Here is a 475,303-nt window from a genome sequence, read left to right as displayed (position 1 = left end):
GAAGGTTTGATTTAAAGGGCTTGGGATTCTCAAAGCCTACCTTCTAGAATCACTTACTAGCTATGTGACTAGCCTTTGGATTGTCTAACCTGCCTTCTAGAGTCACTTACTGGCTATGTAGCTTAAGCAAGTTATTCATTCTCGACCTCTTCAAGTCTCATTTTCATTCTCTAAAAAATAGGGATGAAAATAGCAACCCCTGCTTTCCTTGAGGCATAAGTAAGCCACATATTTAAAGCATTTAGCACACTGCCTGGCACACAGTAAGAGCTCAGTAAAGGGTAGTGGTTTGCTTTTGTACAATCTCATATACACATTTAAGTTAGGAGTTCCACTTTCTGTTAACAAATCTCAAGTGTGCAAGCACTACCCCTGAGGCTGATCTAAGGTGCTAACATGTGCCCACTGTGCCAAAGATGTCTCCCTGATGCCACTTTCTTGCCACTATACTCTTCTTTATCCATCACTACTTCAACTTATTGCTTAGATATATTGTTAAAGAAGTTCAAATGAGAGGCTAAATAAAGATCGTTGGAGATGTTATACAAGAGATCCTTAAACTGGCTACATGGCTGGAAATAGATTACTGGTTCACAGACTTTAAAACAGAAAGAGATTTGTAAGAAATACAGTTACCAACTCTTAATTTTGTCAAGTGAGGACATTTTTTTTTATTCACTCTCAACTACTGCCACCATAAATTCATAAAAGTAAGGACACTTTAAACCCTTCTGTTGAAAGAGGATGACATATACATAAGTTTCTTAAATTGATTAAATTTGCTTTATGAAAATCTCACTATCTTACACTAAATGTTGTTATGTTGCCAATGGGATCAGTTTACAGACCAGCATTTAATTACCACTAGGCTAGAGGAATCTCTCAATACTCTACTTAAAATCACATACACAAATACACATATATATTTTTATATTTTTGGGAAGCTTTACCAAGTATTAAACACAGAAAACAGAAGTAGCCAATCAAAACAAAAAGTAGCAATGAATAGATTACAAAATAGAACACTGAGATAAACTAAGACCAGTAAGATAGCCAAACATCTACAAAGTCTAATAAAGCAGGGAATAAACCAAAAACGGGGATAAGATAATGCCAAGATTTTGGCTTGGAAACTAGGCTTGCCTTTTTTTTTTTTTAAGACAGAGTCTTGCTCTGTCCCCCAGGCTGCAGTATAGCGGTATAATCTCTGCTTACTGCACGCAACCTCTGCCTCCCGAATTCAAGCGATTTTCCTGCCTCAGCCTCCCAAGTAGCTGGGATTACAGGCATGCACCACCAGGCCCAGATAATTTTGTATTTTTAGTAGAGACAGGATTTCTCCATGTTGGCCAGGCTGGTCTCGAACTACTGACCTCAGGTGATCCACTGGCTTTGCCTCCCAAAGTGCTAGGATTACAGGCGTGAGCCACCATGCCCGGCTGGAACTAGGCACTTTTGACTGAGATAAGAAATTTAAGTTAGCAGACCAGGTGGAGATGGTGGTGGGTGAAACCCTGTTTGAAACCTCCAGCCACTGCTCACTTCTTGTTGAGTGCTGCCACAAGGAAATCCTGGCTCAGTGTAGACAGCCCTTCTAGCTTTTTTTAAGAAGCTGGAAATATGAATTTTTGGTGAAATCTCCCCTTAAAAGCTACCAACTACGTCACATCTTTTTTTTTTTATTTTAAATCACTACACAGGTCTAACAAAGTATGTCTCTGAGCCACATTCAGTCCAGCAGTTTGGAAGCTCTGACGTAAGTGTGAAAAAGAGGGTCAAGGATAACATCCTAAAGGACAGTCAGGGGAAGAGGCTCAGACCAGAACAGCACCTAAGGAGGAGGAACCGTTTAGCAAAGAGTAGTGTATTAGTCAGGGTTCCCTAGAGGGGCAGAACTAATAGGATAGATATATATATGAAGGGGAGTTTATTAAGGAGTATTGACTCACACGATCATAAGGTGAAGTCCCACAATAGGCCATCTGCAAGATGAGGAGCAAGGAAGCCAGTCCGAGTCCCAAAACCTCAAAAGTAGGGAAGCCAACAGTGCAGCCTTCAGTTTTTAGCTGAAGGCCCAAGAGCCCCTGGCAAATCACTAGGGTAAGTCCAAGAGTCCCAACGCTGAATGAAGTCTGATGTTCGAGGGCAGGAAGCATCCAGCACAGGAGAAAGATGAAGGCCAGAAGACTCAGCAAGTCTGCTCATTCCACTTTCTTCTGCCTGCTTTATTCTAGCCATGCTGGCAGCTGATTAGATGGTGCCCACCCAGATTGAGGGTGGGTCTGTCTCTCCCAGTCCACTGACTCAAATGTTAACCTTCTTCGGCAACACCCTCAGAGACACACCTAAGAACAATACTTTGCATCCTTCAATCCAATCAAGTTGACACTCAGTTTTAAACATCACAAGTAGTATTATGGAAAAAGATAATTTCAAGGAGGGTGTAGTCTACAGTGCTAAAGGCAGCAGAGATTTCCAGTAAGTTAAGGATAAGTTAGCAGTTCCTGGTACTACTCTTAGAAGCAGTTTCAGTGACATGGTAGAGACCAAATCCAGACTGTTTTGAGTCAGGAGGAGGGGAGGAAGAAAGAAAACAAAACAAAACAAAACAAAACAAACAAACAAAAAATATATATATTCAAAATTACAAGTTTAAATAAATAGGTCCATGTGCAAAGGGTGTCATTCATTAGCAATAATTAAAACAAGCTTTGTAAATATATTACAACATACACAAAATATTTCTTTAAAGCACCTGAATATTCTTTGTGGAGCTTAGGAAAGGTGTTTTCTTAATTCACATTAATTCACCCACAATACCAAAAGAGTTTAAGAATATCAAAACCAAACCTGACAACCTCTATGTCAATCAAGAATCTTGACAGCTAAATCCTAAACAGAATATAAATATCAAAGTTTGAGATATTCAGTAGAAAGCAAAACAGAAATACTATTAGAATGTTTACCTTATTATATCAGATACTTTCTTGATCTCATAGTGGTCTCATTATGTCCTACAAGTTACTACATACTAAATTCCTACATGCTTAATTCTAAGAGTAACAGTGAAACGGCCCCTCATTCTAGCATTCCAAGGCTCTGCTTTATAAACCACCTTGACAATCCCACTTTTCCAAAAGATATTAGTAGCCTATCACATTTCTGCCTCCCATTTAGGTGACATATAATACACCAAAAACCAACCTGTAAAATAATAACTATTATACTCATAAATACCATAAATTATATAGAATATGCTATATATATTATCTAAACATTCCTACTTATCTTTATAGTTCTCCTACTAGGAAAACATTATTATTCCTATTTTATATAAGTAAACAGGAGCTCTGAAAGGTTAGTCAATAAGCGCCAGGGTCAAGACTGAAATGATAAGTCTGAACCCAAAGACCACGATTTCCAGTACATGTAATAATGCTTAGTAATGTTCACCAAATATTCCAGCTCCCTGCCTTCAGAACACAGGGTAGGACTGCACTTCTGGGCACTTTCCTACTTAGGTGAAGCCATGTGACTAATTCCGACAATGAATGGAAATGAGATGTGTTTCTGCTAAGCCACAGAATTTACTTGCTGGAGGGAGATCCTCCAGAATGCTCTCTTCTAATAAAGTTTAAGATGGTGACAGCTTGAATAGTTTGGGTCCTACAGTACAAAATCATGGAGCAGGGCCCTCACCCAACTTGCAAAATGTAACAATACAAGAAACACTCCCATGTTGTTATGTGACTCCAAGATTTTTGAGTTGTTACCATAGCACAACTTAGTCTATCCTGAATGCTACCACCAGTAATCCCAAAAGCCAAATAAACACATTTTAGTGGTTAAGAATATGAAGAGAAAGGAAAAAAAGTTAAGGTCCATTCAGCTTTTTCAAAGGGGATTCATGTAAGTCTGGCATTAGGCAGTTGCTAAAGTCATGTAAAGTAGATGACTAACTGCCTAATGTGTCCAATTTGTGATCTAAATGGTTTTCTTTAGAACTTTCCAACCTCATTAGCAATAAAACTTATGATTTAGTAAGTGGTTCTCAACTGGGGGCAATTTTGTTCCCAGGGAGACATTTTTTGTTCTTACAACTTTGGAGGGGGATGATACAGGTACTTAGAAAGGAGATGCTGCTGCTAAACATCTTACAATGCCACAACAAAGAATTATCCAACTCAAAATGTTAATAGTGCCACTGATGAAAATCTCTGATCTAGGTATATCAGGCCTTTCCAATGTCAGTCACAAGAGTAGGGGTGGGTGGGGGGTGGGGGAAATGCCTGATTCAAAAACAGCAATTTTTCCATCAGGATTTGGCAAAGTGAAAAAAACCCTTACTTACTGCAAATTAAAACCACAATGAGGTACCATCTCACACCAGTCAGAATGGGTATTATTAAAAAGCCAAAAATTAACAGAAATTGCCAAGGATATGGAGAAAAGGGAACACTTATACATTGTTGGTGAGAATGTAAATTAGTTCAACCCCTGTGGAAAACAGTATGGAGATTTCCCAAAGAATTAAAGATGTAACTACCATTCAATCCAGCAATCCCACTACTGGTTATCTACCCAAAGGAAAAGAAATCATTCTATCAAAAAAACATCTACACTCATGTTTATCAAAGCACTATTCACAATAGCAAAGTCATGGAATCAACCTAAGTGCCTATCACTGGTAGATTAAAGAAAATGTGGTACATAGACACCATGGAATACTATGCAGCTATAAAAAAGAATGAAATCATGTCCTTTGCAGCAACATGGACGTAGCTAGAAGCCATTATCTAAGTGAATTAACACAGAAACAGAAAATCAAATACCACATGTTCTCGCTTATAAAATGAGAGCTAAACAATGGATACACATGGACATAAAGATGGAAATAACAGACAGTGGGGACTCCAAAAGGGTAGGGGAGGTTGATAAACTACCTATTGGGTACAATGTTCACTATTTAGGTGACAGATTCTATAAAAACACACATTCCAGCATTATAAAATATACCCATGTAACAAACCTGCACATGTACCCTTTAAATCTAAAATAGAAAATTAAGAAATAAAATGAAATGAAAAATTTTAAAAACTCATGTAATTTACTTTTTAAAGTGAGGTCATTATTTTTGTTCATCAACTCATGCACTGAAGTTATTGATCCCCATGTTAATCCTATATTTGGTTAAAATTATAAACAATAAATAAGACTTTTTGTCAATACAAGAGTGACAAACAAGAGCTAGATTATATATCATCCCTATTCACGGAAATAAAAATTCAGCAGCCTTATAGAAAGGCAGCAATTTGTTCCAGTATGTCATACTAGTCATCCTGATTATACTGAAATAAGACAACTATAAAACTTCTTCATGGTCAGTATATTAAAAAAGGTTTTAATTTTTTTCTAACTGTACACTTATTTTATAGGATTCTTATATTTGTGTAGATTTATTAAAATCAGACATTACCCTAATTGGTATATGAAGGTAAATTAGCTGAAACATTACTTTTGGAAGTTAAGAAAAATGAAAGCTCTGTTGGGTTCCCTTTCTCCCTTCAACTGACCAAAAGACTTGAAGAATTCATCCAAGGGCAAGGTAAATTAAAAAGCAGGCCTTTTGCGAGCAAGCACAATTCTAAATCATATCCATCTCTCTATTCCCAGCAGTCTGTTAACCTAATGCAACTTCTTACTCATATCCTATCCTCTCAACTGATAGTCTGTCAACAAACATTTTTTAAGCACGCAATGCAGACAGGCCAGGCAATGTGCTAAGTATTTTAAGAGCAGTGAACAAGAAATTCTTGTTTCTAAGCTCTTAACACAGTATGGAAAAAAATAGATGAAAAACAACTAAATTCAAGTAAGTGATTACAAGTGTGTACGTATTAGAAAGAAACAAGATTGGGAGGAGTCTGAGGAGGGTTGTCTCAGAAGGTACTATCAATATGTAAACTGAGACTAGAAAGACAAGGAAGCTGGATAAAGCAGGTTGGGTGAAACATTCAATTCTGAATGGTAGTTCCAAGACCTCAAGTGGGAGAGAACAATGGTGGGTTAAAAGACCCATGTGTTAAGAATTAAAACCTCATGAGCTCTAAGATAAAGACTTAAGACAGGAGGAAACAATCAATGTATGAGGTAACAGAACAGGCAGAGAAAAATTTCATCTGTTCGATAAAAGTTTAAAAAAAAAAAGCATGAAATCACCAAATAAATTCTCAGAAGATCAACTGATCTAGTCCTTCAGCTACTTCATAAGAACCTGTACCAAGAAGGCACTATATTAACAATTGTGTGAAAACATTAATTTGTACAAACTTCCTTCTTACTGCTCCACATTCTTGCACACAAATGTTTATTCTTTATTTTAACATCTATGGGTCTTAAAATATTTTTCAAATTCACTTACCCTAAATAAACATTCATTATTCTAAAAGGTTCTAAGATTGTACCTGATTTCTAAGAGCTATAGCTTAAATGGCTATTACTTTATTTCCCTCTACTTCTGGGGCATAAGCTATGCTCATATATTTATTCAAAATCCCTTAAAATGTAAGAATCTGTGTGTGAAGACAAAGTAAAGGCTGGATACAAAGCAAAAGGAGTTTTCTCCACTTCTAAATTCTTGAATTGTTAAAGAATGACAATTCAAGCAAATAAATGTTGATTTAATTCATTCATTTTTTATTCTTTTTTTGGCAAACATCACATAATATAAGCAAAACTATGCGTTCACTATAGTTACACACATTCTTTTTTGCTTTATACAAGTTGTAAACAAATTTAAGTGAATAAAATTCTTGGCTAAAGACATATTCCAGAACTCTGACATATACTTTTCAGAGTTAGGACAAAAGAAAGCATATGTAACTTCCATTAGACCATCATCATATGAAAAAGTAAATTAGCATATGCTGCTTTTAAATTAACATCTGTCATTTTATTTAAACACTTTTTTAGGTTATAGCTAAAATGATATTTATCTGAAGTTTTAGGAAAGAACAGAAGCTGACCATACAAATCTTGTTCATAACCACATTGGCCACTTAAATTAAAAATATAACAAAATTGAAAAATAGACATATAACCAAAAAGATTCTAAATCTTGTAAGGAAAAAAAGAATAAAGCTGCCAATAAGTTATTTTAAAATACTTTAGATGTAGATAACATTTATAATACTGGGTTTCATAATATCTTGTTTTATGGCTTCCTAATGTTGACATTTTAAAGTAACAGATTACTTCAAAATAAACCCAAAGCATTTAGTGTTTTACAATTTCAATTTCATTCTTTTGTAAATTTCAGACACCAAAAAATTCACATCAAGGGTTACAAAACAGGCATCTTCAGAATATAATTTGTTTGGCAGGCAGAATGGCTTGTAATCTTTTGAACTGGAAAGCCTTCAGGAAGTACTTACTTGCTATCAATGACCCTGCCAGCTTCCCACATTGTTACCTGCTGGGCGTGTGAAAAGACTGACACCCCATTTTTCATATAAACCCAATATTTACTTATAAAAATTAGTTGTACTCATGGAGCAAAAATTCAAATGTTATAAACGATACTAAATCTTACTAGTTTTATCTCTAGTTTGGGAAACACACATCAAACTAAAAAAGTCTCATTTTCATAATATTTCCTTACATAAATTATGAGAGACATTTGTATATATCCTCTTAGAAAGAATACTGTTGTGAGTAACCTGAAATCTGAGCTAGAACAACCATTCATATACAAAACTACTCTATACAAGTCTTAGCTTCCAAACAGTAGCTTTCAACTTCATTCATATATGTAACATAAAATTTCTCAAATATTTGAGTTGAAGGAAAGGTGACATTAATAAGGCTAATAAAATAAGTGGCAAAGGTTTTATTCAAATCCTAGAGAATGAGGCAAGAAGGGAAATATCTGGTAAGACAAATCAGAAAAGAGGAAGAATTTCAAGTAAATGTGGTCTTGGACCTTTTACACTGCTACTCCCTAAAATTGCACAAGGTAAAGGCCACAAAATGCTTGTTCCTTCAAGGAAAGCAAAGTAGAAAACACAAAAGGAAATATAAAAATGTGTAGTTATGAAAGACTCAAGAGATGATGGTACTAACTCCAGTCCGATGCTTAAAAAATACGAAAGAATAACAAATGCATTAAAAAGACAGTAACCTATTAGGTCTTTTTTAAATTATACACAAATAAAAAACTAATCTCTAATTCTTTAGAGATTTAAATTTGACAGAGAATACCTATTTACCTTTGAATTTATCTCACTTCTTTAAACAACTGAATCCCATCTAAATAAATATTTTTAAATTATTAATTATTAAAGCAAGCTTCTTAGCTTGCTTTGATAAGGCTATATATATTAGTAATAAAGCTTCACTGCATTAGTCTCATCGATACCATGGTTACTGCAATCAAGTTCATTTTATAAGCAATAATTAAATTGACCATCACCATACTACATTATTGCAATGACAAAGATATTGGGTAAACTTCTTCAAGACAAATTACATTGAAATGGTTATTTTGAAAGTTTTTAGGAACAGGCAGAAAAGGGAGAATTAAAAACATTGAAAATTTGTTCCAACACAAAACAGAATGTCCAGGATCTTACATAAATGAAAATATCAGCTAATAGGGGACCATCTTGGTCTATGAATGGTGTTCTCTACAATGAACTTAACAAATTTTTAAAATTCCACTAAGAAGACACTGGTTAAAGTTTATCTCTGACATATTTCTAAAAACACCTGTTAGTAGCTTTGCCATAAAACTGATATAAGGTAGTTGTGTTTTTCAGTAGCATTTAGAACAACCCAACACTTGGTAGAAATACTCAGTTCAGCACACTGTATTAAAACATAATTGTACAACATTGTATAAATTAGCTGCAATTTTCAGTAACTATGTTTACCAACCGTGTAACCGAATTATAATGTTCTCCTAAGCCATATGCATGTCTCATATATCTGAAATTAAAAAAAAAAAGAAATGAGTAGTTTTGATGAAAGCAATTTTTCTATATATATATGCTTATTATATATATATATAAACCAATGATTCTGAATGACTCAGTCCACATGGGTTTCACTCAATAGACTATGTGGACATATTAATTAAGAGTTCAACACCATTTGAAAAGTGGCAGCAGTCAGCAAGATCTGGTTCAATCACTGGGGTAAAACGAAAAGGCTGAGATGCTGAAGGTTCAATCAGCTTAAATTGTCATCTAGCCATTGATGACTATCTTAATAGGTTTAGCTAAAAAATACTAAAGCCAATAGCAAACCCTGCATGCTGTATTTCAGAAGAGATTTCTAAATCATGTAAGATATTTTCATAAAATGAAGAAAAATAAATCTAAGGAATAAACAGGCAACATGAATGTATTTCAACTTTTAACACTTGTTGAAACTTTTAGCATTACTAATGTCAAACCAGGACAGTATACAAACTAGTCCTAAAATGTTATAACCTTTAGAAATGACTTTATTCTAAACTCACACACAAAAATAAATCGCTAGAGGTTTAAAAAATTATCTAAGTCACATATTTTAACACATATAATCTAAATTTTTTAATATTCCTTTTTGTATTAATTGTGAAAAATAAAACAGTAAAAATGTCTAGGTACTTACACAAGTATTAGTGGTTTTTTTGAATATTCTTCACCAACTATAATGGGAGGAGAATCTGCCTGTATTATCTCTATTGGTGTTTGTAAAATGTGAGACAGAGCTCTTAGCTATAGGAAGAAAAAAAGTATCAGTAAGGAAAATAAAAATGTAAATCACATTCAAATATGTGTGAACGGGCAACCAGTCAGAGCAGGGATACGCTGTGTTCACCACTGTACACAGAGAGCCTGGTATATACTGGGCACTTAATAAATATCTGTTGAATAAATAAATATAATACAGGTTGAATATCCCTTATCCTAAATGCCTGGAACCAGAATTGTTTTAGTTTTTGAATTTTTCAGATTTGGGAGTATTTGCATATACTACATGAGATATCTTGAGGATGGGACTCAAATCTAAACACAAAATTCATTCATGTTTCATACATATCTTACACACACACCATGAAGGTAATTTTATACATTTTAAATAACTTTGTGCATGAAACTAAGTTTGAACTGTGACCTGTCACATAAAGTCAAGTGTAGAATTTTCCACTTGTGATGTCAGCCCTCAAAAAATTTGATTTGGGAGCATTTCGAATTTCAAATTTTCAGATTAGGGATGCTCAACTTGTATTTATTAAATCAAATGCAGAGACTGCTCAAGCCCTGCCTGCACAAAAGCTTTGTAAAAAATATCAATGCCACAGTTAATGAAGAGGGGCAATGGGTAGACTAGGTATATTATACTAGTCTACTTTTGAATACGCTTGAAAATGTTCATAACAAAAAAAATTTTTAAATACCATTGCTCAAGCACCGGACCAAATAAATTACAATGTGAGAAAATGGGCAGGGGGAAGAACAAAATATTTATTTTTTTAAAGTTTTTCAGATGATTCTAATCTACAAATACTGTTGACAACCACTGTTCTATAATTTTCAAAGAGTAGAATATGTATATGAATTGTACTGCCCTATCAATGAATTTCTATTTGATTAAAATATACAATTTTAAGTAATTTCATACCATACAATATAAAATTAGAGCCTAAAGCCAGATGAATAATGGTGAATATTGAACATTAATGCTAACATTTTTAAAGACTTATTATGATTACGGGCCAGGCACAGTGGCTCACACCCATAATTCCAGCACTTTGGGAGGCCAAGGTAGGCAGATACCTTGAGTCCAGGCATTCGAGACCAGACTGGGCAACATGGTAAAACCATGTCTCTACAAAAAAATACAAAAATTAACCAGGCATGATGGATCACTTGAGCCCGGGAGGCAGAGGTTGCAGTGAGCCAAGATCACGCCACTGTACTCCAACTGGGGTGACAGAGTGAGACCCTGTTTCAAAAAAAAAAAAAAAAAAAAAAAAGACATATGACCAAACACTCAAGCATTTTAAGTACTTTATGTGTATTAATTCCTTTAATCCTCTCAATAACTTTATGGGATGGGTACTGTCGTTATTTTAAAGACCTAGAATCTGAGGCAAAAAAAGGGTTACAAGACTTGTCAAAGTCACTTGAACTCAGGCGTTCGAGACCAGCCTGGGCAACACAGGGAGACCCCGTTTCTACAAAAAATACAAAAATTAGCCAGGCATGGTGGTGCAGCTACTCAGGAGTGGGAGGAAAGCTTAAGCCTAGAAGATTGAGACTGTAGTGAACAATGATGGGTGGCACCACTGCACTCCAGCCTGGGTGACAGAGTGAGACTCTGTCTCAAAAAGAAAGTAAAAATCATAATGCCCCGATCTATGGGGGCACTATGGGATATGTACTTGCCCCATTACAAGAACATTCCATTGATGAACATACTCCTTCCTGAGGTTTTGAAAGAATTTAAGAAATTACTTCAAAAATATGGAAAGCACTCTGCTGCATGGTGGTAAATCAAAAACGTTCCTTTGAGGTACATTTTTCTTATACCTAAAATATCATTTTTAAGAAACTAGCATAGAATAGAGGATGCGAACCAAACTCTGGGAATCCTACTATGCCTTCTAACTTCAGAGATCATAGAATGATTTTCTTTAATAACTTAAATTTACTCTATTGTGAAAACTGCAACTCTTACTTCAAATGAATTCACAGATGAAAAAAATGTATAAGTGTCCCTCAAAAGATGTTTTAAAAGGTTTTTCTTAATTTCTTGATTTAATCTCTAATACTCATATGAATGATCCTTTTAAGAAAGTTCAAGCATTTTTAATTATTCCTAATGTAGTAGTAACAAAGCTACTATGAACATTTCCTGAGTTTCCGAGGCATACAAAACTAATGGATACAGTTCCCTCTGGTGGAAATGCACATACACAGCAGTACTAAGAAAAAGATTTTGGGGCAACATTCATGTTGCATCTTCAAATGAAGCAGTTCTTAAAGTGAATTATTTAGAGCCACAGACTATTCATGATGATTAATCATCATTATATATTACTAATCGTACTGCCTAGGTTCATCCATCTGGCACTTCAGCTTACAAACTTTTATGCAGGTACTCTCTGCCTTACTTAATGCTCAAAAATGCTCAACTGAATACACAGAGAGGGTTTATTATGGCCATATAGTAATCAAGAAACTCAAGCTTGGGAGGATGGCTGACTCCCCTGTGGCCACAAAACAGAGGGGTGGAAGAAAATGCCAGGACCTGAACCCAGAACTTTCTTTCTTATCCTATTTAATACCCAGGCTGCTTCATCACCATCTGGCCTACCTACCTGTTTTTTTTGTTTGTTTGTTTGTTTTTAACAAAACAAAGTTAACAGTAAGATTTTTTTAAAATTAGAGCTAAAAAGTAATCTTGATAACTTCCTGTAAGTGACTGAACATACTGTTTTCTTACATATGAATTTAATGCACCAACTACTGCTTTCAAGTAAGTCAGTCACTATCAATTAGGAATTCAAAATACGATTTTAATATATATGTTGTGGTAGGATTTGGCCTATAATTTCACATAATTTTTTTTTTCCATTTCTGATGTAAAAAAGATATTTTTCCAATAGTGACTTTGATCAGCTGAGCTACTAGGCTAAATTTTACTTTACTTCAGTAAAATTTTCATTTTCCTAAGTCCAGAAAATCAAATGTATTGCCAATACTACTATCACGATGAAAAGACTTACACATATGTATTTCTAACACACAGATCTAACACTGAGCTATTTAAAATGTAATAGTGTTTCAATCCCTCAACATACATACTTTAATCACAGACCTAATCATGTTAACTCCCTATTTCTTTGTCAGTTGAGAAGAGCAAATATATAAAGAAAAGGAATCTTCAAAGAGAAATTGGGATCAGCTGAGAAACATCTAAAAACTACAGAAGGGATTTAGAAATAATTTAACAACCCACAATCACTATGAATAACTACAAACTTACCTCAAGCTGACCTCCCCATGCAGCTGTGTTTACAATATCTTCACAGTACTTCTGAAATTCTTCTGTAGAGATTAGGTCAGAATACAGCACTTAATAATTTTTGTAACTCATGTTACAAAATCCCTTTTATAGTTCCCACAATTCCTGACAAAAATGCCCAAGTTATGAACATTCTCCTTCTCTACCATTATCCTCCAGAATCTAATCTAACTCCCAGGTCCAAACTTAATTCACCCCAACTTTCTACCACATTTCCATCCAAGAACAAAGCAGTCCATTTCTGCTTTTCTTCTTCTGTTGGAGGCCCAGATACCCTCCCTATATAACAAACCTACCTCACTCTACCCCAAGCGTTGACCCCAAAAATTGCCACCATATTCACTATCTTGACATGTGTTTTGAAGCCCAAACCTGCATCCAAAGGAATACCATGAAAGACAAAAAAAATGTAGTTCCTGTATAATCAGGTTTACTGTAAGACTCTGGGAAATATACGAAGAGAATTCGAGTAAAAGTACAGATGAATTGAAATTCCTTCCCCAGAGATAGCGTCAAACAGTGCCTCCACTTGTTATTTTGGAAGCACTTACATTACTTGCATAAGTATCAGTTCTAACCAAGGAAAAGGCTTTTCACATCAGCCCTGAGAAATAAAAGACCTAATCACTAAATTTACAATGGGTATATTTTGTGCATACACCTTTTTACACAGTATGTTAAAATGGAAAACAATTATCCTTACTACAGAGATGGAAGGAAAGAAATTATGGACATCTAGAAGAAAAATATGTCTCATGTGTTTGTCTCATACCCTGTTAAATCCTCAGCGTTCAGAACAGTGCCTAGAGTAGTGCTTGGCACACAGCGGCCTTCAATTAATATTGGTTGAATAAATGGAGATAATTAATTAAGTCTTTTGTGTTTTTCTCTGACTCAGCATACTGAACTGCCACCTCCTCTATGCCCTACAACTAGCGCAATTGGGGAGTTTCAATGATTCAGTAATCATTTGGGAGATAAATGACAGAAGAGTCATTTATCACATTGCCTATGCATATATCAAAATATATGGAAAAATGTGTTTTATGTCCCATAGCAAATTCTGTTTATGTAGAAAACAGCAATGACCTAAAACAGCAAGAGATAAGTTAACATTTCCAATATGACATCTATGGGAAATTAATTCACTACAGAATTAGATTATGCTTAAGTCATTCTTGAAATCTATCAACAGATACCTTAAGCCATGCACACTAAAGGAGACACACTTGACTGCCAATGCTCATTCTTATCAATTCTGCATCACTCTCTACCTTTCCTCCATGGAGGACAGACTCCACTAAAGGAAAGTCAATTTTAACCTTTCTCTCTGCAACCCATTCTGGCCATATGACTTGTGGGAACAATGGATACTGCCAAACCTGCCATATTCTCTCAAGGACTAATAGTCCTCTATTCCATTCATTACTACCCCAAAACCTATTCAGATTTTTACTTGCTCTCTTCCTCATCTGCTAGTTGTGTACTTTTTTACTTCCTCATAAATATTTTATCTTAACTGTGATAGTATTGTATAGAATAAAGCAGGTTATTAACCCATTTGTTTTACTTGAACACTAATCTTCCTAATTATAGCTTATTGTAAATAAAAGTAAAGTTCCCAAATTATAAGATAAAAGCAGGAAATGGTTTTCCTAGTCATTCTCTCCTTATGGTCTTCAGACCCTATATATACTTCCTGAAGCTTACCTTCCTCAATACTTCACTTTGTCAAATAAGAACTTACATTTTTTTCAAAAATGACTCTTATTCCTACTTCTATCTTACATAAAATGATTAGCATATTATAATTACAAAATAACTAAGTAATTAAGAAATCTTAATAGAGAAAAATACACCAACATCTATTAAAATTACAGAAAATAATTCTGCCTAAATCTTGTGATGTTTTTTCCTCATAAGGATCATCTGGGTTCTTCTTACGCTCAGTGCTGGGAAGCACCTTATTTAAAAACAACTACAACAAAGCAACAATAAAACATAGTAAAGAAAAATAAATTACCTGGAGTATACATATCTCCTGTATTAGGGTTTGTTAAAAATGGCAGAAAGTCTTCCACATGGCTTTGCATATACTCAGCGGTCTGACTTCTCAAGGCAACCACAGTCAGAGCACAATCCTTTTCTTTCAGTTGATCTTCAATGGCTTTATACATACAGTGGCCATCAGATGGAATCTGTTTAATTTCTAACTGTCTAGCTGCCAATATTTGAGCAAGTTTCTCACTTTCCATATGTCTGGCTCCTGTTAAGTTTTCAATTTCAGCTTCAGCTATCCGTTCTTCTCGCTCCTTTTCCAATGCAGCTTTCTTTTCCTAAGAAAAGCAGAATGCATGAAAGTTAATTCATAATAATTTGGACTAATTCTCATTTATTAAGGGAAGGGAAATGTAAAGGTCTCAAAACTTTCCGGTGTTTATTCTCCCTTCTCGCACAAACACTATCACATTGATCATCTCAAGAATTTTCTACAAGGTGAGCTCCTTACTCTCTTACTCATCTGTGTGTTTCCAGCACCTTGCTCTATACTGGACATTAAGAAAGCCCTCTAATTTTTCTTTAAAGTCTACTTAAAGGCTACATGCCAAGTTTCTAAAAACCTTACTTACTGATTTCAAAGTATTCTCTTAAGACTGAGTTATCCTAGGCCTTAAAGCACATTATTATTATATTAAAGCCCAGGCTAATCCAGGCTTCTTATCAGTCCACCAGTAACGTGTTAATATGACACAGCCTTTAAAAGGGTACAGGCAGACACCCTTTTTATCAAGCTTTTTAAAATGTCTGTATACACATACATTTAATTAACAAATATTTTGTAAAAAAAAAATTAAAATATAAGAGAGAGACTCAAGCTCCCCATAACACCACTGCCATCCCAGTGCTTGCTCTAGAGGTTTGGTATGCATCCTTCTAGATTGTTTTTCCATTCATTTTAATAAATATGGTATACTCTTGAAAATATGTATAAATTCTTAATAAAAATGGTATCATATGTTACATTCTACAATTTGCTTTCCTTATGCAAATGTCTGATAAGCTCCTCCCATGGAAACATATGCAAGGATGGAGTGGGGTGACGGAAATGAGAGATTTGTGACATGAAGAATAGACAGGAGGTGTATAGGGAAGGTTGGGGAAGAAGAAAGGAAAAAAAATTCCTAACAGATGGACTAGTAATGATCAAAAGCCAGAAAGCACTATATGTTTCATAGCTAAAAACAGTTCCTAGAGCTACAGTGCCAGAGAAAACTGTCAAGAGATGAAATTGGAGGCAAAAAGCATAGGCATATAATTAATATACAGTAGGTCTATACTTAACATAGGACTAAAAAGAAACTACAATATACACAAAGTATTTATAGTGCTTTTTTCTGGATGACGGGATTCCAAAATAAGTTTTATTTTGGGGTGTGTGTATGTGTATGTGTGTGTATGTCTGTATGTTTTTCTGCATCTTTCTAATTCTCTATCATATATTTTGTTTGTACACTCAAGCGGAAACTGCTTTATAATTTAAGAATAAAAACTAAGTTATATAAATTTTGACATTAATAAGTTACAGTGAAGGATTTGGTAAGCCAAGAATAGGAAAAGGTAAAGACTTCCATAACACTAGCTCTGATTTCTCCTTGGAACAAAAGTGAATGGGAAGGCAAGTTTCAATTAAACTTATTGTCATGTACCTGTACTACTTGCCTGTTATGTGCCATGCTAGATGAACCTAAAGTGATTTCTAAGTTACCTGAATCAAAAGCAGTAATATCTCCCTAATAAAACATAGCCTATTTAAGGTTTGTATAAGTAATAGGAACAAATTTATTTCACTGTGTACCTAGAACTGTGGATCACAGAGGCATAATATCTTAAAACACAAGATGGCACTATTACTTTATAAAAGACTAAAAAAGTTTCAGAGGGGAAAGGAAGAATAAGCACCTTAGATATCATCTAATCCAAAACCCCTCATTTTCCTCTTCTGAGGAAACAGCACGCAGAAAGATTTCCAAAGGCCATACAGCTGGTAAGAGCAGAGCAGGGACCAAGGACAACACAGAGAGCTCCTTCTATCCAGGCACCTGAATCAGAATAAAAGTTGGAGCAGATGGGAGCTGGAGTTAATGATGTCATGTACTATTTACTGAAAGAGTGGCACTTTATCTTATCTGCAAAACTGTTTAAGCCTCTAAAATACTAATTCTAATCATTTCATTTTTTTCCCTTCATGCTTTGCTTCATTAGAACAAAGCAATTGAGTTTCCTTTTCAGGGCACTAGGTAAGAAATCCACTGAATTCTTTTTCCAGCAATATATAGTTTCCCAAGAGCACTAGGCACTTTGGTTTCTACAGCTATAGTAGTGGAGATAGAATGGCACTAATAAGTTCTAATAAAAACGTATAAAAGATGAAAATAGCATGTAAATCATAAATATATTGTCAATAAAACTACAGTCATGTTGATATAGTAATATAACAAAGAAGATTCAAAGGGAATATTAAGAGCTGGACACCAGTCCTGGGTTTGTATCAAACTTTTAGTGTACAATTGAGATAACTTGGGTCTCTGCTTTCTCATTGGAAAATACAGAAATTGAATTCAATCTCATTCCAGCCCTCAAATTCCATATTTTTGAAACCCAGCTCTTCTAAGTTCTATTTTAGACTCTTTCTCTCATATCAAAAAGTTTGTAAGTTCTTTGAATAAAATACTGTTTTTCTAGACTAAAAATAAGAGATATGCTCTACAATATTCCACGATATTCTTAAAATAAATCTTGACAAAGTTTTATCACGTTTTTCTTCCAGAGTTGTATCCTTCCCAAAGATAAACATCATTAATTAAATGACTTTGCATTCCTTGGTGCTTCTAGCAAAAAGGAGGTTCCAAATAATCTAACACCCGATTGTGCATCCTGACTTCAGGTTCCATTTTCTTAAGCATTATAAACGTTTAATGTTTTCTGTTCTAAAATCCCATTAATATAACCCTGTAAAAACATTACTTGGGCATTTTTTCTACCAAGTGTTAAAGCAGCTGACTATAAAAGATACTAAATGGTTTGAGAGTATAACTGACAAAAGTATTAATTCCAGTTGTGCAGTATCTTAGGGAAAAAGTAACAAAATTTTTGAGAAAGGTAAGGGAGTTTTCGTTTTGTTTGTTTTGTTGTTAGAGGTCCAGCTGGGGAGGAACAAGTTTTGATAAAGATAGGAAGAACTTGTGCCCTTAGGTTTTCCAGAATTAAATAGGCTATTATAAGATGTTTCAATTACTAAGTAGACGTAATTCCAATGTTTTGTTATGCTACTGGCATGCAAAAATTCTGCCCTTCCTTTTTGATCTATAGAAGCTAGACAATTGTGAGATCATCACAAAAGAATGCATATCCTAAGCAGACAATCTCCAAGATTCCATGAGATCTAAATTTTATGAATCTACAAAATTCACAATTATATTTACTCAAAAATAAAATTCTACACAAGAATGAGAAATGTTGGACTATGTGCATTTCATCAGCTTGCAAACAAAAAAAGACATTGCTTTTAGGTTTAATTTTTTAAGAGGCATAGTATGCACTACTTAACACAGAAAAAGACATTGCTTTTAGGTTACATTTTTAAGAGGCATACTATACACTACTTAATATAGAAACAATACTATCATTTGTTGACCCATTAGTTCTCCAGGCCTTGTGTTAAAGGCTTTGGAAATAGTACAGTATTTAATATTCACAATGAATTAGCTTATGAAGTAGCTATAATTTGCCCCCGTTTTATAGATGTGAAACTGAGGCTTAAAGAAGAACCGTACCCAAAGTATAACAGTAAATGAAATTAAAACCTCATCTGTTTGACACTAAACTCCATGCTCTACTAAATTACATACTATGTCATAAGATGCAAAATGAATTTAAAAATATGCATTTAAACCATAGAAAACATCAAGTGTTAATAAAATAATACTCGCAACTAAAAAGACTGAATTTAATCATTTTTCTTTTTCAAATTCAAAGGGACTTACCTATCTAATCTCATTTCCATAATGCTGATATGAACTAGCTACTTCCAATAAATCAGTTTCCTTATAGCTCTTCAATAATGCAATATATCACCCCCACATTTGTTTTTGTGCATGCTGCTCCTCCTATTTGGAATATCCTATCTAAATAATATTTCTTTCAAATTCCAACCCATTATTAGCATAATGAACTTTCCCTTCTCTAAATTTTCATAATTAACCATTATATAGATACCTACATAATTCTCTAAGAATTTTGTATACCTACACATGTTAACTTCTAGGTTCAAATCCTTATTTCTCACCCAATGGTATAGTTCTTGGCTAGGGTTGTGCATCAGAATCCCCTGGGCCCACATTCTGAATTTTTAAGTCTGGGATAATATATTTGTAAAAAAAACTACTTTGCACTCCCACTCCCAGCTTCGCTCTCCTATGAGAGCTGCAACCTGAATACGTTATTTTATATTATCTTAGGATCATTTTCTTCTCCATAAAATGGGGATAAGAAATCCTACTTCACAGGATTATTGTCAGGACTAAATGAGATGTCATATAAGCAGCTTAGCATAGTATGTGACACACAGCAGGTGCTTAATAAATGTTAGTTCAAGTGCCTAGACAAGGAACTGCATCATTTTTTTTTCATTCTCTTCCTATAACAAGACCTAAGATAGTACCTAAGATAGTATTGAACACACAGCACTAACTTATATACTTGGTGACATGACTTTCATACCCGTCTCTTTTGTGCTTTTGATATCCGAGGTGGCTGATTCTCAAGCACCAAGTTTGAAATGTTAACAGCAACAGAATCTATCTGAAGGAAACAAAAAGCATTAACAAGTCAATGTACTTATTAAATTACTGAAAATCATAAATATATCTAATCCCACATTTCAAATTTGAGTAACAGCAATAGACACTGTATTAGATAATATGGTTTTGTCTCCTGTTTCTATTTTTATGGAAGAATTTGACAAGTTCCCAAGAAGTTTCTTTCAAAGATCATGCTCATCCCTGCATGCTTTCCTTCCTTCTTAGAATGCCTACTCCATTAATCTAAATGCAGTACTGTACTTCCTGTAAGCGCCAACTCATTTAGCACTCCACTCTTCTTTTCTCTGACTACTGCCAGTACATATAAGATAAAGGTCCTGTGCTGGCTCAGTTCATTATTACCTGCATAACCTCTACTGGCAGCAGAGGCCTTTTTCCATCTTAATTAGCCAGAACCTGATGAGTACTAATCCTTGACCCTAGTAGCAAGTTGAGCTTTTCCTACCCTACCCTTTTCCATCTACAAACTGATAACTGCAGGCAGAAAATATATTTAATTTGTAATATCATTTGATATTATAATCAATCCTAAATGGCTAGTGTGTGTTTGCTAGAGTAAAAAAAAAGATGCTAGACTTTTAACTATAAGGATGAGTAGCCATTATTACTGCAACTCTAAGGTAAGCCAGTTTTTAGTATAACACATGCATAGAACAACTCAAGGCCTTTAATACACAGAGACAGAAGTCTGCAAAGGCTGTGTCCCAAATGATCAAAATATCAAAATCAGATAGAGACTTCAAAGAGTGGCTATCAACTATAGTGAAATTAGGAGTCCTGTGATTCTTCAGAGGAAGCTGTTAAAATTTACAAACATCTATATTGACAATAGGCAAGATAAAAGAGATGCATCTGAAAAACAAAAAAGCAATGGCATTAGTTTTTGGTAGTATTCAGAAAAGAAAACCAATTTAAATTAATGAAACAGATAAATAGTTCAAACTAAAATGGGAGTTTGTGTTTTAACAGTAGGACTCCATGTAGCTTATGAATCAAACATTTTTGTCCTTGGAAACCTGGGAAAGAAACCTCAAAATGGAAAGGTCTGAGGGAGCAAACAAAACTATCTCATTAATAGAAAAGATGGGGAGACAATTAGGAACACAATTGTCACAACACAATTTAACGCCTGGAGTATCATATATGCCTTGTTACCTGGAGATGAAGTACATTAAAGGCAAGGAAAGTTGGGAACTTGATAACTAACAAAGTTAAAGAAATTTAGACTATATTTAATGTAAGGACCATTATAAAAAGCACAGACAAGCTGTACTTGTCAACAGCAAACCAAAAATCAACCAAAATTTAAGTATGGCAGATTAAGATTTTACATAGACATAAGAACTTTCTATCAAAGATGGAGTGAGGTTGTGGGGTCTATATGACCCTTCATATCCAAAACCCATACAATAAATACCACACTATACAAAGCTGTAACAGAATTCAGTATTCACTTCCTGGAGTAAGATAGTTCTCATTTGGAATTCTGGCTTTGGCAATCAACAGCTGTTACGACTCCTGGACAAAGTTCTTAATCTCTCTAACCCTGTTTCCCACTTGAAAAATGGGATTATGTATACTTACTTCATAGGTAATACCTCACAGTGTGTTACTGAGGTTAAATGAGATAATACATATAAACCAAAGTATTTGACACATATATATTAGATCCAACGATAAAATAAATATTAGTTAAAATTATGAAAGTTAGGATGCTCCAACTTACCCAAGAAACATCAGTAAAATTTCATTCATTACAACTTGTTAATAAAGCACTTTTATAACAAAAATGACTTCACGTTCACTTTCTTGATTCTTACAAAAACCTGTGCTTAGAGTGTAGAAATATTTGTATCGTATTATATATGTGGGAAAATTTGAGCTCAGAAAGATTAAGTAACCTTGCTCAGGTTACAATCCCATTCAGTCGCAATTCTGGGATCAGATGCCTGGTCTTCCAACTTTGATTTGGTGAAGCTTCATCTTTTGGGCAAGTAAATAGGTAAAGAAGTATAGCACTTTCTTTGCCGATCTCCCTTATAGAAACACACTGCCCTGTAAACTTGGTCACAAAAACATTAATGAGAAGTGATGCATGAGCATAACTAAGTGATTTCATTTCCCTACCAATTTTATGATTTTAGATAATAAACAGTTTAACAGGGCCGGGCACGGTGGCTCACGCCTGTAATCCCAGCACTTTGGGAGGCCGAGGCGGGTGGATCACAAGGTCAGGAGATCGACACCGTCTTGGCTAACATGGTGAAACCCTGTCTCTACTAAAAATACAAAAAATTAGCCGGGCGTAGTGGCGGGCGCCCGTAGTACCAGCTACTCGGGAGGCTGAGGCAGGAGAATGGCCTGAACCCGGGAGGCGGAGCTTGCAGTGAGCCAAGATTGAGCGTGTTTTGCAAAGCGAGACACCGTCTCAAAAAAAAAAAAAAAAGCAGTTTAACATTTAACAGAAGTGGACAGCTGTTTTCAAATGGTGTAGGCAACGACAAACATTTATTTCACATACCTTATTCTCCTTAGTAGTCAGCTTCAATTGCTCCAGTTCCTCTCTATGTTTCTGTTCCATTTCTTTTTCCAACTTGGCCACATCTTCGGTGAGTTGCTTCCTCCTCTTCTTGTCATTCTTGGGAACAGCATTCTTCATGCCCTGAATTTTGGCTGAAAAGCCATTAAAATCATTAAGTCAGACACGCAGGAGTAAAAGGAGATGAGAAACAGGAACCAATAAGGGGATGGTAACGGGCGAAGGGTACAGAAAAAGTAATTATGGAAGAAAGAGTCATCACGTAACAGGCAGCTACAGAGAGAGAAGATCCCAGATAAAGCTGAGACCAAAAAAAAAAAAAACTTCATTAACAAAATCTTGAATATGTTTCGGTTGTTTGGCGAGATAAGAGAAGGAAAAAAACCTGACTGTAGCCAGTTTTAAATCTTTCCGGTATCCTTTCTGAACCTCCTAAACTGAGGCGGGTCCATTCAAAATACACCCATTAGGGACAAGTATCGGTAACTGGGGCAGGTATAGAAAAGGGAGGCATCGTGGGTTTGGGAGCGGACCAAGACGGCGGCTTCTAGGTATTTTCAGACACCTGCACCCCGGCGGCGGCGCGGGGTAGGGGGCACGCCGCAGGCCTCAGAAGGGGAAGCCTCTGAAGGTTGGGGAATTAAAGGGCCGCCGGGGTAGGTGAAGAGAGAAGAGGCCACTTGCTACTAGGGGAAGTCTAGGGTGATCCAGATAAGTCACGCCTTGAGATTCCCCAGAATCGACCCGCCACGCGCCCTTCCCCCAGTCGCGGCGGCTTCCAGATTCCCACTTCCTTCCGCCTCACCTTGCAACTCCTTCTTCTCTTTGCGATGCCTTCTCAGCAGCTGCTCTTCCTCATCAAGCTCTTCGGTCAATACCGCCTCCATGACGACCAGGTACCCCAGCACACGCGCTAGAAGAAACCTGCACCGGCTAGTAGGCACCTTCCACCCCTCAACCCTCACCCGGGGCTCCATTGGCTACGGCTGGGACCCAGCCCCGCCTTCAAGGCGGCACCGGATCTAAGCAAAGCCACTGCAAAGACGAGAAACTTAAATGGGGTGCTGCGCGTGCGCGCTACCGTGACCCTGCCGTGATGGGCGGGGCGGCAGGGGAGGAACCAGACTGCGAGCGGAGAAGCGGAGTTTGCAGCCTCGGAATTGGCTAGAGCGCCAGAGCCGAGTCAGCCATAAAGCTACGCGCTAGGCTCTTGGCCCTGACGTGAGGCGCGCAGAGATGGCGTAACGGGAATAGTTTTCAACGTCTATTTCATTCCCTGCTTCAGAGGACCTCTTTAATCTTTGATTTTGGTCCCTGTTTCTAAGAAAAGCAACTGAAAAGGTAAGAAAGAAAAATAACGCATTTTAATAAAGCCGTCGATAATTATCAATGGGAATCTTTGGGCTGTTTGGGGCTGTGTGGAATTAAATTATGTTTATTGTCTCCAAGGTCGTAATACCGCCCCTGAGAAAAAAGGAGCAGCGCTAAATAATCGAGAAAATGCCTCCTCTTGAAACGGATATAGAGATGGAAACAAGATATAAGAAGGATTGAGAATCATATAATACAGGAGCTTAAACACCTATGCGCGATGATAAAGAGGGTACTATTAGAGCGCTTGGAAAATACCAGGAAGTTGAGAGAGTTAACAGAAGGGCGCACGCTGGATTGGCCACAAAATCGAATTACTGAAGTAAGTGCAAAACGACAAATTGTCACAGAATACAGAGAAAAGGGGAAAAGAAATTAAGAGGAGAAAAAGAGAGATCTAGAGGGCCGGTCCAGGAGATACAATCTATGCATAATAGGAATACCTGAAACTGAGGACAGAGCAAGTGGAGCTGAAACAATAAAGGATCTACTTGAAAAAATTTTCCAGAATTGAAGAACGAACTAGATCTACAAATGGAAAAGGCTCATAGGATACCTTTAAAGTTTAATGAAAAGAAAGCAGCATCTAGACATATCCGGGTGACGTTTTTGAATTTCAAAGACGAAACATTTTACAAGCATCCAGTCAGAGAAAGCAGGTTACTTACAAAGGGGCAAAAGTCAGGCTGACCTCAGATTTTTCTCCTGCAATTCTAAATGCCAGAAGACAGTGGAACAATATCTAGAGTGTTAAGGGAAAATAATTTTGAGCCAAGAATTATATACTCTGCCAAGTTATCATTTCTTTACAAAGGAAACTGGAAGACATTCTTAGATATACAGGGGTTAGGAAAGTATATCAACCAAGAACTTTCCCTGAAAATTTTGCTGAAGGATTTACTGCAGCTAACAGAGAACCTGAATTAAAATAAGAATAGGGAGGCAATTGTATGAAAGAACTGATGGTATGCATTAAAACTAGTTAAGGAGCATTAAGTTTAAATTGTTATGTATAGGGCATTAAAACTAAATACAAAAATAGAAACATAAGCTGGGTGTAAAATTTCAGTTTACGTTTAAACTGGAAGGGCATACCACATGTTCAATATATTGGACAAATACTGTTTTATTTTTAGCATGTAGTATTGTAGATACAAATACGCATGTTCTTAAGCTAAACCTAAGTAAAAGGGCTTTGTCACTGTAGATTTGACAAATAACATTCTAAATGTCAAATCTGACAATTGGAAAACAGTACAGTTTTATTTCCCTTATTTTTAAGTATAGCAGGAAAAAAATAACAAGTTTGTCCATGTTACTACTGATACTGTAAAGAAACTTCCAAATCACTGGTTTGGGAGGGGGTGGATACATCCTCATTTTCTGTACATGATGCATGGGGAAAAACAGTAGTTACTGCATCATATAGTTCCAAGTAAATCATATAGTTCCAAGTAAATTTGACATGGAAATAAGTGTTAACTACAAAAATAGAATATATACATTCCAATGTTTGGAAAAGAAGTGGTAAAAAGAAAAATAGCAAAAAGACACTAAAATTAGCAAAAAGTAGATTGACAGTACAGATGACCTATAAACTGGTTAAATAGCCCTATTACAATTGAAATTGGGTCAAAAATCAATCTCTAACCTGAGATACATTTGTATAAAACAAATGATCAAAGAGTTTAAAGATAATGGAAACTATAAATCATAGAAATGGCAACATTTTTCTTAAAATCTAAACATAAGACATTTTATGTAAAACATACAATATAGGATGTAACATTTAACAAACTATATGGTAAATAATATGACATTAATATATAAAATATATGTTCCAGATCTTGATGTGGGTGATAGTTTTACTTATGTACATCGATATACATCTATTTAAAAACATGTACATTTAAATTGTTGCATTTTATGTATTTAAAATTTATTGAGTAATCCTTCTGTATGTATTATTAAAGAGAATATAGCAAAAAAATATGTTGGACTATGACTTCAACATTTATGATTTCTTTTTTTAGAGACAAGAGGGTCTTGCTTTGTAGCCTAGGGTGGAATGCAGTGGCAACATCATAGCTCACTGCAGTCTCCCAACTCCTAGGCTCAAGTAATCCTCCTGCCTCGGCCTCCCAAAGCACTAAGATTACAAATGTGAGCCACCAACCCAGCGCAGTTACAGCTTTTGATAAATCAAGTAAATGGGAAGTTAAGAGATAAAAGGTAGTTAAATAGTTAAAATATGTGTGTAATATATATATTACTTTTCTACCTTATTTTTGCATTCTCTTCAAATTATCCTGAAGCATTTCTAAATGATTTTATACTCAAATGTAGAGAAAACTTTAACATATTTCTAGAAAGCACTCGTGACCACATTACAAAAAAAAAAAAACCCTAGAAAATAATAATTTTCAACCCTGAAAAATCACACACTTGGAATTTTTTTAATGTTCTTAAATAATCTTTCGGTCAAAGAGGAAATTATAACAAATACTGATGATTTAGGAAATACAACAATGAAGATAATTATACTTTACATGCTATGGGATGGATGTAGAAAAGGCAAGAAACAGGAATTAAAACACTAAGTGAAGAATGGAATATGCATGGGAAGGACTCAGTAACTAAAGTTCTTCAATTTTGCTACCTTTCAAATGAGGAAGTAGTCTGCCTTCATAGTGGATTTATCCCCAATATGTTATGAGACCACAATTTACTTATTTCTCCCAATTGAGCTTTAATGTAGCATAATGAATTCTGAGCATCTGACAATTGATTCTCAAGGAAAGGAAAGCCCAAGTCTCCTTTTTTCTTTCCCCTCCCTGCACTGTTTCCCCTTCACAGACCTCCATATAACAATATTTTAATGTACAACACTTTTATTGAAAAGTATGGCCTTCAGAAAAACAGCATTGGCATTACCTGGAAACTTGTTAGAAATGCAGTATCTCAGGTCAATAGCAGCATAGTATTAGATTATAAAATCTTACATATTTACAAGACTTCTCAGCACAGTGCATTATACATTGTGAATGCTCAGTAAATGCTATCCAGAATATATGTAGAAAAAAATATTTGGATGTTGCCAAAACATTAATAGTACTTATATCTGTGTGGCAGCTTTTTGGATAGTTATTTACTTCTTTATGTTTTTTAACATATATTAAAAAGCTATTTTGCTTTTATAAATTAAACATTTCCGCAGAAATTTTGAAAAGTATATAGATGATGATAAATGTTACCTGTTGTATTAGTACATTCTCATGCTGCTATAAAGAAATACCCAAGACTGGGTAATTTATAAGGAAAAGAGGTTTAATTGACACAGTTCTGCATGGCTGGGAAGGCCTCAGGAAACTTAAAATTATGTCACAAGGTGACAGGAGAGAGAGTGCAAAGCAAAGAGGGGAAAAGCCCCTTATAAAACCATCAGATCTCATGAAAACTCACTCACTATCATGAGAACAGCATGGGGGAACTACCCCCATGGTCTAATCACCTCCCACGAGGTTCTTCCCCCAACACGTGGGCATTACAATTTGAATTACAATGAAGATGAGATTTGGGTGGGGAGAAAGAGCCAGACTGTTTCACCTATGATCCCACCATGTAGAGAGACCCTGAAAACAGTATATTTCCTTCTGGTCAATTAAATTACTATTCAAATTTAGAATAATACTATATATAAATTTCTGCTTCATTCACTTGCAGTTATAGACATTTTGCCAAGTCAATTATTTTTCAAAAACATTTTTAACCGCTGCATATTTTCCCATCACACAAAATAGCTGTCACTTTTTAGCCCTTATCTTGCTTAACTTCTCAGCAATATTTGACACTATTTACTGCAATATTGGCATGATTGACTCTCCCTTCTGTCCACACTTCTACAAAAACCCAATGTGCTCTTCCCACCCAGCTGTCTTAGTTTCCTGTTTAACCTGCTTGATTTCTCTCCATAGCAGTCAACGCCATCTGAGATGTCCTTGTTAAATTGGGTGTTGCCTGTCTCCTCTCTTGGCTTCTATGATACACCCTCTTCCTTTTTATCTCCTTTGGTTCTGGATGCTCCTTATTGACTCTTCTATCTCTTCCTGAAATTTGCTGAGTTCCCTAGGGCTCTGGCCCAGGCTCATTTTCACTCTACATACTTTCTGCCAACTTCATCCCATTCTTCAATTACCACATCTATGTGCCAACTGGACCTTTCTCTCAAGTTCTAGTGTGTATTAAGATTCTCCGGATAAACAGAACTAAAGGAATATAATAGATATGTAAGAGGATATTTATTATGGGAATTGGCTCACACAATTAAGTTGGTTCTCTGGGTTTTTGGTTTGTTTAGTCTTTTGTTCTTTTAAACTAAAATTTATGTGTTTCCAGGATTCTTTTTGAAATCTTAGTACATGACACCACTCTACACCCCAGACAGCCCCGTATATTCTGGATTCATCTCTGATCCCATTTACTCCGAGTCCTAGAGCTTTAGCCATATTTATTTTTTTCTGTGTTTACAAAAATCAGATTTCCTCCTGTCACCAAAGTTTTGCCTAGGTGCTTCCTTGACTTGGGAAAAACATTCCTGAAATTTTGTAAAACTGACTTTTTGTTATTAAGGTCAAAATTTATGTTTCACTTCATCAGAGATGCCTTATGTAGTAACAACCTACATAATGGTATCCACCACATTCATATCATCTATTGCAAGGAACTGTCAATCACTTTGCCTGCTCTATCACTGTCACTTATTACTGTCTGACAGAATCTCCTTTTGGCTTTCTAAAAACAGTTTTACTGAGATATAATTAACATGTAATAAACTACAACCAATCAGCCAATAAGTGGCACTACTGACCTTTTGCTTGCTCATGTTGGGAACCTTAGTGTAATTCTTGACTACTTTTTTTCCCTTACCCTTTAATATCAACAAATAATTAAGTCTTAGTTTCTAAATATGTTTCAAATCAATCCACTCACCTTTAGTTCCACTAGCACCACTCTAAGTCCAAGCCCGAATCATTTCTCACCTGTATTATGAAAACGTGCTTCTCTCCAGTTTATTCTTTATAACACAATAAGAACTTTATAAAATTCAAGTCAACTTAGGAGTTTCAACTTAAGTGGGTTCTCAATAAAATGTATACTTCTTAATATGCTTCTCAAGGCCCATTCCAGTCTCATCGCACACCACACCTGATATAATCTATTTGAGCCTTTCTGGACTTCAGTGCCTTGAACTTCCATACTTTCTTTTCCTCGAGGAATGCAGTGCTTCTGGAAATAGAGCTTTCTTACCACTGGAAATATTTATCCACCGTCACCCCTTGACCGCCCTGTCTAGAATTATTCACAGTTCTTAACCATTCGTTCTCTATTGAAAGCACCCTATTTATTCCCCCTTTTAATACTTTTACTTGCCTTCTATCTGTTTCATGAACTTGAATATAATGAAACATAGAATAACTAGGTCTGTCTCGTTTGCCTTTGGGTCCTCATTACTTAGTATTATGCTTAGCCCATAGAAGCCATTTAATAAACATTTTAATCAAGCATGAACTAGATGACTACTTAGGGATAATAAAGGCAGATAAAAGAACACTTAAAGTCACCTTCAGCCTTAAAATTATACAATTATGGAAGTATTGTCCTATAATTTATGCTCAATATTTTTCAACTGTAGCATCAAACCAGCTCATGGTAATTAGAAGACAAATCTTGTCTCTGTGATGATGTTTTACCCAATGGCAACCTCTGCACTAACTGGATATCAGTAAATGAAAGGAACTATTTTATAGAACTTTATCTTTTGGCCTTTCAATTTTCTAGCCTGTCTCTTAATTTATATTGTATTACACTTTCTTCAAATATTTTCAGTTGCAATATTTTAAAATCTCTGTTTTGTTTTCTATTTTCCCATTTCCAAATTCTTTTTGCTAAGTTATTTTTCTTCTTCTTTCATGATATATTTTTTTCTTTTACTTTTCTCTGAAAACTTACATGGCATCAGGAAAGAATCCTATGTGTGAAACTTAATGGCAAGTTGGTACTCAGTATCCACTGCAACTTTACAGAGTTGAAAGAAGTTTCAAAGATTGGAAAGATAAATAATACATTTTTCATATTCTCTTTTCTGTTATCTCAGGGCCACTACTGATTAGGACACTTATGGAGAACGTGGGTAGCACTGAAGCAGCATTCTAGTTTCCAGTGCCATCAACCTCATACGTATCTACCTGGTCTCTGATCGAAGCTACCGTAATGTGTTCTTGAGGTCAACATGTTTTGTGGAAGTCACTGTATTTGCCCCTTTATGTCAATTACCTATTATAAACCGAGAGAAATGGGAAAATTAAAAACCTGTTTTGAATTATTTTTAATGCAGAACTATTTTTTCAAGTGAAATCTTATACAGAAGTCTGGTATATGAAACAGATAAAAATGAACCAATGAGATTGAAGGGAATGAGTAGCATGTAATCCTGCCCACTCTTCGGAGAATTTGAGGCAACTTTGTAGAGCCTTAGGAGTTCAGTTTGTATGTTACTGGGTAATTTAAAGCAGAAATTTTAATCTGACTGCACTTAAGAATCATCTGAAGTGTTTGTATTGGTTAGTCTTATTTTTAATACTGATGTCCTGGTCTCTCTCCCCTCAAAAAAACTCTGCTGCTGGGACCAAGCACATAGATGCTTTTTAAAAAGCTCCCGAAAATGACTCTAATATGCAGCCAGGATTGAAAATAACTACCCTACACAGCATTTTTCCTGATTCTGAGCACTCAGCTTTTCATTGATTTTCCCTAGGGCAAGTCCTTCATCTTATTCTGGGTCCTTGTGTTTTCTTTCTGAACCTACAATTTCTCCATAGGTCCCATGGTTTTCAAAATTTCTCATTTTCCATTTTCTGTCCTTTTATATTACCTACTTGAAAACCACAGTCATCTTTCAAAACAAAACACTGCCTGTTTCTTAGGTCTTTATTGTGGGCTTGTTATTCCTCAATACAAATTTACATAAAATAATAACAATTAAGACATGGGCCTTGGTGTCAGAATTATTTTATATCTTTCTTATTAACTCTGCAGCTTACCAGCTCTGGATAAGTTAAAGGACAGCTATAGTCTTACTACATAGAATCATTATAAGGAATTGGTGGAGTGATCCTTATAAAGTGTTTGCATGGTACCTAGCACAGAGAAAGTGCTTGAAGTTGTTAACTGTTATGGTTACAAAATATGTAAATAATTTTTATTGTCCAATTTTCTCTCTTCATATACACTAAATTGTTCTAATTCTTGAACCACAGTAACAACGTGTGAATGACTTATGCATTCAGTGTGTCCACTCAACTACTATTTATTAAGTACCTGTTATGGTCTATGAAAGGAACTGGCAAGACAGTCATTATTCCCCTTAAATATTCCCAAGTGTTAGTGGTCAAAGTTTCTCTCTGCTGAAAATGAAAAGTACCCCGTAGGATGGAGGAAACAGCCATCTTGAGGGCTAAATCTGGTCTAACATAATATTTGTTGACCTGTTACTACAGTGTTGCCACATATGCTTTGTTGGTTTTTTAATTTAGCCCCCAAACATTTTAAAAATCAGATCATTTCATGTTAAAAGAAATCTAGACTTCTAGTTCTCTTGCAAATGTGAGCTCTGACAAACATTGAAATTATAGAGTAGCAGGGGTAGTGTGCCCTTTATTTGGTGCATGTCTTCTGCAGGTTCCCAAGTTCTGCTGTTCTCTGTTGTTGCCTCATCACTGAGGCCAAATGTCAGTTGCTGCTTACATGCATTTGAACAGTTGTTATTTTTTATAGTGAAATTAAAGGTAAACTGTTTTGATATCCATGTTTCTACCAAAGGTAAGAAAACACAAGCCAAAAAGACACAGATTTCAAAAAAAATAAGAGAAAGCATAATTCTTTATGGAAGTGAAGAATAGTCTTTTTATCTAAGTATGCCAAAAAAAGCATGTATAAAAAAATACAATTTAAGATGCCATTATGAAAAAACTCCAAGTCAGTGTTTACTAACATCTTTTCAGTTTTAGGAAGGAGGCAGGTTGTCTTGCATCTCATTGGATCTCCGGTACTACCTATTTCTTGAAATACCATAAGTGCTAATATATACTTGCAATAGATAAACATGAGGAGTATTACAAATACAAGAGATAGCAGGAACTATTTTAATATTAAGAGATATCAAATATGCACGCTAGGATTAATAAATGAAATAATTATTTTCCTTCTTCTACAATATTTACTTAATCTGGAGGCAGAAATACATGTTGTCTCTCTTCCTGCTTCTCCATCAAAATCCCGACCAAGTAATCAGGATCTTTGAGAATCACAATAAGAATTACAGCCTCATGTTTGGATTTTTTAAATTTAAATTTTAAATTACTCCTTTCCACTGATATTTATTGAGAAACTGCTATGCTCCAGGTACTGCGATAAACACTGGGCAAATGTTGGAGAGCTAAAAAGGCATATTCCTCTTATAAAGACATTATTTACTTGTAACAAACAAGTAAATAAATGTATTAGTCAATATGTAAGTAAACAAAAAAATGGACAAGCACAAATTATATTAAGTACTATGTAGGAAACCAATAGAGTACTGTAACAGAATAATAAGGTATATGGGATGGGGGTGGGAATCTGTTCAGAGATGATCTACCTGAGAAGGTAACATGTAGGCAGAGATCTGAATCGTGAGGAGTCAGCCTTTCAGAGTAAGTGGAGTAGGCACTTCCAAGAGAAAAGCATATTCCTGGCTATTTGCCTATCAATGTCATCTTGAACAAGGGTTAGCAATCTCCTACCTGTACCACAGATGCTATGTGCCACCTCCATGCTACCTTTGCCACCAAGAGATTCAATGTGATGCATGATTTGAAGGTTCCTCATCCTGATACCCTGTGGAAAGTAAAATCAGTGACAAATAAAAGCAGATCATTATCTCAGGTAGAGTCTGCTAAAGATGATACTTGCTTGTCAGTACATGAGTATCCACCCTAGTAAAAAACCACAGAAGAAGTGGGATTTATCTTCAATGTTCTCTCACTTCCCCTTCCAAGTGCCTCTCCTGCCTTCTGATGCTCTTTCCCACAAGTTGCAGGCAAATAAAGCATGTATATTACTCTCTTTTTATCCAGAGTTGCTCCTTGTCCTTATATGAAGTAGATTCCAGACCTCACAATTGTATATGCCTACCCTTCTACTCCAACCCCTCAAAAAAAGAGGAAGAATGAAAGAATGAACAAGAGAAAAGGAAGGAAGAGAGGGAGAGAGGAAAGGAGGGAAGGATGGTCCTGAAGATCACAGTTCGGTGCTGAAAAAAGCATTTCTATTAAACTTCAAGACAGAATGAATGACCATAGCTAATAATGTACCTTAAGCTTTTCTAGAATCTTTGTATTAAAAAAGTTGATTGTTACTAAATGTATTTTAATCTCATAAAATTTTAGGAATTTAAATGAAGAATTTCACAAAGGGTAAGAAAAATTATATATTATATTTATAAATTTGTCATTATGATTCTCCCATTGTGGAAAAAAAAACAAAATCTCGGTACCCCAATTCACAAAGCCAAAAGGAAGAAAGTAAGCTGAACGCTGAGTCATGCAAGAAACTGCTCGCTTTTGTTCCTAAGCTAATAGCTACAGATAAAAGGTCAGATATCTCCATAGGTAGGTACTCTATGTTCACCTTATGTAAAGTGCCAATTTATTGAGCGTAAGAGGATTACCTAATTGACTATTCCCCAGCCTGCTCCTTTTCTCTTGCAACACATGGAGTCAGCAATGGGACCATATCCTCTCTCTTTCCCCTCCAGCCTGCTTTCCCCCTTTAAATACTGAAGCCCTCAAAATCATCTTTCTAAAAAGGTATGAACCATAGATTGTTCCTGTGGATTTGTGTTTCTTTCTTCCGGGCATATCCTTAAGCTTGGCAAAATAAAATTCTAAATTGATTGAGTCCTGTCTCGGATGCTTTTTGGTTTACGCTATCAAGGTTTGGAAGGCTTAAGACATGTCATTAAGGTACTTTATTTCCTTCTAGCATTTTGATTATACTGAAATTGGGTAATTAGTGGTGCCTGTTTTGAGTAACATGGTGAGTAGAATTAAGAATGGAAAGCACTGGGAAAGGGAAAACAAAAACACATCAAAGATTTCCACCTTTACTTCCTTAGTTTTTTTAAAGAAAAATTAAATGTATTATCTAATCACAAGCTACAAATTAAAATATTTGATTTACTTTTTCAGCAAAAGTTATAAATTATCGAATAGAAATTGGGAAAAGATATGTCATTTTTAACAGTGTTAAAATCTTAGTTATACTCATTTGACTAGTTAGTACAGCTCTTATTTACTTATTCTACAGACAGGTACACTCTTTTATCCTTGTATAGAAGTTACTTTAATTTTTTAGTATTTAAGTTATCCTTAAAATACAACATGAAGCTATTTTACCATATATAATTTACTTAAATATTCTTAAAATAACATTACTTTTAAATAAAATATGTATGTGAATTTAAGAATTCCTTTCTCTAACTCCAGTCCTCAAATGTGACCACTGTTAATAAATCCACTTAATATAAATATCATAATACAAACAGCAGCTGCGTGATCCTTACAAGCTGTGTTAGTTTCCTTGGCCTGCAGTAACAAAGTATCAAAATATGGGTGGCTTAAAACAATAGAAATGTATTATTTTATAATTCTGAAGGCTAAAGTTTGAAGTTAAGATGTCAAAGCCATGCTCCCTCTGAACACATCAGTTCTCTCAGATTTATTATTTCCTTTCCTTTGCTAAATTTAGGTTTTATTTGCTCCTTTGTGCCTAGTTTTTTAAAGTGGAAGCTGAGGCTGTTGACTTGAAATTTTTTTTCTTTCTAATACAGACAGTTTCATGGGATAATTTTTTATTTGAGGATTGCTTTAGAGCATTCCACAAATTTTGGTTTGTTGTGTTTTTTTTTCCAATTCAAAGTACTAATTTCTCTTTTGATTTCTTCGTTGATACATGAGTCATTTAGCATGTGCCTTTTTTGGAAAACTTTATGTTTTGATTTATTTTAGGCTCACTTAGAAGTTGCCAAAAAAATAGAGTTCCTTTATACTCTTCAACCAGCTATGCTGCCGTAAAAAAAAATAAAATAAAATTATGTCCTTTGCAACAACATGGATGCAGCTGAAAGCCATTATCCTGAGTGAATTAATATAGAAACAGAAAATTAAATACCCATGTTCTCACTTACAAATGTGAGCTTAACAATAGGTATGCTTGGATATAAAGATGGAAACAATTGACCCTTTTTGGGGACTCCAAAAAGGGGAGAAGAAGGGAGCAAGGGATAAGAGACTGTCTATTGAGTACTATGTTCACTATTTGAGTGATGGGTTCACTAGAAACCCAAACCTCAGCATTACACAATATACTCATCTAACAAACCTGCACATGTACCCCCTGAATTGAAAATTAAAACACGTGTGCATGCGCGCATGCGCACACACACGCACACAGAGGAAACTGCCCCTGATGCAATACTATTAGCCATAGACTATTTGGATTTCACCAGTTTTACAAGCATTCTTTTTGTGTGTTCTGTACAATTTTACTGCATGTATAGATTTGTGTAACCACCCCAAAATCAGGGCACAAAAATGTTCCATCACCTTGAAGAAACTCCCTTGTACTGCCTCTTTATGGTCATACCCTCATCAGAACTCCAACTTCTTCCAACCTTCTTATCATCCTTAAACTTACTTCCTCATCTATGCAGTTGTTCTGGCCCTTTTAAATGTTCTTTTATAGTTTGAATATTTTGTTAGGAGAGTCTTAGCTAGTACACTGTTTTATTATGTTAATTTTTGTGTAGTTTTTGCTTTGTGGATAATGAAAGGGATGTTTTTCTATTCTATTTTCTATCTTGTTACTGCTGCTTCACACAAATTACTGGTCTTTCTAGCTGCTTTTTTTCTTTCTTTTTGGTTGCTCTCTCTTCAATTCTTGTTTCTTTCTTTCTCAGTCTTATCTCCTTGTCAGAGGAAAAAAAATGTATTTTTCCTTTACTCATGATGAATAATTTTCTGACTTCTGTTTCCCCACCTTCTAATATCAGTGCCCAGAAAGTATAGGGCAGGCTGTTACAGGGGTTAGTTAGCACTGTCCAAATGGTCAGGAAAAACTGTACTGTGTTCTAGATCAAATCCGTACCCAAGGGCACCTAATCTAGCTGTGGAGGTACAGTGGCAAGGTTATCAGCCCATCATTAGTGGGCTAATCAAAGTGATTCCCCAAACATCGATTTCTGACAGAAATTCTATATTCCTAAAAAATCTTTAAAAGATAGTTTTGACAAAAAAAAAGAGATAGTTTTGACTAGAAAAACTGCATCAGAAAATTTACAAGTATTTGATCAGAGACCATAGCAAAGGAAAATGTGAAACATTACTATCAAGTTAAAAGGTTATTGTAAGGCAACAGTAACTAAAATTTTTATGTTTACTCTTGACAACTATTATAGTAGTGCATGAAATTATTAGAACAGTGACTATTTTCCTTTTCAAATTTTAAAACCAAAAGTAAAATTCTTTATTGTATAAAAATAGAGATTATAATGCAGACTACCAAAATACAACATATGTATAATTTACCCTAGAAAGGAAAAAAATATTAATTGTATTATATCTACTCCAATTTAATTATGAGGTTTTTTTAAAGTTGTGTCTTCAGTGAAGATAAGAATCTCATTATGTTAATGGCTCATATGAAGGGATTGGAATAAATAATTCAAATAATAGGTAAAAACCTTTGGGAGAATAGAACAAAGACATGGAAGGCAGCTAAGATAAATGACCAGCTGCAAATAGCCTTGGTGGAAAGATAAGGAGGAAGAGGAATAGTGTAGAATTGAGGAAATGATAAAAGTGAACAGCCTAATTTTCAAATTCAAGAGGAGAGCATCCTAATAGAATTGAACAAGATACATTTTTGCAGACTCTGACTAAAAACTAATTATTAAAGGATTATCATAGCTACCACCATCTGTGTATGGCTTCATACTTCTCAACATAAGCAATCTCTATATGAGAGGCAGACATGTTTTAAAAGAAAGGATTTGGGACCAGATGTTTTGGATTGGGTTTCCAATTTCAATACTTAAGGCTAGTAACATAATGAGTGTTTCAGTGTCTATCTCAGTAAAATGTATATACTAGTAGTGTCTGTTTCAAGGATTGCTTTGAGGATAAATTGGGATGATTCACAAAATGTAGTAAGCCCTCATTAAAATGTGTTAGCTAGTGTTAATATCAAAGATAACCCAATTTATTGTCAGAAACTTTTTCACTTGAGATATAAATAAAGTATGAAAATCCTTGGCTTCCCCAATTGGCTCAGCTTTGCATCTCTCCCATTTTTGACCAGGGCTAACCTGTAAACCTGTGTAAAAAAATAAGTAAGACAAAATACATTTTTTAAAAAAACAAAACAAAACAAAACAAAAAACGTATCCACCAGGGCCATGGTCAGGATATCATCTGGCCTCTGCTTAGGAATTCTGAGCTTATCAACTTGTGTCCTCCAAGCCACAGCTTTCCCCCATATTTTCCCAGTCTACATGTGCCTGGGTGTCTGCCACACCCACCCCCAGCTCTGATTTCTGCTGCTAACTCTTATGCTCTTCCTTGAATTTAAACCTACTTCACTAATACCCAACAACCTGTGGAGCCCAAGCTAACCCTTTCTCCACAGGTTAGACCTGGGCCTCTAATTATTGGCTTCTAATTCTTCATCAGCTGGTTCAGTGCTCTTCTGATTTGAATTTCAGTTCTTCCTAGATAACCTTGCCACTGTACCTCCACAGCTAGATTAGGTGCCCTTGGGTACGGATTTGATCTGGAACACACTACAGTTTTTCCTGACCATTTGGACAGTGCTAACCAACCCCTGTAACAGCCTGCCCTATACTTAAATAAATTCTACGTATTCTGCTTACTTTTGATACCCCACCTTTCCCTTTCAAACCAATTATTATTTCCTAGGATACCTCTAGCAAAACCAGTCTCAATTGTGGTATAATTGGGTATAAACCTGTGGAGATGTTTCATGAGATAAGAAATTGAGGGTTGGATATATATGGCTCAATAGTATTATCTGTCCCACTTATTTATTACACAGGTTTACTCTGAAGTGAGAATCTATATACAAAGCATCTTTTGCATTATAAATTGTATGCACATACATACGACATTTCATTTCTGGCTCACCCTTCCTCTGCCTTTCTAGTCATGCCTTTGTTTCCCTGGTATGAATATCTAATTATATTGTTCTCCCTCACTTTCTTATTTCTCTTCTTTCTTATCTTCTACCCCCCATCCCCTATGTCCCTTACATTTTACTTTTGTCATCCAATAGGTTCCCATTTCTATATGAAAGGTCAGCTCTTCTCTGAGTCCAGCTTTTACACTAGCTCTCTTCCTCTCCCTGGTGCACATGATAGGACTGAACAATCAAGGCTTAAGACCTAGTAGGTGTACGCATGTTCTCACTCATAGGTGGGAATTGAACAATAAGAACACATGGACACATGTGTGCCGCCCACCCCGGCCTTCCAAGGTGCTGGGATTACTGGCGTGAGCCATTGCGCTTGGCTTAATCTTTTAAGTTTTTTGTCTTCTATGTTGTCTGGGCTGGTCTCAAACCTCTGGCCTCAAGTGGTCCTCCCACCTTGGCCTCCCAAAGTACTGGGATTACAGGCATGAGCCCTCATGCCTGGCCTATATTTTACTTTCTTCTAAAATTTTAAAGCTTTATATTAACCAACTCATATTAACTAAGCAAAAAATTAAGAAGAGTTGAGATTTTTCTCTGAGAAAATATATGCACTGAATAGTTCATGACTAGACTAAATTTAAGAGTCATAGAAAAACCATGGAAGGGGCTTGCCTTTGTGTTATTGTGTCGATATATCCTTCTGTGGTAAGTAGAATAAAGGCCTACCAAAGATGTCCACATTCTAAACCCCAGAACCTGTGAATATGCTACCTTACATAGTGTCTTAGTTCATTTGTGCTGCTATAACAAAATATTTGTGACCGTGTTATTTACAAACAAATTTATTTCTCACAGTTTTGGATGCTGTAAAGTCCAAGATCAAGGTGCCAGCCAAATCGGTGCCCAGTGAGGGTCATTCTCTGCTTGCAAGATAGCGCCCTGTTACAGCATCCTCTGAAGGGAATGGATGCTATGTCCTTATGTGGCAGATGGAACCAAAGGGCAAAAAAGGGATGAACCCACTCTCTCTAACCCTTTTATAAGGGCCCTAATCCCATTCATGAGGACTCTGCCCCCATGACTGAGTCACCTCTGAAATACCATCACATTGGTGATTAAATTTTAGCATATGAATTTTGGGGGACACATTCAAACCACAGCATGTGGCAAAAGGGACTTTGCAGATGAGATTAAGTTAAAGATACTGAGATGAAAAGGTTTTCTTGGATTATCCATGTAAATAATCACAAGGGTCCTTATAAGTGAAATGAGAAAGCAAGAGAGTCAGAGTCAGAGATTTGAAGATGCTTCATTGTTGGCTTTGAAGATGGAGGAGGGAGTCAGCCAGGAGGTAAGGAATGCTAATGGTCTCTTGAGGCCAGAAAAAGTAAGAAAATGGATTCCCCACTAGATATCCCACAAAGGAATGCAGAATTCCTGACTGCTTGATTTTAACCCAGTGACCAAGGTTAACCATTTTGGACTTCTGACCTTCAGAATTATAAGACAAATTTGCATTGTTTTAAGACACTAAGTTTGTGGGTAAGTCGTTATGGCAGCCATCGGCAACTACTACATCTTCCTAATGTATATAATACATATATATATATATATATATATGTAATTGGTAAATTAAAATCCCCACCCATTATGCAGGCCACTGTTAGAGACAGCTGAGTAGGATCAGTTTAGCTAGTCTGACTAGTTAGTGTTGACTAATGTGGCTAGGGTGATCGGTGAGATCAGTGAGAATATGTGACAAGTGAGGCTGGTAACAAACTGTCCAGGCAAACAAGGCGGTATCCCTCAGAAAGACTGAGTGACATGAGGCATATCAAGTGTCAGATGACCAAAGAGGGAGAGCGGCCTTCAGCGTGAATGTTCAATAGGTGTGAGAGGAACCAAGTGGGAAACAACACTCTACCCACACTTTCACTAAAGGTGAAAGAACAATGAGTAGAATGGCACACATCTGAATGCCATTTAATTTAAGAGTATCATGTACTCTGGGCTTAACATGAAGCAAGAAAGAATGAGGACAGGAATTCTATCAGAAAAGAAGACAGTTTGACATTTCATGGGCTGTAAATCACAGAGAATCTAAAGAAAGATTATATACAGAGACACCACATAGACAGTAAGAATGTTTTAAACACAGCAAACATTGAAAGAGAAACTACAAACTAGGAAAAAATATTCGCCTTATTTATTACAGGTTTATAACTTTCAAAAGTTGTCTGAGACTGCAGGTGTTGGGCACTTCATACAGGGTGTTGCAGCAGGGAGAATATCCAAAGAGAGTATTTTCTGGAAAACAGGAAACAAAGAGGCTTTCTATGACAAATTAACAATGTTGCCAGTTTGTCTGCTTTGGTCAGAAGGTATTGCAATCCTTTAGACAAGAGGTATCTGTGAGAGAGAACATGAGAGTGAGAGTCAGAGTGATTTGACCTGTTTGACTCCATTACCTTCTGTTCTTGGAACTGTTCGCTTAAAGAAGGAAGTAAAAGGAGTGGGTCAGTCTCTCAGTACCAGGAAACATAGATCAGTGTCCAGTCAAAGAAGAAAGTTTTACATTTCTCCATGGAGCAAAAGGTCCACATATTTAATTAATGAAGGTAAAGAAATTCTTACAATTCTTTCTATATATTTCTTTAATAGTTAGGAAATACACCTGCTGCTGTAATTGATAAACCCTGAAATCTCAGTGACTTAACACAATAAAGTATATTTCTTACAACACTTCAAAACCGGTGTTCTTAGTGGGCAACTCTCCTATAAGTAGTGATTTAGTTTGCCAAGATCCTCCCTTCTTGTGCCATTTTCACCATGTGACTCCTGTGGGCTCCTTTGGGGTTCTTTCTTTCCACTTAGCTTTGAGTAGAAAAGAGTGTGGAGGATCATACAAGGAAGGTTTTCATGGCCTACATGGTCTACAAGTAGTCTACATCACTTCCACTGATGTTCCACTACCCAGAATTTGGACATATGACTACCCCTAAGTGCAAGAATGGCTGAGAAATGTAGCTTATCTGGGTTTCCAGGAGGAAAAGAGAATGGATTTTATAAATAAGTAAGTAAAATTTTAAATAAGAATTATAATTAAAAATATTAAATGATAAATAGATGAACTCCCTAGTGGAAAAAAAATGGCCAATACCATTGACCAATAAAAATATTAAATATTCAGAATCATTAAGGATAAAACTAAGATACAAAAACATATTTCCCTATTAAACTGTCAATATTAAAAATAATGATAATACCATGTTATTTTCCTATGCTGCTGAGAAATAGTCTCAGACGCTGTTTCAAAAAAAAATGTGTAAAAATGTTTTTTCAGGTTTCAGAGGACAATTTGACAGTATATATCTGAAAGACTTTTAAATGGGTATAGTCTTTGATCTAGGCTTCCAATTCAAAAAAATTATCAAGAATAAATAATCAGAAAAGTATTCAAAGATTTCTGTCTTTCATATTCTACATCACATCGATGAGCAAATCATGTTAGATCTAGCTTCATAATATGTCCAGAATCTGATCCCTCTTTCAACCTCCACTCCTTTGTTACCTATAATCCGATTTTCACATAGTAGTCATTGTAATCCTTTTAAAACTTATGTCAAATAAGGTCACTCTTCAAAAGCCTTTAAGAGCTCTATAGTTTTCTCATCTCAGAGGAAAAGCCCAACTGGCCCCATGTGATCTACCCCATCGCAGTCCATGACAAACTTCTCTGGTCTAATATCTACTTTCTACCCCTTCTCTCCTTGCTCCCTTTCATCGGGCTACACAGACTTCATTGCTGTTCCTACACGAACCAAGCATGCTTCCTCTTCAGGGCTTTGCTGTTGACCGTCCACATTTCTGCTTCACTGTCTGTGAAGCTGATCCTATTCCCTCCATGTAAAAAGCAATGTGCTCCCTCCACCCACCTTTCCTATTTCCTTCAATAATATTTATCTCCATCTGATATACATCCTTGGTAAATTGAATTTTGCTTATCTTCCTGTGTTGTGATGTCAGGAATTTTGTGTCCCTTAAAATAGTGCCAGGCACCTAGAAGGTGCTCAGTAAACATTTGCCAAATGAATGAATAGTAAAATATTATAAAAATTCTGAAACATTGAAAAATAGGAGACTGGTTAAATAAACTGGGATGGTTGACTTAAAGGCCATACAGTCAGACAAGATGGAATCAAAAGCATAAAATAAATGAGAATGTGATTCTGTATCTCACTGGAGGAAGTGCTGGAAATACCAATTTCCAAACAGATAATAGTTACGTTTCTTACCCAATTGGTTTCTGAAACCATCGGAAAGGGAAGTTTCTCATCCTAAAGTTACTTTTACATGTATCAACTAATTCTATGGTCTCAAATAGATTTCTCTGTGAAGTAAGTGTGTGTGTGTGTGTGTGTGTGTGTGTGTGTGTGTCCAAGGGCTAAATGGATTTTTTTTAAAGTAATCTTATTATTTGCAGATTACATTGGTCATTGGTCAGCTAGGGCTGCTACAAAATAATACCACAGACTGCATAGTTTAAAGATCAGAAATTAATTTTCCCACAGTTCTGGAGGCTCCAAGCCCAAGATCTATGTCCAGCAGGGTTTGGTTTTTGGTGACAGTTTTCTTCCCAAGTTGCTGGTGGCCTTTCCATGATGCATGCTTGTGCAGACAGCGAGCGAGTGAACAAGCTTTTTGTGTCTCTTCTTCTAAGAACATTCATTCTACCAGATTAGGGCCCTATTCTTATAACCTCATTAACCTTAATTACCTCCTAAATGTCCTGTCTCCAAATATAGTCACATTGCAGATTAGGCTTTAACGTGTGAATGGCAAGGGGAGGGGCACACAATTCAGTCTCAGGTATATTTACCCTGTTTATTAAAAAAGCAAACAGTCACTAAACCTATTTTGCATCACCTCAACTAATATTGCTTTTTCCTAGGCTTTCTTTTTAAGATTTATCCAAAGATCCTGAGAATATACTGAGTTAAACTAATAACCTTTTGGAATACTATTCTAGTTGAGATCATTAATTTGGAAACACTAGCAAAGCGATTAAGTGATAAGAATAATACATCAAAACCAAATTTTGTTAGTAGGAAAAATACACTGTTCAAAGGTTAAATAAATGTTTTAATGAAGAAAAAGAACTCACTTTTTAAAAACTGTTTTGTTGGGCACGGTGGCTCACGCCTGTAATCCCAGCACTTTGGGAGGCCGAGGCAGGCAGATCACGAAGTCAGGAGATCGAGACCACCCTGGCTAACATGGTGAAACCCCTTCTCTACTAAAAATAAAAAAAATTAGCCGGGCGTAGTGGCATGAGTCTGTAGTCCCAGCTACTCAGGAGTTAAGGAAGAGTTTTTTGTTTTTTCTTTTGAGACGGAGTCTCGCTTTGTAGCCCAGGCTGGAGTGCAGTGGCATGATCTTGGCTAACTGCAAGCTCCGCTTCCCAGGTTCACTCCATTCTCCTGCCTCAGCCTCTCAAGTAGCTGGGACTACAGGCGCCTGTCAGCACGCCCGGCTAATTTTTTGTATTTTTAGTGGAGACAGGGTTTCACCGTGTTAGCCAGGATGGTCTCGATCTCTTGACCTTGTGATCCACCCGCCTCAGCCTCCCAAAGTGCTGGGATTACAGGCGTGAGCCACCGCGCCCAGCCCTGGAGGCAGAGTTTGCAGTGAGCCGAGATCTCGCCATTGCACTCCAGTCTGGGTGACAGAGCGAAACTCTGTCTCAAACAAAACAAAACAAAACAAAAAACTGTTTTAACCCTAAGACACACACATACACACACACACACACACACATTTTTCAGAGAAACTTGTTTGAGACAGTGAAATGTACCTGACAGTGCTCCTTCAAGGCAGCAATGATAATGCTTAATTACACACCAAGCTAGCTGTGTAGGGTCTGGAAACATCAAAAAGTATTTTTGACCAAAATAATTTGTTACAATGGTGATAAGTGGTCACATTTTCAATGTATGTTGGTAATCTTCCCAACTTCTTCTTACACTTGTGTTTATCTCCATGGTAGGAAGGAATGGTTTGTCTCAATATTGTCCCAACTTGTAACCCCAGCATTTAGCACCAAATACTTATGTTAGTTAAAAATGTTTAAATCAAGGGGAACATGAATTTAAGGTAACAGTCATCTCTCTCTCTCTCTTTTTCCCTCTCTCTGCAGGTTATTAAATAAGCCGAACTTGTAGAAGTATAAATCAGAAATGTTTATAGTTTTCTCCAAATACTGCCACTAACAAGACCATTTTAAATTCCCCTTACCTCCTGTAGCAGATATCTTATCACATTATCACATCTTGGAAAAATTCTATAATTTCCCAGTGCATTTCAGTGATTAAAAACCCACTTTGTTGGCCAGGTGAAGTGGCTCACACCTGTAATCCCAGCCCTTTGGGAGGCTAAGGCAGGTGGATTGCTTAGGAGTTCCAGACCAGCCTGGGCAACGTGGTGAGACCCCCATCTCTACTAAAAATACAAAAATAGTTAGCCAGGTGTGGTGTCACACAGGCTGTAGTCCCAGCTATTCAGGAGCTGAGGTGGGTAGATCACTTGAACCCAGGGGTAGGGTGGGGGAGGTTGCAGTGAGCTGAGATCATGCCACTGCACTGCAACCTGTGTGACAGAGTGAGACCCTGCTGAAAACAAAAGCAAAACAAAACAAACACTTTGTCTAAAAATCAAATTTCCTGTGCAAATGGAAGATTTTCTCTTTGTGGCTAACTTCTAGCATTGTGGCTTGAGGGACCTAACACAGGGAAGGAGGATATGATTTTCTTTTTATTTCTTTCCTATTACCTACATTGGGGACAATATATTTTGCCTCTGGTTCTCAGCTTCTTCTTCCCTCTTGGATATTCTAGCTTCTCCAGTGAGCGGACACAAGGATGAATCAGAAAGATTCATTGGGCCATTAGTGAAGTCTTCTTTCCTGTGTTTGACATTAATTGCTGGGCCAATAATGACTGTCCATTGGCAATGCCCTCTCAATGGCAGGCACTCAAATACTGGATTTATAGAGGAGACACAAAGGTGAGTTATTTCAAAGCCTTCCCAATCCACAGCGTCCTGCTTCACCTCATCTAACCCTCCAAGGCCCTTGCATTTACTGGTATACTCCATGGGCTCTTGTTGCTGGTTATTTCACCCAAGAGTTAGCTTTTTTTGTTGGTGTCAGCATGATGGCATAAGTGCAGCTATTTTTTGTGGTGCTCACTTTGCCTACCGGAAACTTATATGCTCTCATCAAAGCAGAAGTGATAGCTGAGCTGAACCACCGGCCTCTGTGTGCCCTGCCATCATTCTCGAGTTGTTTTTTTTTCTATTCACATAGACTTTCAGAAGATTGACTAGCCTATGTCCTAACCTAATGTATAACTAGAAAATTAGGTGCTGATTTTCCTTTTTTTCAGACACCCCCAGACTTTGCCAGTGACTCCCTTAGAGTCTGTCTCACTTGGCTTTTTGGGGAGGGGCAGGAGCAAGCCATAGCAGTGCCTCCCAAGCCAAAAGTCATGACTCCAATAATTCCCGTTTACCTCCTTCCTATTCTCCTGTTTATATGGACTGAGGTAATTGTGGTTATTGAGGGGCTAGTTCTGCTGATTTAGTATATGGGGTTCCATCCTCATTTTTGGATCCTAGCTATGTTTTGTATAACAGGGAAAGTTTCATACAACTTCAAGTTACATGTCCTCTATTGAACTTTGCATTTCACTCTTTTGTATTCCATTCTTTTCTTTTTTGGAATTGTTTGCAGAGCTTTTATTTTATTTTACTCTTATTAGCATCCTGTGAGATGCAGGACAGCTACTTCAATTTTGCTGATGAAACTGAGACAATAAGAGGCAACCTAGGACTAATTACTTGAAAAAAAAAAAAACCTTTACTGAGCACCACATATGTGTGTGGTGCTGTGCTAGATGCTACAAAGAAACAAGTAGTCTCTGCTCATGTATATGTGTCAAATAGAATAAAGCTATTTTAAAATGCTGTTATCATGGTAAAAAAAAAAGTCATGCAACTATAGTAGGGGAGAACATAATTTCAACTCTGGCATTTGAATGGGTATTTAAAGGATTGGCAAGAACACAAACGGTTGGAACTCAGGACCACAAAGTCCGTAGGTTTGACCTCTTAAGTTTTCTTGCAACATCAACACTAACAGAACTCCCATGATGCCTCTTACTGAAGAACTGCTCACCTGGGAGGAAACCATGTGGTCTTGCCTTTTCCTCGAAGTGTTTGGAAATAATACAGGGAAACAGGATCTCTTCTAGTTCTATTCCACACCTATACCTTAACTTTCACTAGGCTTCTCTACTGCTGCTCTGGGCTGTTGACTGGCTCTAGCCCTTTGTCTTCCTCCCTGGACTCTTCTGTGACTACAGTTAAGCCTTCAACCTTCCTCTATTATTCCTGCAAAATGTTGTGCCCTTTTAAATTCCTGAATATGGCCTTATTCTCTCAGGATTATTACTCTGTCTGCTGGAAAATATACTTCTCATATTGACTTTAGAATTTCATATTAAACTTCCTTCCAAAAGCATAGTGTTCCGTACAGATCTCTCCTCTGTCATTCTCTATGTTTTTCTTAAATGACATGTTTGTAGCTGGACTAGATCACTATATAAGGCCCCCAAGGAATCACACCTTTCTGCATCCGTGCCCTTTTGCATGTGACATAGCCACATCTTCCATCAAGAGACTGAATTTATCCCCCTGACTGCTTCAATATACTCTGTCCATGTCACTTTCTCTGACCAATAGAATGTGGCAGATGCAGCCATGTGTGTTCCAAAACCTTGGACTTATGAGGGCTTGCAGCAACTGCCTTTGGCCTCCAAGGACCCTACCCCGAGACTGTCATGCAATGAAGAAACTCACAATGAAACTGCATTTGGAAAGAGAGTTTCAGCCAACCAGATTTCTTGGCTGAGATCAGTCCCCAGCTGATCCACCAGCTGAATGCATTGGCCTAAGTGGGTGCAGGTGAGACTTGGCAGAAAACTACCTGATTAACCCTAATGATTATTAAAAAAAAAATACAGTACATTGACAATTGATCCACTAAGTTTTAGGATGGTGGATTCTTATAAAGCAATAGATAAATAAAACAGAATATTGTACTAAAAATAGAAAGCAACAGATAAATCCACTAGAAGTTGGCACTGAAAGTACAAAGCAATAGATAAATGTAGCAAATTGATATTGCTGTAACAAAACCCCAAGTATATGGCATTGTCTTAAGGGCCAGGCACAGAACAATACTAAGGAGGAGTATGTGAAACTAGAAGAGTAGGGAGGAAATTGCTATTGGAGACTAGAAAAACAGAGGTGCACCAATTAACTGTTGCCTGTAGTAACTTAGAAAATAGAAAATGTTCCTAATGAACTTGTTGATTTCACTAATTTCCATGTAGAAAATTAAAAGCGACAACTAGCTTCTTTTAGCTGTGTTAAATAAGGTATTTTAAGAGAAAGTTTTCATTTTCTGTTGATGCCATAAAAATTACCACAAATTTTGCAGCTTAATACAAATTTTATATTTTATAGTTCTGCAAGTCAGAAGTTTATCATGGCTCTTATAGTGCTAAAATCGAGGTGTCAGCAGGGCTATGTCCCTTTCTAGAAGTTCTAGGGGAAGATCTATATCTTTGCTCTTTTGGGTTGTTTGCAGAATCCATTTCCTTGTGGTCTAGGACTAACATTTGTACGTCCTTGCTGCTGTTAGCTGAAAGTCTTTCCCACCTTCTTGAGCACACCCATACTCCTTGATCTCTTCCTCCATCCTCAGGCCAGCAATGGTAGGCTGAGTCCTTTTCTCACTTTAAATCTCTCCTGTGAATATCTCTGACTACAGCTGAGAAAGGTTCTCAGCTTTTAAAGACTCATAATTAGGTTTGGCTCACAAGGATCATCCAGGATAATCTTCCCATCTGAAGGTCTGCACCCTGTAATCATATCTGCAACATCCGTTTTGCTAAGTAAGGTAAAATATTCACTGGTTCCGGGAATAAGAGCATGGACATCTTTGGAGAGGCATTATTTTGCCAACCACAGAAATGAACTAAAGTAGGAACTTCCAGTTTGCAACTGAATTTAGAGGAAATATAGGGGGCTTAAGACAGTCTTTCATCCAGCAACAGATTCTTGATGTAAGAAATGGCCTCAGAATAAAGTTCAAATCAGGGATATGGCTGTAAAACCCTCCCTGAAGACCTCTGAAAGACTCAAGCAGTGACTTGGAGACTTCCTTAAATAGACAAGGGAGCATCTAAGAATTTGAAGGGCCTCAAATGTGACCCAAACATAGAGAAATACCTGTCTCAAAAAAAATATTATGTTTGTGGCTTTGTGGGCATGAGGTAAACCCCATTCAGATTCATTGGAAAGGCCTACACATTTCTAAGGAAGTTGTATCAATTTGGATTAAAAGGGACAGAGGCAGTTCAAAATGGAAAGAGCCCTCTGGGTTCCCAACTTTCTTTGCGGGGAGGCAGGCTGAGAAAGGTATGCAGCTGCAAACAGGAGCCATTTCTTATGAAAAAGACCAGACTTAGTGGGAAGGGCCAAGAGCCAAATATAGGAACAGATGAGGAAAAGGAGTAGCAACAGAGGCAGACTGTGCCCTAATAAGGAAGCATTACATGCCTCTGGGGTCAAAAGAGCTGGTGACATGGGCCCAAGTGGATTTCAGAATTCTGTGGTCCCGTGTGTTCTATGTACCTTCTATTCAGAATGCCCCCTCCCCCTTCTTCTGTCAGTTGTTATCCTGTTCTTGTTCCACTGTTAAATGTTGGGGGTTGAGACGGCTGGGAGAGAAGAAGGGCACATGCTTCGTCCTTTTAGTTCACAGGTCTCTGGATCAACAGATGCTGTACCCAAGGAGCTGGACCTGTGGAATTATCCCCCAGGAATTTTGACTGCACCTGGATTGGATTTAGGTGAAAGATACATAAAGTTGACTTTAGTGATTAAACTAGACTTTGGGGTGTTGGGAGTGGATAAGTGTAGTTTGCCTGTGAGGGGGATGTGAACCACAGTGACCAGTGGGCAGACTATGGTAGACTGTTATATAATAGCATCCAGTGGATCATGCCTTGTTGTGTTCCACACCCCTTTGCATTGTGACATTGCTACTCTTCACTTGAAGTGATGGAATCTGTTCCTCCACCAGCCTTGTGACTTCCTTTGATCATGACGAGGCCTCTAGGTGCTTGTTTTTTTCCAAGCAGGAGGCAGGCTGAGAAAGCCATTGATGGTGGGAGAATGTGATAAGAAGCGATGTTTGAGAACCAGAGCCTAGATCTTAGGGATCCCTTACCTTCCACCATCATCCTCTTAGAATAGTGTTCTGAGAATACGAGGTATATGAGGAAGTCTGGAATAAAGACTACATGAAGAGAATTGCCCAGTGAGCCCAAATTTCCCAGCTGAGCCTAGCCCCCAGCAAACCTGCCAGCTGAATGCTGCTGCCTGAATGTTCAGGCAAGTCTGACAGAATGGCCACCCAGTCAACTACAGAATCATAGAAAATAACAACTCATGTTGTTTTAAGCCACTGAGTATTGGTATGGTTTGTTAGCAGTAGATCGCTGAAACAACAGCTTAAGTACATTAGATCTCACATATTATCTGTTTATAGAGTATTTTTATTCCAATAGACACATTAGCTCATCTCATGAATAGAGATGGCAAAGTATCATAATCATAATCATAAAAATACCTTGGATTGATGAGTATTATTTAACAACTATTGAGAAACCATAAACCATAGTATGATCTTTAACCTAGAATGAAGTAGTACTCATCTCATAAAAGCCTTTTGCTTTTTGTGGAAGTTGAGATTGCTGCAAATATAATCTCAGTATATCTACTACCTTTTGTAGTGTAAGAAGAGTAACTGTCATGAGCCTCAAATGAGTTCTGCAGTAGAGAAACCATATAATGAAGTAAAGAAAAAAACAAACAACAACAAAAAAAAAACCTTTATACTGATCACTACATGGGCAAAAAAGAAGACAGTTGTAGAGGTATGATGGAATAAAAAAATTGATCAGTCAGATGGCAAAACTGTCATCTTCATCAAAATGCCAAGAAATGTTCTTAATCTTTTTGTGCCAAACATTTTGTTTTAGTAAGATTCTGGGACTGTGTATATTTGTTCATTCACTCAATTGTTTATTTGACAAATATCGAGTGTTTACTAATGTGCCAAGCATTGTGCTAGATACTGGAGATCTAGTTATAAATAAGATAGATAGGTTTCTGACCTCAGAAATTTGGTTGGGGCTGGAGTTGTCACAATGGAGTGTGACAGGTAACACGACAGAATACTATAGTAGTAAGATTTTGTTGATTTTTCTCATAATTTTCTTTAACTCAATAGTCTCCAGGCTGCAGTTATAAAAACACTGCTGTTCATTTTTGTAAATTACAGGCACTTTTGCAGGAAGTGCTACATCTTGATTCTGTACTTTCCAGGTTCCTGGAGACCTAGAAATGCCCTTATATCATATAGGGATCCTTATATTGTATTGTATCCTGATGCTACTGATCCACAAAAGATGCTGCGTGAGTGCAAACATCATTATTTGATTTCCCCTTAGGATTTCCAGCTGATGCCTAAGTGGATTTTTCTGGAAGAAAGAATGTATCTTTAGAAAGCAGAGTGAGGATCCTTCCTAATGTAATTTGAAACATAGTTTCGTATGTCTAACTTCTGCTTTGCCTCATGCTCACTGAAATCTACAGCTAGCCTCATTTTCCACTTGTTTTTGACTCTCTCAGGCATCTTGAGGATTGAGATCATGTCGTAGTTATCTTTTAGACTTAGTAAATGAGTAATAAATGTTTCTTTTGAGTGACTCAAAAATTATTGCAGAAAAATTATCATCCTAGATCATTACTATTTTTCTATTGCATTTTTATTTAGACATGTTCAAAACTTTATTTATTTTTTTTTTTTTGAGACGGAGTTTCACTCTTGTTGCCCAGGCTGGAGTGCAACGGCACGATCTCAGCTCACCTCTACCTCTGCCTCCCGGATTCAAGTGATTCTCCTGCCTCGGCCTCCCGAGTAGCTGGGATTACAGGCATGCGCCAGCACGCCTCGCTAATTTTGTATTTTTAGTAGAGATGGGGTTTCTCCATGTTGGTTAGGCTGATCTCGAACTCCTGACCTCAGGTGATCTGCCTGCCTTGGACTCCCAAAGTGCTGGGATTACAGGCGTGAGCCACCACGCCTGGCCTCAAAACTTTAATTTGTTTTCATATTCATGTAAACTACTTTTGGATAATATGACAAACCACCAAATAAAAAAGAAAAGAAAAACATATAAAACATGGCAAGAACTGTGTTTTTAAAGAAAAAAGTTATTCAGTGATTCTTGTCAAAGCATGGTAAGGAAGACTGTATTTAGGGCTATAGTGATAGGTATAGGGACCATGGCAGCAGGGTCTTGCCATGTTGAAGAAGAGATTAGGCTCAATTCTGAATGCAGCATGGACAAGTGGGAATTTATAGCCTAGGAGCATGCAGGACAGGGGCAGTAGATGGAAAATTACCAAGGAAATATCAGGGATAAGGGGGATTCTGACTAAACCAAGCAAACGGGATTCTTGCTGAAGACAGAACAGGAGTTCAGGCCTCACATGGGGGATGCTGGAGGATGAGGAACCTGATCAAATATCAATATTGAGAATGGGGCTTCTTGCTAAATTAAGTTAGTAGGGTTCTTTGCTAAAACTGGATTTTATAAGGAAGTGCAGATGGGCCCAGCATAAGATTCAGAAACCTTACTTGTTTGACCAAGCAAAGAATCTTTGTCAGTGCTTAGGGTTTTTTGTGTTTTAACTCTGTTTTACAAGTAAACGATTATTTTAAAACTTTTGTCTCAAGAAACTTGTTTTTCGTTGTTTGACGTTATTCATAAACCTACTTACTGTATATGTGTCAGGGACAATAGGCTACAAAACCAAAACTAAGATGACAACCTATTTTGTAAAATGAAACTTGTAAAAGGCAACACACTGCATAGTTCCAAAAAGGTACTGTTACCAGAGTTCCAAACCGGTCAGGCCAACATTCCTGTTGTTAAAAAAAATCAATCAGGAAAAGTAGGGAATGCTGACACTTCCGCAAAGATCTACTTTCTCTTAGATAACAGATGTTGAAAACTGATTTCCCACAAAAAAACCCTAGAGGAATTGATAACCCCAGGAAGATGTTTTCTTTATATAACTGCTGCAAAGTTTGACAGCAAAGAGTCAGTCCCTCCTCCTCCTTAGGGGAGATAAACTTGATAATCTGCTTTTGCTCCAGTTTTCTTGTAATCAAGTCACAGGCCTTTCCTCTTCGCTAGCCCCTTTCAGGCTGCTTTTTATCCGTCTTTCCTAGAGCAAAGGACTTGTCCCCCTCCATCCCATTTACTCTCGACCCCCTTTCAGTTACTTGGCATCTTCTTTTCCTCGCGTTTCCCAGTTGGTCCTAATTTGTTCCCCTTTTCTCTGGCTGGCTGGGCTCCCGCTCCTCCACTGCTGCTCCTCCCACTCTGCGGGTTCTTTCTTTCTCCCTCCCCTCCCCTCCCCCAGCCATGCCTCCCAGCGCGCTTCCCTTCCCCCGCCTCCTGGTCCTGCACCCTCCCCTCCCCTCCCCCCGCTTCCTGCCTTGTGACACATCCCGGGCCCTCCCGGAGGCGGCAGCAGCAGCAGCTGCAGCGGCAGCAGCGGCAGCAGAGGCAGCAGCAGTAGCCACCACTCCGCCGAGGCCGCAACCCCGGCTCGGCCTCCCCAGGCCCCGCCGCTGCCGCAGTCATGGCTGCTGATGGGGTGGACGAACGCTCGCCTCTGCTGTCAGCATCCCACTCCGGAAATGTCACTCCCACCGCCCCACCGTACTTGCAAGAAAGCAGCCCCAGAGGTAAGGCCAGCGTAGATCCCTCTACTTTGCAAGGAAGTAGATTTGCAAGGAAACGCCCAGAAGGATAAAGACCTGGGAGCTCTAGCTTGGAGGTGGAGGTGAGCCTCTCGCTTGGGCTGAGGAAGGATGCTGACTGTGCCTTCCCAGGCAAGCCCGCCTGCCTGATAGCTTCTCCGCAGGGTTTTTCTGGTGGTGGTGGTGATGGTGGTGGTGGTGGTGGTGGTGATGGTGGTGGTGGTGGTGGTGGTGATGGTGTGTGTGTGTATTTCACCACTTCTTACCCAGGGCTACAGTATGTGACATGAATTTCCCAAGCTCTGCTTAGCTGTTTTCAGAACAGCCCCTAAGCGCAGCTAGGAGGTGGTGCAAATCTTTCACAATCATTCACAAATCTTTTTCCGTTGCTGAGAAACCAGGAGTATTGCTCACCTTGGCATCTGTCCTTGAAAGGGCTTTAGCTTGAACAATATGCTTCTGCTACCATTCACCCAACAGTGCTCTGTTCACTCAGTGAATTGCCATATCCAAAATGAATACAGTTAATCAATATTCCTAATATGTCTGAAATTCCTGCCCCTCCTTTTTACTCCTACTTTCAAGGAGTATGTGTTAGATTTAATTGTGAATGAGAAGGAAGGACCTTACTTCTCATAGAAGGGAAGATGGGATATTTTTAACACATATCTGGGTGAGATTGAAATTAACTTGTAAAAAGTAACCCAAATTAATAATACATATATTTCTATTTTTTTCTCAAGAAGAATAAAAAAAGATTAAATGCAATGGGATCTGGAGAAATATGGAATCTATTTACCATACTATTCGATTTATTTAAAAATCGATCGTTGTTCTAAGCCTTTTAGTTGATTACTATAGTAAATAAATAAGGTGGAGTCAGGCGTTACAAGAAAATGGAAGGCAAGACTTAAAAAAACCCACTTAGGTTAGTGAAAAGATTGGTCAAAATGGCACTTGCAAATGTTCCTTAAGTGCATCTCTCTCTTTTTTTGGCTAAATATGAGCAAAGTTTAAAAACCCAAGGAAGCAAAAGTTAATGATTTTGAAAATATAAGTAGGTAATGTTTCTTGTAATACAAGTTTTTAAGTTCAAGTCTGGAATTAGAGCTGATGTAGAGCAGGTTGAACTTGCTTAGTATTTAAAATTTCTATTTAACATTTTGTAACTTCAAAATAAACTATCTAGATCTTAATCCATACTTAACAAGAAGAAAAACAAAGGAAAAAGATGCTTAGCTGTAAATAATTCAGTGTGAGCCATGGCTTGAGAAATAAGGCACAGAGAGAGACTTGCCCACAGAAAACCTACAGGTCATTTTTGTTGGTCAGCATTAAACTTGTATCAGAGGACACCAGGCAAGAGAATTTCCTCTAATGGGCCAATTTGATATGAATATTTTACTGTTATCTAAATCGTATTATGTAGAATAGACTTAAACACTCACTAATGAATGTTTCAACTTCATCAAGTCAGCCTTTTATGGCAAAATGTTTGGCGGTTTATTAGGAGACAAAGTTTCAATTTAAGTATTTGTCCTATAACCTATTTTCATGCCCTCAACTAGTGGATAAGTTATTTTTTAAAAATGGCTACACTCAGGGATCAGCTTATAGACATCTTTATTATTTTCCATATATTTGTTTAACCTAATAAGATTCCTCAAACTACACAAGTATAAGTTCCAGTTCAGCCACTGAGAAAAAGTAGTGTCATTGTAGAAAACTTTTAACAACCAGAGAAATTCAATGACTTAGCAAAAAGCTGCTTCTGCCTTATGGTAGAATACATTTTTTCTTAATTGGTGAATGAGACAGGTTAGATGATTAGAGAAACTCTTAATTTCATATGACATAACACCTACTAAGGAAGAAGCATAAATGAGAGGTAAAAGCATTTTATTTGCATTTTGACAGAATATTTTTCTTCATAAGTAACAAACATTGTAATAAATATTATGAGTAATACACAAGATCTGGAAGACCACCACTATTCATTCATTTATTAATTTATTGGGAAGCACAATGTGCCATACACTGCTCTAGGGGAACAAGAGTGATCAATCCCATACCCTCATGAAGACTATATTGTATTAGGGAGAAAGAATAAATAAATACATGGCTGAATTATTTCAGATTGTAAAAAAAATTCTATCACTAGATCAGATGTTTTTGGTAGTTGAAAACCGTTAGGGTTGACAGTTGGAATTCAATCAGAAACAGAATGCACTTTCTGATAATGAATTTTAGTTAATGATCCCATTTACAATTATTCAGACTTTTATTTTTTTAAAAAAAGAAGTTAAAAGCTATAACTAGTGAATATTTTCTCCAATCTGACCCCTTTCTCTTTCTTTTACCTTCTAAAGTACAGGAATGTTAGTTCCCACCTCCAAGATGAAATAGTCCATTTCAGGTTGAAAGTCGGTGGAGTGTTTATTTCTAGACAGATTATTAATAATGTAGCAGGGAGCAGTTAGTATTGTGTGTTTGGTTTTAGCACAAGAAAAATCATGTGTGGTCTGTGTAACAATCCATGTTGGTTTCTAAGTGGAGCATGTCTAGTGTTCTCTACTGTCAGTATTGGATTCATGCATAGGAAATTGCTTCTCTCCTGCTTGCAGTGCTTCGTTTAATATACTTGCCAGTTTTTGTTTAGGTATAGAAATTAAAATTAAAGAGAGTTTTAGGCTCATCTGAAAGGAGATTGGAAGAAATACCACAAAATTTACACAGTTTTGATGTATTAATTGATTCCTTTATACATCTGCTAATTTTGTAGTTAGGATATAACAAAAGAATATGACCTTTGAATTTATAAGATTTTTTCTGTGAAAATTGTTTATATCTGGGGTTGTCTCATTATGTATTCAATATGGAAATGGGATTATATACTTCACTATAATTCATAAAGGGAAAATAATAATTTGTTATACAGAGGCAGACAGTTTGATTTACTTAGTTTATTATTCAGCAAATAAATATTTGAGTACCAGCCAAATCTGTGGTAGGAGAAGAAAAATAGTCATGGCTCCTCTTCCAGTGTAGTGGGGGTATTGAGAAATAAATTATGTAATCACACAAACAGATGCAAAATGCAATGGTGATGAAGACAGTGCTGGAAATATATGCAATACCTTGAGAGTATAAATTAAGATTTAATTTTGTTGAGGGAGTCGGGGAAGGCTTTCTTGATGCTTGAATGAGATCTGAAAGTTGAGCAAGAGTTAACTTGGCAAAAGGTGGACTGGAAGACCATTATAGGCAAAGAAAGCAGTATTGGCAAAGTGATCAGCAGGGTGGAGTATGACAAATACAAGGAACTTAAGGAAGGCCAACGTGGCTAAAATGGAAACAGCAGTAGGAAATGCACTGCAAAATGGGACTGGAGAGATAGGTATGGTGGATATTCTCCGAAGACTCTCTTTCCCCTTCAAAGAACTATGTCTTCTGATATTCAGTTTCCTCCCCTTGAATCTGGGCTGATGCCATGACTTGATTTTGACCTCTAGAATAAGGTAGAAAATATGCTGAATGACTTTGGAGGGTAGGTCAGAAGAGGTTTTACAGCTTTTATCTTGGTCTTTTGTAAAGTACACTCTGGGGAAAGTAACTTGTCATGTAAGAAGTGGAACACTCTGAGACTGCCATGCTTTATGGAACCTGAAACTAGCCTGGTAGAGAGAAAGATGCCTGACCAGCCCTCAGACATGTGAAGGGAGATGCCATCTTGGATGCCAAGCTCAATTGAGCCTTCACATGACTCCAGCCTTAGCCAAATTCTTACTACAACCACATGTGGCCAACTTGTTCTGCAGCAACAGATGACCAGAATAATGAATATGAATCAGCCCATCCAGGATATTGTTGGTCATGTTAAGGAATATTGCCATAAGCAAAGGGATGACTGGATTAAATCTTTATTATTAGTTTTTAAACCACTCTATAGATTAGAGAATGAATTAGAGGATTGGCTAGAGTAGACAAGAATAGATGACTTCCTTGATTATTGTAATAATTCGGGCAATTTAACTGAACTATTTCAGTAGCTTGGACTCAGGTGGTGGTAGAGATGGAGAGATGAAGGATGATGTTAAGGAGGTGGATTGAACAGGGCTTGATGATGGATTGCACATGGAAGTGAGGGAGAAGTGTCAAGGGTATCTCCTAGAATTCTGGCTATGCAACGTCATGGTGTGATTACCAGAACACCAGAAGACGGAGAACACCAGAAGAGGACCGAGTTTTGGGGAACACGGATAATGAACTTAGTTTTAGACATGATGTATTTCAGATGCTTTCAAATATCCAAGAAGAGATGTGACAATTGGATCTACAGATCCCATTTCTGGCAAAATGGGACCTGTAGTGTAGATCCGGTTGTCATATCTCTTCTTAGTCCTCGTTTCTTAGGACTAAGAAACGGGGCCTGGGCTGAATATATAAAATTGTGTGTTATTTGCATATTGGTGATAGCTAAATACATGGATGTTGATTCAGAACTTCCCAGGGCCCTACCATAAGATGTGCTGTGATGGAACATACATGTGCTAAGGTAGTGATTAAAGCCTTCAGGCCAGAGGCCTCCAGTTTTTTTGGTTTTGTTTTTTTTTTCTTGAGACAGGTTCTTACTCTGTTGCTCAGGCCGGAGTGCAGTGGTATACTCATAGCTCACTGCAGTCTTGACCTCTCAGGCCCAACTAATCCTCCCACCTCAGTCTCCTGAGTAGCCACCACACTCGTCTAATTTTGTTGTATTTTTTATAGAGATGAGGTTTCACCAGCTTGCCCAGGCTGGTGTCAAACTCCTGGGCTCAAGCAATTTGCCTGCCTTGGCCTCCCAAAGTGCCAGGATTACAGGCATGAGCCACCACACCAGGCCCAGCGACCTCCAGTTCTAAGATGTCATACACATATTGTCATTTTCTCTGTGTACCACAGTGTGAAAAACTTTGAGGCGCTCCATATGAGATAACCTAGGGAGAAAGAGTAATCTAAGAAAAGGAGAAAGCCTGGACAAAGCTTTGAAAAACCTTCACATTTAATGACTAGGGAGAGGAAGGTGAATGTAGCTGCCGGCAAGGTGACAAAAACCAGGAGATGATAATATCACAGAGTCAAGAGCAAGAAAATACTTCAAGAAAGGAGTCTTCATGCAAAAGTTTAAGAAAGAGCAAAGATGGTAAGGACCAAAAATGTCTTTTGAAGTTAGTGTCATGGAGATCATTAGGGACTTTAGTGACAGTTGTTTATATTTGTTTATATTCAAGCTCTTTTTAAAGAATTGAAGAATTATCTATTTCCATCTAATGTAATATTCCAATGTACCTTTATTTTAATTGTAAACTGACCTCAAAGCAGCTTAACATAAATGAAAAGGTTAATATTCCTTTACTCTGAAGCTCATTTAGGTTTTCTATGAAGCGTAATTGTCATAATTGTGTTTTAGAAGACATTGCCATATCCTTTTCACCTTTAAAAAACATGTAATCTTGAAATTGCTTGAGAAAATGTTTTCAGTGAGTAGAAAAATAAAATAAATTGACTCCTGGTTTTGAGACATATCATTTAATATGTACTCTTATGCTTTCTTAGAAATCCTACAGTAAATAGGTTTATTTTTAGTGACTCTCATGTCCTATACCTGGAGAAATCTAAGGTTAGAGATAGTGTCTTAGTTTAAAGTTAGGTAAGGTCTTAGTTCATTTTTAACTATGTTCTACACTAGGCTAGACTTTTACTGAATTAAAGAGATTGAATACATTTTGGCAGTCTTTTAAATTGCTGAGTCTCCCTGCGTACTTGCAGAGTATAAGGTTGTCTGTGGATTGGCAGGAAGAGATGACACAGATCCAGGGACTCTTACCACATGCACAACCCATTGTAAGACTAGATTAAATTCTCACTTTACTTGCCAAGGATTCGGAAACCCACTGGAAGCCAGATTGTCACAATGAGGAGAAAAGGATGCAGGATATTTGAGAGCAGCTTCCTGAAGCTCCCCCAAGCCCCAGTAGAGTGTTCACCTGCTGTGATACTGAGCAAGCAGGGCCTTGGCAAATATGAGAAGCCTATTGTGCTATGCTAATGCTAATGCTCCATTTAAGGGAATTTTTTTCAAAATGGTTCTTGAATCAAAATTTGCTTCACTGAGGCCACATCCTCTTCAAGGAAAAATAGAGCCCACACATTGGTGAAATAGATCGGCTTCTAGCTTTCCAGTATGGTGGTGAGCTCATTTGCTGTTGTAGTCTTTTTGTCATTATTCTGTAGGCATCAGGCTCCAGGATTCTTATATTCTGTTTTATAATGCCCACATTTCCTTCTGTCTATACTGAGCATCTTTAAAATATTAAGAAATGTTTCATTCAGTCATCCTTTCAAATATTTGAATGCCTATTACAGTATTCCAGATGCTGGAGAGCTTACATTCCTGTGAGAGATACATACAGTAAGCGTTATAATTTCAGAGGGTGAAGAAAATAAAGCAACCTGTGAGGGTGGAGAGTAACTGTTTGGATGGCAAATGTTTGAGATGAGCGTCCAGGAAAGACAACTCAGAGATAGCAATCACCGAGAGACCTGAAACATGAGTTGGATCAGCCTTTGGAAGATTTACTGAAAGAGTGCTCCAGGCAACGGGAACAGCAAGTATAACACTTGCTATTTTAAAAACAAGGAGGAGGCTGGGCACTGCGGCTCATGCCTGTAGTCCCAGCTACTCATGAGCCTGATGCTGGAGGATCTCTTGAGCCCAGGAGCTTGAGGCTGCAGTGAGCTGCGATTGTGCCATTGTACTCCAGCCTGCGCAACAGAGTGAGACTCTGTCTCAAAAATAAATAAATAAATAAACAAAAACAAGGGACAGTGGGTTAGAGCATGGTGACTTAGAGGACAGCAGAAGAGGTAGAGGAGGTGCGAGGTGTAAATGAGGGAAGCCCAGGGGAGATTTCTATTCCACCTGCTGAAGAAGGGATTATGTCCTGAGGATAATGAGAAGCTATGGAGAGGTTGGAGCAAAGGAGAGACATGAAAACACTTTACTTTTTAAAAAAATCACCCTTGGTTGGCATGTGGAGGAGAACAGACTAATGAGACATGACACTAATCAGGATGCTGTTAGAGCAGAAGAGGCAACAGGGGACCAGGGTACAGGTGACAGAAGCACTGAGGTGTGGTTGGTGTCAGGATGTATTTTAAACAGGACTTGCTGATGGGTTGAGTCAGTGAAAAGAAAGGAATCACAAATCTCCAAAAATGACCCAACTAAGTAGGTACAAGGTTATATCTGAGATAGGCAAACAGGAGGAAGAGTTGGCCATGTGTTTGGGAGGTGGGAGAAGAACAGTGGAAGTCACTATTCTGTTTCAGTCATGTGGAGTTTGCAATACCTTTAGTTATTCAATTAGAAATGTGAATTAGGCAGTTTGTTGTACAAATCTGAGGTCTGAGAAAACTTGGGGTTGGAGAGCAAATTTCATTCAACAATTATTTATTAAATGTACAGTAGCATTTTCCTGGAGAGGGAGACGATGCTCTCAATTTCCTGTTTGTTTCCAAGGACTATGCAGACTCTTCAAGAATGTAAAACTTGTAGGGTAGAGCATTCTGTTAAAATTTTGGAAGGTTTGCCAAATGCATACAAATGTTAGCTAGATGGATATAGATATTGGAGAAGAAAGTTAACAGGAGGGATGTTCATAACTATCTTTGAGGGCAATAAACAGCTATCTGGGAAGTGATCTAAATGGAAACTGTAATACTTCCATTTGGGAAAAGCAGGTAACCCTGAATACACCTTGTGCTCAGGTGTTTTGTGTTTCTTTCTTTTTTTTTTTTTTTTTTTTTGAGACAGACTCTCACTCTGTTGCCCAGGCTGGAGTGCAGTGGCATGATCTCGGCTCACTGCAACCCCTACCTCCTAGGTTCAAGCAATTCTCCTTCCTCAGCCTCCCAAGTAGATGAGACTGCAGGTGCCTGCCACCACACTTGACTAATTTTTGTATTTTTAGGAGAGGTGGGGTTTCACCATGTTGGCCAGGCTGGTCTCGAGCTCCTGACCTCAAATGATCCACCCACCTTGGCCTCCCAAAGTGCTTGGATTACAGGCATGAGCCACCGCGCCTGGCCTGTGCTTCATTTTTAATGAGTAAGAGGTATTCAATAAATTGGGAATGGCATTCCATAGTAGCTCCTGAAAAGGAATACATTCTTCCTGCTGTTTCTGTTATTTTATGAGGGTTTCTATGCTTTTTTAGAAAAATTTTTGGTGGTAATGGGGGTGTGCAAAGGAGTTTATGTTGCTTTTGAACTTTTCTAGATTTTTTCTTTTCCAGTTGCTGTTGTAAAGTGAGTTCCTTTTCTTCTGTAAAAACCACAACAACCAAATGTGAAAAAAGCAAAAAGCATGGTTCCTTTTTCTGGACTTCAGGTGCATTGTGCAAGTATTGTGTAACTAACTCCCTTTAGAGTCCAGAGAAGGTCTGCCACCAGGTAGTGTTTGGCTTGGGAGACCTGAGGCTTTTTATCTCCGCCAGTTACTACCTGTTTGGCCTTGGAATCGTTACTTTACATCTCAGGGCCTCAGTTTCCCACATTTATCCAAGGAGTGGTGCATTATGTTTCCTTTGGCTTTTATATTTTATGACACAGTTGTTCTTAGGAAGCTGGACACACTTAGGAAAATATATCTATAAATTTACCTTTGGCTTTTATATTTTATGACACAGTTGTTCTTAGGAAGCTGGACACACTTAGGAAAATATATCTATAAATTTAAAATGTAGATGCTTGTTATCCTTTCTTATCTCACTCTTTTACTTCCAATGTCCCTCTTTCACCTAAATAGCTATTCCTTCCAGTATGCTTTTAGAAATGAGAAAGATAATATATTGAAGATTAAGGATGTTACATGACTCTTGTAAAAATTAGAAGCCCAACTAGCATGCACTGTTTTATTTCTCTGTAGAATATATTTGCATGTGTGTGCTGCATGATTGATTAGGGCATTTTATTCTAAGCATTTACTTCTAAAGGCAATGGCAAAATTTTTCTTCCTCTCATATTGAGATATTTAGGCTTGGTCAATCTGTAGTAAGGATTTTAAAACAGTGTACAAGAAAGCCCCGAATTTTTTGACATTTTTAACATGTGATTTCCACAGGGGGAGAATTTGGAAGACGGCATGTTACAATATGACATTTTATTGTTTGAGAGATTAAGTGCTAAGACTGACAATCCAGAGGAGAAACAATATAGAGAAATGATAGTGAGTAGACTTAAAGTGAGATTTTCAGACACCTTTTAGACCATTGGACATATCCAAATAAACATTGATTTCTATTAGCTGTATGGATTTTACAAACTAATATAAAGTTATTTTAAAGTTTTGTAACAAAAGCATTTTCCAAGTTTATAGAATTTGGTTGTCATGTTCTAGTTCTCTATATAAAATACCTTGCCAGGCTCAGCAAAAGTCGTATTTGGATTTGCTACCATCCCTTAATGAGGACATAGGTCATTATTAAAACTATCAGACATGCCTGAATACAAGATGACCTAAGTGGAAGCCATGTGGTCTTTTATGACCCAGCTTCAAAAGTCAAATATAATGTCATTTCTGCCATCCTCTATTTGTCAAAGCAGTTACAAATACCCAGATTCAAGACCTTACCTCTCAATGGGAGCAGTGCCAAAGAAGTTGTGGCTTTTTTGTAAAACCACCATAATAAGCCATGTCATATCCATAGAATGAAACAACATGATGCTGGAAAAGAAATTATTAAACTCTATATACAGTTATGGAAAGATACACTGTAAAATGAAAAAACAATGAGATGAAGAATAGTTTATAAGTCATACTCTCTTTTGTAAGAATGATGGAATAAATGAGAATATGTATATGTGTATATTACCTGTGCTACACTCAAGGAATACTTAAAGGATACATAATAATAACATAAGTGGAAATCTCTGAAGTAAGACTTGGCGAATGGGCATAAGGGTTGGAGTAACAATTCTGAGCATATGCCTTTTTACATGATTTTCATTTTTGAGCCATGCCAATATATTACTAATAAAAATTTAATATGTAATAAATACATTAAACTTTGGCTACATTATATTATTGGTATTTGTGAAGTTTGTCTTGGATTAGTACCTCAAACATGTTAACAAAGCCATTTTTTTAGGCTGTGTCCCCACATCTCTGTATAGGTCCTTGCAGTTGCATATGTTATTTCATCCTGCTTGATTACTCCAGCCTATAAAGATATTAATAGGAAGAATCCTGTTTTGAGATGGAAGATCTATTACTATCTATACACTTTTCCCTAAGACCATACTCATTGCCTCATACACTTATTAGCCATTTATAGTCTTTTCCAAATGAGATCTACTTTTTTTTTTTTTTTTTTGAGATGGAGTCTTGCTCTGTCGCCCAGTCTGTTGTGCAATGGCACAAATGAGATCTACTTTTTCTTCCTATAGGTAGATGAGTAGGAAAGGGATTCTTAAAATTGTAACATTTAAATTCTACACATTTGCTGAGGCTCCTTTCTTTCATGCAGTCTTTTCTAATTTCTGTTGCTGGAATATATATGTTCCCAAAACAATACCTCATATTTGTACTATATATCTTTTTGTTTTTGTTTTTGTTTTTTTGAGACGGAGTCTCGCTCTGTCGCCCAGGCTGGAGTTCAGTGGCACGATCTCGGCTCACTGCAAGCTCTGCCTCCCAGGTTCACGCCATTCTCCTACCTCAGCCTCCCGAGTAGCTGGAACTACAGGCGCCCGCCACCACGCCCGGCTAATTCTTTGTATTTTTAGAGATGGGATTTCACCGTGTTAGCCAGGATGGTCTCGATCTCCTGACCTCGTGATCTGCCTGCCTCGGTCTCCCAAAGCATTTGCACTACATATCTTAATACTTATCTATGCATATGATCCCATAAGGAGAGACAAGGAGGGAGACAGGATTCCTGTCTCATCAGGGAGCTCTACTATAGTCCCTTGCCTATGAACTTCTACATTTAGGCACTTAACAAATATTGATTGTATGAATGAATGATAGCCTGAGAAAATAAGGAAGGATGTCATGATGGTGATGATGAAGTCACTTAGGAACTGAAAGTTTTACAGGTTGCTGGAGGAATGTGGGAACAAAAGACAGAAGTGATCCAGCAGAGCATGTGGTCAGATCTTTGTCCTCATTAGAAACATCCACATGACAAAGGGAAGAACTCCATGGCTGTAACCCCTGCTTGCTACAGTGGGGGTGCCATTTTAATGGTTTAATTCCTAGATTTCTTTAGTAATTTCTTTTTTTTTTTCTTTTTTTGAGACAGAGTCTCACTCTGTAGCCCAGGCTGGAGTGCAATAGCACGATCTTGGCTCACTGCAACTTCCGCCTCCGGGGTTCAAGTGATTCTCCTGCCTCAGCCTCCCGAGTCGCTAGGATTGCAGGTGTGCACCATCACTCCTGGCTAATTTTTGTATTTTTAATAGAGACGGGGTTTCATGATGTTGGCCAAGCTGGTCTCTAACTGCTGACCTCTTGATCTGTCCACCTTGGTCTCCCAAAGTGCTGGGATTATAGGCATGAGCCACTGTGCCCAGCCATAATTTCTGTATTTTAAAATAAAATTCGATTAATCCATGGGCTACAGATAAACAGTAGAATTTAAGGGATTTATTCACTGGATATTCTCTCAACACCTACCTAAAAAAATAAATATTGATTCTAAAGACTCTTGACTTTCTCTGGCACTAGAGCTCATACAGCGGCCTTATCACATCACTTCAGTTATGAAGCAGCCGTCAAATTTAGATAATAAGCAAGTGGAATGAAGATGTGATGGGTATCACCATCCTTGCATCTTAACAGGTCTTTCCTAGTGGCACCAATCTCTGAAATTTCCCCAGGGATGTGGTGTTGCTTTTGGTATCAGTTCCGGGGACTGCCACTTGGCCATTCCTATATTAACCTATGGGCCAGGGAACAAAGTTGGCAATTTTACTGGTTGCCAAGAATATTTGTTCCAATTGTATATTCATAACTAATAAAATAACCTCAGAGTGGATCCCCATATCTACTGGGACCACTGTGAGTTGGATCTGGGCTAAGACATCATCTATCACTTGATAGCCGCTTTGAGTCCCTCTGGAATTAGCACTGTTTAACCACCAGTTTCTAGTAATTCCTGAACCATCTGGGTATTCTCTTTTCCCCAGTACACAGTCTTGTAAATAGCCTTGTAAATAGCCTCAGGTCTCTTTGCAGAAAGTTTGAAGGAAGATTTACAGTACACGTTGAACCTACTTTTGTTGGAAACTGGTTGAAAGATTGTGACTCTCTCTTTCTTGTGGCTACCAAAGTTGGGTTGCTGGTTAAAATACTTAGAGTTTTTTCTAAGATATACAACCAAGCAACATCTTTGCAGGTAACCCATCCATTTCAATCCTAGGCTAATTTCAATTAGCCACTGCCAAAAGTCCTGTGGCTCAAAATATTGTAATATCCACTACTTCTTCTTGCAATAAATGCACCCACCTGTATTCAGTGTTTAATTGCTGCTATTTGGCCTGTTACTCCAGGATTTCATCATCCTCATTGAAATCAGGCAGCACATCTCAATGGAGTCATCTCATACTGTAATGTCTGGTCTGCATTGGAGGGAAACCACAGCAGGATGCATGTGCTCCTCTAAATAATGTATTTATTGATGCCTTAGTGAAGGGAGTATGCTCTGGCCCTTCCCAGGGGAGGTAGTGAGGTATGAATATGCAGGTTTCATATGATAAATCCACTTCAACATTCCTAACTCTGTATACCTTTGATTGCGTTTTCTGCATTATTCTAGGGATATTCTAGCATCTCAGCCTCACTAAATGTAAGACCAAGTCTTCATCAACCAATTAACTAAATGTTTAAAGCTACTTCTAGCTTTAAAACAAAGATTGAATCCAGAAAATCTCGCTAAATTCATTATTGTGTTTTATTCTCTTTGGTTTAACACCCTTAGGATCCACTTCACAAGTACTCTCCAGGTTTCTGGAAATACATATTATCAAAATGTTGCAATTATTTTATGTAGAAGCTGCCTCTTACTGAATTAGACTTTGTATTTGCCCTTCTGAAACATGTTGAGATTTGACCTTAGTTATGGATCTTGAGACAAAGGGCTTGATGGTGGATTTTAAGAAGAATGGTCATCCCCTTGTAAGGCAACTGCCTCAGGCAAGGGCATTACAGAGTTTTCCAGCAAGGGAAGGCTTAGGTACAAGAAGGAAAGATATTTTCCACTTGCAGTGGAGGTTCAGAGTGACTCAGGAGTTTAACATTTTCAGCTCTGTTTGGGTACAATCAGTTGGTCTCATTCCAAGTTTTAGAGTTCCACTTATTTGCAATCAATGCCCCAACTTTCAATGAGAAACTTGATAAGGCTGTGGATTTACCTAGTAAGGCTGTGGAATTACTTGATGTTATAATTTTGCAATTTGCACAATTAATATTTCTGTTTGATTTCCAGCAATAAATTCTTTGTTTATTAGAAATAAGTGATACTTTTAAGGTTAAGATAGACATTCCCTGGTTCTCTAACCATGACTTGAGCTGAGAATTTAAAGACCGGAGCTTCTCATTTTCTGTCTGTAGAGGCCCAATGCATTCATAAGGATCCATCCACATCATAGTCCATATAATAATTATTACTACCATAATGCTCAAGTGAAGGAGCCACAAACATCACAATCAACTACTGGGGATAATCTGATTCATCAGGATGGCACCATGTGTCACAGATTACTACCATCCCATTTCCCATTGGTAAGGAGTTTGGCATAGCATTTAAGCTCAAGTTCACCAAACCACTTCTCCAATTCCATCTTTGAGGAATTGTTTCCTGAGATCACTTCTGATATGAATTTCTATATCAGTCAGGATTGGTCAGAAGATAGAAACCACAAAATGGAGTTTAATATAAAGAATCATTAACCAAGTATAAAGTTACTAACTAGGTAACTGTAAGGTAAACATATTACTCTAAGGTATCAAGGAGGTAGCAAGAAGCAACTGCCACCACTAGGGCTACGGGAAAAAAGGGAAGAGATTGGACTTACTAAAACCTAGTAACTTAGAGGAGGGGTCCTGCAGAACTGAAATATGACTTCTGAAGAAGCACTGGCTAGCTTGTGCTGGTGTCTCTGAACTCTAGAGAAACTCTCTGAACTCCTTCCTTGGGAAGGAGCACTGGCTATTTGGTGTGGGGGTCTACACAAGGAAGCTGGTTCTGGCGAATGTTGAAAACTATAAACTGACTTCAGTGTTCCCAGGGGAAAGAACTACCACTGCCAGGGTGAAGTAATACTCCTAGGGTGATGTTCAGAGAAACAGCAAGCAGATTGGGAGCAAACAGGTAACAAATAGAAGGAATAAGTCCCTTATTTCTCCTCCAGCCTTGCAGCCTCCCAATATCACCTCCTATTAAGAACATATCCTGGAGCCGGCTGACAAAACCAAAATGTGGTTTGCAGAGTTCCTGCTCCAGCATCACGAAAGAGAGTAAAGGTGGATTTGGAACTGAGGGTCAGTAACCTGATAACTAGCATATTTCCTTTTCAACCTGTCTTCAGCCAGATGAATTTTTCCAAGAATGTCATTGTTCTGGGAGAACTTGAGTCTCCTAAAATAGTTTTCTTTGGTTTCAAAGGTGGGGAGGAGCAGAAAGTGGTCTTCGTTTGCTCTGTATTGAACTGAACTGGAGAAGTGTGACACTAAAAGCAGCTAACCCATAGTGGCCAAGCTAAGTCTGTCCCTAACCTACATTCTGCACAAAGATACTAGGGAAAATGAATACTTGCAATGAAAATTAGAGGAGAAAAAAGCCAGGCTTTCCTCAAAGGCTGCTCTTTTATACTTTTCTTGCTCCTCTTATAATCGTAAAATATCTCTCATTTTAAGCTGACGTCATTTTCAGTTTTGATATAACATCTTTGTCAAGAGCCTGAAGGGCTGCATATAGAGGATGCTAATGTAGTAAGTGAATTAAACTGCCAAATATTGTCATTGAGGAGACGTATAAAGGAATAATTGAGATAATAAAGGTCAGAGCAATCCAACAAAACAATTTAAATCTTTAAAATACTGGAGGATATATCTGAGAAAAGATGAAATATGGATTAATACACCAGGATGAATTAGCAAGACAGAGGGGCTGTTTGGCATAAAATAGATAAATTAGGTAAATGTGATGAGAAATGTAATCTGATCACTTGTGGGTTTACAGGATATAATGCTTCCTTTTGAGTGTTTTAGAAAGATCATTATGTATGCCTTGTGATCCATAAACTATCATTCTCTCCCTTTTATGAGTCCGTTTTTCTCTGAAGTTTTTACTGTGAAATGATTCTTCTTTTTAAAATATATTCTAATTCCCCCCCACCCCGATTCTTCCTTCTCCTCTTCCTCTTAATTCTCTTTAACCAAGATTTCATTCTCCAGAAATCTACATTATCAGATGTTTGCTTGTTCCTAGAAAAATCCCCCCATTGGTCCTTAAATATTTTCCCTGTATTAAGTCATTATTTATTAAAGGAGACAGCTGTTATTGTGGAGCGATCTCCAGAACAGGAGTCAGCTCTTGGCTTTGCTGAAGTTGTGTATAACCCTTAAAAAGTCAGAATTTCTGGGTTTGTTTTCTCCTTTGTAAAATAAAGAAATTAGACTTCATAATTCCAAAGATTGTTTGAATTTCTAACATTGTTCTATTCTGGAGCTTTGAGGGAGTTTTTTTTTAGGATTAAGGACTACTGGCCTAACAAATACTGCTCACATGGAGGAAAAAAGCTTTTTAATTTAGAAAAACCCCATGGAGAAAAATGACCATTGTTTAGATAACAAGTAAGACTTTTCCAAAATGAGGAATTTTTGTGACTTTCAACATCTAATGATCCTAAGTTCTGAGATTACAGTGGACTTTTTAAATGTAGTGCAGAAATTTAAAATAGGTAGGATACTGGTGATCGGTTGTTTTAAAGTGAAAATATAGGCATGGTGGTGCATGCCTGTATTCCCAGCTACCGAGGAAGCTGAGGTGAGAAGATCACTTAAGCCCAGGAGTTCAAGACTGTATTGAGCTATGATTATGCCAAAGTGAAAAGAGACAAAATGAATAAATCTAAGTTAATTTAATTATTATAGGTTTAATCTATAATAATCCAATTATTAATCATTTAAATTAATAATCTTATTCTAATTATTGTAGGTTTACTAACTGTGGAATCTCCAGAATTACAAGTCCCATATAAGAGGAGATGGAGCTACAAGTAAATGTTTCCTTGAGGTAAAATCTGAGAGAAAGGGAAAGGCCAAAAGTACAAGAAATAATCTGTCTAAATCAGTTTAAGGCTGAAGTAATGGATAGAACATTGAAATGAAAGGCCAGGAAGCACTGTTTATTGTGGCAATTAGGCTGCAGCATCTGTCATTCTATTGATCTCTTGGATTGATTCCATTTATCTGGTGGGCCAGGCCAGTGTCCCCTGACTACTTCACCTCTCTCAGTGCATTATTTGGAGAGAGTTGTCTTCTATATAAAAGAAGCCCTTGTTTTCCATCAAGCTGCACTCCCCTGCTAGAACCTTAGCTCCTCTGCAAGGAGAGTAGGGTTAATGTATTAGGTTGGTGCAAAAGTAATTGCGGTTTTTGCTATTTGAAAGTCGTAGCAAAAACCGCAGTTACTTTTGCAGCAACCTAATACTTGGTGTTATTTTTCCAAGACAAATAGATATGTCTAATAAATTTTAGTGACTCGCTGATTTATTAATTAATTCAACCATTGAATAAACATTTAGTAAGCATCATCATAGACCAGGCATTATGACAAGCGCTGGTGAAGTAGCTGTGGACAAACCAGATGTGCCCCTGGCCTCGTGGAGCTTATGGTCTCTCTTATATTAGATTTATAATCTTCACTGCTTGTTCTGTCCATGTCCCTCCACTTCCCAAGCCTCCAAAAGAGTAGATTTGAGCATATTTCTGTCATTGAAGGCGTTTTTTTTTTGGCAGATTAAAAATTATATAGTACAAATCTTAGAAGAAAAATTCACAGGGTTTTACTGGCTCTAATGCCCTTTTAATGATTGTTAAGATCACCCTCTGAAATTTTCTTAGGAGATTTCTTTGAGCAAAGCTGAGGAGTGTATGGGTTGGTGTCCTTTTATGTAGTGTAGCAATATGTCACTTCCTCCTCTCCCCCTAATGCCCTTGTTTTCTTTATAAAACTGTCTTGCATTTAAGTTTCCTTTCTATCATACTGTGTAAGATAGAGACCTGGGATTACGAGAGAACTATGTAATGTTACTGTACAACTCAAGGAAAAGGCCAGAGAGGAAGCAACTTTTGTTAATAATGCTACTGCAAATAATTATTAAAATAATATTCATTATCATATACCAGGCAGTGTGTCTTGAATTTCTAGTGAGGTACATATTCTTTCCCCAAGAATAATGTCTTTATTGAGATCTGACAAAGTAATCTGCAAATTGCAAGACCTTAAGTATATTGTTGACTCATTGTTTCTTTAACATGTTTTTTTCTTCTTGATTAATACATTACAGGTCACTCTGGATCACGCTCAAATTCTTTTCATGGATTTAAAATTATTTTTATAATTTAAGACATGTACAGCTTCTTTTGAATTTCAGTGTTTGGCAGTGTTCTGTTATAAGCCTCCCAGAAACATAAGCATATCGTCATTTCAAAGTGGCCTCTTTCAGAGCCTTGGCTGCTGCAGAAATTTGTCTTATGAATCATTTGAACGAATACCACTTGTTGCTAATCCTTAGCAGTCTGAAAAAAATCCTATATTATAACCCAAGGATCAGGTAGAAATATGTGTATTTTAAACATACCAAAATGTTTTATGCTCTAATTCTTTTTAAAATATCACAAAGTTTAGGACCTAATACAGTGGATAGAAAACCTTTATTTCAAAAATAGCTCTTATTATGCTTAGCTATTGTGATTATATTTTATAGTGTTACAGAAGCCTCTTGAGATACCAGTTCTCTTTCGTGCTTCAATCATATGTTAGAGTGTGGCCCTTTCTAAATGTCCCAAGACAAAACTTTACCTTGGAAAAGTCTTCTATTCCTGTAGTTGAGATAGTTACAGAAAGGGGTTAGGCAGTCTCCTTTAGAAATCCCATTCCAGAGTAGTATATCAGGATTCCTTTTCTCAGACTTTTGTAACAAATATACACTTCTGGTAGATACTTGATTTTGAAAGTGGGCCTCCACCCTTCACTCACTCACTGAGTCAACCTTAGGACTCTCAAAAAAAACACTGTGTGTGTGTCTTTGTATTATGGGAATTTTCAAACATACACAAAAGTAGTGTGAAACTATGACCTTCCATGTCATTATATTCATCAGTTATCAACATTTTGCTACTTGTTTCATCTGGTTCCCCATTCTTTTTGTGGTGGTTGTTGTTATGGTTTTTGAAGTTTTTAATCCCACATACTACATTTTTTTACTCATAAACACTTTGGTGCATTTCTTACATTTTTAATGGTAGGTAAATTTTGAGACTAAAAATTGTTATATTTACTTTATTTTTGTTTTGTGTCTGAAATTAGCATGGTTCCCATTTTTGTTCCATGCTGAGAAGTTTAGTTTTCTTAGGTTCATTTTTGTTTCTTCTTGACTTCCTCCAACACCTTGTTTTATTCTTGTCATAGCCAGCAGTCATTATACTGGTTCCAATATAAAGACAGAGCATGACAGCTACATAATTTATATGTATGGATAAGCAATTTTAAAACTTTGCTTTCATCGACCATTTTTATTTCCTGGGAATCAGATCACTTGTGTAAAATTTTTATTGTAGGCATAAATTACCACTCTCCTGTTAGAGACTGTATGAATTTACTAATAGGAATGGAGTGACATTTTGAGTATAGATTAGTAAAAGGAAACTGGGTTATTGGGATAGACCTAGGCAAACATGATTTAGATTTTATCAGAGTTAAGAATTATTTTACTTGATAAGAGTCTCATGGATGTTTGTGCTCTAAAAGTAAGATAAATTGGCTAGCTTTGAAAAATAAATAAAAGAACGTGGGAAAATCTTGATTGTTTCTTCTTTACTTATATTGCCTCTATACTCAAACCAGCCATAGTAATTTCTCCAAGACTCTGATTCAGTGACTAATATCTTTTCAGCGGAGCTCCCACCTCCATATACAGCCATTGCCAGTCCAGACGCCAGTGGTATTCCAGTAATAAACTGCCGTGTGTGCCAATCACTAATCAATTTGGATGGCAAGCTTCACCAGCATGTGGTTAAGTGCACAGTTTGCAATGAAGCTACGGTAAGTGGAGATTTCCATTAGAAAAAATATAAATTGTTATTTGACATTTTATTCCTAAAGGAAGTACTTCAATAATGTTACTTAAAAGTATATGTGGGCTGGATACAAATATGGTAATCTTTTTTCCTGTCTTTTCTTCTGTCTCTCTTTCATCATAGGATACCTCACTGTGTTTAAAGCTAACCCCATTAAGAGAATTTCATGGTGAATTTAAATATAATGCCTTTTGGCTTTTTACTTTCAAAAACTAGACTGAGCATGGCAGTTACGTATAAATACTTTCAATATCTATCCACATCACAACTACATTCATTCTTGTTTTCATTAAAATGAAAATATTGTGTACTAAACTTCATTACAGATGTAAACTTTGCCCTATTTATGTGGAAAATTATTTGAAGTTATTTTATGTCTGTAGGATGTCACTATTGTTTTTCTGGGCTTTTGTGATTATGCATTTATTATTAGCATCTGTGCCAAAGTGTTTACAAATAGTTTGACATTTTATTCAATTTAGTTGATAGTAATTTAGGAATGTTTAAAATATTGAATAACACCTTTCCTTTTTTAAAAATTGAGCTTTGGGGAGCAACTAAATTTTCAGCAGTATTTTTATAGCTTCAAGTAATAAACTGGTAAAGCATACACTGGTTTAGATGAAATATATTTCTTTCATAGTTAGGCTTTATATATTACATTTTGATCTCTCAAAATCTGCAATTAAATATTAATTTTATCTTTGATGTTTTATTTTTTTCTCTTTAGAAAAGACTAAAAAAAGTCAGCCAGTGATTATTGTGTCTTGAAGGACCACAAAACATGAATACTTGACTTCATATGTTTTATAGAAAAATCATAAAATAAAACCTTAAGTTACAAAAGCAATATATTTCATTAGTTTTAATGGAATCCTTTCCTTTTTAAACACAAACAAACTTTGACAATCTGTACTTTGGTTAATTGCTGTGTTTGCATTTTCTTCCCTTATCCAGCCAATCAAAAACCCCCCAACAGGCAAGAAATATGTTAGATGCCCTTGTAATTGTCTTCTCATTTGTAAGGACACATCTCGGCGAATAGGATGCCCAAGACCCAACTGGTAAGAGATAAAGATTAATTCATTGATTCATTCATTTGTTCATTCAACAAGTATTTACTAAAGGTTCTTCAGTGCCAGGCTTTGTTCTAGAAAGAGTTTTTGTTTTCAAAGTCATTCCAGAATCTAGATTATTTTTTTGTTAAAGGAATGATAAGCTTAGTTTGAACTTAGTCATAGATATTTGTAGGATATAATATTCTTAAATGAGCAATGAATGTTTTCTTTGTGTTATGTAAGTACTTAATGCACTGTAATAAATCAATGACACATTGAACGTATTTAAAAATAATGAGGTCAGGCCAGTGGTTCATGCCTGTATTCCTAGCAATTTGGGAGGCTGAGGTGGGAGGATTGCCTGAAGCTGGTAGTTTGAGACCAAACTGAGCAACATAGTGAGACCCCATCTCTACAAAAAATTAGCCAGGTGTGACAGCATGCACCTATATTCCCAGTTACTTGGGAGACTGAGGCAGGAGTATCATTTGGGCCTAGGGATTAAAGCCTTCAATGAGCTATGACTGTGCCTCTGCACTCCAGCCTGGGCAACAGAGTGAGACCCCATCTGTTAGTCTCTCTCTTTTTTTTTTTTTTTGAGACAGAGTCTCAACGGGAAGAGTCTCAAAAGAGTTGGCTCACTGTGACCTCTACCTTCTGCCCTGAAAGCCTTCCCACTATAGCCTCCTCCTGAGTAGCTGGGACTACAAGCACACACCACCACTCCCAGGTAATATATTTTTTTTTTTTTTTTTTTTTTTTTTTTTGTAGAGACAGGGTTTCACCATATTGCCCGGGCTGTCTTGAACTCCTGGGTTCAAGTGATCCCAAAGTGCTGGGATTACAGGCATGAGCCACCATGCCTGGCCCATCTCTTAAAAAAAAAAAAGTAATCACTTAGTTTACTTTTGATATAATTAATCTTCACCTGCAAGTGTTTTAGTTATTTTTGTGTATCTCACTGTATATTATACTAATCTCTGCTGAATGTATATGTGCAATAAATTCTGGAATTATTCGCTCATGCCCAGTACCATTATGGATGTCCCCAGATACAAGTATATAAAGGCCTTACTTGTGTTTTTTTTCTGTGATCTCTCTAGCTTTTTGACCATTACATGAATCATGTACAGCCCTATCCAATGATAGACTAGAGAATAGAAATGAAAGCAGGATCCTGTTTGCTTTCTTTTCATCTCTGATTAAATACGCATCAAGGAATATCACACTGCTCAGAGAAATTTGGTTGTAACCCAGCCCTTCGGTGCCTTCATGGCACAGAGATTTTTGTTGGTATAGAATATTTTTAACTTAGTCTTCTACCAAACTCAAGTTGGCTTCCTAGATAAGGAAGGGTAACAACTGTTTTCTGATTTGAACTTACAAAAACTTGGAAATGACAGTTAAATGGTTGCCATTGATTAGGACCAATGCTATAATATATTGTTTCTATCCCAAGTACAGACTCATATTTTGCTTTTGAAAAACTGACTGTTGCTACTCTTTGTAGTTTTGCCTCCAGCTTGACATTTAATTCACTTAATTTATGAAACAAGTATAGCACATTTCATATTTTTGGCCATATGTTGCAGGTTTTGCTCTCAGTCCATTTGTGGGATAGTGAAGTTGTTTCCTTTCTCTTTTCACAGTAGACGGATAATTAACCTTGGCCCAGTAATGCTTATTTCTGAAGAACAACCAGCTCAGCCTGCATTGCCAATCCAACCAGAAGGTACAAGGGTCGTGTGTGGGCACTGTGGAAACACATTCCTGGTAAGTCACTGGACATTTGTCATTAATCTGTAAATATAGGTCATGATCTTACAGATTAGAGCACTGCTCATAGTCTTATAGTTTTGTCCAAATGCAAATTAATCAAAATATTAAAATAGAGACTTATTTAGGCAGACAATCAGAAGTGCAACTAGGATATAGAGCATCTTCTGTGAACTAGATAAAAGGTACGTCCTCTGATAAGTCCAGTTGCAAAAAGGATCCTCTCTATGTAGGCCAATGAGAAATCGTGCCCAGGCTTAGTTCCATGAGTATCTTGGCTTGGGGAGCAGCTGAGTCTTAGCCCTGCTCTCACCTGCTCAGCAGAGGTCAAAGTGCACAATCTCATGCAGTAGATTTGCTTCATGGCTTCTAGATTGAGGAAAAATTTGAATAATAATTTATCAAAAATTTTCTGACTTTTATAAATTATTCTTGGAGCAAAGGGAATTAACACTGTTACCCATAATTAGATAAAACCATTAGATAAAGAATAAGAAAGTATAAGTAATTTGATATGAGCAAAAGTTATAAAAGTTTTTGTTTTACTACTTCTAACTTAAACTTAGTTTGATTTTTTTTAAAGTTAAATTCATAATTAACTTACCCTGTCAGGAAGGATAAGGACAGGTTTTCTTTTATTGTTCAGCCCATATAGGAGACAAACATTTTCTTTAGAACTTGAATATGAAAAATATTTATCAGAGTATACACATGGGAGTCTAAACAAAACCTGCTGTCACTAAGACATGAATGAGCTTAAGAAAATATAAGTGGTTTGCTTTTTTTTATTTGTAATTTTACTTTTATTAAAGAACTTTATGTATATAGTTCTAAATGTCAAATGGGACTGCAATCTTCTCATCTAGCTGACCCCTAGTTACTGTTCCCAAAATGCTTTCAACTCTTTCAGCTACTTTATTGATAGTCACTTCTATGTGTTTATTTTTTATAATTTTTAAATTTTTATTTATTTATTCATTTATTTTTTGAGATGAAGTCTCACTCCGTCGCCCAGGCTGGAGTACAGTGGCGTGATCTCAGCTCACTGCAACCCCTGCCTCCCGGGTTCAAGCAATTCTCCTGCCACAGCCTCCCAAGTAGCTGGGATTATAGGTGCACACCACCACACCTGGCTAATTTTTGTATTTTTAGTACAGATGGGGTTACATAATGTTGGCCAGACTTCTATGTGTTTAAATTGCTTATCCTTTTTCTATTTGATTAAGCAATTTTAGACATTACCCACTAAATAGTAAACTGCAAAATGAGAACTTAGCACTTATACTGCCCTCCCACTCATATTCCTTTCCTTGCTTTCATACTCCCAGTCAAATTGCAACATTTTGTTTAATTAATACTTAGTGTTTACAATTTTTATGATTAGGTAAATTTTGTTCACAGCTGAACCAAGCAATGTGGTACATTTTTCTTGTGCATGCATTTTAACATTTTCTTGGACTTACAAATAATTGCCCCCTCCTTTGGATTTAATTTTCTATGTGTAAATCATTCATTCTTCTCATATTCTTGTGTAGAACTATAAAATACCTATTACTATAATTAATTGCATCAAGGAATCTCTTATTTAGGCTTCCTGCTACATAGTTGTCATCCTTCCCTTCACCATCATCATGAAAATTCCTTTTACCTCTTTCCTGTGTTGGATCCCATGCCATCCTCAGAGTTCTTAGTTTATTCCTTCATTTTGGTGGAGCACATCTACTCTTTGCTTTCTGAGAAAAGATGCAGGGAAATATTATATTTGAGCTCTTTTTCTCTTAAGTGGTTTTTAATCTGATCTTACATTCACTTTATAATTTGTCTAGATGTGCAATTCTAGGTTGCCAGTTGTCACCTTTCAGAAATTTAAAGTCTTTGTTCCATTGTTGATGAGAAGATCAACAGCTATTGTGATACCTGATCCTTTTGATATGACATATTTTTTCTTCTTTTTCTTTTTCCTCTTTCATTTTCTTCAGTGTTCTGAAATTTCATGAGTCTATGTCTTCGTGAGGGTCTTTTTGAACTCATCATTTGGATATTCAGTGGGCCCTGTTATTGTCCATTCCATTTTTTTGGTTTTTAATTTTGTTTTTTCATATTATTTAGTGGGAAACTTCATTATATCTCCTCATCTTAATTTAAAATTTTAATTTCAGATGATCTAACTTAATTTTTAATTTCTAGGAGCCTTTGTTTGTCTCCGATTTTTTAATAGCATTCCTTTTTCATGACATCTTTGTAAAAAGTAAAGTAGAGGTTCCTCTTCAAAGACTTTCGTCTCCGTCTAATTAGGAGTAAATAGTAACTTTTCTTAGAAGCAAAATTTATTCAAAGACCTGTGCTAACATTATTAAATATCTGCTAGCTGTAATAAAGAAATCAATGTACTTTATGTTCTTAGCTCCCACAATTTAGCCTAAATATTTGCCCTGGCATGTTTATACTGGTCCAAGCAAGCATTTGGTCATAGCCTGTTCCTCTTCTTATTTGAAGGTGTTTTTACCTTTCTCAGCATTCCACAAGTTACTTCCTCCTTCCTTTGTTCTCCTCTGCCTTTGCCTCTTTTAGAAAGTTCTAAGGTGTTAGCCAATCAAGACAAATACAGAATGCGAAGTCCTGTTCCAGCCAATAGAAACCAGACACAGCAGTAAGGTCGATGCATCAGGTTATAAATGACCCTGTCTCTTTTGTTCAGTGTACTCTTGTGGCAAAACTGCTGGCGAGTGTACCCTTTCTGCAGAAAGTATAAAAATGGCCTTGCTGAGAAAATTAAATTTATGTCCAAGTGCTATTTCTTTATGGCACCAAAGAACAAGCATTTCAAACATCTTTCTGAAGCCATTAATTACATTTTTTCTGAGGTATTCTTCTTCTTTATGCCTTATCTCTGTTTTCTCACTACTTTTTCTATTGGTATTTCTTTTGATAGAAGTTTTATGCAGAAGTTTATATTTGAGAGCAAGTCACTGATTGGAGTCTCTATGTATGCAGGCAGGGGATAGGTGAAAACTGTCTCCTCCTCGTCCTCTCCCTCCTTCTCCCCCTCCTTCCACTCTTCCTTATCCTCTTCCTGCTCCTCCTCCTCTTCTTTCTTTGTAAAGCTGTCAGCTATTAGTATCAATTGGTCTTTTTTTCTTTAGGGCAGATTTCTCTGGGGAAAGATCCTCTAATCTCTTGTAGGAGATATGCCCGAGAGACAGCCTTTTAGGAGCTAAGAGAGGTAATAGGGGTGAAGCTCTTACACGCTTTTCAAACAATAGACATTAATTTAAATCCTTTGTTTTTAGAGTGACTTTTTATTCGTGCCGTCTTCTGTGCCTGGTGTTCCTGGTCCACAAGCTCTATAGTCCAATTTCTCTACAGAATAAATCATTCTTCTCTTAATATATTGGGGAAGGGTGGTTTTCTGGTTTTGTGAGAATTTGCAATCAATACTTCTGTTTTTTTCCCAGCTTTATTGGGTTATATTTGACCAACAGAAATTGTATATTTGAGGTGTACAGCCTAATGTTTTGATATACGTCTATACTGTGAAATGATTACCACAATCAAGTTAATTAACATTTTGATTACCTCATATAGTTATCGTGTGTGTGTGTGTGTGTGTGTGTGTGTGTGTGTGTGTCTTTGTGGTAAGAATACTAAAGATCTACCTTCTTAATAAATTTCAAGTATATAATACAATATTGGTAACTATAGTCACTATACTGTACATTAGATCTTCAGAAATTATTCAGCCTGCCTAACTGAGACTTTGTACTCTTTGACTAAAATCTCCCCTTTCCTCACCCACCTCAATGCCTGGCAACCACCATTCTACTCTCTGCTTCTATGAATTAAACTATTTTACATTCCACATACAGGCGTGATCGTGCAGTGTTTGTCTTCCTGTGTCAGGCTTATTTCACTTAACATAATATCTTCCAGGTTAATACATGTTGTTACAAATGGCAAAATTCCCTTCTTTTTAAGGCTAAATAATATTTCATTGTATGCATATACCACAATTTCTTTATCCGTTCATCTGTCGATGGAGATTTGGGTTGTTTCCATATCTTGGTTTTTATGAATAATGCTGCAATGAGCTTGGGATTGTGATACTCCTGCTTTATCCTTACCCCAGCCTCCACCTTTAAAAGTATAGGGTCTATTCTGGGTCTTTCAGTGTGAAGCAGCCTGCCATTATTGGCTTATCTCTCTGTAGGTAGTTAAGTTTCAACATCCCTTTCGCTAAGTGAGTTGCAAAGTCCATCTGCTTTCCATTGTCCAAAAATTTGAAGTCATAGTCCCTCTTTTTTTATCCTTATGGTATTATACATTTCAAAATTCAATTACTATTATTTTAGTCAGGTTTGGAAAAAAATGGAAATGCATGCATTTATTCAATTTACTGTATTTAACCAGAATTGCTAGGATTTTTCTGATTTAGTAGGATATGTCTCCTTTGTTACATTTATATTTTATTGATTAAATCAGTGACTAAGTACGTAAATTAGAAAATATACTTGGTGGGGATAGGTAACAACTTTCTTTTTAAAAAGTCACTATAGGCTGGGCATGGTGGCTCATGCCCTGATATTCCAGTGCTTTGAGAGACCAACATGGGAGGCTCACTTGAGGCCAGGAGTTTGAGACTAGCCTGGGCAACATAGAGACCTCACCTCTACAAAAACATTTAAAAATTAGCCAGGGGTAGTGGCATGCACCTATAGTCCTAGCTACTCAGGAGATTGAGGTGGGAGGATTACCTGAGCCCAGGAGTTGGAGGTTGCAGCGAGCTATGTTCATACCACTGCATTCCAGCCTGGGTGATAGAATGAGACCCTATCTTTAAAATAAATAAAAATCAGTATATACTGATTTAATATAAACTAACGTACTCTATAGTTACCAATAGATATTAAATGAATTAACTAAATTAAATATATAAAGCATATTTGTTATTTTCTTTTTCATATGTGAACAAACTTTTGACAGTAACACAATTTTAAAATCTTCAATATAGATTTGTTTCAACCTACTTCTGGAGATCTCCCTTCTACAGCTACCTTGCATTCTTTCTTGTTACGTTTTATCTTCCAAATATTTGCCATGGATAATCCTTGTAGCCACATTACAAAAGGAATGATTTTATTTTTTCAATTATATATATTGAGTGTGTGTACCAGGCACTGAGCTAGGTGCTAGGGAAACAGTGGTGAACAGGAAGCACAGTCTCTGCTTTCATGAAATTTTCTAACCTAATAGGAGAGGAATGGATAGCAAAGAGACAAGCCTGAAAAAGCACAAGGCTAGAATTTTGGCTTTTATTTTTCAGCAAAGTGATGATGATAGTCAAGAATAGCATAAAGAATTTGAGAGAGAATTGACTGTACTAATAGGGTAGAAAAGGGAATGAGGAGAAAAGAACAATCAAAAAGACAGTTGTTATAAAGGTTTATATTTAATTTTTAGAATCATCTGGCAATGAATTCTAGAGAATGATCTAAATTGAGAGTTTAGGTAGATATGTATGTGCCATGGTTTCTATTATATTAAAAAGTAATTTGTACATTTAGATATTTTTCCCCAAGAAGAAAATTACTAAAGTAATGTGCAAGCCAGAGACTTACTTCTAAAGCTGGCTCTTTCAGAGACTAACTTCTAAAGCTGGCTCTTCCTTACTTAACATTCAGTGCAGGCAAGTGAATCATATTATCATATTAGCAGAGTAACTATTATTTAAAACTTTAATTCTTTAGCAAGAAAAGATGTTTTGGATTAAAATACAGTATTTAAAGATGATTTCAAAATTTTATAGGAAGTTTTTGTTGATTAGGGGAACACTGTATACACCTATAGGAGAGGTATTGGTTACTTTTGAGAGTTTTGGATTAATGAGAGATGCTCAGTATTATGAAGAATACACTGACTACAAAGTTCTTACAGCCTTATCCTTATTATTATGCTGATCTTGACTAATCTTATATTCTTCATAATATGTTATTTGCCCTTCACACTGTTAATTATTAGGTTAATTCATTTACTCATTTCCTACTTTGTTTTAGACTTAGCTTGCAAGGCTAAAAGCAATTGAGATAAGTTACAAAGATACACTAAGTTCAATATGATTGAAAATCAAATGTGAAAAAAAATCAGGAAAAATAATAATTAGGGCAGAAAAAAACAACCTGAAGTCATGCATAATATGAGTATGCTAATATTTAGTCTAATACAGTTGATAAAATCAGGCTGAATCTTAGCTCTGAGTTTTCTAGAGTCAAAGAAAAGAAAATATGACCTGTGACAAAATACTCAAGATATTTTATTGGAAAGATCACATAGGAAATGCTTTTCCTGAAATAATGAGCTCTCTCTCCTGAGAGAGAATTCTCTCAAGGATTAAGATAAAAGAACTATTATATGTGACAAGGCTTTTATTATTTAAAAAATTTATACTTAAAAATAATTTAATTTTGATATTTTACCCCCAGAAAAAAACACAATTGCTAAAGTAATATGCAAGCTAGAGACTAGCTTCTCCATATTCTCACAGCATCCTTCTGTTTATAATAACATTGTTTAATATACCAGTGCTATAATGGTAAGGTTAAATTTTCTAGGAATTCACAATATTTACACTATTCATACCACAGCCTAGCTGGGACCATGGATAAATGTAGAAAAGCCAGATTTGCGTTTTCCAAAGTGTATTCAATGGCACATTTATTTTATAGGTTAATAACAGGTGTTTGTGAGTAAAGAGTTCCATGTTCGTTGGGAATTGCTAGGATTAAAAAATTAAACAGAATTTAAAATAGGATATTCTTTAGCAGTTTTAGCATATACCATTGTATATATTTAAGAGGGAGTTTTTATGTTGTATGTCCAAACATTTTTTACCCTCCAAACCATTTTGAGATCATCTAGCCTGAGTGGTGATTTGAAGGGCATTGTTTGAAAAATAATTTCCCAGAAGAATGAATTGACTTATAAAGCCTTTAGCTAGTTCTCCATAAATGCAAAGAAGTTTCTTAACACAACTGAACAGCAGAGTTTACTATTACATTTCTGTAGGGCCCATGGTCTCTGTTGCTGGTAAAAGGCATATCCAGATACTTTGTTAATCAACATTGACTGAGGGTTGTTGTTCTTTAATAAAAGTGAACACAACTTAGTTCTAACTTTGCCCTGAAGTGGGCCAATTTAGTACCTTCAGGCAGGGCCAGATTTTTTTCATTTGTATCTAGGGACAAATGGGTGCCATAGCAGAGAGGGATAATAGTTTTAACTTGAACATATTTCAAAGTGTTACCAGTTGCCTATTGTATCTATCTGTCTATCTATCTATCTATCTATCTATCTATCTATCTATCTATCTATCTCAGTAAGATACTATAAAATTAAATTATTAGTTTTAAGCAATATAGCTTTTTTTTTTTTTTTTACAAATCTTCTAAGATTAGTTGCAAAATATATCTTGGGGAAACTCAATTTATCCATTACATGTTATAGAATAGTTAGAAATAAGTCAAATTTTAGAAGATCTCTACTAAAAATGATTGGGTTTTAGAGAAGTTGCTTTTAATCTTGCTGATATAATTAAGATTTTTTTCTTTTTGGTATAATGAGACTTCAAGGTCTGGCAATAAAATTTTAAGAATCCAGAGGCCAGATTTTAGATGAGAGAACAGTACTAAGTCAACTTCTTTTCCAAAGCATAGGTTTGGGATTCATTTGAATAAATTATAAGAAAATTATTCTAATAATAGATGCTTTTTGTTATTAGTTTGCTCCGTTTAAGTGAGTACTTGCAGATAACAACAAAACCAGATGTGGTAGGTTGCTGGCAATGTAATACATTAATTACAGAATAAAGTCCCTACTGTTTGTCAGTTATCATTGATTTTATCATGCATAATTTGTGCTAAAATGAAGAACACTATAAAATGATAACATTGGACTAAACAATCTCCTTAGGCATCATCTAAAATACTGAAATTCCTATGTCAGTCTGTTAGCCTTAAGTCTTGGATTTTGAGTTACTCTTGACTCAAAGGTTTCATAATTACCTTCTCAAACCAGTTTGCTTCTTTTAACTATGAAAAACTTAAATTTTTTATTTATAAATAACATTTGAAATGACATTACAAGTTCAGTAACTATCCTAAGCCTGTAACAGAAACATAAAAAAGCACTTAATAATAGTTCTATATTCTTCCACTGCTTAATGTTCTATACCAATTTCTGTAGAAATCTATATTAATATCTGTTTAGCACATTAACTCAAGAATTTTTACTTTAAGAGCAGTTTTAAAATAAATTAACTTGTTGCAAATTGATATTATAAGTAATTCTCTCATAATTAATGAGAGAAATATTCACTCTAGCTTGAAAAATAAGTGCCCTTGGTTTGACATTTGCAGATGTTTAAAAATAATCATTTTGTAAAGAGAGTGAACATTCATGTAAAGTTTTATTTCTCTTTTATTTATCTTGGGACTATATGTTCCTGTTGTGACTAAGCGAGATCATAACAAGGTTAACTAAATTTCATGAGATTTGAAATAAAAATGAAGAGAAAGGAGTTTAGGAAACCCAAATTTATATTTTCTTTTCTTAACTCTAATCATAAAAGAAAAAAGTATGCATCAGATATTTTCTAAAAGGTATCTTCTATTGTGTGGAAAACGTTTGAATATCCATAAGTTATTGAAACCCCCGTATCTAGAATTTGAGCCTTCTGAAAAGAAAAATTGTTGGCCTAGATTTCCAAATGAAACAATTTTAATAAAAATATGTTGTTTTGATGATAAACTGCCAAAGTACTTAAAGAAATTTTCCCAAAACTATCAAGGAAATATACCCTTTATAAGGAAGTATATAGAAAAGCAAACAAGATAGAAGAAGATTGTTAGAAAGTCATTTAACAAAATATATTTCATGGGATAAAGATTTACTTTAAATTTATATTGCATATTCCTTCAAAGACTATCTACAACCAGTAAGTCATTTCAAGTATCTGAATAACATTCATGTGAGGAAGGTAGCACATTTATTACTTAGATTTACAGGGAAGAAAATTGTACTAAGCAGTGTGTTTTTGTTATATTGTATAAGCAATGACAGAACAGGAAACAGTTCCCGACTTTTTAGTTTATGTACTTGGTGACTTTCTCACATAAGTAGAATAAATAGTTTAATTTTAGTAATGAATCTAAATATTCAAGTATTTAAAAGGCCAGCCCTCAAGACTTAAAAGAAAAATAACTTTGATGGTATATGAAATATGATTGTATTCGTTGGAAGTGAACTGAGACTTACTGAACAAGATGACCCCAATTATGGTATTACATTCAGTATTCATGTAAAGCAAACCTAGATTGCGTCAGAGCATTGGAAAAGTCATGGGAACTATTTCAGAGGAGGATCTCATATTGTATTTTAAGAGAGGGAGAGAAGTATTGGAGGGAAAAACTCATGTAACCGTGAGAAGGTGATTGCTTCTGTTGTGATCCCTGATGACATTTAAAGTAAAAGAAATGTCTTATCAGATTGGATAGTTTTCAGTTGTTTTCTTTTCAATTCCTCTCTTTGTTTATTTTACAGTGGATGGAACTGAGGTTCAACACTCTGGCAAAATGCCCACACTGCAAAAAAATGTAAGTTCCCTACCATTGGAAATATTATTGAGAAATACTTGAGACAAATTTGAAGAGTTCAGAATTTTCACTTAAGTAGATTTTGATTTTAAAACATGCTGTGGAGTGAATCCATGCCAATGTATTTATGCTTTTTAAGACTAAAAAGATATCCTAAAACAAATATATCCCATTTTGAAATTAAAATGATTAGGCTTGATTATCATCATCTAAAGGGAAATCAATTTCTATTATAAGAAAGTGAAATTGCTAAAAATTATCAGTAACCTGGTTAGGATATTATAATCTGTTACAAATAATCTAAAATTTACATTTATAAAATGGGCTGTAATCTAGGAGAAAACTCAAATTGTTCTGGACTTCATAATTAGGTGATTGTTGGCCTTTTTCATCTCCTGCCTAATAAGATTATTACTGATAGCAGCATTTATATAATTATTTGTTTATCTTAATTATTTAGCCTATTTCTCTCTATTCCTAAATGATGCACCTAATGAAAATAATGACAATATAAAATGAAAAATAATAGAAGATATTTTGATTAAAGACATTTTATAGCATCTGTGTTGGGGGTCCCAAGACTACACCAGGGTTCCTTGGTTTTCTACAGGGACTCATAGAAATTAATATATAGTTGTACTCACAGGTATGATTTATTATAGCAAAAGTATGCAAAGCAGAATCAGCAAAAGGAAAAGGCAGATGGAGCAAAGTCTGGAGGAAACTAGGGACAAGATTCCAAGGGGCCCCTCCCAGTGAAGTACCCCAGCAGTGAATTATTACCATGCATGTACCATGTTGTCTACCAGGAGGCTCATTAGAGACTTAGTACCCAAGGTTTCTACTGGAGCTGGTTACACAGGCACATCCTACCTAGCACACACCAAAATTCCAAATTCCTGTTTGAATGGAATTTATGTTTAGCATAAACCATACTGTTTACACAAACAATTTATACATAATAAGCCACTCTTACCAGTTAGGGAATGATGGGAATTCTCCCCAAATCTAAATTTCTAGATGCCAGCTAAGGGCCAACCTTACAAGCAGGGCTTTCTAAGGATAGCAGTCTCAGGCCTACTGTGTTAACTCTTTTCTGCACTGCATCTATTTTGATAATAAAATTATAATTTAAAAAATTATTGTTATCCTCTTATGTATGTGAATTATAACTGAAGCAAAGTAAATTAAACTGGAATGCTTAGACAATCCAATTTTTATTATTGAAAATAAGAGGTTTGAAATAATATTCATATTTTAATTTGTGTGATCCTTAGTATGATATAAATACCTTATCTACATTGAGAGTTGAGAAATCCCAAGAATGGTTTATAGGAGAAAGTAATTAAAAAGTATTTGGAAGTAGAATATGTGTAGCAAAATATCTCCATCTCTGCTAGATCTGATTTCAACTAAATATAGCTCTGTAAGAATAACTTTACAGCATATCTTAGCTTATAAAAAATAGTTTCTTTTTTATTTGTGAAATTAATCATTCTGATTCCTTACTGAATCCAATAGAAGTCTGTACATGGAGAAGCAAAGTGGATAAACCCTTAATACGTGCACAAAATAATATATACGTACTTGAGGAACACACCTATACTCCCCCCTCCAAAGTATGTGAATATGCATATGGATGATACATATTTCTGGGTATTATGTGTATTTTCACGAAAATGTACAAAATTAAATTGCAAATATATTCACCAAGAACATTAAAATGGAAATAAAGATCTTATAGAAAAGAAAAGGCAGAGACTTCTTTTTTTTTGAGACAGAGTCTCACTCTGTTGCCCAGGCTGGAATGCACTGGCACGATCTCAGCTTACTGCAACCTCCACCTCCGGGGTTCAAGCAATTCTCCTGCCTCAGCCTCCCAAGTAGCTGGGACTATAGGCACACGCCACCACGCCTGGCTAATTTTTGTATTTTTAGTAGAGGCGGGGTTTCACCATTTTGGCCAGGCTGGTCTCGAACTCCTGACCTCGGGTGATTCACCCGTCTCAGCCTCCCAAAGTGCTGAGAATACAGGCATGAGCCACTGCACCTGGCCTGACAGAGACCTCTGTGGTTAGCAGACTGTGTGCTAAGCAGAGTGATAGTTGCTTTATATATACATATATACTAGCTGTAATCTTTACAGCAATCCTGTAATACAGGGATGATTTTTGTAATTTTACAAATCAGCAACTGTTAAGAGAGGTTAAGGATTTTGCTCAAGGGACTTGCTTGGTTAATTATTTTCGTACAATGGCAATATTTTTACTACTAATAAGGAAGTATTGAATGTCTGAATACTCCGTGATTTGTTAAAATATCACAAGACAGTGTATTAATATGAAGAAGAATTTGTATCAACTACTTAGGGAACAACTTACATAGAAATTCACATGGAATAAATCAGCTTAAACATTATTCTAAGAGGAAGGTTTGTAGAATCAGAGTCACATGCTAAACATGGGAGGACTCAGAGCATTCATTACTTATTTGAGTGCAAATACTGTGACCACATGAACACTCCTAGCTGGTATCTAGATTTATTTTCTTTTTGAATGTTTTCCTTCAGAGCAAAATGATGGGTCATCTGTTGGAGTAAGATTCTGAGACAGAATTTTTTTTCTTTAAACACAAATATCCTAAAATTAGTTTTAAGTTACAGAAGTTGGTAAATTTATTACTGTGAAACAAGTGTGTTATGTGCTTTTATCTCACAAAATGTATGGGGAAAGCTTCCCCTAGAGCTCCAAAGACTGAGGGGCATTTTCTCATATTGCTGTTTCTTACTCGAATGGTAGCTGGTACTATGGTAGCTAAAGGTGATGTTGTTCTTTTAATTAGGTGGCTTGTGGCCACTGCCAGACTGAAGGTGTACTTGTAGCATTCTGAAATACAGTTTGGACTATGTTTCCATGCAAATGTTATAATGGACCTATGACTAGTAGAGACATTGATTTAATCCATGACAATTATCATTGAATATCATTTCTTTTACATCACTGATGTACTTTTGTGAATCACCTCCTGCCATTTTAAACAATAGTGGGCTTATTCTCAAGTGTTATCCATTTATTTTGCCATCTAGTGTTATATTTTATAATTATTCATTAATTCAACAAACAATTCTGTGCTAAGTACTGATTGCTTGAAATAAAAGATATAATCTTGCCTTCAAGGAATTTAGTCTTGTGGGCATAGTGGGGAGAATAGTTAATTACTATAAAGTTTTAAGTGCTTTGAAAGAGGTATGACCAGAATGCTCTGCTTTGAAGAGTCCCTAATCCAGATTAGAGGGAAAGGGATCTTGAGTGAAGGTTTTCAGGAGGGAGTGATATATGAACTAAGTTATAAAAGATGAGTGAGAATTGTGTGAAAAAGAGGGTGCACTGTAGAAGGAGCTACCTGTGCAAAGGTACAAAGGAGTCAGAGTATAGATGTACTAGTAAGGAAATGGAATGGATAGGACTGAATGTGAAAGAATGAGAGAGAGAGAGATTGGGATCAAGAATGACCCTATTTCTGAGAGGCTGTAGAACCATTCACTGAGACAGGACATGCAGGATCTAGAAGAAATGTGTCTGGCAGAAGATGATAAATTCATTTTCAACATATTAGATATAGAATAGTAGGTTTGCTAGATTGGTTAATCATCATTCCATCTATCTGCTTTTCAAAGCAGCAATCTTGGATCAATATAGCCATGGCTTCTCCCTTCCTTCACCAAGATAACTGAGAGTTGAAAAAATTCTGTATTCAGTTCTTTACAAATGTATAGATTTGTAATTTATCTAAATTGATCTATATTCCTAAGTGTCCTTGATTGACTTCCCATTTCCCAAAACAGCTATCTCCAGATATCTACTATTCCTCCTAAACCCCCACCTCAGTACCCCCAACTCTCCAGGTCTCATCCAATGAATTGCCTCCTATCTCTGAAATAATTGAGGCTATCTGTGAATTCTCTCATTTTTGTATTTCATACTCGTAAACCTGTCTTTATCCATGCTCACTTCATTTCCTCTTCTCAGAGGGATGCATGTCTCTTCTTTCCAAGGCTTATACCTTCATTTGATTATTGCACCCCATTCTCTTTGGAATAAGGCACAATTAGCTATCCATCCCCAGTGGGCCACTGAATTTGCTCTAATGAAATTCACATCCCAATAATAAATTCCATATTTTGATTCTCATCCTGCTTGTTTTCTCTGTAGCATTTGATACTATTGATCATCCTGGGTGTGCTGATTAATTTTAGGTGTCAACTTGACTGGATTAAGGAATGTCTAAAGAAATGGTAAAGCATTACTTCTGGATATGTGTGAGAGGGTGTTTCTAGAGGAGACAGTGGACTGAATGGAGAAGATCTGCCCTCAATGTGAGTGGACACCATCCAATTCGCTGGGGGCCCAATAGAAAAAAAAAAAGCAGTGGAAAGGCAATTTTCACTCTTCTGGAACTTGGACACTCTTTTCCTGCCCTTGAACATCAGAACTCCAGGCCCTCTGACCTTTGGACTCTGGGACGTACACCAGTGGTCCCTCAGCTCCGCAGACCTTCCTCCTCAGACTGAGAATTACGCCATTGGCTTCCCTGATTCTGAGGCTTTTGGACTTAGACTGAGCCACACTGCCAACAGTCCAGGGACTCTTACAGATCCCCTGTTGCAAGACTTCTCAGCCTCTATAATCACAGTAGCCAATTTCCTTGATAAATTGCCTCTTATCTATTTCATCTATCTATCTATCTATCTATCTATCTATCTATCTATCTATCTATCTATCTATCTATCTATCTCCTGTTGGTTCTGGCTTTCTGGAGAACCCTGACTAATACAATGGTTTCTTTTCCTTAAAGTTTGTTTTCTTGGTTTCCAGATACTGCTTTCTCCTGGGTTTCTCCTACTTCTCACAACTCTTCTTTGTTGGCTTTACTTTCTCTTCCAAGTTGTTAAATTTTGCTATTTTCCAAAGTTGGAACTTGACCGCACTTTATCCGGGTTTTCTCTTATGTTCCTATGTCATTTAGATGCCATTAAATGACCCCAGATATTTCTTTGGAGCTTCAGATTTAAATATACTATCTCTATTCACTATCTAGCCTAGAATTATTTCAACTTGATATCTCATGGTCATTTCAAGCACAACCTGACCCAGCATTCCCACCTTACTCTGCAAACCAATCTCCCATGTGTATTGATAAATATATTATGTTTTTCTTTTTCACCCCCTACATTATTTCTAGAAAAAGAATATATTATTTTAATGAATGTTATCCTGTCTGTCCAACTGACCAACCAAGAAATATTAGTGTATTTTTTATCATTCTCCATATTTAAATGGTAATATCCTATCAATTATGTCCCTTGACATTTTAATTCTGTCCTCTTATTCTCATGATTTCTACTTCAGTTCATGTATTCAGCATCTCTCACCAGGACTATTGCATTGGTTTTCTAATTTATCTCTTGACCTCCAATACTGCAATTATCTATTCATTTACTAGAGTGGTAGTTCCTAAATGCATACGTCATTTTAGATTCTCTGGCATCAAATCTTTTAGTGGCTCCCAATTTCTTAGCCATGGCATACAGTTGTGCAAGTTGTATGCTGCACAACCCGAAGAGGTACAATTTCCATTGTTATTTTAGGTTTGTATATTTAGTTTCATATAAATTATTCTGAGGACTTCTTTTACTTATTGGCATAAATGTACCATATGGTTTACTATCAGCCCATTGCCTAAAATCCAAAATCAAACTCCAAACTTCTTTTAGTCTTTGCCTAACTTTTCTAGGGATATCTTTGTTTTCTTCTGTCTCTACACACACAACCTAGTTATTTCCTAGCCCCAACAAATTGCACTTCTACTTCCACAAACATATTATGCAGTTTCTTTCTTCTGTTCCTGAGTCTTATCCTGCTAGACCTAGAATGGCCTGGCTACTCCTTTCCTTGCCCTTGTCTACCTAGAAAACACCTATTTAACCTAAAAAATTAGCTGAAACATCCCTTGCTTCTACTCTTCATCTGTAGAAACATTCTGTGGCACAAAGGTTATTCTGCTGCTTATTCCTTGAACAAATTTTCTTTTCACACCTGAACAATTCTAATGTAATCAGCTGAAATGACTTACTCCCCCATCTATTCACATTTTAAGCTATCCTTAAGTCTTGTGTAATAAAGCCATCCCTGGCTGCCTTGTCTGAAAATTGTAATGTAAAGAACATTGTTTGCCGCCTTTTCCCCTTATAAATTCCTGTAGCACTAGCTACACTACCATTTTCCAGGTGTTCTTCATAATCCTAGTGTTTCATAAGGTGTTTTTGTGAAGCGAAAGATTAATAATTTGAAGAGTGAATAGTTAGATGTTTGAGAGCATTGAATGGTCTTTTCAGCTTGGAGATTCACTGTCCACATTTTTGTATATGCCCTTGACTTTCACATGCAGTAATATAAAAAACCAATTAGCTGTAAAAATCATCCTTTTAAATGCATAGCTCAGCTCATATGACAGTTGGGGACCAAAAATGAAGATTAAGTGACAACCAGGACTATCCTGAAGGTATATGCCAACACTAGGGATCTACAGCCTTGGAAGAATGAGAGAGAAGGCATTGGCCTCACACAAGGTAGCGGGGTTAGAATACTGCCTCCTCCCAATAAAGTACTTAAAGTACTCTTCCCCTGGAAAAGAGTGAGTTAGGAAAAAGAAATCAACCAGAAAAGGAAGATTGCAGAGGAAAAAATTTATAAGAACAGTGAATTTAGGTTTATATTTTTATATCACTTATGCGATCTAGGAAAACCTAGTTCCAGAAACTGACTTAAAGTTTAGGGTTAGTATCAGTCTAGGGAGCCTGCGAAAAGCAAATGAAAGTTCTGTATGTAGGAAAGCACCCCCAAACTATGCATGCCAAAATTTTTTTATATTGAGATCTGCCAAAATAAGTTTTCAACAAAAGTTACTAGTCATAGGAGAAAACAAGATTCCAGAAGCATAATCAACATTGACAACAAACAGCATAATTAGACCTCTAAAAACTTCAGATTTATAATTATTAAATATGGAGTATGTTAAAACTATGCCTAAGATGTTTTAAAATAAAAATAAGAGAAAACATGTAAGACTATTTAAAAATTACCAGGTACTCACAGAAATGTATATGTGAGTGTTTGTAGCAAATTTGACACATGCAACAGCTTGGATGAATTGAATTTATGCTGAGTAAAAAAAAAAACTTAGCCATACAAGGTTACCTGCAGTAAGATTTCATTTATGTAACATTTTTCAAATGACAAAATTGTAGAAATAGGGAACAGATTAATGATGGTGTGGCAGGCACAGGGTGCGGGATGGGCAGAAAGGAGGGTGTGGTTATAAAAGGATCCTTACAGTGATAGACTGTTCTCTATTTTAGCTGTGGCAATAGATACATGAACCTAAACGTGATAAAATTGCATAAAATTAAAGAAAAATCCATACTCATATACCTGAGAAATCTGAATATTGGTGGATTATATGAATGTTAATATCCTGTTTATAATATTGTATTATAATTTGCAAGATTTACTATGGGGGAAATAGGGCAAAACGTACATGGTATTTTTATGTGTTATTTATTACAACTGCTTGTGAATCTATAATTGTCTCAAATAGAAATTTGCAAAAAATAACCAGATAGATATAGAAAGAAACAATAGAACTTCTAGAAATTATTACAGAAATTAAAATGCACGTACGGTTTAAAGAACAGATCAGCTAAAGGTGAAGACTAAAGTTGTGAATTGGAAGATAGAGGTAAGTGAATTACCCAGAATCTAGCATAGAGAGACAAAGATGAATGTAAGATTAAGAGAAAATATATTATTAAGATGCCAATTATATATCTGATCTGGAAGGAACAAATAAAGAATGGGATATGGCATTTTAGGAGATAATCTCAAATAATTTTCAGATCTATGAAAGATATGAATTTTTATATTCAAAAAGAACAATGAAATCCAAGCAGGATAAGTAAATGTGTTACAGTGAAATTGTAGAAAACCTAAGAGAAATAGAAGGTAATTAAAAGCAGAGAGACAAAAGGCATATTTTCAATAAGAAAAAGATAACAGTTCTGTCAGCAAATGTCTCAACAGCAAAAATAGAAGCCAGAAAACAAGTTTTAAAATACATCAAAAATACTAAGAGAAATTAACTGTCAAACTGGTATTATACACCTATCTAAACCATCAAAGAATAATGAAGGTAAAATAAGTATATTTTCAAAAGCAAAACCAACAAACTTACAAACAAAACCCAGGGTATCTACCATCCTGGTACCCTTACTAAAAAAAAAAAAAACTGCTAAATGATGAACTAGGGAATATGAACAAATATTCCAGAAGAAATTTCTGCAGTGCAGGAAGGAAAGGTAAACCAAGAAATTGTAACAATTCACCAGAAACACTGACTGTATAAAATAGCCAAAACGACAGTACCAATTATATTAATGCTAATAAGTTTTGAGAAACAAAAATACAATAAAACTGAAATATTGGAAAACAGTAGCATTAAGATGCTAGTGGAATGTTTGGTGTTAAAACTTTCTAAAATCTTTATATTTATCAGGAAGATGGATTTAATAATTGACTTTAGTTTTTAAAACATATGAAAGTTAAAATTTTAAGTGCAACTGCCAAATGAATGAAATAAATTGTAAAACTTTCAGAATAATAAGAGGAAAATGAAATGAAAGAGTCATGGTCAATATAAAAGAAGTCTGGAAATAAAGGTAGAAAAGCAGAAAATACAGGAATAGTAGAAAGCCAAAATAAGGTGTCAGAAATAGTCCATGTATATCATTAGACTAATCTTGCTAGTAAAACTTAACAGTAATGGTAAGACTAGATGTAAGAACAGCTATATACAATTTGAGGAAGGAACACATGAATATTAGAACATAGAATGAATGTATAAGGATAGAAAAAGATACAACCATAAATCACTAACCAAAGGAAAAGACATACCAGGCAAACACTAGCCAACATTAAAATGTAATGTTAATATCAATTAAAATAACAGAGACTGCTGTTTTCTCCTTCCTTTTATTAGTAGACCTCTGAATTTGACTAGCCACTCAGCTAGAGATGGATTTCCTAGCCTGTCTTGCAGATAGTGTGGCCATCTTTAAGTTAGGACCAATGGAATGTGAACAAAAGTGATGAGTACAGTTTTCTGATACTCTCCTTAAAGACAAAATTGCCTGTCTTCGTTTTTTCTCTCCTCTTTGAATTGAGTGGAAAAGCCAACTGGCAGGAATGTTGTTACCTGTGTAGAGTTTGGCAATACCAATCAGGGAGTACAGCTGACTACCAACCCTAGGCTGTACATTTACCTTTAAGTTTTATCTGCTAGAAAAATAAACTTATTTTTAAACTTCTGTATTCTGAATTTCTGAATGTTACGTTCCTTTCTCTCTACAACCTCACCAGCATCTGTTATTTTTTGACTTTTTAGTAGTATTAATTCTGACTGGTGGGAGATGGTATCTCATTGTGGTTTTTATTTGCATTTCTCTAATGATCAGTGATGTTGAGCTTCTTTTCATAGAATTGTTGGCTGCATGTATATCTTCTTTTGAAAAGTGTCTGTTCATGTCCTTTGCCCACTTTTTAATGGGCTGGTTTTTTTTTCTTGTTTAAGTTCTTATAGATGCTGGATGTTAGACCTTTGTCAGATGCATAGTTTGCAAAATTTTTCTCCCATTCTGTAGGTTGTCTGTTCACCCTGTTGATAGTTTCCTTTGATGTGCAAAAGCTCTTTAGTTTAATTAGATATCATTTGTTCATTTTTGCTTTTGTTGCAGTTTCTTTTGGTGTCATCATCATGAAATCTTTGCCTGTTCCTATATCCAGAATGGCATTGCCTAGGTTGTCCTCCAGGCAACCTATATAACTATAAATGTTATAGTTTACATTTAAGTCTTTAATCCATCTTGAGTTAATTTTTAAATTTGGTATGAGGAAGGAGTCCAGTTTCAATGTTCTGCATATGGCTAGCCAGTTATTCCAGCACCATTTATTGAATAGGGAATCCTTTCCCCATTGCTTGTTTTTGTCAGGTTTGTTGAAGATCAGATAGTTGTACGTTTGTAAGTGTGTGGCCTTATTTCTGGGTTCTCTATTCCGTTCAATTGATCTGTGTGTCTGTTTTTGTACCAGTAATATATATTGCATGTAGATACCACATATGTACTAAATATGTAAGAGATTTTATGATTAATAAGTGCTTGTTGGTCATTGCCTTATCCTGTGAGGAGATGGCACTTGAGTTGTGGAGTAGCAGTAGGTTATTTTTTTCAGAGAAGATTTCTCAGATGTAGTGACTATTTAATTTGAGTGATGAAAAGAGAGCACAGGTTTTCTAAGCAGAATTCATGCACTGAAATTAATGTACTAAAGTGTATTCTCTTGGCTCACAGAAAAGCCGCTCTAATATTCACTTAGAAACTTTTGACTTATTCAGTACATAATTTTAATAAGCTTAGTTGGCTTCTAATAAATGGTATATTACAAACTGCCAAATGCAGATGCACAGGCAGTGATAAGAAACAACAACCAGATGTGATGTATAAGGCAAGAAAAACCACCAGTGGATGCATAGAAATTAAAACCAAAAATAGACTAGGGCTAAATGTTACATAAAAGCAATGAATCCTGCATGCCCTAGTAACTCTAGATAGCAAGCTGTACAATATAGTAATTAATGGTGGTCCCCAGGTCATCCAGATGTTTGTGTTTGGGCTCAAGTACCCAGGAAAATTTACGATGTATATTTGCAAAAAACTTCATCAGTTTTTCAAAAAGATTTGGAAATTAAAGGAAATAATTTTGTATGCAAAATTAACCTATTTGGAATCACATGTTTCTAAATCATGCCTAGTAAGTGATGAATTTCTGTATTTTACTTATTCATCAGACATTCTTTGAGAGGTTATTATGTGTTAGGCATAATCTTGACACTGGCCACACAAAGGTGAATCAGATACTTCTGTGTCATTCACTAACACGATGCCTTGCATATGGTATATAGTAATAAATATATGTACGTTAAGACAGAGAAGAAAGTGCTAATTTGGCTACTAATCTCTGCTATAACTTATATCATTTTGAAAATTACCACAATTAGATACAGAGAGGGTGAATACTATTAGATTTGGAATTTCAATTGAGTAGCACAGTAGAGGGCTTTTAGCAGTATGTATTAAAAACAATTCAAAAAGTTTAATCCCTTTAATTTGTAATCCTAATTCTAAATTTAAAAATCTTAAGAATGATTAAAAATAAGCACAATGCTTTTAAATGATACTTTGTTGGCATTATGTATAATAATGAAGATACTTTAATGTACAATAGTAGAAAATTTTTTAATTATGTTATATTCATCCATCAGAATTTTAGTTTGAGAATATTATGGGAAAAAGTTCATGCTATATATTGGTAAGGTACAAAATTGGCTACAGGAAAGTATGCAAAAATACTGAGTGACTATTTTATGATATTGGGATTATAGGTAATTTTTTCTTTCCTTTTTCTTCATTGTTTCTTTCCTTTTTATTCTACTTTCTAAATTTTTTACATAAACACATACTCTTTTAACTGTAAAAAAATCAAATGCTATTTGTAAGATAGCTGTTTTTCCATTCTGAAATAGATTTTTTTGGAAATAAACTTTTATCTTGGGAGATTAGTAGGTACTACAATGGATTTCTGTGGATATTATCAATGACCAAGGCTTGAACTTTGTTTAAAGCCACAATAATATCACAAATTCACCCTGAACGATTTTGTCACCCATTAAAAATGACATGTTTAATGCATGTTCTTGTCTGTAAAGTTGAAGCAATGAATAAAAAGTATATAATATTACTAAAGCCATAGATAAGAACTCACAAAAATGAAATAGAGAATTTTTATGTAAATACTTAATGTTCTCTTTTGCTTTCATGAATTTGCAGCTCCTCAGTGGGTAGTGCACTTCCACGAAGACGCTGCTGTGCATATATTACCATTGGAATGATATGTATTTTCATTGGAGTTGGGTTAACTGTGAGTGTTACACTTTGATGTTAGAATTCTGTCCTCTCAACTTTATCAGTAGTCAATCATGAGGCCTGGGACAACCTTCAGGGATTCCTGAAGAGGCTGCCTCCTTGGCATGCCAGCACTAGAAGCTTCTGAATGATTATGAGCAATCAGAAACCCAATCCATGGACCTCTTTTTGATTGAACTCGCCCATCCAAGTGAAACGGTGTCTTTTTACCTCCAAAAGTCCTTACTGTTGGGGATTTTATCATCTATTTAGCAAAAGCCCATTTAAAAAAAAATCAGTGCCAGAACTAATTTTTATGGCTATGGGGTCTCTTATTATTCAAAGCAATATTCATTCAGCTACAGAGATCTAAAAAAACCACTCTTCTCTTTATCCAAATCAAGCAGAGATTTATTACCAATATGAGGATGGCTTGTTTTTAGAGAAGACTGGAGCTAAGCAGTTAGCATGGGGATTATGCCAGAAGAGGAAGATAATCTCTTTGGCTGCCATTTCCATGCTCCTTTGTTTGTCAGTACAACTAGTCCCTTATTATTAGCAATGTCCTATTGTGTCCCATGATAGTAAGAAGTTACATGGATTAAATTCCTTGTAGAGATAATATAGTTTAGTGTGCTTTTTTGTTTACTTCATAACATTTATAGTTACTACAAGTAGCAGTATGGTCTATCAGTTGCAGTCAACAGATACACCTACTCTTATAAGGACTTTGTGTATTCGGTCTGGGGGTATATTTCATAACAATCACATGTAAGCTGATACAAGTTCCCTAAGCAGATATTTTTTAAAGTTTCTAATATTTTGTTTTTATATTGCTTTTTATTTTAGGTTGGCACCCCAGATTTTGCAAGGCGATTTCGAGCAACCTATGTTTCTTGGGCAATTGCTTATCTCCTAGGATTGATCTGCCTTATCCGAGCTTGTTATTGGGGAGCCATAAGAGTCAGTTATCCAGAACACAGTTTTGCATAAGCTTGTTTATGATTCAGTAATGCAGGTGAGAGTGTCTAGCAGTTCTTGGTAAGCTACTCTGGACATCTTTAAATTATTTATCCTAATGGATTCCATTCTGGTTTATGTATAATCGTTTCAAGACTTTGGGAGTCTTTTATGAACAAATGCTCATTGCACTATATTATATGCAAATTGTTTTGCTGCTAGGTTTTCAAAATTTGAATAATAAAGCCTTTTCATGTTCTTTTACATCTCTTATAGATATTTTTGGATTTGTTACCAAACATTACATTTACTCTCACCCTTTTATTATTTTTAAATAAGTTATTTCATTACTTGCTGATACATGAGTATTCCTAAGTGTTTATAAATATTTCTATAATAGTTTCACATTTATATTTACATTTTAATTAAACAGTATCAAAATTGCTTGCTTAAAACCTAAGCAATATGCATTTTGCTTGAACTGCTTACTGTAACTTTAACCTAAGATTATAGTGACCTTATTCAGGAAAAAAAAAAAAATTTAGTGTAACTTCAAAGACTTGACATTCTTGTCAGAGGAAAAAAAATTTCTAGATACTGTTTGCTTGTTTTTTGTTGTTTGTAGAAAGATAAAATATTTTGGTAGTAATTTAAAATACAAGAACGAATATTTATTTGTCCACAGTTGGAGATGTTGGATAAATGTCTTTTCTCAAAGATCACAGGACTTTTGTCTTTCATTTTTGCCTTTTTATTTACCATTTATAAAAGATCTGGTCTGGATTATGGAATTTAATGTTTATCAGCTCTATGTATTCCTTTATAGAGGCTTGAGGAAGTATTTCACATAACATGTTTTATAATACTTAACCATTTATCCAAAGATATATTTACATTGGGTTGTGCCCCTTTCCCTTAGATCATGGTAAATTTTTCTTATTGAGGTAATTATGTACTACTTATATTTGAAGGAAGCTTATGACATTTTACAGTAGCTAAAATGTTGAGATTAGAGGTACTTTTACTATTCTTCTCAAAGGTAACTGATCAGATAATTACCCAAATTATTCAAGAAAATAGATCAGAAATAAAGAACAACATAATTTTCTAAGAATTCATTGAAATTTATGGAATCAGCTCTCGCACTGCCCATCTTTGCAGTTTTGAAAAAGAAATTGCTTAATCACAAATGTTCTACAGTCTTTAAATGTAGTAGAATTAGACAGTGAGATCATCTGAGTAAATTGATTGGTGATTCCAGAGATAAGACTAATATTTTAAATTATTTATGATACTGATTAGTATAAAAACGTACTCATCACAGAATTTGAAGCAAAATACATGTACACTTCAAAGAGTAAATGACAAATGTATAAATGCTGTAGCTCAGGATTATATGTACCTTTAAAAATACACTAATAAAGATTATTGTTCAAAAATTACCTTGTTTTATTCCATTAAAAATAATGTCACTTCCAGAGTTGCCTTGAAATCTTGCTGTAAAGTTTTCATGTTTAGGAATGTACCTGTTTCTTTATATAATATTCATTTATGTTTTTTGTACTATTTTCAAATGGTTTTATTTTTAAAATATAGTTTTTAAATCCATTTGTAATACACTTGATGTTAGGTATAAAATAATCTTACTTCTTTTCCTAATGGTTAACTAGTTGTAACAGCATTGTATACTGAATAATCCATTCTTTCCCTCATTGATTGGAAAGCTCACATTAAATTATATGCTATGTCATATTCCTTCTGGAATAATAACTTTATGAGAGCAAGAACCCTGGTAGTCTTGTTCACAGCTTTATCCCCACTTAGAACAGTTCTTAGTGTACATGTGCTCAATTTACGTGAATGAATATGCATGAATGAATAAATGGTTGAATGAATTGCTATTTTAAATTCTTATATACACTTGAATATGTACTTTATATTTTGTACCAGAATGTATAGGTAAGTATTTGTATAACCTTGGGTTAAGAAAAAAACGTTCTAAGTAGAACTTAAAAGAAGAAATTATATAGGAAAGGATTGATACAATGAAACAACAACAACAAAATCCCCAAAATACTTCTGTATGATAAAAACCCTTAAGCAAAGCCAAAAGACAAACTGGTGAAGCTATTTTCAAAATAGGAGAAAGACTGTAATATCAGAAGGGACTAACGGTATGAAAAAGCAATTCACAAAATGACTACAATAGGTCATAAACTGTTTTTCGATTTTTCTTTTTTTTTAGACAGGGTCTCACTCTGTCACTTAGTCTGGAGTGCAGTGGTGTGATCTCGGCTCACTGCAGCTTCCACTCCCCTGGCTCAAGCCATCCTCCCACCTCAGCCTTCCAAGTAGCTGGGATCACAGCATGCGCCACTATGCTGGGCTTTTTTTTTTTTTTTTTTTTTTGGATTTTTTGTAGAGATGGGGTTTCGCTATGTTGCCTAGGCTGGTCTGGAACTCCTAAGCTCAAGCGATATGCCCAGCTCGCCCCCCGAAAGTGCTGGGATTACAGGTGTGAGTCACCGCACCCAGATCCCAATTTTCTAATATTTGAAGAATGTAAGTTAAAACAAAGAGATACTATTTTTCACTTACCATATTAACAAAGAAGTAGAAATTACAATAATACCCCTGTAATGCTGAGGACATTGGAAACACACACACACACACGCACACACACACACCACATATTCTTTGATCTAGTAATTCTCTAAGAATTTATCCTAAAGGTATTGTCAATTTTCTAATAAAGAGTAAAAATATAGTCCAATAATCCAATAACATGAGATTGATGAAATAAATTATGGCACACCTATACAATGAAATAGCAGACAATCAAGAATATGACAAAAAATTTCATCTATTGAATTGGAAATGGCTCGCAAATTGTGTGATACATAGAATATGATCCACATTTTAGAAAATGTATTTTATGTGTACATACTGAAAAAAACTAAGGAAAATAAACCAAAAATATTAGGAGTGGTTATCTCTGGGTGAAGAGAGAGAAATTATTTTTACTTTATTTTTGAACTAGATTGTTGGAAAGTAGGTTTTACTCTTGATGAATAGATAATAGTAGTATATGATGATTACATCAATATTTGTTAATTTTCATTTTGATTCTTGAAAAGTTTTAAAATGAGTTTATTAAAATCCAAACCAATGACGGTCATTGATAAAACCTTAAGCTTTAAAGTCAGAGAATATATATTTAAGCTTAGCCCTATGTGAGTTACCTAAAATTTTTAATTAATTAAATTCAAATTTATGAAACTTTATACTCAGTGTTGTCTTTTGTTATTTTGTTTTGTTTTGCTTTTTTAAGTAGAGCATGTCTTCCAGTGCCTAGGGAGCATAGAAAATAACTGGGAAGAGGTTATTTGAAAGAATACACCATAGCCATGAATCAGAAAAGGAATGATGTGTTTGTCCCTTGCTGTTCAAAGTAGCAAAAATTGCCTTAGTTCTTCTTAGAAAAGAGAAAAATGGCACCATGACCAGGTATTCTTGAACAAGTCATTTGTGAGTACATATATGTTATTTTAGAAGAAAAAAGGAAACTTGATATGTGCCAAGTAGAGTGCTAACCTCACAATACATGCTGTTTAAATATTCACAAGAACCTAGGAAGCAAGTACAGCATTCTTGTTTCTATTTTACCAGAGGAAATTGAACTGCTGCTCCCACAGATCTGAAAAAGTAGATGCTGAGTAGGACAGGAATCTGCATTCAAAACAATCACTCCCTCATGATTCTATTGGAGATTTTTCCTGGATCACACCTGGAGAAGAAGAAACACTACTACACCATGTAGAAAATATTATTACGTGTTTATATCCACTTTGGCATTCATATTTTCACATACAGAAAAATGCTGTGATTTATTTTATTTTATTTTTTTCCCATAAGTTATTGGGGTACAGGTGGTATTTGGTTACATGAGTAAGTTCTTTAGTGGTGATTTATGAGATATTGGTGCACCTTTTGTTTAGCTTTTGTTTAGTTTTGATATGGCTATACCTGCACTCATATGCTATGATAAACCTCTACAGCCATTTCCCTGTTTATGATCTGCATAAATTGCTATAAAATCTAAGTTTTCATTTATTCAATGTATGTTTCTGGTATGCTCATACATACATATGTAATAAGCAATGAAGACAAAAGCCCTAGTGTTTATGTAGCCACCTTACGTATGTTAACATTTAGTCTGTCACAGTTATTATTCTACCATTGAAGAGGCTAAGACAGATTCAATAATTAAAGGTCACTTAGCTTATATGTGAGGAAGCCAGATGGAATCAGTCTGTCTGCTTCTGAAATGTGTCTGCTTTCCACTACATAAGGTTTTATTATTTCACTTTGTAGTGAAAAACTTTTGATTTTTGTGCCCTCTGCTGTTCATTGTCTGTAGGTCATCTGTAGAAAGAGAATTATTAGAAAATATTTGCCCAAAATAGTCATTTCAAAAGCATAGAATAATTTAAAATTTTTAATGAATTTGATATTATATCCAACTACATTAATTTTAGAGCATTTTGATTTATGTAGCAAAATATTATTACATGTATTTTCTTTTTTATAATTAGCATAAAATTATAGGAAGGCTAAGTAAAAATATTTTTTTTTTCTTTTTTTTTTTTTGAAAAAAGGTCTCACTCTGTCAGCCAGGCTGGAGTGCAGAAGCAGAATCTCAGGGCTGACTGCAGACTCAACCTCTCGATCACTACAGTCTCGGTCTCTGGGACTCAAGAAGTCCTTCCACTTTGACCCCCTGAATAACCGGGACTACAGGTGCACCGCCATGCCCGGATAGTTTTTTTTTTTCTTTTCTGTATTTGTAGACAAGTGGCTTCGCCATGTTGCCCAGGCTGGAATGGAACTCCTGAGCTTAAGCGATCCGCCTGCCTCGGCCTCCCAAAGTGCTGCTGGGATTAAAGGCATATGCACCCAGTCAGAAGTATTTTCTATTAAATATGAGGAAATTGACATGCGATGAGTTTTAAATAACAATTGTATTTTCTTTTTCTTGTAATTGCAATATTTATGAAAATGATTTGTTAGCACAAAATGCTAATAAAAATTTGTACAGGCTTTTAATTTTAAAATTTGTTTTACATATGCAGTTACACATTTAAATAAATACTATGTTCTTTATATTTTGCTAAACATGCATATGTTTGACTTGAAGTGGAATATTAGATTAAAAACAGAGAAATAAAGAGCCTATTTGTTTTCTTTTGGGGACGGCCTCACAGAGTAAGGATCAGATCAGGCCAAAGATTTAAGAAGTAGGTCTAGTTTGTAATACAGTAAATGAGAGTCTTTGATCTAACAGTCTTTTCAATTTTGTAACTAAGAGTTATTTAAGGTAACTTATTAAATAGGAAGTGATCGCACACATTGCTCTTATGAAATTTTGAATGCCCTGGGTGGCCTGTTGATAGGTGTAGGTAATAATGGTAGGATATACAGAGTTATGGAAAAGTTCCCAGTGTTCCAATAAATTTTTCTGAAAAACCTTGCCTCAGTATCTCATATTTCCACATGAGATATACCTTTGGCTTAAGATAGTGGACATTTAAATAATCTTGAAAATGCATTACATTTTTTATTTTTTTAATTATTTTATTTTATTTATTTACATTTTTAAGAAGGAGTCTCACTCTGTTGCCCAGGCTGCAGTGCAGTGGCGCAATCTCGGCTCACTGCAAGCTCCGCCTCCCAGGTTCATGCCATTCTCCTGCCTCAGCCTCCTGAGTAGCTGGGACTACAGGCGCTCGCCACCATGGCCAGCTAATTTTTTTGTATTTTTAGTAGAGACGGGGTTTCACTGTGTTAGCCAGGATGGTCCTGCCCTCCTGACCACGTGATCCGTCCATCTCGGCCTCCCAAAGTGCTGGGATTACAGGCGTGAGCCACTGCACCTGGCCAAAATGCATTAAGTTTTTATTAGTTATTAAGCCTCAAGAAAGAGTTTAGGAAACGTGGAGAATTCCCTAGCTTATGTAAGGCCATGTGTTTTTTTTTTCTGGTTTCTTCCTATGTACCTGCCTAACTCCTTTATAAACTTTCCCTTCTACCTACCATCCGCCATCCACAGATCTCCTTTAACTCCCTCCTCACCAATGCAGACTTCAGTACCTGGTTTTTATTCTTATCACATGCCACTGATTTAAATGTCAATGTGAATGGCTTATCTAATACTGCAGTCTGGACTCACAGTTCTTCGTCAAGTCTAATGACCTTTATTTTCCTTTCACTTCTGGTATTCACCTCTACAGCGGCATGCTGGGTGGTTATACTCAGAACCACTCCATCTCAACTCTCACACTCAGTTATCCCACTGTCTGAAAATACACCTCTTTGAAAATATACCTCTTCTGTCCGGAAGTCTCACACTGTGAGGACTTCAGGTTTATTATTCTTTCAATTTATCATCCCTTCCTTTATTTGCCAATGAATCTCACAACCACGCAGGTAAATGCCTTTATAAATTTCTGATCTTCACCTTCAGCTGACTCCTCAACAGTGTTCACCTGTTTTCAGGTGAACATTCCCCAGAAATGCTATCTCAAAATTTGAAAGTCCTACTGCTTTCCACAGTAGACCCCTTCCACTTATACTGGATAATCTCTACTTCACCTATTCTTGCTTTTGTCCCTTCCCTTCACCTACAATCTAGATCCCATTCTCTTGTGCCTCCTCAGGCAAATCACAGTATCTTTTTATTTTTTTCCTGTATCGCTCTGGGTGCGCAAGTCAATAACTGGCATCACTATTTTCCACTTTCCACTCTCACACTCTACACTGTTAGCAGTTTTCCTTATTCTCTCAGCTATGTGTACTTTTCTTTCCTTATGGTCACTATCTACCTTTACTTATGGCTCTCAATAAACATTGCCTGGATTACTGTAAACCTCTGAACCGATTCCTCTGCCTCTCTTCTTGTCTTGCCTGATGCCTACTCTGCTTCCCAATCCATTTTTCATGTTGTCATTTAAGTAATTTTTTCCCAAATGGTCATAGAATACTATTAAACCCAAACTAAAATCCTTCAGTGTCTCTCCATATCCTTATAAAGGAGATAAAAGACACTTCATCTTTTATTAGCCTAATATCAAGCCACTACCAGGCAGTCTCTTGTATTTTGTGTTTCTGCAGTACTGAATTACTGATGTTTTATTTTATTGGCTGCTGCTCTATTCCTGTATATCTCTGGGCTTGTTCTTTCACCTGCAAGGAATACCCTTTTCTAAGTGGGTAAATGTTTTATCCTTAAAAATCCTGCTCAGGCATTACCTCCCCTGTGAACCCTTTCGTGATGTCTCTTCTCCATCCTCCTACCGTTCAACAGAAGTATGCCTTTCCATGTAGTCCTTCTTTTATTCCACGTAAACATTTCTACTACATATACTATCTTCTATTTCATATATAGGCACTATTATTAAGCTAGCGTTCTCTTCTTGCTAATTTTGCATCAGCCTTTCTCATCATATTTCAGTTTTTCTTTGTAACCTCAGTGTGTATCAGCCTTTCTCGTCGTATTTCAGTTTGTCTTTGTATCCTCAGTTTCTAGCACATAAACATAGGTCTTCAAAACCTTTGCTGAGCTGAACTGAGCTGAATGAAACTAAGTCATTATTATAGCTTTTAACACAGGGGTTTCTAACCACTGCCCTCCCCCAGACCCCAGACTGGTACTGGTCATTGGCCTGTTAGGAAACAAGCCACACAGCAGGAGGTGAGTGGCAGGTGAGTGACTGAAGCTTCATCTGCATTTACAGCCCCTCCCCATTGCTGGCATTACTGCCTGAGCTCTGCTGCCTGTCAGATCAACAGTGGCCCATAGGAGTGTGAACCCTATTGTAAACTGCACATGCGAGGGATCTAGGTCGTGTGCTCCTTATAAGAATCTAATGCCTGATGATCTGAGGTGAAACAGTTTCATCCCAAAACCATACCCCGCCCTTCCAGTCATCCACGAAACCAGCCCCTGGTGCTAACAATGTTGGGGACCACTGTTTTAACACATTCCTATAATAATTATGAGCATCTGTGTTGTGTGTTTGTTAGTGTATCCTTCATAAAATGCTTCGTAAATGTTTGAGGAATAAATGAATAAAAGGCGACTATTGGCAGGAGGTTGGCAAGGAAATCATTTGGTAAACATGAGATAATGCTACCTCTTCAGCTTTCTGAGTTGCCAGGCTTTCAGTGGCACCACCCAGATTTAACAATTAATTTACTGAGTTGAAATTGTCTGTTTGCATATCTGCACCCTCACTAAACAGCACATACCATGAGATCAAGTAACCAGTTTGTATGTGTGTGTGTGTAGTTCTAGGTACTGTGAAAGTGGAGTTAAATAAAATATGAAAATATAAGTTTAAATAAAACCTCTACTTATAAGTAGTAAGACACATTATAAATTATTATCCTTCTAACTGGGATATCTATTTCCACTGTTGCTTTTTCTCAATCCATTCTCCAATTCTTTGAGTGGCCAGAGCAGGGCAGGAAGCAGGGATGGGGGGCGGTGACCAAAGTAAATATTTACTTAGAATAAGAAAATCAGTGACAACAAATTACAGATTTTTAAAAAGATGATAAATACCACAAATATTTTAGAAATTCAGTAAAATGATATTTTAAATTAACTACCTGAACCATTGCTATGTTTTTCCTATATTTTTAGTTTTCATTTTTTTATTGCCTCATCATTTGACAGTAATTTTGTAATGCACTTTCCCTGGTGATAATGAATAATGTGGTAGTCTTTTCAAAGCAAAGTTAGTCAACATGTATTTTTTGTTATTGAAAGCTTAAAAAAGTTATTGCAGTTTCACAATTTGTTATTGGTAATAATGCCAATTTTTAGTATTGCTAAATTTGGGGAAACTCATCTTAAGGTTCTTAGGTGAACTCTGTGATTTCAGGGCACTTCAAGTTTTCTCAGGCAGTGACTAACCTTTAAGTTGCTAAAAGTCATTAACCTGTTTGTTGTCAAGTTCTTGTTGTAAAGGTATGAATTCTAGATTATCCTTGTAGATGCCAAAATTTTATGTCATTATCAATAAGATTTTGAAAAGTTTCGATATGTTTATATGGTTCATTTTTCTTCCTCAATTATCAAAAAATCAAGGAGTCTGTCTAGTCTAATTTCTCTCTTCCTCTCAATAAATTACTAATACTGATCTGAATTGGAATTCTTCCAATTTACATTTTTGTCACAATAGTTTCTACTGACTTCATACAGTGATATGCACAAAATAATTTTATTGTAAGATGTATATAAAATTATACATGCTTCATTGTTAAGTATATTCCTGAAGAAGAAAACTTCTGTTGTGACTAGATGGATGAGAACCACATCCTGCACTTAAGATTTTCTACATCTGGTGGTTGGAATATATTGATTCCACTGTGCAGACTTCTGGTGCCTCACCCCAAGGGATGCCCTTTTATCATGACCCATCTCTGACCCTGGACCCTAGGTCTCTGATGCCAGGCGAGTTGTCTCAGTGGATAGTAGGAGTGTTTCTGGAAGCCATTTCTAAACGGAGACAGCTCCAATAACTTGACTATACATGGAAGTGCTTGTGAAACTTCATACCTTCCAAAATGGTAAATCCTGATAGTGCCCCACTTAAAACCGTTCAGTGTTTGCCAGTGCATTTTCAACTGTCCTTTTGGTGCTTGGGGACGTGAGGGACTGCCACCTCCACGTCCCTCAGTACAAGCAGACAGTCCCCCTCTGGGGACACTCAAAGATAATGAAAAATTAGCAAAAGGATTGAAGGTGAAGATTAAAAAGAAATGATTCGGATGGAGTTGCCTTAATTCATTTTGTTCCTTTCAGGATGGCAGTCTGTGTGAAACGCTGTATCCCTGGTCTGAGGTAAACCAGGTCTCAAACATCTTCCTCCCTGCCAACCCGAATCCCGACACCCACTAAATGCACCAAGGGGAAAGCAGCGCCTGCCAGCAGCTCTGACGGGGGACAGGAGTAGGGTGGACTCAGTCGTCAGCACGACGGCGGCCTCCCTCACAGAGGCGGCCTCCCTCACAGACGCTGCCTGGAACCCGCCGCCAAGCCCCCAGCAGGCGGCCCGCCTGGCGCCTCCCAGTCTTCGCACAAGCAGGGCCACGGTCTGGGGCCCCCAAGGCCGTTCACGCGGGCGCGCCCCGTCGAGGGCTAGCCTGTCAGCGCCTCACTCGCGGCCTCCTACCCTAGACGACCGGCTCTGGGTGGCGCCGCTCCAACCCCACGCGCCCAGCTCGCCCGGGAAAGCGCGCGCCACCCTTTTAACGGTTCTACCCCGGCAGGGGTGCGGCTGCTCTCGAGGCTCAGCGCCCGAGGCCACGCCCCGCGCCCGCCCTGGGCCCGCCTCGTGCCCCTCGGAGCCGCCTCCCGCCCCGCCCCCCGCCCCTCGCCCCCCGCCCCTCGCCCCCCGCCGCCGCCACCGCGGTCAGCCAGCGGACCAGCGGCAGGAGCCGTTCCCCGACGGGCAGCAGGGCGCTCGGCCTCCGCGTGTGGGCTGAGCGCGGCGACGCTGCTGCCCCGAAATCCCCGTGGATTTTGAGTCGGTAAGTGGCTAGGGAGGATGAGCGACACTGGGGGACGGAAGTCGGGCCCCGTGGTGTGGAGGAGGCGGGTGGGCGCCGTCTCCCAGGCCCGACCCCGGGAAAGTTGAGGCGAGGAAGAGAAGCTCTGAGGTGGGTCGGGAAATCTCTCAGGGCCCCTTCAGTACCCTGTGGACCCTGAATGGGAGTGGGATGGGAGCGAGAGCGTCGGATGAGGGGAAAGAAAGTGTAGGGGGCCAGGGGAGCCCGACGGAGGGGCAAGTGGCCGAGACCAAAGCCATCGCCAAAAAAGGAGCTAAGTACACAGCTCCCCTTGGCTCTGCCCCAGCACCTGGTGCCAGGCGGTGGGAGGCTTTCAAGACGATTTGCCCCCTCCACCCGGTGGCACAAGGTTTTCATTGCTGGTGTTTTAGTCAAAGCTACGGAAAGGACAGTTACATGACTAAAGTAATCACAGACACCTATTACCTGGACAGCTTTAGCCCATCCGAATGTTAAATTGTGTTTTGTTTTGAGAAATCCCTCAAATAGACCAAAAAAAAAATTAAATTAGTTATAAAGAGAAGGCATGAAATGGAAGATATGTTGGAACTCTCCAAGCTTCTAGTTTTTTGATATTTTCGTTTTAATTTTTCCTTAATAGTGCAACCAGATATATGGAACGTGAAATGTCTTTCACCACTTGAGTCATAGGTGGTTTATTTCTTACTCCCCGATGTTTCCTGTATGTTTCTCTTCATCTATCATTTTGTCAGTGTGAGCAGTTTACTTACAAGCAGTATTGGGTTTCAAGGAATCCTAACTTTGTAATGTTTTGAAGTTGGAAATTGAGATGAAATTTTATCTGGTTATCATATGGGAATTATACACAAGGTAAATTCAAATATGGTCTTTTCATTTCATTATTTCACTTTATATGATCTTATTTCTCAACGGCAGCGGTAGCATCAGTACTTTCCAAAGAAGACTAGAATTTATATTGGAGTTTAAGTATAGTACTCAGCTTCTAAAAACAGTGCATAGTATATTTCATATGCTGTGATCTATGGTTAGTATGGCAGTATACCATGTCTGTAGCGTGAGGAAAGCACAGTACTCCCTAATTTATTTAGTATTCTAAGAAAAATGGTAAATTGAAGAAATGGATATTATTAGCATATACCAATTTATTCTGCATGGCCTTATAAATAAATGTTACTTTTCACATTAATTTTTAAATCTATACACGCAGTGTCCACATGTAATAAATGGACAGTCAGATATCTTTCTTTTATGTAACAAATAGGCAAGTTTTGATATAAAGGTGTGAACTTTGTAGTCAAATCCTAATATCTAGCACTTAGTAGCTATGTGGACTTGGGCATGTCTCTTATTTTTCTGAGCCTCAGGTTTCTTATCTGTGAAGTGGGACTAATAATAATTTTCTTCCACCGTTCATATATGGCTCAAAATTAAATGAAATTATATTTAGTATGTAGTAGGACCTTAAAAAGGCATCTTAATTAAAAAATAAGATTAATAAGATTTTGGCCAAAGTGGTCAATGTATCTGCTTATTATCCCATTGTATTTTAGACAATTCTAGGTTTACTGGTAATATCAGGACTGATAAGGCCTGAAGATTCATACTTAGGTAAATTTTTTAAAAAGAAAAGGAACCTAAGATATAGTTAGTATTGCCAGGTGTAGAATAGCAACTGTAAATAACTAACTGATTTACCAATATTCTATTCATACAACTTGGTCTTTAAAGATGATTTGTTAAGTGTGTGTGATCTTGAAAAAAACTATTCAGCAACCATTTCTCAGTATGTATTAATAGAAAGTTTTTTTGGAGACATTGGATCAAAATATCCTTTAAAAAACATTTATACCACAAAACTATACATTTACATTTTTAAATTTACATTTTACAACCTTATGATAGGCCCACTACTTGCTACCCAATGTTGTAGGCAGAATTCTGTTTATTTTGTAACTGTGCTTTGAATCGTTGATATGATACATGGCTACTCTAGGTAGCACCAGTAGCTTCAAGGGAAACTTTTTGATCTCTACATTCCATGGATGAAGCAGGCATTAGAGTTTAAGACTGAATTTGTTTTGTATAATGACTTTGTAGTGCAGTTAAGTCTTTATTATTTTTAACTAAACTGAGAATTAGGTTTTGGTTTATGGAGTTCTGCCTTAATTATAATCTCGTGACTCAGTTTTACAATAATAATTACTTTTTATAAATACTTAACCTTTTTCATTAATAACATGATGGTGGAATGTACTATGCATTGTAATCCCAAACTTGTCCCCTATAATGTCAGTGTTTCCCTGCAGGCATCGTTTACTTTAAAAAAAAATATTAAACAGAGTACTGAATGACACCATCTTTTCTAATTTCCTTAACTGATGTGGATTTATATACAGGGAGCCATTGCTGTATCTTTCCTACTGTAAATTGAAGGGTAGGTGGCACCAAAAGAGCTTTGATTTTTTGTTTATTTACTTGTGTTGCAAAGTCATATAATGGAGTTCTGTAATCCCCAACTCTTGAAAATCCCTAGTTTGAATACTGTGGATTTGCCTTGCTCAGCGATTGGAAAAGACTTAACAACCTACAACTAAATTTCAGCTGAGCAATGAAAAACAACGAAGTGTGTGCCAAAGTACTCTATCCTATTGTATTCTGATTCACTAGTTTCATATGGGGAACAGGATGGAAAGTTACTACATACTAGTATTAGGGTCTTAACTAAAATAGCTAGGATAAACATCAAATAAAGCAATGTATATTAGGTTGCTTTTTGGTCCTTATTTTAAATATACTCTTCTACATAGAAAATATTAATAACTTTATTTGAAGTATTTTTTCTATTTGTGCTTATAACTTTTTTTTCATCTTGTTATATCCAATTGTATTGCACAAAAAGTACAGAGAGCATTAGTTTTGCCACGTTGAAATACTAGCTAACAGACACATTACAAAGCTGGGTTGGTATTAACTTGAAGTACTTGCTGGGTTATCTCCAAATAGTAACTTTTGGGTGCTTACTTATCATTCCTAATTTTGAGAGGTTGTTTATAAGTTTATAATTTTAACATTTGAATTATACATGTCCAAAGATATTTAAAAAATAGGATAAAGCATTTCTGGGAACTTAAAGGGTTACTAACTCTATCTTATACTTGGTGAAATAGGCACTTAGACTTATGATTTGCTTAATATCATATGGTTACAATTATTTCTGGATAAGCAGGTGCAAAATCAAGTGGAGTTTTATTTTTGACTTTGTCTTGATGGGCATCAAAATTTGGAAATCTTGTGTCCCATACAGGTGTCAGATTTTAGTTGCAATGACGAGGTACTTAGCGTTTATAGAGTTTATTTAATAAATCTATGTTGCAGATACTAGAATACAAAAATAAATAAGGTCTGGTTTTTGTGGCCTCAACTAACTGATAGTCCAATAAGTAGACATGTAATATATTTACTGTGATATATTTTAGAAAAAGTGATAAAATACAGTAGGGACCAGTGAAGGAGGAATGTAAGGAAGGAGGAATTATTATTATTGTTATTATTATTTTATTATTAGAGAACTTCATGTAGACTATTTTATTTAACCTTACCTGTTGAGACAGGGGGATATTTTCCAAGGAAGTGGCAAGAGCTTGATCTTGGTCTTGACAGATAAATAGCTGTTTGGAAGAAGAGCAGCAGAGATAGTAAGGGAACTATAGACAAAACACTTGAATGTCCAAATATATGGTGAAACAAAATAACATTAATATTTTGGAAGTAGCGTGAACAGAAATTAAAGACTGATTTTGGAATCAGAGGCTCTAATTTAGCCCATCAAATTGAAGGCAGTTTTACCAAGTGTGGTCCAAGGGAGTTGGTGATGACTTTAAAGGAATACAGGAGTTAAAGTTATTAATTAGATTTTAGATATGTTGAATTTGAGGTACCTGTGATAATATATAAATTGAAATATTATTAGACAATTAGAAAAATAGAACTGGAGTTTAAAAGAGAAGTAGATTCTGGAAGTATAAATTAGGGCATATTTATCATGTAGATAGGAGGTTGCAGCCGTGAGCATAGATGAGTTTTAGCTAAGAAGACCAAAGCCAAATTCGGAAGAAAGACAGAAGAAGAGGAATCAGCTAAGGAAGTTAGAAGAGACAATCGAAGAAATAGGAAACAAACCAAAAGAACATAGCTGGGGCAACATAGTGAGACCCCATCTTTAAAAAAAATATATTAGCTGGGCATGGTGGTTCATGCCTGTAATCCCAGCTATTTGGAAGGCTAAGGCAGGAGGATCTCTTGAGCCCAGGAGCTTTAAGTTGAAGTGAGCTATGATTGTGCCACTGCAGTCCAGCCTGGGTGACAGAGTGAGACTCTGCCTCAAAAGAAAAGAAAAACAGAAATATAGAGTCAGTAAAGTTAAAGAAAATGTTTCAAAGAGGGAATGTTTAACTGTGACAAATGCTATAAAAGGAGTCTGAGTATTGCATATTAAATGCTTTTTTGTGTTTGTGTTTTCCACTTTAACTTGTAAAATAGGCATCTTAAAAAAAGATGTAGTTATTTGTATACATGTAAAGCATCTTGATTATTTTGTCCAAAAGATAAAAATGTATTTTTTTGTCTTCTAGTATGGAACCTCAAAGTCTTTGTGACAATGGAAACCAAAAAATTAATTGGTAAACCGCTTCAACCAGCAAGACCTGTTCGTCATCTGACTTCTCCCCCAGGTGAGTAATAGATTGTACAGTTCTTTAAATATTAATGTGTTAATGACTAATTAGTATTTGAAAAGCTAAATAATATATAAAGTATTGTTTCAGGTGGATATTTAAAGAAATAATGAAAACTAAGAGTTTGTATTACTGAAGGAGAAAGATTCTTAATTACCTACCAATCTATAATCTACCAGACCAACAAAAGTAGGAAGAATAACCCTTGACTGAAAGTAACTTTCTGTGTGTGTGTTTTTTCTCATGTCTCATTTTTGTAGGCTTCTGGCTTCTGGTCAGAGTGATACTCCCAGTACAAACTGTGCCCTGTGATTATGATAACTGCAGGGCAATCATGCTGGAGAGAGAATTTAACCTTTTAAAAGAATAAGTACGTAACTAAATGCCAAAAAAAAAATATTAGCACAAATCTTAAAGGTTCTGTAGTAGTTGTGTCATACTTGTGCTCTGATAGAGGTTATGGCTGTGTTTGAACTAGAACAGGTCTAATTTCAAAATATCTATTTTAAACATTCTAAAATGTTTTTCTTTTGCCCATGAAGCTATTCTTTTGGAGAAATTCCTGAAATACCTGGTATTTAACTTCTAAATTGGAATATCAGTCTTTTAATTCTGTTCATTACTTGTTGCTAGAATGGCTTCTGTGTCTACTTTAGGTGATACACATATAACTTTTTAAACTTTTTCTTAGTCTGTGTATTCAGCTGAATTACTACTTATAAATGGGAAAATATAGATACTTTGTTGAGTTTACAAATGAAGCAAAAAAGGTAGAAGTGGCACCAGTTTCTGTCCTGTGTTCATTTTCCCATCATTGGATCCTTCAAGGAAGATGATAATCTCCACTTTGGTTATGTTTGCTCTCAATATGCCTGTGACTTATGTCAGCTAAATGAAATTAATGGATCTTCTGGGACCATAGCTGAATAATGCTGATTCTGTATACTTCTGGTGCAGTGGAAGCGGTTGTGTAGGGTCAAGTCTCAAATTTTATCCTAAAGGAAAGAATGTAAAACAATTGCAGCAGCTCTTTTCTGTGACCAGACTTTCTCCAGCAACTCCCACCCCCCTTCATCTCTGCAGATCCAATTTTTCACTGATTTCTCTCCAAGGTTGTTACATGGAAGAATGAGAATGAGAGGGGATGCAAGGTGGGCAGGTAGCCCTGGTATCTTATTTAGTTGTACCTTCTTAAGATCCAGACGCAGAGTAGGGAATTATTAGGCAGAAAAGTCTAGTAAATCAGAAATTAATTTTGGTGTTTCTTAACACGCTTACATACTCCCTGGCCATCTCAGATCTCTAAAGGAATCACTACGTTTTCTTTTAGATTCAGTTTCAGATTTAATTACTTCATGTTGTGAAACCTATGTGATACCCCAAACCTATTCCGTTTGCCCTAGTACTTTCTCTAAATCTCTCAATAAGCATACTGCTTATCAAATTGTATTATAATCATTATGTATGAACTTGTCTTTTAAAATACACTGTGAACTCTTATCTCTGAACTCTTTTCATGTTTGTGTGTCCATCCTTTTAACACAGCATCTGACATTTCATAAGGTTGGATGAATGTTGAATAAATGAACTATCAGAACACATTTCAAAACAGTGCCAAGAATATCTTGGATACTTAAGCTTTTTAGTTGATTATATTATTTATTGAAATAATAGATCTATGAAATTGTTTTCTTCCTCTCCTAACAGGAGCAGTGTTCCCTTTCAACTTTCAAAACGAATATCCATGCAACACTCAGTGCATACAAAGTGGAGTTAGCAGAGTAAGTCTTAGAAATTATAACAGAAGGAAATATTATAGATTGGAAAGTAACATGTGTTAGATGGCTATTGTGTGCCAGATACTATGCTTATATACTTTATAAAAATTTATGTACATATGTTAAAGATAATGTAACACCCATTTATCTGTCACCCAGCATTTTTAAGTCTAAACATTTTGCTATATTTGCTTTAAAAAAGTTTAAAGAAAAACAACTTCACATATAGTTACAAACTCTATATATATGCTTCTACCATCGTATTTCCTTCCCGTCCTGCCCATGGATAACTATCCTCAATTTATTTTTTCCATGAATATATTTGTACTTTTGCTATGATAAATATAATTGTTTTATTTGTTTTATGTAAATAGGATTTTGTCATCTTTGCTTTAACATTTTATTACAAATTTTAATTTTTTGACTAAGTAAATTAGTCACAAAGTTTAAAATTCAAAATATACAAAATGACATTTATTGAAAAGTTTCCCTCCAGTCTCTGTCCCAGTCTCCTATTTCCTCTGATCAGAAGTAAGCATTGCACCAGTTTCTTAGCCAGATGCATTGTACCAGTTTCTTACCTAGATACTATTTCTTTCTCTCTCTGTCTTTTGTTTTGTTTTGTTTTGTTTTTGAGATGGAGTTTCACTCTTGTTGCCCAAGCTGGAGTGCAATGGCACCATCTCGACTCACTGCAACCTCCACCTCCAGGGGTCAAGCGATTCTCCTGCTTCAGCCTCCCGAGTAGCTGGGATTATAGGCACCCGCCACGACACCTAGCTAATTTTTTTTTTGTATTTTTAGTACAGATGGGGTTTCACCATATTGGCCAGGCTGGTCTTGAACTTCCAACCTCAGGTGATCTGCCTGCCTCGGCCTCCCAAAATGTTGGGATTACAGGCGTGAGCCACTGTGCCTGGCCTCTAGATACTATTTCTTATCCAGGAATAGACTATGCATGCACAACCATAAGTATATTTGTAAATGGAATACTAGGCAACTTTACAATGAATAAAGCAGTTAAATATGAACTGATATAGAACAATCTTTTAATATATGTGACTATACCACATTTTTTTTTCCATTTTCTGTTGATGGGCGCTTGTTTCTATATTATAATAAATGCTATTGTGACTGCCATCTATATGTTTCATTTTTACATGTTTGAGAAGTTTTCTGTGGCATAAAGTTAGAGTAGAATTACTAAGTATTCTTAATTTCAACTTTTTGATACTGCCAAATTACTCTTCAAAGCGATTTGTATGAACAGGGGCTCTGATTTGTCTATGTCCTCACCTTACTATTGTCAGACTTGAACATTGGGTGAGACAGAGGATGAGAAATTATATATTTTGGTTGGTTTTAATTTTTAATTCTCTATTACTTGTGAAGTAGAGCATCTTTTCATATGTCTAGTTTGACCATTTGGATCTCCTCTTTTGTGAATTGCCAATGCAAATTATTATCCCATTTTTCCAGGATTTTATTCTTTTTGATTTATATGCCTTTAAAATATGTTCTGGATTCTAATTATTTTTCTTATGTGCATAAAAATATTTTCTTTTCCAGGAATATGGTCTGCTAGAGAGTCATTTTTTATGTGGCATTTTTTGTTTAAAAGTTTTAAATATTAATGTAGTGATATTGTCAATGTTTTTCTTTAGGATTTCACTTTTAAAAAGTCTTCCCATTTCCAAAATTAAAAGATGTTTTCTATATATTCTTCCAAAAGCTTTGAAGATTTGCTTTCATATTTAGGTGTGTAGTCTACCTCAAGGTGATTTTTTGGATGGTGTAAGATAGAAATCTAGTTTTTCTCCTATAAGCAACTGATTGTAAAGCATAATTTATTGAATAATTCATCCTTTCCACACTGATTTATAGTGGAATCTTAATTATATAATAATTTTTCATATAGATATATCTGTTCTGGGCTCTTTATTCTGTTCTAGTGATCATTTTTGTATCTCTGTATAATCAATATCATGATGTCTTAATTACTCTGGCTTTATTATGAGTTTTCTATAAGTCATAGAAATGTTGTATTTGTTCTAGCAGCTAACATTTCCTTAATTAAATACAACAGTAATATTCATTACTTTTTGGAACCATTGACCTTCTTTCACTTTATATGTAAAAAATTAATATGTTAACATTGCAGTTTTATAGAGAAAAATCAAATTATGAATTAAATTACTTCTAAACGTACAGTTTTGTCTGCTGCTTCAATTATAATGCAAAGGCTATTAGAACCTATGTTAGAGATACTTGATATATTTTCAAACCTACCTTTATTGAGGTATAATTTACATATAGTAAGGTGAACTCATTTGTTCAATGACTTTTGAGAAATATTTATGCTATGTAATGAACCCCACAATGAAAATCTTCCATCTTCCTCCAAAATGTCCTTATATCCCCTTGCAATAATTTACCACTTACACTTAACACTAACCCCTTGCCCTCCTTCTTGCCCCACACATCCACTGATCCGCTTCTTTTAATGATAGATAAGTTAGTTTTTACTGTTCTAGAGTTTCATATAAATGAAAAATATCATGTATATTCCTTGGTGCTGGGTTCTTTTGCTCAGCGTTATGTTTATGAGATCCTTTCATGTTGTATATATCAGTAGTTGTTTTTTTTTTTTAATGTGGAATAGTGTCCTACTTTAAATATACAACAGTTTGTTTATTCATCAGTTGACAACATTGGATTGTATCTAGTTTTTAGATATTATAAATAATGCTACTATAGACTATCATGTACAAATCTTTGTGTGGAAATACACATACTACCCAGGAGTGGAATTGATAGATCATATAGTAAGTTTGTTTAGCGTTATAAGATATCATAAAATGTTTTCCAAAGTGGCCATTTTACCTTCTCATCAGTAATATGAGGGAGCTCCAGATGCTTCACAGCCTTGCCAACATTAGAATGGTCAATCTTTTTATTTTTAGCCATTTTAGTGTGTAAGTAGTGGTATCTCATTGTATTTAAATTAACATTTTCCTAATGTTTAGTGAGATTTGGCATCTTACCATGAACTTCTTTGACATCTGTTTTTCTTTCCGTTTTTCTTTCTTTAAAAAAATTTTTTTTGATGGCGTGTCTGTTCATATCTTTTTGACTATTTCTATTATTTGGGTTGTTTGTCCTTTTATTATTGAACTGCAAAAGTTCATTGAAAAATCAGTATATCATACATGCATTAATTTATTTCAAAACTATTATGATCTGTTGATTTATGTCTATCTTTATGTCAATATTGCACTTTATAGTCTACTGTAGCTTTATGATGTCTTGAAACCAGGTTGTGAAAGGTCACTAACTTCGTTTCTAAAATTTATCTTTACAATTCTAGGTCTTTTGCATTTGCATATAAATTTTAAGTGAGCTTGTCATTTTCTACAAAAAGTCTATTGGCATTTTGATTGAATTTATAGATTAATATGGGAAGAATTGACATCTTATGATCTATTAACATGACATATCCCTTGATTCTTTGTATTTTCCAGCATAGGGCTTTTGAACATCATTTATAAAATTTATAAGTGTTTCAGATATTTCGATACTGTTGTAAATGGTATTTTTTGTAAATTTTAAATTTTACTGGTTGGTTGCTAGAGTTTAGAAAAATAATTGATTTTTTATAGTGATTTTGTTAAACTCAATTATTAGATCTAGCAACTTTTTTTGTAGAGACCACCCTTACATTCTTGTGCTTATTATGATGATAATTTTACTTTTGTTTGGACTGTAAACACACAATCATTACTAATGTTTTTTTTCTTTCTGTGTTGTCTTTTAACTTTAAAAACTAAAAGAAAGAATTTTATTTTACTTTCATTTATTGCCTTTCCAGAACTTTTTATTTCTTTGTGTAAATCCATGGCTCTGTCTGGTATTATCTTTCTTTATGAACAACTTCCTTTAACCTGTTTTTCATTATTTCTTCATAACAAAGTATTTGAAAATTTTGGCTTAAAACAATAGCTTATTTTTATCTTTCATGGTCTCCTGGGATGACTGGACTGAGCTGGCCCTATCTCACTTTAGTGTAGTCATGTAGTTGCAGTCAGATAGCATCGAGGACAGGAAGCACTTAAAGGCTTGACTGGACTGGATGATGAAAATGGCTCACTCACATGGCTGTCAGTTAATACTGGCCATTGGCTTGGAGCTCAGCTGGTACTATGAACTGGAATGAGCACCTACAAATGGCCTTTCCAAGTGGCTTGGGCTTCTTATAACACTATATCTGGGTTCCAAGACTAATGTTCAAAGGGACAGGAGATAGAAGTTGCCAGTCTCTTAATATCTGGGACTGGAAACTAGCACTGTGTCACTTCTGAAATGTATATTGGTAGGAGCAGTCATAGATTTTGCCAAGATTTAAGTGAAGGAGATACAGAGTGTACCTCGTGATGAGAAGAGTATCAAGAATATGTGGCTAATTTTGATCTGTTTCAGAGTCATTTGGATTTCCTCTCCTCTGTGTTACCATTTCTTGTCCTTTGCCCATTCTCTTCTATAGGCTTTTTTATTTTTTAAAAAATTGTTTTCCTGGGAGCTCTTTTAGGTGAAACCATTTAAGATACGAATTGTAATTTTTTTTCCTGTTTACCTTTTGTCTTTTGATATTGCCTAGAAATCTCACACTTTAACTTTTCATTCTAGGAATGGAGAGTGATACGCATTTGTCTCTTTTATTCTCTTTCCTGATCTGAGTGGTATACATTTGTTTAAGATGAGTGACAAGAGGCTGGGAACATTCTTGCTATAGAATATAAAAGGGCCAGATGGGGTGCTCACACTTGTAGTCCTAGCACTTTGGAAGGCTGAGGTGGGAGGATCACTTGAGCCCAGGAGTTTGAGACCAGCCTGGGCAATGTAGCAAGATCTTGTCTCTACAAAAACTTTTGAAAAGTAGCTGGGTATGGTGGTATATGCCTGCAGTCCTAGCTCCTCAGGAGGCTGAGTTGGGAGGATGACTTGAGTTCAGGAGTTCAAGGTTACAGTGACCTATGATCACGGCACTGCACTCCAGCCTGGGTGACAGAGCAAGACGCTGTCTCAAAAAAATACAAAAAGTCTAAATAGAAAATCTGGGCATGCATATTGGGGAATTGTGCCATTGCAAAGAGCACTTGATTTGAATAAAATTATAAGAAACTTGATGCTTATCCTGCTTTACTCCTCTGTTTAACCTTTTACATTTCCTGAACTAGCCATATTTTCCCATGCTCTTCAGTACAAGGCTATTCCTTTATTCCATAAACATTAATTTTTCATCAGTTTGCCAGGCTAACTCCTACTGATCCTTCAAGAGTCAGTATAAGCATCATCTCCTATGTAAAGCCTTTCCTGGCATTTCTAAGCCAAGTTCGATACCCTGACTCAGTCCTTTTATTGTACTTTCTGCATATCTTTATTACAGAGCTTCTCAAATTTTATTATGATTTGCTCTTTTATTTTTCTGCCTTTTAGTTTGTGAGTCTCTGAGAACAGATACTGGAATGTCATGTTCATCTTTGTATTTCCTGACACAAAGCACAGTGCTTGTCATGTCATAGGCATTCTGTGTTTGTTAAATGAATGAGTTCAACGGGTCCACTACTACACATTTGGCACCTTTGCAAGAATTAGAAGAGGATTGAAAAATTATAGAAAAATACAAGTTTTCTTTTTTTTGAGTAAGATACTTTGCTGCTCTCTGCTAGAAAATATACAGCATTTCTGTGGTGAATGGTAACCCTTTAGATGCATACCCTTCACAAATTTACATAGTAGCCTTGAGTTTCAAAACCTAGCTCAGCTGTTTCTTATCTGTGTACTTTTGGCTTGGTCACCAAACTCTTCTGGTCTGATTTTCCTTACCTATAACATAGTGATCATAGCACTTGCCTTATTCCTTATAGGATTATAATTAAATGAGATAACATATAGATAATCACTGTATAAAACTTTTTGTAGGTGTACTTTTTACATGCTATTATTTGAAATAATCAGTATTTTAAGTTTTTAATATGTACAGACATGACAAGGTACAATTTTACCTTCAAGTTTGATTTTAGATCTTGCATTTAAGTAGATGTTACACACTTAGTGAAATGTGCATCTGCTAAAATTTCCGGAGGCAAGAAATTGTTTTTTTTTTTAATTTTTAGAATACCATTTTATAGTTAATTAAATACAACAGTCTAGAAGAACTTTGGAGAACCCAAATCTTAGGCATTTTCCATTTTTTTCTCCTCTACTTAAAAAGCTCTACTAAAACTTGATTTCTTTTTACATTCTTGTTTCAAGAATTTTCTACATTCTTGTTTCAATAGTGTAGAATTATCTCCATAGACTTTATTGTGTCATAGCATTAGATAATTAGTCCTACTGCCTTTAGGTGGAGTAGTTAGCATTCACAGAAATTTAAGGAATGGCTTACAACTTGTCAATACAATGATTGATGGAGCAGAGATATTTATTTTTAAGGATAGATGTCTCCAAAGAAACCTACCTTCATGATTTACCTTAATTCAGGGATGGTTTACAAACTGATTTTTGTCAGCACAAGAGGAGATAATCTCTCAGGGGTAGATAGTATTAACCAAGTTTGTAAAACTGGTTTATAAAATCAGAACACCAATTATTTTATAATGAGAAATCTTGATGTCTTGCGTTCTGGGTTCCTCTTATTGGTACAGCTGGTATATTGTTTACTTCTAGGGAGATTTATGGAAAGCTAAATTGAATCTGAGTATGTCTTGGTGAGCATGGGATCAGAAGAAAAAGATTTAGGTAAAAATGGATTTTTAAAATATCATCAGATTAGCTTAGCCAATCTTATCATAAAGATGGTCTTGCAAGTGAGACTGGAAAAACTCTGCACTAAGGCGTCTCTCTTCAAGACATAGAGCTCTACCAATGTTTCTGATTTTCTTCCTCTCATTGGATACATCAATTTTTCTTATTTCTCTTATTTCCAAGGCATTAGGTGAAACAGTCCATGGGCTTATAAAGCGACATCAGTCTCTACTTCAGAAATTAAAAAAGTAAATACTCTAGTATTATTGCAGAATTTTTGTGAATAAAAATGTGTTGTTTTCATCAATTAAATTTTCTGAATGGCATTTTTGTCAAGAAAAAATACTTTTAATGGCTATGGAATTATTTATGTTTAGGACAATAAAATTCATCTTTAGTTTTATATTCCTTTTCAACAATAATTATAATAATGCCAAAAAAACTGTAGATATATGTGAATATATTTTGAAAGATGTTTTTGTCGCTCATTTTAAATAAGCAGACTTATAATGATTGCTTATTACTTAGCTCCTACTAAATGCATTTATTATTAGGAAAATATTTTTGGGTAGTTAAACTAATTATATAAAATTTTAAAACCTGAGTTAAAAAGTTTATTTTCTTCATGTTTAACAGTGTAAGACGAATGGAATGCAAGCCTTTTCTCAAGGTCTTAATGAGCAACAGCAACAGCAGTCTCCAGTTAAGAAAGGTAAAATTTTATCATAATTCCCAATTTTATCATTGAATGTCTTAGCATTCATATAAAGTTAATATTACTTTATCACTTAGATGCAAACTTATATGAAATTTTATTATATATTTTTTGATTGATTTCTATCTATATGAGTCAGGCTACCACTTTGACTGCTTTCAAGGAGAGACCAGAATACAATGGCTTAAACAAGATAGGAGTTTATTACTAGGTTTTCTATATCACATAAAATTCTGAACTGTTGTAATGATCTTGCCCTGTGAAGTTTCTATTTTCCCACTGTTCTGTTATCTTATTGCTATGCCATCCTCAACACATGGCTTCCATCTCATGGTCCCAAGATAACTGCCTCTGCTCCTGCCATCATGTTCCTGTGTAGCCATTAGGAAGGAGGAAAGGGGAAAGGAAGTTTCCCTTAAGAGTATGACCCGGAAGTTGCACATAGTACTTCCACTTACATCACATTGCCAGAACTTGGTCATACTTTGCCTACTGGCAGGGTAGACTGGGAAACATAGTCTTTAGCAATACAGTTAATTCTATTACTGAAGCAAAAAGAAAAAACTGCTCTAGGGGAGAACCAATAGTCTCTCCCACACTAGCTATTTTAAAAATAAAATAAAATGATTTTAGTTTCCAAATTTTTGTCAATTAATGTATGTAGTTTAAAAGTTTGAAGTATGAAAAGACCATTAATTTTTTTCTTCTAATATTTATCCTCATATTTCTAAATACAATTATTTCCAAATTTCTTAATTTTTGAAAACTTTATATTGACATTTTATCTTGGTAAATGAGAACTTACATCTTTCACATCAGTTTCTTCACTTCTTCACCTTTTCATCTCCCCACCACATAGTTATTTCACAAGTTTCAATTAAAGTGTTACTCACTCTTTATACTACTATGACTGTGTAAAATATAACTGCTTAGCCAAGAGGTGCACATCTCCCTTTTCATACAGTTTATTGTTTTTTCTAAAGCGAATGTTTGCCTTATTTTTCTATGTTATCTATTGTTAACTCTTTTACTAAAATGCTCCAACAACTCTGTCACACTTGTTTTATACTATTTATGCTCAAGTATATCAGTTCTTTTTTTCCTTACATGGGACATTCCTTTCAGAATACTCCATTATCCTATTCCAATATGGACTAGTTGTTCTTTAGTACTAATGTGCAGCTTTTTTTCCGGAGTGGACTTTTGTTATTATCTTGGGATATCCCTTTATAATCCTTTGGTTTCTTTTTTAAAAAATTGAAGTGGAATTCACCCAGTCACCATTTTAACCATTTAAAAATGTACAATTAAATGGCTTTTAGTACATTCACAATTGTTGTGCAACAATACTACCAATTTCAGAACATTTTTATCACCCTAGAAAGAAACCTCATACTCATTAAGCTGTTACTACTTTCTCTTCTCTCTGCTTAGGCCATGTAGTAGACACTAAGCTATTTCTGTCTCTTTGGATTTAGCTATTTGGTCATATCATATAAATGGAATTATACAATATGTCACCTTTTTTCAATTTATTTTTTAAATTGATATATAATAGCTGTACATATTTTATATCAATTAAAATAATTGAGGGCACGTGATATTTTCATAACTATGTACAATGTGTAATGATCAAATAAGGGTAATTGAGATATCCATCACATTTACCTTTCTCTTGTGAACAATATGTGACCTTTTGTGTCTGGCTTCTATCACTTTCCATAAGGTTTTCAAGGTTCATCATGTTTTAGCACTATTAGTAGTTTATTCCTTTTTATGACTAAATAATATTCCATTGTGTGGATTATGCCACATTTTGTTATCCATTTCTCAACTGACACACATTTGAGTTGTTTTCACTTCTTGGCTATTGTGAATAATATTGCTGTGGACATTTGCGTACAAGTTTTTGTTTCAACACTTGTTTTCATTTCTCTCAGGCATATACCTAGGAGCCGACTTGCTGGATCATTGGTAGTTGTGTGTTTAACATTTTAAGGAACTGCCAAATTGTTTTTCACAGCAGTTCTACCATTTTACATTCTTAGTTGCAAGGTACTAGGGTTTCCAACCTCTCAATATTCTTGCTATTATTATCTCTGTTTATTATAAGCAATCCTAGTGGGTGACAAGTGGTATCTCATTGTGGTTTTGATTTGCATTTTCTTATGATTATGATACTGTTTTTTCGTGTGCTTGTTGGCTATTTCTATTTCTTTTTTGGATAAATGCTTTATTCAAGTTGTTTAACAATATTTTAACTGGGTTGTTTGTTATTGAGTTGTTTTGTTATTGAGTTGCAAGACTTCTGGATATTAGACTCTTATCTATTATCTATTATTCTCCTTCCTGCCACCATTCTCCTTCCAGTGTGTGCATATATATATATATATATATATATATATGTTGTCTTTTCATTCTCTACTGGAGATTGTGTTATTCTCTTGATAGGGTGTCTTAATGCACAAATTTTTTAGCTTCGATGAATTTTAACTATTTTTCCTTTTGTTGCTCGTGTTTTTGGTGTCATATCTAACAAATCATTGCCAAATCTAAGGTCATTAAGATTTACCCGTTTCCTTCTAAGAGTTTTATAGTTTTAGCTCTGGCATTTAGGTCTTTTATCTATTTTGAGTTAATTTTTATATATGATGGGAAATAAAAGTCCAACTTCATTGTTTGTCATGTGGGTATCCACTTGTCCCATTGTAATTTGTAAAACAGGCTATTCTTTTTTCATTGAATGGACTTGGCACCTTTGTTGAAAATCAGTTGACTATAGGTGTATGTGTTTAATGTGTTTATTCCTGGACTCTTAATTCTGTTCTCTTGTTTTATATGCCTGCCCTTATGTCAGTACCACATTTTTTTGATTACTATAGCTTTGTAGTAACTGTTAAAATTGGGAAGTGTAAGTCTTCTAACTTTGTTCTTTTTCCAAATTGTTCTGGCTGTTTAGGGGTCTTTGCAATTCCATTTGATATTTTGAGATCAACGTTTCCATTTCTGCAAAAGAGGCCATTAGAAATTTGATAGGGATAGCGTTGAATTTATAGATCACTTTGAGAGGAATATTGCCAACTTAACAATATTAAATCTGACAATCCATAAATATAAGAAATCTTCCCATTTAGGTATTCTTTAACTTCTTTTAGCAATATTTTACAGTTTTCAGTGTACAAGTCATGTACCTCCTTGGTTAAATTTATTCCTAAGTACTGTATTCTTTTTGATGCTATTGTAAATGGAATCTTTTTATTATTCATTGATCATATATAAAATAAATTTATTTCATGGGGGACATTACTATGAATTTATGAAAATGAAAAACATTATGAGAATATTATGAACAGTTAGTTGTATGCCAAAAACTAGATAACCTACATAAAATAGAAAAATTATTAGGAACACAGAATTTACCAAAACTAACTCAAGAAGAAATATAAAATCTGAACAAACCTATAGCAAGTAAGAAGATTGAATTAGTAATTAAAAACCTCCCAACAAAGAAAAGTTCAGGACTAGATTGCTTCTCACCAGTAAATTCTACTAAACACTTGTCTACTAAACACTTGAAGAACAATTAACACTAATCCTCAAACTATTCCCAAAAACATGAAGAGGGGTAACACTTCCAGTGAGGCCAGTATTATTCTGATACCCAAAGGCAAAGACATCAGAAGAAAAGAAAACTGTAGCCAATATCCCTTCAAATATAGATACAAAAATTCTCAATAAAATACTAACAACTTTTTATTATCAACATAGTAAAAAGATTATATACCATGTCCAAGTGGGATTAATCTCAAGAATGCAAGGGTGAGTCAACATATCAAAATCAGTAATAATACACCACATTAACAGGATTCAGGGGAAAACACATGATCAACTCAATTGAAGAAAAAGCATTTGACAAAACACAACACGCCATCAAGAACAAGATAAGGGTGCCCACTTTCACTGTTTCTTTTTTCAATGTTATGTTGAAAGTTCTAGCCATAGCAGTTAGGCAAGAAAAATGATAAATGGTATTTAAGTTGGGAAAGATGAAGTAAAAGCATCTCTATTCACAGAGAACACAGTCCTATACAGATGTTCCCCAATTAGGATGGTTTGACCTATGAGTTTTTGATTTTACGATAGTTCAAAAACAATATCTGTTCAGTAGAAACTGTACTTTTCTCATGATGCTGGGCAGCATCAGCAAGATGCCACTTCTAGTCAGCCATGCATTTTCATCTTTTGCTATTTTTAACTTATAATGGGTTTATTAGGATATAACTCCATTGTAAGTTGAGAAGCATCTGTGTATATAGAAGATCCTAGAGAATTCACATAAACTATTAGAGCTAATAAAAATAAATTCAACAAAGTTGCAGGATGCAAGACCATTGTTGTTTATTATTTTAGTAATTTGAGTCATTTTTTTCCTAATCAGTCTTGGTAAAGGTTTTTTAGTTTTTATCTTTTCAAAAAACCAACTTTTTTTTTTTTTTGGTGAGTCGCCTAAAGACAGCAGAGACTTGGTTGGTGAATTCTTTATTATTATTATTATTATTATTATACTTTAAGTTTTAGGGTACATGTGCACAATGTTCAGGTTAGTTACATATGTATACATGTGCCATGCTGGTGCACTGCACCCACTAACTCATCATCTAGCATTAGGTATATCTCCCAATGCTATCCCTCCCCCCTCCCCCCACCCCACAACAGTCCCCAAAGTGTGATGTTCCCCTTCCTGTGTCCATGTGTTCTCATTGTTCAGTTCCCACCCATGAGTGAGAATATGCAGTGTTTGGTTTTTTATTCTTGCGATAGTTTACTGAGAACGACGATTTCCAATTTCATCCATGTCCCTACAAAGGACATGAACTCATCATTTTTTATGGCTGCATAGTATTCCATGGTGTATATGTGCCACATTTTCTTAATCCAGTCTATCATTGTTGGACATTTGGGTTGAAAAAACCAACTTTTGATTTTGCTGATTTTCTCTGTTGTTTTTATAGTCTCTATTTCATTTCTCTTCACTCTGATCTTTATTATTTAGTTCATTTTTTTCTAGTATTTGATTTAGTTTGCTCTTTTCTCCTAGTTCCTTAATGTGTAATGTTAGATATGGAGTTATTTCTTCTTTTTTAATATAGACATTTATAGCTATAAACTATGATCTGAACACTGTTTTTGCTGCATCTCATAAATTTTGATATGTTGTGACTTTGCTTTCATTTGTCACATATTTTCTAAGTCCCCTGTTGTTTATTCTTTGATGCATTGGCTGTATAAGAGTGTGTTTTAATTTACACATATTTGTGAATTTTCCAGTTTACTTCTGGTTTTGATTTCTAGTTTTATTTCAGTGTGGTCATAGGGCATACTTTGTATGATTTGAATCTTTTTTAAATTTATTGAGACTCTTTTGTGGCCTAACATATGAGTTCATCCTGGAGAATGTTCCATGTGTGTGGAACATGTGTGCTGTGGTTCCATGTGTGCTTCAGAAGAATGTATATTCTGCTGTTGTTGGGTAAAGTGTTGTATATATGTAATTAGGTTAGTTGGGTTGTGGTGTTCATATTCTGTTTTCTTGTTGATCTTCTGTTAAGTTTTCCTATCCAATATTGAGAATGGGATATTGTAGTCTCCAGTTATTAATGTTAAAATGTCCATTTCTGTGCTTAATTCTGTGTTTTTCTTTCTGTTGTTGGGTATATATGTGCTTACAATTCTTATATCTTCTTGATGAATTGATGCTTTTATCATGGCATAAATGTCCATTGTCTCTTATAACAATTTTTGTCTTAATGTCTATTTTTGTCTAATGTTAGTATACTCACTTCAGCTCTCTTTTGGTTACTGCTTGAATTGAATATCTTTTACAGTCTTTCAGTTTCAACTTATTTTTGTCATTGGATCCAAAATGAGTCTCTTGTAGACAGAATATAATTAGATGATTTTTAAAAATTCATTCTACCAATCTCTGCCTTTTATAATAATTGAAAAGTTTAGTACATTTACATTTAATGTAATTAACTGATAAAAAAGGACTTAATCTTCCCATTTTGCTATTTGTCTTCTATACGTCTTTTTTTGTTACTTAATTCCTCCATTATATTTTTGTGTTTAATAGATATTTTCTAGTATACTATTTTTATATCCTTTTAGTTTGCTTTACTATATTTTTTATGTTCCTAGTTGCTGTGTTGGGTATTAATTTAATATATAACAAACTAGTTTGAATTAATATCAACTTAGTTCCAATGTTATATAAAACATTGCTCCTATATATATTTCTAAAGTCACCTTTATGTTGTTGTTGTCATAAATTACATCTTTACACATTCTGTAATATATCAACCTAGATTTATAATTATGCATTTGTATGCACTTGTCTTTTAAATCATATGGGAGAAAAGGATGAATTTCATACTGAAAATTTATTGATGCTTTTATATTTACCTGTGTAGTTACATTTACTGGTGTTCTTTATTTCCTCATGTGGATTTTAGTTGTGTACTATCCTTTAAGTCTGAAGGATTCCCTTTAGCATTTCTTGTAAGACAAGTTTACAAGCAGTAAACTGTCAGTATTTGGTTATCTGTGAATGTCTCCATTTCTGCTTCATTTTTGAAGGAGCTTTTGTCAGATATAGATTTCTTGATTGACATGTTTTTGATTTCAGCACTTTAAATATGTCATCACATGACTTCTGACATCCATAGTTTCTGATGAGAAATCAGCTGTTTATCTGATAGATAATCTCTTGTAAGTGATGAATTGCTACTGTCTTTCTGACCTCAAGATTTTCATTGACAGATTGATTATGATGTATCTATGTGTGAAGAATCTCTTTTATTATACAGATAGATGCTCCTTAATTTATGGTGGGATTACTTCCCAATAAACCCATCATAAGTTGAAAATATAATATGTTGGTTATGAGAGTCTTTGGCCCAGAGAGTCTTTGGTCACAGAATCACCAGTGCTTAAAGTTGGAAATCTTGAATTGCTTTCACATCATCATAAAGTCAAACAATTGTAAGTCAAACCATCATAAGTTGGGGGTTGTCTGCATTCTATTTGTAGTTTGTTGAACTTCTTAGATGTATAGATTCTTTTTTTGTTGTTAAATTTTGGAAATTTTATTCCACGATTTCTTCAAATATCATTTCTTCTCCTTTTTCTCTCTCTTCTCCTGGGACTCCCATTATTTATTTGTTGGTATGCTTGATGGTAATCCATAAGTGTCTTAGGCTCTGTTCATTTTCTTTATTCTTTTTTCTTTCTACTCCTCAGACTGAATAATGTTAATTGAATTCCTTTTAAATTTGCTGATTCTTTCTTCCACCTGCTCAAATCTGCTGTTGAAACCCTCTCATGAATTTGTCATTTCCGTTATTGTACTTCTCAATAATTTCTATCTGGCTTCTTCTTATAAGTTCCATCTCTTTATTGATGTTCTCTATTTAATGAGACACTCTTCTCATAATTTTCTTTAGCTCTTTGAGCATATTTAAAATAGTATATTGAAAGCCTTTCACAAGTAAATTCAATGTCTTGGCTTCCTTACTGAAAATTTCTATTTCTTTTTTTCCAGTGAATGAGCCCATCCTTTCTTCATTCTTTGCATGCTTTATAATTTTTGTTGTGGTGGTTGAGAACTGGACATTTTGAATGTTATAAATGTGGCTGCTCTGGAAGTCAGATTTTCTTCCTTCCCTTGGGTTTGTTGTTGCTCTTTGTTGTAGTAGTTGTTGTTAGCTTAGTGACTTTTCCAAACTAATATTGTAAAATCTATATTCTTTGTCATGCATGACCATGGAAGTCTCTGTTCTGTTATCTTAGTGGTCAGCTGGTGATTTGACATAATTGCCTTCAATGGCTAGAACCATACCAAACTGAAAAACAAAGAAGCCCCTCTTTCAGCCTTTGCATAAGGCCTCTATGTATTTTGAGGTATTACCTCAATTCTGCCTTCACCTTCATTTCCTGCTTGGTAGGAATCTGAAAGTCAGCCAGGAGTGAGTGCTTAGGATCTTCTCAAGTTTTTCTGTGAACATGAGCCTAGCTTTGACATGCATGTGGGCTTCTAGAAAGAATATTTGGGATTCTTTCACTGCCCTTCTACCTCAAAGCATCCTGTTTTTTCAGTTTTTCCTCCGAAACTTTTTGGTATGCCTAATGTTTGCTCCAATTGTTATCCCTTGTCTCAGGTGGAAGCAACTGATACATTTTCCTGTAAATGTTTGGACAAATGGACTTTGGGCAGCAGCTTTAATGCTAGGAGAATTCTTAGTTAGGTGTGAAGTACAGGCAAGCTTCTCAAGATGGTTCCTCAGGGAACTATAAGAAAGGTCAAAACAAATAATCATAATTTTTTGAGAATAAAGTCTGTACTACTCCCTCCAGTTCTGGGAACCTATAAAAGTAATGAGGGCTGTTGTCTTCAAGGCCATGGCCTATCTGGGGGATGGTCCCAGGTAAGTTAAATGCCACAAAATTTTTCCCAAATTTAGCTATTTTTTTTTCTTCACTAAGTATTCCCCTGGTTTTTACAGGCTTTGGGTTAGAGTCCAGGGTTCTGAGAAAGTTGATTCTGACAGTTTTTATGAGCTTACTTGTTGTTTTTGTGGAGTGAAAGACTTTTAGAGTTCTCTACTTGGCTATTTTCCCTGACTTCACTTACCTCCATTTCTTGAATTTTATGTTTTCTTCTTTATTGATTTATGTCCTCATTTTGCTCAAGTACATTCTCCAGGAGTTTCGTGAAAAAAGGGTATTGGGTTGGTGAATTCTTTGAGTTTGCATATTTGAAAATATCTTTATTCTGTTCTCACACTTGATTGATGGTTTGGCTACGTAGAATGTTCCAGATTAAGGATGAACCTCAAAAATGTTAAATGAAAGAAGCCAGACCCAAAATTTTTGGTAAGTTAATTTTTCCTCGATGTATTTCAGAACTGTGTATTAGGAACAACACATTAATAATTGTTACCTGTTAGTTGATAGGATGTAAGGATAGTAATTCAACCCTTCTTATTCCTAGTCTTTTCATGTGTATCTTTTTATATCCATTTACTTTCAACTTATATGCCTTTATATTTAATATGTGTCTCTTGCAGACAGCATATAATAGGGTCTTCTTATTTTTTAAATCCACTCTGTCAATTTGTAGTCTTTAATGTAATGTTTAGGGGGTCAGTAAATTATGGTTTACAGACCAATTCCTGTTTTTATAAATAAAAATGTATTGAAACATAGCCACACCCTTCATCTATATATTATCTGTGGTGGCTTTTGCTTTTAACAGTAATACATATTTCTTAAAATAAAACTTAGAGAAAAAAAGGAATCTGTTATACTTACCCACCTATTTACCATCTCTTTTGCTCTTCATTTCTGAACAGTAAAGTTTCCATCTAGTATAATTCCCTTCAGCCTGTAGAAATTCCTTTAGCATTTCTTGAAGGTCACATCTGCTAGTGATGGATTCTTTCAGTTTTACTTTATCTGAAAATGTCTTTCCTTCACATGTATTTCTGAGGGTTTTTTCCCCCCCACTGGACATGAAATTCTGGGTTACCGTTCTTTTCTTTTAGCACATTAAAAATATTATTCCATTGTCTTCTGGGACAGCATATAATCTGTCTTGGTGATTGTTTCTGGTAATCATTTCTGATTTGAAATCTGCAGATATTTGAAACATTGTTCTCCTTGAAGATAGGGGCCCTATCTTGGGTCCTATTCATTATTACCTAGCACAGTTCCTGATACATAGTAAGATGTACAATAAATGTTTCTTGAATTTATTTTTATTGTGTTAAGTTTTTAGTATTGATTGAGACTTGATAGACTCATTAAAGTAACATTTTGGCAGATCTGAATTGCCCAATAGTTATTACTGTGGTTATATTTTACACAAGATCATTTTACTAGACCTGAATAACCAGATGAAAAAAGCCATGCATTTCCCATTTTCTTAATTATATTTCTTTCATTGTTTCCTTGGTTACTTGGTTTTCTTTCTATGTAAAAGGAGAATTGGAGGCAGTAGATGCTTGTCAAAGCCTTTTTTCTCCTTCTCTTTTGCATAGACACACGACTCATCATTTTATATAATGAATAGAGGACATCCAGAAAGAAATGAACCAAAAAGTGATCTAGACAGCCCTACATTTCCTAACATTATATTTGATGTTTAATATCTACAGAGAGAATTAAATACAGCAGAGATTTCCTGTTGAAGCTCTCAAGTGTTTCCATCTGCAGAAAAAAACCAGACTTTCTGCCTGATCATCCCATTGTACTGCAAAAACCAGTAAGTAGTTTTCTAAGTTTGTATTGTAATATTATATTACAAAATATTTTTCTTTAACATTTTCATCAGACTCTACCTCTAGATTTTTAACCTTCCTTATTATAAGATATAAGTAATTCAGAAAACTACAAAAATCTAAAGATATAACCAATTATTATAAAGTAACTCTGTTCAAAAAATAGAATGGAATAGCTGTATTTTGTTTAAGAAATATTTTTAATGGAAAGGTCATGAAAATATTATCCCATACTCTAAAAGTTTTATTTTTTCAATTAAATTATATTGTCCACCTGGAATTAATTTTACTCTATGATGTGAGGTGGGCATCAAGTTTTACCTTTTTCTACATAGATATCCAGTCATTTTAAAAATATTTATTGAAAGGGTACTTCTCTGACATCTTTGTGGCAATGTATGCATGGTCTGTTAATGGGCTATCCATTCTGTTCAATTAGTCTTTTTATACATTATAACAAATCATCTCATGTATTTTTCTTTAACATGTCTTTGCTATTCTTAGCCCTTTATATTTCTGTGTTACCTTATCAAATTCCATCTAAATAAATACACATAATAAATACATACATGCATCTCTTAGGATATTCATTGGAAAGGACATGGATTTTGTCATCAGACATGGCTTCAAATTGTAGCTCCATTCTGTGTACCGGTAGTTCGAACTTGGACAAGTCACTTAACCTCATTGAATTGCTGATAAGGATGATAAGTTTTGCAATTGCTGATAAGGATGATAATCTCTGGCTGTTAGGATTAATAAAATAATGCATGAGATTACTGAGTATGATACCTTTCTCTCATTATGCTTTTAGTAAATGATTCCCATTCTTTGTGGTCTCTACTTACATTTGACTGGAATTTAACTTCCTATTAGAGTTTTCGTAAATACCTTTATATAGGTAAAGGCAGCTAGGACTCTTCTGAAATGAGATTCAGAATATAGGTATACTGAGAACAGTTCGAATGGGAGATAAACACTACTACCTTCTATCTCCATTTTTGGTATTCTAATTCTTTGGAATTCATAGTATTTTTTTCCTCAAATTATAATTTTTAAAAAACATTATGTTGTTCATAGTTTATATTAATATTTCTTAAACTCCCTAACTTTAGATCTCTAGCCAATTCTTTTTAAAGTTAATTAAAGCAGGAATTAAAATTTTTTATAATACTTCTCATGCATAAATATTAAATAAGAAAAAATGTACTTGATGTTTCAACTTTCCCACCGGTTCAAAGATCTTTGGGATATGTAATCCATGGTCTGTAAGAATAAATGTAAACTTCAGTGCTATATAAACTATAGTCACTTTTTCATTTGTAGACTTTCCATCTTTAATAACATTTTATTGTGTAAATAAAAGCTTGACATACACTTTTTAAAACAAACTTGTACATTAGAATTCATTTTACTTGTGATTTACACATTAATACATATTTTAAACCTAGGTGCCACAGAAACAGAAGAACAGGTTTGGAATACAATTTAATATATTTTAAAATGAGTTACATATATTTTAAAAACATGAGCCGTTTTGTTATTTGACAGTTCTAGTTACTTTAATAGTTTCTATGGTAACATGCATTTAAATCTGTAAACACCTGGTACGTTCACAGTATTTGGTTTGATAAACTAATTAGTAAAAACTGTATTCAATCAATTGATAAATTAACTTTTTCTTTTATATTACAGGAAAACAACCAAAGTTTTAAGTAGCATTTTAAGAACAGATGAATTTAAGTTTGGACATCTGCAAATGAGGTGGATCTAGCAACAATAACTGTAATGGACTGTGACAATTCAATTTATTCTTAATTTTGATGGTTGGCTATTTGACTTCTCTAAAAATGAGAAAGAGCTATTTTAAAATATAAAGAATTTTCTAATCAGTTTCAGCTTTGCAGGAGGTTTCCTGCATAAATTGGGAAGTAACACTGGAAAGTAGGAATTTGGTTAGTGAAGTGGGAAGACTGTATATTTATAATTTGCATACTACTTGCAATTTTTTGTTTTTCATCACTTGTAATAATGGAATGGAAATGTAAGCTGTAAAGACTCTCAAATATAAAATATTTGCTACAGTGTATATATGGTACATAATTGCTTGTTGCTTTTAAAGTTCCTTCTGTTGTTCTGCTTCCCACTGATTTCATACCAGCTCATGAATGGATCATTACAGTCTCTCCAGAGGCTTAGAATGATTCAGAATGTTCAATGCATAGTTCTCAATAAACAGGAGGCAGAATTTTTAATGGGTATTTCTTTTCAGATATATGATTGGTCTCTAGGTTTTTGATAATAATATGGTCTTAAATTCATAATTACTAGCAGAGATTGATAATTTGGAAACAATGGTAGTGAATGAAACTGAAGTTGAAAAACGGCTGCTACTTATGTCACTAATCAGACCATATGAATAGCAGAAGTTGAGCAATTTCAAAGTAAAACTGATATTTTTATTTCCAAAGGAATTTAGACATTTGAAAATAATTGACATACATTAAGTTTTAATTCGATAATTTCTTATATATGGATGAACAATTTTTGGGTTTAAGCTTTTAATTCCTAGAAATTTTATACATTAAATCTCCTGCAATTTGTCACTCTGGATGTTACTGTTTAAAAAAAAAAAAAAAAAGGGTTTCTTCCAGAAAAATCTGCTGATATATAGGTAAGTAAGTGTAAACTCTCCCTAATTCTATTTCTTAGATCCCTAGGTCTATTGGCAAAAAGTTTGTTTCACTGAATTTTGAACTCCTAAACCAGTACTTTTTTTTTCACTGTTTTTTGAGCTTGTTTCCCAGATTCAAGCTTGTATTCCATGTTACGTTTCCCATCTTGGTCTTTTAGTGACCTCTTTTTTTTATTTTTTAATTTTTTAAATTTTTTTTTATTTTACTACTTTGTTCTTTAGGAAAATGGGGTTTTAAATAGAAAAAAATCTTCGTTAACTATAAACTTATTGTTTACTTTAGGATGAGATATTTATACTTAGGTCCCAGTTTTTTCTTTTTTTTTCTTTTTTCTTTTTCTTTTTCTTTTTTTTTTTGGCCCTACTAGTTTCCTTTTCTACTATAGGTTCCAGTATATATGTGTATGTGAATACACACTCACACACATTCACATACATACAACTCTCACAAACATACACAAAAATACATGTATAATTTGTATAAGAGCTGGGGTCAGAATGACCATATAATTATATTGGTTTGCTTTGTTATTTGCCCGTTCTCAAGTCATTCTAATTCTTGTTTCAGAATATGATAGAGCTTATTCCAGTTTGGAATCTGCAGATCCCTTCCACTTAGTACTGTTAATGAAAACAGAACCCTTTTAACAAGTAATACTACCATGCTACTTTGGAAACTGCCTAGTACCCAAAATATTTGATATGCTTTTTGAGTTGGATACTTAAATGCACCAACCAAAGCAATGTTTTGATTGGCTATAATTTGTATTTTTGAAACCATTTACAACAAACATTCTCAAGAAGAGTTTGTATGTCAAAAGTCATTTAGGTTTTAAAGTCTTTTGATCTTTTCTTACTATATACAATCAGTCTGCAGAGACTGTTATGTGTCTGTTTGCCTTTGTACATATATATAGCTTGTTTGAATAATCATTGTGCATCTCCATTAATGTTGTTCTTTGCTTTGTATATAAATTAAAAGAGTTGACCCAGGTGTTGTTACACAGTGTCTGTCATCCTTAGAGTTGACCAGAGGCACACAAATACACACACACACACACACACACACACACACACACACACACACGTGTGTATGTACAATATATCAAAATTTACTACTTATTTCTAATAGAACTATGAAAGGATTTTAAAATTTTATTTATACTGAATGAGAACTGAGAGTATACAAAGGTATTGGTAAAAGTTGCTGTTTCATGAATTAGTTTGAGAAAATATTTTAGGTCAAATTTATATTTAAGAAATAAAATTTTATTAGTTCAATCTTCCTTTTTTCCTGAGTTTTTCAAAGGGGGAAAAACAGGAAAATTTTACCTTATAATTTTCCTCAAAGACTTATAGTTTCAAAGGAATTTATACTAGAAAATAACATGGCTATACATTTTTATATGTATTGTATTTTCATTAGCAAGGTTTATAACCAGAACAGATTTTTATTATTAAAAATATTTAATTTCTGAGCTTGTTGAGCAGAGTGTAGATAGTATACTATCTACAGATAGTTCTATAGGTAGATAGTTTTAGTCATTCTAGTGTTGAAATTCGAAAACAGATGTCTTCTGTCTAATACTTTCACTACTATTTTATGACTTCCCTAAGATTTTGTGCTTGTTTTATATTTCTTAGTTATTCATTTGGGTTAAAATTTTATTTTTCAAGTATTTTGAAATCATTGTTTACATGCAAATATGTATTTTTCATAAGAAAAGTTAGCTGTCTGTATCGCATACCAAAACTATATAGCATAAAACTTGAACCACATTTTTCCAAACAGTCTCTTCTTTCTTGATATATTTAACTTACATAACAAAGAATTATGATGCTAATAAATGACACAATGTTGCTGTATTACTAAATGGTACTCCAACTTATCACAGGATTGTTCACTTTTGAAAAACCAGTCTATAACCTGATACGTGGATAGAGATTCTATAGGTTACAGCCAAGGTTGTTTGATGCCTATATACTAACTTTTTAACTAATGCAAAGATAGTAGTCATAGGGCTGTGAGTTGGGTTGGGGATGGAGTAGACATTGTTGAAGAATAAACTTCACTCACAGTTACTTAAAAATCACAAAACGCTGATTTAACCCTTTACAGTATACGACAGTTTACAAAATCTGCCCTATGAAGTAATACTCTAAAAGTTTCCACTTTATTTTTTCTTTATCATAACAGATTCATTTTCACAATATTATTCCTTTATGCATATGCTTTTTTCCACATATTAGGATTTTGTCACTAAAAGGTTTTAGGTGAGTTACAATGTAGCAAAGCATTTAGCATTAAATATTGAGAATATTAGTGAACTTTGAAAATTGAGCTAAAATTCACATGAATTGATAAAGTTATAGAATAAGTTTTGAAAGAGTGCACTTAGTAAATATACCAAACAAAAATATACAGTAGATTAACAACCGCAGATAATTTTCTAATTGACGTTTTAGATAAGAACACCTGTTTTGCACTTGGAACCATAAAGAAAATGTCTAGGAACATCTAGTTGTTCAGGATCCACCACGAAGCTGAAAAGAGAAAAATGTTTTCTAAAATAATGAAAATAACTTATAGGGCAAAGAACATTCAAGGTGCAAATTATTTCTAAAGAGACCATTCCCCTTACCTTTAGTCTGCATAATAACTTATCTTTCTAGTCACCATTTCCTGACTATTTGAGGCAAGATTGAACTCTTCCTATGCACTTGTTATTTGTACCATACCTTTTGGCACTTTGTTGCAGTCTAAAATTTTCTGTTCTATGTGAATAGAACTTGTTTTGGCAACAAGTTTATAAATGCACTGAAGACAGAATCATGCTATTGTTCTTATTAGAATCTACCCAACACTGGCAGTAGTTAGGCCATATATATATATATATATATATATATATATATATATAATTTATATACCCAATATTTATGAAATCCTATATGTAGAAATACCATATATTTATACATATGTACATACATGCACCTGCATTTATATATGTATATACATATATGCATATGTGTACATATACATACATATATGTACACACATAATATATACATATAATATGTATACATGTATGTATACATATAATACATATGCATTTGTATACACATACATATATGCATATGCATACACATAATATACATATATGCATATGTATACATATATTTATAAATATATGCAGCTTATGTATAATATATAATATACATATAAATACATGTGTGATTTATTATACATATATTTATACCTATATGATATTTATAAATACCATATATTTATACACATAGGATCTCATAAATATTGGGTATAAGCAAGTAGGTTATAAATAATATTTTAGTATATCTGTATGTTAAAATTATAAATGTTTATCCCAGTGAATATAGATATCCTGAAAACAAACCAATGGCAAAGATGTATGATTGGTGGAATGCTGTAAGAAACAGATAAATGGAAAGGATTGAAATTTGCTTTCAAAACTGTTCAAGTAATTTGCTGGCAATAGGATCTTTTTTTTTGTATCCTGTTTTCCCATAACCGTAGGTTTTTCTGTTATTACCAATGGACATTCTGCTCCACAGACCAAGTTTATATACTCCTTTTGTCTGGGTGGTTTGGGCTGCCATATTCCAGTATGCTTCATTTGAATGATTTTATACTTGAGAGGTCATTGGAATATATTATAGTGTATATTTTCATATCTGGATGCAATCTGGCTTAGTTGCTTAATTACTTTAGATGTATCTTAGGTAAACCACTTAGTAGTCTTAACCATAAAAAGCAATCTTACCAGAAATCATAATTTGTGAGTAAAATTAGAAATACAAACTTATTCATACTGCATTTTTAAATGTAATATCTGCTTTTTTTCTTTCAGATTTTAATTTTAGGTATAAATATGTGCAGCTATTTATTTATTTATTTATTTATTTATTTATTTATTTATTTATTTATTTTGAGACAGTCTCGTTCTGTCACCCAGGCTGGAGTGCACTGGCACGAACTCAGTTCACTGCAACCTCTGCCTCCCAGGTTCAAGTGAGTCTCCTGCATCAGCCTACCAAGTAGCTGGGATTACAGGTATGCACCACCATGCCTGGCTAATTTTTTGTATTTTTTAGTAAAGAGAGGATTTCACCATATTGGCCACTGGTCTCGATCTCCTGTCCTCAGGTCATCTGCCCACCTTCGCCTCCCAAAGTGCTGGGATTACAGGCGTGAGCCATAGCGCCCAGCTAATTATTTTTATTTTTAATCTTCATAACCATTATAACACAAAATGTACAAAACTGGTTTTTAAAAATAGTGTTAGAAGTTATATGGCCATTAAAACCCATAAATAATATTTATATGCTAGCTTCTGCTTACTGGAATAGGCCTGCTGTCACAGTGATAAAACTTTAAAATAAGGTGGGATGTCCCAATAAATGTCAAAATGTTGTAGGTTTTAAAATTGTGTCAAAAATCAAGCCTAACTTTTCCTCTTGTTCTACGAAATTCCAGTAATCATTGTTGAAATTAAATGTAACATGAAATTAATACAAAATAGGGCAGCAATTAAAAGACATTAAATTGTATTGAGCCTGGATTCACAGAACAAGAATTGATCCAGTTTTATCTGTAGTCAGTTTTTCTTTCTAAATTAGGAAATGCTCTGAGAGAGAAAGAGTAATATATGTGCCAATGACACTAGTAGTGTCTAGAAAATAATTCCAGATAATGATAAAGTTGGGTCAGAAAACTATCAGATTAGTCCACATTTTCAATTCTTGCTATAGCATTTTCCCCCTCACTGATAATTCAGTAGCCTCCTGTTCTATCCTCTTTTCCTACTCTATTTTTGATCAGGTTGTTTCTGTCCTGGAAAGACTCAAGACACTAATAAGAACAAGCTTTGTTCCTTTCTTTCCACATTGGTTTGGGAGAGATGGAAATGGGTGTGATGACAGACACAAAAATTACAAGTGTCAGGACTTCGTGGAAATTTTGACCGAAGACCAATATATTTATGATGATGCCAAAGTCCTATTCATTCCTTCATTTAGGAAATAATTTCTTCTTGCCATATACTGTACTATAGTAATACTGTAATAGGGTAGGGAATGTGAAGATAAATAAAATGTGGATCTCACTTTCCTGCATTCTATGTACAAAGCTTGCAGCAGTCATATTTACAGAAGTTGTATTCTAAGATTTTTCTCCCTATTTTATTTTATTTTATTTTAATTTTATTATTATTGTTTTTTGACATGGAGTCTCGCTCTGTCGCCCAGTCTGGAGTGCAGTGGTGCGATCTTGGCTCACTGCAACCCTCCGCCTCCTGGGTTCAAGCAATTCTCCTGCCTCAGCCTCCTGAGCAGCTAGGATTACAGGCATGCCCCACCATGCCCAGCTACTTTTTGTATTTTTAGTAGAGGTGGGGTTTCACCATGTTGGTCAGGCTGGTTTCGAGCTCCTGGCCTTGTGATCCGCCCACCTCAGCCTCCCAAAGTGCTGGGATTACAGGCGTGAGCCACCGCGCCCAGCCTTCCTCCCATTTATAACATCATAACACTATACATCCCCCACTCATCCCCAGGAGCACTGTATCTTTGCATTTTACTCTTTTGGTTTCCTTGATACTCCACTGCTTAAAGAAAGGCATCTCCCCAAGCTTCTCTTAGATATTTTGTTCTTACCTACATACTTTCTTACCAATCCCAGGCTTCAACAATCATCTTGCTGTGGTTAACTCCTGAAAATTACATCTGCAACTGGAGTCCCAAACTCTGGCTATTTCCTGGTGCAGGTTTTTTTTTTTTTCTTCCCTGGCCTAGATTATTGCCCTAATTGGTTAATCTCTCTCCTCTCCATGACATCCACCTTTCTCCCTCCTGTCAGTTATTACTGATTAGAACATGTCACCATCCCTTTCAAAACTTTAAATTACTCCAGGTTGCTGTTCAAAAGCCTCATTATGACATTCTCAACCTCACTTCTTACTCTCTCGTCTGTCTCCACTTGTACTGTAAGTTTTATGCCTTAGTGACACCTTTGCACCTATAAAGCACATTCACACTTCTTGCATTTGTTCATGTCCAAATTTACCAAAGGACCCTTCCTCTCCATCTTTACTTTTCCACATCTCATCTTTTAAGGACTAGCTCAAGTCATTTTCTTAAAAACTATTAAAGAAGTAATCACTTCTCCAAGTCCACAAAACACATATTATCTCTAATGGTGACAGCTATTTTATTCCCTTAGCTGGGTTTTTTTTTTCTGCTAAAATTTGTCTTTGCAAACGTTTCTGTGAAGCTGGACAGAAAGCACTTTATGGGTAGGGATTTTGCCTTTAGTTTGTACCCTTTGTAGCTCCCAACACAGTGCTTGTTCAGAAATGGAGCTCAATCAGTACCAGTAAATTAGGCTAAACACCCTGATGCCTAGCACATATTAATACTCAGTAAATATATATTTAATCAGTAATTGGATGGGTAGATGAACAAATTGTATCCAGTACACTAAATTACAATATGATAAAATATTTGAATAATTTTTTGAAATATGATTTGGTGGTACTTCAAGTTTGTTAATATGATTAGCAAATGACTAATGGTTCAGTATAGCTGGGAATACAAATAGGGTCAACTAAGGACAAAATAGAACAAATATATAGATCTTTTATTTCTTCCCCCCAATCTCAAATCATAAAATATATAAAGAAATAAATAAGAGAGTACCATTGATAAAATATAGAAGGAAAGAGCATACTATCTTTTACGAAACAAACAAACAAAAATACAAAAGGACACAGAAGCATTGTAAACCCAGGATAATTACCAGGAACTAGCATTGTAGATGTGAGTTCTGGAGTTTCCAAGAAATCCACATTACTTCTTTGGAATGTCTTGCTATAATTTGTCTGAAGGTGGCTGTATAAATAATTATAGGTTAAGGCTGTGCATTTTTATTTACAATCTTCCCAAGTACAGCAGAGATCAAATTTGATCAAGATGGCAAAGTTTGGGATGATTTGGATTAAATAAGCTCCTGGATACAAGCTTCTTTTAATGGTTGTTCAGCTTTCAAAAATGACTCAGGAGTAATTTAATAATTGTCATCAGAAACTTTTTTAAAAAGGTTTTAAACCAGGAGAACATTACTTTTTTAGAGGATAAAAAGTAGATTTTATTGCACCAAATTTAAATATATCTTGTTTAAAAACAAGATAGATAATAAGACAGACTGTATATTTTACATTTCTAGATAATAAAAATAAATCTAAAAAGCTATGTGAAAGTGTTGGCCTGGAAGCAGAGTCGAATAAGTTACCTCGTTTCCTTCTATGGCTGAAATACTGTTGGTGTCATTTTGCCTTCCTTATAGCACAAAGTGCCTTCAAAATTGCCACAAAAATAAAACTTTTAGGTGAAACATGGATCAACTGAATTTCCAGGTATTCTATTACTTCCATCACCATATTTAACACCCTAAACATGGACTTATTTAGAGAGCTGTATTCTCTGTACCATTTTAAACTGTCAGGAATTGTTATATACTCTCAGAAGAGCAAACATTTCTTTCATTCCATTTTAAAATTATATGTTTGTTTGCTATTAGTAATTATTTTAATTTTTAAAGAAGCTGATTTATTTTAATTTTTGACAACGTCTTGAATTTCCACTTTATTTTTAGTGTTTAAAGACATTTAGAAGGTATTGGGCTGCAATGACTCTAAAAATTATATGTAGTTTTATTGTAAAATAAAATAACTGCACAGACTATCCTATGAAAAATTAGGAGGTAAAGCTTTTTTTCCCACCTCACTTTTGTCCATCCTTTTTCTCCACCCCCACCACTACCCTCACCAGCTTTAGACACTCATACCCCCTATCTATATCTTCTTATCTGAAAACATCAGTAAAATGGTAAGACTCAAAGTGGGATCATTACCAAAAGTATTTGTACTTCAAGAGAGAAGTGGTTTCTAAGCTATTAAATACATTTTTTAAAGTGTGTAGAATTCATGGTAATGGGCAAATGGGACAGGTTTTAAGGTAAGGTAAAAGAGAATGGAACTTTCCTACAAATCCTAAAATTACATCATGCATATTGCCACCTTCCTGGCTTCACATAAAATCAGGCTTGCTCACAACTTACCTATTCCATACACTACTATTCTCCCAGAACTCATAGATCATGTAGCGAGATTCATTTGAAAGCTTCTGTATAGAAATACTGAAATGGAAAATAAAAGGCATAATTAGCTACTGGAAATTAAAGATGCAAGCTAACTTTTCTAATATCCATATGTAGTATGAAACAATCTTATCCATTAATAGAGGAAACAATCTAAGGTGCCTGCATGAAAATCAAACAGATTTGTCAAGAATTTATTTATTCTAAATATGTCTGTTAGGCATAAGTGTTTTTGTTTGTTTATTTGTTTGTTTTTTTAGTTTTCTGGTTTTGCATCATGAAAACAGTCTCAGTATATTGCAGACATCACAAATGTAACTTTTGCAAAATTGTGTTCATTCATTCAAAAAGGTTTATTGAGCATCTGTTGTGCTAGGACCAGAAAAATGTGAGTGCATGCTACCTGCCTTTGCCCTCAAATGTAGCTGTTAGGATTGGCCCTATCAACCACCATACCTCTGCCAAATTCTTAGCCATACAACATTCCTGTATTGACAGATTTTGTGTGGGTCCTGCTCTATGCCATTTGAGTCACTTGGACCACACTACTGCTATACAACTGACTCCTAGTTTGCCAATACCTAGTGGCTCTCTCCCTCTTTCTCTTTTTTCTCTTTCTCCCTCTCTTTCAAACTCTCTCTCCCTCTGACACACACACACACACACACACACACACACACACACACACACACACACACAAAGTGCCTGTTGTCTCTGGATGAAGTTTGAGAGTCCATATTCTGGCCATAATTGCAAGGGTTTTTTGTTTGTTTTACTTTTAAATTTCTTTTCCAATTTGGGTGAGACAAATTTGTTCCTTCCAGTCCTTTGACTAGCCCGAAGGAGGAAAAAGTCTACATAATATGTTTTGAAGGAGTGAAGAAAGCAGGCTGGCTGAAAACATAGGTTGAGGTGACTGCGAATTTAATCCTATAGCAATGAGAAGTCACTGAAGGATTTAAAGCAGGGAGAGTGACGTGGCTAGAGCTATATTTTAAAAGATCCTTCCGATGGCACAGTGGGTTTTGTATGGAGGGTATTATAAAGTAGAAAGAACAGCTGGAAAGATAGTGAAATAGCATAGGTGAGAAATGATGAAGACCCAAATTAATTTTGAAACAATAGAGACAGATTCATAAACTTAAGAGTGGGAGACAAAAATAAAGATGCCTTTAAAAACTGAATTACAAAAATACAGATTGTTCAGCCTAATGGTTCATAATATATTCATATTAGAAAGCAAAACGAGGGGTTAGAAAAACAATAAGGCTTTTGGGTTAACAAAGAACTTACCAGTAAACTTAACAGTAAGAGAACACATAACTTAGCAGTAAAATAGTTGATTAATGTAGATTTAGGATTTACCTAAGTGTGACCAGCAGGTGGCAGTAACTACACACAGAGATTTTAATTTTTTTTTTCTTTAGTTCTGCTTGTGTTCTTTTCAGTTGTTTATCTAGTTTGGTTCATTAAGGTATGATGCAGCAAATATTGTTTTTAGCTCAACTTCAGATTTTCTGGAGAAAGGTTTACTATGGAATCATAAGAATTAAATGGAAGGTGGAATTTGTGATTTTCTAATCCCAGGAGTTCATGAATGTGCTCTTTGGGGGTTCACTAAATTCCCAGAAATGATCTGCAAATGAATGTGCATATATATGTTTTCCTAGGAAGAGAATCTATAGCTTTCATCATAGTTTCAAAGGGATGTAATCCCCAAACATAACCTTCAACAGTATACTGGACAAATTACAATCCATATCAATTTTCTTAAGGATAAAGTTTAAAATACTCAGCCTTGTATTTCAAGCTCTTCATCAACTGCTTCCTGAAAACTAATTCATTTGTTTACTTATTACATTAAAATCCTACTTATCCTGCTATTTGAACCTTTCATTTTCCAGGCTAGCCATAAGACCATAAGATAAGAAATTCATAAAATTTTAGCATAATGCTAAAGCTTTTGAAGGAGTAAAAAGGAGGACAACACAGTATGAAATGGCAGTGATTTAAAGTATAGCCCAGCAGACCTTCCACCATCCACCATTTATTAGCTGTGCCACCTTGATTCCAATACTCAACCTCGGTTTCCTTATCTGTCCAATAATGATAACAATACTTTGAGAATTAAAGTGTTACATGTAAGGCCGGGCACAGTGACTCACACCTGTAATCCCAGCACTTTGGGAGGCCAAGGTGGGCGGATCACTTGAGGTCAGGAGTTCAAGGCCAGCCTGGCCAACATGGTGAAACCCTGTCTCTACTAAAAATACAAAAATTAGCTGGGCACAGTGGCATGTGCCTGTAATCTCAGCTACTCAGGAGGCTGAGGCAGGAGAATCGCTTGAACCCAGGAGGTGAAGGTTGCAGTGAGCCAAGATCAAGCCACTGCACTCCAGCCTGGGCAACAGAGCGAGATTCTTTCTGAAAAAAAAAAAAGAAAAAAAAAAAAAGAAGTTACATGTAGAATTCTTAACTCAGTACTTGGCTTATTGTGTGTGTGTGTGTGTGTGTGTGTGTGTGTGTGTGTGTGTGTGTGTGTATGTGTTGTTAGCCCAATAGCTAAAAGGAAAGTATCACTTTTATTGGGCGAGTAGCTATGAAAGCTAAGCCTTAATGGTGTCTAAGCTAAGAAGCAAAGCTAACAGAAACAAAAGGAATGGGGTGGGAGGAAAACCAGAAAAGAAATGGAGGGAAAATGCACATATCTATTAAAGCAATGAGAAGCAGCAAGCTAATAATATAAGTATTAATGGTGGTGGTGGTGATGATTTCTACATGTATTGCTCTGTTCCAGGGTCTAATTTAAGCATTTTCCATAGATAAGCCATTTTACCTTCACAGGTACTTTGGGGGTCATGTGGCTACACTGTCCATTGCCTCCCCAAATAGTACTCTCCTCTTACTAACATGACTCTGCCACTGTTCAGTTTGCAATACACCCAATGTACCACTCAGTGTTGGACTGAGAATACCCTGATAACCTTACTCCTCTCTGCTGGACACTTGTTTCCTAGCCTTCCCAGTGGCCAGCAATGACCATGTGACTTGAATTCTGGCCAGTGAGATGCAAGGGGAAGTATGCTGGGAAGCAGGGACTCTGGGAAAACATTTGCATCTTCAGGATCAGACATGAGAGGAGAGCTTGTTGGTTCTCCCTTTTTCTTCCTGACTGTGGGCCATCTGGTGAAGAGCCAGAAGGCACATCTGAAAGACAGACCTGGGATCTTTGATGACAGCATTAAGCTGTAGAAGAACCTTGAGATTGTTGCCTCTGACTTCTTTTTGAGAATAATAAATGTACTTATAATATAAATGACTGTTACTGTGCTTACTCTAGATTGCAGTTGCAAGCATTCCTATTTGATACCGGAAGGTGCTGTTGTCATCTTTGTGTATTTATTTCTCCATTGTTTACAGATAAGGAAACTGAGGAATGGAGAGACGAAATGTCTTGTCCATGGTCATCACAGCTGCTAGTGAGTAAACCAGACTTTGAACTTAGGCATCTTTGCCTCCAAAAGCTGCACTCTGACAAAGAGTTAGGAAACCTAATAAAGGTGACTGACAAGAAGCAGATGCAGTGATGAAAGTGCAGATTCTGTCTCAAAGGCACATGGGTGAAAGTGCTAACCAGAATTGCTTTACAGAATGGGTACTTTCAGTTAAGGGCCAAAAAGACCAATATGGGGCAATGACATTTAAGGACATTGATATTTGAGACTATACCATATAGATAATGACACACAATGATCACACTGAGACAGCAAGAAAAGTCCAATTGTGAAATAATTTTTAGAAAGATTTGTCAGCAGTTGTTAAAGGCTTAGGGCTTGAATGATTAGCTTTCGATTATTTGTAAATGTAAAACTGCACAACAACACACCTGTGATTTGTTTCTTATGTGATTCTACTCACCCGAAACAGCCTGTGTCTTTCTCCTTGAAATCTTCATACTTCCTGTGACACTTAACACTCATTGGCTAAAGCAAGAGTTCTTTGGCTAAGCTGTCTTTGGATGCAGGCCCCAAAAGCTTCAACCTCGAGCTTTGGGAGACCTTGAATATTCCTGGATGCTGGAAAATGTGTCAGTGAAATGGCTTCTGGGGGAAATGGATGTGGCTCAGGAACAGGTGGGATTAAAGATTTTAAATGAGGAAACTGCCCATAATGGACGGGACTTTCCCTCTTGGCTTCTTCCTTCCCCATGTGCATGTCCTACCTTAAATCACAAGCAAGGCCTAACCAGTGAAGAAAAGACATGGCAAGAGGGCCAGTCCTCACATTTCTCCATACCAAGCTGTGGGTCACTAATTTATTTCGTCTATATAATTACTGATTAATGAGGCTGGGCACGGTGGCTCACTCCTGTTATCCCAATACTTTGGGAGGCCGAGGTGGGCGGATCACTTGAGTCCAGGAGTTCAAGACCATCCAGGGCAACATGATGAAACCCTGTCTCTATAAGCAATACAAAAATGGCCCGGCACGGTAGCTCATGCCTGTAATTCCAGCACTTTGGGAGACTGAGGCGGGCGGATCACGAAGTCGGAGGTTCGCGACCAGCCTGGGCAACAGGGTGAAACCCTGTCTCTACTAAAATACAAAAAATTAGCCGGGTGTGGCAGCACGCACCTATAGTCCCAGCTACTTGGGAGGCCGAGGCAGGAGAATTGCTTGAACCTGGGAGGTGGAGGTTGCAGTGAGCCAAGATCACGCAAGCCTGGGCACTCCAGCCTGGGCGACAGAGCGAGACTCCATCTCAAAAAAAAATAAATAAATTAGCCAGGCATGGTGGCATGCACCTGTACTCCCAGCTACTTGGGAGGCTGAGGTGAGAGGATCACTTGAGCCTGGGAGGTTGAGGCTGCAGTGAGCCGAGATTGCACCACTGCACTTCAGCCTGGGCAACAGTGTGAGACACTGTCTCAAAAATAAATAAATACTGATAAATGATTAATGATTCAGTGTGCCACCATTATTTCTTAAGGATGTCTCAGAGTTGATTCTTACAATGTAATCCTACATTCATATTCCTTAGGCCCTTGACATGGAGTTTTGAATATATTCAAATTCTCGAATTTCGTAGCTGAGTGACTTTAGAAATCATTTTGTTCTATTTAACGACTATGAAATTTTAGGCCATGAACATGATTTTAATTGTGCTCTACCTTCATAAATGAGCATCCTATTTTCCCAACTGGAGTCTAAGATCCTTGAAAGCAAAACTATTCTCTTGTTCTCTGGTGTCAAGAATGGTTCTGAGAACATACCGTGTACACCACTTATATTCAATTGGTACCTCCCTATGACAAAAACGGGGATTAATGAGCCTTCATGATTACAAAATAAGTGAAGAATAGTGTGTGTATGTGTTGTATCAAACAATGTGTGTGTATATGTTATAAACATGAGTCCACATAATCTGCTTGAGTTTTTCACTAACTTAACTTTTTAAAAATTCATCTAACTACTAAAACAAAACCTCTGTAACTCCCCATACTTCAGAGTCTCCTAATCAAAAACTTATAGGGCAAAACCTCTAATTCAGTGGCCTGAATTTAAGAAAGCAAGACCTTGTTGTAATTGGAACAGGAGTGGACTTGTGTGTTCTACCCCTGGTTAATCACAGAAAATCCAGGAAACTCTAAGGATGACCAAATATTGACAAGAAGGATTAAACGCTAGTTTTAGAGTCAGACAAACTTTAATAAGTTTTTTTTAACCCATCTGAGCCAGTTCCTTCTAAGCTGGATGTAATATGTGCCTCTTGATTATTGCTGTGAAGACAAGAGGATAGGCACAGTGGCTCAAGCCTGTAATCCCAGCACTTTTGGAGGCCAAGGCAAGAGGATCGCTTGAGCCTGGGGGTTCAAGACCAGCCAGGGCAACATGGCATAACCCCGTCTGTAAAAAATTTTTAAAAAGTAGCCAGATATGGTGGCATGTGCCTGTGGCCCCAGCTACTCTGGTGGCTGAGGTGGGAGGGTTGCTTGAGCCCAAGAAGTTGAGGCTGCAGTGAGCCATGATTGTGCCACTGCACTACAGCCTGGGCAACAGAGCAAGATCCTGTCTCAAAAATAAGAAAATAGGTGCAAAATGCCTAATCTTGTTAGTCCTTAATAATATCTGTTTTATTTTATGGAGGTATTTTGTGCCTAATCATGATGAGACTAAGCTAAACATCATGGGAGAACAGAACCTCTGACATTCACAGAGATTTATTTTCTCAGCCAAGCACTAGGCAATTGTGCTGGGTGCATTGGAGCATGACTGATGGCATCAGTGGCATTTGATTATCAATTGATACAGGTAGAAAATTGAATTTGATTAACTGGTACAACTGAAAAATTGAATGTAGACAGACACACTGGCATAACATCTATACCATATATATTCCATATGGGTGTAGTGATTCCCTGAGGCTCATTCCATCTGATATAGTCTACATTTTGATAATTCCAGTAAAAGAAATTACCTGAAAAATCAGCAATAAGAAGTGAACGAAGAATTGTATGAAACAAACCAATCTTGCAAAGTAAACAGAGAGGCTGAAAATCTATCTTACAGGAAAAAGATGCTCTCCTTTCCTCTACTTCACAGCAGGAGCTGATGGAGCAATTTATTGTGGTTATTGAGAGAATGGAATTTGCAGCAGGCGGCACAAATCTATCCACTCTCTCACTCCCCCACAGCCTGTTTCCCTTTCCCTGGGGCTGTTCTAGTAGCTCGAGGTCATTTTCCCAACACCCATTAAAGTAGTGTTTCTGAACCTAAAAAATAAACTTGTGCGCCTTTTTTATAAATATAAAACATGCACTCAATCCCTGGAGATTGTAATACACTGAAATAGACTTTATCTTCTCTGTATCCTCATTAAAAAGAGTTTACTGAGCTCTATTTTGGGAAGTTTACACTGTGAACGGTGTATATATAGGTACTGTTTGCATTTTTCTTTTTTTTTGAAACAGAGTCTCGTTCTGTCATCCAGGCTGGGGTGCAGTAGCGCGATCTCGGCTCACTGCAACCTCCGCCTCCGGGGTTCAAGCGATTCTCCTGCCTCAGCCTCCTGAGTAGCTGGGATTACAGGCACATGCTACCATGCCCAGCTAATTTTTGTATTTTTAGTAGAGACGGGGTCTCATCACGTTGGTCAGTCTGGTCTCGAACTCCTGACTTCGTGATCTGCCTGCCTCGGCCTCCCAAAGTGCTGGGATTATAGGCGTGAGCCACTGCACCCTGAATTTTTAAATATTCAATTTTATTTTCAAATGAGTGGGCTCTTAAAAACTACACATATTCCCACCTTTGCAAGTCTTGAGTCACTGAAGTAAAAAGGACTAAAATGGGGTTTTGATTTGTGCCCTCTGAGTCTGGCGTGAAATAGAATAATAAAAATAATCATGGAAACACAGCATTTCCTGTGTTCTTGTTTCAAAGGCACTACTGGAAGATGATGAGCTGTTAGTGGCACTGAGGAAGTACTGTACTCATACTCTAGAGAGGAGGTCAGCCACCCAGACAACCAGGAAACAGTAGTAAACGCAATAGTGACTTCAGCTCACGTCTTCAGTGGATGGGAAGCATTGTGCTGAGCACTGCATATGGACTGTCTCACTGAATCCTCCCAACCATCTCATGAGCCTCTTGAGGAGGAAACTAAGGCTTAGAGCCAGTGAGGGTCTTTCTCAAAACCACAAAGCTAGTAAAATTCCATGTTTATTTCCAGAGCCAGACTTCTTAGCTAGAGAAATATTCTGCTGGGGTATGAATAAAATATAATTAATTGAACACTGAGAGGAAAAGCAAAACACCCAGAGACATGAAGTATCTGTTTATGCACACATGTACACACACATACACAAACACACACACATTTTCTAAAAACCTTCCCAAAGCAACATTTGAAGAGCATTATGAAATATAGTTTAAGCAAGCTCATAAGGTAGGGTTAGACTTGGTTGTGGAAGTTTTCTAAAAGCAGATGAATTTGGACCTGGGCTCTGAACTTGAGGCAGTGCATGGGCTGGCAGAGACTTGCAGCTGGGTGCACATTTCTGAGAGGAAGAATAGCCAGGTCTGAGGCACAGTGGGGAACAAACAGATTATATCAGAAATTCTATCTGTGCATCACCGAGGCAGAGTGTTTAGATGAGGGAGAACAAATAATAGTAGTGATATGGATTCCTGGGTCTGTCAGTAGGATTAAATATAGAGTCAGGACAAATGTCTAGCCTTTGATAAGATACTCATTAGAGAGTTACTTTAGGTTCCCAGTTAAGGGAATTCTATGATAACTGTTTCCAGAAAATTATTATAGTAACTATTTATTGAACCAGTTGGAGTGAAAAAATTGAAGATGAGGAATAGTATATTTTAGTAGCTTGAGATATCCGAAGCCTGAGCTGGGTGGTACCCATGGAAAGAGGAAAGAAAAGATCTGCTGCTGCTTCATTTTCTTTTAATGACCAAGGCCTGAAATCATGACTTCAGGGATGCCTGCAATTTCCTAATGGCTGAAATGGTCATTAGGCCACAGGGCGTACTGCCAAGGGAGCAATCACAGCTAGATGTCCTAGAGTTGGCGCCTCATCTACCAGAGATGATTTTAAATCAGAGTGTGGGCTGCCTGGATGCAAAAGGGAATTTCAACTTATTTGAAATTCAGTCTCTTCATTCAAGTTGTTCTATTTCATTTTACTTGGTGCCCCAATGATCAGACGACACGGGGTTTAAAGATTAGACGACACGGGGTTTAAAGATTAAAGAGAAAACATTCAGTTAAAGGCAGCAAATGACATCACCCAGGTGGAATGCTCTGTATAATTTAATGTGAGGATTCTCAAATATCTGTCTTCTAGACCCCCAGCCTTGTCTAAAGTAAGAAATGCCTTCACTGTATTCCCAGGCTGCCAAAGGCCTAAGGTGCAGGAGTCGGAGCACTTACCGCAAGCATCCACTTTGGGAGGAAGCACTCTCCACGTAGTGTTTCAGAGCGAGCTGGAATTCTTCCAGGTCCTCTTCTATCACAGACATCTGCCGCTGCACAAGCATGATGTGCTGCCAAGGAAGGGGCGAGGGTCACTGCGTTGGCTGTCACGGAGCCCGATTTAAGCTGACTCCTACTGCCCATCCCATTCCTCCTCACAAAAACAGATGATTGTCATCCAAAAATATGACCAAGGAAGGCCATGACTATTCCAAGTATAAAACTGTATAAAGGCTGTAATCTAGGCAAGATATTTTCCTTGCCTCTAGTCCCAGAAGCTAAACAACGTGTTCTTTACAATGACGTGTTTCCCTTTAAAAGCAGTGATTCTCAATGACTCGAGAAGTTTTAAAATTATCTTTATATCAAAATCTCTGGGAGTGGGGCCCAGGCACTGCTATTTTTAAAACCTCCCTAAGTGTCTGTATTGTGCAGGCAGAGCTGGGATCACTTCCCTATAACAACTTACCAATTTTTAAAGAGAAGTCCTATTGTTCATTGCACAGCTCCAATTTCTTGAATATTTTGTGATATTAGACATAAGTGACAATCATTACAAACAACTAGATTTCAAAAAAATTAGTAACTCATGCATTTCCAAAGGTATATCAAATATTACAGGGTTGTCAAACACATTAACTACTTACAACAGGCCCTGTTCAAATGGTAATGGCATCAGATGGTGCTTGTTTTTAATGGATCACACTGGATTGGATGCCAACTGTTTCCTGTAACAAATCCTATTAGCATTATAGCAATTGTAGTTTCAAGGCTTCCCTCAAGATCCGCCTGTGGGCTTCTCATGGAATTTTAGATATCAACATTAGTTCTTTTCAAGAATTGGTAGTGAAAGTATAAAAGTGCAAATCAAAGTAAGGATTGGCATGAATCATAAAAGTGCATAAACAAAAACAAAACACAAGGTAAGGATGATCTAGAATATGAGAAAAATAACTTCCACAGTAATACCAGCTATGTAGCATGAGAGAATTAAACCCCTGGTCTACTGTTTTCTATTCCAATGGGTTTCTCATTTCATGTCAATAGCTACTATTTGTTGAATACCAATGATATTTTAGAGGTTAGGTATTCAGTATATTCAACAAATATTCCTACTTTTGTTGGACTAACCAAAGCACATGGGTTTAGTATTAATAACTAAGTAGGGTTAATTTCTACCAAAATAATGATGGATATATCCTTTTCACAAAAATCTGCAGGGACCTCTTGGTTGGACATTTGTGATTACTAACTCAGATAATTAGGAAAGCTCATGGGCTTTCCTAATGAGATATATAAATACATCCACCTATTCCATCATAATTCTTTTCGTCTAAAGGCAATTCTTACGTGATCAAGTGGGATGGATTGTAAAAATAACCAGAACTCTTCACTACCCTCCTGAACTCATGCCCTTTGACTAATTTGACTTTTTAGCTCCTCTCCTCAAGACATGGATTCTATTTTCCCTCCCCTTGGATCTGGTTTGGCTTTCTAACCTGCTCTGGCCAATCAACGTAGCAGAACTGACAGTGCACCAGTTTCAAATTCAGGCCCTAAGAGGCCGGTGGATTTCCACTCTTTCTCTTGGATCTCTGAGATTACCATATGAACAAGACCTGCTACAGCAGGGGCCAGCAAACATTTTCTGTAAATGGATGGGTAGTAAGTATTTTATTTAGGCTTTCTGTGCCACATGGCTCCTTTTGCAGCTAGTCAACTCTGCTATTGTGTAAAAGCAGCCACAGCCCACACATAAACAAATGAGTGTGGCTGTGTTACAATAAAACTTTATGAACAAAAACAAGAGGTATGCTGTAGTTTGCCAACCCCTATATTAGAGGATTAAAAACCACATAGAGCACACTTGAGCTCCTAGACATACGAGAAAGCTCAGCCAAGATCAGCAAAGCTAACATACAGCTTACTAGAGATACAAGGAGCCCATGTGAGACCATAAGAACCAGCCAGTTGATCCCAGCCTAAATTGCCTACCTGCAAAATTGTGGTTATTGTGTTAAGCCACTGAATTTGGGGATGCATTATTATGTTACCAATACCTAACTGATCATTCACTTATGTACATTGATGTATGAGTTGGAAAAATTGAGCTCTCGGCTTCCTAGATTGGGTTGCAATTTCCAACTTTGCAACCCAAACCAGATGTATCTTTTCCCCCTCCTTTCCTAAGATAGTTACACAAAGAAATCCATTTAAAGAGCCCCAGATAATCTGCCTAAGTTTGATGACTATTCTGACAAGCGGAGCTTTTTAAATAATAGTTAATTTAAAGTAGATTTTCTGAAATCCAAAAAAACGCTTAAATTTTCTGTTCCGGCTAGGCCGAAACAAATTGTAGGATGTGGGGTTTGGGAGAGGTGGAACAGGAGTCCTACTATCTTGTTAATATTTCTATGTGTCTCTTGTGTCAAATACACAGCCTGAAGCTTACTAAAATGTGGGATCCCAAGATATAGTTAGCTCAGAGCACTCTGTCATGGTTGAATATTCTTTCATGGTGCTACATTTTTGTTTCTCTATTATAGGAGTAGTAGTATATCATTTATCATTTACCTTATAGAAATTTTGTTGCAATAGAAGTATGGCTGGATATTTGGAATGTCTTGGACTAAATAGTGCTGTGTAAGTATGAAAGGCCAGTCTCAGTTCACAGGATAGTATTTGCCAGTGACATGAGATTTTGTTGCATCAGCCTTTGATTTCTTGGAACATTTCAAGAAATGTCATCTTTTTTAGTCTTGGGACACAGAGGCATGTTTTAAATACAACTTATTTTTTCATGTTACTTTGTTCTATTTAGTACATTTACAGTTGTGTTTCAAATATGTCTTCAGAGATACCCTAGCCTTTCTTGTATGCTCTCACTGACTCTCTTAACAACCATTGTAAAACAAGACTTATATTTTGATAGTCGCTGTTACATTACTTGAGAATAGCCCCCAAACCCTTAGGAATGTATGGCAGAATGGAATGACTTCAAGACATTATCCGTCGATTTTATATGGGTGTAGAGAGGCAGAAAAAAACTAGGTTTGTAGACTCATTGTATGATAAGCTATTTTAGTGTATTACAACAACAATGTGCTGAAGAAAAGTCTGAGTTTTTGAAAAGCACAAGAATGTGCTCAAATGTTGTTTAAAATTATCATGACTTTTTAAAAACCTTTGAATGAAGAAAATATCTGGAAAATGATCATCTTACTCCAGTACTCTTTTGGTAAGAAGTGCCATACAGGCACATCTTTATAATATGCTTGTTATAAATCATTTGGAACATTTGAATATTTTGATCTAGCACTTGAGTGTTCTTTCAGTGCAGTGTTAGAATCATTCGATGTAGTAAGAGATATATAAGTTTTTTTTAAAAAAACTTCTATTTATTATGATTTCATCTTAAGTATTATGTCATTTTGGAAGTATTCCTTGGTCTCCTAAATTGAGTTCTGTCCCCTTACTGTGCAAATCTGTACTTTCCTATAATAATCCTCATCACATTTTATTGTAGATTCTGTATAATTTCCTTCTAGTTTGTTTTCTAGCCTATAATATTCACCACTTTATTTCCAGACCCTATCTCCAGGCCTGGAACATAGTTGGTGATCAAGTTATTTGTGGAACAAACACATTAAAGATGCTTTTGCTTTTAGCCATTGACTAATCTTAGAATTCCCTTAATAAACTATTTATTCCAGGAGAGGATTTGAGGTGGCCCTGGAAACTCAACAGCACTGCATAATTGTTAGGTGCTCTTTCATCTGTCTCCACCATCCTGTCCTCTTTTTCTTTTCTTCCTTCTTCTTCAAGAGCAGGCATATAAATTGAAAAGAATTAGCTTCACTTTTCCTATGTGGCCTTTAACAAGTTACTTAATTCTTTCTCAGTTTGTCTTCTGATACGTAAAATTAGAATAGTGGTACTTATATCACAAAGTTTTGGGAGGACTAAATAGAATTGTGTGTATAACGATCCTTTCCATGACAGGTACTAAATAAGTGTTACATCTCTTACTCTGGGCTGAGAAAAAAAAAAATGGACTTAAAAAAAGAAATCATTTCCTGGACTCATCATTATGTAACGGCTCATTGCCCAGAAAACTAGAGATGGCAGTTGCTAGGGTTCAGGACTTTTGCTGTGTGCTTAAACAAGCCTGCCAGACAATCTGCTCTGCTCTTATGGTAGGGAATCTCATAAAACAATCATCCATTCATCCACAACCTCGCTAGCAAAGAGCAATTCTACTTTACAGGCTAGAAATCCACTAAACACTTAGGCTGAAAATGTTAGAGCATGGTGATGAGCATAGGTCTGGGGTTGAACTGCAGGGGTTCAGCTATGGTAGGTAAACTCCTTTAAACCTTAATTTCTTCATTGATAAAATGAGTCTGAGGATAGCACTACCTCATTTGGCTGGCTATTGTGAGGATTAAGTGAGTTATGTATGTGTTTAGTACAACACTTGGCACATAGCAAAGGATCAGTAAAGATTAGCATTTCAAAAACCAAGTGTAATACAAATTTATTCTTTGCTTTCTGTCATAGAATTTATTTTTCCAAGTTCTCAAGCATTCACTAATGGAAAAGGGAAAATACCTCTCTACTCAATAAATTCTAAAACTGGTTTTGGGCATCAGGATAGATCATTTAACACATGGTAGGATGGAATTATGAGCACTAGAGCACTAGCTATGAAATAACAGTGAAAAATGATTTTGGTCATTCTGAATATAGGAGGTTTTACAGGAATTTATAGTAATGCACTTACTACCATTAATTAAAAAAACAACTTTTAATGACAAATATCTTATTGTTACTTCTGAAAAAACAAACCAATTCAAATTTTTATGTCTATTCCCAAAGAGCATAATTGCTATACCTCTATATATGGCTGGAAATAGGGAATATCCTTTTCTGCTTTTAAACAATATTGAGAGCTGAATGACCTTCTTCAGTCTTATTTGTTTAAAGTACTTCTATGCACTACTGAATTAGTAATGTTTTGTGTGTTGATCTTTTAAAATTGGCCTTGGCTTTGGCTGCTCAGGGACCTGCAAATGGAATAGCTGCCTCCTTTCACAAACAATCCTTAGACAATTTTTCCTCTTCATAACTAGAGAGAAAAAATAATCTCACATTAGAAAATTATTTAAGAATAGGCAATTATCTCTCACAACATTAGATAAGTTATATTTGTTTTTCCTTTGTCTGGAGTATAGTTTTTCCTCTATGCAAACCTACGAGAAGATAACAGATGCATGATCACAAGGTTAACAATTCCTGTGCCTCCGGGACTGCACAAATCCGCTATTCTTAGTATGTATATGTGCTCAACACCCCTCTCCTCTCTTTCCCATGAAAGTCTACCATTTTAAAATGTTGGGGTCTTGAGGAATTAACACAGACTACATCCCTGTCTCTGGAGGGATAAAAGCACTAGACATGCAGTGACAAATCTAGCTTATCGGGGTAAAGTATTCATAACTATAGGATTCTAACAGTAGCAGCCATGATTAAACTTTTCTGAGACTCCCACAAAGCTTCCTCTGAAGAATCCCTTTGGATTATGAGTTTGGACAGATGGGCAGGAGCCTTACACATAGGTGGGTCTCAACTTCATCTATCATGTAGTCAGTGCTTGTGCACAATTCAGAGATGAAAGGTTATTTCCTACCTTGGTTTCATATAAATGTGTGACCAATCCTTTGACATCTATAAAGTATATAATACATCTAAGGGATTAAAAAATGATTTTTCTCCTAGTTACCCAAGATTTTAAAATCCAAATTTTCACTAAATGTAAATATAAACATCCAACTTCCTGAAACAAAATGTACTATGCATGTTTGCCTCAACATAAAGTAAATAATAAAGCTTGGTATGTACTGCTTTTAATTATTTGCTAACTTCTTTTTGTTGCATCTTAATGTACTTTTTAGGATCCCTTTGTCCATTCTTCTTCTGTTTCCAAAAACTGCTGCCACTCTGGATGGACATCTTGTCCCTAGGGATACAAATGTTCCCTTTTGCATCAATTTATTCTTTGAAAAATTATTTCTGAGCATTTTCAATGTGCCTGGCCCTAGGCTAAATGCTGGAAATATAATAATGAACAGAACCAGGTTTCCGCTCAGGTATATCCAGTGTACAACATAGCAGGATTTACAAAATGTTTATGATACAACTTAAATGTTGCCCTTCTCTGCCAGTCATATTCCTTCAATTATTCAATAACTCATTGATTTATACATGTATAAAATTTTCATTTTGCACCTATTACATGCCAGGTACTTTTGCAAAAACTGTGAAGTAGGTATTAGGTTTACACAAATCACAATGTAGAAACAACACTACTGAATCTTATAAAATGAAATACGACTACTTGGTTTTTCAATTTTTCATTGAGATAACTAATTTTTGAAGAAATTAAATTATGTTTTTAAAGAATATATTTCTAACATTTTTACCTGATAAAAATACTTACAGATTTAGTATTCCCTTCAATAATTTCTTCTTCTGGTGGTTCGAGTTTGAGATCCTTCAATAAGAGGAAGAAATGGCAGAAAAGAAAAAAAATTATATCATTTAAAACAATGCCATATATTCAAATCATAGTTCTCTCATGGCTAACATTGAACCAAAAGAACTTCATTATCTTAAAGATGAAATAATACTGATTTTTTTAAAACTCAGCTGTTCCAATAAAGACTCTTTGTACTTATTTATCAATTGTAAGAAGCTGTTTTAGACGTGTTCAAAGTATTGCTTTAAATTTACTTCTTGAATGCCATTAGAGAGCAAAGTGGAAGAGAAAGGTACATTAAAACAGAGAGGGAAAGGGTAGGAAGGTAAACGAAAGAAAAGGAAACAGAATGACTAAGCCTAACAGTCTGCTTTATTTTGCTATGAATGAGTATTGCCACATTTCTACATTTCTTGGGACATCATTATAAACATTAGTCTATTGTTACAATACATTTATACCCTGGTGTTAATTTTTCTTTATTAAATAGAAAGTGAATTAAAGAGTAAATGAAAATACGATTGACATTTGCTAAAAGTGAAGAACTCCTATAAAGACCGTGAAGTCTTAAAAAAAAGTTTTTTTTTTTATTTCCATAGGTTTTTGGGGAACAGGTGGTATTTGCTTGTACAGGTAAGTTCTTGAGTGGTGATTTGTGAGATGTTGGTGCACCCGTCACCTGAACAGTATACACTGAACCCGATTTGTAGTCTTTTATCCCTCATCTCCCTACCACCCTTTTCTCCTGAGTCCCCAAAGTCTACTGTGTCATTCTTATGCCTTTGCATCCTCATAGCTTAGCTCCCACTTATGAGTGAGAATATAGAATGGTTGGTTGTCCATTCCTGAGTTACTTCACTTGGAATAATAGTCTCCAGTCCCATCCAGGTTGCTACAAATGCCATTAATTCATTCCTTTTTATGGCTGAGTAGTATTCCATCGTACATACACACCATAATTTCTTTATCCACTCATTGATTGGCGGGCATTTGGGTTGGTTCCACATTTTTGCAACTGAAAATTGTGCTGCTATAAACATGTGTGTGCAAGTTCTTTTTTGTATAATGACTTCTTTTCCTCTGGGTAGATACCCAGTAGTGGAATTGCTGGATCAAATGGTAGTTCTACTTCTAGTTCTTTAAGGAATCTCCACACTATTTTCCATAGTGGTTGTACTTGTTTACATTCCCACCAGCAGTGTAGAAGTGTTCCCTGTTCACCACATCCATGCCAACATCTATTATTTTTTAATTTTTTTATTATGGCCTTTCTTGCAGGAGTAAGGTAGTATCACATTGTGGTTTTGATTTACATTTCCCTGATCATTGGTGATGTTGAGCATTTTTTCATAGTTTGTTGGCCCTTTATATATCTTCTTTTGAGAATTAAGACCTTAATGTCTTCTGTGATGACCAATGAATAATGCTAATGTCCTAATGTCCCCAGTGAAACCTAGTGCTTCATCTCTGAGAACTTCATTCTGTGAATGGCTATCCTAGCATTGTTTCCAATGAGGATTATGTAGAATAACTCCTTCAAATAAATAAGAAGTAAACTGAAAACTGTAGAAATCCAGACTATCTGAAATAACATATGCCTGTTAATAATAGAGCTATGTTGCTCTAGCTGTGCTGTTATTTTGTGGTGGAACTTTCGGCAAGGTATTTAACTTCTGTGGGGTTCACTTTTCCTGCTTTGCTGTAAATTCTCTATCCCTAAATCTTTACATAGCTGCCTTCTTCTTGACTTTCACATCTCAACTCGAATATCACCTTATTAGAGAGAACTTCCAGACCACTCATTTGGAGTTTTCAACCCCCTATCTGTATTATATTGCTCTACTTTTTCTTTATAGCACTTTCCATTATTTTATATTATCTTGTTTCATGGATTTGTTGTTTTTTTGGTCTGTCTCTTCAAAGACCAAGGATATTCTTTTCATCACTGCTGTATTTCCACTGCTGGAATAGTACCTGACACACAGTAGGTACTCAATAAATGTAGAATAAATGAATGGCTGAATGAATGCCCTGTCTAAATCATAGCTTTTCTATGAGGGCAAAATTATATGTAATGTATACAGATGTGAATTGAAAACTAAAAAGTACTCCACAGATAGAAACTGTAGCCTAGTAATCTCCTTGACCACTATTTCCCTGACACTAACTAAGGTACAATTTCAGTTCTACCTTTCCTGATCTAAGGTATGAAAAACTTAAAATAAGTTGTATGAGTGTGACATCCTGAATTACATCCTTTCAAATGAGAATGTCCTGTGATCTGATGATACACTAAGGACTTAATGAAGAATGAAGAGCTTTTATTGTTGTCCTTGTTGTTATTTTGTTTAACATTAAAGGTGGGGTTTTTTTTTGTTTTTTATTTTTGTTTATTTTATTTTATTTTATTTTTTTGAGATGGAGTTTTACTCTTTCGCTCAGGCTGGAGTGAAGTGGCACGATCTCGGCTCACTGCCACCTCTCCCTCCGGGGTTCAAGCGATTCTCCTGCCTCAGCCTCCCAAGTAGCTGGGATTACAGGCGCACACCACCACGCCTGGTTAATTTTTGTATTTTTAGTAGAGATGGGGTTTTGCCATGTTGGCCAGGCTGGTCTCGAACTCCTGACCTCAGGTGATCCACTTGCCTCAGCCTCCCAAAGTGCCGGGATTACAGGCGTGAGCCACTGCACCCAGCCATTAAAGGTGTTTTCTACAGGGATCAAGCAAAACACAAGACATAACCTCAGTATATTCCCATAAATTCTCATGGAGGCTGAAATGGATACAAGGAATACCTAAAGAAACCTATTTATAGAAATTGCTAAGTGTTATATTCCCCTACATGCATAGAATAGGGCTTGGTTTCAGTGCAGGAAGAATTTATCTTAAATACTTAATGCAGAGAAAAGATAACATATGTTCCACTGCAGGTACACTTCCTTCTAATGGGAAGATCAAAACTAGTGTTAACAACTACAGGAGACAAGGTACTCAGCAGTGAAATGACGTACTCAGCCACTGTTTGGCAATTGGGTAGTTTTTCTCTAAAAACCTAATCAGCACAGTACAGAATAAGTTGTAGAAGAAAACTGAACTTGCACTGCTTCTCCATTCATTAAGACAGCTCACACTGAGCTCCACACAGCTGGAGCCCCATGCTGAAAACCATCACATTGTACTTTTAGCAAACCTCTTATACACTGTCCTCAAAATGAAACCCTTTTATAGGAAGGGAGGGAGAAAAAAAGTCTAGAAAAAAAAGAAATGTCACATACTTTGATTTAAAGTTAGAAAAAAAGGCATAAGTTTGAGCCATTCCTTTAAAAATAACTATAAAAATTTCAGATACCAAATAAAGACAGTTTTGTCCAAAAATTCAAAACCACTTTAAAAAGAGGTATTTGTATTTTTAAATGAATCTGGACTTATTTAGCAAATGAATCCTTATGTTTTAACAAGCTTTAGTTTGCAAATAGAGGTCCTGGATTTGATCTTCCAATATTGGAAAACTAATTTCCATAGCCACTATTTTTCCTACAAATCTTTTTAGTTTCAGCTCACATATCAATAAAATAAGAAAGGAGGAAAGTTGATTTGCAGCAAGCTAGTAGTTTAAGTATTTGCTCCAGTAAGTGTTCAATATAAATTTAACAAATAAAGGCACCATGGCAGAGGGACAAGAACTCTATAGGGTTGTTTCCCCTTAACTTGGCTCTTGCACAGAATCTCCTTTTCAGAGACCTTACCCATCCTCACGACATGAGGGTTCATCTTTGTGGAAATATGTCTAAATACCTTAACCTGTTGGCCTGACTTCTCTCCTTCTAACATCTAACTAGGTATTTCTGCCTAAGTGTCCCATTGTACCTTGAAATTCATACATCAAAAACACTAGTTCACCTTCTCACCTTACCTCACAAATTCTCTCTCATGTGTCTCTTCCTTTTCTGTTAATGGTACAATTAATTGTTTCAGAAACACAGGCTCCAATCCTCAGATTCTTATTTGAGCTCCCCCTGTTCTTAACCCATTCAATAGTGCTGTTAATTGCACTTCAAGTGTTTCAAATCTGCCATTTTCTTCTCACTCATTAGCTTAATATAGGCCCATCTCATATCATACCTGATTTCACTGGGTTCAGTTTCACAAACCTCCTCTTCAATGCCATTTTCTGAGCTGGTATTAGTGTCTCTGAGCCTCATTTTTCTTGTTTTAACCCATTTTGCATTTGTTTTAATTCACTTTGCATCTTGCTGCCCAATTTCCTATCTAAAGGATTTTTTTTGGTTTGTCACTTAGCTGTTAAAAAATAATAAATGCCTTCTGTTGTTTCCAAGTCCAAATTCCTTAGACTATTATTTGAGGCTATCCATAATCTGGCCCTCTTCGGTCCATACAACCTTATTTGTTACTACTTCCCTACATGAAAGACTCTTAACCAGGCCAATCTACTGAACCTTGCAGATGCCATCACCTTGCTCATGCCATCACCTTACCTGAATGCCCTTTCCAGCTATCCTCTACTGAAATTTTACTTCTCCATAGCAAATATTACTTTCCTTGTTAGTTTGTTAGCTTATCAGCATTTATTCCAACTTTAATGACAATACATTTTCTTTTCATTGAATTATCTCTTCTTCTTTCTGTACTGTGCTCTGGGATTGTTATCAAGACTTTTCCCCCTCCCCTATCCAGGAGGCCAGCAATGCAACCCTACCATGACCAACCAGACTCTTCCTTCTGGGAAGCAGAATTTTGAACAGAAGGCCAACAGACTGGAAATGGTAGGAACTCATTTATTGCAGTGGAGGTAACTTCAGAGACTGTTGACTATTTCTTGCTATTTAGATCTGTAGGGTTATCTTGTCTTCTGACTTTTCCAAATTCAGACCTCTGGACTATCTGTTGATTCTGTGAGTACTTCCATATTCTTCCAGAAAACTCTCTTTTTTATTAGAGAAATGATTTCTATTGTTTGCAATAAAATTTTTAATTAAGTCACCATTTTTAAGGCCCCACTTGAACTCTTCCTGCCACACAAAGTCCTTCCTGAGCACCCCAGGTCACAGTGATCAACCCATCAGGTGAGCATGGATAGATTTTAACATCTGATCCATTCCTTTAACATGTCTCGGTCAGTCATTCAAATACTTACTGACCATGAACTATGAATCCCATTCTGTGCTACCATATAATTTTTAAAAAGTCTGTTATCTCTCTTGCTCTGCCTTTTTAGGAGAATAGCTTAGTTTTATAAGTAGACAATTGCTTTCTTCAAAGTCAGTGCTGTCACAAACATAAATGTTTCTCCCTTGGTGCCTGACATGTGCAGAAAACACATTTTTTTCTTACTGATTGACAAAAGTTGTCTCTCCTATCAAAGATGTTTAAGGAGAATATCACTACAATAACAGGACTACTTGGTACTAACTAAATTAATAAAAAAACAATAACTAAGAACATAAAATGTAGTTCTAAAGAACTCTTCATCACATTCTAACTTGCTTGCTTAGATAGTTTTAATAGCAAACCATCGGTTAATGTGCTAATTTCCAGAAGTTGAGTGTGGAATCTCATCTTTTAGTAGATAGCACTGCCATTTTCCTGAATTAATTTGAAAGATTCCCAAGACTTCAACTTATCCCTAAGTTAAAGGGATGTTATCCCTTCAACATATTATCCCTAAGAGCTGTCATTAGCATCATTCAAGCACACTGTCACCTAGTTCATTTGAAAATGTAAGAGCCAGGCAGTGCAGTAGATTTATTTAACTCTCAACTCCACATCCTATTTTAAATATAATTGGGAGTGGGAGGTAGGGGGAGAATTAATGTAAGCTTCTGTATTTAGCAATGACAACAAAAACCTCAAATAACTACCAAGCAGCCATTCATAGAATCATTGGGATCCTGGCTGTTATTCTATCTATGGGGCAGTCATGGATATAAAGCAATGGGGAATATTAGGTAACAATATCTTGAAGAGTGGAAGAGAGAATAAAGAAAAGAAAGCACCTACCTTCTTTTCCAGTCTATCAATTAATTTCTGGAGTCTATTTATCTGGGTCATCCACTGGTTGTCTTCTTCTAATAAGCCTGGGGCCAGGGGGAATCATGAGGGCAATATGTTAAACTTTAGACAGAGAAGAAATGCTTGGTTATATCAGAGCTTTCCTTCAACCCTGAAGGAAAGATGCAGTGTCACTGACTGGTCATTTTTTTAAAATGTATTCACGAGTGCTTTCTAAGGTATTGATTTCCATAGATCCATGCATCCCAGGGGTTCACTTCCACAGGCCTGTTTTTTAATGTAATTGCCTATTTGGCCTTTGATATTCAAAGAAAAGATCCTGCTGAGCCATTTACAAAACCCCGTGATGTAGTTGGTTTTCTTTTGCAAACAGGAAAGCATCAATCAACAATTCTAAACTTACTTGTAGGTCAGTGGCAAGAGCTAGTGAAATCATACCCCTGACCATAGCAAGGTGTAAATTGCTACGATAAAAAAAAAAACCATAAGGGCAAGATAGTTGGTGTCTCCTTTCCCAGGATCTAACTTGAGTATATATACATGGACTCTATAATCATGGCATAGTGGTTAAGAGTGCAGACTGGAGCCTGTTGATCTATATTCATATATATAATATATACATACATATGTATTTGTAGGTATGTAGTGTGTGTGTGTGTGTGTGTGTGTGTGTGTGTATCTAGCACCAAGTTAAACGTTATAGAAGTTCTGCTACTATTATTGTTTTTATTAACATTGTTATGCAAAGGGAAGAGTTATGATCTGAGCCTGTGCACAAATATCCTGGCATATTTGTATATACTGATTGCAGCTTAATAAAAATGTTTTCATAGGCATTTGCTGAAGTAGTATTGTTTAATATTTCTTGAAATCAGAATGTGATTGAATTCAAGACTATAAAGCCTTGTGTTAGCTTTGAATGCAATAAAGACAAGACCTAAATTATAAAGGGAGAGTGATGTCATCAGAATTTCCTTCTCCACCTGCCTTCTTGGAGGAAGCACCTTTCAAGGCCCACCAAATTATGATGTAAAAATGAGCACTGGCACTGCCACAAAGAAGTGGCTACAAAAAAAAAAAAAAGAGAGAGAAAAGAAAGGGGCTGATTGGAGAAAATATTACAAATATACTAATAAAATTTATGTTTTTTTTAAATTCTAATACAATATTTCTAATCTGGGTTATTCCCAAAATAATTTAAGGTGGCTGTCACATCAGAGACCCAAGAAAAGATATTTTGGACTATTTTCTAAATGGTTAAAATGGAAAGAACAATCTATATGTTGCTTCAGGAGCTTAGCATTGTCATTTTCTAGTTCCATGTGGTAGATCATATTATTTTTCCCAATTCTTCAATTTCTTCCTGCTATAGAAGTATCTGTATATACCCTTGCACCACAACTTTGCAGTATCTCCTATTATAATGAATGAAGCACATTTCCCTCCCCATTGTTACTGTGCTTGACATGTGATTTGTTTGGCCAATGGAGAGGTACCAGACAAGATGCACACAGTACATAAAACAATGGTTTTTAATATGCATGTATAATTTTGGGCTGGCTGCATGTGCTTCTGACACCCACTAGGAGAAGAAAATGATCCAGCTGTTGCTTATTCCAGAAGGAGGCTACATGAGGAGTGGGGCCAAACTCAACCTACATACAGCCTGGAACCACATCCAACTGAAATTGCCCAAATCACCAACCATAGACTCATGAGAGAGAAAAACAAGTATCTACAGGTGTAACCATCAAGATTTTAAGGTCGCTTCACAATAAAAATGGACTAATATTCCATATGACCTTGGACAAATCACTTAACTTCCCAGGCTTGTTTCCTTACCTGTGAAATGGAGAAATAGGGAAATTAACATCTATTTTATCAGGTGTCAAGATAAAATAAGGCTTTATTCATAAAAATACTCTGAAATCTTTCAAGTACAGTTGGTGAAAATATAGAATATAGCTTATACCTTGATTTTCTGAATATTAGATAAAGACTCGTGTTAAAATGACACGTTCAAGTGACATATGTGCATGTATATATGCATGCTTTATAAAAATTACTCCAATATTTAGCAACATGAGTTTGCATATTTCAAATTGATTTTAAAATGGTTATAAGTGACACAGTTAAAATTTAATAACCTAACAATTATGGGTATGGTTTAGCCCAGTAAATCTTATATCACATTACAAACTTCAAAAACACCAGCTATGACTAATCCTATTATGAAAACAAGGATCCTTTCCCCAGATGAACTTAGGATAGGCTTAGGGAGGCTTGGAGATCTAGAGCATATTAGGGTAGAGTCCCTTTATTTCAAGATCATGGGGGGTCCTTATAGACGTCAAGTCTTTTAGATGTTAGCTGATGAAGCTACTGCCTTCCCTATTCACCATCTCTCTGTGTGCTTTCCAGGCACAACTGCTAGGATTCTGACCATGCTGATTTTAGGCTCACCACCCCAGTTCTTCATACTACACTCTTCACTGCTTCTGTCTCAAACTTACTTGGTATAAGGAAAGTGTTCCATTACTATTGTCTTATCTGTTGTTTGTTAAAATAATCAATTGGAAAACGCAAGATAAATAGACTTTGACAAATAAAAACAAATGAAGGGTATGTTACCTGGACCGCTGACATTAAACTGAGGGCTGTTTGGGGAGAAGCTGTTGTGTCTCTGGACTCGGCGGCTTGATCGTTTTCCAGGCCATTGAATCGACAGGACTTCTGGCTTGGCTGGCCCTTGCCTTGATCAACAGAGATAACATTTAACCTTAATGTTAGTGCTTCAGTCTCTTCCTTCAGGGAAGAGATCTTCATGCGTCAGTCATAAAGGTTTTCTAGTGCAGCAAAATGAAAACTTATGAGAATGACTGCTTGTAAATGCTCTAGAAACCCAATGTAATTTGGTACTACAGTATGTGAACCTAAGAAAGAGAATTCTGAGCTTTCTTTATTCTTAAAATTCTGAGTAAAAATTGTAATTTAAGGTAGGCTTTTTTCCTTTGTTGGTCAACTTTCAGTGGAAAAACGTGTATGCAGCTATTGTATTTTGTTTAATTTGAAAACACTTATGGAGTTTTTTCTGTAATTCAGTTTTTAATTTTTTGGATCAAAGCTATACATCCATATATTTTTAGGAGTCAAATGATTCTATAAATCTTATTTCAACAAACAGGAGCTCCCTCGTTTCACCCCCATATCATATTCCCACTCCTCTTTCAAAAAGGCAACACTTTTTAGCAGGTGTTTACTTTCATATGAGTATATGTTATGATATGAAAGTAGCATATGTTAAAATATATATTATATACAGTATATCTTATATACTATATACAGTATATGTTATATACTGATATGAAAGTAAACACCTTCTAAATTATCAGTATATAACATGCTTAAATTGCTATGTCTTTAATTTTTAGTTTTAGGCTTTATCTATTAACTTCACAATATGAAAAGCTCAGGCCAATGATATACAAATGGAAATGTTGTAAGGAATTTCCAGGAAGGCTGCTTAAAAGTACAGATTCAGCTAGAAGGGATCCCTTTTGTCTTTCCTTAATCTTCTTTCCTGGTTGGAATGTGAACATGGTAGCTGGATCGCCAACAAACATCTTGGTCTATGAGGCAAACTTGGCAATAGTTTATTATATTAATATGCACTTAATATGTGAAAAAGAAAGAGTGTCTATGATAAATCTGTAAGGACATAATACTTAAGCTGCCTCCAACAAGATTTCTTTATAGGAGATATAATCCCTTGTGTGTAAGATATAATCCTTCTGTGTTTAAGACAAATCTAAGATTAATGTACTCATCCAAAAATTTTCATTATCTATCAGCTAGGGAAGATTCCTTTAGCCTTTCTCCTGTGTTGGATGACCTCTGATCCCCCTTTTACTAGATTTCATTTTTTTTCTTACCTGACTCCTTTGTTTTGGTGGAAAATATCCCCTAATTGCTTCATAAGAAAAGGTGCATAATGAAAGGTAAAATTCTTGAAACATTGCATGAATAAACATCTTCCTTACTTTATTGATGGTTTTATGGCATACAGATTTCTAGATTGCCAATTGTTTTGAAAAATTTGCTCCATTGTGTTCTATATCCCAGAGTCACTAGTGAAAAATCTAGTGTTTTCTTGATTATTTGCATATGGCCTGGTTTTTCTCTCTGGGAGTTTTTAGACACTTGTCTTTGTTTCCAGTATTGTGAAACTTCATAATGATGTATTTTGTGTTGGACTTTTATTAGCATTATAATGAGCTCTTGATCTGTTCTATCAAACTGGACACATATTCCAATTCTGACTATTTTTCTTAAATTCTTCCTTTGATAATTTTTCTGCTTTGTTCTCTTTCTGGAATTGCTGTTTTACAAACAGTAGACCTCTTGGACTGAGCCTCTAGTTTCCTTATCTCTTATATTTCACCTCTTTGTGGAGATTTCCTCACACTTTTATATTTCAACCTTCCTCAGAGAATGTAATTTTTGCAATCATAATTTCCAAGACCTCTTTTGTGTGCTTTGAATATTATTTTTAAAGCATTCTATCCTTAATTCATAAATGCAATATCTTTTATTTAGTTTTTGAAGGTATTGAAAACTTTCTTTTGAAATTTTTTGTCTGCTCTCTGGATTATCTGTTTCTTTCGAGTTTCTTTTCTTGTGTTTGATTTGTCCTTTTGGTTGACCCCATACATTTTAGAAGGAGGAACTACAAGTCTGACTGGAACCTCTTTGTTTGTGGCAGGGATTGCCAACTTGCAGTCTTCACTGTACAGTGGCCTGGCTGGGCCTATTCTTCAGGGAACCTTGACCATTGGCATTGTTAAGTCTTTTCTCTGGGATTAATCAGATCCCTCAAAGAAGCACGCCCCAACTGGAGTCTGAGCCCTGTTGTTAGTACTCTGGGAGTAAAATATATGAAGGAGATTTCACATCTCACTCTTCAGTATGGTGACTTTCAGTTAGTATCTCCTTTGTTAGTATTGTGTCCTATCAGCTGTGCCAGGTATACATATGCTCACCTTCTCCAGACAGCTTATGTCTGGGGTTCTTCAAGGATCGGGTAGGAGCAGTCACTATATAGCACTGGGTGGAGCTTCCAACAATATATCAGCCCTACCTTCACCCTCATTTTCAGTTCCACATGGTACAGCCAAGTCTTGAGCTTTTCTGAGGTTCTGTGATACCAAATATATTGTATCTTGGCTTCTTACATTGCCTGCTTCAGTTTCAGCTTTCTCAGAGCTTCTAAATCAATTTCCACTAGATTCACCTTCTCTCCACCTTCCAAGTTTCTGTCCCTTTGGCTCTTCTTCTATTCTTATTTTTGCAGGTTAATGCCTCCTTTTATCCAGGTACTTTTATGTCATGTTTTGAAGGGTTTAGAGAGAGAGCAAAAGAAATCATACATTTAATCATCAATCTTTAACTAAATCTCCCTATGAATTTTCCTATGGTATAAAAAAATCCAAGTTTTTGGCCAGGCGTGGTGGCTCACGCCTATAATCCCAGCACTTTGGGAGGCTCAGGCAGGTGGATCACCTGAGGTCAGGAGTTCAAAACCAGCTTGGCCAACATGGTGAAACCCCGTCTCTACTAAAAACACAAAAATTAGCTGGGCATGGTGGCAGGCGCCTGTAATCCCAGCTACTTGGGAGTCTGACGCAGGAGAATTGCTTGAACCCGGGAGGCGGAGGTTGCAGTGAGCAGAGATTGTGCCCCTGCACTCCATCGTGGGCTACAGAGTGAGACTCCATCTCAAAAAAAAAAAAAAAAAAAAAAAATCCAAGTTTTTGGCAGCTTTGGTGGTCAGGGGAGTAGGTGATTAGAGCAATCCTCCTCTATGTTCAAGCTAAGGAAATCTAAGCTGTCTAAACTTTTATAACCACCTGTTTGTGAAATTAAAGCTTTTCCTCACTTCTATAATAGACAACTATCAAAAGGAGAAAAATAACTTTCAAGTCAAGAAGGAATTAATTACGTTCCTGGATATAGAAAAACTTTGGGAAATAGAGCAAACTTGTGGATTCCATTATAAAAAGGAAATCCACATATAATGAAAACTGTGTTCCTAGAAATTTAGTTTGTGAGGAAGAGAGTTTTATGTAAGAGAATAGGGGACCCCTAGGGGGAAACTTCCATATAACATACTTATTATTCTTGTCATTAGCTATTACGTACTTTCTGAACACATGGAATTAATGTAATTCACATTTAGTCAGTTTGCCAGGGCAGATACAAAGAGTGTTGTAGCATGCCATCTGAAAATTCCACCTCTGTGGCATTCCAGCTGTACACATCCTTTCTCTCTCAAATATCCATTTTTACATGAATAGACACAGACATTTTGCCCAACATGGCATGTCTACCTCATTACTGCAGGATGAATGATACTGTGTGATTCTCCCCGGGGCTGATAGATGGAATAGATGACTTCCCTAAATTTGCTATATTCCAAGGAGTCTTTGTATCCCTAGGTTTCACAAATATTAAATCCCAAAGTAATGTTGATGCTGAAGGGAAAGCAAATTATCACAATCCTAGAGATTTTAATGATACCTGCAGGTTGTAACTCTTGTTTTTTTGTTTTTTTTTTGAGATGGAGTTTCGCTTTTGTTGCCCAGGATGGAGTGTAGTGGCGCGATCTCTGCTTACTGCAACCTCCGCCTCCTGGGTTCAAGTGATTCTTCTGCTTCAGCCTCCAGAGTAGCTGGGATTGCAGGTATCTGCCACCACCATGCCGGGCTAATTTCTTTGTATTTTGAGTAGAGACAGGATTTCATCATGTTGGCCAGGCTGGTCTCGAACTCCTGACCTCAGGTGATCCACCTGCCTTGGCCTCCCAAAGTGCAGGAATCACAGGTGTGAGCCACCATGCCTGACCTGCAGGTTGCAACTCTTGACTGTGAAGGGCATCACAAAATCTTCCTTTACAACATAAAAAAACTGATGAATTGGCTGGGAGTGGTGGTTCAAGCCTGTAATCCCACACGTTGGAGGCTGAGGTGGGTAGATCACCTGAGGTCAGGAGTTCGCGTCCAGCCTGGCTAATATGGTGAAACCCTGTCTCTACTAAAAATACAAAAATTAGCTGGGCATGGTGGCAGATGACTGTAGTCCCAGTTACTCGGGAGGCTAAGACAGGAGAATTGCTTGAACCCGGGAAGCGGAAGTTGCAGTGAGCTGAGATTGCATCACTGCACTCCATCCTGGGCTACAGAGTGAGACTTTGTCTCAAAACAAACAAACAAACAAAAAACTGGTGAATTTTTGTTTGCATCTTTCTAGCTTTTAAGATCTTTCTGAACCCCAGATGACTGTTAGATTGGTCTCCTCAGTGTTCTGGGTCCTCACCAACTGCTCCTGTGTAGCACTCCTTTCACCTAGAATTCCTTTCATTCATTCACTTTCATATGTTTACCATGCAGTTGTAGTAAGTAGAGGGGACTTATGCAAAGTCTCTGCCATCTAAAAACTCAATGTCTAATGGGGGAGATAAACAAGGAAGGGGCTGAGATAAGTAGATATAAATAGAGGGCACTATGGGAATACATGGTAATGAGGTGGGAAGTATAAATGAGCAGTGAAGGCTTCCCAGAGAAAGTACTGTCCAATCAGTGACAAGACAGACGAGGAGAAGTGAGCCAGATGAGAGATGGGTAACATGAGATGGGTGAGACGGATCCCTCTAGAGAGAATCTCATTCTGCCATTAAAATTCATCCTAAAGTTCCACTTCAAGTCTTGTCTTCCCATCAGGCGTTTTCACTGGTCTCTTGATTGACATCATAGGAAAGGTATAGTTTTTCTCTCTCTATCTTTTCCTCACTGATGAAGGTCCCAGGGCTCTCCTCACTTTTGGTGGCCAGCTGATAGGAAGATATAGCCTTGGGAGAGGAGACACAGTCCCTTTAGGTTTGGGCATAATTCACGTGCTTCAGTCTGGTTCATCAGATATTACGGGCATAAATCCATAGTGGTACCTTATTTTCTGTTTGCTTGTTTATGCATTTCTTTATAAACCTCTCAGGGGGAATATCACAGATTTGGGGTGGGATTTTGTCATTCCTGGGTGTCTTAGTCAAATGCCATACAACAGCACCCCTTAAACTGCAGTCAGACATGTAACATTTCCCATTATTTGAAGCTGTTTTTGAGTGAGAAATCCAGAAGTAAAAGGTTCGTTAATCCTCTAGTGCCTTCTACTTTCCTTAAAGTCTATATTGTCATGCTCCTTCTCATTAAGCACAGCTGCTAGGCAGCTGCTGGCAGCAGTCACAAGAGTTCAAGGCTAGCCTGTGGCCTAACACAGAAAACAGTTGTTCATTAAACATTCACAGCATGGTGGTAAATGCAGAGCACAGGTTTTCAGGGGATGACTGTAGAAAAAAACAAAAGCGCAGGTGAAGAAGGGGAGTAGAGCACTTTTTCAAGCCTCTTCTCAGGTGGCAGATGACTGATTCTAAAAAGGGAGTTCCCATTTTATTTCCAGAAAGTCCAAACAAAAGAAACAACACAGGAGGCCTCATTTTTCTCATTAGGAACATGAAATCCATTTCACTGTGCTTCAAGACATTCAGTTATCCTCTGCTCAAAGCTGAGGAGGTGGGTTTTGCTTTTCTAAAGTGAATTGTTATACTTTGCCATTTGGTATAGAATCACCCAACGCAGTGAAAACAGGAAGTTTATGATGTAGAGGATGCTTCACAGATCTGCTAAAGAGTACTTCCCTGTGACAGTCAGCTGCATGGGCTCATTAGATTCTGGAATTACAGGATTTTTTGTTAGAAGTTGGTGGTGCTCACTCATTTTGACATTGTAAACACATGGTTGAAAATTCCACTATTTTGGAGATGTCCTAATAATTATGTATCAGTTAATTTGTTCAGGAAAATTGGTCCTGCAGGGTAGTCTATTATCAGCCTGTTCAGAAAACTTACTGTTTCCTTCTCTCTAATTTAAGATGTAAAAGTTAGATAAAGCACATCTATAAGTTTAAAGTAACACATCTGCCAAAATATGCCCCAGGAGCAAGAGTTTTGCAAGCTTCTCTAGCTTGCAAAGTATAAGCAATGACAACTCAGAAAAATATCAACTGTTGGCTGGGATCACCTTGATGTGTGCCCTACACATTTTTAGTATAGGTGTCTCTTAAGCATTAGTGCCTTTATTTATATAGCTATTGCAATATGACTACTTATTTTCTCAGTGATACCTATTGGTGGCATTGAATTTTGAAATAATTTCCATCATTCACTTTTCTCCATTTCCTGAAATAATTAGGCTTACTGAATTATCAGGTCTCCCAAGTATATCCAGGTTCATGTAGTCTGTAAGGGTCTTTCCCATCATTTCCACATTTTCAAAATTACACCAAATTAACAAGGAAGGGGTTGAGATAAGTAGATATAAATAGGGGGCACTATAGGAATACACGGTAGTGAAGTGGGAGGTATGAATGAGCAGTGAAGGCTTCCCAGAGAAATTACTGTCCAATCAGTGACCAGACAACCAAAGAGAAGTGAGCCACATGAGAGGTGGGTAACAGGAGGTGGGTGAGACGGATCCCTCTAGAGAGACTCTCATTCTGCCATTCAAATTCATCCTACAGGTCCAGTTCAAGTCTTGTCTTCCCACCAGGCTTTTTCACTGATCTCTTGATTTTGCAAGACAAGCTCAAATAGAGAAACTCCATGAAATTGACTTTCTCATCCTTCCATCCCTCTATCCATATTTAATCTTTTAATATTCTGAAAACAATTGGCAATGTATTTCCTCTTCTCTACGGTATTTATTATCACTTTGTTCTTTGCAGTATAGTTTTTGTGTTCATGTCTTATTTATATGATAGACTTAGGCTTCCTTAAGGATTGACATTATGTTAAATGTATCTTTATATTATTCATAATACTTTAAAGTCTTCTCCATCTACTAAATTTTCAATTAAAATTTGTTGACTCAGCTGGGCTCAGTGGCTTACACCTGTAATCCCAGCACTTTGGGAGGCCAAGATGGGTGGATCATCTGAGGTTAGGAGTTCAAGACCAGCCTGATCAACATAGTGAAACCCCGTCTCTTCTAAAAAATACAATAAATTAGCTGGACGTGGTGGTGTGTGCCTGTAATCCCACCTATTTGGGAGGCTGAGGCACAAGAATTGCTTGAACCCGGGAGGCAGAGTTTGCAGTGAGCCAAGATCGTGCCACTGCACTCAAGCCTGGGTGACAAAGTGAGACTCCATCTCAAAAAAAAAGAAATATATATATATACACACACACATATATGTATATATATACACACACACACATATGTGTGTGTGTATATATATACACACATACACATATATGTGTGTGTGTGTATATATATACACACAGACATATATATACACGCACACACACACATATATATATATATATATATATATATATATAGTTTACTAAATGACTGACAGTAAAAGAAAAAGTAGAATGGTCTTTTTAGAGGCAAATAATAAGGCAAGCAACCAGTGGAGGTCACTGTCATTCTTTTTAAATATATCAATTCTCTTTTTTAGTTTTTGCTAGTGTAAGTACAATGCCTCTCAATTGTTTTTTCATGAACATAGAGTCACTAAATAGACATCAGATGAAAACATGTAAATTGCCTTTCTTGACGGGTTTGCTCCTCAGTAGTTTCCATGGCACATTCCAGGGAATTCTGGAGAGACTGCAGCTGATTCAGGGTTTCCTTCAATAAAAATCTAGTTACGAATTGTTCCAAATTGGAGGCTTCTTGGTAGTCCTAAGGGTGACAAAACAAATGCAATTAGAAGTATGGTAGAAAAAAATACCCAGGATTTTTTTTTTTTCTTTTACCATGTACCCATCAATCCCAGATTGATCCTAGAGAGAGAGGGTGGAGAGAAGGGAAAAGATCTGTCGAGCCCTGGAGGCTACAGCATCACTCTCATCCACCCACCAGGAGATGAATAAAAAAGCTGCAGAAATGACTGGAATATCTTGCCTCCCAATATACCTGCCTCAAGATTAAGAAAAAGGACAAAACCAGCAGAGTTGCAAAATAGACATCTGTAGAAAAGAAAAAATAAATATCCGGTGGCGGAGGGGGAAGATCAGAATGTGACTAACTCAGGGTTTGTTCTATGTCTCATTTGAATGTTGACCACGCCATCATATATTTTCACTATTACCAACAAAATGCAACCATGTTTCAGCAATTGGCTTAATTCACTCTTGATGTATTTATTATGCTTGATCCGTATTATGCTGAAGACAAAGAAAATTATGTGTAGTTATTTAAAATTCAGAAAATGTTAGGATTGGAGTATTTAAATGGTTTACTAAATCTGCTTATGTCTTTCCTTCAGTAACTTTACCTGAGGCTCATTGACAATTAACTTCTAGGACAACACCTGAGCCACAAAAGCAGCATTCACTGAAACAGCCCCAGGGTCACTGCAGAGGTCACTGCAGACTGAATAAGTGTACTTGCCAAGCTTACTCAAGGTAGATGGGTGAGCTGTGGATGGTACCACCTGCTGTGCTTGTCTCCCTAAAGTCTCAGGGAGAACCAACAACAAAAACCAGGTTGGTGTGGAATAAGATGGTGACAGGGCCACTCTTTCAGATCATGGGACCAGCCAGTGAAATCTGATTTTCTAGAATCTTGAGTGGAAATGGTACATTCAAGTTCAGCCAAGGAAAAGATTTATTTGTCTCTGTCCCTAAACAAAATTTTTTTATGGCTGAAAAGACAAAACACAAAACGACTGAGGGTGATAACACAATACCACGGATCCTGATATGCTGAAGAAGCTTAGGGCATAGTTATAAACCCAAACAAGTAAGATTTAGGTATCTAACCTTCCTGGTTCTCAGTTTTCCCACTTATAAATCACTAAGTAACTCTGGCATACATTCCAACTCAAAAATATTCTGTGCTTCTATCAACTTTAATTTAGGAAGAATTGGACTATGGCCTCCTGATATAGTTTACTTTGGAAGTTTTTCTAATAGAAGAATAATGTAATAGCATAGAAAATCTCATTTCTTTCTCAATTTGAAATAGTAAAAAGTTTCAATCATCAGCCTCTTTTTAAGCTCATTCATTACAGGTGAACAACACAGGAAATTTTCTTATCTACTGAGATGGTTAATATTGAGTGTAAACTTGATTGGATTGAAGGATGCAAAGTATCGTCCTTGGGTGTGTCTGTGAGGGTGTTGCCAAAGGAGATTAACATTTGAGTCAGTGGACTAGGAGGGGCAGACCCACCCTCAATCTGGGTGGGTACCAACTACTACAGCTGCCAGAATGGCTAGAATAAAGCAGGCAGGAGAAGATGGAAGAGCAGACTTGCTGAGTCTTCTGGCCTTCATCTTTCTTCTGTGCTGGATGCTTTCTGCCCTCAAATATCAGACTCCAAGTTCTTTGGCTTTTGGACTCTTGGACTTACACCAGTAGTTTGCCAGGGGCTGTCAGGCCTTTGGCCACAGACTGAAGGCTGGACTGTTGGCTTCCCTACTTCTGAGGTTTTGGGACTCAGACTGATCCACCACTGGCTTCCTTGCTCCTCAACTTGCAGAGGGCCTATGTGGGACTTTACTGTGTGATCATGTGGTGTGAATCAATTATCCTTAATAAACTCCCTTCATATAAACATCTATCCTATTATTTCTGTCCCTCTAGAGAACCCTGACCAATACATCTACCATATATAATAGTCCTATTTAAAAATTAAAAATTGCAATGTCTTTAAACTCCATTTAAGAAACTAACCGTAAACTAAACATAACCATTACATGCTTATAATAATCTTAAGAGTTTTGGGTGAGTTAAATCAAGCTAAAAATATTCCAAATATTTAATTTGATCTCATAGCTTGCTATTTATTGGTTAAAAAAAAACTTCAAAAAATTCTCTCTGAATGAGTTTTTAAAATTGAGGAAGGCTTTTCTTTGAGGTTGAAAGAAAATGTGATGATAGAAAAAAAGGTGTGTTTGAGTCTTTTCCCACAGTTATTTCCATATCACCAATGGATATTTTAAAAAATAAAATTTATTAAAATGAAGATAAAATATAATTGCAAAGTCAGGGATTATACCAACTATTTTCGCATCTCAGTATATACTATGACTAATATAAAGCAAATGATAAAAAGTTTTATACTTATTTGTAGACTGCATTGAAAAATGAAGAAAGCAAACATTTACTGAGCAATAAAGCATAGCATTGTCCTTACTCTTTTCTCATTTAAATGTTAAATATTTGCCATGTCAGAATTATAGAAAAGAGATTAAAAAATTATAGTTAGTCATTTTAAACATTCCAGTCATTGCAATTAGGTTTCAGCTTCTTTGACAGAAAGGTCATGTCTTTTATTTCTGTATCCCTTATGGTGGAGTAGAGGTTCATTCATACCTGATAGTTTGCAGATACACTCCTAACTCTAAGAATTTATTGCATTTGCTATTGTGATCTTACATACAAATATTTTGATGATGTTAAAGTTAGATAATTAAGAAAAGTTAAAGTCAGACAACTGGCCACTCATCATTGCTCCACCATAGCAAATCAGAAAGTTATGATTAGGCTAACCCTCTTATCTCACTCTGATGAGAGTTTGATAACCTTACTAGTGACTCTGTAGGTAACATTGAAAAGTGGCAGAACCCAGTTGGTTGATACATTTCTTTGATATAAATGTTGATGCCTTGAAATTGAGAGGGGTGGTGGGTGGGTTTAAGGTTTGGAGGATTAAATTTTTTGAGTCAATTATGAAGGTTTGCTGTTTTATACTACCCCTCATTGATAAGGAGGAAAAAAACCTTGTTTTCTAATATTCCTACTTATCCTTCCAGACTCAGCTTGTAACACTGTCTCTGTACAGATGTTCCTTTCCTTGAACCACCACTTCTCTTCATAGGATTAGGAATACATCTTTCCACTTCTATGTATTTTTGTGACATTTCTTCCCTACCTAGGATATAGAATTTTTCATAGGATGTAGAATTTTTCATTGTGATGTTGTGATCTGTTGTTCATTTGTCTATCTTCCCCATTTTAGGCTAGCTCTTTAAGCACAGGGATTATGTCTTATTCATCTCTGCCTCCAGAGTACTCAGAACAAAATTGCCTCATAGCAGCTGCCCCATAAATGCTTAAGAAATGTGTGAGAAACCGGGTCCCACATGGAGAGTCAGGCACCAGAGGGAGTGTCCAAGCTCTGGGAAGTACTCTTGCCACTGGCTGGTCACCACCTGCCTCCCCCTGCATCCAGCCCTTGCTGGTTGTAGACATTACCACCCGACTTGCCCAGTCATGTGGGCTCTGCAATAAAGAAAAATACAGCTTTGTTCTAACAGACTGTTTGTCCTCATTTTATTTTCTGGACCATTTGTTAGTCTCCTTCCCTTCCCTTATTCTGGATCTCAAGGTTTGAGACTGCAGACCCGGGTGGCACAGATCCAATCTTCCTTCCCTTTTCTCAGATATGCAGCAGATGTTCCTTTGGAAGGCAGTGGCAAAAGAAGCAGATGGAAAATTAAATAGATAACAAGCTGGAAAATGTCAAATCCTGGCCCTTTTAATTCTCAGCAAATGTGTTGGTAGCGAAGGTACAAAAAGAGATTTTTTGCATTCCTAATTCCCCAAAAGACTGGTATGTTGGCATAAGGCATGCATTCCTTTGAGCAAAACCTGTATTTGAGAGACTGGCAGAAAGAACTCCTACAGACAAAATAAAGTAGTTTAAAAATGTACAGATTATACTCATTATTCAGATTTTGCTTCTTTTTTTTTTCAAACGCAGTTTAATCCTCCATGTCTATCAGAAAGAATATGGGAAAGTAAAAGTTAACGTTATACTTCTCAGATCCTAATAATGTTCATTCGTGTCATGATAATTATTAGTTACACAAATCATTAAGTGGAAATTGTCAACAAAGTAGTATTAATACCTCCATTTTTGTCTGCGGAAAGCCAAAATGTAAACATTTCAATCTACACATTTCCTTTGGTGGAGCTGGAACAGGGCTAGAATTCATTTGAGTAAAAATCCTAGCATTGGAAGCATAGTGCTTTGAATCAGGTTTCTTAGAAAACTGTCTGTGCATCTTAATTTTCACATCATTTCTCAGTAAGCAAGCTCTGCCCATCAGGTTGATAGAATCATCTGAGTTAATTAGGAAAATTAGAGCATCAGTCTTCCCTGTTTGAAAATCAATCAAGTCAGTGACATCTAGGGTTAGTGTATTCTTGTTTATGAGGTCAGATAACAATCACATTTAGCAAGGGGCACTGCTTCTGACTGTCTTTTGGATTAACTCCCTGCAGCTCTCGCCATTCTTGTGTAAGACATCTGCAGCAGCTTCTATAACAGAAAAAAAAATAACTTTACAAAGATAAGGTTGTCTTTTGCTCTTTTCTACTCTATCCACAATTATTACTTTTTAAAATACTAAGTGGGCTACACACATTATCTATGTCCCACTTCTTTTAAATATTCTCAGGCTTTTATTTTAAATGGCACATTTTTTTTTTCCAAACTGGGAGACCACTATATCAAATTTAAGCCTTATAAAAATACAAAAATAAAGAACTGGCTCTTACTTGTCCTAATAATGGACAGAGGTTAATTCCAGCTAGTCTTTGCAAACCTTAGATGGCAAAACAAGATATCAAAATAATTTCAGACTACAGATTCCCAAGGATTAAGGAAATGATAGATTCTCAGATTAGTGAACGAGGAGACAAAATTATAATTTTGGATTAAATATTATTAAACAATTAATAAATTGAAATAAATTCTGAGCCCTATCTTAACCAGATATTCTGTAGTTTGAAATAAGTTGATACTTTAGAGATGAATTATATTAAGACCTTTACGTTGACAAACTCCACTTTAAAGGGCTCATCTTAAAGTCATCAAGAACTTATTTTGTGTAGGATTCTTTCCTCTGGCTCCTCCTATTGTTCTGTCTCATATCAGGAGACCCTAACAAGAACATAAGACTACTTGGATGTCTTTGCCTAAAGGACAATCCCATTCTGCTGGGAAGTAATCCTCTTCAAACATTAGGAATTTTAGAAAAATGCACATGGGTATGAGGATGGGGACATCTAGAGAGTCAGCCCAAATCTGAGATTAACTACTAGATGAGGACCCAGGTCACATTCATAGGTGTCTAATAACATAATGTAGTGGTTAAGAAGCTGGCTCTGAAGACAGTCACACTTACGTTCTGTGTTTATGCCACTTGACAGCTGTGTGAACTTTGGAAAGTATTCAACCTTTTAAAATCCCTATTTCCTTAACTATGGATAAGAATAGTTATCATAAGTTTGTTGCAAGTATTAAAATTAAATACAGCATGTGGCACACACAGTAGGGTATCTAGCTCATAATTTTTGATAAATGCTCATTATTGCTATTAACCCATTGGAGAAAGGATATTATAAAGTGTAATGGACAGATCATTGGCTCAAACTTCACAAGACCTGGGTTTGTTTGCTGTGATAATACTTCACCTCAGAATTATTGCTAGGACAAATATGTAGCTAGTGTTTGGCACATAGCAGGCTCTTCACAAATATTAATTTTCCTGAGTTATTTTTGACACATATTTTCTACTGCATATCTGCTACCTTGCTTATTCAAAAATGTACACCTTTTATATACATACTTGTTACCAGATTGAAGCTGTGATCCATGGAATTTGGTGTTTGAGGAGTGTCAAGTTTAATATGTAGAGTTCAAGTGCAAAATTTATCAAAAATTTTTCCATTCTTGACTTGATTCGCCTCAAGTATAGTAAATTAGTAAATTAGATATAGTAAATTAGACACAATTTATAATATATACAATCAGATACAATTTATAAACAGTACTTCTTGCATTCCCCTCTCTCTCCTCTGAATTCTATGAGCCATATCCTCCTATAGAACATCTTGTTTTCTAGAATCTTTCCAAAATTCTTTCTTAGTCTTTGATTTTACTCCTCTTTCTTCCTTTCTCTCCTATATCTTTATATGTATATTGGCTAAGATTTCTTCCTTTCTCCTCAAATTTGTATGAGTCTGGTTTTACTCATCTAGGCCCAGTTCTTGTTCTGTATCACAGTTGTGTAGAAACCACAAAATAGTAACAGGAGGATTTGGGGAAGATGGCCATGTTGGTGGCATAGTTTATAAAACCCTTGGAATCTTCACATAAAAACAGAGCAAACAACTAGAAAACAGCAACAACAAAAAGCTCCAATAGACAATGAATGCAACAAAACTAGATGACAAGGTGTCATCATCAACCTACAATTGCAGGTGGGTAAGGACAAAATCACTGACAGCCACAAGAGATGCATTGCATGGTGTTGCTGGATGTGTAGGCAGAAACAAAGGAACACAATGGGTTATGAGACAAACCTGAGAGCAAGAGAACTCCAAAGTAGCCAACAAATGTTCACTAGAATAACAATGGCTAATTTGAGAATAGCAACTGAAACTGGCAGTCATTTTATCCAAAAGTGGTTGAGTACAAAAATGAGAGAGCACAAAAATCTTAGTAAGTCCTAAAGGGATTGGAACTGTGTAGCCCCTGTGAACTCTTAAAATCGGTCACTCCAAGGGCTATGTCAGGAGGGACCTACACTGAGGAATTAGCTAGGAGTGGACTCAAAATTGAGAGGGATGGTCACAGAGACAAGAAATAAAAAGGGAGATTCAGATAAAAAGTTGGGGAGAGAAACAGAGCCAGAAAGCCTTGGAAGAAAAGCTGCCTTATTTTTTCAGTACTATAAGACAAACCACTTAAGAGGAAGCCCTGTGAAGTTAGAAAAACAATTTTGAACACAACTTCCTTTGAAAAAATTCAGGAAAACTGAATTCTTAAAAGCAGCAAAAAATTATTAAGGTCAAATCCTATGCAAGGTTATAATAAGAAAAAGAAAAATAAGAAGCACAATAACATCCCTGCAGACAATGAAAGCATACCAGAAAGACAAGATGACAAAACAGACCCAAGTGCAACCAAGTATTTAAAAATAAGCTAGAAGATATTAAGAAAAAGATTTCAAGAAATGAACAAAAACATAAATCAGAGTTAGATTAACTCAGAAATGAAGTGATAGGATTCAGAAAAGAATTAGTAATGGAAGAAAAGTATTATTTCCGAAATTAAGTCAAAATTAGAAGGAACATAAAAACAAATAAACATTACATGTAATACCTTAATAAGAGAAAATGAAAGGAAAGAAAGCTTTTAAAATCAAAAATAACAAAGAAAACAAATAAAAGGGATTTGAGAGGAAGTGACAAATGTTGAATATACAAAGAATATACAATATACTGATAATAGAATTTCTAAGGAAGGATAGAAACTAACAAAGGAAAATAACACTAGAAACTATTATTCAAGAATGTTTTCCTAAAATAAAATGATTTGATATTAAACACTGAAAGTATGCCATATGTATGAGAATATCGACTCAGAACAAACACATCAAGACATATTTTCATAAAATTGCTGGACTGACAAAGCAAGAATTCTTCATGCATGGAGACATATAGAGCAAATGACTTATGGAGTAAAAAACAAAACAAAATAAAATCTAGATTACCACAAGGTTTTCCAAAACCAACACTTTTATTCCAGAAAAAAACGTAGTAACATATTTTAAGATATTTAAAATAGAGCCAAGAATTTTGTATCAGGAAAAATTGTCTTTTAAGTATAAACGGTCCCCGAAAATTGTGAACATGCTAAAACTCAGGTAATATTGTTCTTGTGAGCCCTTCCTCAGGAATCTTAGAAAATGAGCTGCAGACAACCAAAACAACCAGGGAGACTTCAACATAAATACTGGTGATCTAGACCAGATCCAGGCAACATTTTTTTTTTTTTCGTAGAGGCCTAGACAGTAAATATTTTAGATTTTGTGAACAAGAGATCACATGAAAGCAGCCATAGATATAACTGAATTAGTTGGACTATGTTCATAGACCATATAAAATATATGACTGGCAGAATTTGGCCAATGGCTGGAGTTTGCTGATCACTATTTCAGTCACTGAGTATCAAAGGCTGCCAACCTCAAAAATAAAAACAACTAAAAGATGTGATCCTTGACAGGAGAACACACTATCCACTATAGTTTTGTCAAATTAGCCTCTGGATTTAGCTGACAATTTCTAGCAAAGATAGAGTTCAGAAGAACGTGCTTACTTGTACCATGATTGGCAATCAGTAAAGCCTAAACCATGAGCATAAGCACCTCTCTGGGCTCTGTAACGGATAAACTGTAAAAATATATAAATAAAAGCGATTGCAAGATAGCCTATAAATTAAAAGAAATGCAATACAGAGAAAATGAGTACAATTTAACTACAGTTTCTGGGAATGAAAATCTGTGTAATAAAACCATAATAAAACACAAGGAAGTGACTACTAGAAGGATCCATTGGTAGTTATTTTCAGGGGAAGGAGGAATCATAATTGGGACAGAGCATGTGGAAAGACTTCTGGGGTAACTGGTAGGTCAGGTTTCTAAAATCTTGGTGATGGATTCAAGAGTGTTTGCCTTATGATCATGAAGTTCTACATTTGATTTGTGTGGCTTTCCTTTTTGTTTTGTTTTACAATAAAAAGGTTAAGGTATGTGTAGGAACCAGTCTAGTAGAAATATACTATATTCATATGTTTGAGGAGCTGTGGAGTAGACAGATAGGGGCTGTAAAATACAGGACTCTTTGGCAGGCAGTAGGACAAGAAAATCTGTAAACACTTCCAAATTAGTAATTTTTAACACCTCTTATATGCCATCTTCTCAACTGCTAGCATGCATTTTTCTGGAGTGTAACGTAGAACCAAATGTTACGTTTTTAAGTATGAAGAGCACAGAACTATGTTCGTACATAAATTGGATTCAATTTATGTTTGTTGATATTGATGATAAAATATCACCAAAATTTCTTCCCCATAAATACACTGCTTTCCACCTTATTGCTCACACACTTTTCTTTGAATATCATTTTTAAGCTTGTGGAATACACATGAGACAAAGTTGACATAAATGATACTCAAAGGATAACACTCATTTGTAATGTTACTGTTCCTAAACAGTATATGTGTCAGATGGATAGTTCTATTTTAACCACAGTCCTATAATATGTTGAGTTAATAGGCCTAAGTTACTAAATTTGTCAGACACAAATACATTTTTCAAAATATCATATATGATCTCTGTGCTTTCAAAGGCGAATTATCCTTGCTTTTGATCTAAACAAATTTTGTGACAGAAGAATAATTGAACATTAAAATATTATGAGCATTTCTAAACAGCATAGTGTATGGAAAATAGTAGTTTATAAATATGTGAAAACTGACACATTTCTGGATTTAATTTTCCCTTGTGGCTCACTATGAAAGAATACCAAAATATTCTGGTAATTTTTTATTCAGGAAAAAATAACCTTTGGGAATAGATAACTTGCTCAGAATAACAAACAGGTAAGACTTTTTTTTCCAGTGGGATTTAAAAACCAAAATACTGTACTTCATCAAATATAAAGTGCCATTAATTATAAGATGCACCACTATTTTGGTATTTTATACACCACAAGGAAATAACAATATCACCAGTTAACTTTTATGCACCATCAATTGATAGATATATCCCAATTTCATAGCTGTCAGAAAAAGGAAACATATGTATCCTAGAAATAGTGAAATACATTGTATTTTTTATTACATTTCAATATGGCCTGTGACTGAAAGCAAGGGGTGTGGATGATCTGTCTGTACCTGTAACTTTATTGTGTTCTATATCCCACATTTAGAAATCAGGATTGAAAGACAGCACTATTTCTCACACATGTTCAAGAAAATGACTGGGTAACATAAGAGACTGGCTATAGCCTGAAATCATAGCCTGGGCTTGCCTTTCTTAGCATTGAGTTTGTGTCAAGGTCTCCTGGCATTTTAGGAGTATCTAGACAGGCTCAGAAGCTAACTGGAATTTTAATGGTCATCTGGAAAAATAAGCCAAGAGTTCATAGTATTAGCTAGCTAAAACAATGCAGTCTACTAATTCTCTCTCTCTCTCTCTCTCTCTCTCTCTCTCTCTCTCACACACACACACACACACACACACACACAAAATTGGGTGGATTATAAGAAGTAAAGACCCTCAAATTTTCATTATTAAAAATATATATGATATGGGAAATTAGCCAGGCATGGTGGCATGTGCCTGTGGTCCCAGCTACTCAGGAGGCTGAGATGGGATGATCGCTTGAGTCCAGGAGGTCGAGGCTGCAGTGAGCCATGTTTGCACCACTGCACTCCAGCCAGAGCAATAAAGTGAGAAGATATATATATATATATATATATATATATATATATGTGTATATCATATGTAAGGAAAAGGTGGATTATTCAAATCTACCTGCATCCTCCTTTCTGAAAAAGGTTTCTAGATGACTATACAGACTACTTAAAATTAGTTCTGAATGTCTTATTGATAAATTGGAAGGTAATATTTACATTAAACAAAATTTCTGAAAGTTCCAATTTTGGCATTAGGATTAGTTAAGTATCCTAAAATACTCCTTCTATAGAATGCACTATAAAAGGTAAAGTGTGGCAAATATTATTTGAATGTACAACAAAGCTTCTAAGAACATAAGAGAAAACCAAGAGCGTCAACAATGAACAGGAGACAAAGAGACTGACAGTAATCTTGCATTGAAGGCCTTGCTCTACTGTAGGCATTTTCTTTAACTGGAGACTCTTAAGTTCCAGATTTTAACAACTTTTGGAAGAACAGAGGATGAGTCAAGGTAGGGGGTTGAAGCTGGAACACTCAAAGGACCACATTTTTACTAAAAGAGAGCTGGGAAAAAAACTCTATGCGTGAACAAAGGAAGATGACAAATAAGTCTTCTCAGTCTTAATTCTGGGTGCAAAACTCTCTCCTGAAAACCTAAAATCAAGATTCAGTCCACTCAGCAGTCTGAGGTTCGAACTCCTATACCTGCATATTCAGGGAAGCCCAAAACTGAGAGATTAACTCACCTCAGTTCTGTATTGGTAGTATGTTGAGGCAGCTGGCATAAACAAAAACATATTCTCCGTAAAGAAATACATCAAATCCCCAATGATTTAATCAGCCAAGTATAAACTAATAGTGGAAAAATGCCAATCTACCCGCACATATCCATATCACACAAAGAAAAAAAGTATCATAAAAAAGAGTCAGCGATAATATGCTTCAAATGTTCAAAGACATAAAAAGGGTAATGAAAAGCAGGAGAAAGGAGTGAGAGACTATTGCAAGAAACCGGGCAGTTTTCAAAAGAGGCAGTAAGAACTTCCAAAAAATAAACATCCAATGGATATGTGAAATAGATTAGATACAGATGAAGAATAATTAGGAACTAGAATATTAATCTGAAGTAATTATCCAAACTGAAGCAGAGAGATGAACAATATGAAATAGAAGTGACAGAGAAGAGAACGAGAGTATTTAACTTACATATAAGGAGTTCTAAGAGGAGAACAAAGAGAACAGAAAAGAGACAATTGCTGATAATTTTGCAGTATTAAACAAAGGTATGACTCTTCAGAGTCAGAAATCACAGCAGATGCCCAGCAGCACAGATGAAATTAGCACCCAGATGCAATATAGTAAAACCTTAGAAAATAATAGAACAATTAATCTGCAATTTTTTTTCTTTCTCTCCTTTCTTGAAATCCACAGCTAAAACAATATGTATGAATCCTTGTTCCAACTGCCTATGAACCTGTGGCTATTAACTGTGCAGGCTTGCTCTTCTGTCTTCCACCAGACACTTAAACTCTAGGGTACAAGTGCTAAATTATCTGCACGGACCTCTTGAACCACTGCACTAACTTGGCTTAAGATAAGTCACAATTGCCCAACACTGCACATTACAACTCTCTGCAAACAAGAGTTTCAGTAATTCTTCATAGCTATATTGGACTTTCCCTGGCTTCTTTCTGAAGTTCCTGTTCCTGTATTTTGCCAAATCATTTGCTATTATGTATTCTAATTTTTCCTTATTGATTTATAGCATTTGTTTAAATGTTTTTAACACCAGCCCTTGGTAGTTAAGTTTTGCAAATTCTCTTGGTTTGTTTGTTTTTTCAATTTGTAAGTGCTGTCTTTTGATATACAACTTAATAAAGTGAAAGTTATGCCATACTATGTTCTAAAGGTATAGTTTATATTTTGCATCTTGTTTAAGAAATCCTTCTTACTCTAGTCATTAAACTATTTTCTTCTATACTAAAACTTAAATTTTTACACATGTAAGTCTTAAACTGGGATTGATTTTTGTGTATGGATTCAGAATTTAACTCTTTTGTTTTCATATAGATAAGTCATTTTTCTAGCACCATTTATTGAACAGTCCAGTATTTTTTTTGGCACTGATATGTCATGTCAGCTCTTTCACAAGTAAGATTTCTATACATTTTTGCCAGATCCATCATAAATTAGGTTTCTATACATGTTCTAACTATTGTTGGTTTATAGATATACAATTTTTTTTATTATTTGTCTTCTCTGCTAATTTTCTCATTAATTCTTTTGGAAATTTGCTTAGAGGTATATTGGACCTTCCCACTCAATCTTCTAGGTCTCTTAACTTCTTTTCTATTTTCTAAATCTTTGTCTCTCTAAGTCACATTCTCTGTGGTATCTTCAGTTGTGTCCTCTAGTTCACTAATTCTCTTTTCTACTCTATTTAATCTACCGTAAAACTGGTTTCCTGATGTTTTCATTTCAATTATTGTATTTTTTAAATGTTTAGCAAATCTTTTTGTGCTTTCTCAAATTTGTTTTGTCTTTTTTATATCTTGCTCATTTCTCCTATTTTTAATCCCACATATATTTATATAAATATATTAACATACTTATTATTTAGCTGATGATTTCAATATATAAAGTCTTTTAATACTGTCTGAAGTATGTTTTGAGATTTTTTTTTTTGCTTTCAGTACATATTCCTTGCAGGATTAATCTGTGGAAATTTTACCAGATCTAGATTAAGAGAGAATTTGATTTTGCTTTTGTCCAGTATCTGGGGGCACCATCATCTTGGAATAATTTTAAATTAAATTCTTGGCTTGAGGCTTTCCCCTCCACCCAGGAAAGTGATTTGGCCTGCACATTTACATGAGGGCTGACTTGCAGTTATAAATTCTCAGGGCAGACTTCTTTCCCCCTTTGTTTATTTGGTGCCCTGGATCACTAGGGGTAACTTTCCTTTCGAGGAACAGTAAAGGCTTTTGGGTTCCAAGTTTTTGCAGAAGGTTGTTATCAGAATCCTTACCTTGCGGGGTGCTGGTGGCTACGCTTTCTCTTGCCCCAGTGCTGAAAGTCTTCAAAACTGAAATGTAAGGTCAATGAATTAAAGCCACTTCCTACTGCTTATTTCTTTGTGTTCCCTCTTTCACTTACATTTTGGCCTCTGAGAAGTCTTTGCTTTCTTGCCAGGGCTTGGATACATTTCAGAAATGTAAAAATATATTCTATCCATTATTTTTAGTTTGTTTCAGCAACAGAATTGTTGAAAGAATCTCTTCCCCCAAACTGCTATAAACAGAAGTTGCTAAGTATTTTCTATGGATTCATTTATTTGGACCTCCCAAACTTGTCATAAGAGATAAAGTAATCTGCCTAAAGTCAGATAGCTAACAGGTAAGTTTTGACTTTTTTGTTCATGAGTAAGTAATCATTGATCCATAGAAAAAATTAACAAATAAAAAGCAACTGTTTTTAGTAACTACCTTAAAACTCTACTGACTTTTATTATAACAAACCTACAATTACAGACTAAAGTGGTTGAAAAGATATGTGACATGTTTTTTTCTGCAGATAAAGCTGTATGAAAATTTTAAATTAAAAATATAAATAACTTTCACTTTTGAAGTAGCAATGTTATAAATTAGAAAATACAGATTGGCAACATAAAATATTTTTAAAAAATTGTTCTAAAATGGGATTGCAGTGGTCGTTGTATAACTCTATAAATTTAATAAAAATATTTAATTGTATGCTTACACTTGGTTAATTTTATGGTATATAAATTATAACTCAATAAAGCTATTGAAATATCTATAATATATTGTTTTTTCAAAACCAACTACATGTACATTTTAAATCAGTTATTTGCACATAAAAATACATACATCTTTCCATGTCAATTGTATTCATATATGATATAGTTTTTAATAGCCAAATAGTATATTTTATATTTATAATTTATTCATCAATCTCATATTGTTGAATATAAACTAAAGATAGTTGTCTAATTTTTCTTAGTATAAACATTTATATGGTGAATATTCCTTGTATACATACTAAATTATTTCCGAGTTAATGTTCTAGAAATGAAATTACTAGGTAGAATAATACCTAAATTGAAAATGTGAGACATATTTTCTCACATTTGCCCTCCTACAGGTAGAAGGTCACTAAGTTTGCCCTCCTACAGGTAGTACTAATTTAAAGTCCCATTATCATGTTTAAGAGTCTTCATTTTCCTGTGTTTTTGAACAATTGGCATTATTATTTTAAACATTTTTAATTGATAGAAGTATGTTTTATTGTCAATTTAATTTATATTTATTTAACTATTGATAAACTTGAACATTTATAGAATATAAACTGTAAAATGTGTGTACAGGTACATTATATATATAATTTATGTGTGTGTTATACACACATGAAGAGAGACAGAGAGCCCCTTTGCATTAGTAAGTACAACGTAATTCAATTGACTCCTTTTCTACGTATGTAACTTAATAGTAATAATTGTTTGTTCGTTTGTTTTTTTAGAGTCTCACTCTGTCTCCCAGGCTGGAGTGCAGTGGCAGTGGATCTTGGCTCACTGCAACTTCTGCCTCCTGGGTTCAAGCGATTCTCCTACCTCAGCCACCCGAATAGTTGGGACTACAGGCATGTGCCATTGTGCTTGGCTAATTTTTGTATTTTTACTAGAGGCAGGGTTTCACCCTGTTGTCCAGGCTGGTCTCAAACTCCTGACCTCAAGTGATCCACCCTCCTCGGCCTCCCAAAGTGCTGGGATTACAGGTGTGAACCACCACACCCAGCCAGTAGTGATGTTTCATAACAGAACAATCTGAGAAGTTTCAAAAAATAGGCTTTTCTTATTTTTAAGAGAAAGAATAAAATATGTGGATTAGTACCTCTATTATTTATAGAATATTCCTTTGTAAATATAACTGTGCAAAGTACATTAAAGAAGGAAATAAAACATCCTTTTGCAGTATAGATTAAAATGCTTCAACAAATACTTATGTAACATTAACACACACACACACACACACACAAATACAGAGAGTGCAAACGAGGTTTTAGCCAAACACTAAATATAGATAGGGTTTGCTAATGAAGGAACATTCTCATTCCTCCATTAAATGTGTGTAACTACAAGGCTCAAGTTAGTGTGAGAGAGCGATACTATTCAATTAATGACAAGAACAGAGTATACATAGTCTGTTGAAGCGAAAAACAAAATTCAGGGTCAAATGGTCGTACTATACAAATTTCACAGGCAATCAGCAAACCCACTAAAGACATAGAGCTAGAAGGAACCACTGAATACAAATTGCTCATTTTCAAAAGGAAGGCCAGATAAATTAAGGAGACTTGCTGAAGACCACATAGCTCTCCTCGGCTAGACTAGAATACTGGTGTCATTTTCCTGCACCATTTTATCAAAAGATGTTTAAAGCACAAAACACGAAAAGCTTTTCGATTGTTCCCAGGTCTGTGTTAAACATACCTGGAGAGAAACAGTGGGTTCTAGTCTCATGAGGCTACAAGGGTCAAAGGCTCTTGATTATAAAACTGTGCCCTTGAGGGCACCGCTGGAAGGAAAGCTTTTCAAAGCTGAAAACCAGCAATTAAAAAAGGAAAGGAAACATCATCTATTTAAGCTGAGAGTAGCAAAAAGGCAGCATAATTTATAAACACCATTTTTTTTTTTTTTTTAACAGAGAGACTTAAATCATATCAGCCTCAGAAGGTTTTTCTCAAAAAGGTTTAACTGCCTTCAGGAAAAGATTTATCAAAGCCTATGCTGGAATGAATATCTCCAGGCTGCCAGTTGTTTAATTAATAATTTTATATTCATCTTTTATATTTGAGATAGGTTTTCTGTGTTTTATATTAGAGCACTAAAAAATATTAATGTTGAAGGGTAAATTTTTAGATTCTAATTTATAACTTCACTCTGCCTCAGTCTATTTTTTACCACTGAAATAAAAATGTTCAAGTATTTAGACTGATTAAAGTACCTTTATCTTACTGAAAAATCATCAAGAAACTGCTGGAGCAAAACTAATTCAGTTATTATACAAACAACAAAAAGAAATTTCAAGTAGGCACTTTGAGCCCCAGGCTTGGGGTCATATAAAAAAATGACAAAGAGTATAAGAGCGTGATGAAACCCTGACAGGGATCTTGATTATTTCTTACAAAAGCATTCATTTTAATCAGGGGCTTAGATTTTGCTCCTTTGCCATGGCAACAGATAAAGAATCCTGTACCTGGAAGGTTATAGTGATAGTCTTAATTATGCTCCCAAGAGGCATTGTGTTAACAGTTTAGTGATTGGAAGGGAAAGAACTAATTCTACCCAATTCTGAATAATACTTTTCCTACCCTTATAGAGGATAAGATTCTACACTGGGTTATGGGCTTTGCCATTGACTCATACTATGATTTTAGGCAAGTCTACTAACCCCTTTGTGTTTGTTTTCTCAAATATATGAAATGAGAACATGGGGCTCAGTTTCCATCCTGGAACTGGCTAAGTCTGTGTTCACTGGTTCATCTAGAGTTGAAGAAGAAAAGAACCATTTTTCCTCTTTGTTCCATTGGTGAAGCAATTCTGTCATGCCTACTCTACCCTTCTGTTGTTACTTTCTGGCCTCAAAAGTGATCAATGTGGGAAGATTCAGAGTACACAGAATTATGCTTGTTCTGTTGTGTGTAGCTTGACATTTCACATGACCCTTGAATCATCCCATATTGGTATATAAAGACTAAGGTCAGTTGCTCTACTCCCGAACAACTGCCTATTTTACTAATGAAATGAAAATAATTCTAATAAGGAAAATGCAGCAACACTAAGTTTACTCATAGAGAAAGGCAGGGGAAAGGTTCATGCCTTTACAGCACTGTATTAAACACTAAGGTACTCTTCAAGGCTCCCCATTGAGTGCTCATTGTTGTTTTAGTAATGCTTATTATTCTCACTAGTGTATCAGACTGTAGGGAGGAAGGAATGTTTCCTTTCTTCCTACATACTGTGCAGTTAAGGTCCCAGAATATTCTGAAAATAATATTTTCAGAACTATTCTGTTTCAATATTTTCAATAGTTTCAAACTATTATGTTTAGCTTCATGCTGGTATAAGAAACAAGCACCCACCTGAATTATGAGTTTCTTATGACAAAGAAGGAAGCATTGTAAACCTTTCTGAATCAAAGGTATAATAAACACATACAAAAATCAAATGTACTGTACAATATCACACACATGAGGGACAAGATTTGAGCATCAACATATTTTAAACTATGGCAAAGCTAAACCTAGGGAATTGGTTTTTGGTTCATCACTATTTCTTTCTGCACATCTCTCTGTTCCAGAGTTTCTAAACTTGCTCCAGCTCAAATAAATTTTGGGTCCCATCTCTTTACTTTTAGTGAGCTTTTAACTACCCTCTGCTAAGTTATTCAGTAACTAGGACTTTAGATCTTTCTATTCCCAGGGATATTTACTTTTAAAAACTTGTAAAGACTAGACTCTTAAAGACTGAAAAACCTTTGAGAGTAAGAGAAGTGGATCTTTAAAGCTGAATTTTCACAGATTCTTGAATTTTTGCCCATGTTCCTCAAATCACATCCTGGTATACACTATGGCAGTCACCAAGGGACCACAGAGAGAAACTGTTTTAAGTATGCTTAACTACCCATCTCCAGCTGCCACACCTTGGGGATCAGCAGTGTTCATGCTGAAGCCACATCCTCTCCAGTATTCCTTGCCAAGGACTAAGGATGGTGTAAGTCAGGGGGGACTCCTCTTATGAGCAGTCTTTGCCCTCGGGCGTCCCACTGGCATAGCCAAAACTTTGTCAGAGGCTCTCTGCCAGCCCAACTTCCATTTCCTCCTCTTTTCACAGGTGCCAGACCTGCAGGGCAGCCTGAAGGATCTTCCCACTGCTCTTGTTCCCTCTCCCCTTTACCTTCCAAGGGCATTTCTCCCAACATATCTCTTGCACTTGGCTTCTGTTTCTAGAGGATTTGAGCAGACACAGTATTCCATAAATACTTGTGCCACATGAACGAATCTCAGTTGGGATGAGACAAATGAACTATTAGGAAGGTGAAGAGAGAGCTGAGGAAAGTAGATTGTGTACCTACCATGTACCAGGTGCCTGACTGTGAGAGTGACTCAGTGCAGTTGGGCTAAAAGACTAATTGAGATAATGTATGCACTGTGGTCAACATGTATTATGCTCAATAAATAGTAGCTGTCTCTTTCTCAATAAACACTGAATTAAGTGTGAAAAGGACAGATGGGTATGAGATACTGGGCATTATAGAAGATGCAATGAGCCAGGCAAGAGAAGAAGACAGGGGTATTGGAATAGGAAGCACAGTCCAAGCAGCAACTAGGCTTCAAACTCACTTGGAGCTGCTACTTCTGTTGAAGTTTTAGGCCTTCTGGAGACTGTCAGTTCTAGGTGGCCCCAAATATCAAATGTGTTAATTTTTTAGGGTCCTGTGGTTTTACAGATTCCCAAATAGTTAATATGATGTCTAATCTCAGTGAAATGGGACAATATTGATTTAAATACAAAAGTTGTGCTACTCTAAGTCTAAAGACAAGGCTATATTTTAAATTTGGATTTGGGGCACTGAGTGGTGGTAGTGATGGAAGAGGGGAGGTGAGACTTGAGAGAGAGCATTGGGGTGAGCCTTGACTTCCTATCTAAACTTATTCTCATGGGAGCAGCCAGGCTTGGTAGTTCTTTTTTCCACTATCACTCAAAATGCAGCCTGATAGTGAGGTGTGTAATCATGGGCTTTTCTCAACTGTAATTTGATTACAGAGATGTTCTATAGGCAAGGAACAAATTTGAGGTCATATTACCTCCAAAGAAGATACAGGCTATAAGTAGGAAAGCTACTACAGAAAATGACAGAGGATAAAAAGCTTATAAAGAGATGATAATCTTATTCTGTAGCAATAGTAAAACATAAAAAGGAATTATTCTTTAAATCAAATGATTACTCTCACAGCCATTTAAATCATCTGCCAACAGTGACTTACAGGAGGTAAGTCCTGATTTCTTTTAGTAAATTAAGCCTACAAATGAAGGCATTCTTCATTTATTTCACGCCAATACACTTGCCACAAGCATTATCAGTTGAGTCTCCTAAAGTGTCATTTTTGAAACGTTAATAAGTTCATTTACATTTTCCCCAGACCACTGGGGGTCAATTTTCACTTGTCTATGCATATTATTTGACTGCTCTTTGAAATGCAATAAACTTTTCAAAGAATTGATAGTTTTTTGTTTTACTTTGTTTTTTAAACATAAGATAGTATTACATTTCAGCATTGCTGAAGCATGCAATCTGATAGTCTGAAAAAATAATTAGAACATCCATTTCCATAACATATATAATGACATAGCCATCTTAATTTTTTATTGAAACCATTGAGCCAGATACATTTCAAAGTTCAGAATTTTTCAGGGTCTAGAGAGGTAACACCTAGCATATGTCATGTAATTATATAATACCCACAGCAGGGTCTAGAGCAGTACCCTGTAATGACCATATTGGTAGTTTTGCAGCAAAATTCTTAATATTAAAATAGATTTTGCTACCAAATGGACTTTGGTGCTAAGTTTACCAAACAACAACAACAAAACCAAAACATTCCATTTTCAGAAGCTTTTGGATTTTGGAATCGCAGATAAGTGGTGGACCTATAGTAAATCTGTGCCCCTCAAAGGATCCTCTTAAGGATTGTGGGAACCGAAGAGGAAGAGTTGCCAATAATTTGGCTTGTAATTGAAGAAGAAAATTTTATTGCTGCTTTCTACCTGCTAAATTCTTTTTTTTAATTATTTTTTTTAAATTTTCTTTTTCTCAGCAAAGCAAGGTACTTCTATATAGAAGGAACAATGGAGTGCACACTTGGAGAAGGGAGGGCAAGGGGTTCTTATCCCTGACGCACGTCACCCCTGCTGCTGTGTCGTTCCCCTATTGGCTAGGGTTAGACCTCACAGGCTAAACTAATTCTAATTGGCTAATTTAAAGAGAATGAAGTGGTGAGTGCTTTGGCGGGAGTCAGGGCAGAGCAGGTAGCAGGTAATCAGAATGAGTTAGGGTGGAGCAGGTGATCCGAATGAGTTAGAGTGGAGTAGGTAATCGGAATGAGTCAGGGTGGAGTAGGTAATCAGGATGAGTCAGGGTGGAGTAGATAATCGAAAAAGATTGCTTTACGAGGAAGTTAAGTTTAAAAGTAGAAGGCAGAGAATTGAACATACTGACGTATTAGTTTGTTTGTTTTTTTTGTTTTTGTTTTTGTTTTTGTTTTTTTTTGAGACGGAGTCTCGCTCTGTCGCCCAGGCTGGAGTGCAGTGGCACGATCTCGGTTCACTGCAAGCTCCGCCTCCCGGGTTCCCGCCATTCTTCTGCCTCAGCCTCCTGAGTAGCTGGGACTACAGGCACCCGCCACCACGCCCGGCTAATTTTTTTGTATTTTTAGTAGAGACGGGGTTTCACCATGTTAGCCAGGATGGTCTCGATCTCCTGACCTTGTGATCCGCCTGCCTCGGCCTCCCAAAGTGCTGGGATTACAGGCGTGAACCACCTCGCCCGGCCGACATATTAATTCTTTGAAAAGAAATTTAGAACTCATACCTAACAACTCTTCCTCTTGTATTTCCTTACAGCTTTCTTTTCAAACTTTTTAAACATGTCTTAGCTTAGTTGTTTTGCTTGATTTTCCAAAAGAAGAAGCTTCTCTGGATAAGGTGGAGGATAGCTAAGGGAGGTTTTAGTAAGTGCCGTTTTTATGAACCTCTGCATCGACTTACGGATGCATGGTATGACACAGCACCCGACAAGAATAAGTATACCTATTACGGGTGTGAGGTAAATTCTTAAGACTCATCTGCAGAATGTCTCTTAGGCTGCATAAAATACAGACTTTGCACAAAACTTGGTCTAAAATGAGTAACTTGAAAAAATTATTCTCCTACTGACATCAGCTCGTTGAGCTTTAATTGTGCCTCTGATTTACATGAGAAAACATAAAAGGGAGTAGAAAGTTACAATTAAAGGAAGGAAAACAGTCCCTTTCAGCTACTGCCACAGATCTATTGTACAGAATACTTCTCTATGGAATACTTCCTCTATGGCCACAGGCCAGTTCCACTCAGCACTCCTCTCTTTGAAGAGGCCACAAATCTGACTAATTTTCATTTAACTTCATGGGGCAAGGAAGGGGGCTTCACAGAATTTCCTAATCTGTTTCTCTTTATCAAATACATAATCACTTTTTCTATCTGCTGAAAAATAAACCTGCAACAAAATGATCAAGACAGTAGAAAATGCTGTTATTATATTATTTGATTGGAGAGCAAAGGCTAATTTTTGTTTCCTATTATATTCCTTTTGATTACTAGCACATGGCAACACTCTGAACACAGTAGGTGCTTTTTGTGTCTATTAAACTGGATTTGAGGTGGCACCTGCTCTGTACATACATGCCTTTGGTTTGTTTCTTTTTTGCTTTTCAAAAGATTCCTATGCTTCCTCAGTGTTGAGACTACTTTTTCTGTTTTCTTTCTCTGGGATTCAGAGACACTGAGTTCTGCTCCTGGAGTTATTTATAGTTTTGGTAGCTAGGTCTCACATACCTCCTTTGTGCTTCCAAGAGTGTTGTAGGAGTATATGTTCTGTCACTGCAGATGATCTGTTTTCATCATATTAACAAGGAGATGGCTGACTAGGTGCTGTGCTTCCCTTTTAGTTGTTCCTTTATATTTTTATGAATTAATTTCTGTTTACTTTTGATAATTTTCTTAACAGACATTTGTGCCTCTATGCAATCATATGTGTCTGTTCCCATAAGCAGCAGCTTAGTCAATCACTCAGGGAAATACATGCATCTCTATGCATTCACCAGACTGAAGTTCTCCCAGAAACAAGCCCCTGTGCTTCATTAAACTATTGATTTGGTTGTCATAGATCAGCTGAAATGTATATCCTTAAAATGAAGGGAAGTCTCATGAAGCACTTACACTTATTATCTGTTTATCTAAAAAAATCAGCATGTAAAATTCTGACTTAAGGTTAAAATTTTCTCTGAAGGGTCAACATTCCAAATTTTTACTTAGATTATTAGTTAGCTGCTCTGTTGAATTCTCCCCTCTACCTTATAGAAATAAAATATTTTGGTTGTTGTTGTAAGAAAGAATCCATCATATCCATATAAAGCACCAAGCCACATGTTTAGCAATTGTTTCCAATAACAAAGTATGAAACTTGAGAATGACCTTGGAAGTAGAAAGATAACTAGTCCCATGACTATTATGCCTATATTGTGCCTATTATGGGCCACTTGCAGTACTAGACCCCCTACATGCATTATATCATTTTATCCTCCCAACATCTGACAATGAAAGAAATGAAGGCAAAAAGATTAACTTGGGCATATGCTAGCAAGTAGCAGAGCTAGGAATCATATCAAGTTTTTCCTAAGTATGAAATTGTTATTTCTGGAGACATCTCTCCATTTATCCCACATATTCTGATTTGTATAGTTTGGGGAGTGAGAGGTAGTTTTCCATATTTTAATGTATATAAATGACCTATGCAGAACTCAAAGGCAGAATTAACAAGGAAGTGAAAATAGTTTTATTCTTCTAATATCATGTATTTCCTTATATATTAAGGAAGAATTGGTCTCTGTTTAGCATAACCATTATTAAAAATATTTATGTGAGAAAAAATGTGTCTGGAACTGTTAGAAATATACAATTAAATATGTTATTTGTCCACTTTATATGATATTTATGCTATATGTGTCTATTTCTCCTCCTTGCTTTTTAGGTTATCAGCATGAAAATCAGCCTCTGTTTCTAAGAAATTCTAAAAATATTACTCACCTATGCCTATCATGTCCTGCCACATTATAATCTTGGTTACAGCTCTCAAAATGTCAGAGCAGATCATGAACTAAAGATGTGTCATAGGTAAAATCATTTAAAAGGCAAATTCAACATAATGAACTGAAGAAAAAAATCCAACCATGAGAATAGTTGATGTTGACTATAATTAAAAAAAAAATAGCATTCTTTACAAAATGCAAAACTGTATGAGCACTAGGATTAAAACTGCTAATCCCTTTCTTTTCCCCAGACCTCCCCAGCTAGCCATAAATTCCATCTGGCCCATTGCAGGGGGCCCTGATTGCCTCCTGCACTGCTGGAATTCAGGCAGGATGGAGATAGACAGTTTTCACCCCATGAGTTGGTGAGTTCAGAAAGAGTATTGTGTTGCTCTGGACAAGCAATCCTTCCAAATTTTAGAAACAGTCTGGGGATGTGTATTCAAGAAATCTGCTCCCTTTTCACGTTCTCCCTAGTCCCTTGGAAGGGACACCCATCTGGGCTGTCCATCTGTCCAGAATTGGATTGTGGTCGCCAAGTCGCTCTTCCCTTCCGGGTGATTGATTCATGATCATCAGTGATCTTCATCACATCCGCAGCTCCCCTGGGAGCCGATATATATTTTTAAAAATTAACTGAGTGCCTTAACTAGTAGCTGTCGGTGATACAGTGAGAGAGAAGACACTTCAAGACAGTTGGGATGACAGACAAGTAAAAAGTAAAAGGAGCTACCATGGGGATGTGCAAGAGGCGGTTTGAAAACACCTAATCTCCCCTCTACCCCCACCGACACCCCACTTGGAGGATCAAGAAAGGATTCCTAGGGGAAGTGACAGTTAAGCTAAGTCCCGTAGTATCACCAGGAATATTAGAGGACCAGCCAGATGAAGAGCAAGTAGGTAACTGGAGGAGCCCTGAGGAAGGACCTAGGGAGGGCAGAATGATGTCATCCACAAGCAAGGATCACTATATGGCAAGATCCAGTTGGGAGACAGAGATGGTGGGGAACTCAGAGAAGTGCAAATGGCTGAGCATAGCTGGAGAGAAAATCATCTGGTAAGGACTGGCACGAGGTGGAACTAGAGAGATGGGGAGGGTACCAGATGAGCAGGGAAGGCTCAGATTTGGGTGGGCCTGTGTGCTCTGGGCAAAGAGTCTAGACTTTGTCCTGAGGTCAATGAGGAGCCAATGTAAGGTTTTAAGGAGGTGAGGGACAGTCTTATTTTTTGGAAAGATGTCTCATCCAGCAGGATGGAGCATGGTCTGTAGACAACACTGGATGAAAAATAATGACTTCGGTGCTGTGACAAGGAATCCCTGTGCGAGTCAAGGAGGCTCTGCCTCATGTGGCCCAGACAGTGGGTTGCGAGGGAAGAAGATGGACGTGACCAACATTAAGGACAAAATCATTAGGAGTAGGTGACTGACTTGATCGTAGAGAATAAAGCAAAGAGCACAAGGCAACAAAGATCTAAAGGGGGTACAAATATGACAATCACCTTTTGCGGGGGTTAATAATCACATAGGTCATTTCTTTTTCATTTAAAATATTTATTTACTGTTAAAACATCATTTTAAATATTGTATGTTACAAAGAAAATTTGATAGATGTGATACTTAGCCAATGTTTTTTATGAAAATGGAAATTATGATGCTATCAATGTTTATTATAGTTAGATAGCTATTATAGCTATTAATGCTCATATTTGACTGAATGATGAAGAAAATCAAGGGACATTTCTCTCCCACAATAGAGAAAAAACCTATGTATTAACCCCTCACCCACCTCAATTTTATTTCATTGAAATGCTGATATTCAAAGTAATATAGAAAAACTACATGACCATGTAAGGAAGAGAGTGATAAGCTATGTCTTCTGATGCTCCTGAGAAAACCAGGAAAAATCCTTACAAATATTTTCTGAACATTTTGCATAATTGCCATTTTGCCTGTCATTATAAACCAAAAATTCTTGGCCTTTAGCTGCTATGTTTGGATAAACATAAAACTTTATCAAGTATAAAAGTATACTTGAGGCTGGGTGTGGTGGCTCATGCCTGTAATCCTAGCAATGTGGGAGGCCAAGGCAGCTGGATTGCTTGAGCCCAGAAGTTCGAGACCAGCCTGGGCAATATGGTGAAACCCTGTCTCTACTAAAAATACAAAAATTAGCCAGGCACAGTGGTGTGTTCCTGTGGTCCCAGCTACTTGGGAGGCTGAGGCAGGAGAATCGCTTGAACCTGGGAGGTGGAGGTTGCAATGAGCTGAGATCCCACCACTGCACTCTAGCCTGCGCAACAGGAGTGAAAGCCTATCTAAAAAAAAAAAGAAAAAGAAAAAAAGTCTTGACTAGGACAGCATTCAGTACTAATAACCTAAACTTTGTCTTTCTTAATTCCTTCTGTGACTGTCAACAACCAAAAAAAAAATCAGATCAAGAATGACATTTTTTAAAATGAGAAAAATTCTTGGTTCTATTACATTTTTTTATATATGGGAATAGGTAATATTTGTTGAAAATTGTGAAAAACCCTCTAGAATTCATAGAAATACCTAGAATATATAAAAATATACACAAAATGGCATAATATGTAGAATAGCTACATATTATGTAAGTAGGAAACTTACAAATAAACAATAAAGATCAATATTATGACTAAACATTATCCTCATTTTAGAGGTGACAGTTGGGAAACAAATAAGTAGATATGAGAGAAGTAAAGCTTTCCTAAGTGACCCTCATGTGACCAACTTTATTTCCATTATTCAAAAACTTCCAATATACCTCTGCTACTTAATGATTAAATGCTAAATTTCTCAGCCAATTTGCCTGTCAGCCTGGACACTCACAATGTCCAAAATTGCTTAATGCTTCAAACACTCTGTATTCCCCAAATTTCTATGAAAATGCATTGTGTTTCTCACACTTTTGTTTCTATTACTTCTTTTCCTTGAAGTGACTTTCATTCTCATTATTTCCCAGCAATCTTCGGCCATAAACCTTCCACTCTTTGAAGTTTATCTTCAATACTGTTTACTCCATGATAACTTTCCAGATTTACTGGACAAAGCGATGCTTTCCTATTTATTAGTCTTACCACATGTTGTTTAAACCTTTCTTATGAAATCTACTTAAAGTTTTGGATGGCAGATAGTCCTAAATTACCCATTTTGCTTTATGGTGAGACTCTTGAGGGCATTGTGTTGCAAAACTTAGATTCCTTTCATTTCCTAGAATGGAATTTCTGCTGAACCCGTGAATAAACTGAGTTGTTTTTCAGGGACATGGATTTTCAGACATTAAAATCTGGAACCCTCTTTGTTTGAAAGCTGATAGTTTAAAAATACTTCTTTAAAAACTTGTTTTAGGGTGACCATATTTAATATTAACTCAAACTCAGGAAAATGTATTTTTCATCTTGTTATATGTGTTTTGGCTCTATTGATATATATTCATTATATATACATTTGTATATGTGGCTTAGTTCTAAAGATAAAACATAATTGATTCTCATTATCTTTCAGAATTTTTACTGTATTAGTCTGTTCTCACATTGCTATGAAGAAATACCCAAGATTAAGTCATTTATAAAGAAAAGACATTTAATTGACTCACAGTTCCACATTGCTGGGGAGGCCTCAGGAAACTTACAATCATGGCAGAAGGCAAAGGACAATCAGGCACCTTCTTCACAGGGTGGCAGGATGGAGTGCAAGAAGGGGAAATGCCAGATGCTTATAAAACCATCAGATCTCGTGAGACACATTCACTATCACGAGAACAGCATGGAGGAAACAGTCCCTATGATCCCATTACCTCCACCTGGTCCCATCCTTGACACAAGGGGATTATGGGGATTGTAGGGATTACAATTCAAAGTGAGATTTTGGGTGAGGGCACAGCCAAACCACATTAGAAGCATTCAACTAATATAAGGGATAGGCATGTATGTCAGAGTTTCAAAAATCAATTTGATTTCTTTTAATGGGGTAGATATAAATGGAGGGAAAAAACAGATAAAGATTTTCTTCCACCACTCCACCACACACAAACACACACACACACACTCACACACACACAGTTAAAAGTTGACCACTATGGTAGTTTTAAAGATACATACACACAAGTGGAGTTTAATTCCGCTCCCACTGAGTGTGGGCTGGACTTATTGACTTACTTCTAGTAATAGAACATGGCAGAAGTGATCTGCCCACTTAGGCCTCCCAAAGTGCTGGGATTACAGGCGTGAGCCACCACGCCCAGCCCATCTCTCTCTTTACAATCACTTCTTTAGAGAAAGCCAGCTACTATATCATAGGAGCAGCCCTATGGAGAGGCCCATGTGGTGACAAATGGAAGCCACATAGCTGACTCTATTTCCTTGGAATGTGTCAGCAGCCATGTAAGTGAGCTCAAAAGCAACTCCTCAAGGACCTTAAAATGACTACAATCTCATGATAATCTCTGAATAGGAATCACCCACTTAAGCCACCCTTGGATTCCTGACCCACAGAAACTTCCACAGTAGATAACGATTACAACTAACAAATCCTTCAATATATTTTCTGTCTTCTCAGCCATAATTTTTGTCATCTTCTCAAGAAATTGACTAGAAACTATAATAGCTTCATGCCAAGGAGGACCAGAAAGCAATTCACAGGGATCAACTTAAGATCGCTATCCACATCTCAGCTGTGTGACCTTGAGGGCGTTAGCTGACATTTTTTGTCTTCGTTTCCTGTTACACTTACAGTGATAATCACTGAATCTACCCCAAGAAGATTAGGATAAAATACATTACTAAAATAAAAGTACTTAGGATTGTACCTGGAAACTGGTAATGGCTCCATAGATGTTAGCTATGTTATTACATTATTATTATTATTATTTTGGTTCATAAAATAAAGCTAAGTGGTCTCCCAGATAGACATTCAGTCTTACAGAGTAATAATACACAGCCAGTATTCTGAAACCTGCATGTACAACTGATGAAAACATCTCCTTCCCATACTGTCAGAAACTAGGCTGCTTGTGGCATAATTGGTAGTCCTAAAAAGTGAGTATGATCCATAACAGAAATTCAAACTGAAATCCAAAGAAATTGTAGGAAAGTTTCCCAGAGATCTCAGTCAATTCAATAACCCTGCACGGCTGTTAGAACTACATTCCATGTGTTATTACACAACTGACAGGTCACGGGATAAATCATTCCAAAGGGATGTCACACAATACCATGTGGCCCTGAGCTCTCTTGTCCTGCAGCCAAGGGGAAGCACCTATAATAGCTTTTTTTGCACATATTCATTTTCTTTTTGAAAGTACATTCTTTTGGATGTACTTATTTTGAAAATAAGAACTTTGCCAAAACTAATTAATTCTCAAATAACATTTAGTATTTCTGGTTTGCAATATTTAGTATTTCCTTTTTGTAAATAAAAATGGGAAAGAACAACTTCAACATGATAATAACTGATGCCTATCAGATCTGAGAAACACAACACAGACCAATTTTTAATCTCTCCCTCTGCACTTTTCCACTTCAGGCAAAAGAAATGAGTCATATCAAATTTAATTCTCGTGACAGAAGGAATCACATACTGTGCTGTTTATCCCCCATGAATGTCTGCATTAACTTCTCTCCCTTATCTAGCTTTTAGAATTTCAAAGTTCAGTTCTTCAGAAATGGGGCTGTATGTTCACTCAGGCAACTGTAGTTCAGAACTATATTTTTGGGCAAAGTAAAACAGCTTTTCTTTTTAAATAGAACAGTGTACTTTGTACTCGTCCTTTCATTAGGCAGAAAATTAACTCCCACTTTCTATTAGGAATATAAATGTTCCCGCTAGCAATCTAAGTAAGATAAATAAAAGAAAATCCCTACAAAGGAAAAAAATGGCTATTTGAAATTATAGGTACGTGAAACAAAATAAAAATAATTTATCACTATACCTTATTTCTGGTTGGGATGGGGAGGAAGGATTGGTAGGACTGTCTGAAAATAGAAAACAATCATGAAAAAAAATGATTACTAATAGGGACCTCTGTGGATTTGGGGTACACCAGCAGTTGACCTGGAGCTTCTACCTACCACAGCTCTAGCAATCTGTTAAGAATTTTTTTTAAGTCCCCTTGATTCAAGATTATTTGCAAGATCACAGTTTGCTATTTATACATTCATTCGAGAAACTGTAAATAAGGTGAAATACCAACTGCAGTCAGCATGACCTGACCCCTCCATCTGTAAACCACAGCCTCTTCTGGACATGAAAGAGGGCCTCTGATGGAACTAGGCTTCATAGCTGCCTCCTTAAAAAGTCAAAGTAGGGTCATTATCTGCAGGTTCTTCTCTTCTCTTTTTCCTTTATTAAAATTGCCCATTCTTTGAGACTCATTTGAGTCTCACCTTCTCGCTGATGTTTTATCTGATTACTCAGTGAGCACTGACCTCTCCCTTTTCTGAACATCAAGTTTATTTCTGGCCTATATCAATGTACTGCCAATTAATTAAATACATTATTTACTTACTTGTTTGTGTCTTTTCTGTTAAAAATACGTAAGAATAGGCTAATGTTTTACATGTTTGTATTTATGGAATTTTGCTACTCAAGCTTTTTAAAACTATGTTTGGTTTTGTGGAAAATGATCTTGTTCCCTTCAGACACAAGTTCTAAAGTGTAAGTCATAGTTTATTACTGCCTTGTGGTAATGAAGTATAATTTGAAATCTTATGTAACAACAATAGGTGTAAAGCATAGCTTCAAAGTTCAGATAAAAAAAATGGGAGAAGATAGTCAGGGCATTAAAGACTATATACAGACTGGTCAACTTCCCTAAAAGAGAGATTAGGTGGGTTGTTTCTTACAGTGCAGAGGTTCTCGATGTTCAAGCTGTAATATCAGTAAAGGATGATAAATGGCATGTCACGGACAGAACAGCTACTCAAGATGGTAGCTAATCTAGTTACCAAATGTGTATACAAAAATTAATCATTTTCCAATATACCACCAACATTATGTTAGGAAGTTAGAGAGGGTGGCCATTTATAAAACAACAAAAATATAAAATATATATGACCTGATTTAACAAGAAATGTTTTGAACCTATATGAGGTATCATAAAAATATTTAATGAGACATAAAAATAAGCTTGAATAAATGAAAAAATATATTTGTGCCTGCATGGGAAGGAAAAATATTACCAAGATGACAATTCTCTCAAAATTACTTTATAAATTTAATGAAAATTCCAATAAAAGTTTTTCCCAGAATTGAAAAAAACAATTATAAAACTTATGCAAACACGGCAAACTAAGGGCAAAAATCTCTGCTAAAGAAGAACAATCAAGACAGGTGCTGTGGCTCTCGCCTGTAATCCCAGCACTTTGGAAGGCTAAAGTGGATGGATCACCTGAGCTCAGGAGTTTGAAACCAGCCTGGGCAACACAGTGAAACCCTATCTCCACCAAAAAAACAAAACAAACATACAAAAAACAAAAACAAAAGAGAGAGAGAGAACAGAGAAGACCTGCACTTTTACATTTTCAAATATATCTAAGTATACAAGAATTAAGATAACGTGTTAATAATACTTAATACTAGAAAAGACAGTTTACCACGGGAACAGAATAGTGAGCTCTGACACAAAACTGAGTACATTATAAGTATTTAGCAGATAGTAAACCTGGCATTTTAAGTGTCAATCAAGAAATAGTATAGTTACCTATTTGAAAAAAAAAAATCAGTAGGACTCCTATTGGAATGCTTTCGGATCCTTTATAAATTCATCCAGAGCCCAGAAGACCAATATTTTTGCTTACTTCTCTCAGCTACAGTAGCCTTTCCTTTGGATATATTTCATTCTAGTAAGTAAAAAGCTAAATATCCATTGTTTGACATGGGTATGTAACTTCTCTTATTTTCTAATTAAATTTCATTTCTCTAATGACAACAAACTATGATAAAAAATATGAACTTCCTTGCCTAGAACTTTGCTTATGCACCTTCATCTTTTGATTTCAGGATTTAATTATGATTTCAGCATTTAATTATCATCTGCTTCTGTCTATAATTTCTTTCATATTTTCTTCACATATTACACTGAGCTCTGGACACCTACTTATTCATTTGTCAAAAACAAAACTGAAAATATTTTTAACAGAGAAGCTAAAAATCTTTATGCCTTTGCTGAGCCACAGCTGAACTCTAAAGACTTTGATTGTTTCAAAGACCAAAGGTACCTAATACCAGAAATGTTTTGTGTCATGATAGAACCTACAGCTGCATATTTATAGTATGTGCATATGGAACCACATAAACCTTAAATAAAAAAAAATTAAACGAGAATCACTTGGTTTAAATCTCATTATCTTTAGGATATTGATAAATCAACTAGCCACATTGTGACTCAGTTTCCTCATTTTTGAAATGTGTATATTACCTTTTGACTAACATTCCTTACTAAGATGTGATGAAGAGTAACTGAAATACTGTATATGAAAACATGTTGAAAACTCCAAGGTGCTATATGAATGCTAGTTGGCATTGACAGCTATTCCTCATTCTCTTTTTGGTCATAGCCACGGAAGCCCTAGTCTGGCAGGAAAGAAGAGTCATTAGGCATCATCTGGCAACTTGGCTTGGAGAAGTCAGATCAGTCACCAAGAGTCTGGTGGGGCTGCAGCAATGGCTAGAAAGAACCAGTGACATGATTGCCAGGTAGGTGCCAGTGCAAGTCTTGAGCCTGCCCAGACATTACTATGTACTCTGTCCTCCATCCTCCTAGCATATCCACCTTAGCCACCACCTTGTTGATGATCTTTGCCTGAACTACTCATCTACGCCACTGTGTGAACTCTATCAATAACCTCAAAGTGGTATTTTATCACCTTTAAATTATACCCAAAGTCATGCTCACATGAATTAGAAGGGTTAGGGCTCTCATCTCAGTTCTATCTCCTCCTTACCCAGTTAGAGGTGGAGGTTTCTCTGTCCAGGAAGTAGGTACTGCAGAGTCCTTCAGGATAACTAGGGTCTGATATGAGAGAATATGTTCCTCCTTACTTCATTGAGCAACCTTTCCAGAGGCATTGAGTTCCCCTTTGCCAGGTGTTGGGCAGAAGTCTGGCCAGGGTTGCATGGAGGATTCCAAGGCTTGGGCCTGACTCAGGGCTTCTGTCCTATTGAACCAAACTTGCAACCTCAAGACACTTCTCTCCTATTTTCCATCCTCCTAGTCTCTACTTCCTCTCCCCTAAGCAAACTCATTTTGACAGATAATTTCAAGGAAAAAAGAAGATGTCAAATAAACGGTTTAAAAAGTATTTTTTGTGGTTGCTCTGAAGTCCAAGGATAATTTTTTCATTTTATTTTTAAATACTTAAGGATTGAATACGTAAAGGATTGCAATGAAACTATCATGAATAATTAAAATGCTTGCCTTCTGTAAGCCTACAAGGGTATTTTACTATGCCACATATGGTATCATTTCAGCTTGGATATTTTGCCTAAAACAAGGGAAAATTTTAATAATAAGTCCTACATAAAATTATAGTAATGATGTTTGTCCCAAATAGAAATTCTGTGTCCTATTGCTATTTCATCTTTTTCATAGTAAGACTCAAATAAAATGATTGTGATCTTTAGTGAAAGGACTATGGAGCCCTGGGAGGCCCAGATGCTCAACATAAAAAAACTAGAGATAGAGGAGAGATGAAAAGATTGAGATAAAGGGATCTGTAGATGCTAAAATCAACACAGATCCTGAAGACAGATGTAGGAGAGTAAGAGAGAGGCAGAGGCCCGGCAGTGCTAGGATTCAAGTCTATTTCTTTCTTAGAATTATTGAAAATGTATTGTAGGCTGTGTTTGTTTGAAAAATAACTGTCAGAAGAAAAAATATATATACATTTTAATTTTGGAAAATTTCACGGCTGCACTCATTAAAGTAACTAACAAACCCCAAATAATTATTTTAAGAATGCCATTCTTCACTTTAGCTTATGATAATCTCCTTTTAAGCCCTACTAATAAACAGGGAATCCCATTTGTGTTTATATAACATAGCACGTGATGAATTCAGCCGTAGCATCAGAATTCTACATTTGCTTTTGAGATTACAAGCACTTCACATACTAATGCTGCAAGTTAGCTTATCACCTCTACCCTGTAGAAAGAAGAAAAACTAATTGACAAAGCTATTTTTTTGTGTGTATGTGAGACATTCCAAATTCAGACAGAGGGTTCTGGTTTCAGTTACCTCTGGGACTTTCAAATGGCCATTTGGAATTTGACCTATGGTGTTTTGTTCCAGAATAACAAGCAAAGTAAAATAATCCATGTAGCCCTTGAGGATATGACAAAAGGCTGGGGTTAAGGGAGAAGGAGGAGGAGGGAAAATAATGACGGATTGTATCTGTCCTCAGTCACTTCCTGGAGTTTAAGGTAGGCAGCTAAATCCCATTTTATCCATTCTCTGACACTGCAAACAGAGGTACTGCCAGTCAAGATAGATCACAAAAGGCTTGTATTTCATTTTTCATAAAACCCTAGAACAATCAGATCTTCCTACTGAGACAGGACTTTTTATCTGGGTAGAAATATAGAGAAAAATGCTAGATTTCTCATTCTGAAGGGTCCATGTGCTAGACAGCGTGAAGATGTCTATTCAACAGTGGCTTGAGAAACGTCAAAACTCTTGCATTTTACTCATCTTTGAGCTATTACACAAAGGGGCTTTTTCTAATTTTAATTTTGACTATTTCTTTTTTTTCTTTTTCCTTTTTAATTTAAATCAGAGACATATGTTTTTCTTGGTTAAACAGTATAATATGAATCACATGCATTTTTAAGGGTCAGTGCCAAGAAAAAGATTTTGTAACTTAAGAAACCAAAACAACAGGTTGACCTCAATTTAAATCCCACAAAATCTCATTGTCTTAATACAAGGAAAACAGCATGATTTTAGTGCATATTTCTGAGGAAATAAAGAAGATTATATAACTTGTTTTTTTCTTCCTATTAGAGGCAATCTGGAAGCTTCTTAAATTAACTTAGGAGCAATTTTTCTTTCAGGAGCAAAAGTATTTAGCTTTTGGAGCTATATGTGTGTTCATTTAACCAATCAATTAATTTAATCCATCAATAAATTTTTGAGTATGATTTTAATTGTCAGGTCCTATGCTAGGTTCAGAGTAAACACGGTAAGCCAAAAACAAAACAAAAAAACCTAAAAAAACAAAAAACCAGACACTGCCCTTCTCTCTCTTTACAGACAACAAATAAACAACAACGAAAACATTGCACAGTTACTCACTGATTATGATAAATTGCCAGCAAGGAACAGGTGATCTACTCTAATTGAGATGACCTTTTCTTTTTTTTTAGATAGAGTGGTCAGAGAAGACCTTTCTGAGGCCATGGTATTTAAGATGAGACTTGAAGAGCAACAAGAAGCTAGACACACAAAGCAGATAATTTTTTAATGGCCATTTCTGGAGAGAAGTTTCCAAGGGATGAAGTTATTATACAGTTTCCAAATATTCCTGAAGAGGTCTAAAGAAAATGTATTCTGATTCCACCTTTTACCTGTTTTCCTTTTTTTTTTTCTCTCTCTCTCTTTTTGGAATTTGTTATTTGGATATAGGATACACTAGGCTGGTGCTCCAATTTTCTTATATTTTCTGTTTTCCTTGAAGTTTTAGGGGACTTTCTGAACTTTATTTTTCAAAATTCAGTTGAGTCTTTATTGTTTTCCAAATATCAACATTTCTTACCCAGACTAATGAACTAGCCTACTCACTCATCTTTCTGATCCTATTCCTCTATATTATCCACCCCAATCCCAAGTTAATTCTTGTATGGTCTTTTTGAAAGACTGCATGAGGTTTTTTGTTTTTATTTCTGCTTAAATTATTTGCTGATTTATTTGCACTTAGGATACAGGCCTAAATCCTTAGCTTTGCTGACATCATGAAAGATGTGGGCCCTCCCTAGCACTCCAGTTTCATCTTACATCATGCCACTCTTTGGTACTTTATCCTTACTGTCCAGCTTCATTTCCTAGAGTGTCCTGTGACCCTCTTGACTCAGAGCCTCTGCACGTGCTGTTCCCTGTGTTTGTCTCCTTTGTCCAGCTCTACCAACTTCCTTTATCTCTCAGTGTTCAGGTGTCATCTCATCTCCAGCATGAATTAGATGTCTTATCTTGTGCTTCTCATTGGGCTATACTGTAATGCTTAGCACATTAGTCAGTTCCCTCATTGCTATAAAGAAATACCTGAGGCTGGGTAATTTATAAAGAAAGGAGGTTTAATTGGCTCACAGTTCTGCAGGCTGTACAGGAAGCATAGTGGCTTCTGTTTCTAGGGAGGCCTCAGGGAGCTTTCAATCATGGTGGAAGGCAAAGGAGAAGCAAGGCATGTCACATGGCCAGAGGAGGAAGGAGAGGGGCGGAGGAAGCGCCATACACTTTTAAACAACCAGATTGCATGATAACTCACTCATTCAACATCAGGAGAACAGCACTGGGGGATTGGTGATCCATGATCCAATCATCTCCCACCAGGCCCCACCTCCAGCACTGGGGATTACAATTCGACATGGGATTTGGGGAGGGACAAGATCCAAAACATACTACTTAGTTAACACACTTGTATCACCACCAGGCTGAGAGCTATTCTAACAGCTCTTTGTATCTTTGTATCCTCAACACAAAGCACAGTCTTTAGCATATAGTGTTTATAATTATGTTACAAATGAATAACATAGCTCATTTAGTATGAAGAAAAATAAACTATCAGTGATAATAAAGAATCTATAGTTGAAAATAGGTATGATTTTCAAGAAAAATCTTTTTCAAAGAAGAGATTTTTATAGAAAATAAACATTAACATTTTCTTACTTTCTTTGTTTTGCCCATTGCCTTCAGGATGGAAAGATTCAGGTCTTCAAGTGCTGCTAGTACATTCTCATACTCGCCCAAGTGCTGAGAAAAATATTCTGAAAAATGAAAATATTGAAATAAATTCATATTTGAGTTTAGGTAACCATAAAACAAAAAAATCAACTAATTATTTACTCCTTAAATGAGTAAAACAAAATGTCAGCTATAAGTGAAAACTGGAAGGTTTCCAAATAAGACTAAATAAGGTGACAATCTGCTCATTTCACTAAGACATCAAGAAAAAAGAAAAGGAAATCTGAATGATTACCATTATCCTTGAAGAAATGTTCCTTCCTACAAAAGTAGGAAAAAATAAATCTGAATCTACTGACAAGGATGTTTCAATAAAAAATTATTTTTGACAATGTAGTATTATAGATCTCACTGGGATAGTAATTTTAGAAAAAAGTTAAGTTACATTTTATTGTTTCTTGGAGGAAACATTTAAGGAAGTTAAGCTCTTCTCAAGGTTAAGAGTCAGTGATGCAAAACATGAGAGGGTCTTCTGTGGCACCTTCTATGTAACTGTCCCTGTCACAATCTTTTTTTTTTTTTTCCAACAATTTGGGCAGAGAAAAAGTAAAGTCTATCACTCTTTTCAGTTGCTAGGAATAAATAATATAGTGGATTTGTGATTAAAATTAAAAGTATGGAACATGAACTGATCCTAAACTAGTAAGTTGAAATATTTATAAATGCAAAATCTTATATTTACTTATAGAAATCTATGCATTTCTATAATGAAAGCAAACTAGCTTAACATAAATTTATATATTGAGAAGATCTAGGGTTTTCAGACACTAAAACATGAATAGTCCTCACCATTCCTGTGAACCCTTCCTTGGATGAACTGTAGTTTATTGCCATCTCTCTTTAATGTGCCACAGTATTTGTGGAACTAAATTAAAATGATAAATATTATCACATATAAGCCACTCGAGATTATGGGAATACATTTCAGCATGTTTGATGGAAACCGCCTTGATTAATTTATTTAATACTCTAGGAAATATTTGTTTATATTGATATTAATAACAACTGGAAATTGCCATTGACTGATATATTAGTTAGTGTACAGACTTCTTTTGAGAAGAAAATAAACACAGGTGGACACTAAATCAATTCCAGATCATGGTTGTCAAAATACAGTCTGTATACACTTAGGTTAAAAACAAATAACATATTTTTGACAAAAAGTAAAATGCATTCCTTAAAAACAATGTGGTGTAAACTATCTCTTATAAAGATTCTTTAGAAAGTGATTAGTTGGAAGATAAATAAAATATTTACTCCTTAAATACCTGCTTCAAAATAACATTTTAATTTGTGGTTATAATGTTGACTTTTTGATAAGGTTGACAAATATGTCTAACTTTATTTGTGCAATTATTTATAACAAATGAACACTCTTCATCAACCAGCGAGCAGTTAATGTGGCCGTAGAATATTCGTAAGTTGGAAAAATAATGAATATCAGAACTGAGTCTATACTATGTTGAAACAAGCAAAAAGCATAAGAAAAATGCCAAAAAGTGAAGCTGTTACTTCATTTTTATTTTAAAACTTGTATATATAATGCCTCAAAGAGGATTGTGACAGGGGTTTTAAATGCAAATAGACAAAAATATAAAGTGAAAACAGGTTGGGCATGGAGGCTCGTGCGTATAATCTCAGTATTTTGGGAAGCTAAGGCAGAAGGATCACTTGAGCCCAGGAATTCGTGACCAGCCTGGGCCACACAGCATGGTGGTATGTGCCTCTGATCCCAGCTACTTGGGAGGCTGAGGTGGGAGGATTGCTTGAGCCTGGGAAGTCGAGGCTGCAGTGAGCCGTGATAGTGCCACTGCACTCCAGCCTGGGCTACAGATGAGACATTGTCTAAAAAAAAAAAAAAAGAAAGTGAAAACAAAAAAATTGTTGCTAAAAAAGCAACACTCTCTCTCTCGATATATATATATTATATATAGATATCTATATATAGATACCTATATTATATATATAATATATATAATATATATTATATATAAGATATATATTATATAAATAATAAATAATAAATATAATATATATTATATATAATATAGATATCTATATATAATATATGTAGAGAGAGAGAGAGACAGTGATTAGTTAGAAGATAAATAAGAAAATACTTACTATATATATATATAGAGAGAGAGAGGTAAAGCCTCTTTTTAAAATAAATATTTCATTCATGGACATTTGGCTTAATTAGTAAAGGTTCCTGGAGAGAATTTAAGTTGTCTTTCCACTTTAAAATTGGACCTATGCACACAGATGCAGGCATATGCTGATAAAGCATATAAGAAAAACAATGACTAGAAGCTTCAGAGCTGACACCTATCTAGACTTCATTCTTTCTGTCCTTCATTCATCCATTTATTCATCTCAACTCTCCAAGTTAGAAAAAAAGAACAATCACTAGATAGTAAAGAAAATGACTGAGAAGGAAGAGAATTACAATACTTAAGTCATGGATAGGAGCTTAAGTTGGAAATCTAAGTGTAAGGATTATTTTGAGGTGGTGCAGCTCAGTGTCACTAAGGCTCTTTTATAACTTACTCACTGAGGGATATGGGTCAGGCAGTCAAGGCAAGGGGGCTCCAATAAACTCAAAGAGGGAAGTTAGATGAAAGAGCCAGACACATCCAACATAGATAAAGAGAGATAACTCCCCTCCACTTCATCATAGCGAGTGTTCACTTACTCATTCTGTGGCCTAACAAACCTTTACTTAGGGCCTTTTATGTGCCAGGTGCTATCATAGGAGCTTGGAATACAAAGGTGAAAAGACAGAAGCCCTAAAGTCAGAGAGGAGAGAGAAACATTCCAAGTAACAACTGCAATACACATAATCATTGTTAAAGACAATGGTTGAAGGGCCCAGATACAAGGTGCAATCCAAATAGAGGATAAGGCAGGAGAATTGCTTGAACCAGGGATACCAAGGTTGCAGTGAGCCGAAATTGTGCCACTGCACTCCAGCCTGGGTGACAGAACGAGATCCTGTCTTTGAAAAAAAAAAAAGAAAAAGAATGCCCAAGTCTGCCTGGGTGAGTCAGAGAGGGCTTCATAGGAGAAACACCAGCAATGGCTCAGTTAACAGATGAATAGGACTTAACCTGCTGGATACTCAGAGGAAGGGCATGGAAGCAGCTGTTTTCCTGTCATGTTTGCAGGAGTATGTGTAGTTCAGCACTGCCAAGACATAAAGAACAGGGCTGGAACATATTTGAGAATGGGAGGCAGCAAGGAAACAAATCCTAAAAGTCAGTGTTGGGAGATAAAGCTGTATGTGTTGGAAACAGTCCTTGCCAGATGCTCTTTGATCCTCAAGTCTAGGTAAGTGTTTTTGACCACCTGCATCAGAATCCTCTAGTACTTCACTGTCCAAAGTTTGTTTTGTGGACCAGCAGCATTAGTTTCACCTAGGAGCTTGTTAGAACTCAGTGTCTCAGGCCCACTTCCAGTCCTGTTGAATCACATTCTGCATTTTAATAAGACCCCCAGGTGATTTGTAGGCTTATTTAAGTTTGAGAAACACTACTCTAGGGTACTTGTTAGACATGAAGATAACTGAGAAGGTCTCATCTAGTAAATCACAATCTTTGGGTTGAGGGCGAGGTTCCCTAGGAGATTATGATGCAGAGTAAATTCGAGACCACTATGGGCAATGGGAAGCCATGGAAAGGAGAGTGACATCCTCAAATTCTCCTATCAGAAAAGGAAGGGATGCACTAAGGATGATTTGGGAATGTTGGTGACACCATCAAGAGAGAAGGGAGGTATCAACTGCCAGGAGGGATTTCATCACACAACTAGGACTATGAGCCATGCCAAAGCTTTGAAGTGGAATGAGCGGTGGAGTCCAGAATTTCAGCAGATCTGCAAACTCCAAGATGTGGTAGGCAGGAGGGAAGGACAGTGACATATTTGGAAGTGGCTGAGCTTGGACTAAAGTTTTATTCCAAGTTTCTCATGTTTGTGACTGATGTTTCTCATTTGAATCACAATACCAGTGTGAGTAGGGCAAATGTATATTGTCCTTAAGTCATGGCATTAGAAAGAATGACTTGGAACAAATATTGATTCCTTAAAATGCTTTCCTTTGGTAACTAGAAGAACTTCCTGAAGAAAAGACCTATTTTGTTGAAACCTGTATGTGGGTTTCATGAACTTGAGCAAAACAGAGTCATATTGCACTTATGGAAATGTGTGAAAACCAATTCTCATCAGTTTAAATGAAGTATCATTGAAAAGTAGAGTCTGAATATTAGGTATGATGAAAAAGTAGAGCACAGTTTATAAGCAGATGTAGTAAGCCTGTTATCTGTCAGGAAGCAGGCTATATTCTCATGGATATCCAGTGTGCCATCTTCTCTACTAAAATGCTAACAAAAAATTAGTTTCTACCTGCCTTTCTGTACTTAATCAGTGGTGTTGCATTACCAAACTACAGTTTTGTTCTGTTTTTCTATCCTGCACCTTAGTCTTTCAAGTTGTTGAGTTTTCAGGTCAGCTTAATAATTCTGTCAGAAGCAAAGGACCCACAGCTGCCACAAAAGTCTCAGTGGAAACTGGTCTTACAAAGTATTCTCATGAGTTTAGATGACTCTCATCTAAACTTCTCAAGCAGTTAGACTTTCTCAAGTAGTAGACTAGGTAGAAAAGAAAGTAATTGAGATGAGAGAGAGTGTTAAAACCCGCATGTTCTGAATAGGGAGGTCAGTCAGATCTAGAAATGTGGGCTATTTTGAGGGGATGCAGATAAGCGACACGCAAACTCTCTTACATCTCAATCATCAGTGACATGTGCCACTGGAGGAGGACACAGCAGTCTGGAGGAGGGCATAGAGCCTTCTGATTTCCTAGCACTCAGACTTGCTGGCACAGGTCTCTGAGCACTGTCCAGGCTCTGCCAATCTCTGCAGCCTGGGTGCTTAGTGCACAGCTACCGAAAGGAACCTTGGGTATGAAGGGAATAAGCTTTTATTCTGGAGTTTCCCGTACGCTCAGTTATTTTATTTTACTTTACTTTATTTATTATTATTATTTTTTGAGACAGAGTCTTGCTCTGTCGCCCAGGCTGGAGTGCAGTGGCCTGATCTCAGCTCACTGCAAGCTCCGCCTCCCGGGTTCACGCCATTCTCCTGCCTCAGCCTCCAGAGTAGCTGGGACTACAGGCGCCTGCCACCACGCCCGGTAATTTTTTTTTTTTTTTTTGTATTTTTAGTAGAGATGGGGTTTCACCGTGGTCTTGATCTCCTGATCTCGTGATCCACCCGCCTCAGCCTCCCAAAGTGCTGGGATTACAGGCGTGAGCCACCGCGCCCGGCCCCCGTACCCTCAGTTTTTATCCATCTTATTTATAGACTTCATATAACTTTTAAAATAGTTTAATATTTTGTAGATAACACCCGACTAGATGAGAAATTACACTATTAAATATATTCAACCTTCCTCACAAAGCTTTCTTACAGAAAGGCTTTCAGATCAAGCACATTCATTGCAATTATTCTTCGCTCATCTGTAAATATTTCAACTACCTATTCTTTTTTTTTTTTTTTTTTTTTTTTTTTTGAGACGGAGTCTCGCTCTGTCGCCCAGGCCGGACTGCGGACTGCAGTGGCGCAATCTCGGCTCACTGCAAGCTCCGCTTCCCGGGTTCACACCATTCTCCTGTCTCAGCCTCCCGAGTAGCTGGGACTACAGGCGCCCGCCACCGCGCCCGGCTAATTTTTTGTATTTTTAGTAGAGACGGGGTTTCACCTTGTTAGCCAGGATGGTCTCGATCTCCTGACCTCATGATCCACCCGCCTCGGCCTCCCAAAGTGCTGGGATTACAGGCGTGAGCCACCGCGCCCGGCCTCAACTATCTATTCTTAACTACCAACTTCAAGATCTGCAAAACGGTTCAGTAAAAATGAGTAAGGTTATGAAAACAGTCATAAACAGGGTAGGGCCAGGAAAGGTAGTAATTATACTCCTGAAGCTTTAGATTATAGCTAATTATGGTAGAAATACAAAATCAAAGCTTTAATGCCAGAGTTCAAACACAATTGCCTAATTAAAACTGAGTTATGTATTGACTGATCGTGATAAGATACGGCAAAAAAAAAATGCATTTAGGAAGGCCTTCACAATTGTATGTGAAGAGTGGATAATTTTGGCACTTCTATAAACTGCTGGTGGGTGTGCACCTTAGAGAAGCCTTGATTGAGGAATTACATGTTTGGGAATCTACCATTCAGAATTCAGAATTACTTGAACGTGAGTGTGAGAATAATGTATATGAGAATATTTATTTCAATCCTGTTTTTCCCATGGAAGGTTGGATTCAAATTGAAAATCCATTAAAAGGAACTTGATTGAAAAAAATTAAGGTTCATGAGACACTATGCAGCCTTTAAATAAAATGAAGGAAAAGGGGATGCAACTGCACTAATCATATAGTATAATCTCACTGTTGGAAAAAACAACAACACGTACACATATATATCAATGTCAATATACACATAATAATGTCTGGAAGAATATGTTCCAAGTAAATAGTAGAGCTCAGTATTGGGGACGACAATGAGTGGCACAGAAGATTGACATGTTAGCTTATACGCCTACATAATTCTGTTAAATTTTAAAAATAGTAGTTATGTATTACTTTCACAATTAAAATTACAAACACATTTTTTTCAAAATAAATATTTTAAATTCTAGGTCCTTAACTTAGTAACTGACAAATTAAGTAAAAGCCTCAGAATTAAAGTTTTACATACCTGCAACTTCTAATTGGCTTCTAGGAAAGAACATATGAAATCTACTTTTCATGCCAATCAAGTTCTGCCCCTCCCACGCACAAGGGGGAATTTGTGCTGGGTGTGAATTGACATATTTCACTTGCTAACACTGAAGCATTTGGCTTTGATTAGAATCCAACTTAAATATTTACTTTATATTCACAAAATAATGAGAAATGAAATGACACTCTGGAGATTAAAATGCATATTCTTGAACAGAGAGGGGGAGGATTATAACACATGACTGAATACAATCACTGGATTTAAAAAACACAGAACAATTCCTGTTGAATTAAAGCCCCACATACCAGTTCCCTAACTAAAGCTATAGGGGGAAAATCATAGCCAAAGCTTTTTCCATAAATACAGGATAGGGACCTAACTAGTTCCATTATAGAAAAAAGGCATATTTTTAAAATATTTTTTTCAGTAGAGGAGTAAGTGGAGATATGCTATCATACTTTAGAACTTGAAGTACTTTCAAGGAAAAACAGAGGATAACACAATATTCCTTAATGACAATAGGCAGGCAACATAGCAAATAAAGAAGAACCACTTAGTGTTTTTATCTTAAAAGCCCTTATAACAGTTTGCTTTGTCATCAGCTGTGGCCTACCCAGGCAAAGTTAAGTGAAAAACAAAAAATAGATATAAATGAATGATTTGTGGAAATAATTACTTTGGCCTGACATAGCTAGACATTTTAGGGAAATGGGTCTGCTACCTTAATGAAATTATCAAGATAATCTTGTGTTCTCCATTTTATCTTTTCACTTCACTGACCAGGACTGTGTGCACATAGATGAGAGTGGACCACAACTTGGCCTTTATGGTGACTGCTATTCATCATAAAGCCTCACGGCAATGGTCCATATGGGCACTTTCAGGTACTTAACCATGTGTGCACAATGCTACTATCTGACTGTGTCTGAAAGAATGGCATGATTTTCCCTGTTGGTATTTCATAACTAACAAAAGCATGTCCTGCTTTGGTACCGGAGTACCTTGCTCCTCCATAAACATATCTTGAATTTCAATTGGATTTTCCTCCCTGAACCTGAGATGGACACTATGCTAGGATAAGAAGCATGAGTTTTTTTACAATCATTGGAAAATCTGAAAGGTCGTTGTTGGAGATTATGCTCATTTTGTTCAGTTATTGCCTTGAAACCCTGTATTCTGATATTTTGTTCTCGTATAACATCTTTTGGTGTTGCTCTACCACTTTGATGAAATGGAAAATAACCACTCTTGAATATAAGAAAATGGCCTTTTTTTATGGTTTTGGTAAATTCTGAAACTGTAAGAATTAGAAGATGTTCAGGAAATGCTGATAGTTTCAATGAGGAGTTCTCAGACAAAACTCAACTCTAACTACCAAAAATGTTTTGAGCAGCCTAGACAATAAGATCGAACTTAAATAAAAGTATTATCTTAAACATTTATCTTAAAACATAAAACATTAAACCTTCCAGTATTCAGAGAAAGATAGCTCTTTCAAATGGAATAGTCTCATAATGTTCTATTTTTTCATAAAATAATAAAATTTTAAAATTTTACCTTTCCATATTTCTAATCTTTAACTATTGTTCCAACCATAAAGATGAAGAAAATAAATGAAGAGGCTATTAAACCAGGCATTTGTAAAGATGTATCTGTCCCCATTGAATCACTTGTTTTGCAAGTGACATTTACAACTCCAGAATGGTTTAGGCAGGTATGAGACAAAGTTATTTTTACATTTCAAGAAGAGAGCTTTGTAAGGTAGTAACAAAAGGCTCTGCACAATATATCATGCAGAGAATAATGAAGTTGTATTAAACATCAATTTAAAAATATATTCAAACTTGTGGAGAATTTGCTCTTGCGAAACTAATGTACTGATTGTAACAACAATTCTTCTTCTATGAACGAACTAATGAGGCCCAACTCTTTCTGGAGTGAAATACATACTTGAGCAAAATTCACGGGTAAAGATAAATCCCTTGAGATCTCGATTAATTTTTCCTTTGTGAACTCCTAATATACAACATTAATTCCAAGGTTGATATATATCAGACAATACTCTTTTTCCTTCTTAAGCAAGTAATAGGTTTGACTGATCTTAAAGAAACACTTACCACATAGCTCTTCTGTGTCAAGATTACTGAAAAGATGAAACAAAAAAAAACAGTGTTATTACTTTGGTAATATTTTTAACTACGTTTTTAAATAGTTAAATACAGTTAGTCTCCAAGCTATATTATTAATTGATGGTATGTAGTTAAGGTATTTCTCTTATAAATTCTACATTATTTAAATAGTCTTAGGTCAATTAACAATGATTATGTCAGATTCTTCGGACAAATAATTCCTGAGATTTATATTTTCCTCTGCAACATGATGGGGAAAAGAATGCATATTGGTAAAGAATGTAGGCTCTGGATCCAGAATGCCTGAGTTCAAATCCTGACTCTGCAATTTAACTTCTATATGACTCTGGCTACTTTACATCTCTGTGTCTCAATTCGTCTGACCCAAGATGAGGATAGTAATAAAAATTTCTGGTTCATGGGATGCTGTAGGGTTTAAATGAATTAATACATAAAGCACTGAACTGTAATTGGCACAAAATAAGCACTTGATGAATGTTAGCTATCATAAGTCCTGACTTGATAGAAATGCTAGAATTTCCTTCCTAAATTCAGCCTTTGAGGTAAGTTTGATTCAATGCTTATTTCATATGATTTCTAAAACAAAATAAGAAATCAAATTACTCATCAACAATATAAACCTATTACTCTTATGAAGGCAAATGCCAAACATCAAGATGAAATATTAGCAAATATAATACATGACTATCAGAAGAATAATGTCCTTTACCAAGAAAGGTATGGTACAGGAATGCAGATGGTTCAATATCAGGTAATAAATCATTATAACTTATTACACCATAACTTAAAGGAGAAAAATGATCATATTAGCAAATGCTGAATGGGAATTTCCTAAAAATTTAACAGTAATTCATAAGTTTTAGAAAGTTTAAATGAAATAGAAATAGAACTCAACCTTGTAAAGATGCTGAAGGCTATTAAAGAGCAATGGAAAATTAGTTAACTGAAAATCTTGACTTTATATAGTTGTCACATGTCAATGCTCAATGTAAATATTCTTCCTAATCCAGTTGTCCTTTAATTAGTAGCCAGGTTTGCTAACCAGGAGAGGCATTGGTATAAACATTCCAAACATTGGGTACTTTTATGAACTCTGTCACTCATTTTTAAAAGTTATTTTAAACTCAGTATTTCATTCTAGACACTAAATACTTGATCTTAGATAAATTATATCTTCATAACTAAATGAATATTTTTGCAAAGTAATATTTGCCACCAGGTAGAATATGTTAAGTGTTCTCCAGTAATTTTGGTATGCACTCCCATTCATTCATTAATTCCACAAACATTTATTGCTATGTGCCAGGCATTATTCCAACTGCCACAGATGTATGAGGTTGCAACATCTACAAACATGACTCTGTCAGATTACTTGTCTCTAGAATCTCAACTTAGAGGTAGACTCACACAGCACATAAACAATTTTAATGCAATAAAATAGTTGTTACGAGGGAAATAGAGAATTGGCAAAAGGTGTCCGGAAATATATCATAGAAGATAAAATTGTCAAGCTAAATCTCAAATGTTAAATTGTTGAGCTAAATCTCTAAATAGTAGTAGAGGAGGCAGCCAAAGGAAACACATTCTGGTTAAAAGAAACACTGTAATAAAAATTGAAAGTATGAAGAGCATTCAATTTCAGAAAACCGAGTAGTTTTTTTAGTTAGAACATAGATCAATAATGAGAGAATGGAACTAGATAATAAAAGGCCTTATATGATAACCTAAGAAGTTTCTACTTTACCTTTCTGTCAATTTGGAATTATAGAATACTTTTTAAATGGTGAATAACATGGTCATATTTGCACTTTAAACAGGCCCCTGACAGATGGGTTGAGGTTGGACAATGTATTAGTCTGTTCTCACATTGCTATAAAGAACTACCTGAGACTGGGTAATTTACAAAGACAAGAGGTTTAATCGGTTCATGATTCCACAGACTGTCAGGAAGCATGGCTGGGGAGGACTCAGGAAACTTACAATCGTGGCAGAAGGCAAAGGGGAAGTGAACACCTCTTACATGGTGGGAGCAGGAGGAAGAGAGAGAGAGTGAAGAGGGAAGTGCTACACACTTTCAAAGAACCAGATCTTGTGAGACCTTACTCACTATCACAAGAACAGCAAGAAGGAAATAAGCCCCCATGACCCAATCACGTCCCACCAGGTACCTCCCCAACACTGGGGATTAGAAATTCAACATGAGATTTGGGTGGAGACAGAAAGCCAAACCATATCATTCCTCCCCTATGCCTCCCAAATCTCATGTCCTTCTCACATTGCAAAATTCTATCATCCCTTCTAACAGTCCCCCAAGTCTTAACTCATTTCAGTGTTAACTCAAATGTCCAAGTCCAAAGTCTCATCTGAGACAAGGCAAGTCCCTTCCACCTCTGAGCCTGTAAAATCAAAAACAAATTACTTACTTCCAAGATACAATGGGGGTACAGGCACTGGCTAAATACTCCTATTCCAAAAAGGAGAAATCGGCCAACACAAAAAGGGCTACAGGTCCCACGCAAGTTTGAACTTCAGCAGGGCAGTTATTAAATCTTAAAGCTCCCAAATAATCTCCTTTGAATCCATATCTCACATCCAGGCCACACTGATGTGAGGGGTGGCCTCCCAAGGCCTTGGACAGCTTCAGCCCTGTGGTTCTGCAGGGTCCAGCCCCTGTAGCTGCTTTCATGGGCTGACATTGAGTACTTGTGGCTTTTCCAGTTACACAGTGAAACTCGTCAGTGGATTTACCATTCTGGGGTCTGGACGATGATGGCCCTCTTCTCACAACTCTAGTAGGCAGTGCCCCAGTGGGGACTCTATGTGGAGGCTCCAACCACACATTTCCTCTCTGCTCTGCCCTAGTAGAGATTCTCCATGAGGGTTCTACCCCTGCAGCAGACTTCTGAGTGGATATCCAGGCATTTCCATTCATCCTCTGAAATCTAGGCAGAAGCTCCCAACCCTCAGCTCTTGCCTTCTGCACACCTGTAGGCTCAACACCATGTGGAAGTTGCAAAGGCTTAGGGCTTGCACCCTCTGAAGTAACAACAAGAGCTGTACCTTTGTCCCTTTTAGCCGTGGCTGGAGCTGGAGCAGCTGCGGCCAAGATGCAGGGCTCCATGTCCTGAGGCTGCACAGAGCAGCAGGGCCCTAGGCCTTGTCCATGAAATGATTTTTCCCTCCTAGGCCTCCAGGCCTATGATGGGAGGGGCTGCCACAAAGGTCTCTGAAATACCCTGGAGACATTTTCCCCATTGTGTTACCTATTAACATTCAGCTCCTCTATACTTATGCAAATTCCTGCAGTGTTGAATTCCTCTCCAGAAAATGGGTTTTTCTTTTCTACCACATGGATGGGCTGAGAATTTTCTAAACTTTTATGCTCTGCTTCCCTTTTAAATATAAGTTTCAGTTTCAGATAATCTCTTTGTTCACATATATGAGCATATGCTGTTCGAAGCAACCAGGCCACATCTTGAATGCTTTGCTGCTTAGAAATTTCTTCCGCCAGATATCCCAAATCATCTCTCTCAAATTCAAAGTTCCACAGATCCTTAGAACAGGGGCACAATGCTGTCAGTAACTTGGCTAAAGTATAGTGAGAATGACCTTTATCCAGTTCCCATCTCCATCTGAAACCACCTCAGACTGGACTTCACTGCCCATATCACTATGGACATTTTGGTAACAACCATTTAACAAGTCCCACTTTCCCTCATCTTCCTGTCTTCTTCTGAGCCCTCCAAACAGTTCCAACCTCTGCCCGTTACTCAGCTCCAAAGTTGCTTCCACATTTTCAGTTATCTTTATAGCAATGTCCCACTTCTCTATTACCAATTTTCAGTATTGATCCATTCTGGGATTGCTATAAAGAACTACCTGAGACTGCATAATTTATAAAGAAAACAGATTTAATTGACTCAAGGTTTTGCAGGCTATACAGGATGCATGGCTGGAGAGGCCCCAGGAAACTTACAATTATGGTAGAAGGGAAACAGGAAGCAAACACATCTTATATGGCAGGAGCAGGAGAAAGAGAGAGAGTGAAGGGGGAAGTGCTACACAATTTCAAACAACCAGATCTTATGAAAACTCACTCACAATCACAAGAACAGCAAGGGGGAAATCCACCCCCATGATCCAATCACCTCTCCCCAGGTTTCTCTCCCAACATTGGGGATTATAATTCAACATGAGATTTGAGTGGGGACATAGAGCCAAACCATATCAGACAGAAAAAGGGTGAGAAAGGGGGCAAGAGAACAGTTTGCAAGTTACAGTCCAGGCCAGTTCTCAGAGTGGGGAATATAACCCAAGTGGCATACAAGGCCAGCCACTGAATGGGCAAGAAGAAATATTTGAACTTCTATTTGTATTTATATTTACTTTTAAACGTTTTGCATTTATCATTGTATAATTTTACAATGTATAAATGTTAATACAGTGGTGCATTTGTATAATTGATAAACAAATAAATCTATTTACCTATATCTCGACTGCAAGCTAAAAAGCAATACCTAATAAGGGAGTTTGATCAGTAACAGTTTAGAAGTCTCGGAATGATAGATAGAAATGAATAGATAGATGTAAAGGATTCTGAGGTAAAAACCAACAAAACTTGAAAATGTATTAGATTCAGATTAGATAGCTTAGAAATTTTTAATAGCATCATTGAAAACATTTTGGTCATTAAAACATGTCATTTCCTAATCGTAGTGTTTTCATAGCAGTTCAGACTTGAAAAGGACATAAAAGTTCATCTTGTTTTTATATTTGTTTTCCTCAGAATGGTTTGCAGCTTCATAATGAGATTTATTTTGAATTTCCAAAAGAATAAACAGCCCTAATCCATTATTGAAAATGGAATTACTTGGAATATATCATACAACATAGCAGTTTAGAATAATCTGCATGACATTAGTTCTACTTGTTCCTTAATAAGAGACAAGGTTTGTAAAATACTATAGTGTTTGTGGCTTCACATATTCCTTTATTCAGCTGTTTCTGTGCTACATTGTTAGTAGTGGGTAGCAAAACACTGTTGCAGAAGGCTTACATGGATGAATTCTAGTAGATGTGCCACGTTTTCTTTATCCAGTCTATTATTGATGGGCATTTGGGTTGGTTCCAAGTCTTTGCTATTGTGAACAGTGTTGCAATAAACATACATGTGCACGTATCTTTATAGTAGAATGATTTACAATCCTTTCGGTATATACCCAGTAATCAGATTGCTGGGTCAAATGATATTTCTGGTTCTAGATCCTTGAGGAATCGCACACTGTCTTCCACAATGGTTGAACTAATTTACATTCCCACCGACAGTGTAAAAGTGTTCCTATTTCTCCAAATCCTCTCCAGCATCTTCTGTTTCCTGACTGTTTAATGATTGCCATTCTAACTGGCGTTGATTTGTATTTCTCTAATGACCAGTATCACTTCAATTTATAAATAAGAACAAAGGATTGTGACTTTTAAACTCCTCCTTTGCTTTTCCTGATTATATTTAAGTTTATTTTTAGCTTCCTTTGCTTCAAAACTAAAATTTCCATACACTGTGAACCTAATTATGAATCTTTAAATTCTGAGTCCTAACTCATGTTTTACTGAGTTTTCTCTTCTTCACCCATCAGTCTGAATATTACCAGTGCAGAAGAATATTTTTCAGTCAGCAAAATAGTCTGCTAAACACTGCTATACCCCTTAATAGCCTAAAAGTGTTAATTGGGGCTTACAAAGACATTTGCAACAGTATTTGAGGCAGGAGAATCTGACCCAATAAGCAATATGCTGAGCTACTCTGATGGAAGTAGATGCACCCATTGGTTTATTGGCAGACTAAGCAAGTAACAAATATGCTCAGCCATCATTGTGTTTTCCATTTTACAAAGTAATATTATAATCTCTCAATTCATAAAGATAATTTGAGCAGATTATGTTTCCATTATCAACAGGGCAAATGTGTTGAGCTGGTTCTGGCACACTAACTAACAGAATGGCACCAATGGAAATCAACAGATGCAGAATTGGGAGATTAGAAGAATGATCAAATATCTGACCTTGCAAATATTTTTGAGTTGTTCTTAATTCCATGAATTATATTTGTAATTGGTCATATAAAAATCAGGTTAACAGCAAAGGGACAGTAAAGACTGTAGGAAACACTAACCTAGAAATAGATGTGCCTCCTGAAATAGATCAGGTGCTGCAGATACCAACTAAACTGAGTTGAGATCTATGAACTGGGTGAATTTAACCTAGAAGAATGTGGTGACATAATAGATGCAACCAAAGGGATATCAGGAACAGATGTTATTCTGATAGCCCAATAGGCAGGGGCCAATTGTTTCAGTCACCAGAGTACTGAGCCCATATCTGAACACTAGGGCCTAGCACAAACACAGGCCTTGCTTCTAGAGGAACAAGGATATTGTATGGGTTATTAAATAGGGGCTTGAACTGTGCAGTGAGCTGAGAAAGCCATACCAGGGTAGAAGTGGAGACTGGTTCCTATAATCAAGATAAATACTCAGTTGTCAGAAGCAAGATGATACATAAGGTAAGGCTGTCAACATAGTGCTCTTCAAATCCCTTCTGCTTAAGACCACAATTATTCCTAGAACCCTGAGTGGGTCAGAGCCTAAATATATAGAGGGCTATGAAGACTTGTATCAGAGAGCATTTGGCACCCAGTTGGCTTGAAGTCTGTCTTACAGAGGGTATAGTGATCATCACACACCCCTCTATCAGGAGTCTATAGGAGTCCAGTCTATAGGAGGTCCCATAAGCAAGACTCTGAACCTCTCTAATTCTGGGGCAAATTAGGGTCAGACTATTTTCATATATAAACACAGTACCTCATGTATGAGAGAGAAAACGGAATTGGAAAAACATATCATCTTATTTTTCTCAAGTTGCTGGGGATGAGCACTTCTTCCCTTTTCATTTTCCTGATTGAATTTTTTCTTATGTCTTCTACCACCTGCTACTTCTCATATTTGTTGGATTCCATGCTTGTTCTGCTCCGCCCTTCTTCCATTCTTCTATAACATCATCTCCCTATCACTGGGGAACTTGCCCTTAACAATGTGCTTCCAGTGGGGCTGTTGATCATAGTTCTCCATTTGCGCCCCACCCCAGTCTAACCCACCCTGGCCACAGACATGTGCATAGATGTATTCTCCTCTCTCCTTGGCTGTGAGAAATGGTACAAAATTGAGCACACTGAATAAGTGGGGCCGTTAGAATACTCCTTGGGTATTTTATGTCTGCTCTCTTAGGCTCCCCCTTACCTCTGAAGTGGCTAAGGTAAGATGACATAAGCCATGCGCCATCAAAAGCTATCCCCTCTTCCCCACTACATGGTAGAATCCCATCTACAGTAAAACAGTATAGGACAATCCTGACAGAGAAATGATGGGAGAGAGGGGTAGGAGAAGGAGTGGGACAGCATAAATGAATAAATAATAATAATGACCCCAAATCTTTAGAATCCCTGTGATAAGCTTTATACCGAGAGTCTCCACTTATGCAAGTCAATGGGTTATCTCATTCTGTTTACGCTGTGTTGAGTTGGGTTCTGTCACCTGAGGCTGGAAAGAGGCTGACTTAAACAGAGAAGTCACAATCAATGAGAACACTTGAAGGGGAAAATTAATCTTTCCCTCACATGGGACATACATTTCCAGTCTTCTACTGTGTTCATTTGTGTTTGTTGCTGAGTAGTTTAAGTCCCTCCCTCCCTCCATCCTTCCCCCCACTCCCTCCCCCTCCCTCCCTCTCTTCCTTGTTTCCTTCCTTCCACCTTTGCTTCCTTCCTCCCTTCCTTCCTCGTTTTTTTTTTCCACCAGAGTTGTTTCTTATCCATTTCCTTCTCTACCTGAAACTCTTCCAGAGTCTCACAAATGTTCTCCAGAGCAGTGCTTCTCAGACTCTCTGTGGTAAAGAATAAGATTTTTACATTTCCAATTCCTGCCAGATTGACATTTTTTCGAAAAGTATAAAAACTAATTACTAAATTGTGTGCTTGGATGTTGTAGCAATATCAAATTGCTATAAACGTTTCTAAACAACTCAAGTTTTCTTCCTATCTCAATATGAACAAGTAACACTTTGAGGACCAGCATCAGTCTGTGACCCGCACTTTGAGTCACACTAATATAAATAGCTGCTACAGTTCAAATGGGTTCTAATACTTCTGTTTTAATTTTCAGAATTTATTTCCAAGAAATGTGGGTTGTGTCAGAAACATTAGCACAATATGGAATAAAAACTAGCTTCTATTTCTGGTAGAACTGCTTCTTGTTCTGCCATTAGTAAGTAGTTTCCATTGTCTGATCTCTTAAAATAACTGGAATTTAGAAAATCCAATTTAGCCCAATTTTAACTAAAAAAAAGAAATAATTCTAGATTTTAAAACTTAGGAAATAATGTAAAGAAAGTATTAAATATAATAACACTCTCTCATCTCCTTATTACTTAGTGGAATTTCTATATAAAATGGCTTGTTTTGGCATATATAAATTGTTTTTGCTAATAAGGGGGTTCCACCAAATAAGTGGGTTTAAATTTCAGAAAACTCATGCACATATTTTTGTAAGTATACAAAAGCATCAGAAAATTGTCCTAACTTAAGAAAGCTTGGTATGACTAAGAATGTCTTAATCTTTTGAAAAATTGAAAAGAACTCAGAGAAATAAGAATGTTACTTTAGAGAATAGGAAAAATGATGGGTTTAGGGCATGTTTATACTTTTATTTTTATGCAATGAAAAATTGTTTTGCATAATTCTGAACCTGGCATGCCTCATAAAATGCATGCTTGATCTTTCTACTAGTATTCTAAAACCGAATGTTGTGGGCTTATTTCAAATATTGGTTTGCTTTTGAGAAATCAGTCTTTGTCACCAGGCAGACAGTATAAGAAAGGCAAGTAGAAACATACCAGAAAATTGCTCAATATAGCAGAGAAAGATTGGGAGTGAAAAGTACGTTCTTTTTTTTATTATTCTTCTTCTTTCAAATCAGTATTGGGTTTTCACCAAAATCCATTCAAGCGCTTGAGATGGACAAAGGGGGACAATCGATTTTTCTGGGGTTTACATATACTGATGTTACTGGAAGGGGAAGATTTTGCAAAAATTAAGCAATATATAAAGTTTAAAAATGTAAAATGTTAATTATAAGTGAAAGAGAAGGAAGATTATTGTGTGGGAACAAAACACTTGGGATCTATTTCAGTTTTCTCATGTACTCATAGCGAGTTTTCTGGTATTCTGAACTTTGTATGTGAGTTGGAGATGGGAAAATAAGGGAAATACTTTGTAAAAACATTTTAGACTTTTCATATACTTTATATTTCCAACATTCAATAGAATTTCTTCCAATCTACTTATTAATTTATCCCCTCAAAATATGGCTTGTTAGTGATCTTATATTTTAAAAATTCAGTCTCAAAGAAAAAACATATTAATTCAAACATAAACAAGTACAAAAGTCTGTGTACATATGCTGAACAATATATTCCTTCAATAGCCTGCATATGTCCCTTCAGGACCAATAAATGAACTTATGTCATTGGTTTGCTTCATAAAATACCTCATTTTACTAAGGTTTCTAAAACTAAAATTTGCAAGTTTATTTCAAATATCAACCTTGCCATTGAGAACTCCATCTGTGTCATCATACAGGTAGAATACCTCTGTGTTTAAATGGGTAATACATGCTCACTGCCCAACATCCAAAAGGTAAAAAGGTATCTCCAATGAAACTTCTGTTTCCCTCCCACTTCATTACCTAGCCACACAAGGACAGCTATTATTTCCAGTTTCATGTGTGTCTTTCCATGAATATTTTTATATTTCCTAACGAATTTATGCATATATCCGTTTCATCAGAAAGTAGAAAACTGTACAGGATATTCTATATTTTGTTTGATTTACTTGAAAACATATCTCAGACATCTGTCTTTATCCATATAGAGTATTGCTTCATTGTTTTTAATAGCTACATTGTTTTCTACCATAATTTATAGAATCTCTATTGAATGAATATAACTGTTAAAACAGGTCACTTCCAAACTAATTGAAAAGTATCTGATACGGAAAAGAGTACTGTATTAGTGTGTTCCTAACTATTCCTCCTAAGCCCAGGCAATTCCCTCTCCAATACATCCTCCATTCATCGCTATTAGATGACATCTTATTCTCAAGGTATTACTATCATGTTTCAAACTTGGACTTAAATCTGTACCAGAAGGCTGTATCCTGTAGCGGCAGAGAATCAAGAGATCTGGGTTTGCCCTGGCTCTCCCATTTACCAGATGTGTGATCTTAGGCAGGTTACTTACATTTCTAAGCCAGAATTCCCTCAAGTAGAAATTAAGGTTAATAATATTTTTTTCACAACATTGTTTGTGAAGATCGAATAACCTAATATATTCAATGTCTTTAGCCCAGTGCTTAATACATAATTAGTATCCACTAAAGTGGTAGCTCTTATTCCAAGAGACACTTAGATAATTATGCTTCAGCAGACCAAAGGGGTAAGAGACTCCTGGTCATTTGCCATGTGACAGCATTTCCTTTACTCTTAACCATATGGAATTGATTACTTTTCATCAGGAGAGGACGGTGTTGCAAAGCCTAGCCTATTCCATTTCTCGTGATAATTTATATATATGACAAGGTAAAGATAATAAATGCATGAGATGCTCTTTAATATTTATATCTTGCCCTATGTCAGGGAAATTTTCCATGCATGCTTCTTTGAAAGAAGCTCAAAAGAGGAAGGGAAATGTGGAATTATGTGTCATCCCTGCCAGTCACATCAGGTTACCTTGAGAGACAGAAGTCCCTATTTACAGAGCTTGCCTGTGGGTCAACCTCTCCTTGGCTGGCCCTCCTAAGATGGACAAGGGAGACATTGTAGAGGATGCCTTTAATTCTCCTTGGACATGGAAACAATTGTAATAAAGGCCTCATCACAGAAATCAGAGGAGCCACTGGAGGTGATACTTGACTGTTACCGAATGTTATATTGAATAGAAAATAAAGCAATCTGCAAAAGTGTCTTCTGTCTTCTTAGAGCATCTACTTAGAGCACTGAGCCTTTCACTCACAGTCTTATAAAAGCAATCTATTAATTAGTGAGAGATCTAGAAGGAAGAAAATATCACCCCTGACATTTAACTTACGAATTTCCCAAGGAGCCTCAAGGCTAACCTTCCCTCACAATACCCTAAAACTAGGGGGAATATTTTTGCCTTCATAGCTTTGTTCCTGCTCCACTCTGGATCTTCCTTCCTTCCTCTCATATCATCATATTGGGTTCCTTCAATGCCCTGCATGTGTTCTATCTTCTTTGCAATTATCTCTCTGACCACTGCATCATTTGCAGCTTTCCCTCTTCTGAACCCTCAGCAGTAATTCTTAGCCTTTTCTGCATCAATGTTGATACTGAGAATCTGACAAAAGCTATGAATAATCTTTTTATTCATCTATCCATCAATCAGTCTTGGAACTGAATATATACTTACGCAGAAAAACTAGCTTGGTGATCTGAGGATGTCCTAAATCTATCCTTGAAACCCTCAGGTTCTACAGCATTTGTCTCCAAATCAACCAACACAGCACAACCTTGTATTGTTATTTAGCTGATAAATACATCTGTTATCTTCATACTAGTTTAGTAAGTTCTTGAAGACATGGATAATAAGTTTTTAAATGTATTGGCATCATTTTTAGAGCTCTATAAATACTTCTTAAATACAGTTGCCTTCTAGGAGTTAGGAGTGTACCAGGAATAGCGATGAGTCATTGTGCAGTGATCCTCAAAACTGGCTGCCCATTAGAATCACCTAGAACGTTAAAAAAAAAAAAAAAAGAAAAAAAAGAAACAGAAAAACACTGATGCCAGGGCCATGACCCTCCTGAGAATTCTCATTTAATTGTTTCTGGGTACAGCCTTGGCCTAGTGATATTTTTTAAGGTCCCAGATTATTTTAACATGCACGAAAAGTTGAGAACAATTGGTGGGTGGCCGGTAGTGAAATTTTCAAAGTCAGATTTATCAGGTTTGAATCCCAACTCTTGTCCTCTAGCTGCATGGTCTTAACCAAGTTATTTTCTTGCTCTGAGGCTCACTTGTAAAGTTGCTGTGGGAGTTTGGCTTCAGGAGAGAATATTTCCCTGTAAACATTTTGGTGCAGCAATAATCTATGTGTAACTATGTTTTTCTCAGCTTCTGATAATACTATCTTTATTTTAGGATTACTGTAAATTTGAAAAAGTAAAAAAAGATATATTAAATATATATTTATTACATTAGAAAAAATGGTGAGCTCTGTTTCAATTGGCTGAGTAGTGCTGAAACCAGCTCAATTTTCCCACACAACTAATGTTTACGATTTTTTGGATAAATATAGAAATTGGCCCTCCCAATAATAAAGCTTGAAACTTACATTTGTCTTACCTGAGTTCCTTTGTCAGAAAACCAACTATCAGTCCTCTCAGATAGCATCAAGGGACTGAAATTCACCAGATCCCTGCATCCAGATGGTGAGACAGCAGACCCCTCAACCATCATAACTGACTAACCAACCACTTGCTTCTTGTTGACCTACTCCTCTTCCTTATCCCTCCCTAATTCCTGTTTTGGCACACATAGTTACATTCTTTCCCCACTCTACAAAACTCTAATTTTAGTCAGGTGGATTTGAGACTTATCTCCCATCTCCTGGCTGACATCATCCACATTAAAACCTTCTTCCCTAGCAATACTCGTTGTTTCAATGGATAGCTTTCGATACAGTGAGAAACCACAGCTTGGCCAACACCCAGGCATTCAGCAATAAAATTCTGGTGCTGTGACTTGGATTGCAGTGCTTGTGGCTCAGTGGCCACAGGCTAGAGAGATCTGGAAACCCTCCCAGCAGCTGCCCAGCTATATTCATCCAGAGGCGGGTTTTTGTTTCTCTCTCTTCCCTCACTGCTGCTGGCCCCAACCATATTCTTGATTACTTATGAAGGACAGGCTTTGAAATTTGACATCTGTATCCATCAAGGTGAGTGTCTTTTATGGGTACTAGACAGTGGGAGCTACTCCTCAATTTGGGGAATTCCAAAGGAATTTCCATTTTTTTGCAGGTTGGAAAAGCCCAATTGACTGGCATGAGAGTAAAAAACACCCCAACTGTTTGAGTTTGAACTCTCGTGGCTTGTTAGTCACTGCTGCAGTTAGATTGTATTTTGATAATTGTTTATTTGCTTATGTGTGTGTGTGTCAATGTGATCAAGGGAACACAGGATTTGATCTAGGAATGCCTCCACTTGGGTGCATTCTTCAAAACTGGTCTGAATATAGTTACGAGCCAATGGAATGAAAAGAAAATGATATTCTTTTGTAATGCTGTTTGGCCCCAATATTCTTCGGAATCTAGAGAAGTTTGGCCCTTCCAGGGGTCTTTCTGAGGAATTACATTTGCTGTTTTTTTTTTTTCTTCAAATTGTGAATTTTTTTTTCTTGTATTGTAATTGGCTATGACCATAAGAAGTAATTTATTCTTCAGTCTCAGATATTCATGGATATACTCTCTTTCTTTCATTAGAAATGTTTTTCTGGCAATGAGGAAGTGTTTAGCTGAAGAAGTTCAAAACCCTTTATATAGAGAATTTTATAAGTTTGCAAATATGTTAACAATATTAAGTGTGAAATAGAACTTCTATAAAATAATTAGAACAGAGTTTTACACTTAATGTTTTAAATTGTGGCAGATGGTACTGCTGATTTCAGGGGACTTCCTTGGATTACTCACATTTCTCTGATGTACTTACTACACCTGATGCCAGTTGGCAACAGGCTTCAGTGTCTTTATTTAAAGATTGATACAGCCTTTGATATTTTATTATCACATTCTCAGTGCTCATATTGGGACTTCAATTATTGCTACAGAGCAGTAGTGGTTAAAAATAAGACTTTATGGATTTATTAAAGGAGATTTTCATTGTTGTTTAAGTACATTTTAGATTAGGATTGACAAGTAAATATATTGTTGCAGGATGATACATTATAGTTTCTGCATTGTGTGAAGCTGTTTTTATTGAAAATCAAGTGATGTTTCAGAAGACTTTCTATAACAATTATGCTTCATGCTTAAAATAAAAATTCTTAGTTTAGTTTTAAAAATGTAATTGTTAAATTTCAATCTTATATTCCCAATATTTTCATAAACCTATATTTTGATAAAGTACTGAGTCACCACTTTATATCCACAAATGCAAATAACTAATGTATGAGAATTGAATAATTTTCACTAATTATTGTAAATTCTCCTGCTCTTTAAATGACTAAGAGGTCCAATTTCATGAAAGATTGAAAATAAATTGAATATCTGGGATAATATAGGAGAGGTTGACCAAGGAAGAATTGTAGCTTGGTACCAAGGTTAAAATGACATTTCTCTATTGCCTATCTTTTATGTTAAATTTGATTTCTTTTTCTTTAATTACATTTTTAACTTTGCTGATAGAAATTATGTTCCTGTGTTTCACATGAAAAAGCATATATATACTAGTTAAGTATATTGAGTAAAGCATTTTACAAAGTCATACATTTACAAATTTTTGAGAGGTTAGCCACTAAAATTAATTTCACAAGGGAAAATCCTTTGTTCCACAATATACAGTTTTTCTTCTTAGTTTTGAATTAGAAGTGGCATCTGTTTTAGTTCTTAAAATATAACTTGGCTGTTTCGCACTGTGTCTGAACATTGTTTTCTGTAGGAGTGGGATAGATAATTATATATAGTATCATAATATTCTTTGCATCCATGTGCCAAATAGGAGTAATATTTATTTAATCCTCTTAGATGCCTTATGTTACCCAAACATACAGTAAAAACATAGAAATTTAGGCACTTGTTCTTCAAGTCACCTGCTTGGGTCTCTTCCAGGTATACCTTCCTTTCTTTCCTGTTCTAAAGCCTTTTTAAATAAACCTCCACTCCTGCTCTGAAAAAAAAGTAAAAATTTATGAAATATTTTCTGATAAAAAGTTTATTTTGTGCTTACCCTAGGGAATGCTTTCACAATAGTGTATCATTCCTTTTGTTGGAGTTGGAATTTCTTCTGTTGTCAGCACTTAATTAGTCATGGCAAGTCCTACTTTTAAGACCTTTAGAGATTAGACAACTTTCTGTTTCATTAAGTCTTTTGTTCATTCTAAAAGTTGCCGCGTTACTTAGTTCAGAGGAAATCGGTCATCTTACAAGGGAGGTGATCATCTTTAGGAGGCAGTTTTACTAAGCTACCTTGATACGTGCATGGTAGCAAGTGCTGCACTTTGTCAGCACTCTGGGTCAAAGTATAGGCTAGAGGTAAGGATACTGGCAGACTTAGGGATGCTGGATAGACCTGTAGTTCTTTTAAAGTTTTGTTTTCAAAGGAATTTCCACAATAACACACTCATGTGCATTGATCAGACCAAAACACGTTCCAAATAAAATTCATGAGTGGATTTAAAATGTTTAGATTATTCAATTTCTGTTCCATTACTATTGAACTATATAAACTATTCCATTACTTCAGATATTTAAGTATCAACTTTAGTAAGCTCTTTTTGTTATTGTTTAAAGAAGGTTGCCCATGGATCTTTGCCTAATGTTAAAGCTGATCTTGTTTTTAATCCTCCTTTGAAATCCTTTCTAGCTCTGGGGTGCTTTGAGGGTGATTGGATTAGACTTCGGGATATCATTTCTCAGACTCAGACTTAGTTTTTAGAAATTAAATACACTTTTTTTTAAAAAAAGAAAAATTCTTCTATGCATTCTGGTACCTATATGAACAATACATTTGTTACTATGGCAATGAAGTCAGTAGATTGGAAACCAGTTATTCCTCCTCCCTTTAAAAAATTTGAAAATGTGTTAACAAGTGACTGAAACTGTTACCTTGAACAGAGTCTCCAAAACTAGTCTAGATTTTGCCAAATGTTTACTTTGTATTTAATTCCAGAAGATTCCTCAAGCTCTGCAGTCTAGGGGTGGTAACTGTGTTTCTATTATGCTTGGAGTAAGGTCAGGAGAATGTGCATCCTAAGTAACAGGAACCATTTCTCTTACCCCCCGGACTCCCTATCACTTGAAGATTTTACCTACCCCCAAACATATATAAAACAAATAGAAAATATATTAAGTAGTCCATCTAAGTTTGCTTCCAATAGGCTCCAGGTCCCTACCAATGTGCCTTTCTACTATTTGAAACTGAGGGACCAAGTCCTGCTGAAAACCTGGAAATCCCACCAGGCTGAAGACCAACTGTGACCACAACTGACCACCCACTCATCAGACAAGTTAAGCCATGGATTCACCAAAATTGGGTAAAACTAGTCCCTCAAATATCCCTCCAGAGGAAACAGTCATGGTATTGTGAGCCCTCCTACAACTTTAAATTAATATTCAAAGTCCAGCCAAAGACCTTACATAAGAAATCATAAAGGAACATGTGCTTTCCAGGCTGTTATTGTTCTCTAGATCCTTCCTGATTATAGATGGAAGGATAATTCACTAATTCATATTTCACAAGCTATTGCTTCATAAGCAACCTTATCCCACTGTTGGATATGTGACCCAAAGTTCCAATCTGTTCTGGACCATAATGACTCCTTAATCCAACCAGTTCATGCCTTTTTGCATATCTCTATCTGCACATTTGAACATCCAAAGACTCCTAAAAGAATAGTGTAATGAGTATGCCTTACATGGACCCTTTTAGGGACCAGGAAGACCTCCTGTTTCTATTTGTCATCCCAGAAAGGCTATTCCTTACTCTTCCTAAAATAAATAAATAAAAAGTCAAGCACTTTTTTTCTTTGATGGTGACCCAGACAGAACTCCATTTGATCAGGATATAAGGAATCAGGAAGACTTTTGAGCAGGCTTGGCTTTGTCTGGATTTGGTAATAATCTAACTGATCTCTGGTTAGAAAAGATAGCCTGAATGACTGCTTCTGCCCAAGATACAGTGACCTGTGCTCCTGAGGGCTACATGTTTGTTTGCAAACAAGAGAATAGGCCTTGGGCATATAGATGCCTAGGAAAGGAGACAAAGGGCACTGTCTATTAGGATACTCTGTCACCCCTTTTACAGTAGATAATGAGAGCTTGGTCAGACATTGGACTAGTTCTTTGAAATTATTCTCCAGGGTAACTAGAGGACTCTTGGAGAGAGATCCCAATTAGGGTGTCCCCAAGGAGTATTTGCCTGGGAGCATTCTTGACAGAACCAGATATTTTTTGGTTACACTCCCATGGTGGGGAGTAGCAGCTCATTAACATGTACTTAGAAAGCTCTCCATTACCCTGTGGATTATAGCAAGTGAAACAGTGACTGCTATTGTTGCCCAAAAAAAGTCTCTAGACTCCTTGGCTAGAGTAGTTTTAGATAACCACATAGCTTTGGAGTATTTGCTCACTGAACAAGGCAGGGGTATATGTAATTGCCAATTCATCTTGCTGTACCTACATTAATACATCAGTTGAAGTAGGAGTACATATTGAAGTCTCCCAGTTATAACATGTAAAGGAGAACAGACCTGGATTAGGGGACAGGTTTTCAGGATTCCTTGGTATTTTTAAAGTTGGGTCATCTACGTTATTAATTATCTTGGTTTTACACATCATGCTTAGTCTTATATTTAAATGTGGCTTAAAATGTTGTTCTAAAACTGTTAATGAGAGTACCCAGATCACAGTGCTCCAACAAGCCCAATGCTGACCAGGTACTCATGAGTACTTCAATTACAGACATAGCGTTTTCATTCCTCATTATCCCAACACTCCCTTTCTCAGCATTAAGCAGTCAAAAGATCAACACCAAGATTCCTCATGATTGATGAACCAATAATAGAAAGGGGGGACTAAAACCAGCCCAATTTTCCAATAGAACTAATGTTCAAGATTTTTTGAATAAATATAGAAATTGACTCTCCCCATCATAAAGCTTGAAACTTACATGTGTCTTATCTGAGTTCCTTTGTCAGGAAACTAATCTTCAGGCCTCCCAGATAGTATCAAGGACCTGAAACTCACCAGATAATAGCATCTAGACAGTGAGACACTAAACCCCTCATCCCCTATGATTGCCTAACCAACGATCTGCTTCCTGTTAACCAATTCCTTTTCCTTACTCTCCCTAATTCCTGTTTTCCCTTATGTAGCTACATTCCTTACCCACTACATAAATCCCTATTTTTAGTGGGTTAGGGGGACAGATTTGAGACTTATCTCCCATCTCCTGGCTGATACCACCCATCTTAAAGCCTTCTTCCCTGGCAATATTTGTCGTCTCAATGACTGGCTTTCTTCACAGCAAGCAACTGGACCTTGACCAAACCCCTGTTGTTTGGCAACAATACTAGTTTCTTAATGTCTTTATATAAAGATGAAGTTGAAAAGATAAAATTGAATATAGATTTTAATATTGTATTCTCTCCAAATAAACAAACAAATACTCTAAGAAGTATTAGTGAGCTGCTAATGGAGCTCACTAATAAATAAACAAATACTCTAAGAAGTATTAGTGAGCTGCTATAAATGAAAAAAACAAGATTTAAGCAAGTTACTCAATCATTCTCAAGTTCAGTTTTTTTCTATTTAAAATGGGTGTAACCAAGTTTAGGATGAGTGGGAAAACATGTAAAACCCTCAAAATATGCTCCTTCTAACATTCCACTTATTTCTGCTGAAGCAGGACATTTTCCTGTCCCATTCATGGGACTCACTGCAGTGTTGCCTCATTTACCCAGCCCGCAGCTTTCAACTCCTTGTGGGAGAGAGCATGTGAGAGAAAGAGGCAGGAACTGGAGTCCACGAGTGCTGGAACCAGCTGGCTGCTTCTGCACTGGCAGGAGTTACCTCCACTCACTCAGACCCGCTGCACTCCACCCCTCACAGGAGGCAGCATGCAGGTGAGCGGTTACAGGAGCCAGGGCAAGTGCTTTGCGCACCAGCAGAAGCAAACTCCATGCAGGCCCCATGGCAGCCTCAAGGGGGCTGCCTTTGACCCCTGAAGCCCCAGAATGTGTGTTACAGTGCTCTTTTAGCTCTGGCATCCAAGGACAGCTTAAGTGTTAACAGCTCAGTGGGTCCTCTGCCTTTTCGCATGAGGTGGCTGCCCTCCATCAGCGAGGGCAAAGGGCCAGTGTGATAGCCTTTTGCATCCACACTTGTGGCTCTCAAGCTCTTGTCCAGTGTTCAGGAAAAATGAGGTTGCACGAATGAATTGAAGGATGGTAAATGAACGGGATTTTATTGCTGATGAAAGTGGCTCTCAGTGGGAAGGGGAGTTGAAAAGGAGACAGGGCAGACACATAATCTTTCCCCAAAGTCTGACTGTCTTTGGCCAGATTCTTCTCCAAAGTTACACTGTCAAGCTGTCCCTCTGAAGTCAAGCCACTTCTCTCTGATATCCAGCCCAACATCCCACCGCTTCTCCTCTCTGCTGGCTGAGTCTGGGGTCTTTACAGGCAGAGGATGGAGGGCAGGGTGGGCCATGGGTGGTTTAGGAAAAGGCAACATTTGAATGGGAAAACAAGGATGTAGGTTCTCATTTTGGGCCACAGTTTCAGGCCTTTGGCTTGAGGGTGGGGTTTTGTCAGGGACCTGCCTCTTCTGCCTAGAATTACTCTGCCTCCTGTCCCTATCACTGGTACAACCAGTGTGTATGTACAAAATATTATGATGGAGAAATACAAACCTTGAAGCTATGATGTCCTGGTGTGATCCCTGATCCATCCTTTACAAGTGATGTGATAATGGGCAAGTTACTGAACTTTTCAGGGCCTCGATGAGTGGTGGTAATTTTAAAGGAGGTGACAGTATAGAATGTTTAGAACAGTACTTTGTACAAAGTAGGAATTCTGCAGATGTTAGCTTGCACCCTTCTTAATGGACATTCATATAATGTGAAATCAGGTATTTATCCCAATGAGTGAGCATGCAGCATATCGAGGAGAGGCTTCTACTGATGCATCTCTTCAAAAACAATACCCACTTTCTAAATAAAATTAAAAATAACAACAACAAAATTATATTGATTCATTTTAACTCATTTTAGTGAAGGTGACATTGGAGCCTGTGTACTGGGGAAGTAAAGAAACACTTAAAAACAAAATGGGGTTGGGGGTGGGGAGGGATGCACAGGTGGACCACAGACGAACTTAGGGCAGTGAAATTACTCTTTATGATACTCTAATTATGGGTACATGTTATTATAAATTTGTCTAAACCCATAGAGTGTACAACATGAAGAGTAAGCTCTAATGTAAACTTTGGATTTGGGGAGATAATGATGTGTCAATGTAAGTTCATCAGTTGTGACAAAAGTACTCTCTGATGGGGATGTTAATAATGGGGCAGGATGTGCATATGTGGATGCAGGGGGTATATGGGAAATCTCTGTATCTTTCACTCCATTTTGCTGTGAACCTAAACCTGCTCTAAAAACTAAAATCTATTTAAAAATGGAAATAAAAGATGCCCCCTTTTTTTTCTATACCCACAAAATACTTATGACACCAAATGTATGGGGTTTTTCCTTACATCAAGCAATTCTCCAACAGTCTGGATATCAATTGAGTGTCCTACAATTCAATTATGATCCTTAATACTGGGAGTTTAGGCAAACTCCACAGGTTATAGGCTTCGTCCACAAGTCTGCCCCTAGCCCACTGCAGATGCCAATTGCTGGTAGAGTGTCCTCAGGTTTCCCACAACTTCTGTCCTGTCCGGAGGATCCCGCACTCCCTCCTCAGGTTTGATAATTTGCTAGAATGATTCACAGAACTCAGGAAAACACTTTACTTACTATTACTGGTTTATTATAAAGGATACAACCCAGGAACAGCCAAATGGAATAGATGCCCAAGACAAGGTATTGAGGGCAGTGGTGCATGGAGCTTCCATGCCCTCTTCGGGTATACCACTTTCCCAGAACCTGCATGTGTTCACAAACCTGGATGCTGTCTTAACCCCATCATTTAGTGTTTTCATGGAGGCCTCATTATATAGGCAGTTGAGTAAATCATTGACCCTTGGTGACTGAGTCAATCTCTAGCCCCTCTATCCTCCCTGGAGGTTGAGAGTTTGGGCTGAAAGTTCCGATCCTCTAATCACTTGGTTGGTTCCTCTGGCAAACCAGCCCCCATCCTTCAAGACTCACCTTATTAGCATAAACTCAGGTATGGTTGAAAGGGGCTTACCATAAATAACAAAAGATGTTCCTCTCATCCCTAACACTCAGGAAATTCCAAGGCATTTAGAAGCTCTATGCCAGAAACCAGGGACAAAGATCAACTATATATTTTAATTATATCACAATATCATATGAAATGTAATAATTTCAATGGAAACAAAGAGGCTTGAACCCCAGTAAGAAGATATATAGACAAAGCACCAAACCCCTAGTTTTCCTAGTGACTAATCCAGTACTCTTTCCTCTCAGCTGTCCAATAGCGCATACATTCTGATTTGCATGGTGTTCTTGTATCACATGCTACACATTTATCAGCTCGCTGTATTTATGACAAACAATACTTTACATGATTCATCTTCCCTCCCTCTCCAGGGTTTGCTATTTGTTCCAGACTGCTGGTTCCCCAGGCCTCTCTGACATTACACCAGATCTTTTCAAGCCTAAATCTTCTTTCTGTTGTTCATTAATTTTACTGATTCCTTACTCAATATCCTAGTGGGAAAATGTGCTCCTTTATGCACAGGACCATCTTTAAGTTACTGAGATTATGATCAAGGGGCATTACTATCAAAGAAGATAATTTTTCTTCTTCCACAGCAACTTCATCAGTCGTGTTAAATCATTTCATTTATGAAAATGGGCCTTAAAATTAAACAAGTAATTGTCTTTTCCTATCTCCACCTTATTTATGCTCCTTTTGTCCCTCTAGCTATTTTCCACATCTCTACTTTTATCTCTCTCTCTGTTCCTTGCTGACAACTGGAAGAAGTTTAAGTGATTTGAAATTTCCTTGCTGACAGCTAGAAGTAATTTAAATGATTTGAAGTTAATTGGTGACTACTCTGTTTGACAGAGTATATTGAATTATTCTTTCCTTTTACCAATTCTGGCATATTAAATTAATGCTAGACCACAGTCCCTTATCTTTCTGCTTTGAAGAGTTCAAGTGCAAAAGCAGATAATTTTATTACAAAAATGGAAATTATAACCAAACACAATGATCCACTATGGCCGTTTTGTTAATAGTCTTGTTAAAAATATGTAATAGTGTACTCGGGAGGCTGAGGCAGGAGAATGGCGTGAACCTGGAAGGCAGAGCTTGCGGTGAGCCGAGATCACGCCACTGCACTCCTGCCTGGGAGACAGAGCAAGACTCCATTCCAAAAAAAAAAAAAAAAAAAAAAAAATTACTGGAAACTTTAAACATAAAAAAACTAGTTTTTTAGGTCTTCTGCTATAATAATACTATATCTAAAAAATAACAATTCAAATTATTCTGCTATATTAACCTATAAGTCAATCTTATCTGGACAGTTTGGCATATAGGAAGCACTCAACTATAGAACAAATGAGTAGGACATGGCAAAAACAGAAAAAAAAAAAAAAAAAAGCATTTTTCTTTTTTGAGATAGGGTTTTGCTCTGTTGTCCAGGATAGAGTTCAGTGGCCCAATCATAGCTCATTGCTGTCCTGAACTCCTGGGCTCAAGTGATCCTCCCACCTCAGCCTCCCAAGCAGCTGGAACTACAGGCACCCATTGCCGCACTCACCTAATTATTTAATTTTCTGTAGAGACAGGGTCTTGCTATGTTGCCCAGTCTGGTTTTGAACTCATGGCTTCAAGTGACTCCCTTCTGTGGCTTCCCACAGTACTGGGATTACAGGCATGAGCCACTATACCCAGGCCTGTACTTGATTAGATTGATGCAGTCTCCTTACTGGATGCACTAAATTTCCTGTCTGATATGGTTTAGCTGTGTCCCCATCCAAATCTCACCTTGAATTGTAGCTTCCATAATCCCCATATGTCATGGGAGGGACATGGGGTGGGAGGTAATTGAATCATTGGGGGTGGGTTTTTGTGTGCTGTTCTTGTGGTAGTGAATACGTCTCATGAGATCTGATGATCTTATTGATTGATTGAGATGGAGTCTCACTCTTGTCACACAGACCGGAGTGCAGTGGTGTGATCTTGGCTCACTGCAACCTCCACCTCCTGGGTTCAAGCAATTTTCCTGCCACCACACCCAGCTTATTTTTGTATTTGTTTTAGTAGAGACAGGGTTTCACCATGTTGGCCAAGCTAGTCTCAAACTCCTTACCTCAAGTGATCCGCCCACCTCAGCCTCCCAAAGTGCTGGGATTACAGACATGAGCCATTGCACTTGGACTGATCTGATGGTTTTATAAAGGGCAGTTCCCTGCACAAGCTGTCTTGCCTGCTACCATGTAAGAAGTGCCTTTGCTCCTCCTTTGCCTTCTGCCATGATTGTGAGGCCTCCCTAACCATGTGGAACTGTGAGTACATTAAACCTCTTTTTCTTCATAAATTACCCAGTCTTGGGTATTTCTTTATTAGTAGTGTGAAAATGAACTAACACAATAAATTGGTACCCAGTAGTGGGGTGCTGCTGTAAAGATACCCAAAAATGTGGAAGTGACTTTGGAACTGGGGAACAGGCAGAAGTTGTAAGAGTTTGGATGGCTCAGAGGAAGACAGGAAAATGTGGGAAAGTTTGGAATTTCCCAAACTAGAGAGTTGTTGAATGGCTTTTCTCAAAATGCTGATAGTGATATGGACAGTAAGTCCAGGCTGAGGTGGTCTTAGAGGGAGATGAGGAACTTGCTGGGAACTGTAGCAAAGGTGACTCTTATTATGCTTTAGCAAATAGACTGCTGGCATTTTGCCCCTGCCCTAGAGATATGTGGAATTTTGAACTTGAGAGAGATGATTTAGGGTATCTGATGGAGAAATTTCTAAGGAGCAAAGCATTCAAGAGGAAGCAAACCATAAAAGTTTGGAAAATTTGCAGCCTGACAATGCAATAGAAAAGACAAACCCATTTTCTGGGGAGAAATTCAAGCCTGCTACAGAAATTTGCATAAGTAACAAGGAGCCAAATGTTAATCACCAAGACAATGGGAAAAATGTTTCCAGGGCATGTCAGAGAATTTTGCGGCAGCCCCTCCCATCACAGGCCTGGAGGCCAAGGCGAAAAAAATGGTACTGTGGGCTGGACCCAGAGGCCCCTGCTGTGTGCAGCCTACGGACTTGGTGTTCTGTGTCCCAGCTGCTCCAGCTGTGGCTAAAAGGGGCCAAGATACAGTTCATGCCATGGCTTTTGAGGGTGCAAGCCCCAAGCCTTGGTGGCTTACATGTGGTGTTGGGCCTGTGGGTGCAGAGAAGTCAAGAACTGAGGTTTGGGATCCTCTGCCTAGATTTCAGAAGAGGTAAGAAAACACCTGGATGTCTAGGCAGAAGTTTGCTGCAGGAGCAGAGCCCTCATAGAGAACTTCTGCTAGGGCAGTGCACAAGAGAAATGTGGGGTTGTAGCCCCCACACAAAGTCCCCACCTGAGGCACTGCCTAGTGGAGCTGTGAGAAGAGGGCCACCATCCTCCAGACCCCAGAATGGTAAATCCACCAACAGCTTACACTGTGCACCTGGAAAAGCTACAGACAATGCCAGCCCCTGAAGGCAGCTGGGAGGGGGCTGTACCCTGCAAAGCCACAGGGGCAGAGCTGCCCAAGACCATGGGAAACCCCCTCTTGGATCAGCGTGACCTGGATGTGAGACACAGAGTCAAAGGAGATCAGTTTGGAACTTTAAGATTTAATGACTGCCATATTGGATTTGAACTTGCATGGGGCCTGTGGCCCCTTTGTTTTGGCCAATTTCTCCCATTTGAAATGGGTATACTTACCCAATGCCTGTACCCCCATTTTATCTAGGAAGTAACTAACTTGCTTTTCATTTTACAGGCTCATAGGTGGAAGGGACTTGTCTTGTCTCAGATGAGACTTTGGACTTGAGCTTTTGAATTAATACTGGAATGAGTTAAGACTTTGGGGGACTGTTGGAAGGGTACCATTGTGTTTTAAAATGTGGGAACATTAGATTTGAGAGGGGCCAGGGCACAATGATATGGTTTGGCTGTGTCCCCACCCAAATCTCATCTTGAATTGTAGCTCCCATAATCCCCATATGTCATGGGAGGGATCCAGGGTGGGAGGTAATTGAATCATTGGGGGCAGGTTTTTCCCATGCTGTTCTCATGATACTGAATAGTCTTGCGATCTGATGGTTTTATAAAGGGGAGTTCCCCTGCACATGCTTTCTTGCGTAATGCCATGTAAGACATGACTTGCTCCTCTTTTGCCTTCTGCCATGATTGTGAGGCTTCCCCAGCCTTGTGGAACTGTGAATCCATTAAACCTCTTTTTCTTTATAAATTACCCAGTTTGGGTATTTCTTTATTAGCAGCATGAGAATGGACTAATACACTATCTTAAATCTTTTGCTACAAAAGACTGCAGACCAGTCATAGCTAGTCTCTTACAATAAGAAAACTCTAAAACACTTACTAAGGTAGCTTTTTGAGGCTTGTACAACTATTGCAGTTTTATCTAAACAGAGATCAAGCAAAGTTCATAGATTCAATCTATTATGACATAATTACTGCATTTCCATTTTGATGGCAATAAATGTTATTTTCTGTTTCTACTTGAAGTATCAAGAGCTGCTTTAAGCACATTCACAGTGAAATAATTACTTCTGCAATTTCAATGTTAAACCAAAAGCTATTTTGTTATAAGAAGCCTAGGAAAGTATTAAATACCAGTGACCAAAAGGGTACCTATTGAAATGCAATATTAAAATGCAAGTTGGCAAAATTGGTAAAGTCAGTTTGGTTCGGAAAGGTAATCTTGTGTAACTCACTTTAAAATCAAACACCATCTCAGCTGTGTTCGGCATTACATTAAAGCTGGCATGAAGGTAATTAGGTATCATTTGTGGTAATTAAGGATATGCCACTTTTTGTTCCTTAGCCCAGCTTGAGCTCTGCTTCAGATAATTTAAGATGTACCAGGTGGCACTTCAGGCTAGAAAACTCTGTGGTCTCCCAGCAACTTAAAGGAAGATGTAAGTATTACTCTGTTGGCTTTCAAAAATCACTCAGAGAAAATCTACTTTTAAAATTAAGAACACAGATGATATTCAAAGAAGAAAAACCACCCTGCTGTTTAAAGCAAAAACCATTCCTCACTTTGGAAAATTTTTTCTATAATTTTTACCTGACTACTGACCTTTGATTTTGCATAAAGGCAAAAAATACAAGTCTCAAAACATTGTTTTTTTGAAAATCAAGTTCAATGAAAGCATTTACACTTTGATTTTTTTCTGGTGACAAATATTACTTGAAAGTTGCATAGCTTTCACTTAATACTGTGTTGTACCTTGAGGTTTAAAATGAAATATTTTCAATTAATGGAACTTACTGTCTATTTATACAAAATACTGCAATCAATGGGAGATGAACCAATACCTACTTTTAAGAGGCTTTATTTTTTTTGAAAACCAAAGATTAAAACCTCTGCAAAAATGAAAACATGAAGTAGCATACTGGGTAGTTCTAATTAGCACAAGTGAAAATAAATAAATACATAATATAAGTATGCATGCTAGGTATTTTAAAAAATATAAACCAAATTCTCTCCATCTGCTTTTACCCCACAGCACCTGCTATTATTTCCTTGTACTGAGTAGGCTGCTGTTATCTTAGAGAAGCAATGACAAGGCAGGCAACAGACAGGAGAGGGATGTGATAATTTTATGTGTCAGCTTGGCTTGGTCACTGTGCCCACACATGTGGTCAAACATTATTCTGGTTGTTTCAGTGAAGGTGTTTTGGATGAGGTAAATATTTAAATCAAAGGAATATGGACAAAGTAGATTGCCCTCTGCAATGTGGGCAAGCCTTATCCAATCAGTTGAAGGCATTACTAGGAAAAAAGACTGACCTTCCATTAGCAACAGGGAATTTTCCAGCAGGTTGCTTTTGGACGTGAACCGGAACATCAGTTCTTCCTTGGTCTTCACCCTGATGACCCACCCTGCAGATTTTAAACTTGCCAGACTTCATAATCGTGTAAACCAATTTCTTACAATAAATCTCTCTTCTTATAGATACACATCCTATTGTTTCTGTTTCTCTAGAGAACTCTGACTCAAACAATGGGCCAAATTTTTAACTTTTCAATTAAAAAAGTCTAGACCCAGGTGTAAGAGAAAAGATTTAGAAGAACGTAGCTCAGTAATAACTAAGTCAAGCCTTTTCATCTCCCAACTGGATAAAGATTCCCTAGAACAAGGGAGAAAGTGAAAGTGAAGAGAGCTTAGATTCAGGTGAATCCGGAGCAGGTGTTATCTATGCTGTTTTCCCCTGTAGGTCAAGCCTGTAAGATGAAAACAGTGGTGGAAATGATGTTGCGGGTGGGAGAGCCCTACAGAAGTTTAGACATAAGGACAGTAGGGAGGATCTGACAATAGGGAGGATCTGTGACCCATCTGCAGATAGAAAGAATGCTCTCTTCCATCAGCCTGGTGGGGAGCAGCAGACATATCTGCATGATATGTCTGGCCAGAAGGACTGAGATAATTTTGAAGAATTACTTGCACTAGAGACTGGTTTGAAAACACTATAGGGACCCTTAGGATCTGAGAGCAGTGGTAACATCACAGAGGGAGCTGGCAGACTTGAAAAGGGCTGGAGGTTAAGAAGAAAGGAGGAAGTGCAGGGACCTACCTCAACTACTAACCAAAGGTCAAGTGGGAATGAAGACACCCCTGCTGATGCATCATGGAGAACTAAGCAGAGAGAAAGAGATGCCTCTCCTCTCTCATGACTTTGCACTAGGTAACACCCCAGATTTGTATACAACCCCAAGGCATGGAGGAAAGTGACCCCAAGTTGACTGAAATTAAATTTCTAACATCTGGTAGGATTAAGACTTAAAATGGAAATTGAGTTACAGGAAAAAAAAAGTTCCATTTTCCTTTTCTACCCACCTGAGTTTCATGATCTGTTATACCTGTAAGGAAAAAGGCAGTATAGAATAGAGGAAAGATGGAGGGATGGATTCAGAAGACATGGGTTCCAAGCTAGCATTCATCAGTCATAATTTTGGGAAGTCCCTTAGCTCTGCTGAACTCAGTTTCCTCAAATGCAAGATGAAGAATTTAGACTAGAAGTTCTCTGCCAGAAGCAAGGATTTTTTCTTTTCCTTGATGTACATTGTCAGTGATCTAAAAATACAAGAGGAAGATCCAGCTTAAAAGGAAGTACTGCTGTCCAAAAATGATACTAGATTTTGCATTTGCACAGTTTCTAGCCCACAGCCAGTGCTCAATAAATATCTGTTTAAGCGAAATGAAGCAAATCTCAGAGTTCAGTGTTGAATTATCTTTGGGATCTTGCCACCTACTTTGTCTCACTGTTCTGGCGGATGAGCGTATAATAGTCAGTTGTCTCTAACAATAGACAATACAGCCAAGGAAAAGTCAACAAATTCATTCTCTGCTACACGCTAAGCAATATTAAAGATCTTCTATTCATGACCCTGCATATCATAGTTGCTTCAGAACTTAAAGAAAAAGAACAGAAGGAGAAAGCATAAAAAGATCCTTCTCTTTCTTTTGCTAGGGGAGATGTTTACTCGTAACTCTCTTATATATGATGGGGGGAAAGAGACCAGCAATTATACACTCATTCAACCAAAGAAATGGTGTGTGATATGGTTTGGCTGTGTCCTCACCCAAATCTCATCTTGAATTGTAGCTCCCATAATCCCCATGTGCTATGGGAGGGATCCAGTGGGAGGTAATCGAATCACGGGGGTGGGTTTTTCCCCTTCCTGTTTTCATGATAGTGAATAATTTCTTCACAAGATCTGATGGTTTTATAAAGAAGTTCCCCTGCACACACTTTCTTGCCTGCTGCCATGTAGGATGTGCCTTTGCTCCTCCTTTGCCTTCTGCCATGACTGGGAGGCCTCCCCAGCCATGTGGAACTGTGAGTTCATTTTTCTTTATAAATTACCCAGTCTCAGGTATTTCTTCATAGCAGTATGAAAATGGCCTAATACAATGTGAAAGGGACACAGAATAGTGAGGTAAACCTTACATGTTTCCATCTATCCCTACCTGCCACTTTCTGAGGCAACCTTTCTAGAACTTATAATCACGTACCATTAGCACTACCCATAAAGGCCTTAGCAACTTTAGTGAAACTCAAGGCACACACCATAAAAATCATGCATAATGTTCTGACATCCATTAAAACAGACAACAAAGGAAAAATCTCTGGCCATCTAAATGACAGCATTTTCTTGGCAGTTTGTGTTGTTACAGAAAATGCCTTACATTGGAAACGTCTCTGAGTGTGGTCACAAAACTCTAATGGTGCACAATGGCAGGCCAGACAGCCCAGCATTCATTTGAAGAGCAAGGATCTCTGCAGACAAGCTGCTCTAGCAGGCAGCCCACATGAAACAAACAGCTCACAGCAACCAATAAGCCCACCCACACAGCCAGGTCCTTGAAAGCCTGCTGATGATGTTCCCCTGCAGACAGCTTCTATCATGTGAGATGCAGCTTAACCAACCCTCACTCCTACCCTCCACCTATCTTTAAGGAATGAGAAACAATGGAAAATTTCAAAAAAAAGGCAACATCACATCTCTTCGTTAGGCATATAGATTTGTAGTGTATACAACTTCAAGCCCAAAGATGAAAGTTGACCTTTGAGGTTGAAGGTGGATGGACCTTTTAGGAGGCTTCCAATGGTCTATGATGTAATACTCCCCAGGCTCCACCTTTTTATTATTTTCCACCTTTTATTTTAAGTTTAAGGGTACATGTGCAGGATATACAGGTTTGTTATATATGTAAATGTGTGCCATGGTGGTTTACTGCACCAATTATCCCATCACCCAGGCATTAAGCCCAGCATCCATTAGCTTTTATTCCTCATGCTCTTTCTCCTCTCACCCTCACCCTCCCACAGGCCCAGTGTATGCTGTTCCCCACCATGTGTCCATGTGTTCTCATCATGTTGCTCCCACTTATAAATGAGAACATGCAGTATTTGGTTTTCTGTTCCTGTGTTAGTTTGCTAAGGATAATTCAGGGTCCACCTTTTAGAGAACTGCATGGGCTCCTGACTGTTAAAGCCTCCAAATTTTATTTCTCAGGCCTGAGATGCCTCCTCATGCCATTTTCATGCAAGGATTCAGATTGCTTTTCTGTAATTCTCAGAGCTGTCGCCTCCCCATTTTTCATCAAGAGGATTCTTTTCTCTCAATACTGAAACCCAGAATGCTCAGTTCCCCCTTTCCTTGTTGTCCCTGAAAATAAATCCCCAGGTCATTTTCACTGTTGCTGAAGTAAACCCTAAGGAGGAGAGAGGCAGGCAGAGTCCCCAGCAGGTATGACAGTTCTTAGCTTCCTTTCTTAGGTGATACCCACAAGCCTAAGTGGCCTCCAATATTCTCCTATTATTAAAAATGTGAAGTTGCTTTTGACCCTCATGCATCTCGATACTATGTTAATCTCTGTTTTCAAAGAAAACCCATTTTACAAGGTACTATTGCATCTTGAAGACATAGTGAGGGAAAAATTAATTCCTGTCAACTGAAGTGCACATTTCTAAGCCTCTTCAGAAAGGGAGATATTAATCTTGAAGGGCTCTCTGCCCAAGATAGGTCACTTCTATGCACTATTTTCCAATGAACTACCTCAACTACTTGGTCCCTTTTTTTTTTTTATTTTTTTTGAGACAGAGTCTCGCTCTGTCACCTAGGCTGGAGTGCAGTGATGCGATCTCGGCTCACTGCAAGCTCCGCCTCCCAGGTTCACACCATTCTGCTGCCTCAGCCTCCCAAGTACCTGGGACTACAGGCGCCTGCCACCATGCCCGGCTAATTTTTTTTTTGTATTTTTAGTAGAGGCAGGGTTTCACATGTTAGCCAGGATGCTTTCGATCTCCTGACCTCGTGATCCGCCCGCCTCGGCCTCCCAAAGTGCTGGGATTACAGGCGTGAGCCACTGCGCCCGGCTTTGGTCACTTTTTTTTTTTTTTTTTGAATAGATTTACCACTACCATTTTGTTCTTCCTCCTGAAATATTAGATTTCTATTGATTGAAGATATCTGTGTCCCCCACCACAAATAGCAGCAACATCCCCCAAAGAAGAGTTAGGACAATGTGCAGAGAACTAAATGAATGGTCTGGCTTCGCTGGTACTGCAATTTTCCCGTTGTGAACCCAAGAGCCGGCAATGAGCAATGACTGTGCGTTATGTGGTTCTGCACTCTAAGACCGCAGTCAAACAAACCTCATATATTGACATATCACCTCCCCTGGCTAGCAGTCTACACTGCTTTTAAAAATTTGCTCATACGTTTTTACAATTTTCTTGCCAGAAAATATTATTAGCTCCACTTAATATTGAGGGATAGTAAAGCAATAAAAAATTTGCTCGGCCAGGGCCTTCAGAAACAGAATGAAGATTACCACTCTGACAGATTCCAAAGGCAGTGAACAAAGTTGAATTTAGTAAGAAGCTGCATAGAATAACACTTAAGAGCCAGAGTGGCTTGCCTTAGTGCGTACTCTCTGGGCAATGTTGAGAAAGTGACCCAATCTCACTGTGGCTCAGGTTCCTTATGTGCAAAATGTGGTCAATCATAGATCTGTTGTAAAGATTAAGTAAGTTCATGAATGGAAAGTGCTTAGGTCTGGCACATGGTAAACGTTAACCGTTATTATTGTTAGTAATCCATAAATGTTATTATGGAGATTAGGGAGTCTCCCTGACTGTTAAATTTGAATTCTGAAGTCAAGTCACGTCTAACTCAATCCGTGAAGTCAATTCTGTATTGCCTATGCAAACTGAGCCATATATGTTAACCATTATTATTGTTGTTGTTATTATTATTGTTTTGCAACATCAGGGTATTCTTATTCAAAAGCTTTCCAGATCAGAAAGATTTAGGCAAAATCAGAAAGACTAGAGATTCAGATCTTTCAAAATCCAGCTAACATTTTTTAAAGCACAGCTGAAGCACCTCTTACCTGGTTTTGCTGTCTCCAGACTTGTCCTCTCCCACCAATTCTCTTTGCCTTGGGGAGATCTATCTTTTGAAAACATAAACCTAATCCAGTCACTCCCAGGTTTAAGACCCTTCAATGGCTTGGCACTGACCTCAGGATAGAAATTTGATTACCCCACTGATTCTCAAGCCTTTTACAGTTAGGTCCCCTCTTGGCTTTTCTAGCCTCTCTCCACCCTGATTCAGTGCTCTGCGCATGCTGAATGCCCTTCAGCTTCTCTAACATGCCACACTCTCTCTCGTCTACAGGCTTCCATATGTGCTATTCTCTCTGGCTGAAAACATCATCTCTATCTCCATCCTTATTCATACCTCTTCTTAGTAAAACTGTATGGCTTCTCTAAGAGGTCCTGGCTAACCATTAAGATAAGGTTAGCACACCCTGTTCCTCTCAAAGCACTATATCTCCCTGTCATAATTAATCAAGTTATTGCTTGTCTACTTTCTCTGCTAAACTATAAATCCCTTGTTTACCACCACTATATTCCTAGTAGCTGGTACAATAACTTGCACATGGAGAACACCAGGAACTCCTCATTGAAAGGGAATAGCAAGCTCAAGCTCAGTTTGTATAGGCAATACACAACTGACTTCACAAATTGAGTTAGACTTGGGTTGACTTCAGAGTTCAAATTTAACGGTGTCCTCTCTCCCTAATCTCCTGGATCCTCTTCCCAGGAATTCCTAAGAAACTTCACTAGCCTTTTGTGGTAGCCTCTTCCGATATTTAAACTGTTTTTGTTATAGAAAGATAAATATAAAATGATTTATTAAAAGTTGATTAATTATTTGATTTAGAAGTTAAGAGAGAAGATGAGTAGTGGTTCTTTGCTGTTTTGGCACAGAACACTGAAAGCCTGATAAAATGTATCAATCATCCCTTCCCTATTCCTCTCAAAATAAAAATAGGCAATATGCAATAACATTTTATATTTAATTTTATATTAAGTTTCCAGGGGTTGATTTTACCCAGGTTAAGAAATCTTGTGCAAGCAACTTTAAGTAACAAATCAAGGACAGAATTTTCTATGTAGTCTGACTGTGAAAGGGAAATTTCTGACATGGGTTTGGAAATATAGATTATAGCAGCTGACTGTGAAAGGGAGATTTCTGTCATGAGTTTGGAAATATAGATTATAGCAGGTATTTGAATAGAGTTGTTTCATTCAACTTCGTTTTGTTATAACATAGACAAGGGAAAAAATTGATTCCCCACAGAGGCCACTGTTTGTGTGGAGTTTGTATGTTCTCTCCACGTCTATGTGAGTTTTCTCCAGATACTCAGATTTTCTCTTACCCCTCCAAAGATGTGCACCTTATGTTTACTGGCCTGTCTGAATGGTTCCAGGCTGAGTGACTGTGGGTGTGAGTGTGCATGCACCCTGTGATGGGACAGCATACTGTCCAAGGCTGGTGCCTACTTGGTGCCTGAACTGCCAGAATAGGCTCTGGCCACCTGCAACCCTGAACTGGAGTAAGTGGGTAAATAATTGTCTTATTTGTTTTTATTAGTGTTTCTTAAATGTATATATAGCTCACACTTATTTCAATATTTAGTATTAGAAATGTTTTGGGTCTTTATTTAGAGGTTTTATGATGCTTTTATGACTAGAAATATGCTATGGGAACTTAACTCTTATTTACATCAATTAGCCTATGGTAAAATTGGTTTTGTTATATATTGTTTCACTTAAAGTCTCAGTTTCCAAGAACCTATCAATGATGTAAAGTGAAGACTTACTGTACTTTCTTCACTCTAGTGAATAGTTTCAATCAAATACAACAAGGATAATAATTTTTCGTACATTCAACAAAATTAATTAAAAAAACACACCCTTATTTTTTCATTGGAATATGTTTCTCTGACTATGCTCTATTTTAAAGACACAATCCCTATGAATTTTTATGAGCCAACCAGGACATAGACACAATTAGCTCTACGCACAATAAAGAGATTTTGAAATGTAAAATATAAAGGGCAAAAATTTGGGGCTAGGAATTCAGCATACAAGTTGAAATGAAAAGAAACAATTAGATTAAATAGTAAAACAAAAACTCAATGACTGGAAACCTCTTACAGTCCATTCTAATTTAAACAAGTCTGGTACAGACATAATGATTTGTCAAGCTCAAGCTTGGAAAAGGATCACAGCAAGAGAGCAACAAGAGGCAGAGAGAGAGAGAAGCCAGTGGAAGAGACTCAGAGACACTAGACACAATTCTATTATTTCCACTTGTATTTTAAAAATAAAGGTCAAATTGTAATTGTCCCTATTTGATTCTTGATGAATCCACAGAAGGGACCCTGATCAATCATTTTTCAATTACAGTAATTTTCCCTTCTCCAATGTTTCACTTTTCGTAGTTTCAGTTACTTGCAGTCAACTGTGGTCCAAAAATATTAAATGGAAAATCCTAGAAATAAACAATTCATAAATTTTAAATTGCTCACTGTTCTAAATAGTGTGGAGAAGCCTTTTGCAGTTGCACCCAGGATGCAAACCATCCCTTTGTCCAAGGTAACCACACTGTATACAATACCTGCCCATTAGTCATTTAGTAGCCCTCTTGGTTATCAGATAGGAAAAAACATAGTATACATAGGGTTCTGTTCTATCTGGAGTTTTAAGCATCCACTGTGGGTCTTGGAACTTATCCCTGGCAGATAAATGTACTGTAATGGGATTTTACTGCCCCATCTATATTATTTCCTTAGGTGGCTGGCCTTCGGCCAAAGTAGCACAGGTGACCTCCCTGCGATCAGCACATTACCCAGGCATCTCTGGCTTTTTGGAACCATTTTTTAAAGGTTAATTTCCCATTAATAATTTTTGACAGTTTAATTTTTGTAAAAAATGATGACTTAAATGTGTTAAAGTGCATTTTATCAACAATTAACTATTGCAAAGATCCTGAGTTAAAGACAAGCATAGAGATAGAAATGTTAAAGAACAAGAGTGCTTCTTATGCTCCTCAATCATAGTAAATATGAGCCATTGCCTTCATTTTGGCAAAACATCAGCCTCCATGAGATATTTGGAAAATAGTTTTCTATCCATCAGTATGTCTGCATCCCATAAAAATAAAGTAATATTCATTCATTTATGCATAATACATGGCACATGATATCACTGCAGATTAATAAATGCTTGTTGAATAAATAAATGAATAATTAGGGAACAAATGACTAATTTTTTGGAAGCTGCAAACTCAACTAGAATAATGGTTGTCAAGTCTGACAAACTGAATTTTCACTTGGAAACTATTCACAATTCAAACAAAATAAAAACTCTTTGTGCCACTCTGAAGTCAAAATTTATTTTAATCTGACAGCAATGAGGATGGTGGAAGATTGAGGAAAAGTTAGTTATGTAAATGATAAAACCCTATGGCCCACCACAGGTAGATTTCTAATTATTCTAAACTACCATTTTTAATCTAAAGTTGACTAAAAATAAGTTCCCAGGAGAACCTTAAAATAAAATTAAACTATTAAACCCATTAGTGAATGAGACAAGAACAATAACGTTCAGCTGATTCTCATGCCCAGTTTTCTTCTTCTTATATTTTAACTGCTAAAAGCTTTTGCTATTTAGTCTATTTTTCCCAGTGAGAAACCTTTTAAGAGATCAGAAAATATAATATTCGGTGTAGCAGGAGCTTCTTTTTAAGCAATGTTGGAGCGTCTTTTTAAGTAATGAAAACTTTTTTTAACATATAAACGAAGATCCAATAATTATATCAGGAAAAAGAAACTCCTCATTTGAACGTATTTTGTGTCTGTTAAAATATGAAAATAATCCACATTTACATCCAAAATTATATTTCACGGCCTTTAAGTCACAGGAGTAGAGAACTATTTTAATATAGCAATAGCATTCAAAAGTGCTTGAGTTTAACTGAGAGTCTAAAGTCAAATTTATCATTTATCCTCCTCCCAAACAAAAGGAATCAGTTCTCCTTCTGTGTTTGATAAGATCTGTTAATGGCATTACTCTTTCTATGATCAATCAGGCAGGGTCTAGACTCTAAAAGTCACCAGCAATGTGCTTTTGCACGCCTTTCTTACATCAAATCAAAATATCCTTTTTCTGTATCAGTCAAGTAACCAAGCACTTATTGAATGTATTACAGCAATTGCTGGAAGTAGTAGAGAACAATGGTCCTTGCTTCACAGGAATTTACAATTGTATTTGGAGACAAGATTAACATGCTAATGAAACAATTAGCAAACATAACAGAAGATATTATGTAATTAAATGGTACCTCTTGAAGGTGCAAACTATAATTACAGAAATTTGGAGAAAGCAAATGATCCAAAAGAAAAGGAAAGGTTAGTGAATACATCTTAATAATAATAATTATTATTATTATTTTGTGGCGAGTATTTTTATATTAGTCCTAAATTCCGCAAAATGGGTTCTTATGTTGGCTCCCTTTTAAAGCCAATGAAATTGTGGTCCAATGAAAGGAAATGACCACCCAAACTCCTCATAGACAGATAGTGGAGGGACATAAGCCCAAGCCTGGCAAGTCTGAGTTCTTTCTGCATAGCAATACTGCTTTTTATGGCATTGAGTGGCCTCTAATGCCTGGAAAACTTTACTATGCTAAGAAGAGCAAGGCTAGTCAGGCATAGCATGAGATTTGAGGAAGCAGGAATTTATCTCTTATCATCTCAAATGTTTATTGAGCTTGCAATATGTGCTAAACACTATGCTGAGAATCAATGAAAAGCAAGATAGTTATGGCCTCTGCCTTCGTGGAATTTAGGCTAGCAGTAAATCCCAGTCAAATAAACACCCTAATAAATATAAAATTGTAAATAATATAGGGGCTGTAAAGAGCAGTCCATGTTACAATGAGAATGCAGAATAGAAATTTTAAACTAATAAAGAAAGTCGATGCGGGCTCTTTTTTAAAAAAAAAAAAAAGAAAGTCAGGGAAAGCTTTCATGAGACATATAGATGTGTATATGATTACATAAACATGGAAAAAATACACAAGACCAATTTAGGTGATAAAGATTGGTTATGGGGGATAGTATAAGGATAGAGGGTAGAAAAGGAAAAGAAATCTAAAAGCAAGAGTTTTCCATGATTAAAATAGAATGCATACATAAAAGCTATGGTAACCAAATGCTATTGGTGATTATCTCAAGATTGTGAGGTTTCAGATATTTTATGCTCTTTCTTCTAATTTTCTATATTTTCAACTCTTTTTACAATAATTATGTACTGTTTATATTATTTGGTTTGTGAGTGTCTTAGTCCTTTTGGGCTTCTCTAACAAATACTTCAGACTGGGTAATTTATAAGCAACAGAAATTTATTGCTCACAGTTCTGGAGGCTAAGTCGAAGATTAAGACACCAACAGATTTGGTGTTTAATGAGGGCTTGTTACTCATCGATGGCACTTTCTATGTATCCTTACATAAGTGGAAGGGACACACAAGCTCCTTCAGGGCTCTTTTATAAAAGGGCACTCATCCCATTCATGAGGGTGGAATCCTTATGACCTAGTCATTTGCCAAAGGCCCTCTCTTTTAATACTATCACTGTGGATATTAAGTTTCAACATATAAATTTCCAAGAAACACATACATTCAGACCATAGCAGTGGGGGAAATATTTTCCTTAAAAAATTGCTCTTGAAAAAACCTGCACTTCAAAAGTAAGCAGTGACTTTTTGGTTATTTGTAATCTACATTTATTTCTAAAATTCTGAAATCTTTTTTTTTTTTTTTTTTTTTTTTGAGACACAGTTTCACTCTGTCTCTTAGGCTGGAGTACAGTGGTGCACAGTCTCAGCTCACTGCAACCGCCACCTGCTGGGTTCAATCAATTCTCATACCTTAGCCTCCCAAGTAGCTGGGATTACAGGCATGCGCCACCATGCCTAGCTAATTTTTGTATTTTTAATAGAGGTGGGGTTTCACCATGTTGGCCAGGCTGGTCTCGAACTCTTGATCTCAAGTGATCCACCTGCCTCAGCCTTCCAAAGTACTGGGATTACAGGCGTGAGCCACCACGCCTGGCTGAGAATTCTGAAATCTTAAGAATTCATGGAGAACAACTGTAACTGTTTTCTTAAACTGACCATTCTTGAGAAAAATGTACAGAATTGGTTGGGGCATTGGAAATGGAGGAAAAATACTGTCCACGAAGTGAGCACCATGTATTTTAGAGAGATTGGGGTTACAATTTTACTGCATTGATTTCATCCATCTGGTGGATATTGATGACTTAAGAAAAAAACTGCATTTATGTGAATAAATCATTCATCTAGCTTCCTCAGTAGACAATTTTTATTTTGAGCAGTAATTGATTTTACTTCACTAATGGCAACTCTTTCATGGCTGGCGGAAAGAAAGAGTTCAATTAAGTTTAAAAAAGAATTTAAACACATGTATGCTAGATGTAGCAAACCACCGTGGCACATGTATACCTACGTAACAAACCTGCACATTCTGCACATGTATCCCAGAACTTAAAGTAAAATTAAAAAAAAAGAATTTAAGCTTTTTTTTGGGAGGAATAGATGAAAACCAGAAAAATAATTCTCTAGATAAGAAAATATAAAAAAGATATGAAAAAGTTTGAAAAGGCCCTTAATACAAACGATTAAAGGAAACAGTAAAACTCTGTGAGTACTCTGAAGAGCAATAGAGAAAATATGGCAAATGCAAAGTGATGGGATGGAGGATGGCAGGAACTAAGTCTAAAAGTAGATGATGATTTCTAAGTATAAAGGTAGGATAGAAGGAGGGAAAATGTGCAAAGAGTGGAAACAATGTCCACAGAAAAGAAGAATAACATTTCTACATTGTAGCAACTCCCACACTGTAAAAACCCTACATAATAGATATAAAAAGAGAAGAGAAAAAGGCAGCAATTAAAGCAATTACCTCTATAGTATACATCAAATATATTCTACTGTTAGAGAGAATTAACCATCTTTTTATCAAGGATAAATTACTGAAAGCGATTTTTAAAAATTGCCTTGGAATATTTTGATTTCTGATACATGAAATATAAAGCAAAAAACATGAAATTTTATTGAGATGATATGGCAATGGAAAGAGCTTGGGTTTGGTTTTCAGGCAGACCTGAGAAAACCCCAGACCCTTAATCATAATATTGATGTAACTTTGGGCAAGTTATTTAACTTTTTGTATCAGATTGCTTAACTGTAGGCTATGAATGACAATACATTCTTATTTTGTTTGTTTGGTTTTTTTAAAGATTAAATAAGATGATACAAGTTAATTGCCTGGTACATAATCACTTCATAAATGCATTTTCCTATTCAATTAGAAATTAAGCATTTCCTTTAGAAATTAAATATTTTTAGAAATTATATAGAAACTGCCTTGACACAAAATTTGACTTGACTACCATTTTTGTCGGAGAAAATTAGAACCAGTTTTTCTTTTTCCAAAAAATTATAACTAAGAATAAACCATTTCCATGTCATTTGAAAAAATCCCTTTAACATTCTCTCCTTTATAAATTCTCCAAACTTTGCTAATCTTTTAATTATGAGGCAGAATTTGGCTTGTTGATTCTGCACTCTTCCTCCAGGGAAGAATGCAGTGCCCCAATCCACACTGCAGGTTGTGGAGTGGCCTGATTTAGAAGGAGATGGTAGTGATGCCAGTGAAATGCCTTCCTAGGAAAGAAGAGTTTTTAAAACCACTTTGGGTTTTTTCTCTCTCCATATCTTTGTGAGCTTATCAAAGATTCTCAAAGCAAGTAAATGGGTTTCAGTTAAAGCAAGTAAATGGGTTTCAGTAATTGTTGAAGTGAAAAGCAGACCTAAAAATCAGTGAATGATAAGGAAATCCGATGGCTACAGGTTAGTTCTAATATCCAAATGGAATCAATAATCGTAGGCCCAGTAATGGTTTAGAGTGAGTCCTGGTAAAAGTGTAAGACTTCAATTTTCAGCCTCTAAAAATGTGGTAAAAAGCACACCTGTATAGGATATAATCAAATAGTGTTTCTTAGCTTTGTACATAATTCTTCATAATTTTTAAATTCTCAAGAAATAAGTGTAGCACAGTATGTGAGAATTTCCCAGAACATCTATACTAAGGGGGTGATTACAGAGAAAGGCTAAGGAGAAGAAAACCAGATGTTACAAAATCTAAGTTTTGGAAGTTGCTGAAAATACAAAGAGCTGTCAAGACCATTAGGAGAAAAGAAGGGCATCAGAGGCATGGCTGTACTAGGAAGAGAATGGGAAAGCAGGACTCCTGGGAATGGAAACAATCAGATGGTCAGGAAGGGCGAGGGTGTCAGGGGATAGAACCCTGGGCAGCTCAGTGGGACCAGGAAGTCTGACAACAGAATTCTCCCTGACTTCAGTGTTTCCCATTATAGATAGCTGCAGATTTTCCTGATTGATCCCACAATTAGTAAGAACTCTCTGGAGTTTAAACTTCATGCCCCTTGCCCTCTTGGGGAAGGAGATTATCTTCCTCTAAAATATGAGAGGGTAAAGAGAAGTCCTTGAGGCTGAATAAGCAGTTATTTGATCTGCGGGGGACTCAAGTTTTGCCTGCCTGGCATCTATTCACCTTTATTCTGAAACAGCATCCTGGTTCTATTTTGCATTATGTTTTCTTGAAAATGCTGATTTGTCCAGGGATATGCATGAGATCTAAGCCAGGCTATCATAATTCAAAACCAGGAATTGCTGAGAGTTATTGGGAAATAAAAGCAGTTTCTCTGAGTATTTGCTAAGCCAGTGGCAATATGAACCTTGAGCTTCTAGTAACCATCTTGGCCTCTCAGCGAGAGGGCCCTCCCAAGAGAACAGCTAACACCATCAAAAGAAGAGGTGAGAGATGATGGGAGACAGATTTTTCAGCAACACCATTTGAGTAGCTACCTCCAGCACACATGAAATCTATCTCTGGTCCTATAAGACATGTGAGCCAGACAATTATTTCCTTAAGTCAGCTTAATTTGTTTCTGTCACTCACATCCAATAATTCTTGCCTACTACAAAATCATTTGCCCTGCTGTGACTTCTCTCAAGTAGGGCCTAAGAGGAGTTGAGAAAAATCTGTCAAAAGTATGTTATTCTCTCCACAGCTTTGTGGTTCCTCTGACTCCATCCCTCATCTGGCATGCAAAGTATTCTGAAAATCATGCCTCTCTCTCAAAAAAAGCATACATCTGCTGGCCTGTATCTGCTTATGCCAAGAAAGCTACTTAAAGCCTGGACAAAGATCAGCCCACTGCCTAGTTTCCACAGCCAAGCCTCGGTTCATGGATAGAAAGAAGTTCTAACTGGACTCTGTGTTCTCTGCTAGTTTACTGATGGCCAGTTCAGGGCTTGTCTGAATACCTGGAGCACAGTTCTGCCATGGCTCCTTGGCCAAATTTGTATTGCTGAAACCCAAGCCTGGCAAGCCCGGTTTGTTCATTGCATGTTAGTCTGATGTACTCTGGACTTTGATCTTTACTTTGTTCTCTTGATATATAGCCACACCATCTCTCTCTCTTTTCTTGTTCCTTCCTGTGTATCTCTCAGTCATACCACACTTGCTTAGCTGAGTACCTGGGACTGTGGCCTGCTCTATTCTCCAGGAACTTAAGTCTTGGTACTGCTTTCCAAGACTTCAGCTTAGTTGAAGATGGTATAAGCTATGTTAAGCAGGAGATCTCTCTTGTCCACTATTGGAATTGCAATAAGCTTTGTAGTTGCAATGTCATGCAGATTGTGCTCCATGCTCTTTGGACCAACTTACTGCCTATTCCATGAGCACTGACCCTTCCTTCTTTTTCTACTGCCCACAGCGTATGTCCACTTAAGCAGTGTAAAAGATAACTCAAGAAAGAAAGGGGCTTCATCACCTAACTCATCAAGCTTTAGAATGTATCTGCCTGCACAAATACAAGGTGAAGCACTTTTTCTGTTTCCAAAGGAGCAAAATTCTGCCATCTGAAACAAAACCTTTGAAATCATTACTTTCCAATTATTATGGGACTTTATCTCATTGGCACATGAAAACTGTCTTCAAATATTAGAAAGACTTGTCATAAAATATTCATATTCTGAACGGCCCTACAGAGCAGAACCAAGTAGAAGTTAAGAGAGACAGATTTCAGTTTGGTTTAAAAAAGAGCTTTTTAAACTTTCAGAGCTAGCTCAAGATGGACTATGCTCTTTTAGTAGGTGGTGATATTTTTGTCACTCTGGTGTGCTTCAGTGATTTAACAAGTACTGGGTTGAAATCCCAGTGCTCAGCACCCAAAAAATTGTTTTAGCTTGGAATAAAGAACACTTGATCAGAAGATATCAGTCATCTATCTCTAGCCACAGACTCCCATCTGAGGGCCCTGGGATGCTTTTCTGTATGTTCACTCTCTGACACAGAAGTGAAACGTCCATCTGGTCTACCATTTGATGTACCCTAACAATCTGGAACTCCAAAGTGCAGTGTGCTGGGAAAATTGGTTTTGGTCTCCAGGGGATCTCTCCCCTTTCTCTACTATAATTAACATCACAAGGATTTATGCTAAATTCATCATAGTTTCCTATAGCTAACTGCAAAATGTAGACAGACTAACTTTCTGATGAATAAGAACACTTTTGAGGAACCATGGAAGTTTCCTCTTAATGATCTTTCCTGTATTTATTCTTGCTCTTTAACTGGTGTGATGGTTCCAATTTGTAAGCTACCAAGCTATAGATTTAGTTTTTGCTAGGTTAGTTTCTTTTACAAACAAATTTTAAGGGCTCTAAGTATCTTTTCTGAAGAGTAACTTTATAAAAGTTGAGAAAAACGTGAGTTTAAAACATCTTTAATGAGTCTGGAAAGGGTGCAATAAGGCTCACTACAATGATTGAGAGATTAACAATTTTTTAAAAGAAAATGGAAGATTAAGCATATTTGGCCCAGAAATAATACAGTTAAAATGAGGCTTGACAAAAATCTGGGAAATTATGAAAGTTTTATAAGGTGGACATGATATCCTTCAGGTTACTTCAGAATATTAAATTGTATGCACTTCTCTTAAAGCTTGAGAAAAATCAAAGTTTTCAGCAATACTTTGCCCTGATGACAAAAACATATTTGACTTTCTTCTCCTTTGCCATGCAAAATATCCCAAGTACCATCAACAGAAAGAAGCTGGTCTTTTGTTCTACACTCAATCAATTACTATATGCAAGAAAAACTCAGGAAAACTTTCCAAATGTCTGAACATAATGAAAAATATCTATCAATTTAATAATTTAAAAGGTGATGGAAAGCTGGGTTTCCCATGCCTTCAAATTTCTCTTACTTTTACTCAGGGTTCTTTTCACTTCTAAAGTTGCTGCTCTGAATGAAATCTTCAGGATATATAGATTAGGAATTCTGGCAAACAGTCACTATACAAGGATTCTAATACAGCAACAAACAAGTAGGATGATTCATGGAATTCTCATTAGAGTGAGATTATACTGAGCACTGAGCTTAAGCTTGTGCCTGGGCAGGCTTGAAAGGTGATTACAACTGCTAGACACTTTCCTTAGCATATAAGGACATGTGGTTGATACAGGTAGTTTGGTTTTGAAATGCACTAAAAACATTCTCTATGATTAAGACCTGAAATATCTCCAACCTTGGTAATATTCATATACAAAAATCTTTGCAGAAATCTTTGCATAGTTATTTTGAGGTTAAATGTATTTGGGGTTTGTTTTTCTGGGATTTATTTGCATTCCTGAGAGAAAACCTGACTGAAAAGATCCAAGTAATTCCAGGGCATACAAAAGAAAAAAAAAAAAACTGCAGTGAACTACTCTTAAGGAAATTTCTCAAATGAACATATTGATTTCTTAAAATGAAAGATTAAAGAAATAAGTGACTAAAACAAAAGAGAAAAACCAGTAGAGTTAGATTTGGGAATTATGACTGCTATCTAAATTTGTGTGAAGAGGGCAATATATTTTTGTTTTCTTAAGACTTTTTTTTAAATAATTACACTACTCTATATTTATCATTTGTTCATTTAAAAGCAACTTATAAAACATGACCTTTTAAAGTCCATAAGTTTACATGATGCTTTTTTAATGTAATTTTATGAGGAATAATGTACTTAATTTTGACATTTAAAATAATTATACTGCACTATAGACACAAGCTCTAATTATGCTTCTGAACAATATTTGCTTTTCATAATCAAGCATAATATTTTAAGAGTATTTTCATGAGATAAAAGGAAAAAAATTAAGTAGCCAGATATGTTCTTATTATTTTCCTTCTTTCTTTCCAAATATTCTCAAAGTGGATAAGTCACTCCTCAAGCATGGCAAATATAATATTTGTAGCAAAAAGACTTGAATTTTTAGAGATGGCAGGACTGTGATTGGGTAACACTGTCTTAGAACATTCTTTCACAAGGAACAGAATCTTAAACAAGTTCAAGAAAATGCAGTGTATTAGGGAGATACCAATTTAATGGACTCCAAAGTGAAGTCACAACTCCAGACATAAGGAAAGGCAGGAGCTGGGTAGCCACAGGGGCCTCAGCAGCAAATGTTCATAGACTCTGACTCTCACAGCCTACCACAAACAGTGTGAGACAGTGAGTCTGACTGTTTTGGTCCAGGTTATGTATGACTGACTCCTTCAGGCCAGGCTGTACTCTTGATTAAATTAGAGTGGTCAGGGATATGAACAGAGGCAGGATTTGGAGGAAAACTTATCTTCTTAGAAGGTGAGTGGAAGGAGAAAATAATTGGCATATATAGTGCATTTGTTAAAATAATTAAAACTTGGATCATGCAAAGATAAAAGTTATCAGTTGCTTCAAATATAGCTCCAAAATTTCTGTGCCAACATTTGAATTAATCTCAGTAAAAGATCAAAGACTGACACTGATATCCCTTCTTAAGAAAAAAAGGAATTTCATGAATATAATTCAGAAGTCTCTACCTAATATACACTTTAGCTCCAAATTAAAGTTGAACATCATTATGATCAGAAAACACCTGTTACTAATGCATATGAGAGAAACTGGTAGTAATAATTATTCCTTTAGACTTACTGTATAAATCATTACATATACTTCTTTAACATTTAGTAGTCTTAAAGCTATGCCAAGTAATCCAAATTAATAATTATATAAATAAAATAGCAAAACAGGCTAACAAGATCTATTGAAAACTTTATTTTTCATTAGTATGAATAAATATTAATATTAATATAAATTAAATGTAACATATTAAAAATCTTCATAACACCCAATTCTGGAACTATTATGGCTTTCAATAAATATTCCAAACCCAAATGTTGTTTAAACTTCAATACTAATTGTAACGAGGAAGAAATAATCAGCATACATAACAAAGCATTAGCATCTCAACGTCCAACACCTAAGCCGCAAGGGGAGCCTCTGCTCTTTTATTCTTTAAAGCATCATATCCCAGTAAAGTGCAACATGGCTTTCTTTCTTTCACGAATAAACATTCTTCCCCAGTAGCGATTTAAGGAGTCAACTATTACCCCTTTAAGCCTGTCCTTAAGTAGATCCACAATTACCTATAAAGACGTTGCAGCCTGGCTCAATTTCCTTAATAGTTTTCCCTGGCCTTCAGGATAAAGTTGAAGCACTTTTGCAAACACAGAATGCAAATTCCATCTTGTCTGGTCCTTTCTTTCCTCTCCAGATTCATCTTTCACTCTCAGCCTTCCAGCTGATACTTTAGTAGTAAGAAACTACTTGTTGCTGCTCTTCACCTTCTTCTTCCAGGACTTTTCTCATGCTTCTCCCTCTGATTAGAATATTCTTCTCCCCACCCCTTTCTTTACCTAAGGAATTTGTAATCTCTCATAATGACTCAGATCCTGTAAATATTCCCCGAGCCTAAAAAATTGGGCTAAAATTTCTTCCCTTTTGGGACTTATGGTCCAAAAGTGTCCTGTACATAGCTCAATTACAGCATTTATGAATTATATTGATACGATCAGCTGATTGGTCTATTTCTCCATAAAACCATAAGCTGGTTCCATGTTGTACCACCAATACCTACTATGGACTTGATATGCTAGAGTTATTGTTGAGTATAGTTACCCATGAATACTGTTTCTGTCAACAAAATACTTAAGCTGTTTGATGAAGAATTTGAAACCCCAATGAAGTCAAGAAACTTCTAAATTGGTTGTTTAAAAAATATTCAACAGCTTGAGTAAAGTGAATTTAATCTTTTAATTTTTCTTAATAGTTAGCTTCAAAAAAATGTCTGTTTATAGATGTAGCCCAAGAGCATTTTCTTGGCATCTTGGCTCACTGCCTGGAGCCATCTCAACACTTTGCCTAAGGAAATATAATGATTTTTCAAGCAATGGACACACTGATAGGTCTGAAGACATGGTTGAAATGGTGGTTTTTCATATAAGCGTTTTGTAACTGTGACTGTCACAAATAATCTGATTTGGTTCAATTGCCCAAAACAAGCAGCATATTTCTATTGCTCTATACCCTAAAGTCCTCATTATTTTATATTTTTAAGCATAGTGAGAATATAAATAGAAACTTCAGAAATGTTATGCTAATACAAAAGAGAGATCTATATAGGCAAAATAAGTAAAAGAATGGATCACCATATACATTGGCTCTCCAGAGATAATTATGTCCTCAGGTAACAGTGATTTGGAATTCAGCACACCTGAATTGTCCAGATAACTGCTACAATTCTTCCTTTTCACTGTGTTAATGTAAGAATGGCCTAAGAATAATTTTTAAACAAAGCAAATTGAGATTAAGCCTAAATAACAAGGTAAAATTCTACTTTTTAAATTAATGGCAGAACTATATTTATTTATAATTTATACTTTGTTTTACATTCTGCAAAGTGGGAACAATCTAAAAACACTTCAGGGGAGCTTTCTACAAAAGATCATTATTTTCTGATTCAAAGTCAATTTTTCAGAGCAATTTTAATTACTAAAGAGGTATCTCAGAATTAAGCATAGGCAAACTTGGCAAAATATACCCTCTATATTGTTCTTCCCTTTCTTCTTCCTGGACATGAATGCATTCACGCTCTCTGTGCCTCACTTGTGGAATCCAGTGATAAAAAAGTTTCTTACTTAGTATTATGTGTATCAATGGTATGGAAAAGCTCGTGTAATTCTTCTCCACTGAGAACACCATCTGCAAAATATGCTTTGAATTCTTCAAAGGATAATTTTCCATCATCTGAAATGGCAAGAACAAAGAGACACAAATTATTTTAATTTTGTACATTGTTCTGTTTTTGCTTTATAAAACTTCACCCAAACGCTTGTTCATGTACACACGTGTACTCAAAAAGAAAGAACAGCTGAAGGTGTTAAAAAGAAAAATAATTTAATATATCTTTATATAACATAGAACACAGATGTGTACACTCTAATAAAATATAAGTCTACAAGGTTCTAGGTATTTTTTGGTTCATTTATTCACATGACAAACATTTAACATTTAATGAACCATTTAACAGGCCATACAAGAAAGATGTCCACATAACCAAATAAAGAGCTCAACACAGAGTCAATTATTTAGATGTTTTACCTTCATGGTACCAAACACATATAGGACCTAGCAGATTGCAGGATAAATATGATGTGTTTAATAAATGTATATCAGAGTTGTTATTATAGTCTAACAAACTATGTCCATTCCTATGCCCTTTAAATCAGTGAGTACCTTTAAAGCCAAAGACATTTTACTTACTGTAGGGCACAAAGGTGAAACCCAATCAGAGAGATAACATATAATAAAAGAGATCATAAAAGAGATAATATATACAGACATTATAAGTATTTTATACAGTAAAATACGGTTAATGCAATAAGAGACAGAGGTATTTTAACTGTATGGGAGTTTTGGGTAACAAAAGATTCTTTCCATTTGAGGGCCTGAGGGGTTTTAGTAGCATTCACCCCTGACTTTGGACAACAGGTAAAATCTAGATCAGCAGAGATGGAAGAAACACATTAATAACAGGCAAAAGATTTGTACAAAATGCAGCAGCAGCAAACCTAGAGAAACGAATGGATGAGAAAAGAGAGGGAAGCATCTTTCTCTCTGTGCAGGGAGCTAGTTTTTCAGTTATCTCAGATAAGCTGCCAAATAACTGTAAAAGATAGTAAGATCCCTTCCATCTACAATGAGAAAACTGAGGTTTAAGGAGGATGGAATTTGTCCAGGGTCACGAAACTCCTATAATGTACTTCTACCAACAACTCTATACTGAACAAAGTGGAATTTGTCTTTGAGTAGAAGAATGTTTGATTTAATAGAAAGAGCTCCTCTAGATTCATCTAGAACATTTTGTTTCCCCAAAATATGGCCCACACATTGCCTGGAGCACTGCTGAAATGCAGATTCCTAGGCCCCACAAGCGAATTAGAATCTCACAGAGGGCATGGAGGGGTGGGTAGACAAGAAATTTGAATTTTTATTATAAAGGATAAAATAAGCCTAATCATAGAATTACTTATTTTTTTCAGATAAGGACTTACAGACTACAACATTTTAAAAAATCCTTATTTGCAAAAAATATAAGTATAAATAGTCCTGGAAGGTTTTAAATTGTATTTCATTTTGCTTTTTAACACAAAAGGCACAATAATCTAATTTTCCAGTTAATTTTTGCTAACGTTTAACTGGGCAGACACAGCCTTAGAGGTAGAATAAATCCAGATCTGAATCAAGCACAGATCTAGGGACCCGATCTTCTGGGTCCTCCTGGGCCAAGCCAGCTTAGCGATTCAGGTGACATAACAACCCATTGCAAAATGAAGTTCAATCCCCAGGCTCATCAATTTCCTAATTTTGTGTTTCTGTTTTTGAATGAGGTAGTTTTATGCCTCATATGACTATTTTAAACTTAGCCCCATGTAACCTGATGGATATGCTAGACAAGACATAGTGTGGTATTTCTACTGTGTATCTCCTTGCTTTGATGAAAAATGTATTGCCAGGTTGAAAAACTGGACACAAATCAGACTGAGGTTAAAGAGCGAAAAAGAAAGACCTTTTCATGTACTGTTTAAAAAAAAAAATAAAGAAAAAAGAAAAAACAGAAATCGACCTGCTATTTCCATCTCCAACACTATGATATGTAGTGAATGTAATACGAATACATTGATGATGGAATATGTTTTCCTTGGTGAATGGTTAATATTTCTCAGGTGAGTGGAAACAGGCTATTACTGCACTTGGGTTGCCTGTGCACCCTGTGGATAGGGTGGGCCCCTGTAATACTGCTTTATAATTATGATAAGTAAGTGATTTCAAATAATAATGTGCATTCTATCAAATAAAAGCATCGATTAATAAGGGCTCTGATGATTCTCTGGGGCTAAAAGACTTTTATTTAGAAAAAAATCCTCTTATTAGAAAAAAATATATAAAAAGAAAAAGGAAGCATTAGCTTATAGTCTTGGCTTGAAGGGTGGAAAGTATGCTTTGAAAACCTGTTGTGACCACATGCAGTATTCCTGAAAGACTTCACTTTAGGTGGCCACACTTTTAAATAAGCAATTGCAAAGAGTTACTTTTGAAGAGTTGTAGACTAGAGCCTTAATGTTAAACAAAAGTATTACATTTTTTAAAGGAAAGGGAAAAATATTCCCTTGTAGTATGATTCTGTATTTATAAAGCAATTATAAATTTGTATTAGAAACATTTTATTCAAACTTCAACTTTCCTGTTGATATTTTCTTTTGAAATGGAACAACAGAGTTAACCTTTGATTTATACTGGTTTGGCTCACAGAATAGCCAAATCTTGTGAGGTCTGATTTCCTATGGTAATAAATTTGAACTTTTACCACCAAAGGGTACAGGTTTTTCAGCTTTTTCAACTGGAATTACATGCTTTGTCCAAGTTTATCCTGAAAATAGTTGGCCCTCCTCTGCTTTACTTAAAAATTATCCTGGCCTTATGTTCCAAATTCCAATAATTTTTTGAGATGGAGGCAGCAGAGTGCAGTTGCTTAGACCACAGTCTTGGGATAAAAAAATCTTTAGTTTTTAACACGTTTTGCCATTTGCTAGTAGGGCACTTTATCCACTCTTTCATCAAATGTTTATCAAGGTCCTAGTATGTGCCAAAAAACTGTGTTTTGTATTAAGAACATAGGTAGACAAGCTTTTATGGATCTTATAATTATGACACAGTAAATGGTACGATATAATAAGGGGGATTCTACGAGACACAGGGCGATGTGAGAGCATTTTGAAAAAAGAAAAAAAAAAGTCTAGCTATAAAGGGATAGGGAAGGTTTCCCAGAAGAAGTGGCACTTGTGATGAGACACAGATGAAAAATAGGGGTTAGTGAAGGAAGATCTTTAAAGAGAAAGAGTACTCCAGGCAGAGGGAATGCAAATGACAAGGCTAGGAGGCAAGAAAAGACTTGGGTTGGAAACTGAAAAGAAAAATCACTATACTTAGCCAAAGGGTATATATTTGGAGGATAGAAGGAAGAGTCAGAGTTAGATATGAAGAGGAAATATGAGAAACCATCAAAATTGTGATAAAGAGATTTTAATTTACCCCAAGAGTGCTCAGGAGCCACAGTCATATTTTGGAAACCTTAGTGTGGATAAGACTTGCTTTCCAAACTGAGCAACAGATGGATGGTATCACCATTCATTGCTAGAAAGAACACTGAGCAAAAGCATGGAGTGAGCCAAGAGTGTTCTTCTGGATATGTTGAGATTGGGGGTACCTGTGGAGTAAGTAGAGGCATCTAGTGCACAGTAGTAGAATCACAGGGGTCTAGAAAAGTCAATGGGCGATGGGGGCTTGAGGTGTATGCTTGGGAGTTACCAATACCAAGTAATTGACTTAGAAGTGAGTGAGTTCTCCCAGGGAGAATGCCTACAACAAGGAAGAAAAGGGTCCAGAAAGAATGTTGGAAGTACCAACTAATTCCTTTAAGTTTCAGATTTCGTAAATGCCTGGCTATTGAGAGGATTAAGAGAAAGGCTATATAGAAAACAATTAACACAGCACCTAGCACATAGTAAGAGTTCAACAATGGTAGATATGGATTTACTAGTTCACTCTTGCTAAGTGAAGATCATTTATGTGTTTTTAATTTCCATTTTCTACTATTCCTTGAAAAATATTTATTGAGTACACACAGAAAATGGGTATTTAAGGTATGTTTAATGACAGACTTTTTTTTTAGGTAATCAGGTTTGTAAATCTTAAAACTAGTGCTTCTTAAAAAAAAAAAAAAAGACTATTTAAACAGTAATTTAATGTCTCCTTCAAGCTGCATCCACAAACATGACAACAACTAGAGCTCTGATCTGAGTATTGCCCCTCCCCCACAGCAATTTTAATCCTGTTTTTGTGAGCATTTAAAATGATTATGCTCTCAAAACACTGGTTTTTCACTTATGTATTACTTTAGCATTTTTGAACACTTTAAATATTGTAGTTTATCAAAATGAAAACATCATGTTCAATAATAATAATGGAATCCTTAGAACCAAATGAACTCATAGAAATTATTACTGAATTTAATTACTCCTATTCTGACCTTTACATGTCATATATTTGTTTTAAAACAACTTACTAACAATATATAAATGAAAATAAAATACCTCTTCTGATTTTAGCTCCAACATTAAGCCTTAGATGTCATTTCTGTCCTTAAAACAACAAAAAGCTGAAAAACCTGAAATTCAATGACTTTTCTTCGATTCATTGGACAACTGAAGTCAGGGTAAACTGCTACCCCAAATCTGGAAAGACAGGTAAAAGCAGAGAATCACAGCTAAGACCTGCTTATTTGGAACAGAAGCTACTGTAGCCATAAACTGAGAGGGACCCTTTAATGGTAGTTTTGATGAATTGCTGGAGGCTGATTGTGGATGAGCATGAGAGGGAGAAACTGCTGGGGGTGCAGCCTTTGGGGAACCTCCATACTTTGGTGGGTTTTACCTCCAGAAACTTCACCAGTTTCTCACAGTGAGGAGGTAAGAAAGATTCCTTTGTGGCTCTGGCAGGGGAAGGGGAAGAGTTATCAAGAAATATACCCCAAATGTTCTCCCTAAAAAAAGATCTACTCTCCAGGTCAAAGACTTTACCAGAGCCCTGTCCCACCTGAGAGGACGGGCATTTTTCTCACCATAGTTTATACTAACCTTTCTTCCTCAACTAAGAGCATGGACAGCTAAAAAACACCTGCAAAAGTGTCAGCCCAGGCACACACGCCCACAAAAAGACTCAGATTTAATCATAAGTTTAGAGATCAAGTCTGCTTCCCCACTCCTTACCACCACAGAAGGACTCCTGTATGATATTGGTGAATGACAGCTGAAAGAGCTGCCAGACTTAGTCCTTTTGAGGGGGAATACTTAGGGAAACTCAGAGTCAACAGAAAAAACAAAAAGACACAAAAGGAATTTGAAGCTTCTGGCCCTACCACTAGAGCAAACATTAAACACAGCCCATCCTAGTGAGATTGACATAAATCCTCATACTAGAGGCCTATTTATCTCAGTTCCCATTACCTGATACATCATGCCAGGCTTTCACACACACAAAAATTCACAAATCATGCTAAAATGCAAGGAAAAGCACAGTCTGAAGAGACAAAACATGCATTAAAACCAGATTCAGATATGACACAAATCATACAATTATGAAACAAGAAATTTAAAATAACTATGATTAATATGGCTCTACTGGAAAAAAGTAAACAATATGGAAGGAGAGATGGGTAATGTAAACAGACGGATAAAAATTCTAACAGAGAATGAAAAAAATACTAGAAATAAATAAAAACTGTTACAGAAATGAAGAATACCTCTGTTGGGCTTATCAGTGGACTTGACACAGCTGAAGAAAGAATGAAAGAACTTGAGGATAGGTCAATAGAAATGTCGGTATTTCTCCTCCCCTGTGACAATTTTAATCTAGTTTTTGTGAGCATTTAAAATTATTATACTTTTAAAACACTGACTTTCTGAAACAACAATGCATAGCAAAAAGAGAATTTAAAAAAATCCAAGAACTCTGGGAAATTTCAAAAAGTGTTACATGTAATTGGAATACCAGAAGAAGAAAGAGAGTACAGGGCAAAAGAAATATTTCAAATAATAATGGCCAAGACAAAATTCATGACAGAAACCAAACCACTGATCCAGGAAGCTCAGAGAGTACCAAAGAGGATCAATCTCCCCTCACCCAAAACCAAACTCATACCTCAATATATCAGATTCAAACTGCAACATACCAAAGACAAAGAGGAAATGTAGACAGAACAAGAAGAAAACAACAAGCATCTCTGCTATAGAGGGCTAAGGAGAAGAATTGCAGTTACAGTGGACTTCTTGTCAGAAACAATGCAAGCAGTAAGAATATGCAGTGAAATATTTAAAGTATTGAAAGAAAACATCACAATCTAGATAATCTCTTCAAAGGTAATGGTGAAATAAAGTCCTTCTCAAACAAATAAAACTGAACAAATTAATTGTGAGCAGAATTGCTCTGCAAGAAATGTTAAAAGAAGAAAGAACCAAAATCAATATCTGAGCTTCAACTTTAGGACACTAAAGAGAGAAAAATAATTTAATTCAAAATAAGCAGAAGAAAATAAATAATAAAAATTAGGGCAGAAATCAATGAAATTCAAAATAGGAAAACTATGGAGAAAATAAACAGAACTAAAATATGATTGAAAAGATTGATAGACTTGATAAACCTCTAATCAGCCTAAGCAAGAAAAGTGAGAGAAAACACACATTATCAATATCAAAAATGAAGGAAGAGTTAATCATTGTTGTTCCCACAAACATTGAAAGGATAATAAAGTAGTACTATGAACAACTCTATGTCCATAATTTCATAATTTACCTGAAATGGATCAATTCATTGAAAGACACAAAACTGCCAAGGAGAAATAGTTAATCTCCGTAGATTGATATATATTAAATAATCAGTTATTAATAACCTTACAAAAAATAAAGCACAGACCAAATGGTTTCACTGGTAAATTCTACCAAGCATGTAAGCAACAAATGATAGCAATTCTCCATAATCTTTTTCAGAAAACTGAAGCATAAATAACACTCCCTAATTCATTCTATGAAGCTAGCATTAGCCTAATACCAAAACCAAATAAAAACATTACAAAAAGGAAAACAACAGAGCAATATAGCTAATGAACATAAATGCAAAAATTCTCAACAAAATATTAGCAAATCAAATCCAACAATGCTTAAAAATTACACACCAAGATCAAGTGGAATTTAATTCAGGTATGGAAGGCTGAATTGATATTTAAGAATCAATCAATGTAATCCACAAAATCAACAGGCTAAATAGGAAAAAATCATATTATATCAACTGATGAAGAAAATGCATTTGAAAAATCATACACCCATTAATAACTCTCAGCAAACTGGGAATAGAAAAAAACTTCTCCAACTTGATAAAAAAAACTACAAAAAAAATCTATAGCTGACATCATACTTAATGGTGGGAAAGCAGATGTTTTTTTCCTTAAGATTGAGAAGAAATCCTAGGAAGTATCCTTTTTCACCAATCCTATTGAATAATATATAGGAAGTCCTACCTGCTGCTAAGACAAGAAGCAGAAATAAAGGATATATATTATATAGATTGGGAAGGTAGAAACAAAATTGTATTTCTTCACGATGACATAATTATCAATGTAGAAAATCTCCCAAATTAGCAAAACACAAAACAAAAACCCTAGAGTTAAAAAGCAAATATACCAAAGTCATACGATACAAGGTTAATATACAAAAGTCAATTGCTTTACTTATTTCAGCAATAAGCAATTGGAATTAGAAATTTAAAACAATACCATTTATAATCGAAGCTGAAAAATAGTTTGGTGTAGATCCAACAAAATTGTAAAGGTTCTAAATGCAGAAAACTACAAAACTCTGATGAAAGAAATTAAATAGGATCTAAGTAAGTAAATAAGGAGATATTCTACGTCCATGGGTTGGAAACTCAATATCATTAAGGTGTCAATCCTTCCCAACTTAATCTATTGATTCAATGTTACCTCAACCAAAATCCCAGGAAAGTACTCTGTGGTGTTTAAAAATTGATTCCAAAAAAGACCTAGAATAGGAAACACAATACTGAAGAGGAAGAATAAAGTTTGAGGACAGACACTTCCCAATTGCAAGATTTACTGTAAAGCTACAGTAATTTAACCAGTGTTGTATTGTAAAACAATACATGCATAAATAAACTGATCAGAATTTAGAGTCCAGAAGTATACCCACACTAGTATAGTCAACTGATTGTTGACAAAGGAGAAAAGGCACTTCAATGAAGAAAGGATAGATCATCTTTTCAACAAATAGTGCATAAATCACTGGATATCCATGTATGAAAATTTAATCTAGACACAGACCTAACACCTTTGAGATAGCGAAAATTAACTTCAAATGGATATTAGACCTACATTTAAAATTAAAAATTAGGAGAAAATCTAAGTGACCGTGATTTGAATGATGAGCTTTTGGATACAACATCATAAAAGAAAAATTAATAAATTGGACTTCATTGAAATGAAAAGCTTTTGCTCTGTGAGGAGGGGAAACTGTTAAGAGAATGAAAGACAAGCCACAGTCTGGGAGAAAATATTTGCGAAACCCATATCTGAATAAGGACTTATATCCATAATATACAAAGAACTCTTAAAACTCAACAGTAAGAAAACAAAAGCCAACTAAAAATCAGCAAAAGATCTAAACAGACACTTTACCAAAGAAGACATGCAGATGACAAACAAGCATTTGAGATGTTCCATATGGTCATTAGGGAATTGAAAATTTAAACAGTAATGAGATACAAAACCTGAAAAAAACTGATAATACCAATTTTTGGCTAGAAAGTGGAGCAATGGAAACATTCATTACTGGTAGAAAAGCAAAATAATTTAGCCACTTTGGAAGACATTTTGGTACATTCTTATCTAGCAATCACATTCCTAGGTGTTTATCCAACATTTGAAAATTTTTTCCACTTAAAAACCTGCCTGTGAATGTATATCACAGCTTTGTTCATAATCACAAAAAATGGGAAACAAATTATTTTATTCATGTCTCTACTGAAGTAGCTCAACTGAAGTAGACGCATGGATAAAATAATTTGATACATCCACACAATGAAATATTATACAATGATAAAAAGTTGTGCTATGAAGTCATGGAAAAACTTGAATGAATCTTAAATCCATATTGCTAACTGAAAGAAGCTAGTCTGAAAATGTTACATAATATATGATTCCAATTTTATGATCTTTTGGAAAGGGCAAATTTATAAAGATAGCAAAAAGATCAGTGGTTGTCAGGAGTTTGGGGAGGTTGGAGGGAGGGGTGAATAGGACAAGAACAGAGGACTTTTGAAGGTAGGTAAACTATTTTGTATGACATGCTATGATAGATATATAACATGCATTTGCCAAAACCTATAGAAATTTACTGTGCAAAGAATGAACTTTAATGCATGCAAAATCTTAAAAAATAATTTAAGAGTTCAGGGAATCTCAGGATAGAATGCAGAATGTGACAAAACAATTTAACTGTATTAGGAATGTACAAAACAATCTCACTGGAGGGATTGAGGGAGAGTGGTGCTAACTTAAGTAACTGTAAAATAGTGAAGTCTATAAGCTAAAGGCAAAAGAAACTGTATATAAGACTGTGCTGTAGTCGATGAAGTTTTTTTCCATAGGCTATGAGTTAAACATTCTGATACTGGTACACATGTAGACTGGGATTAAACAATTATGTAAATAGGTGGCTGAGGCTAGGAGCCAGTTTTCTCACTATTGAGTAAGAGGATATGGACAAGCAAAGACAGGAGTCTAGAACGATCCATGTGGTAATGGATTAGAGTCTGAGACATTAATATAAACTCATGTTTAGCTCAGTATAGATACCCATGGGTACATACAGAAATATTTATAGATATGTGCATATACATGGGTTAGTATACACATATGTATTTCCTTGCTTCTTAGCTGAAAGGGCTTAGAAGCAATGATGACACATCAGTAACAATGAGCACAATTATCCAGACCTTGGTTTCTAATAACATTCTCTGATAAAAAAGACCTGAGTTCCTCAGAGAAATAATTTTTTCTAGGACTGGAGTAGAGATTATAAAAGATGAGCCTGAAGCATCTGTTAATACCAGAATGTAAAAACTCCCCACCCATAATTATGAGGGTATGTCAAAGGAACACAGTAGTCAACTAAAAGAGCTCCCAATGGCCAAAGAGGGAAAATTTGAAGAACAAAACAAATTGAGTAATATTGGATTATAATCCAAAGTATACAATAAATATCCATGTGTCCATAATGTTGTGAATAAATGTTAAATAAATAAATAAGAAAATAGACAAATCTCCCATGCAGAAGGGTTCTAAATAATTCATGGAAATACTCAACCATCAAAGAGGTAGAGCATAACTCCCCTCTCCTTGGGTGTGGGTTGGGCATAGTGACTTTCCTACAGAGTAAAGTATGAAAAGAGGTGAAAGAGTAAACTTTCCAGTGGAGAAAGCTGACAAATGCTACCTCAGCCAGGTGATCAATATCAACATCAGCATCCTAAATCATATTGATCATATGTATCCTTGATATGATGTAATGGCATTTTACCTCTGTGGTCTTTCTCTCCGAAACACATAATTCCAGTCTAATTAAGAGAAAAACACCAGACAAATCCCAAATGAAGTGCATGCTACAAAATAGCAGACCTAGTACTCCTTGAAACTTGTCAAGATTATCAAATCAAAGAAAGTCTGAGAAACTGTTTCAACCAAGAGGAGCTTAAGGAGACATAATGACTGAATGCAGTCTCAGTATCTTTGATGTGATCTTGGAACAGAAAAAGAATATTAGGCAAAAACTAAGAAAAATCTGAACAAAGTGTGGACTTTAGTAGACAAATAATTTATCAACATAGATTTATCAGTTACAACAAATGTACCATACTAATTAATTATAATGTGTTTAATAACAAGGGAAACTTGGTTTTGGGTTATATGGGAACTCTGTACACTAGCTTCACAATTTTTCTGTAAATCTAAAACTTTTAAAACAAAAACTTTTTTGAAAAATTAGTTTGGGAGGCCAAGGCAGAAGGATCACTTGAGGCCAGGAGTTTGAGACCAGCCTGGGCAACATAGTGAGACCCTGTCTCTACAAAAAAAATTTAAAAATTAGCTGGGTGTGGTGGTGTGCACCTGTAGTACTAGCTACTCAATAGGCTGACAAGGAGGATCACTTGAACCCAGGAATTCAAGGTTATAGTGAGCTATGATTACGCCACTTGCACTCCAGCCTGGGTGACAGAGTGAGATCTTGTCTCTAAAATAATAATGATAATAATAAAACATGAAAATTATGTAGCATTAAAATATTTTAACATATTAAAATATATTAAAAGCTGACTCTACATTATCAACATGGCAAAATTAGTTATACTTATTCATATTAGATATTGAAATATAACATATATTTAACTCAGTAATAGACTCAACAGATTCAGTTTCTTAACTCTAGACATTCTACCCTGGCTCCATGTATTTTACAGATTATTTGGAGAAATGAAATTCGTTTCATGTGTCACTGCTTATACAAGTGTGTGTGTGTGTGTGTGTGTGTGTGTGTGTGTGTGTATATATACATATATATATATTTATTTATTTAATTTATTTATTATTTTGAGACGGAGTCTCGCTCTTTCGCCCAGGTTGGAGTGCAGTGGCACGATCTCAGCTCACTGAAAGCTCCGCCTCCCGGGTTCCCGCCATTCTCCTGCCTCAGCCTCCCGAGTAGCTGGAACTACAGGCACCCGCCACCGCGCCTGGCTAATTTTTTGTATTTTTAGTAGAGACGGGGTTTCACCGTGTTAGCCAGGATGGTCTCAAACTCCTGACCTCGTGATCCGCCTGCCTCGCCTCCCAAAGTGCTGGATTACAGGCGTGAGCCACCGCGCCCTGCCACAAGTAAGTATATTTTGATCTGTTATTTTGCGAGGTACTTTTAGTCTAAATTTTATTGACTATAGTCACAATAATTTCTTGAAGTAGTTTCATCTTCTTATTTGTCTTTTCAGGAGGGTAAGGAAACTGAAATATGACAAGGTTAAATGATTCAGATGAGGGGCCGGAAAGCACGCCTCCCGAGACCCATTCCTGGAAGCGGGTCTTTAAAGCTGCTCTCAGTTTAAAATCAACCAAATGCTCAGATATCAGGTAGAAAAATAAATAATTCAGTCAAATGCTTGGCTCGTTACTGACTTGACATCATATATTTAGGTACTTTTTGGGGAAGGCTCATTTGTTACATCAAAATATTTTTGTCACTTGGAAATGTGCTGGGAAAATGAAAAAAACTGTCTTCATTCTGAGGGAATGAATGTGTATTAGTTTTCGTGGCTAGAAAGAATGTGCTCCTAATTTAGTGAAAAAAATCCGTTTAATGTCATTTCCATGGAGAATTAACAATAACATTTTATGTGAGCCTAGGAGAAAAGTAAGAAAAAAACACTTCTATTTACTCAGGCTTTCGTAGAATGACAGATGAAACGTGTCGGAGGAATATTTAGTTTGTAGCGGATGTAGATTCAAAATTAGCAACGTGAAGAATACTCCATTTGTAGACAAATTTCACTGGTAAATGAAAATTAAATATTTTAACACAGGCATTAGAGGTAGAAAGAGGAGTACAGTACATAATCGAATCGCTTGCATTTCCCCTCCTCTATACCTGCATTCTCACTGGATAATCACTGCTTTTTCAGCTAGTTTACCCTCCAAAAGAGGAACATCTGTTAATTTTGCCTGGTCAACATCTATTCTCTCTTCTTTTGGTAGAAACACTGATTTTTGCTTGAGAGATCATCTGCTGTCTCTCCAACTCTATTTGAGGTGCAGCTTTATGCACCCATCATCTCTGGGGGTGTGTATATAATCTAAGCCTAGAAAACCACTTCATCCAAACCCTCAGTTGTTGCTTTAAGGATGGGCATGTGACTAGTTGATAAATCAGAGAAAATCTTGAGATTTTTGCTAAAATTAATGTAAAGGAGAAATTCTCTCTTTATTCTGACCTGTTGAACTGGTGGGATGGGTTCTAGGTACTATCTCACCACCTTGATAAGAAAGCCTACCTGAAAGGAAGACCAACCAGACACAAACCAAAGTTGAGATGTAGAGACAAGAAAGGAGATAGATAAAGAGAGTAATTTCTGAACACCTAGATAAAGCTGTACTCAAAGCTTTACCATTTGGGGGGTTTTTCAATTATAGGAGCCAACAATTTCCCAATTTTACTTTAATCTGAATTAGTTTTCTGTCACTTAAACTGAATTGGTCCTAATTGATAATCATCTTTCTTTTTTGCTAGCTATCTGAATTTTTATTCATCTTTGGAGATTTATTTGAGGACAATGAGTCCATAAGCCTTCCTAGGCCATCCTATCCCAGAGACCTCTTCCTCCTCAGAACTCTAATGCATTAGGGTGTTTTCTCACTCATTTGGCTTAGTGATGCCTCTTGCATTGTGAACGCATTGAAATTATTGATGCTTCATTTGCTGTAGCTCTTCGCTGTAGCAGAGTTGTGCTGTTGACGTTGATGTTGAAAATTAATCAATTTTCGCCAGGTGCAGTGGCTCACGCCTGTAATCCCAGTACTTTGGGAGGCCGAGGCAGGTGGATCATGAGGTCAGGAGATCGAGACCATCCTGGCTAACAGAGTGAAACCCTGTCTCTGCTGAACAAAACCCCAAAAAATTAGCCGGGCATGGTGGCAAGCGCCTGTAGTCCCAGCTACTCGGGAGGCGGAGGCAGGAGAATCTCTTGAACCTGGGAGGTGGAGGTTGCGGTGAGCCGAGATTGCACCACTGCGCTCCAGCCTGGGAGACAGAGCAAGACTCTGTCTCAAAAAAAAGAAAAAAAAAAAAGAAAAGAAAAATATTCAATTTTCTCCATGTGCATGACTCATCTATCAAGAAGATGCTGAGCTCCCAGAGGACAATGTTGTCCCCGAACACCATGCCCCTTACCCCACCTCAAATCTCTAAGAGTTTAGAGTTTATTGACTAAGTTTTCTCAAATCCATGTGCAAAAATCAAAGGTGAGTTCCCTTTATTACATAAGTATATAATTTTTCCTAGTAACGTAAAATTTTGTAAGGGCTCAGTTTTTTTATAGTCTGCCTTCCTTAGTTCGCAAGTGAAGAAATCATATCTTTAGAACCTATAAGAAATTAGTGAAGGCAAAGGGGAACTGACATGTTTTGATTACTCACAATATTCTAAACAACATCCTTGGGACTTTAACTATATTTACTTGGCTTTTTCTTCCCAGTAGTCCTGCCAATTCTTATTATTCCTATTTTCAAAAAATGAGGAAATGAACTCAGAGAGGTTAATGAATTAGTCTAAGATCACATCCAAGTAAATGTATACTAAAGTAAATGTATTCTTTTGTCTTTGTATTCCCGCCATCTAGCACAGTCTCCGGCATTTAAAGAGCACTCACAAAATATTAAGCAAATAAAGGAATGAGTGAATGAACAAATGGCAGATTAAAGTTCCAACTCTCCATCATACCATGCCACCTTAAAACAGGAACATAGCCAAAATAATTTCAAATACTTTTGTCTTTTTTTTAAATTACACTGAATCATTTAGGATTCTCCATGTGGAAATGTTGGTATTTCTAGATTTCAACAGCACAATTCTGCTACAGAGATGAGCCACAGCAAATGAAGCATCCTGGTTAAGTGCTAAGACTTTTAGTTTAGAAGAAAATCTGGATACAAATCCTATTTACTCACTCCATGCCCTTGGACGAGTTCCCTATGTCTCAGATTACTCATAAATAAAATTGGGACAATGACAGTATCTTCCTTGCAATATTGTTATACAGATTAAATAAAATTATGCCTCACACAGCATAATAATCTTTTAATAAGATTGTTTACTGTTATTACTGTAATATTTTCTTGTAAAGTCTAAACCAATATTCTCATGGCCATAAAGAGTTGATAATATAGAGGCTATTACATTTTTCAGTATTTTTTAACAACTTAGGTGTGATTTTGAATATTAAGAAAAACACAGAAATATCACTTATTACTAGATCAACAGATATTCACAGGAGAACTCTCATAACTAAAAGTAACCAATATTACAACAAAATCAAGCTTTTCACATGTAAGGCACTTTCATAACCATAAAGAAGTTAATAGCCTCATTATCCATCTAGTTACTGAAGTCAGAAACTGGAAATCTGAAACATACACAACCTTGCACATGTCCACGTCAGTAAATGCCTTCATCTCTCTTACTTAACACTTCCAATTAATTACCAAATCTGCTAATTATATATCCAAAAGTATCAAATGCATTTTCTTATCTCTATCATCTTTGCCACTGATTTTCTGAAGTCTTCAATAGCTCTAATATGGAAATTTTTGCTGTATGCTAAGTGCCAGATTAAGGAGGCTTTAATTAGGGTTGAAGGTTTGGAAATAGCAAGAAGTGACTAGGTTTTGAAGATGTTTTGACAGTGGAGCCAACAGGCCCTGCTAATAGATTGGATGTGGAATTACTAGAGAAAGAGAAGAGTTGTGGAAGCCTCTGAAACTTTTGGTTGGAACAAGGGTTGCTTGGTGGTTCCTGTCCTGAGATGGAGACACATCTAGAGGGGCAAGTCAGGTGGCTGGGCGCAAAGCACCAACTCCAAGACACACGAGAATTTCAACTAGGATTATTGGTTTGCAAACAATAAGAAAAGCTGAATGACCAGGGCAAAGGCAGAACAAACACTAGTGCAGCTCTGGAGTCTTAGTAAGGTGGTCATGGACAGACCTCTGGGCACTGCCATGTGAAAAATTCAGCACCAGGACATTGTGATTGACAGTCCCGCCAAATAAGAATAAGAATTAGGATGAAAAGGCCGGGCGCGGTGGCTCACGCCTGTAATCCCAGCACTTTGGGAGGCTGAGGTGGGCAGATCATGAGGTCAGGAGTTCGAGACCAGCCTGACCAGCATGGTGAAACCCCGTCTCTACTAAAAATACAAAAAATTAGCCGGGCATGGTGGCACGCACCTGTAGTCCCAGCTACTTGCGAGACTGAGGCAGGAGAACTGCTTGAACCCGGCAGGTGGAGGTTGCAGTGAGCCGAGGTTGTGCCACTGCACTCCAGCCTGGGCGACAAAGTGAGATTCCATCTCAAAAAAAAAAAAAAAAAAAAAAAGAAAAGAAAAAAAGGATTAGGATGAAAAAATGGAAATAGGTAACACTTATTAAGAACTTCCTAAGGGCCAGGCACCTTTCCAAGAGTTTCTGTGTATGATCTATTTAATTTTCCAACAAGTCTGTGAGAGAGGCATTGCCTTTATTTCCACTTCACAGGTGGGGAAATTAAGTTACCCAAATTGCACAGTAAGTGGAATGGGGATTTGAGCCCAGGTAATCTGACTGCAAAATCATACATAAGCTTAACCCTTATGCTACATATCTCTGGGATCTAGATGGAGCAGAGTAGACGATTAAATTGCAGGAACAGAAAGGAAAGGAAGGCTGGGATGACAACCACAGATGCCCATTACAGAAAGCACTTAAGGTAGCAGCCACGTTTTGGGATAAGTCTATGCTGTGTGCCCTCCAGGATCTGGAGCAGGACCTGATTTTTGAGCCTTTGACAGCCCTTGGGAGCCATTTTGAGGGCTCAGGAAAGTGAATCTGAAATTTCTGTTTGTTTCTGTGGCAGCTGATAAACCCAGCTATGTAAAGATAAGAATTTTCCGTTTTCTGCTTTTAACAGAAAAGTAACACATTTATGGGTGTGAAAGTGCTTTGCATTTTAGAAAAAAAAAGTCATACTATGAAAATAGAAAATTTATTTTTCTTTATTTTGTTAAAAAAATCATTACATTCAGAACTTGCACTCATGGGTTTCTCCCACATATTTTGCAGTGGTGGAGGAGACATTTCTTGCAATAAGGTCATTGCTAGGGCACTTTTTTTAAATGAATCACTTCTAATAGACTTTGCTTTGACTTTCGAGCTGGTAGATGTGTAGTTGAGGTGTCTGCATGTACCTGAGAGTTAACATATGAGTACAGAGCTATGTGAGAACCCTACTAATCTATAAGTTATCTGATTCTCAGTTTCATTATTTTCCCAAAAATGTTTGCAAAAAGTATGAGGAATTATGAAATACAGAGCCTTATGTCAATGTCCCTCATTTCTAGGGCCCGGCCCTTAATCTTTACATTTTACCTGGAGCTAGGAGCCCTGATTAGAAGATAAGAGGGTCTGGAGAGCACAGTGCGGGGTGGTGATGCTTGACTGAATAGCTCACATCAAAGGGCAGCTTTATTCCCAAGTGCGAAAGACAGAATCACAGAGCTCTGCGGGACTCTGAAGTGTTGCTAGGTGATGACCCAGCCTTTATTGGAAATACTCATACGTACCGAACCTTTGTTCCAGCTTCTACTCAAGGTCATATTTTTACATGTTAATAGAATAAACCAAACTTTAGGTGACCGGTTTGGAAAGACTATTACCAATTCTTACATAATCAATTCCAAATTAATTGATCATAATCCAATGAAGTATTTAAAGTATCTCTAAATACATAAATACTACATCAACTATTCTTAGGCTAGGATTTTCATTGCCAACATTATTTTCTGGAGGTGTATTAGTCATTCATTCATAATTCAGACTACCAAGGAAACATCAAATGCATTAAATCAATTAAACTACCACATATTGAAGCATCAGAACATCATATTCAAGATGTATACAAATTCAGGCTCTAACTATAATTATATTTGTATATTTGTAGTCTGAAATACATACATAGGTGACATAGGTGCATATACAACAAAGTGAAAAAAAATCACCAAATATGAAGTGAAATAGACCTGGGTTCACTAATCTGGTGCTACTGTTAACATACAATGTAACCTGGAGAAAGTTATCTGACATCTCTGAGCTTCATTTGCTTCACTTAAAAAATAGGGAAAATAATAAAAATAGCTAAAAATATTGAGCAATTATCACTAGGTGAGATCAGGATAAGTGTTTCAGAGGCATAATCTCATTTAATTCTCAAAACAACTTTATGAGAAGTAATATTATTATCCTTCCTTTGCAGATGCGGAAACTGAGGCACAGGGAATTTGAACAACTTGCTCAAGGTCATAAAGCTAGAAGGAGGCACAGCCAAGCATGGGCTTGTGTGACCTCAAAGCCTATGTTCTCGCCACTGCTCTAAACTGTTTATTCTGTTGGCTTGTCATAATGATTGAAGACAATGTATATAAATCACAGAGGGTAGGACTCAGCTTGTAATATGTCCTCCATACATTTTATCGAACATTATTAATTAATAAACAACAGATAAATAACAACAGTGCTTTGTTTGATTAAATTATATATATGATTATATTTCTTCAGTGAAATTGTTGGTTATGCATTTCTTACAAATAATTCACAAATATTAATGAATGTCTGTGTTGCAGCAGGCATTTTGCTCACCACGGTGGACCTGGGGGTATGTGAAATAGGCACCATCTCTGCTCTCACAAATTTAATACGTGCAGGCTGCTGGATTGGACTAAAGTCCTGAGGAGAACTATAACAATCTCTTAGAGGGAACAGTGATTAAACAGGGATCAATTGTGCCACCCATATAGCCTTCCTACTTACTGATCAAGAATGATAGCAGACCTTAGCAAGTGCAAATCAACAAGAGGAATCCAATGGTGCTATTCACTACTATGAAGCTTTTCATTTTGCCTCTTACTAAGATTTCAAAGCTATTCTTGCCCCCCACCCCACACAAAAACAAATACTGTGCAATCTCACTTACATGTGGAATCTGAAAAAGTTGAACTCGTAGAAGCAGAGAGTACAATAGTGGGTGCCATGGGCTGGGGGTGGAGGAAATGGGAGATGATAGTCAAGGGTACAAACTTTCAGTTATAAGATGAACAAGTTCTGGGGCTCTAATGTACACGATGGGTGGTGATGAATGTTTTAATTAATTTGATTATTGTAAGAATTACACAATGTATACATTTATCTAATCATCATATTATATACCTTGAATATATTTGACCTTTATTTCCCAATTAAATATTTTAAAATAAAATATATTTAAATTTAAAAAATATTTTTGCAAATTGTATAAATACCCATGTATCATTTCCATTTTCATTCAACCTGTAAATAAGCTTCCTCAGAAGTTTTATATTTCTAAAAATTTGAATTTGGGTTTCTTTGGCTCAAAGCACTAGCATCTCTCCTAAGCAATCCTACTCTGAAGGCTATCTTTATGTTTAGGATCCTAGCCTATGATTAAAAAAAAAAACCAACCAAAAAAATCTCTCCAAGATGTCATTATTATAGCTAATCGTTAATGTGTATCCCTCCCACCCCACCCAATTTATCCAGCAGCTTCTCTTTTTTGTCAGATGTCAGATAGATTCCAAAAGCTAAATCTGTCCTCTGGGCAGGCGAACAATTATACTGCCTATTGCCTCTTCTTCCTTTCGTTATTCTGTCACCAATTATGCTGTCCACAAGGGACTCTATCACATGAGGGTCTGTTAGCAAGAGCTCAAATACATGTAGCAGCTGTCTATTTGCAAATACAGAATGCCATGAACACATGGTACAGAAGGATGCTTACTTTTATATGCTTTTATCTTCTCATTTACATTAGATTATCCACTATCCTTTTCCCTTTCAAATACTCCATATATGGTAAATAGCTTTATTTTTCTTTTCTACTAAACTCCACTGCAATAGAAATAACTAAAATGTTAAAAAGTATCTCAGATAGCCAAGTCATCACAGAAGAAAAAACAGCTCAAGCTTTCAGTAGCAATAGAGATGATATTAATCATAATAGCAGCAAAATGAGCAAGTGTTTAGTTGTTACTACATTCCAGGCACTTGCCTGGTAACTTTATGGATAGTCCCTCATTTATTATTCATAATTACCACATGACATGGTAGAGGTCATTACCTATGCTCTTTATAAGGTTCCTAGGTGGCATACTTGTGGTTTAAACCCAAACTGCCTGACTCTGCTTCCCTCCAACTTTACACTGAGAATGAGGGAGAAGAGTAAGGTGGGATGAAAGGCAGGGGGAAAAGTGGACAGAGAGAAGAGAGAGAAATAATAGAGCAGAACATCCTCAATCCTCTTTTATTTTAATTGTTATCATAAATTGACAAATTATAGTTGTATTTATTTATGGGATAAAAAGTGATGTTATGATTTTTGAATACAATGTGGAAAGATTAAGATTAATGTCTCTATCACCTCATATATTTGCGATTTCTTGGTGATGAGAACATTAGAAGAAATTTACTCTCGGTGGTACTAAAATGTACAGAACTCAATGATTAGCTATATTCACTATGCTGTGCAATTGATCTAAAAATAAATTAAACTTATTCCTCCTGAAACTTTGTACCCTTCAACTATTACCTCCCTACTCCTTTCACTCCCCCGCCTCTGTAGCCACCATTCTACCCCCTGCTTCTATGAGTTCGATTGTTTTAGGCTCGATATAGATGTATAAGAGGTATTTGTCTTTCTGTGTTTGGCTAATTTCACTTAGCATAATGGTCTCCAATTCCATTCATGTTGTCACAAATGACAGAATTTCTTCTTTCTTTTAAGGCTGAATAGTATATATACTGTATTTTCTTCTTAATTCATTAAACAAATGTCTATTGAGCATCTAGCACTGGCTGGGCATACCATCTACTTGTAACATAAGTTCCTTGCCTTAGAGAGGCACGCTTGGCTTAGAGAAATACAATCTCCAGCCAACAAGCAGTCTCCACCTTAAGGACAATAATCAATATGTGCCAAAGTGCTGAGAACACTCAATTGTGCTAATTTGTCCAATTGTGCTGAGAACACAGGGAGAGGGTGGGGCCCTGTCAAGGGAACTGGGGGAGGTTTCCCAGATAAGGTGTCTTTGAGCAGGAATGTAAGCAAAGCGTGAGTGTTCTCAAGCTGACTGAGGGTGGAAAGTTACAGGAGGCGGAGGTCACAGCAGGGTAACATAACAGTGTGGCAGATGGAGGGTGCCCAGGGGGACTGAGTGCTTCAGCAGCTGCAGAGGAGGATACATGAGGAAGATTTTGAGAAGTAAGAGCAGAAAGGCAGGTAGTTTGACAGCATGTTGGAATGGACATTAGGAGAGGCGGTAAGGAAGGCAGAGTGGGGGCAGGTGAGGAAATATGAGACGGGTCTGCCAATGCAAGTGACCACTTCATGCAGCACGATATTTGAGGTTATCATAAGCCATTGAATCATGTGCATTGTTTTGTTCAGTGCTTTTTGTTCTGACTGTGGATTATCCTAATTTTGATGGAAAGAAGAGAAATACATACAAAGGTAAGGGTGGACCTAAATCAGAGCTTTGGGGTCTAGGAAATGAAAGTATAGCCTGAGAAAACTAGGAGCTTGGGTGGAGAGGGAGCAAAAGCATTTCTGAGCTGGAGACTGCTATTAAAATACAAGGCAGGTGGCATAGAGACAGGTGGGCTATTCAATTGTACACCAGGCATCCCTGGGGCTGGATATCAGGCAAAAGACCAAAGGATGAGATGAGAAGACAAAATGATGCCATCATTATTTCTGTCTTTAAAAGTAATCAAATGGGCCGGGTGCAGTGGCCCATGCTTGTAATCCCGGCACTTTGGGAGGCCGAAGAGGGTGGATCACTTGAGGTCAGGAGTTTGAGACTAGCCTGGCCAACATGGTGAAACACTGTCACTACTAAAAATACAAAAATTAGCCGGGTGTGATGGAGTGTGCCTGTATTCCAAGTTACTTGGGAGGCTGAGGCAGGAGAATTGCTTGAACCCAGGAGACGGAGGTTGCAGTAAGCCAAGATCCCACCACTGCACTCCAGTCTGGGTGACAGAGAGAGATTCTGTCTCAAAAACAAAACAAAACAAAACAAAAAACCCAAAAACTAAAACTAAAAACAAAATAGTGAAATGCTTCAAATGGGAACAAAAAGCACATTTGAACTGACAATATATCAATCACCACAACACAGTCTGAGAAAATATTTTGATGGCCAAGCACAACTAAATATTATTGGGACTTGGGATGCTATTACATTGTTCCTTGGATTAATAATCTTCTTTTGTGTAGAAAGGTGTGTCTTGTCAGTCAAGCTTTTCTTGATCTGCCCGCATAAGGGTAAAATAGACCACAACATATGTCTTTAAACTGTCAGATCTGGACTCTGCCTGTAATCTCTCCCCATAGATAAATGGGATTTCAAAAAAGGGAAAGAACCCTTTGTATCCTAAATTTGTCAAGAAATTCTTGTCAAGAATATACCTCTACCATGGTACTTATAATATAGCAGCAAAAAGAAAAACAAAACAAAACAAAAACAAAACAAGCTTTTATTTGGTGTTCTCTGGGACAAAGTTTCTAGTGGAATAATAGAGTCGAAAGATACTGCTTATGACAACTTAGATGTTGTGCAGTCATCATTAAATCAACAGAGCAAGTTTTTACTTCGAGGTTGCCATCTCCTACTTCTCTGTTGCTATAGATTATCATTTCCAGGGCATACACTTCAAATAGGAAAGCAGTGGCCAGGAACAATGGGGTAGAGATAAAGCTAGCAATGCAGGTTTCCAGGCAGACCTCTTGGAGTACAGTAAAATCTCCAAAGCCATGTTAAAGCTCAGTGTGGAGAGTCCAGACTTGCGTGTCATACAGACCTGGGGTCCAGTCTCAGCTTTGTATTGTAATAATTCTAGGACATAATATGCACAAAGCACTTGGCCCAATGCCTGGCACACAGTAGACACTCAATGAATAGAAGCTGCTATTGCTGCAAAATTATTTTTTGGTGCATGAAAAGGAAAAGCCAGAGTCCAAATATGGCAGAGCTCCTCACTTCAAAGGCATAAACATTCCTTTCAAATGTAAATCCTTCTGCCAACTTCTTATGAATATTTAGGGCCTAAAACTTATCTAAAACGATCACTAGTACAATAAGGTAGTATTTTATATGTAATTTTCCCGGACTGTCCCCTTTTTCCTGATTATTATTTATAAGGTAATATAAAATGTAAGAGATTAATAAATAGATACTGTAGATTTTTGGTCTTACCATTTTTGTCTGCTCTCCTCAGTATCTGGAAAGGAAAAAGGAAAAAATTTTATCAGCATTTTAGATAAATATTGCAACGAACGTTACACTTACACATAATTTATTCATAATTAAATAAAATACATTCTAATTTTAAGTAAGCGTTTCCCAATTGAGATCTTTCTTTATAATATCTAAAACCTGAAAATGACCCAAATGTCCATGGATAAACAAACCGTGAATGAACAAACCAACTGTGGTATAGCCATACAATAGAATACTACTGAGCAATAAAAATGAATGAGCTATTTATACACACAACAACTTGGATAGAACCAAAAATAACTAGGCTGAGTAGAAAACCTAGATGCAAAATAATACCTACTTATAATTCCATTTATATAAAATTCTTAAAAATGCAAACTAATCTATAGGGACAGAAAACAGATTAAGCTTCCTAGGAATGGGCAGGGCAGGGGAGGGTGGATTACAAGAGGATGTAAGAAAACTTTTGCAGGTGATAGAGATAGTTATTATCTTGAATGTGGTAATGGTTTCATATATGTTAAAACTCATCAAGTTTACACTTTACATATGTGCACATTAATGTAAGTCAATCATACCTCAATAAAACTGGGATTCAACAAAACATAAAAGAAAAATAATACATCATGGGTAAAGAGTAACCACATGTCTATGCTATATCTACTTTATTTATACTTTATTAATCATATTATCTTGGACGTATTTTAAATTGTCTTGATGTATAAGAACTATTTGGCCATCCGGTATCCATTACTCTTTAGTAATGATTTCTAATGTTCTTCTGGAAAGCCTACATTTCCTACATGCTTGGCCTAGGTGCTCCAGTGTTGGGCAGGGCACTTATGTCTGACAAACACGGTGTCATATCCCTCTGGTCACGGTGACTGCTCAGGGATGAGCACATTAGGGCCAGTGAATGACAGGTCATGGTTTTGCCTGAGTGGTTAGGAGAGAGACATACTCTTCTTTCTGCTGACTTTGAACCTAGGAATATATAGGCAATGCACTGCTGTCATTCGTTTTGTTATTGGATATATTGTAGGTTGAATTGTGTCCTCCAAAACCAAATGTTGAAATCCTAATGCTCAGTATCCACGAATGTAACTTTATCTGGAAATAGGGGTTTGGGAGGAAAAGACTTTGATAAAATCCAACCTTCCTTCATGATAAAAACTCTGAACAAACTAGGCATTGAAGGAACATACCTCAAAATAATAAGAGCCATCTATGCCAAACCCACAGCCAACATCACACTAAACAGGCAAAAGCTGGAAGCATCTCCTTGAATGCTAGAACTAGAACTGGAACTGGAACAAGACAAGGACGCCCACTCTCACCACTCCTATTCAACATAGTACTGGAAGTCCTTGCCAGAGCAATCAGGCAAGAGAAAGAAATAAAAGGCATCCAAATAGCAAAATAAGAAGCCAAATGGTCTCTCTTCACTGACGATATAATCTTATACCTAGAAAACTCAAAGACTCCACCAAAAGCCTCCTGGGACTGATAAACGACTTCAATAAAGTTTCAGGATATAAAATAAAGGTACAAAACTCAGTAGCATATCTATGCAGCAATAGCATTCAATCTGAGAGACAAATCAAGAATGCAATCCCATTTACAATAGCTACACAAAAAATAAAATACCTAGGAATACATTTAACCAAAGAAGTGAAAGACTTCCACAAGGAGAACTACAAAACACTGCTGAAAGAAATCATAGATGACAGAAACAAATGGGGAAACATTCCATGCTCAAGAATTGGAAGAATCAATATTGTTAAAATGGCCATACTACCCAAAGCAATGTATACATTCAATACTATTCCTATCAAACTACCAATGTCATTTTTTACAGAATTAGAAAAAACTGTTCTAAAATTCATATGGAACCAAAATGGAGCCTGAATAGCCAAAGCAATTCTAAACAAAAAGAACAAAGCTGGAAGCATCACATTACTTGACTTCAAACTATACAGTAAGGCTACAGTAGACAAAACAGCATGGTACTGGTACAAAAAACAGATACAAAAATGAAACAGAATAGAGAACCCAGCAATAAAGCTGTACACTTACAGCCAGCTGATCTTCAACAAAATCAACAAAAATAAATAATGGGGAAAGGATTCCCTATTCAATAAATGGTGCTGGGATAGCTAGTAGGTCATATGCAGAAGAATGAAACTGGAGCACTATCTAATACTATAGACAAAAATTAACTCAAGATGGATTAAAAATTTCGATATAAGACCTCACACTATAAAAATCCTATAAGAAAACCTAGAAAATATCATTCTTGACATTGAGAAAAAATTGGCCTTGAGAAAAAAGTTATAACTAAGTTCTCAAAAGGAATTGCAACAAAAACAAAAATTGACAAGTGGGACCTAATTAAACTAAAGAGCTGGAGCACAGGAAAATGAACTATCAACAGAGTAAACAGAGAATCTAAAGAATGGGAGAAAATATTCACCAACTATGTATTCAACATATTACTAATATACAGAATCTGTAAAAATTATATTTCAAAAAACAAAAAAGAACCCCATTAAGAAGTGGGCAAAAGACATGAACAGACACTTCTCAAAAGAAGACATACAAGTGGCCAACAAACATACGAAAAAATGCTCAACATCACTAATCATCAGAGAAATGCAAATCAAAACCACAATATGCTATCATCTCACACCAGTCAGAATGGCTATTATCAGAAAGTCAAAAAAAACACAACCACATTCTGGAGCTGCTGCAGAGAAAAGGGAATGCCTATATACAGTTGGTGGGGATGTAAATTAGTCTAGCCTATGGAAAGCAGTTTGGAGATTTCTCAGAGAACTTAAAACAGAACTACCATTTGACTCTGCAATCCCGTTACTGAGTATATATTCAAAAGTAAATAAATCATTGTACCAAAAAGACACATGGCACTCGTATATTCATTGCAGCATTATTCACAATAGCAAAAATACTAAATCAACTTAAGTGCCCATCAGTGGTCAATTGGATAAAGAAAATGTGGTACATATACATCATGGAATACTACACAGCCATAAAAAAGAACAAGATAATGTCCTTTGCAGTGACATGGATGCAACTGGAGGCCATTATCCTGAGTGAATTAATGCAGAAGCAGAAAACCAAACACTGCATATTCTCACTTATAAGTGGGAGCTAAACATTGGGTACACATGAACATAAAGATGGCAGCAACATACACTGGGGACTAATAGAGGGAAGAGGGAGGTTGGGGAGAAGAGTTGAAACACTAACTGTTGAGTATTATGCTCACTACCTGGGTGATGGAATCATTTGTACCCCAAATCTCGCCATCATGTGATACACCCACGTAACAAACCTGCACATATTCCTCCTGAATCTAAAATAAAACTTTAAGTTATAAAAAGAAAAGAAATAGGGTTTGCTGATGTAATCCCATTAAGATAAAATATAACTGGATTGGGTGGTCCCTAAGTCCAATGACTGGGCATCTTACAAGGAGAGAAATTCAGAGATGCAGAGATAGAGGATAGAGACCACATGATCAAAGAGTCAGGTATTGGCGTGGTGCAGCTGAAAGCCAAGGATGCCAAAGTACTGACAGGTGCCATCAGAAGCAAGAGAGGAAGTATGATACAGTTCCCCCTCTGGAGCCTTCCCAGGGAGCATCATCCTGCTAGCAGCTTGATTTCGCCCTTCTCACCTCCAGAACTGTGGAGGGTACATTCTATTGTGATAGTTTGTTAGAGCAGCCCTAGGAAACTAATACAATATATAACCTGGAAAGAACCAACACCCAGGAAAGTAGTTTTCAGAGACTTAGGGAAACTGGGTCCAGATAGCACTCCTTGAGTCTCTGATTAAGTAATCTTGATGAGATGATCTCTGCTTTTTCATTACAGGAGCCAATACATTATTTTTTAAAACAATCTTAAAACAGTTTGCATTATTTTTCCTGCTAGCTGCAATGAAGTTAACCCTGATAGATATGCTAATAGAAAATAATCTGGATAACATACTACAGAGCTATGTTATATACAGTACCAAAGAGGATGCCCCACTAGCACATTGCAAAGACAAACTTTAATTGCTTGGAAGGGGCCCTTGAGGATGACTTTTTTTCCCTAAGTAACTTGTAGTTATAGTTAAATAACCAGAGCTACTCTTATATTTAGATCGTCACTTCTTGCTGGCCAGCTTGAAACATGAGCAATCATTTTTATTCCCAAGTTGTCTGTTTTACTGCTTTCTACTATAAAAACATTATCCTCCTTTCATTCTGCCAACTTCACGGAAATGAGGTATAGATAAATCTAATCATTGCCACAATGTGTTTTAAGATACTAGTATTACTATTAAAGATCTCACCAATGAAACTGTTCCAGCAACAGGTAGGTATCACCTAGACTCGCATGCAGAAGAAGATGGTCCTCCTTTTTTACTAAATTGATGTAATTACTGCAGGAGGACTGCTTTCAATAGTAAGAGTTATGCTTAAAGCAAAATGAGACCCAGATTATTTTTCCTCCAGAGTTAATTGCTAGAGGGGATTTTGAGGATTCATTCCCTTATCACAACCAGCTTCTTCCTGTCCTCTGCAACCATGGAGCCCCAGCTGAGAGTCAGGGAGACATGAAACGCATCCTATTTCTTACTTTTGGTTCATTCTAAGATTCTATTTCAAGCTGTATTTTGTCCTCAGGATTTTGAAGTAACTAGAATAGAATAATCACACACCACAGAGTTGGACCCAGGACTTCTGTTCATTTCATTTCATAAAGAACAATCTCAAGTAGCATTTAGCCTCTGAAAGATGAAATAAAAACAGCAGCTTTTGTTATTAAGACAGTTCTTATAATTAAATATGAACAGAACTGTCTCTGCTGCAAATTTTGCCTCTGATCCCACAGACTAATAAAAAATGTACTCCGGATGAGAATCAAGTTCATTACGTTATGGTACCAGAATAATCTGTGTCAGCCGATCTTAAGGTTGCTACCACTGGATAGATGGTAAATAAATTTAAATATTATGGTCAGGCTTAAAATTTGAAGACAGGCAATACTGTGTTTTCGCTACAATTCAAAGATTATCAAATAGATTCCTTTATTTCAAAAATATTCTTTGATGGCCTCAACTAAAATTCCTTATTCATCACTTTAAGTTATTGAAGGCAGGTGTTAAAATGTAAATGTTATCTTTGAAACATTAAAAGATGGACACAATCATAATTTACTGAACTAATATTTCTAAGTGCCTCCTACCATGAATCAGGTTAAGATTTGATAATGAGGTGAAATAGTCCCTTGGTAGATTCCTGAGAAACTAGAATATAAGACAGGGACTCAGGACTAATCCAGAACATGGAGTCCCACCACACAGGGTCGGCAGGAGTCTCTCCCATTAGAATGCCTGGTGTTGCCCAGGTGTCGCAATCATTAGACTGCCTGGGGTCAGATGGGAGTCTCTCCCATTACCAGGGTGGGTGGGCCCAGACTTCCAGCAGGTAGTTTTACTACCAGGCCACTGGTTGCCCTGAAACTGGATAAGGGGAAGCAGGCACTGAAAGATGGATGGAGAGAAGGAATCAGTGCACATATTTTCATCTTCTCAATTTTGCCTAGGGTAGGCCCAGTGTGGGAAAACAATTTTTAATGTATGATAACAGTAAGACTAAGTGTATTTTTAAATACTTTTTTAAAAATTTTTTAAGTTCCGGGGTACATGTACAGGATGTGCAGGGTTGTTACATAGGTAAACGTGTGCTATGGTGGTTTGCTGCACCTATCAATCCATCACCTAGGTATTAAGCCCAGCATGCATTAAATTTTTTTTTCCTAATTTCTGCTGTTTCCTATAACTACAAGAGTGACATTTGCCTTGCCAATGAGGGTAGACAATGATGGGGTTAACTGCCATCCTCTGAACTGGACAATCTCACTCAAATGAGCAAGTGTGTGTGTGTGTGTGTGTGTGTGTGTGTGTGAGAGAGATGAGGTGAGATGGGAGGTGTGTGGCTATAACAGAGTTCAGTCACAGAACCATTGCATCTGGAAGACTCATTCGGCTTCGACATTCCTCTGTGCATCTCACACATCATACAAATGAGCATATATGGGGCTTCAGAATTAAGTGTCCTTGTGAAAAGAAACTATTTCTTGTTTTCACCAAGTTCCTGACCATCTATGCTCTGTATCTTGCATTCAGAGTGTACATGAGTGTGCATGCTTAGACGAAGGAAGGAAGGGAAGACAAGCAGTAAAGTCATTCATCCCCCTCACAACTTTCCAGCCTCTTTCCCTCTTTAGCAGTGAAGTGGGGAACAGTCACTTCCCTTCCAGTTAAAAATCAAAGGAAAACTGATGGGAAAGGAAAGTGGCATTGGGTGGATGAAGTTGCTACTAATTTCGTTTGGGAATTTCTCTTGCTTTTGGGGATGAGTTGAAGGTTTGTTTTTCTCCCTTTTCACAGTAGCGGAGTTGATTAATGTAATGACTCAAAAGAGGAGACACATGCTACATAGACTAGTATTCCAAACTAGAGTTCCTCTTCTGTTAACTGGATTGCAGCAACTGGGGAAATGATAGTCCATTGGTGTAAAAGGAAAAGCAATAGTAATCCCTGTGGTCCTATGTGTTGCCAGGACCCAGTTGAGTCCCTCTCCTGTGGCTGGCAGGCATGCCATATGCAAATGCTTGCTCCAGCCTCAATGCACTGGCATACCTTGGCACCAGTGCTAGGTTTTCTAAGCCTCCCATCAGTATTCAAGAGTATTTATGATGAACCGATACTTAATTCTGTCATATTCTAGCAAGACAATTCTATAAATTAGATTCATGAAGAAATAGTCCCTGCATCAGTTTGTGGATTTAGCTACTGTTACTGTTATTTAATACACTCAGTGTGCAGCACTGAAATAACCATAATACTTCAAATTTATGCAATACTTTTTGCTTTGTTTCCATTTTCCCTTATTTCATACTCACAACAGCCTAAGGAAGTATCATAGTGATTACTATTGCTGATTTGGAGAGGATACTGAAGGAAAAGCCAACAGTTGTGGCAAATCTATCTCTGATTTTCTTGTTAAAATCTGTCTCTAGTTTCCAACCAGCTGGTCATGTATCATGTCATTAATAGTGTTCTCAGTAGCAGTTTACATCATTTCTTAAATGATTGATTATTCCAGTGACATTGCAATAAAAAGCACTGCAAATCAAAGTTTTCCTCAAATTTGGAAATTGTCTGTTTGATACAGAAGACACACAGAAAATTACCTGTTCCAGTTTGGAACAGGTAATATCTATCACCTATGTATTATAATATGAAGATAATTTTAAAAGTAATCTTTCTTGCTAGTGCCATAGAATATATTAAATCAAATAAATAAAGTGATGCATGTATATTTTATATTTTATTTTGCTAAAAGTGGTATGATCCAGAAATGAATAATTCACAAATCCCTAAGTAACAAATCATTTTTCATATCACATATTTCACCAGTGTTAGATTTTTCACAAAATAACTCAAAGAAAAGTGTAAACAAAATCTTTTCCATTTGACACAAAATCCAATGGCAGGTTTTTTTTGTAGACTCTAGCATTTTACCGACAAACAAGCATGTCAACACCTCTCATAGGGAATCAGTTTCCTATTTTTATTTTTAAATCTCTGAAATATAAAAGGCAAGACCACCCTATTCACAGACTACAAGTTCCTTTAGTACAGGGACCTGATGCTATTTGTTTACAGACTTGGAAACAATCATGCATACATAATAAAAAATGAAATTTTAATTTTCTCTTCGAAAACATTGCAGTTGAACACTTAAGCAATGGCTGGTGTATGAGTCAGGAGGATGACTTTCCATTTGTGTAGTTTTAATCCATTCATCTCCACACTATCACCGGGGTTTGTTAAGTGCTTTTTAAAAAGCACAGGGAAGCACTTGATCTCAATGGGGGACAGAGTGAAGATCAGGTCAGAATGAATGGAGGCCCCACTTGTCCCCTTTGAATCAACTCCATGGCCCCTTAATTGTCAGCCTCATAACTGACATGATTTCCAGGGGCCCTGACTTTTCAGGCATGTTGTGGTGCCCTTCTCTTTTCTCAGCTTACCTCCTCAAGTGCTTTATGGCCCTGAACAGCAAAACTTGAATAAGATCAGCCCGTTAAGCCATGAGCACCAATAATACCATCTGACTGACCCAAGCCAGGCAGAGATAAATGCTCATGAAGGATAAGGTACTTAACCACCTGATTGGGTGGCTGAATAGGAATGACCACACCTGAGATTTGGTGGGAAGGAGATGACCAGCCCAGAATGCCTGGATCACCAATTGGAGCCACCAGGTGATAAAGGGTGAAGGCTGCCAGTACACACAGTTGAACCTCACTTCTATCATTTGCCTTACAACAGTTTGAATTATTGATAGGAGTTTCTTTCCCTAGAATTAAAAAGAATTCTAGCCAATCCATTCAAAATAAACTTGGGAGAGCGCCTCACATCCTCCTATCCTCTTTATCTCTGCCTCACCATTATGATACTAATTGATTTCCTCATATTTTCATCTCTCCACAAACAAATGTATCTGGCTTCTGGCCCATCTCCCACTCATTTTGACTTTAATAAGAAAAGATAACTCAGAGAAGGGTAAAGGACAGAGCACGTAGCACTCCTCCATGTCCTTTGACATTTTCTATCATGCCTAAACAAGAAGCAGACAGAATTGTCCCCACTGAGATAGACACGACCTCCGGCAACAGCATGAATGTGACAACTGAGGGGCTGGGAGAGCCTGGAGCCCGGCAAGCAGCTGAGAGAAACCCCAAAGCAGAGAGAAGAGATAGGCAACAGACGGAAAAATAGAGAAAACAGAAACAGCAGGCAGGAGAGGAAAACAAAATTGAGAAATAAATAAGAAATAAAAGTGCTGTAAAGATAGAAACCACACCATACGGGAAAAAGAAACAGCACAGAAGGAAAAGAAAGGATGTAATCAGATCAGAGTAATGAAGGCAGGCAGTCGATACCGAAGTGAGAAATTGGACCAAAGGGAAAATAGTCAAAAGCTAGAATTCATGGAGGTGACAGTAGTAATTAGAACTTGGAGAGAAGGAGAATATCAGGGAAGAAAAAGGGAAAATAGAAGAGGTGGCAGTGACAAAAAGAATCATTATGAAAATGATATTTCCCACCGCTGTAAAAAGAAAAACAAATATGCTCAAAGTAATTGTTTTCCGAGGGGGTCTGGGGGAGGATAACGAGGGCATCTCAATCGCTGCTGCTTCCCTGGCTGGGTTGCTTGAGAGCATCCACGAGTGTGAAGGCTGCGAATAGGGCGCGTTAGAGAGATGAGTTGGGACACTGTCCCCACCTCACCCCCCACACCTTGTGCCTCTTTAAAATGTCCTATGCACTCAAATGTTGTCTGTTGTATTTGCAATAGTGTCTCTACGAAACCCAGCCTGTTGGAAAATCTAACTTTTGCAGTTTTCTTAAGGGTGTTAAGCCACAAGCTGCAGGTCTGGGACAGCCCTAGCTGCAAGTTAAGGGACAGTCGTTCCTCCTGCATTTGCATCGGTAGTTCTCGCCTGTGTTCTGGGGACAAAGCATTGGCTGGTCAGCACCTGAGCCGAACCCCTTCCTTTCGGGGAAAAGAAAGGTGCTGGGAAGCAACCGCCCAGCTCCCACCATCTGTACTTACGTCGAGGAAGATCGACATGCCCTTGGACAGGTGCAGAGCAGAGCTGAGCTCCTCCGAGGAGTTGTTGGAGGACGGCGATGTCTCCTGGGAATCTTCCATCCTCGGGAGCCCTGACGGCCTCAGGCGGAGCGGGGCTAGGCGGACGCACCGGCTCTGGCAAGGGCGCGGCCGCAGCTGCTGCTTCGCCGCCGCCGGGCTCTGGATCCGGGAGGGTGTTCGCTCCCGCGCGCGCCTCCCTCCGCGCTCTCCGCGCTCTCCGCGCTCGGTGTCCCCCCCTCCCTCCTCCGGCCTCTGCGCTCCCACGCGCTCCAACTCTCGCCTCCTCCTTCCCGTAGTTGACGGCGTCTGGATCCATGTCATCCCCGCACGTAGCAACGCGCGGAGGGGAGCGGGCTCTGCCCCCGGCACGGCCATCGGCCACGGCTGGAGATAGCCTGGGGACCCCTACCAGCCCCACGACGGCCCCAAGTGCAGGGATGGAGGAGGGCGTCCGGACAGAGAGAAGGGACGAATGGCAGGGCGTTTGTCCTGAGCAGCCAAAGCGCAAGGTAAGGACGCCCCCAGCCTCACCTGAGTGGATGCCATAAATAGGGAGGAACTCAGAGAGGTTCTACCTACTCTGCTTTTGGTCCCAGTGGCCTGTCTGCCCGACCTTCCCCAAAGGCGGGGGCAGGGTTCACGAATACCAGCAATCGAGGAGCAGCTGGTTTGGTGTAGGGATTAAGCCATTCGGTGTTATCTTGCGCTCGAAGGACTTAACCTGTAAGCCTCACTTTTCCTCATCAGTAAAATGGTTACACCGGTCTCACCCCAGAGGGTTCTGAGGCTTACCTATGGCAGTGCTGCTGACAAAGGCGGTGCTATGAACTCTGCCTAGAGTAGGCTTCGAAACGTTTGCTATGGGGCAAGGATTGTTAGGTAATGTTCAAATATGAAGTTTCCCAAAGTCACAAGACGAAGTCCTTATCTGTGTTTAAGCATTTAAACCAGGGTAATTATTCAATATTTGACGGCTTCTGCGAAGGCTGTAAAAATAGGAAACTGACCACACCTTTCATCAGGAGAGAGATCCAGTTTATTGGGCATCTAAAATGTGTATGTGTTGGTTACAAACTTGAGCTATCTGGGAGCGAGATAAGGCAAAAAAGAGGGAACCTTGTCTAAACAAGACTCTGCCTCTACCAGTGAGAACGGGTGAGGAGGATCCAGATCTCCATTTTGTGGCCTTTGGAGAAAAGTAAACATATTCTTCCTATAAGACAGGCCCACACACAACCAAAATGCTGATCAACATGTGAGTGTCTTAAAGGCATGTAAAACATGCTAGGGGTTTCTCAGGAGAGACAGGTTACACTCTGGCTGGGGGGACCAATAAAAGCTTGATGAAAGAAGCGGTATATGAAATGGACCTTAAAAATCAGTGGATACTCCATGCTTGATAGAAATAGAAGGAAAACACTTCCAGGCAGAAGGAACAGCGTAAGCAAAGCATGGCACCAGGAAAGCACGTGGAAGCTGGAAGTAGTCCACTGGGGATTCCTATAAACATACAGAATCCCAGATCCTACCTGGGCTTTCCAAATCCCAATACTAAAGTACTGTCTAGTCCAGAAATCCAAGTCCCCCTCACCCTAATGATTCATACACAGTTGCTATGTAGTAGGCTCAGGACTAGGGTGTGGCAAGTGGGGCCACTTGAGCACAGAATGTAAGGAGGCACTTGCTCTCAATCTCTATCCTGTGCTTGCATGATCCTGAGAATGATTTTCTTAAATTTTGCACCCTAGGTGTCTTGTTCACTTCACCCAAGTCCCACTGCTCCTTTGTAGATGGGTGCTTACAAAAAAAAAAAATGAATCCAGTTGTTCTCAACGCTGCCTGTACATTGGAATCACCTGGGGTGTGTGGTAACTTTAAAATGTGCCCACAAATTCATTGACATTCTTCCTATAGAGAAGTGGGTCCCCTCCCCTTAAATCTGAAAGATTGTGACTGCTACAATGAATGAAATGGAACAGAAGTGTTGCTATGTGCTTTCCGAGGGTAGGGGCATAAAAGCCTTTGCAATTCCACTTTTTACAGTGGATTTGCTCCTGGATTCTTGAACTTCCGTATAGGAAGTTTTTCTACCTTAAGCCACCATGCTTTGAGGAAGCCCAAGGTATATGGAAAGGCAAGTGTAGACACCTGGCTTACAGGTATAGCTAAGCAGAGCCTTTGCATTATCCCAGCCTCAGCAGCAGAAATGTCAATGAGGAAGCCTGCAAATGACTCCAGCTCCCAGCTCTTGCAGACATCCCTAGCCATGTGAGTTGTCCCAGCCAAAACCCCAGGCATCATGGAGTAAAGGCACACTACCAGTGCTGTGCTGTGTCAGAACAGTTGGACCACAGAATTGGGAACATAATAAAATGTATACCGTTTCATACAAATAAGTGTTGAGGTGGTTGGATTTGTAACAATAGATAACCAAAATAAGGAGCTAACCCTCCCTGCACAAACACACACACACACAAACCAAACTGATGCCTGTGCTTCATCCTCAAATTCACTTTCAATTAGTATGCGGTGGGCCCAGTGGATTAATGTTTGTTTGTTTGAAGATTTCCATGTGATTCTGATGTGCAGCAAGGATTAAGAATCACCAAACTTAACTGTGCTGTACATACAGTACAGGAAAAAAGTAGAATAAAATCTCAGAAAATAGGCAGAGGCTATAGGATGAAAATCTGTGAAGCCCGGGGATAGAACTCTGGACTTAATTAGGTAGAGAGTTAGAGACATTAAACTTAATCAGGGGTGAGATATTGATTGGAGCTGTGCTTTAGGAATATTCATCTGACATCTTTATGTGCATTTTCCTAATTAACTGCAAATTTCCTTACCTGAACAGTGAGAATAGACCCTTCTCTTTGACAACTGTTCATCAAAATAGATACAAAATCATTTAAAAAAAAAACATACTGGTCAACCCATCAGATAGACACAGGTCATTCAAATCACTGAAGGAGAAAAACCACGAGAAGGAGGGGGGCTGTCAACCATTAACATCAAGTTACTGAATTTATCAAAATAACATGTTGTTTATTCCTGCCATTGGATGAAGAATGGAATAGATTTTTCTGCAACAAGTGCAGTTTAAGTCTGACCCCTCTAACCCAAGTTGTGCGGGTCCCTCAGCCCTCAAATTCAACCACACAAGTGATAATATTTTTATGCCAATCCCATGGTAACAAGAATAGTTAATAAAGGAGACTTTCTCTGATTATAAATGAAGAACAGGAGAATAATCAGCAGTCATCATTCAAAACCAGGAAGCTGTTTGTAACACTTTAGTTACAAACACTTCAGTTACAGGAAGCTGTTTGTAACACTTTACTGACAATGAATGACATTTTCTGTACCTGTGGATTTGCTTATTTCCTCTAATGGTCTATCAAGGAGAAACATAAATTATTAAGCAATCAACCGATCATTATTTATTTTTATGATTCCTATGTGAACACAGGAATACATTCTGCTGTAACTGACTTCTCTTTTTAATGGAAATGTAATGTTCACAGAGGCTGTAGTAGAAAAAATGGCAATTAGATTCACATTCACAGACAAATTCAATAGGCTCTACGAAGTGGCAACCAAACATATTTTTATAGTTTTCTTTTTATCTAGATGGCATGCATTTTTGAAAGCAGTTTTCACACATTTTCGTGAAACACACATGCCTCACTGCTGTGCATAGTATCAGTCACAAACAGCAGACAACCGACTTGAGGGAGGAAATGCAACTTCTTTGTAGCAAGGGCCTAAAAAAAATAGAAATGTAATTCCAGATTCCAGCTCTCAGGCTTCCTATGATAAGACTTTGACGTGAAGATATTTCTAGCATTTCAGGAGATGATAGCTGTGTGGGAATATATTGTATTTCAATCCATCTCTGCCTTGTAGAAGAACTATTATCTAAACCATTTCAGACAGCTGGGAATCTATCTTATTTATATCTTAAATTCTAGGGAAGGTTATCCTTCCCTTTTGAGTGATGACTCAGAATCCTTTCAGTCAGGTTAGTGGACATTTTTGTTGCCTTGGCAGCTTAGGATCCAAATCCCCTTCCGCTTTAAGTGCCTATCCCCATGGTGTGTTTCCTGACTGGGGGCAGAACTCGCCCCTTCTGAAGGAAAGAAAGGAGATCCTCTCCCTCTTCTCTGGTAGCTGGAGCACAGGCTGAGAGCTAGGCTCAGCTGATAGGACACTTCACTTGTGTGTTTAAACCTGAATCAAGGGATGTGCGGGGAAGTTTATTAATGGCAGTAGACACTCACAGTGTAGTGTTGAGTGTGGCCACAGTGCCAGGGGAGCCCTGAGGATGAATTAATCAAATGGATAATGGCACTCTGTGATTTCAGCAGCCCTGTCCTCCAATCTTGATCTCGAGGCTTTCTGCCGACTTCCTGAGAGACCTAGTATCCTTCCAAAACTTTCTTTTCTGTTTTACCTTAGTCAAAGTTAGTTTTTTATGTTTGGATTCTGACAGATAAATTCAATTTAAATTTCTAGTGTTAAAGAAGGCCATAGTTAAGTCATTGGAAATAGCTGTTTAAAACATTTAATTATCTTCAGACATTTATTGATTGCTTGCTTCAATCCAGGCAACTGACAGGCAAGCTGGGGAAATGATAAAAAGGACTGGCCTTGCCTTTGCAGAACATACACAACTTAAGGAAACACTATTTTAATAGATAATTTTAATGCAGTGAGACAAGAGTAACACCAGATGTTTGTGGTGAAGGCTGAGGCAGGACAGAGAAAGAGACTTCTCCCCATAAGTGCCTATTCTGTGTGATCGTTTATCTAACTGAAGAGGGCAAAATTAGGACTCAGGAGTAGTAAGTGCCATGGGCCAAAATTATTAACTAATAATGGTGATCTTCCTATGAACTATTTTACCCTGAGGATACATTTTTGTGTTATGCCACTGTGTGCTACTAGCTTACTCAACTTGGAGCTCTTCCATTTTGAAGCAAAAAAAGAAAAGAAATCCTCAGTGCCTAGTATCCTCCCTTAACCCTATGTGTTGTTACAATTAGTGTTCCCTGTCTTTATCTTTATCACGGGCAAAATTTCTCATCTGTAAAAGCAAGAATGAGGTATTGTGTGCAAAGAGCTTAGTAAACAGTAGGCACAAAGCAGGTATTCAACAGTTAGTCACTGTTTTCCCCACCAGCACCACTGCTTTGCAACCATGTTGTTAAGAACAGAGAGACTTCACATAAGTACCCGGTAGGGTATGGTGTCTGGAACATGCGGGTCTGGTGAGCAGTGGTGGTCACTGTGACCAAGACATTGCTGTCTATTGTCCTGGATGCTACAGATTTTCCCCTCCTTCTTGAAACTCTTGCTTTTTCTTTCTGATCATGTTCCTCCTACTCTCCTTAGTCTTCATGGAGTCTCCTAATTCTTCTAGCCTTCTAGATGTTACATTTTCTAAATTGTACCCTTGCTTCATCTGCTCCCTTCCCATTCTTGTTCTCTTTCTTTCCTCCATACACTGATATTACCCAAGCCCATGATTTTTCATGTGTAGGCTGATGACTATGTAGATTCATATTTCAGTCTGACTGGTACACGTCTTCTTATTAATGTTTCTTAGGCATTTTGAATTGAGCATGTCTAAAAAGGAATTCATCATTTTTTCCTAATTATTTTATGCTCCATCACTTGTTGAATAACATCAACCTTCACCAATTCATCCAAAAGAGAAACCCCAAAATAAACTTGGACTCCTTCCCTCACTGTCGTTCACCCTACCTCTATCCCATCCTCACCTCTCTCTAATCAGTTGCAAGGGTTATCTTTGGAATCACTCCTCTCCTCTCCATCTCTATCGCCACTATATGCGACCAAAAACCTGTCATCTCTCACCAGGAGCAGTGCCCAGCTGCCTGTCTGATTTCTCTGTCTCCAATCTGGCTCTCTTCTCATCTGTACTTTATCCTTTCCACAGAGTGAGGCTTCTAAAATGCACATCTAAGCATAGCACACACCTGCTTAAAATCCTTCAGAGGCTCACTGGAGCCTTTAAAGTAAAATCACCTTTTCTGTGTCATCTCTTGCCTTTCTCTCCCTGCCTCCTTCCCAGCCTCAACATTCTAGCCACACAGAATTACTGGAGTGGCATGGAGTGGTTGAGCAGGCAAATTATGATATTCAAAAGACTGGTGCTCGAAGCCCAGCCTAACTTCTTATTATCTTTGGTTAATACTAAGGTATGTTATTTAGCCTCTGTTTTTCTCAACTCTCAAATAGAAATAAGAATGGTACCTGCTGCACAGTGTTTAGATGAGAATTCAGTTAAATAATGTATGCAAGACACTTAGCATAGAAGCCTGCACAAAAATAATGACAGAAAAAAATGTGTCTATTTATCATTACTTGTAGATCCCTGGATGTGCACTGCTCTCCCATGCTCCTGGGCCGTTGCCCTTGGCATTATCTGCCTAGAATACATGCCTTTCTTAATCATGTGGCCCATCACTTAGTTGGCTTTTTAAGAGTCAGCTCAGACATCTTTTCCTCTGCAGAAGAGCCTCCTCCCTGCTCCAACCCCACCAATCCCCCGGGCTGGATTGGTTTCTCCTCCTTGTTTCCATAGCACTCTCTGCGTACCCCTTTCACGTCCTTTATCATATTTTTAAAAATGATTTTTTAGTATCTTCTCTGCCTGCCTGTCTGAACTCTGAGATGCTTCAGAGTAGGAACTCTATTTTTCATCTGTATCTTGTGCCTGGTATATTGCTACACACATGGTAGGCACTCGAATGTGGAATGAATGAACAAAGGAAGGAAAGGCTAAATCAATCTTATACTGAACATAGGCATCAGAGTAAGAAATTGAATGATGTTAGCTGCTTCCTTGTCATAACGTCCAATTACGTGAATTGATGATTAAAAAGATACAGAGACAAAGCAGAGAGGCCTCAAAATCTGGTGAAAGATTTATAAGCATCGGCTTCTAGAGGTGGGCAGATCTGAGGGCTGGGTCACCAAGTGGCAAATTAAGGATGTGCTTAGGGAAACAAAGCACAGGAACCCTGCCTCCCCCAAAAAGAAAGGTTAAACTTTGATGAATTAAGCTACCATGTCACAGTCAGAAAATGCAGAAAACAGCTATTATAATTTTGCATCTACTTTTTTTTTTAATTAAGGGAGATGTAGGGAGATGGAAGAGAGGATCTGGCAACTCTGTATAGAGGCCCTGAGGGTTTTGCCCAGGTCCTAAAAAAAAAGGCTTAATTTATTTCAGACTTGGCCTATTCACACTAATGGGGACATTTAGGAATCTCACAGTAAATTCCTAAAGATGTGTTACTAAACCCTGGGGAACCATTAGGAAGAAATGCAGTAGGGGCAGGATTTGGGAGCCGCATCCAACTTTGCCATGCCAGCCACTGAGCCATGGGCAAGTCACTTAACCTGTCCAAGCCCTAAGTTTATTTCTAAAGATCAGATAATAATAGCCACTTCATAAGACTTTTGTGAGATTCATGATAATGGATGAAGATTTTGCTGTGAATACTCTATGGGCAGCCCCTGTCTGTTTTGTTCATTGTGTCCCAGCTCTCAGTGAATACTAGTTGAATAAATCAGTAACCCGTGCACAGTAGGATCATCATTATGTGTACAGTATCATGAACTTTATTAACCTCAAAGAGATGTAAAGAGAGGCAGGTGCATGATACTGTGAATGCCATAATGTGCCCACTCTTCACCTTGGCAGGCATTGTGGTAGTCATGACTTTCTTCATAAGCCTGTAATTATCGAGAGGGTAAAAGCACCCAGTTTCACCCTGGTTTCCATTTTCTGCTCTTGGTTGCTCCTTTATATATGCAAAGGGGCTTCTGTAACGCATTTGACATTTCCCTTAAACTGTGCAAATTAGCTTCTAATTAGGGAAATACATATAAAACAGATGGACCACTTAACAATTTCTCTAAACAGAACCCCTGAACGCTAAAATACGTTACTTAGCTTGTGAGTGAGCCAAGGTTATTTGAAACAATTTTAAAGTGATTTTTGAACTAGATTTATTAAGCTGCTTTTCACTCCATGAGTTGGAAATTATATTCTTCTATTCATGCAGCTATTCTTCTAGTAGACATTTCAGAACCAACAACATAAACCTGTTATAACATTTTTTAAGAACAAAATTAGTCCTTGTGGATCGTAGTTCACCCTTGAGGTGAGTAGATTCAATCCTATGTAGGTACTATATAAAGTACAGCATTTTATTTACATCTTTGCAAACGTTTTCCAAAGAATCTACTTTACAAAAGCAATTTACAGACTGAATTACACTTGGGAAAATTCTCAGAGCTTAACAACAACAGTGACTTCCTCCTTCCAATTTCCTTCACAGCTTCAAATTTGTCTTTTGTTAAAAAAAAAAAAAAGGAGAAAGTTTTGGCTTAAAAGCATTAACACTTTAAAAATTAACAATACTGATCATTTCAAAAATAAAAAAAACTTCTAAGTAATCATGAAGCTCTGCTCCACTAGCCTTAACTGATACTTAATGTCTAAGAAGTTGGACTTTTAAAATTCTTTTAAGTGAACTGCCCATCTTCCAATTGGCAAACTTGCTTTAGGTTTAAAAGGATTCCCTAACGTCACTGGATTCTCTTTGATTGTTGCTACTAGAAGGCATTCTATTAATTGGCTCAGGCTGCCATAACAAAATACCACAGACTAGGGGGCTGAAAAAACAGAAATTAATTTTCTCACCATTCTGGAGGCTGGGAAGTCCTAGATCAAGGTGTCAGTTGATTTGGTTCCTGGCAGGGGCCCTCTTCCTCTTTTGTAAACAGTTATCTTCTTGCTATGCCTTTACATGACTTTTTCTATATGTGTGTGTGGAGAGAGAGCTTTTGTGTCTCTTCCTTTTCTTGGTAGGATACCAGCCTTATTGGATTAAACCTCCACCTTTGCAACCTCATTTTAACAAATTAATTTGGGTGGTGGGGTGGCGAAAAATCCAGTCCATAACAGTCATCATTATAATGTGAAATTTTGAGAGAGGGAGAGAATTAGGTCTTGCACAGGTTCTTTTACTTCTGAACTGTGTGTCCTTAGGTCAATCATTTGACCTAAGGACAGTTGTGAGGATTAAATGAAATGTCTGACCTCTGGCTCAAAATGATTGCTCAGTAAAGTTCATTATCATTAGTTTATGTAATAAGCAATTTTATAAATCTCTTTGTAATGCCTTGTGAATATGAGCAAGAGAACAGGACACGCTTTGATGAACACTTTGATCTTTTTATTTTTAAAGAAGAGTAAGAATCATCTTTGATTCCCTTCATCTCTCACAAATCTGGTCATCCGCAAGGTCTTGTGAATTTGAACACATAAATAGTTCTGGAATGCACAGCCCTCTACCTGCCTGAATTTCTGCCCTAGTTCACCTCTCTGACTACCTCAACTCCAGAGTTATAGCCTCCTCCTGAAATACCTGACCTCTCATATTTCCTTTCCCTATTAATGTCACAGTCAGAGCAACAATCTTGAACATACTATCTCATTTTTTATTCTGTTCATAAATGTTCATTGGCCATCACTGACCTTGAGACTGAGTCCAAATATCCATTGTGTTGCTCTCAAGACTCTGCAAAGTCTGATTGCCTCTCTCCCCATGAGCCCACCTTCCAGACACACGCTCATACATGCCTATGCACACACATACATGTGCACATATACTTACCTTCACATGCACACATGCACACACACACACAAGACTTTGGGAAGGAAGATCACCAAAATGCAAAACATTAATGGCCATTTTTTCTGGATGAAAGTATTTCAAGTGACTTTTGACCTTCTTTCTAAATATTTTTCGTATTTAAAAATTACAACAAATGACTGCATACATTTTATAATCAGAAATATTGCAGTTATTTATATTTTTAAGCATTTCACATTAAGATAGATGGTCATATTATGATACCATAGCACTTGTCATAAATAAGAAGAGAATAATTTTCATTTTGGGTCTGCTTTTCTCCAATAGATCCACTGTGACTCTAACCTCAAAAGATTTGGTATGTATATCAACACCCCATAACATTACCTATGGTTTTATTATCACAAATGAATTAATTTCATTTGCTGTTAAGCAACAAGGCTGAAGCATGGATACATCAAAAATGCGTTATTCAAGGATTTCTATAGATGTGTCCGCATAATACCTTTCTAGCCATTTGTTCGGACTGTGTTCCAAACTGGGCACCAGTAGATTTGTCTCACTCTAACCCCATCCTTTCCCTTCCCCACACCTTTGCTCATGCCATCTTCTCTCCAGTATATCCAACTCTCTGCTCTCCCCTACCCCATATCTGCACTTGGGGAACTTGACTTCTTCCTCCAAGTCCCAGCTCACATGTCACCTCTTCTGCAACACCTCTCCTCCCCAAATTAATAAACCCATTTTGCAATTTACTATGATTCTTAAAATTCAGATTCCCTTTTTAACACCTTGATAGAATTCATAATATTAAATATTGTCAAGAATCCCAAAGAAAAAAATTTAATTTGCTTACATAAAGCATGAATAACTAGATTTGCAGTTCTAAATGAACAAATTTATCGTTTTATGTGACATGAACGAATCATGCTTGAAAATAATACTCAGTTGCAAAATGAGACAGCGATACAGTACAAATATATTCTAAAGCATTGAAGTTGAATAAATGAAATGACATGGTGGTTTTGAAGACTCTTACACTCTGAAGCTGGCTCTTGCTTCATAATGTGATTAGTTCCAAAGCACAGAGACCATAGTAAACTCCATTGTACTTCTTCCAGGGGTGGGACCACTTCCACCCAATGCAGACTGAGAGGAAGTGAGAGATAGTTGAGAGGGGGCTGGAGTTAAGAACCAGATCTGCCCACTGGGAGTGGAGGCCAGCAGACAGAACCTGGGATCCAGGAAGGAGGTGGCAGCCATATCCAAAGAGACTAATATGAGGCAGGATTGGGGTGGGAGAGCATTGGTTTCCAACACACGAGTTCAGTAAAGCCCTGGGGAATGCAGGAAGAGGCAATATTCCGAGTCCCAAGCAAATAACATCCATCAAAGAACTCTTACAGTAGTGATAAAACGATATTTTTTATTTCTGAAATGGAGCCAGGGCCTTTTAGAATCACATGTCCTTCTCAGAACTCATTTATCATTCTCCCACTATAACGTAGGTATTATTGTTATCCCCATTTCATTCACAAGAAAATTGAGCCTCAGAAATTTAAATAATCCCAAGATCATACAGTTTGCAAGAGGCTTGATGCTAGTTAGATGACCTTGTAGCCACAGTGCTTCTGCCATCTCTGCTAGATTTATGTAGGCCACAGTTTTGTCCAAGCTTCCAAGCATGATCCCAGAAGCAAGTGTATTAGGAGTAGCTCTAGAGACCTTTGCCAGGACATAACAACCAGGAGACTGGGAGAGTTCCCTATATTGACAAAATCTCCTGCATCTTGCATTTCATTCACACCTCCCACTTCAGTCCGCACCCTCCAAATTACTCTGAGGCACACTCACGTTCTTTCTGGGGGTACTTGTGCACCCTCCCCAGTCAGTCCTACTGAGATTAGACCACTATACTGCCTCAGCAGCCAGGCATTTGTCATGTGGGGCTTGGAGATGGGGAGAAGAGTAAGTTCCCATCAGGATGTAGATTTGAGCTGACAGTAGCTAAGACCCAAAGCAGCTGGGGAACTGGCACACAGCCTGGTAAAGGTAACTGGATAGACCATCACAGGCATGGGGCAGAGTACTTTTCCTGAATCTGGTACTGCACCTGAATTTTCGTACTGAGTCCAAGATTCAATAAACTGTCCAGAGAAACTTGGATGCTACATCTCTCTTTCCATACACTAGAGCCCTGCCATACTGGGGCCTGATGTGAAGCCTGAAGTCCTGCTCTTTAAGGAAGTCAGATAATGTAGTAAGTAAGACTACTTTGAGGGAATTAGAAAAATTATTCTAAATTTCATACAGAACCAAAAAAAAAAAAAAGGCTGAATAGCTAATGCAATCCTAAGAAAAAAGAATAAAGCCAGAGGGATCACATCACTCAACTTCAAACGATACCAGGTTATAGTAACCAAAACAGTGATACAGAAATAGACACATAGACCAACGGAACAGAATAGAGACCCTTGAAATAAAGCCACACACCTACAACCAACAGATCTTTGACAAGATTGGCAAAAATAAACAATGGGGAAAGGATACTGTATTTGGTAAATAGTGCTGGGAAAACAGGCTAACCATGTGCAAAAAAAATGAAACTGGACTCTTACCTCTCACCATCTAGAAAAATCAACTCAAGGCTGGGCACGGTGGCTCACACCTGTAATCCAGCACTTTGGGAGGCTGCAGCAAGTGGATCTCTCGAGCTCAGGAATCCAAGACCAGCCTGGGCAACATGGTGAGGCCCTGTCTCTACTAAAAATACAAAACAAACAAAATATCTAGGCATGGTGATGCACACCTATGGTCCTAGCTACTCAGGAGGCCGAGGTGGGAGGATCGCTTGAGCCTGAGGGACGGAGGTTGCAGTGAGCCATGATGGCACCACTGCATTCCAGCCTGGGTGACAGAGCAAGACCCTGTCTCAAAAAAAAATAAAAATAAAAAATCAACTCAAGATGAACTAAATATTTAGGGCTTAGGTTTAAGCATTAAGGTTTAAGCCCTCAAACTATAAAAATCCTAGAAGAAAACCTAGGAAATACTCTTGTAGACATAGGCCTAGGCAGAGAATTTATGACTAAGTCTTCAAAAGCAAACACAACAAAAATGAAAATTGACAAGTGAGACTTAATTAAGCTAAAGAGCTTCTGCACAGCAAAAGAAATTATCAACAGAGTAAACAGACAACATACAGAATGGAGAAATATGCATGTAACAGAAGTCTAACATCCAGCATCTATTAGGGACTTAAACAAATTTATAAAACAAACAAACCACCCCATTAAGAAGTAGGCAAAGGACAAGAACAGACACTTTTCAAAAGAAGACATACAAATGGATAACCAGCATATGAAAAAATGCTCATCATCACTAATAATGAGAGAGAGATGCAAATCAAAATCACAATGAGATACCATCTCACACCAGTCAGAATGGCTATTATTAAAAAGTTAAAAAATAACAGATGTTGGCACAGTTGTGGAGAAAAAGGAAGCTTATACACAATTGATGGGAATGTAAACTAATTCAGCCACTGTGGAAAGCAGTTTGGATATTTTTCATAGAACTAAAAATAGAACTACCATTTGACCCAGCAATTCAATTACTGGGTATATGCCCAAAGGAAAATAAACCATTTTACCCCAAAGACACATGTACTCATATATTCACCACTGCACTATTCACAATAACAAAGACATGAATCAACTGAGATGTCCATCAATGGTAGACTGAATTTTTAAAATGTGATATATATGCACCATGGAGTACTACACAGCCATAAAAAAATAATGAAATCATGTGTTTTGCAGCAACATGAAGGCTGCTGGAGGCCATTATCCTAAACAAATTAACACAGAAACATAAAACCATGTATTATGTGTTCTCATTTACAAGTAGGGGCTAAATGCTAGGTACTCATGGACACAAAAATAGGGCCAATAAATACTGGTGATTCTAAAAGAAGAGAGAGAGTTGAAAAACTACCTATTGGGTACCATGTTTGCTACTTGGGTGATGGAATCATTAGAAGCCTAAACCTCAGAATCACACAATAAACCCATGTAACACACCTGCACAGGTACCCCCTGAATCTTTAAATTAACTAATGAAATAAATAAATAAATACATTTTAAAAGAATGTTCTCAGGCAGTTTAAGCAGGGATCTGTTGCAGGAAGTCAGGGACCCCAAATGGAGGGACCGGCTGGAGCTGTGGCAGGGGAACATAAATTGTGAAGATTTCATTTTAATGGGGACATTTATCAGTTCCCAAATAATACTTTTATAATTTCTTATGCCTGTCTTACTTTAATCTCTTAATCCTGTTACCTTCGTAAGCTGAGGATGTACGTCACCTCAGGACCACTGTGATAATTGTGTTAACTGTACAAATTGATTGTAAAACATGTGTGTTTGAACAATATGAAATCAGTGCACCTTGAAAAATAATAGAATAACAGCGATTTTTAGGGAACAAGGGAAGACAACCATAAGGTCTGACTGCCTGTGGGATCGGGCAAAAAGAGCCGTATTTTTCTTCTTGCAGAGAGCCTATAAATGAACGTGCAAGTAAGGAAGATATCACTAAATTCTTTTCCTAGCAAGGAATATTAACATTGATACCCTGGGAAAGGAATGCGTTCCTTGGGGGAGGTCTATAAATGGCCGCTCTGGGAATGTCTGTCTTATGCGGTTGAGATAAGGGCTGAGATATGCCCTGGTCTCCTGCAGTACCCTCAGGCTTACTAAGGTGGGGAAAATCTCTGCCCTGGTAAATTTGTGGTCAGACCAGTTCTCTGCTCTCGAGCCCTGTTTTCTGTTGTTTAAGATGTTTATCAAGACAATATGTGCACCACTGAACATAGACCGTTATCAGTAGTTCTGCTTTTGTCCTTTGCCTTGTGATCTTTGTTGGACCCTTATTAGTAGTTCTGCTTTTGCCCTTTGTCCTCTTCCCTCAGAAGCATGTCATCTTTGTTCTGCTTTTTGCCCTTCGAAGCATGTGATCTTTATACCTACTCTCTGTTCTTACACTCCCTCCCCTTTTGAAACCCTTAAAAAAAATTGCTGGTTTGAGGCTCAGGTGGACATCACAGTCCTACTGATATGTGGTGTCACCCCCAGCAACCCAGCTGTAAAATTCCTCTCTTTGTACTCTTTCTCTATATTTCTCAGCCGGCCAAAACTTATGGAAAATAGAAAGAACCTATGTTGAAATATTGGGGGCAGTTTCCCCTGATAGGGATCAAAAGTTTTGGAGAAGTGAGATTGCTAAATTTATTATGTAAAACTGGAAGATCCACTAGTTGACTCCCTGGGAAAGGCCAAAGAACATTTCTTTTGGCAAGAAGGAATATTCTGGTGAGAGGGATTCTATAATCACTGACAAGCACAATGGTGGCTGTCCCCTGTAGGTTGATAGTGGAAGATACTGTTACAGAAGTGGGCTCCTTAATAACAACGGGAAGGATGGATCTCAGAATAGCAGAAGTCAGGCAACAGCATGTAACTACCAGAGACAAGACGAGTATGATTACTGTTATGGGCAGTAAGGTCAGAATGGCGGCCAGGGGGCCTGGCCTTCAAGAATTTATGGAGATGGCTCATAAAACATGGTGTTCTCAGAGGCAAGATACATGGATAGCCAGTTGTACACACACACACACACACACACACACACACACACACACACACACACACTCCCACAAAACACAAGCTGCCCAAAGGAAAGGCATCATCTCTCAGCCAGTTTTCAGACTTGAGACAGTTCTCAGAATTAATCATTAAAAGAGGAATTAAGCCACCTTGAATAAAGAGCCCCACAATACCACAGCAAGTATTAACTCCCAATAATTCCCCTAAAGGGACCTACAGATATTTACTGTGTAATTGTACACTGGAGATACCCATAGTTTTTGAAGGTTGTTGGATATAGAGTCTGAGCTGACACTAACACTTGGAAACCCTAAATCCCACTACAAGCCCCTCTTCCCACATTACAGCAGCAGTCAATGGAGGTCACATAATAAGTAGAGTACTGTCTTGGGTGTATTACCCGATTGGTCCACTGGGCCCACAGACCTACCCAGTGGTCATTTTTCCCATTCATAAGTGTAAAATAAGAAGAAATATATTTAGTTGGCTGAATTGTCACATTTGTTCCTTCCCCTGTGGAAGAAGAGTTACTGGAGTAGGAAAGGCCAAGTGGAATCCCCTGAAACTTCCCTTTTCAAAATAGTAAACAAAAAATAGTATCACACTATGGGTAGAATGGTAGGGATTAGTGACACTCTCAAAGACTTAAAGGATATAGGAGTGGTAGACTCCATCATATCCCCATTTAATTCATCAGGTTGGCCCTGCAAGAACTGAATACAGTCGATGGCAGTAGATACTGCAAAATTAGCCAAATAGCTATCTGTGCCAAATGTACTGTCTTTACTAAAAGAGATAAATATTCCTGTCTCTAGTATGTGGTAGGTGGCTATTTATCTGGAAAATGCATCCTCCAGCCATCAAGAAGGAAGATCAAAAAGAGTTCACACTCCTATGTGGTGTGAGTAAGATGTAGATGACAATGTATTCTCAGTTTTGCTCCAGTGCTAGTTAACTCTCCTGATATCTGTTACAACATTATTCAAAAGCATCTGGATCATCTCAGTATCCCATGGACCTTAATGTTGGTCCATTATATTGCTGATATTTTATTTGAAATTAATGGACATAAATTGGCAGGTACCCTAGATGCACTGATAAGACACATACTCCAGAGGGTGAGAGCTAAACCCTGAAACATTTGAGAAGCATGTTATATTGGAAAAACTTTTAGGGGTCAGTAGTGTGGGATATGCCAATCACTTCCTTCACAGTGAAGGACCTGTTATTTTGCCTTGTCCCTCCTACAACTAAGAAAGAAGCACAACTAAATAGGCCTCTTTGGGTTTTGGAAGCAGCATACATTGCTTGTGGAAATGCTTCAAATCATTCATAAAGTCATATGGAAGGCTACCTGTTTTGAGTAGGATTCAGAGCAAGAAAGTATTTTGTAGCATGTTTAGGCTGTGGTACAAGCAGCCCTGCCTAGTGGGCCATATGATCTGATATAGTTTGGCTGTGTCCCCACCCAAATCTCATCTTGAATTCCCTTGTATTGTGGAAGGGACCCAGTGGGAGGTAATTGAATCATGGGGGCAGGTCTTTCCTGTGCTGTTCTCATGATAGTGAATAAGTCTTCTGAGATCTGATGGTCCTGTAAGGGGGAGTTTCCCTGTACAAGCTCTCTCTTTGCCTGCTGCCATCCATGTAAGACGTGACTTGCTCCTCCTTGCCTTCCACCATGATTGTGAGGCTTTCTCAGCCACGCAGAACTGTAAGTCCATTAAACCTCTTTCTTTTGTAAATTGCCCATTCTCGGGTATGTCTTTATCAGCAGTGTGAAAATGGACTAATACATGACCCAATGGATTCCATGGTAGTAGAGCTTTCTGTGTGGAATTTCCAGCAAGGCCTAATAAGAGAATCACATTACAGATGCCTAAGGTTCAGGATGCAGGCCATGTTGCCTGCAGCAGAGAACTATATGAAGAATTAGAAAGCATCTTTTGGCATGTTTATGGGCCCTAGTGGATAGTGAGCTCATGATTATGGGACATTAGTTTACCATAAACCCTGAGCTATCTACCCTGAACTGAGTTCCGTCAGACTCACTGTCATATGATCAGCAGAAATCCGTCTTCCAGGGGAGGTGGAATATTTGGGATTGGGCTTCAGTATGTCTAGAAGGCAAGAGTAATCTAGAAGAACAGGTGAGCCAAACCTTCTACATCCAGCACTTTTGAACCAATACCTCTCCTTCAGCTCTCACTATAGTCTGTAGGGCTCCCTAAGATCAGGTGACAGAGGAGGAAAAAAATGCAGGCTTGGCTCAAAGTTGGTTTAGCCCAGTATGTTCTGCAGGTTGAAAATGGACTGATGATTAACTACATCCTAACACATGGGTGGCCCTAAAAGACAGTGGTGAGGTAAGCTCCTCCCAAAGAACAGAGCTCTTTGACAGAGAACCTCATAATGTATTTGTATGGAAAGAAAAATGGTCCGAGTTAAGACTTTACATAGAATCATGGGTAGTGATAAATGGCTTCACTGATTCATCAGTGACCTGGAAGAAGCAACATAAGAAGACTGGGGGCAATGAGGTCTAAGTAAAAGGCACCTTGGTATACCTGGGGAAGTGGGCACAAAATGTGAATATCTTTATTCTACATTAATGCCTGCCAGAAAACATTCAGTGCAGATGAGGCACTGAACCGCCAGGTGAATAAGATTTCTTGCCTGTCACCTCTGTCCTTGTCTACCCCTGTGCTTGTGCAATGTGCTCATCAATGGAGCAGGTGTGGTTTCAAAAATGGAGACTATGCATGGGCCCGAAGCTATAGGTGCCTTCTCACCAGGGATGATCTAGCTAATGCCACTGCTAAATATCTGACCAATAAGAAAGGGCACCCCTGAGCCCTTGATATGGGATCATCCTTTAAGGAGATAAATCAGACAGCTGGTAGCAACTTGATTACATGGACTACTTCTTCCCTGAAAAAGAGATAGAAATATGGGTTAACCTGTCCTTTCCATAGTGCTTCAAACAGTACCATCACCAGAGTACTGGCTTTAAGAAAAAATGATATCCTATATGACATTGCCTTGGACCAAGAGACTCACTTTATAGTAAAGGAGGAACAGTAGTGGTCACATGATGATGGGAGGACCCACTGCTCCTACAACATATTGTTTACAGATGCAATATACCTGCAAATGTGTAGCACTCTTCTTCAGGGTAAATGCCTGAAATCAACAACCTTTACATGGTATTGTGTTCCCAACAGATAGAACACTTGGATCTAGAAACTAAGTCACAGAAATAGAAATGGCCCGAGTCACAATCATTCCCAGTGACCTACTTGCGGAATTTGTGTTTCTCACCTCTGTAAGTTTAGACTCTGCAGGAATGAAGATCCTAGTTCCTGGAAAGGGAATACTTTCACCAAAGGATTCAGTAAAAGTTTTTATTTTTTTTATTGTACTTTAAGTTCTAGGGTACATGTGCACAACGTGCAGGTTTGTTACATACGTATACATGCAACATGTTGGTGTGCTGCACCCATTAACTCATCATTTACATTAGGTATATCTCCTAATGCTATCCCTCCCCCCTCCCCCCACCCCATGACAGGCCCCAGTGTGTGATGTTCTCCTTCCTGTGTCCAAGTGTTCTCATTGTTCAATTCCCGCCTATGAGTGAGAACATCTGGTGTTTGGTTTTGTGTCCTTGCGATAGTTTGCTGAGAATGATGGTTTCCAGCTTCATCCATGTCCCTACAAAGGACATGAACTCATCCTTTTTTATGGCTGCATAGTAATCCATGGTGTATATGTGCCACATTTTCTTAATCCAGTCTATCATTGATGGACATTTTGGTTGGTTCCAGGTCTTTGCTATTGTGAATAGTGCCACAATAAACATACGTGGCATGTGTCTTTATAGCAGAACGATTTATATTCCTTTGGGTATATATCCAGCAATGGGATGGCTGGGTGAAATGGTATTTCTAGTTCTAGATCCTTGAGGAATCGCCACACTGTCTTCCACAATGGTTGAACTAGTTAGGACTCAGTAAAAGTTTTACTAAACACAAAGCTGTGGCTGTTACCTGTGCTACCTATTTACTTTGGGATTATAGTTTCAATAGACCAGCAGACAAAGAAATGAGATACCATGTGGATAATCGTGAGAATATAAGGCTGGTGGTGTACAAGAGAGGCAGGGAGAAATATGCTTGGCAAACACATTATCCACTAGGCATCTCTAGGTCACCTCCCAAGTCCAATTTTAATTAAAATGGGCAAATTCAACTATGGCCTGATAAGCATATGGTAATCAAGGGCTCAGAACCCTCAGGGATGTGAGCCTAGGCCAGCCAGCAGGCAAGCCACCTAGGCCATCAGACATATGAACTGAGATTGAAAGCAATAAAGAATAGTGGTAAAGAAAGGTCATCATGAGTTTCACTTGCTTTTTCAGGACCAATAGCAACAGCGGGGCTGTAGTTTGTCTCACTAGTTTTCATCTTGTAATTTTTACTCAGAAATTATGACTAAACCAAAACCAGAAGAAGCTGTGAGTATATTGAGAAAACTTAATACAAGCGGTAAATAAATCTGAGTGGTGCCAAGTGGGCTGGAGCCAATGGTGGTGGTACTTTGCCCAGATGCCCTTTGCCAGGCCAGTGCACCTGTCCCCCAGGTACTGCAGGTGTTGGCTGCTGACAAACTTTCTACTGATGAGCACCATCTTACCTAGAGATATCCCAGTTGTGGACCTGGTCCCTCGTGGAGGGAGGTCAATCCAAAAATTGACTTCTGCAGACCTATTTTAGTAACATATTCCCCTTACCTCTGGAATGAGAATTGCACCCTTGGGGTCAGGAGATCAGGCTGAGGCTAGACTTATTCCTAAACTGTTGCTCAAATTCCTGTACTATTCTGGTTTTCTCACTCCCTGACTGGTTTCTTCTGAGAGCATTTTGACTATAAATTATTTGCCCAATCATTTCAGACTCTGCTTCTAGGGAACCTCAAGTAAGATAAGACACTAGCATAGTTAAAAAGGAAAGTATTAGTACTTTGGTGTTAGACTACCATGACAGATGATGGAATAGTAAAACTTGGATCTCTGAGCTAGGGATGCTTAATTCTTTTTAGAGTGTAGTTGAGGGTGGTGCTAGGGATTGGAACAGGGCTGAAAATGAGCAGGGAGATGTGGCAGTGGGAAGCGTCACCAGTGATGAGAAATGAAAATACCAGAGGATTGCACTGTAAATTCCAGGCAGTCCTAGCCAAGTCAGAAATAAACTCTGCAGGTTAGAAAATGTGAGCAGAAGGAAGAAGCAGTCTCTGCACTTGGGTGAACTGCCCTCATGGCAGTCATTTTATATTTGGGTCAAAGAGGTCAACAGGGATTTGTTGTCTTTTCTAAAGACAACATCCCACCCTCATGATCACTGCCTTTAACCAGGCAGACAGTGTCTCACCTCCTACAGGTATCAGCCCCTAGGTTATATAGTAATGACACTAAATAAACATTTGCTTAGGGAATGAATGCATCCTAAATCCTCATTGTCAGCTTGTGTGTATCTGAAGTGCCTTGAGTCTGCTTATCGTTGTATATAATATTCATAAATCATCTTGAGCCCCATAACAGAGGCTCTTTGCAAATAGGCTACAGTTATCTCTCTCTAAAGGATATGATGAAGATTAATTAGTTAATTTCATAAAGTGCTTCAGGGATAAAAACTGCCTTATAAGAACTAATTATAAATATCACATGTATAGATACCATAAATTCATACCTCTGAAGTTGAATAGAACTTGTTTTTTTATTGCTAGAAAGAATACTTACTGGAGTTGATATGCCATTTCTTTTTTATACCACTTAAGATTATTCTGCTGTTCAAAATGTAGGTTATGGGTATCATACCACAAAGGCAGCTGTGTCTTGCTGTGCAGCAAGGGAAGTAGCACCAACTACTTTTCATTTTGGGTTCATTCAACACTGCAGACATAACCTATTATCATTTAAAATACATTAAATGTATCAGAGTTCATATCATTGCTCTACTGTATACCAGCTGGGAAACTTTGGGAAAATCAGTAAAATGCTTTCTGAGTCATAGTTTTCTGGTTTGTCAAATAATCGAAACTATCCTGTGGAACTAAATGATACAATGCAGCTATAGACTTAGCAAAGCACCTGACTCATGGTTAGCACTCAGTAATTGCCAATCTAATGACTAAGTCAAACAGTCATACTGGAAGTATGTTACAAAAATACTCCATATTTTTCTTCCACTGTCTCCTTAAAATTTATTCATTGTGGGCACTTCTTAAATGTGCCACTGTATAAAAACACCTGGAAGGCCTCATACGTTTTTCTGCTCATTTTTTGGGTCACTTACATCACAACGCAGCCTCAGTGTGGTAATTAGAATGGCCATTTCTGTAGCAATAAATTTGGAGGTAAACTCTCCTTCCCGCTAGAATACAGTTGTAGCTAGATTACCTGATTTTGGAGCATGGGCCCTAGCCTTCTAACCACAATACCAGGCAATCCAGGCTTCATACTTGGTCCTTCAAGCCTGCGAATAGCATTCCATTCATAGGAACCTGGTTCCTGAGGCATGGAATCTGGTCCTGCAGGCATGGAATGACAGCCCCCTACTCCCACCTGGGCATGAAACTTGGCCCCATGCATTTCCATCCTTCAGTGTGAAAATGGACCCTCTACACATGGAAAATTGTATGCAGTCATATACCACACTCCACATATGTGGACTCGCCTCCTCCAAGCATACATTCTGTCTTTCTAAGTGTAAAATCTGTCCTTCTAGATATGGGAAGAGACCCTGCAGTCACTGCAGTATGTAATCTGCCTTTGTGCTATGGTATCTTAGTACATGAATGGAACTTGACACACTAGGCATGACGCCTGAGCTTTCAGATGCATAATCCAGCCTTCCCAGCATGAAGCATGGTCATCCATTTGTGAAAACTGGCATTCAGGCATGGAGCTTTGCACTCAAGGCATGGAACTTGGCCCTAGACATAGAGTTTGACCCTACAAATAAGGAACTTCGATCTCCAGGTGTAGAACACGAGCCTAGAGGAATGGAATCTGACCAACCAATTATGGATCTGGTTTTTAAGGCATTAATTTATGTCTTTTAGGTATAAATTATGCCTTTCCAAGCATAAAATATGGTTTTTCACATAAGATCCAGCCTTACAAGCATGAATTTAGATCTCCAGGAGTGGAAACCAGCCCTCTAAGCATGAAATCTGTCCTTCCTGGCCATTCAGTCATGGAACGTAGACCTCTAAGTACAGCATCCGACTTTCCAGACACAGAAAGTAGCTCCAAATATGAATCCTACTCCTCTAGGCATAGAATTTGGCCTTCTAGGTCTGGAACCAGGACTTCTACATGTGGCTCATAGACATCTAGGTATAGAATACATGTTGACTATCCAACATGCAAAACCTCGCCAATTTTGCACTACACATATGTAATCTTAATCTCCAAACATGGAATTTAGCACTATAATCATAAAAACTGATGTGTGGAATTTCCATCTCAGAGTATGACACCTGACCCTACAAGCATGGACTTGCCACTCCGCTAGTGGAAACACAATGTTCAGTCAAGGAACTTGGCCCCACAAACATGCAACTTGGCAATACTTGTGTGGAATCCAAATCTCCATGTATGGGATATGAACTTACCTGTGGTGAGTGTGCTACCTCAGACTGGAACCTTGCATCTGAGTTATAAAATTTGTCTCTCCAGGATATGGTCTCATGTCTCCCAAGCATGGGACTACTCTACACTACATATGCATGCTCAATATCCAAACATAAAAACTGGCCCAACAAGCATAGAATCTAGCATTCAATGTGTAAACTCTAAAATTGCATGCATAAAACCTAGCTTTACAAGCTTATAACTTGACACTTCATATATAGAACGTCATTTTCAAAGCATGGAACTTGACTCTACAAGCATGAAACATGATCCTCCAGGTATATAACTTCGTATTTCAGCCATACATACACACTCTCCAGAACTTGGAAACTGGTTTCCTAGTCATGGATCCTGGAATTCCATGTATTTAATCCCAATGTCCAAGTAGGTGAATGCACAGAGAATGGCTTCACATGTATCACGTGTGTATCTTGACACCCAAGACATGGAAATCTATATTTATCTCATAGATTTTGACTCTCCACATATGGAATGCAGTCTTCCTGGCAAGAAACCTAGAATTCCATGTATATAATCAATCTCCAAGGACAGAAACTCCACACAAGCACCAAACCTGGCACTTTGTGCATGGAGGCTCAATATCCAAGTATGGATATCCAATATACAAGTACAGAAGCTGGCATTCTATGTGTGGAATCTCAATTGCCAAGCATGGAGTTTGGACCTACAAATGAAACCTGGCACTTCCATTGTGGGTTACAAGCATGAAACTTAACCAAATGAGCTTGAAACCCAGTATTTGAGGCATGGAAATTGGCATTTCAATCCTAGACATTGACTCTCCAAAACATGGAAACTGCCCTACAAGGCATTATACCTGGTGCAGCATGTGTTATGGACTAAATTATGTCACCCTCAAATTCATATGTCAAGGCTCTGACTCCCAATGTGATTGTATTTGGAGATATAGAGCCTTTAGGGAGGTAATTAAGGTTGAGAAAGATTATAGGGTGGGGTCATAATCCTATAGGACTGGTGTCCTTATAAGCGGGGTAAAAAGAGGAAAAGACACCAGAGATCACTCTCTACCTGCATGCATAGAGAGGAAAGGTCATTTGAGGACACAGTGAGAAGGTAGTTTTCTGTAAGCCAGGAAGAGAACCCTAACCAGAAGCCAAATTTGCTGGCACCATATCTTGGACTTCTAGCCTCCAGAACTGTGAGAAAATAAATTTCTGTTGTTTAAACCACGCAGCCTGTGATATTTTGTTATGGCAGTCCGATATAATGTAAGGAATCTAAATCTCAAGTGCTATAAACATGGAACCTGTTATACTACTTGTGTAATTTGAATCTCTGAGCATAAAAGCTGGCACTGAAAACAAAGCATCTGGCTCTCCATGTGAGGAGTCTCAATCTCTGAGCATAGTATATGTCCTTAAAAAAAGGAACCCGGAGTTCTAGTGTGAAATCTCAAATCCAAGGATGGAACATGAACCCACAAGCATGGAATCTAGCATTCCATATGTGGAATCTCAATCTCCATGCATGGGACAGATATGGCCTTACATGTACTGAAACTGGCATTCAAAACATGGAGTCTAATGCTCAAATTATGTAAATTGGCACTACATTATGTAAAACTATGCATGATATTTTGTGCTTCATGGATATTATCTCAATATCCAAGCATTGAAATTGGTCCTACAAGCTTGGCACTTCCAATGATATGTGGAATATCAATCTTCACACATGGAATTTGGCCCAACAAGAATTTAACCTGGCATTCCACATGTGAAATCTCAATCTCAAAGCATATAACCTAGCCTTAAAATTATGCAACTTGGAGCTGCATGTCTGAAATCTCAATCACCAGACATGGCATCATGTCCTATAAGCATTATACTGATACTCTATGTGTGAAATCTCAATCTCCAAGCATGATCCAGAACCATATGAATCCACATGGAATTCCATGTGTAAAATCTCAAATTCCATGCCAATGGTCAATTGGAACATTGCTCAATTAAAATGAAAACTGGCACTTTATGTTTGGAATCGATATCAATAAGCATTTTACCTGGCCTACTGAGCATAGAACCAGGCACTCCATATCTATAATCTCAAACTGCAAGCATGAAACATAGTCTTATTTGAATGGAACCTGGCACTCTAGACATTAAACAGCAGTTTGAGGTATAGCCTTTGGCTTTCCAGGGCAAGGAAACTTCATTCCCTGGCATGGAATTTTGAACACACATATACGTTCTCAACCTCCAAGCACGGACTTGTTTCTAAAAGCATGGAAAACAGCATTTAGTATATGGAATTTCAATCTCCAAGCATGGTACCAGGTCTTAGCAGCATGGAAATTGGCATGTCATATATGGATTATTGATCTCCAGGTATGGACTACATCATCCCCAAAAAAGGAACTTGGAATTCCATGTGTGTAATTTAAATCATCAAGTTGGAAGCATGCAACATGCTTGGCATCTTAATCTCCAAACATGTAACTTGGCTTCATACATTTTAAAACTGTCATTCCACACAGGGAACATGAGGTCTGACTCCTAGAATTTGGCTCTCCAAGACATACAAACTTGTCTCCCAGCATGGAACTTATTACTACCCAAATGGATTATAAATCTGCATGCACACAACATTTCTCACCATGTCTGAAATATAATGTTTCATGTGGGGAACATGGACCAACAATGATAGGTTCTGGCACTCCATGTGTAGATTTAGAATATACAAATATGAAACTTGACTGCAGAAGTGTGGATTACGGCACCTTGGCATGTACATTTCCTCATCACTCATTGACATAGTTTATTTCAGTCCAGTTGATGAAACCTGGTCTCTAAGACATGGAATCTGGAACTTTCTGTATGGAATATCAATCTTCAAACATAAAACTTGGCCCTAAAGCAAGAAACCTGACACTTCACATGCAGAATCGCCATGATCCCTGTATTGAACATAACCCTTCAAACAAGATACCCAGATCTCAATGCGTGGACTTTCAAACTACAAGCATGGAACATGGCGTGACATGTGTGGCACTACAAACCTGGAAACTGGTGTTGCAATAATAGACTTTGGCTCTATAAAAGATGCAACACAGATTCCAGGCATCATACTTGGTACACCATGCATAGAATCTCAATCTCCAAGCATGAATCCTGACAATCAACTTGTGGAATTTCAATCTCTGTGCATAGAACCTTGCTCTAAAAGCATGTAACCTGGAACTCCACATTTTAAATACCTATTCTTTAAGCATGGAATTAGGTCTACAAGGATGAAATTGACACTCCTTATGAGGGTACCCAAAATCTACCATGGAAAATGACACTCCATGGTAGAACCTCAACCTACATATATGGAACTTGGCCTCCCATGTGTGGAGCCTTATATTTCAGACACAGAACTTGGCATTTCAATCATAGTCTTCGGCCAAGTCATGGTAACTGATTTCCTAGGCATTGTACCCATGATACTATGCATAAAGCCTAACATTAAAAGTATGGGACCTGATATCTATGTGTAAAATTTCAATCTTTGAAAATGAAAATTAGCCCTACAAACAAAGAACCTGGCATCTCATGGGAGGAAACTCTACCTCCATACATGGAACCTGACCCTACATAGAGAATGGAACATGGTACTATAAAGGTGGAATCTTAATCTCTAAGAATGTAACCTGGCCTTACAAGCATTGATCCAATTTGTAAAATCCTAAACCTCAAGCACGGAACATTGCCTCTATGTGAGAAGCTTAGCACTCAAGACACAGAGCCTGACATTTCAGTTAGAGAGGTTGTATCCCTAAGATATGGAACCTGGTTTTCTAGGCAGTGAACCAGAGATTGTGAAATCTCAATCTCCAAGCATGAAGCCTGAGCCTACAAGAATGGTACATGGTGCTTCATGTGTGGAATCTCAGTCTCCAAGCATGAAACAAGGTCTTACAATTGTGCAATACGGCAATCCAGATCAGGCATGAAAATTGGTTCTCCACTGAGACTTAGTATAACTTTCTTAGGGTCTAAACTTCCTGTAATGGAACCCAGCCCTTTAAGGATGAAGGCTGGCCCTCTAAGTGTTGAATGTAGCTATTTAAACATGAGTCCTGACCCTTCAAGTATAGAATCTTACTTTATAGGCATGGAAAGTCCATCCAAATGTGAATCCTGCCCTTCCACACATAGGATCATTCCTATAGGATCATTCCTATAGAATCACTCCTTCTAGAATCTCATGTGGAATCTGGAATTCAAGATGTGAATCAGAGCCTCTAGCCATAGAATTAGACCTTGGAGGCAAACCATGACTTCCTACCCGTTTGATGTCTCTTTCTCCAGGCTTAAAACATAGCCTTCTAGTGGTAGAACCAAAATTTAAAGAGATGTTATGTAGCCCAACAACTGTGGAATCTGATCATCTAGGCCTAAAATATCTAATCTGAACTTCTAAGTCTGAAATAAAACCTTCCAGTTTTGATATTTGACTGTAGACATGGAATATAATTCTCCATGTTCAAAACTGGCCATCTATAAGTAAAACCTGAATTTTTGAGTGTGGTAAGGTAGTTCTCCAGACATTGAACTTGACCCCCCATTTATAGAACTGTGCCTTGAGGTATGGAACATGTCACTTCATGTGTGGAATCACAGTCTCCAAAGATGGAAACTTATGAGCATGAAACTTGGCATTTCCAGTATGAAGTCTCAAATTCCATGCATGGAACATGACTCCACATGCAAGGCATATGGCAAACTATGTGTGGCCTTACAAGTATACAGCCTGGCACTTTGTGTGCAGACTCTCACTTATCAAACATGGAACACTGATATTACAAGTGTGGAAACTGGCAACCTAGACATGGTTGGTACCTGAATTTTCAGTTATAGATGCTGTGTTATGTAAATGAGCCAAAGATGGCCTCTGTGTATTGGTCCCTAAGTTATTTCTTCACTGCTGGTTGAGAACCATTAGCTCAAAAGCCTACTGATCTCACACTTAAATTTTTACACATTTAATTGTTTTAAAAATGCTCCCAAACAAGCATAATTTTGGCATTTAGGGCCAACCTGCTTTGCATATTCAATGAAACTACACCCAATATCTGCTAGCCATTGATAAGGTAGAGTCTTGTGGTTATAAGACACCAAGGTGCTGCTGCTGCCCTTCTGAGTTTTCTGACCCAGAGACACTCTGTTATGCTGCTGAATGAACATCACTTAGATACACAGCCTCCCTCTTCTATCCCCTTAACCCGAGGTTCCCTTGCCTCCTCCTTTTCTGGATGATGGCCCACTCACCATAAGCCTCTGGATGGACTCATCCTGTAGGGACTTCCCCTCTATGCCAACCTGTCTAAGCACCACACAATAAAGCTTATTGGGTGTTACTGCATCTTGTGGTCATATCTCTTTCCCTGATTAGCCCCAAATCTCTTAAAGGAACCCCTTACATGTTGCCACTCTGAGAAATGGAAACCAGTCTCCCAGGCACAAAATCTGATATGTCATATATAAAATCTCAATCTTCAAGCATGGAACTTGGTCATACAACATGGAATCTGGTCCTCCACATGAGATATGGCCCTAAAGGCATAGAACTTTGACCCCATCATCTCCAGCATAAAATCTAGCCCTCTAAGCAGGCACACTGGCCTTCCAGGTGTTTAATGTGGCCCTTAAAAATATCAACCCTGACTCTCCAAGCACAGAATCTGATTATTCAGACATGGAATGTCTCTGCAGAAATAAATCCTGCCTCTCCAAGCATACACACTTAACCTAGGTATAGAGCCTGAGCTGCTATATATGGATCCTTGTCTTCTGGCCATGGAGTAGTCTTTCAGATATGCCACAGGTTATGACCTATGTGAAGTATCTTTTACCAAGCTTGGACCCTCAGGTTCTTGGATGAAACCTGAATCTCAAAACATGTCATCTGGCCCACTAGAAATGGTTCCTGGACATCTAGATCTGAACTCTGGACTTCTAAATATCTAACCTGTACTTCTGGGAATGAAACGAGATGTTTTAGTCTTAGCACTTGATCCCTAAATATGGAATCTGAGTCTAAATGTTTGGAATTTGGCTATCTGTGGATAAAATATGGCTTTCTCAGTATGACATCATACATCTCCAGGTGTTGAATGTGGCCCTCAACTGTAGAACTGTGCTTTCACGTATGGAACATGCCACTCCATGTATAAAATCTTAGTCTTCAGCATGGAATATTATCTTTGGAATATGCCATTCAGTGTATACAATCTCAGTCTCCAAGAATGGAATATGACCATATAAGCAGGGCAACTGACACTCCATGTTTAGAACCACAAATTCCAAAAAGGGAACATGGCCATACAAATGCAGAACTTGACATTCCAGACATGGAACTTAGATTTTGGTCATGGAAGTTGGTTTTCCTAGACATGGAACCTTGCTTCCTTAGCATGAATAGTCAGATTCCATGCATGGAATATAATCTTTCAATCATGGAATTATTCACCCACCATTGGATATGCCCACTGAGGCATGAAATATGGTCTTATAAGTTTGGATTTTGTCCTCGATGGCAAGGAAACAAGCCCTTAATATATGAAAAATTCTTTTCTAGAGAGATAGATACATATATACTTAGATAAATAAGTAGATAAACACAAGTAGGCAAAGTATGGGTGTTTTTTTGGGAAAATTTTTCTGTTAATTGTCTTATTATAAGAATTAAGTTACTTCTAATTCTTTCAGAACAATGCTTGGTTCATAGTAAGCACTTGGAAAATACTAAGTGACGTTGTTATTATTGCTACTACTACTATCTCTTTTATTCATTTATTCCTTCATTCAGAAAATGTTCAATATAACACACATAGGGTTCCAGCATGTATTTGTTGTTCTTATTAAACAACAAGAATACTCATTCACTTGTGTGAATAAAATTTTTAAAGAATTTAAATACTTTCCTATTTTTATGTATAGCTGTATAGATGTGACTTGTATAAGAAACTTCATGCATTTGATAACATTCAGCATCCCTTCATGATAAAAATCCTCAAAAAACTGGAGACAGAAGGCACATACCTCAACATAATAAAAGCCATAAATGACAGATCCGCAGCTAGTATCATACCGAATGGGGAAAAACTGAAAGCCTTTCCTCTGAGATCTGGAACATGACAAGGATGCCCACTATGACAACTGTTATTCAACATAGTACTGACAGTCCTAGCTAGAGCAATCAGACAAGAGAAATATATGAAGGGCATCCAAATTAGAAAGGAAGACGTTAAATTATCCTTGTTTGCAGATAATATGATAAAGACTCCACAAGAAAACTATTAAAACTGATAATCAAATTCAGTAAAGTTGCTGGATACAAAATCAACATACAAAAATCAGTAGCATTTCTATATGCCAACAGTTAACAATGTGAAAAAGAAATTTAAAAAGGAATTCCATTTACAATAGCCACACATAAAATTATATACCTATTAATTAACTTCACCAAAGAAGTGTTATAACCAAATTAAATTTAAAGGAGTTTAATTGAGCAGTGAACAATTCATGAATCAGGCAGCCTCTGAAGTCAGAGTAGGCTCTGAGACTCCAGCGCAGCCATGTGGTGAAAGATGATTTATGGACAGAAAAAGGAAAGTGATGTACAGAAAATGGAAGTGAGGTACAGAAACAGCTGGATTGGTTACAACGTTTGATGGGCCCAAATTCGGTGATTCGCACAAGTGTATGCTATGGTCTACTTACACCTCCACTTGTTATAGTTCATGATGTACAGAGAAACCTCTAGGCCAAACCTAACATATGTAAGGAGGCAGCTTTAGACTGAACTTGGTTTAACAGAAGTGAAAGGAAAGCAATAAAACACTGATGAAAGAAACTGAAGAGGACACCTAAAATGGAAAAATAGTCCATGTTCATGGATTGAAATAATCAATATTGTCAAAATGTTCATACTGCCCAAAGCAATCTACAGATTCAATGCAATCCCTATCAAAATACCAATGTCATTCTTCACAGAAACAGAAAAAACAATTCTAAAATTTATATAGAACCAGAAAAGATCCAGAATAGCCAAAGCTGTCCTAAGCAAAAGAACAAAACTGGAGGAGTCACATTACCTGACTTCTAATTATACTACAGAGCTATAATAATCAAAACAGCGTGGTACTCTCATAAAAAAAGACACATGGACCAATGGAACAGATAGAGAACTCAGAAACAAATCCACATACCTACAGTTAACTCATTTTCAACAAAGCTGCCAATAACATACACTGAGGGAAAAGACAGTCTCTTCAATAAGTGGTGCTGGGAAAACTGGACAGTCATATGCAGGAGAATGAAACTAGACCCCTATCTCTCACCATATACAAAAATCAAATCAAAATGGATTAAAGGCTTAAATCCAAGGCTTTAAACTATGAAACTACTACAAGAAAACTTTGGGGAAACTCTCCAGAACGTTGTCCTCACAAAGATTTCTTAAACAATATCCTACAAGCACAGGCAACCAAAGCAAAAATGGATAAATGGGATCACATCAAGTTGAAAAGCTTCTGCACAGCAAAGGATATAATCAACAAAGTGAAGAGACAACCTACAGAATGGTGGAAAATATTTGCAAACTACCCATCTGACAAGGGATTAATAACCACACTATATAAGGAGCTCAAACAACTCCACAGAAAAAAAATGTAATGATCTGATCAAAAAAGGGGGGCAACAGACTTGAATAGACACCTGAAAAGAAGACACACAAATAGCAAACAAGTATATGAGAAGGTGCTCAACATTATTGATCATCGGAGAAATGCAAATCAAAACAATGAGTTATCATCTTACCCCAGTTAAGTGGCTTATATCCAAAAGACAGTAATAACAAATGTTGGCAAGGATGTGGAGAAAAGGGAACCCTGTATACTGTTGGTGAGAACGTAAATTAGTATAGCCACTATGAAGAACAGCTTGTAGGTTCTTCAGAAACTAAAAATTGAGCTACCATATGATCCAGCAATTCCACTGCTGGGTATATACTCAGAAGAAAGGAAATCAGTACCTCAAAGAGATCTCTGCACTCCCATGTTTGTTGCAGCACTGTTAACAATAGCTAAAAATTGGAAGCAACCTGTGTTCATTCAACAGGTGAATGAACAAAGAAAATGTGGTACGTATACACAATTGAGTACTATTCAGCCACAAAGAAGAATGAGATCCAGTCATTTGCAACAACATGGATGGAACTGGAGATCATTATGTTAAGTGAAATAAGCCAGGGACAGAAAGACAAACATTACATGTTTTCACTCATTTGTAGGATCTAAAAATCAAAACAATTGAACTCAATGATATAGAGAGTAGCAGGTTGGTTACTATAGGCTAAGAGGGGTAGTTGGGGGCTGGGAAGGAGGTGGAGATAGTTAATGGGTACAAAAAAATAGGATGAATAAGACCTGCTATTTGATAGCACAACAGGGTAACTATAATCAATAATAAGTTGTACATTTTAAAATAAGGAGTGTAATTTGATTGTTTGCAAATCAATAGATAAATGCTTGAGGGGCTGGATACCCCTTTCTCCATGATGTGATTATTTTGCTTAGCATGCCTGTATCAAAATATCTCATGTACCCCAAATATATACACCTACTATATACCCACAAACATTGAAAATTAAAAAAGAAACTTCATGTTAAATTATTTTTAGAAATCGTATCAGGATAATATGCAGGGCTGATGTAGGTGTTGGGAGAGTGGGGCCTTCATATACTGCTAAGGAAAGAAATTCTTGGCTTTTGTAGAGAGCCATTTGATGATGCCTGGAAAAGTCTTCAAAATTCCAATCTTCTGACCAATCATTCTGTTCCTAAGAAAAGTTCTAGGAATTTTTGCTTAGTCAAACATATAAGCAAAGATATATGTAAAAGGATCCTCACTGCATAATTGTGTATCATAATAAAACACTGGAAACAGCTTACTTATCTAACAGTAAGGGAGTGATGAAATAAATTAGGGTACATGCTACACTGGAACACCATGCTGCCCTTAAATGATCACACAGAACATTTTTAACCCCCAAATACCCATTACCTGTTGCTAAATGAAAGTGGCAGTTGGTAGAGCAGTTTATATATTTGATTCCATCGGAAAAAGCATGGATACACAGGCCCCAGGATGTTGGTGATAGCTGTCTCTAGATTGTGAGATTGGATACTTTTAACTTTAATTTGTATGTGTGTGTGTGTGTGTTGTTTATGTCTGCAGTCATTATGTAATTTAAAAGGAAGGAGAAATTTGCACAGGGAAAAAAGCTTTCTTTAATGAGAAAGGAGAATTATATAATGTAGATTCTGGTTTGCAATGCAGTCCTTTAAGGGAGTCCATCCTATTGTGTATAATTTTCTATTGCTATAACTCTTATGCCATCTTCTGGTCTAAATATAATTCAACTATTTGGGAATGTCTAGCATCAGAAAAATAGCATCACTTTAATGCTATTTCAGAAACTTTACTCATCCTGCTTATGATTCAAATATCTCTTTGCAAATCAAGTATAAAAATTGAAGTTGGCAACTTAAAAATTTATGATCAGAAAAAGCAGTGCCAGTGCAGCAGGAAGAGAATACTGAAAAATTTTGTCAAAATGTAACTTCAGAGAGATTAAATACACATATTCTTGAATTAATTTACATAAATTTTAAATACAACATTAATGTAGTTCTAAATATTGATTTAGATACATTATAGAAAAAACACAGGACTTGGAATCAAAAAGCCTGGGTTTGAATACCACCTCCAGCACTAAGTTATTACATAATCTAAAACTCATCTTCTCATTTACTTATTTCATCCTATTAAATGAAGACAACATCTGTCTTTCTCACTACCTTTAACGCTTTTCCTTCCTTATTTTGAACATCTGAGTTCCTATAAATCAATATATATTGCTGGCTATACACTTAGGAAATAACAAGAGACTTTAGTTCAGAAAAGATAACCCATTATCTTTTTAGGACAGCAAGGAAAATAGCTGTTCAGAGTTGGTTGGTAATCTAGAGTTTATATCCTAGAATTTTAAAAAAAATGTATGTTACTACTCCACATATGCTGAGATACAAGGAGTGAGATTGGTAAAATAACATTCCCTTATCTAGCATATAATGAGGAATAATCACAGACCTGGAGAAAATAAAACCCCAAAAGTGCCAAAATAGAATGAAAAAGAGATGAGCCCTAAGAAGATATAACATTAAAGTTTAGGTTCACTAATCTGCATACAAAATCACAACTATTTCCTGGTGATAATTTTTAAAGCTAAAGCCTGAAGGCAGCTCCCGGTTCCATGTCTGGCTCCAAAAGAGCTTTGGATATCTGCTCAGTGATTCTTAGCTCTGGCTGCTGACTATTAACTAGACTCAGCATTTTCCTCCAAACTATGGGGTGTTTTACACTTTGCTACTGGCATGCCCTGTACCTCAGATGGGATAGCCATCATTCTCCATTTATTTTGGAGTGTGCGTGATAATTAGTGAATATCTGTCCACAGTCCTGTACTCCACACCACTGGTCAGCTTCAGGAGAATAGGAACCCATGTTTTGACTCACCATTAAAACCCAAAATCTGGCAGTGTTTGGAAAGTAATAGCTGCTTTACGAATACTTTGGAATCAATGATTGAATGAAAATAAAGAGTCAAGGAAAGGAGATAAAAAGAAAGGAGGCCGGGCGTGATGGTTCACGCCTATAATCCCAGCACTTTGGGAGGCTGAGACAAGCAGATCACCTAAGGTCAGGAGTTCAAGACCAGCCTGGACAATATGGTGAAAACTGTCTCTACTAAAAATACAAAAAATTAGCCAGTCATGGTGGCGGGCTCCTGTAATCCCAGCTACTCAGGAGGCTGAGGCAGGAGAAGTGCTTGAACCCAGCAGGTGCAGGTTGTAGTGAGACAAGACCGTGTCACTGCACTACAGCCTGGGTGACAGAGCAAGACTCCGTCTCAAAAAAAAAAAAAAAAGAAAGAAAGAAAGAAAAAGAAAGGAGACAAAGATGAGAAAAGAGTGTCTGCATTTAATTCACACAATGTTTTTCTGCTGGCCATGATACTGAACGTGTCTTGTTTCACTTTTTTTTTAATGGCTGAAATAAGGCAAATTTTCTTTTCCCTCTTTCTTTCTTTCTTTCTTTCTTTCTTTCTTTCTTTCTTTCTTTCTTTCTTTCTTTCTTTCTCTCTCTCTCTTTCTTTCTTTCTTTCTTTCTTCTTTCTTTCCTCCTTCCTTCCTTTCTTTTTCTTTTCTTTTCTTTTCTTTTTTTTGTTGAGACACTCTGTCATCCAGGCTGGAGTGCAGTGGTACCATCTTGGCCTACTGCAGCCTTGACTTCCTGGGCTCAAGGGATCCTTCTGCCTCAGCCTCCCAAGTAGCTGGGACCACTGGCACACACCACCACATCTGGCTAATTTTCTTGAATTTTTGTAGACACAAGGTCTCACTATGTTGCCAGGCTGGCTTGAACACCTAGGCTCAAGCAATCCTCCTGCCTTGGCTTCCCAAAGTTCCAGTATTACAGATGTGAGCCACCATGCCTGGACGATTTTTCTTTTTTAAAAAGAGCAAATTATTTTCCTGGGAAAAATTTAAAAGTATAAAAATTATTTCAGAAAATAATATAGTAATTACCACCCTCCAGAATTATTCCCCACAATATCTTAGCATATGTGTTCCCAGTATGTTCTATGTGTATATACTTCAATAAATGAACACTATATAAGCATGCTGCTCTTTTCTTTCTCAAAAAAGAAATACCTTAGAAATATATAATTATTAAAGTAATATATACTCATTAGCTAAATTTAAGGAAGGAATTACTTTAGATCTGTGGTGTTCCATGGTTATTTATGGACCTATATTCTACCTCGGCTTCTGTATGTGGCATTACAGCGGCGACATTTTGATAAATACAGTCATAACAGCAGCACTGAATTATCAAGAAATGTTTACTTTGTGATTGGGATTCTGCCTTCTATGGCAGAAAAGTGTGTAAAAGGCTTTATATGGAATAGTCAATAATAATGTTTAACTATTAACCTTCAGATTTTATGTAAAAACTCTTTTGGAACAATTCACTTCCTTATTATAGTGTATCAATAGGTGAAGTTTTGCCTTATAAATTCCTATGTAGAGAGGAAGATAGTGACCTATTCAACATCCTGTCAAAAAGTTCACATTGGCTCTATTAACTGCATGTTTGACAGAAGTAAACGTTTAACTAACACATATTAATTAGGATGTTTCACTGAACTTACCAGTATTTGGCCAATTGCCAAAACATTTCAGGACTCCATAATTTTAGCTGAAAGTTGTAGAATCCTGTGCTGTTTCCCTGGAGTCTTAAAAAGAAAAATTATTGTGGTCAATTTGGCATTGGTGCTGATGGGGCAGAGGCTCTGGTCTACTTGACCAGGAGTGACTCAAGTGACCTTCAATTTCTCATGGATAAGTCTCAGGTAAATTGTGGTATTTTTAAAGAAGTGTCAAAAATCTGGTGCTATAATACAAATATATCAACATACGGTGTCTACATTTTTTTAAAAATGGCTTCAACTTTCACCTGTTATTAGTTTTATAATCTTTCTGATGCCTTGCACTATATATTAGTGATAACTCATCTATATATTACCTAAAAGTATCTTAGTTACATTTATCATAATGAGAAAAATCTATTCAATTTAAGATTTGACTTAAATTGTTTATGCTGTCATAAAAGCTTAAAATTGTTTAAATTGCTATGTTTATGTTTATGCCTTCATGAAAGGAATAAATTTTTTAAATTATGTTTATGTTTAAACATTTAAACATTGTTTAATTAAAGGTTTAAAATTGTTTATGTTTATGCCTTCATGGAAGCTTGCTTTTCAGAATGACATTTTTGAAAACAATAGCTGACATTTTCTATATATTTTATAACATAGAGGTATTCTTATTTTTCAATAGCAAGTGTCCTTTTATATTACTGTTCTCTTTTAAAATATTTTATTACATACATAAAAGATGCTCCCCTCCAGCCATTGCTAAATCCCTTCTAATAACACTACAGAATATATCCTTTTGTCTCCGAACCAAAATATGTGAGGGGAAACAGCTTAACATTACATTATTTTTATTTGCCTCTCTATGTTAATGGATATATAAAAATGTTCTGTTAAAAAAATTCTCTGTTGAGACCAATGCAGCCTCATTTCTTTCATTCAGAGAAATAAAAAGTACCTGTGTCTCTATTAAACACATCATTTCACGAAGTGCAAAGATTTAGAATAAGATCATAAAATAAGGGACAAGGAGCAGAGAGGGGAATTAGTCCTGGTTGCCTTAGGCATAAAGTTAAGAGAGAATGACTGCAGGTTTTGAGCCATTTTATTACTCTTATTTAGGTCAGCTTGACTTATTTCAAATTCTTACAGTCTGTTCTCCATACCTGTCTTCTGACTAATCACTGTACCTGTGCTGATTTATTTCCCTACTGTGACATTCTCTGTGGTATCAGAACAAGGGAAAATATTCTCTTGTTTGTGATATGATCCTACAATAACAGTTACTTCATGAGGAAGCAGTAGAGACATATATTTGAATGACAGTTTGGGAATGAATAAGCTAGATTGAGCAGTACCCTCAATTGAAACTAAGTTTACTGGACTACATGTAAGTTGGCTCAATGGGGTCAATATTTCTTTCTCTACTAGACCCCTCCTCTGATTCTGCAGCACTGCCTCAGGCAGCTGGGTCAAAAAACAGAACCTTTATCTTTCTCAAAGTAATGGAGGTTCCAGGGCAGAGTCAGCAGCCACCAGCAACAGAGCTCTGGACTGAATACTTGTGTTGGTAGAATGCAGGCCCTTTTGTATTTGGGAAAACAAACAAACAGAACATCACCATTTTGTTTTGTTTCATTTTCATAAATCCTAAGGGTGACACCAACTCACATTATCCAGAAATGGGAACAAAGTCAAAAGTAACACAATGAATGTGACTAGGCTCTTCTTAGCCTCACAGCACAGGACTCTAATGGGGCTGGCTAAGCCGGCTCAGGTATGATTGGGGGTGTCGTGCACTTCCCGAGGCGTAGCTTACCTCTCCTCTTAAGGGCTGGATTCTGTTTCACAGTTCATCTAGTTCATCTAGTTGCTGGTTGAGATCCTATTCTAACCTGGAGCACTTCCCTAAAACATCTTTTCCTTGATGTCTAGGAGCACTGCCATGGTCCACAGGCACTCCTGTGGTGTCCCATATGACTGAATCACCTCTCATAGATACTGGTTCATAGCATTAACCAAGACCGACTCTGTGTTCCCTTTCCCTTCCCAACCAGGTTGGTGCAATTAATTTTCTGCTGGTTATACTCACATTCTGCCTTTCAGTTTCCAACATACTCAATCCTAGGTTTAGCCAAAAGGATCAATCAATCCTCATAACCAAACCATCACCCTTGTGCTAGCCTTGCCATTCTCAGCTTCTTCTCCGGGGTTCCTACATGTGGAGTTTTTCTACTGCTTAACAGCCTACAGAGATGGTAAGTCTGTCTGAGAACCGACTGAACTTCCAACAAAACATGGCTTAATTAATGCAAGTGTTTACCTGTCACAACCCTCACTGGCTCTGGCAAAAACCAATGGCTTTATTCTCCGTGAAGAGATTGAACCAGGGACACAAGACATAGATATGGTGGTACTCTATGATGCATTGCCAGACTAAGTAAATGTCTCTATTTTGGATCATAGAACCCTGCTTTCCTTTTTCCCAATTTGGGTCCTGGAGTGCTGTCAATAAAGCTCACATTTCCCAAACAGGAGATTGGAGGATTCCTCCCTCAGGCCAAAGAAACAGTTCTATAAATCATAAAGCAGGGTTTTCCTTCATGAAATAGCCCAGCCAGTCTTTCCTCAGAGAAGCCAACTAGACAACAGCACTCACACTAGCACTCACACTAAGATCTTTTTTTTTTTTTTTCTGGTTAGATGGTCAGCTTTTTTTTTTTTAAATTTTATTATTATTATACTTTAAGTTTTAGGGTACATGTGCACAACGTGCAGGTTTGTTACATATGTATACATGTGCCATGTTGGTGTGCTGCACCCATTAACTCGTCATTTAGCATTAGGTATATCTGCTAATGCTATCCCTCCCCCCTCCCCCTACCCCACAACAGTCCCTGGTGTGTGATGTTCCCCTTCCTGTGTCCATGTGTTCTCATTGTTCAATTCCCACCTATGAGTGAGAACATGCAGTGTTTGGTTTTTTGTCCTTGCAATAGTTTGCTGAGAATGATGGTTTCCAGTTTCATCCCTGTCCCTACAAAGGACATGAACTCATCATTTTTTATGGCTGCATGGTATTCCATGGTGTATATGTGCCACATTTTCTTAATCCAGTCTATCGTTGTTGGACATTTGGGTTGGTTCCAAGTCTTTGCTATTGAGCTCTCACACTAAGATCTTATCAGCTTTGGAGTGCCTCACTCCTAAATTTGAACAGTATCTGAGGGTCAGTCAATACATGAGGAAAGCTTCAGGCATGAAATGCCAGAATAAACAGGGAAAAAAGGACAAAGAAACTTTCAGAGAACAGTAATAATATAGGGAATAGGAAAAAAATAACAATGAACAAAACTTCTATAATTAGTATCTTCTCAGAAATACGATATTAAATCTGTGAAACAGTATGCAATAAAAAAGAAGTTTCACTTGAAAACAATAGAGGAGGTTCAAGGTAGCTGACTAGAAGCAGTTAATGTGCACTGCTCTCACAGTGAAGAATCAAAGTGGCTAGTAAAGAGTAGTTCTTCAAGAAAATTAGAAATCACCTCTGGATCCACCAAGGAAGCCAGGGGCCTCACAGAGAACAGAGAGGAGCAAAGCCAGGTAGCTGCACACCCAGGACTGGCATGGAGCCAGGAGAAGCTCTCTAACACGGGAAAAGGTTGAATGAGTGAGAGTCCCCAGGGGATCCACACTTCCCACATGGACCCTCACAATCCTGGCCATGGGAGAACCCCCCAAATTCTCTGGGCCTCTAAAGTGACACAGAGAGACTCCTGCAGTTTTTGCACAGGCACCGCTCAAGCCCACAGGGAGCCCAACAGGCAGCCCAGTGCCAGCTGCCCTAGCCTTGATAGAGGCCACAGTTGTGGTGTGGAGGAGTGGTGGGACTGCCCTGCTCCTCCTCACCAAACAAGGTTTGGCTGGGGCTTCCAGCACAGCAACCCTGCCCCCACTTGAGCACTGTGGTGGTTCACAGCACTGCATTCCCCTGGGACAAAACTACCAGAGGTAACAGACAACATGTGACACATTTATGTGCTCCCAAATGAAGTTCAGTAGCTATTGGGTGGGAGAGAAGTACAAGGATCCCACACATACATCCCATAACTACCAGTTTCCATTGCTCCAGCTGAGGGTTCCCACCCTTTCCAGGGAAAGGCCCAGAGCACAGCCACCTTTCCCCCACCTGAATATTTCACCTGCAGCCCAGAACCCTTCTGAGAACCCAACCTCCAAAGGCCTGTGATATTCCTTTGGACTTCCACTACCTATGTGTTGGCCAGCCCCTGCCTGATAGTTTGGTCGGCGATCTGGGGGCCAGCCCGACCCCTACCCACCACAGCCAGTGCCTGAATTCTGGGCTAACCTGACCCTCGTCCAGCCCCTGAAAGACTCATACATGCTGTACATCAGGCCATCTAGGGACCTGGGAGTGGGGGAACTGTCTACCCCATTCCAACTCTACTGTCCCCTAGCCACTTACCTCAGGGCCTGAGGTCAGGCTGTCCCAACCAGCCAACACCACCACAACAAACACCCACTCACACTGGTCCAAAGATGGAGCCTTCTCTTTACAAGAAGCAGCAGTATTGCCACACTGGAGAACAAGCAAGCCTTAAAACTATATCAGGTTGAGTGATGAGGTTATACCTTGGAATGACTCCCATGGAGTCACTAAACAGGCATTCTGCATGGCTGTCAACCACATTGCAGCCTGGAGATAGACTACAGTGTGCATCTGAACTAGGAATCACAAGTCCTGGAAAACAGGATGTGATAGGGAAATAGATTGTGCTCCTGCCTATCTAGGATGGGGAGCTGGGGCAGCCTTCTCAATCCACCTGCAGAGATATCAGCACACTTCACCAGTAGCTCCTCCCAAGCACCCTCTTGAGGACTGGTGCTTGTGCTCACCATTGGGATATTCATGGGTAAACCAGGGGCACCAGCTCTGCCCAGCTGTGTCCTGCCACCTTCATGGAATAGGAAGCTTAGGACACTGGGCATTCTACTGTCTAGCCAATCACCTGAAACAACAGAGCACCTCACAGTAAACAAAGATCAGGTCACATCCAATTGCTAATGTAGCAGCTGACTCTTAACTGAAAACACCGTCTACTAGCTTGTAGCTTAAATGACACAGCCTAATAAAAAATGTGCTGAGAGAAGTGCATAGGATTACAGAAGCAAAGACAAAAGACACAACCCAATACAAGTCTTTCCAAATGAGAAGGAACCAGTATAAGAATTCTGCCACCATGAAAACTCTGAGTGTTGTAGCACCACCAAAGGCTCACTCTGGCTCTCCAGTGGTGATCCCTACCCAAAGTGGAGGCACAGAGATGACAGATGGGGAATTCAAATTATGGATTGCAAGAAAACTTAAATGAGATTCAAGATAAGGTTGAAAATCAACACAAAGAAACCTGTAAAGGAATCCAAGAAACAAAGGAAGAGGTAAACATCTTAAAAAGAAATCAGTCATTGGGAGGCCGAGGCGGGCGGATCACGAGGTCAGGAGATCGAGACCATCCCGGCTAAAACGGTGAAACCCCGTCTCTACTAAAAATACAAAAAATTAGCCAGGCGTAGTGGCGGGCGCCTGTAGTCCCAGCTACTTGGGAGGCTGAGGCAGGAGAATGGCGTGAACCCGGGAAGCGGAGCTTGCAGCGAGCCAAGATCCCGCCACTGCACTCCAGCCTGGGCGACAGAGCGAGACTCCGTCTCAAAAAAAAAAAAAGAAATCAGTCAGAGCTATAGAACAGAAACACTCACTTAAAGAATTTTAGACTGGGCGTGGTGGCTCACGCCTGTAATCCCAGCACTTTGGGAGGGCGAGGCAGGCAGATCACGAGGTCAAGAGATCGAGACCATACTGGTCAACATGCTGAAACCCCATCTCTACTAAAAATACAAAAATCAGCTGGGTGTGGTGGCATGCGCCTGTAGTCCCAGCTACTCAGGAGGCTGAGGCAGGAGAATCGCTTGAACCCAGGAGGTAGAGGTTGCAGTGAGCCAAAATCATGCCGCTGCACTCCAGCCTGGCAATAGAGCGAGACTCCATCCCCAACCTACCCAAAAAAAAAAAAGAATTTTAAAATACAATTGAAAGTTTTATCAATAGACTAGATCAAGCAGAAGAATTTCAGAACTTAAAGATCAGTCTTTTGAACTAATTCAGTCAGACAAAGATAAAGAAAAAAAGAATTTTAAAAAAGAAACAAAGTCTCCAAGAAATCTGGGGTTATATAAAGTAATCATACCTACAAATTATTGGCATTCCTGAGAGAGAAGGAGAAAATGTAAGCAATCTGGAAATCACATTTGAGGGAATAATTCAAGAAAATTTCCCTAATCTTGGTGGAGATAGAGATATCCAGATGCAAGAAATACAGAGAATGCATGCCAGATACTACACAAAATGAACAACATCAAGGCATATAGTTACCAGACTATCTAAGGGAAATGCTTGAGAAAAAAATCTTAAAGTCAGCTAGAAAAAAAGGTCAGCTCACATAAAAACGGTACTTCATCAGGCTAACGCACACTTCTTAGCAGAGTTCTTACAAACTAGGAGAGATTGAGGGCCTATTTTTTATCACTCTCAAAGAAAAGAAACTCCAAATGAGAAGGCAAGGAGGCCTCACCCAGTGAGGAAGGAGGGTCAGGGTCTGGCCTGAAGAGGCAATCTGGCCACAGTCTGCCATACCCAGTGTGCTCTTGAGGGAAGATGATCCATGATTCCCCTTGAGACCAAACTGTCCAGCCTTCCTGGCTCCAGCAGGGGAAAAGCATGGCCTAGAGGTATAGTGATGGCTGCTGCCCCTCCCCACTGGGGGGCTTAGTGTCTTAGGTAGCTAGCAGCTGCAGTGCTGGCTGTTGCCCTTCCTCTAGGGAGCTCATCCAAGGGTCAGTAGCCTCAAAGACTGAAACTAGACAAACTCATTAAGAAGAGACAGAACCAACAAAAAAACACTGAAAACCCAAAAGGCCAGAGTGCCCCTTCTCCTCCAAGTGATTGCAACACCTCTCCAGCAAGGGCACAGAACTGGAGAGAGGATGAGATGGACAAATTGATGGAAGTAGGCTTCAGAGGGTGGGTAATAACAAACTTCGCTGAGGTAAATGAGGATGTTCTAACCCAATGCAAAGAAGCTAAGAACCATGATAGAAGATTACAGGAGCTGCTAACTAGAATAACCAGTTTAGAAAGGAAGATGAATGACCTGATGGAGCTGAAAAATACAACATGAGAACTTTATAAAGCATACACAAATATCAATAGCCAAATCGATCAAGCAGAAAAAATAATATCAGAGATTGAAGACTATCTTGCTGAAATAAGGCAGGCAGACAAAATTACAGAAAAGAGAGTAAAAAGGGATAAACAAAACCTCCAAGAGCTATGGGACTAGATGTAAAGACCAAACCTACAACTAATTGGAGTACCTGAAAGAGATGGGGAGAATGAAACCAAATTGGAAAACACACTTCAGGATATCATCCAGAGAAACTTCCCCAATCTAACAAGACAGGCCAACATTCAAATTCAGGAAATACAGAGAACTGCACTAAGATACTCATTAAGAAGATCAACCCCAAGTCACATAATCTTCAGATTTTCCAAGGTCGAAATGAAGGAAAAAATGTTAAGGGCAGACAGAGAGAAAGGCCAGGTAACCTACAAGGGGAAGCCCATCACACTAACAGAGGATCCCTCAGCAGAAACCCTACAAGATAAAAGTGGGGGACAATACTCAACATTCTTAAAGAAAAGATTTTCAACCCAGAATTTCATATCTGGCCAAACTAAGTTTCATAAAGGAAGGAGAAATGAAATCTTTTTCAAACAAGCAAATGCCAAGGGAATTCATCACCACCAGACCTGCCTTAAAAGAGCTCCTGAAGGTAGCACTAAATATGGAAAGGAAAAACTGGTAGCAGCCACTGCAAAAACACACCAAAATACAAAGACCAATGACACTATAAAGAAACTTGATTAACTAGTGTGCAACATAACTAACTAGCGTCATAATGACAGGATCAAATTCACACATGATGATATTAACCTTATATGTAAATGGGCTAAATTCCCCAATTAAAAGACACAGACTGGCAAATTGAATACAATCAAGACCCGTTGGTGTGCTGTATTCAAGAGACCCATCTCATGTGCAAAGACACACATAGGCTCAACATAAAGGAACAGAGGAAATCTTACCAAGCAAATGGAAAGCAGAAAAAAGTATGGGCTGCAATCCTAGTTATTGACAAAACAGACTTTAAACCAACTAAGGTCAAAAAATACAAAGAAGGACATTACATAATGGTAAAGGGATTACTGCAGTGAGAAGAGCTAACTATCCTAAATATATATGCACCCAATACAGGAGCACCCAGATTCATAAAACAAGTTCTTAGCAACCTACAAAGAGAATTAGACTCCCACACATTAATAGTTGGAGACTTTAACACCCCACTGTCAATATTAGACAGATCAACAAGACTGAAAATTAACAAGTATATTTAGGACTTGAGCTCAGCTCTGGATCAAGCTGACCTAATTGATATCTACAGAACTCTCCAGCCCAAAACAACAGAATATACAATCTTCTGAGTGCCACATGGCACTTACTTTAAAATCAACTGTATAATTGGAAGTAAAACACTCCTCAGCAAATGCAGAATAACTGAAATCATAACAAACAGTCTCTCAGACCATAGTGCAATCAAATTAGAACTCAAGATTAAGAAACCCACTCAAAACCACACAACTACATGGAAATTGAACAACCTGTTCCTGAATGACTCCTGGGTAAATAATGAAATTAAGGCAGAAATCAAAAATTTATTTGAAACTAATGAGAACAAAGAAACAACATATCAGAATCTTTGGGATGCAGCTAAAATGGTGTTTAGAGGGAAATTTATAGCACTAAATGCCACATCAGAAAGTTAGAAAGATCTCAAATCGACACCCTAATATCACAACTAAAAGAACTAGGGATGCAAGAGTAAACAAATCCAAAAGCTGGCAGGACACAAGAAATAACAAAGATCAGAGTGGAATTGAAGGAGATAGAGACACGAAAAACCCTTCAAAATATCAATGAATGACTAATGAAGAAAAGAGAGAAGAATCAAATAGACACAATAAAAAGTGATAAAGGGGACACCACCACTGACCCCATAGAAATACAAACTACAATAAAAGAATATTATAAACACATCTATGCAAATAAACTAGAAAATCTACAAGAAATGGAAAATTCCTGGACACATACACCCTCCCAAGACTAAACCAGGAAGAAGTCAAATCCTTGAGTAGATCTATAACAAGTTCTGAAATTGAGGCAGTAATAAATAGCCTATCAACCAAAAAAAGCCCAGATGGATTCACAGCAGAATTCTACCAGAGGTACAAAGAAGAGCTGGTACCATTCCTTCTGAAACTATTCTAAACAATTGAAAAGGAGGGACTTCTCCCTGACTCTGAGGCCAGCATCATTCTGATAACAAAACCTGGCAGAGACACAACAAAAAAAGAAAACTTCAGGTCAATATCCCTGATGAACATCAGTGCAAAAATCCTCAATAAAATACTGGGAAATTGAATCCAGCAGCACATCAAAAAGCTTACCCACCACAGTCAAGTTGGCTTCAGCCCTGGGATGCAAGGCTGGATCAACGTATGCAAATCAATAAACGTAATCCATCACATAACCAGAACCAGTGACAAAAACCACAAGATTATCCCAATAAATGCAGAAAAGACCTTTGATAAAATTTAACATCCCTTTATGTTAAAAACTCTCAATAAACTAGTTATTGATGGAACACATCTCAAAATAATAAGAGCTATTTATGACAAACCCACAGCCAACATCATACTAAATGGGCAAAAGCTGGAAGCATTCCATGCAGAACAAGACAAGGATGCCCTCTCTCACCATGCCTATTCAGCGTAGTATTGAAAGTTCTGGCCAGGGCAATAAGGCAAGAGAAAGAAATAAAGTGTATTCAAATAGGAGGAGAGGAAGTCAAATTGTCTCTTTTGGCAGACAACATGATCCTATATGTAGAAAACCCCATCATCTCAGCCCAAAGGCTCCTTAAGCTGATAAGCAACTTCAGCAAAGTCTCAGGATACAAAATCAATGTGCAAAAGACACAAGCATTCCTATACACCAATAATAGACAAGCAGAGAGCTAAATCATGAAAGAATTCCCATTCACAAATGCTACAAAGAGAATAAAATACCTAGGAATATAGCTAACAAGGGATGTGAAGGACCTCTTCAAGGATAACTACAAACCACGGCTCAAGGAAATAAAAGAGGGCACAAAAAATGGAAAAACATTCCATCCTCATGGATAGGAAGAATCAATATCATGAAAATGGTCATACTGCCCAAAGTAATTTATAGATTCAATGTTATTCCCATCAAACTACCACTGACATTCTTCACAGAATTAGAAAAAACTACTTTAAAATTCTTATAGTACCAAAAAAGAGGCTGTATAGCCAAGACAATCCTAAGCAAAAAGAAAGAGGCTGGAGGTATCCGGGTACTTGACTTCAAACTATATTACAAGGCTACAGTAACCAAAACAGCATGTTTGGTACCAAAACAGACATACAGACCAATGGAACAGAATAGAGACCTTAGAAATAAGACTGCACATCAATGACCATCTTATCTTTGACAAACCTGTCAAAAACAAGCAATGGGGAAAGGATTCCCTATTAATAAATGGAGCTGGGAAAACTGGCTAGTCATATGCAGAAAATGGAAACTGGACCTCTTCCTTATGACTTATACAAAAATTAACTCAATATGGATTAAACACTGAAATGTAAAACCCCAAACCATAAAAACCCTAGAATAAAATCTAGGCAATACTGTTCAAGACACAGGAATGGACAAAGATTCTACGATGAAATTGCCAAAAGCAATTGTAACAAAAAACAAAAATTAACAAATGGAATCTAATTAAACTGAAGAGTTCTTGCACATCAAAAGAAACTCTCATCAGTGAACAGGCAGTCTACAGAATGGAAGAAAACTTTTGCAATCTACCCTTCTGACAAAGGGCTAATATTCAGAATTTACAATGAACGTACACGAATTTACAAGAAAAAAACAAACAACCCCATCAAAAAGTGGGCAAAGGACATGAACAGACACTTTTCAAAAGAAGACACTTATGCAGCCAAAAAGCCTGAAATAAAACTCAACATCATGATCATTAGATAAATGCATGTCAAAACCGCAATGAGATACCATCTCATGCCAGTCAGAATGATGATTATCAAAAAGTGAAGAAACAACAGATGCTGGCAAGGCTGTGGAGAAATAGGAATGCTTTGGTGGGAATGTAAATTAGTTCAACTGTTGTGGAAGACGGTGTGGGGTTCCTCAAGGATCTAGCACCACAAATACCATTTGACCCAGCAACCCCACTACTGGGTATATACCCAAAGGAATATAAGTCATTCTATTATAAAGATGCATGCACACATATGTTTATTGCAGTGCTATTCACAATAGCAAAGACATGGAACCAACTCAAAGGCCCATCAATGATAGACTGGATAAAGAAAGTGTGATACATATACACCATGGAATACTATGCAGCCATAAAAAATAATGAGATCATGTCCTTTGCAGGGACATGGATGAAGCTGGAAGCCATTATCCTCAGCAAACTAACACAGGAAGAGAAAACCAAACTCTGCATATTCTCACTTATTAGTGGGAGCTGAACAAGGAGAACACATGGACACAGGGAACAACACACACTGGGGCCCATCAGGGATGGCAAGGGGAGGGAGAGCATGAGTACAGATGGCTGATGCATGCAGGGGTTGATAACTAGGTGATGGGTTGATAGGAACAGCAAATCACAGTGGCAAATGTTTACCTGTGTAACAAATCTGCACATTCTGCACATGTATACTGCCTGGAACTTTAAGTAAAAAAACAAACAAACAAAAAACAAGTGTCACTATCTTTATATCAGATTAAATAGATGTTTTTTGATAGAGTCTTGCTGTGTCTCTCAGGGCTGGAGTGCAGTGGCACAATCATGGCTCACTGTGGCCTCAACCTCCCAAGCTCAAGAGATCCTTCCACCTCAGCCTCCTGAGTAGCTGGGACTACAGGCAGATGCCACCAGGCCTGGCTAATTTTTATAGAGACAGCATCTAACTGTGCTGCCCAGACTGGTCTTGAACTCCTGGACTCAAGTGATTCACTCACCTCAGCCTCCCAATGTGCTGGGGATTACAGGCACAAGCCACCTTGCCTGGCCGAAAATAGATTTTAAACCAACAACAGTAGAAAGGGACAAAGAATGGCACTACATAATGATGAAGGGTTTGATCCAACAAGAGAACTTAACTATCTTCAGTATATACATACCTAATATTGGAGCACGTGGATTCATAAGACAACTACTTCTAGACATTACAAAAGACTTAGACAGCCAAATAATAATAGTGGGGAACTTCAACACCCTGCTGACTGTGTTAGACGGACCCCTGAGGCAGAAAACTAACAAACAAATAAGCCCCGGATTTAAATTTGACACTTGACAAATTGGATCTAATAGACATCTATAAAATACCAAATAATCACAAAACATACATTCTTCACATCTGCACATGGAGCATACTCTAAGATTGACCACATGTTCCATCATAAAGCAAGTTTCAATAAATTGACAAAAAACAAAATCATACCAAACATGCTTTCATAGCACAGTGGAATAAAAACACTATCAATACCAACAAGATTCCTGAAAACCACTTGATTACATGGAAATTAAACTTACTTCAGAATGACTTTGAGGTAAATAAAAACATTAAGGTAGCAATAAAAAAATTTGAGATAAAACAGAGACACAACATAGCAAAACCTCTGGGATACAGCTAAAGCAGTATTAAGACGAAAGTTTATAGCACTAAATGCCTACATTAAGAAATTAGAAATATCTCAAATTAACAATCTAACATCACACCTAGAAGAACTAGAAGAACAAGAATAAATTAACCCCAAAGCTAGCAGGAGATAAGAAATAACCAAAATCAGAGAAGAACCAAATAAAATTGAGGCCCCCAAAATCCATACAAAGAATCAATGAAACCAAAAGAGGTTCTTTGAAAGAATAAACAAGATAGATAAAACACTAGCTAGATTAACAAAGAAAAAAAGAGAGAAGATCTAAATCAGTGTTAGCAGAAATGACAAAGGTGACATTACACTGGATCCCACAGAAATATAAAAGATCCTTAGAGACTATTATGAACACCTCTATGCATACAAAATAGAAAATCCAAAGGAAATGAATAAGTTCCTGGAAACACACAACATGCCAAGACTGAGTCAGGAAGAAATAAAAACTCTGAATATACCAATATCAAGTTCTGAAATTGAATAAATAACAAAAAGCCCACCGATTGAAAAGAGTCCTGGACGAGATGGATCCACAGCCAAATTCTACCAGATATGCAAAGAATAGCTGGTACCAATCCTAATGAAAATATTACAAAAAATAGAGGTGGAGGGACTTCTCCAACTCATTTTACAAAGCTAGCATAACCCTAATATCAAAATCTGGTGAGACACAGCCAAAAACAAAACTATGGGCCAATATCTCTGATACAGCAGCACACAAAAAGTTAATTTCACCACAATCTAGTAGGCTTTACTCCTGGGATAAAGGGCTCGTTTAACATATGCAAATCAATAAATGTGATTCACCACATAAACAGAATTGAAAACAAAAAACATGCGATCATCTCAATAGATGGAGAAAAAGATTTTGATAAGTTTCTACATACCCTTACAATAAAAACCCTCAACAAACTAGGCATCAAAGGAATATACCTCAAGATAATAAGAGCCATCTATTACAAACCTACAGCCAACATTATACTGAAAGGACAAATGCTGGAAGTATTCTTCTTAAGAACTCAAACATGAGAAGGGTGCCCACTCTCACCACTCCTATTCAACATAGTACTGGAAGTTTTAGCCAGATCAAGTAAGAGAAAGAAATAAAAGATATTAAATAGGAAAATAAGTCAAATTATTTCTCTTCACTGATGATATGATTCTATGACTAGAAAACCCTAAATACTCTGCCAAAAGGCTTCTAAAGCAATAAATGACTTCAATAAAATTTCAAGTTACAAAATCAATGGACAAAAATCAGTAGCATTTCTATACACCAATAACATTCAAGCTGAAAGCCAAATCAAGAATGCAATCCCATTTACAATAGTCACAAATAAATAAAATAAAATATCATGGAATACATGTAACCAAAGAGGTGAAAGATCTCTACAAGAAGAACTGCAAAACACTGCTGAAAAAATTCATAGATAACACAAAAAAATGGAAGCATCCCACACTCATGGATTTGAAGAATCAATATTGTTAAAATGGCCATACTCCCCAAAGCAATGTACATATTCAACTCTATTCCCATCAAATTACTGATATTTTTCATAGAATTAGAAAAAACTATTATAAAGTTCATATTGAATCAAAGTAGAGCCTTAATAGCCAAAAAAATTGTAAGCAAAAAGAATAAAGCCAGAGGCATCACACTACCCAACTTCAAACTATACCGCAAGGTTGCAGTAATCAAAACAGCATGATACTGGTACAAAAACAGGCACATAGATCAATGAAACAGAATAGAGATCCCTGAAATAAAGCTGCACACCTACAACCATCTAATCTTCAACAAAGTAAACAATAACAAGTGATATGGTTTCACTCTGCGTCTCCACTGAAATCTCATGAGGAATTTTAATCCCCACATGTTAGGGTAGGGATCTGGTGGGACATCATTGGATCATGAGGGCAAGTTTCCCCCATGCTGTTTTTGTGATAGTGAGTGCCCATGAGATCTGATGGTTTAAAAGTGTGGCACTTCTCCCCACTCTCTCTCTCCTGTCACCATGTAAGATGTGCCTTGCTTCCCCTTCCCCTTCTGCCATGATTGTAAGTTGCCTGAGGCCTCCCTAGCCATGCAAAATTATGAGTTGATTGAATCTCTTTTCTTTATAAACTACCCAGTCTCAGGTATTTCTTTATAGGAGTGTTAAAATGGACTAATACAACAACAAGTAATGGTGAAAGTACTCACTTTTCAACAAATGGGGCTGAGAAAACTGGCTAACCATATGCAGAAAAATGAAACTGAAGCACCATCTAATACCATATAGAAAAGGTAGCTCAAGATGGATGAAAGACTTAAATGTAAGACCTGAAGCTATAAAACTCCTAGATGAAAACCTAAGAAATATCATTCTGTAATATCCATTATCTATAAGGATCTTAAACAATTCAACAAGCAAAAACCAAATAACCCCATTAAAAAGTGGGCAAAGTACATGTACAGACACTTCTCAAAAGAACACACATATATGACCAACAAACACATGAAAGAACACTCCACATTACCAACCATCTGAGAAATGCAAATCAAAACCACAATGAGATACCGTCTCACCAGTCAGAATGGCTTTTACTAAAAAGTCAAAAAATAACAGATGTTGACAAGGTGGCAGAGTAAAGGGAATGTTTATACACAGTTGATGGGAATATAAATTAGTTCAGCCCCTGTGGATAGCAGTTTGGAAATTTCTCCAAGAACTTAAAACAGAATTATCATTCAAGCCAGCAATGATATACCCACTACTGAGTATATACCCAAAGTAAAATAAATGGTTCGACCAAAAAGACACATGCACTTATATGTTCATTGCAGCACTATTCACAATTGCAAAAACGCAGAATCAACCTAGGTGCCCAATAACGGTGCATTGGATGAAGAAAATGTAGTGCATAAACACCATGGAAAACTATGAAGTTATGATAAAAAACAAAATTATGTCCTTGCAGCAACATGGATACAGCTAGAGACTATTACCCGAGGCAAATTAATGCAAGAACAGAAAACCAAATATCACATGTTCTCACTTATAAGCGGGAGCTAAACATTGGGTATTCATGGATGTAAAGATGGCAACAACGGACACTGGAGACTAACAGGTGAGAAGGAGAGGAGGGGAGAAAAGGTTGAAAAACTAACTTTTGGCTACTATGCTCACTATCTGGGTGATGACATCATTTGTATCCCTGCAGCTGACAGCCAATCAGCCATCCAGCCTTTGGAATTGAACTAAAACGTTGGCTCCTTCCTGGGTCTCCAGACTGTCAGGCTACCCTGCACATTTTGGACTTGCCAGTTTCTATATAACACAAATCAATTCCTTAAAATAAACGTCTTTCTATCTATACAGACTTCCAGCTGGTTCCAATTCTCTAGATAACCCTAATTCAATCAGTAAGTCATCAAAAACTTGATGTTCTATGTACTGCACTGTGGTTTGAATGTGTCCCCCAAAGTTCAAATGTTAGCAATTTAATTCTCAATGCAACAGTGTTGAGAGGTGATACCTTTAAGAGGTCATTAGGTCATAAGAGCAAAACCCTCCTGAATAAATTAATATAGTTGGTTCATTATTGTAAGTGAATAGTTATAAAAGACAATTAGGTCCTCTCTTGCTCTCTCTTGCCTGTGATACCTTCTGTTGTCTTATGACACAGCAAGGAGTCCCTCACCAGATATAGGCACATCAATCTTGGACTTCCCAGCCTACAGAGGTGTAAGAAATAAATCTTTTTTTAAAATAAATTATCCAGTCTCAGGTATTCTGTTATAACAGCACAAAATAGACTAAAAGATACCTTTTCTTGGAAAAAGTGCTTCACCAAAATATGAGAGTCAACAAATAAAAGGAAAGACATTGCATCCAGGACATAGGAGAATTCCAAGGCTGAAGGAGAAGCAGGAGCCCATGAGGAGACAGCAACAAGCCAGAGAACAACCATTTCATCAGGGGGAGGGGTTGTGAGGGCTGAAGAGAGAATGTTTAAGACAGAGAGAGCAAGAGAGTCAGGGAAGAAAGAGGAAGAAATTCATAGACAAGGAAGAAATTTGTAGAAAAAGGAAGTTTTGACTGCATTGAGAGGTGGAGTATTTGGGGACAAACTAATGATGCCTAGGAAGTAACAGGAAAAAAAATCTCCTGAGAAGAAAAAACAGTAATATAAGAAAGAATATGAAATTATAGTACACTACATGGTTTAGTTGTGATAAGGCAAACACCAAATTGCAATCTTACTAAAAATTATGATTTATAACTTGAGAGAATGGAGGATAAGGAGGAAGTATAAGTTTAGCTAAATTATAATATTTCAGAAAAGGAAACCAACAAATATTAAGATTTAGAAAATCAAGAAATATCCGTATAAGAATTTTTTATTTTTGCATGCAATATTTCTTTTTAACTTATTTTTCTAATTTTATTTTTTCAATTTTTAAGTTCAGGGGTACATGTGCAGTTTTGTTATATAGGTAAACTTGTGTAATGGGGGGGTTTTTGTACAGACTATTTTGTCATCCAGGTATTAAGCCTGGTACCCATTCATTATTTTTGCTGAAACTCTCCCTTCTCCCACCTTCCACCCTCTGTCAGCCCTAGTGTCTATTGCTCCCCACTATATGTCCATGTGTTCTCATCATTTAGCTCCAGTTATAAGTGAGAACATGTGGTATTTGTTTTTTTGTTCCTGTGTTAGCTTGCTAAGGATAATGGCCTGCAGCTCCGTCTATGTTCCTGCCAAGGACATAATCCTGTCCTTTTTATGGCTGCATAGTATTCCATGGTGTATATGTACGACATGTTCTTTATCTAGTCTCCCACTGATGGGCATTTAGGTTGATTCCATGTCTTTACTATGCAGATAGTGCTTTATTGTACATATGCATGCATGTGTCTTTATGGTAGAATGATTTATATTCCTTTGGGTATATATCCAGTAATGGGATAGCGGAGTCAAATGGTAGTTCCATTTTTAGCTTTTTGAGGAATCACCTCACTGCTTTCCACAATGGTTGAACTAATTTACACTCTTACAAGCAGTGTAAAAGTGTTTCTTTTTCTCCACAACTTTGCCAGCACCTGTTATTTTTTGACTTTTAAATAATAGCCATTCTTACTGGTGTGAGATGGTATCTCATCATGGTTTACATGTTCATTTCTCTAATGATCAGCGATGTTGAACTCTTTTTCATTTATTTGTTGGCTGCATGCATGTCTCCTTTTGAAAGTGTCTGTTCATGTACTTTGCCCACATTTTAATGGGGTTGTTTGGTTTTCCTTATAAGTTTAAGTTCCTTATAGATACTGGATATTAGACCTTTGTCAGATGCATAGTTTGCAAATACTTTCTCCTGTTCTGTAGGCTGTTTGTTTACTCTGTTTATAGTTTATTTTGCTGTGCTGAAGCTCTTCAGTTTAATTAGATCCCATTTGTCAGTTTTTGCTTTTGTTGCAATTGTTTTGGTGTCTTCATCATGATATCTTTGGCCATTCCTATGTCCTAAATGGTGTTGCCTAAGTCGTCTTCTAGGGTTTTACATTTAGGTCTTTAATCCATGTTGATTTGCTTTTTGTATATGGTATAAGAAGGGGGTGCAGTTTCAATCTTCTGCATATGGCTAGCCAGTTATCCCAGCATCCTTTATTGAATAGGGAGTGCTTTCCCCATTGCTTGTTTTTGCTGACTTTGTTGAAGATAAGATAGTCATAGGTGTGCAGCCTTATTTTGGGACTTTCTAGTCTGTTCCATTTGTTTATGTGTCTGTTTTTGTACTAGCACCATGTTGTTTTGGATACGGTAGCCCTGTAGTATAGTTTGAAATTGAGTAGCATGATATCTCCAGCTTTGTTCTTTTAGCTTAGGATTGTCTTAGCTATTTGTGCTCTTTTTTGGTTCCATATGAATTGCAAAAGTTTTTTCTAGTTCTGTAAAGAATGCCATTGATAGTTTGAGAGAAATAGCACTGAATCTATCAATTGCTTTGGGCGGTATTCTCATTTTAATGATATTCTTTCTATCCATGAGCATGTAATATTTTTCCCTTTGTTTGATTCATCTTTAATTTATTTGAGAAGTGTTTTGTATTTCTCCCTGTAGAGATCATTCACCTCCCGGTTAGCTGTATTCCTAGTATTTTATTCTTTATGAGGCTATTGTGAATGGGATTGCATTCCTGATTTGGCTCTTGGATTGACTGTTGTTGGTGTATAGGAATGCTATCAATTTTTGTACATTGACTTTGTATCTTGAGATTTTGCTGAAGTTTTTTCTCAGCTTAAGGGGCTTTTGGGCTGAGTTATGGGGTTTTCTAGATATAGGATCATGTCATTTGCAAACAGGGATAATTTGACTTCTTCTCTTTCTATTTGGATGCCATTTATTATTTCTCTTGCCTGATTGTTCTGACCAGAATTTCCAATACTATGTTGAACAAGAGTGGTATAAGAGGGAGTCCTTTTCTTGTGCTGGTTTTCAAGGGGAATGCTTCCAGCTTTTGCCCATTCTGTGTGATGTTGGCTGTGGGCTGGTCATATATGGTTCAAAATTTTTTGGAAGTATGTTCCTTCATTACCTAGTTTATTGAGAGGTTTTTTTTTTTCAACATGAAGGGGTGTTGAATTTTATCAAAAGCCTTTTACACATCGATTTTAGATAATCATGTGGTTTTTGTCTTTAGTTCTTTTTATGTGATTAATCACATTTATTGATTTGTGTGTGTTAAACCAACCTTGCATCCCAGGGATAAAGTCTACTTGATTATGGTGCATACACTTTTTGATGTGTTGCTGGATTTGGTTTACCAGTATTTTGTTGAGGACTTTTGTATCAAGGTTTATCAAGTATATTGACCTCAAGCTTTTTTTTTTTTTTTTTTGTGTGTGTGTGTGTGTGTGTGTGTGTGTGTGTGTGTCTGACAGATTTTGGTATCAGGATGATGCTTTCCTCATAGAATAAGTTAGGGAGGAGTCCCTCCTTCTTAATTTTTGGAACAGTTTCAGTAGGAATGCTACCAGCTCTTCTTTGTACATCTAGTAGCATTCTGCTGTGAACCCATCTGGTTCTGAGCTTCTTTTGGTTGGTACATTATTTATTACTGATTCAATTTTAGAACTCATTATTGGTCTATGAGCAGATTCAATTTCTTCCTGGGTGAGGCTCAAGAGGCTGTATGTATCCAGGAATTTATCCATTTCATCTAGATTTTCTATTTTATGTGGATAGAGGTGTTCATAGTAGTCTCTGATGGTTATTTGTATTTCTGTGGAGTCGTTGGTAATATCCCCTCTGTCATTTCTAATTGTTTTTATTTTTATCTTCTCTCTTTTCTTCATTAGTCTAGCTAGTGGTTTATCTATTTTATTAATTTTTTCAAAAAACTAACAACTGGATTCATTGATCTTTTGAGAGTGTGTGTGTTTATGTGTGTGTGTGTGTGTGTGTGTGTGTGTGTGTGTGTGTGTGTCTAAATCTCCTTCACTTCAGCTCTGATTTTAGTTATTTGTCTTCTGCTAGCTAGCTTCGGGGTTAGTTTGCTCTGGGTTTGCTAGTTTTTTAGTTGTGATGTTACATTGTTAAATTGAGATCTTTCTAACTTTTTGGTGTGGTATTTAGTGCTATAAATTCCCCTCTTAACACTGCCTTAGCTGTGTCACAGAGATTCTGGTATGTGGTATTTTTCTTCTGGCTAGTTTCAAACAACATCTTTATTTCTGCCTTAATTTCATTATTTATGCAAAAGTCATTCAGGAGCAGGTTATTTGATTTACAGGTAATTGTATGGTTTTGGGTGAATTTCTTATTCTTGATTTCTAATTTTATTGTGGTGTAGTCCAAGAGAGTGGTTGTTATGATTTCATTTCTTCTGCATTTGCTGAGGAGTGTTTTGTGCCCAATTATGTGATTCATTTTAGAGTACGTGCCATGTGGCAGTGAGAAGAATGTATATTCTCTTGCTTTGAGGTGGAGAGTTCTATAGATGTCTATTAGGTTCCATTTGTTCCACTGCTGAGTACAGGTCCTGAATATCTTCATTAATTTTCTGCCTCAATTATCTGTCTAATACTGTCAGTGGGGTGTTAAATTATCCCACTATTAGGGGCATCTGCAATTGCTGAGGCTTGAGTAGGTAAATAAAGTGGCTGGGAAGCTCAAAATGGGCAGAGCCCACTGCAGCTCAACAAGGCCCACTGCCTCTAGACTCCACCTCTGTGGGCAGGGCATAGCTGAACAAAAGGCAGCAGACAACTTCTGCAGACTTAAACGTCCCTGTCTGAGAGCTCTGAAGAGAGCAGTTGTTCTCCCAGCACAGCGTTTGAGCTCTGAGAACTGACAGACTGCCTCCTCAAGTGGGTCCCTGACCCCCAAGTAGCCTAGCTGGGAGACATCTCCAAGTAGGGTCCAACAGACACCTCATATGGGCGATGGCCCTCTGGGATGAAGCTTCCAGAGGATCAGGAAGCAATATTTACTATTCAGCAATATTTGCTGTTCTGCAATATTTGCTGTTCTGCAGCCTCTGTTGGTGATACCCAGGCAAACAGGGTCTGGAGTGGACCTCCACCAAACTCCAACACACATGCAGATGAGAGACCTGACTGTTAGAAAGAAAACTAACAAACAAAGGAATAACATCAACATCAACAAAAAGGTCATCTACACCAAAACCCCATCTGTAGGTCACCAACATCAAAGACCAAAGGTAGATAAAACCACAAAGATGGGGAGAAAAAAGACCAGAAAAGCTGAAAATTCCAAAAATCAGAGCATCTCTTCTCCTCCAAAGGTTCCTTGCCAGCAATGGAACAAAGCTGGACAGAGAATGACTTTGATGAGTTGACAGAAGTAGGCTTCAGAAAGTTGGTAATAACAAACTTCTCCGAGCTAAAGGAGGATGTTTGAACCCATCATAAGGAAGCTAAAAACCTAGAAAAAAGATTAGATGAATGGCTAACTAGAATAAACAGTGTAGAGAAGACCTTAAATGACCTGATGGAGCTGAGAACCATGGCATGAGAACTTCGTGACACATGCACAAGCTTCAATGCCAATTCGATCGGGTGGAAGAAATGGTATCAGTGATTGAAGGTCAAATTAATGAAATAAAGTGAGAAGACAAGGTTAGAGAAAAAAAGAGTAAAAAGAAATGAACAAAGCCTCCGAGAGGTATGGGACTATGTGAAAAGACCAAATCTATGTTTGCTTGGTGTACCTGAAAGTGATGGGGAGAACGGAACCAAGTTGAAAAACACTCTTCAGGATATTATCCAGGACAACTTCCCCAACCTAGCAAGGCAGGCCAACATTCAAATTCAGGAAATACAGAGAACACCACAAAGATATTCCTCGACAAGAGCAACCCCAAGACACATAATTGTCAGATTCCCCAAGGTTGAAATGAAGGAAAAAGTGTTAAGGGCAACCAGAGAGAAAGGTCGAATTACCCACAAAGGGAAGCCCATCAGACTAACAGCGGATCTCTTGGCAGAAACCTTACAAGTCAGAAGAGAGTGGGGGCCAATATTCAACATTCTTAAAGAAAAGAATTTTCAACCCAGAATTTCATATCCAGCCAAATTAAGATTCATAAGTGAAGGACAAATAAAATCCTTTACAGACAAGTAAATACTGAGAGATTTTGTCATCACCAGGCCTGCCCTAAAAGAGCTCCTGAAGGAAGCACTAAACATGGAAGAAAACAACCGGTACCAGCCACTGCAAAAACATGCCGTATTGTAAAGGCCAGTGATGCTATGAAGAAACTGCATCAATTAATGGTCAAAATAACCAGCGAACATCATAATGATAAGATCAAGTTCACAAATAAAAATATTAACATTAAATGTAAATATGCTAAATGCCCCAATTAAAAGACACAGACTGGCAAATTGGATAAAGAGTCAAGACCCATCAGTGTGCTGTATTCAGGAAACCCATCTTATGTGCAAAGAAGCACATAGGCTCAAACTAAAGGGATGGAGGAAGATCTACCAAGCAAATGGAAAGTAAATAAAAAAAAAAAGAAGAAAAGCAGGGGTTGTAATCCTAGTCTCTGATAAAACAGACTTTAATCCAACAAAGATCAAAAGAGACAAAGAAGGCCATTACATAATGGTAAAGGGATCAATTCAACAAGAAGAGCTAACTATCCTAAATATATATGCACCCAATACAGGAGCACCCAGATTCATAAAGCAAGTCCTTAGAGACCTACAAAGAGAATTAGACTCCCACACAATAATAATGGGAGACTTTAACACCCCACTGTTAATATTAGACAGATCAATGAGACAGAAGGTTAACAAGGATATCCAGGAACTGAACTCACCTCTGGAACAAGCAGACCTAATAGACATCTACAGAACTCTCCACCCCAAATAAACAGAATATACATTTTTTTCAAGACCACATCACACTTATTCTAAAATTGACCACATAATTGGAAGTAAAGCACTCCTCAGCAAATGTAAAAGAACAGAAATCACAACAAACTGTCTCTCAAACCACAGTGCAATCAAATGAGAACTCAGGATTAAGAAACTCACTCAAAACCACTCAACTACATGGAAACTGAACAACTTGCCCCTGAATAACTACTGGGTACATAATGAAATGAAGGCAGAAATAAAGATGTTCTTTGAAACCAATGAGAACAAAGGCACAACGTACCAGAATCTCTAGGAGACATTTAAAGCAGTGTGTAGAGGGAAATTTATAGCACTAAATGCCCACAAGAGAAAGCAGGAAAGATCTAAAAATGACACCCTAACATCACAATTAAAAGAACTAGAGAAGTAAGAGCAAACAAATTCAAAAGCTAGCAGAAGGCAAGAAATAACTAAGATCATAGCAGAACTGAAGGAGATAGAGATGCAAAAAACCCTTCAAAAAATCAATGAATCAAGGAACTGGTTTTTTGAAAAGATCAACAAAATTGATAGATCACTAGCAAGACTAATAATGAAGAAAAGAGAGAAGAATCAAATAGATGCAATAAAAAATGATAAAGGGGATATCACCAGTGACCCCACAGAAATACAAACTACCATCAGAGAATACTATAAACATCTCTACACAAATAAACTAGAAAATCTAGAAGAAATGAATACATTCTGGACACATACACTTTCCCAAGACTAAACTAGGCAGAAGTTGAATCTCTGAATAGACCAATAACAGGCTCTGAAATTGAGGCAATAATTAATAGCCTACCAACCAAAAATATCCAGGACCAGACAGATTCACAGCCGAATTCTACCAGAGGTACAAAAAGGAGCTGGTACCATTCCTTCTGAAACTATTACAATCAATAGAAAAGGAAGGAATCCTTCCTGACTCATTTCATGAGGCCAACATCATCCTGATACCAAAGCCTGGCAGAGACACAACACAAAAAGAGAATTTTATACCAATATCTCTGATGAACATCGATGCAAAAATCCTCAATAAAATACTGCAAACTGAATCCAGCAGCACATCAAAAAGCTTAACCACCATGATCAAGCCAGCTTCATCCCTGGGAGGCAAGGCTGGTTCAACATATGTAAATCAATAAACTTAATCCATCACATAAAGAGAACCAATGACAAAAACCACATGATTATCTCAATAGATGCAGAAAAGGCCTTTGACAAAATTCAACAGCCCTTCATGTTAAAAACTCTCAATAAACTAGGTATGGATGGAACATATCTCAAAATAATAAGAGCTATTTATGACAAACCCATAGCCAATATCATACTGAATGGGCAAAAACTGGAAGCATTCCCTTTGAAAATCAGCACAAGACAAGGATGCCCTCTCTCACCACTCCTATTCAACATAGTGTTGGAATTTCTGGCCAGGGCAATCAGGCAACAGAAAGAAATAAAGGGTATTCAGTTAGGAAATGAGGAAGTCAAATTGTCCCTGTTTGCAGATGACATGATTGTATATTTAGAAAACCACATCGTCTCAGCCCAAAATCTCCTTATGCTGATAAGCAACTTCAGCAAAGTCTCAGAATTCAAAATCAATGTGCAAAAATCACAAGCATTCCTATACACCGTTAACAGAGAAACAGAGAGCCAAATCATGAGTGAACTCCCATTCACAATTGCTACAAAGAGAACAAAATATCTAGGAATCCAACTTACATGGATGTGAAGGACCTCTTCAAGAAGAACTACAAACCACTTCTCAACAAAATAAAAGAGGACACAAACAAATGCAAGAATATTCCATGCTCGTGGATAAGAGGAATCAATGTTGTGAAAATGGCCATACTGCCCAAGGTAATTTATAGAGTCAATGCCAACCCCATCAAGCTACCAATGACTTTCTTCACGGAACTGGAAAAAACTACTTTAAATTTCATATGGAACAATCCTAAGCCAAAAGAACAAAGCTGGAGGCATCACACTACCTGACTTCAAACTATACTACAAGGCTACAGTAACCAAAACAGCATGGTACTGGTACCAAAACAGATATATAGACCAACAGAACAGAACAGAGGCCTCAGAAATAACACCACACATCTACAAACACCTGATCTTTGACAAACCTGACAAAAACAAGAAATAGGGAAAGGATTCCCTATTTAATAAATGATGCTGGGAAAACTAGCTAGCCATATGTAGAAAGCTGAATCTGGATCCCTTCCTTACACCTTATACAAAAATTAATTCCAGATGGATTAAAGACTTAAATGTTAGGCCTAAAACCATAAACACCCTAGAAGAAAACCTAGGCAATACCATTCAGGACATAGGCATGGGCAAGGACTTCCTGACTAAAACACCAAAAGCAATTGCGACAAAAGCCAAAATAGACAAATGGGATCTAATTAAAGAGCTTATGCACAGCAAAAGACACTACCATCAGAGTGAACAGGCAGCCTACAGAATGGGAGAAAATTTTTGCAATCTACGCTTCTGACAAAGGCCTAATATGCAGAATCTACAAAGAACTCGAACAAATTTACAAGAAAAAAACACACAACACCATCAAAAAGTGGGCAAAGTATATGAACACAGATTTCTCAAAAGAAGACATTATGCAGCCAACAGACACATGAAAAAATGCTCATCACTGGTCATCAGAGAAATGCAAATCAAAACCACAATGAGGAACCATCTCACGCCAGTTAGAATGGTGATCATTAAAAAGTCAGGAAACAATAGATGCTGTAGAGGATGTGGAGAAATAGAAATGCTTTTACACTGTTGGTGGGAGCGTAAATTAGTTCAACCATTGTGGAAGACAGTGTGGCGATTCCTCAAGGATCTAGAACTAGAATTACCATTTGACCAGTAATCCCATTGCTGAGTAATACCCAAAGGATTATAAATCATGCTGCTATAAAGACACAAGCACACGTATGTTTATTGTGACACTATTCACAATAGTAAAGACTTGGAACCAACCCAAATATCCATCAATGAGACTGGATTAAGAAACTGTGGCACATGTACCCTATGGAATACTATGCAGGTATAAAAAAGGATGAGTTCATGTCCTTTGTAGGGGCATAGATGAAGCTGGAAACCATCACTCTCAGCAAACTATCACAAGGACAGAAAATGAACTACCGCATGTTCTCACTCATAGGTGGGAATTGAACAATGAGAACACTTGGACATAGGAAGGGGAACATCACACACTGGGGCCTATCGTGGGGTGGGGGGAGGTGGGAGTGATAGCATTAGGAGAAACACCTAATGTAAATGATGAGTTGATGGGTGCAGCAAACCAACATGCGCGTGTACACCTAGGTATGAAACCTGCAAATTGTGCACATGTACCCTAGAACTTAAAGTATAATTAAAAATAAATAAATAAATAAAATAAAGTCTCCCACTATTATTGTGTGGGAATCTAAGTCTCTATGAAGGTCTCCAAAAGCTTTCTTTATGAATCTGGGTACTCCTGTGTTGGGTCCATATACATTTAGAATAGATTTTCTTATTGAATTGAACCCTTTACTATGAGGTAATGCCCCTTCTTTGTCTTTTTTGATCTTTGTTGGTTTAAAATCTGTTTTGTCTGAAATTAAAATCACCACCTCTGCTTTTTTTTTTTTTTTAGACTGTCATCATGATGTTAGCTAGTTATTATGTAGACTTGTTTGTGTGATTGTGTATAGTGTCACTGGTCTGTGTATTTAGTCATGTTTTTTAGTGGCTCATAACAGACTTTCCTTCCCATATTTAGTGCTTCCTTCAGGAGTTCTTGCAAGGCAGGCCTGGTGGTGATGAATTCCTCAACATTTGCTTGTCTGAAAAGGATCTTATTTCACCTTTGCTTATGCGGCTTAGTTTGGCTGGTTATGAAATTCTGGGTTGGAATTTCTTTTCTTAAGAGTGTTGAATATTGGTTCCCAATCTCTCCTGCCTTTAAGATTTCTGCTGAGAGATCTGCTGTTAGAATGATGGGCTTCCCATTGTAAGTGACCTGACCTTTCTCTGTGGTTGCCTTTAACATGTATTCTTTCATTCCAACCTTGGAGAATCTGAAGATTATGTGTGTTTGGGATGATCTTCTTGTGAAGGATCTTACTGGGGTTCTCTGCATTTCCTGATTTTGAATGTTGGCCTCTCTAGCTAGGTTGGGAAAATTCTCATGGATGATATTCTGAGATATGCTTCCCAAGTTACTTACATTCTCCCCATCTCTTTCAGGGACACCAATGAGTCATAGATTTGGTCTCTTTACATAATCTCATATTTCTTGGAGGCTTTCTTCATTCCTTTTCATTCTTTTTCTCTTTTCTTGTCTGACTACCTTATTTCAGAAATCCAGTCTTCAAGCTCTGAGATTCTTTCCTCAGCTTGGTCTATTCTGCTATTAATGCTTATGATTGCATTATGAAATTTTGAAGTGTGTTTTTTGGGTCTATCAGGTCAGTTATGTTCTTTTCTATACTGGCTATTTTGTCTGTCACCCACTTTATCATTTTATTGTGATTCTTAGCTTCCTTGGATTTCAATGTACTCCTGCATCTCAATGATCTTCATTATCATCCATAATCTGAATTCTATTTCTGTTATTTCAGCTATCTCAGCTCAGTTCAGAACCCTTGCTGGAGAGGTGGTGCAGTCATTTGGAGGAAAGAAGAACTCTGGCTTTTTGAATTGTAAGATTTCTTTCTTTGGTTTTTCTCATTTTTATGGGCTGATGTTTCTTCAGTCTTTGAAGTTGCTGACCTCCGAATGGGTTTTTTTTTCCCCCCTTTTATCCTATTTGATGACATTGGGTGTTTGTGGTATAAGGTGAATTCAGCCAACTGGCTTCATTTCTGGAAGATTTTAGCGGGGCCATGCTCAGCTTCCAACTCCTGAACTGTGTGATCTAATTATTGGAAACTTGTATTGGTCCCCAACTTTGTTCTCTGGCTCCTTGAGGTTAGGAATCCACTGCACTGAAGGGTAGAGGGGGTGGGGAAGAGATGCTCCCAGACCACTGGTCATTACACTTCGATAGATGGTGTCAGCCAAAGTATTTCATAACGCAGTGGCAGCAGGGTGCATCCTCATTCATATGTCCTAGCAGCAGCGGCAGCAGCAGCATGGTGGGGTGTATGCTCATCAGCTGCATTAGGGTGCTAGGGGGTGCCAGGATGCTTGCCTTTGTGCCCATGTTCACCACAGGACAGAGGCAGCACAGCTTGGGGGATGGGGGTGCCCCCGCCAGTGACAGCGACTGTGCACACCTTCACTGGGGGTGGTGGTGTTAGCACAGGGGTGGGGCACTGCCAGGGTCATGTCTGTGTGTGTTCTCTGTGGGCTGCAATAGGGGTGAATGTTCATGGTGGGGGAGGGTCCACTGTTCTCTGTGCCTAGCTTCACTCTTGTGGCAGTGTTGGTACAAGGGTGGGATGCTGGTGGAAGTGGGCTGGCTGGCTCTGTGCCTGCCATGGCTCTGACTGCAATGGTGGTCCAGTGGGTGAAAGAGGGATGGAGTGTACTCTCATGCATTGGGAAGGCAGGGTGCACACAGGGTGCCAGTAGGGCAAAGAAGGCAAAACCCACCCATGCACAAATGCACCAGCAAAGCAATATGGGGGGCTGCTGTGGGCCTGAGGGAGACTGCAGTGTTGGGAGGGAGCAGGTAGACTGGTGCGTGGTTATAGGGGCCATCTTGCTGGAGTTCTCAGCTGGTTAGGTAGGTCTGCCATAGGCAGGAACTATGATACAGAACCCCAGGGCACCTAAGTGTGCCTTGCAATTAAGTGTGGCCAGTCTGGGGCCCCAGGAGAGACCAGCAGGCCAAGGGGTGCCCAAGTTGGAATGGTCCTTCCTGTCTGATGGGCAAGACTGCCCTGCAGAGTTCAGGTCTGACAGTTCCCCTAGGGTTAAAGTGTGCTATGGGGGCAAGTCGACCCTGGGCTGATGGGCTTCCCTGGTCATGGTCTGGTGCAGACACTCCTGCAACAAACCCTCTGGGCTCCACATCAGCTGGCTTGCTTCCCCTATCACTTCTCTAAGCAGCTCTCCTTGCCAACTTGAGTGTCCCTGGTGGGAGGGGTCTCCTCCTGTTGGGATTCCAGAGGCCCCTGGTAAGAGTGGGTTGCTCCTTTCCAGTTCAACTCACCCATTACCCTGGAGTTGTTGGGGGCCAGAACAAGTCCTAGTGCACAGTAGCCCCACGCAGGGTTCCTAGCTTCCTCTCCTTTCAACCCGGCTTCTGTTTCTTCTCTCCATCCACTCTCAGTGGGTTCCCTCTGAATATCTGTTAGGAGTGCTCCAGTCGTCTGGGTCCCTCAGTGGCAGCTGTTCCATGTGGCTGCGTCTAGTCAGCCATCTCGCCCTCTCTCACATAAGCATTTTTTAAAGAAAAATGAAGGCAAATACTAGAAAAAAATAGCTAAAAGAAGTGAAAGCAGTTGCTTCCTGTGAGTATGAACTATCTGACTATAGGAGTGGAATATGAAATAGCCTATTTAATATTACAAAACTTGCAGAAATATTTTATATTTTAAAGCACATATATGTAATTTTATAGAAGTAAAGCTAACAAACAAAAATTAAAATAATTGAAAAAAAAAAAGAAAAACCTAACTTTTGTTACATATGCTGCCAGGGTATCACAGTCTGTATTTCTTCTTATTGGCCCAATTTTATAAGTCCCTTAGACTTAAATGGCATGCTTAGGTTCAAAGAAAAGATCATACATTTAAAAATATTTTTATGAAAGAAGATCAATGTTATTACATCAACATTCCTATAAATTGAATGGATGTCACATATATGCTTCTTCATCCATTGACTGTTCCAATTTAGCTACCAGAGATTTTTTTAAAAACTGGAGTGTGGGTGGCCCACTAGTCAGATTTAACTTGCTGATATAATTTATAGTGTATAGATTATATGTTTGCATAGTTTTCTAAAATCTTTAAAAATTAGTATCCTCTTTTAAAATATGGAAGATTTAGCATAAAATCTTTAAGCATTGGTGTCCTTTAGAAAATTGTGATTTGGCTACATTGGGCCTCCATTCCCACATGGCTACATTAACAGAAGCTGAGTAAGGGACTAGTTAAATTAATATCATCCCACATGCAGTCATAAAAAAGAATAAGAAATCTCTTTATGCAATGAATATATACATATGTAAAACATAAATTAATAACATTAAAAACTCCAAAGACACAGAATAATACATGTAATATGCTACCATTTGATAAAAAATGAAAATATAAGTTTATATATCTAGTAGAACGTGCACAGAATGCTCTGCTAGCATACACAAACAATTGGTAATATCTGAAGGCAGGATCTGGTGTCTGGGGGACAGGAAGAAGGAATCATTTTTGTGACTATTGAATATTGGGCTATGCAAATATATACATCTTCAAAAACTAAAGGTGATTTTAAAAATTCAGAATTACTTAGCTCTAGAAATATAAATATGTATATATAATATATAAATATATAAATATAACTCTAGAAATATGAATTTATTTCTCGGTAGTATATATTCATATAAATACATAATAGCTTTTCCCCTTTTGATGGAATGCTTTGATACCACATCTGAGGATGGAATGATACAAAGCTAATTCTGTTTTGCACTTAAAAACACCAAAACTCAAATCCTGAAATCTTTCACTAACATTTCTTCTGTTCTTTTTTGATGTTGATATGTACTACTGAGTTTCCTTCTATGCCTACAAAACTATACCACCCAAAGAAAAAAATGTTAAAGACACCACATTACCATATCTACAGTGTTAATTCCTGAGAGTTAAACATTTCTAATTGCAAAGACAATATGTCTGCTTCATAATTCAATGAATTATTTTTAAATATTTCCTCTACCTGAATAATATTATTATACTAGAATGCCAATTATTTTTTTCCTCTTGTATTTGCTATGATAACAACCAGAAGGACTCTTCCTTTGATTGAGGGGCTCAGAAACATCTTACAGAACAGTGATCCCAGTTTCCTTCTCTGGATTTTAACTCCTTTCTAATCATCATATTCTTTGATTTCAATTCTGATTGAAGGGAGCTCTCATGTATCTCAAAGGTGAGTGAGCAGCTTTAGTGGACCATCTGTAACTACTGACTTAGCCTTATTTTATACAGACAAGCCTAGTAGCTGGGCAGATGTTAATGCCAAATTGGCTGAACAACCCACCAGACTACTCAGTGGACTTGAGTACTTTTGCAGCCCTGTAAGAGAACCCAATGCCAGTATTAAGGATATACAACACATGGGGGCAGAGTCTGTTTAGGCAGAAAATTGGAAGAACTCCATAGAGAAAAAAAGAGAAAGGAGAAATGAGGCCCTAGTTATTTGAGTTTTTGTCCCTTAAAGTAAGGCTGAGGTCTCTATTTTAGTTTTTATTCATGTCATAGTTTATTTTCTATCAAAAGACATCAAAGAATAAAGCAGTATTTATCTGAATAGGGTATGATTTTTTTAAACTACTGAAATGACAATGATGATAGTTATGCCAATTTTCTGAGCCTTTTAGGTTAATAATATATTTTTCTTGATGAAAACTCTTATAATAGAATTTTTAAAATAAAAACTTTTATTTTTATAAACTATCATAAAGAATGACTAATATTTTAACAATTCATGTGATTAGTGGGTAGGAACAGTAAGGTATAACTAAACACAGATGCTCAGTAAAGTTAAATATGTCTATAGTGCTTTTTAAAATCAAAATTGGAAAGGAGATATGTTAGCATATTGAAACCATTAAAGTAGGGTGAGTCACTAAAGATGATTAAGACAAATATCTTTTTCCTACCTCTTACTTACTTTTTGTAGCTTCTAAACTGTGATCTAGTAAGCCATTGCTTTAGACTAATACACCTTCTGTCCCCGATGGAAGGGAGCATAACATAGAGATTAATTAATAATGTCAATTCAGGAGAAAGTGCTCCCAAGTTCTAATACCAGCATCATCATTTACTAACGCTGTGACCTTGGGAAAGATCCTCATCCATCCTCTCAGGGGCTGAGTTTCTTTATATGTGAAGAGGAATGATTAATTGTAACTACCTAATGGATTTGTTAGGAGGATTGAGTATAATAACAACTAAAAGAACTTAAAACAGTGCCTAGTACATTGTAAGCGCTTAATAAATATTGGCTTTAATTGTTATTACAACTGGACCCAAAGAATTATTTAATTTTCTTGATGTACTTAATAACAAAGATATGCCCAATTTCCCAACTCCTGAAGGTCAAAACAGGGGAGACTGAGCTGTAATAAAGTTAATCTGCTATTTCTCAACTACCCTGATAGGACAACAGTTAGCCCTATGGTCAGCTACTGTGCCTGAAGAAATTCTAGTGTCAGAGTTTCTATGGCAAAGATCCCTTCTACAGGAATGGGGATGATTTTACCCCTTTCACAAATGTTGCTTCAATGTACCCCACAAAATTTCGGTTATATTGATTCAGTAATAGTATGAATCATGCTTGGTAGTAAGCAAGAAAAGTTATGATTTTGTAGATTATCCAGTTTTACTTATTGTTACAATGGGGTTCATGTTCTTTTGTGACTTTCTAGATCCTAAAGAGAAGCAGAACTAACTTGGGCATTATTTTGTCAAATAACCTTTATGCTCTAGCATTTCCCTCTTTTAATTCTAGAACTATTTTACGTATAATAGAACTTTAGATATTTTCCCACATGTCTCTGAGGCAATGCTGATATTTTCTCAATCTTTCTCTCTTTATTCTTCTGATTGGATAATTTCTAGTAGTTGATGGACTCTTTCTCCTGTACCCTGCTGTTAAGCCCAGCCAGTAATTTTTAATGTAATAGAATGCATTTTTAGTCCTAGAATTTCCTCATTGAGCACTTACTGGGTCCCAGAGGTGACTTTATGTTTTGTTTACACCTTAATTTGAGACGAATTTTGGAAAGTCATAACTCTTCAGAACCATAGTACACCCTTTTCACATTGATTCTCCTTGTTTCTACTTTAAAATAGTCCACTGAAATCAAACACCCTTTAGTAGAGCAGCTGTTTGTAGGGAAGTGGCAGAGGAAAACATTTATCTCAGACCTCTAGATAAGGTATAAATTCTCCTCTGATTTAACTCTCTATTGGTTGGACATGTCTTTAGTATCTTTCTTGTTCATATTCACAACTAGTTTACTCATATTCATGTGATTGTCCAGTCCATTTTAGCAACTTATTTTCTATACCACATCTAATGTGTCTTGTCGTTTGGTTAAAAATAAATCAGTCCATTCTAGTTTGTATATTCATCTAAGTAGCTTCAGGATAAGGGCTCCTAGCAGAAATTTTTATCAGATACCAGTACCAGGAACAGCTGTGCATCTCCTGAACAATTGGTTTGTTTGTGAATCTTCAAACAATCTTTTGTAGTACTGTGAATCTTGAAACTGATTGTTTTTCCCTCTTTGCTTTGTCACTAAAAGAAATTCAGAGTCCAATGTGTAGCTCACCTCTAAAAATACTACATAAACTTATGATAAAGATTTTGGTATACTAACCTTAGCTTGTTTTATTTTCTACCACTATTTTCTTTTGTACCAGATAGTCTCATCAATTTATCCTTTCTATACTTATGTGATTTGTAAGAAACATTAACTTTCAAAGTGTATGTAATTAATAAATAAATTTAATTACTATTCACAAATTGAAATGCTCCAAATTGTGATATTCAATCCTTTATATCCTAATCCTGGTGAGAAAAGTGTTGTGAACAACATAATCAATTTCCCACATCTTTGAATTATACACAATGTGCGTTTATTTTAAGCCTTGGTCAGTGAACTGGTTTCTGAATATTCTTATTTTGCTCCCACTCTAAGAAATATACCTTCTACTTGGAATTAATAAAATTTATTGAGATAAAGTTATCATTTCTTTGTAAGTAGCCTTGGAATCTTTAGTTTCTATGTGCCTATCATTGTAATTAAGGTTGCTATATTCCACTGTGTTACGACCATCATTGTTGGAGAGTATCTATAAACTTCCTAAAGTCAGATAATTTTTGCTTGAAATTAAAAGTCTTGACCTTTGTGGTAGTTACATTGAATATTCACTTTACAAAAATTAGTTGTGTCTAGATTTTGTATGAGTTTTTCTAAATGTAACACAATTCACAATAAAAAAAGTTTTTCATAACTAATATTACTAAAAGCCCAGCCAGATATAAAATTAATTATAAATATAATCCTGGGGAGATACATAAACAAATTTAGGAATTATGAAAAAATGTATTCAGCTTGGTCAACTGGTTGATCTGAACCAATTCTACTGCCAAGAACAACTAGAAAAGTTTGATAAACAATGTTTTTAAAAATATGAGAATATTGGTGAGCTACAAAGGAAGAAATGAATACCAAACAAAAGCACAGAGAAGAAAACCCAGAGAGGCAAGCCTGATATTTGGACTACTTTTCTGCAGAGACAGTAGCTAATTCTACAAGAGAAGTTTCAGAGGCTGGGAAGCTAAACTGAGCTTTCAACAGCACTGTGAGCTTAGGAGGGTGCAAACTAGAATGTAGAGGCTTCCAAGGAGAGGGAGGGCCCTACAAATCTCCAAATTTTAGGACGAGACCTCCACCTAAGGACTGAGGGTAAACTGATGTAGTCCAGCCCTCACAAGGACTGACATTCAGTTTTGAATCACCTCTGTTCCTGAGTGGATTAAGGTAAGCTGGTATTGCTTTTGTTCCAACAATCTGCCAGAAACAAATGCAAATATTATTTGAGATGAAGTTTACTTTAGACTTCAAATTACCTCTATAATTTTTCAAATACCAACAACTGGCATGAAATTTAAAAGATCAGGCACACAGGGAGACAAAACTACGGGATGGAAACCAAGAAAAACAACAGACAATATAACAGATGCTCAGATCATCCAGATAGTGACATTTCAGACACAAACACAGATTGTTTAAATCACAAGTAATAACAATATATCGTGTGGTTTAAATTATCTGTAAAAGTCAAATGGATGACAATAATAGCACAAAGTACAAGTGTATAAATCATAGTATAGTTTGGAAGATTCTTACCTTATAAGGAAGTGCTGTAATATTAATTTAAAATAGACTGTGATAAGTTAAGGATACATATTAAAATAACTAAAGAAATCACTAAAAATAAAAGAGTTACAGATAAAAATTTAAAAGAGGAGGTAAAATGAAATATAAAAAAATTGACTAGTCAAAAAGAAGGTAGAAGGAAATAGTGGAGTCTCAAGAAAAGATAGAACAAATAGGAAACAAGAAGCAAAATGATTGTTTTAAACCCAACCATACTGATAATCACATAAAAGGCAATGAACTAGATACTCCAATTAAAAAACAGAGAGTATTAGAGTGGAAAAAAAGCAATGCCCAACTGTATGCTATTTAGAAAGAAATGCATTAAATGTAAATACATAAATATATTAAAAGAAAAAATATGAAAATAGTAAGAATGAGAAAGAAGTATTTATATTAATAAGGCAATGTAGATGTCAAGAAAAGAGTACCACCAGAGACATCACCATTACATAATGACAAAAAGTTTATTCATTAAAAGACATATCAATTCTGTTTCACGAATGAGCAAATAACAGTCTGTGAACCAAATCTGGCCTGCTACCTGTTTCTTTCATTTTTTATATTTTACTTTAAGTTCTGGGATACATGTGCAGAACGTGCAGGTTTCTTACATAGGTATACATGTGCCATGGTGGTTTGCTGCACTCATCAACCTGTCATCTAGGTTTTAAGTCCCACATGCATTAGGTGTTTGTCTTAATGCTCTCCCTCCCCTTTCCCCCCACACCCTGACAGGCCCTGGTGTGTGATGTTCCCCTTCCTGTGTCCATGTGTTCTCATTGTTCAACTCTCACTTATGAGGAGAACATGCGGTGTTTGGTTTTGTGTTCCTGTGTTAGTTTGCTGAGAATGATGGTTTCTAGTTTCATCCATGTCCCTGCAAAGGATATGAACGCATTCTTTTTTATGGCTGTATAGTATTCCATGGTGTATACGTGCCACATTTTCTTTATCCAGTCTATCATTGATGGGCATTTGGGTGGGTTCCAAGTCTTTGCTATTGTAAATAGTGCTGCAATAAACATATGTATGCATGTGTCTTTATAGTAGAATGATTTATAATCCCTGGGTATATACCCAGTAATGGGACTCCTGGATCGAATGGTATTTCTAGTTCTGGATCCTTGAGGAATCACCACACTGTCTTCCACAATGGCTGAAGTAATTTACACTCCCACCAACAGTGTAAAAGTGTTCCTAGTTCTCCACATCCTCTCCAGCATCTGTTGTTTCCAGACTTTTCAATTGATTGCCATTCTAACTGGCATGAGATGGTATCTCACTGTGGTTTAATTTGCATTTTTCTAATGACCAGTTATGATGAGCTTTTTTTCATATGTTTGTTGGCCACATAAATGTCTTCTTTTGAGAAGTGTCTGTTCATATCCTTTGCCCACTTTTTTGATGGGGTTGTGTATTTTTTTCTTGTAAATTTGTTTAAGTTCCTTGTAGATTCTGGATATTAGGCCTTTGTCAGAAGGGTAGATTGCAAAAATTTTCTCCCATTCTGTAGTTTGCCTGTTCACTCTGATGCTAGTGTCTTTTGCCGTGCAGAAGCGCTTTAGTTTAATTAGATCCCATTTGTCAATTTTGGCTTTTGTTGCCATTGCTTTTGGTGAATTAGTCATGAAGTCTTTGCCCATGCCTATGTCCTAAACGGTATTGCCTAAGTTTTCTTCTAGGGTTTTTATGGTTCTAGGTTTTACATTTCTGTCTTTAATCCATCTTGAGTTAATTGTTGTACCTGTTTCTGTTTTAAATGAAGTTTTATGAATGCAGCCATCCTTATTTGATTACATATTGTTTTTGTCTACTTTAGAGCTACAAAGACAGATGTGGGTTGTGACAGAGACAGTATGACACCCAAAACCTAAATTGTTTACTATTTGGCCACTTATTTTTTTAAATGCAAAATTTATTATGTGCATACAGATTAATAATAGAGCTTCTAAATACAGAATAAAAAACTGAAAAAACTAAAGAAAAAAACAAGAAGTTCCAAATGTTTAGCAATCAAGTGGCACATTTATAAATAATCCCTGAATCATAAAATATTAGCAAATCAAATCAAGAAATATGTAAAAAGTTTAACACATCAAGACTAAGGATTTTTTATCCCAGGATTGGTCTCATGTTGTAAAGTTAAACAATGTAATTCACCACATTAACAGAACAAAACAAAAATTATATGGTCATTTTACTAGATCCAAAAAAATCGCTGGACATAATTCAATACCTATTTATGATTGTTTAAAATCTCAGAAAACTAAAATGAAAAGAAAGCTTATCAATCTGACCAAGGGCATCTACAAAAATTTGCAGCTAACAGTATATTTAATGGTAAAAGACTGAACATTTTACCCCGAATTCTTACCACTTATATTCAACATTGTACTAACCTGTACAACAAGAACTGCCAAGACCAGCTCAGTCAGGGAGACCCTAACCCAGTGGCGCTAGAGGAATTAAAGACACACACACAGAAATATAGAGGTGTGAAAGGGGAAATCTGGGGTCTCACAGCCTTCAGAGCTGGGAACCTTGAACAGAGATTTACCCACATATTTATTAACAGCAAGCCAGTCATTAGCCATGTTTCTATAGATATTGAATTAACTAAAAGTATCCCTTATGGGAAACAAAGGGATGGGCTGAATTAAAGGAATAGATTGGGCTAGTTAACTGCAGCAGGAGCACGTCCTTAAGGCACAGATCGCTTATGCTATTGTTTGTGGTTTAAGAATGCCTTCAAGTGGTTTTCCACCTTGAGTGGGCCAGCTGTTCCTTGCCCTCATTCTGGTAAACCCACAACCTTCCAGTGTGGGCATTATGGCCATCATGAACATGTCACAGTGCTGCAGAGATTTTTTTTATGGCTAGTTTTGGGGCCAGTTTATGGCCAGATTTTGGGGGGCCTGTTCCCAACAAAGAACTAACCATGAAATAAGGCAAGAAAAAATATATATATATAAATTGAAAAGAAAGAAATAAAACTCTCTTTATTTTAAGATAAAATGATACTCAATTTAGAAGGTCCAAAGGCATCTACAAAACAACAATGGGAGTTAATAAATGAATTTAGTAAATCCACAGGATACAGAATCAATGCTATCCCTATCAAATTACCAATGTCATTTTTCACAGAATTAGAAAAAATATTCTAAAATTCATATGGAATCAAAAAAGAGCACAAATAGCCAAAGCAATCCTAATCAAAATGAACAAAACCACAGGCATCACATTATCTGACTTCAAGTATATTTCAAGGCTACAGTAACCAAAACAGCATGGTACTGGGACAAAAATAGACACATGGACTAATGGAAAAGATTAGAGAATCTAGAAATAAAGCTGCACACCTACACCTAACTGATCTTTGACAAAATCAACAAAAATAAGCAATGGGGAAAAAACTCCCTATTCAATAAATGATGCTGGGGGAATTGGCTAATCATATGCAAAAGAATGAAACTGTACACTTATCCCTCACTATATATCAAAATTAACTCAAGAAAGATTAAAGACTAAAATATAAAACCTCACACTATAAAAATCCTAGAAGAAAACCTAGGAAACACTATTCTGGACATCGGCCTGGCAAAGAATTTATGACTAAGTCTTTAAAAGCAATTGCAACAAAAACAAAACTTGACATGTGGAACCTAATTAAACTAAAGAGCTTCTGCACAGCAAAAGAATAAACAGATAACATACAGAATGAGAGGAAATATTTGCGAACTATGCGTCTAACAAAGGGCTCATATCCAGAATGTACAAGGAACTTAAGTCAAGAATAAAACAAATAACCCCCAAAGAAGACATACAAGTGTCCAATAAACATATGAAAAAATGGTCAGCATCACTAATCATCATAGAGATGCAGATCAAAACCACAGTGAGATACCATCCCACATCAGTCAGAATGGCTATCATTAAAAAGCCAAAAGATAACATGTTGGTGAGGATGGAAAGAGGAAAAGGGTCAAGAGCTGCAAAACTTCCTATTTGATACTATGTTTACTATCTGGGTGATAGGATCAACTGAAGCTCAAACCTTAGCATCACACAATATACCCTTGTAACAAACCTGCACATGCACCCCCTGAATCTAAAATTAAAATTAAAATTTTAAAAATAAAAGAAGAATTTGAAAAACAATAAACAAAAATCTAATCTTTTTTCTTGTTCAGTTCAAACTTCTTATTTTGTTAAGCTTGTAAGTGTTATTATACTTTTCACTAGGGTTCATTTAAATTAAGCCTCAAGGGTTTGGAATAAAATTAATTAACATGCGTATATTAAAGAACATATCTATATATTTTTTAAAATGCAGATCTTCTATTCTGTTCTTCTATTTCCATAATGCCATTTGTTGAACACTTTCTCCTAGTTCAGTGTTTAACACTAAGTCCTTTATGTAGATCATGCATTTGGATTCTTATTACAATCTTGTAAGTTATCATTATCATTTTACAAATAAAGAACTGAGATTTAAAAATAAATCAGTTATATTTTTATACATAAGCAACAAAAATTGTTAAAATGTTAAAATATATATTTAAAAAGCATAAACACATAAAATACTTATGAACATTTAAAATATATATAAGACCTCTAAAATAAAAACTATAAATAATTGAGGTAAATTAAAGGAAGCCAAAATAAATTGAGAGATATACTATGTTTATGGTTAAGCAATAATATTGCTAAGATATTCTCCCTAACTTTACCTGTAGATTCAAATCAATCAAAATCCAACAGGCTTTGTGTTGAAATAAGATAATTCTAAAAGTTACATGAAATTTCAAAGTATTTAGACTAGCTGAAACAATCTTGAAAAATAAGAACAAAGTTGGAGGAATTAACTGTAAAGCTATACTACTGAGAGAGTATGAGTGTAAGAAATACAGATAGATTAAAGGAAGAGAGTCTAGAAAGAGACCCACATGTATATACTCAACTGAATTTTCAACAAAAATGCCAAAACAACTCAAATGGTGAAACCTTTTCCACAAATATTGCTGCAAAAACTGAGTATCCATGTGGGGAAAAAAATGAACTTCAACCAAAAATCCACTTAAACAAAAAATTTAATTCAAGGTGCACCATAGTCCCAAATACAAAAGCTAAAACAGTGAACATTTCAAACATTTTTTGTAACCTTTGACTAGGAAACATTTCTTTGATAAGACACAGAAAGAACCAACCATAAAAGAAAAAAAATTATAAATTTTATTTCATCAATATTAAAATCTGCTCATCAAAGGACCCTATTAAGAAAATGAGTAGACAATCAATAGCCTTAGAGAATATATTTGCAATACATATGTCCTACAAAAAACTTGCATTCAGAACATATAAAGATTATTAAACTTTAATAAAAAGACAACACATTTTTTTAAAAAGGGCAAAAGACAAGTCACAAAGGAAGATATACAAAGAACAATAACTACATGAGAAAATGCTGAAAATCATTTACCACGGAGAAAATTAATAGAAACATAAATTAGACTTAAAATATTTTTTAAAATACATTGAAGAGAGGAAAGAAAATGATTTGAAGTAAAATAAGAAATAAACAGGTACAAAGGATCCAAAAATTAGTGACAGATAAAGAAAAATGCACAAGAGTATTTAGTACAACTGGAGTTCCCAAAGGTGAAAAAAATTACAACCAACAGGTCTAATACTTAAAACTATAATCCAAGAAAGCTTTATGGATATAAAAGACCTGAATCTACACATTAAAAGAGCTAGGCAACCCCTAAATCCAAACTACTAAATATTGCTTGGATTTATTAACTCCTTTCTATCTTCACTGCTACTCCCTTAGCTCAGGCCCTCATCACATTCTTCCTGGATCACTGCAGGGTCCTCATGCGTGTCCCTGTCCAATCTTGCTCCTCCTTCCAGACTGCAGCCAAAGTGTGCCTTCAAAAATGGTGAATCTGATTATGCCTTCACTACTTATAAACTTTTTCAGTAGTCTTTATTGCCCATAGTTTCAAGCCCTTTGTCATCTAGCCTAGCTTACCTGTCCAGTCTGCATTTACTTCCATCTCTTGTAGCATCTCTTCCACTTCTCTGTCATTGCCTTTTCACAATGTATAATTCACTGAGCTACAAGTCTTTGGAGGGCAGTAATCACTACTCACTCACAGTAGTACTCCTAGTGCCTAGTACAAGGCCTATACCATGGTAGTAGAATTGGCAAATTAAATAAGGATGTCCAGTTGAACTAAAATATCAGATAAACAACAAAGAATATTTTAGTGTAAGTATGTACTAAGTATTCCATGGAACATACGTATATTAAAAATTTATTCATTGTTTATCTGCAGTTCAAATTTAATTGGATGTCCTGTATTTTTGTTTGCTAAATCTGACATCCTACAAGGTAGGCATCTGGGAAGCATTATAGTTTATGAATAACAGCATTCTGGTTTTACATGAAGTGAAATAGGTACTGTGGAGGGCAGAGGTTTGAGAATCAAGAAATAAATTGCTATTTAAAAAACATTGTTACACAGCTATTTTACTACTTTCAAAGAGGCAAGCAGAACAGAGATACTGTGTGTTTCACAGTCATTACTTTAGTTTCCAGTCTTTTTTTAAAAAGTGACCTCTCAATATGAGTAGTGTTTATATATAACAAAATTTTGAAATTTGTTCCAGTTATATTTTGCAGCTCTGTTCACTGTATAACTTTAATCATGTGGTGGAGAATTCATTCTTATATAGAAAACCCTGCTTTCAAACGCAGATTTTGGCAATGACTAAGCCCCAAGATGCTGAAGAATGCAGCATGTCCTAAAAATTAAAAACAATGCCATTTCTAAGTAGCCTCTGACCCCTGAAATGTACCTATCCTAACTGCTGAAGTCCTGAATCCACTAGGTTTATGCATTTAAAAGAGGGTGGAGCCATGGCATGAATGCAAGGACTGCAGGCAAAAGTAGCAAATTCAGTGTACTCAGCGGAACAGAAACTGTCATCTTCTGAAGAAGTTTGATGGAAATGTGAATGTCAGCTTATCAGCAGTGGCATGTGTTGATGTCATGCTGAATTTTTAAAAATAGGTCCATTGATCATTGTTCTGCTAGGCTGTCTAAGTTTCAGTGTAATGCAAAAATGAAGAATTTAATCCTTGGTATTAGATACTTGAAATACTTGACCTCAGCCACTGATCAAATCTGTGTGGTAGATTGTATTTCTCAAAGGTATCTCTAATAGGAACTCTTATCCTACATTTTCTTTTGTGATGTGAGTTTTCCACAATCCCCCATAAGTTGGTGTCCATGTCTCCAGCTTCTGAATCTGGGCAGGCACTGCAACTGCTCTAATCAATAGAACATAGTGGCAATGATGCCCTGCCAGTTTGGGCCATTGGCCTTCAGTGGCCTGGCATACGTGCTTTGTGCCTTATGGATGTCAGTCCCCATCTAAGGAGTACAAATACTCTGAGCTCGCCACGCTGTGAGAAGCCCACGCCATGTGGACAAACCTTGGAGGATGAGAGACCATGTGGAGAACAAGAGAGGTCAAGGAAACTGAGGTGCGGAATGTGTCATAAAGAAGCCTTCTTGAAAGTGGTTCCTCAAGCCCCAGCTGCGTTAGCTGATACCATGTGAATTAGAGACAGACACCCAGGCAGGCTCTTCCTGGATTCCAGACCACCAAAAATGTGAGCAAAATAAGACTACCATTTCAAGTCTCAAGCAAAAGGTCTGTGACACAGTAATAGATTACGAAAGTAAAGTGTGACCTCGGGTTACCTGTCTAGGTCTTCTGAGCCTCAACATTGTAGTCTAGTCAGCCCAACTTCTGACTTTGCAACTATCACCACCATTATCATTACAGTAGCTCTTAAAAATTGAAAAGTAAATTATTTGATGGAGTACTATTTGTACTTTTGTGGTTATAGGTTGCTGAGTTTTAGAATTTTGTGTTTAAATCCTTGTTATATCACTTAACATTGAAGTGACACTGGACAAGTCACACAAATTCGCTAAGACTCAATATACTTGTCTGTAAAATAAAAAGACTGTGGTTTCTTTTTGACTGTGTTGTGATGAGAATTTAATAAGATAATACATATAAGCCCGGGGTCCCCAACCCCAAGTCCACGAACTGTTAACCAGTCCACGAACAGGTAATCAGGCTTGTTAGGACCCAGGCTGCACAGCAGAAGATAAGCAGCAGGTGAGGGAGCAATACTGCCTGAGCCTCACCTCCTGTCAGGCCACCATTAGGTTCTCATAAGAGCATGAACCCTACTGTGATGTGAGGGATCTAGATTGCATGCTCCGTAAGAGAAACTAACTAATGCCTGATTTTCTGAGTTGGAACAGCTTCATCCCAAAACCTCCCTGCCACACCGCCCCCACCTGTGGAAAAACTGTCTTGCATAAAACCGGCCTGTGGTGCCAAAAAGGTTGGATGTAAGGTATTTATCAGAGTACTCAATACATTAATGAGAGTTACTGCAATTAGTAATATAATTTATGAAATTACTCCATAAAACTTCAATCTAACTTGAAAGATCACTTGCCAAAATAATAGCTGAACTTACAATGAAAGTATTTTGTATTTTCCTATGATGAATTTTCTTTAAATGAGTTTCAGGTAGAATTATTAATTATGATTTGATATCTTGACACCCAAAATGCTAACGCTGAACGTTTAAATGTTCCTTATGCTTGTAGATCACTGAACAATTTAAAAATATATCCAATTACATTATCTTGGTTTGATCTCACAGCTCTGCAGTGGAACTTCGGGGCAGTATCACTCACCCAACTTACGGATGACAAAACCAGGCCAGTAAGGATCGATGACCAGAAAGTGGAAGAGTTAAAATTAGGAAAGATGTTCTCATTTTGTTTTTCTCATCAATACTCCTTAGAGAGATAATGAAAATGTTCTTTCCTACTCTACCATTAAGAATCTTACCTATTCTAGATCAACTTTAATATCATTATCAGATTCTCTGTTGATATCCCCAATTCAGAAGAGATCTCCCTCCTGAACGCCCATACTTCTTCAGTTACATATGCTTATACCCTTCATGACATTTGACATTGCATGATAGATACATGTGTATCTCTGTTAACAAATGCCTGGGAGAAGTGCTGCAATGAGAGGTGCTAGAATCCCTTCCCTTCAAGGCTGCACTCTCTACAAGGATAGGAGCCATATCTGTTTCTCTCCTTGCTTTGCTGTTCACCTGGCACTAAGCACAGTATAGGTATCCAGTAAATACATACTGAAAGAATAAATGAAGGTGTGAATTTGCACCAGAGCTTGGGACTTCAATTCTTAGCATAGAAATATAGAAACTAAGTTCCATGTAGCCAAGGAGTATGTATATAGATATGTGGGAGATCTCTCAGTGTGAGACAGTGGTCTGGATTAAGAAGTAAAAGCTAGCTCAAAATGGGACTAAGCCAGCCAGAGGGCTAGGCAAGGTAGGGCATCTCTGGGGGCTGCCAGGATGAAAACTACTAGAACCAAGTAATGGGGAAAGGTTTCGGGAGTAAGAACATGATGTCCAACACAGGACAGGCAGGGTAATATACAGAACTGAGACCATGATGGAAATTTAATTCTGAGACTAGAGTGATATTCAAAGGAGCAAATCTACCTTCATAGGAACCCTGCTAATGTCCAACATTATACCCGTGTTCTAATCATGTAAGTCGTGACCGAGGGTGGAGAGTTACTAAATTTCTCTTTATTTTCAATAATGTCTTGCTCATATTAGAATTTCAATTAGTGTCTGAATAATAAATGAGTTATAGAAAAAAACTTTATTTTAGGGCAATTACAATTGTTTAAAAGAAAAAAGCACCTTGACAGAATTGGAGGTTGGATGTTAGTGAAACATTAACAGTAACAAGGTTTATGGGCTGCGTGTCTGCAAAGGTAGCTACAGTGAGTTCGCATGTATACAGGTAACGTTTTAGAAGCAGAGAAAGAAACAAGTCTCTAGTAGAGAAATTAGAATAAAGTTCTATGTGGAAATTAATGGTGGATTTTAAATGAACTTGGATTCAGGAAAAAAATTCTATATACAAGAATTTGAATGAAGGAAATAGTTTTATATAAATGGGATTATAATTGCAGCATTTTAATAATAAAAATAGTGGAATAATCTAAATACTTAAAAATATAGATTTGTTAAATGAATTATTGTATATGCAAACAACTAAAGATAATGCCTATATTATATAAGTACAGTTGATTGAGAGAGATGGTTATTATTTATTTTAGAGTGACTAAAGGGTTTTTATGTATAAATGCAAATAAAAAATGTCACAAAGACATTTTTATACAAAGTGCAATCAATGATTATCTGACTTGTAGATTTAATAGATAGCTTTTATTCTTTCTTTTTTAGTTTGCATGTTTTAATTCTTCTACAATGAACACACAGTACTTATAAAAAACAAAACAATAACGTGCTTAGATTGGGTTTATGTTGCAGGATTCTAAACGGGATATGCTTTTTGTTTCCAGAATTCATGAAAGCTGAGCAAATTAAAGATGAGTCTTTAAAGATAACACAAAAAGTTCCCAGCCAAGATGGACGAATAGGAACAACTCTGGTCTGCAGTTCCCAGTGAGACCAATGCAGAAGGTGGGTGACTGCTGCATTTCCAACTGAGGTACCCAGTTCATCTCGCTGGGACTGGTTAGACAGTGAGTGCAGCCCACGGAGGATGAACAGAAGCAGAGTGGGGCATCGCCTCACCCAGGAAGTGCAAGAAGTTGGGGAACTTCCTCCCCTAGACAAGGGAAGCCGCCATGAGTGACTGTGCCATGAGGGACAGTGTTATCTGGCCCCAATACCACACTTTTCCCATGGTCTTCACAACCCACAGACTAGGAAATTCCCTTGGGTGCCTATACTACCAGGGCCCTGAGTTTCAAGCACAAAACCGGGCAGCCATTTGGGCAGACTCCAAGCTAGGTGAAGGAGTTTTTTTTTCATACCCTAGTGGCACCTGGAACACCGGTGAGACAGAACCATTCACTCCCCTAGAAAGAGGGCTGAAGCCAGGGAGCAGAGTGGTCTTGCTCAGTGAATCCCACTCCTATGGAGCCCAACAAGCTAAGATCCACTGGCTTGAAATTCTCGCTGCCAGCACAGCTGTCTGAAGTCGACCTGGGATGCTCGAGCTTGGTGGGGGAAGGGGCGTCTGTCATTACTGAGGCTTGAGTAGGTGGTTTTCCCCATTCTCTTGGCTTTTATCACTTGGCTTCTCTTTACTTATGCAAATTTATGCAGCCTGCTTGAATTCCTCCCCTGAAAAATGGGCTTTTCTTTTCTACCACATGGCCAGATTGGAAATTTTATGAACTTTTATGCTCTGCTTCCCCTTTTACATATAAGTTCCAACATTAGGTCGTTTCTTTGTTCACACATATGATCATAGGTTGTTAGAAGCAGCCAGGCTACATCTTGAATGCTTTACTGCTTAGAAATTTCTTCTACCAGATACCCTAAACCATCACTCACAGGTTCCAAATTCCACAGATCCCTAGACAGGGGCATAACACAGCCAAGTTATTTGCTAAGACATAACAACAGTGACACTTACTCCAGTTTCCAATAAGTTCCTATTTTCATCTGAGACCTCGTCAGCCTGGCCTTCACTGTCTATATCACTACCATCATTTTGGTCATAACCATTCAACCAGTCTCTAGGAAGTTCCAAACTTTCCCTCATCTTCTTGTCTTCTTCTAAGTCTCCAAACTCTTCCAACTTCTGCCCATTACACAATTCTAAAGTCACTTAAACATCTTCAGGTATCCTCATAGCAATGCCCCACCACTCAATTCCAATTTTCTGTATTAGTCTGTTCTCAGACTGCTATAAAGAAATACTTGAGACTGGGTAATTTACAACAAAAAGAGGTTTAATTGGTTCATGGTTCCACTGGCTGTACAGGAAGCATAGTGGCTTCTGCTTCTGGGGAGGCCTGAGGAAACTTCTAATCATGGTGGAAGGCAATGGAGAAGTGAGGCATTTCACATGCCTTTAGCATGAGCGAGAGAGAGTGAGGGGAGGTGCTGCACACTTTTTAACAACCAGATGTCATAAGAACTCATTATCATGAGAGCAACACCAAGAGGATGGTGCTAAACCACTCATAAGAAATCTGCCCCCATGATCCAGTCACCTCTTACCAGGTCCCACCTGCAAACACTGGAGACTACAATTCAACATGAGATTTGGTTGGGACACAGATCCAAACTGTATCACATTCAAAGAGACTTAGACTTCAACACAATAATAGTGGGAGGTTTCAACACCCCACTGACAGTATTAGACAGATCATCAAGGCAGAAAATTAACAAATATATTCAGGACCTGAAATCTGCACTGGATCAAATGGACCTGATAGACATTTATAGAACTGTCCACCCCAAAACAACAGGATATACATTCTTCTTCTAACCACATGACACATATTCTAAAATCAACTATATAATTGGAAATAAAACACTCTTCAACAAACTCAAAAGAACTGAAATTATAACAACCACTCTCTCAGACCACAGTGCAATAAAATTAGAAATCAAGACTAAGAAAATTGCTAAAAATCATACAATTACATGCAAATTGAATAAAATGCTCCTGACTGACTTTTGGGTAAATAATGAAATTAAGGCAGAATTCAAGAAGCTCTTTGAAACTAATGAGAACAAAGATACAACATACCAGAATCTCTACGATCCAGCTAAGGCAGTGTTAAGAGGGAAACTTACAGCACTAAATACCCACATTAAAAAGTTAGAAATATCTTAACAATGCAACATCATAACTAAAACAACTAGAGAACAAAGAGAAAACCAACCCCAAAGTTGGCAAAAGACAAGAAATAATCAAAATTTGAGCCAAACTGAAGGAGATTGAGTCACACAAAAAAATTCAAAATATCAACAAATTCAAGAGTTAGATTTTTGAAAAAATTAATAAAATCGATAGATCACTGGCTAAACTAATAGCTAATAGAGAAGAGAGAACACCCAAATAAACAAAATTGGAAATGATAAAGGGGATATTATCACTGACTCCACAGAAATACAAATAACCATCAGAGAATATTTTGAACACCTCTGTGCACACAAACTAGAAAATCTAGAAGAAACAGATACATTCCTGAGCACATACACCCTCCCAAGACTGCTCCAAGAAGAAATTGATTCCCTGAACAGACAAATAGCTCTGCAATTGAATCAGTAATAGGCTACCAACCCAAAAAAGCCCAGGACCATGGATTCACAGCAAAATTCTACCAGATGTACAAAGAAGAGGTGATACCATTCCTACTGAAACTATTCCAAAAAATTGAGGAGGAGCACTCTTCTCTAACTCACTCTATGAGGCCAGCATTAACCTGATACTAAAATCTTGCAGAGACACAATTAAAAAAAAAAGAAAACCCCAGGCCAATATCCTTGATAAACATTGATGCAGAAGTCTCTAACAAAATATTGGCAAACCAAATCCAGAAGCACATCAGAAAGCTTATCCATCACAATCAAGTGGGCCTTATTCCTGGGATGCAAGGTCCCATATGAAAATAAATAAATGTGATCCATCACATAAAAACTAAAAACAAAAACCACATGATTCAATAGATGCAGAAAAGGCTTTTGATAAAATTCATGTTAAAAACTCTCAAGAAACTAGGTATCGAAGGACCATACCTCAAAGTAATAAGTTATCTTTGACAAACCCACAGCCAACATCAAACTGAATAGGCAAAAGGTAGAAGGATTCCCTTTGAAAACCTGCACAAAACAAGGATGCCCTTTCTCACCACTCCTATGCAACATAGTATTGGAAGCTCTGGCAAGAGCAACTGTGCAAGAGAAAGAAAGAAAGGGCATCCAAATATGAAGAGAGGAAGTCAAGTTATCCTTGTTTACAAATGACATAATCCTATATCTAGAAAACCCTATAGTCTCAGCCCAAAAGCTCCTTAAGCTGAGAAACAACTTCAGCAATGTCTCAGAATACAAAATCAAAGTACAAAAATCACTAGCATTCCTATACACCAACAGTCAAGATGAGAGGCAAATTAGGAATGCAATCCCATTCACGATTGCCACAAAAAGTATAAAATACCTAGGAATACAGCTAACCAGGGAGGTGAAAGATCTCTACAAGGAGAACTACAAAACACTGCTCAAAGAAATCAGAGACGAGTCAAAGGGGAAAATATTACATGCTCATGGATAGGAAGAATCAATATCATTAAAATGAGAACACTGCCCAAAGCAATTTATAAATTCTGTGCTATTCCTATCAAACTATCAATGGCATTCTTTACAGAACTATAAAAAACTATTTTAAAATTCATATGGAACCAAAAAAGAGCCCAAATAGCAAAGGCAATTCTAAGCTAAAAGAACAAAGTTGGAGGCATCATGCCACCAGACTTCAAACTATACTACAGGGCTACAGTAATTACGACAGCATAGTACTGGTACAAAAACAGACACATAGACCAATGAAACAGAATTAGGAGCCCAGAAATAAAGTCACACACCTACAACTATCTAATCTTCGACAAAGCTGACAAAAACAAGCAATGGGGAAAGGACTCCCTATTCAATAAATGGTGCTGTGATAACTGGCTAGCCAGACGCAGAAGATTGAAACTGCACCTCTTCTTTACACCATGTACAAAAGTCAACTCAAGATAGGTTACAGACTTAAATGTAAAACCCAATCTATTAAAAACCCTGGAACACAATCTAGGCAGTACCATTCTGGACATAGGAACAAGCAAAGATTTCATGATGAAGACATCAAAAGTGATTGCAACAAAAGCAAAAATTGACAAATGGAATCTAGTTAAACTAAAGACCTTCTGCACAGCAAAAGAAACTATCAACAGAGTAAACAGAACCTACAGAATGGGAGAAAATGTTTACAAACTATACATCTAACACAGGCCTAATATCCACTATTTATAAGGAACTTAAACAAATTTATAAGCAAAAAACAACCCCATTTAAGCAAAAGTTGACAAATGGAATCTAGTTAAACTAAAGACCTTCTACACAGCAAAAGAAACTATCAACAGAGTAAACAGAACCTACAGAATGGGAGAAAATATTTACAAACTATACATCTAACAAAGGCCTAATATCCACTATTTATAAGGAACTTAAACAAATTTATAAGCAAAAAACAACCCCATTTAAAAATGGGCAGGCTGGGGGTGGTGGCTCACGCCTGTGATCCCTGCACTTTGGGAGGCTGAAGCAGGCGGATCACAAGGTCAGGAGTTTGAGACCAGCCTGGCCAACATGGTGAAACCTCGTCTCTACTAAAAATACAAAAATTAGCTGGGTGTGGTGGCTTGTGCCTGTAGTCCCAGCTACTTGGGAGGCTGAGCCAGGAGAATCGCTTGAATCCAGGAGGCAGAGGTTTCAGTGAGCCGAGATCACACCACTGCACTCCAGCCTGAGCGACAGAGTGAGACTTTGTCTCAAAAAAAAAAAAAAAAAAAAAAAGTGGGCAAAGGATAGGAACAGACACTTTCCAAAACACAACGTACATGTGGCCAACATGAAAGAAAGCTCAACATCACTGATCATTAGAGAAATGCCAATCAAAACCACAGTGAGATACCATCTCACATCAGTCAGAATGACTATTATTAAAAAGCCAAAAAATAACAGATGCTGGCAAGGTTATGGAGAAAAAGGAATGCTTATCCACTGTTGGTGAGAGTGTAAATTAGTTCAACCATTGTGGAAAACAGTTGGTGATTCCTTGAAGAGCTAAAAACAGAACTACCATTTGACTCAGCAATCCCATTACTGGGTATGTAGCCAAAGGAATATAAATCATTCTATCATAATGACACATGCAAACATATGTTCATTGCAGCACTATTCACATAGCAAAGACATGAAATCAACCTGAATGCCCATCAATGGTAGACTGGATAAAGAAAATGCAGTACATATACACCATGGAATACTATGCAGCCATAAAAAAGAACAAGATCATGTCCCTTGTAGAAACATTGATGGATCTGGAGGCCATTGTTCTTAGCCAACTAACACAGGAACAGAAAACCAAATACCTCGTGTTCCCCCTTATAAGTGGGAGCTAAATGATGAGAACTCATGAACACAAAGAAGGAAATAACAGACACTGGGACCTACCAGAGGGTGGAAGGTGGTAGGAGGGAGAGGTTCAGCAAAGATAATTAACAGGTCCTAGGCTTATACCTGGGTGACAAAATAATCCACCACAACAAACTCCTGTGACACGACTTTACCTATATAACAGACCTGCACATGTATCCCTGAACTCAAAATAAAAGTTAAAAAAAAAAATAAGTTTTCCTCATAGGAAAACAAAAAACATATTCCTCTTCAGGGTTCAGGAATGTTGTCAAACTTTGTAAAGTAATTGAATTTTCTCAGCACTGTGATGTTAATATTTTATAAACATTGCCTCATTTAATTTTTATAATAACTTTATGAAATGGATATTTTTCTTCCTACTTTACACAGGAGGAGGATGAAGCTCAGAAAGTTCAGTTGACCTGAGAAAAGTCACACAGACAGTGACTAGCAAAACTGCAAGCGGACTAATACTTACCTGATTCGAAGTCTCCTGATGGTTTTGCTATGCCTCCACGTGTAAGTGTCATAGTGGATTTTACATTTCTATACAAGACATATAACTTCTATATGAATCGCCCAAAGTATCACTAATTAACTACAAATTAGACTTCAGTTTATTGTATTATATACAGATTTCTTATTTATATAGAACCTATTGTTAGTTTGAATGTAGTTTTATCTGAATTACATGACTCCCAGGTCATATCTTTTCTGGGTATCTTCAAATTTATACTATTATATCCGTTATACAAAGTCATTATTCTTGCTCTACTCAAGGGTCATACTAACAAAGAGGTAACATTAGAAATTAAGAACATAAGAAAGGCAGCAGGATCCAGGTTTTATTTCTATGCTTTTGGTAAAATCATTTTTCATATGAAATAAAAACTTGGACAAAAATATGACATTAGCAAATAACTTTTTTCTCATGAGGTACTTGCATTTCCTCCGAAACAACAAAAATCTTTGGTTTGATTGCAACATACATTAGGGAAAATATGCCCTATTTTGTATTCAGAAACTAAAATGAAATAGGTATGGGTTGTGTTACTTGTTATACACACATAATTAAAAACAGTACTCTTAAATTTAAATTCTCTGGTCAGTAGGAAATAATAAAATCCAATCAATAAACCAGGGGTATATGCACTATGCACTGTCGTTGTGGTGTTTTTAGAATCTGAACATCAGCCTTGACAGGTAAGATTTTTGCCCCAGAGCTGCAGCACTAGCACAGTAAGGAGACTCCACCAGTGCCCTGTATTCAGTTCCAAGGGATCAGTGTCCTTGTGTTTGTTGCTACATGCTTCGATGACCACTGTACCACAATCCTTCAGTATTGGTTAAAGTACATTTTAAGGAGCCAAACCCCAGAATTAATAGAATTTCTAAAGCCCATCAGTCTGCAGTTTTCAAAAGCTAGAAGCTCCCTAGTTTAAGAACTCTGCCAAGCACTGTGGCTCACCATGTAATCATAGTACTTTGGTAGACCCAGGTGGGATGATTGCTTGAGGCCAGGAATTCAAGATTACTATAAGCTATGATCACACAACTGCACTCCAGCCTCGGTGACAGAGCAAGGCTGTAGAACACTACTCTGACCTTCTGAGAGTAGCATGATTTGCAAAAAAGCCAAGGAGAATGTTCAGTCCATGATTGCAACAAACTTAAATACCAAAACTCCCAAGAAACTTATGTTTAAATGTTTTGGACTTTGGGGGAAAGAATATCAAATATTTAAGCTCATTTCTTGTCTAATAAGCAAAAAGCCTTTCTTGGGACATAAAAATATTTCTGCTCTAGTAAAATTTTTAAAAAGCCAAGATACAGCAAATAACTCCATGTTCCAGTGTTCCTTTCCTAAATCAACTCACAATTACTCTTCTGACATGTACTAAGAGCTAATGTTCTTTCTGACAAACCAAGTGTGGACTAAGTGAGCACATTCCACAATGACACAAGGCAGAATAATGAATTTCTATAGACACTCACTTCTCAACTTTTGTATTTTCTGTGCTCTCAGAATCTATATTCATGGTTGCCTCTGCATGTTTCATGTACTCTCATTGGTTGTCACTTCTAGAGGGGGTCCTCAAACTGCATTAGGTTTGTGGATCACCCATGCTAAGATATCTGGACCCTTCATGGATTTGATGATATAATATTTGCTGTTAAACTTTCCAAATGGTTCCCCAGGGTAATGCCACTTGTGGTAATGATGGCTCCTTGAGTGAGCATGGTTATTTCAAGGTTCTCTAAATGAGGTGTGTACAACAACTTCCCATTAACTGACACCGAATTGCTGACTATGATATTGTTGGTGCAACAAAGTTCCATTTTCTTTTTCACTAGATCAAGAATCAGCAACACATGGTCTGCAAGCCAAATCTGGCCAGTCACTTGTTATTGTAAAAAAAAAAAAAAAAAAAAAGAGTTTCATTGGAACATAGCCACAATGATTCATCACATGTAGTTTATGACTGCTTTCACAGTACAATGGTAGAGTCAAATCATTGCGACAGAGGTGGTACAGCTTGCAAAGCCTAAACTATTTACTATCCAGCCCTTTACAAAATGTTCTTTGATGTATGTCAAAATCCTACTGGTTTCTAAAATCTGAGGTCTCATCACTTTGACAAGAGTGAGCAATCCCCACTTGATGCTGAGAAAGTGCTGCCTGTGAAGCCTTCCAAGAACATTGATATTCTGCTTTTATGCATTTACTTCCCCTACACAATGGTCATGAGATTCAAATATTTTCTCATAGCAGCTTCGATGGCTATGTCACATGGATAGTCAAACACATATTCTGAGCGCTATGTCCTTATGTATGCAACCCCGGAGGCCTAGGGCAGAGAGCGGCCCAACCTAGAGCTGAGCTGCTCATGTCAGCCACCCACCTATCACTGACCTGGGCATGCTGCACCAGAGGCTGAGCCCACTGCCAGGCTCGTCGTTCACTCAGCCTGAGGGAGTGGGGCTGCTGACACAATAATTTATGTTTTCCTCCCATCTTTTTTCTCATTTCATATTTTCCTGTAGCAAGCATGGCTATTCAAGTTATCACTTTTTATTAGTCAGCTTTCATTAGGTTATACTGCAGTAACAAACTTTATTATAAGCCGTTAGTGCTTATAACAACAAAGATATATTTCTTGCTTATGTTAAAAATCAACTAAGGATTGTCTCAGAGTCTGCTCCAGATGTGTCCTTTATTCCAGAATCCAGGCTGAAGGAGCAGATTTTCTTTGGTATGTGTCACTCTAGGGGCAAACATAAAAGAGAACTATGGCAGAACTATGTAATAGCACTTAAAACTTCTGCTCAGACATCCTGTGTGTTTCTTCTAGTCACATTTCACTGACTAAAACAAGTCATGTAGTCAAACCTGATATAAGTGGAATTGGAAGTATATTCCTCCCATAGAGAAGGTGCTACTGCAAGTCACATGGCAAGTCACAGGATTACAATCTTCTTTTAGGGAGGAAAGAGGAAAATTGGGAACAATAATGCAATTTATATACATTCTTTTGGTGTTTAAAAGTAAACGTCCTTCTGATTTAAGTTGCCATCTCATCAGGACGAGGAATTTAACTTGGGCTCTCACACCTTTAAATGCTTGAATCCAGACTGGACATATCCTGTGTTTACCATCCTCTGATGCTTTAAAAACCTTAGTGCCTTTTCTTGCCACGTAGCCAAATTGATCCTGAAATTTAAATCCCCAAAGTTTCCTATTTTAACTTCAGCTCCTAGAAGTCTCTATTTAAAGTTAAAATTCTATTAGTAGAACATGATGTTTTGCCTTTATCATTTTCAAGGATTTTTATGTACTGGATAAATGGTACGAGTTATGATGAAAAAGCTAATATCCTGTTCCTGTGCCCACCTCCACCTACCCACCCATGCGGTAAAAGATACATTAAACAGAACTTTTTGTATCATTGATGACTTTGAAGCTAATGGCTCTTGCTTAATGAGCCATTATGTGAACTTGTTTCATAGTGAACTTAGAGCCAGTTTATTAAACACAGGTAAAAAATCTATCTCACCATTGTATAAATATAGAGCACATAAATTTGCACAGTTACATTTTTTCTTTTGTCCTGTTTTGCTCTTTTTGGTTTATCATTCAAAAAATATGTATTAGATACATTTCATGTGCCTGTTACTCTTCAGTCTACCAGGCTTTAAACCTTTATGTGCTGGCCTGAGCTGAAAGGCTCCAGATAGAGGCCCTTCTGGGCTAGCCTGAATTGGGCTGCCAGGGGAAAGGCCTGTATTGTAACACAGCCATGAGAAGGCTGACTGAGGCCAATTCCTTTGAGTATTGCTTACTTCCTTAGCTGCATGCTGATACAGGTCACAGAGCAACATATAAGGAAATCACTTGAAGTCATTATCCTGAAACTGAGGTCCTCTAGGCACCTGAAATGTGAATCCCTGATTGCAGAGTATATCCTGGGAAATAAGATATATGTTGCAAGGTTACTATTTGCTTTACAAAGATTTACTATGAGGTCTTTACTTTTTAAAAATCTATTTACTTTTTAAATGATAATACAGGGTTCAAAAATCAAAAGACACAGGGAGGCTTGTAGTGAATGCTAACTCTTTCATCCTGTTCTCCAGCTATCCAGAGACCCTCCCAGAAAGCAACCATTGTTATCATTTCCTTGTGTACCCTTCTAGAGATATTCTATGCACATGCATGCACATTTTCTCATAATATTTCCTTTTCTTTTTCTTCTATTCTTTCCTTCCTTCCTTTCTTCCTTCTTTCCTTTAGTAAATGGTAGCTATTCTTCACTTTACAATATATCTTGGAGAGTGTTCCTTTCCCTACATACAGAATTGCTTTACTCATTCTAACTGTGAAAAAGACTAGCATTAAGTGCAGAGACTAAGGACCAAACTGTCTGGGTTCAAATTTTAGTTTCATCACTTATTAGCTTTGAAATGTTGGGCAAATTACTTACCCTCTCTGTTCTTCAGTTCTCTTGTCTGTGAAACATGAATAATAATTATTTCTCCTCATAGGGGTGTTATAATACTTAAGCAACTTAATGTGTAAACAAAGTTTGGCGTCACCTCTGGGATCCAGTAAGTGCTCAGTGAGGTTACTTATTGTCATTGTTACCGTTAGGTATTCCTGTATATAAAAGTACCATAATTTATTTCATCAGTTCCCTCTAGATGGTTATTTAGGTTATTTCTAATCTTTATATGTACAGTGTTCAATGAAGTGGTCAATGTAGATACATATCTACAAGGCCCTTCAAATAAATACCTCAGGATGCTTGAATTACCTGGGAAGACAGGGATAGGGAATGAGAAAATATTAATAACTTACATTTGTATCGCACCTTATATCTTGAAATAATATTTACATGCATTAATCTCATTTGAAGCTTAGATGACACAATGCCTCTATCTACTTCTCTCCATCTTCATCACCATCACCACCCTTTCAAAGTGCTATCAATGTGATCTCAGCACACTCAGATGGCACACATAGTGGGTATAAAATAAAATGTATTGAATATATATATAAGAGGAAACAGAGAGTAGAAAGTAGTAAACAATTTACTAAGTAAACTAATTACTAAGTTCCTATAGTTGGGAAATGCTGAAGCCAGACCCCCTGTGCACTTCCAGAAATACTTCACTGCATGTCTTAACAACTAGTAGTTACAGCTACTAGCAAAGATCAACAGAAAAGAAGGTAAACTTTCCCTCTTACCTAGTTATTGCTGGCACCAGTGGGATAAGAATATTCTCTTTACACAATTCCCTTTGAAAGAAACGTTTTCGTGAATAAATTTATATTTGTGTTTGTATTACAAGAGCAACTCTTTTGCAATTCAGAAAACTGCTGCAAATTTAAGTAACTTGATTACGGTTTTTTTTTTCAGAATTGTTAGAAAGGAGAGTCAAAATATGTGATAATATATTGAGGAAAGAACAGATAATGAAAATAAACTTCTATAATTAAAGTATGAAACATGGTTATCAAGGTAATTTCTAAACAGGTGGATTTGCAGTGCTTATTATTCATTTTTTAAAAGGCTTACAGAACTCAAGGAAAAGCAAGTGTGTCTTCTGAAAGTTAATTAGGATACCATCTGAGGAGCCTATGGAATGACCAAAACATCATTGATAGGATTGCTTGAATAACTATGGTAGGACAATGATATCCCTGATTATTTACTTCCTCATTCCCAGGTTTAAGTAAAATTACCTTACTCACACCAGCTCACTACCAGGCATCATGCAGCTCTGTACCTATGTAAACACAGGGTGCTGGGTGAAGTGGAAATTCTCCATGATTTATCCACTCCAGTGATCTCTATCAAAGTGCTTCCCTCAAAAGATTTCCTTTATGTGAACCTACTCTACACACCAGAATTTCTCAAAGTGTGACCCATGGACAACCTGTATCAAAGTCACTTGGAGTAGTTCTTTAAGAAGCAGAGCCTTGGTCTCTATCCCATACCTACTGAACTCAACATATCAGAGGGTGAATCTGGGAATTTGTATTTTAGTTAGTAGTGTGAGTGGTTGCTATTCACACAAAAATTTGAGAACCACAACTTGATGATTTAGGCAAATTACTCCTCAAGTACCACAAGTTATAGATGGATCCACTTTTCCAGGAAAAGCTTTGAACTTCTGTATTAGCTCTGCAACATGATCTCTAAATCTCAGAAAAATTACAGGAAGTTGCTATTGCCTGGCAGAATTTTTTGTTCTTCTTTAAAGTAATTTGTGGTCTAATTTCAGTCCCCCAAAGACCAGACTATAAAAGCCAGAATCAGTCTTAAAAGGGAAATTAATTGGTTGCATTGCTATCTTTCTTGACAGAGGACAGTGTTTATCAAGTAGAATTTGGAACACTAGAATCTGTACTGAGGCAAAGGAATAATCAAGGTTAATGCTACAATAGTTATAGAAATCATGTTGACAGATACTTAAAATATACATTAGACAAATTCAGAATTCATCTGCAAGGCAATAGATAAGGGGGAAAAGAGATAATGGGTCATAAAACATAAATTATCATGAACTTCCTGCATTCCTCTCTGTAGTCACCTGCTCTCCTTGTATTTCTTTTCCAAGCTTTTATTATCAACTGTCTAGTGAACTAAGAATAATAACTACTTTAAATTAAATAACACAAACATCCACAATAGTTTAGAATGAGAAAGATAGTAAAGTACTTAAGTAGAATTCACTTCTTGACTGCTGGAAGGTTACAGTAAAGTAGGTATCAGTGACAGTAACACTTTCATGCAGAGACAAACATGTGACTTCAAAACCTGCCTTCTTCAAGCCCTCTGGTCAGTACTCAGCTGATACCTTCACATAACTAAGGTAAGGTTTCTTCTGGACTTTTAGGTATACTAGGTTCAGTTTGCAACTTCATAGATGGAGGGAGTATTGGCCTCCCAGCTACAAATATCCTACATCCTGGGGTTCAAGCCCAGGGAGATGTCTGGAGGTTCACCTTGGAAGGCCCTCATTCTCCAGAATTTTTCCATGGAATGCATTTAAAGAAAGAGTCCTGCTGCTAACAAAAACTGAATAGGAATCACTGTCCAACTACAGCTGATGGACTGAGAGATATGAGGAATCTAGAGAGCTAGATTTGTTTTTCTACCTGCACTTCCTCCAACCCCCATGCTGCTTCCCCTTCTTCCTAGCATCCTCTGAATGTAGTAGCTCCTCAGGACTCAGCCCATTATCCTCTGCTTTTTATTCTTATCAGCTCCCCACAGGAGAAGTAATCCAACCTGAGAGCTTCACAGTCCTCTCTCCATGGACAATCATTGCATCCACCTCCCATTTCCAAGCCTGCAACAAAACTAAGGCTTAGAGAAATTAAATTATCTGCTCGAGGTCACTCAAGAAGCTGTAGCCTGCAAGTGGCAAAGATGGATGTATCGTCACTCCCACAGCCCATGCTTTAACCCCTGAGCATCTTTTGCTCACAGCCTTCTCTCACCTGAGCCAAATTATTATTGGAAATCTTGGCAGTATGTCAATTTTGACATGTTACAAATAAATTAATTGTTTTCCCCAAAGGGAAAAAAGCCTTCCTCAAGTCGATATTTTCATTAGTGGCATAGCTTTTTATCAACCCCCTAAACTCAAACTCAATAGAAACAAATGCTCAAAACAAATATGGTCAAACTCTTGCCTTGAAATAGATTATACCTGTCCGTTTTTATATCACGATCATCACTTTTATTCAGACCCTATCACTTCATGCCTAGACTGTGTAGGGTCCTCTTAATGTGTACCTGTGCCTCCACACCCATGTCTTTCAACCACAGAAAACTTGCTTGAAATACAGATTCCTGGGTCCCACCCCCAGAGGGGCTGATTTAGTAATTCCAATAAAGTGGCCCAAGGAAAATCCACTGCTCTGGACTTTCCTTATAAGGGTCCAATCTGTATGAAAGTGCCGAAACCATTCATCATCATTATAAAACACAATTTTGGAGATGTATGTATAGACAAGTGAGGATGAGGATTGAGAAGCTTAAAAATGATTGTTAAATTCCTTTGGAAAAAATGATAAATTGGAACAGAAAGACTATGAAACAAATCACAGAGGAAAATGTAATATTTTTAAAATGCAAGATGTAAAAAATGCATAAAGTTATAAGAAAGGCAAAGGACAACTGAAAGCATTAAGCACAAACATGGTATTTTCATCTGTAAATAGTGCATGCTCACTGATCCAAAACATGATATTCCTGCTCCAGACCATGCAATGAGTGTCCATGTTTGTCAAGGGGCAGACATTTTCAAGTGAATTTCATGAGCAGAATTTATTCTTTAAATAAAAATGTATGTGTAACCCCAACTTAGTGAATGTTGAGGAGTTGCAGTGGTTGAAGAAGGACAGAGGCTCTGAGCTCCCTGACCAGCTCCACCTCTTCCCTGCAGCAGACCTTGAGAAATGACTCAGGGTCCCAGGGATTCTGAGAATGCAATCTTGGGAGCCACTACTGGAGACCATTCACAGGCACACACAACTGCAAGCCACAAGCCTAGTTTATTTGTGTACTTGTGTGCCTCCAGCACAGGCATCTGGCCTGCACACCTTGCTGCAACAAGAAACACTTCTGCTGCTGGGATATAGACTCAATTTTAAGTTTGATGTATTCCATTTCAAACTGTTTATAGAAAATAATCCCAATTTATATAACATATTCAAGGAAATAAGACTTGGATGAAGATAACCAAAAAGTTAACAGAGATAAAATATTTTTAAATGGAAAACAAAATAATTGCTTTCAATAAAATACTATCTCAAACATTTTTTTTGTCATGGGACACATTCCAAACTTCTTATCTGGACATGTGAGCTGCCCACCGCTGGTGTCCCAGTAACGTATTGTTGAACACTTTCCTAAATGAGAGCTGTTCCCTAAGCCAGCCTCAGCCGCATTAGTCTCCCTGTTGTTCTCTAAACATCCATTGTGTGTTCCTGCTTCTCAGCTTGGTTCACATACTTCCCCTCATCTTCCTATTCAAATTCTATTCATGTTTCAATGTCCAGTACAACTTTCTTTCCCTCATGAAGCATTTTGTGAGCTCCTTGGGACACAGCAATCTCTTCTTATTTGAAATTGTAACACTGGTTTTCCGTACCAATCATTTGGCAAATGGGCCTTGCAATATATCCAGTATTTTAATTTGCCTTTAACTATTTCCTTAACATCTAAGAGTGTATATTACATTCAATCTCTCTCCTTAACTTAGTTCTATGTTCACGGTGTATATATAGAATGTGTTTGCCTAAAGAAGTGCAGTAAAAAGATCAGGTTTTAATGTCAGACTGCTCTGGGTGGGGTTTAGTGGGAACAGTATAACTCAGTTTGGTCATCTGTGAAATGTTGGTAACAATATTCCCTAGGATAATATGAAATGTGAAATAATATGTGTAAAACTTACAATTCCAGTCCCAGGAACAAAGAAGGACTTAGTAAATCATAGCTATTATTTATGATCATCATCATCATTATGCCATTATAAGGTTCCTCAGATCAGGAAAGATCAGATCTACAATGTAGCCCTAAATTACTACTTATTCAGCAAACATTTATTGTGGTGCCTGTTGCATCCCAGGCACTACATTATGGTAAACATGGTGACTTAGTTCTTGTCCTCATTGTGCCTACAGTTGGGTTTCATTATAGATGCAAATCTTAAACCATCAGGGCTAGAACAATTTTTCCAGGTATAATGGTGTTAACTAAGAGTCATAGTTTTCTGTTGTGAACAATAATGCACCTATAATAACTTCTAAGTACAATATATTATTTCATCAATTCATTTGTCTTCAGAGAAGTTAGAAAGACAAACAACTTCACATCTTAACATACTCATTAATCACAGTTGAACTCTGTTTTGCATTTGATATGATTTGATGTCGCTTCACTATGTCTCCATTGTTCATCACCTAAGAATGCAAATGCTCTGCAGTAATGGCAGAGAGGAAGATAGTGAAGCATCTGAATCCCCTACACATGTGCGTGCACACACACATACACACACACACACACACTCATGGGCTTATAGACTGTACGCAATATTTGTAATGGTTCCTGGGGTATCCGATCAATGGGCCCCACCATGAAACTAGATGACTTCCTTTTCACTCATTTCCAAAAACCCTGTATACCATAGCTTTCTCCAAAGCAGGCTCTGATTCCATTAACAGCTGTTACTGAAGTACCTTCCTACCATCAGCTGAATAAACATTTAAAATAATAATAACAAGAAAAAGGCTGGCATGTGCACACACTGACTCACTTAAACTAGCTCTTGAAACTCTGACCTATAAATTTAGGTCATTTTTCCACAGCACTTTTAAAGATGCTTCTTGGATAAATGACTCAGCTGGTGGCTTAATATTTTCCCATATTAAAAAAATGTCACAGATAGACTGGTATGTGACCTTGTGTACACCCATGAAGGCTAAACCATGAGGGTGAAATGAATATCATGAGGAAAGAAATAGCAGTTACAGCATAGGACTACGATCAGGAAATGGAATGCTTCACCTTGCCTCTTACATTTAAAAAAGTTACTTTCAGCTAGTTTATTTTTTAGATATTATTTGATGGGATAAATTGAGCCTCCTTAATGATATGCTTAGAGGGATGAATAAGTTGCTATTGGTTTGATTTGGTGATGTTTTGTTTTGGTTTTGTCTAGCTAATTGTGGTATGTGAGCACATTTGAAGCTTTGTACATGAAAGTAGGGAAAGAGAGTGGCAGGAATTTTACTGGCACAGCTGAAAGGATTTTTCTGGAAGAGAGAAGAAAGATACACAATAACTTCCATAGAAAATGGAATCATGGAGAAAGAGAGAGGCATTAATAGAGAATTCCTAGGAAGTGTTGCTATGTGCTGTGGGATCAAACTCTCCCCTCTGTTGGTGATCCCCACTAACAACTTCAGAGTTGTATTTGTGAGTAAGAGAGGCAGGCAGCCTACGGGATGAGTGCTTAGTGAGAAAGAGCGTTATAAACAACTTAGAATTGTATTGCTCAAAGGGGGATAATGCCATTCTTCCGTTTAAATTTTCATTTAATTTTCCTTTAGTGTAAAGAACACTTGAATCTCTAATAAAAAATCTTGGACTATGTTATGGTCTCAAACCAATTTCCTAAATAGGGTCATTCAAGATTTATATAGCTCAGATAAGCCACCTTAATTTAAAGACATATTAGCAAGCAAACAGCTCGGTGTTTATCATTTTATTGGTTTTAATTTTTTTCTAAACAATCCATGTTCATTATCAAAATTGCAAAAGTTGAAAAACTGGTACACAGTTAAAAGTCCCCCAAGGGTAACTGGTAATCTAAATTAGAAACTCAGTGTCAGGTCACCTAGACTTTTTTCTAAGTATTGACTATTAATCTCTTTAATCAAAGCTACCTCCATAGTTGTTACAATGACTTTACAATTATAGCCTGGTCCTGCACTATTTTAACCTTTGTTATTTTACATCTATTGAACCTATTTACTTTTTGGAGTTAAAGTTACCCAGTAGGATTTATATTTGGAAAGTAATTATTAATGGGATAAGATTCTAATTTTTAAAATATTTTGTATTCATATTATCGTTAGGCTCTCAATTCTTAGCTTTATTTTTCATGGAAAGTTTCAAATTTTCAAGGTTTTCCCCTAAAAATCCTAAATTCTGAAATTCCTTCTCAGACTTCCTCTTGATTGATTCCTGTTGACATAATACAAAACTGTATTATGTTTTGTGAGTATGTAAACCGCACTGTTAATTTAAGCAAAATGAAACTAAAAAGAATTGTCTGCCTTTGTGTACTCCAATACATTAATGCAATTTAAAGTTAAAGAAGTGTAAGTTTGAACTTTCTGTGTTACTGACCCCTCGATGAAATAAATGAAACTTACCAATATTCACATTTAAAACGTCATAGGCCTTGTAATTATTCAACAAGAATTAGTATCTAATTCTGACAAATAATGAAAAGAAAGAAAAAGAAAATAAAAAGGAGAATCTTAGAAGTCAGGGAGAGAAAGAAATAATTACGTTATTATTTGTTTGTTATTCAAAATGGCTTTCAAATGAGGAGGCTGCCTCTTTCCCTGGAATAGCTTCACAAATGTTTCCTTCCACATTGAAACTATGGTCAATCATTTGTCCTGGCTGTGGATTAATGAAGCCTCTTCTGTTCCTTACTTCCTGACTTTGGTCACTCTCTACATCCTGATCAGCACAAAAAGCTGCAGCCAAATAAAAAAAAGATTCAACAAGGACTGCCTCATCTCCTCCCACTGAATTTAGATGAGTCTTTATTGCTTTTAGCGCCTCACCCAAATAACCTACCCAGACAATAGGTAATCAATCTCCTTCCATTTCCATTTGATTAAATTAAAAGCGGCACTTAATTTAAGCAAATCGAAGGAATGTTCAGGCCTCTTTGCCTTTCTCTATTTCCTTCACTATGACTTTTTTCATGTTGTTTATGTCAAATCATTTCCTCTTTTGTATCATTTAAGTTAGTCTCTCTATTCCTAGTTCAAAACTCAAAATTGCACAAAATGTATTTCTTCCAGAAGTCTACCCTGAATAATCTTGTTAAGGTAAAGATGAGGGTAAACTATATAGTTCCTAACCTTGACTCACGCAAGATATACCCTATTCAAGGATTCACCACCTAGGAAATGCTTTCATTCATTCATTATTCATTCACTCACTCATTTAAGAAATTGGTATTGATTTTGCTATACCACCAAAACTAGATTACCATTGTTTCTCACTGTGTCCTAACAGAGAATGCCTATCCATTGCAATTCCCTGCCTCAGGGACCAGTGGAAGAAGGGTGAGAGCAAAGAATTGGAAAGAGAAGATGTTGGCTTTCCTCTTTTCTATCTGCAAGACCCCTGCCTAGACATATCTGTGTGGTGAGTTAGAAAGGATTTTCTATAAGCTCTTTTCCCCTTAAGTCTTCTAGGCTAATTCACAGAGTCCATTTGTACCAGTATAAATTGATTTTTAGAAATCAATATTTCAGCCAGTCTTGGTGGCTCACACCTGTAGTCCCAGCACTTTGGGAGGCTGAAGTGGGTGGATCACTTGATGTCAGGACTTTGAGACCAGCCTGGCCAACATGGTGAAACCACATCTCTACTAAAAATACAAAAATTATCCTGCTGTGGTGGCAGGCATCTGTAATCCCAGCTACTTGGGAGGCTGAGGCAGGAGAATTGCTTAAACCCAGGAGGCAAATGTTGCAGTGAGCCGAGACTGCACCACTGCACTCCAGCCTGGGCAACAGAGCAAGACTCTGTCTAAAAAAAAAAAGAAAAGAAAAGAAAAATGAGAAATCAATATTTCATATACGAATACCTATTGTACAAAGAAAGCTGTCACAATGGTTAAAACAAATACACTATAAGGAAGGAAATCTGAATAAAGTATTGACTTTAGTAAATACTAATATATTATTATTGGTTCATTAGTTAGTATGCCATACTAACATAATATGTTAACAATAGGGAAAACTGGGTATGGAATATATGGGAACTCTCTGTACTATCTTCATAAGTTTTTTATGAAATCTAAAAGTATTCCAAAAGTTTGCTTAAAAATACAATATTAAAATTAAAATACAATCTTAAAATATTAAAGGTTTGCTTAAAAATACAATAAAAAAATTTGGTGCAGCCCTTTTTTCAAATTCTCCACTTTTTTGTTTAACTTTTGATTAAAGAGAATTTTGTTATTGTTCAAATTGAGACTCAAAGTTTTGTTTTCATTTTAAAAAGTCAACTGTTCCTTTATAGACAACTGAATGTGGGGAATGGAAGTAAGCCAACCATCTGCAACCCCAGTCAGTTCAACTTCAAAGTAAAATAAACTTAAGGCAAATAATTAAATAGAAGCAAAAGCTTACATACACTAGCTCTACACTACTCTCTCTCCCCTACCCCCCAAAAGAAAACAAATATGAATGTCTGTCATTAGGTAATGGTTTTAATAAATTATAGCACATAAGCATTATAGAATATTATGTGCCCTTTCAAAATAAAAGGATAACCATAGGAATATTGAGAATTCCTTAGCATGTAGTAACAGGTGAAAATAGCAACATATGAGAGTTTATATTCAATAAATGCAAAAATAAAAAGTGTTTACATATTGTAAGTATCTTACAAGAGTAAGATATGTTGTTTATTTGTTCATCAAAACATCAAATGATATTATTATGAAGTAGTTATATTTCTTGTGGTAAGACTGTCAGTGAATATAAGTTTAAAAGGAAACAATAAGCACGTCATCCTTTTCTATACCTTCTAAATCTAAATGGGTTGACTTAAGAGCCCTAATTCCTGTAATAGCAGGATCTCAGTCTCTCTTCCTTTTTTTTCTTTTATTTTTTGAGAGGGAGCCTCGCCTTGTTGCCCATGCTGGAGTGCAGTAGCGCGATCTCGGCTCACTGCAACCTCCACCTCCCAGGTTCCAGTGAATCTCCTGCCTCAGCCTCTGGAGTAGCTGGGATTACAGGCATACACCACCACATCCAGCTAATTTTTTTGTATTTTTAGTAGAGACAGGGTTTCGCCCTGTTGGCCAGGCTGGTCTTGAACTCCTGACCTCAGGGAATCCACCTGCCTCGGCCTCCCCAAAGTGCTAGTATTACAGGTGTGAGCCACTGCGCCAGGCCCCTCTCTTCCATTTTTTAAGGTTTCTGTTCTAGTGGGATGACTGGGAAGGAGTGTGGGAGAGAGGGAGGGAATTGCCTATGCCTCAATATCCTCTGTTATTTTGTTCCAGAATAACCTTTGCTTTTCACCCCATTTGTTTTGCTGTTTGTTTGTTTTAGGGCCACTGTCCTCCATTAAACTAAAGCTGGCCTCAAGTAGAGCTTGCTGCTGTTCTTTATTATTTTGCAGGTCAAAATTTAGGCACTTGCATTGTTGTGCAGAATAAGTTGTTTTTAAATTTTTAATCTATAACTGAACTTTATTCAAAAGCTTGTCTTTCTGCATAGTTGTAAGCTTACAGTGAATCTTACAGTCAATTACTTTCATTAACAATATCTTATAGTTAATCTACTTTTATTAAATTTACCAAGACAGAGAGAGAATCCTATATCCTACATCTCTGATGTTCAAAAGTAACTTTTGGAAGCTTTTGTTGAGATTACTGTATGATACAGTTTGTCTCTGTGTTCCCACCCAAATCTCATCTCGAATTGTAATCCTCATGTATTGGAGGAGAGGTCTGGTGGGAGGTCACTGAACCATGGGGGCAGACTTCCCCCTTGCTGTTTTCGTAATAGTGGGTGAGTTCTCAGGAGATCTGGTTGTTTGAAAGTGTGCGGCACTTCTCCCCTCACTCTCCTTCTTTTCTCTCTCCTGATCCGCCATGGTAAGATGTGCTTGCTTCCCCTTCACCTTCTGCCATTGTCACCGGTGGAGGGTGTCCAGGTTCTTGGCGTCTTGAACAAAGAATTGGACAAAATGCACAAACAGAGCAAGGAAGAAATGAGGGATTTATTGAAAATGAAAGTACACTCCACAGTGTGGGAGTGGGCCCGAGCATAGGGGCTCAAGGACCCCATTACAGAATTTTGGGGAAATACCCTCTAGAGGATTCCATTGCTTACTTGGGGTGCAACCTATGAAAATGAGGAGTAAAGTTACAAAGTCATTTACTTGGCCTATACCCTATGGAGAGGATATTTCCTGTCATAGCTGAAGTGTGAATCGGCCTTGAATTCCCTGCCTCCAGACCTTGTTTTTATGCCTCATCTCCCTGCTGAAAGATGTGATCCCCATGGGAGGCAGAGGAACTGATGGTCTTTTTTTCTGTAACTGCTTCATGCTGGCTTGAGGCATAGCCCCTACCTATTGGGGATCATGGAACTCTCACTCTGCTCTGTCTAGTGGAGGCAGGGAAGCTCCTTGATGGCCCGGGGTGGGGTCTTCACCTGGAACTGGCTAGAGCCCTTGCTGCATGATGGTCTGAAGCTTGATGGTCTCTAGGCAAAAAAAAAAAAAGAACTTGGTTAAAAGATTTAATGGGAACTTCAGGGGGTGGATACTTATGCTGTCAGGAATATTTATTATAGGGATTTGCAGAAGAAAAATGAAACCTGATTTGTGGTGTGTTCTAGGATCTATGCGTTTCCTTAAAGTCTTAGCATGAAAGGCTCCATTTTAGTTTGGTTTGGTCTGTTGGGGCCTAGTGCCTGAGCTCAGTCCAAAATAATGGCCTCCCATAATTTTGTTTAAAAAATTCCCCCTTTTGGTCAGGTTCTCACTTAGGTGAGATTGTGACCAAAACTTATGGCCTTAGTGCCACTCTCAGTTACCATCATTTTTGGTTTCCCATCTCAGCACATCATTCATAGGTTACAGTGTCCTCATGGTTGCACATTTCTTTCAGCTCTTGTCATTCCAGTTGAAGAGAGACCATATGACATTCTAGAGATGGCTACATGCAAGCATTTAAAATCTTTGAGAGAATACAGTGTACCAGGGAGACTATTATTATGACTATTGGGAGGATAATACCAAGAGTTTGGAGTATGTTCCTTACCCAAGGTCTTCATAAACCAAACCTAAAATCAAATAGATCAAAAAATGACTTAACTAAGCAGTTTCTTCATTAATCCGCTACAATCAAATTTCTATGATCTTCATTTGATATATTTCTCCATAGGCCACAAGTGCCAGCAGCTGCACAGATACTTCTTTGTTCAGCCAATCCTAACATAACTTTCACACGAGAATTTGAAGTCTGTTGTGTAACTGTAGACTTTACAGTAGAATTTGCTATAGAGCCTATCATGAGGGAATCATTACTTCTTTTACTTTAAAACATGGAAAAAGGACCTAACAAATGATGCCCTTCTAGAAGAGCAAAAGCCTCCTGGCAATGCTCTCCTTAACCCCTGCTGTGGGTCAAGAGGAGTGAACTAATGTTTTGTTTTTGACTGATTATGAGGCAACCTATGTACCATTAAAGTTTCCTACCTACATTGGGACTTCATCTTTTATTTATCAAAGTATAAGTTTATCCATATATAAGGCTGGCTGCAAACTCCTTTACAAATCAAAGTACACCCCATAAGTGCACATAACAGACTCCCTTTTCTCTTCTATTGTTCATAGAGGCATAAGCAAGAGAAAATATTCAAAGATAAGAGTTTCATGACAGTAGAAGTCTTAATCTGTGAACTTGGGAAAAGCTGTTCACATCAAGGATGCCATTTTCTTCTTGGGAGAAATTTCCCTGGTTAGTTTTACCTTAAGGGTTCCAATGGGTGTACAGTTTTGAGAGCATGAAGGTACCTTTCTCAGTTATGAGATTATGAACTCAAAGCTCAAGCTCCCTAAGTTTTGTTGTAATGTGGATGGCAAGGACAGTTTTTCTTTGATGTTTCCAGAAGATCCAAACCATAAAAAGCTTTCTTTACCTGGTGAAAATACACTGTAGCATAATAATCTACTGTTATAACATCAGCCCTCTTGCATAGGAAAGCTTTTATACTGTAGGGGTGGGTTGCCCCTCCACACCTGTGGGTGTTTCTCATAAGGTGGAACGAGAGATTTAGGAAAGAAAAAGACACAGAGACAAAGTATAGAGAAAGAAAAAAGGGGACCCGGGGAACCAGCGTTCAGCATATGGAGGATCCCGCCAGCCTCTGAGTTCCCTTAGTATTTATTCATCATTTGTGGGTGTTTCTCAAAGAGGGGGATGTGTCAGGGTCACAAGACAATTGTGGGGAGAGGGTCAGCAGACAAACACGTGAACAAAGGTCTTTGCATCATAGACAATGTAAAGGATTAAGTGCTGTGCTTTTAGATATGCATACACATAAACATCTCAATGCTTTACAAAGCAGTATTGCTGCCCGCAGGTCCCACCTCCAGCCCTAAGGCGGTTTTTCCCTATCTCAGTGGATGGAGCATACAATCGGGTTTTATACCGAGACATTCCATTGCCCAGGGACAGGCAGGAGACAGATGCCTTCCTCTTGTCTCAACTGCAAGAGGCATTCCTTCCTCTTTTACTAATCCTCCTCAGCACAGACCCTTTACGGGTGTCGGGCTGGGGGACGGTCAGGTCTTTCCCTTCCCACGAGGCCATATTTCAGACTATCACATGGGGAGAAACCTTGGACAATACCTGGCTTTCCTAGGCAGAGGTCCCTGCGGCCTTCCGCAGTTTTTGTGTCCCTGGGTACTTGAGATTAGGGAGTGGTGATGACTCTTAACGAGCATGCTGCCTTCAAGCATCTGTTTAACAAAGCACATCTTGCACCGCCCTTAATCCATTCAACTCTGAGTTGACACAGCACATGTTTCAGAGAGCACGGGGTTGGGGGTAAGGTCACTGTAGGGGTGGGTTGCCCCTACACACCTGTGGGTGTTTCTCGTAAGGTGGGACGAGAGATTTGGAGAAGAAAAAGACACAGAGACAAAGTATAGAGAAAGAAATAAGGGGACCCGGGGAACCAGCGTTCAGCATATGGAGGATCCCGCCAGCCTCTGAGTTCCCTTAGTATTTATTCATCATTTGTGGGTGTTTCTCGAAGAGGGGGATGTGTCAGGGTCACAAGACAATTGTGGGGAGAGGGTCAGCAGACAAACACGTGAACAAAGGTCTTTGCATCATAGACAATGTAAAGGATTAAGTGCTGTGCTTTTAGATATGCATACACATAAACATCTCAATGCTTTACAAAGCAGTATTGCTGCCCGCAGGTCCCACCTCCAGCCCTAAGGCGGTTTTTCCCTATCTCAGTGGATGGAGCATACAATCGGGTTTTATACCGAGACATTCCATTGCCCAGGGACAGGCAGGAGACAGATGCCTTCCTCTTGTCTCAACTGCAAGAGGCATTCCTTCCTCTTTTACTAATCCTCCTCAGCACAGACCCTTTACGGGTGTCGGGCTGGGGGACGGTCAGGTCTTTCCCTTCCCACGAGGCCATATTTCAGACTATCACATGGGGAGAAACCTTGGACAATACCTGGCTTTCCTAGGCAGAGGTCCCTGCGGCCTTCCACAGTTTTTGTGTCCCTGGGTACTTGAGATTAGGGAGTGGTGATGACTCTTAACGAGCATGCTGCCTTCAAGCATCTGTTTAACAAAGCACATCTTGCACTGCCCTTAATCCATTTAACTCTGAGTTGACACAGCACATGTTTCAGAGAGCACGGGGTTGGGGGTAAGGTTATAGATTAACAGAATCTCAAGGCAGAAGAATTTTTCTTAGTACATAACAAAATGGAGTCTCCTATGTCTACCTCTTTCTACACAGACACAGTAACAATCTGATCTCTCTTGCTTTTCCCCACAGGTCACAGAATCTCAAGGCAGAAGAATTTTTCTTAGTACATAACAAAATGGAGTCTCCTATGTCTACTTCTTTCTACACAGACACAGTAACAATCTGATCTCTCTTGCTTTTCCCCACATATACAACCAGAAAACATGCATTGAAAATAACAATTGAATGAAATCCCTTTATAAAATGTTTAATTGGCCAACCAGGTGACCAAATGTACCTGAAGCTTTAATGGTTTTTTCCAGGAATATGGGATCAAACATTGGTTATAAACTATGTTAGTAATTTGTAAGTCACCACACCAATGTATTCAATTTGGATTATTTTATCTTTTCCATGATGAGTCATGGGATGCAGAACTTTTAAGAATTAAAGCTCTAAGGACTCAGGAAGGACAAGGAGGCCATCCTGGTTCTCCATGAGTCCATGCTTAATTAACATTAGACTTATATCCTCTTGGATACACCTAATTTGTTTTTCCAAATTAGGTGCATAGCACTGACAAGGAAATTTGGTTATTGCTGTGGTTTACAATAACTTAACATAATAACCATAATTATAATACATAGCATATACTTAGACATTAGAATTTTAGAAATCCCATGTAATTTTGGAACATATATTAGTATTATTCACAAAAAAAAAACATAACCTAAAGAAGACTGAACATCATTTTGGCAATCCCATGTACCTAAAAATGTCAAATAACCTTGTTTACTTCCTTTTTGTATGTTTTCAGGGGCCCTCTGATCCATCCACAAAGCCAGGCATTAGGAAAGACAATTTTTTTTTATTTTAAGACAGAGTTTTGCTCTTGTCGCCCAGGCTGGAGTGCAATGGCACGATCTCAGCTTACTGCAACCTCCACCTCCCGGGTTCAAACAATTCTCCTGCCTCAGCTTCCCAAGTAGCTGGGATTGCAGGCGCCTGCCACTACTCCCGGCTAATTTTTTGAATTTTTAGTAGAGATGGGGTTTCACCATGTTGGCCAGGCTGGTCGTGAACTGCTGACTTCAGGTGATTTTCAGGTGACCCACCTGTCTCAGCCTCCCAAAGTGCTGGGATTACGGGTGTGAGCCACCATGTCTGGCCAGGAAAGACAATTTTAAAACTGAAGTTTGATTTTGGAATTCCAGATTACCATAAATTATTTATTTTGCCAAAATAATGACTAAGAAATTTTAAAGAAGTGAAAACCTTTTATAACGTTTTACAAAAAAACTCTACGTTCTACTCTTCTTACACACCTTGCATGTAAAACTGTTTCTAGTAGTCTAAATTGCATGTTATAATGGTAAATTCTAACATAAAACCTGGTAAGTTATGTTCTGAGAGGTTTGACTATTTCCAGCATAGCTGGGGGTGTTGCCAGCTCCACGTGTCCCCAGGCCTTACCTAGATGGAAAGCAGGCAAGTTAAACAATTTTCAAAAGCCAAAGAAGCAGCTTATGTCCTTAAAGCATTTAGCAAACCTAATATTTGAACATAATTTAGACCACATGTTTACATTTTGAAGACATTTGTATTTTACCAGTAATCTTTAAAACTGTCTTCATTTCCCAAAGATTACTCAAGTCACATGAACTAAATAAAAGTCATTATGTTTTTCACTTTTCTGACAAAATATTTGATTTTTGTTTTTCTTATTATTAAACCAATTAGTTTAAAACTTTACAGAGGTAATAAACAGTGACTTTTACTTTATATTTAACCAGTTTGCACAGAAAGAGGCCAGAGACTGACTGATAAGAAATTCTTACCCTTTTGCCAGCATGCTAGGTTTCTGGGTTCTCCCTCTCCGCGGGGCCCTAGTGACCCTGCTTGATTGTATGCAAACAAACACATTGCCATGAATTAAGAATATTTAGGAAGGGTTTACAAGTTTTGGAGAAATTAGGCAGAGAGAGAAATATGACTCAAATTCTATTTATGAGAGTATACTTAATAGGCTTAAAGTATCAAGAAGCCTAAAACCCAAAAAGTTAGTTAAAGGTTAAAAGGCTGGTACAGGCCAGGCGCAGTGGCTCACGCCTATAATCCCAGCAATTTGGGAAGCCGAGGTGGGTGGATCACTTGAGGTGAGGAGTTTGAGGCCAGCCTGACCAACGTGGTGAAACCCCATCTCTACTAAAAATACAAAAGTTAGCCGGGTTTGATGGTGGGTGCCTGTAATCCCAGCTTCTCAGGAGGCTGAGGCAGGAGAATTGCTTGAACCCTGAGATGGAGTTTGCAGTGAGCTGAGATCACACCACTGCAGTCCAGCCTGGGGGACAGAGTGAGACTTTGTCTCAACAACAACAACAAAAAGGCTGGTGTGCTCTATCAATTTCTGCAGGCCTGAAAAAGGTAGCCTAGGAATTCCAGATAAAAGGAATGAATGATGACTTGCTAGAAATGCATAGGAAACAAAATAAGTATTCACAGAACCAAATAAAAGTCTTCCACTAGGACCTAAAAAACATCATGGTTATACGTAAATGCATATACAACCAAAGCCAGAGGAGAATAAAAAGCAAATGAGTGAAAACTAGAAGTAAAAACAAACAAGAAACCAACCCTAAATTTTCCTACTTAATTTTACCTGGAGGCTACAGTGTTACCTAGGGCCCCAGAAAACCCACATAATGAATATTTTATTCCTGACACATAATTTAATATCTTTAAGTTCACCAATATTATTATATGTTCTGTGCAATCAAGAAATCCACTTTAGGCACATGAACAATAAGTACTCCAGTGCCAGCATTATCCATGCAAAACAGTAAACATAGTGTGAAGCAATGCAAGCATGTATGTGAAATTTGGCTTCACACTAAATCCTGCTTCATGCTTAACTATATTAAAAAAAAAAAAAAGAATTGCCAAACTGCTGATGCATTTATTTACAAAGCTTCTAACTTTACTTTAATCAAGACTAAGAGCTTTATGAAAATGTAAATTAGCCAAATGTCTCCAATTCTCTATCAGGTTTTAAAGAATATTATTTAAACTTTTCCACATTTTTCTCTCTTACTTAATGATTCCTTACTACATTGTTTCATAAATAACCTTTTCATAAATAACTTTTAAATAACTTCTGAATTAGACAAAATTTTTTTTTCCACTAATAACAATCCTTTCTGGCACATTTTGTATACAGAATTATGTGTTAACTAGAATTTTATCCTCAGCAACCTAAAACTTTAGTGTAACCCTAAAAAGCAAGAAATCCTGAACTGTTAGATATGGGCATTTATGGATAAGAACAACTCCACAATTTTAGAAACATAGTTCCCCGTATCATAACCCCTTCTTAATTGGAAATGACCTACATATTAAATGAGCATCAAAAATAACTTAAAAGATTTTAACTTACACAAAAGTTTACGTAAAACATTTATCCAATTCACTGTACCCAATTTTTTACTTTTAACAAGGGAGACCTGAGACGTCAATCAACACATGTAAAATGAACATTGGTTTGATCCGGAAAGGTGGGACAACTCGAAGCGGGGAGGGGGTTTGGGAGCTTTCAGATCACAGGTAGGTGGGAGACAAATGGTTGCATTCTTTTGAGTTTCTGATTAGCCTTTCCAAAGGAAGCAATCAGATATGCATTTATCTCAGTGAGACTTTAAATAGAATGGGAGGCAGGCTCACCCCAAGCAGCTCCCAGCTTGAATTAACACTGACATTTTAAAATATCTAGCAAAGACAAACATAAAATTTAGACAAAATGTATGCTGGCAATTCTGAAGGGATTTCTATTTTTATTCCACCAATAATTTTAAAGCTAGCTTGTTTAGTAAAGTTATACTTTAAGTCACGTGAGCTTGAAAATTGCTTAGAATTATTTACTTATGAGCACTCTTTTATTTATAAGCCAATTTTGGTAGACACAACATATAACAATAAGGTACATACAAATAAACACATCTAGACATATATACACACATATAAACAAAGATCCAATAGCTTGGAACCTTAGCCATGAGATAGCAATACAGGCTTGCTGGTTTTACTTTGCCCCAATAGATAACCCAGTGAAGGCTGTGAACCAAAATTTTGGGCAAAGCAGTCGCCACGGCCGTTTGATTTTTAAAGGCCAAGCCTCCCCAGACTCCAAAGAGCACTGGGACCAAACAGCACCAAAGGACATCATCACACATTAACCAGGCCCCCTTCTAGAACCACAGTACAAAAGCCTGGATACATGCAACACATTCCACTTTGCCATTAGACAGTAAACTATGGGGCGGAAAGGAAAAAGTTCGACAAAACGCACAAACAAAGCAAGCAAGGAAGGAAGGGATTTATTGAAAATGAAAGTACACTCCACAGTGTGGGAGCGGGCCCAAGCATAGGGGCTTAAGGGCTCCATTACTGATTTTTTGGGAGTTTAAATACCCTCCAGAGGATTCTATTGGTTACCTGGGGTACACCCTATGTAAATGAGGAGGATGAAGTAAAGTTACAAAGTCATTTACTTGGCCTACATCCTGTAGAGAGGATATTTCCTATCATAGCTGAAGTGTGAATCAGCCTTATGTTCCCTGCATCTAGACCCTATTTTCCTGCCTCACTATGATTGTAAGTTTCCTGAGGCCTCCCAGCCATGCTTCCTGTATAGCCTGCAGAACTATGAGTCATATAAAGCACTCGAGCAGTTCTTTTAAGGGAGGAGACCACCCCTCGTATTGTCTTATTCCCAATTTCTGCCTCAGAGAAAAAGTAGGAGTTAAAGAAAAGACAGAAATGAAATCAGCAGTCAAACAGCCCCATGCTGCATTCCAGGCCTCGTAGTTAAAGATCGACCCCTGACCTAACCGGTTATGTTATCTATAGATTCCAGACATTGTATGGAAAAGCACTGTGAAAATCCTTGTCCTGTTCTGTTCCATTCTGATTACAGGTGCATGCAGCCCCCAGTCATGTACCCACTGCTTGCTCAATGGATCACGACCCTCTCGTGCAGACTGCCTTAGAGCTGTAAGCCCTTAAAAGGGACAGGAATTGCTCACCCAGGGAGCTCAGTTTTTGGAGACATGAGTCCGCTGATGCTCCCAGCTGAATAAAGCCCTTTCCTTCCACAACTCGGTGTCTGAGGGGTTCTTGTCTGCGGCTCGTACTGCTACACTTTATAACAGTGTGAGAATGGACTAATATACTGTGTCTAAACAGAGTTCTTCTAAATTTGATTTAAATTTGACTGAAACCTCTTTCCTCCTTTTTAACAAAATCAGAAACTGGAGGGAAAAAAATGTGATTCTTTGCATTCTCATGAAAGGCTGAGCCTCAACTTTTATTTTTTTCTACTTTTACCAAACCCATCTCCTGACACACTACATTATCCATTTAAGAATACTCAACATAAACATGTTTCCATCTGAGTGATACTTAACTAGTAGATAATTAAGTTAATGAGATGAGTCAAGCAAAAGAAGAGCTTCTGCATAAAACAAATAAAATAAGCAATAATTGCCCAACTCCTCAACTGTGTTAATAACAACAAACTCAGATAAAGGAGATAAGCTGTTCTTGGAGCCAGCTCTGACTAGGTAAAGTAAGTACGCTTTAGTTGATAGCCTCTCCAAAGTGCTGTGCTTATTTAAACATATTATTTATAAAAGACAAATGCTGAAATACACTTTAATTGAGTGTCCATTTTGAGGTTGGCCAAGACATTTTTCATTCTTGCCTTTCCTTCAATATAAAGCTACTTTCCTTCCCCTACACTTTGCCTTCTCTCTATTGGGCCACCTTGCCACATGGAGCCCCTACTGCCATCTCACAGTGGTTATTCAGATAGAAGAAAACCTGGCCCATCACTCAAACTGTACAGGTGAGGAAGACATTTAGAATCAATCTCATATAGATGATTCAAAACTTCAGAATAAAACCCAGGAGGTAACTGCCTGTTCTTCTCTCTACCCTTTGTTTTTCATGGAGGAGATCCCATATCTTTCCCTGACATTCTAGTCTCTGACAATTTCCATAGGCAAGACATGCTTTATATCTATCCTAACTTTCTCCTCTTGTTATGCATGAATATGCCTTCTTGATGTACCCTTAGTGGATATAGATACTATTCATTTTTTGATAATTTGTTGTAGTATACTGCAGCAGGCTATGTACTAGCCATCCGAAAAAATGACCCTCAAAATTACATGTCAATTACTCTTACCGTATAACCTAGCACTATGTTCTTCAGTAAGGGAATGAATAAATAAACTGTGGTACATTCAGACAATGGAATATTACTCAGCACTAAAAAGAAATGAGTTATCAACTCATGAAAAGACATGAAGGAAACTTAAACGCATGTCACTAAGTGAAAGAAGCCAATCTGAAAAGGCTATGGTATGCTTCCCACAAAACTGTGAAGACAGAAAAAAGATCAGTAGTTGCCAGATGCTGAGGGAAGGGATAGAGGAACAGGCAGAGCACAGAGGATTTTTAGGGCAGTGGAAATGATATTACAGTGATAGATACATGATATTATACATTTGTGCAAACCCAAGAGTGAACCCTAACCTAGACTGTGAAGTTTGGGTTATGATGATCTGTCAGTGTAGGTTCACTGATGGTAACAAATGTGCCAGTCTGGTGTGGGATGTTGATAATGGACAGGCTATGCACGTTTAAGGGTAGGGGGTATATGGGAAATCTCTGTATCTTTGTAAAGCAAAAATAAAATTCTAAGCCCTGCAACAAATTGAATGGATCTCTCCTCTCAGTCAAGGACATTCGAAAGTAAACCTGAAACTCTAGTTCAGGCCACAATGGGTATAGGTGGTCACACATGCTTCATTATATCTTCCTTTCTTTGGAATTCAGGCACAGCTGACCAGCATTAACATTGCAACAGAGACCTGAAGACTGACATAACAGGCTATTTGTAACAATAAAATACCAGTATGACAGACAGCAGGCCCTGAAAGAAATCAAAGTATTTTACCACAAAATGTATTTCTTTGACATATTTTGAAATGGTCCTGCAAAGCTGTCTGTTGTGGAAAAAAATCTATATTCTGTAGAGAATCCCCTTCCCTCTCCAGGTCTTTTTTCTGTCCAGGAGAGAACTAAAAATCTAGTACCTTATTAAGTCTGATAAGAAATATTTACAATTTATTCTCTCTGAAGCCTGCTACCTGGAGGCTTCATCTGCATAATAAAAACCTTAGTCTCCACAACCCCTTATTTAACCCAGGCACTCCCTTCTAATGATTCCAGGTCTTAGATAAACTCAATCAATTGTTAATCAGAAAAAGTTTGAATCCACCTATGACCTGAAAGTCCCAACTTTGATATGTCTCACCTTTCCGGACAGACTAGCTTTTCAAGGAAAACACAAGCATCTACTGTCTATTTTAGTATGCTCTTTAGGTCATCATCTGCTCCAATTTCCTGGTACCTCATTTCTATACCTATCACTTGCCAATTTTGTTATTTTCTTTTTTTCAGCACATTGGATCAAATAATATCAGAAGCTCTCCCATCTGTGATCTGTCTATAGCCTTACCATTAGAAGCCTCACCAGAGCCAGGCAGCTGCAGAAGCCTCTTTTAAAAATGGTTTAGAATGATGACTGGACTTGGCAGCAACTTGCTTTGGAAGCACCAAACAAAAAGTGTTATCTGGTGTTTGATTTGATTAACTGCAATCTAGACATCCATTTTGTGGACCGTATTCACATAAGCAAGCAGCTGCAATCCAGGCCTCTGTTTGGGGTTGCTGAGCTGAGCCAAGACATTCACTCTTCAACAACAAAGGCATGTTGGGAGCAGCCAGGAGCAGTTCTGGCGCTTGGGAGTGAAGGAATGTTCTGCCTAATGAGTGCCAGATGAAATAAAATCTTTGATATATTATTGTTTAGTGTTCCCAAAGGGATGAACCATTACCCAAGTCACCGTCCTCTGTTGCCTAAGTTACTACACTATCCCCTAACCAGTTTTCCTGCTTTTTTTGTATCAATTTTCGATAGGGTGTTTTTTTTTAAAAAGAGACCTACTAATGCCATCTAGCTGCTTAAAGTTTTCTAATGGCTTCCCATCATGCCTAGAATAAAATCCAAATTTCTTATCCTGATTTTCAAGGACTTGTCTGATCTGGCCCCTGCCAATCTGCCTAAATTCATTCTTTACAACTCTTCTTTATCCATCATGTACCAGGTACACTGCTCTTTTTGACTCTCACACATGCCAAGTTCATTCCTGGCTTAGGAACCTTTATGCTTGCTGTCCTCTCTGCCTGAAAGCCCTAAGGGATTTTATCAATTAAACTTTCTTAATGTAACTGAAAATTAACTGGTTCAAGTAAACAGAATTAGAGCAAGCCTATGTTTACTTAAGTTACCTTTCTTACAGATATAAGCACAACCAGGGAGCTTCTTGTCTCACATACCATTCTTGGGATGTATTAATAATATACTAATAGTTGTCATATTATTTATATTAAAATCATGCCACTCATTTCTCTAAGAAGTATAGTAGCTATACCCCATAGGGCTAATTTGTAGCTAAAGACATTCGTATGATAAATTCAATCTACCTCTCTGCATCTTATAACAGTGATTATTTAAGGCCAAATCAACTTGATCCTGGGTATTAGGGTAAACGCTAAGCTTCTTTAAGAAAGATCCCCAAATACACAATGGAAATGAGACAAATGTTTATTTCACTTTTATGTAATAGGGCAAGGTAGCATAGTGGGCCAAGTCTACTCTCCAAGGACATCCAGCAACTCAGATTCCCTCCACAATGCTGCTCTATTAACCCCTGGGACTCAGTCCTCCTCTGAATAGTCAAATTAGCTTGAAGCTTTTCCTAAGGTCTAGTCCACAGGAAGACAAGAGAAAGTAACTTCCTTTGAAGCAAGTGAGGTAGAAGTTGCACTCATTGCTTCTGATCACTTTCCATGGTGATATTTAGCTCTATGGTCACATTTTGTGCAAAGAGAATGGGAAATATGGTCTCTAGCTGGATATCCATGTCTGATTAAGAATGGAAGGGCAGATTTGGGGGGCCCACTAGCAGTCTGCCACACTCACATAATGCATGCTATACTTGATGAGTAAATGATTAATTGGCACATGAGATAACAGTCCTTTCTCCCACCCAATACTGATCTCATTGAGAAACAAAAGAATAACAGACAGAAACTAACGTAACATTTTTATTAATAATAGAGGCCAGATTGGAGAATATAGCTTTATGTCTGTTAGCCACAGGAATTTGATAATGTCAAATCTCAGAATACAGCAGATTTAACCAAGTTCAAGGCAGCATTGGACCCAAACGAGTCTTCTTATATGGGAGAAAGAGCTTGTCCTTGGAGGAGAAGGAGAACATATGCTCTCCACAAGAAATGATGCTCCTGAAAGGAACGATGGCTGAAGCTCAGCCAAGGATACTTTTACTCTAATCAAATTTACTACATATATCATTGGTTCCACCTCGCTTGAGATGGTGTGGGTGAAGGAGTAGAGACAGTGCAGCATGTTCTTAGGCATACTCCTAAGAGTAAGAATGAAGAAATCAAATATGTGACTGAAATCAAGCCAAATTGGCTATCAATGCATTTCTAAAATCCCCAGTTCTTCACCTTTCAGTTTCTTTTGGTCTCAGGCTAATCTCTTCACCAACCCTTCCTGCTGTAGCTCCGTTCCTTCTAATGTATCTCTGCTCTTGCTAATTTCTGCTGCATACAGTTTGCCCTCTCTTTAAGATTTTTTTCTCCACTAATTTATTTTCACTGGGAATATTTTACACAACACTGTCTTCAGAGTTCTGGTAGAATTACCTTTAAGTTCAGTCTTAGACTTCTTCAGAGGAGGGAGAGGATGTTTGCCCAAACTGTGATTAGTGTTTTTGAGTGGTTAATCCTAATGTATACTTACTGAAACAAATTAGGCAATAGCACCTCTGTTTATTGCATCCTCCACATGACACTACTTGGAGTAGCCTTTGCACAGATCCTTGTTCAGTGGAAATACTAATTTAAATGGTGGAGTGATTCCTTTGAAGTATCCAGAGCTTTACCTGATTTTATATCAAAAGCTATCACTATGATCACCCATATAAACAAAGGTATCAAAATGGTATTTAGTGCTATAGTACCCTCCAGCAACACTGTTGTAACTCTTCCAGAACCAAATATATTCACAGAACCCCAAACTCAGAAAAAGTTGGGGGCAACTTCAAAGGAGCTATCATTTTACTATATTCTGAAGCAAGGAATTGAATGTCAAATTCATTCCTTCCCACTCTGCTGAATTTGCTCTGATATATCAATTATGAAATAAGCTGGTCCCATATTAACTGTGGGAAAAAGTTGCACACTGACTTGAAATAATATGTGACTAAAATAGTATTCATTTATTATATAGGGAACTATAAAATAATATTGAATATTATTGCTATGAAATGCTTATTTTAAGTGCAACTAATGCCAGTTTTAAAAAAATAGCTGTAAAATGGCATTTTAACATCCAACACATGAAATCCTGAAAAAGAGTTTTTGGACTCTTTTCTTAGCATGTTTTGCCACAAAATAGCATTTCCAGTATTATAGTACATATTAAACTATATTAGCATCCTCTGATTACTTGTCTGTCTTCTCTAATTGGCTGTATATCCCTTGAAGGCAAATAGTCATCTCTGTACCTCCAGAGTAGTATAGTCTGAGCTCCATGAATAAATAATTAATGAAAGCTCCTGGAGCTTCCAGGGTCAAGGTTAATAGTACTATACTTAATCGTCTAATTAGTATTACTACTTCAAAAGCCTCAGAAAATTGTGTCACATGCTGAATCTTACAGCCTAAGTGGTTAACATGGTGTAACAAGAGTACTTTACTCACGTCTCAGATTTCACTTTCTGTTCCTCTGCTTTTGTGTGAAATGTACTGTTTTTTTTGTTTATATTTTCCCTTTTCCCCTCTTCTACTTGTCATTCCTCCTCTGCATAGCTGTTCCTATTATGGAAATAAATTATGTTTAAATGTTTATGAATTGAGCAAAGTTGAACTTTCCTGGATTAAATAGCAATACGGTATTTAAATTACCATTTTTTTTTCTCAGAACGAACATCTTTCTGGATTCCTTTTAATACTGAGGGCCTTATAATTTGACAATGTAAATTAAAAGGCATCTAACATAAAAATGATACATAAATTTGTTTTTTTAAAAAAAAGCACACGCATCATATGTAAGAATTTATCACTATCTTCTGCTGTCTCAAATTTCCACTTTAAAGAAATATAAAAATTTGTGTAAGACTAGCAAGCAGCAACTGCTTTTATAATTGACTTTTCCAGTCCTATTCATCTTTTTTGATTAAACATAAGGTATAATCTGTTGAAAATTCAGTAATTCAAAAAATGAAGAATCATTTTTGATATCTATGTCTAGATTAAATACTGAAAAGAACTTTTTGTAAGGTACTTTACATAAGTGGAACTGTGGGGATTATCTAGAATAGAAATACCATTGTGCACCAAGGGTTATTTGTGACCATGTGTAAATACAAAAATAAATTTGGCCTATAGTTTAAAATTTTACTTATATGTAACTTTATTGATAAATTTTCATGCAGTAAAAACTGTATTATACTGTCCAGAATTATATAGATGTATTATATATTGCAGATAGAGATGTATGCACCATTTTATAATATCAAAAAGTTAGAGGTATGTACTTTGGAGTTGAGTTTCAGATATCTTCTAAAATTAATTTCTGAAATAGTAATGTAACAATTTATTTTTCCTTCTCTTTCTAATGAAATATAAGAATTACTGAAGCATAAACATAACTGATCATGAATAGCTGCAGCAACTACAATAGTTAGCATACACATTAGACCTCTAATGGTCTTTGAATGAAAACCTGGAGGTAATCAAATGAGCAAAGTGACAAAAAGAGATTACTGATTTGTCTGCAAAAAGGGATTGCTGAGTGTTTCATTCATTTATCCAGTGAATGGCTATTGAATATCTAATATATGTTAGGCCAGGTGTTGGGCCCAAGGAATCCAGCAGTAAACAAGACACAGTCTTCTGTACTCTCGTGGTTTACAGTCTAGCTGAAACAAAAATTTTCATAATGAAATTACAAGTGAGCATACAAAAAAAGGATGGTTCATTGGGCTACAGACTCATAAAACCTAGTCTGAGAGGCTAACAAATTAAAATGTGTGTGTGTGTGTAATTATGAGTTTAATTTTCCTAACATAATCAGTTATTTAAATGATAATACTTCCAGAGTTAATCTTGGTTAAAGACTCTGTGCTTTAGGAGACATGATGAAGCCCTCCCCTAAATACCTTCCCCAATAGTGTTCTGAATAAAGGTTACAGTCAAGTGTATGATTAAATGCCATTCAACAGGAAAAACAAAATCTATTGAGTGCCTAATAAGTGCTGGAGAACAAGACAGACATGTTTTGGCCCTCGGGTAGCTTCCAGTCTAGGAAAATGATGGCTGTTGAAGAATAATACAACATGATGAGTATCTCAGTGGGAGAAGGCCAGAGAGCCAAAGGAAGATACAATTTGGAAGCTGAGCCAGTCAGCTGTTGGCTGAAGGTTTCCAAGAGATTCGCAGACAAGTAAACAGCTCTACCTTTGGCACCTTTAGCATTCTGTGGGATTTGCTGTTCTTTGTCTCTTATAGAGTGTGTCTTTTCACATAGTTTTCATATTAAAATGCTCCCTTTTCCCCCAACACACACACTCACACATGCACACCAATGGCTCATGACTGGGTAACACAGGTAAGATCAGTTTTACGTTATGAAGGAGAACTGATCTTTTACCCTTGGCACTTTTCTTTCTTAAACTTGACTTTCCCCCTTCTTACTGCTGAAGTTACAAGACTCTGAAAGCAACAATTAGGGCGTAGGCCTAGGGCAGTGGAATCAAAGGAGCCTCTTTGCTTTCTTTTCATCTAGGCTTTAGGCCAGCGGCACAAAAGGAGACTTTGCGGAATGCCATGACTCAGCCTCACTCACTAGGGCTCTGGTTTAGTGCCAGAGACTCATCGTAAAGAATGCGTGTGTGCTCAGACTTTTTCATGGGTCCCTAAGCAATCAAAAGATGGCTGATTTATTTTTTAGAGACTTGAGAGTTCCAACAAAGCTTCTTTTTAACAGAGATTTATCTAACAGAAAACAAGATTACAATATGTTGTTTTCTTTAGGAAGGATACTCAAAATTTGCAATATTTTTGTTGTTTTTAAAGTATAGAACTCTAGTTGACATTCACACCGTTTCCACCAGTTTAGGGAGTAGGGTTGCTTGCTTTGATAAGATCACATGATATTGATTGAGCTGATTTTTCTAGGGTCAGGTTTTCCCCTGTTGTCAAGAGAGAGGTCACCACAGGCCTCCCTTCCCTCTTGCTTCCAATCAGATGGCTGGCAGAACAGGGTTGGAAGAGAATTTGGGGATAGAGGGGTTGTCCTCTCTTCCTTCTTCTCTCTAAGTTCGGAGCACAGCCTACACCACATCTGCAGTACACAGGGAGCTAACAGGGTCATCTTGTTTGTCTTTCTCTCCATTTCCATTAGTGCCCACTGGAGTCTAAGAAAAGGAAAAGAAATGAAGAGAGAGCATCCTAAGAGCCTGCCTTAGCTTGAGGCTATTCAGGCCTAATAAGCTCAGGAAAAAGAAGCCTTTCATGTACTCAGCCAAGCTTACTAGAGCTTTGTAGTGGCTTGAAGCTAAATTCCTAACTAATAAAGTTTTTTTTTTTAACTGTTGTTGCTTAGTTACTTTCTCCCTTGAATCATTTGCTTTATGAGAATACACCTCTCAGAGGTATCAGGGGAGGAGACTTAGTTAAGGCGAGTTTAGAAATACTCTTAGCACTCTGACAAAACACATTAAACAGTAACCCAATCTCCCTCAAATTTCTAAATAATGTACACATGAACTATTGATTTAAAAGTAAAAAATGCTGTTTTTTTTGTAGAATATATTTTACTGATATTGGTGTCAGTAAAGGCCTTGACATTCACTGTAAACAGCATAATATACAGAGCAATTACATATTTGTAAACCAATCCATGGAGTTCAACAAAATCTTGACAGTGAAGCCAAGACTGCCCACGCTGAATAAAGGATACCCATACTACCACCTACACTGTTCATGAGCTGCTCCACTTGACTTGCTAAATTTAGAATTAGAGAACTATTAAATATTAAGAGAGAGGAGAATGGTTTGAATGCTGGTAATAAAATATATCTACCGTGAGTTACTTTGCAGCTATGTGGTTGAAATTTTACAATGAATAGAACTACTAATCGCTGTAATATACCATGCTAGACTTTCCAAAAGCAAGTGCTAACATAAAAATTTCCCTTTGCACACATTCTTAGAAATGGATATTATCTGTTTTTAGCAAGAGTGTCGTGTAAATTCTGGCATTTATATACTGAGTCTCAAAGATCTCTACCTACATGGTTTTCATATAAGTAGAGATCTATATGGTTTGCTGCTCTTACCCACCCTGTGAGGTGAGTGGGTCAGTCACAGCTGTTGAAAAAATAGCTTTGTAGAGTTCCCCTTCTCAGCTGGCTGCTCTTCTTATTCATCGGGGTGTCACATATATAGTCTGAAAAGGCATGTTAAATATTATAGTAATTTGAAAATGAAGCCAAAAATGTTGGTTTTATAATGTAGAACACAAAAACAAAGCTGGAACTAGGTGGATGTTGAGGCTAAGATTCTCAATGATAATGGGGTGGGGGAAAAGGTGTTCTGTTTATTCAAAAAAGGCATGGGCTTTAGAAAACTGATAGATAATCTTTTTCCTAGATGATCTCACACACTGCCTTGGTTTTACCAACTACTAAAATACTGGTATCTTCTATATTTGCATCTTTAGGCTGGACTTCTCTTTCATCTCCTGACTGGTATATTCATTTACTTACTTAAAAACTCCTTGGAAAAAAAAAAAGTCAGCTTGATTCATACTGTCTCAAGGCATGAATGAATGGTCTTGCAGAAGAGGTTCTTCTACAGCATCTGCAGATAAATAGGTTAAGGAAGGCAAGTTATGGAGGCAGCAAACATAGATGGCCTTCATCAAATCTGTTGTGTTCAAACTGCTTTAGTTGATTCTTTATAACATGATTTTTCTATTTCTGAAAAGTAATACAAATTTTTAAAATTCTAAATTATTTTTGATCTTTAACAGCCCCTCAAAGTGAGATAAGCAAACCATTAGGCTAAAACCAGATTTAAATTAAGCACAAGTTACTAGTGGGTTGATTCATGACAGGCATTAGCCCTCTCACAGATAAAATGTCTACATAGTCATTACCAAAACATAATATGAGGTTATCTGTTGTTATGCTAATAGGTAAATGCTTAAACAACAATTGCAAATCAAGTTTACAAAAGCAAATGTGATACCTACTAATTTACAACTGAAATAGTGATTATCCCCTTATTTTCAGAAATTGATGTTTCAAAACATTGAATCAGCAGAAAAGTTGGACCTTGAAACAGGAACTGCTACTTAAAATAATTAAGACAAGGAATCACACAGACCTTTATATAAGGCTTTAGTGATTATTAAAAACTCCTATACTAGCCAGAAATGTATGAATGCATGACTCCCACTGGCTTTAATAGACATTTTGTGTAAACTCAGCTGTAATATTTACAACTGGGAGGTATGTTTTTCAAGGTTTTTCTGCGGATATTTGCACAATGAAGCTTCTCTTTAGTATTTGTCTATTCTTGCTCTTATTTCTCATTGATTTAACTATGTATCATATAATAGAAAACATTTCACCAGGGGGAACATTTTTATATTTGTCTTAAAATATGAGTAGTTCCATAAGTGAATGTTGTAAGTCTTAAAAACCTAGTGCAACTTTATTCTAAGTCCTATTTGACATTTTTCTTTGTGTTTTGAAGTTGAAACTGAACACCTGGAAAGCAATATTACTGGTTTAATATGTCTCCACTTATATATTTTATTTGAAAATGCCCATAAGAAACCTTACTGAAAATATAGGAAAGAAGATTCACTTCGAGAAGCAAAATGGCTTTAACGCAACAAAAATCTTTTTCAGAGTGAAAAAGCAGCAACACCAACACAAAACTGATTTTATTCTTTCTACCACCTGAATCATGCTTAAAATAAAGTGCTTTCTGGCTGCTTGAATAGAACAACAATGGATTTCATGATAACTTTTCCAAAGATTTATCAAACAATATATTACCAAAAACCAATACTGCTGAGATAAGCTATACATAGAATTTAATGGCAAAAAGATAATTCATTAAAATTATATGCATCTACATATGTATACAAATACATTTCAAGCCTCTGTCTAATGAATTGATAACCACCATGTGGCATTCTAAAATCATAGTAGATACCTAGGTACTTAAACAAAAATATAATTTTATCACCTTTTCTTTTTAACTTAAGCTAAAATTGAGTATGTCAGTGATCCCATTTGATTTTTCTCTTCCATTGGACAATAGTTTCTAAATATCATTTTATACTTCTCATTTACAATGAATTTGGATTAAGTAAAATATGTACAATGCTGGCTCCTTGGTGCTTATGTGCCTCATGAATTGGTAAGTCACAAAAAGACTCTTCAACACTACCTTTGCCATACAAAGGTATCCCTACATACGTAGGGATTCCTTAAAAGAGATTAATGGGATTCTCCAGCTTCTCTAACTGATCCTGGGGAAGACAACTGTGAACCCAGCTGTCTTCCCTGGAGGACAGGCATTAGAGACCCCACAGCTATCTCCTTCCACCTATTTACATTTGTAGAATAAAGCTGACACTTTAAATTGCAAATAAACAAACGTAAATATCTATCAGATTTTATTATAGAAAGTTAGAAAGGAGTTTTTGCCCTCCAAGATTAGAGGCTTTTAGCATGCCTCAGCAACTGGGAAATAACAAGATAGTGCCTAAAGATCAATTTTGTGAGCTTTAATTCAGGAAGGAAAATGGGAATCCACTGGAATTGTGAAGGACACCCCAGATCCCAGGGAGGATAATGTGGGCAAACAGCTCCTGTGACAGTATCTGGCTACTAAAAGTGTGTGAAGCCCCAGTATGTGAAAGAGGCAGAAAACCTTCCTCTGTGACTTACCTTTCCACTGGGGATCCAAGCAACCCAGGCCAAGGGAAAGCACTTTGTTTCTCCCAAGCTCTGAATAAACTGGGGAGAGGCTTGGAGACACTGTGAGGGAAAGACACCAGAAAAAGCTGCAGGCATTTTCCCAGACCCGGGACCTAAAGCAGGATGCCATTTTAAATCCAGATGCATACACAGTCAGCCATTCTTTGTCAACCTAGCAGCCTGGCTGTGGAAGCATTTTAGTCTCTGCCAAGAGATTGGAGCACCTGCCCTGGAGTGGGGTAGGGAATTACATAGCCACAATTTGGGAAGTACCTCAGCAGTAGGCACTGGAATTGTGCTCTCTCCTATCACAAGGCTGGGGCAGGAGAGAGCTGCTACAGCTGTAGTTTCTCCTGGGTGGCAAGACTTGCAGCTAGGGCCAGCTTGGTGACCTGGAATCAGTCTGCATGTGTCCTTGCTGGGTGCCCCAGCCTGCTCCCCAGAGATCATGGTGCAGCAAGGTCTTCTCTGTTCCACCCCTAGGCAGAAATCCAGGCACTCGGAGCACCCACCTGCCTGGACCAGCAGCCTGAGCTGCCTGATCCTTCATGGACATGGACATGGTGTAGCATGGGACATAAACATGGTGTAGCAGGTCCCTCTCTGCTCCATACACAGGCAGGTCTCTCCAGGTATTCAGAGCACCCCTCGCCTGGATCAGCAGCCTGAGCTGCCCCACCTTTCCTATATATAGATTGTGGTGTAGTCGGGCCGTCTCCGCTCCATGCCCAGCAGATCTCCAGGCATTCAAAGTATCTCCTCACCTGGATTGACAACCTGAGCCACCCCACCCTTCCTGTGCAAAGATCCGGGTGCAGAGGGACCCTCTCTGCTTCATACCCAGGCAGATCTTCAAGTATTTGGAACAGCTCACCTGATTCAGCAGCCTGAGCTGATCCACCTTTCCTGTGCAGAGATCTGGGTGCAGAGGGGCCCTCTCCACCTCATACCTAGGCAGATCTCCAGGAACCTAGAGTACCCACTATCCTCATTCCCATGCAGAGGACTGGGGCTGAAGAGGTTTCTCAGCTCCACACCTAGGCATACCTTTGGGCACTTGGTGGCCACTCACTAGATGCTCCCTCAGTAGTGGTACTTATGCCTGCCATTGGAGGATCTGCAGGTGGACCTTCCCAGTCCAACTCTACTCATCTTGCCCCTCCACCACCCAGGGCTGAGCAGGGAGCTCAGACCACTGTGCACCCCATAAATCAGTGCATTGTCAGAGGCAACAGATATCTTCTTCCAGTAAACAAGGATCAAGTACATACCCAGCTGCATTGGCCACAGCCAGCTCTTACCTATAAGCAACATCTGGGTAATATCAACTGAACAAGGTGAACTGGTGTTCCAAGTGCCTGCAGATCTGCCTGGCATAAAGCAGAGAGGGTCCCTCTGCATGCAGATCTCCGCACAGGAAGGGTGGAGTGGAACTGCATAACCCAGTAAAAAACCTGCTGACAGAAGTGCATAGGGCTATAAATGCAAGGCCAGGAGGCCCTAGCCAAAATTCTCTGCAGCCACATCCCCTAAGGAAGCAGGGAAATGGAAAGAAGGAAAAAAACAATAACATAAAGAAAGAAGAAGAAAACATCCTAACCACAGGAAAATAATTACAAAAATTGGAAGTGCCAGCATCTCCAGATGACAAAGAACCAGTGCAAGAATTCTAGGGCCTGAAAAATCTCACTATAGTGACACCACCAAAGGATTGCACTAGCTTTCCAGCCATGGTCCTTAACCAAAATGGAAAATCAGAAATGACAGATGAAGAATTCAAAGCATAGATAGCAAGGAAGCTTAATGAGATCCAAGATAAGGTTGAAATCAACACAAAGAAACTTCTAAATAAATCCAGCAAATAAAATAAGAAATAAATATCTTAAAAATAAGTCAATCAGAGCTACCGTAACTAAAAAACTCAATTAAGGAACTTCAAAATACAATTGAAACTTTTATCAATAGACTGAAACAAGTAGAAGAAAGAATTCAGAGCCTGAAGATTAGTCTTTTGAATTAGTCCAGTCAGAAAAAAATGAAGAAAAAAGAACTACAAAAATGAACAGTCTTCAAGAAATATTGGACTATGTACAGCAACAAAGCCTATGGATTATTGGTATTCCTGAGAGAGATGGATAAAAAGAAGACAACCTGGAAAACATATTTGAGGGAATAATTCAAGAGAAATTTCCTCATCTTCCTAAAGACATACACATTCAGATACAAGAAATCCAGAGAACACCTGCAAGATGCTATATAAAACAAATATCACCAAGGCATATAATCACCAGTCTGTCTATGATTAATGCTAAAGGAAAAATTTTAAAGGCAACTAGAGAAAAACGTCAGATTATGTACAAAGGGAACTCCATTGTGCTAATAGGAGACTTCTCAGCAAAAGTCATACAAGCCAGGAGAGACTGGGGACCTATTTTCAGCATTCTTAAAGAAATGATACTTCAATCAAGAATTTCATATCCCATCAAACTAAGCTTCATAAACGAAGGAGAAATAAAATATTTTCCAGACAAGTAAGCACAAAGAGACTAACTTTACAAGAACTCCTTAAGGGAGGAGTGCTAAACATGGAAATGAAAGAATAATATCTGCTCCCTCAAAAAGACACTTAAATACATAGCCCACAGACTCTGTAAAGCAACCACACAATAAAAACTACAAAGCAACCAGCTAATAACTTCATGATAGGATCAAAATTTCACATATCAACATTAACATTGAATGTAAATGGTCTTAACACCCCACTTAAAAGCCACAGACTGGCAGGTTGGATTAAAAAAACAAGACCTAGGCCTGGGGTGATGGTTCATGCCTGTAATCCCAGGACTTTTGGAGGCCGAGGTGGGCAGATCATTTGAGATCAGGAGTTTGAGACCAGCCTGGCCAACATGGTGAAACCCTGTCTCTACCAAAAATATAGAAATTAGCTGGGCGTGGTGGCATGTGCCTGTAGTACCAGCTTCTAGGGTGGCTGAAGCATAAAAATTGCTTGAACCCAGGAGGCGGAGGTTGCAGTGATCACACCACTGGGCAACAGAGCAAGACCCTGTCTCAAACAACAACAACAAAAACAAAAACAAACCGTCTATCTGCCGTCTTCAAGAGACCCATCTCATGCGTAAGGACATCCCATGCTCAAAGTAAAGGGTTGGAGAAAGATCTATCATGCAAATGGAATGCATTAAAGACAGAGGTGACTATTCTTATGTTAGGCAAAACAGACTTTAAACCAACATTAAACCAACAACAGTAAAAGAGGACAAAGAAGGACATTACACAATGATAAAAGTTTCAATTCAACATGCAGACTTAACTATCCTAAATATGTATGCACCCAATGTTGGAGCACCCAGATTCATACAACAAGTACTTCTAGACCTATAAGTAGAAATAGCCACACAATAATAGTAGAGAACTTCAACACTCCACTGACAGTGTTAGACAGATCACCAAGACAAAAAACTAACAAATAAATAGCGGACTTAAATTTCACATTTGACCAGTTGGACCCGATAGACATCTACAGAACAGTCCACTCATCATCCTCAGAATATACATTCTTCTTATCTGCACACAGAACATACTCTAAGACTGGCCACATGCTCAGCCATAAAGCAAGTCTCAGCAAATTCAAAAAAATCAAAATCATACCAATTATACTTTCAGACAAGAATGGAAAATAGAAATCAATACCAAGAAGATCTCTCAAAACCTCACAATTACATGAAAATTAAATCACTTGCTTCTGAATGACTATGGACAAACAATACAATTAAGGCAGAAATCAAAAAGTTATTTGAAATAAATAAAAACAGACACAACATACCAAAATCTCTGAAACAAAGCAAAAGCAGTGTTAAGAGGAAAGTTTATAGTGCTAAATGCCTACCTCAAGAAGTTGAAAGCTCTCAAATTAACAATCTAATATCACACACAGAGGAAGTTAAAAAAGAAGAACAAAGTAACCCCAAAGCTAGGAGAAGGAAAGAAGTAACCAAAATCAGAGCAGAACTGAATGAAATTGAGAACCAAAAATCATATAAGGGCTCAATGAAACCAAAAGCTGTTTCTTTAAAAAGATAAAGAAGATCAATAGACTGCTAACTAGATTAACAAAAAAACAAAACAAAACAAAACAAAAACCCAGAAGATCTAACTAAGCACAGTCAGAAATGATCAAGGTGACATTACAACAAACTTCTTGACATAAAACAGTTCCAGTGAAGGCATTTTAACAAGATAACCCATGAGCAAAACAAAACAAAACAAACAAAAACCTAGAGGGATTTTCTGTCCAATTTTGCAGTTGGAACAAAGCAAAATAAAGTGCTATCTGTTTCTCTGTCAAAAAAAGTTAGAAAGGATAAAAAGTACTAAGCCGATTTTTAAAAATTACTTGTAATAACACTCAAAGGGAAACATATTGGTATATTTCCTTCCAGTGTTTTTATGCATATTTTCAATATACATTTCTTATACACTAAGTCCTCATTTTATGTGTCAAAATAATACTGCCTAGCATAAAAGGGAATATCATACAAGTTCAGTATTTAGTAAAAAATTAGAAGGGAGCCAAAATAAAAGATAATATGAAACAGACTAAAATACTAGCGGGGAGGGGAAGGGACTCAGAAAACAGTGGGAGTAATTAAGAAGGATGACCCTCAAAATGAGAGAACCTAGTGAGGATCTTAAGTTCCAAAATAAAATTGAGATAACTTAGACAATAGATCGCATATTGCTTTACAGTTTAACCTGTAATAAAACCAAGAAGGACACTTTTTAGGTCACTCTGTAGCTTGTTGCACCAATATGAAACTAATATAGGGAAGAATCTTGGGCTATTCATACCCAAGTCTAAATGCAACCCAAGGAATAATGCTCAATACATTCTTTCTGTGTCATCACAGAGCCAATTTGTTATTTGGCTTTTTGACTTTTAACCTGAGGAATGGCTCCAGGACAATTGTGTTTTTGAAATAGGTACTGTATTTATGGGCTGTCAGAATATTTTTTAAAAGGCATATTTTATATACTGGGTATATGAAGAGGAATTATGCACAAATGCCCCCCTAGAAAAAGTCCCTTTATTAAATAGATTTTCCAGCTTATTCTCAATTGAAGATTTTCATTAACATTAGAAGGGAATGTTATTTCATCAACTTATAAGGCAATAAAAATATAAAAACAGGAATACAAAGATATTAATCTTAACTTCACGTGCATTAAATCTGAAAAGGAGTTTGGTCAGATTTTTTTGTGCAAATGAAAAATATTTAACTGTTTTTAAATATTAAACTAGTTTTGTTATGCAAAGCAGTATTTTTCCTGTATTTATTAATACTTATTAACAAACTCAAGCCAATTCCTTTTATTTTATGAACTTTTAGAATACCATTTTTCCAAAGGGCATAGAAGAATAACAAATATCACATTTGGCTGGGCGCAGTGGCTCACACTACACGGTGGCTCACAATGCTGTAATGTCAGCACTTTGGGAGGCCAACATAGGAGAAAAACTTGAAGACAGGAGCTCAAGACCCCGTCTTAAAAAAAAAATTACATTAAAAGTGTTTACATGATTTCTTGGTACTTAACTTTTAATATAATGATATCACTAAAATATAAATGAAATGTTTGCCTCTGTAAGTCATTTTATTTTCATATTAAGACATTATTCCATTTTGATTAATCATTAAGTGGTAATATTTCCTAAGAATTAAGCTTTCAAATTCTTTTTTTCAGCGTATTTCTCAAGTCGTTATCACTATTAGTAAGCATTCAACTAAATTAGAGGATATTTTATTTAAAAAATTTATTTTATAAAGTGAATTGCTTTAGAAGTACAAGTAACCTTTTTTAAAAATCAATATTTTTATCCTATTCACCAGACAGAATTATCATCATGGGACAAATTGCATATCTGATTTTCTTAGACAGGTAAACTTATTTTCCTAACAACTCAGTGAGTGATTTCCTCATTGCCAAGTAGCCTGTAATTCTCACATGAAATTTATTTTTAAAATGAATAAAATAGTATTGTCTATGAACATCTATGTTCTCCAAGGAGACAAGGAACCTCTTGAGGGCTGGGACCCTGTGGTTCATTTTACATGCCCTGCACCTTTCAGCAGTTGAGGCATTTCAGATAATTTTTTAAAAAGTCACGAATGAATGAATGAGCCAGTACATAAAACTAATGTAAACAGTGCTCTGTGCTTCTCTCAGCATTTCATAACAATACAAGAAATTGTTCTTTTTATTTCTCCATGTCCAGTTTCTCTATCCTCATGATCAAATTTTATTAGGTAGCTGTTCTAGTTTCCTGGAGCTGCCATAAGACATCACCACAAACTATGTATGTGGCTTAAAAACAACAGAAACTTATTTTCTCACACTTTGGAGGCCAGAAGTCTAAAATCAAATTGTCAGCTGGGCCATGCTCTCTATAAAAGCTCTAGGGGAGAAGCCTTCCTTGCCTTTTCCAGCTCCTGCGGACACCAGGTGTCCCTTGGCTTCACATGCCTCACTTCCATCTCTGCCTCTGCCTTCACGTGGTTTTCTTGTCTTCTGGTTTCTTTTCTGTCTCTTATAAAGACACGTGCCATTGGATTTAGGGCTCACCTGGTTAATCCTGGATGATATCATCTGGCGATCCTTACCTTCATTGTATCTGTAAAGACTATATTTTCAAATAAACTCACGTTCACAGGTTCTGAGTAGGCATATTATTTGGGGTCCATTATCCAATCCACCACAGTAGCTAATTGTACAGATATTTTTCTATTGAATATTTTTTAAAAATACCTTTTAAGTGGGTATACATATTTGTGCTAAATGATATGTTAAGCTGATACAAAAAAAAAAAAAAAAAAAAAAGCCCTAAACATATAGTGGCCTAAATAACGTAGGAGTTTATTTCTCATCTCACAGTCTGGCCAGACTAAGTGGTTAGAGTGGCTCTGCTCCATTAGGTCACAAAGGGTCCCTGGTGCCTTGGGTCTCTGCCATGTTGGCATTCAACTCAGATGGGGAATGGAAGTGGGGAACAACTACTCGTTTTAAACAAGTAAGGCTCAGCTGGGCACAGTGGCTCAAGCCTATAATCCCAGCACTTTGGGAGGCCGAGCAGGAGGATCACTTGAGCCTGGGAGTTCAAGACCAGCCTAGGAAACATGGCAAAAACCTGCCTCTACAAAACATACAAAAATTAACTGGGTGTAGTAGCATGCACCTGTAGTCCTAGCTATTTGTGAGGCTGAGGTGGGAGGATTGCTTGAGCCTGGGAGGATGAGGAGGCAATGAGCTGTGATTGTGCCACTGCACTGCACTCCAGTCTGGGCAACAGGGTGAGACTGTGTCTCAAAAAAACCCCAAAAAACAAAGAAATGAAGTTAGAGTTGCACACATCACTCTTATGTTACCATTCCACTGGAGAGAACTTATTCATGTGGCTACTTCTAGCTGTGAGTAAAACTAAACAATTGTATTTCTAGCTGGGTGGCCATGGATCCAGCTTTAACTCTACCACTATGCAAACTGGAGGAACAGATGGAAGAAGAACTAGTGTGTGACGTTAGAAAATCTTAACTCTCCTAATTGTACCTTTTAAAAAATTAAACAGGCCTTTAGCGGAGTCAACACAAGATATGCATGTAGTTAATCATCATCTTCATTCATAGATTGAAAAATGAATATTAACTTTCTTGAATTTTTAAAATTCCTTATTGTGTTCGACATTTATTACCTTTGAGGGAAGAAACTATTTTTCTATAGTTTAGAAGTCATTTTTAGACATGGTTAGCATTAGTCATTGTTATTTTCTTTTTTGAAAATGTATTTTGCAGAGATGGGGTCTCACTATGTTGTCCAGGGTGGTCTCAAACTCCAGGTCTCAAGCAATCCTCCTGCCTTGGCTGCCCAAAGTTCTGGGATTACAGGTGTTAGCCACTGCACCTGGCCATTTTTTTTATTACTATCTTTAAAACTCTCTTATAAAATATACGTCTTACATAACTTATCCTTTGCTTTCCATGAGGAAGTATTTCTTGTGGCTTCTTGCTCTCTGTGGTGGTTAAATTAATTACCTGGTAAGTGGGTGACAGTGATTGGCCTAGGTTAGTCTGTCTGCTCTACACTCAAATCTTCCAGCTACTGGGCTATTCCAAGGTTCCTGCTGGCAGTAGAGAGTTATTATTTGGCTCTCACTCTAAGGTCCATTCTCCATCAACTCTATCAGGAATATTGTTAAAGTTTTGACCTTCAGTTGACTGACCTACATCTCTCTCAACAGTTCAAAACTTAGGTGGTGAGGAGGTCTAATTTATTAACCCCCCTTACCCCAATACTGAGGAAATGCATTATGCAAGTTTTTGTTTCCCATATGATTTGTGAGCACAAAATGGTGAATCAGAGAAGTTCCTGAAAGACTGCAGCCAAAGACTGTGTTTAATATTGCTATAAAGAAAGGGTAAAATTTCTGTCCAAGGGAGGAATTTTTTTTCGATTTATTTATTGTTGTGGGAAGTCAGGGACCCTGAATGGAGGGACTGGCTGGAGCCGAGGCAGAGGAACATAAATTGTGAAGATTTCATTTTAATATGGACATATATTAGTTCCCAAAGTTAATACTTTTATAATTTCTTATGCCTGTCTTTACTGAAATCTCTGAACATAAATTGTGAAGATTTCATTTTAATATGGACATTTATTACTTTCCAAATTATACTCTTATAATTTCTTATGCCTGTCTTACTTTAATCTCTTAATCCTATTATCTTCATAAGCTGAGGATGTATGTCACCTCAGGACCACTATTGTGTTATCTGTACAAATTGATTGTAAAACATGTGTGTTTGAACAAAATGAAATCAGTGCACCTAGAAAAAGAACAAAATAACAGTGATTTTCAGGGAACAAGGGAAGACAAACATAAGGTCTGACTGCCTGCAGTGTGGGGCAGAATAGAGCCATATTTTTCTCCTTGCAGAGAGCCTATAAATGGACGTGCAAGTAGGGAAGATATCGCTGAATTCTTTTCCTAGCAAGGAATATTAATAATTAAGATGGTGGGAAAGGAATGCATTCCTGGGGGGAGGTCTATAAATGGCTGCTCTGGGAGTGTCTGTCATATGTGGTTGAGATAAGGACTGAAATACGCCCTGGTCTCCTGCAGTACCCTCAGGCTTATTAGGGTGGGGAAAACAACCCACCCTGGTGAATTTGAGGTCAGACTGGTTCTCTGCTCTCAAACCCTGTTTTCTGTTAAGATGTTTATCAAGAAATATGTGCACAGCTGAACATAGACCCTTAGTGGGAGTTTTTTATTTCGCCCTTTGCCTTGTGATCTTTGCTTTGCCCTTTGCCTTGTGATCTTTATTGGCCCCAGAAGCATGTGATCTTTGTTCTCCTTTTTGCCTTTTGATGCATGTGATCTTTGTGACCTACTCCCTGTTCGTACACCCCCTCCCCTTTTAAAGTCCTTAATAAAAACCTGCTGGTTTTGTGGCTCAGGTGGGCATCATGGTCCTACCAATATGTGATGTCACCCCTGGAGGCCCAGCTGTAAAATTCCTCCCTTTGTACTCTTTCTCTTTATTTCTCAGCTGGCTGACACTTAGAGAAAATAGAAAGAACCTACGTTGAAATATTGTGGGCGGGTTCTCCCAATAATTTATTATTATTATTTTTAGATGGAGTCTCACGCTGTCACCCAGGCTGGAGTGCAGTGGCGTGATCTTGGCTCACTGCAACCTCCACCTCCTGGGTTCAAGCAATTCTCCCTACTTCAGCCTCCCAAGTAGCTGGATTACAGGGCCCCCCCCAACTACACCTGGCTAATTTTTGTATTTTTAGTAGAGACTGGGTTTTGCCATGTTGGCCAGGCTGGTCTTGAACTCCTGACCTCAAGTGATCCACCCACCTCAGCCTCCCAAAGTGCTGGGATTACAGGCATGACCCACTGCGCCAGTCTTTTATTCAGTTTAAACCCCATATGAAAGTTATCCTTCCAGTCAAAAGGAGCAAAATGTAACTCCTATCTTACTCCCACCCCACTCCATACTTTCCTTCCACCCCCTGTGCAGTCCTAACCAAGGACACACCACAAAGGCTGTAGTCCAATCCAAGAGACACAGAGGGTTCATGGGCTGCAAAAACAGAAAGGCTAATGAGTTATAAATATTTAGTAATGAGGATTAAGGAAAGCAACTACTTTGGATATACTACTGACAGAAATTATATTGATGGGAAAATTCAAAATCTGCAAAAAGATAAATAAGTGTTTGTACAAAGATTTGATTATTTCAACAGCCCCGCAAGAGATAAGAACATCGTATAATTCAAGAAGAGTGTCATCAGGACCAAGCCACCTGAAAAAGAAAAACATTCAAAGGAGGATAGATCAGAATAGAGACTATTCCTTAAATATTCTTGGCTAAGGGCTCCATAGTTGCTAGACAGAGAAGCTGGAAGTTAATTTCAAAACCTCCCTCTAAGTGTTTAATATAATTGGTATCAACTTACTCAATTATATTTATGTTTCCATTTTGTGGCTTCCACCAGTCTCAATTTATCAATTTCTTATAGTTTTCATGAAGTCTTTTATGTACTGGGGGTCAGGGGACAGGGCTCCTACACTTGTTGAAGTATATTCAGGCTGGAAACACCACAATTTTATTTTAACTTTTATTTTAGGTTCAAGGGTACATGTGCAGATTTGTTATATGGTAAACTGTGTGTCATGGGAGTTTGGTGTACAGATTATTTAGTCACCCAGATAATAATCATAGTATCCAATAGGTATTTTTTCTGAACCTCTCCCTCCTCCAACCCTCTACCATCAAGTAGGTACTAGTGTCTGCTTTCCCTTCTTTGTGTCCATGTGTTCTTATTGTTTAGCTCTCACTTATAAGTGAGAACATGAGATATTTTGGTTTTCTGTTCCTGCATTAGTTCCCTCAGGATAATGGCCTCCAGCTCCATCCATGTTCCTGCAAAGAACATCATCTCATTCTTTTTCATGGCTGTATAGTATTTCATGGTGCATATACACCACATTTATCAAGTCTACCATTGATGGGCATTCAGATTTATTTCCTGTCTTTGCTATTTGTGAATAGTGCTGCAATGAATATATGCATGCATGTGTCTTTATGGTAGAACAATTTATATTCCTTTGGATATATACTCAATAATGAGATTGCCAGGTTGAATGGTAATTCTGTTTTGAGTTCTTTGAAGAATTGCAACACTTATTTCTACAATGGCTGAACTAATTTATACTCCTCCCTCTCTTTTCTCCACAACCTTGCCAGTATCTGTTATTTTTTGACTTTTTAATAACAGCCACTCTAATTGATGTGAGATGGTATCCCATTGTGGTTTTGATTAGCATTTCTCTAGTGATTAATAATGTTGAGCATTTATTCATATGCTTTTTGGCCACATGTATGTCTTTTTTTGAGAACTGTTCATGGCCTTTGCCTATTGTTTAATGGTGTTGTTTACTTTTTGCTCAAAAATTTGTTTAAGTTTCATATAGATCCTGGATATTAGACATTTGTCAGATGCATAGTTTGCAAATATTTTCTCCTATTTTGTAGGTTGTCTGTCTACTCTGTTGAGTTTCTTTTGCTGAAACACCACAACAGATTTACAGCCAAGGTTCTGATACTAAGAGTGGGTGCAATGAGTTCTGCAACCACTAGAAGTGGGTTCAGCACCCCTAGAAGATTCCTTAGGAAGTTTTGCTCCTATCTGAGTGGGCTTCGGGTTACACATTTTTGAGATATGACTGCTGAATGACCATGACTGGGCCATCTCTTTATCTAGCTGTAAAGGCCCAGCTCATGATACTGGCAAGAACATGATCTAAAACTTTGTATGGTTTGTTGGTGGAATAAGATTCTTTGAATTCATAAACACTATAGAATTTCATTTATATTGTGGAACATAATTATAACATCCTGGACTCCTTCCCTTTCTCTTATTCCCCATATTCCATCATTGCAAGTAATCTTGTTATGCTTTAGACATTCTCAAGTTTATTTCATCTTTCCATAAATGGGTTGCAGTCTATTTACTCTGTCTCTTGGACATGTGACATAATCTACCAAGTGGTTTCCTTCCCTGGTTCTCCTCATAGCTTTTAGTAAATTTTCTAAATCCAAATATGTTTATTTCTTTCTAAAGCTCTAACAATTCCAGGGACTCCCATTTGATTATAGGAAGAAGTCCAGAAAACCAGAAATGGTTCTTAAAGTATGGTCCCAAGACCAGCTGCACCAGTATCACCCGGGAATTTGTGAGAAATGCAAATTCTTGCTTTCCAAGGCCACACACCAGCAGAATTAAAAACTCTGGGGATGAGGCCCAGTAAACAGTTCTTTGAAAAGCTCTCCTGGGAATTCTGATGCATGCTCAAGTCTGCAAACCACTGTTAGAGGATGGTATATTTGTTGATATTATTTGCCTGGCTTCCCCCAGAGTACATAGAGGTGCATTCTATGCATGTGTCCTCAGAACAGCTTGCCACTTCCCAAGCACATTGTACCTTTTCATACTTCTGTGCTTTGGCACTTTCTGTGCCTGAAAGGCTATTCTACTCTCCCACTGTCTGCTCAAATCCCAGAGACAGCTTAAATCCTTTTGAAATGAGTAAGATGTAAATAACTGTATACTTATCCTTCAACACCCAGCTCAAATATCATTATGGCTGCAAAACTTTCTCTGACTCCCAGGCAGATTTAGTTATTCCTTCTGACAGTGCTGTCACTGTATTTAACACTTTGTGGTGCAGTTGTTTAGGCCGTCTCACACTGAAAGATGGATTCTTGAGGGTACACCTCCAATGTATCCTTTAAAATGCTGGGATCACAGTAGATGCCCAACAAGACATTTTTGAGTAAGATCTTATTTGGTGGCTTAGCAGGCAAGCCCCTCACTTCCTGTGCTTTGTTTTTCACTCCTTTCTTTTAACTGAAGATGAAGTTTCCCCTCTTCTTCCTCTTCAACTGAGAGCACAGGTTTGGGAGAGAAGGTTGTAAAGAGATGAGGTCAGTCACGTTAAGCCTAGAGTTCCACAGAGTATAGATCTTTCCTCCCTAATTCATATCTTATAAATGAAACAAATAATATTGATGCAAATCCAGATTCAAGTTCAAATTCTTAAAATTTTCTCCAATCATAGATTTTATTTAAGTCTTGATTAATGAGAAGAGTTATAAAACCATAGTATTTAATAAATCTTGAAAGACATTATTCTGGGTGACTAAAAAGACATTATTAGTGTGACTAAAAAGTAATGAATTTATTCTGTGAAAGTAATCAATATAAGTTTCTAATCATATTTTCTATACTAGTAAACAAAGGTTCATTGGCAGTAGAATATTCTGAATTTTCCTTTTACTTACATTTTTAAACAAAAATTTAAGGTGGATAGTTTATATTAGTTTTTCTCCTTAGTATGCTATACGGTGTTAATTAGCATAGTGGCTAGACTGAGAAGTACTTTGTGTGTATATCAACTTGTATGGTAACGTAAGTATAATAACAGTAAGATTTGGCATTTTTGTTCACCTTTATAAATGAACAACAGTTTTCTTTTTGGAATCCTGAAATACTATTTCCCATGAAATTGAAATTAATGGAAACTGGAAACACCAAATCTTCTGAGTCTTCTGGACTGGAAGTCACATCTGCAGAGTCAACCTATAATTTTTCATTTTCTGACTGGGAGTGGTAATTAGCTAAACAATTACTTAGCTAATACGAGTTGGTGATTCCCCTTTCTCTGCTAATCCTTATATGTTGCCTCCACCAAGACTCACTTCTTTGGGTCAAATATGTAGTGAGGAGCAGTGTGAGAGGGAGACTGGAGAGACTCCTCAGGGCGGTGCGTACTTGGTGAAGCATGGGCGGGTGTGTAAATATGAGGATGGCAGATCAAGCATGGATGAGATTGCAGCATTTCCCACTACAACTGTAACCTTGCATGGGAGAGTTGTCCAAGATTGGTTATTTTCACCATTAGCTCAGAGTATCAAGGACACCTTCAGTTTCAAGTGTCTAGTTAACACATCCAAGGAACAGAACTAGGAGCACTATTTGGAAACGGCCACCCCATCTGGAGTCATTGTGCTTTCCCTTGCCATCCTAAACCTTTCAACACCACTCTGATGCACGCACCACACAGGCTTTGTAATGGAGTTATTGTTCTTTTCTTCACAATTGGATTGTACTCCCTGAAGGTAGGAAATGCCTTTAATTCATCTTTATATTCTCAGAAGAGTCTAGCAAAGTATATACCCTCAATATACTCTTCCTGAACAAATAAGCTGAATACTCCTCATTCAGGAAGAATTAGTTGTTAACAGTAAAGAGCAATTTCATACAGGGTCCAAATGTACTTATTTAAATTACAGATCTTAAGCAAGTCTGAAAAAAAGGCACTTGTCTTCTGTAAAATGCACCAAAAAGGATCTACAAACTATTTGCCTTGCTAGCTGAAGAGCCTATTGAAGAACAGCCTTGTTCTCCTGAGGCCACCATTTGATGCAATGCACTTATAATTTCATTTCCTTTTGCTGCAGGAGTTATTCACTGAGGGATGCCTGGCTTATGTGTTTATGTGGTTCAGAATTTCATGAAGAATTCAAAGCTTCTGGTTAGCCACAGTGGCTCACACCTGTAAACTCAGCACTTTGGGAGGTCAAGGCAGGTGTATCACTTGAGCCCAGGAGTTCTAAAGAAGCCTGGGCAACATGGCAAAACACCATCTGTATAAAAAATACAAAAATTAGCCAGGTGGGGTGGCATATGCCTGTAGTCCCAGCCACTCAGGAGGCTGAGGTGGGAGGATAACTTAAGCCAGGAGGTGGAGGCTGCAGTGAGCCATGCACACTCCACTGCATTCCAGCCAGGGTGACAGAGCAAGACCCTGTCTCAAAAATAAAAAATAAAATAAAATAAATAATTCAAGCCTTCTGGAGCCCTGTTATAAAATAAACCAAATTCTAATTTTGAGCCCAGAACTCTAAAATCTCCCTTAATTAAAGATTTTAATGGGAGTCAGAGAAAGGCAAAAACACAGCAGGCCACCGAACCCAGAAGAAAAGGGGACTCCAATTGCATTTGATAAACCATTTGTATGAATAACAATAAATCACAGCAAACTAATTTTAACAGGTAGCTTCAACAACCACATATCAAAACACATTTAATGTTATGGGTGCACTTAAAATTAACTGAAGCTAATATTGTACAGTACACAGAAATTCATAATTATAAAATAGCAAATTTAGAGTTTAGAGAGTGATGTACCATTGAATTCGTTAATAGTATCTTCCCATTTTCCATTTAAATATGATTACTTAATGCTTGATTGGATTTTTCTCTTCGATCTCATTTTCAGTCCTCACAGATACTAACAAAGTACCACATCTAAGTCAGAAGTGTAGTGGCAAGTGTATAACAGGGAGCCTGGAAAAATTTGCTTATTGTATAATTGACACCTGAAGAGCTGAGAAGATAGATCAGTTCTTATTTTTGATCAGGAAAAGTCAGAAATGAAGCCCCAGGCTATCAAAGGGGAGAGAAAAACTACCTGCCAGTCCCCAACTACATTAAAATAAATCCTGAAATGACAGAATCTATTACGATTAGAAATAGGCAGTGGCAAATTTGCATTCATCTCTACATCTTTCCTTTGAATCTCAAAGGAAGCACTGTCTCCCCTGCATCTAATCCTTCCCCTAATATCTTAACCACATTCTCTTTCATCTCCTTTACAACCTGGCTTCATTATATTTCCTCTCTTCTGTGCCTTAATGCCCTCTTCTCTCCAGCCTTCTTTACCTCAATCTATAAACACACTGGAATCCTTCAGTTAGAATGTCCCCATCTTCCTCACCCTGTATTACCTTCTAGCTATCACCTTTTTCTTCCTTTCCATCCAAAATTATTAAAAGTGCTATCTAAACTCACTCTTTCATAGTTACCTTTCATTCACTCTCAAACTGGTGCAATTTGTCTGTTCCTGAAAGTACTTTCCCTAAGGCCCTAGTGGCTACCTTTAAAAGAAATATCTAAGGGACACTCATTGGTCCTTCTCTCATCTTGGGTCTTTATCTAGGTCAGTAGTGCCCAATCTTTTTCTTTTAGAAATAAAATTAAATAGAGAATTAAAGGCTTCTGGAGCCGTATTACAAAATAAACCAAATTTTAATTTTGAGCCTAGGACTCTAAAATCTCCCTTAATTAACAATTTTAATGAGAGTCAGAGAAAGGCAAAGGTGCAGCAGGCCACCAAACCCAGAAGAAAAAGGGACTCCAACTGCACTTGACAAACCACCTTAACATTCCATCTTTCCATCTTAACATCTTAACATTCTCTCTTCCTTGGACTTCTAATATAACAGTTTCTGCAGATCTCCTCACACTCCCTGAGTTTAAATTTGAAATCTGCTTCCACCACTTTCTCTGTGTGGCTATGGGTGAGTTATATGAACTCAAGTGTTAGCTGTACTGAGCTTGTCAGCCTCTGACCTGCCCCTGCTGTGTCAGTGAGAGTTCCTGCAGGCAACAAAAGCAACTGTAAATAGCGTCTAATCAAGGAAGTATTAAAAAGGATGACAAAGCATCAGAAAATCATTACTAGAGCTGGGAAAGAGTTGGAAACTTGGTAAATAAGAACTTTGTTCACAAAATTCAACCACTGCCAAAACCATAGTGAAACTCAACCGGGAAGAGATAAATACCCTGACCACTTCTCACCTGTACTACCCTCCAATATTCTGCTGGTGCCTCTCACTGGTCAAGCCTAACTGGAAATCCAGAGCCCAGTGGAGGCTGAGTGACACCGTCTCTAGAGGTCAACCTCCTGAGACACACAGCAAGCCAGCGAAGGGTAGACACTGAACCTGGATAGACGACACCAGAGAACAACCAGCACATGAGCACACTGCCCACCATCCCTTTCCTTCACTTAAAAAATATTTAGTGTGACAGGGACTATTCTAGGGAATCAGAGTACAGGGGTTCACAAGACAGGAAAGATACTCACTCTCATGGTATTTCATTCTGCTTATGGAAGACAGAAAGTAAAGGAATAAACAAGGCAATTTCAGGTGATGATAAGTGCTATGAAGAAAATAAGGGGTACCAGTAACCCGATGTAGAGAGGGCAGTCCTTTAGATGAGGGTAATCAGGGAAGTCATCTCTGAGGAGATGACAGGAGAGCTTAAAACGAATAAGAATGAAGAAACCAGGCTTTCTCAGAGCCAAGGGCAGAGTGTTCAAACAAGAAAGATTGGCAAGGGCAGAATGCAAATGTCCTGAGGAGGAAACCAGCTTGACTCATCCAAGGGAGACACAGGAGGCCTGGGTGGCTGGAACGTGTGAGAGGGAGGGTGGCAGGAGGTGAGGTAGGAATGTCAGGCAGAGGCTAGATCATAAAGGGCTTTGTAGGCCAGGCAGAGAGTTGGGTCTTTCCCTAACGCAATATAAGAGTTTTAGGCTGGTTGTAGTGGGCTGGTAGATATGGATTAAGACACATCTGATGTCCAATTGTAAAACATAATTTTCACAATTCTGTGAAAAATAAATTGTAGTGGGACGAGAATAGAAATATCCCACTACTGCTTGCATTGCTGTACCAGAGGTCCCATGCCCAGGAAAGCTAAATGATGTTTCAGGTAGGAGTGACACTGTTTAGAGCAGGATGGGCACCTGACCCAAGAGTAGCTCATTTCCAGGTTGGCTGGCAGCCCATGAAGCTACTTAGAGCTAAGAGCTCTGGAACTGGCTTATATTCTTCTGAAATGCAGACTAAAGGATAAGAAGTGGATTAATTAGCCAGTTGGTAGTGTGAGAATAGATTAAAGAGGTAGAGAAGAGCAGAGACACAATGAGAAAGAAATAAGAGAGTAGCTTATGCCTGGGCTCCTAATAGCTACTCATATACCCATATAAACACTTGTTCCTTCTTTTCATTAGTCTCTTGAGTTTCTCTTTCTTACAAGCAAAGGAGTCTAACAAGCACATTGGTGTTCACAAGTTTTCTTCCTTAAACCTCTTCTTCTCAGGCACATTATCCAGGATGACAAAGATCTGCTCTGGTAACAAAACTCAAATCTCAATGGCTTAAAACAACCAAGGTTTACTTCTCACTTTACATGTCCTTCATGATGTGACTGGGACTCTGTTCCGCATCATCTTCCCTCCAATACCAAGGCTGATCGTGCATATGCTCTCTGGAACACTGATGATTGCCATGGCAAAGAGAAAAAGAGTTCTGGAAGGTCTTGCATCAACAATTAAATGCTATGCTCACACTTAATTCGGAGAACATGTCATGTAGTTCAACCCCATCACAGGGAGGCCAGGGCATACAATCCTCCTATATTCCTGTAAGAGAACAGGAAATATTTGGCACACCTATCACCACGCACTCATTCATAAACATGGTCTTAATTGCTGCCCATATACCAATGTCAAAATTTCTAGGAGAGATGCCCCACTTAATTCCCTATCTATATTTTCAACCATCTACTGGAATACCACGTTTGGATGTTATCATAGGCACCTCAAGTCTCATGCATCAAGACTGAAGGCTATCTTTCTTACAGACTTGCTGTAGTCGCTTTCTTGGTCAATGGCCCCATTATCTATTACTTTAAATAAGAAATCCAGGTGTTATCCTTGACCTCTCCCTCTCTTCTGAAAACAAATCAGTTGCCCAGCTCCTCTTTAAACTTATCCCCATTCAACTAACACCAGGACCATTATCCTACTTCACTGATCCTCACAGCTTCTTGCCTATGCAATTTTGTCTGGTTTTCCTGCCTTCATTTCCCCCTACAAATGGCAATCATTTGTGTAAGCAACAAACATTTAAAGAGGGCTCATTGCTCCTTAGATTAAATAAGTAACGGGCCCATCTTGAAGAAACTCAAAGCTTAAAGAGGGAGACAGTGATGTAAACAAAAAATTACAATACAACGGGACAAATGTGATAATGGCCATACAGAAAGTAGCCTGGGAAAGGAAAGGAAATACCAAATTGAGGGTGATGGTGAAGGGAAGGTAGTGCAGGACTGATATGGTTTGGATTTGTGTCCCTGCCCAAATCTCATGTCAAACTGTATGTAATCCCCATTGTTGGAGGAGAGGCCTGGTGGGAGGTGATTGGATCATGGAAATGGAGTTCTCATGAATGGTTTAGCACTATCCCTCCTTGGTACTGTTTTACGGAAGTAAAACTTTAGGTAAATGCTGTGGCAGCAGTAAGAGCTGCTCCTCCGTGTGAGTCACAAGGCTTGGAAAAGAGAGTTGAAGGATGTAGCACTTGCCTGGCACCTAGTAGGGACTCTACCTGACTCAGCCCAACCAGGGTGGATAGGAGGGAATGGCATGGAGGAGCCTGATCAGCCAGCAAGCAGGAGCCTGATCAGCAACGACCTAAGGTGTCCTGGTCCGTTATCTGGCAGGCAACTGGGTGGAAGGTCATCCACTGAGATATGAAACCCAGAAGGAAGAGTCGGTCTATGGGGGATCACACTTTTAATGAGGGATACCATCACATAGTTAACATTTACTGACGACTGATTTCAGGCATAGTGCTAATCACCTTACTTTACTATTTTGTTTAATCCTCACAACACTCTTACGAAGCTAAGTTGTACCATTATCTCCATTTTGCAATTTAAAAAGAAACAATGAGATTCAGGGACTGATTGTTTGACCAGTTACTAAACGTGATTTGCACCAGAGCCCAAGTTGATCATCTATCTACCAAGCTCTGCTGAGTTTGAGCTGCCTGCAGAATTCCACCTGGATGTGTCCACAGGCCGGACCACAAGCTGGGAAGTGTGGGCAGAGACATTCACTTAGGGGTCACTTCTTATGGGGGGCACGGCAGGATCAAAGCTGTTGGGCCTGGATGAGATGGCTCAGGAAACTCTGAAAAGGAAGACGGCAAGAGGACCTGGGGAACACTAACCTTAAACAGGCGGAAAGAGGAAAAGAAACCAGCGAATGAGTTTGAGAAGCTGCCCTCTGAGAAAGCGAACTCTTAAAAATGTCCTTCAGTGAATCTTTTTCAAATGCCCCTAGACCAATGCCTGGCACTCGATAAAGGACCTCTGGAGTCAGAAGGGGCGTTCTGTCAAGGGGGTGGGGGGACTTTATGCCTAATTTTTCCAGCTCCTAAAGGACCAAGCCATATGAAACCCACAGGGAGACCTCGATACCTGGGAGGCAAGTCTGAGACAAGAATAGGGTCAAGGACCATAGCCAAACCCTCCTCAGAACACAAGAACTCTTTCCCCCATTCGACAGGGCAGCGGCGGATGTGAGCGCCACTCACAGCTGCCCGCTCTGATAAGAGGTTACTGCGGAAACGACCAGGAGGGAACGGGCGAGGATCCAAGCCGCTCACGGACTGGGGTCGCCTCGGTCCGAGAGGGGGAGCGCGCGCCCTGACACGCAGGCATGCGCGCGCCTGTGGGAAGTCGGGGAGCGCGCCTGGGCCCCTGCCCGTCGCCCGGCTCTCCCCTCGTTGCAGCCTCGCTCTCCCTAGAGCTCCTTCTCCCCTCCCAGTGGTTTCCCTCCGCAGCTGTGGGCCTCCGCTGGCCCACGCGGACGCCCCGCGACCCCCGCAGCCTGGCGGGCAGCGCGTCACGGGAGCGGACCAGAACACAGCCCGCTCCGCCCCATCGCCCGCGGCCCCGCCCCCTCTGGCCGACAAGGGGCGGGCACCACCGGAGTGGGCTCCGTGGGTGCTGGGGCAGGAGTTTCCTCACTCCCCGCCTGGCCGTCGCTCCTCCGCTGACTCCGCGCCCTTCTACGGGCCGTCTCCCACCCTCTGAGCGGACGCAGGGAGTCGATGCCGGGCGAACCGGGCGCCATGAAGGGCAGCTGCCTAACGGGCGCCGCGGCGGAGGGGCTGGCCGGCTGAGGGCCCGCGCTGGGCCGAGGCATGCGGAGCCCGGGCGGGATCCTGCTCCAGGCGCTGCCCCGGCTGCTGCAGCACGCCGCCCTCCCGGGCCTCGCCGAGCTGCCGGCCCGCTGGGCCCTGCCGCGGGGTGCGGGCGGGGACGGCCCGGCGGACCGCCTTCCCCGCGGGGGCGGGGCGAGCGCGGCGGCGGCAGCAGCGGCGGCCTCGGGCGCCCTGCTCGGCGCCTATCTGGAGCGCCACGGTCCGCCCGAGGCTTCGGAGCTGCCGGAGCCGGGCGGGGCCTTGGCGGGCGGCCCCGGGAGTGGCGGCGGCGGCGTGGTGGTCGGCGTGGCTGAGGTGAGAAACTGGCGCTGCTGCTGCCTCGGCAGCACCTGTTGGTGCCGGAGCCTCGTGCTGGTCTGCGTGTTGGCCGCCCTGTGCTTCGCTTCCCTGGCCCTGGTCCGCCGCTACCTTCACCACCTCCTGCTGTGGGTGGAGAGCCTTGACTCGCTGCTGGGGGTCCTGCTCTTCGTCGTGGGCTTCATCGTGGTCTCTTTCCCCTGCGGCTGGGGCTACATCGTGCTCAACGTGGCCGCTGGCTACCTGTACGGCTTCGTGCTGGGCATGGGTCTGATGATGGTGGGCGTCCTCATCGGCACCTTCATCGCCCATGTGGTCTGCAAGCGGCTCCTCACCGCCTGGGTGGCCGCCAGGATCCAGAGCAGCGAGAAGCTGAGCGCGGTTATTCGCGTAGTGGAGGGAGGAAGCGGCCTGAAAGTGGTGGCGCTGGCCAGACTGACACCCATACCTTTTGGGCTTCAGAATGCAGTGTTTTCGGTAAGTGGGGTCCCGCTGGCCTATCCCTCTCCAAGTCTGTTTTTGAGCGGTCTTGTGGCGGCCCTAGGAGGGCGCTCTATCAGATAAATACCAGCAGAGAAGTGACATTGACGGCAGGAGTTACGATTACTTTCCATCGCAGCCTGGGAAGTCTGTCCTACACATAAAACATACCTAACGCGGAGCCTCGAAAGAGAGTTTGTTAGATAAAAAACTAATGTTTCTTTTAGGGATGGGAATGTAATTAAAAATGAAAAGCCCTCTTAACAATAGGCATGCAGGGACATGAATGGAAATGCCCATCTTTAATACTTGTCATCTTTTGTAGCAGCTTTGGCAACATTTAGGGAGGAAAGCTTTCTCTCTTGCTTACATAAATACATCCAGGGTTTTGATTCAAGTTTTTAGCGACATGGACCAAAGGAAGTGTTTCAGTAAACAGTGGAGGAGCTAGTTGCAGACTCCAGATTTTGGAGTTTGCTAAATTTGAAATGGGCTTTTTCTTCTTCAAGTAATTGTGCTTTAATGTGATGTAAAGAAGAAAATCCTACTGTTTATCTTTCTTTCTTTGGAGGAACTTCATTTCGAAATCACGGGGTGGTGAATAAAACAGAACAGATAATCTTTTGCTCAGTTAGCATATATTTTTCTTCTGTATCTGCACCATTATAGACTCTTTTCTGTCCTTGTATTCATATGTTTTGCTTACTCAGGTTTCTATAGCTAGTGTGCATCTCCATGCAACTGATTTAGGATAGAAACACTGCTAGTGAAGAGATCATCTTATTGGAAGAAAGGAATCTGGTCTTTACAAACTTTGTGACTTTGGATCAAGTTACTGACCCTGTCTGGCTTCACTTTTCTCTTTTCGAAAGTGAAGGACTTAAAAAAGTAGATTACCATGTTCCCCAAATTCAGTGATTCTAAACTACCAAGAGTTTATGTAGATTCCCAGGAACTTAACCCTTCAGCTAGACTTAAAGAAAACTTACTGAAATAAAGAGATAATTGCATTCAAAACCATAGGAATTGATGTATTTTAAGTGATTCTGATGCATTATTTTGTTTCAAAACGTAAATTATTGTTAGTTTCTGGAAACTTTCTCATTTTGTTTTGAATTAGGAATAATACTAACCAATCTGCCTCTTTGTGATGAAATTAAAACCTTTCTCTTTTTTCTTTTCTTTTAAATGCCTTTTGCAAACCTCTTGATTCCAAGCAACAGCAGCAATGACTATGGAATGGTATTTGGTAGAGGCAGTGGAAACAGATAAGGGGTTTTCTGTAGAGATAAAGTTTAGTGTTAGCAGTAGTTTGGTATAGTCTTAGTCTTAAATTTCTTTTTCATACCCTCCTATAGTATGAAATATAAACTTGAACTTTGACCCAGTCTTGGGTAATAATAAATAAACTGTCCCAGGACTTTGAAAGAAGGTTGGGCTAAGGAACCTAAATAGATTGATTCTGTTAGTTTGTGTTTCAATATAGCATGTATCCTTGGGCCTTTTCTTGTCCATCTACCGTGTGCCAACTACTGTCCTCGGCTCTTTCCACATATTTCTGATCCTTAAACCAGCCCTGCAGAAGTTAATTATGCACATATTATAGACTAGTGTCTACTAGTTGGGAGCACAGGGCTGGTGTTGTGAAATCCTGCTGTCTGCTTAGAATCTAGTGACCTTGGGCAAGTTGTTTATTCTCTCTGGGCTTCAGTTTCTTATTTGTAAAATGAGGAAAGTAATGATACCTACTTCCATAGGATTATTGAGAAGATTACATGAGATGAATACATGCAGCAGAGCCTGGCTTAACAAACACGTGTTGGCTTTTGTCGTTTCTGTTGTTATGACCCAAGGTCACCAAGGTACTAAATTAATGGTAGAGTCAAACTTTGAACCATGGTCTGATGGCAGTGTCTCAACCAACCACCTCTTTATTTCTTGAATATATATTTAATGCCTGGTGTAGTCATGGGTAAATAGTAAGGGCTCATTATGTATTTATCGACTGACAATAAGGTAGGCTTTTCTTTTGATTTTGTCTCTTACATATTAAGTATATAACTAAGAGGTTGTATTTTGTGCTTGGTAATAATTTAAGGTAATCATGTAGTTGAAACTGAGCTTGACAAGGGACAAATCTCAATTTAGCATTGTGTGGTCAATAAAAAAGAAGGGAAAAAAAAGAAAAATGGCCTCTTGCAATAGGTATTATTGTCACCATTTCACTGAGAAGAAACAGAGGCTCAACCATCCAGGAACTTCTTCAGTCACCCACCTACCAAGTGGCTGAGCTAGGGTTTGAACCCAGGATCAGCTGATATGGTGCATCTTACTGTAAAATTTTGACTCAGCCATAGCAGGGTGGACTGTGAAGCCCCTGGATATGGTCTGTTATGTCCTGTTTATACCTATTGTTCTGAACTGCCTGCTTACAGAAGTAGTCCTTTCAACAAAAACAGTTTACTGAATTCAGCCAAGATATGTGAAAGAAAAGAAAGCTTAGTTAAGGCTGATGTTGGTTTTAGTCTGACTTGACTTTCTGCCTTCTAGAACTCCATTCTGCCTCCTCATGTATCCTCTCCACCTCATACCCCTCCTGCTGACCATAGCTGCCCCCTTTTCTAGGCATATTTCTTGTGTTTTCCACATCCCTCCCTATCTTTGAAATCATCCTTTTTTTTTTAAAGAAAAAAATTCCAGTTAAAACTCATTTTTTTTGTGTGCCCATAATTAGAGAAATTCATCTGGGCGTACCTCAAAGAAGTTAGGTGTAGTGGTCATGTGAGGCCCAGGCTTTGGAAATAGATGATCCTGAATTAGTCTGTGCCATCTGGCCTTCTCCATTTCCTCATCTGTAAAATAAAGTAGTTATGAGGCTTAAAAAAGCTGATACAGTGAAGGCATTAAGTATTTTGTCTGGCTCATAGTCACTTCCCAGTAATTGTTAAGTGTCATTATTGTTTGTAGTGGTGGAGGTAGTTGTATTCACATTTTAGAAGCAGGAGCTGATTGTAAAGGATAATATATGGAAGAAGGAAAGGTGCTTTCCCTTGCTTATCTCCTCTGAACCATTTTTTCCCCTTCTCCCATGCATGGTAGAAACTTGAAATGAGATTGGTTCCAACATTTACAGTGTCATCTTGAAGTAGTTATAGTTACTCTTTTGAGCTATACTTTCTGTTGTGGGATGTGTTTAATAATACCTGCTGCAAAGCTGTGATAAAATATATAGTTTGCTCATTATTTACTATTTCTTTCTCACCATCCTCTGCCTTCCAAAATAAGGACAGTGAAGTTGAGCTACTTTTTAAAAAAATTTAACAAATACCTACATTGTACTTAACTAATTCCTGGGCACTGTTTAATCATGCACACATAACTTATTTACTGTTCATTTCAGCCCTGATCCTCATCTTATAGCTGAAGCAGTTGAGGCACAGTGGTGAAATAACTTGCTCAAGATTACACAGTTAGTAAATGTTTAGAGTCATTAACTTATCCAGGCACTAGTGTTGGTCCAAGAAGAGCTGGATTTCCCAGACACATCCTGATTCCAGTTATAGAATACTTGTCTTAGAGCACCTTAAAGATCAGACATTATGGAGGACTGGGTAAGGTTCTATACAGTTGACTTAGGTATCATCCCAGATGTTAGAGCAGGGGTCAGAAAACCACAGCCCAATTTTGTATGGCATACAAGCTAAGATTGATTCTTCCATTTTTAAATGGTTGGAAAAAATACCACAAGAATATTTCATATACATGAGAATTATATGAAATTCAAACTTCAGCATCCGTAAATAGTGTTACTGGAATACAGCTGTGCTCATTTATGTGTGTGCTATGTGTGTCTCCTTTTAAGCCAAAACAGCAAATTGAGTAGTTACTACAGACCCTACTGCCTACAGAGCCTGAACTGTTTACTACCTGGTGCTTCATGGAAAAAGTTTGCCAACTTCTGCCTTAGAGTCACACCAACAAAACAGCTACCAAGGCTGAGCCCCTGCAACTGTAGGAAGAGGCCCTTAATTTCTCACATATATCTTGTATTTTTATTTAACAGAAAAAAAATTTTTAAAGCAATAAATGGGTACTGTGTGTAAAATGCAAACAAAATAGAAATGAGTAAATTTTAAAGTGCAAGACCTTACCCATCACCCTGGCTCACTTCTTAGGGAACTGCTTTATAGAATTGAATGTTACCAAACTGCCAGTTACTTTGGTTATTTATATGAGCCCACCATAGGTTTGAAGCAACAAATAGATTCTTTGTTTTGGAGGGAGCCGGGGAGCTGTGAAACTGGTACTGACTGAAATAATAATAGTGAAAGATGTCATCATAACTTTAAGCAGATATAACTGTTCTCAAGTTTTCTTTGAGTTTGCATTGAGCTATCAAGAAGATAAATTACTTTTACTAATTTAGTTTATATTTGAACTGAAATTTATTACAACTAAATAAAAGTTTTTGGCAAATGACTCTAAGACCACAAATACAGTATAGTCTTAGCTTATGCTATGGGGTCTTCTGGTTCTGTCTTAGCTCCTTTGTAGCCCTGGCGAAGTGATTTAATGATTCTGGCCTTCAGTTTTCCTTATTTGTAAAATGAGAGGGTACAGATGAGGTCAGAGTTTGCTTTTAAAAAGACAAATGTTCTGAGCAACAGTGTAACATTACCTTTTATTTTTTAACAGTTTAGTGATAGTATGTGTTATAAAAATACACATTTTCTCATTTTCTTGAGTTCTTATTCTGTAATATGTTTTCTTATTTTCTTAATTCTTATTCTGTGCTGTAGATAGAGCCATAGATTCAAAAAAAGATATGATCGGTCATAATACTTGTCACTGTATCAGTGTATCTAATGATGATTTCTTCTTACTATTAAAGTGTAATGATTCGCTGCCAGTGGTACAGTTCAGGCAAAATAGAAAGGCAGACACAGTCTGTGTTTTGAAAGAGTTGGAGTCTGGCCCTTAAGGGTCAGATAGGATGAACAAGTTGTGTAATGTCATCTCAGTGCACATCCTGAGACCTCACAATACCACTGAATGCAGTTGACCTTTATTTCCTTGAAACTGTTTTCCCCTCTTTGTGTCTCTTTAGTTATCTCATCAGCTTCTGCAGTTTTTGTGTCATATGTAGGCTTACAATTCACTAATCTATATCTCTAGCCTGTTATATTAATGTATATAGAGTATGTTTTATTAACCCTTCCTAGATTAAAAAAAATTTGTTTAAAAGCAACGAGGTTATTAAAACATGTTTTAACAATGTTTGTTTTTTCTGTCTGTATGTATTCATTGTAAAAACTTTGAAAAGTATAGCAAGTACAAAGAAAAACATCATTAACATTTTCGTGTTTATTTTTCTCTTTGCATTTTATTGATATGTATTTTAATATAATATTGAGTTAATGATTTTTGTGACCTTCTTTTACTTGAAGTAATGAACATCTTGTTATTACGTGTATTACAACATGACTTTTAATGACTGCACAGTCAGCTGTAGTTTTCCATCTTTGTATCTTTTTTATTCTGCTTAGAACTGGGTCTTAGATATATATAGAAGGCATATGATACATGTTTTAGTACAAATAATAAACCTATAGTATGTCAGACTGTATGAAGAAAAGCTTTTCAACTTGTGTTCCAGAAATTATGTACAATAAGATATACATTTTTCCCCCCTTGAGAGAAGATTCAAGGCCTCTGTGTGTATGTGGGTGGGAGGGTGGAAGGGGGGTTACACCAGATTCTCAAATAAATTGGTGACCTCTCCCTAAGATATTTGGGAACCATTAAAAGCAGTTCCTAATTTAGGGACAGTGAAGTCATGAAAAAGCTTGCATATGTGAAGATGCTTCTGTGTTGTAGACAGACATTGACCTAACCATTTCTGTCAGTAGAAATCTCTTTACCCTGAAGCCCTCTCTAGCTGTTAGGGTAGGGTCTCAGCACTGCTGCGGCCTTCTTGTTCTTTTTTTTTTTTTTCCTCCAGTAGCAAGACTTTTTTCAGTACTCTCAGGGTTGCTTGAGAGACCCTAACCAGAGGGTCTTAGCCTTGACATTAGGTTCACCATGGCGGTTTCTGGAAATATTTTTAGTATTCATTCAGTAAATAATTGGTAGGTGCCTAGTATGTGCCTGCTGCTGTTTTAAATGCTGGAGGTGTAGCCGTGAATAAAAGAAAGTCTCTCCCTTGAGGTGGTAGCATTCCAGTGGAGAAATAGCATTCTAGGTAAATCATGGTGTAAGTTTTGCTGATAATAAGCTAATTTTCATTTATAACATTTTTTCTGTGTGTTTGGCAGAGTGTTCTTAATTTCTGAAAATCCGATTAAAAATGGACATTGCATTCCAACTTGTTTATAAACTGGCAACTATTCTAGGTTTCCATATTTATAAATAAAGCATTATTGGTGTTGATACATCCAACCTCCAATAAACATATATTTAGCAACTAATATATAGTAGGCATTTGTTAAGATCTAGGGACACAATGAGGACCAAGAACGACAGATCCCTTTCCTCACAGAATTTATAGTCTGGGAAAGGACTGAGGGGCAAACAAATGGTGAAACCTTCAGTTGTTCTCCAGTGCAAAGGGGACAGGGAAGTATAGTGTTCTGTCAGAGCACTTGAAAGCACTTAACAAAGACTTGGGGCATCTGGGAAGGTTTCCTAGAGTAATTGATGACTGAGTAGTGAAAGACAGTGTAGGAGTTTTCGGAGTAAATGGAGTGGGAAGAAGGATGTGCTTGTTGTACTCCCCAGAAGGAACAACGTAGAAAGGCCCAGAGGGAAAGGGGAGCAAGTAGTGTTCTAGGAACTGAGAAAATTTTGATGTGACTGGGACATAGTGTGACAGGGTGCATGAAATGCTCAGAGGCCAGATCATGAAGCACTTTGCACTCTGAAGAACCTCATGGCAGTAGGAGGGAGTTTAAGCAGGATTAGGCTCACTTTTTAAAAAGATTTCTGCAGGGTTACCATAGGTAGTGAGTGGGGGTAGTCTGTGTAGTCAGGACCAAAGAGGAGACTGAATTAGAAATAGGCCCAGACGGTGGATAGATTTCCCCAGAGAAGGTGCGGTTGACAAGATGTAGTAGATATTGAATGTGGGAAATAAGGAATTAGCTATGTGCCTGACTGATGAGGTCTCCAGCTAGGGCCGCTGAGATTGGGAACACAGAAAAGATGAAGAGGTATTTTGGGGAGCAAAGGAAAGAGAATAGGTAGTTAATGTTTTTCTTGAAACTGATTTTTAAAGTTTTGATTTTCTGAGAGTGAAAAATAGTTGCCGCTTCTGAATTCTTTTTCTCTGTTCCCCAATTTTTCTGAAATATTAATAGGAAGTATTTTGGGGATATGTACAGTAAAATTATCAGTAAATATTAATTAGATGAAAAGACCAAACTGGTCATTTTAATTTCTCTTGACCAATCCTTTCTTAACAGTCATAGGGATTCATGATTTTTTTCTATAGGGATTCATGATTTTTTCATATATAATATAATTAAATGTATTTTAATTGGAATTTATAATATTTTAACAGTAACTTTGTTAATAAGCAGCATCCCAAATACCAAGCAACAAGTCTATACAGGAAGGTATAATTTGCCAAAATTAATGCTAGATTCACAGAGCTGCACATAAAATTTGAGGTCTTCTGAATACTGGTCACCTTTATATTTTTTATTACATCCATGCCAAGATATTCTATGTAAAAACAAAGTTTCTGGGTGGGTTAAATCAAAGTGGTAAAGCCATTGTGTAAAAAGCTATAATCTTAGAAAGCAGAAGAGCTGGGTCAGGTTTCCTGAGAGCTGTGCTTGGTGCTGTGCCTAAGAGGACCGACCACAACCCCAGCTTCAGTGAATGATCTGAAGACAGAGGTTCTCTGTTGTCAGCTCCAGAAATGCTGTGTTCAGAGGTGAATCAGCTCTTGCTCTTCAGAATTAGTTTTTTTTCCTCTCATTTTTTTCCCTCCCAGATGGAGTACTTCTTTGTTTTCAGGATCTATTTGGTATAGTGGTGAAGTGATGTTCCACATGTTAACCCCTGCTGACCCAGTTAAGTGAATCACATCTCCAAGTATATCACTGTACCTCTGGGAATAAGAGGATATATAATTTTATAGTGCTTCTAGAGTTTTTAAAACATGAGATGACAGCAATCAGTTGGTGTTTGCCATCCCTTAAACTCTTGCTGTGGTATCTCATCATAGAAACTAACTAGCAAGATAGCATCGATATCCTAGGTTGAGAAGTGTAGGGGTTCTTTGATTTGGAATACAACTCCTGAGCCAAAATGCTGGGTACTGCAAGCAGGAATTCCAATGGTATTGATCTAGGCTCATGTTTAATGTCTTTCTACAAAGTAGAACAAGGAGACAGAATTTTATAACTTTGGTGCTTGAAGACTTACTGGGGAGAGAAGGCTGGATGCATCTCCTTGTGGGAACAAGTATTCCAAATATGTTTGTCAAAGACTGAGCTAGATGGAGATTCTGAGTAAAATTTTTGCTTATAGAAAATGCCATATTAAAATAGACCAGGTGCAGTGGCTCACGCGTGTAATCCCAGCAGTTTGGGAGGCCGACGCAGGCAGATCATGAGGTCAGGAGTTCGAGACCAGCCTGACCAACATGGTGAAACCCGGCCTCTACTAAAAATACAAAAATTAGCCAGGTGTGGTGGTGTGCACCTGTAATCCCAGCTACTCAGGAGGCTGAGGCAGGAGAATTGCTTGAACCTGGGAGGCGGAGGTTGCAGTGAGCCGAGATCGTGCCATTGCACTCTAGCCTGGGCAACAGAGTGAGACTCTCTCTCAAAAAAATATATATAAAACAAAAATAAAATAGTTTGGAGGAAGCTGTTCATCTTTAATAAAGTTATTAATAGTTTAAAACCTGTGTATATGTATGTTACTGTGTTGCTCCATTGGTTAAAGCATTGAGCCCTCCAGCAAAAATATTTACGATTATTAACTAAAATTATATGTATGCATAGTAACACTGTTTCCCAAGGGTAAGGTTTGGTCATGAAAGGTTTGATAAACTTCAGTTTATGCAGTTTATGCATGGGCAACGGTCTTGTTGAGTTGAGTGGTGGAGTTGTTTCACATTTAGGAAATCTGTTCTTAAATTACCAATTTGAATATTATTGATGTCATCTATGAATGTCAATTATGTGTTCTATTTAGAGAAGCTTCATTACATTTAAAGGTAAAGGTTGTGGCCAGAAGTGTTGCATTCTGAAATTTTTGAACTGAGATATTTATTTTAAAGATAACTTCCATAATATGTAATGTTTTGTTATTAACTGCAATATAATTTTATAACATTCATTTTTGTCATATGTTCTCATTTTCTTTATTTGACATGTTTATTCTAAAGAAATTTCTCTGCTCCTGTAAGTGCTCTAAATTGAAGAAGGAACCTTGCTCAGCTTAGCTCCATTCACATCATTCTTTGACTAGACTCCCTGGTACCTTTCCTCTGAGTATAGGCTCCTTCCTCTTTTATCCAAGGCCCCAACAAGTATCACCCCATGTAGTTTTCCTGTCTTTATTTTACGGGATTTGTGTGTGTCGTATAAACAATCCTAGCTGTACTGCCAACTTTATGAATATATTCTGTACTTTCCCTGCCATTGCACTCTAGCCTGGGTGACACAGCGAAGAGTCCGTCTCAAAAAAAATAAAATAAAATAAAATAAAATAAAATAAAATAAAATGATTTGGAAGCTGTTCATCTTTTGTTCATTCTCTTCTTGAAACACCTGCCTTCCTCATCCTATCTATCTTTGCTTGCCAAACTCATACTAGGCTTTCAGTGTCTGCCTTGAATCCCTCTCTTCCCAAAAAGTTACGCTTTGGTTTCCACTTCTACAACTAATTTTCATCCTTTATTCTTTAATGCTCAGCATGTAGGCCTTCTCAATGCTCCCCATTCTGCCTGTTTCTGAGGTAGTTTATGTGTATTTGTCAGTGTGTAAATCCATCAGTGGTAGGCATTGTGTCTTTTTATCTCTTCCAAGCACTTCTTGGAGCATCTCGCATGAGCAGTTGAGTCAGTGATCGATAAGGTGGATTGTTAACAACCAGTCACTGTAATATTCTTTCCAAATCAGCAGTGATGCATCTCCAGTTCATTATCTATTAATATAGTTGAATGTAGTTTTACTGAAAATGTGAAATGATTTTTAGATTTGGTTGTATTAATAGTTATAGATTCACCTATAGCTGATTAAAGTATCAGATTTTAAAATTTGTAAAAAAGTTTAATATAGTGGCCAGTAGCTTTCTTATATACCAGTAATACTCAGATGGGGATGTGGAAAAGTTACTTTCAAAATCAGTAGTAGTGGCAACAATAATAACATGAAGTGCTTAGAAATAAACTAACAAGAAATGCATGAGATATGTGAATAAAGTGACCAAACTTTAGTAAGAGGTATAAAAGAAGATTTTGAGTAATTATAGAAAAATTTCTGGATAAGAATACCTAATATTGTAGAGATTTCAGGTCTATCCAGATTAATTTGCAGATTTGCCTTAATCCCAATATGAAATGTACTGATTTTTTTTGAGTGACAGAATGATCTGCAAGAATAAATATGGCCAAGAACAGTTATGGCCATTTTTAAAAGAAGCGTAAAGAAGGAGTTTGAATAGAATGGGAAATTCCTTGCCACGTATTAACTGGTAGTCTTTATTACAATTTGGTTTCAGTACGAGATTTGAGATACCCATGTTTTAGTTCTAGTAGAAGATTTAAAATATACATGGACAGTATTAGAGCTCCAAATAAGCCCTTTTTATATAAAGTAACTTTTATTTCTACTGAAGTATACATAATAAGTCCATGGAGAAGTTATTGATTATTTGGTATCTAATGCTGGGAAAATTGGCTACTGGAACGGGGAGGGATCAGGCTATATCCTCACCTTTAATTTGAATAAATTTCAGAAGGAATAAGTGGTGAATGCTAAAAAGGAAAACATAATCAGAAGAAATATATAGGTAGAAACCAACAATATACTCTTAAAACACTTTCTAAAGCTAAATGCAGTGGAAAAATAAGAGGAAAAAATAGATAATATTTGATTATATAAAAATTTAAAAACATTTGTATGTCAAAACATAAAATTAAGAGATAAAGGACACTTTAGCGAAAACTATATGCTACATATAATAGACAACAGATAGCCCTCACTATATAAATAGTTCTTACAAATAAACAAGAAAAACACTTAACATCCCAATAAAAAAAGCAAATGTGAACAAATGAAGCCATAAGGAAATGTGAATAAAAAACATATGTAGAAAATGTGTCAATATAAAATAGTACAGATTAATGATGAAACATCATTTTTACTCCTATCAAAATAAGAAAGATTAAAATTTAATACCTACAGTTGGTAACAGTATGACACAATGGACACATTCATGTATCACATACTGACAGGTGTGTTAAATCATTGTGAACATTTTGGAAAATAAGTTTTTTACTATTTGAACCAATAATTCTACTTCTAGTGATCTATCCTACCAGAGTTAAGATACGTGTGTCATGTATTGCTGTATACCAGATCACTTCAAAACTTAGTAGCTTAAAACAATCATTTATTGTCTCACAATTTCTCTGGGTCAGGAATTCCTGTGCAACTAGCTGGGTACCTCTGACTCAGGCTCCCTCACAATGCTGCAATCAAGGTTTTGGCCAGGGCTGCATCATCTTAAGGCTTGACTCGGGCAGGATTCACTTCCAGGCTATTGACTGGCTATTTTTCCAGACTATTTTTGCTAGCTATTGACTGAAGACATCAGTTCCTTGCCACATTGGGTCTCTCCATGGGAGCTACTTAGAGCATGGCAGCTTACTTGCTTGAGGAAGAAGTGGAAGTCCTATTCATTTTGTAACCTAATTTTGGAAGTGGCATCTCCTCACTTCTGCTCTTGCCTGTTTGCTAGAAGTAAGCACGAGGTCCAGCCCACGCTCTAGGGGAAGGGATCACACAAGGGCATGAATACCAGGAGATCAAGTCATTAGGAATATTTTAGATGTTGCCTACCACAGAGGTTAATATCCAAAAGATGTCATTGTAATTTTAGAATTTTTTGATAATAGCCAAAAATAAATGTGTAATTACATATATTCAAAAAATAAAGCAATGTAAATATTCTACAGCAGGAGTGGTTAAATTGTGCTACATCCACACAATGGTAGTATAATTGCATAATAATGATAATTTTCACCTTTTTTGAGTGTCACTCATATGCCAGGTATTTCCTAGATACTTTAGAAATATTTTTGATCCTAACAACAGCCATCTAAGCTGGTGATGATTTTCATTTTACAGATGAAAAACTGATAGCACTTTGGGAGACTGAGGTGGGCGGATTGCCTGAGCTCAGGAATTCAAGAGCAACCTGGGCAACACGGTGAAACTCTGTCTGTACTAAAATACAAAAAAGTAGGGCCTGGCGTGCTGGCTCACGCCTATAATCCCAGTACTTTGGGAGGCTGAGGCAGGCGGATCACAAGGTCAGGATATCGAGACCATCCTGGCTAATATGGTGAAACCCCATCTCTACTAAAAATACAAAAAATTAGCCGGGCATGGTGGCGGGCGCCTGTAGTCCCAGCTACTTGGGAGACTGAGGCAGGAGAATGGCATGAACCGGGGAGGCGGAGCTTGCAGTGAGCTGAGATGGGGCCACTGCACTCCAACCTGGGCGACAGAGCAAGACTCTGTCTCAAAAACAACAACAACAACAACAACAAAAAGTAGCGGTGTGGCGGCATGTGCCTGTAGTCCTAGCTACTTGGGAGGCTGAGGCAGAAAAATTGCTTGAACCCAGGTGGTGGAGGTTGCAGTGAGGCCAGATCGCACCACTCCACTCCACTCTGGGCGACAGAGCAAGACTCTGATCCAGACAAAGCAAAACAGATATTTAGAGACAGAGTAGCATATTGAATTATCAGCACCAGAATGCCATTCTAGGGTTATCTGGCTTCAAAGCTCAGCGACCACACTGCTAATTAAGAATGCTTATGAAGAATGTTTAATGATATGAGGAAGACTTACAAAACTGTTTTTACAAAGTTATCAATGTGTGGATTTTATTTACATGAAAGAAAAAATAGTCACAAATGTTACCTTTCAATGGTAGTATAATAGAATATTAAAATTTACTTTTATTTCATTCTAAATTTTCTACATTCTGCATGTATTCTCTTTATAATCATTTTGTAAACTCAGAATACTGTTGTAAAGATGTCAGCTCCTTCCCGAGGAAATACCACTAGTTAGACTTAATACACACATTTTTTTATGTTGAATTGAAATTTTACTTGGTAATGAATCATTCCCTTTAATCTACTCTTCTAGATTACTGATCTCTCATTACCCAACTATCTGATGGCATCTTCGGTTGGACTGCTTCCTACCCAGCTTCTGAATTCTTACTTGGGTACCACCCTGCGGACAATGGAAGATGTCATTGCAGAACAGAGTGTTAGTGGATATTTTGTTTTTTGTTTACAGGTGAGTTTAAGGCCAAGGGTTGTCTCTTTTTTTCTCTCTGTTTCTTTTTGTATGGCATTGCTGATTTGACAGATTTCATTGAAAATAATCAGAGGGTTTTTCCATTTTAGATTTTTTTCTTGGTTCTTTCATTACTACTACATATTTTGACAACATTAAAATTTTTTAATTGTGTGGATATATGCAAGTGTAGAACTGAATTGATACAGAAAAATCCTCTTAAAGAGGCAAAAAAGAATGACAAAAATAGGGTTATTTTTGCAGTGATTATTTTCAGAGTCATCACAAATCAAATACTGTATTTTGATTTTGTGTGAAGTGTATCTGAAAATAATTTCAGTAAGATTGGGCAGAGTTGAGTGCTTATCTTATTTATATTCAAATTATTGAAACTCACCTATTTGTATTTTTTAGTGTTATGTTGAGAGTGTAAATTTCTTTCTAGTACAATTTGATGTGAAACAAAAGATTTGTTTTAAAAAGTATTACCTCGTAAAAATGTCTAAGGTTTTCTATTACAAGTCCAAATAAGACTTGTATAATGGATTATTATTACCATGCAGATTGTAATATAGTTTGGGGCACATAAAATTTTACATAAGAAGTTGATGAAAGAGAAAAACACTGCCACATAGGCAAATTTCTTTAGAGCCTTTAAATTTGCATGCAGAAATAGTTAAAATTTATTTGTGATTGATTTTATTCCTGAGATTTAACAAAATAGAAAATCATAATTTTTCATGAACTAGTAAGATGATGATGATAGTTCACCTTTATTCCATGCTTTATATGCCACATATTTAAGCTCATTTAGTCCCTACCAAAACCCTAGGATGTACAGATTTTTTTTTTCAGATGTTTATTATCTTGAGCTGGTTATGTATTATACATCTCTTCCCAACTCAGCATTCAGTGACATCACATTGATAGCTTGAATTGCCCATGATGGGAATATTTACACCATGGGAAATGGCAAGTGCTGTAAATCAAGCCCCCTGTCTCTGATCCACAAGAACTGGTTCACAAAGACACCATTAGATAGTAACTTGTTTAAAGTCCCGACTAATAAGTGGTAGAGCCAGGATTTGAACCAAGGTGGTTGGTTCTAGAGATTATGCTCAAAACCAGTAGAATATAGTCAGCCCTCTCTATCCATTGGTTCCACATTCATGGATTCAACCAACTACAGATCAAAAATATTTGGGAAAAAAATTAAAAATAACAATACAACAATAAAAAATAGCACAAAAAAGTATTACAATAACTACATAGCATTTACATCATATTAGGTATTATAAGTAATATAGAAATCATTTAAAGCATGGAAGGATATGCAAAAGTTATATGCAACTATCATGCCATTTTATGTAAGGGACTTGAGTATACACAGATTTTGAAATCTGGGGGGCTCCAGGAACCAATACCCCACAGATACAGGGGACAACACTATACTCCTCTAAGCAAATAATACTAATGAAATGGTCCTCCAGACTTACTGGTCTTTTAACTTGTTAGTTTTAACTTAACTGTTATTGAGTATATGGTACCGTATTACAAATTTAATTTTGGTGGCATTATTCTCAAGTTTTTGAGGCCCTATCTTATTTAAAATACTATGATAAAATAAAGCCAGAGTTAATTTTCTTTGCGCTTATGAGGTACAAGTTTAGTACATAAAGTAAAACCATGAATATTTACATTGAAATATTGCCTAAATAAAGCTTATCAATAAGAGTACTTGCTTTAAGAAAAATTTTGTAATATTTTTGACATGCAAAGAGTCAGTTTTTATTTTTCTTTACTTTTTTTCCCCAGAGCTATATTTTCTTCAGATAATCTGAATCTAAGTTAAATGTTTTTGTTACAGTTGGTTTATTTATATAATACAGCATGCTAATCATATAAAGTTAAACTTTCTATGCATTATATCTATAGCACAGTATATAAATTAACATTTATGATTGTCCCAAAGAACTGTAAAATTATCTAATATGTATTGCATTCTCAGATTTTTTTAGTATGAAGTTAAGCATTTTTTTTGTAGTTTCCTGAAAATAAGTAATCTATTTGTAACATTTTTTTCCCTTTGACTTTACATTTGAGTAATTAGAATCCCTCATTGTTAGTAGCTTAGAGAGAACTTTTACTATTTGAAACTTTATATTTTTATGCATCTTAGTAAATTACTCAACTATAGTCAATGAAGTTCATGATGCTTTTTAAACTATAGAATCTTCTTTTATTCAGTGATTTCTCACCCTTTGGCTAAGCTGGAAAATTTAAGCTTAGAATACAAGACAGTGGGGAAAGCACATATTTCTTAGCCTAGGGATTTATGAAAAGAAGTGAAGACATGTTTACGCTTGTTTGATTTAATTGATATTAGTTACAGCTTAATTTGTATCAGGAGGCATTTAATGCAGCTTACAAAATATATACAAAAGGAAAAAAAGAGAGCTTAGGTTAAAGCTAGCAGAATAAGTATATTCATGAGATTCCTCTTATTTTCTAGAAACGAGCCACAAATTTGCCTCTGAGTTTTATGGCTGTCAGCCTAAAATAAAGCAATACAAAATAACTGTTCATAGGAAGCCACAACCATTTCTTGTACAGTTTGATTATCCCTTATCTGAAATGCTTGCAGCCAGAAATGTTTTAGATTTTGAATTTCCTCAGATTTCAGTATATTTACATTGTGCTTACCTGTTGAGTATCCCTAATCCAAATGTCTGGAATCTAAAGTGTTCGAATGAGCATTTTCTTTGAGTGTCTTGTTAGTGCTCAAAAACTTCGGGTTGGAGCCTTTGAGGTTTGGAATTTCTGGGTTAGGAATGCTCAAACTGTACTGAAATCCAGCTTAGATTCTGTGGTCTATTTAGTTACTCTTCCATGCCTGTTATTTTTCTATGTATCTACTAACCAAAACCCCAAACCTGAATACATCCAAGTTTTATCTGCTTTGCCCCTATTCTTTTGGGGAAGTCATGTAACCAGACACATTGATATTTAACTCATGGTTGCAAATCTTCACCTAGTTTCTCGACACTGCCCCACATCCCATCTCTCTCCTTTGTCTTCTCACTCCCCTGCTGTTGTCTTGAAATAGTTAATTATTTTAAACTATCTTCACTTCTCCTCACAATTTTGACTCCTTCGCCTGTTTCCATCTTTATTGTCAGCAGATTACCTCTCTTGCTTAACAGAAAAATCAGAAGCCTTCAACTGAGAAACCCCTGAATTTGCATATAAGAAATCTGTTAACTTCTTATGTTCCTGCCCCTGCTTAGCTTGCTTTCCAGTTAGCATTAAGAGATGCCTGTCTTTCTGTATGAGGCTTGACCTTCTGCCTGTGTTTGATTCTTTGATTTCATTTTAATAAGGAAACTTTTAAAACAATTGTCTGTACTATCTATTTCCATTTTCTAAACCCTTTTTAACACTTCACTCAGCTAAGGAAGATGGGGAAGGTGTGTTGGGGGACAGTACAAATCGTCAGGCCCTGGGATCAGAAGTGCAGCTGGGAAAGTCCCACTTAAAGATGTAACCATTTCACCCTTGCTATCTGTGGCCCTGCCACTTCCTTCCCTCAAACTGCTCTTCTTAGGGCTGTCAGTAAGCTTGTCTAAATGAGATGTACTTTCCATTTCTCATCTAGCTTGACCTGTTAGTAGTCTAAGACTCCTGACAGTGCCTTCATTATTAAAACACTCTTTCCTTAGTTTCTTTGATACCACTGTCTTAACTTTTTTTTTCCACTTGCCTAGCTTATGCTTAACTTCTTCCTTTCACCCCTTATATCTGTGTTTTTGAAGATCCTAGCTTAAGTTTTCTAGTCCTACTCTGAAAACTTTTTTACAGCAAATCCAGTTACTCTGATGGTTGCTAATATGTGTATTTGGGTCAAGACCCTCCGCCTGCCCTCATCCTACTCCCCAGCACTTGTCTTTAGCTCAGCCCTCTTTCCATAGCTTCAGACCCCTTCACTGACATCCATGAACTTTTTTGGATATCTAAGAGGCACCTCGAATTCAGCATGTCTTAAACAGAAGGTAGCATCTAATTCACAAAGCACCCGCCCCCGCCCCCATATTTTTTTCATCTCTTTACATGGTGTTTCCATTTGTTGATACATAGCAAACTTAGGAGTTTTCGGTAAATATATCTTGTTTCTTTTAAGAGAAGTAACAGAAAACAGTTACAGAATTTAAAGACCCAGCTTTAAGATGCCTAACTTATTTACGATTTTACTGAGTGATGGGTACTCATTTAATGGCACCCCCTTGTGCAAGTTCCAAGTTCCTCCCCTCTCACACTTACCATACCCCCAGTATGCTCTGCTTCTGTTATCTCCTCCCCCAACCACCCTCAGCACTTGGATTTAGAATACTTTCCCTTTAAAGCTTATGTTATAATTATGGGTAGATTTCATTGAAATTGTATTATATTTCCGTATCACTTTTGGTTACAGCAGCCTTTGTAAACTTGCTGGGACATTAAATAACACCTGCTGTGTTTGCTCCAAATCCTAAAGAACTGATTTACAAATGAACTTTGGAATAAAACTCATTTAGAAAATGTACACTGCTTAGACATTCTGAGGAGCTGTACATAGAATGCTAAAGTTGGCCGGGCACTGTGGCTCATGCCTGTAATCCCAGCACTTTGGGAGGCTGAGGCAGGCAGATCATGAGGTCAGGAGTTTGAGACCAGCCTGGCCAACATGGTAAAATCCCGTCTCTACTAAAAATACAAAAATTAGCCAGGCGTGGGGCGCATGCATGTAATCCCAGCTACTCAGGAGGCTGAGGCAGGAGAATCACTTGAACCCGGGAGGCATAAGTTGCAGTGAGCCGAGATTGTGCCACTGCACTGCAGCCTGGGCGACAGAGCGAGACTCCATCTCAAAAAAAAAAAAAAAAAAAGAAAGAAAAAAAAAGTACAGAGGGACCACAGCTTCCTATAGGACAATGAGAAACTGAAGCTTCCCTAAATCACACATCACTAGTGAATAGCTAAGCTAAGACTAGAAACCTGACTTTCAATTTGATCAGTGTGATGATTTTTCTAGTATCCCTTTGACTAACATTTTTAAATAATCATCATGTTTTCCTCTGATTTTGTTTTTTCCTAAGTACAGGCAATTACTTGTTCACAATCTCTTGTTAATTCTTTGGAAGTTTATTGGCATTTCATTTTTTTAAGTGGTCTGTAATACTTTTAATTTTGTCTTCACCAGGTAGTTCATTGCAAATAGTAGTGCTTCTCACTAAGTGGGCTTAGAAATACCTATGGACATTTATAGTCATGCAAAGGTATAATACTACATTAATTATACCAACAAAGTTTAGCCAGCTGTTACCTCTATTGTAGACATTTTTTATTCCTTGAAGAAAGCTTTTTGGTACAAAGAGACAGGTTTGGCTTGTATCAAGTGAACCAAAAGGAATGTGTGTTTTCCTAATACCATGTCATGGTTACCTGTAGACTTTGGTCCTCCACTACCAGGAGAAGCAGCAAAGGAAAGAATAAACAATAACTGTGTGTAAACTATTTAAAAATGTATAACCCTTTACCTACCATCTTTGAGAAGCACCCTGTTTGAAGCATTTCTAAGCCAAATATTTATTGGATTTATTTCTTTTTTTTGTATAAAATATTGATAACTGTAATGTTTTATTTTTATTCACAGATTATTATAAGTATAGGCCTCATGTTTTATGTAGTTCATCGAGCTCAAGTGGAATTGAATGCAGCTATTGTAGCTTGTGAAATGGAACTGAAATCTTCTCTGGTTAAAGGCAATCAACCAAATACCAGTGGCTCTTCATTCTACAACAAGAGGACCCTAACATTTTCTGGAGGTGGAATCAATGTTGTATGATTCTAATGAGATACGTGATTGTCAAGAGCCTAGTGTGCTATCTAAGGTCTAGCAGTCACTTCACTAGTGGGCAGAGACAAGTTCTAATTGTATTACAGCACAAACAAAACTGACTAGTTTTTAAATTGCACAATTTTTTTTTTTTAAAGCAAGAATCATTTTCTGGGTATGTAAGTGTAAATGTAGATGCAAATTTGGCTGCACCTCTTTATCATGCCTGTATTGGCCTATAGGTCTGCACTTTAGTGTTTTTTAATTGTTTTATTTCTGTGTATTTACGAACAGAGAAATAACCCAAATATTATTTCTGCTTAGTGTCTTTATTTATAAAGCCCATGAGTAGTTTGTATGCATCTTTCCTACTTGTAAAGATGAGTAAAAGTATGCAGTTTTAAATTTATAATATTATTGGATGTTCTTTGCTTTGGTAGTCTTTCCAGAAAGGATAAACAGTGGTTTTTGTTTTGTTTTGTTTTATTGTTTAAGTGGGACCACTTAGCTTCCCGTTTCCTTACTAGTTAAAGAACAGACATTAATTTTCAGTTGAATGTATTTTTGCAGGCATCATATTGTTACAGGGCCATTTACACCTATTCACAAAGCTTAAATCCTACCTTGTGGGACTGAAGTGCTCTTAATATAACTGTTTATTTTCACTGTGTAATATGCAAAGCAAAAGGGAAATTATTTGGTGGATGGTAGCTCAAAATTGGAACTCTTGTTCTAATTCAGTTACATTGGCTTTACCCTCCTTAGATTTTTCATCAAAGGGCTGTCCCATTGCAATCTTACTAAAACATTTTGTTAAAATAAACTCTTTTCCTTTTTATATTAATAATTAGGCTTTTAAATAAAGATGTTATTCCTTTAAAATGGTGGGCTTACCATCATTGAAGATGTCACTCAGGTGGCCTTGTTTGATCAAAACGCCTTTTTTAAAAACCAAGCTTTAAAAACATGTTTATAATTTCATGAAGTACATATATATTGTTCCCATAGTCTTCAGCTTTAAAACTATAAATATGCCCAAATTTTGTTATTTGCCCTACTTTAAGTAGGTTTATTGTGTTTGTTTTTTCAGTACTTGTTTTTCTCTGATAAGACTCAGGAATTCTGAAATGTGAAATTGTCTCAATTCTTTCTCTTGTAGCATGAATCAAATGTATTTATTAATAGCACTTATGACTATAGAATATAATTTGGCATATGATTCATATTACATATGTATTCGTTTTATTTTTAAAATAGTTTATAAACTTAATGATTTTTTTTTACAAATGAGGTTATAGATATTAATGCAAATTTTCTGGTAGGTATCTCTTTTTTTGCTATGATGATTCCAACTTATCAGAGACCTCCCATTTGCCTTTTCATTACGGTGAAAGCTTTGCCCTCATCTACTAAAGTACAAAGGAATTCTTTGGAAGCAGATTATTCTAGTCTTATGCTAGAGATGAATTTGATCATTTTAATGTGTGATCTTTTTGCTCTATCAGGTATAATTGTTTTCCTTTCCTTTATAATGGGTAAGTTTTCTCACCTTTGAGTAACAGTAAAGTTCATTTATATGTCCATACCTAGAAGACCAGTGCAAATACTTTGAGAGCACCTGGGTCTACAGGACATAATTGGCATCTAAATCCTCATTTCTTGCTATTAGTAGGAAAACAGATATAGTATTGTAATACCCTTATTCTTTTTGAATCCTAATTACTCATTTCGGTTTTTTTTCTCTCTTTTGAATCTAGTTGCTGGTTTTCGTTTAATGATTTTAGTTTAACAATCCCAACCAACAATACATTTGATTTATTTTTTTCTGTCTAACCTGACAACCTTTTTCTTGTGCTTCTTGTTTGTTGGTTAGTTTTTGTGAAAGGAATCATTGTTTAAGATCACTGTTTTCATACTTGTTTTACACTTCACGTATTTTGAAGTACATTTATTTACTAAGCATTTGTGACTTGAATAATTTCACCAAATGAATACATTTTGGTAGTTTGTAATGAGTTCTTCTAATTGTTACACTTTGCTTGGTACTTAACAATAAATATGTAAAGGTAAAAGAAATAATTTTCTGTATTCTGCCAATCTTAATTTTATATAATAAATCATCCATTTTTTTCTTAAAATAGTATGGATTGACTGTTTCTAAAATACCAATCTGTGGCTGTGGTTTTTCTTTTCTTCAGCATTTCCAGCATCCAAGTAAACAATAGTCCCTTATAGTCCTGCTACTTGATGGGTAAATTTGGTTGCTGGGTTTTTAAGTTGCACTCACAATAAATCGTGCAAAGCATTGTCATGCCTTATTTACTCCATTTTTAATCCTGCATCCCAGATTTATGGCAGCAACACATATCTACAGGATACTTTTATGTTGTCCAAATATTGCTGTCAGTCATATGTACTTATAAAATGTCTCCACTCATGTATATTTATAGAAATGAAATGTCAAATTTCTCAGACTGTTAAAGTGCAGTATAAAGTTGCTTAATGCACACTTAAAAATGATATATAATTTCTGAATCCTATGAAATATGTGTTCTTTTTTAATTCTTTGGGAGTTTTCTTAAGTTTTACATGTTTTTTGGTTTATTGTTAATGATTTTGTTTACTCTTTGCCAAATTTTGTCATGTAGGTTATTTTACAATAGCACCTTTAAAAAAAATGTATATGCTAATTTACTAAGCATATTCATGTCCATTTTTATTTGATCATCTGATTTGTGAAATAACTTGAAATTTGTACTGTTTGGTTTGTGAAAATAATATTACCAAATCTCTGTCATTAGAATGTGTACTTTATGTTCAGAAGTGACTGTGGGTTTATTCAGAGCCAGCCATTCTCTCCCTTGATGCACTTTGTAACCAGCTACACATGCTTTTAGGTGGCTTTTCCCTGATAGGGTCAAGTATATGACTATAAAACATTTTTCTTGTGAAGCTATTAAGTTCATTAGTTACTCTTATTTCCCCTTGTTGTAACTAAGTGGTGCAGGTATAAGCATATCCCCAGCATTCCTGTGTGTGTGAATGTGCACTGCTGATTTGGACTGTTCTTGAGAAAGGTGCTGTGACATATGTCAATATTTGTTAGCTCTGGGGATATCTTTAGAATGCTTGAGAAAGTTGCTAGGTGTGTGCCACATTGGTGCAGGTAAATCCATGCTGTTCACAGCCAAGCAGCATTTGCAGAGAAAAGGAGAGTTTTACATAGACCCCAGGAAAAACAGTACTAACCTGGTTGATGGCCTTGGTGGTGGAATTTTGTTTCAGCCAGAGGCTACTCATTATATCAGAATGATGTTCAGTATAACACTATCTGATTTTTAGATTGGTCGATTTCTGTTGTAATCAAGTATTTAGGATGTAATCTTTTTAAAGTCATTGCTTTAATCTGAAAAGCCATTAGAAGGGAGAGGAATCACTGTTCCACAGGATATTTAAAACTCAGGAGTTCAAATAACCTCACATATTGAACATAAACTGTTAACTTATTCCACAACTAAATTCTAACCTGATACTTATGAATTGCAAAGTGATTGCTGCAAACTTTTTCTAAGGTGGCTGAAGATTTAAAATAGATCATTCTAAAGGGAAATCAGTAAAATGTCTTGATAATTGGTATCCAAATCACTTGTGTGCCTGAGAAAATAAAAGGTAATATTTTACTTTCTTCTCGCTTTTCTTTCTTTGTCTTTATACTTTAATGCATGTAGAGAAAAGACCCTACATGTCATGTAGGGTGGATTCAGGGGATATCCTGAATCCCCTGAATCACTCCTTGATTGAGGGGATAGGGAGGATGTACTCCTAAAAATGAGAATGTTGATAATTGACCCTCCATGGGGTGCTTATGGTTCTTGAAGAAGCTTTAAGGAGAAGTTATTCTGACGTCTTAAATTGGCACTCACTCCAGTTTTTTTCTATATCTTTAAGTCATGAAATGCCAACTGCCAAACAGTTGTTAGTCATTTGTCCCAGCCAGTGGCAATATTTATGATGCTTTTCATAATGTCAAAGGACTTTAACTAATCTAATTTTCTGTTGATCTCTACCCTATTTCCATGACTGTTTCCTAAAAGGCACATTCCATTTGCCATAACATTTTCATCTTAGCACCAAGAACAATATTTGTCCTTGTTTATTTGTAGAAGCTCCAATACTGTTGTACACCTTTTGTTACCCATTTTGGACCACAATTATTTGCTAGTTTATAAAATGGGCCACAAGACATAGCCACATGTTGCAGACTACTTTCACCAAGGTGGTGTAGAGGAGCATTCATCAGATAAGCATTTTGACATTGTGGTATGCTTGTTATCCAAGGTTGTACGATACTGTCTGCCATGCTTGCTCTTCTTGGTTGACAGTGCCTATTAGCATCCTGAGTGTGGGGAAAGTGTATATTAGTGGTATACTGTATTTTAAGTTAAATATTTAACATTTGTAGGGGTAGCATTACATGCATGGTGATATTAAACAAGATATGTGTATATAGTAAATTTACATTTAAGCACTCTGCCAAGTTGATTATCCAAATTACTAACTGATATCACTGTCTTAAAAGTGACTTAGTGTTCTATAAGGTAGCCTGCTGGATGAAAGACTTGAAAATCTTAAAATATGCAGTGAAGTTCAGTAAGGAAGAGTGATTAGAATATGTATTGGACAAAAAATAATAATTCCAAAATTACAAAAATTTTAGAGTGCAATTTGGGTGGTATGCTTCAATGTAAGTACATTTATCCTAGGAGACATAAAATTCATGACCACCACAAAGTAGGAGAAGCCAAGAGGGAACTCTTTGGTTCTGTCTTTGTTGATTATCAAGCCATTTTCAGTAAAGTGATTTGAAACATGGCCTGTTTCATACTCTAACTCTTACAGTCCTGTCCTAAGTTGACCTTGGCAGGCAAGGCAGGAACTGAGTTATTTTCCACTAGTTTTTGTTTTTCAGCTAATTACTCTGATTTTTGAGTAAATTAGCTGGTTTTGTATCATCACATTTCTACTTTAAATATACAATAGAACAGCTTTGTTTGGAATGAGCATTTCAAGTAGGTTTCATAGCAGAGCATTAAATTATTAGATGGACTTGGAATAGGTTCTGGGAACATAGAACCTGGGCTTTTCCTTCCCTCCCTTGCTGCCGAGTGCATATAAGGCCTTGCTCTCTGGTGGGGGTCTTGGCAGAGAAAACCAGGACAGGATTTTTTCATACACGGGGCAGCAAGTGTCAGGGGAAAAGACTGGAGAGCAGATCTTGAAGATCTCTTTCGCTTTCAAATTTGAGCTTCTGAAGAGAAGTTTGATATTGGCCCCACCAAAATATGTCACTTCTCCCTTCCTGACCCCCAACAAATGGCTGAGAAGGAGGGAGTGTTCCCTGCTGCGTGAGAAGAGAATTCAGGAAGACCAGAGACAGAGAAGCTTCCTCCAAGGAACTCAGCCTGCCTGCTTCATGTTCCACCACTGGCATTTGTGATGTCTTATATTAATTGCAGCTTTGTTCTTAGAGTCAAACAACTGGAAACAAAGTGAACTTTGTTTTCAGCCACTCCCTTATGAATAAATTGTGATAGATCCACACAAGGAAGATTGAGTAGCCATCAGAAAGGAGGAACTAGATGTATTCCAGTGAGAGACGTTACCAGGAGGTATTGTTTTGTGAAAGAAGATGCATAAAGTTGTAAAAATATTGCATTTTTAAGAAAATGCCCTTTCTTCCTTGGTATATGTATGTATATGTGGGTTTGTATGCATGTGAATATCTGCATCTCCTCATATAGGATTAAATTAGTATGGATAAAAATATGGAAGGGAAACTACTTTAAGATGGATTACTCTGATGGGGGTGGAAAGCTGGGTTCAGGGGTTTGATGGGGATAGAATGAAGAGGAGGGAGGAAGAAGATAATAAAGCCAAAAAGGAAGGGAAAAAAGCAATTATTTTTAAGGGCAAAATGGGCCTGTATTTCTTTCATTGACATGTTAGAAGTCATTCTCTTCTTAAAACATCCCAGTTGATAGTTGTTCTGCGCAAGGACTTGAGGTGATGTAGTAGAGAATTGAAGAATGTCCTTTCTTAAGGCCAGCTACTAGTATTCAAACACCAGGGCCATTGCTTCTTGGATACATGATCTTGAGAAGTTAAGAAGTTACTGCTGTGTTTCAGTTTCCTCACTTGGATGATGATAGCCTAGCTTAGCTCATTGGGTTGATTGTGAAAATTAAAGAGTTTAATACAGTTATGTGTTGAGAGTAACACTTGGTAGGTAGTAAGTACACAATAAGCATTAGCTATTATTACCTGGCACCAACTTGTTCTTAGGCATTGAGAAGCTCTTTCAGTATTTGAGTATTTGGCAGACTACATTGAGTTGGTCATTTATGGGCTAGAGTAGAACAGAGTATTAAAAGTTACCTAGCTCCTGTCTTTACAGAGCACACAATGAAGGTAGAGAGACAACAAATACAACAAAAATGACAACCATACAATACTTACAGGGTAAAATATCAATGTAAAAATTACTATAGCACAAACTGAGTGGTGAAAGGAGTACTTAAAGAAATCATTGCATGTGGGGATGGTTGGGGAAATTTTCTAAAAAAGATATGTTTTTTACCTTGTTTTTGGTTTTTGCAGGAAGAAACTATAAAGTTCATGGTACTCAAGGGGGTCTCTGACCAAAAAAGGATTAAGAAGAATTGAGGCAAAAGGTAAAAGTCATGCAAATAGGAACTTTTTTCAGGGTAGTGTAAACAAATGAGTTTTCAGTCTAGTGAGTTTTTTTCCTCAGTTGACTACTACCTCCACCAGCAGCTTTAAAAAATTATTCAGCTAACACATAACTTAGACTCATTTGATTCATATCTTTTGAGTTATCCAAGTTCTTTCCTTCATAAACAGTTAAGGTTAAGTTTATTGAATTCTTGTGATTTTTTTACGTCAATTTTTCTGTTATCCATATAATCTCTTATATCATTAGTGAGAAAGTAAGATTTAAATTTTCTGAATTTCTGTGTAGTCATTTTTTGAGCAAATAGAGAAAATAGGCTAGATATCAAGCATTTGTTAGGCTTTGGGGTTACAGAGATAGAAATAACACTAGAGGGACTCTCAGTGGGGAAGGTAGAAAAGTGAAGACACAATTACAATAAAATGTGGCCAACCAGGTCTATAATAAAGGTTTCTACTGTAAA

At 37.2% G+C, this 475,303-nt stretch overlaps 5 protein-coding genes and 5 long non-coding RNA genes across 26 annotated transcripts, besides 12 other annotated features; 7 read left to right on the top strand and 3 right to left on the bottom strand.

Annotated features, from left to right (window-relative positions):
* Window positions 1–6,675: 6,675 nt before the first annotated feature.
* OTUD6B (OTU deubiquitinase 6B) lies at window positions 6,676–23,425 on the bottom strand. 5 transcript variants are annotated; one of them, NM_001286745.3, is made up of 8 exons: window positions 23,303–23,425; window positions 22,480–22,631; window positions 19,858–19,938; window positions 17,038–17,177; window positions 15,101–15,413; window positions 13,039–13,100; window positions 9,655–9,761; window positions 6,676–8,985 (listed from the first exon to the last, which is right to left on the bottom strand). In NM_001286745.3, the coding sequence occupies exons 4-8, from the start codon at window positions 17,047–17,049 to the stop codon at window positions 8,901–8,903; spliced, it is 579 nt and encodes a 192-aa protein (NP_001273674.1). In that variant the 5' UTR covers window positions 17,050–17,177; window positions 19,858–19,938; window positions 22,480–22,631; window positions 23,303–23,425; the 3' UTR covers window positions 6,676–8,900. The 5 variants fall into 5 exon arrangements, with proteins under 5 accessions (NP_001273674.1, NP_057107.4, XP_011515431.2 ...); NM_016023.5 differs by lacking the exon at window positions 17,038–17,177; XM_011517129.3 differs by lacking the exon at window positions 23,303–23,425 and having other exon boundaries at window positions 19,858–19,934; window positions 22,480–22,569.
* Window positions 23,198–23,377: an enhancer, noted in NCBI's record as "active region_27614". NCBI's record gives its function as "activates an Ori minimal core promoter by ATAC-STARR-seq in GM12878 lymphoblastoid cells {active_cell/tissue: GM12878}" and the evidence as "EXISTENCE:reporter gene assay evidence [ECO:0000049][PMID:35858748]".
* Window positions 23,580–33,863, top strand: OTUD6B-AS1 (OTUD6B antisense RNA 1). 2 transcript variants are annotated; one of them, NR_110438.1, is made up of 3 exons: window positions 23,580–23,838; window positions 23,947–24,190; window positions 30,023–33,863. It is a non-coding gene; the product is annotated as an OTUD6B antisense RNA 1 (long non-coding RNA). The 2 variants fall into 2 exon arrangements; NR_110439.1 differs by lacking the exon at window positions 30,023–33,863 and having other exon boundaries at window positions 23,947–25,858.
* Window positions 52,689–52,888: a silencer, noted in NCBI's record as "silent region_19355". NCBI's record gives its function as "represses an Ori minimal core promoter by ATAC-STARR-seq in GM12878 lymphoblastoid cells {active_cell/tissue: GM12878}" and the evidence as "EXISTENCE:reporter gene assay evidence [ECO:0000049][PMID:35858748]".
* Window positions 52,910–99,967, top strand: PIP4P2 (phosphatidylinositol-4,5-bisphosphate 4-phosphatase 2). Its single transcript, NM_018710.3, has 7 exons — window positions 52,910–53,125; window positions 72,365–72,513; window positions 73,506–73,612; window positions 75,256–75,379; window positions 84,974–85,026; window positions 97,025–97,115; window positions 97,949–99,967. Exons 1-7 carry the CDS (start codon window positions 53,020–53,022, stop codon window positions 98,090–98,092), a joined length of 774 nt encoding a protein of 257 aa, NP_061180.1. The 5' UTR covers window positions 52,910–53,019; the 3' UTR covers window positions 98,093–99,967.
* Window positions 108,348–108,507: a silencer, noted in NCBI's record as "silent region_19354". NCBI's record gives its function as "represses an Ori minimal core promoter by ATAC-STARR-seq in GM12878 lymphoblastoid cells {active_cell/tissue: GM12878}" and the evidence as "EXISTENCE:reporter gene assay evidence [ECO:0000049][PMID:35858748]".
* Window positions 108,376–135,298, top strand: C8orf88 (chromosome 8 open reading frame 88). Of its 2 annotated transcripts, none has more exons than NM_001363275.2 (6): window positions 108,376–108,784; window positions 113,308–113,406; window positions 115,117–115,190; window positions 122,628–122,703; window positions 132,921–133,027; window positions 134,739–135,298. In NM_001363275.2, exons 2-6 carry the CDS (start codon window positions 113,334–113,336, stop codon window positions 134,760–134,762), a joined length of 354 nt encoding a protein of 117 aa, NP_001350204.1. In that variant the 5' UTR covers window positions 108,376–108,784; window positions 113,308–113,333; the 3' UTR covers window positions 134,763–135,298. The 2 variants fall into 2 exon arrangements, with proteins under 2 accessions (NP_001350204.1, NP_001177901.1); NM_001190972.2 differs by having other exon boundaries at window positions 108,531–108,655.
* Window positions 134,376–301,994, bottom strand: NECAB1 (N-terminal EF-hand calcium binding protein 1). Of its 2 annotated transcripts, NM_022351.5 has the most exons (13): window positions 301,784–301,994; window positions 292,054–292,078; window positions 268,944–269,052; window positions 221,616–221,641; window positions 212,639–212,736; window positions 176,141–176,277; window positions 168,113–168,234; window positions 165,470–165,546; window positions 159,412–159,465; window positions 152,871–152,983; window positions 143,885–143,962; window positions 142,565–142,656; window positions 134,376–138,282 (listed from the first exon to the last, which is right to left on the bottom strand). In NM_022351.5, the coding sequence occupies exons 1-13, from the start codon at window positions 301,880–301,882 to the stop codon at window positions 138,257–138,259; spliced, it is 1,056 nt and encodes a 351-aa protein (NP_071746.1). In that variant the 5' UTR covers window positions 301,883–301,994; the 3' UTR covers window positions 134,376–138,256. The 2 variants fall into 2 exon arrangements, with proteins under 2 accessions (NP_071746.1, XP_011515515.1); XM_011517213.3 differs by lacking the exon at window positions 142,565–142,656.
* On the top strand, window positions 139,783–248,870 carry LOC105375634 (uncharacterized). Of its 9 annotated transcripts, none has more exons than XR_928395.3 (4): window positions 139,783–139,825; window positions 147,344–147,402; window positions 208,317–208,455; window positions 211,123–211,315. It is a non-coding gene; the product is annotated as an uncharacterized LOC105375634 (long non-coding RNA). The 9 variants fall into 9 exon arrangements; XR_928394.3 differs by lacking the exons at window positions 139,783–139,825; window positions 147,344–147,402 and adding exons at window positions 152,972–160,083; window positions 164,147–164,235; XR_928396.3 differs by lacking the exons at window positions 139,783–139,825; window positions 211,123–211,315 and adding an exon at window positions 247,726–248,870 and having other exon boundaries at window positions 142,652–147,402.
* Window positions 234,432–287,295, top strand: LOC105375635 (uncharacterized). The gene is made up of 4 exons (NR_188048.1): window positions 234,432–234,710; window positions 280,609–280,864; window positions 280,975–281,113; window positions 287,040–287,295. It is a non-coding gene; the product is annotated as an uncharacterized LOC105375635 (long non-coding RNA).
* Window positions 240,673–240,742: a silencer, noted in NCBI's record as "silent region_19353". NCBI's record gives its function as "represses an Ori minimal core promoter by ATAC-STARR-seq in GM12878 lymphoblastoid cells {active_cell/tissue: GM12878}" and the evidence as "EXISTENCE:reporter gene assay evidence [ECO:0000049][PMID:35858748]".
* LOC105375633 (uncharacterized) lies at window positions 301,601–403,355 on the top strand. Its single transcript, XR_928389.4, has 4 exons — window positions 301,601–302,331; window positions 384,213–384,333; window positions 390,247–390,375; window positions 403,194–403,355. It is a non-coding gene; the product is annotated as an uncharacterized LOC105375633 (long non-coding RNA).
* Window positions 392,240–392,740: an enhancer, noted in NCBI's record as "H3K4me1 hESC enhancer chr8:91713257-91713757 (GRCh37/hg19 assembly coordinates)". NCBI's record gives its function as "activates a minimal SCP1, AML or CMV promoter by ChIP-STARR-seq in naive H9 embryonic stem cells {active_cell/tissue: H9 hESC(naive)}" and the evidence as "EXISTENCE:reporter gene assay evidence [ECO:0000049][PMID:30033119]".
* Window positions 392,741–393,241: an enhancer, noted in NCBI's record as "H3K4me1 hESC enhancer chr8:91712756-91713256 (GRCh37/hg19 assembly coordinates)". NCBI's record gives its function as "activates a minimal SCP1, AML or CMV promoter by ChIP-STARR-seq in naive H9 embryonic stem cells {active_cell/tissue: H9 hESC(naive)}" and the evidence as "EXISTENCE:reporter gene assay evidence [ECO:0000049][PMID:30033119]".
* Window positions 408,189–409,176: an enhancer, noted in NCBI's record as "OCT4-NANOG-H3K27ac-H3K4me1 hESC enhancer chr8:91696821-91697808 (GRCh37/hg19 assembly coordinates)". NCBI's record gives its function as "activates a minimal SCP1, AML or CMV promoter by ChIP-STARR-seq in naive and primed H9 embryonic stem cells {active_cell/tissue: H9 hESC(naive and primed)}" and the evidence as "EXISTENCE:reporter gene assay evidence [ECO:0000049][PMID:30033119]".
* Window positions 409,177–410,164: an enhancer, noted in NCBI's record as "OCT4-NANOG-H3K27ac-H3K4me1 hESC enhancer chr8:91695833-91696820 (GRCh37/hg19 assembly coordinates)". NCBI's record gives its function as "activates a minimal SCP1, AML or CMV promoter by ChIP-STARR-seq in primed H9 embryonic stem cells {active_cell/tissue: H9 hESC(primed)}" and the evidence as "EXISTENCE:reporter gene assay evidence [ECO:0000049][PMID:30033119]".
* Window positions 426,862–427,362: an enhancer, noted in NCBI's record as "H3K4me1 hESC enhancer chr8:91678635-91679135 (GRCh37/hg19 assembly coordinates)". NCBI's record gives its function as "activates a minimal SCP1, AML or CMV promoter by ChIP-STARR-seq in naive H9 embryonic stem cells {active_cell/tissue: H9 hESC(naive)}" and the evidence as "EXISTENCE:reporter gene assay evidence [ECO:0000049][PMID:30033119]".
* LOC124906712 (translation initiation factor IF-2) lies at window positions 442,012–447,328 on the bottom strand. Its single transcript, NR_185471.1, has 2 exons — window positions 447,136–447,328; window positions 442,012–445,291 (listed from the first exon to the last, which is right to left on the bottom strand). It is a non-coding gene; the product is annotated as a translation initiation factor IF-2 (long non-coding RNA).
* Window positions 447,280–447,689: a silencer, noted in NCBI's record as "silent region_19352". NCBI's record gives its function as "represses an Ori minimal core promoter by ATAC-STARR-seq in GM12878 lymphoblastoid cells {active_cell/tissue: GM12878}" and the evidence as "EXISTENCE:reporter gene assay evidence [ECO:0000049][PMID:35858748]".
* On the top strand, window positions 447,686–471,774 carry TMEM64 (transmembrane protein 64). 2 transcript variants are annotated; one of them, NM_001008495.4, is made up of 3 exons: window positions 447,686–448,658; window positions 462,062–462,217; window positions 467,907–471,769. In NM_001008495.4, the coding sequence occupies exons 1-3, from the start codon at window positions 447,864–447,866 to the stop codon at window positions 468,096–468,098; spliced, it is 1,143 nt and encodes a 380-aa protein (NP_001008495.2). In that variant the 5' UTR covers window positions 447,686–447,863; the 3' UTR covers window positions 468,099–471,769. The 2 variants fall into 2 exon arrangements, with proteins under 2 accessions (NP_001008495.2, NP_001139745.1); NM_001146273.1 differs by lacking the exon at window positions 462,062–462,217 and having other exon boundaries at window positions 447,864–448,658; window positions 467,907–471,774.
* Window positions 447,820–448,219: a silencer, noted in NCBI's record as "silent region_19351". NCBI's record gives its function as "represses an Ori minimal core promoter by ATAC-STARR-seq in GM12878 lymphoblastoid cells {active_cell/tissue: GM12878}" and the evidence as "EXISTENCE:reporter gene assay evidence [ECO:0000049][PMID:35858748]".
* Window positions 448,330–448,659: an enhancer, noted in NCBI's record as "active region_27613". NCBI's record gives its function as "activates an Ori minimal core promoter by ATAC-STARR-seq in GM12878 lymphoblastoid cells {active_cell/tissue: GM12878}" and the evidence as "EXISTENCE:reporter gene assay evidence [ECO:0000049][PMID:35858748]".
* Window positions 471,775–475,303: the final 3,529 nt, after the last annotated feature.

The sequence above is a fragment of the Homo sapiens genome, chromosome 8 (assembly GCF_000001405.40).
Source record: "Homo sapiens chromosome 8, GRCh38.p14 Primary Assembly".
Classification (NCBI taxonomy): Eukaryota; Metazoa; Chordata; class Mammalia; order Primates; family Hominidae; genus Homo; species Homo sapiens.
Note: the sequence above shows the minus strand (reverse complement) of the source record. Positions and strands in the feature narration are given on the sequence as shown.

Excerpts from the sequence above, each read along its gene's own strand:
- NECAB1 (NM_022351.5), bottom strand. The coding sequence starts at position 301,882 with ATGGAAGATTCCCAGGAGACATCGCCGTCCTCCAACAACTCCTCGGAG. Across the intron at positions 221,642-268,943 it reads ATTGATACACATAATACTAA|TAATCTTGACACAGAAGAGC; the intron begins GTAAGAAACTTT and ends TCATCTTTTCAG. Across the intron at positions 176,278-212,638 it reads CAATGGGCAAAACAAAGAAA|GACTACCAAGAAGCCTCCAA; the intron begins GTAAGAAAATGT and ends TGTCACCCTTAG.
- C8orf88 (NM_001363275.2), top strand. The coding sequence starts at position 113,334 with ATGGAAACCAAAAAATTAATTGGTAAACCGCTTCAACCAGCAAGACCT. Across the intron at positions 113,407-115,116 it reads TCATCTGACTTCTCCCCCAG|GAGCAGTGTTCCCTTTCAAC; the intron begins GTGAGTAATAGA and ends CTCTCCTAACAG. Across the intron at positions 115,191-122,627 it reads TACAAAGTGGAGTTAGCAGA|TGTAAGACGAATGGAATGCA; the intron begins GTAAGTCTTAGA and ends CATGTTTAACAG.
- OTUD6B (NM_016023.5), bottom strand. The coding sequence starts at position 23,384 with ATGGAGGCGGTATTGACCGAAGAGCTTGATGAGGAAGAGCAGCTGCTG. Across the intron at positions 22,632-23,302 it reads AGAGAAGAAGGAGTTGCAAG|CCAAAATTCAGGGCATGAAG; the intron begins GTGAGGCGGAAG and ends ATGGCTTTTCAG. Across the intron at positions 9,762-13,038 it reads CATGGGGAGGTCAGCTTGAG|CTAAGAGCTCTGTCTCACAT; the intron begins GTAAGTTTGTAG and ends TTCTTCCTATAG.
- TMEM64 (NM_001008495.4), top strand. The coding sequence starts at position 447,864 with ATGCGGAGCCCGGGCGGGATCCTGCTCCAGGCGCTGCCCCGGCTGCTG. Across the intron at positions 448,659-462,061 it reads TTCAGAATGCAGTGTTTTCG|ATTACTGATCTCTCATTACC; the intron begins GTAAGTGGGGTC and ends CTACTCTTCTAG. Across the intron at positions 462,218-467,906 it reads ATTTTGTTTTTTGTTTACAG|ATTATTATAAGTATAGGCCT; the intron begins GTGAGTTTAAGG and ends TTTTATTCACAG.
- PIP4P2 (NM_018710.3), top strand. The coding sequence starts at position 53,020 with ATGGCTGCTGATGGGGTGGACGAACGCTCGCCTCTGCTGTCAGCATCC. Across the intron at positions 53,126-72,364 it reads GCAAGAAAGCAGCCCCAGAG|CGGAGCTCCCACCTCCATAT; the intron begins GTAAGGCCAGCG and ends ATATCTTTTCAG. Across the intron at positions 72,514-73,505 it reads CAGTTTGCAATGAAGCTACG|CCAATCAAAAACCCCCCAAC; the intron begins GTAAGTGGAGAT and ends TCCCTTATCCAG.